General features: G+C 42.1%; 18 protein-coding genes and 2 non-coding genes across 44 annotated transcripts; 9 read left to right on the plus strand and 11 right to left on the minus strand.

Moving 5' to 3' along the window:
• Window positions 1–1,471: 1,471 nt before the first annotated feature.
• LOC117774823 (olfactory receptor 1-like) lies at window positions 1,472–2,455 on the minus strand. Its single transcript, XM_034607480.1, has one exon. The coding sequence runs from the start codon at window positions 2,453–2,455 to the stop codon at window positions 1,472–1,474; it is 984 nt and encodes a 327-aa protein (XP_034463371.1).
• A 1,764-nt stretch (window positions 2,456–4,219) lies between these two features.
• Window positions 4,220–5,134, minus strand: LOC117774426 (olfactory receptor 52B2-like). The gene has a single exon (XM_034606846.1). It carries the CDS (start codon window positions 5,132–5,134, stop codon window positions 4,220–4,222), a length of 915 nt encoding a protein of 304 aa, XP_034462737.1.
• A 1,685-nt stretch (window positions 5,135–6,819) lies between these two features.
• On the minus strand, window positions 6,820–7,803 carry LOC117774824 (olfactory receptor 1C1-like). Its single transcript, XM_034607481.1, has one exon. It carries the CDS (start codon window positions 7,801–7,803, stop codon window positions 6,820–6,822), a length of 984 nt encoding a protein of 327 aa, XP_034463372.1.
• A 12,546-nt stretch (window positions 7,804–20,349) lies between these two features.
• Window positions 20,350–53,294, minus strand: ubl3a (ubiquitin-like 3a). 2 transcript variants are annotated; one of them, XM_034606609.1, is made up of 5 exons: window positions 52,578–53,294; window positions 25,220–25,328; window positions 23,774–23,860; window positions 21,718–21,795; window positions 20,350–20,483 (listed from the first exon to the last, which is right to left on the minus strand). In XM_034606609.1, the coding sequence occupies exons 1-5, from the start codon at window positions 52,602–52,604 to the stop codon at window positions 20,431–20,433; spliced, it is 354 nt and encodes a 117-aa protein (XP_034462500.1). In that variant the 5' UTR covers window positions 52,605–53,294; the 3' UTR covers window positions 20,350–20,430. The 2 variants fall into 2 exon arrangements, with proteins under 2 accessions (XP_034462500.1, XP_034462499.1); XM_034606608.1 differs by lacking the exon at window positions 52,578–53,294 and adding an exon at window positions 26,109–26,174.
• On the minus strand, window positions 31,711–31,783 carry trnat-agu. The gene has a single exon. It is a non-coding gene; the product is annotated as a tRNA-Thr (tRNA).
• Window positions 53,295–66,511: 13,217 nt separating the features above from the next.
• On the minus strand, window positions 66,512–70,440 carry LOC117773880 (high mobility group-T protein-like). 2 transcript variants are annotated; one of them, XM_034605699.1, is made up of 5 exons: window positions 70,300–70,437; window positions 67,960–68,153; window positions 67,615–67,766; window positions 67,335–67,509; window positions 66,512–67,198 (listed from the first exon to the last, which is right to left on the minus strand). In XM_034605699.1, exons 2-5 carry the CDS (start codon window positions 68,104–68,106, stop codon window positions 67,046–67,048), a joined length of 627 nt encoding a protein of 208 aa, XP_034461590.1. In that variant the 5' UTR covers window positions 68,107–68,153; window positions 70,300–70,437; the 3' UTR covers window positions 66,512–67,045. The 2 variants fall into 2 exon arrangements, with proteins under 2 accessions (XP_034461590.1, XP_034461591.1); XM_034605700.1 differs by having other exon boundaries at window positions 66,720–67,198; window positions 67,960–68,143; window positions 70,300–70,440.
• A 3,434-nt stretch (window positions 70,441–73,874) lies between these two features.
• On the plus strand, window positions 73,875–88,945 carry uspl1 (ubiquitin specific peptidase like 1). Its single transcript, XM_034605695.1, has 9 exons — window positions 73,875–74,055; window positions 75,427–75,583; window positions 76,208–76,330; window positions 76,423–77,365; window positions 77,879–77,989; window positions 80,560–80,689; window positions 82,201–82,326; window positions 83,598–83,758; window positions 86,027–88,945. Exons 2-9 carry the CDS (start codon window positions 75,458–75,460, stop codon window positions 87,919–87,921), a joined length of 3,615 nt encoding a protein of 1,204 aa, XP_034461586.1. The 5' UTR covers window positions 73,875–74,055; window positions 75,427–75,457; the 3' UTR covers window positions 87,922–88,945.
• Window positions 88,946–89,715: 770 nt separating this feature from the next.
• trnae-uuc lies at window positions 89,716–89,787 on the minus strand. The gene has a single exon. It is a non-coding gene; the product is annotated as a tRNA-Glu (tRNA).
• Window positions 89,788–91,647: 1,860 nt separating this feature from the next.
• Window positions 91,648–95,156, plus strand: alox5ap (arachidonate 5-lipoxygenase-activating protein). Its single transcript, XM_034605702.1, has 5 exons — window positions 91,648–91,806; window positions 91,908–91,980; window positions 93,589–93,659; window positions 94,653–94,734; window positions 94,818–95,156. Exons 1-5 carry the CDS (start codon window positions 91,734–91,736, stop codon window positions 94,978–94,980), a joined length of 462 nt encoding a protein of 153 aa, XP_034461593.1. The 5' UTR covers window positions 91,648–91,733; the 3' UTR covers window positions 94,981–95,156.
• LOC117773879 (mesenteric estrogen-dependent adipogenesis protein-like) lies at window positions 95,050–97,043 on the minus strand. Of its 2 annotated transcripts, XR_004615989.1 has the most exons (6): window positions 96,704–97,043; window positions 96,471–96,607; window positions 96,084–96,199; window positions 95,554–95,727; window positions 95,375–95,451; window positions 95,050–95,334 (listed from the first exon to the last, which is right to left on the minus strand). XR_004615989.1 is itself a non-coding variant. In XM_034605698.1 (5 exons), the coding sequence occupies exons 1-5, from the start codon at window positions 96,904–96,906 to the stop codon at window positions 95,437–95,439; spliced, it is 645 nt and encodes a 214-aa protein (XP_034461589.1). In that variant the 5' UTR covers window positions 96,907–97,043; the 3' UTR covers window positions 95,050–95,436. The 2 variants fall into 2 exon arrangements, 1 of the variants encoding a protein (XP_034461589.1); XM_034605698.1 differs by having other exon boundaries at window positions 95,050–95,451.
• A 1,331-nt stretch (window positions 97,044–98,374) lies between these two features.
• Window positions 98,375–116,363, plus strand: b3glctb (beta 3-glucosyltransferase b). 2 transcript variants are annotated; one of them, XM_034605697.1, is made up of 16 exons: window positions 98,375–98,584; window positions 99,462–99,679; window positions 100,544–100,581; window positions 100,676–100,715; window positions 101,441–101,550; window positions 106,097–106,173; window positions 106,289–106,400; window positions 106,972–107,108; window positions 107,745–107,808; window positions 108,592–108,708; window positions 109,430–109,499; window positions 110,427–110,540; window positions 113,094–113,193; window positions 113,771–113,890; window positions 114,174–114,318; window positions 116,010–116,363. In XM_034605697.1, exons 2-16 carry the CDS (start codon window positions 99,619–99,621, stop codon window positions 116,142–116,144), a joined length of 1,440 nt encoding a protein of 479 aa, XP_034461588.1. In that variant the 5' UTR covers window positions 98,375–98,584; window positions 99,462–99,618; the 3' UTR covers window positions 116,145–116,363. The 2 variants fall into 2 exon arrangements, with proteins under 2 accessions (XP_034461588.1, XP_034461587.1); XM_034605696.1 differs by lacking the exon at window positions 98,375–98,584 and having other exon boundaries at window positions 99,167–99,679.
• Window positions 116,364–119,918: 3,555 nt separating this feature from the next.
• Window positions 119,919–190,415, plus strand: rxfp2a (relaxin family peptide receptor 2a). 3 transcript variants are annotated; one of them, XM_034607659.1, is made up of 21 exons: window positions 119,919–119,955; window positions 121,459–121,555; window positions 153,877–154,023; window positions 160,094–160,177; window positions 161,357–161,462; window positions 167,109–167,180; window positions 168,606–168,677; window positions 170,382–170,453; window positions 171,229–171,300; window positions 172,308–172,382; window positions 173,468–173,539; window positions 175,619–175,690; window positions 177,072–177,146; window positions 180,565–180,636; window positions 180,784–180,855; window positions 181,000–181,229; window positions 182,177–182,322; window positions 183,961–184,056; window positions 185,736–185,904; window positions 188,578–188,796; window positions 188,926–190,415. In XM_034607659.1, the coding sequence occupies exons 2-21, from the start codon at window positions 121,531–121,533 to the stop codon at window positions 189,183–189,185; spliced, it is 2,208 nt and encodes a 735-aa protein (XP_034463550.1). In that variant the 5' UTR covers window positions 119,919–119,955; window positions 121,459–121,530; the 3' UTR covers window positions 189,186–190,415. The 3 variants fall into 3 exon arrangements, with proteins under 3 accessions (XP_034463550.1, XP_034463549.1, XP_034463551.1); XM_034607658.1 differs by lacking the exons at window positions 119,919–119,955; window positions 121,459–121,555 and adding an exon at window positions 147,850–148,200; XM_034607660.1 differs by lacking the exons at window positions 119,919–119,955; window positions 121,459–121,555; window positions 180,784–180,855 and adding an exon at window positions 147,850–148,200.
• Window positions 190,416–193,027: 2,612 nt separating this feature from the next.
• fryb (furry homolog b (Drosophila)) lies at window positions 193,028–247,280 on the plus strand. 8 transcript variants are annotated; one of them, XM_034607649.1, is made up of 67 exons: window positions 193,028–193,173; window positions 214,268–214,461; window positions 215,353–215,406; window positions 215,565–215,704; window positions 216,409–216,499; window positions 216,888–216,967; window positions 217,241–217,321; window positions 218,622–218,790; window positions 219,066–219,158; window positions 219,457–219,555; window positions 221,283–221,384; window positions 221,868–221,971; window positions 222,164–222,272; window positions 222,633–222,719; window positions 223,149–223,320; window positions 223,407–223,539; window positions 223,697–223,804; window positions 223,941–224,067; window positions 224,334–224,447; window positions 224,570–224,734; window positions 224,961–225,047; window positions 225,155–225,414; window positions 225,528–225,717; window positions 226,113–226,237; window positions 226,938–226,995; window positions 227,702–227,793; window positions 227,906–228,078; window positions 228,439–228,599; window positions 228,698–228,808; window positions 229,020–229,174; window positions 229,460–229,559; window positions 229,673–229,844; window positions 229,991–230,247; window positions 230,329–230,475; window positions 230,571–230,739; window positions 230,885–230,972; window positions 231,117–231,190; window positions 232,289–232,439; window positions 232,940–233,043; window positions 233,943–234,034; window positions 234,156–234,249; window positions 234,588–234,807; window positions 234,981–235,132; window positions 235,408–235,595; window positions 235,746–235,840; window positions 235,985–236,183; window positions 236,358–236,579; window positions 236,926–237,124; window positions 237,227–237,324; window positions 237,525–237,695; window positions 238,075–238,215; window positions 238,318–238,503; window positions 238,598–238,762; window positions 239,196–239,270; window positions 239,433–239,603; window positions 239,830–239,838; window positions 240,206–240,400; window positions 240,534–240,671; window positions 240,769–240,983; window positions 241,454–241,658; window positions 241,781–241,930; window positions 242,046–242,144; window positions 242,343–242,426; window positions 242,779–242,796; window positions 242,971–243,081; window positions 243,942–244,177; window positions 244,512–247,280. In XM_034607649.1, the coding sequence occupies exons 2-67, from the start codon at window positions 214,342–214,344 to the stop codon at window positions 244,768–244,770; spliced, it is 9,009 nt and encodes a 3,002-aa protein (XP_034463540.1). In that variant the 5' UTR covers window positions 193,028–193,173; window positions 214,268–214,341; the 3' UTR covers window positions 244,771–247,280. The 8 variants fall into 8 exon arrangements, with proteins under 8 accessions (XP_034463540.1, XP_034463541.1, XP_034463534.1 ...); XM_034607643.1 differs by lacking the exon at window positions 193,028–193,173 and adding an exon at window positions 202,409–202,655; XM_034607645.1 differs by lacking the exon at window positions 193,028–193,173 and adding an exon at window positions 202,409–202,655 and having other exon boundaries at window positions 235,011–235,132.
• Window positions 247,281–248,234: 954 nt separating this feature from the next.
• zar1l (zygote arrest 1-like) lies at window positions 248,235–250,005 on the minus strand. Its single transcript, XM_034607661.1, has 4 exons — window positions 249,415–250,005; window positions 248,713–248,805; window positions 248,541–248,615; window positions 248,235–248,432 (listed from the first exon to the last, which is right to left on the minus strand). The coding sequence occupies exons 1-4, from the start codon at window positions 250,003–250,005 to the stop codon at window positions 248,289–248,291; spliced, it is 903 nt and encodes a 300-aa protein (XP_034463552.1). The 3' UTR covers window positions 248,235–248,288.
• Window positions 250,006–251,300: 1,295 nt separating this feature from the next.
• Window positions 251,301–277,370, plus strand: pds5b (PDS5 cohesin associated factor B). 5 transcript variants are annotated; one of them, XM_034607655.1, is made up of 36 exons: window positions 251,344–251,450; window positions 256,636–256,763; window positions 257,045–257,248; window positions 257,560–257,646; window positions 261,081–261,178; window positions 262,084–262,210; window positions 262,536–262,616; window positions 263,131–263,271; window positions 264,369–264,484; window positions 265,332–265,426; window positions 265,651–265,796; window positions 266,803–266,954; window positions 267,730–267,843; window positions 268,419–268,500; window positions 268,597–268,645; window positions 268,766–268,905; window positions 269,445–269,560; window positions 269,660–269,765; window positions 270,222–270,382; window positions 270,560–270,683; window positions 270,952–271,110; window positions 271,248–271,316; window positions 271,421–271,557; window positions 271,781–271,904; window positions 272,104–272,308; window positions 272,804–272,918; window positions 272,999–273,131; window positions 273,248–273,367; window positions 273,702–273,764; window positions 273,856–274,001; window positions 274,271–274,343; window positions 275,138–275,458; window positions 275,498–275,592; window positions 275,712–275,792; window positions 276,310–276,412; window positions 276,541–277,370. In XM_034607655.1, the coding sequence occupies exons 2-36, from the start codon at window positions 256,656–256,658 to the stop codon at window positions 276,571–276,573; spliced, it is 4,224 nt and encodes a 1,407-aa protein (XP_034463546.1). In that variant the 5' UTR covers window positions 251,344–251,450; window positions 256,636–256,655; the 3' UTR covers window positions 276,574–277,370. The 5 variants fall into 5 exon arrangements, with proteins under 5 accessions (XP_034463543.1, XP_034463546.1, XP_034463548.1 ...); XM_034607657.1 differs by having other exon boundaries at window positions 275,138–275,453; window positions 275,499–275,592; XM_034607654.1 differs by having other exon boundaries at window positions 275,138–275,440; window positions 275,477–275,592.
• Window positions 277,371–280,080: 2,710 nt separating this feature from the next.
• kl (klotho) lies at window positions 280,081–290,611 on the plus strand. Of its 2 annotated transcripts, none has more exons than XM_034605999.1 (13): window positions 280,081–281,297; window positions 282,179–282,609; window positions 282,692–282,771; window positions 283,329–283,491; window positions 284,206–284,311; window positions 285,024–285,173; window positions 285,931–286,166; window positions 286,805–287,000; window positions 287,278–287,456; window positions 287,725–287,832; window positions 288,037–288,142; window positions 288,572–288,698; window positions 289,974–290,611. In XM_034605999.1, exons 1-13 carry the CDS (start codon window positions 280,584–280,586, stop codon window positions 290,306–290,308), a joined length of 2,931 nt encoding a protein of 976 aa, XP_034461890.1. In that variant the 5' UTR covers window positions 280,081–280,583; the 3' UTR covers window positions 290,309–290,611. The 2 variants fall into 2 exon arrangements, with proteins under 2 accessions (XP_034461890.1, XP_034461889.1); XM_034605998.1 differs by having other exon boundaries at window positions 280,082–281,297; window positions 287,278–287,462.
• A 649-nt stretch (window positions 290,612–291,260) lies between these two features.
• On the minus strand, window positions 291,261–294,339 carry rfc3 (replication factor C (activator 1) 3). 2 transcript variants are annotated; one of them, XM_034606001.1, is made up of 10 exons: window positions 294,133–294,339; window positions 293,214–293,351; window positions 293,025–293,092; window positions 292,835–292,932; window positions 292,554–292,735; window positions 292,332–292,468; window positions 292,124–292,222; window positions 291,962–292,031; window positions 291,672–291,874; window positions 291,261–291,580 (listed from the first exon to the last, which is right to left on the minus strand). In XM_034606001.1, exons 1-9 carry the CDS (start codon window positions 294,217–294,219, stop codon window positions 291,683–291,685), a joined length of 1,071 nt encoding a protein of 356 aa, XP_034461892.1. In that variant the 5' UTR covers window positions 294,220–294,339; the 3' UTR covers window positions 291,261–291,580; window positions 291,672–291,682. The 2 variants fall into 2 exon arrangements, with proteins under 2 accessions (XP_034461892.1, XP_034461891.1); XM_034606000.1 differs by having other exon boundaries at window positions 291,261–291,874.
• Window positions 294,340–296,759: 2,420 nt separating this feature from the next.
• Window positions 296,760–346,149, plus strand: LOC117774006 (stAR-related lipid transfer protein 13-like). 6 transcript variants are annotated; one of them, XM_034605994.1, is made up of 20 exons: window positions 297,429–297,733; window positions 298,874–298,878; window positions 298,986–299,139; window positions 299,224–299,816; window positions 303,894–304,028; window positions 307,792–307,971; window positions 311,683–311,713; window positions 336,256–336,327; window positions 337,338–337,419; window positions 338,948–339,011; window positions 339,472–340,781; window positions 341,390–341,560; window positions 341,989–342,148; window positions 342,259–342,457; window positions 342,962–343,175; window positions 343,517–343,631; window positions 344,200–344,451; window positions 344,585–344,802; window positions 345,364–345,540; window positions 345,630–346,149. In XM_034605994.1, exons 3-20 carry the CDS (start codon window positions 299,028–299,030, stop codon window positions 345,745–345,747), a joined length of 4,203 nt encoding a protein of 1,400 aa, XP_034461885.1. In that variant the 5' UTR covers window positions 297,429–297,733; window positions 298,874–298,878; window positions 298,986–299,027; the 3' UTR covers window positions 345,748–346,149. The 6 variants fall into 6 exon arrangements, with proteins under 6 accessions (XP_034461887.1, XP_034461883.1, XP_034461884.1 ...); XM_034605993.1 differs by having other exon boundaries at window positions 297,428–297,733; window positions 298,986–299,816; XM_034605992.1 differs by having other exon boundaries at window positions 297,422–297,733; window positions 298,874–299,816.
• An 11,267-nt stretch (window positions 346,150–357,416) lies between these two features.
• nbeaa (neurobeachin a) lies at window positions 357,417–450,377 on the plus strand. Its single transcript, XM_034605922.1, is given in 62 exon segments — window positions 357,417–358,016; window positions 388,382–388,613; window positions 391,934–392,034; window positions 394,673–394,768; window positions 394,993–395,114; window positions 398,255–398,381; window positions 400,129–400,248; window positions 401,244–401,390; window positions 406,136–406,333; window positions 407,033–407,166; window positions 407,845–407,953; window positions 408,520–408,672; window positions 410,716–410,884; window positions 416,226–416,305; window positions 416,589–416,651; window positions 417,052–417,149; window positions 417,987–418,079; window positions 419,435–419,543; window positions 419,694–419,775; window positions 420,064–420,187; window positions 420,308–420,500; window positions 421,524–422,195; window positions 422,408–422,848; window positions 423,418–423,635; window positions 423,838–423,991; window positions 424,472–424,495; window positions 425,627–425,807; window positions 426,529–426,653; window positions 426,769–426,837; window positions 426,967–427,135; window positions 427,461–427,837; window positions 428,337–428,473; window positions 428,778–428,932; window positions 430,217–430,343; window positions 431,304–431,423; window positions 432,397–432,530; window positions 433,251–433,312; window positions 435,275–435,339; window positions 436,098–436,206; window positions 436,624–436,790; window positions 438,330–438,454; window positions 438,552–438,701; window positions 438,885–438,917; window positions 439,279–439,326; window positions 439,329–439,414; window positions 439,542–439,659; window positions 440,252–440,354; window positions 440,517–440,632; window positions 441,907–442,019; window positions 442,185–442,325; window positions 442,436–442,555; window positions 442,711–442,863; window positions 442,967–443,131; window positions 443,418–443,507; window positions 444,551–444,743; window positions 446,016–446,087; window positions 446,374–446,529; window positions 446,855–447,025; window positions 447,161–447,262; window positions 447,875–448,071; window positions 448,217–448,368; window positions 448,658–450,377. Coding segments are annotated over 62 exon segments (9,066 nt in total). The 5' UTR covers window positions 357,417–357,701; the 3' UTR covers window positions 448,749–450,377.
• Window positions 450,378–451,446: 1,069 nt separating this feature from the next.
• LOC117773968 (serine-rich and transmembrane domain-containing protein 1) lies at window positions 451,447–462,150 on the minus strand. Its single transcript, XM_034605923.1, is given in 3 exon segments — window positions 451,447–451,479; window positions 451,481–451,794; window positions 461,987–462,150. Coding segments are annotated over 2 exon segments (342 nt in total). The 5' UTR covers window positions 451,790–451,794; window positions 461,987–462,150.
• Between the last annotated feature and the right edge of the window lie 8,606 nt (window positions 462,151–470,756).

Raw genomic sequence — 470,756 nt, forward strand, 5'->3', positions numbered from 1 at the left:
ATATATTGTATATTATATTACATTAATGCAGTCGGAGCATCTATTTTTATGTATTTTCACTGTATTTTAGTTTGTGACTGTTTGGTTAGTTTGCTGTGTTTAATTCATTTGTTTTCTATATAGATAATCACAGATATACAATAAACACTAAAGGCACAATTTACACAGTTAAGAGGAAACTTGTATAAATGATTAAGGATCTTAAAGGTTATAAGATCCACTCACAACCTGAATACTGCAAATACAATGAGGCTCTGAATTTATTTACTTTTACACCCAAATGAATGATATTAACATATATTCTCTTGTCAAAAAATGAATGGACGGATGGGTGAGAGAGAGAGAAGAGGAATGATTCAGGAAAATGGTCGAGCCGGGATTCAAACCAGGGACCTGCAGCTCAAAGCACATGTGCCTAGAATCAGGTTCTGTGATATACTGAAGTCTTTGCTTTTATATATAATATGGAACACACAATTTTAATGAAAGATATGATCTGTACACATCGGCCTCACAGACATGAAGATGTGCATCAAATCCTCCTGCAGCTAAAAAAAGACACTGTCGGCTCAAATATCCCAGAAACTGACTTTGTTCCACGACGACGATGATGAACAGCTTTTGAAGAATCTTTTCTCAATCATCTTAGAAATCTCAAAGTTCACATATACAGAATCTGCACTTCCTGAAGATGCCTCACAATAAAATTCACAATAAAAGAGAAGTCATGATGTCCTTGAACGGCAGCAGAGGTTTAATATGAACTTGTGTTTCAGGAGAGAGTGAAGTGCTGCAGAAGAGAAAAACACATAAAGACAGAAAAGCTCTCGTTCTGTTTTACTTTATGAGGAATCAATAATCACGAGGAAGCCAAAAGTTTGATCAGAAATTATCTTTCTTCTTTAATCATTGATGTAAATAATACAATTGTGAAAATCATCTTTTTTTTCCATCTTAAGTGTTTCATGAAATATATAAAAAATTAAAAATACTCTGATATATATATATATATATATATACAGGAAACTGATGATAACAACAATAAACTTTATTTCTATAGCACCTTTAACAAAACCAAAGTTACAAGGTGCGTCACAAAATCAAATATAAGAGATCATACTCAGCAATACAATAAAACAAAACAGATGAAAGAACTAGAATGAAACAATAAAAGAACAACATTAAAACATTAAAATGAAAATAAGAACTATAGTTACATGTTTGTAGAATAAACTTGCAGTTGTCACACAGTACATGAGTATAAATAAATGCAATTGGCAAAGAACTTCTGTCTTGAAATGAGTTATTTTATTTCAAACTTGTTCTTTTAAAAATGTCACTTGATTTGAAGATGAAATATAATAATTATGTTTGAATTCTTCTGGAAAAAATTCATATCAAAACATTTGTTGGATTCTCACTCATTGATTTGACTGTAATAGACATAATGTCCGGAACAGAACAGCAATTGTTACTTGATAATCTCTTTCTTTACTTTAATCCCGGATTTCTTTCTGATCTTTAATAATTTTCTCACAGAGTCTTTGATTTCTTGCGTCTGCAGAACATAGATAATCGGGTTCAACGTGGGAGGAAAGACGGAGCTCAGACACAAGTTAATGATCCTGGCGTTGGGATGAATATTCCTCCCAAACATAAATGTGACTATTATCGGGATGAAGTAGATGGCCACTAGTGACAGATGAGCTGTGCAGGTCTTTAAGGCCTTCACCCGCCCCTGAACCGTGGTCACTTTGCTCAAAGCATAGCTGATGGACAGGTACGTGCACAAGATGAATATCAGAGGGAACCAGAGGATGAGAGCAGGTAACAGATAGGACATGATAAAACTGGGTGTGATGTCGTTGCAGGCCAGACGATACAACTGGCCGTGGTCACAGAAATAGCTCCTGATCACTACGGACTGACAGAAGGAGAGTCTGGTGAGAAGGCCGGTTGCGATCAGTATCACAGTGACGACAGAGAGCCATGAAGAGGCGACAACACAAAGCATCAACCTGTGAGTGATTTTCACTCGGTATTGCAGCGGGTAACTGATCGCTATGAGTCTGTCGTAGGAGAGAGCCACCAGGTTGAGAGACTGCATGGAGAGACAGGTGTAGCAGAAGAACAGGAAGGTCAGGCAGTCGTTGTAGGGGATGTGGTGATGGTTGAACAGGAAGACGTCCAGGACCTTCGGCACCAGAGCAGAGCTACTGAACAGGTCCGTAAAGGCCAGGTTAAAAACTATGATATACTTTGGAGTTCTCAGATTGGGATCCAAACATATTACGGCCATGACTGCAGTGTTTGCCAGCACGGAAAAGATAAACACAAAACACAGAAAGATGTAATAATACTTAACATGAGGTATTCCGATAAATCCGCTTATTATGAAATAAGCAGGACGCACAAAGGTGATGTTCTTCCCGAGAGCCAAGTTGAAAAGCTCCATTGTGAAAGATGGAGTGAGGTGAAGAAGAGTGCAGCAGGTTCTGTTGTGTGGATGAAGGAGGTGAGCTTGTCTCACTCTGCTCTGATGAAGAAGCTCCGACAAGTTTTATTCACTGATCCTCTGTTTATATCATAGATGGTCAGCGTCTGGTCCCTGGAGTCTGCTGTATGCAAGCAGGAAAAAACTTCTCAATACAACTATTATACTGCATTTATTATAGTATATCATTCATATATTGTATATTATATTACATTAATGCAGTCAGAGCATCTATTTTTATGTATTTTCACTGTATTTTAGTTTGTGACTGTTTGGTTAGTTTGCTGTGTTTAATTCATTTGTTTTCTATATAGATAATCACAGATATACAATAAACACTAAAGGCACAATTTACACAGTTAAGAGGAAACTTGTATAAATGATTAAGGATCTTAAAGGTTATAAGATCCACTCACAACCTGAATACTGCAAATACAATGAGGCTCTGAATTTATTTACTTTTACACCCAAATGAATGATATTAACATATATTCTCTTGTCAAAAAATGAATGGACGGATGGGTGAGAGAGAGAGAAGAGGAATGATTCAGGAAAATGGTCGAGCCGGGATTCAAACCAGGGACCTGCAGCTCAAAGCACATGTGCCTAGAATCAGGTTCTGTGATATACTGAAGTCTTTGCTTTTATATATAATATGGAACACGCAAGTTTAATGAAAGATATGATCTGTACACATCGGCCTCACAGACATGAAGATGTGCATCAAATCCTCCTGCAGCTAAAAAAAGACACTGTCGGCTCAAATATCCCAGAAACTGACTTTGTTCCACGACGACGATGATGAACAGCTTTTGAAGAATCTTTTCTCAATCATCTTAGAAATCTCAAAGTTCACATATACAGAATCTACACTTCCTGAAGATGCCTCACAATAAAATTCACAATAAAAGAGAAGTCATGATGTCCTTGAACGGCAGCAGAGGTTTAATATGAACTTGTGTTTCAGGAGAGAGTGAAGTGCTGCAGAAGAGAAAAAAACACATAAAGACAGAAAAGCTCTCGTTCTGTTTTACTTTATGAGGAATCAATAATCACGAGGAAGCCAAAAGTTTGATCAGAAATTATCTTTATTCTTTAATCATTGATTTAAAAAATACATATGTGAAAATCATCTTTTTTTTCCATCTTAAGTGTTGCATGAAATATATGAAAAATTAAAAATACTCTGATATATATATATATACAAGAAACTGATGATAACAACAATAAACTTTATTTCTATAGCACCTTTAACAAAACCAAAGTTACAAGGTGCGTCACAAAATCAAATATAAGAGATCAAACTCAGCAATACATTAAAACAAAACAGATGAAAGAACTAGAATGAAACAATAAAATAACAACATAAAAACATTAAAATGAAAATAAGAACTATAGTTACATGTTTGTAGAATAAACTTGCAGTTGTCACACAGTACATGAGTATAAATAAATGCAATTGGCAACGAACTTCTGTCTTTAAATGAGTTATTTTATTTCACACTTGTTCTTTTAAAAATGTCACTTGATTTGAAGATGAAATATAATAATTATGTTCGAATTCTTCTGGAATAAATTCATATCAAAACATTTGTGGGATTCTCACTCATTGATTTGACTGTAATAGACATAATGTCCTGAACAGAACAGCAATTGTTACTTGATAATCACTTTCTTTACTTTAATCCCGGATTTCTTTCTGATCTTTAATAATTTTCTCACAGATTATTTGATTTCTTGCGTCTGCAGAACATAGATAATCGGGTTCAACATGGGAGGAAAGACGAAGCTCAGAGACAAGTTAATGATCCTGGCGTTGGGAGGAATATTCTTCCCAAACATAAATGTGACTAATATCGGGATGAAGTAGATGGCCACTAGTGACAGATGAGCTGTGCAGGTCTTTAAGGCCTTCACCCGCCCCTGAACCGTGGTCACTTTGCTCAAAGCATAGCTGATGGACAGGTACGTGCACAAGATGAATATCAGAGGGAACCAGAGGATGAGAGCAGGTAACAGATAGGACATGATAAAACTGGGTGTGATGTCGATGCAGGCCAGACGATACAACTGGCCGTGGTCACAGAAATAGCTCCTGATCACTACGGACTGACAGAAGGAGAGTCTGGTGAGAAGGCCGGTTGCGATCAGTACCACAGTGACGACAGAGAGCCATAAAGAGGCGACAACAGAAAACATGAACCTGTGAGTGATTTGCACTCGGTATTGCAGCGGGTAACTGATCGCGATAAGTCTGTCGTAGGAGAGAGCCACCAGGTTGAGAGACTGCATGGAGAGACAGGTGTAGCAGAAGAACAGGAAGGTCAGGCAGTCGTTGTAGGGGATGTGGTGATGGTTGAACAGGAAGACGTCCAGGACCTTCGGCACCAGAGCAGAGTTACTGAACAGGTCCGTAAAGGCCAGGTTAAAAACTATGATATACTTTGGAGTTCTCAGATTGGGATCCAAACATATTACGGCCATGACTGCAGTGTTTGCCAGCACGGAAAAGATATACACAAAACACAGAAAGATGTAATAATACTTAACATGAGGTATTCCGATAAATCCGCTTATTATGAAATAAGCAGGACGCACAAAGGTGATGTTCTTCCCGAGAGCCGAGTTGAAAAACTCCATTGTGAAAGATGGAGTGAGGTGAAGAAGAGTGCAGCAGGTTCTGTTGTGTGGATGAAGGAGGTGAGCTTGTCTCACTCTGCTCTGATGAAGAAGCTCCGACAAGTTTTATTCACTGATCCTCTGTTTATATCATAGATGGTCAGCGTCTGGTCCCTGGAGTCTGCTGTATGCAAGCAGGAAAAAACTTCTCAATACAACTATTATACTGCATTTATTATAGTATATCATTCATATATTGTATATTATATTACATTAATGCAGTCGGAGCATCTATTTTTATGTATTTTCACTGTATTTTAGTTTGTGACTGTTTGGTTAGTTTGCTGTGTTTAATTCATTTGTTTTCTATATAGATAATCACAGATATACAATAAACACTAAAGGTACAATTTACACAGTTAAGAGGAAACTTGTATAAATGATTAAGGATCTTAAAGGTTATAAGATCCACTCACAACCTGAATACTGCAAATACAATGAGGCTCTGTATTTATTTACTTTTACACCCAAATGAATGATATTAACATATATTCTCTTGTCAAAAAATGAATGGACGGATGGGTGAGAGAGAGAGAAGAGGAATGATTCAGGAAAATGGTCGAGCCGGGATTCAAACCAGGGACCTGCAGCTCAAAGCACATGTGCCTAGAATCAGGTTCTGTGATATACTGAAGTCTTTGCTTTTATATATAATATGGAACACAAAAGTTTAATGAAAGATATGATCTGTACACATCGGCCTCACAGACATGAAGATGTGCATCAAATCCTCCTGCAGCTAAAAAAAGACACTGTCGGCTAAAATATTCCAGAAACTGACTTTGTTCCACGACGACGATGATGAACAGCTTTTGAAGAATCTTTTCTCAATCATCTTAGAAATCTCAAAGTTCACATATACAGAATCTGCACTTCCTGAAGATGCCTCACAATAAAATTCACAATAAAAGAGAAGTCATGATGTCCTTGAACGGCAGCAGAGGTTTAATATGAACTTGTGTTTCAGGAGAGAGTGAAGTGCTGCAGAAGAGAAAAACACATAAAGACAGAAAAGCTCTCGTTCTGTTTTACTTTATGAGGAATCAATAATCACGAGGAAGCCAAAAGTTTGATCTTAAATTATCTTTCTTCTTTAATCATTGATTTAAATAATACAATTGTGAAAATCATCTTTTTTTTCCATCTTAAGTGTTTCATGAAATATATAAAAAATTAAAAATACTCTGATATATATATATATATATATATACAGGAAACTGATGATAACAACAATAAACTTTATTTCTATAGCACCTTTAACAAAACCAAAGTTACAAGGTGCGTCACAAAATCAAATATAAGAGATCAAACTCAGCAATACAATAAAACAAAACAGATGAAAGAACTAGAATGAAACAATAAAAGAACAACATTAAAACATTAAAATGAAAATAAGAACTATAGTTACATGTTTGTAGAATAAACTTGCAGTTATCACACAGTACATGAGTATAAATAAATGCAATTGGCAACGAACTTCTGTCTTTAAATGAGTTATTTTATTTCACACTTGTTCTTTTAAAAATGTCACTTGATTTGAAGATGAAATATAATAATTATTATAAATTCATATCAAAACATTTGTGGGATTCTCACTCATTGATTTGACTGTAATAGACATAATGTCCGGAACAGAACAGCAATTGTTACTTGATAATCACTTTCTTTACTTTAATCCCGGATTTCTTTCTGATCTTTAATAATTTTCTCACAGATTCTTTGATTTCTTGCGTCTGCAGAACATAGATAATCGGGTTCAACATGGGAGGAAAGACGGAGCTCAGAGACAAGTTAATGATCCTGGCGTTGGGAGGAATATTCCTCCCAAACATAAATATGACTAATATCGGGATGAAGTAGATGGCCACTAGTGACAGATGAGCTGTGCAGGTCTTTAAGGCCTTCACCCGCCCCTGAACCGTGGTCACTTTGCTCAAAGCATAGCTGATGGACAGGTACGTGCACAAGATGAATATCAGAGGGAACCAGAGGATGAGAGCAGGTAACAGATAGGCTATGATAAAATTGGGTGTGATGTCGTTGCAGGCCAGACGATACAACTGGCCGTGGTCACAGAAATAGCTCCTGATCACTACGGACTGACAGAAGGAGAGTCTGGTGAGAAGGCCGGTTGCGATCAGTACCACAGTGACGACAGAGAGCCATAAAGAGGCGACAACACAAAGCATCAACCTGTGAGTGATTTTCACTCGGTATTGCAGCGGGTAACTGATCGCTATGAGTCTGTCGTAGGAGAGAGCCACCAGGTTGAGAGACTGCATGGAGAGACAGGTGTAGCAGAAGAACAGGAAGGTCAGGCAGTCGTTGTAGGGGATGTGGTGATGGTTGAACAGGAAGACGTCCAGGACCTTCGGCACCAGAGCAGAGTTACTGAACAGGTCCGTAAAGGCCAGGTTAAAAACTATGATATACTTTGGATTTCTCAGATTGGGATCCAAACATATTACGGCCATGACTGCAGTGTTTGCCAGCACCGAAAAGATATACACAAAACACAGAAAGATGTAATAATACTTAACATGAGGTATTCCGATAAATCCGCTTATTATGAAATAAGCAGGACGCACAAAGGTGATGTTCTTCCCGAGAGCCGAGTTGAAAAACTCCATTGTGAAAGATGGAGTGAGGTGAAGAAGAGTGCAGCAGGTTCTGTTGTGTGGATGAAGGAGGTGAGCTTGTCTCACTCTGCTCTGATGAAGAAGCTCCGACAAGTTTTATTCACTGATCCTCTGTTTATATCATAGATGGTCAGCGTCTGGTCCCTGGAGTCTGCTGTATGCAAGCAGGAAAAAACTTCTCAATACAACTATTATACTGCATTTATTATAGTATATCATTCATATATTGTATATTATATTACATTAATGCAGTCGGAGCATCTATTTTTATGTATTTTCACTGTATTTTAGTTTGTGACTGTTTGGTTAGTTTGCTGTGTTTAATTCATTTGTTTTCTATATAGATAATCACAGATATACAATAAACATTAAAGGCACAATTTACACAGTTAAGAAGAAAATACAATGAGGCTCTGTATTTATTTACTTTTACACCCAAATGAATGATATTAACATATATTCTCTTGTCAAAAAATGAATGGACGGATGGATGACAGACGGATGGATGGATGAATGGATGGACAGATGGATGGATGGAAGGATATATGGATGGATGGAAGGATATATGGACAAATGGACAAATGGACGAATGGATGGACGGACAGATGGATGGATGGATGGATGGATGGATGGATGGATGGATGGATGGATGGATGGATGGATGGATGGACGGAAAGATGGATGAATGGACGAATGGACGAATGGACTGATGGATGAATGGACTGATGGATTGACAGATGGATGGACGGACGGAGGGGCGGATGGATGGATGAATGGACAGACAGATGGATGGATGGACGGTTGGAGGGGCGGATGGATGGATGGATGGATGGATGGATGGATGGATGGATGGATGGATGGATGGATGGATGGATGGATGATGGACGGATGGACGGATGGACAGATGGATGCATGGACGGATGGATGGATGGATGGATGGACAGATGGATGGATGGATGGATGGATGGATGAATGGATGGATGGATGGATGGATGGATGGATGGATGGATGGATGGATGGATGGATGGATGGATGGATGGATGGATGCAGTCCTGAAGTCTAAAACTGCCCAGAATAATAACATCTAATGAATGTCAGTCGTGAGGTTAACACAGAGTTTTCAGTCTTCAGACTTCTTCTCTCTGATAGTTTGTGTTGTTTCGTCCTCGTGAGTCAAAAGTTCACTTGACTTTATTCCCTGGTTGGAAGCTGGAGCGTTCCGGCCTAATGAGGCTGTTAATGAGTTGTTTGTCGACTGTGCTGCTGCAGGATGATGACACATCAGAGCAGTGAGGTAAACACTTTGTCCCAAACTGCAGGAGACAGGCAGGAGGGAGCTGAGGGGATTGGGTCAGCTACTTTAGAAAGATGCAAGAATTACACACTGAAGTGAGAAACTTTCCAGCGCCTGACATCTGGATTTCTGCCACAGGAATAAAAATAACAGGACAACTCCTTGTGTTCGATGTTGTTTCTGCAGAAAATATTTCACAAATAAAAATACGTATTCTCGTTTCACAACACAACTGAATTCTGTGCATGAACATATGTGGCAAAGGAGAGAATCATACAATAATTTAACTACTCATGTTCTATGATTCACAACACACAAATACAAACAGAATCACTTTCTGTAACTGGACCGATTCTCAGACAGCGGATTCCTCCGTCAAGGCCCGACAGTCGTCTAATGGAACCACATTTAAATTCACTAGATCCAGATTTTACTTGGATCTGCACCACAAACTCATAGATATTAGTCCCTTTAACATTCCTGATTCTTTATATCTAGGTCCATGAACTATTCCATGAGGAATCAACGGATCTGGATGGCCACCAAACTTCCACCAGGTTTCATGATAAACCGTCCTTTCATTTTTTGTGTAATCCTGCTAACCAACAAACAAACAGACAAATGCAAATGAAAACATAACCTCCTTAGCGGATGTAATAATGTGGGTTAATAACGTTATGTTGATGGAACTGAAACGATGGAACCATGTGGGCACTGCTTCACCCAAACAATGTTCAGTCCACACATGTGCCAGTTATTTAAAATTAAACATTTTAGTTGATTGTTGTCATTCGATTTGTGTTTATTTGCTTTTCTGCATGTTGTGCGTGTTACACCTTTAAAAAAAGGATATGAATTTCATACAGATCATTTGAAATGAGATGATCCTTTATGTTCTGAGGAAAAGAAACGTGTGGGCTCCGGCAGCATTACACATCTGATTACTCCGGTTAACTTATGTTTACTATAAGATATGAGTGTGTTGTTTCAATGGCTGTGATGAAGACTATGACAAACATGCTTGGCTTCTGTTGGGCCTTGCTTGAACTTCAATTCAAGATGAACTGCAACATGTGATCTCATATGATTCGTTTTTTACATATATACAAAAATATAATTTGTTCTATAAAAATGTAAAGCTTCAAAAACAAATGAATCAATCAAAAGAAATAATCTTGTTTATATGTACCATCGATCCTTTAATAGTTTAACAGTGATGACTGGATAGAAAATGCTGACATTGTATTATCAAATAAAACTGTGACCTGTGTCAGGTCGGGTCAAAGCAGCAGATAAATGATCTCATTACAAACTCCTGTGTTGGGGAATGTGTTCACTAAATTCCTGAGATTCCTATTAATTAGATTTTCTGAGACTAACACAATATGGGAACCTTCTCCAGAGACTATTGAAGCCCATCACCTGGAGAATCACCCGTGGGGAGTCACTATTAGGGCTTTGGGGCCAAATGAATGAGATGAGCTCCCTGGGTGTATTACAGGTGTTTGAGATTCTCCCACAGAGACACATTAAAAAGAAATAAGAAAGAGGACAAAGAGGACAGGATGCATCGTCTGCCTCAGGCCTGCGGGACGCAGTTAATTACACTACACATTAGCCTCATGAGGAATCAACCACCTGCTAGTTTGACAACATCATAATGTTTCACACAAAATTCAGGAGACGTGGAAAAAAAACGTTTCTAACCTGAGCTGTTTGTTTGTTTGTCTGTTTGTTTGTCTGTTTGTTTGTTTGTTTGTTTGTTTGTTTGTTTGTTTGTCTGTTTGTTTGTCTGTTTGTTTGTTTGTCTGTTTGTTTGTCTGTTTGTTTGTTTGTCTGTTTGTCTTTATGTTTGTTTGTTTGTTTGTTTTTTTGTCAGTGGGATTACACAGAAACTGTACTGAATGGATTTCCATGACATGTTCAATCATGTTCAATCAATCAACCGATGTAAGAAAACGAAGGATGAATTTCGTTATTAGATCTGTTAAAGGAAAGTTGAAAACCCACACTCCTTCCATTTTCATTGTAGAATTTGATTAAATTAATATATCAGTTTTTACCTCTGCTGAGGCGATTATGTTTCCATCTGCGCTTGTGTCTTTGTTTGTCTTAGTGTTAGTTAGCAGCGTTCATAAGGAGTTCTCAACAGATTATCACAAAACTTGGTGGAAGGATGTTGGAATGGGTCGGAGAAGAATCTAGTAAATTTTGGTTTCTTTAATTTTGATTTACCTTGATTTCTCACAGAATGATTCATGGATCTTGATTTAAAAAATTTTGTGGACTAATATTTGAGTGTGAGCAATTTGGTGCAGATTCTGGATTTGATGAGCTGATTTCTGCACTTAAACTAAATAAGTTTGTTGTATTCACATGTACAGTACGTAGTTGCTTCAGATGCACAACTGCTTTCAATGCTATGTTTTTATCTTTTGTGCCTTTCAATCCTTCAGAAAGTGTCTTTGAGTTCCTTGAAAAACAAATAAAACCTGTATTATTATATTGGGAGTAGTGATTTATCTATTACAGTAGTCGCAATTGCAGTAATAGTAGCAATACTATTAAAATACTAGTGGTAGAAGTAGTATGCACAGTATCAGATTTCAGTATTATTTCCTGTCTTTACACTGTATATATATATTAGTTTAATTATTACATTAATTCCTCACGCAAATTTCTAATAATAATAGTAATACCAGTAATAGCAGTAGTGGTTTAATTGTGACAATAGTAATGGTATTAGATGTTGTTTGCATTATATTTTTATGTGTGGAGCCTAAAAGGATCATGTTTGATTTCAGAGTCGACGCTTCCCTCCATCACAAACAGGTCCGTCAACCCTCCTGGAGGTCGACCCCGCGGGAATCAACCTCGCCACAGAGTTACTGCACGTCTCAGCTGTCTCTCAACACCGGAGGCCTCAGGAGAGACGTCATCAGAGAGCGAGACATGTTTGTCTCCTCCCAACAGGCTGTTTCCCACAAGACCACAGTCCTGACTCCAACCAGACTAATCGGTCCTGAGAGCTTTTCCCCTTCAACCCCGAACACACAAATATTTACCACAGAGATGTTGCTGCTTGTCGTCGTTCAAGCACTTTAGTTTGTGAGAGTCTGACAGAAAAGTTTCCACCACAGGGACTTTTCTTACACTTTGTGATGTTTGATTAAGTCGCACGTTATTACCTGCGACCATAAGGAGAAATTGAGCCTGAGAAGAAATTGGGCAAAAAATTTTGTTTTCAATCAATACATTTTATGACAAATTCATATTTTAGATTTACATCAGACGATTATCAGCCAATTTATTCTTTATCCTCTATTTATATATAAAAACAAGACACTCATGGGCTTGTTCGGCCCTTTTTTCTAGTTTTTTATCCTGATTCCGTCTGTTCAGCCATGATCAAATATACTTTTGATATGCCATCATCAGAATCAGAATCAGATCAGAATCAGAATTCTTTTTATTGCCAAGTATATTTACACATACAGGAAATTGCCTTGGTGTGGTTGGTGCCTTTGGACATAACAACAAAGAAGGGATTATTATAGGAGTATTATTATAGTTTTATATTATTACAGTAATCTTGGCATAACAACTTGGTCTTTAGCTTCTTCATTGTGCTGGTCTGACTCAATTAATAATAATAATAATAATAATAATACATTTGATTTATATAGAGCTTTTAAAAGGTACTCAAAGGCACTTAACATGGTAAAGGCAGTGACAATAAAAACAATAACAATAAGGTAACATTATAGCTGTTAAAAGACAGTCATTTTACATCAAAAAACAATTATAATACATGAATAAATCATAGATTAAAAACAGATTAAAAGTCTTGAGTCCATTTTGAAGGAGGTGAGTGAGGGAGAATGTCTGAGGTGTTGGGGGAGAGGGTTCCAGAGGGAGGGGGGCACAGATGGAGAAGGCCCTGTCCTTCTGACCCCCGTCATCTCTAGACTTCACTGAGGATCTGAGATAAAATACATATTTATTCTAACTCCCCAGATTCTCAATGAAAAGTCAAAACCACTCTGAATGCAGTACTTATCTTTCACCACTGCAAGGTGCTATTTCTCTGATGTATGAAATGTGTCAGCTGCAGTAAAACCTCCACATTCTGGAAATAGTTCATATTCTGACCTGGAACAACCTGCAGATGATGTGTTTTTCCCCTAAAAAATATTTTTTTGTAACAAATCCATAATAATAAAGTAAATAAATACCATCTAAATAGGGAATAATATATATGTTTTAGAGAGAGCTACATTCTATTTTGGAGCACTGGTCAAAATACCACACTGTATAATTTCTACTGGGAATATGAACTCATTCACATTGAACTTATGTTACCTTTGGCTCATATAATATCTTCAAGACCTTAAAAAATAATATTCCACAATAACATTTTCTTTATCATTTATCATTTATCGTTGTCGTTATTGTTATCCTGGATAAAAAACTAATAAACACAAATGCGTCATTTCATTGTTCTTAAATACTTCTAAAGAAACAGTAAAACAAATATTTGGATTGCAGAAATTGGACAGAAAATAAAATAATGCTGTAATGAGATCATAAAAGTGAACGAGCCCAAATGAGAAATTAAGTGATCTGCAGTTACAAATGAAGCCAAATACCAAGACTTGAAAACACTAGATATATTAAACATTAAACACAAGCTCATCACATAAATATATATGACACTGACACTTTTTAACAAATGGCCTCATATATATCAATGAACTGTAAAAATAAATAAATTTAAATTAGTTTTAAACATAGTATGGCTGTCGTACGTTTGTCATCTAAATCATCCCAATAAAAAATGAACTATGAACATGAACGTAGTTCATTTTCATCTGCATGAACTGAGCTTTGAACTCGTTCTTTTTAAGTGAGAACCTGCACAACACTGGCTGCTGGTCACGCATTTACTTTCAGAAAATGTGAACCAGTTAGTTTGCCTCAGCAACTGGTTAAAAGAAGAATAGCTAAGAGGGCCACATTTAATCGTGTAAAGCAGAGGTCTTCAACAGGGGGTTCGCGACCCCTAGGGGGTCCGCGGAGGTACTGCAGGGGGGTCGAAATGTTTGGTTGATTAGACAATTTTTTCCAGAAATTGAAATGTCTTTAAATACACATTAACATGAATCCAACATATTGTAGCGAACGGATAAATGGAGGCAGAAGACGTTATCTTTCAGTCAGCAATGCACACACTGCAGCGACACACAATAATAAAAACATGAATATATGAAACTGTGTATTATTTGAATAGCTTAGTATTGAATGCACAATAACAGGGTAGCTATGTTTATACATGGCACTAGGCCCAGTTTAATATAAAACACAATTTTATACAATATACACTACCGTTCAAAAGTTTGGGGTCACTTAGAAATTTCCTTATTTTTCAAAGAAAAGCACTGTTTTTTTCAATGAAGATAACATTAAATTAATCAGAAATACACTCTATACATTGTTAATGTGGTAAATGACTATTCTAGGTGGAAACGTCTGGTTTTTAATGAAATATCTACATAGGTGTATAGAGGCCCATTTCCAGCAACTATCACTCCAGTGTTCTAATGGTACATTGTGTTTGCTAATCGCCTTAGAAGACTAATGGATGATTAGAAAACCCTTGAAAACCCTTGTGCAATTATGTTAGCACAGCTGAAAACTGTTTTGCTGGTGAGAGAAGCTATAAAACTTCCTTCCTTTGAGCTAGTTGAGTATCTGGAGCATCACATTTGTGGGTTCGATTATACTTTCAAAATGGCCAGAAAAAGAGAACTTTCATGTGAAACTCGCCAGTCTATTCTTGTTCTTAGAAATGAAGGCTATTCCATGCGAGAAATTGCGAAGAAACTGAAAATTTCCTACAACGGTGTGTACTACTCCCTTCAGAGAACAGCACAAACGGGCTCTAACCAGAGTAGAAAGAGAAGTGGGAGGCCCCGGTGCACAACTCAGCAAGAAGACAAGTATATTAGAGTCTCTAGTTTGAGAAATAGACGCCTCACAGGTCCTCAACTGGCAGCTTCTTTAAATGGTACCCGCAAAACGCCAGTGTCAACGTCTACAGTGAAGAGGCGACTCCGGGATGCTGGCCTTCTAGGCAGAGTGGCAAAGAAAAAGCCATATCTGAGACTGGCCAATAAAAAGAAAAGATTGATATGGGCAAAAGAACACAGACATTGGACAAAGGAAGATTGGAAAAAAGTGTTATGGACAGACGAATCAAAGTTTGAGGTGTTTGGATCACACAGAAGAACATTTGTGAGACGCAGAACAGGTGAAAAGATGCTGGAAGAGTGCCTGACGCCATCTGTCATGCATGGTGGAGGTAATGTGATGGTCTGGGGCTGCTTTGGTGCTGGTAAAGTGGGAGATTTGTACAAGGTAAAAGGGATTTTAAATAAGGAAGGCTATCACTCCATTTTGCAACGCCATGCCATACCCTGTGGACAGCGCTTGATTGGAGCCAATTTCTTCCTACAACAGGACAATGACCCAAAGCACACCTCCAAATTATGCAAGAACTATTTAGGGAAGAAGCAGGCGGCTGGTATGCTGTCTGTAATGGAGTGGCCAGCGCAGTCACCAGATCTCAACCCCATTGAGCTGTTGTGGGAGCAGCTTGACCGTATGGTACGCAAGAAGTGCCCATCAAGCCAATCCAACTTGTGGGAGGGGCTTCAGGAAGCGTGGGGTTAAATTTCTACAGATTACCTCAACAAATTAACAGCTAGAATGCCAAAGGTCTGCAATGCTGGAATTGCTGCAAATGGAGCATTCTTTGACGAAAGCAAAGTTTGAAGAACAAAATTAATATTTCAAATAAAAATCATTATTTCTAACCTTGTCAATGTCTTGACTATATTTTCTATTCATTTTGCAACTCATTTGATAAATAAAAGTGTGAGTTTTCATGGAAAACACGAAATTGTCTGGGTGACCCCAAACTTTTGAAGTTTTGGTCGATTCAAGATTCAAGATTCAAGAGTTTATTGTCATATGCAAAACGATAACATTAAGCAGTCGCTTGCAATGAAATGCTTGGGTCACAGGCTCTCTTATAACAATGCTCAATCAAAATTTAAAATTTAAAATTTAGTAGTGTATATAGTAGGGGGTCCCTGCTCCATCTCTCCATCGGTTTGGGGGTCCTTGGCCTGAAAAACGTTGATGTCCCCTGGTGTAAAGGTTTGGTTGTTTGTTTGATTTAGAAAAGAAAAGAAAAAAGTTGTATTCAACCATCTTATATTTGCTAAAAAGAAAAGAGCAACGGCCAAGATGCCCCAATTGTTTAGGATAAAGGTTATCTTTTATTTTGATTTAAACAAAAAAAAAAATCAAAATAACATCCTATATCTAAGAGACAGCCAATTATAGTGTGTTTTAGTTTGATTTTATTTATTTTTCAATCTCAATAACACCATTTGGACTAAACAAATGTTAAATGTATATATCCGCCTTCTGTTGTTTATCTTTCCGTTCCCACAACAATATTCTGAGACAATGGGGGATTTTTCAGGCATTTTTACAAATGGGGATTAATCATAATTAATCCACAGCTGCCCTGTGATTAATCTGATTAAAAACTGTAATCGTTTGACCGCCCTAAAATAAAGTCGATGAGGTGAAGCTGCGTCAAAATGATCCACATCATACACTATAACCCAGCTGATGCTATGCAGGGGATTCACCAGAAGATGGCGATGTCCTCAAACCTTCAGTCGAGTCTTTCCATGTAGTTTTGCCTGTTGGATAATACGACATCATTATATTGTTGACAATCCATTTAAACATAAGTGATGAGCACTTAGCTTTATGAAAGGGCTCCTCCACACACGGCCACCATGCTGCTCCTCTTCATGTCCGAGTGTTGTTGTTGAAGTCAGACGTCAGAATCAGGTACATGGAATTATATCAGTTTATTGACGGGTTGGGTTTTAAGACAGTTATTTAAATGAAACCACCTGAGGAGTTCAGAGGGGAAACATCTTAACAGAGCTCATCTTTGACCGCTCGATGTTTTTCATGAGGTTGTACGACAACTATGTGTGTTAACTCTTCATCTGGAAAGTGACTTCATCTGTCAGATATACTGTTTGAAGCAGAGTGAAACTAAATATTCCATCTCACGTGGAGCAGAAGATTAAAGGAGAACGACACGGAAACAGGAAAACAGGAAAATCAAAACATTACGAGAAGTACAGGAAGTAATCGAGTTAGTATATTAACTATATTAACTATTACAGCTACTTGGCAGTTATTAGTCATTTATGTCACAACATGTTCGTGAGTTGTAAAGATAAGTTCCATCTGAACAGGAAGAAATGCTGCTGACATGTAAATGAATAATAATAATAATAATAATAATAATAATAATAATAATAATGTATTCTAGAAGATAATATAACAAAAAATCTGAATAGTGTGTTATTGTCACGTTTGTAGGAAACAGACACAGACTTGACAGAACAAAGTCTTTATTAATAATAATAATAATGCAGTGAGCTGATGGAGTGGGTGGGGGGGGATCCGTGGAGGAGATGGCAGAGGGGAGGGTCAAGGTTAGTGAGCTGCTGTCGGGCAGGATAAACAGGAATCAGGCAAACAGGTTCAGGAACAAGTGTCAGAATGACTCGGTCAAAAAGCTGGATTTCACTGTTTCAACAGACCTTTGCACAGAGAGTCGATCCAACAGAGACTGAAGTTATTATTTATACTGTGAAGAGCTGATGAATCAGAGCAGAGCTGCTGAGTCAGAGCAGGTGGAGAAGGGACAGACCAGACTGAGCTGACAGACGGCGAAGTACATGTTACTTCACTGTAGAAATCAGGACTTTTAATGGAGTAGCGGTGGCACGGTGGAGCAGTGGGTGGCACCACAGCCTCTTAGTTCGAGTCTTTCTGTGTGGGTTTTCTCTGGGTCCCTAATATGAGTGTGACTGGTTGTTGGTCCCTGTATGAGACCTCTTCTCCTCTGGGACTGGCCCCAGCTCCCCCACGGCCCTTTAAGGACAAGTGGTGTAGATGTTATCGTGGTATTTCTACTTTAGGGTAATAATTAAACACTTGAAAATGAAATGTGTACAGTGTGTGTTTGTGTAAAGTTAAACACAGATTAACCAGTTACAGAGTATGTCTACACAAATACTTCACAGTTCACCTCCATGTTATCGTCAGGGAGTTGAAACTTAGGTTGAGACAAAAGATTCAAACATTACGAAAATACAGTTGAGTATCATCTCTGAGTATCACGAGTTTCATGATCCAGTATCAGTGAGTCACAGACAAGAGGCGGCGCACTTCAATAATCTTTATTTAGTTTACAGATGTTTATTCCATTTTGAAGTTCGGAGGAGGGACAGGGAGCATTAGTGCTATTTACAATTGGTTTGAAAACATTTATCTCTGTACAGATTTGAACCCTGATCAATATAAACAATATATTTTTTTTTTAAGACCTAGTGCTGTTACAAAGCGATTCTTTCAAAGCAAAGAAGAAAAAAAAGAACACACACACACACACACACACACAAAGAAAAAGGATTACATTAAATTATAAACAAAATGAAAAAAGAAAAAGAAATAAATGAGAAACAGAAGAAAGAAAAGTAAAAATACAGTCGGTCGATGATTAGGGAGGTTTTTTCTGCCGTTTAGCACAAGACGTTGTCAGCGAGTGAACTGGCTAGAAGCGAACCGCATACACAATCATAGACTAAACACCAATGATACTGCATATCAACAAGATCTAGAGTCATCGTGTTCTATATAAGATTCATATTAAATATATTCTACACTTTACCTTTGTCTGGAACGTTACTTCCATTGGAAAAATATAAAATAAAACCGTAAAACTTTTTGTACAATTTTTATTAATCTGATGAGGGAGCACATGCTTCAGTTGTGCAAAATGGATTTATCAATGCAGAGAGAGGATTAGAGAGAGAGAGAGAGAGAGAGAGAGAGAGAGAGAGAGAGAGAGAGGGAACGAAGCAAATTAAGACGAATAAGGAGAAAATTTCATTCAGAGCTAATTTCCCTGCTCGGACAGCAGCTGTCAGAGAGATCCTTCACAACACTGTTAACAAACGGGAGTGCGACGAGCCTTTCCTTTTAAAGAGAGGGGGGGGGGGGGGGGGTAGGAAACTGACGTGACGTTTAATTCATCACAACACTGGTCGGTCAGTTATATGCATGGACTGTCAAAACACACACGGACGAACGATGAACCCAAAACAAGAGGCCCAACACTGGTTGTTTGGCTATTTGTCTGTTTGTTTAGGCCTTGTTTGGCTAGAAATGCGACCGGCTGGGAGAGAAAGACGTGTTCGCTCTCCACAGCGCTCTGCAGATAAAAAGGACGTTCTCGTTTGTGACCTTTAAGGGCACATGCAGAGGAGGGCAGTATAAAGGACACAAGGTGTGTGTGTGTGTGTGTGTGTGTGTGTGTGTGTGTGTGTGTGTGTGTGTGTGTGTGTGTCCTGGTTATAGTTCTCTGATCAGGCACCTCTAAGCTTCATCTGCTGCACTGACGGAGATCACACAAGCACATACGTGTAGACGTTGTGTTGGTGTGTGTGTGTGTGTGTGTGTGTGTGTGTGTGTGTGTGTGTGTGTGTGTGGTTAGTGGTTAAAAATCTCTGCAGTCTGTATGAGAAAACAAGGCCACGCACACAAACTCTGGCACTGCATCACTGTTACAACCAGCTAGAATGAGGAGCCGCATAGAGACTGACTTTGAACAGACCTGCTGAGGATGGCTTGACAATGTGTCCATGTCTGTGCGTGAGTGTGTGTGTGTGTGTGTCTGTGTGTGAGTGTGTGTGTGTGTGTGTGTGTGTGTGTGTGTGTGTGTGTGTGTGTGTGTGTGTGTGTGTGTGTGTGTGTGTGTGTGTGTGTGTGTGTGTGTGTGTGGCAGAAGGCTTTAAAAGGTGTGCATTAAGAGAGAAAGAAAAAAAAAAACATGCAAATCGAATTCCTTCCTCTAATTTTCTGTTACGACAACAAATCAAGTTACAACGAAGGAATCAACTCTATCGTTTATCTGCTCCTAAGTCTGGATCAGCCTGACTGCACCTGCTGTCTTTCCATGTTACGTGTGAGTGTATGAAAGAGGGAAGAAGAAGAGGAAGAGGAAGAAGAAGAGGAGGAGAGCGTGTGTGTTTGTCTGTGTGCATGTCCGCAGGGTGGACAGACTCCAGGACAGGACAGGGACAAGCTCATTGGGTCCAGAACGTTGAGGGCGAGAGCCGATGAGAGGGGTTAAGAGGGCTGGCAGCGGAGGTGTGTATTTACAGAATGACACAGCAGTTACTCTCCCCGGTCTTCTCTCTGTTCCTCTGACCTGAGAAAACACACACACACACACACACATCGTCAACAACGGGAAACACTGATCCTGCACAGGTACTCAGCTAAATACATATGATGAGGCGTCATTCAGTGTGTCCATATTAAGAAAATAAATATCCAAGCACGTCTTTTCCTCTCAGTCCAGATGAGAACAACTTTTATCTTTTCCAAAATGGCCTCCACACTGTGTAATAAAGCCCAGGCTTTGTGTTTCAGTGTGGATGAGGTAAACGTGAAATACAACATCCTTCATTTGCCTCTGACTTTCACTGTGACTGCTCATTTTAATTACTAACACGGCTGAATACGCAGCAGAGAGTTTAGCATTAACATCGTGATTTTATCTCAGCAGCTCCGGAACAAATCTCAGTTTCATATTTGTTCAAAAAATAAAAAATATGTTAATGAGAACAACTAAATTGTGAATTCAGCAGATGTTAGCTGTCAGTTTTATTGTTTTTCTGACAAAATTCTTTTTTTACACTAATAGATTTAACAATTTTCATGAATTTCAAGTGTTATACTTTTGACAGAAGTCATGGACGCAAATTGTTTTCGGTGTTGGAAGATTCAGACGATTTAACAGTAAAAACACTACATGAGAGACACAGCAGCTTCACTGAGCCGACACTCGAGGTTCAGGCAAATAACGCAGGGTCGTCCCAACATTTGAACTCTCTGACGTTTAATTATAATTCACTTCAGATTCACCACCGCCGAACTGTGATAAAGTTTGAAACTGAGGATTTCCAGCTCATAGTCAAGTTTCCCTCTCATCCCTGTCAATCACTTTATATCACTATAGCCAACATTTAGCAGAAAACACACAAACAGACGCATTGATCTCACCCGTAACAAGATCATGGTTAAAATGGGTGAAATTACTGCAACACCTTGACATTGGCAGTGTCATGTTTCTACTCAGATCTACTCTGAACTCTGTTTGTTAGGTCTAGCGCTCAGCTGACCTCAGCCCCTGTCTCTACATACAATCACTAGAAGGAGACCTGTCCCCTAATATGATTTTTATTGGCTATACATTGTCCACAGTGGACGGTCTCTTGGGGATACATTTAAGGAGAGGCCAATTACTTGCACCAGTGGCTGTTCCCAAAACTGAAGCCATGTGTAGAGATAAATAATGGCTGGGAGCATAGAGCGCTTAAAGTTGTTGAGAGTGTGAAAGGCTTTGTGAAAGGAAGGAAGGGAGACGCAGAGCTGGTTACCTTGGGAATTTGGCTCAGGCAAAGTCTCTCTGGCAACTAAATGCATCACTGTGGTCTTCCCCAAGGGCAGTTTGAGGGCTAACAGGGGAGAAGAGAGAGAGACAGACAGAGTTAGAGGATATTCACTGGGCGACAGTATATCTGTCTGTACACCAGTTTCACCGGACTCTTCAACATGTACAAACAGATTATACAACACTGGAAGGTGTTAAACTAGGAAATATAACATTGATAGAACAGTTATAAAGTACTTTTAAGCTGCTACATGTAATAATGACTAGAGCCAGGCTGACAAAGATTTTTTGGGGGGACAATATCGATAAAAAAAATCCAATATACATTAGCGATAATTTCGATGTCATTATCAAACCTGTGTGACATAGAAATGTAATTGAGGCTTGATATTTAACAGTTCAACCATAAACTTTATTATAAATAACTAAAAAGAAAACACAACCAAATATATAGAAACATAGAAAAACAAATCCTTAAATGAAATGTTAACGTAAATTCACATCTTTTATGCATTGTTTATTCTGTAAAATAATAAAACTGATAAACTGGTAGGGCTCTAATAATATGCCGTGGCTGAAGCTACTGAAATATATGACTACAAGATCATTGTGTTCCAGAATAATAATAATAGTACTTGCAGGTAACAAAACCGTCTGAAATGATAAAGGGTGTAAACCTTCCTATAAAAGAATTCTGAACAATTCAAGTAATTTTGCACGAGCTGCTGCTCCTGAATATTAAAATGTGTAATTGTCCCCAAGTAGCTTGAAACTATCTCTAACTGTGTAAATGAAATCACGAAGCAAACTCATGAGAGGAAAAACCTAATGAATAACATTTTCACAGCAGTGGAGGATAAACAACTGAAAATGAGAGTAGGAAATATATCATGATGACATAATCATATGTTATTTATGTTGTCCAAATCAATGATCATCAATATCGCACATTAGCAATTTAATTTTACGCAGAGGAAGAGTTTGATCTTCTGTAATTCATAAAACTGGAACGAAGCCATTGCTTTGAAGCCTGTGTTTTTTCATTTATTTTCCATATTGCAACATCAACATCAGAATAAATCCCTGTCAATGATGCAGTATTGATTTCAGACGTACTGAACTGCCGTGTCCTACTTTCAACTCCATCACCACACAGCAGCAATGTAACATTGTCCAACATGATAACTTGTTGTATTTAAATGAAAGAACCTACGCGGACATCTTAACGATCAATTGAACAAAGGATTGACTGTAGTTGATCTTGTGGTTAGCAGCTGCAGTATTTGGATCTTGTTCACTCCCCAAACCTGCTCATCAGTAGTGTGTGTGTGTGTGTGTGTGTGTGTGTGTGTGTGTGTGTGTGTGTGTGTGTGTGTGTGTGTGTGTGTGTGTGTGTGTGTGTGTGTGTGTGTGTGTGTGTGTGTGTGTGTGTGTGTGTGTGTGTGTGTGTGTGTGTGTGTGGCATTTATTTTTGCATTTCAAAACCACTGTGACTTTTGGCTTGAGGATTCTGTGTCAGCGTACGAACACGTTAAACGAACGAAAGGGGAATTATGAGATAGATGGCAGTGAGTGTAAAAGGGTTGGGGACAGCCATAACCCCATTAACCACACAAAACTCCAGTCAAATCAGAATTGGGTTAAGTGGACGAAAAAGCCTAAAAGCCAGGGGGGAAGTGAAGAGGGCCGGCCTCAAAAGACGACATCCTCCTTTTCTCTGTTCACTTATAGCATTCATTTTCACGCCCCCACCCTCTGCGTCTGGTCTTTGTGCTGCCTGAGGTCTACTCGGCTGCCAGTCGTGCCCCTTTCCTGACCACTCTCTTTCGCCTCTTTTTCTGTATTTCCTCTCTCCTCCCTCTCTCCGTCAAAGCCGGCTTGTCCGGAGCACTGAGGTGCCTCTGTTCTGCGGCTCAGGGAAAGAGATGAGAACAGCAAAGAACTTTCCAGCAACACACACGGCCATGATTTAGCGTTTATGTCTGTGAGCACATGAGGCAGGGAGACGTGGGGAGGGGGGGTTGCTTTCTGTGTTTTCTCACCTCCTAGTGTTACGTTGCCGTGTAGAAAACGTCCCTGGTAGATGAGCCTCAGGATGTTAGGACTGCTGACCTGCTCTTCCTCCCAGTCTGAAAAAAGACACGGACAGATTAAAAGAGAAAAGTCAACAAAATATCATATTTTCTAACTGTCTCCTATTTGTTTTTTCCCTTATTGCAAATTTAGAAAAGGGAACAAGGGTTTTTATTGTTAAGGGGCTTTGACTTGAGCAGATGTGATGACAAGCTTCAACACTCATCCTGTTTTGAGTCTAAGACACAGTGTAGTGAAAAGAAACCACCAACAACTGCATTTAAGATATTTTAAGACGTTCTCAGACTGTATTTTATATTATTACAAGCAGAATGTATAATGTGTGGGCTCTGCGGGACGCACGACAGAATGGGACAGAGACTCGAGAGCGAAAAAAGAAGAAAAGGTGCGGCTTGAGAAGAGCTATAGACAAAAAGTTGAAGGCATTAAATGAGAGAGTGAGAGAAAGAGACAGAGAACAGGGGAAGGGGGGGGGCAGGTGGGAGTTGCACAGCAGCAGCAGCAGAGTCTGGCCACCAGATGTGTGTCTCCAGCTAAACAGAGGGTGTTGGTGCTGAGCGAGTGCCTGCTCCGGGTCTCACAGGGTTCAGAACTGTTGTCTAGGAGGAGATGTTCAGAACTGTCAGGGCACAAAAGGTTCTGTTCTTTCTTCCCCGTCCTCTGCTCCAGGATAATCCTTCGGTATAATTCATCGTTTTTTGGCTTTACGCAGCCCAGCGCCGTGGGAAAAGGCTGGAGTCTGTTTCAGATTTGAAGGTAGTATAAGGCGTAGCAGCACTTAGGGAGTGGGTGTATTAAAGAAAGGAGGTGGCTGTACTGCGATCCCACATTCCTGTACGCAATGATAATCAGGCAGTAGGGCGGAGTGTGATCTAATTGCCCTACACCAAAGATTTGCACATTCCCACAGTGTTAACTAGACCTATGTGTAAGTAATTAGCAGTGGGGCTGAATGCGGAAATAAAAGCTTCTCATCCTTTAGCATTGTTATGAAGAAACATACAAGTCACATAATCTGGTTTTTCGAGTTGTTTACAGCTAAATTGCTTGAAATGACAAACATGTCGGATGCAAACAGGCTGCAGCTGTTCTCCTGCATCAATGTGATAAACAGTGAAAGTTGTTATGTGATGTAATTCAGAATGTGTGAGTGAATATCACAGCATAATAAACATGGAGACAATACCTTGGTAATCGTGATATATTCGCTGTTCTCTGACTGTACATCTCCAAACACTGACTCAACAGTGACCTGACGCTCTCCTGACTCTCTTGAGTGGGATTCATGACACGACCATGTCACGCCTCCCTACACTGGCTCCCTGTTAAATTTCCTATTGATTTTTAAAATGCATTGCTCCCTTTTTGACCTGGTGTGTGCTCTCTCCACTTACCCATTGGCCAGTTATCGTAGACGTGTTTGGCGATGTCTGAAGCCGACTCATTTGGAGAGAAGAGGAATTCTTTTGTCTTCCCGCTGACTAAAATAAGCCGCAGGTTTATCTGCAACACAGAAAAAAAAAAGACACATAACATTAGGGCTGTATGTGAGAAACATTTTGGACACATACAAACAGCTGTTTAATATGTCACGTTGAACACAGTCGAATCAGGACACACAGAGATTCCTGTAATTTAACAGGAAGCAAGAAAAGGATGAGGACGAGATCAGCCTCCATCTGTCTCTCCAACTTCCTCCTGACTTTTCTCTCATCCCTCTGACTCTGTTTCCTTGTCCATGGTTCCCCTTTCTGTCATTTACTGGTAGTTTGTCCCCCTCTCGGACGTGTCTTTCTAAATAATTTTAACACTTTCTAATTTTAACACAACCAAACTTGACTCACGTTGAGAAACACAGGAATATAAGCAGTGGAAATGTGAAAACTTCCCCAAACAGCAGCAGTCGTTGGTGACAGCCAAGAATAATAATAAATGACTAAAGGTGTGAGAGTAGTTTCCAGAAAGCCAGACCTCTGTCACCCTTTACCCAGAGGTCAGAGGTCAGAGTCAGCTACCGAGCAGCACCTCTAGAGTCGCTAGGGAAACTTGCTCAAGGACACTTCAGCATGCCTTAATGAGTTTAAAGGTGCGAATATAGATTATTAACATTTCTGAAACCTACAGAGAGACGAAGGTAACAGTAAACTGTTCAGTGAGTGCTGGAGTGGCTGTGGATTATTCTCACTCACAACATACTGCTACTCCTCACTGCTTTATTATTTTTCCTTTGAGCACATCAACAATGTTCAATCAAGCTGTAAAATTTTAACATCTTTTAAATACCGTGATGTAACGATAGAGAATGACAGCGGCTTGATTAAAGGTCAAACACATCATTACACGCCGCACATTGTTTTAGTATCAACACAATCTGACTCTGTCCAAATTAATCCAGTCAATGAAAACGTCCAAAGTTTAACTACGATCGACTTGACTGAAAAACAAACACAGGAGAGAGGAGAGGCACAGATGTTGCTCGGTGCCGCGTCTCTTTGCCAATCTCTCACCTTCCATCAGCCAAGTACAGGTGTGAAGTGAACGCAGTGAGGTGTTTTGCATTAAGAACCATTCATATGAATATCAATTAAACCGCGCGGCTGGTGAGATGTGTTTTTAAGAGCGTGGTACAGTTAGTTTGCCTTTAAGAGCAAGAGCAAAGGTCTGTGGTGTTTGTGTGTTTGTCTTTGCTTACTGTATTTGTGTGTCTGGCCTGCAGTGTGCGCATGGCACAAGCACGTGTGTGTCATTGTTGGCAGTGTGTCTCCATGTGCAGAGCGTCTGTTGCCTGCCCCCCCCCCCCCAACTCCACCACCACCAAACCCACTCTGCCGAGCAAGACACACACACACATGTGAATACGTACACACACACACAGAGCCGGCCGCAGTGATGTAACCAAGCTAACACCAACGGATTGAAACGGAGATCTCTGTAAGCACCTTATCAAATCAGCTTATGGGTTTAAGCATGGGGGAGCCATACAGAGACATATACACACACACATTCATATATATATATAGAGATATATACAACACATACATAGTGAGAATCAAAAAGAAATCGTCATATTTGACCTCGACATTGAACCGACAAACATTGAAGAGTTGAATAGTGTTGAGCTGAAGCTGCAGCAGAATACTGGGCCTTTAAACCCACTGCATGCACACAACACATCCAGGCTCCTCTAACTAGCAACTGTTGTTTCCTGCTGTGACTCAGACAACTGACTGAGAGCTGCACAGATGAGATAGGGATCAAAATGCAGAAGAAAAGATTCCTGCAGATTGCTGGTGAGTTATTTGCTCAATGGAAAATAAAATACATTCAAACTGTTTTTTAAATAGTTAAATACACCTTTAAGACGAACAACCTGCAGACGGACCCTCTGAATGAGACGGATGAAGACAATTACTGAGGAAGAGACACGCAGGGGAAGACCGTTTGCATAGGCAAGGTCTGTCTCCTTCTTGGTTGAACACCTGGTTGTTACCATGGTGTCACCATGGTGACAGCCAGTGTTGGGTGGCTTAACCTGATAACACCTACAAGATAGCTTTACCACCCCCCCCCCCCCCACCCACCTTCCTCCTTCTCCCTCCTGCCCGTTTTCCACTGTGTCACATCATATTGTCTTCCTCTCCTCACAGCAATCTCTGCATCCCCTCCCTCACCCTGTCTCTTTCACTCCGTCTCTCTCTCCTACTCCGTCAATCCCTCGCTCGGCACAGCAAACAGTGGAGGAATGTACAACAGACACCGAACTAGCCCCAATTAAACGGTGTGAACGCTGTTATCGATCAGCACAACTTTCAATCCCTTTATTTGCTTCTCTCCCTCTTTTCTGTCCTCATTTTGCTGTCTCTGTTCTTTCAGGTCACTTTCTGTTTGGCAGAAAACAAAACAGAAAGTTACATAATGGATGCAGATTCTTCCGTTTTATGTTTAAAGGTTGCCGAATGGTGCGATCAGCAGTAAACGTTACGTGAATCATATGCTGTCGCCTTTGGAGTCACCTGATCCGAACCCAAATACCAGATGGAGACACCAAGCTCTGTCATCATTAAAATACTAAATGAGTAATTATCTTACTTCCCTGCTGCAGAGAGTAAAATATAGACCAGGGTTATTGCAGCTCACTAAAACACTTGCAGGTTGGTTTTACCATGTTGAGCTTTTGCTGTCCGTGTCTCCTCTTTTCTCTCGCTTCGCTCTTTATCCTGACTCTGATTTTAACTGAATCACGGTTTCTCTTGCTCTTTTTTCCCGTTCCTCCCCCCTCTCCCTCAGGGTCACTGTGCCTCCTCCCCGGACTCCCTTTCACAAAGGGACTGGTAATGTGGTTTTACAGCAAGCTGAGGGAAGTATATTCAATTACAATCTATTCTCTGCGACAAATACAACAGCTCCAGGTATGTGTAGAGCGGTGCTTCGTGCATTCATGCATAATAAACACACACATATCTGCAGGCAAACAGCCGCTTAGTCATGCATACACCGAGCATGTCCTTGCTTACAATCCGTCTCAAAAATTCAGCTGCGTGAAGCTTTCAACAGTTCGCAGGGCATGTGGGGAACTGCAAGAAGCAACATAGTGTGTGGTACACTTTCCCAATGTGAGGATGTCAAAGTATTTGTAAGGCTACATCCATACTAGTACGTTTTCAAACTAAAATGATCTCTGTGTGTGGCTCTGAATCTGTTTTTATTACCGTCCATACTAACACGACTGAAAATCATTCAGTCGTGTGGGCATTCGCGTGCTGGCGTACACAGGAATTTGTTGACAGGGTGCGCAACGCTACTTGATTATCTACATTCCATTCTACACCTGTATCCGAGGCTAAAGCCAGTTGTTTTCTTCCGGTAGGGGTCATGTGATAAGAGCCTGCCGAATCAGCGAAGGCTACACCGTGACAAAAAAAATCGCCAAGCAGTGTCTATGTCATTGTTTCCAAACATCTCCATTTCTGCCAGTCAACTAAAACAGACCCCAGCATCAGCCAGCAGCGCCTCCAAACTCCCCGTCCATAGCAGAGTTCATTCGTTTCAAACTGAAACTTATTAGAATGGATGTAGCCCAACTCCTTTTATCATACTGCTGACACATCCTGGTGCAGCAGTTTCTAGTCCTGGTTATTTAATAATAAAACAAGGCTACTTGTACGTGTGTCTGGCAGCTCCCTGCTCCTCAGGCCTCCACTGCAGACCAGATATTCAGTCACAATAATGTGACCCTGCTGCCAAGTGGTGCCACGGTGTAAACATGTGAAGTAAGCAAACGCTCTTGGCTGCACACTGTTTGCACATGGTGGAGAGAAGGAAATTCAATGCCATCTATAATTATTCCCTCCCTGAGTACCGCTCTCAACTCTTTCTCAAGGCAATAGTGTGTCTGTGTGTGTGTGTCTGTGTGTGTGTGTGTGTTTGCATGTGTATGTTTATGTGTGCTTGTGTTTATAGAGGCATTAAAGAGGACTGCTGCTCTTCAGACCCTGTGCAGCAGTCAACAAATTACAGAGTGGGAAGCCGTCCTGTGGGAATATATTAGAGCAACTTTATATGTAGTCTACACAGTAAGGTTAGCCACTGCTGTCAGAGTGGATTCCTAACTGTATAAATGAATTTAAGAGAGGAGGTGGGTGATTAGTGCGACTGTAGCCCGTCTAAAACAAACCAGCTGGACCCAGCAGCTTTGACTTTGCCCATTAAATCCGGAGAAAATTTGACTGTTAACTCAAGAATTTAACAACACAGCACTTTGACAACACAAATCCCACATGAATTATCAGCCGCTGATTTAATTGTTAATTACTTGTAGGCGCTTTTCTTTCTGGCGCCACATTCCAACTGTCAGATTTAAATGAATATGACCGGCTACAAAATAGGAGACACGCCGTAATGGGCTATTTGTGGCTTGTTTGACAAACTGCGAACAACCTCAAGAAAAGCAGCCTGAGAGACACCCGTCCCATTTTTCTAATTAGTCAAAACTGAATGACAAAAACAGCTTTGCAAGCTCTTGGTGATTTAGCAAATTATACCAATTATTAGCTCCCATTCGCATACAGATTCTGTCAAGGAGCCACTGCCTTCTCTAATTAAAAACACTCTGAAAAGGTTGCGTTTAGAAAATCCCTGCAGATGGTGGAACAACAGGCTGAATGCACGTTTCAGAGGCAGCAGCGGAAAATAAAAATCTTTTGATCTGTCAAAGAGCCTCATTCTGAGTTTGACAAATTGAATACAAAATTATAAATAGTTTTTTGTTTGTGAGTTCCTTCCTGTTTGTGTGCATTCAAACACACACACTCACACACACACAGACGGAGTGGTTACATAACAATAGCTGACTGATAATAGTGCGATACGAGAAACGAAGCCTAAGGCAAGGATTTGTAATCTCAGAGTCACAGTAAGTGCGTCGAACAGGGTTGGGAGCTGTGCAGTGCTGCAATCAGTTTTTCTAAAACTTATTTTTATTATCTATTTTCCTCCCTCAAAATGTGGTCTGTTTAACATTCATTTTAAACCGTGACACATTATGAACTGAAGATAAACAGCAGAGAATACAGGCTGCCTATTTTCAACCTGGGAAAGGAGGACGATCTTCAAAATAAAAGCAGATAGGGTTCAACTGAAGTTACATAGCAACTTCGACAGAACTTGAGAAAGACATAGACATATTTGTCATATTTCTTTATGAGAAAATTCATGACTTTTTTACAAACCATAAAAGCCAATTTTACTTAACAAGATCAGGTAGAAGACAAAAACTTAATTTTGGAACCTTGTGGGTGACACTGTAGCGACGCACAGGAACGTTCATCACAGGGATGACGTGACAAAGACAAAGGACACTTCAAAACAAAGTCACGTTGTGTTTGTAGGTTACCCAAATATAGCTTCGATGTGGGAACGTATAACAATAAGCACATCGCATAAACATCATAGTCAACAGACCTTTCCACTGCAGTAAAGGTCTAGAAATTCACCATTTGGCCTTGACCCAGCTAAAGTTTGTTGATTATTGACTTATCAATCTTTATAGGGCACTTATCTGTGATGGCTTATGTGTCAGGGTTTGTTTTGACCTACTTTACCCACATCTTGCAATTCATTCCACGAAATAGAGAGAATCGGTAAACAAACCAAAGGTTGAAGACGGATCATTTTATGTAAGTAAGTCGTGCCCGCCAAACTTTTTATCCTGACACAAATTGTTGTTTTTTAGCTGTTGTGCAAAGCTCCAGACGCACAATCTGACTGATCAAGATTTATTCCAACTCTGCTCATGGTGCCTACAGTCATGCTCTGCTGGTTGCCATGCCAACACTTGTGGTAGCCGGGGAGCTAGTTAGTCATCTGTGCTGTTTCTTCCTGTTTTTTATGCATGTGCACTACATGAAAGTCGTCTCTGACAATGCTCATGTAATCGTTTCACAAAACAAGCACCAAGCACGCTGTCAAGTGCAGACAAATGTTTAATATTCAGTTCCATCTAAAAGCCTCGAGCAGTGATAAACCTATAGAGAGTTAGTGTCTGAATCGGAAATCCATCTCAGCTTGTCACAGAGTTGTATTGTGAGTTTCAGCTCAAGTATACCTCTCTGGCCTGTAACTGCACTATTCAGAGTTCACTGTCACTGCTTTCATGGCCTTGTTTTTGTCCACAGCTGTTTTCAGAGAACAAGCTCTAAAACCCCACAGTGCACCTCCAGCTCAGCAATGATCAACAGATAAAGTCAGCTACTACCGGGTGAACACAACTAAACGGTTAGCAGAACTATTGAAAGATATCTCTCCCTGGAGATGGTACAGACCAAACAGCTGAAAGATGAGATCATCCCATATTAGTTACACTGCAAGGGGAATTCACCCCCAAAAAAGGCACCGCTGGGATTTGAACCCAGGATCTCCTGTTTACTAGACAGGCGCTTTACCAACTAAGCCACAGCACCGTCCATGCTACAAGGCTCGATGCTTATTCAAATTCAGCAGCTTCCTCCTTCATACACCGTAGTTCCTGCGTAGTCTATTCAGGCTCATGTAAGTAGGCCTGAATATCGGTACAGTTTCAAAACACAATTTCAATTGTTGATTTGGAGGAGACCAAACACACAGCTAAAACACAAGATCAAATAATCCTTTATTAGTCCCACCACAAGGACATTTGCCACCTCCCGAATAAGGCACTACTAGGGTTTGAACCCAGGATATCCTGTTTACTAGACAAGCCACAGAACCATGGCACCATTAACCAGGTCTGGTGCTGCTACAGTCTCTGCAGTGGCTGCTGAATAAGCATATAATATGTCACGATGGCCCGATGGTGCTTTACAGCGGAAACATGATGATGAGGCTTTAACATTTTAGCGATAGACTCTCTTTTTGAAGCGACATGTGACCATGTTGCCCGTAATCAAATCCCAGAATCACTTCCTCTCCTGTGGTTCCTTGTTACTGCATAAAGAAGAGCAGCCTGGTCAGTGGACATAAAACACAGAGCTTCTCCCTGCTGAACTCTGCTACGGACATTAATCATTAAAGAGAGCGTCCACTGTAAGAGAGATTGTAAGAGCCGACACCGCAGACGTTTCTGCACTCTCTGGTGCCGCTCGTTAACTTCCTGTGGCACGGGCGTCTAATGGCTACATTATAGGTCTAATAGCATTTTCAAATTAAGGTTTCGTTTCTTCAAAAAAGCATCAAACATTCAGCGGCTGATTATCTGCACAAAGAAAAGACACTGTCCACTTAAAGTAAAGAGTAGAGACACCGACCAGTGCTCTTATGCAAAGAGTGATTCAATTATTAGAGAAACCCCATTATTTGGCATTGAAAATGTTTGCATATTCTCTTTTTACAATCTCACAGCATTTTAATTTTCTTTTTTCAAAGTTCGATACTAACCCTTTAGGGTCTTGTGACGTTATTTCACTGCTGTCGTTATAACTCGGATTTTAACACCAATTCTCCTTGTAGCTGCTCTTGGTACCATCAGTCACAGTCTCATCACTCAACTGCCCTATCACACGTCAAATCTCTCACCAAGCCCCTGTCCTTTTAAACTGTCATTCAAAAAGACCTATGCTTTGATATGCTGACGTCCTCATCAAAGCCAGAATCCACTCTGCTCCTCTTCCTGCTCCTCTTCCTGCTCCCTCTCCTTCCTGTCACGAGCACGATCAGCTGTTACGACAGTGTGCCAACGGGCGCTGTACCTGACAGCTCGCTGCTTTCCGTCCTCTCTCTTCATCACTGCCTTCTCCTCCGTTCACATGCAGATAACCCTTTAATCCATCAGCTGCTTCTCCTCTCTCCCGAAAAACTGGTAGAGCTCCCTTTCATGCTGTCATCTCCCCTCCCGGTGTCTTCTCTGAAGACTTGCCTCGCTTAACTCGTGCACACATACGCCCATGGCTCCATTTCTCTCCCCTGACAGATGCCAGGTAGGGCGCGTTTGATCACACGTTCCTCGTATCGCTACCTCTCTGTGATCAGAGCTGTCAGGAGAGGCGAACATGGGTTTACCGTGCATGCCAGCCCCCTGCCACTCCCTCTACTCCACGTCTCGCTTCCTCGCATGTCAAAATGGCTGTTGTACATCCCCAGGGCCAAATGAAGGAACGTGCCAAAACTGAAGTCAACTATTGTACATTAACCACGTGCAAACTACACGCTGATGGGATGCAGTGAGTGGAAGCTGAGAGCTCAAACAGAGTTTAATCCAGCATTACTGGGCTACATAATAAAGCGAGAAAGGCGTGAAGATGCTACCACACAATGCAGAGTTAGGTAGAACAATGAAGAGGTTCAAATCCGCCAATAGCATTTACCCAAAAAGCACTTGTGTCAGCTTTGACCTGTTTGGCTGACCTCATTTTGAGGCTTGCTTCTGTTTTCTACAGCGAAAAACCAGAACAACCGGAAAACCACATTAACTAGTTGCAGTATGCAGCCAAAATAAAGTGTGGCAGCAGTAGAGAGAAGTTAAGATGGGGAATAATGCAACAAACCCTAGAACTCTATGACAGAAGAACAGTTCATAGAGATACCCTTACTCACTTTCTTGCCAAGTGTTAGATGAGAAGGGCGACCTGAGAGCCAAATGTTTACGGTGCCGACCATGGTTACAGCCTTAGATGAGAATATTGATACCACTCTCGTATCTGTTAAGCAGATGGTTAGCTTAGCCTAGCATAAATATGGGATATAACATGTTCAGGAGCTTTATTGGTACTCGAAATAATGAACAGAGCCAGGCTTGGTGTTTCCTGGTTTTTATGCAATGCTAAGCTAAGTTAATCAGAGCTGCGAGTTCAGTGCATGTATGAAAGATTAACTGTTTGCAACTGAAAATAAAGACGAACGGTGCATAATACAAAAATCTGATATTTGTGTATTTTAAGATGTATCAATTTAGCTCTACTGAAGATAGTAGCGTTGTCTTTAAACTCTACTATCGACAGTGCACATTAAGGATTTGTATTACTGTTTCACATGAGGCTTTACTGTACAGTTTTTTAATGCATATAAACTGTGGGCTAGTCTTAACATTTGTTCTTTTATTTTGTAGATATATTCCTTATTTACACTGTTTTACACATGCATGGAAATCTGAGAGAATCAGTTTTTCTGTGCAAATGGAAAAAAACGGTTGACTCTAACCCAATCTATGCACATTATGGGATAAATATAACACAGTCTGCACTCCATGTTTTATTAGCAGCATCAGCTACTGGCTGGCATAATGAAAAACTTTGGTTAATCTAAACTGCCTGTGGTGTATTAGAAGTGAGATTTAAAAACACACCACACTTACTGCCTCACAGTGGTTGAAGGAACAGTGAGTGTGTGTGTGTTTGGATTTAAAAACTGGCCACAGGTATTAAGCCACACACCACTAACCACCATTTTTCAAGACCTACAAAAACATATACACACACACACTGCCAGTTACTGTTAATTAAAGAATGCATTGGCCATGCTCTGCCAGCAGTAAAATTAATTTCCCAAGATTAATTAGTGTCTCTGATTAATGACACAACTTCCCCCCTTACATGTTGCTGCAAGAATGGGACGTATCTCTCCAAATTCAAATTGGCCTGTTATTGGAACCCTGCGTACGAGAGACTGTCAGGACAGATTAAGACGAGCGTCTGGCAGCACCCTGACTCTTCCTGGTCATTTGTCTATAGGATGAACGCCTGCAGACAGTCTACATAAGTAGTTGGGACACTTTTAAAAATTAGAGAAAGATTAAAACGTGGGGGGAGGGAGTTGCGCTTTAAGATTAACATGATTTTCTTCATCCTGACACAGTTTCAGTGTGTCAGTCACAGTTTAGGGTTAAAGCGCCACTGTCCTTATCTCATTAGTGAGAAGAAAAAACCCTTAAATCCATTCAGATGAAACAGGAAACAGCAAAGACAGTGGGACACGAGAACACTACAGAACACACCTAAATAAAGTATAAGTGACCAACAGACAGGGATTAATCAGTTCGAGGAGAGAAAAAGACAACAAAGCTTTGCAGTGTCCTGTATCACACATCCCCACCAAAGCGCTGATGCTGTACAGACACCCATGATAGTGATGACGGGGTCTGATGCTATAGGGAGGACAGAGGAAATGCTGACACTTCTGGAGGCGAGCCCAGGGGACCGGGGGAGGAAATGAGAGCGAGCGGCGAGAGAATCAAAGAGGATTCAAAGTGGGAACAGCGAAGGTCAGAGAGACAGGCGGCGACAAGAGGAACCGTGAAGGTGAATGAGGCGATGAAATCCACTTAGTTCTTCCGATTATCCACCGACTATTTGGTGTTTGACATTAACACAATTTTGCACATAAATTAACGCACAAAGATTTGCGTGCACATTCAAAATGCCTGCTGCTGCTGCTGCTGCTGCTGCTGCTGCTGCTGCTGCTGCTGCTGTTGCGGTGGGGCAGCGGTAAGGCAGCTGAGGCTTTGCTTTTGAAGCTGTGGGCCGAGACGTGAAATTGCTCTTGTATGCTTCAATCGATTCTCCTCTCATCCCTCTGTCAGCGTCTAGACTGTCTGTCCCTTTTCTCCCAGTGAAACATGAGGCAAGAGATGAGATAGAGAATGACAAGGTGCTACACAGTGAAATAAAGATGCAACATCATTGGTTGAGCGAAAAGCAGAAGAGAAACAATGCGATAAAGGTATTGAAGATAATTCAATCACGCTGCTTCTCCAGATACAAACTGTGTGAAGGAAAAGGAAATCAATTATTTGAACTCTTCTCTGGCTGTGGGAAGGGCCGGTATAGGTGATGGTGCTTCCTTTGCTTATATTGGTATTACTTTCCAAATCAAACTGACAATCGCAGTTTCACTTTAGGCAGTGATTGGTCAGCTCTGTGGAGAACACAAAGTAAGCTTGTAAGGTTCTCTTCTTTCAAACCTACCTTTCCGTGTGTCCAACTGAGTGCAACACAAAGAATGCAAAAATGTGCACGTATAAATGATATTGTAGCTGTGTCACAATTGAGTTGACACATCATTCAGAAGCTGCATTTGAGGGCAGATTGCGTCAAAGCGGTGTGACTTGAATTTCCAATTTCCAAGGCTCCGACAAATGCGTCCTTCCATCCCCGAGGAACGAAGGATCCTTCCCAGGATTCATTGCGATGCGGTGACAAATCGTTTCTCAAAGAGGTAAATAGGCGCTGGCAAGCAACACTACATCCAGTACTTAAGTATCAGGCTTCAACTCGACCGCATCATTAACGGTTCACATGTTAAAAAACCAAGGGGCATTAATACTTTCTCATCGTGTCCAACTGCAGCTCTGTTGCTAGGTGACGGCAATAAGGGCAGGAGGAAGTGGTGAAACCGATCACAGAAATCCTGACCAAACCATCTCATTTTGGTTCAGCCGCAGTCTACACGGCCCACGAAGACCAACTTTGTGGGTCAAATACACTGTGTGCTCTGAAGGAGGAACTCCTGCTCATTGAACAGCACACTGCAGCTACATGATGTCCTGAGTCAAATATCTACCCCTAACCTAATTTACTAGCAAAATGGATAGTTACAGTACGTGCGTCTGGTGAATGGAGAGAAAGTTGACTTAAAACAGAACTGCTTCAGGAAACAAGAAGAGGCACCAGACATCTGTTCACCTGTTCAGCAAAACAGTTTGTAAATTCAATATTATTTCAAGACAAATATTCACAAGAAAATAAAGAAAGTCAAAGTGTTGATTTAACAAAACCAATAAAGAATTATATTTTGGGGGTTTTCCTTTTCCTTAGTTGTGTGGGTTTTTTGTCCATGTCAAAGTCCTGCTCTGTTACAAAGGCCAAAGTCCGCAAGCGAAGGGAGAAAACTACTCCTGAACTTCCTGAAACGCCTCATTTGCATTCCTGGCTTTTTATTTCCTTTAAAGAATCAACATCACCGGGTCACGGGGAATCCACCTACCGACGGCTGAAATTGGTCCAGCAGAGCAAACAGCATTGTCCCCGTAGCTACACTGGTGTTGACGGTTGATCAGGAAGCCTCAGGGTAAGAGGGGTGACATTTCCGGCCCACCCTCTAAGCTATTGATAAATCACAAGAGTGGGACTGGCAGCGATTTAAAGTATAAAAGAGATAACACATATTTATTTAAAACTATTCTAATAGACTTAAAATTATAAAGCCGTAAATCTTTAATTGGGCAAGATTTTGCTTTGTTTTCCTCTGGGAGTATTTCAGTTTTCTGTTCTGCCTCCTCGTCTTCATTCTGCCAGTTCAGGAACTCTGCAAAAACCAGCAGAAACTCAAAGGCCAACATGCCACATGCCGGCATGCTGCTGGTGTGAGGGGACCACACAGAGGGTTGATGATCCCTGGTGAAGGCTTTGATGAAAGGACCTCCTGTCCTTCTCCTCCTTCGTCCTCCCATTTGCTCTGCAGCAGCTCTGTCCTCCTCACCCCCGCTCCCCCTCTCACTGCACCCCCGCATCCATCCCAGGGTGTCTCACCAATGTGACTTCCTCCCCATGCTTTCCTGACCCCCAGCTATGTGAAAGCCCTGGAGTCAAATAAAGCGTCTCCATGTTGTTCTCTCCCCCCCCCTCGCACCCGAGATAACTACCTACTCTGTGGTGACCTCTGTCTCCCCCGTCCTCCCTCCTCTGTCTCTAAACACCGACCACCCCCATCCTCTTTCCTTGGTGGTCTCCCTGGCAGTGTATAGTTGATGCCCTGCAGTCAGGATTAGCTTGATTTATAACCTTTCAGGTTGTCCTTTTCAAGCACAAGCTTTTCCCTGTGTTCATCTACAATTTTTACAGATGAATTGATTTCAGGCGTTTTTACATTTACAGCTTGCCCCTGTGACTTTCAAAGCAAAGTAGAGCTGAAATTATTATTTGATTAACTTTACTCAAGAGAAGCTAAATTTGAATCATTTAAGATATTCGAGAAGCAAAATGCTGCATTACTGGTACCAGTAGGAATTATTCAATTTATTCAGTTTTATTTGATTTGTGTTTTTTGTCACAACATTTTTGTCACAAACCTTTTGATTAAATTTGTCATCATTAGTTTAAATTACAAATCCATAATAAAATCATAAAAAAATCACCTGCAGCTCTAAAATCAATAGTAATTAGCTGACTATTCTCTGTTTGTGCAGGTATTTGCTGTTAAAGGTTTTGATGGAGGAAGATGCATGGAGATCAAAGTAACTCAACATACCTGTATTACCTTTATTATCAATGTTTAATACTGCTGGTGAAAAAATGTGGCCTCATTTTTTGTTGAGAGTAAATAGAAAGATAAATTACAAAGTGTCTGAGCATGTGTTGCTGTTTGAGTCCAGAAAACGATTATGTCACAGTGCATGGTTGTCGGGTAAATGCGATTCTGCTCCTCAGTTTCTGACACGTTGTTATTGTGGATGTTTTCCTATCACAAACGATAACGGCACAATAAAGCTCATATTAGGGATCCGAAAAACAATAGCTACTCCAGTTTTTTCTTTCCTCAGATGAAATAATGTCTTAATTCAAAGAATAAACTGCTGATGGAATATAAGAGTAAGCTAGAGAGAGAGAGCGAGAGAGAGAGAGAGAGGAGGAATGGCAGCTAGAGCATTTCCCTTTCTCCTTCAGAAAAGACCATTGCCCTGCAGTCACAGCTGACGTGATGCCATGTGTGTGAAGGAGAATAAGTGTGCGTCTACATGTGTGTGTATGAGAAGGGAGGGCAAGCGAGAGAGAGAGAGAGAGAGAGGCACACAGATAGAGACGGCTGGCAAACTAAAACGTCCTCTGTGCTGGAATTTACCAGATGGCACTGGACAGAAACAACCAGGGGTATTATTACCACACACATACTCACACACATGAACGTGCGCACACATTGCATTTTCTGGGGCCTATTCGGCAATGAAGCTGCATGCAGAGACAGGAATAGATGCGGGTCTACATGCAAGTGAAATACTGAACATAACAAACACAAACACGTTCTTAAACCAAATTTCCATCTAGAGTCGCCTGGCAGTTTGCACCTAAAATATTCACACACATCAGACACAGTTACAATAGAACAACTAGTACTAAGTTTTGTAAAGCAACATTGTGCAATCCTTTAGGATAATGCAACATCCTTTATTGTCACTGTACGTTAAGACTCAGCTCTTACGTTACTTTAAAGGCAATTCGTGGTCTTGTATAAGATTTTGTTGTAGCCATAACTACTAATTGGTCCACACGTTACATGACGGTTCACGACTGCAACACTATGGATTCAGTAATTAGAGCTTGAGACTGCGAAGCCCGCAGAATTCCCTTGTTCTAGCAGTCTGAATGGAAACTAGGCAATGTCATAGATTCACATCAAAGTGAAGGTTTTTACATTATCAACAGACACAAACTGCCGGCTACATCCACTCTACTATGTTTTAGTTTTAAAAGGCATCAGTGTTTTTTTACATTAACGCCTGGTGTCCACACTACTGTTTGTGAACGCCGCTGGACCGGTTTTATTTTGAAAACTGCGGAGCTGTGTTGCAATCTGGATGGATAGAAGACATTTGGAAATGAGGATGCAGTCATCCACATTCACTTCCTTAATGGTTCTTGTCAGTCACAACTCATAACACTTTATCGCCCAAGATTAAAAAAAAATGGAACTTTCCCCATTGTGTTTTCTGGTTGGTAGTATTTTCTGGAACTAAACAACTGACTGTTAACATCAGCACACACATGCCCAGTGTACGTCTAGGGTCATGTGATATATGAGATTAAGAAGTCTGGACGGTTGTCACTTTATTTTTAAAACGGTAAAAAAACATATTAGTGTTTGTGTTTGCAGCATGTAAGGCCTGCATGTCTAGCGGTTTGCTCATTGTTTTGTTGTTTATTTCTTTCCATTGTCGTCTGCTGGAGATCTGATGTAGCCACTGGTTGTTTGTGTTGTGCGCGACAGGAAAAAGGCAGCCTCGCTGGGGAGACAGAGCAGGAAGCCAGTTACACTGTGGGGGGAGGGGGGATCTCTGACAAACATTATTCCACACCAAGGCAGAAAAATAATGGATACCGATAATATCATCACATGAGGGGGGGGGGGGGCTGCTGTTTAGGGGCCTGCCAGTTACGTGAACATAATTAAGATGTTTGCCAGGATAAAAAGGTTAAGACCGTTTTTGAAAATGAAGCACACTTTTGCTTCACAGATACAACGCTGTTTATTCAACACTGAGACCTTTAGATTAAACACAAGAAAGGATTACAGTACCCACTATCTTGCTGCCTTACTGGTTCTTGAGAGCCTTAAATCACACTGTACTATGAACTGTAATTATACTCCGATCAGCTGACTGAGCGAATACGTGCCAAGCTAAATGGAAGTCAGCTAAACTTAGCCAAAATATGCCAGCCTTACTCACGCACAAAGAAGCGAGCTTTCAAACCCACAAGCCTAGATCACTGATACTGATACAGAGCCAGGGAAAGACTGCTGCTTTTGTTAAATATAGTCAAATGATTAAAAAAAATTCAAATTCAATCAAAGGTCAATATCTGATGTCCTCTGCGTAAGTAAGTTCTGCTGCTTCCCCTTAGATAAACCAAAGCTTCCTCATTACATGAAACAGAGGAAAAACTGATGAAAACCCCTAAATCATTCCAGTCCGAGGTCCAATGCTTCATTACTGCTCGTTCATTCTGATAAGAACACACACACACACGTGCACATGAAACACACACATGCACAAACCCTGCTGGGAACATTAGGGACATTCATAGACAGTGTGCTCCGTAGCGTCCAACATGCACTGACAAATTTGTGCAGGACAGCATGAAGGCCAACTATACCCTCGCCATGCTTGGTATTCACACACACACAGACACACAGATACACTTCCCTTATCATCGCAATATATCTTTAAGTCCTCGGTGATCTCAGTCTCATAAGAGAAGAGAAGCTGCCAAAAAAAGGATAATTGGCTTCTTAACCATCCATCTCCCTGTTACGCTTTCCTCCGATGTCCCGACAACCTCTCAGCAAAATGCATTTCCCACAAATTACTTTTCAAGCTTGCCATTACAGCCCAAAAACTCAAATACTATCAAGTATACAATGCATGTTTGATCATCCTGCTCAACATGAGCTTTACGCTGCTCCAGCATTAGGATCACAATCACGGTCCAACACACAGGAGTTTCTCTTGGTGTGTTCACAGAGTCGGACGAAATGAGAAAGATTACCTCGGTCTATAGTGTTCACATAGTGGAAAAAACACTAAAACCCATGATATTGAAGCTGGCTTGAGTTACCAGCTGAGGATGAAGGCTTTAGATATGACACACATGTTTTGAGACGGTTACCTAGCAACCGTTGCTCCGCTACAAGTCGGTTGATAGAGTTGCTAAGGAGCCACTTCTTCCGCCATTCTGGTGAATTCTTCGTTAAAAAAACGTCCTCAATATTGTTTCACACAGAAACACATAACTGTTGTGGATAGTGTAACCATCTTATAGTTTTGTTTTATATTATATTGTTTTTTATTATATTATATTGACTCGTGAAGTTGACTCAGCTCCACAGTTTATTTATTTTCATCCAAAATCGTCTCGCAAATATTTAGCTTTCAACAACTTCTATACTAATATGTTCAAGTGTTTCAACTCATTCCAACAGTACATTGTAAAGCTAAAATGACCCCCCAAAAAATGTCAGCTCCTCAAATGTGATGATTCGCTGCTTTTTGTTTGTTTCATAAGACAAAAAAAAATTGAATATCTTTGGGTTTCAATATTTGAAAGACGAAAAATCAATCGATAAACCACAAAAAGTAGCTGATTATTTGATTATGTAAACAATAATTAATTGGGCCCCCTCTAACAACTATAAGAGAGTCACAGCGTGAAAACCAACCTTGAAAATCGGATATTTTCTCTTTGACAGCCACAGCAGAGTAAAAGTCTGGGTTAAAGGCCTGAAAGTGAGGCCGGCTGATCCTGCTGGAACAGCCGGCTGATGAGGCTTGACCTCTGGAAGACTGCTCTGCGGATCATGTGTGTCACGTCTGGGCCCCTAAGAGTCTCAACACTGACCCTCTAATTCCCTCAGTAAGTATTGTCTGTCTGATGAACTGACTGTCTGCGCTGGCACAGGTCGTTCAGATATCTGCACAGACTTAAGCACTGATTTAGAAATGGCAGCCTGTTCCCAAAATGCATCAGGAAGAGGGACTGTCGACTCTTGATGGCTGGCTGCTCTGACGTGCGCACACACACACACACACACACACACACACACACACACACACACACACACACACACACACACACACACACACACACACACACACACACACACACACACACACACACACACACACACACACACACACACACACACACACACACACACACACACACACACACACACACACTGAGTCTATGCTGGCAAGGCAAAGCTTTAATATAAATGTCCCCTCGGCTGGAAATTGTTTCCAGTGCAGCTGAAAGACTCCTTTTATTGAGCTAGTCAAACAACCCCCCCCCCCTACTCACACACACACACACACTCTGTTTCTACTCAATATTTAGACGTACAGAGAAGAGAGTGTGTGTTTTTTTTTCACTTGAGTGCTTTTGTTTTATATCTATTTAAATTATATGGAAAGGAAAATTGCAGCCATATTGTGCAGCTTTATGCAAAGTTCCCCTTCCCGTAACATCCTTTGAATGCCAATTATAAGACAAGAGACGATATCAAGATGCCAGAGTTCGTCAGTGCAATTAAAGCCTGGTGAAAAACTGAGACGGATACTCTACATGCACTTAGCGCAACGATTGGGAACATTATTAGTGCAGAATTTCCATTAGAAACCTGTTATCTAAAAGGAGCACGAAACTGGAAACTGAGCGACTCACTGTTTGCATTCATGATTTACATGAGTTCACGCTGCTGAATGACAAAAAGTCTGAGTAGAATATTTGATAACACAAATGGTGATGTCACGGCCACACAGCTGCCTCAGTTGACAAGGAAATCAAACAAAGGAGAAAAGGCTACTGGCAGATTCCAGAAAGAAAACTTTTCTTAGTAAAGTGCAGTAAACTGAGAATTTGTTTGGCTTTTTATCTTATCCCTGACAACTCAGGTTTCTCTTCCTCTTTTCGGTTTCGTAAGTCAGATCACGGCATCCTTTGAATTCTAGAAACATAGGCTACAACTTTACTAATAAAACAGTATTTTCCACACCAGCGTCTTAGCTCTGTATTTAGAAATGATCTCTGTCCAATCAGGAAATTTCCAAGCACTTTTAAAGGCAGCTGTATATTTTTGGGCCATATTTATTGATTTTAACATTATTTTAGCTAAGAAATACTTGCAAACCTGAAAATACATATCACATGACAATGCAGGTAGACTGGGCACAGGAAGCAGATTGTCTACTATTCATTTAATACAACGAATGAGGAGCAGCAATGGTGAAAAGTTAGAGCAGAGGTTTCTTTTCTTGGCCCGATGACGAGGTGGAACTGTTACTGACAGTAAGATTTGGCAATGTTTTGAGTCAAGACTGATAAGAGCCAATCAGAAAGCGAAGGCGGGTGACTCTGTCATTTCTACGTTTCCATATGGCGAAACACCGCCAGAGTTTTCAAAGTAAAACCAACAACATATCCAAACTTGTTGCTTGTAGGCGCTCAAAAACTCCAGGGAAGAGCAGAGGGCAGGCGGAACCGTAGCAACAGTGTTGTGTTTTCAAATTCAATTGTAGTGATATGGGTGTAACTGTGGAGGACACCAGAGTCATGTTTTTCACATCCTATTTGGGTGTGTGGACTTTTGTATGACCTGTGAAGAAGTGAACATTCAACAATTACACACACATTGTGTGTTTTAGGAGGAAAATAAAATTGTATTCAGATTAAGTATTTCAGCTTCATGTCTGGAGATAAATTCTTTAGGAAATACATAATTTAAGAGTTAAATGTTTATCACTGACTTTTTGCTGGCAGGTCGGTTTTAACAGAAGGACACAAGGGACTTAATGGCACTGTGCTAAACGCCAGAATACAATGGCCTTTGTATGCAGCTCAGTTTGTGCTGGTGTCTGAGGCAAAGGTGAGCCGGAGTGGGTGTTACTCCATTTGCAAAGTAGACAGCAAACACGTCACTCTTAACTGGAAGAACAGGTTTTTCTCGAGCCAGTTTTTCTATGGAATACCATGCATGCGTAGACAAAATACAAGCACACTCACACGTACCTTTGAAAATGGCTGCAGGCGCACAGAGGAAAGTTAGGATTACTTTGTTGTGTTAGCTCCATCTGACAGCTTGCACATTACTCACACTCACACCTACTCATTTATGTCGAGCTCTGACTCTGTAACACTTGGCATCAAAGCTGAATAGTACCCTCACTGTACGTCTGTCCTGAATTGTTATGTGTCTGCCATGTGCCTTGCTGCTGTGGATATGGGGCACATTATGCCACCATCGCTGCTCCTACGACTCCAGACACAACGAGTGCCCATTCACTTTCAAGAGAGATCAGCCAGACCAGAAGTTTCCCCTTGAACTGGGACCATGGGAGCCCCGCCACTCCCCCCCACCCCAACCCCCAAAACAGTGAAGTAGTTCAACACATTCCTCAGCCTGAGCACAGCCATACCTGCCAACAATGACTGCTGAACTGACGGCAGAAAAGAGGGGTAATTTCCAGCAGAATAAGCCCTTATCCCAACATGGTCACACAGACACTTTTTTTTCTAAGGAACCCTCTGGATTACTCAGAGAAATGTTCAGGCTTCTGGCTGTGCTGATCAGAAACGTAAACTAACTTCTGAGGTGACAGGGTCTCACTTTCAAACCACGAGATGAGTGAGAAAACCTAAGAGAAGATTCAGTGTTTGTGCGTATTTAAGTTTGCTTGCTCCAAGGTGAGGAGGTGATCTACATGAGTCCAATAGACATAGTTTAAATGAGGCCTTCAGAGGATTTGATGTGTGGAAGCCTCCAGAAAACAGGAAAACAAGAATTGTGTGACTTTTTTAATCTTTATTTTAGCTCGAGCTAACTTTAAACCAACCCGCATGCTCGGCCTCTGAGCGTCAGCATAACATGCCCGCTGTAAAATGACTTTTTTTTTCACCCCACCACATTCTTCACCCACACCACTTTTCTTTGGTTCACACAACAGCAAAAGAAACCAGGTTTAACTGTATATAAAAACTTTATTGTAGCCTTGCTCTACTATGATTGCAATCCTGGCACAAGCAGAACATATAATGCATGTAAATACTGTGTAGCTTTTACTAGAAGGGTTCTAGGAGAGAGGCTAACACCCTATCTCACTATGTTAAAGACAGTATAAAAAAGATCCCTGGATTCGCGCCCTGACCTGGATCTGCAAAAAACTTTAATGAGATCTTTCTTAGGTCCTGCTCCGCCCCTCGGCAAGATTTTAATGGAAATCCGTTGAGTAGTTTTTGCATAATCTGACAAACGCTGATGAAAACATAACCTCCTTCGCTGAGATGATAAATTGACATTTATTGGCTGCCGGAAATGTGATACAAGCTCAATGAACCCCATTATTTTGTATGACTCCAATATGAAACACGCAGATACAGGTCGCACCATGAATATGTAACTCAGCTGGAGTGGACATGAAAGATGGAGAAGAGAAAGCATGGCGGTTCTGACAGGTATGTACAGTTGGATCTGTGCAACACACAGGATACACGTGCACAGACACATGCGCCAATGACAAACACACAGCCAAACATAACCAAACAAACAGTTACATAAGCAATCAATGGATGAGAGGCTTTCAATAGGACTTCCGGTTGCTATTGCAGACATACATCAATACAACTAAATTAACGCTTCACAGTCACAGAGGACTGACGACAGCTTTGCTAATATCAGTTACTGGCAATACAAATATCTACCAAATGAACAACCCCACCTACAAACCAGCAGAAATGTCAACGCACAGTCTGGAAACACAACTTTTACTAGGACATATTCAAATCTGTTTTCCATTCATACCAATATAAATAGAACTATTCAGCCTCAGTTGTCGATAGAACCACAATGAAGCCATTTATAAAGTCTGCGTACAGTAATATGATCTGGGCAGACTACAAATAAAGGTTACTGTTTTCCTTGCCTGGTGGATGTAGCATACAGTTTGTCTAAAGGCAATGAGCAACCTTTAATAGTTATTAGTAATATTATTATTAACCCTATGAACAACTGAGTATTCATCATCAGTAAAGCAGCTGCTGTGTTACACAACCTGTGTTTGAATTTTGAGTCGTCGCTTTCCTGAAAGGCTTGAAATGAATGTCGAACACGGCCCCTGCACCTTCAGAACTCCTGTCCAAACTTTGCGTGGCGCTCCGAAGGCCTACATGTGACAATGTCAGAGTCAATACATCAACTCCTGCACCCGGGCGGGATGATGTAATCCTGATCCGTGACTCAGGCCCGCAACACATGGCATCGGTAACACACACACTTATTCACCAGCGTGCTTCATCCAACTGGCCCTGTGGGGATTCAATAGTGTTCCCTCTCCCTCCGAATGTGTCAATCAAAGCCCTGTTGGCAGCTCCTGCCCGAGGCTGGAGGACGCACCCGCGGACCCGCTCTCTGTCTCCGGCCACTCGGTGTCACACATGCTGAGCTCAGCTCGAGTGGGAAGAGGGACGGGGACTGCTGTTTTCAGCAGCAAGGATTCCCCACCCATTGTTTATTTCTTCTGTGACCCACACACCACCGACCTCTGACCCCCACCTTTGACTCCTTTGTGTGTGTCTCTGTCAGTGAGTGTGTGTGTGTGTGTGTCTGTGCCCGAAAGGAGACTCTCAACAATGTGGGAATGAACTATAAACTGCTTTTAAAACCACTAAAATTAGACTAAGCCACACACAGAGTAGTGTGTGGCTAGATAACTCGCTTTTACGGGGAAACAAAAATCCAGTATTCTTGATAGAGTTGATAAATAGATACTGAACTAACTACACAATTAATCGCTTTGTTGGATGACAGCAGACACAGGTTTGAGTCCAAACCTACTGATCATTAGAGACGAACAACTTCTCCCACATAGTTAATACGTTCTATCGTACGTCCTGTTCTGGTTTGAGTTAGGGCCGTCAGGATCACCATCTCCAACGCAAATTAATTCATACAGAGTAGAGCTGAGGAGCCTCACAGTCATGTTGTTACCACTTTCTGATAATGAAAGATGCTATTGATGTATAGACATATAAAGATCAGGGGAGGAAGTCATGATGAAGAGATTTAACACAACACTGGCGATTTGGAAACAGTTTACATTTCTAAAGCTGGATAAACCGCAGAGCGAGATCTGCTGTTCAGGGAACCAGAAACACATCAAACCTTCCTTCAACCTTTGAAAAGGTACCTGAGGCTACATCCATACTACTACATTTTCAGATAAAAAACGTAGTAGTATGGATGTGGCTTAAGTGTACAGAGCGATAAAGTCTGTGCTCCCAAACTGACAGCTCTGACAGCCGAGCTCGCAAACAAACATTGGTTCAAACCGCAGTGACAGTCGCTTGTGTATATTATTCAGCATTATTATGCGGCACTATTAAACTAATCCCACTTGTAAAGCCCTGTAAGGAAGTGTGAGTCATGTCCTTCTTTCTGTGTCGACCTGGATGTCCTTGTCCCGTCTGCTGTGCCGTGCTGGGACATATCGAGGATGTTTGACATTCACTCCCTGCTCCTTGGGACTCTCACTCCTGTCTGGAGTATATTCATACAGCAGGTTTATATCTGAAATGAGGTGCTTTATTCTCATCTGCTCATTGTTTCAAACACACACACATACCTGCAGTGCACCTTGACCCAGTCCCTCCACACACACACACACACACACACACACACACACACACACACACACACACACACACACACACACACACACACACACACACACACACACACACACACACACACACACACACACACACACACACACACACACACACACACACACACACACACACACACACACACACACACACACACACACACAGGCATCCAGACTTCAGATCCGAGCATTTCTCTGTTGCCAGGGGGACCATTTCAACCCTGTCAGCACTTCTGAGATCTGCCTGGGGCGAGGTAATTTGCCCCCTCCCCATCCTTCACTCTGGAGAAAAAAAAAATCCCATCCTCCATTCTCGAGGGGCACGACTATTCCTTCTCCTATTCTTTCTCTCAGATTCATTCAGCCACAATGTTTGGCACCAGCAATCTCCTCTCCTCCTACTCCTCACTCCCACTCCATACAGCCTTTTTAAGTGTGTGTGCATACACTTACTCCTCTTTCCGCAGACGGAGAGGGGATGGGGAGGAGGGCTGGCGGTGGCGGTGTGGTTGAAATCATCTGCTGCTGATTTTCAACCACACAGGATGAGTTAAATGCAGATAGCTGATATTTCCTCTGATTTCCTTGGGGAACTTAAGGAGCTAGTTTGATGTATAGACTGAGCAAAACCACAAAGGGAAGCAATTGCTCTGAAGATTTACACAGGCTGAAAACGTCTCACTCATGTGCAGGATTTGACCTTTTATGTTTCCGCTGCAGGCATGATAATAACGTAAGCCTGAAGACAGCCGCTCCGGCTAAGAATAAAATACCATTCAAAACAAGAATGCCTCAGAGTTGGCAGTGGAAATAATATTATTACTTTACCGTCGGAGAAACGAACTTCCTGCCCGACACTGGCATTAAATGATGCGATAATGCTTCCCCCACAGGGAAATACTCGGAGCGCAGATCAGGCTGAGCTGTAAAACCAGCTGGCAGGAGTTCAGCATGTTGCTTCAAGGCAATTCAGCAGGGCGGCTGGAGGCCTGAACCAAACTTGGATAATCTTATGCTACAAGACTAATACACCAGGAAAATACTATTAGGAGGAGTAGTGCGATCAAAACAGAGGATTGAGGGTCGGTATGTATTTATTGAATGTGAATCCAGTTACAAATCTGCCCTTTTGAAAGTCGTTTGTTTGGCGGAGAGTGAAAACAAACATCACTCAGCACAGCAACGAAATCAAATTCACATGTTTTGTGTAAAAAGAGAAAAAAAAGAAGTCTGGATTTGGAGCCTGATTACACAACAAACGTGAGTCTAGCTGTGTCTAGATTTAGGGGCCACATCCTTCGGGGGGTTAGGGTTAGAATAAATTTAAAGGCAATCCCATTTTGAAGGCTCCTTCAAACATGGGTGTCAAACGAGTCCTCCTCTCTTGCCAATCTATCCCAGGATTCAGTGCGCGCCTGTGACGACGCTAAGGAGCTAGCTATGCAGACGGCGGCTCAAAGTCGCTAAGAATGCAATGGTTCAGTCAGGACAAGCTGGTGACTCTATAAAGAAATCCTCCACAGACCAATCTGTATCATTTCAATTCGGTCTTGAAGCGAAGAGTGAATTGGAACATAGCTTTACACCAATTGAAAGTAGGAAATTGACTATCAAAGCGAAACCATGGTCCTTCTGCTGTGTGAAGGCGTTTTAGGGATTTTTCACCACACATTTTGTCACCGATCTGAGCCATTCATTACAGCCCTCCTGACTCATTTAGCTGCTCACCAGGGGGCCGTGCTGCAGCTGCAGAGGTCAAAGGAGCTTAAGTAAAAAGGACGCGAGGAAAATAATTAATAACTTGATTCTACTTCATCCTTCAGAGAATTCAAATTAAATCAATCGCTGACATTGAGCACGTTGCGCTTATTAGAATATAAATAGAACAAAAAGCCTTTGTCTTCATTGTATTGTACAAAATTCAATGAAAATAGGAGTGCTAAATAAAAGTTAAAAAGAACAAATTGCCCACAGCATATTACACAGTTAAAACAACAAAATATATATCTTTAAAGAACAATAAATATAAATTACCATTATCAGCAACTTGCATCACCCCAGAACAAATTCATTGGTGCACTGCTAGAGGTCACAGAATCTTACGGGTCACAGAATATGGTGAAACCCCATCAGGCCGAGCATACAGCCTTTTAAAGTGTTAAAAAAAATGCCTGAAATTCTTATTTTGGACGTCAAATGTTGGATGGAAGACATTTGAACACATGCTCGTGCAAATATTACATTGTGTAGCTGTCCTGTTGACTTCTAGATCCAAAGTACTGGAACCCATCCCTTGTCAACACAACCATACGACTGTGGGGGAAGTTCATATGATGCCTCACACACTCACACAGATGGTGACATTACACAAGACCTTCTATGAATGTTCTTTAGGAGGAGGATTTATCGACCAGTCATAACAGATCAGAAAAACGAAAGATTCATCTCATGATTATGTACATAATCCATGGAGTTTCCTTGCAATGTGCTATACTTAGATGCTTTAGCTTTGACCGCACCACATATACACACATATGGAGGCCGGCACACCTCCAGCTTCCTCGCTGCATTACATCGCAGCTTCCCGACATCATAATGGACCTACTGTTCAGGGGATCAGCTAAACTCGGACATGCAGGAGTACAGGCACAGCTGGGACAGCTGATCTGTGCTTGGAGGGGCCCATTATGTGGATTATCCTTTCTATACATACACCTGGAGGTATTCTTAGAGCCAACGCACACTGGCAGCCAAGATGACATGAATAAAACTGACAGAGGGGAAATATTACCTCTATACGACTGGGTAAACCGGGCTAAATGAATTTTATATGCCTTTTAATTTGGGGAATAGCTTACCCACGAGAGGCTGACATAAACATTTATGATGAGAGTTCATAAAGGGAAGCACACAAGGAACAAGGAAACAAGTCATATGAGGATAACGTCTCGTCGGGGTAGGCTGGTAAAATAATTCCCGTTGATGGGCAGAGTAAAGGTTGCAGTTCAGCCTCCTGTTTTAAAGCACCACTAGGTGTGACATAATGAGGTGGTAGCAGCACTGCAATTATCAGTCACTGCACACTCGGAGCCAGCAAAGCAGCACCTCGCCTCCTCCTGAACTCCAGTCTCTTTCCCAGCTCTGCTTCCTGTGATGCTGGAGGTTTTCACTAAATGTCAAACATAAAATACACAGCAGACAAAGCCCCGGTTTGATAAGAGCTCAGCGGACGGATGTGAGAGGAATGCTGGACTTGAATGAAGGGACCTCATGCTGTTGACTTTTGAATAATCAATACCATTTCAACATAGGTGGGAACAAAAAATATGCTTTCCCTTTTTTGTCATATTTGCATTATTGTCATGAGGTAATTTGAACTTTTCAAATATTTCAGGTGGGGCTGAGTAGTAAAACAAAATTAATAATTTCATCAATAGCAATATAACAAAGTTCTTCAATATATATCGATATATTGCTTATGAATTGAGTAAACACAGTGAGGAGGTTTAAAACATTAATGATCTACTGAATTTGGACAAACTGTGCAACTACACAACTTTAATCTTTATATTGCATGGAGATGGAGTATTCTATTTTTATTCTAAATTCTGTTTGTATTCATATTTATGTATTTCTTACTCTAGAATTTTCTCATTTGTCAATTTTGTATTTTCTCTGTGGAGGATCCATGTGTCCCTGTATGTGTCACTGCCCATAAAGACGAGTATAATACCACAACCTTCATCCAGGAGAGAAAATCGGCCTTTAAACTTTAAGAAAAATAGCAATAACTTAAATATAATGTGACATTTATCATGACAAATATTGAATTATTCTCATCCTTATTAAGTTGCATACTTATATGTTCTCACTTATATGTTTACACTGGGGATCAGAGAGAAACAGCCTTTCAAGGAGTGACAATAAAGTTGACTGACTTTGGACTTTGACTTTGATATTAATATATATTTGTATCTTAATCCAATTTTTGATCCCACTTTGTGAATGTAAATCAATTCCACACAACAACAGCGTGACTCAGAGACATGAATGAAGGCTTGACGATCAATATGATGGATTATTGAGCCTGTTAATAGAGTTTCAGACCATATGGAGCTCAATGGGAGTTAATAACAGTCTATTAAGGATGTATAACATTCATATGCACCAGTTATTTCAGGGTTTGGATCCACAAACTCCACTTTGGGGATCTAAAAGTTCATATTCACTTCCATAACAACCCTGTGGAGAGATCACAGAGGAATAACTCATCCGCTGTATTTACTCAAAACCCCCGTGGGAACAAATTGGATGTCAGCGGTTAAAGTGTTGGGAAAAGTGACGGGAGATGATCTCACCATGTCCGCTGGGGTGCTGCCCGTCATCTCGAAGGTTGACCCGGTCCTCGGAGGGGGTTCACACACACTCGCGCACGCACACACTCATGCACAAGGACACGAGTATTCCCTGTGTCCTCCTCCTCCCTTGAAACAGCCTCTGGAACCACACGACGTTGATTTGAAAGGAAGGAAACAAAAACACAGAGACTTCTTCTTCTTCTTCTTCTTCTCTCTCTCTCTCTCTGTCTCTCTCTGGATCAGTCAGGACGTGCGTCTTCTTCTTCTTCCTCTTCTTCTTCTTATTACTCAATCATGTCGTTTGTCCTCCCACAAATCGGTAAATGCGGACGTACACGAGGGGCGATAGTGGGACAAGCTGCCGACCCGAGGGCCTCCTCCGACCCCAGCGAACACGAAGGATACCCCGCTTCAGGAAAAAGGTGCCTGCGCCATGCGAAACACCCAACACGGCTGGCACATCCGGACACGGACCCTGTTCTCTCTCGGCGGAAAAACAAGGAGCCGAGGTTGCGTTTATATCCGCGTCACCGTCCGCTAGTGGAGTCACACCCGGCCCCCGGCGGTTGGAGGAAGGCGTCTCAACGTGTCGGTGCGGCTCTTTAAAACCGGGACTTTGGTTAGCGAGTGTCGCTGAGGCTCCGGACCGTGATGTTGCTCCTCCACCTCCCGTTCAGCTGTCACCCCGCTGCCGCGACACCACCCGCAAGCTAGCTGCCTCACACCGGAACTCCGCCCGCAGCTTCCGGTGGCGTTTTCTTTTTCAAGATAAAATCACTCGTTTTCAATCCAACTTTACTGCAGACACAAAGGTCCATTATCTAATGTGGAGTTAAATATAAGTAGAGGACTAGATGGTGAAGGGTGAATTCCCTTATTATCTACACACCACTATGCCGATGGAGGGGTGGGTGAAGTGTTTGAGTCCATAAAACCCTTCTGGAGTCTCAGGGGTTCACAGTGTTGCAGCCAAATCCAATACAATTGAAGTTAATGGGGACAGATTCTTCAAACGTAAACAAAACAACTTAAAAAACACAAGAAATGCCTCCATACTGCTCCTGTGGTGTCATCCAAGTGTCCTTCTCTGGAGCCGTGTTTGCGCGTGGATCACAGCAGACATTTAGGCTAAAAACATGGTGTAAATGACGCCGTTTTGAGTCAAACTTGAATGCCGGGGCTTACAGACACTTGGATGACACCACAGAAGCAGTATGGAGTATTTTTTTTTACGTTTGAAGAATTGGTCACCATGTACTTTAATTGGAATGGATTTGGCTGCCACACTGTTTACGCCTGAGACTCCAACAGTGTTTTGTGGACTCAAACACTTCCCACCCACCCCTCCATCAGCACAGCAGTGAGAAGATAATGAGTGCATTTTCCTTTTGGGGTGAACCATCCCTTTTAGCTGTACAACTGCTGAGCTGGATGTAACTTATTCTGAGTTTTCTCAAATACACAGCAATACTTAAAATTGAACTGTGTACAGTTACATTTTACAGTCATGCATGGAGACAATTAGTCCATTAGAAGCAATCTGCGATCAGTGAAGAAAACGCAACAAGGCTGCTCATCCTTGACCCTCCAATGACTCAATCATTAAATTAGTCAATCATTCTTCGGGATTGCATGTGGTGTCATGAAGAGCGAAGAGTCTAATAATAATGGTGTTTTTTAAGCAATACAGTGCATTGTGGGGAAAAATTACTGGTTTTATAAATATACCATGTGTAAAGTGAGCCTACATACTACATATTCCACATACATGTCAGTTTTATGATATTAGTTCAATGGTTGTGGGGTTATTTATAGCATGCATCCAATACATATGTAATATAATATCCTGACCTTGGTGAAGTGCACTGCCTTCAGTCTGTGTGTGTGTGTGTTTGTATGAGTGTGTGTGTGTGGGCCCTGCCTGCCTGTCAGAGGTCGAGATGCCTATCAGCAGCAGGTCTGTCCTCTCCCTGGTGGACTGAGTGAATCCATTGTGGTATCAGGAGTGCCTTTTTCTCTGAGATCTACAGGATTAACGACCTAATCTCCCCACCATAAAGGGAGAGTCTGACGCACACACACACACACACACACACACACACACAAACACACACAGACACACACACACACACACACACAAGCATGTCTGCACAAACACAGTGAGGTGTGAACGTGTTTTTGTTTGGCTGCGTTTTCAAAATTAAGGTCAGTGCATGATTTGCAGCCAGTGAGTCAAGTAGGGCAAGAATTAAGGACTATTGTGATTATCAATTCAACCCTTGATTCTTTTTCTAGATCATTGATAATTGTTTAATGTATAAAATAATAAAAAGACAGAAAGTATAAGGAGATTTGTGTTTTGTCTGATAAAACAGTCGTAACATAAATGATAGATTGTTTTTAAAATTCAGTTGAAAATGACGGAAACAACATGAAGGGATCACATGAGACTGGTTGTAAAACGGGTTGTTTATAATGATCCTTTATTGTTTGAATGTGCATCATGACATTGCATGAAACCAGATGCTTGTGTATCATTATCGGACCAAACTTTCTGTGTGGGTGTAAAACTGGTTAGACAGTGCAGGTCTGTGTAACTTGAACCAACAGGTCACCTCTACAGTCCCTCAGCTTCACTTTATAGTTTGCTGATCAAATAAAAGTGCTACATTTTGTGTAAAGACAAAACAACTCTAATCCTCTGAAGCCTCTTGACCGTGTGTGTCACTCAGACCACACACAGAAACAGTGTACACATGAAACACCATCCGCGACAAGCAAATAACATTAACTACTTCCTTTGTGCTTCAAATGTCAAAGGGCACGATAAGTTTAAACAGCGCACTGTATCCACTTGGTCTTCCTCAACACTTGATCTATTTCAGTTTCCAGTGTCACTACAAGACAGTTGCCACATGCACAGCACACTCGGTGGTTACAACAGCTCCATATATAAACACTGACGCTCAGCACAGCAGCAATGAACGTCCTGCTGCGTCGCCTCCGCTGTCTCCCCACGTTTTCCACAGATTATTAACATGCACCGTTTGTCTTCATCTATTCTGGGATCCAGCAGCAGACTTTGAGCTCAGACTGTGGCACAAAGGTTGGTGCTGGGAGCCGCCGTTGCATCATAACCCCAGACTGAGAGGACGATTCAGTTTGGTTCTCTCACAGGAGGTGTGAGCAATTATGTCCCCACTGGAACCACAGTGTCTGTCCTCTGGTTCCCTCGTGTCCATATGTCCCTGACTGGGAGCGATCAGTGACTGGACCACGGGATGTCTTGCTTTGAAAGGAGGAGTTAACCTGTGAAATAAAAGGGTTGTTGTATCCTGCCATTAAAAACACCACATTTTATTAGTATCAGTGCTCTAAGAATGACAGTGTTTTAAACAGAGCTGTATATTTATATAGTTTGGTCAAAGTACAACGACAGGGCAAAGTGTGTGTGTGTGTGTGTGTGTGTGTGTGTGTGTGTGTGTGTGTGCGTGTGTGTGTGTGTGTGTGTGTACTGCTCTTTGCTTCAACTACCTGCAGGAACAGTCTTATCAATATATTTTAGCTTTCATCAAGACAAGCTTTCATCTGATGTGATAAGAACTATCGAAAATTACAGAAACAATCCTTGGGGGGAAAAGGATTATTTAACGTGTATTTTGACTTTTTAGTTTGGTCCATGGCCCATCTAGTAACATGAAGGAGGCAGTGTTTATGAACTATGCTACAGCCAGCAACCAGGGGGCGATCTAGACGATTCAGCTTCACTTTTGGGGAGCTATGATGTCGTCCATCATGCTAACGCAGCGTTCACACTAGTAAGGACCAAAACAACTTGTTGTCTCTTGTCATTACGTTGACACGCTAACAAATGAGGTCTGAGATTGCTAGAAATTCCACGCTGCATTTGCACAACTAATCTGAGTTTTTTCTCTCAAAGGTGAATGTAGTATTTTTCACATTTCTAATATATCATCATCTATTAACAACCCACTCATGAATGTCATGAGTCCAACTGGTGGGGGCCCTGGATAGCAACAGGTAAATCCCCCCAGATTCAACTGTACTCTGGATTTAAAGTGTTCTGTCTTGTCATTGACATGAACTATTCTTTTCTATGACTTAACCTTTGGGCACAATGTTACCAAACCTCAAAGAGCTGCCTTTTATTCTTCGGATCAAGTCCATCTCATTGGTGATAGCCTAAACCCGAGTTGGATTTGGCTCAGGCTTACCAGGAGACACCCTGAGCCTGAGCTTATCTTCATCCAACTGGGCGCTCCTCTAATCTTCCCACCTGTCTAACTAATTCCGTGGTAAATATACCCAGGGATTTGTCCTGAGAGCCCTCTGAGGGACCTTTTGCTGGAGACTAGATCTTAGATACCAGTTACCACATTAGCATTTTGAACCGGTGGTTTGTTGAGCTGAGGCAGCACTCGCACACTTGTCACAGCTGAAACCCTCCTCCCCTTGGCTGTAAAAACAATTTGTCATCATCTCACGTTCTTGCCATCTGTCTGCCACAGACGGGGAATAAAGTGCATGTTTGGTGCTTGTATTTTGTATCTACATGCGCCTGCCGCTGGGAGCTGAGATGCGTATCTGTTCTCTCTGTTTACCTGTGAGTTATTCAGCATTTTATGTCTGCCGCTGTTTGTATGAGCACAATATGTCCCCGAGAGCTGCTGAGCAAGTCTACAGCAAACTGGCTTCTTACATTCTATTCCCTGTTCAACCTGTTCCACTGACAAGCTCACACACCGACATTTGAATTATGTGCTCTCTCTCTCTCTCTCTCTCTCTCTCTCTCTCTCTCTCTCTCTCTCTCTCTCTCTCTCTCTCTCTCTCTCTCTCTCTCTGTTTATCTCTAGAACTGTTTGATGTATTGTAATGATGTTTGTAGACGTCCGTGTTCCAAAGATGACTCCTATTGGATTTGTTGGTTGCTGTTGTTGATTACACAAGCTTTTCATGGTTTCCAGATGATGAACCATAAAGATAAATTAATGAACCTCCTGCATCTCATTTAGAGCTGACACTGGAGCCAACATTTCTTTGGGTGAATTAAAACGTCTCAACAGTATTCATTTAATACGACACAAACTTGACCCAACTCCCCCACAAGATGAATTTTATTAACTTGGTTACTATCAGAACTACTTGCACTCCCATGCTGCCAAAACAATTTTTTAAACTGCTGCCATACACATCTTATTACATCTTACAACATTGATTTAATACATTTTAACATCAAATAACAAATTAAAACCATGTTTGGTCCATGTTCCATCTGCTAACATGGAGGTGGCAGGATATATGAGCCACCAGGTGGCAATCAAGATGTTTTGGCTTCACTTTTGGGGAGCCGTCATGTCGTCCATCTTTATTTACAGTCTATGCTTGATACAAGGACGCTGGAATTAGGGGGGTTCAGCACTCACCTGCTGGTGAGGGTCTGTAACTGCAAGGCATAAAAGTCTACTGAACAAACCAATAATTATTTCATAATATTTCATTTAATTTCCGTACGTTCACTGTATTTTCTGATGCCCAAATGCAGAATGTGGCGTATATAATGTTAGGCATGATTTCTAATGAAGAGAAAACCTGTAAAATGCTAAAACTACAAATGTTGCGCTGCTAAACTGTATTTAATATGATGTCATTTTCTCTAATCAAACTCAACTTGGCTTTCAGTGTCCTCAGCTTCCAATACTGGAGAACTCCAACTACTCTAGAAACTTTTATATACATTTAGACTGTCACGCTTTGTATGTATATCAAGTGAGGATAACCATTGACGAATGCAGCACCATATACTTTTTTAAGAAGACGTACGTGACATCAGGAGGGCTTTAAACCTGTAAAATGATGTGATAAAAGACAAGAAAACACAGTAAAAGAAAACTTGAGCAGTCACTGTGACACATCACATGTTTGGAATAACCATCGTCATCCTACCTTCCTGAGCTACGCCTGTCATAATCATGTCACATGTCTATTCTTGTGATTTTCCCTGAACCCTGTTTGCTCCAGCAGTAACAGTTAGACATTGCTGGCACTCACCCGTCTGCACACAAACAGACACACACACAGAAGTACACAGTCAGGGCCATGCTCCACCAGGGTGTGAACGCACAGCTGTGTTTTTGGAGCAAGCCACAGGGAGTGCCAACCTCCAAGTACCTGAGTCAGCCTCCGCTTCCCTGTATGCCTTCCCCTCATTAACTCTTCCTCTTTCCATTCCACCCTCTCTCATGGTGACTAGGCAGGTATGAAGTGGAGGCCGAGGCGGGGTTATCAGCAGTGCACAACTGGCATTATGGCTGCCGTGTGGATGTCAGGCAGTTATTAAGGCACAAAATAGCTGTGATTAGATGAGCCCTCTCTGTGTGGAGCTCAAAACAAAAACACTGTGAGGCAGCAACAGTTGTTGCCGTTTCCACTCCCACGATTATCTTTCAGTCTCAGAATATTGTGATACAACAGAAAAGTAGATTCTGTCCGTGTCGTTTACTTCCCTATGTCTTCGTTCAGTGAGCATGTGTCACTCTACCGAGCACATAATAGGATTACCTGGTATTTTTGAAACACTCTGTCGTCAAGCAGACGTTGTTTTTCACCTGGTCACTGGATTGGTGTTTGTTCCAGGATGTTGCTTTGAGTCATAATGGGAGAGTGCCACGTTGTTGTTGTTGTTGTTCTTCAGGTTTCGTGTTTTTTGTGGACAGGACATGGCAGGTTCCTCAACATCGTCTGTTTGGACATGAAAAGAAACAAAGAACATAATCTGCCACGGACTAGAGGGTAAATCTAGTATGTCAACACAAACCACACACACACACACACACACACACACACACACACACACACACACACACACACACACACACACACACACACACACACACACACACACACACACACCTACAAGAGGACATTAAAGTGACTTACCTTAAAACTTAAGCCTAACCCTCAACCTAACTTAACCTAAACCTGAACCTAACCAAACTAAACCTGACTTAAGCTTAACCTAGCCATAACCTTAACCTTAACCTTTACCTTAACTTTAATCTTAACCTTGAACTAACATAAACCTAACCCTAACCCTAACTCTAACCTAAACCTAAACCTAAACCTAAACCTAACCTAGCCTAACTTAACCTTGACCTTGACCTTGATCTAAACCTACCCTTAAAACATGTTTTCATCTTAATATTTAATAATTAACTTTATACGGACTTGCTTTTTGTCCACATAAAGAAGACAAGTCCTCATAATGCAAGTGTAAAACAGATTTAGGTCCCCACAACATGAGTAATACCTGGACCCCACACACACTGACGCAGAATCAGTCGTGCACAACAACATGAACGTGTTATTTTAGGGAGCAGCTGTCGACATACAGTGCTTGTAATCTTCTTTTTTTCCCCCTCTGCCTCAAACATCTCTCTGTCTATATTCTGGTTGCTACACGATGAAACAGCAGTGACACAAAAATACAGTTCAACACATACAAGCAATAGTTTTGTGACAAATTGTGTTAAATCTCTTTGAGTAAGACAGTTTGTTGTCTTTTGGGTGTGGTCGCACATGTGTTCCCTCTGCTGTCGGCGCCTCACTTCCTGCTGTGGTTCCCATCAGCTGAAAAGCACTGGCTTACGGTCAAGGGAGGATGTGTCTGTTTGTATACCAACACACTCACGCACACAAACACGCAAACTTGATTAGGCCAAAAAGTATGTAAATGGCCAAAAAGTACATGAGTGATTTTTTTTTTTTTTTACTTAATGAAATTACTCCGAGCGAAGAGGAACTCAAATGAAATGATTGCTTCCTTGTGATATTAGAGAGAAAAAAGAGCAGGAAATGATCGGAGCAGTCGAGCTTAATCACTTAAAAAGACAACCTGGGAAATTACTCAACAAGGTGGTTTTAATGCACTCACATAAAATCTTAAATACAACACAGAGTTTAGTCAATATCAGTTTAATTCAAATTGACAAAATAAACAAAATCATTTTATTTTACGAACTACATTTAGTTGATTTGATATAAATAAACTATAAGGTTCACAGAGTATTATTTGATGGAATGTCTTATTGAGGTGTTATTCTTCACCTCTCCAGTGAAACTACATCGCTGCCGTGCCCTTATTTTGGGTGCTCTCTAATATTGACAACTTTTTAAATAATATCCAATCAAGTTCTAAGTTTTAATCAGTTGATGATTTTAGCTGGCAAACCATTCCGGTAATGAATGTGCCAAATCTGTGTCCTAATTCTGCGGAGAAGATAATATAATATAAGCTGCCATATTTTTACTCATAATAACCATCTCTAAATTCATGAGCGGCTCCAAATCCTCAGTCCTCCTCCCAGTGGAAGACAATGGACAGTGAGACAATGGCTTTAGCCTGAGTGAGGACATAGATGGTCAAACTGTGAAGCCCCTAAAATCCTGAGAGATTCTGTTTATTTATCTTATGGATCCTGCTCACATAAGATGTTTGGACCTTGAATGCGATATGTTTTTAAAAAGATTTTACAATGCTTACAATACAGCCAGTGTGCATCAAAATACCCCAATAAAAACTCACATTTTGTGCCTTGCTGTGCTAAAGGGAGATCTTTTCAGTTGGTTGCAATCTGTACCCTCACCACTAGAGGCCACTAAATCCTCCACACTGGTCCTTACAAGAGAAGGGCCACAGCAGATCAATATATTAGAAACTTCTGCATCCTGATGGGACAGAACTCTTCCCGGACGACGCCATGGGATCACCAGCTGGTTTGACCCAAATGAAAATGCTGTGAAACATTTCCTGTGGCCTTCAGATCTCAACCAGTTCTCTCAAACATTATCAAAACAGCAAATGAAGGAATGCTTATGTGTATTTTTTGCTTTATCTTCACTTGTCTGGTTGTCAAATCTTTTTGCTATTTATTATGGGTTAGGGTTAGACAAGATAAATCTATAGAACTTGAACTAAGTAAGTACCTTTTTTACAGTTTATTTTGTGAAATAAAAGTTTTCATATCTGCAAACACTGATACAATACGTTTGCAGCAACCGATAATTCACTCAGGCTACTACTCAGTTCTTTGTCCTGTGTACTGGCAACAAATTATCACACAGTTTGCACATATAGGTCATATTAACACATAGAAAACACAAAAACACGATATTCATTCCCCAAACACCAACACTGTGTCAGATAAATGACACATCAGCACAAACACACAGGCTGGAGGAAGACCATGATTCATGAGAGACAACCACGAGAGAACAATGACACACCTGATTTCACAAGAACTCAACATTTGTTGTGCAGCTTACTGAAGCGTTTGCGACACTTTGTCTGCTCGGAACACTGAGCCATGCAAAAACCTGCACTACCGCTGTCTTTCACAAACACAGAGCAGATTACTGTAGACACACAAACACACACAATAATGACAGACCTGCCTCCCTCTCAGACAAATGTACATTTACTGCGGATCCAAACACACACATGCACAATTTCAATTAATATCATGTAACTTTTGTTACAATTTTTTTTTAAATAAGACTTTTTTTCAGAACAAAATGGAGGCATTGTCAAAGTCGAGCTCTCACAAAGGCTTGACCGTTGGATCTCTTCTCTAATTTTCATGACCCTGCTGTAATGTGCTATCTTTGTACTGTCAGTGTGTTTCAGACAGTTTCATATTGTTGTTTTTGTTGTTGTTGTAGTCTTTATTTGTTGAACCCTGGTTTTCAGAAATTTTTAATTAGCTGATTTGTTTCTCCTGTTGTAAGACATAAAACTTACGCTACTGCATAACTGAGACCTGGACATTTTCCATGTATACTTTTCTGCAACGTCTAATGAGGAGAACAATTACAGTGAAGCTTCACATAATATGAGTCAGACTTTTAAATTGGTTGTGACTGTGAGAGCTAATTGCACTGGTTAACTTTGTCCTCTGCAACAGCATCACCCTGTGGTGGAGCAGGTTTTTCTAACAGGATGCAGGAATGCAGAAACATCTATAATTCACAGAGTCGTTCGGGGCAGCTATGATTTTATATTCCACAAAACTAGGCTCCTTTTGCACGTCTCTCGCTGTCTAATAAAAAAATGATGTTTTCTCTGCAAAGCCAGACAGAGTGATGCTGCAGGCCTGAGGGAACCAGCCCTCACACGATTGGTGCAGAGGTAGGCTGGTACAGAGAAACAGCAGCCGATTGGTCCCTCAGACACACATCACACACATACACACACACACACACACACACAACACTCACACTAATACACACACAGACACTATACCTGAAGTGCCTGTGTGAACATATGTGAGTGTGCAATATGCAGCAGAGTCAGAGTAGACTAGTGCTGCGGGCATCGACTGAGTCACACACTGAGCTGTGCAACGTGTTAAGCTCTAAAGTCGAATTTACTTATTTCTACTCATATATAGAAGATTTATGATTGATGAACGTGAAGTCCAGATTTAATTTATGCATCATCTTAATAACTATCATACCAAATATGTTTGAGACGGTATATAGAAACAAACTATTACGAGTATTCTGTCATAAAAGTGCAGTTTCTTAAAAGTTTTCAGCTGGGGAATCAAACCAAGTGATGTTCACCCTATGAACAAAAAGGTCGGACACTGAGACCACATCAAAGAAATTCATGTATGATGTCAAATCAGAAACAAAATCACAAGAAAGGATAGAAATAAGACAAATGACTTGTTGTTGGACACTGTTTCCTATAGAGCATGATATCTTAAGGTTTAAGATAAATGAATTTGCTTTGACAACCTGTCAGAACATGAATGAAGCAAATCCATACTGTACACTTAAATACATAAACACAAGTGTCAGAGATGTCGATGTTATGAATGTGCTGCAGTGATTAACACACACACGCCTCACACCAAGAAGATTCTGGGCTTGAACCTGACGGCCAGCTCGGGTGTGTCTGTGTGGAGTTTGCATGTTGTCTCTATGTCTGTGTGGGTTTTCTACTCCGGTTTCCTCCCACAGCAAACACATGCTTAGGATGAGTGGAAACCCCTGAATCGAGAGTAGGTGTGAGTGTAAGTTTGAATGGTTGATTGTCTCTGAATGTTGGGCCTGTGATGGACTGACGATCTGTCCAGGGTGTAACTCATCTCTCACCCTCATGGCCCTCAGAGGATAAACGCTATACAGTAGGTCATGGATGGATGGGACTTAAACTGTTGACCATTGTAATGGGCTTGTTGTTGAGGGTGGATGGGTTAACTGCAGCATGAACGATAGTACAATGGTTAATATTTGGATAAAGGTATTTTTGGTGGAAAAAAACACATTTCTTGTCAGTGGGGTTATTCGTCATTAATGTCAGGTCCTTTATCCATAAAATACAAAATTGATTCCACACAAATATGTTGACAAATATATAGAAGACGCAGGAAGAGGGAATATATCAAACAGTTATAATGTTTGGTGTTAACCATGATTTAACAACAGATTTTATTTTGAATTTAACCTCAATCTATGCCCCCTAAATACATGATTTCATAAGTTCAGTGCTGAAAATCATAATTATTCATAAATAAACGTTATGAAAAGCAAAGTTGTTTTCTACTTCCCTGGATTCTTAGTGAAACTGAATTTGTGTCAGAAACCTGGCAGAGCATTTCTTGGCACAAGAAAGGCTGCATTTCTTGGCACAAAGCAAACAAAAGTAAACCACCAGCATTTACACTGATTTTCTGTGTTGCATATTTAAATCCCAATGAACAATTAACATGGCATATTCACAGTCTGATATACTTTTAAGGTATAATATGATACAAATAGGGATGAAATAATAGGAAATCAGCTGAAATGGAAACAAAATTCTGGTGTGAGATATTCTGCAAAGTTTATCAGATCAATCATATGTCATAGAAAGTTAAACACTAAAGATGATGACAGTGACAGTTACAGTGTAAGGTAGTATAATATCCTATCAAATGCAAATAGTTGAATTCCTATAGGCTACCACCTCATCTAATGTAACATGATTATTTGTATTGTTATCATTTAACAAACCGAAGGAGCAGCAGCGTTCTAGGTTCATGGGAGGTTATGCTTTCTTCCCTGTTTGTTTGTCAGTAAGATTGTGCAGAAACTACTCGACAGATTTGCACAAAAAAAAGGAGTGAATCCACAATGTTTTTTATCTCTTTCTTTAACATTGAGAAATAGGGCTTTTATTTTTTTACATTTTGACCAATTTTGATGATAAATTACATTTAGGAGACTGATATCTATGATTGTTTCTAATTTGGTGGCGCTTGATTGAATGTGAAGGGCCTGTTGGGGCCTTGGTGGAGGGATGTGCTCTACTAGATGCTTTAGTTTTGTTCTGGACCTTTTCTCAAAAGGCTTCAGAGACCTCCCGAGCATTTAAAGTTAAAATAAATTTGATCAGAAATTTATTTCTGACGTATCTGTGTAAAAATGAAGGATTTTTACTTTTATCTTTCTCTTAAACCCAACACTAAACTTGAGGCTGAGTGTTTTCTCAACAGTCTGGCTGCAGGTGCAGGGATGCGGCCTCTAGGTGTCAGCCAGAGACCGCAGATTGAATGCAGTATGTACAGTGGACACCAGGTGGCCGGGATTAACAGTGGCTGTGTAGCTAAAGCTGCTAAACTGTATGCGCACTTGTGGCCTGTGCAGGCCTGCACACAGACACTGATCAACAGCTGAGAGCAGCCACGAAGCGCTGCAACTGTTTCTGCATAGTTCCCCCCATCCTGCCTCTCAGCAGCCCGGTCCACTGCGGTGTGGAAAGGACGAGCTGTTGGCCAACACACTGGATGTGGATGTGTGCAAACATTCACCGTTTTAACTGCTCTCCTTCAGTGTGCTGTAAGTGGACGGAGGCCGTGTTGCAAACAGAGAACAGTGCGGACGTGATAATCAGAAGTGACAGCAGCTTGCAGCTGTCACATGTTTTGGCAACTGTGTGTTTGCCTCACGTTGGTAATCCTCACAGCCTGTCTGGGTTTCAGGAACAGTAACAGATGTAAACAACACATCGATGATATGAACCAAAGGTTGAGGGTGTTTCTCTGTGTTTTCACCATGGCTGTAATTATGCTCTGGATTTAAATCTAACAGGAGTGTTAGTGAGTGTGAGGACTGGTCGGGGGTAGCAGGGGGGCTACGTCACCTTCATGGCCTCGCTGGGCTGTATCCGAGCAGTGCAGAGGTCAGCTGCCGGCCCGCGTCTGCCTGTCCTCTGGCCCACTCCACACTGGTCCTGGGTCAGGAGGCCGCTGCTCAGAGCAGAGACCGAGCTGAGGAGACACATCCTTGTAATTTACACAGTGGATCAGAGACATGCCTGCGCTGCTCTGCTCATTTCTATGAATACTTGTACAGGCCCAGAGTTGGTGACCCCCAGAAACTGAATGAGCTCTCTCCCATATGCATGTACAGTATGTTGGTGTGTGCCTTTTAGCTGAGCTGCAGTGGTTTGTACACACCAGCCATTTTCTTATGTCACAGGGTTTTTCAAAGCACATAATCCTTCTTATATAAATGGACTTTTTTATTTATTTATTTCCCCCTACCCTGAATGGGACCTAGAGTGTACGTGAGAGATGAAGCAGCTGTATCTAAATAGAACAGGGAGAGTCAGTGATGCATGCTGGCATGCAGCGCTGACAACAGCGCCACAACTTGTAGTGTACCTCCAGCGGAGCGTCTACACACAGCCCCCTTTGCATATGACCACAGCAGAAATAGAAACACAGGATACATAAACAGTTGTGGTGATGAGTCATACCTCACACGAGCATCAGAATAGACACAACCATTTAATCTTAAAACAAGCAAACCTGCAGGATAAACTGTGCAGAACATTAGTTCTTTTTCCGACACACTGTACAAAACGATTTATTTAAAAAAAAAGTTTATTGACATCAGAAGCAATTAAATTTTCAACGATAAACAAGGCGTTTTTTTCTTATTTTTGCTATTACAGTGGTACATAAGGATCAGTAAAACAACCGTGATACGTCAATCTTGATAACGTCATTTCAAAATAAAAACACACAGGAAAAAGGAAAAAAAGAATAAACACTCAGCTCTAACTCAGAATGATTTTTTATGTGCTGTGCACCGCTAGCTAGGGTAAATACTGTAAGCCCACCCCTTTACACTGTACCAGGCAGGATAGTGGCCCAGGAACTACCACTGGAAAAATAAGACTGGCAGAAGGATACAAACACAATACTTGTGTAGTGTTAACTATACAAAAAGGAGAAAAAAACTGTACAGCATAAAAACAACTGATATACACAGCCTTTTTTGTTGTTTTTTTACCCCTTGGATACTAACGTATTTTCTTTCAGTAAGTGAAGTGTGTACAAGGGGGTTAAATGCTTTATAAACAAGAACATGACCACTATATATATGTCATTCGCAATCTACTCGTCATCATCATCATCATCGTCTTCCTCCTCCTCGTCATCTTCATCATCATCATCATCATCATTTTCAACCTTCTTCTCAGCCTTGGCCGGGGCTTTTCCTGGCGCTGCGCTGCCTGGTTTGCCCTTAGCACGGTATGCAGCGATATCCTGCGATTTAGAAAAGACAAGATATTGAACAAATGTTGACTCTTTAAAGTCATTGTAATTGAGTCTTGATGAGGCAGATCAGCCCAACGGGAACTCATTGTTAAAATGTGCTACAATAGGTGAGTTGTTTCTTTACCTTCTCATACTTCTCCTTCAGTTTAGCAGCCTTCTTCTCGTAGGGCTGCTTGTCCTCTGCAGCGGTGCCGTTCCACATCTCACCCAGCCTCTTGGCAACATCACCAATGGTAGCACCAGGGGTCTCACCTTTCACCTTAGGGCGGAAGTCTGCGCAAAAGATGAAGAAGGCAGATCTGGGGGAAAAAAGGAAACAGTTTTCATATTATCCCTTTACAACACGAGTAGGATCTTCATGATTTCTATTTGTTTTATTCTGCAGAGAGACATGCAGTACTTACGGGGGTCTCTTGGGGGCATTGGGGTCCTTGAACCTCTTCTTCTTTCCTCCTCCTCCTCTGACTGGGACATAGCTCATCATCTCTCTCTCATAACGGGCCTTGTCCGTTCGGGCCAGGTCCTCAAACTTGCCCTTCTCCTTGGCAGACATTGTCTGAAAACAGAAAGATTATTAGCAGATTGTTGAATTTGTGGCGACACTCAGATTAAACACAACATTTTTTTTACCCTCAAGATTCCCCGGCATGGTGCTTCATAATCTTTCCTATTGCACAATGTGCACATTTAACTGTTACTAAGAGCTTTAAAATTATCCCACGGCCATAATCTGAAATTTCTTTTCTCACCTTCCATCGCTCAGAGCACTTCTTGGAGAACTCGGAAAAGTTAACGGAAGCTTCAGGGTGCTTCTTCTTGTGCTCCTCCCGACAGGTCTGCACAAAGTATGCATAGGAGGACATCTTCCCCCTCGGCTTGGTTGGATCCTTCCCCATCCTTATGGTAGTTTATCTGCAAGCAAGTAAAAACAGGCTGTGCACAACTGCACAGATAATGAAAAATTATTATCATTTTACTTTTTAAAATTTTTATTAATTATCTCTTTAAATCGTTAATTAAAAAGATTGATTAGATCATATTAAGATATGTGTGTGTTACTTTTAGTTCACCCATACTTCGCTTCAACACAACGATCACGCCTTTAGTTCTCTCCATTCACCACTAGTACTGACAGAGCTGTCAAAAGTGACCCGCCCTCCTTGCTGTCAAACTGGGACCAGTTGGCAAATCCCGTTATAATAAAACCGGAAACTGGTGGAAAATTTTAAATCACTTTATTCATTTCATGATGCAACCTGTAAGGTGTCATTTCACATAAAACTCACTGATCCGAGATTTGTTCTCGTTGTGTTAGTCCGTTAATATTTTTCTCACTTCCACATGTAACTGTAAAAGTTGACTTTAAGTAAAAAAGAAAACATAAACTAAAGCTCAGTCCTGTGTGGGACTCTTCACCGTGAACTCACTGGCTTCAGAAAACATGACTCGTGTTTTTGCAAAAAAAAATAAAAAATAAAATTAATCACCATATATAAATATCATGTGTATGAAGAATAGGGCTTCGGGAACAACTCGTGTCATTCGTGTTCGTGTTTTCATGAAAAAACAACTTTTACACAAAAAAGAGACAAAACACACAAAAGACGTATTTATTGTAAAGTAAAACACAAAAAACTGCGTCTGGATGTGATCTAACACTCGTTTCCTTCATGTCTTCCATCTCTGTCATTCTGGGAAAAAATCCGAACTGTTTAGAAAATGCGTTTTAAAACGCGTTATATTTCCTCTATATTCGCCCATGAAACGCTACAGCAAGTCCCCAAGTAAAGCTGCGTCGAGCGAAGTAGTAATGGCGCATAGGCTCTCGTTGAGGAAAAGGAGGTCAACAACGACAGCAATATTTCTTCTTCCATTTTGTGAGAATGCCTTCCTCATGAAAGAAAGTCCCCCTCAAATGTCTCCTCCCTCCCCGCAGTTCGCTTTGCAACACGACAGATATGGTCGAAAAGCCGGCGATCCTGGCAAAATATTTCCCCCGATTGAATCCCATTGCACTGGCCGCCTTGTATAGTAATACATTGGGTCTGCGCTGTGTCTATGAGCGGGCTGAGCCACTGACTTGGTTTCTATGAGCTCCTAATGGCCGCTCGTCTTCATCCACTAACATGGAGAATATGGCTCCTTCTCTTTGTGTCAGCGCACAGCCATTGCACTGCATGCAATAGAGGGCAGAGCGACCGCGGCGACCACTTCAATTCAGAGCCCGATTTGAAGCCCTTGTCAGCGGCGGAACAATCCGGCAATGGTGCCGTTGGAACAAGGGAAGGCTGGGCTTTTTTTTGCCGTCGTTAGATGCCACAGTTGCGCGTTCGCTTCGCTAGAAAAGCCGGTTAGAAAAAGTTGAAGTGAACTGCGCCTCTGTCGCTGGCTTCCCATCTGCCTCGCTGCCTTGTTTCCTATGCGAATACAGTCAGCCATTACAGTAAAAGCGCAGATCGTGAGGCAATTTTTCCACCGTCTTCTCGGGTGAGTTCAAGCCGACAAACCCACGGACGTGTACGTCTTGACACGTCCTCTCTTTTTCTCGTGTTTCCCTGATTTTTCGCCTCTTTCCCCGGGAGCCGCACGCTCGCTGCTCTTCGCATGACAGTCATTCAGCTTCGCAATGCACTGCAATGCCTAGCTAACGGTGATCTTCTACCATTGTCGCTAACAGCGTTCGTCCGCTGGACATTACGGAATTTTTACGCGATAACCACCGTTCGACTCGCCTCGATTTTCTCCACACACCACGACGGAAACATACAGAATTAATCCTATTCAGCAAAATCGACTGTTATCGTCGAATTCGCTCAAGGTTAATATTATTTTCTTGCCCATTTTTTTCCCCTTACAAAGCGTCTGCCCCTCACTCCCAGGCACAGTAACGTCAGCTGCCAGGCGCCGGCTATTTAATTTTTTTTTTGTTGTTGTTGTGTTTTTTACACGGTTTTGCTCATGCAAAAAACACACAAGCGACAAAATGTCTTAAATTCGATCGTGGTTAACACGCACAGATGTTAACAATGGGTCTTTACATGATTTTTACCCGATTCCGGACAGTTTGAATGTTGCTGAGTGATACTCACCGAGGGACAGTCTCTGGATCTCAGCGCTCTGCAATGGCTGTGTATGAGGGAGCAGCGATACGCAATGTCTTCAGTCTTCAGCTCGCTAACATTACTCTCGACGGGGCCCGCACGCAATTGGCCGGCGCCCGGTCTGGCGCGGCTGCCATTGGCCGCCGGCTTTTCATTGTCCTAATGGAAGACGCGCTCCGATTGGCCGTCTTTTGTGAAACGTCACCGAAGTTTTCCGAGGCGCGTGGATACGAAAACACAAGTGTGCGGCGTGCGGGGAGCTGCTGGTAGTAGTGCAGGGTGTTCGCCATAGTATTCAATTCACTACGTCGAGCGCAGTGTACAGTGGAGGAGCTCAGTGAATGAGACGGGGGATCGGAGACGGGCTGCGAGACGCCGTCCGATCGCAATGCACGGGCCCACCCCCCCTCTCCTCTTCCTTATTTCCCCCCCAACGACCACCTCCAGTGTGCGTTCCTCTGCAGCACACGTGAGCTTATTTGCACAATTATACCTGGGGGGGTGGGGGGTCGGGGGAAAGTGCGTGAGGAGAACTTCACGCGTTTCTCGAGCTGGATGGGACGTGTTGAGGGTTTCAGCTGCGCGTTGGAGTGACAGCACGATATGAACACAGCTAATCACATGTCCCTTTGATTGCTGTGCTAAGTAAATCATTTTCATTTTCAACCCATGGCTGGAAAAAAATAAAACATCAAACTGATTAAGATGATGTGTTTTTTTTAATTCTCTTACTATCTGTTAATTATCTGTGTCATTAAAACTCATGTTTACTTGGTGCTGTGGTTGTTTACATATGAGTCTGCAGTCCCCATTATGATAATCAGAGCCATGATAAAGGTATTTAATACATAGACATATATTCTTTTTCATGTTTTTCTGCACAATATGTTTTTATGCCTCCTTCCTATGGGGGCTTCAAATAGTTGATTGGAATCATGTAGCTGATTGCAGGATGATAGTGACTCCAGCTCAGTTAAAACACAGACTAATATGATCTAAGGGCTGCACTGTTCGGTTTAAGACAAAGATAAAACATTTTATAGGCAACGTAATAATTTAATCCCACAGGAATTTATTTTTTAGTGGCAAAGAGTCCAGTACTGTTTGCAGGTCCTTTTCCATAGATATAAATATATGGGTCCCAATGGTATCATAGTCTCAATGCAGATTTATTTTTATGTTTAACCCCAGACACTGTGTAGTGCAGTGAAATGGTTAAAGCACTAAATTTAAATATACTCAAATAGGAAAATGACGACAATGAGAAATTCATTAATTCCAATGTAACCCACGGTCTCCAGCTATATTAGGCTATATAAACAGAATATGGCTTTCACACACTTTCATATGTATTTTTTTAATCTTAAAGGCTGTTGTTCCAGATGTGCAACCACTGTATTACCAAGACTAACAGCATCATTCCAATTGATGATTTCACACAGACTACAGGACAGAATACGTCTCATCACATAAGGTGTTCCTAGTTTTTGCAAATTTTTATCTCTCATGCATATCTGGTATTAATTCCACAATGTCTCTTAAACCTTATTTCACTGTGTTGTTGTAAAGTTGAATAATTCAGAGGTGTTAGGAGATTGTGTGATTGTGTTTGTTTATCTGATCAATGACAGATATTGCACATTCATGCTATTCAAACACACCTGATGACCTTAATGACCCTGTGACCTTGATCTTTCACCAGGATAAGATGCCAATTTTTTTGGAATGAGTGCGTCTTTCATATTAACTGTGTCGTTATGGTGTTTACTGATATGTAACTAATACAGACATTAAAGATTTGCTGTGTATTATACTGAGGGAGGGGTTACATCTATTTATCATTATTATCATCATTATCATTACTATGAAGAAAATGTGAATCTGTGTAGATTCATATTTCAGGTAACATTCAGATTTCTGTGACCCAGTGACCTGAGGTCTAGCGCCACCATTAGGCCAAGCTTAAGAACAATTGATGATTCTTGGGCCAGGCCGGGCCTACAAAAACAAATCTGCTAAATGATTTGAAGCCAATAAAGAGACATTTTTCAAGACGACTTGCACACTTTGCTCAAAGTGGAGGTAATGTAATCATCTGAAAGGCTGGTCTTGTCTTGTCTTTTGAAATGCAGTGGTAGGGGGTGGGGTGCTACAATAAAGAAAATGTCCATGTTCATTATGACTTGCAGAATACAGTCATATACCTACAGGGGATAATCCTGCGTGTGCTTGACATTGGTTAATTATCTCTCTGAACATTTTAATAAGGAAATTGATATTTAATAAATAGGTCTCATGCTAAGCAGCACGTAAAGAAACAAAGAAAAATGGCTGACACAGAGTTTATTCTTATCCCTGAATTAAGAATGGGAAGGGTGAACTGATTCCAAATGCCAATCACAACCCAGACTCAGGCCACATGTCTGCCTGTGATGCTGCCTGTCTGTGTCTCATTTTTTGCACCAGGAGATGCCACGGCAGGCAGAAAGCTGGAGCCCGATCATGAGGCTCGGAGGCGGCCGGTTTATGCATTCTAATGAGTGCTCCCTGGGAAAGATATGCAAATTCATTTTGTCATCAAGAGGAAAATAGAGGACAGGAGAGCAGCAGATCCAGGAGGGGCTTATAGGGGAGAGGAGGGCACATGCAAGAGGCGGGATTGGGTGGAGATAACGTGTGCGCATGAATGTCCATGTATGTGTGGGTTGGGTTGGGTTGGGGGGGGGGGTGTACAGGAGCAGGAGGTGTCAGAGCTGGGGCAATATTATAAAACCAGAGCAAGTGACATATGTATCCCCCCCACTCAGCCATCCCCATCCAACCAGCTCCACCCCTCCACTTATCCCACAGCCACAGACAGTATAGGTCCAATACATATTTAGACACAAAATTAGACAACTGACTTTAAATTATGACACATTTTCATCTTTATTAGGGTTATTCTACTACAGTTAAAAGGTATATATAAAAAAATACTGAATAATTATGAATTGATTAATGAATTATTAGCTTATTATAAACAAAATTATGTTTTTCATATATTTCAATATTTTTTACTCGTACATCACGTAGAGAGATTCCTCTTACAATTTCATTGCACCTGAGAATTATGACAATAAAGATTTATTAGAAATTTTGATTAATAGATAGCCAAAATAAAAACTATGAAACGTCTTGTTATTTGCAGGATACTTTTAAAGCTGTTTATATAGGTTAGTTCACTTTCAGAAACATATCATGCAAAGTTTATAGTCCTTCTCTAAAAATAATAATAACGTCGAATAAAAGACATAATAGTGACTATTCGTGGAAATGTTATTCTTCTTTTCTAAAAAAAATATGGATCTCAACCATAGACCTAGTAGTGAATATTCGAAGCTGCTGTTAATAAGCAATGGAGATAAAGATAATGAGGCTCAAACCACGTCCACGCACTCGCACCGGTTTGCTCTGGTTTCATGGCAGCTCCATCCTGAACAATAAAGAGTCCAGGCTGCTGCAGTTCACCCGAGCGACCGCGTGGGGCTGAGCGGAACCATCGTCCGGCACGATGGGATTGGGGGGAAGACAAAGGCCGACGCACAACCGCCCGGCGCATCGGAAGGAGAACGTCGGCAACACGAAACTGACAAAACGATGCACATGGACTTGCTGCGCCGGCGGGCACCGACACATACAGACATGTGTGGATGGATTTCACCGACCAGCATCGACACATCTCTTATAATATAGCGTCTGAGCTCGGTACGTATTATATTAACTCACTAAAAGTGTAGAAAGTAGGTCGGCGGCGACTGAAAGTGACGCCCGGTTTAATGCTAACGTGTTAGCATGCTAGTCGCTAGCTGCAGGGACTCATAATATGGTGCGTGGAGGCTTTTTAATGGATTAGATTGGAGTCCAAATAATTTATTATAACTATAATGCATTAAACCGAACCTGAGAAATATCGGATTATCTTTCTCTTCAGTGAAGGCTGCGCTGACTGCATGTGTGAGGGCACTGGTTCCCTCCGTCTCCATTGTGACCTGCCAGCGTCTCCTCATAAATCATACATTCAGAACCATAACGTGTTTTCGTTATGCATTAGTATGTCGTTAGTGGTGTTTACACTGGTTACACTGGTTACAGCCACTCTAGCTGTTTTCGTAATCATGCATTCATTGCTGTGCTTCCAGAGTAAATATCCGGCCCGAATGATCCCACGTGTGTGACAACGTGCACCTGTTTATCCTTCAGGGGACTTGTGTTGCTAGGAAACGTCTCATTTATTTATTGTAATATAAAAACAGTATGAATAATGGCTACACAGTTTTTCATCATATTCACAAATTTGTGATCTTCATATACTCTCAGTTGGATGTTTATTTGGAACCACAAGGCTCAAACAAATACACCAGGCCTGCAATAAATTCCACCTGTTGTGATGTCCAGTTTTTGTTAAAACAGTTTTAGAGAGGTGTGTGCGATTGATGATTTTTGAATGTAGTCTGATGAATTGTATTACATTATACCAACAGGTGTTTTTATTATTTCCCACCTCTTTATATATCTGAGGGTAGGCTGAACACACATCTGTTTAATGCAGTTCAACAGCACCAAATCTGTCATACAGTTGATTCAGCGCCTAATTATACGTTTTATATAATTGTAATTTTAAAACCTTTGCAAAGGTAAAGACTTTATCACATGCCTTTTGTATAAGACTGATTCAGTTTTAGCTTGGTTTATGTCGGGATGAAGTAAACTGTCAGGAAATTCAAACAAGAAACCGTTTGTTAAACATTAATAATAACAAGTTGGGAATGGCCCGTTTGCTGAATACCTGACAAATCAAGGTACGTCATGAAATCTATCCCAACATTTAGCAAATGTGATAATATTGCCATGCACCTTGTAGCCCGTTGATTTGCAACATGTCCTGCAATAGAAGCAGATATTTTTTAAAAAAGGACAGTCTCCACTGTATAAGATGAAGTAAAAGTAAAATCTTGGTCTACAAATTTCCATTGTTTTATGTTCCCACCTGAATGTGAAGAGCTTTATCTTGTAAATTTCACAACTTGTAAACTTTGACTAACATGCGCCATGTGATGCTGTTTTTTTCCCCCTCAGCTCCCTCAGAATCGTACCAGGTTGCACTGACATGGTAATGATTGTTGAATGGAACCGGACAGCTGTGGACCAGAAGAGCAGCAGGGGTTTGCCAATGACTGGTGAAGACACTGGTTTGGGGGCTTTGGCCTCACCACTGGCAGGGTATTTGGGAAAAGTCAGTACAGCTCATGCTTCTCTAGCAGTGGTCACTTGCGCAAAGCTGAATTACGTTTGAAAAACACTGTGACTTGGCAGTACCAATCCAAATTTAACCAAAGGAAACAAACTCTAACGGAAATCTTTGAAAGTAAAAGGCGAAAGTACTTGGGCAGGCTTGAAGCCTCCAATGATGTGAAACATGATTATTCTAAAAGTGTTAATTTGAAAGACAAAAATTTGACATCTGCTGATTCTGAAAATTTTAAAATCACACAATGAGCAGAAATCTGAAACTACAAAAAACAACCAAAATTAAAACCAAATTTTTATCTGATAGTTACTTTAAGCAGTTCTTACATGAACTTGTTTTCTCCACTTCTGCAAGGTAAACCAAGTAAGACCTTCCTAATTAACTGATGCAATTGTACAAATATATATTTAAATGTTATTGGAAGAATAAAACGATGAATGTGTTTGACAGTAGGTTGGCCGAAATTTTATGTGCATGAATATCAAGAATAGGATTTGTGTTTTGTTCAGTCTTGCGTGTGCTTTTCAAGTGTCTGATACTTTAGGTTTGTTCACGTCAGACTCAACTAAAACAATGTTTTTGCCACTTCACATTCTTTTTTAAAAAAAGGTTCAGGAAAGAGCTGCATCACTGGAGCATTGTCCCTGGTGTACTTCAAAGGGCTCAACCTATGCTCTGCGCTCATACCGCATCAACCTCCAGGAGTCAATCACCCTCTGCACAAACCCACAGGTACATCCCATCACAGCTGGAACAAACATTCCACTAATCAGCAATGTGCCGTGTCTTTTGTGTTAACCTTTCTGTTTCGATGCCCCACATAGTGCCTCTTCCCTCTGGTCAGTCACTCCTTGGAGGATGTTTTGGCTAGATTGGTTCCTGTGGAGCCCACGGTTGGGAACAAAAGAAAAGCTCCCTTGCCACTGGATGAGGAAGAGCTGATTATACCCTCCCCCAAACGCCAACGATCAAGTGAACTTGATAGTTTTGGGACACCAAATGTTACCGACACGCTTTACCGCCAAGCAGAACGCTGTGCTGTCAGTAATGGCCAACATGCGGGACCCGAGGCAGATGGTGAAAAGGTTAATGGATACAACGGGGTCTTTGATTGTCCAGCTGCAGAGACAGTGGGGGCATCGCTGCAGGTTGAGGATGTTGTTCTGGAGATGGAAACAGACAGTGCTGCCTGTACAGAAGGTTTTGTTCCCCCTGCATGCTCAGCCTCAGCTGGACACCTGCAGAGCTCATCAGAAGCCTTGTTGGCTGCTGCTGGGGATCGTTGTGGGGCTCTCGGCATGTCAGAGGCAGAGGATGACTCCCGGCAGGTGAAGATTCACCCTGAGGTGCTGAACAGACGATGCAGTCTGGTCACTAATCAGTCCAACTCCACAAATGTGGCCATTTATTCAACTGAAATCAATGGTCCATCGCTTCAGCTCAAGGAGCAGACTGCAGGAACGGAGCAGATATCACTGACAGCAGCCGTCATCAAGGACATAGCAGACATTAAATTAGAAACTCCGGATATTTCTCCTACCCCACTAACCGACTCAGAGAAGCTTGTATCTGTTCCAAATCATCTTTTCTGGCGGAACAGGGACAAACTGTGTTGGCTGGACTCGCTGCTCGCTGCTCTGGTAAACTGTAAGAGCTTGGGAAAGTGTAAACCTCGAGACGAGCCTCAGCGATCATCTGTCTGGCAGCTGATGACAGAATATGAGGACATTTGTGCTGCTGTTCAAGTTCATCAACAGACCAACACTGGTAAGTTTAAACGATCATCTACATTGTACTTGTGTGTGGTGTAACTGAAGTTTTTTTTGTCTTGCTGCATCTACAACCATCATAAAACTAGTAACTAATTTCCTATTTGCTTATATGGTTCTTGTTTTGAAAATATACTAAATAGAATCTGCAAATTTTGATTAAAAGGGGACAGTCATAAATGTTTCCTCGCAGATTGTTTTGGTTTGAGTTGCTCTGATTTTAACATATCTACCTCTGAGGTTTATTCTGCCATTTCAATGTAATGTTTCTTTTTGTGCTGTTGAAAACATTGAACTATATCATGCATCAACATGACTCGCCTCCATTGTATTGGTGATTACAATGAGATGGCAGCAGATGTTTGAGAGGCGGATACATCAAGAAACTGAAAGCATTACTTACTACCACAATGGTTAAATGTTGTTTGTTTTGCTAGTTGTTTTTGTGTGTAATTATTTAATGCAATGCTTTTACATGAAGGTAACTTATCTGAATCTGCTCTCTGTCTAGATGGTGTGGTGAGGGTGTCAAATCATGTGCTGCAAACGGCCAGTGAAGATCTACACAGTCTCAGGATGTCGGTCTTCAAACTGTTGCAGCCTAAGCTGCACTGCAAGCTGGGTAAGCTCATTCACTGAAGCTGTACAAGGATGTGAGGCAGCAGCCAAACAAACACCAATTCAATTCGAGAAATGGCTTTGCACATTCTTAGTTATTGTCTGTTTCCACTGACTTACTGTGGTAAGTCCAGGTAGTTGAAGACTTTTAAAAAACAGTGGCATCCAGTAGAGCACCAACAGTCCCCTTAAATTCAATGAAGCTGCTGCAAATTAAACAAACTCGTAGATCAGGGTTCAAGCGGCTCCCTTAAATTTAAATAAATAAAATCAAGGTCTTAATTTGCTGCAAATTATAAAATTTGCAGGCGGTGCTTTTAAGGCTGATGTGGGAAGTTGTCAAAACTTTACGGTTCTGATCGCAAAACACTGATTGGTGTCGCTTCCTTCTGCGCTGAATGTTGTGTATTCATGTGGGCAGAGCAAGTTACAGCGCCACACAATTCCCAGTCTTGCAAGTCAGTGGTCAGCTATGGAACTGCAATGAGCCCTGTAATGCCCCAGTAATGTCTCTCCATGTCAGTTGTAGTGTGTGAACAGTGTAACGATTGCAAATTCAAGAAAGAAACGTTGTGAATAAGACAGGCACAGTGATGTATATTTATATTCCTTTAGGCTGTACTGTAGTTTTAGAGAAAACACCATCGTTACACAAGAGATCTGCCTGTTGCAAGTTAGCTGACGAATGCTGCTGGCTAGCTTTCATGCACACTTACTTTACCTTGGCACTTCTGGTGGTCGCCTGTGTTTATCCCTCTTGCCCGCCGTGGCAAATCAGAACTTTCTTGTGTGGTGGTGACGTGAATGTAAAGGATAAGTGAGCACTTGAATTTTGCATAAAATGATAATCATGTGATCGAAAATAGGTTTTATCTTCAAGTCAATGAAGCTTTATTGGCAAACACAACCATAACGTGAAAAACAAACTAATAAACAACCGACTTATAATAATGTAATAGTAACAAAAGCAACAATGATAATAGTGTGTGTGTGTGTGTGTGTGTGTGTGTGTGTGTGTGTGTGTGTGTGTGTGTGTGTGTGTGGTTAAAACATTTCTTCTAAGGTGTTACAATGATACCCTCAGTCAATGTTGTTATTCCGATATCTTATTAAGCTTATTTATAGTTTAATGTGGTCTTAAAAAGCATTAAATTAATTTGACTTTAAAAAATGGTGCAAGAACCTTCAGTTCTCTAAATAGGCCTGATTTTGTTTTACTATCAAGATCTCTGAATTATTCCCCAGAAAATAGCTTGAAATGTAAAAAAATAAATTATTATTTTTAAGTAAGAGTTTAAAAAAAATAGATGATAATAATCCGTTGCCTGCTTTTTTGCTCGGTTCGACACCAAAATCTTATGAGTTCTTTCTTGGCCCATGTCCCATCCCTCCACCAGGTTTCAAGGATATCAGTTCAGTAGTTTTTGCGTAATCCTGCCTAAACACAATCAAACTAACAAACGGACAGGGGCGAAAACATAACCACAACCTTGTTACCAATTCATGCGTGTGTTAGTTAAAACGTAACACAACCATCGTGTTGGTGTCAGGAATACTGCTGCTCAGAGAAGCATCCTGAGCGAGTATGTGTCACATGAGGTTTATGTCTTGCAGTGGGCGCATGTTCTGCTCAGGATACTGTACATTTTTATGAAATGTGACCAGAAAAGCAAGAGACAAAATGCTAGTGATTTGTTGAGCCACCGCTTCATCATTGTTTTCTTGTCCTCTCTCTCTGGTGTGGAGATTGTTTAATGAAGCAGAGTGATCATTTCACAGTTTTCTATGTCTTTCTATGCTATAATGCATCGACTAAACAAAAACATTGATTTCAAAATCCGCCATTGTTCCGGCGAAGTTCATTCTTTTTAAATCAATTTCATGGAAACATATTTTCCTTTTGAGGTAAGAGAATCAAGAACAGACTCTCCCAGACAGATGGAGAAAAGTTGATGGATGCAAAGACGCTCATCAAGATAAAGAAAGAAAACATTTCTTTGCACTCTGTTTGTGAAGTCACCAGCACTAATTTGAAACCAGTGCTAGATCAGCAACATGCAAACAGTGCCAAGCTACTGTAAGCAAGGGAGAGCTGTCTGAGCGAATGCTTTTCAAACTCCACAACACAATGCTCCCAAGGCCCCTCAAGCCTTCTGTTCATGAATGTTAGATTTCATATACCCTAATGCCACTTTTTTGCCAAAAAGAAGTATACAATGGACTAGTCAGGTTTTTTATTTTTTATTTTGCCAAATTGCAGCTGCAAAATTTAATCACATGAAAAATCCCAATGTAATCACAAAATATAAGATCTTCAAACAACTACAGCCCTAATTGCCTCAACTGCTGAATCCCTAGATGGAAGCGGGAGACCACACGAGGCCGGTGTCACTCTTTGAATATTAAAAATACAGAAGGATGGAGATGATGTTTAAATATAGTCAAAGGGACATACTTTTCATTTTCATGTGTGCAGACCCACGTGTGCAGAGCTCTGAACCCCATCTCGTCCACTGATGATTTAGAAGTTGAAGTGTTATTATTACCCAACCGCTGTATGTTTTGGATTTTCAGGTCAGAAAGAAAGTCCGGTGTTTGCCATGCCGCTTCTGCTCTCATTGGACTCCTGGGCGGAGCCTCTCTTCCAGTCGACCTTTCAGTGGGAGTTCAAGTGCAGTGCATGTGGAGCGGCTTCCTCAGAAAGGTAGGTGATGATCATATTTCGCTCGATTCACTGAAGAGCTTTGTCTTTACGGGATTTAGAAACTTGCCCTAGAGCTTTCACATCCCGGAGTTAGTGGTAAGATTGAAAGAAATCATGGTGAGAAGAAATACATCTGTCACTGTTTGTTTGGAATTAGAAAATGATCAAATTAATGAATCATTGAAAACAACTTGGTCTAAATTCTGTGTAAAAAAAAAAACATGTTTGGTTTCAGCTCATTTATCCACAAGTGACTGAACAGTGGATTGTTGATTAATCTCTAATAATGGCTTAAAACCCTCAGCTCATTAATCTCTGGTTATTAGCGACATGTCTGGAGAGAAAGAAAAGCATATTCAATGAAGCCATTTGAAACATGGACTGAACTGCCCAGAGCCTCTAGTGGTAGAATATTCTCTCCAGGGGAACGGTGCTTGGTCCTGTCTTGATAATATTATGCCACCACAAGTCTATCATGATTCTGTAACAGCTGTATAAACCGAGCAACCTTGTGAGGATAAAATGGCGATAAATGTCCATCACAGGTTCCCAGAGCCCAAGGTAATGTCTCCAGATTCTTGTTTTGTCTAACTAATAGTACAAAACTCAAGGGTATTCACAGTTTTCAGTTGTCAGAGGGGACAAAAGCAAACCGTCATGTGAATATTTAGCCCTTTTACTTGATAAATGACAAATTATTATGAAAATTGTGGTTCAATAATGTTCTGTTATTCGGCCAGTTGATTAAAAGATTAAAATGTTTGAGCATTAAGCTGGAGGATGGTTTCACAGAGACAATGTTTGTCTTTCAGCTGCAGATCACAGACAACCTACTCTTCAGTCTATTAGGAACATACGACAAAACTACATTGTTCAGCTTTAGCAGCACACCTATTAAGTTTTGTATTACATGCTTTATGACATAACTAGAATAAGCGTATACTTCCAATAGTTCCCTTATGACCCCACATTTAAATTCACTAGATCCAGATTCTAATTTGGATCTGCATGAGATTACTCACACTCATGGATATGAGTCCCCTGAATATGTCTGATTCTTTTAATTAGGATTCATGAATTATTCTCTGGGTAATCTGTGAAAATGTCCCCAAAAAAGCCCCCTATCTCCAAATGTTAAAAAGAGTGGAGAGAGAAAAAGTCCTGCAATCCACAGCTTTGTCCGGATCCTCGCGGAAAATGTAATGAATTCTTCCCTGGCCCACATCACATCGTTCCACCACGTTCCATGGAAATACGTTCAGGGGTTTTTGTGAAATCTGACAAACAAACCAATAGACAGGGATGAAAACTCAGCAGAGGAATTCTTCAGATAATACAAGTTCAACATTGAACCATTGTATCATAGATGCTACGACTACACAGCCTTGACACCACATTGTAAAGAAAATAGTATTAATCTGTTAAAAACAAAAACATTCTTTGTCCTTGCATCTATCTCTAAATTGCTATCTTGTTTAAAACCTGAATATAATTCATGCTGTACTTTTCAGGGTCATGAAAACTCTTCCCTCCTTCACAAATATTGTGCCTGATTGGAACCCACTTCATGCCGTTCATCTGGCTCCGTGCAATTTTTGCTGCAGAAAGAAGCAAAGGAGGACGATGATACTGAAGAGGTGAGACTTCTTTGTTTTATTAACGTTAAAATATTAAATGACTAACCTTATTGGAATTCAGTTTTTATATATTGATTAAGATGCATTGTATTTACCTGTGTATATACCAAGTTTAAAATTAAGACCGCTACACCTGATAACTGAAACTGTGTTTTTCCTACTTGGAGAATTGCAAGGCGGGTTCAGATTCCTGCTGTCTCCGCCTCCTGACAAAATTGTAGTGCTTGTTTTCACGGAAGACATTACAATGATATAGTGATCACGGATATACTGGTCAACCAGAATCGTATTTGGTCTTTTTATACACGTTTTGAAGATATAAAAAGGTATTTTCTTCTTACTTTTTCCCCGGCTCAGTCAGTATTTTCTGCTCCTCTCTGTCGCTATCATTCAACCATATTGACCCAGACCAAGTGTGCCCCGTCATCTCCTCCAGCTCCTTGTACATTATACCCAGTCTGAGTTTACACATGTGTCCGATCACACTGATTGTGCATGTGTCAGCACGAGAGAAAAAGAGCGAGCAGAGTCGGGAAGGGGAGAAAATCTCTATTTCCATTAGGGGCTGTCACTTCTACTTTTATAAGTGGTGACATAAAAAGCAACACAGCGAATGTGTTTTCTGCGTCGGTCGTAGTCAGTTATTTTCACCACAATTATCAACAAAACATGTAATTTAGCTTCACTTCAACCTACAACTGTACCTTTTAGGAGATGATTACACTGTAGATGCTGAAACTCAGGACAAAATTACACGTTGTTACTGTGTCAACAAACTGTCCTTTTTAACGTACAGTAAAACTACTGAGTAAGTTATAATTCTTTGGAGGTCAAATCAATTATCCTCAGAAGAGTCAGTTGTGTGATTGGAAAAAGCAGAAACCTTTATTTCAACTGAAATCTACAGGTTAAAATAAACAAAATGACTCAATAAAGAACCAGTGCCTCCATATCTGCACCACAAATTAACCAATTATCTTTAATTGTCTGTCTATAGTCACAGTAACTAACTGCCAGGGCAAGTAAAATCACTGTTGAATTGTCCAAAGAAATTGTGGTTTTATTATTAAATGTCAATTGTCACAATTAAATGTTGCTATCTTATAATCACACACACTCCAGTAATAACTCATTGAATGTGTATTGGGAGGAGTGAGAACAACAATACAGGTGCTGTAGCCTTCGTTTAATCAGTGTTTGTAAAGTATTTAAAGAAACACGAACGAACCTAACATCCGCTTAACCAGACTTCTGCTTTGTGTTTTGTTTAGTGTGCCTCCAGTGTTTATGCTGCACTTTGTCGAGGGGCTCCCTGACAGTGACGTCAGAATGTACAGCTTCGCCTTCAAAGGGAGACGCTACTCGGTCACCGCTGTCATACAGTACAACCATCGACTGAAGCACTTTGTCACCTGGATTAGTCGTCCTGACGGTGGGTATCTTATGACTGATTCTCTTCATGGGTTTAATAACTTAATTTCACCAGTGTAAGATGCAAACAATAACTGGTTTACCGGCCTGAGGCCTGTACCGTGTATGTCGCCATGGTAACTTATGCTATACACCTACCCAGCGGGTTAGCAGGTTCGACTTCTGAGGATCAGATCAAAACAGGTCAACAAGACCAAATCAGATCTCTGGAAAACCAGGGCAACAGACCTATAGGAACCAAACGGGGACAAATGAGTAAAAGCAATAGATATTTTTATGGATCAGGTTAATTGTTGTGGTCTTAAAGACTTTCTGTGTGTCCACTCTTGAAAAAGAGCTTCTAACAAACAGGATGATTTTATCGCACTTTAGAAATACACAACTTTTATCACTTCAATTTTCATCCAACAGGGCTCCTGACAGTGTAAATGCTGTGACTCTTATTCTATCTCAGCAGCTCAGAATAACATGAGAATTTGTGATGATGATAATAATAATAGGGTCTAATGTCCTTTATTAGACAAGTGCTTCATGCACTGTTAAATATAAAAATGAATTTCTGCAGTTCTGCAAAATTTCTGAATTTTAGGTCTTCAAAAGTCTTAAATATGGTCTTGATTAAGTTAACGTTCAGAATTTATTACAGTATTATTACAGCCTGTCTGTTTAGATACTATGGATCCCTGCTGTCTCTGCTGTAGTTTGAGAGATAACGTGGCCTTTTTAGGGTTAATCTCTCCTTGGCTCACCTTATCCTCATAAGGTGACATTTCCATCAGATTGACCTCATCAGACTTTTCATCTCTTATCTGTTGTTACTTTCAACTTTTTGTATCTGCATCAGATACGCATTCAGACAAAAGCTCAATAATGCCCACATGATAAGAAATTTGATGAACTTGCCTTACTGATAATAATACCCTTACTTTAGTGACTGGAAATCATTTCTGTCTCTAGATATGTGATCATTCTGTCGAATATTGCCTTTAGTTGTCACTTGAACCCGATAGACCTGCAGCTCTCAGCGTTTCTTCTCATATCACATTCCGCGCTTTGTTCAGCAGCTGTAATTAAGAGCAACACAATAAAATGCAGGGTGAACTGAGGCTGTTGATAGCCAGCGTCGCGATACATGTTATTGAGGACGGCAAATGTTCTGTTCAGTGAAGGCAGGTATTTAAAATAAATCCTTGGTATGTTGAACTCGCTTTACAGCACAGACGTCTGGTTTGTTTGCACGAGAGCAACTTTCATTATAAATAAATTACTTCTCCATATAGTCAGAAGAAGGAAGATGTCATTTAATACAGGAATTCTTTTTTTCGTGAATCAATGAAATAATATGTAAGGGAACCTGTTTTTTTTCCTGTGCTTCCATATGTGAAACTCTAACCTACATTTTTCCTTGTGGTATGAAACCATGAACACTTAAGCATGAAGGTTAATCATTGAATTCTTCTACATTGTAGTTTCTCAACAGCACATTCTGCTGGACAGTCAATGTAATGTTAGCCTTTGCAGCCCTGAAGATCTTGATCCACTGTCATTTATACAGAATTAGTATTCTAAACTTGTCAGCTAAGATTTTACAACTACATTTGATTAGGCTTTTTACATTAGATTTTTATTATAAATCTGTGTTAAGTTATTTAAAATTTCTCTTGTATAGTATGTGTTTCTGCCGTTTTAGCCAAGACTCTCCCGTGAAAGAAATGATTGGTCTTAGTGAAAGAATTGAGCCAAATGTTTTTCAAAAAAGCTATTATATTTATTATTAGAGCTATCTGACAAATCTGAAGATGAGACCAAAACTGACCGACCCACAAACATCTACAAGAAAAAGTTAGACTAGTTGAATAAGCTCAAGTTGGCAAATAACCTTGTGTTTGAGGCTGCATGGACTCTGCTACAGATCCGCCTGAAGTCCATGTTACTCCCAAGTTTTGGAGCCGCTGAAACGGACAAATTTGGAAACGCTGTTGGCCCCGTTTTTAGTTTGAAATCTCCGGGGCTGCGTTTTAATCAAAACTGATATGGAGCCAAAACACTCGTGTGGACAGAGATCGTTTTGGTTTGAAAAATTTTTTTTTAGATGAAAATGTAGTTGTATGGATGTCGCCTGAAAAACCGAGGTATGAAGCAAACCTCAAGATTGATCCGAACAATTATTGGCTTTGATTGTATTTTGATTGTAATCATAACACATCCTGTAAACATGCAGGCTACACATGCTGATTTACTTTTCCAACTGTGTTCCTGTTCCTCACAGGCTCATGGCTGGAATACGATGACTTGAAACATCCAGAATGTAGGACCCATCAGAAGCTCCCGGTCCCTGCCCAGGAGATGCACATCGTCTTTTGGGAAGTGGAGGAGGAGAAAGAGCCTCGTCTCTGTTCTCCCTCCAGCACATTTACTGACTCTCCCCCATCAAGAGCTGAGAGGATCCCCACTCTAAACGTACCAGCAGCAGAGGAAGTGTTGGTTTGCTCCCCCGACCAGTCTCTCCTCGCACATCACGACACTGACAATATCTCTGTGCTCTCAGAAGACGGCAGCAGCATCATGGACACGACCATTCCAGCCGACACATCCATAGGCTCCACGACGCTGCTCGAAACCTTCGAGGGCCTCAGCCATAACGACATCATTACACTCACACTGGTGGAGTTAAAAACGGATTCAGAGATGACGCCTGTAGACGACAAGAGAAGTCAGGGTTTGAGCGACCCCTGTAAGAATGAAACGCTCAGTGCGTCTCCGGACAGCTCCTCCACTGTGATGGGTGGTGAGATGTGTCACGCCCCCGATGATGGTCCTCCCTCCACCCCCGACACTGAGTCTGGGGATGGCTCGACGAGCGATCCCACATTTGTGCCGGCCGCCGCCAGGAGAGGACGAGGGAGAGGAACGGTCAGAGAAACGGGCAGAGGCAAAGCTGTCTGTAGACAAAAAGATACAAAAGCCGTCTCATCAACAGCAGCTCCACCTGTTTCACCACCTGTGATGTCGGAGCCCGCTGAAGAAGTCAGTGACAAACCCGAGGCCGCCGCAGCTCAGGAAGAAACGCTACCAATTGAAACTACCACGCCCCCCTCGCTTTCTACTGGTACCAGTCAGAACAATCTCACAAAGCAATCAGCACTGGTTCGACACACACGCTGGTCCTTCCTGCTCAGCAAACACCCTGCGAACAAGTCCGACGACAAATTCACCCCCACCTTCACACCCGCCTCGGCCACACAAGTGAAGCCCACTCCCACCCCTCCCTCTATCCCCACCCCTCGCTCTATCCCCACCCCTCGCTCTATCCCCACCCCTCGCTCTATCCCCACCCCTCTCTCTATCCCCAACCCTCGCTCTATCCCCACCCCTCGCTCTATCCCCAACCCTGTGAAGAGACAGCTGCAGACTCCTGGAGGAATCCTCCCCAAACCACAGCTCAGGCTAGAGGAGAGTGACAGTCTCCCTCTGAAAGCTGCAGAAATGTACGGTGGATTTGGCAACAAGAGCTCTAAGGCACCAAGTCCACTGGCATCCCCCGCCCCTCTCTGTGGAAAATCAACGCCGTTTTCACCCATCACTTCTCTCTCCCAAATATCACTAATGAACACAACATTGGTGTCTGCTACAATCGTCCCTACGCCCAAAAAGAACGGGCACCCTGAGATCTCCTCCAGAGGCCAGTCGTCCAAGGTTCCTCCAGATCTTAGTGACACGGACGCCCTCCGCTACAAGCTGCTGAAGAAACTGAAAGCGAAGAAGAAGAAGCTCGCCAAGCTGAATCAAATGTTGGGTCATCCGCGTGGAGCGAGCCTCCGACCAGACAGCACTGACCTGACCTCTCCCAACACTGTTACCTCCAGTACGTACGACGGCTCCACCTGCGACGACTTCCTCTCAGATCTGCTCTCGCCCGCAACCACAGCCAGCAACCTGTCGCCAGACAGCACCGACTTCCTTGAGATGCTTGCCAAAGGACAGAATGGAGTCAACCAGTTGGACTACGGGGTTAATGCTGGTGGGGCAGTGTCGCAACCAAATGCTTTTATAAACGGGGCCGACACTGAAAACTTTATGGACGAGTTTCTTTCCCAGGCTGTGACTCAAGGGCCGACGGCGCTGGAGAGCGAGGCTCTAAGTGGACTTGATCTGTTCATGTAAACTGTGGTGAAATGTTTTCTTCTGCTGCACAGATAACCTCCACACTGACTTCCTGTTGTGAGAAAATTATGCAAAAATGTCCTTATTTAACTATCTGCACCTCATCTATTAGGAGGGATGGGTTCGTGCAGCAACTAACGATTTGGTAAAAACCCAAGATGCGTTTGCTAATGAACATCTTATCAAAGTCTTTATTGTCGTTCTTTCTCTAATTCATTCGGGTTAGTCTTTATCCACCCTCCCACACTACAGACATGATGACGCTATTATCAAGACCACGCACGGCAAAGTGGTTTAAACTGTTCATCGAAACAACTGTAAAGTTTATTATTTGTGTGGTGGTAGTGATAGTGAACAAATCTGTTTGAATATTCGGAAACCATCATGTTAAAAATAAGAACTCGAGCCAATTCCTATTCTAAATGTTTGGCTGCACAACGGTGACGAAACTGGTGAAAATCCTGCATCACTTAAACGCAGCACGGTGACAAGGTTTATGTTTGAAGTGTCATGAATCACATAATATCTTTATGAAATAAAGGCGGTAATTATGCATCTTTAAATCAAAAAGAAGAATCTAGATTGTAAAATATCATGTTATATATTTTGTTTATTGCACTGAGGGAAATTAGATCACATCTCACTCTAAATAAACGATTCAATAAGGAATTCAAATTTTATCAAATGCTTTTGAACCTGATCGTTCACACGTCAGTTCAACTCATGAAAATGTTATCTGCTGTATGTACATGTTAATAGTTTCTTGATCATTTCTAAAAACTTCATGAAGTTTGAATGTGTCAATGTTTGCTATGGTTTATTGAACAAAATTTATTAACGGCATCTTGAAGAGTTTTCTCCAACTTTGGCACTTTTGTAGTTTGCATGAACTGTATGAAAGAGGTTGTATGAAGCCGTCGTGTTTGTTTGTTTGTTTTGTTATTCTTGAAAAACTACTTGAAAATTCTTGGGAACGAAGTTTCTTTTTTTAGTCTCGTTTAATAAATACTATATTTACAAATTGTGAGAATTGTTTTTAAGAAAACGTGCATACATTTCATTGAATCAACCTTTCTGGATACTAGAAATAGAATATTTATATTTTTAGTTTTAATGAATTAACATTACTGTGTGTACATGTGTTGAATCTGTGAATCGCACTTTAAGTACCTTACTCTTGAAGTTCTAGTACAGATCAACCTGGGACTGTAGCTTCATTTGAGGAAAACATAAAAACTGAATTACACACAGATTATAAATGAAGGATGAAAACTAAGATGTAGGTAATAAAAAGTCACAGGGTGAATTCAGTCAGAATCTCAATCTTTATGTTCTCGTGTTCAACATGTTGAAATCAGTGTTATAAAATAGAGTAAAAAAAAAATCCCAGACATGTTTGTTTGTTCCACCAAATACAATTTCAGAAAAAAACAAAAACATCTTATTCTTCTGTAGTTGACCTGGAAACCTGAGCAGCCGCAGGCGAGGTAACACCAAGAAATACTTTAAATCTAGAAGCCCATTTATTTTGACCTGTTTCACAGTGTTGCCAGGTTCAAACATAAAATCTTTTGTATTATTGATTATTCATATTATTTTGACAGAATCACACAGTAAAGTGAGGTCATCTGTGTCACGGTCACGTAAACAAACATGAGCGGAAACAGGGGCCATGATTTGTTAATTAAAAACAACTCTACCTCTCCTCACAATCACTGACACTTTGTTAACACCACATGTTTGAACAGGACTTTATGTGCTGAGGAAAACTTCCAGCGGAGAGTAAAAGAGCAGTTCCCATACCGGGAGTCGAACCCGGGCCGCCTGGGTGAAAACCAGGAATCCTAACCGCTAGACCATATGGGACACCATGGCGACAGTCAGGCACTATAAATCATTTATTATGTGACGTATGTGAGATTAATGTAGATATTTTGATAAAGAAACCACAGAATCTACAATATAAATTATTAAAAAACAAAAACAAAAAACAATTAGAGGCCAGAATGTATTTTTATAATATTTTTGTGACAGGAAAATCATTCTGTGAGCTTCTCTGACTGGTTTAAAATGAATTATAACTAATAGTGGGATGTGAGGGGCTGCAGCTATTTTTTTATTTTATTAAATGATTTTCTTTGTTAATTCGTGTCTTGTGAAAGAGGCTCAGATTATATAAGATTATTATTCTTTCTGCTCCTTTTCATTCAAGATTTGAGATTTTGTGTTTTCTTTTAAATGGTTTCGTTTGGTTGATGAATAAAACAAACATATAAATAAATAATACAAATAAAAATAAGCAGTAATTTAATTATTTATTTTTATTTAAGCTGTTTATTTGCTTGATTTGACTGAACACAGCTAAAGTTTGGGGACGGGGCTTTAATGGTTTTAATAAATTTGAGCTTTAATTAATTGAACCATTTGAAATGTATTGGATTAGATGAAAGTGAGAGAAAGGAGATTAAGAGGAAGCTGCAGCTCCGTTCAGAGGCACATGCAGGTGCTGTTTGACTGATCACAACATATTTCACTGGACCTGCACGTTCATACTTCAGTTGGTAAATTAAGCTTTATTTCAGTCCAGGCCCCAGCATCATAAAAATAAAGGAAAAGGCAAAATGCAGCACAAAAATATAGAAAACAATCATCACACTTTACAATCACTCATGGGATTAAACACACATATAGTAATAAGTCCCTTTATCGTCACATTGTTTGATTGGGTTAATCGTAGCATAAAGTTTTGCATGAAATCCCTCAGCAGAGAAAGGTGGAGACGTTGCTCTATATCCACAAACATGTGGCTCACACTTGTGCGTCTTGGAAAAATTATGAATTCATCGTTTGCTGAAGCTTTGTCAGTTTTCCATGACTATTGCTGCTCCACAAGGGCGCTGTGTGAAATGGAATAAACATCAGGCTGTGAAAAGTGCTATTTAAACACCATCTGTACACATGGGAAACTTGCATCCTCCATTTAAAACACAGGAATTTCCCAGATCTGGATTACTAAAGTGCCAATAACAATTCATATAAGGATTATTACCTTTGTTTGGTTAAAAATGACCGTTTCAAGTTTTTGCGGAGCCTGACGTGATTGTGATTTCTTTGAAGTTTCTCCCCAAAGTTTTTTATCCATACCAAATGAAAATGACATTACCGAGGCACGTTTGCTTAATTTGGGCTGTTTAGATTTTTGATTAAGTTTCATCTGAACATATTTAACCATCCACACCTTACAAAATATTACTGATAAACTGACCCACTTATCCGTTATGAATTTAAGGTACTTTAATAAATTGAATACATGTAAATCTCCAAAATGCATTAGTTTGCCCGTTTGGTAGAAATTCTCCAGAAGCTTTTTCCATCAAAGAAGAGGATGAAAACCAAAAACACACAGAAACAGCTGCTTGAACAAAGCTTTTCTAAATGTCCCTCAGGATAAATTAAGTATTTATATATCCATCTATGAAATGTAAGCCATGCACACACACACACACACACACACACACACACACACACACACACACACACACACACACACACACAGGAGGAAAGTTCTGTATTTTTAAAGCCAGGGCATCATTTACATAAAGGGGAAGTCACAAACAAGTGTGTGTGTGTGTGTGTGTGTGTGCGTACGTGCGTGCGCGCGTGTGTGTGTGCGTGCGTGCGCGTGTGTGTGTGTGTGTGTGCGTGCGTGCGTGTGTGTGTGTGACGTGGTGGAGGGACACATCATGTTTATGCTCTGCTGTCGACAGTGAACGTACATTCCCACTCAGCCTCCCTCAGCCTCAGCATCGATCATGGACTCCAACCTAGTGGTGGAGAACATCTACCTCCTGGTCATGGTCACCCTCATCAGCGTCCTGCAGAACAGTGAGTAGAGGAAAGAAGCAGATGTTTAAAATATATTAGAAGTGATGAAATTCGTTAATTTTATTTTATTTATGTTTATCTGTCTATGTGTATGTGTTCAGCCTTCTTTGCCCAGAAGGTAGAGAGGGAATGCATTACCCACACGCCGGCCTCTGACAGAGTGTCCTGTGCCAAGTAAGTGTCTTTTTCTCTCTCATTCCCTCATAAACACTGACGCAAGTGACAAAATGACTTTTATGTTGTATTTATTTCCTTCTAAAAAATTTGCATTGGGTTTTACATACCTCATTGTTTTGATGCTCAGTGAGAGTCAGGCCTCATTTGCCTCACACACATGGGAACATTCAATACACAGCAATACAGATTTGAATATTTGCAGGGAAAGCAACAAAGGCCGTTTGTCCTCCGGCTTCTCGCTCAGGTCGGGTCGTTTTAATCATTCACAGGTGGAGGAGTGAAAACGACTCTGTGGAAATTTTTACACCGACTCGTCTTTCTTATGCAACATTAAAGTGTCAAAATCGTGACTTTCACGCTTATTGCAAAACTGGTTGGCACATAAGTGTTAGTCAACTCAAGAGTATTTTGACCTGAATACTGAACAATGTGTGATGTGATATCCATTAATTGATCAGCAGAAAATTGATTTACAGTTGTGCAATACTTCATTGTCTTTGGTGCAATATTTCAGTGTATTCAGTGTCATTTTGTGCATTAATTCTGAACTGCATCGCCTATTTTATATTTTGTGTATTTATTTGACATTTACGTACAATGTACCTGTGCAAGTGGCAATAAACATAAATATACCTATGTTCTCTGTTAAATTATATGGGATTGATCGTTAGAGCGTAGGTCACCTGACATTTGAAAGACTATGCAATTAATTTGTTAATCAGAAGAATATGATAATAAAAAGGCTGCAGGCAGAAATTAAAATCTAATATTTGTACCTGCTGGAACAGCTCAGACTTGTCTTGTGGAACTCTATTAGTCCATCAGCTGCAACGTACTTCCTGTTTTTAAAAGGAAATATCTGAGCCACATCCTGTCCTGTAGAGGTGATGTTCAGATTTCTTGAATGTGATGCAAACATTAAGTGACAGTTTAAAATGTTTTGTCTCTCGAACTTTCTCACAATTTGAATTCAACCCCAAAGTATCAGATTTCCTTCAGAACGCAGTCGAGCTGTCAACCGGTTCAGGGAGTGATGTGAAGTTTGAGGCTTTCTTGACAGAAATGTTCTAAACCAGTGGTTTGTTGTGAGGTAACAACAAGTCTACTTGTACACAGGTCTGCAAATAATCATGGATTTTATTTTTTATCAAAGACTCAAGACTAATCGTGTTGTCTATGAAGCAGTAAAAAACTCAAATCACAAAATCCTGGATCTTAACCAGATCTTAAGAGAGATCTTGTCTGAGCAACTGACCAACTCTATTTTTCTTTCTTATTCCTGAAATACGCTGCAAACTATAATGTGTTCTGGATAAATGCTCCAGGATGAATTTTATTGAACAGTTGCTGACTCGAACACTGGCCTCAGTTTCTTCCTGGTTTTCCATTTTCAACTTCGCTCCTTTGACACTCAGAGAACCAAACTGGCTCCTGTAGCTCATGCACAGTTTGTCCAAGCCACTTCTGCTCTGCAGTTTCAGAACATTTCCCAACAGTCACAGGCGAAAGGGGCCTGGTATCAGCTGGCGATTGCTTCACACTCTCTCATTGCTCCGGACTCTATTGAAACAAACTGTTTACAGAGGCTGTTTACGTTTCTTCCAGTCGTAACTGCATGGACGCGTATCCCACGTTCCTGGCAGTGATGTGGTGCGCCGGCCTTTGTCTCAATCAAGGTAATCGTATACCTGAATCAATCATCAACAGACACACACCCCAGAGTCAGAGCCGCTTTAGAAGGTCAGGTAGACAAATGAGAGGTTTTGTTGTTGTTGTGATCATTGTGAAATGTGAATCCACCATTAGAATGAGTGTGTCGTTATGGCGACCTCTAGTCATCAAAGAGCCACAAGAGCCTGTCTCCAGGCATCAATGTAGGAGGACGATCAGGAATGGCTCATAATTTGCGTCCCAGTTCAACGTGTATGTCCAAACTCTGCAGGACAAAGGATGAGTCTGTTGTTATCAGTTGAACTCAACCGATAGATGCTGTATAATTTTACAAGTGCTTCGTATTTCACTTATATTTTATGCCTTTTTCCGCTCCAGTATTTATTTGACACCTATTGACAGATTACCACAGGGGCCCTGGAGCCGATGGGGATCTTTGTCCATAGCTTTTGCTTTTAACATTTTTGGAATAAATTATTTTTAGAAAGTTGCACGATCATGAAATTGTCTTAATGCTTTGTAAGTCGCTGGATGTTATACGTTGCATGAAGACCATAGACTGTGTATAGACGACACGTCTCCACTTCCTCCCACTATCCAGAAATGAAGCCAAAATATCTGCAACGAACGCTGCCATCGTCAGTCTCAGCTGTCAATCATGACGTTTCACCTCATTTTTATAGTATTAAATAGCTAGAACAAAAAAAACAGAACTTAAACAAACATCCGTGTGATAAGAAGGATCTAAAATGACAGAAACTGTCTTTGAGAACATTTTTATTGAACGTATATTCGCTTTTTGGTTTGCTCCATGTCCCGTCCGCTAACATGGAGGAGGCTGGGCCAATGCTGCAGCTAGCTACCAGAGAGACACACTTCACTTTTGAGGAGCTTTCATGTTGTCGATCTTTATAAACAGTTTATTCGTGCATTTAGTGTTTTATTTTTATAATTATTAATTCAAACCTGTCTTTTTTTTGTCCTTCCTCTGGTTGAAGCTCCTGCCGCCTTCGCTGGAATCATCTACCTTATGGTGAGGCAGAAGTACTTTGTGGGATACTTGGGACAAACCTCTCAAAGGTAAATGAACACAGGTGATCGGGGCTCTGACTGTGTTTTGAGAGTGATGCAGTGTAACTTGATTATTTTTCATTTTCCTGCAGCACCCCCGGCTACCTGTTCGGAAAACGCATCATCTTCTTCCTGTTCCTGATGTGCGTCGTCGGCATCTTCAATTACCTGCTGATGCGTTTCTTCGGCAACGACTATCATGAGCACGTGCAAACCATCACCAACGCTGCGTCTGCTCTTCTCCTCATCCCTTAGTGTCGGGCACGCCACAACACCGGCATCTTTTCACTGATGACAACTGTTGCATTAAAACAGGTCAATGTATTTGTTTTGTAAAAGCATTTATTGTATTTGAGTTTGGTCAAAAATAGAAAAAACCTCTGAAACTTCTTCAACGTACAAAATACAATACAAACGTGTGCAAATCAGGACGTGAATGTGTTTACTGACAAAAACATCTTTGAAACAAATCTATTTAAAACATATAATTTCCCTATATAATCTTCATGTCATTCAGAAATTCCTTGCCAGTCCCCATCTGTAGTTTCCATCCACTGAGCACAATAAATATTTGGACCCATGCGTCCAAGGAGGTAGAACTGGGCCTTCCCCGGGACATTCGGTATTAAAACCAATCGTCTGTCGATCAAGAAACGCCACCGAACACTGAGCAGACTCTTGATTTATCCCAGATCTTCCTCCGCTGCTGGATCATGTCAGTCTCAACTTCAGAGATACGAGCAGAGTTGGGGGGTTAGAGAATCCTGAGCATGCTGACAAATCCAGAAATAGATTAAATATGAAATGAGAAGAATATGAGTCAATTACCTTAAAGTTCCTCTTGCTGAAGCCAAACCAGTGAGGGAAATCAAAGAGGGCGTCAGAGTAGTACTTGAGGGTGAAGGAGGCGTCTCTCCACACAGGCTCCACTTTTAGTAGTTTGTCACTTTCGATGTGGATGTTTTTTGCGGCCCAGCTTTCAAGAGTTTCGGCCAAGTCGATCTGACATGAGGAAAATCAGGAAACCATCAGCACATAGCGTGATTGCTTTGGCCCAGATTTGGCCCACACCAGCAGTTTGCTCCTGTTTGCCAGATCTGGGCCACAAGTCAACCAAAGGGGGCCTGAGTTAGTTTTGTGCTATTTGGGCCGAATTCACCATTTACCACATGGGCCACTTCAGGTCCACATCCAGATTACACCTTGCAATGTCAGGCCAACATTTGTTTTGGGGACATTTGCCAATTTTACAAGTGGGTTAGGGGCCACAAGAGGGCCGCATCATCGCCTGAAGTGGCCCACATCCGTCTGCTATCAATGGACATGGACAACAGAGAGGTTGGTAAAGTCCTGCTCACATCCACCCTGTAGCTTTCTCCAGCGACAGAAGAGATGGTCCAGTCCAGGCCTCGCTCCAGCTGCCACTTGATCAGAGGGTCGCTGCCGTCGATGGACACCACGTACTGCTGCAGCACTGAAACACAAGCCGCCCATGAGGAAACCAGGACAGAGGACTGAAGAAAACATGTTGACATGTGAGCTACGTAAGTGCTGCGCTGCCTTTTGTTATTTCTCCACCCCGCCCACTGCAAACTGAGTGTGCAGGCCAGCATCGTGAGTCACCCCAGCCACCAAACTGCAAGCAGAAAGGCCAGTGGTGCCTTCAAAGACCATTTCTTTTTCCACTACATGATTATGACACTGTGAATTCATGCTGAGACGTTGTGATGAAAAGGTTCAGTCACCTCTCAGTTCATTCGCTGCCTTTTTGTTGCCGGCTGAGAAGTGTTCCTGGCAGGCAGACGTCAGCAGATAGATCCTCTTGGACAGGAGGCTCTTTCTCATGCTGGTGTACTCCCACAGATCGTGCATCTTAACTTTCCTGCCACAAATCAGACAGTTTCTCGTGAGTTTCTCACACAGAGTCATATATATAAATATATCTACCCTCACATATGCAGTCTCTGCTCCGTCTCACCTTCCTGGCGAGTTCTGGAAAACTATTTTCCCTCTGCTGCACTGGAAGTCATCGATGAGCACCAGGACCTTCTCCGGGTCGCAGCGGACTCGGTAACCCGAACCTGGAGCCTCCTCCACGGTGAAACCTGGTGGGGGTTCCCGCAGAAACACCTCCACCTCCGTAACCGTCATCCGGCTGCGGCACGTTTTGTCTGGCGCCATGATGTCACTGACGTTACCTCCTCCTGGAGCCCGCAGCTGTTTATGTCTGAGTGAGGCTACAGGCTGCAGCTTTAATACTCCTCCAGCACCACTGTCAAGTTAGAGGTGTCGACAAGAGAAGGACTTCTGCTCTCCTCCCACCAAAATAAACCACTAAACATAGATGGAGAGATAGATAGATAGATAGATAGATAGATAGATAGGTAGAAAGATAGATAGATATAGATATAGATAGATAGACAGACAGACAGACAGACAGACAGATAGACAGACAGACAGATAGATAGATAGATAGATAGATAGATAGATAGATAGATAGTTATCCATAAAAAACACGTAATACAAGAAAAACACTCAAGAATTGTGATAAAGATTATAAAGTAAAAATTCTCAAATGTAGAGATTTGCTGTTAATATTTTAAGTCGGTTGATCTTTTACTCAATGAGTCAATCAATGGATTAAGAGGAAACTGATTCAAGTAAGTTTAAGTGCGTCTGTCATGGAATTTTCACTTTGGTAAAAATAAAACCTTGATTGAAATGGTAATTTATAAACAATAACTACAAAATGAAATAATATATGAATAGTTATATTCACATAGAATTTTTGTTCTGCAATATTCCAACAATACAAAGTGAAGATAAGACAAAATAGAAGATCCAGATATAACAAATTATATGTGTTGTTGAAAAGTAAATATACACATAATGGTAAATGGTCTTACCCTTCTAAGTAGCAATCACTAGACTTTTACTTTGAAGATACATGTACTTACTTCCTATTTCATTCACTCCACAAGTCTTCCAAAGGCTCTCTCATATTTTACAACTGATCAAGTGTTTCAGGCTGAATGAATATTCATGACATGGTCGACATACAAACACCAATAATTAAGAAAATAATTACAAATATACAAATACATCAATAAACAAGCAAATAAAACACATCGAAATGGCTTTTTAAGACTTCTGATGGTGGAATATACGACTCTAGGGGAAACCACCTGAAGGCAACATTTGGCCTTGTGCTTGGAAATAACAGGAGACAGATTCTGAGACCAAGAAGGAAACTTGTAAACTCTGGTGGACAGTGAGTCACCTGAAGGCCTCGGTGCGGCAGGGACAGTTTTTTTCATGTGCTGAATATTTGACTTTCACACCAAAAACTTCTCTGATCACAGTTTGTACAAACAGTGTTTGCTCAGGCCTCGATTTCCTGGATCTGTTGACACAGATTTACAGAAAATCACACACCTCGTTGAGTTCAGACTCATGAATCATCTCTGGTTTCATTGTTGTTTGATAAAGTGACACTTTGTCCATTTGTGTTGGAGTAAGTTTGAACAGTCTCTGCCTGTGTACATAAGAACTTTTACTTTTCATTCAAACCTCTATTGAATGCGGCTTTTTCATCTCGACCTACGTTCACATCATTTGCAGAAAAATGTGAACAGTCACAGCTGTGGTTTCACAGCAGCAGCCGCCTGTTTAATTTGTGTGAGTCCATGTTTAGCCGCTGTGACTCATTTGTTCTGGAGCTTTCCACTGGTCTGAATGGCCGAGGACAGAAAATAATTTTTCTGAAGCCTCTGCCACAGCTGAGACTGTAAATGATTCCTGTGCTTCACTGGGAATCAAAAACCATGATGGTTTCCCAGACAACGAGGCAGAGAAAGAGGTTTGTCGTCATGTTTGGTGTTTTACAAAATACATGTGATTCAAGTATTGAATTATTATTAACCTTCATACCAGGGCCTGAATGATATGGATGTTTGGTATTAGGGAGTAAAAACATTCTGGTACGGAAATATCGGCTGATGCGTAAAAATATAACACATAAAAAAACATTGGCTATTATTCTTATGATGTTTATTTCAAACCCTCGTGACAAAGAAATTTAGTTGAGATTTAATATTTTATAATTTAGCAAAAACTTGATTATACGTTTAAAAAAGAAAACACAACCAAATACAGAGAACTTAAAAATAATGTAGAAATTTGATCAAACTTTTCTTTGCGTAAAATGCAACGAAAAATCATTTTGAATAAAGTGAATAAAATACACCTAACTGTGGTGGAGTGAAAGTGAAAAAGTGAAAAGTACCCGAAAATAGATATACTTAAGTAGAGTACTGATAGGTGAAAAGTGTACTAAACAAAAAGATAAGATAAAACTTTATTATATAGCAGGCAAGTCAGAATGAGGTAGACAAGAGAATAATATATACATATATATATAAGAAAAGGCAATAGATTTAAAATAAAAAAACTAAATAAAAGAATGCTGAGTACGTACATTATATACACCTTGTAGTGGTTTGTATAGAAATGTTGTAAAGTAAAGTGAAGTGGCACAGGATGATTGGATGAGCAAGTAGAAAGAAGTTTGTACATAAACACAAACTTGCAAAAGTTATTTTCTGTTAGAAATAGTGAAAATAGTATAAGTAGAGTGTCATGACCAGTGCAGTGTTTTATTAAAGTACTGCAGTACATTAAGTAACGAAGTAAATGTACATATTCATTTGTGTACTAATATAAATCTGTATAAAAAGTGTCTCCGCTCCACTGATCTGCAGTGGTAGTGACCTGGTGTCCGCTAGAGGTCGCTGCAGCTCCACAGTGCTCAGCCGCTGTTAGCATGTAGCCGCTAACACATTCCACCGGCCGCCATGAAAACACGTAGACTTTAAACGGAGCCGCGGAGGAGTCATGTCGCTCCGGGACGTGGCGGCGGGATGTAAACTGTTCACTGCGCTGCTTCTGATTCTGGGTAAGGGCAGTTAAAGCCGACACAGCTAATCTGTTTAGCCTCATATACAGCTACAGCCAATGGTGTTAGCATGAGGTGCTAGCTAACCCGCTAGCTCCCAGGAAGTGAGGGGCTGAAAGAGACCGGAAGTTGCTTCGATGTGGCCTTCAAAGTAAAATGCTGTCAATATAATGTAGCAGTACACAGTGTATGTTAGTTTATCAGTTCATATTTTTTAAATTAGTTATTTAGATATTAAACAGTTAGTGTAGTGTTTTGTTTTTGATTAAAATGTTGTACAAAATATTTTCATAGTTTGAATTTTTCAGTTAATTTTGTTTGTGTGAGATCTTTAAATATGCAGGAATATAATGTATAAAAAATCAGCTATTAATGTGTGTGTGGGTGTGTGTTCCTATTTTTCTTATTTACTGTTTTATTTTATTTTGTATAACAGTTTTTATCTTAATATTACTCCGGTCTGTCATATTGCTTCTTCTTTATTTATCATCTGTTTAACTCTTACTTAACTTTGTATTACTTAATTTTTTTCTTGACAATGGAGCTTCCCTTGAAAAATATAGTATTATCGATATTGGAACAAAAGAAAGTTGGCAAAGTTCTTATGCTGCAGGTTACATGCTTATAACCAAAGTTTGTACTTGTTGAAAAACACATTAAATATGTTTAATAATGGGTTTCAGCAACAGTTATTTCCATATTCCAGAGCTCTGTTCAAAGCCAAAAACTATTTCCAGTGATTCAAACTCTACATTTTTGCAGATGAATCAATCTGCTCTAAATTTAGATTGTCTGAAAGATGAATTGAAGTATTGTGTTGATATTGCGTGGACACCACTGCTGCATCTGTCTCACTGTCTTCAGGTCCCCCTGCTGAAGACAGACACACTGGTTGTGCTCATGTAAGTGTGCCGCCCCCAGATTCTTGCTGTGATCATTCTTCATCATGTGGCTCGGCAGTGTGTGTCAGACTAAATCAACTCTGACTCCCCGCAGGCCGTGGAGCAGCAGGAGCTCGCTGCACGCAGATCTGCTGGTGAGTGAGGAATTTCACCACAGAGGCTCTGATGTTTTTGTCCGAGTAGCACACACACACACACACACACACACACACACACACACACACACACACACACACACACACACAACACACTACACAGCCAAACTAATGTTTCATGGTGCATGGTAATGAGGCTTGATTTTCCAATAGCAACATTTTGTATTTGACATTGTGCCAGTGAGTAAAGTACAGTAAATTACAATAAACAAAACTAATGCAAGAAAAAGGACATTTGGGAAAATATGTTATTCACTTTCTTGCCGAGAGCTTCATGGGATGATTGACATGTCGTGAGTGTGTGCACGCTTCATAGGAAGCTACAGCCGCCTCTCAGTCAGTCAAATAGAGAAATAGAACAGGAAAGAAAATACACCTGCCAGCAACTTTACAGCTCATAAAACATGTTTTATCTCGTTTGTTCAATCAAGACAATACCTGAAGCGTAACGATGGTGAGTCATAAGTGGTTGTAAAAGAAGAAGAAACCTTATCTTAGAGGGATTAGTTAAAGTCAACGAAACAGCTGACATGCCTGTAATTTACTGTAATTACATGCATTAGGAACCATTTAGAACTAATGTATAATTAATTATTTGATCCCTGTGTGTTCCTTTAACTTCCCCCTGTCTCTTTGCATCACCACGAGTCCTTACTCTTTCCTCTCGTTCATCCCTTGTTCTTTTCTGTGAGTGTGTTTCTCAGAACTCGAGGATGTGGTCTTTGTGATCCAGAGCCAGAGAAACTCCTACCACGCCCGTCGAGGGGTTCAGAGGAGGGCGGAGATTCTGCTGCAGGCGGCTGAACTAGGACAGGTAACATCCGTCAGGCACTGGATGTTTATTGGTCCTTTTAAAATGAGGCACATGATTTATTAACATTGGTGCTTCAGACAGGTTTATAAAGAGCAGTTCAGTTAAATATTGCAATCACCATTAGGGGGTTTGGAAAGAAGTGCAATCTGGGGTTCTGGTATTAACAGGATAATGATGCTGCATGCGTTTTTATTTTCAATGTGTACAATCGACACTGACCCACATAAAAAGTCAGGGGTCAGGGGTTTGACTTGCATCCTTTGCTCTTGTGTAATACTGTGGTATTACACTGGTACCAATAGGTGTCCCCCTTGTCATAGCACACACTGCTTGAGCTGAGATCTGTCTGCAGGGTAGCTGTTAAAATAATTAGACCAAAGTGAAATGAGGTAGATATGGATGTGTGGCTGCCTGGAGTAGAGGCATAGATTTGATGATTTTTCTGGTGCCGGGAGAGGATGTTGTGAAATAAAGAGAGTCCCGCTCTAGTCTTAGATTCTTCCGACAACATCATTTTTAATTCACAAAAATCTCCTGGATAGGAAAAAGAAGGAGAAGCTCTGTGCAGTGATTTCTACAGCAACATGTTTAGAAATCAAACATGTCTGAGTCCGTTCTGGATAAGTTAAGATAAGTTAAGTCAAGTCAAGGTGCGTTTGAGATCCGATCAGATGAGATAAATGAAGTTTAAGTCAAGGTAAGTTAAGTTAATAAGTTGAGATAAGTTTAAGATAGGAATAGGAATTGTATTTACCATCATCTCTGAACTTCGCTGAGTCTTTGTTACAGTCAGATCACACCTGTAAACAGTAGATGTGTTGTGGCGGCTCGAAAAAACTACTTTAATCACATAAAGCCTTGTTTGTGATTGAAGCGACACAGATGTCATTGAATTTGACACGTCTGTGATTGTTTTGTTTTGAAGCCACGTTTTGTTGTTTGTGGTTGGAGGTGTCTACACACAATTTCTTCCTGAGAGACAGAGAGAAGATTCAGTTAGTGAGAACGGTGGGAAGCATCAGTTGTGAAACATGCAGCTGCCCATCAACAATCTCTCATTCAGTCGTCGTGTCGCAGCTGTGAACAGCAGTTAATACACTGGGTGATATGTCAGACAGGCACATGAGAGCAGAACAATACACAGATAATGGATGTGTGTCACCAGAGGAGGCCGATTGAGACTCAGAATCAGAAATACTTAATTTATCCCTAGGGGGAAATTAGGATTTGGTTTGTAATGTGCATGGTTTTCTTCATTAATTGGTCATAAAATAAGATCTGATCAAAGTCACAAAGACAAAGAAACACAATGTGCTCAAGCTAATGACACAAATAATTAGAATCCTTTCTCGTCTTTGTGGAACACATGAAACCTTCTCAAGTGAACCCTTGACTGCCGCTTAAAACACAAACTCACAAGAGAAGGAGAGATTTAACAAAGTAAATTATTAGTGTTAATCGTCATGAGTCCTTCGCAATATCAAGAAAGACGTGACTGATGGGACAAACGGCAAAAATATTAATGCTGGAAAAAATGTTTCTGCTTTCGCACTCATTCATCAAAAGCACTTCCAACAGAAACAGATGCCACACGTGAAAGAAGAGGGAGTCATTTTCCTCTTTTGAATGGAGATGTTGAGAGGTTGTATCCGATAGTAAAGTTGATAAGGAATCGCTGTGATGTTGGCTGCTCCATTACTCTGAAAGTGTTTATAGGAGTGTACGGCGAGTTTTTGGAAAGGGCACATTTGAATGCTTCCGTGTTTAAACTGGTTAATTGTGCGCGTGCTGACGGGCTGTGGTGCGAGTGTGTCATCCAAATAAAGAGCTTGACGAATCAAAGCTTTCTTTGGATTTGATAGAGCTTGATTGTGGAAAGCTGTTTTGAACAAGGGCAGGTTATGCGTCACACGTTTGACTGTTAAATACATTTCAAGAAGATTAAAGGTCGTAAACTCTGAAATGCTGCTAGTTTTCTTAATTCATTTCTCTTTCCCACAGCCTGACTTCATATTTATAAGTAAAGCTTAACATTTGGTTGGTGCCACAGGGCATTTGTTATTGTCCACAAGTAAAGGCTTTTATCCCTGAATGTCGGCGCCTGTGGCTGTTTTTTACAGTCTCATCATCCAAACTCATTACAGATTCGTCTCATTTGGCCACCGCTCGCAGCCTCGGCTCTTTTTGCGCCGCACGACCTTCCACAACACCGCAGCAGGTGGCAAAAATGGCCCCTCAGAATGTGAACTGGCCCGTGTGGACACACACACACACACACACACACACACACCTGTTCCCAGTTTCTCATCTTTGCTCCCTTGTGTTCCTCATGTGATGCAGTTGTCTGTTGCCGCTCGTCGGCCTGTCTGTCTTCTCATCAGCATGTTTAGCCGCCATCTGCCTGTAAACCTGTTTTTCTTTATTAAAGTCCATCAGCGCTGCCTTGTGTTCGATTCCTCCCTCCCTCCCTCCCTCTGCCAGCACTGCTTCCACCAGCTTATAGTGACCTTCATGGTGTTTTATCTCATACCTTCAGCTATACTTCAACATGTGACACTTTTTGAACACTTGTTTGTAGATGTTTTGTGGGCATTTTTGTTGATAGGACAGAGTTTGAATGTGAAAGGGGGAGAGAGAGAGAGTGCATGCAGCAAAGTGCAGCGAAGACTTTTTTTTTGCCATGGTAGCATAACTGTAGGGAGGGTTGTGTAGTTTGTGCTTCTGTAGGGACTAACACTTAAGAGGCAACTTAAGAGTAAAAGGAATTAAAAAAAAGTTTTTGATAGGACATCTTTATAAAGCTGCTGACTCATTCTTAAAGCATCATGTAGAAGTAAAGCAGCTGTGACGTGATAACTTGATGAATGAACAAGAACATCCAGACACAAGAATTCAACATATTTTCCTCCAGGTTCCCTCTCAGTAATATGTTATTTTGCAAAAGCCAATATTTTCTGTCTTATTTAAAAGGCTCATTCTGTGTGTGTGACATGTTTATTTCCAGCTGCAAGTTTGATATAAAGTGTAAAAATAAAACTGGAGCATGGAAGAATGTCTGCTGTTGCCAGAGGAAGAACGTCAGAGGAAAAAATGAAGGCAATTTGCAGACAAATGAAGATGCATAGAAAGCGTGCTCACAGTATTGTTGTGGTTGTGCGCGTGAGGAATGCAAGGAAAGAAAGTTGTGTAACAGAAGTGAAGCCAGTAGGGAAGCAACGACTCCTGCTCTGCACCATCTATACGTCAGAAACCATCGTGACTAATGCTACTGTATATTACAAACATGTGTGAGAAGGTGAGCGCCCACCTCCGCTGCCGGTGGCCCGAGACGACCTGTTATGGTGACACAACGATTCTGCTGTTTCAAACACCTCATTTAGAGCTGCGTCCTCATTGTGATTACACACAAACTGCCTTTGTGTGACTCCAGGTAAAATGGATAGAACTCACAAGGGGACTTGCTCTGTTCAGACAAGAAGGGAAGCACACATTGACTTCATTCAGCTATTCTTTGCTGTATTCATCCTCACAGCTGTGTCTATATAAATAGAGTTGTGAGTTGTTCTGCACGAGTCCCTTGGTGAGGAGGTGGGACCTCAAACAGAAGCTCCTGAAACAAGGCTTTCCTCCTTGTTTTATTCCTCTTCATTTTGAGCCAATAAAGAATCAATTAAAAACAAACATTGCACGCAGCAGGTTGTGCAGATGTCGTCACTCAACATGTTGCTGATTAAGGTCTCGCCCCCCCACCAGCATGCTCAGGTGCATTCAGCAGATCATCTGTCAGTGTCACTGCAGAGTCACACATGATGAGATGAGACATTTCCTGCCCTTGTGTAATTCCTGCCTTTTTTTTTTGACAGTCTTTCATAAGAATAAACCTGAGATACTTGTATTTCCATTTTCTGCTTTTGTGTAGGCTTCTATTTGCAGCTCATTTCTTTTTGCTCTGCTACATTTATTTTACAGCTATAACGACTTTTTGTATTAAGATTTTACAGTTAAAAACAACATAATAAGCTCAAATACTTTGCATTGTTGAAGATTAAAGCAAGATATTTTTTGATTTTTTTCTTGTGCCCAAAGCAGTGTTTAAATGAGGGCATGTGTTTTGTCCCAGTGAGTTTTTAGTAAAAAGACAAAAAGAAGATTTTTATAATAATAGTAATTATTATAAATGTATGTCAATTTTCTCCAGTTGGAGTACTTGTATTTTTATGCTTTATTTGATGATATATGCATTTGTTCTTTACTTAAGTTGGGGTTTGAATGCAGGACTTTTACTTGTAAAGAAGTATTTGACCTTGTTGTAATGGTACTTGTACCAGGAAATACAATATATCCTAAAAATGAAATTGTATGTTCTTCTTTGTGTTATTTCACTTCCATTCTAGCCGTGTTGCCGCTGCTGCAGAAAGAGAGTTTACACTCGTCGTGATTTAAATGCAGTGAAATAAAAATGTTTCCGAAGACCTTTTGCACTGAATTGTATTTATCTGACGGCAGGATATTGATAGTTTCTTATTATTGAATTGTTTTGTTTCAGGTGGTTCCGGTTGTTCTTCTTCTTCATGAGCTGTCGGAGTATGCAGGGGATTGGAGTATCCTCCCTGCGCTTCCTCTGTGAGTCATAAACCCGCATGTAGAGATTATTACAAAACAATCAAATCACAGTCCATAAAGATTAATTGAATGAAGCATTAATGATGAGCTGATGGTTTCTTATGGATCTTTCCAGTCTCTCTGCCACATACGGCCAATCAGCTTCCTGGTTTTTCTTCATAGAGGAGGAGACCAGAGTCTCACTGGCTGCTCTGCTGCAGGTCCTCCACAGGTATCAAGTCCACGAGGTGAGACGCAAACACGCACCCTGAAATAAAAACATATAACCAACAAAACTAACGATATTCAGTTTTATGCAAAAGCTGTTTTGGTGATTTTGGCTCAGTTTCACCCTGATCTGACCACAGCAGCTGCATGTTTCATATCTCAGATGTTGACTCTCTGATGAGGTTACAGGTTTCCCTCAGATGACTCTGTTCCATATCTATGCTGCATAATGTAACCGTGCACCCCCACTCCTGTGTTTGCTAAACCTTCCTGCAGGCACTTGCTAAGCCTGTTTGCACATCTGGCATTGTGGGACAGACACTGACGCCTTTTTAAACATCACACCTCTGATTCTGGAAGGCGGGCATGTTACCGAAATGTACAAACCCTGGTGGCATTGTTCTTGCTTTGTGTAATCTCTGTATAAAGGAGGCTACGGTCACACCTTTTACGAGTAGAAGGTGTGTTAACTTTGTCTGTTTAGATCACCAAACTTTGCACAGGGCTGCCAACACTTAAACGTACAACAGTCCTCAGCCAAGAGGAACTTTCTATTCATATACAACATTTTTCCCTTTTCACAAGTCACAGGAATGGTTTCTGGGTAAACGTCTCCATGACAACGAGGCTTCCATCATCCACCATTATGCTTTCTCTGAAGACCCCAGTTCCTTTGGTTACCCTGACCCTGCAGCAGGCTGGGCTCTCAGCACCCCCCTGCTCCACAGGTGTGTGTGTGTGTGTGCTTGTGAGCATCCAAGTGTCACTGACAGGTTTTCTCTCTCTCTCTCTCTCTCTCTCTCTCTCTCTCTCTCTCTCTCTCTCTCTCTCTCTCTCTTTGTTATTTTGAGAGAGCGTTGGGTCACCGCTGCAGCAAAGCTTTTTTCATCAGGGTTTTAGGAATAGACTGATTACAACTATTACAGAAACTCAAGTCTAATAGATACAAATAAATAGCTCATACAAACAATACAATGAAAGCCCTATTTTGGCTAAATATGCCTGAACTCAAAACAGGCACTAAATTAATATTAAACAGGCACTCGGTCAGTTTTATAAAGGTCTGTAAAAGGTCCCAGAATAATTTATCTTCAGAATTACTTTTTAATTAATTGAATATTGACTCATGATGAAATCTTTACAAATTAATTTATCCAGTCTTTCAAATCTAGAGCTTCAGTTGCTTTCAATTGCCTGTGTATTCATATCTAAAAAAAAAACTCACATTTTTAATTAAAAACATAAAAAAGGAGACAGAAGAACCCAAACGAAACCAGTTAATTGAATCAGGACGTCCTCGCTGTGCATCCCTTTTCCAATCTGCTCTTCTTCGTCTTTCAACTTCTTTCACTTTTGTTTTTCAGACTCACTGAGCGGATCCAACACGGGAATCTGAAGTCAGACTTTACCATCGACTTGAAGCATGAGGTAACGTTAAGTTTCTTGAATCGTGTGTGTGTGTGTGTGTGTGTGTGTGTGTGTGTGTGTGTGTGTGTGTGTGTGTGTGTGTGTGTGTGTGTCTCCTCCACTTTGATAAAAAGTTATGGTTGAAACTTGGATCATTACCATTAGTGTCAGAATTTTTCCGGTCCCCTGCTGACGTGAAGTAGACAGACTGCACTGCCCCAGTGACTGATGATGCTCAGACTCAACCCCCTGCACCTTCTTGTGACAGAAGCTGTTAATTATATTATTAATGCAAAATGTTTTTTCCTGAATGGGTGTGATAGTATGTGGTTATGTGAAATGCACTCTGTGTTTTTGTAGTTTTTTCAATGGGATTCTTATAACATTTGGTTTCCTGCGTAAGACTCTTAAAATTCCTGTGGTTCCTAATTTGACAGTAGAATCAAGGTCAAATCAAAGTTGTGTCTCACTTTTCCGTTTGTGGTTTCCAGACCCCGCAAAGTTATTAATTTATCATTTTTGAAATTCAAATTCATAGCCTTAGCCTGAGCGGCCCCCTTTAAAATATCCTCCAATGACTTATGGGTAATAAAAAATAAATTATTGGCTGTCTAAGTGTATATGACCCAGACCGAGTTCTGAGGACGTCCAGAACTTTCAGGAGGTCAGAGCCTTTCACTGTCGGAGGAGCTGTTGTACTCGTCCGACACTGAACCGACAACTTTAAGTTTACAGGACAATGATAAAATGTCACTAATCACTGTTCCCCTCATACTGCCGAAATTCCTCTTCATGTGTTTTTAGATTGCTTTGTATATTTGGGAGGAAGGAAAAGGTCCAAAGCTGACAGCAGTTCCAGAGTTTTGCACCGAGCCGAGAGACAACTGCGCTACCACATTTACGACCTACCTGCCTAACTGTGTACGTACAACTCTTATTTATGACCTTTACATCACAAGACTTGGATCAATCATTCGACCCATTTTAGCGATTTTCCCGTGTTTACAAAAACCTGCACATACCCTCTTATTTGGGTGTAAAAGAGGTATAGCTCGACTATTTTCAGAGACATATTGGAAGATTAGTTTTTGGACCATATCTTTGACGGCTCTAAAAGTCATTCATCTGCAGATACCCTCCCAAGTTATATTTACTCCAGGTTCGTCCATACATTGTTAAATCCATTTTCCATTTACTTCCAGTCACATTTGCCTAAAAAAGAATGACTCATACTTTTCTATCACACTTTGAAACCCATCACACACAAAGAACATATTCATTTGTACTGAATATTCTGCAGAGGTAGCAAATTGAAGCTGAAAGACGTGAATGAGTAATAACATACTGATTACTATCGGCCATTTTCACACCTAAAATGAGTAGTGGGGGAAAAAATAAATTCACAGATCTGTCCAGAAAACCAAAATGGAAAACATAGCTGTGAGTCGTTTCCCCCACATAATACTGTTAGAACTGAGTGTTCCTCATTTTGCCATTCCGCCTCAATTTTAACATTACATTCTGTAGAAGCTGCGCCTCATTCTGTGTGTGTGCTCCTGTGCACCTTTTACCATCTTCTTTCTTACATGCAGCGTATTTTCTATCCAGAGGGACATTGACTTTTTTCTCTCTGTCTTTTTAGGGAGATTCAGTCTCGAAGAATGACGTATTTGTTGCTGTGAAAACTTGCCAGAAGTTCCACAGGGAGCGAGGTGTGTGTTAGTTTGACCCGTCGGATTTAGATGAATACTGTTTCATTAATGTCCTCCACCAAGCAGCTTATGAGCCGAGAGGGAAGCCAGAATAATCCACGGATCTTTATGAAAAATAATCCTTCTTATTCAGGGCACTGATAACTATTAGAGAATGTAATTTGGCACAGTTTGATTGTGGGGGAACTGTTGGGCCTTGGTTGATGATTGTGCTCTTCTGAGTAAATCAACCAAACCAGCCAACATCACCTCCTTGCTGGAGTTAATGATGTTCTGCAGTGTGTGATCATTTACTTAAATTAAAGTACCAGTGCATGAATGTAAAAGTAATTAATTAAAGCCAAATCTCCATCATTCATAGTCTAAATTCAATAAACATGGAGGAATATTATCAACAATATGCACGTAGCATAAAGACAATGGTTCCTGTAATTGGTTATTTGATGTGTAACACTGTGAGATTTAGTTTATTTTAATTAGAGAATCAATTAGGATTAAATATAATTAATTCATGTTCATTTACTTGGTTTCCTGTTTTAAATTCACAACCTCAACCAGACTCGGTTTGTGTAATTACCTAAAACACTGATGTCTGTTTTTAGAGTTGAAACGAGACAGTAGTTCAGGACGGACACTAGCAGTGTGTGATTAACTTTGTTAGGGATGTTTTCATTAGCTGTTTAATTTCAGGTTATAAAAGTGAGCTGACTATACATCAATTAATTTGTCGATTAAACAAATTAAGGATTGGTCGCCACATATCAGGGAGGAAAATTATTGATGTGATATAGTTATTGACATTTATGATTGTTTTCTCCCTCCACTCAATATCTTCCTTTATAATTAAGAGTATTTCCAAGTCCTTCTTGATCTAATAATGTGTGACACCCCCCCCCCCCCCCCCCCCCCCCCCCCCATTCCCCACAGTGCCAGTGGTGAAAGCAACATGGGAGAGTGACGCTGGGTTTCTGGAGTATTACAGCGACGTCACTGACGCCTCCATACCCACCATCAGCCTGGGAGTGCCCAACACTGAGAGAGGTGAGCCGATCAGCAGCAGCGTTCATTGATTCCTACAGCTCAGACATAGGAGGGTGGATTGTGATAGGGACTCCATCAGAAGATGAACAGACCTGCACATTAATGGAGAAAGATGCTGTCTGGGTAGATGTTAGCATTCAGCTCACAACAAGACTGTGCCTGACCCCCCCTCCCCCCAAAAGCCACTGACTTGCCTGTGGGTTTTTTCTGTGTTCAATCCCCACGTTGTCCACAGTTCACGGATCATCAAGTGGCTCTTCACCTTCTTTTGTCCTCCTGATGTGAGGTAACTGTTAGCGGGAGAAAGTCCTTCAGCCTCTTGAGGGCTGAGGTGAGAGGCCCCTGACCTCCTCTCTCACACACTTGAAGTGCACCGCAGGCGGATGAATCACTGCGGACAGATTCACAACTGATTCTGAAGACAAGAGAGTCCAACTGATTCACAGCAGCATATGGCTTATACTCTCAAAGACAGCTTTTCTCTGGCTTTGAGGGTATAAGCCATAGGAAATCTGTCCTCTGGATAGAGGACACTGGAACTTCCTCAATATGCTTTATAATTGGAAAACAATAACTGCACTAATGAGCAGCTTCAGTGAGAAGAGGACATACAGCGATCAGCCACATTGATAAAAGCCCCGGCAGCTCTGACCTGTCGAGACGTGGAATCCACCAGACGTCTGCTGTCAAGACGTTAGCAGCAGATCCTTGCAAAGTGGGTCTTCTATGGATCGGACTGGTTTTTCAGCACATCCCACAGATTATTGGGAATTTGTCAAAACCTTGAATCCTTTGCCGTGTTCCACTTACAATTCCTTGTCCCGTTCATAGAGGCCACTTCCAGGGCAGCCGCGCGACCAGGTGAGCTAGCAGATACCGAGGCTGGAGCCCTCCTGCAGCAGCCGCAGGTTCGGTTCTGACCCGGCCCTTTGCTGAGGGTCTTCCCCGCTCTCTCTCCCCATTTCAAGCTTCCAACAAATCAATAAAGGTGAAATGCCCAAAAAATACCATCAGAGAATACCCTCGTGGCCATATATGGGTGTAAATGTGTAATTGGTCCGTGTCAATAAAACGCGAACATGAATCCCAGAAATCCGAGCAGCACACTGGCTCTGCTGGCCTGCCTTCCTCCCACAGTACATCCTGCAGCAACTCTTCTCCAGGTAAATGACGTACACGCACCGGGCTGGAGCTCACGTCAGCCTCTGCACTCTGACAGATTCAAGTGGCTCACACCCTCACATCTGCCCATTTTTCCTGCCTTCCATCAACTTCAAACACTCACTGCCTAATATACCTCACTCCTCCACAGGTGTAAGGAAATAACCAATGTGTGGTTTGAACATTGTACAGACATCAGTGTGTATCTGTATTAGGTGTGTTCTTGTCTGAGCTAACCCCTGATTACAGCACACATCCTCCTGCGTCACTCCCTCTAATGTGCCTTCACACAGCGGGCGACCGGCACAGTGTCAGCGACACCTCCAGCTCTTCCTCGTGTTCCTCTTTAAATTCCTCTCCCTGCTCTTGTTCACAGACTGATGTGAAGTGTCGTAGTGCCTCTTCTGTCCCATAGTCTTCTTTTGTATTTCCATCACTAATTAATGCTTCCCAAGCTTGTGCTCTACAGACATGAAAGAATCGACACAAAAAAGAGGCCATGTTGTATTTTCTTTGTGTCTCTTATGAACACCTACACTGGTTTGGTTTATTAGGTTCACCTCAGTGAAACAGTCCTTTAATAAATCCTGCCTTCATGATGGTTGTAATGTTTATTTCTTATCAATAGTATTTTATAGAGGTTTTGATGATGGAGGCTGATGATTTGTATTGCAGTAAAAGGACTGTTTCTATTATTTCTTTTTATATTAATAAGGATGGACTATAACATGTCTCTGAAGTTCAGTTCAACATTTTGAACGTCCTTCAAAATGATCATCTTCTCTGTAAATTAAACATAAACCGGATTATGGATTTATTGCAGGGCTGTTAAAGTAGATTTCTTGATTGTTGTCTTGTTTATCAAACATTTTTTACCACATCCCTTCATCGCTTTACTTCCATGTTTGCACACTGTTCCTTGTTTCTTTTTCGTCTTGATATTTTCATTTTTCTTCCAAATCATCTATTCCAGCTTGTGAGCATTCCTCTCTGACTTTTTACAAGTGGATGAATCATTTTGTGAGAAAGCCTTTTCAGCGTGACAACAAAACAGTCTCTCTCTCTCTCTCTCTGGCTCTCTCTCTCTCTCTCTGGCTCTCTGGCTCTCTCTCTGGCTCTCTGGCTCTCTCTCTCTCTCTCTCTCTCTCTCTCTCTCTCTCTCTCTCTCTCTCTCTCTCTCTCTCTCTCTCTCTCTGTCTCTCTGTGTCTCTCTCTCTCTCTCTCTCTGTCTCTCTCTCTCTCTGTCTCTCTCTCTCTCTCTCTCTCTGTCTCTCAGTCCTTTGTGAGGTTTCTGCTATTCTGTCGTTTTATGAGTCACAAACCTCCAGGATCAGAGCCGGTGACCTTCTCCATCTTTCTCACACTTGACATCTTTATGTTGTGTCCCTGCAGGACACTGTGGGAAGACATTTGCCATCTTGATGCGGTTCCTTAGTGACACTGGGCCAAAGGCTGATTGGCTTCTCATTGTTGATGATGATACACTCATCAGGTAACTGGCACAAGAGTTTTTCTTTGACTTATGACTCCAAGAAGAGAAGTTAAGTTTAGCACATCATTTTGTTTAAAAGTTGTCAAAGGGGGAGAATAAAGTTTGCATTTGTACTTTTGACTCGTGTCTCAAAGCGCTGCTGCTGTGAGAACTGGCTCTGTTTAGGATTCTCCAGCTCTCAGTCCCTTCAAATGTCTCCAGCTTTTTATTGTTCACATCTGCGAGGGGTTCATTTCCTCTGATTGTGACAGGTTGATTGGAGTGAATTGCAATCACAAACAGTTTTTCCAGACCTTGAAAATGTGACTGTTGCAATAACAGCAAGAGTTTTCAGTCCAGATAAACGCACACTGTCCCCAGACGAGCTCCAATCTGACAAAACAAGTGACAACCTGTGAATGTGGACGGTGTGTGTAGAAAGTGTTTTGGTGCGATAAAGAAACAACTCAATAAGCGGTTTTAATCTGCCTACAATCCTGGTAACTCGCTTTAATGTGTGACCTTTGACCTCCTTACAGTCTAAACGATCTATAACATGCACACATGCACCTCACTTATTGGTCTTTGTCCGTTTCAGTTTACCCAGGTTGCGGCGACTGCTGCGCTGCTATGATCCAAAGGAAGCGGTGAGCCTCGGGGAGAGATACGGCTACAGCCTGATTAACCACGGATACAGCTACACCACGGGAGGAGGAGGGTGAGGCTGGTGTAGCGTGACAATAAAATGAGGATGAAGCCGCTGATAATATTAAATGAAATGTTCTAAACGTTTTTCTCAAGTGCACCTTATAGAATTTTGCACATTTAACATTTTAGTGTGGTGGGACAATATTTAATTACCAGTATTACATGATTAAAGAGCTACTACGTGTGTGTCAGAGAATCACACAGTGGCAAATAAATCCACTATCAGTCAGATTTTTGGTCTGTGTGTGTGTGTGTCTGTGTCTGTGTGTGTGTGTGTGTGTGTGTGTGTGTAGGATGGTGCTTAGTAGGCCTGCAGTCTCCAGGCTCGTCTCCAGTGGTTGTAGATGCTACACTGATGATGCTCCTGACGACATGGTGCTGGGCCGGTGCTTCACTTCCCTCGGTGTCCCCATCACACACAGTCCACTGTTCCACCAGGTACAGACACACACACACACACACACAAGTTAAGTTTCCAATAATAATTAATCAAAGACTAAACATCTATTCTAGCTTCTTGTGGAAATGATCTGCTTTTATAAACTCAACACAACCTCTTCATCTTCATTAACTCTCTCTGAGCTTTGTCTCTAATGTTCTCAGAATAAAGTCTAACAAAGGTCTCTGGAGAAAACTCCTGATGCAGCTCGTCAAGTTATAGACGAGTAAAGAAAGATGCTGCCAGAGTGACTCCCCTGTCCAATTAGTGTAAAAGTCCTCTGGCCAATGTTGAACCTCTAGAAAATACAGCGAGTTTGTGATTTCAACAGAATTCATTCTTGTATTTTCAGAGAGGCACTGATGAACTCGGGCTCCTGGGACCAATATGTCAGTGCAGTAGTTTGATAAAAACAGTAGATTTACTGCTGTAGTCCGTCTCCAAAACCAATATACTTGAATTGACACATCAAAAATTTACTTTTGATGTGTTAGATCTTTGTTTTCTGATTTTCTACCAGTGAGATAAAAACGGTGGAAAATGGCACAAAGTGATAAGATGAAAATGTTCATTCGCTCCAGACAGAAACCCGCCGTGTTATCTCAGAGAATCAGCTCTTGTTTTTAATGTTGAGCTTCTGGTCAGGGCTCTGGATTGGAAAATGACTTTCCACTAATGAATATAATTGAGGAATAAAAGGTTTTCAGATAAGACAGCTCGATGTTTTGTCTACTCGACTTTCAAAGTGCACTACACACTGCACAACTTGCTGTCTTGTGGTTTGGAGTCTTGCAGTCGTCCTGAGTTCATACTACATGGACGACTGACTCCAGGATCTTTCACCTGCAGAAACACCCGACTATGACTGGTCACCGCGTCCTGTGCTCTGATTGGCTATATTTGTGGCTGATTCATGTGGATATGCAGCCTGCTAGAAGTCGATTTGGAGCAGCCAACTCGTGTCTTTGAAGAGTTCACTCTTTGCAATTGGCGACTGCTGATCGAACGCCAATTTGGCTCTGATCCGGGGCTTTTGTTGGCAAGTGAAAAATCTGACTAAAAATCACGGGGTGTGAACTAGACTAGAGTTTTGGAATCAGAGACGTTTGACAGAAGGTGCAGACAGACGTCTTTTGATGTAAAACGCTATTATTGTGCCTATAAAACTATAATTCTGTTAGCTGCTTGTACTGAAGAAGAAGGCAACTAATCATCAACTTGACCAAGACACAGTGTTATTCTGCAGTAAGGGGGTCAGGAGGAAGCACGTCTATCTGTCCGTGGAACAGTGTGAAGGAGTCATGTGTGATGCTGTCGTGTCATCTCTTTATTTCTGCTGCCTTCCCTGAAATCATCCCTCACCTTTCTGGTCCAGAGGCGTGAAAACAGAAACTGTTGATGAGAGCCAGATTCAAAATATTGACCTTCACGCTCCAGTATCAGGTGGCGCGCTGCACGATGCTCGCTTCATGTTATTCCTCCCTGAGTGTCGGGGGGGGGGGAAAGAGACAGAAAGACTAGCTTGTGGGTTACGGAGTCTATGACAACAGAACATTGAGCTGCGCTACCCTGAGGGAAGAGTCCGATAGTTTGCAGCGGTGGGAATCCTCTGAATACATGAAACGTGAAACACTGAGCAGACACAATCATGAGCACACACTGACAAAACGGCTTGTTTTTGACATCCTAGGCTCGACCGGACGACTACAACCACACGCTGATCTCCTTGCAGCAGGCCATCTCCTTCCACAAGCACTGGAACGTAGATCCCGTGGCCGTCTACAGACACTGGCTGCAGGAAACACACCCACGAGATGAACTGTAGAAACACTGCACAGTAACAAACTGTAGAAACCTATGTTGCACTGTAGCGTAAAGTTAACGATGTGCAAAGTAAATCAATATTTTTGATATCAGTATTAAATCTAATGTCTCTGTGCGCCAGGTGGAATGGGTTGTAAAACATTATGGCCCAAGTACGTCTCTCCAGAGGTTTAGCTCATCATCAAATAAACTGCACATTCACAGCAAACAATAACTTAACTTAACAGAGTGGATGCTAATGTTTCTTTGCCTCTGCTGGATGTGTCAGGAGATAATCGTTTGCTCACATATTTGCCATTATCTGTGTTTAAGCCATGGATAAGTGAATGGTGGTGTCTTTTAAAAAACGTTTTGCCGTCTAATGGCCAAAAATACGAACATCCATTTTAAAAATGTGTCATGAAGATCAGCTCCACATGGACGAACTTAATGTTTTCAAGAATATGGAGAACTTACTGGTGACAACTGGTTTTTTGTTTTGCTTTTTGGTTCAGCATCAGTGAGTGTCTGCATCTGTAAGTCAATACTGCAGCCACCCTGTTTGTTGCTGGTTTTGTGAGTCTGAGCATCACTTTACCCCCAAACTGAACGCATACTGCTCTTCGTCAATATTTAAACGTAAACACACACCCCCCTCCCCCCACCCATTATGCAGCAACACGTGTGTATGAGGCTTTAGATATTTACTTTATTGAAGAGCGATTATTTCAATGTATTTTTTATGTTTGACCAGCATCTTTTTGCTTGCTAACCAGATCTTTGCATTTTTCCTTTTTTTTATTTCTGTTGGTTTTGTATCTGTGAAACAAAAAGTTTACCAAGTTGATAACAACCGAGTGAGTGTTTCTCTGAAGGAGGATTTTTCAATAGAACTTATTAGAATTTTATATTTTTGTGAGGCTGTCTGTCTGTCTGTGTGTGTGTGTGTGTGTGTGTGTGTGTGTGTGTGTGTGTGTGTGTGTGTGTGTGTGGACGGGTGTGAGAGTAATTATGACCACAGCTGGCGAGCCTGTATGAAAATGCCATTTGACACCTTTTTTTGAGAATATATAAATGTCTGTGTGCGCTTACTGAAAACCACATTTCCTAGAATTAAATGGGCAGAAAATAAAACATTAATCTACTTGGATAACAAACTTTTATTTGTGTGTTTTTATTTGTTTTATGTCACAGAAACGCGCCAACAGGAACAGGGCACCTTTTTCTTTTCTCTGCCTCCGCCTGCGTGTTTTTCATTTCTCCACACGTGTCATCCTCGTTGAGTATCCTGTGTCATTGTGACTTCAGTTACTATAGCAACAGGGATATTAACTGTGACGATGACGATGTCTCTATCAAAGCTCCATGTGTTGACATATTGTGATACATAAACTGTATATTCAGCATCCACGTAGCCTCATAGCAGATGGTGTTAATCGCTTGAATTGCTTCTGGTGTCAGTCGGTATAATTGGCTTTCATGTGATTTGTTCCTTCTGTGTGAGCACGACAGAGATAAACGCAATTAATACCTGCATCACCTCAGGATTGATAGAATAATAAGTCTCCTCTACTTTGCTCTTCACGAGTCTCAGAAGTCCCATTATAAATTGTTTTAATCTGCACGGTCACAGGCCTTTCATTACATCGCTCCTTCCATGTGTAGATGCGACGTTACTAACCTCCCACACTCTCATTCACACACACACGGGAGTCATCGGTGCAGTGAGGTTTCATAAACCTCCGAGACTCTTCCAGCTCTGCCCTTCACACAGAAAAGCTGTTGCTTGTGCTGCTGAATCAGCTTCAATTCTGCAGCGGCATCCATCCAGTCTCTAACTCTCCATCAATGAGCAGTAAACCGGTTCATTGAACACACACGCGTTCTTGTAAGTGTTTTTCAAGCATCTCATAAATCCAACACAGTTAAGTCATTGTGACGCTGAGTTGGTCGACCATTGCTGTCACGTAGATTTTTTTGCTGTGTAACATATTTCTGATCGCGTTTTTATCACTTATCCACAACTTTTTTTATAGCCAGAGAATGGCTGCAACTAATCAAAGCAAACCCAGGAGCGGAGCCAGATCTGTTGTTGGACGGTGGTGAGGAAATCTCAGTGAATCATAAATAACATTTCGTCAAAACACCATGGAAGCACAGGACTGGAATCTGCGATCACAAATTGATACAGGAAATTTCCCTCTGACCAATATTTTAATCAGTGAGAAGTTATTTAGAGAGCTAATACTCAGTTTTCTAATAAATTTGCTGAATGTTTTTGCTGAGCTTTTACACTTAACTGCCATTCGGCCAAAATATGCATTTTTAAACATAGGAATGTAAAGTGCATATTTTACAAAACATATACTAGTTCCTGTCGCTCACAGATCACAGCACCAACATATGAATATGAATGTTTAATAAACCCGTCACAGTTTCCATCAGGGAGAGAAGCAAATCAGTTGGTAAAGTCTATAATAAAGCTGTCATATTAAATCCAGCCCGGCAGCACAACATCCAGGATGTTTGTATTAATATGAACGGCCGACACCACAACAACAGGCAGTGAACGTGGCTGAAAGGCACTTAAAGAAATCCGAGATGCTTTTTGAGACATATCTAAACCAATACCATCGATGTCTGTGATCCTTTTAGTCCCCGTCAAACAAAAGGTTTTATATTTGTGTGCTAGAAAATACAGCGAATGTACTAAAATTCAATCAACAAATATAAAAAAAATTAAATGACAAAATGTTGGTCCAGGTACTTTGGAGCTGTGGCTCAGGAGATCGAGCGGGTCGTCCACTAACCAGATGGTTGGTGGTTCCATCCCAGTCTCCTGCATTTTCAGTGCTTAATCGTCCTTGGGCAAGACACTGAACCCGAAATTACCCATAACGTGTGTGATGCAGAAAGGCCTGCACATAAATGCACCGTGTGGAGTTAAATACAGACGATTCACTATGTGACTGTAAATGAAAGGTTTATTTTTACTGATTTGTTTAATCGACTTTTTTGCCTTGCACCGCTACATCCAGCATCCACCACTAATCTTTAGTTTACTTCCAGGGGCCAGATTAGCGGTGTGTTTACTCAGACTACAGATGTAAATGAGCCTTATTGAAATTCTGATTTGTAGCGAGTATGACAGGCAAAACATCAGCGTGTCAACCCGTGGTTTTCTGTAATTATGGGTGCTGCTTTGTAGGACTTAGAAAATGCAAATTCCTGTCATCTTATTATGTAGGCTTTGAGTATTTTAAGGTCGCACCGTCAGTTGTGTGAATGCACGAGCTTTCACACAGAAGATGTCCTACAAACACCTCGTTGACAATGTCCCACTGTGGAAACGGGTCATCGCTCCTCGACTCGGGTCGCTGCTGGATATAGGCCACGTTGACTCCGTTTCCTGTGGTCGAACGTCCAGCGTCTCGACATCAGAGGACGTGACCCCTTTATCTGACAGCAACTTCTTCTAAAAGTAAAGTAACTTCCCAGACCTGCAGATTCAGAGGCTCGGCTGCTCTGTGCACCAGACATGTCAAGCAGTGATGGATGCAGCCATTGTTCATTGAATGCAAACGTAACAACACAACAGCAAGAGCCACACAACAGAAACACAACCACAACGGAAGTGAGACAATTAAACAAGTAGAGCAATTGACTGAGGTCGAGCTACTAAAATGTGAGGCGTGTCTATTTCATGTATTACGGTACAGGTGACTGCAACGACCAATATGAAAAAACGCACCTGTACCGTAACACCTTAAATAAACGAGCATCACATTTCAGCTAGCTTGACTGTTCTCACAACGATGGATCTGTTGACAACAGTAAGTAACTTCACTTCCGTTTGTGGGTGTGTGTCCATTGTGTGGCTTTGTGGTTGTGTTGTGACTTTTGAGGTTGTGTTGTGTCTTTTGTAGTTGTGTTGTGGCTTCTGTGGTTGTGTTGTGACTTTTGAGGTTGTGTTGTGGCTTCTGTGGTTGTGTTGTGACTTTTGAGGTTGTGTTGTGTCTTTTGTGGATGTGTTGTAGCTTTTGAGGTTGTGTTGTGGCTTTTGTAGTTGCGTTGTGGCTTTTACATTTGTGTTGTGGCTTTTGAGGTCGTGCTGTGTCTTTTTAGGTTGTTTTGTGGCTTTTGTGGTTGTGTTGTGGCTCTTGTGGTTGTGTTGTAGCTCTTGTGGTTGTGTTGTAGCTTTTGAGGTTGTGTTGTGGCTTTTGAGGTCGTGCTGTGTGTTTTTTTTTCTTTTGTTTAGTTGCTTGGTCGTGTTGAGGCTTTTGCATTCGTGCTGTGGTAACACTAAGTTTGTGTAGTCCCTAGAGTGTATAGTTCCTTGAAGCTAATTAAGAGCAGGAAAGAGAAGAGAACATTATGCTTCACTATGATAGAGCAACAAGACCATTGGGGAAACCGCTGATGTGCTATTACTAAAATAATGTCATATGAATCTCTTAGCTACGTTACACGAATGAAAATTTCCCATGATTAAGTTATTCGATTTTCAGGAGCCGACCCTCATGGAGTCATTCAGACAAAACAACACACACACACACACACAACACGTTAACGTTAACGGCGTCCAAAGATCAATATCCTAAATATATAACGTCCCAAGGGACACCCGGGAAATAGGCAAGATAAAAATAAATAAATGGCAAACAGCAAACCCTATTATCTTCATGGTAGATTTTGTCCTTGCCAGGCGTCCCACATCCTCGCCAGAGATGCTCCGAGGTAAAAATGGACAAACAAACCCTGACAAGGCCCATTCAAAGCACAGCGGCTGATGAATGATAATAATAATTCAACAGTTCCTTGCACGTATACAGCAGGGTCCAAAAACCACTGAGGCCATTTTCCTATTGGTCTGACTGGCCCATTCAGAAAAAGGGTTCCTCAGACTGCTAGTCTCTTATCCTCGTATCCACTGTTTTGTTCCAAGCCTCAATCATGATCTCACGTGAATGCATTTGTTTTGTCGTGGAGCTCGCTGCATATTGTTTTATGGTGAAACCAGCCGCTCGTTCAGTCGGTGTAAGAGGGCTGTGCTCCAAGCTTTGTAAATCGACCGGCCTCTGGAGCAGAGAGGGATTTATCTGTATATCTTCGATTACTTCCGCAGCTCAGCCTCTTAACTTCTGACTCTTAGTAAACTGCTGAATATATAATGGCCGTGTTTTGTCTCCTCGCCATACTCATTAAATCTCAGTAGAATAATGAAGCAAAGGTCCCCAATCCTGTCATGTCACACATTCGTATCCCGTGGGGATATAAACCAAAGAGGATGTGTCACAGTTTGAAGAGGAAGCTCTCATCCTTCATTAGTCTTCAAGGACTGTGTCACTTATCTGGCCTCGTCTGGTGATGGGAGGAAGGAGGGTTTTATCAATCCATTCGAATGATTCATGCGGACGCCGGCTCCAGAGAGAGGTGAGACACATTTGTATCACTTCTGAAAATGTGTTTTTACACCAATGAAGGATTTTGTTCTGTGCCGGAGGAATAATTCATCACTCTTGAAGTACACGCAGATCCAGTGAGCCGCTCACTGCCCATCTCACTCTTACCACCACGCGGCACTGATTTATTCATTCCTTCGGTAATTTATAGATAAACAAGCCGGTTGTATTCGCGGCACCATCCGAGGAAGGTGGCATTTAAAAACCATTTTTGGCTCGTGGTTTCCTTTCTCATCTCGAGACCTTGTGTTATGTTTAAAGTTTCATCTCTCTGTGCTCTCCGATGGAAATGCATTTGTTCCTCTCTTTCAGGAAGTGGTAGCTGGAGGGATGAATGCATTTGCCCAGTTAGAGTACTTCCTGGTGCCAGTCCTGCCAGTAAACTCGTAGTGAACCAGCACTTTATACTTTATATTTTATAATGTAGAGTTTTTGAAATTGGTAAAAATCACTGTTTTGGTCCAATGTGTGTCAGCTGACTCAAAACTGGTTTAACTGGTTTCTTTACTATACGGATGACTCACTTTAGACGAACAGTGTAGAAATTGTTTCCCTTTCATATACATATTGTCCCAATTTTAGGTCAGAAATTGATATGAAGCATAAAGTCATAATATTTAATATTTGGTTTTCACAGTTGATAACTGGCTGAAGTCCACGGCCATAAAAAAATCCATGTTTTCTTTGTTTGTTTGGATCGATGTCGTCCAGCATTATCCTGAAACATAGACTTTAATTAAAGATGGACAACGTGGCAGCTCCTCGAAACTGAAAGCCAAATCATTGTCAATGGATGTGCTATCGGCCAAACCAAAAAGTTTGGCTTTAATTAGTTATTTGATGCTGTAAAAAGCGGATGAAACTTCATGATTGACAGCTGAGACTGACTCACAGTCTGTCGAGAGCATGGACCTTGATACCGCGGCTCCAAACCGTGATCACTACTGTGCCGACTCTGGCTCCAAACAACATCAAAAGCACCAGGTAGTGGCGTCTCTGTCGGGAATATTTTACCTTCATTTTTGTGAAACAGTAGGAGGTCGATATGCTTTGTTCATCTTCATAAACAGTCTGTGGATTGGAACCAGCACGACCTGCATTCAGCAGTTGACAGCCCATTCCACCAGTCCTTTTGTGTACACACTGTATATCCACACTCTTTCACATCAGCTGCTCCAGCTGCACAGATGCTGCTTCTCTTGTTCTGTTGATATGAGCAGTGACATGAGAGGAAGGAGGTGAAGCACATTCCTGTGTTCTCTAAGTAAACACGGCACTATTCAGTCAATGCTGGTGTCAAGTATTTCAGTCTTTTCTGATCCCCCTGCTTTCTTAGCTGGCCTGCATGAAATGAGGCGCTCCGACTGGCCTTCTTGACACATCCTCTTTTTGTGGACAGAAAGCTGAGACCAAAGAGGACTCCTTTCGGATACTGAGATAAAAGCAGCCTCGAGCATTTTCATGTCATACAGACGGAACGGCTCCATCCAAACCATAAACAGAGACAGACATGAAGGTTATCCACGCTGGTGTGTAGACAGGAAGAGACGTGCAGACATGGACAAACTCCCATGTCTTTCTGTTTGGGCAGATTATAGCAATTATTAGATAAGCGGAGGATGGAGAAATGCACTAATCTGTTATGACAGCTTTACTGTGTTAATTGATTGTACATGGGAGTGTTCTGTTCTACAACTGTTCTTTCTCCCTATATCAGAAAATATTTTCCTTATCGGTTCTAGTGCTTTAATAAAAACTATTCTTCAAAGTTTTTAGAAAATATTCCTTTAAGGAAAAAAGCCTGGGACACAACTGAAAGGTAAATCCATGCTTTACTTTACCAAGTGTTCTTTTCTTAACTTGCCTCTTTGAGTCTGTGTCCTCAGCACAATGGCTGCTGACACTTGAGGCTTATTTTTTATGCCTTGGTGACAGTCGTGGCAGGAGTAATTGTATTGCCCCATTCTTGTGATATCTCAGTATCTTGAGGGGAATTTCCTAGAAAAGAGTAGATAGTCAAAGGTTAAGGTCACTGTCACGTCGCAATATATAAAAATCACCTGGAGGGAATTTAATTTCATCTGGCAAAGGATGAACTGTTAGAAATTGGTTGTCCAAAGGCATGGGCGGATCCAGGGGCAGGGCCAAGGGGGGCTCTGGCCCTGGCTCAAATCTGACTGGCCCATTATTTGCCCCTGTCCTGTCAGTAGTCTGTAATTTTTTTTAATTTATTTCAATAAAGTAACTAACAATTCTAACAATAAACATGACAATTTGTTTAGAATTTTTATTTTCTAACCTTATTTGAGGAACAAAATGTGCTTGAACTGGGAAAAGCTTTCAAAATATTTTAAAAAATGTTGCTCAAAGCTGCTCGATTGATTGAACTGTGCACCTTAATGAATCATGGATTTTTTTGTATTGATGTTGGACATATAATTGCCCTCTGTGTGTAAATTATGGCCCCTGACTTAGATAAATCCTAAATCCTCCACTGGTCAATCGTTTTCAACCATGACAAAATTAATACATTTTGTTAAATTCTTCTTGAGTCTTCACTACATATGTTATTACAAGAGTCTGGGCAGACGTGGTTGTGAACTGGAGCTTTTCTGGGAGTCATTTCTGGTAACTCCAGTAGTTGTTTGTAACACATTCAGTGAGTCTTAATCTGCTTAGGAAATGTCAGGCTGTCTGCTCGCTGCTAATTTATGCTCTCAGTCTGCTGAGCAGCATTTGCATTACTAATCGTGCTCGTCGTAGCCGAGCTTATTTGTCGTTCTGGCTGTTTAGCTTGTGAATTAAGATGCTTTCATGACTGTAATTTGAATTTGAATTAAGATCGCTCATGTTTGAGTATAATTTGAGATATTTCAGTGTAATAGGCTGAACGTGTTTTTTTGGCATATTTCATCACATTGTTTGATGGGGTAAGAAGTCAGACATTAAGAGAAGCATTGAAATGTCACTTTCCTGCACTCACAGCTTGTTCACATGATTAATTGTCAGTATTACTAACGTCATGTAATCCTAACAACATCATTCATCTCAAAGAACTTTCTAGAGTGAGGTTAAGACCTCATCACTTCATATGAAACTGTGGAAAACTACGGTTCCTAAACAGGTCAGGAGTAATGAAAAGGTTTGATGCAGAAAAGACAGAAATTGAATCTGCTCACTTTGCATGTTTAGGCTTGTTGATGCTTCACAAGCTGTTGGAATCTTTCGTACAAATTGAGCAGATAAAATTTCTGGCATTCTCCCCTGTCTATGTCACGCCTTCACATCAGAGAAATATTTCCACCGACTCACCACAAAAACAGCAGCTCGCTCTGCCACTCTTTATATTTAATTTGCACTATGGTTTTTGCTGAAGATACAAACGTCTTATATGTGTATCCATGATGGTTACATGTAATGTGTAAGGTCAGGAGGAGATTGTCTCTTTCAACATGTGGATTTATTGTTTTGTGGGCAAAATCAGGTCGATTTATTCACAGTGTGCAGAACATTAAAAACAAGTGCTTTATATTCATAGCGAAGGACAAAAAAAACACAAGTGTGGATAAAAAGAAAGATAAACAATATAAGAGAGAAAAGCAGTAAAAGACACAGCAGATAAGTTATAATAATCATATATGGACTGTGTATTGAGATGGACGTCTCCATCTTGTTCTTCTGATGTACTTTGGATTCCAGACTAGTGCAGTTGGGATTGTGGTGTTGACTGCAATATTAAGGTCCTGCCAATACATGTGCTCGACCGATCATGAGTAAGTCTCAGCTGTCAATCATGATTTTTCCTTATTTTCATAACATGAAATAACAATTAAAACCAAAGTTAGGACACAAGGACAAAAATCAGTATGGCAGGAACTACCTAAAAAGACAGAAACCGTCTTTGAGGAAAATGTATTTAATGGGCACCTTAACCTTTTATTTTGGTCCATGTGCGAACCGACTCCCAAACATCAACTTTCATATGAGAACATCTTGGTCCGGAGCTATTGGCATTAATCTGCTGCTGTGACAGCCTCCCCTCTTCAGTGACTGCTTTCCAAGAGTTATTGGAACCTGGCATTCAGCCACAAGAGCATTTGGAAGGTCAGGCACTGGAATTGGACAATAAGGTCTGGTTCCACATCATCCCAACAGTGTTGTGTGACATTGAGGTTGACGCTATGTGCGTCATCATTAAGATTTACCTTAATTTGAAATATAGGGCCAATGCATAAAGTACACAAATTTATTGTGTATTGATTCCACTAATATAACAGACCATGTCCACTCCAGTCTGCTGTAAAAGTGGGCATGGCTGGGATTTATGAAGCCTGACTCAAGACTGCGCTGCAACTCTGTGCCATAAAAAGCTTGATGACTGGATAGGTGGCAAGATGTTCCGCAGCCACATATACTTCAACCTGTAAATTTATGATCGATCAATTCTTCTACTGCAAAAGCTACATCTGATAAAGAATATCCCTGAATTATTCCCTGTAAACTCGATCTTGCGAAGTTAAAGAAAGTGATAAAATAACCGGGTCCGGCCCAAAATGTCTTTCCTCACGTGCTATCCTTTCACCAAGCCTCGTAGAAATCTGTTCAGTATTTTTGTGTAATCCTGCTGCTAAACAAACAAACCAAGCATCAAACAAACAAACAAACAGACAGGATTTGGTGGGGGTAACAAATCAAGCCTCACTTTTCATCTTTTCCAGGCGAGCCTCAGTCTCTTTCTGCTTCTTACATAATTGAAAACCTTTTACTATTCATGTTTTTAATCTCTCCATTTCTGTGAGTCACTGGGATTTCTTTTCCAAAACACATGTGGACATTTTAAAGACTCGTTGTCCTCTGACACTGTAACCAATCTCGCCAACAAAAGAGGAACAAATACAACCTGCCCTGAGCTACTCAGACTATCATGTGACCCCTAATTCAGTTAAAAATGGCACATTATGCTCCGATTATTCATTCAGAGGAAGTATTCATATGCAGCCAATTATGCACACTTGTTAGCTTTTTTGTTAGTCTCTTTTTTCTAGGTTACTGTGCAGAATTGTATTATGTTTAACAAGCTGCATGAGGGGAAGCAAACCACTAACATCTTTAGAGGCCTTTTGTTTTGGGAACTTTCCGTTGTAGCTCTAAAAGGTTTTTTGGACTTGTGTACTGTATGTGTGTTTACATCTCTTCATGGGAAGTTTGTTCTATTGCCTTTGAAAGGATAGAATTCAAGCTTTTTATTTTATTGCATTCATTAGGAGACTGATAAAGACTGAGTTGACGGAGGATGCATCTACAGAACAATTCCAAATTGTGAATACGTATTTAGTACTACGACTACTATGAAAAGACAGCAGTGGTAGACAGACAGACGTGCTGTATTTAACAAAGCAGGGAGCATTTAGCTAACTGTGATATTTTCCTTCTCAGAACAGCACAGTAATCTAACACACTTCTCTAAAGATGCTTATGTAAAGTTGATTTTCACAGGGTAAAACTTATCAGAGGAATTTCTTTCAAACTATATTAACTTCCCTTTTGTACGATAAAGCTTTTCTTTGCTTTCTATTCATCTGTGGCTTTGGGACGGTGGGTTTCACAAATTCTGCTCTGCATCAAGCTAGGTTTGCCTGAAAGAGAGGCAGTACCCCTTTTGAATATGAATCATGAGGTATTGACTGACCTACTTGTCAGAATTTTCCCCTTTTGCAAATTCAAAAAAATTCCATAATTTAGGTCCGGTTTGCATAGTGATCATAGACCAAAAAATATTGTCAAATACATTCGGAGGGGGAACATAGTTGTTGCATGGTTATCCATCACCATTTTGTCCAATGAGTTAAGTTCATACTTCTACTTCTGCCAGTTTGTCTTGAAGAACAGTTGCAGAGTGGGTTCTTGATATGCCACAATATATAAAAAAACACTTATAGTTCTTCCCTCTATCCCATGATGAAACATGGGATAGAGGGAGTATAATCATCATCATCAATACCATCTGACATCAGAGGCCTCTCCAAAGAGCAGCCGTTCCAGCCATCTCATTAGAGAGATCACTGAGACGTATCTGTTCAATAATTTAGCAGGAATCACAAAGGATGTCAGCTAAATATTAAGTATTTTATATGTTGGAGAAGGGTCCCCACCCCTACTGTGAACCACATGGGGGAGGGAATGGAGCAGAGGGAGTGAATTGATGGAGGAGAAGCTTCGCTAAAAATATATTGCTAATGCCTATCTCATCACCCACCATGAGATTAAGCTCTGAACCCGTTTACTGAATTATAGCCTCACTTTTCACGTTTTGAGGACCAACTGATTATCCATCCCCTGAAAGTCCTCTGGTCGATGACAAGCTCTTTCCTGTCTGTTAAAGACTGATGGATGAACCTAATCAAACCCTTTAAATGTATTAAATTATGAATAACAAATCTTTGTCAAAAACAAGCAAATTATTTCACTCACAGCAGGAGGACCAGACGATATGGTGGTCAGAAATGTCACAATAAAATGTTCATATAAGTGGATATTGATTATTATAATTTATTTATATTTAATTTCAAAGCTACTGACTTTTATCCTGAGTCAAACGTAGTAATGCATTTTTGGTTTTGGGCAATGCATAAGGATTATATCAAAGTGTAATAAACCTTTGCTAGATTGCAATTAAAGAAGTCATTCTAGTTATCTAGTTATTCTTTTATTGCGTGGCCCCACGTAGCAGGAACTAAATCATGACGATGATGCTCTGAGCCATAAAATACAACACATATTTGTCGGGTCCATGTTGTTTCCACATTCTGACCTAAAAAGCACACGTATACACTGAAGTTGGAGTAATTACTTTCTAACTCAGGGGGGAAATGCACCACCTGAGGAGCACATGAGTGCAGTAGAACTAAAAAAACCTATCAAACATGGGCTTTTTACTGTGACGAAGATTTTTCGGGTTTTCACCTCATATTTCACTGCTTTGCGACCTTTATTGCACCTCTCCTGTCTCATTCTCCTGCTCACTGGGGGGCTGTGAGTCTGCGGCTCTAGTCAAAACAACAAGAGGAAAATATAATTTATTCAACTTCTACTTTTCAGAGAATGTAGCTTGTTGAAAATTGCACCGTGCATGCAAAAACGAGACGAGAAAACCTCATTCAAAATGGAACCAGCCATCAGAAATCAACCATAGTCAAGTTCCATCTGAGGTTACTCTACTGAATTATTGAAAAAAAAAAGTTCAAAACTGATACGGTAAAACTAGAGATGTCTTTTTTTGTATAACATGCATTGTTGTGTTATGCATGTAGGACTAAAATGAGGAGAGATCTGCGTAGGGTTAGAGCTGTGTGGGAACAGCTGTCTGAAACTTTATGGGCTTGTTGAAAAGGGCAGAGAAAAGTCTTGCTACAAGATGCTATATCGAGCATGACCTGTTCCAGTCAGTGCACCACACAACACAGCATTCACATGCTTCTGGTTTTGCCATCCTCCTATGAAAAAAATAGCGAAAGCATCATCCCACTTCAAATTGTCTTTCACACCTGAATGTCCGAACCAAGGTTCACGTCTTTGTTACATTACAGTTACAGTTACACATTTTTAAATTTAGGAAACACACTGAAGAGTTTTGTATGACATCTGACATCCTGTCGTCATCACCGCCACCGACCACCGTCAAGGGCAAAGTCTGCAAGAAATCCTGTGAGCCTGAAAAGTCTGGAGGTCCAAACCAAACAAGGCAGGTTAGAAAGGGCCCTGAGTTTAATGATCTAGCAGCTTAAAATGGAAAACAAGGCCAGTAAAAGATAAAGATCCAAACAGGACTAGTATTAAAATGTTGAGATACATGGTATATGTGTGTGAGCAGATGGAGAAGGCAGATTTTGCTCTGGCCGTTACTCTTCTCTTTTAGCTCACATAGTACCTCCTGTTCCTCGGAGCAGAGCTTCACCATGTGCCGCACTGGGGCTGTGTGTTGTTCTTTGTCAAAAAGCTGGCCCGGCTCCGCTCTCGTGCATCCCCACAACGGAGGCTCATTATCCCAGTATCGGTGCAGCATGTCCCACATGTCTTACTCGAAATCTTCCCTCCCTCCCACTCATCCTCTGGTCGTTTGCTGCTGCTGCTGCTGCCTCTGCACTACAGACAGAGCACATTTCACAGATGACTGGATGATTTAAAAAAAAAATAAAGAAAAAAAGAATAAAAGGTTTTTCGTGTTCCTGGATCACAGAGAAATGGATTTCTCAGTAATGCTCACACAGGATAAACAAATACTGTTAAAGAGCGAGACGGAGACGTTTGAGTCATCAGGTGATGGAAGCAGAAAGTCACAAATTGGATCCAGGCAAGATCGCCTCATGTGAACTCAGGTCAAGAACTGTGTTATTCTGCGGGACACTGACGTAATGTGCGCCATGTCACAGCGTCTTGCAAAAAGTACTTAATAGACGTGATGCAGGACAAAGATCTCTACGATCAAACTAATCTAAATAAGTTATTCTGAGTCAGGTTGATCTGGTTATGAATTGTAACCAGTATATTTGTGTTATATCTACATATTCTTAAATGATCTTGACATTATTAGACTCCACTTTTGTCACCAGTGAGGCTACATCCATGCTACTCTATTTTTGTCTGAAAATGATCAAAGGAGTCCACACTACTCTGAAGTTTCAGAGCTTGTACAGAGTTTGGAAATGCTGCTGATCCCTTTTTAGTTTGAAAACTGCAGGATTGTATTTTTTGTCTGGACGGGCCGAAACATTTGGAATGATGATGATGTAGACACTCAGAACCCGCTTGCTGATTGTGTCTTTTTGGTCCCTATGACACACTATGTGTTTTCAGGTGCTTGTAGGCTCCATCCATTCTACAATGTTTTCATTTTCAATCTAAAATTCTCATGTGTAAAGAGATCATTTTAGTTTGAAAAGAGTGTTTTTAAATGAAAACACTGTATTATGGATGGAGTCTATAAGTGAACATGGGTTGCCAGGTCTGAGTGTTTTTGCCAAAATGTTGTGTAAATTACAGCATTATCAACAAGAACACATTTAATTCAAGAGAGTGAACTTTCTTCAGTCGGGCTCTTTATGTGTGCGTGTGTATTTTAGTGGGAAGTGGGTGGGAAGAAGTGTGGGAATCTGAAAATAGTATCTCACACTGTATGTGTCTCAGAGCAGCTCCGTGTGTCTTTTTATCTTATTTTATTTGCTGCTGATTCATTGAGTAGATCCCATTAGAAACCCCCTGCTGGCTCGATGCTACACACAGCGTTGGAGACGCAACACAATTTGGCTGTGCATGGCAGAGAGAGGGCCCACGGCAGTTTAGTGAATACCAATGAGCAGTAACTCGAAGCCAGGACGATTTTATATTACTATGGTTCGTTGCTTTCGTGAATTATTCTGATGGCATAAGTTTTTGGCTGTAGAAAAGTGAAATATTCTCTGTGAAAATTGCTGCAATCTGTTAATTTCATCCCATTCGTGTGTGTGTGTGTGTGTGTGTGTGTGTGTGTGTGTGTGTGTGTGTGTGTGTGTGTGTGTGTGTGTGTGTGTGTGTGTGTGTGTGTGTGTGTGTGTGTGTGTGTGTGTGTGTGTGTGTGTGTGTGTGTGTGTGCGTGCGCTGCTGAGTGTTTTTTTGTTTTTGTTTGTTCGACCTTTGGGGGAAACCAAATTTTAACATTTTCAGCTCATGCACATTGTGACTTTCATGTGACTTTCATTTAATCTTTGGTGCTGTGCCCGACCATTCTCACTACTGCAACCTTTTTATATACAGTCCACCACTAGAGAAGTGATAAAGACTACGACTAGGGATGAAGAAGTTTCTATTTTAAGTTTGAGGAGAAAATAGATGATTGAAAAGGGACCCTGAAAGTGTTGGATGGTGATGGGGAATTTCACATTTCGGTTTCTTTTATGTAGTTGGTGGCATGTTTTTACTGTTTTTGTGCATGATGGACCAATTAAACTACCCAGTTTTGACAACAAGTTGGGATATTTGCAGCTAGAAAGCAGAATCTGAAATAATCCTCTTTAAAATCTTCTGAGAGCCTAGAGTGGAAGAAGCAACAGTACAGTCATACGTATCTGCGGAGATGTGGTTCATGGTGATAGGATGAACGCACCTCTACTAAAGAGACATTCTGGTATTTAGTGTCATTAATTTAAAATGTGTTATTACTTTAAAAGGTTCACACACTTTCCTCATACTGTCCATTGCTGCAGCTCCTCTTTTCAGCCTCTGTCGGAAACTCTTGGTTTGTAGCTCCTGTCTCTTTAAGAAAGCCCATACTGCTCTGATTGGCCAGCTGGCCCATTCTGATTTGATTGGTCAACAGCTTCCAGCACAAGTAGTAAATGTCGGCCTCTGTTCTTGCTTTACGTGGCTTTGTTAAGGGGCGTGTCAGACGAGCTGCTAGGCGTGTATTATCTAAATGTTTGTGATGTCATGTGACATCACGATGCCCCAGAATTGGCCACACTACTGATGAGGTGTTTCCGGGGCAGCGCTGTCTGTGGGCAAACAAGCTTCTGGAGACTTTTAACAACTTTGAACTTTGCAGATCTTTCACATACAAAACCATAACAAAAGCACAATATGTCTCATTTCATGCCGCTTTGATGTGTCTGAAACAATCTGACAGAAAATGAAATGCCTGATGGACTGTTGCTAATCACTTGCATTAATTGCTGCCATGGCAACAACCTGTGAAACAACACTGACATATTATCATCTTCTGAAGTTGTTCATCTTAACTTTTTAGCGGCAGTTGCCCACTTCTATACACAGGACATGCAGAGCAACATTATTATTCTGGTTCAGTCATGTCCCTTCCCTCCTAACTTATGCAAGACCAAAATACACTCTTCCATTAGCTCAGACCTGTGAACTCTTGAGGGAAATATCAGCTTTATTCTTAATGTGCTTTATCCGCTCTATGCCAAAGGCTCAGTTTTGTTGACCAGCTCATCTCTGACTTTGTCTGTGTGCATGAGCAGGTGGTGCACACAGTGTTTTAGAACAGCTGCCACGGGAAACAACCATGAATTGTGCACTGACTCGGAATGAAAAGGTTTTTGTGGCATAAAAACCAAAGCGATGAGCAGAAAGATGCTGCAACGTTGTGTAGAGCGAGAGGAGACTATAGTCAGGTGGTGATTATACATATTGATTTTAATCTATCGTAAGTTACAGTAGCTTAATGTGTTTTCATGACACTGATCTCTGCATTGTGTTGGTTGGCACACACAATATCAAACACAACATGGCGGCATCGTGTCTTGCATTGTTGCAGAGCTTCATTAGATTGATCTATTATAGGGAGAATATTTTACATCAGCTCATTAAGAATGCCACAAATGTCATTGTAACTAGGATTCCAAAAATATACTTTTCATTTTGAGAGTATTATTGCTTTGAAACTAGCAGGAGTTTACCAGTCAGAGCTCCGAATTTTTATTCCATTACTGGCAACACTGCAGAGCTCTGTTATATCTACTAATGCTGTTTTGTTACACCTACAAGGTTTGCACGTCTACTAAGGTTAAATAAGGGCTTTAAAGCTCTTACTGCAGAACTTTACTGAGCGTGAAGTTAGAACACATCCTTTCTGAAGAAAAAAATAACAATAGACGACAGAGCACATCTAATCTGCCTCCTCCTGTGCTCTGAAATCATCCGCCTCCACTGAAAAGATACCATCATTTTGTAATCCGTCTTAAGAGCTGAGATGCTTTGTGAATGTTATCAAGATTTAATTTAAAGTGGACCGGACAATTCTTCTCAGAGAATTTTATCTGTGGTGCAGTGTACTCTGGCTTCCTCCCACAGTCCAAAGAAATGCCGATTGAGGTTAGGTGAACTGGAGATAATGACTGGTTGGATGGAGGGTATACATAATGGATGAATGATTGATTAGATGGATGGTATGAATAATGGATGGGTGGAATAAAAATGGATGATAGATGGATGTATTGTAAAGAAAAAGGATGGATGGATTTTATAATGGATGGATGGGTCAACTGTCTTTAACAATGTCATTTAACCACCATGGAACCAACCCTTATAGAACTGGGAGAATATGTCCCATGTTTCTGTTTTCTGTCCCCTCGGGAAGAACTTTGTCTTAACTTAAGAATGAAATAGCGAGCGAGCCATATCAATGTTCAACATGATTTGGCTTTCTGCCTGTAGCCTCCCCAGAGGACCAGAATCCAATTTACCCAAGAGCTATTTTAGGGACCTGACTCTAATTTATTCTTATTTTCCCCGTCACAACTGATCACTCCACCTGCATCTGTGTTATCCCCTCACACGGTAAGGTATTGGTCCTAACAGGCCCAGAGGTCTCAGGGTGAGACACATTAATGCCAGGAGCAGCTTTTTTGTGCTGGGAAAGTAATTTAATCTCCTCCACAATTTGGGAGAGCTCCAGGTCTTGTCCCGCTGGGTTAGTTCCGTCACATCACAGGTAGTACTGATGAAATATGTTGTTGGTTTAGGGGGATTTAATTATCATTAAGCCTCTAACACCTCTCTAAAGCTTCAGCATCCATTAAACTTTAATCGTCCTGCCGGGAAATCTGACTTGGAGACAGTGCTCATTAATAAACAATACATAAAGTTACAAAAGTTAACGCCATTGTTGCTGTTGTCATTGTTGACACAACTTCTAATTACACAAATTTGTGTGTAGCATATTTAAGTGGGGTTTTACTGCTCCTCTGCGGCTCTGAAACGGTCTTAAGATTGTCTGATGTGCTGATCATCATTAGCCAGTTGCTAATCGACTGCATTAATTGTTGTCGGGGCAACAAGCTGTGAACACAACATTGACATATTATTATCTTCTGAATTTATTCATGTTTGTCTGTAAAACCAAGATTGAATTGAATTGAACAAACCGACCCCCAGAAGCCACAAAAACTCTTGTATACTACTTTTCATTTTCTCATACTTCATGTCTTTACTTTCCTCTACTTTTGTCACTCATATAAAACCCACCTTCTAGAAGCTCAATCACAAGTGAGGGGCACTCAGAGAGCGCTTAACTCCACCAAGGCCCAGCAGTTCTCTTTTGAAGCCACATTTAAATTCAGTAGATATCAGTCCCCTAAATAGGCCTTTTTTATTTATTTAGATCAAATAATTATTCTCTGAGAAATCATAAAAATCCTGTCCCAATTTTAAAGAAAGTGGGGAAACAAATTATTCATATCCTCACCAAAGCTGAATTGGTTATTTCCACCAAGTTTTGTGGAAATCCGCTGAGTTGTTTTTGTGCTTACAAACAAACAAACAGACAGCAGTGAAAATATTACCTCCTCATATTAATAACAACCTTTGACCAAGACCAATCAGCAATGAAGGAGTAAAAAAAAAAAAAGATTTAAAAAGGTGAGTTTTATGTTGGCCTTTGGCCTCCTTGGGTTAATTCTTCTGTCTATTAATAAAAACTGACCACAATAATTTACCATTCCGTCCATGAGGTTGTAAAAACAACTGATGATTTGCCAGTGTTGTTCAGAGTTTACATATTATTATTTTTATTATTCCATGGGGTCTATTCTGGGTCCCTAATGCCTCCCCTGGGGCACATCATGCATGGACATATTGTATTCCCCTGAAAATAGGACAAAACAATCAGACTTCCAACATCCGTTTTCTAGAGAGAGACGTGTTTCCATGAGATGCTGTCAGAAGAGAGGGAGAGAGAGTCCTCTTCAGCGAACTCACACTTCGTCAGTCACAGACTCACACTCTTTACCTGCAGATCTTTTGAGCTCATTATATGTAACAGCCATAATCTCTGTGCGTCATTTCTTCAGTAATGATTTAGGACCTTCAGTTCACCTGTCATGAATCTATTTCCTCATATCGCAGCCGTCAGAAACTCCTGCAGGTTAAAACGGGATGACACAGCACTTTTAGACCTGATTATATTTGAAAAACAAACTGTAAATGGACTTTAAAACAGTCACGGGTCAAGCAACTTTAAGATTATGGAAATCCCATGATGCAACACTCTGTAGAAGGCTGCATGCAGTAGCTGACGTTGTGAGCATGTAATCGTCCTGTCCTCAGATTTAAGATGAGAAAAACAACTTTGGGCCAATATAGTATAATTTGGTTCTATGTATCCTGCCTCGCTGAATTTAATTTGTCCAAATGTTTCCTGCAGTTCAATGACTCCAAATCTGAAATAATTGCAACTAAACTGTCAGACAGTAGAGATCATTCCTTCCATTAAATTCAATCATACTGCACCAAATTACACACACTCACATCAGTCGCTTTATTGTGCCTGATTTTGATCAAGATCCATGAAGTATTCCCTGGGAAATTGGTGTAAATGTTAAAAAAACATCTCACAATGTTAAATTAAGTGACAAATAAGTCCTTGATCTGCCCGATTGTCTGGATCCAAACTTGAATGGGTTGTTTCTTGGCCCATGTCCCGTCCTTTCACCAAGTTTAATGGAAGTCCATTCAGTAGTTTTCGTGAAATCCTGCTGACAAAGCAAACAGGGGCAAAAAAATCTCCTCCTTGGCCGAGGTCATAAGTTTGGTCTGGAAAACATCTGAGCACAGCATGTAGCTACACGTCCTGGGTGTGATTCACTGTTTATCTGTGAGTCTAAGAATTAAAATTAATATTTTACAGGTTGTTTTTAAAGCCTTGCATCATCTGAGTCTCCTGAGATCATTTTCTGCTTCATGTGTTCATTTAACTGTTAATGAATTTGACGAGCTTTGAGCGTAAGAGATTCTTAGTCAATATACCTCAAAGCTCTGTCCCAGTCCTGCCTGGAGTATGTTTAATGGATCCAGACATTTTAACAGGTTTGTGTTAATAGTCCATGATGTGATAAAACGTCAAGCTGCTGCACAGAACTCTCTCTTCTTTCTCTCCATCCTCTCTGCCTCTTCCTGTCTTACCTCTGTGTTTGTATCAGCCAACTTCCTAGTTTGGTGTTATAATGGACTCAGCTGCTTTTGTACAAGTCTGGGGAAAGATTAAATCATGTTTAATTGGAGTGATAAATAATACGGGCCATTTACGAACCACAATCATGACGATTTTCCCTCAGTCTACTCATATATGGCAGTAGCTGTGGTGCGCTGTGCAGAAGTCTTTTTGTTGTTGGCTTTAGTGCTGGTGGTTCTCTCGGCCACATCACTGAATTATCTGACGGTGAGCGTCGAGCCAAACTGTATCCCACACAACGAACCCCTCTGAGAAGGAGGAACAGTTGCTGTTTGTGCGTGGCGGGGTCAGCCAAGTAGTAAAATAATCCAAGTACAGGCGACATTTTGTTTGTGCTCGGACAGAAATGATTTCCTGAAATAACAAACAAACAATGAGTTTATAATATACACAACTCAACCTTGACCTGACTTTAGACAAGTGAAGGCAGGGGCGTAGCAACAAGGTAGGCACAGCGGGCAATGGCTGAGAGCCCCCCCAACTATGGCTGGTTACATTAGTCCACAGCCAATCTCGTAGCTCTGTCGTCAGATGATGAATTAGCCTCTCGGGGCAACAGCTAATATTTTGGGGCTTCCGGTGTGGTCAGTGGATATCCGTTCCATGACCTCTTCTTCTGTTTGCCAGTTTACAGTCAAACGTTTCCCGAACACAAACGGTGATACTGTTTCTCTATTAGCCGCTGTCTGAACTTGAATGCAGATATAATAAAAAGGTGATTGCTGATGCATTTTAGTCAATGTGTTTCTGCCTCTTTTGCTCTCTACATGAACTGTGTACCTGCGGGCAACCCAAGTTTGCTGAAATGTGATTGGTCAAACCAGAAGGTTTTTATCTGCAAAATATTTTCCCACGGCGACAGACTCTGTATATTCCCCTGAAGGATCTGTCTATATTTATCCACAGAGCTGCAAATATTTTGTGAGAACCTTCTTAAATTCTACGATTGGCTTTGTACAGGAGCCCGGAGCATCGTCACAGTCAGAAATCCCCATGCCACTAGCTTTCTGACAAAGGATTCATACTTTTAAATTAATTATATAAAGATTGGAATGACGTGGTTTGGTATCGTGTATTCCTTGGTGGTGGTGTGTGGGGGGTCTCTTAATCTGTGAATAGAAAAAACACTGCATGACCATCTGATAATGGTTGAGATATTTCCAACATTCAGGCTGTGCTAGCAGCAGCCGTGTGACAAAGAAAAACAACTAAATACCATTTTGAAATAAATAGTGACACAGCCAGGTTTTCTGTTGTTGTAGCTGTTTGAGTAATTATGTGATAGCAGATAATTGCTGCAGTTCTACAGGGACGTGTGTAAGTTATTCCCTGGCTATAAAAATATAACTTCTTATAAACAGCAGGTTCATTAACCTCAACCGTAAATAATGAGCAGAATCTGCTGCTGTGCACACTTTAAAGTTTGTCTCTCTCCATGTTTTATGTGATGGTTGCATATCTCAAATCATTCTGATGGCATGAGTACTCAGGCCAGCCTTGAGAAAAGAAAATAAGAGGAGGAAGATTCTGTTTTTCCTTTTGCGCTTCGAAAAAATTAAATTGAAATGTCAAGAATAAAGTCAACTCCTCTGATCAAGTCATCACATCCATTCAGAGGAGTGAGTGACAGCTCCAGTGTGTGAGCTTCCAGTGTTGCGTCGTCTCAAGCTGAAGTGGTTTCTCCCATTTGAATAGACTCTTTCACAGCTACCTTGTTTGTTCCCTGACCTTCAGACTTATCAGTTTAGTCTCAACCAAACTAACAGGTGTGAAAGTTGCCTCGAACCAGCGAAGGTGTTCTCAGTCCGGATCAAACTGAACAAGCGTTTGGTTCGTTTGCATTGTGAAAATGCTTTTTTGGCCAATTCAGTCTTTTGGACCAATTGCAGGAAGCATCTAAACAATAGAAGAAGAAAAAGGAGCAGTTCACAGGATCGATTGTAGTCTTCATCTTCAATGTTGTAGTATTTGTATGACAAGGATGTTCATTTTGGTGGTAATGACTCCATAGTGATATTACAGTGGCAATGAAATTAACAAAGTAAACCAGTTCATTAATTTATTCCATGCAGATGGAAAGACAACTTTTTTTCTATGCACTTATTCAAAAAACAAATACAATGGCTGAGGTGACAACACGCTCAGACACACACACACACATCTATAAACCATGTAGGTATTGACAATAGGACATGAGTCATACAAATGTCTTGCAAACTTACAATCAAATGCAAACAAAGACGTGAAGCACCATTTCACCACATAAGGCATTTTGTAGATGCTCCAACATTAGTTGTTTGATTTATTCTGAAAATGTATTCTCAACTGACTCTTTCTCCACTTTATTTTCAACGCTGGGGATAATTGCAGCCATCGGCCCAGTTACAATGTTCTCAGCACTGACAGCCAAAGACTAACTGACATCTGTGTGGTGTGAGGGACTTCACTCTGGTTTCTGCCTGCACAGACGTGACCTTCATGGTTTGTATGAATTTGAGCACTTTGATGGTTCGCTGTTTATCATCAAAACCCTTCACCAAACATCAGTGCTGTACATATTCTACATTCACTGCATATAATAAGGGTGTCTCACCCTCCATGATCTCACATCATTGTTGTATCTTTTCATCACTTTGTAAGTCACAGACGCCAAGCAGCAAAGCAGGGATGGTAGCCAGACAATAAGCATGAATTAATGAGTGACTGGAAAGAAGCCAGTATCTCAGTCTGGAGAAACCATTTGTCTTTTAAGGAGCGCGACTCTACAACACAGCACACAAAACAATCTGTAAATTGTGTTCGATCCTGTCCGTCATATTGTGATGGGAAGTTGAGCTGTGCCATCTTTAAGCTGTATCATGGCGGAGATTCAGAGGAAAGCCGGTCGCAAGTGCAAACGCAAGTGCAAACGCAAGTGCAAACGCAAGTGCAAATGAAAGTAACAAGAGCAACACATTTTTTAAGCAAAAGCAGCAAATGGAAAGAAATGGTTTCTAAACAAAGCAATTCAACCGTTTTTTGTCAAACATATAATATGTAGCTTTGGCCGCTAGGGGTCTCTTAATCAAATCAAATTTTAAAAAAGACATCATGTTAACTGATGAGTTAATGTAGCAAACAGCAATGAATAATCGTAAAACATTACGAGTGAAAAGGAAAAAACAGTCGACTGGCTAACTGTGTGTTTGTCCTTCATTTGTCATTCGCCTACGTGCAAAGCCAACTTCCCATCTCCTTAAAGGGGACATATCATGAAAATTCCACTTTGTTAGTGCTTCTACACGTTAATGTGGGTATCTGGCATGTCTACCCACCCAAAAACTCTGGAAAAAAAACACTCGCGCGTTTTGTTATGGTTCCTCTAAGTCAGAAACATCACGCTTGAGTGACTGGAATGAGCCTGTGTATTGTGTCGTCACAATGGAGGGCTGTTTTATACAGGGTAAAAAGGGTGCTGTTTTAAATGATCCTTGTGGTATTTTGACCAAAGTATGTTACAGACATTTCATTAAGACCCCAAGGAACCATATCAACTTGTGGTAAAATGGGCATGCTATGTCCCCTTTAAATAAAAGTGGGGATTTCTCAGCGTTTAAATCAATCAATCAATCAATCAATCAATCAATCAAATTTTATTTGTATAGCCCATATTCACAAATCACAATTTGTCTCATAGGGCTTTAACATGGTGTGACATCCTCTGCCCTTAACCCTCAACAAGAGTAAGGAAAAACTACTAAAAAACCCTTTTAACAGGGAAAAAAGAACGTAGAAACCTCAGAGAGAGCCACATGTGAGGGATCCCTCTCCCAGGACGGACAGAAGTGCAATAGATGTCAAGTGTAAAGGAGAACATCATCAAGATAAAGGTTTTAGCAGCATTGATAAGGGTAAACATTTTGAAGCATAACTGAAGGTCAGTGAATTGGTGGATTAATGTCATTAATGGTCAAGTGTCTGAGGAGAAATACTATGTATCGAGCAGTCCTGCTGCAATCATAGTCTATGGTCAGCAGCCAGCAAGATCATGATCCACCATCAAGATCGGATGCCACTATAGTCCACAGTCATTGTCCACTGCCGCCATTAGGATCCATCATCAGCTGCCACCTCGGCCGTGGTCCACCCCCATTATCAGATGCCAACACGATAAAGGATCCGCCTTTATTATCACGATCAGCCAGCACGATACAGAATCCGCCATACTGGATCCACCATTACGATCTCGATAATGTTGTCGGAAACATTTTGGATGATGCAGTTACACAAGACGACAAAAAACACAAGAGGGTCCAGTTGAAGAATTGTTACATATTATATCTTTAATCTATAGCTAATTTTACTTTTAAAACCTGCATTAAACATATTTTAACACTACTCTTTATGATAGTGAAGCTTTTCCCACTGCTATTCTGGCCAATAAGAGTGTCCAACCCTGTCTTCTTGGAATTTAAAACTTGTATTGAATTCTATCCCTGGTCATTTTCGGACATCTTCGTAGCTGCAGAGAAGCTGAAATTGAGGAAAAAGTAAAAAATTTAAATTGGTTCAGTCTCCCCACTTAACTGCAGTTTTTATCAGAGCAGAGTCAAATCAAATTGCCGTCTCCACACTCTGTGAATGACACTTCAACAAGCTCTTTGTAGTCGTTTCCATGAGTGAAAAGACCTTTTAAGTGGCTGTGGAAATAATTTCGCCCCGAAAAGTTACAATGACAAAGTAATTTTCACTTGAATGACTTACGGGTAAGTGTGGGTGCGTGTGTGTGTGTGCGTGTGTGTGTGTGTGTGCGTGTGTGTGTCTCTGTCTCTGTCTCTGAGGGAGAGGGAGAGGGAGAGACACAACTCTTGTTCGATGACACGTAATCAGACTCAGACCTCCCATTAGTCACCCATAGACTTGTTGGATCAATGTGTTCAGAGAGAAGTGTTCAACCCACCATTACATCACCCATTTGTTCCTGATTTTCCGCCCAGGAACCTGCACCCATTGGATGGCACGAGCTGTCAGTCACGCGGTATCCATGCCCCAACGGACACGGTTCTTTATCATCTATTTGTCTCCAAATGAAACCATGATTTCGAAAATGAACGTCATGCTTTATTGAAAAAGGAACTTGAAACTACCACTTTTTTTTTTTAGTTCTTGTTCATGTCTAACACCCTCATGTGATATTAACATTTCTTATTTTTTTGCATAGTTTCAGTGCAGCTCTGTCCTGACTTCACCAACAAATGTAATAGTGTAGTTAATCAGTAGGAAGTTTCCCTTTACTCCTTCACTCAGACTGAAAGCAAAGCCTGTTCCTGTCGTGCAAAGTCAACGGGGAAACAAGAGGATGCAGGTTATTTCAAGGCCATATTTTCTGGAACAGGGAGATGGAATAGGATCTTACTCCGTCCAATCCATGCATCGACCTGGTATTGCAGTACCTCCAGGAACAATGCACCAACACAGTAGATGGTGGTAATGCACCTTGACGTTGGTTGTCACCCGCCAATAAAGCAAAGTAGAAGAGGAAGACTGTGTAAAAATATAATATCCTCTTTTTTTCATTTCAATGTCAAAATCACCTGAGCTGTAAAATCCTACCTCAAGATATTCTAGAGTATCTATTGGCATCTGATGAGTATTTAAACTTGTGGATGTCTCTGTCAAAGCAGACTTCCAGGATAGTTCTCATCTTTTCCCCGGTACTGGAAACAACAAGGTCCTGCTATTACAGCCCCATATGTTGTCTTTAATACTGTAGGTTCACTGGTATTAAGTGAAAACCTACATCCTTAAGGGTGTTACAGGTAAAGAGCTGAAGAACCAGTTGTACGTAGAACATTCACGGTAACAAAGGACAAGCTGAGGAAATCCCTGCAACAAGTAAACTGATTAAACCACTGCAAGTTATCAGTTGAATTCCTGTGGCGTCAGATAACATCTGATTTGTTCAAATTGTAGGGAACCCCCACTGCTGTTCCTGTAGAATCTATCATTTTTTTACTTCCCGATTGCTTTGGTTTGTATTGCAATTTAGTTGATGGGCAGTTTGGAGCTGGTTCTCTATCCAAGTTTTAATTCTCTGTGGAAATATGGCCTTCCTCCTCCTGCACATTGGCAGTAACACAATCACCTCCCCTTGGTTTTGACTGTGTGTGTGGTCTGGTGGTTGTGCACAGCTGCTGGTAGTCCCCTCTGTTGGCCCATAGCCATGACCTCCATCCAATTTCACACAACGTTAATTACATTTTTTCAGTGTTGACATAGAGAGAACTGGTCTCTGAAGGGTTTTGAAACATTTTATTTTGAGTGAAATCCACATCAGTCACGAAGCTTTGGTGAAAGTTCATTGGGGAAGATGTTCCTCTATAGATGAACATCTGCTCATATGTTTCCTCCATCAACACCGTTTTCCCACGATCTCTAAATCCCATATTCACTTTTTGAATGTCACCATACTTGACCAATCATACATGTATTTTTCTTTTCATATTTTTAATCATATCTTCATTTCAGCCGTACCAACATTCCCACGCTATCAATAAGCATCGGCGAGCACACACCCTCAGCAGTGGTATTCTACATTTCTTCTGACTCTCCTGAAGGACCATATTGTCAGTTTCACATTAATTAAAAGTGTCTTATTAAATTCTTGAGTTTGAGTTTGTGTCCCACAGGCAGTTTTGCCCCCGAAATTGTTAATTAAAACTGCTCCAAACCAGGCAGATATTTTGAGGAGAAAACCTCACTCTCAACTTTTAAATGTAATGTTCACTCAAGGCAAAAAAAAATGTATCAAGACTGTACGTGTGTATCAAAGTGTCTTTGAGCTTTAACTTCAAAGTGAGACCTCACAAGCAGAGACTACTCGAATAAATTTAAACCAAAATTACATTTCTGAAGGATTAAAGCGCTTTATTTTTAAATACAAAGGAAAGAAAGTTATTTAAAGAAGGTATAGATAAAGAAATGTAAGTTCATGCCTCCATGATTCTGTTTTCTTTTGACAATTCTGTCACAGATACATGAAAACAGTCAATTAATCTTGATTTCCCCCTGCTGGCTGGATGCAGTATAGGCTATTAACCCTGAATCCTCAATGTTAGTGGAGGGGACAAAATTAAAAAGTAATGATATATAAATTCTTCTCAGAGAAGTCTCTCATTGTAAGTAGATCCTATCAAACTGATGTATTATCAATTGTTAAATTTTGCACTAAGTTTGATTCTTATTAGTTATTTGATGGTATAAAAACCGACAGCTGTCGAGAGTTGGTGCGACCTCAAATATTCGGAATGATCCAGCTGCTGCACGCAGACGACAGAAAGTGGCAAACAGCTATCGGACCACTACAAAATCTAAATGAACAGAAACATTTACCGACATGAATATTTAAATATGATGTAAAATGAAACAAAAAGCTCTACACTTTCTCTTTAATCTTCATAAATTCAATCACAAAGTTGTTTATGTTATCGCTATTCATCTTTCACTAACTCATTATATTCTCCAAGTTCTTGGCATGTTTTTAATGATTACTTTCATATTTAATAATTTATCTGTTTCCTGTTTTCCCTAAGCAACATTTCTTATTTCAGTCAGTTTGGTGAAGAAGATGAAAAATGAAACGAGGTGGAAAAGATGAATATGAAAATAAATCAAAACCTAATTTATTGTTGGTTAGAAGAAAAGCAGCACAATATAAATGTTTCCACTGCTTTTGATTCATTGACATTACTGTAATATTGTGTTACTGTATATTTTGGACTAATTATCTGTTACAGTTTGTCAGCTTCAGGACTCCGTACAACACAAACCTGTTCACACTAACAGAGGCATAGAGTAAAGGATCTAGACTCAGTTGTTTCAATCATTACTCTACTGATGATGAAGTAAATCGATAATGAACTCGACGTATTTGCACATCCATTGTTCAGATAAGAGAGTCTGACCTTGCTACATCTCTACACTAATCGTTTCCCCCCAATCAGAATGAGACAAAGGATGAAAGAAAGCGTCTGTTCACGATAATGAATAATAAATGATATGAACAATAAGGGATCGGAATGGTTTCGATTGATGTTCTCAGCTCGTTGATAAATGCAAATGTTTCTCTGCGCATTAAACGGCTTCCTCCAACTATGTTTGTCCTTTTTATCTTTAACTGCTCGATTATACACCTTTTGAGTGCAATGAACATGAGAGTGTCTGCACATGTTTGCTCTTCCAAACGTTATCCACTGCAGATGGCGAGGGGCCGATCCCGGGCAAAAGTTAATTTGCCTGTTTTCCCTCTGTGTGTTGACTGTGAAGCAGCCGACGCTTTTTGTTGTTCCTCTGTTTTCTCTGTAGTGCCTCTGAGCCTATGTGAGCTGCCTCCAATAAACTATAATGGATTTTCTAATGTGATGTAATTCACTCAACCAGTTTTATGTCAAGCTTTTACTTTGTCAAGCTTTTAATTTGTCAAGCTCAGGCCACAAGGACACCTCGTATTTCAAACGAGGCGTCCCTGTGGCCTCATGTTGTGAGACGTGTGACTTTGAGATTTCAGGACAGCCAAAATCTGGTTCTGGATTTGAAATGAAATGGGCTGTTACAACCGGACTTTGATACAAAAAATTCAAGTGGCAGGAGAAATCTGAGATGTATCTACATGGTTTCTCTACATTTGGTTTGCACTGATGGGTCTAAATACAAGTTCGCAGCCAAATTGAGCATCACTGCACCGTATTATCTGTATATTCATATTACTCGGAACACAGCATTCTTCTTTTTATTAGACGGCCTAGTGAATTAGACTTTACTGGCCCGACATGCTTGTTTAGGCCTTTGTAGTTTATTTTCTTGGTCTTGTCTGGACGGAGATATTTTGTAAAACAAAGGTTGTAAAAATGAAGGGTAGCAGTAGTATAGGCAACGCCTCCATGTAAACTAGATCAGTTTTGGTTCATGGTCCCCAGAGGAGGATTTATTGTGATGCATTGTATCTTTTGCATAGCGCCACCTTCAGGTTGTATTTCCTGATTGACCAACACCTTTATTCCTTTAAGTGTTAACATCACAATTCATTCTTTTCTCTTCCTGCGTCGCCTCCTCATTTCCCAGCTCTCTCTGTGTTATCATTAGATGACCTAACGCTATCCAAGCTATGGCGTTAGGTCCCTTTCGCCATTTCAGCTGTGTTTCCCTCCCAATTTTGACCCCCTGCACATTTTGAGACCTGGTTTCTCCCTTTTCACTCGACTGTATAAATGTAGAACATGTGTGAAATCAATGTGACGTAACTACTGTGTTTAAATAAAAGATATTGGTTCAAGGGTGCATGAAAAAACTAAATGTACTAATCCCCTTTCATCTAAAAAGGAACATAGTGACACAAACGGGCGAGTTTTAAAAAAGCAAATGTCTCCAGTTCTAAGCAGTTGGCAGGTTTTTCAAAGCATTACGGGCTGAAATCTACTTTTGAAAATGTTATTGGTCTCAACTTTATCTCCAAACTGAACTGCGCTGGGCAGAGAGAGAAATGTAAAATAAATCAAACGAAAACTTTATCTGGGTTCTTGGGCTTTTATCTACATTTCCCCCCAAAAAGCTGTCATTGGCTCGGCTGTAAATCAAGATGAGAGCTGCACTAACTGGACGTGGTTTTATGTTATTTCTCTCGATTTGTCTGAAAATAGGAAATTTGCGAAGTTTCCAGGTACAATTTATCTATTTGATTTATAACCTCTCGGACATGGATGGCAACTCAGTGGATATTTATGGGAATAGTTGGACATTTTAATAAATTTTCTTCTTGACACTGACGCGTGTTGTTTTTGAATCTCTCCCTTGCTACGTCATGGTTGAAGTGCTTCGTCAGGTCAGTGCCGCTCCTTGTTCCTGGCAGCTGCAGCGGGTCGATTCGAGATGCCCTGACTGGCCTCTCTGGAGGGGGAAGGCTGGTTCTCCCATCAGCCAAGATCCCAATTTAATCTGACTGCAGATGTCTAAGAACAGGAAGGGATCAGGTCCACATGGAGGATTTCCCAAAACTATCTATGACTCAATATCAGTAAATAACACATATCTCCCATCCGCTCCGATCTACAGCCATGTGCTCCTGCCTCTCTCATTGATCCTAGGGACCTAACATTGACCTGTTTGAATGGTCTATTAAATCTGCTGATTATCAATATTCTTAATCATAATTAATTTAATTTTTGCGGAGCTGAGGGAGCGTGAAAGCATTTGAAAATGTGCTCATTCATCAGACGTGGTGAATCAGATTATTAATTATTCTTATCGGTCGGCAAAAATGTCTCAGCAGGCCCTTGTTAAATCACATTTCACCCATATACGAACCTCAATAACAGGAAATCGGATATTTCGAATTGCATTTACAACTATGACCCAATCTCTTTTTGCCATTTACAGGGAACTTTTCTTTTACTAACTCCACTTGGAGAATGAACCCTATTGACCTGATCAAGTTACTGCAATCTAAAGATTTAAACAATGAATATGAATTATGAACAATGAACTCTGAACTTTTCCTAAAACAGCGTGGCCCTGGCCACGCAAAATTTCAAGGTTTCGCTATGAAACAGGAAGTTGTGCTTGGAGCACCTGTACTGTAACGCCTCAAATAGACATTAGTGAGAGGCCTCCACCACAGAACAGAACCAGACTGACTGTTTCCATGTGTTTATAGTTCTTTAGTGAACCATCTCTCTGCTGCAGCTTCCTATTGAACAGACACAGACTTAAATTACATTGTTATCAATCGTCTCATTTAACACAAATAATAAATTTCCAACAACATCACAGTATACTCCACTTCCTTCAGTTTGACTTCTTATTTCTAAAACACACCATGTAGCTGCTGCAGCTTGATTTCGAGACACAACAGCTCCGAGTCCCGGTCTCTTCCTCCAGGAGCTGAGCTGAGGCGTCCGTCCTGGGATCCAGCAGATACAATACTCCTGCACGGGTGGGTGGGTGGGTGGGTGGATGGATGGATGGTGGATGCAGCTCCTGCTTTTATCCTCTTATTCACACTTTGTCATGCTCGGTGCAAGATGACTGAGCCTCTGCAAGCGAGTCACAGAGAAAGTGGGGGGGGGGGAAAGAGACGAGACTGAGGATGAAAAGATCTATTTAAAGAAAGAAGGAGAGAGAGAGAGCTGAGGAGGAGGAAATGTTTGGGCACCTTGTTGTGCGTGTGCGTGTGCGTGTGTGTGTGCGTGTGCGTGTGCATGTGTTAGAGAGAGGGAGGGAGAGAGAGCGAGGAGGGGGAGTCCTTCACAGATTTACTGACAGAAGAGTGTTGGAGAAGATGTGGTTGTTTTTACGCACCGGCTCAACGCTGCTGCTGCTGCTTCAGTGGATCCATCGGATGGTTTAGCGCCTTTTAATCGTCGGGTTTGTTGTTTTCCAAGGCTCAGGACTGAGGGGGACTGCTGCTGCCGACTTGTGTGTCGGTTGGTGTCATCTGGAGCGGGGGGAACATCATCCTGGGTTGAGGTGCGGCGGCGGCACGGACGCAGAGAGCGACATGAGCGCAGGGAAACTTGTGAGGCTCAGGATGGACGTACCTGTCATCATGCTGCTCATCCACTTGACCTACACTGAGATCAGAGGTAATGAAAAGTGGAGGAGGGACTTTCTGTGATATTGATCACATATGTTTTTTAAATATTGTTTATTTCATTATTTTAGGCAGTTATTGGTGATGGTCAGTGTCCATAGTGCAAACATGTGGCCCTTTATGCACTGCTGAGGCAAAAGGAATCAAGTTTATCATGTTGGGTCATCCTCACATTTGCATTTGTGAATTAGTGGAGGAGACAATTATGCAGAATATAAGGAACTGAGGTCTCTGCAGGTCAAACCTCATACAAACAATGACTGGAGGGTTTGAGTTGAACACCAGTCTTGTTTCTTTGGGGAATCGTCTGCTCAGCTGCGGAAATGAAATAGAAAATTACTCTTTGACCACCGTCATGGAATCAAGTGTTAGATGCTTTTCAATTAGATGATGAGAGATTGTGTTCCATTTAAATTACAACGTTTCTGATACCGTGGTTAACAAAGTATTCCTGTGAGATTATTCAGCCATTTCGTTCAATGGTACATTTTCACTGCCTGTAGTCTCCTTCCTCCTCTCCAGCCAGTGATTCATCTCCTATTGTGTCCGCAGATACGTGGCTGGATGAGATTCTGTATGAGCATTACTTTGACACACACACACACACACACACACACACACACACACACACACAGGACAGACCGCACAGCTGCTGTTCTGTTTCACACTTTAATTTACAGCCAATCCCACACTGTTTCAATCAGGCTGGAGGAGTCTTTCAGGAATTTAGGTGTGATTTTTGCCAAAATTAGAAATTAAAGCAAAATGAGAAATGTTGATTTTACAGAAAGATCAAGATTTTGTTCAGTTTAGTAAAATGTAACACATTCTTATTTAATCACAGCTGTGATATATATATAATTATAAGTTTAAATAAAATTAACAGCAACACAATGATATCATACAACTGAAAGTCTGGCTTAAGTAAACACATGAAAAAATGCATTGAAAAATAAAAGTATTCAATGTGCAAAATTGACCCATTCAGTGGGTATGATAAGAAAATTCATTTATATTCATTTATATTATTAGAATTATTATTATTAGGTGACAGCAATCTAATAAATGTAGTGAAAAAAAAACTTATTTCATATTTTTGAAACATCGATAAGAAGTATGTTGTAATATAGAATGAAAACTTGCATCTTACGTACAAATTTCTCAAAAAAAGAACATCTATGTTTTGTTTGAGACAAAAAAGTAAAACTGCTAAATATAAGAGTGAGTCAAATCAATACAACAAAAATGTATCAGAAAATAATAAAACAAAGACTACATGACTCTCGTGCTGTGATCAATGCCCCTCGACCACATCTCACCACCTCAGTTATATCTTTAACACATTTAAAGCTCAGGCGTCATATTCTGCTGTTTGAGAAGCGATTCGCAACAAGTCCGATCTTTTCCATCACCTTGACGGAGAGAAAAACGTGGAGAAACGTTTTGCACTTTGTCCACTAATCAATGTCAGTCATGGAGCAGATCCATTTTAAATACTGTGACAGTTTCTGCAGCTCGGGGAGGAATGGGAATGACGGGGGAGGCTCCCAGTGTTAAACCAATTAATCTCTTTCCCAAGCATGTGAGATGATGCATTCACTCCGTGTCGTCACTGTCAGATCCTCTCTGTCCTCAGGGAGAGGGGGTGAGTGACAGAGGATCAGGGCTCATTACCGGTGATTGGTTGTCCCCAAAGTGATTTATTGTAGACTATTACTGTAATAATGAATAATGTTGATACACAATCTTCATTCCCCTCCTCATTTCAAAATCATCTTCATATTTACCTTTTATATAGTAATTTAAAGATAGTTCTTTTGCTTGTAATTTGATTTAATGAATGATTTAAATGATGGACACATATAAAAAAACAGATAAACACATAGGTTCAGAGACAAACTGGCCTCAAAAACAAGGACACTGCATCTCACCGTGAGCCTGAAGGCACCTTTTCCAGACATCTTAAAAAATACTAAGAGGACTGGTATTACGAGTGTGAGCAATTTGGTGCATCTTGATTTGAGGGAGCTGTTGGTCGGTGGCGGAGCTCTCTACCGACTGATTAAAATCAGTTGACTCTGATTTTAATCTTGAGGCTCATGATCAAAACAGCATTTTTGACATTTTTTTAATTCAGGTCTTTTCTGTGTCTACGCAGCACAGATAGACTAATCCTCACCTTTATAAAACACAGTGCATGCACTCTCCTTTGGGGTAAAACAATGGATCTTATAGCAATGATTTACAAAGTTCTGCTGCAGGAGAGCTGACTAAGAACAGAAGGAGAAGTTCCATCACATTTATTTTAAAGTCTTTACACTGGTTAACTGTTGGTTAAATTGAGTTTATGAGGCAGTTCAGGTTATTTGCACCTGACACCTCTGTCACAAATGCTTTATTTAACCTATGAACCAGAAAGATCCTCCTGTTCTTCTGTTTTATAGCTGCTAAGCCTGGTTATATATGTATATATATATATATTGATCGATTGATATATGTAAAGACAGATTTCACAAAATAATTTCACAAAACTACTAGAATTAATTGTTGTAAATTGTTTTTCAAGATTTAGATATGAAGCAACACCTAAATCAATCAGTTAATCAATCAATCAAAGCCTTCATACAAGTCCAATGACCAAAGAGTGACTGACAGATGGTGAAAATGGACTGGGACACAATAGATAAATCCAGGCTAAACAGCTATAAAAGAGAAGAATAAGAGAATCCAAAAGCTTCGACCTGGTTCATTAAGTTAAAATTAAGCATCTTTTGTCCCATGAGGTTGGGGGGGGGGGTGTAACAGAGGCTGGGGTGATGTCAGTCTGCATCTCCTCTCGGCTCCAGTCACCGTGTGTCAAGGTGTGTGAAGGTGTGTGTCACCCTCGGAGGCAGGGGACAGTCTGACTGAATCTGCTCTTTACGTCTGGGAGGACACTTTACTGACCGCTCCACTAATTCAAACAGGCTTTTCTATTATTGTCTCCGTGCACGCAGCAGCTCTGCACCACGGTTTCAATACTTGTCAGAATTCGTCTTCTTTTTTTTTTTTGCCAAGTTTTAACAGTTGGTTTGTAATAAACCGAAGGGAAACGGAAGCTGTGGAAGTGGCTCGTAAGTCACTCACACACCCGTAAGGTTTAGGTTCAGCAGGCTGCAGAGAGGGGAGCTTGTCATTCTGTCACTGTTGGAACCTCACGTCCCAGCCTGCACCTGAAAGGAGGTAAATACACGAGACGTTCCACCTACACTAGAAGAAAAATAGCAGCTGAAGTTTTAACAGAGTGATATCCGTGAAACATGTTCACCGAAGCATCATTTGTCTCAGACTTATTTTCTTTCAGCGTGTGAGCCCCCCTGTGAGCTACTCGTCTATTTATCCACATTATGGCCCTGTAAGTGCTGAGCTATTCATTTGTCTGCTCAGCTCGGTGACTCACACCGTCCATACGCTCCACACCACATGTTCCAACACGTTTATCATCATCTATCTCGCTCTCTCATCACACTGCGATCAAAATGAAACCTTTTCCATGAGGGCGCAGTGCTGATGTTCGGTCTCGAGTGTTTGTTCACACATTCCAGGACTTGATAGTCAAAGTGAGCATCACCTCACACACTGCAAAAATGTTAACGTTTGCAAAACTCCAATTGTACATACTGCACATTTAAAAAAAACGAATCTACAGTTGTGCCAAATAATGATCTTTTATTCTAATAATTTTTCTTTCATAATTAGTGCACGACCCGATGTTGCCCTTGGGCCGCAACTGCAGAGCCAGAATTTTCAAACTTTATTCAACCACAACAATTAACTTCAGGACGTTAGGTTTCCCCTGAGGATAGATGAGAGGTGACTCAGCGTGTGGATATTAGTTATTCATTTATATACACAAACAAAAAACATGAATAATATTGTATTGAGGGTGAATTTGCTCGGTTTACAAAGCCGTTAAATATTCTCTCTTCACTTTATTTAAAAAACATTTCAAGCCAAGTCATTGTTACAGTGTCGTAAAAAGCCGTTTTGCTTGAGTGCAGATCCAAAAGGAACATGTGCCACTGTCCGGCCACTGATGCATGACTGTGCTGGAATCAATCTGTCACTGTCATAGTTTAAATAAGATTGAACTCTTTCCCTGTTATAAAATTGAAGCTATTTTTTGTTTTGGAAACTGGAGTCGCTGTTATATAGAAACATTTTCTGTGTTTATGGAGCTTTGCGTTGTATATATGTATATTTCTGTTGCTTCTCCTGGATATATTACATTTTGACTTCACATGAGAATGAAGGCGGGAGCTGGTGTGGTTTGTTCTTATGAATTTTGAATCGTTTCTTCTGACATTTTCTGGTTCGTGGAATTTCCTGGTATCCTGTTGTTTGTTTCGTCCAAATATAGAGACACAAACTCCAAGTTCTTTTGGGAGAGTCACATTCTCTAAAGTATTGATGTAAGAATCGTAACATGATATAATCAAAACCTTGAGAAACATTCAGGTCATAATATAAAAATATATTTCTACAAATCAAAGATATGAACCAATCATCTTGTATCCAACAACATTTAAAAATGGTTTGTGTTAATAAGCAGTTTGATAGTAATTTGATACAGTGGAACTCTCTCACATGAACATACTTGTTCACACCATCGTCTTTGCTCTTTTGCTTTTTCAGTTAAAACGTTTTTTTTTTTCTGTTTCCGACAGTAATCTTCAAAAAAAAACAACAGGTACAACAAACAGCTCTTAGGTTTGTGTTTGCTAAGTGGCCATAGCGAGGGATCGGAGTAACGCTGCATGTGTCCCTTGCAGATATGAGCGGCGCCTCTGTGTTAGCCGGCGGGCGATTAAGAGGGATTTGTCTCCGGGCTTGTTTTACAGGCCAGAAACCGCGACAGGCTGCTGTGAACTAACTGAGGAAATAAGTCGTCAGGCCCGAGTTTTGTGGCTGACTCGTGTTTTATGAAGTGTTGATAAATGATGAATCTTAAAAGGCTCATGGGAAACCTTTATATAGTCTCTGCTCAGCCACACCACTTTTAAAGTTTTGCATAGAACCAAATCATTGTTTGATGATGAGGAAATGGGCCCCTCGACAAAAACATTAAAAAAGGGCCCCCATCGTTTCTACCGTACCCAGACTGAAAGAACTGCCAGTTTATGCCCCTTTTTATGTCCCTTCTGAACCTCTTTTTGTGGTTGTGTGTGACTTTTCTGTTCTCTTACATCTTTTTTGGGGTCTTTTTATGTCACTTTCTGATCATTTTGTGTCTCTTTTCCTCTTTTTATGATAATTTAGTTGTTGTTTTGTGCCATTGTTTGGTAATTTTGTCTCTTTTTGGTCCCTTTGCCTCTCGTTGTGGCCATTTTGCATCTTTTGATTGAGTTCCATGCTTTTCAAACGTGAAATATCAAACATGAAATAGTTGTCCCTTCATGCGGATAATTAATCAATGATCACAATGTGTAATCAAAACAAAAAACGTATCAATATAAATTCATATGCTGATGAAAATACAGTAATTGCCAATAAACAAATATCCTGCCAGGTTTATTGTGCTAGATGAGCTTGTTATGGAGTCACACATGGTTCTCTGATATCTAACAGGGGAAATCAAAGAACAAATTACAGGGGTAATCTCACTCTTTCTCCTTCCTCCTTTCCTCAGCTCTGGTGGCCAGCAGCAGGGTGGAGGGGGAGGACAGATGCCCCCTTGGCCAGTTTCCATGTGGGAACCTGAGTGAGTGTCTCCCTCAGGTGTTGCAGTGTAACGGACACAAAGACTGTCCCAACGGAGCGGACGAGCGACGCTGTGGTAAGTGGATGTAATGATCATTGTCTTCATTTAACACTGTCAACCAGAGGATAAAATATAAAGAATATCACTGTTATCTCAACCACTGCCTCAACCACATTGTGTCCTCTGTGCAAAAGTATGACACCCTCCCATATGATCAGCAGAAAAGAAAAATGAGGTGGTCAGAGGATTGTGTGAAAAATTCTATTCATCAAATTCAATTTATTATATTTAATTTAAGAGTATATAAATGTCAGGTTGAGGAGTAATTGCAGACATCAGATGAGGCGGCTTACGCAGGAAAGATCAATCAAACAGAAGGTTTATACAGTCTCTCACTGCAGGTAGACAAGATCATTTTATTTTCCTTTTAAGGCTTTATATATCCACGTCTGATTGGGCAACACCTCTGACACATCCACCAAAGGAGAGAAACCACCTCAAGCCAGTTGCAAACAGTCACACACAGTTCCAAACCAACATGACGTCAAGTCTTAAACCAACATCATAACAGTAAAACTTAGTTTTTTACGAGTTTCTAATAAACTGGACTAACAAGAGGTGACTGTGAAAAATCATGACCCCTATGAAAAACATGGGCAGTCGCTCAAAAAACATAAAAGCAATAACTTTGCAAGTGATTTGGCATGTAGGTGTAATAGCAAATGTCGGCCATAAAGTTTGAGATATAATTTTGCAAACCTTGTCAAAGACTGAGCCGTAAACTCTGGCTTATTTACAACCTCAAGGGAAAAAAACGTCTTTCAAAGATGCTGAAACTTGTTGAACAAAATTTCATCAGCTAATTAATGAGGCCTTCACTGGCAAACACAAACTGTCTCCACTTCCTCCCATCATCCAGAAATGAGGCCAAAATATCCTGGAGATACCGACGCTGGCATGGGGATGGATCCTCGGTAGTGAGTTCCTAAAGATACATACGCTTGTTTTTTAAAGCATCAAATTAGTAATTAAAACCAAACTGACTGGATAAATTTGAACTTAGAATTAGAAATCAGGAACACTTTGTCATGATTTACCCATTTATTGCACAAATGGGAATTCAGTTATGCTTGTCGCGGATGGCTCCATTCTTTGTTTGTTCCCTGGATTAGCAGAGCAGCATGCTAAGATAAAACAGGGAACCCATGCAAAAACAACCAGTGGGCGTAGCAGGCAAGATACGTTTGTTCAAGATGAACACCATTTACCACAACCATGTTTGGACTCTAAAAGGTGGAGGCTGGGGTGGTGGAGGCAAGGTGCCGGCAGCAGGTCGTGGGCAGCATTGTAGCTGAGTAGGGATCAGTGAGGAGGAGGTTGTATTTAAAGGGGCCGCTTTGTTGAGAGGATGGGCTGTGATTGGTGAGTGACTGACAAGCACCCATAAACCTATCAGTAGCTGACAGCTTATGAAAGCTGAGCACATGACTCCGTGTCCTGCATGAACTAACGAGATGCTTCATTTAGTGTGATGAGCACTAACTAAAATGACTTTGGACGTGTACTTTTCTATTAGCCCATGTGTGGAATCCAGGGAATGTCATGACGCACCTTCAAGTGTCACATTTTCATACGAGCTGACTTCTGAGTCCTGACGACTGAAATGTCAAACAAGATAAAGAACAGAGGATGACGTTCATGTTGCTTAATCAAAGACATCGGGACGCTCTGTTGATTCAGCAAATGGAGGTGTGTGTGTGTGTGTGTGTGTGTGTGTGTGTGTGTGTGTGTGTGTGTGTGTGTGTGTGTGTGTGTGTGTGTGTGTGTGTGTGTGTGTGTGTGTGTGTGTGTGTGTGTGTGTGTGTGTGTGTACTGGTAGATTCAGGAGGAACGGAATTTTCACTGGCCTCACTATTTCTAAGAAACTCCACTTAAGTTCAACTTAAAGTAACAAAAGCAACTATAACCCCTCATAAAACTTCTTCATAATGACATACAGTTATTTTAGTGAAAACACCAGAGCAGCCCCTGGAGCTGTTCTCTCCACAGGAGCTTTGAGGGCCCCAAGACAGAAGGGACGTGGAGGCCCCCCCCCCCCCACCACTTAATACCAAACCACATCATTCCAATCTTCAAATGATTATTTCTTTGAAATGATCAACAAAGTACATACTGTGCAAACACATAAATAAAGTATAAATGTAAATCCCAAACATTATCCTGGACACATCATACACACGCACGTAGACGATCTAGTCCTCAACCAAATCTCTACAATTACGAAGCTTCCAATTTAAGGGGGTCTCACAAAGTTGTGGATAAACGTAATCAGCCGTTCTCAGGGGGGCACCCTCTCAGCTCGCGGCCCCAAGCGATTCCCCGCCTAACTGACTCTGTTGTGACTCCCCTGGCTCTCTTGTGACTTCTCAGAATTATATAATATCCGGAGAATTGTTTCCAGACATTCTCTGGAGTTTGTCTTTCATGTATGAAGAAGAGATTGTGGTTGTTTGGGTCAGAAGCTTTCACAACATCAGGAAAATGTCTGGAGTGTTCCGAGGGGTGGAGCCTGTAGAGCACGCGGGAGGCAGGACATGGCGTTTTAATTCTGCCGTCACATGTTTTTGTTTACAGCAAGTCGACACTTATCACCAAATGTTCTCAAGTTAACATCTTCTGCTGTGTCTTCCTCGTCTATGGTACTGCTTTCATCCTGACATGTTTGGGATTTTTTTCATGCAAGTATTCTCATCTTGGCTCAGGAGATCAATTTCCACACTTTTTACTAGGGGGCTGGCAGGAAAAGCTCTGCTGAATGTCTGACTGGGACACGTTGGCTCTGACATACAGCCCCTCCAGATAATTTCATCAGAAGGTCCAGAGTTCAGTTTGCATCTGAAAGGAGCTCAGGATTGTGAGCAACTGGAAAAAACCTCCTCCCCACTTTCTATATTCTCTATCAACCAATTTCTCTGCTAACTGAATGAGTGGGCATTAACATAGATAAACACTGACAGCAGACTAAGCTGATTGAATATTTAATCTTTTCTATTATTCAATCTACTGTCGAAACATCTCTTTAACACGATAAACATTCATCTATAATATCTTTTCCCCCACCAAAAAAAATTCTGCAGGGTTATCCAGTTTTTTTGGAGGAGGGGGGGGGAATCAAGAAGAAGCACAAATTGATCTCAGGGTGATTGTGTTTGGGCCTTCGTGCCAGTAACCAGAAACTCATTCTGTGCCGTATTACTTCTCCTCTCTCCCATCCTCACTGTCACGAGCACCAGGCTCCCGTTTTTCAGATCTCGTTTCTTCATTGTTCTGAAGGTGAAAGTCGACATCTTAAAATTTACAGCTGGAATGTTTTTAACACGACTGCAAACTGCAAGCACGTAGTTTTATGTTTACAATCAGAAGGGGGATTGAAAAATAGAGCAGTTTTTTATTTACCTGCGAGGAAATTTCTTATTGACTCTTTTCACCTCTGACAAGGAGGCTTTGTTCTCACCCCGTCCGTTTGTTTGTTTGTTTGTTTGTAAGCAAGATAACACAAAAAACAACTGAACGGATTTCCGCGAAACTTGGTAGAAGGAGAGAAGGGCCAGAGAAGAACCCATTGAATTTTGGTGCGGATCTTCAACATTGCATTGCAAGCGTTTTTTTCAACATTCTCACTGTTTTCCGAGGGAATAATTTATGGATCTTGATAAAAAAACAATTAGGGCTTATTAAGGGAACATGTTTCTGTGCATGTGTGAAATTTGGTGCAGCTTGATTGAAGTTAAGGGAACTGTTAGGCCTCGGCGGTGATCAAGTTTCAAAATGTCAAGTTTCACAAATTTAATTAAAATAGCCATTGGAGCCTGTGTCCGACACGACTGCAGTCAAACGTATCTGGGTCACACACTGAGGGAAGCTAGGACGGCTTGGTTTATCATTCTAGTAATGCATCACACGTAGAAATGAGAATCTGACCATGATGCCGGCTCCTTCCTGTTCTGCAGCCGTCACCTGAGTCCCAACATGCTGGTAGTCAAATGTCTCCAGCACCTTTTAATTTCCATAGTTAAAATTTATTGTTATTTATCATCCATTATAAACACAGATAAAGAAAAATCTGTTGCAACATATTGATCGGACATTAATGTGCATGCACCTCAGGGAATGTTACGTTATTGCCTGTGATAAAGTGAATCCTCTGCGGTCGTCTGTGGAACTGCAGAGCTGCTCGATGCCACATCTTCTGAATACCACTTTTCTGCCAAGCGAACTTTTATGAGATGCAGGAGCTCTGATGTTTAATCTATATGTGCAGGTGCAGGTGCAGCCAATGTCTGGAGCTTTTTCTGTGTAGTTTGTCAAGTTCAGTCTTCCAGGTGCTGTTATGATCTTTATGCATGAGAGGAAACCTTGAAGCCTGTCAGTGAGATGAATATAGGTAGTTGAGTCCCACAGCAGAAACAAACGGAACAGGTATTATCTCTCTCTCTCTGTGTGTGTGCGTGTGCGTGTGCGTGTGCGCGCATGCGACAACAGAGGCAGACAGAAATCAAACGGATAAGATGCATGTGTGCTCCAGTTGAGCGTCGTATTACTCATAACAACACTCACAATAACAATGATGTTGGCAGCTTTTCACATTTGTATTGAAGTCCATTATTTCCATTTGTTCAGGCTGAGGGGAAAGAAAAGTTTGTAGAACTTAGAAAGCAGCTTATCCATGATCTCACCCCACTGCTCAGTTCTCCAGAAACCTGAGCGAGGATGACAATGGTAAGAAAATCTTACAGCGAGAAGCCGTGAGCGATGCCAAAACACGGGATATGGGTAATTGGAGCAAGTGAAAGTAAATGAAAAGGGAAGGACAGATGTGTGAAGCTGAGCAGATTCTGGCATCTAGAAGAAACTGCCAGATACAATGTGATGTAGATATAAGGCTGTAGAGCTACAAAGTAAAGTAAAGGCTGTAAAGTAAAGCTGTAAAGTGTCCACTCTTAGCTTGCGTGAGGGTAGGATTCAAAGGAGGATGTAATTTAAGAGTATGTTATGTGACTTGTTAGAGGGCTTCAAATACACACAACTGCATCGTCTCATACCCATAGCTGGGCCTAATGTTCAGTCACAAAACAATTTGCTTTAGGTCCATTCTCACAGTTGACATGTGTGATTTCTTTAGAGAAGTTATTTTCTGGAGATAACATAAAATATGAGCCGTAAGTCTACATATAAACAAATAAAATATATCCCTCGTGTCACGTGTGCTCCACATCACCGATCATTCCTTAACTCCGCTGCAGCGTCAGGGAGGTGCTGAGTTGCAGCTGACAGGAGGTGGGACAGCTCACAGAATGTGTTGGCATGTTTGACAGCTGGCTCTGTCTTATGGCAGATATGCAAAGTCTGTCTTTCATTAAACATCTTGAGCTGATCAGAGGGTGCAGACGAATAATAATATGAACCATCAGTGTGATAAGAACTACCTGAACAGACTGAATCTATATTTGAGTCAAATTAATTTGGTATGTGCCTACTAACACGGAGGAGGATAATAATCATTATTTATTTACAAAGGTAGAATATGTTAATACTTAAAGTGATGATTGGATTGCATTGACACATTGCCACTATTAATAATAATTATAATAACAGCTGTCAGTCAAGTAAGTTATGACCTAACTGTGGTGTAATTGTGTGGCAGTTGTTTAGAGAAACCTTTTAAAGTGTAAAATATGTGTGTTGGTGAAGTTTCGCAGTTGACATTCCAGTAGCCCGGAGCCCACTGATGTAACAACAGCCAGATTCGATTACGTTCAGTAATAGTTACAATAGAACCAAGTCCCTGCAGGGTTTAAACTGTTGGTGCCTGTCAAGACTTCTTAACTGTAGCTGAATTCAATCTCTTCCCTGTCTAAAACAAGAAGAGAGAACATGATTCAAGGGGCAGAGATACGTCGTTCAGTGCTGCAGGGATTTAACAAAGGAGAGTCCCTGTGCTGCTGCTGATCATTTATCAGCTTTATCTGTTCCTCTACTGTACTTACATTGTACTCCATCTGAAGTCAACACCATCCAGCTCCGTCCCTCTCTGGGTTTTATCTGTGGTGCACACCTCACTGTTGCTCCTTGTTTGTCTTTGCAGGAGACAACATCGGATGGGCTGACTTGTTTGGTCCAACACTACAGAATGCCAGTCCTGTGGACCAGTACTTCCTCAATGAGTGTTGTAAGTGTTTATATCAGTGTGTCTCAATGTGTGTATTTAAATTTATCATTTACAATTTATCCTGTGTGTATGTTCATTTATCCATTTATCCATTTATCCATTTTTACCACTATACTATCTAAACTACCATATCTTGTTACTTTACCGTACTTTCCTACAATATACTATACTTTCCTATACTATGCTTTACTATACTACAGTGTACTGTACTATACTATACTGCACCATACTGTACTATACTACACTACAATGTACTGTTATATACTATACTACACTATTCTATACTGAGCTGTACAATATTATACTATGCTAGACTATACTTTATTATATTCTGCACTATACGGCATGCTACTATACTATACTATACTATACTGTGTGTTACTATACTGCACTGTACTATACCATACTATACTATAATGTACTGCTCTTTACTGTACTAAATGATACTAAGCTATACTTTACTGTACTATAATATACTGTGCAGTACTTTATGCTACGCTGTGTTGTACAGTGCTATGCTACACTACGTTACACTATAGGCAAGGCAAATGTATTGATATAGTGCATGTTAATATACAGAGGTTATTCAATGTGCTTTACAGAAATAAAACAAGCATGAGCCTACAGAACTGAGTCATAAAATGTATTAAAAGTAGTAGGAAACTTTAAAAAGTATTAAAGCACAAGTCAGATATACTAGTCAGACACCAGTGCTTTCCTTTCCCCTCATTAAAAAGCAGCATACTACACTGCACAGACCTCCCTGTGATTTGTTACATAAGGTTGTAGGACACAGTTGCTGTGACTCAGAGGCTGTGAGTCAGAGTTCTGCCGTGACTTTAAGAAAATAATTCAGAATAGTAACACGTATCTTTTTATAATGATACCGAAAAACAATTAGTGTTTAATGAGGACTGCTCATGATGAACTTGAATTGGTCCGTTAGCCCCAAAGCTGATCTGGTGAACACGATGTTAATTAATTAAATGTTAGTTATTTTCTGAGAAAAAAACAACAACTTCATGTTCCTAATGTCTGTGTAATAATCTCTCTCTCTCTCTGTGTGTGTGTGTGTGTGTGTGTGTGTGTGTGTGTGTGTGTGTGTGTGTGTGTGTGTGTGTGTGTGTGTGTGTGTGTGTGTGTGTGTGTGTGTGTGTGTGTGTGTGTGTGTGTGTGTAGTTCTGCAGGAGTACCCAGAGAGTTGTGACTGCATAAAGACAGATGTGGAGTGTGTGGAGGTCAACCTGAAGGACGTCCCTGCCCTCTCTCCAAATGTTACCTGGCTGTAAGTGTCCTCCAACTGTCATGACTCTGTGTACAAACATGTGTGTTTGTGCCTCTGACCGTCATCAGCATTAAGGGACATTGCAGATTCTTCATCAGATTCTGGAAGATATAGAAAGAGGCAGAGCAACAGATCATTTAAAACCTTTTTAAACATTTTACACATTGAAATGATCTCAACACAAGTCAAGCTGAACTCACCGATATTTAAAAGTATTTTCTAATAGTGAATGATTTATTAACAGCAGGACAATTGGGTTTTGCTGAGCAGAGGAATGATCTGAAAAGAGCAAAGAAAATCGAATTACAATGACTCTTCTTCTTAGCACTTTTCACCGTCCTGCTTTTGACCTTTGTCTGTTACACTGCACTCAAGTCTCAGTGTAATTATTTTTAGGAAATTGTGCCTTTATTTAAAGAGGCATGACGATATAAACAAATACAACAAAAAAACGAGCAATTGCTTTCAAATGATTAAAAGTAGAGTCAGTATCTGCCTTCCTGGTCTCGTTTGTGATATCTGCTGAAGATGCAGCGAACGTCACAAACGCTGCTGGTCACTGTCTTGGCTGCTGCAGCACTCAGCAAGTCTGATTTTTATTTGGGGGGACGACCGGCTGCTGGATCAAACGTCAGAGAACACGTCTCCATGGAAACCCGCCTGTCTCTGAGCCCACTTCACCAGCAGGGGAATCCTCAGACAGAACCCGCACCCAGCAAAAAATATCCTGTTGTTTTTTTGTTAGGCTTTTTGCCAACAATGTCTTTATAGGAATAATTCAACCTTACTGCAAAGTCGGCTGCAACCTGACATCGTGTTTGAATTCAACAAAGCAGACGTGTTATGTTACAGGCATTAAATAGTGGAGTTTTGCACTTTCGAGACATTCAGACAAGCCCTCCTCCTCCAGTTTTTATGCTATTCACTAAAAACATATCTCATCAATTAGATTTAATTTTCTCTTAAGGTACATTTCCACAAACTATTACATGGAACCGAGGTGATCAACCGTAAAATCAAACTTTGCTATGTTACATTAAACAACTTTAATTTCCCTTCATGGCAAACTCTAGTGATTGAATGTGAAACGTAATCCATATACGTTTTCACAAATACCAAATGTAATTTTGTAGTTTATATCATTTAAATGTAAGTATAGAACATTTTTCCTAAAGTCGAATTTACCAGGATTACATTTCTAAAATGTAATTTTCGTTTTGTTCCCTCATGTCTTAGCAAGAAATCAAACAGTAGTATTAAGTAAAATGTCAAACATCAACTCAAACACTCTTTGTGTCACCAGTTTCCACAATATTCATGATTCGGGTTTCACTCCTAAATCTATTTTACTGTCTCCTTTGTTACGTGATGCTTTCTGTTTGCTGTGGTTATATTTATTTTCTCGTTTACTTCTTTTATTTAGTGGGTTTAGCTGGAAGGTAATTTATCAGCTGCTGTTTCTGAAGAGTTAAGTCATTTTAGTTGGAGGCCTAATAGCTTAATTGAATCATCACCTCACACTATTGATCCCTCTGTTACGAAAACCAATAAAGATGTCCCAGATTACCCATTGAGCTTCTAAATGTTGAAGGATTTCCCTAATTAGAGATGCATTACTTACAAAAAACTGGCTTAAAATCAGTTGATGTCTCATTTACTGAATCCAGTCTGATCATATAGTGTGGTGTGGTGAAGCGGTCATTCATAAAAAACAACCTTTAACTGTAGCTCCCGAACGCCCTTGTTTTGTTCTTTTCCCTCTGTGGTGAGTTATCGGTCCCTCAAAGCTCCCAAGCAGCCAACAACTCCTCCGACTTCGTCTCGTAGTCCACAGCCGACCACAACAAGCTGAAAGAGCCTTTAACAATAACAAGCAAAAAAGACGATCTTTGGGGACTTTTCAGTTTTTTACTTTGTGCCGGGGGAGATTGACTTACTGACTAACCTCTGAAACTATACTTCCCCAGAATGGAAAACAAGTCATTAGGATCTCACTGTAATTCTCAACACATCCTCGACCTTTGAATGATCGTTTCAGTTTTCCCAAGAGGTATATAAATCGAGTTTTCATTAGCATATTCGTATTAAAAACAGAGCATTTGTCTTGAACTGTGATGCTTGGGAAAGGTCATTTTTCAAATTTGTTCCTGTTTTTCTCCAGGCAGTCACTCAGCCTGATGTTAAGTCGTATAATGCGTTCATGTATTCATCTTCTTAAAAAACAACTTCTATATCTGTTTTCAATCATTGTTCAAGGTCCAGTAACTGCAGGACAGTTCTCTTCTCCATTCTCTGCAGACGCTGCTTATTTAATTATAAAATCAATCACATGGCCTTACTGATGACGGTTTAACCTGGTTTAGATATTTATTCAAGATTATAATATGACACCTAATCCACTACTATCCCAAAGCACAGTTTGAGATGTTATTGGAAACAAAATGGCCAGTAGAGGAGTTTGCCGTCCTGTTTTTTCCCCCAGTGACTCAGGCTCTCTCATCTCACTGTCTTGCTGAATTAGCACATTCACCCAGGTGTCATGTTTCCATCTCTGCCGATCGGAGCTGGAGCCAATAAAAACCCTCTCTACTATAAATTAATGTGACCTGCGACTGTGATCGGTCAGATGTGTGTTTCTGTGGGACTTTATTGTGTTGTTTTCACACACATTTGAAGTTTTTCAAGAGACAACTTCACAAATTTTGAAATAGAATCTGTGAAGTCACCCTGAGGCTCTCCCTGGAGGAGCTTTGTCAGGTCTGACAGCCACCAAGACACAGGGCTCATCTCAGCTTGAGCTTGGAGAGGACCGGTTTTAACAGGAAAGCCTGAGAGGGTTTCTTCTGCTCTCACCAGGGACTAAGAGTCAGGATACCTCTGCCCGAGCTGCATCGATTTTCCCACGCCTGTTTTTAGATGTATGTCGAACAAGTCCTTAAACTTTAAGTGTTCCTTCAAGTAGGTCAAATGGACGATAACGATGAAGTGACTTTATTATTGTAAATTACCAATAGTAAATCAAAGGTGCTGCATGTTTTCATTTCAGCTCCACTTATCTTACACTTGTCTGGGTCATAGCTCTTGATATTGCAGAAGCTTTCTAAATAATAGCCAACATAAAAATCTGCATTAGTAACCAACAAGTTCAGTCCTTTTTTCTAAACCTTCTAACTTTAATAAATAGAAAACACACAGATTGTTAATTTCTTGTGAATGTGATATTAGAGGAATTTCCTCAGGGAATGTCTTCAACAAACATTCACTCTGACTCTAGGACGAACTGTTAGACTTTGATTATCAAAGGTTTACGCCATTGTGACCCCACGTCAATCCCATACACATGAACATGACATATCAGGAGCGCCTGGTGGGTATTTAATTACATCTGGAACAGATGTCCATTCAGACTCAAGGATGGGTGGTAATTCTGTAGTTAATGATACATGACCTTTTTAATGGATTTTGGTAACGGCCATTGCATCATTTGCTTGCTCTCAGTCTGACCTTCCTCAGCAGAGTCTGTTAGAATATCCTTTTTTGTGGAAACACATGAGATACCTCCCTGCCTGGGACTTAATGTCTCCTAATTATCTATTCTTGTCAACTAAGTATTCAGTATTCAGCTCGGTTTTTCAGTCTCTTATCGAACTCGGTGAAAACCTCCTGCTCAGACACCGTGTGGAAATAACGTTTACCATTTGTGAATAATTAATTTGTTGCCCTGTTGACCTGCTGTCAGAAAAGAGGAACTAATATAATCAGTTAAAATGAAAACTTTGAGATGAAGACAAACTAAAAGCAAGTCCCACCTCAGCTCTTCAGAGATTTAAATCATTCACACTGCATCACTGATTGTCTGTTTCTCTCCCATTCAAATTTTTTTTTCTCATTTCCATTTGCTGTGAAAAAGAAAATCTTGTTCTTTCTCTTGCATCTTAAATTGTTTGAAGAAAAGTCCCACTCTGCTGGTTTTGTTTCTGTCTTCTATTCTGCTTTAGATTTTATCTTTTGTGAGTCCCTTTGTAATGAGACATTTGAGAAAGTGCTGGGTAGATCACATTGAAAATGGGTTTCATGTGACCCTGGTCTGTAGTTAAGTCCTTGTTCAGTTACAGTCTCGTAATTATCTGGCTGTGGGGAGGGTGCCGATACATTTATATCTGAGTAGAGAGGAACATTGTTAGACAGAAAGAACATCACTGCTGTCTCTGTTGTCCTTGGTGCCTATTTCCTCAGGATTTGTTGCTCACTTTATCTCCACTCTGCACAGATTTTTACCACCAATGTGTTTTGTTGTCCATCCGTTATAGGTGTTGGTGTGGGGGTATCTGTATAATGCTTTTTTTTGTTGTTATTTTTTCTTTGTTTTGGTTAAATAGCGTGTATCAGCTCTTTTTCTCTGAGAATTCCATAGAGGAAAGTCTTCAAATTTGGTACAAATGTTCAGTTTGACACAACGATGGACTGATTTGATTTTAGTGGTCAAAGCTCAAGATCGCTGTGACCTCACAAAACATGTATTTTGCCTTTTTTTAATGCAAAATCTCAGGAACACCTCCAAGGAATCATTTAAAATTTGGTACAAATGTTCAGCTGGACTCACAGATGAACTGATTAGACTTTGGTGGTCAAAGGTCAAAGTCATTATGACCTTGCAAAACGTGTTGGTCTTGTGAAAGCAACATCTCTGGAACACCTTGAGAGAATTTCTTAAAATTACGTACAAATGTTCACTTGGACCAAAAGAAGAACGGATTTGATTTTGGTGGTTGAAGGTCAAAGGTCAAGGTCAGAGTGACCTCATAAATCATGCCTTTTGCCTCTTGGTATCTGAAGTCTTCTTTTAGGGAATTTCGTCAAATTTTGACGTCGTCAGTCGTCACTTGGACTCAAGATCTAACTGAAGAGATATCAGTTGTCTAAGGTCAAAGGTAATGGCGACCACATATGAGGGCAGGGTCACACATATCCGAATGTAGCAGTGGTGAACATTTGCATCCCGTATACTTCCAATCAAATAAAACATTTGCTTCCTGTGGTGAGGCATAATTTGTCTTTTAAGCGCAGTTCAAATTCTGACCTGCGATATTCGATTCACATTCAGGTATGTGTGACTGGGCTCTAAGTACTGGAAAGAAAATGTATGTAGACTAAACTGCACTAGTTGGCTGAGACTTGCAACTACGAGGTGGTAATTCTAGTTTGGCTTGATGTGGTGTAAAAGACACAACAGGTTACCTCTCTTTAAGAAGGTGTGTGTGTGTGTGTGTGTGTGTGTGTGTGTGTGTGTGTGTGTTAAGCTAGTGTGTGTATATGTTTTTGCAATGCTGGTATTATGTTCATGTCCTTTTAGTAAACTCTCCAGATTCCAGTACTTTCCTGGACTTTTACTTCGCCGACTCTGACAGCTGATGGTTCTTTTACTGCAGAGATTTGGCAGCAAGAGCTTTTTAAAACCTATTTTCAAATACAGCAGCAGGAGCTGAGAGTGCTGCTGTTTTAGTCTTTGCCCGTAATGCCTCAGACCTTGAGTCTTCTCTTCTTAACCATCTGTTTCTGAATGTAACTGCACTCCAGATGTCTGTTTATGCAAAATGTGTATTGTGTTTTTCCGTAAAAAGTAAGTTTTTCCGGGTTGTGTTTCAGGTCGCTGAGGAGCAATGACATCCGAGTGTTGTCGGATTTTGTTTTCTCTGAATACTCGGCTCTACAGAGACTGTGAGTATTATTCTGCTTGTGCTTCTTTCCTCATCCTCACAATGTTTTACAACTACGATATTTTCGTTTTTTATTGAAATGTACTGTCTCATTATACTCTGTACTGTGAGAGAGCAGTTGTTTATACTCGTGGTTTATTGATTATTACTGTGTGTCTACTTTCAGTGTGTGTTTGTCTGTGGCCTGTTCCTCATAATTCCTCATACTTTTTGAGGCATATACAGAAAGTGAGAGAGACAACAAATAGTAGATAAGAAAAACATTAATGACGAGAACAATTTGTCTACTAATAAAATAGAGACAGGTACATACAAAATATAGATGAAAATGTATGTGTTCCACCAACACACTTTTTTCAGACTAAACTCACAGGATATGACTTTACAAAAAATATTTGAATTAGGTTTCTCACAATGAAATTCTGTTCAAATTAAAATACTGATCCTCGAGGGGACTACTTGAAGCCAGTGAAACTCCAAACCAAAGTTCACATATAAAACTAATCTAGAAATACAATTATGACAGAAATAGCTGAAATAAAGAAAAGACAATATACTGCATGAATTAAAAGTGTTTAGCGGTTTGTGGTGCTGATATAGAACTAAACTAAACTGCGCTGCTTTATTTAGAAAATAATAATGAGCGAAACAAAAGTGCTGGCTGTTAATTACATTTTTTTTAAAAAGCACAATAATGTCACATTTTTATGTGTGGGGATATACATTTTGCCTGTAAAGCACAGGGCACCCCGCTGATGATCTGATTAGATGTTGGAGCCCCTTTCTGCATAAATGTGGATGTTAATGAGAGAACAGTGCTTTCTCACTGTTCTAACTGCTGTAACCAGACACCCATCGTTTTTATCTGGCAGGTCTATCTGCAGAATCTATAAAATAACAGTTGCTAATTGATACACATTCAAAAACACATTTGCTGTCTTCAAAGTTCATGGAAAGTTTCCCATTTCTAAACTTTAAACACAGATTAAAGGTCAGTAAGTGCTCGCTTGTTATTGTTGTGTTTTTAAGTGTCATCATTTGCATCCGGGCATCTCATTGTTCCCTGCTGACGACTGTCCGGTGCCTGTTGTTGTGGAGGGAATATGCTGATTAGTGTATTATCCTGTCATTGTCATCTAAAAATGGAACGATTGTGCACCGGATGATAATTATGGTATTACCCTAACAGCATGGTATTAATCACTTTGACATTATGTTCGAGTCAAGAGCGTGTGTGTGTGTGTGTGTGTGTGTGTGTGTGTGTGTGTGTGTGTGTGTGTGTGTGTGTGTGTGTGTGTGTGTGTGTGTGTGTGTGTGTGTGTGTGTGTGTGTGTGTGTGGATTATGTTTATATTCATGAGTTTCAGGAGAGAACAACCGAATAATTTCCCCCAATTACGATTACATAATTTTTCTTCTTTTCTCAGGTTTCTGCAAAACAACAGCCTCCAGTTCATTTCCCCACACGCCTTCAGCGGCCTGCACAATTTAAAGCGTCTGTAAGTTTCCTACTCACTTCATCAATGATACTGATCTCTCCTCACCCGACTACATGGATATTATGTTCCCTCAACACACTTTTCACTTTCCTTCACTTGAATCTCCAATGTATTTATCTCTTGGGTGTCGAATTAAGATGAATGAATTATAAACGTTTATTGTATCAATTAATCCAGCACGTTTTCTACAGCATATGGATTCTGACTAGTTTTATTCAAGAGAGCAGTTTCTGGTAATTATAATGTGATCTGAAAAGTGACAATGTTTGCAAATGCTTTCCACTGTTAATGTTCCGACTGTGACGATATGTATTTTAAATAGCACATGCCGTGAAGGACAAAAGTGAAAGGGATGAGATCAATAAGCCTTTACAGACTTTAAAGGGGACATAGCATGCCCATTTTACCACAAGTTGATATGGTTCCTTGGGGTCTTAATGAAATGTCTGTAACATACTTTGGTCAAAATACCACAAGGATCATTTAAAACAGCACCCTTTTTACCCTGTCTAAAACAGCCCTCCACAGAGTGACCTGTTTTGAGTGCCTGTTCCTTTAAATGCTACTGAGCCAGCTCCCCCCTCCCCCCCATGGTTTTAAACGATATAAATTACATATTTTATATGATATAAATTATCAAATATGCATCCCATACTTTGTATTCCCCTTCTGTTGTCCTGGAGTTTTAATTTTCCCAATTTTCCCAATTTTCCCAATCACATAATTGAATGTCCCCTCTGCCCATCCACTACAAGCACACAAGCATATAGACAGAGAGAAAGAGAGGGGTGGGGGGGGGGGGGGCTATGAAGACCATCATTTACCCCCGAACCCCGACATTCAACGGGTACAACAACAAGCGGAGAAAGCAGAATCGCGGGCTGACCAGCGCGGAGAAATGCGCGTCCCGTGTGAACAGCCAGGCGGCTGCGCGCTTGAGAATGGCGCTGCGCTGCGCTGCGCGGCGCAGCACTTCCGCGTCCGGTGTAAACCCGGCGTAACGAGTGTGGGGGGTGGGCCAAGGCCATGTAGGGAGACTTCCAGTGTATTGTTACGACACAATACACAGGAAGCTCATTCCAGTCACTCAAGCGTGACGTTTCTGACTTAGAGGAACCATAACAAAACGCGCGAGTGGTTTTTTTCCAGAGTTTTTGGGTGGGTAGACATGCCAGATACCCACATTAACGTGTAGAAGCACTAACAAAGTGGAATTTTCATGATATGTCCCCTTTAAAGGAACTGCAGTTTATCCTGACAATAACTACAACGCTGTTGGGTCCATTTTACAGGTTACAACCAGAGGGAGCAACTCTGAGGTGTACTTGTCTGTAACTGTGTACCAAGACTGCAACAAACCCTTTTTTTTCATTATAGACTGATTTCCTTGTTATTGTTTTAGACGATTAATCGTCAAAAAGTCCACCTCAGAACTTCTCCCAGTCTAAGAGGACGTTTCAGTATGTGTCAAATGAAAACTACAAGTGAAATCCTTCCTTTTGAGAAGCAGAAACTATGCATTTTTAGCTTTTGTTTTCACTTTGATTGCTCAACTTATTGCTCTAATTTCTAATTAATAATAAAACTAGCTGCAATCATGAGCTAATTGATTAATGCAACTATTTATTTCTGCTCTTCTGAATTTAGTATATTACTTAACAACATAATGAATGTTGGTATGTTTTTCTCCATTGTATCGATCAGGTTTCTCAGCGAGAACTTGATATCCTCTCTCAGTCCTGGTGTGTTCAAGGACCTCCACCGGTTAGAGTGGCTGTGAGTAACACACACACACACACACACACACACACACACACACACACACACACACACACACACACACACACACACTCTCTGTTATGTGTCGGTGGTTTTTTCTACAGTTCGATCTCATGCATTCATTTGTGTATAAGGAGTCTTAAATATGTACAGCTGATTGGATTAAGTCCTATTTTCTCCACAAAATCTATTGAGATCAAGAGCTTAAGGGAAGTGGATTGTTTATCATTGTTTACAATTTATCAGGAGGAATAAACCTTCAACCGGCCTCCTTGACTCCTCTGGGAAAACTCAAATATGCCAACAAGCTGCCAAACAGTGAAGCAAATGGTACAATATATAACTGAGAAATGTCTGCATGGTATTCCAAAGATCTAGTGACGATAGCTTACACTGTTAGCCTCTAGCCTCAGGTCATTAGCTTACACTGTTAGCCTCTAGCCTCTGGCCTCAGATAATTAGCTTACACTGTTAACCTCTAGCTTCAGGTCATTAGCTTACACTGCTAGCTTCTAGCCTCAGGTCGTTAGCTTACACTTTTAGCCTCTAGCCTCAGGTCATTAGCTTGCACTGGAAGCAGGAAACTGTTAGCGTCCGGCAGTTATCTTGGACTAGATGCAGGAAACTGTTAGCCGCTAGCCCCTTAGTCAGGCATATTCTAGACTTCTATCAAACAAAAATAAACTTTGATAACATCAAAATACATGAATAAAAGTTTGACTTTGCTTCGTAACTTATTTGAATATATTTCCTTTTTTTTCATGTGTGCCAGGATCTTGGATCATAACCCACTAACAAGTTTGTCCCAGGACACGTTCATCGGGCTCCAGTCTCTTGTGTATCTGTGAGTTTTATAATTTCTTCCTTGTTAATAATCTGTTTTGCAAAATTTCACGCCTTGTTTCATGCTCGGTCATGTCTCTGTATTCTGATGGGGATCATTATGGGAGTTTTATTTATTTCCCAAGCCAGTTAATCAAAAGTCAAATGTATTTATAGAGCACATTAAAAACTGTGAAGTGTTGACCTGAATGCTCTACAGAGAAATGTGAATTAAAATTTAAATAATTTTAATTGAATAGATAAATTACAGACAGTGAGTCTTAAGCTGTGCCTGATTTACATTATATTGCACTTTAGTAGCTCTTATTGCCATTTTGTCCTCTCAGATATTTACTACAAAGTTCAGTCTCCATCCTTTCAAGCCACGTCACGTTTCTCTTCCTTTCTCTGTACTTGTCAAGTAATGGTTTATCTCTAGCCGTCCTCTGACTGACTTGGTACGACAGTAAGATATTGTTCTGCTAGGCTTTGTTTATGTCTGTCCTTTTTCTTTCCACTTGACTCATTCTCTTGGCTGTTTTCTTTGCTCACTTAGGTCCGCAGCAGGTTCCATTTCAATACACGTCCTCTCAATGTTTATGCGTGAATAAAAGATAAGAGACATGTTAATGTGCCCCCACTCTCTCTGCCTGTTTGGCAGGAGTGACTCTATAGAATTATGTTGTATGTACTAAGACTTTTTAGCTTTACCTATGTCCTTCCTGCTAACATGGAGGAGGAGAGGTCTATGACCTACATTGCAGCCAGCCACCAATCCAGATTTTATGGACCCTTATGTCATCCATTATAGACTATGTTTAAGATACTTAACCAGTACCAGAAACGTTCTTACTATGTTAATTTATTTCCCAGCAGTTGTTTCTCTAAATTTTTTTTTTAAACAGGCCACATATCTTGTTATATCTCTTGGTATAAAAGCTGGAAGTGCTTTGCTCTGTAACTGAATCTCCTGCTGTAAATGTTTAATCTCTGTTTTTGTGATGTTGAAATGTTCCCCTCTCTTGTCAGATCCATGGTGGACGCCTCACTGCAGCAGCTTCCTCACCCCAGCTTCTGCGAACACATGCCTGCCCTGGACTGGCTGTGAGTCTGCTCTGACAGTGTACTTGTGTGTGTGCAGGTGTGTGATTCAGTGACTGTCTACAGAATTTACCAGACAGGTGTGTGTGTGTGTGTGTGTGTGTGTGTGTGTGTGTGTGTGTGTGTGTGTGTGTGTGTGTGTGTGTGTGTGTGTGTGTGTGTGTGTGCGCGGGTTTGTGCTTTTGTGCGTACATAAAAACGAATGAGGTCTGGTAGATAGAGGTGACGAGGGGTTGCATAGTTTCTGATATGAGGCTGAGACGAGTGGTCCTCCAGACTACATGAGAGCTGAAGATCTCCTCAGCACATGTCACCGCGGTCGGTCAACTCCATCGGCTATTTTGGGGTGTGAGTGTAGCTTGAAGCGCACCAGCCAGATGAGTGTGAAAGTGTAATGGCCTCATGCTATCTGTAGCTTTTATGTCTTTGTGTTAGCAACGTGCTGCCAATCAGCCCTCGTACCGACTTATTTAAATTCCAAAGCAAACAATGGCTGTCACTCTTTCCCCGTCCCACACTGTAATTTTATTCTCTTTTCATTACCCTTAAACAAAAACTCCAGACAAATGACGTACAGTATTTTAACACCTCCGCCAAGATGGTTATTTTTTCACCCCTGTACTTTTGTTTTTTTGGTTAGTTGCTCAGCAGGATTACGCAAAAAAACGGCAGAACAGATTTCCGAGAAACTTGGCAGAAGGATTGGACATGGGCCAAGAAAAAACCCACATGCATTTTAGGCATGGATCCTGACAAAGGGACAGACCCTGGAACTTTCTTTGACATTGCAAAATAGAGCATTTTCATATTCATATTTAGGGGAATGTTATCAATGAGTGGGTGTAATTTTGTGTAGATGCAAATAATAATCCAGTTCTAGTAACATGTGGTTTCACAAGGGGACTGTTGGGCCTTGGAGGAGATCGTCTACTCAGAGTTGTAGTTCCTACCTTTGTGCTGATTTGGAAGAAAAATATTAGAAGAAAAAGTAAATTTGGACAAAATCCAATAAACTCAAACAGCACAACAGATGAACAGCCGGTGTTTTTGGACTTATCTCAGTTTTCAATTTATATTCTTGTTTTTAGGGATCTTGAGGGAAACCACATTCAAACTCTCAACTTCTCCATCCTGAAGAGCTGCAGCAAGCTTGAGGTTCTGTAAGTATCTTGACTTTAAAACATTTAAAAAAGCACAGTTTTTTGAATGCAGCATTTGAAATGAGTCTCTTGTCTGTCAGCTGGGATGAATGAGTTGGTTTCCAGCATGTAGCGACGTTGGACCTCCACACGACATCGGTCAGTTATTGGGCGGTTGTGTTTCCACTGTTATTCATATATACCATATTGTCTTTACCTTCCTCATGTGTTTTATGTCAATTTCCCATTTACATTAAGTTTAGTTTAGTTCAAGACAGTCCAGTTGAACCTGAAAGTAAATCAAAAAATGTTCATAAAATTTGTCACTCTTGCTGTCTCCCACACACAGACAGACACACACACACACACAAACACACACACACAAACACACACACACACACACAAACACGCAACCACACAGACTCATTTGTATACTTTTATTTATTGTATTAGGGAACATAAATAACAACAAATGCGCTGCAGTATGTCCTGGTTCATCATCATGAACGACCTCAGAACTCAGCCACCAATTAATCATAATGTAATAACATTCATTCAGCACTTTTCAAAACAAGGGTAAAAAGTTTGCCTTGCAAGGACAGAGGTAAAATTAATTAAAGTCATAACTGGGTCTTCAGAAAGTTGTTTTTATCTCATCTATTCAGCATTTATGGATGGCACTTAAACCTTTTATAAATGATTCATAGCAGTATAATTATAGTTTATAAAACCTATAGAACAAGTGTAGCAACAAGAAAACACACTTACAGTCCACAAGTAAAAAGAATACACACAAAAATATATAAGTTAATGTTTTTTTGGGGGCTGATGCTGATATTTGGCTGCTGTTTATTCTATACAAAATTTTAGTTTTCATACCAGCAAACAAATTTTTATCCCGATATGTTTGTGAAAGGCTAAGAACATTAATATATCTCACCTTAAAATTATTCTGTGATAAGCTTAGCGAACCAAACAGCAGGTCCTGTCAGCAGCAGGGTCCCTGCATGCAGAGCTCAAGCAGTGATGAAGCTCAAAGGAAGTTAAGCTGCGATGTACTTGTAGATATTAGCACCATCACATTCAAAGGTAGAGGACAGTTGCAGTTGAAATAGTTTGACCAAAAGTCCAGATTAAAGTGTTTTTTTTAGAAATCAAAGTTTGTTCCAAGGAAATGCATGAGTGACTTTATTTCTCAAGCACTGGTGATAGACAGATCTTTTAAAGGTTTGCTGTCACATCACTAAAGTCCGACCTACTGCCAAAACAGTAACAGGATCGCCTGTACTTTTCACGCTGTGCCATCCATTTGTTAGGTTTTTTCATGGCTGGGAGCAGAGAAATTGATTTCTTCTTCAAGATGTACAATCTGTGGCTCCTCCAATCCGCATGTGGACTATGCTGACAGTGTGTGAATGATGTGTGATACGTAAACTCTGTATATAGAAGTGCTGTATAAATCTGTGTGTTAATGGGTGAATGTGATGGTGTAAAGCACATTGAGAAGTGAGACTAGAAAAGTGCTGTATAAACCCTTTAACCACTTGGTGTGTGTTTGTACTCCGGACATTTCTGATCGTCCATGTTAAAACTTGACAAGATAATTGTGATCATAAAGAAATAGACAGAGAGCGAAATGAAAAGTGGGACCTCACCTCTGAGATAGAGAAGTTAAGAGAAAAGTTTGTGCGGCGTGTGTGTAAATGGGATTATGACAGAAAGGGCGACAGTTTGACCCTGAGGGATGAAGTGAAGGAACAAAGTTTGGATTTCCTTCATTCAAACTGTTCAAATATGCTGTAAAAAGACTGTTGCTGCCATATGCTCCAGTGTTACTCTGTAGTTCGAGGCAGCAATTAAGTGTGAATATATGAATATGTGTGGGCATGAGAACGCCAAAAATATTTTCTATGCAACGCAGGAACTCCTTCATTTCTTCAGGCAGAGCTTTTGAGTCGGCATTGGATGAGTGTTGATGGACTTAGCATTCTGCAAATGGGTAGCCATATGTTCAGATGGCGCCACAAATAGTGTCCAGTCCCTGCAGGGATCCACCACACTTTGTAACATGTTTTCTGACAGCAGCTCCTTCCTGTGCAGATTACTGATGGAAAACCGGATAAGAAGAGTTCCTGAAAACACCTTCCAGTCCCTGTGGAAACTGGCTGAGCTGTGAGTGACGCACACGTTGTACAAGTCTCTTTCTGTTCTGTTCCCACGATCAATTTGGAATTGATTAATAAGAAGCCGTCTAATCGATCACTGAGTTTCTGTGAAAATCGAAAGGTCTCTAAAAGCTCCAGTGGTGTCAGCGTCTCTCATTGCTGAGTGAGAACAGAGTTGTAGAATCTTTTTCAGCTCAATGCATTTCATTTAAAAGAACCAATCATGAAAATATGATATGTTATTTTCAGCTATTTATATATAAAACAGACTGATCAAACTATGGGAACTACTGTTTATCGTTATCTTTCGTGGTTAATGTGAAACCACATTTTCATGGTTCTCAGGAAAGAAAAGGGCCCAAGAACATGACTCTGTAAAAGTAAAGAGTCCTTACTTAGATCAGAAAAACAAAGTAACATGATCAGGATCAAAAGAGACAGGAAAGGAACAGAGGCACATGGCACAGGGAGCGAGTGGAAACGGATCTGACAGAGAACGAGTGGAAACGGATGAGAGTTAATGAAAGAATGGGACCAGATGAGAGGGTGAATGGAGGAGGAGGTCAGCTGGGTGGGAGTGGCAGGGTCTGAAATGAGCAGATTTCCACACACAACTGACGGACAGAACTCGACACCATGACACCACATCATATCTGGATTAGTGAATAATGCAAATTATATTCTAGCATTTTATTAAGTTAAAATTGGTTATGTTGATCTATGGATGGATCCAACATTAACCACATAGCAACAAGAAGCAGGCTTTGTTATAACTAAAATTAAAATGTATATTGCTATAGTGTGGATACTCTGCCCGGGCCAGGTTCGAACAATAATTAGGATTTATTATTTATCATTTCAACATTTTTGAAATGATAAAAACTCTGGGCAGGTTCAATTACATTGGCTGGGCCATTGATTTGATTTTTCACACTGCACGTGCCTGTTATCAGGGAAATCACACAAATAACGGTCTTTTTCTCTCAGGCTCAGACAGAAAATTGCCACCTGAGCTGCACTCTAATTCAGACTGAAATAATGAAATATAATTAAAAAAATCTGTCGCGAACATAATCAGTAGCCATACAAGAAGAAACTATATAAAACCTGGGTTTAAGTGGAGGAAAAGGACAAGGCAGGAGCATTTCAAGGGATTTTATCATATCAATCAGTATTTGTTATGGATAAATCTTCGCAAAGCAAATAAAACTGTTTTGATGATTTCTTTTGTGTTTTGATGACGTGTGTTGTTTTCTGTTCCTCTTAGTATTTAGTATTTATTCGTATTCCTGTTTGGTAGAAACATAATAAACTATACCTTTGACTGAATCTGTGTGTTGTTCATTTTGCTTTTGTCTCTTTTCTTTTGTCTGTTCTATCGTGTTTAGGAATCTGTCCAGCAACAGGATAAAGGAGCTGCCAAAGAACACCTTTAAAAGCCTTTCCAAGTCCCTCCTAAAACTGTGAGTAACTGATAGTCTGGGAGAGGTGTGCTTCATTATCTGAGGATTATAACAGGAAGGAATCAGGCCTAAATGGATTATAAAACACTTTTTTGATGTCCACGGCGTCACCATAACTTTATCTTTCTGGTGACGCCTCCCATTGGAAAGGAATTCAGAACATTAAAGGGATTATTATGCTGAACAAAACTCTTTAGCGATGGCCGTGTTGACAGAAATGTGATTGCGGTGGTTTTTAAAGCAACATTTGAAAAGCCATAGAGTGTTGGCTCACCGTCTCAATTTACACTGGAATTAAATAGTGAGCAATTCTAGGGTCAAAGTCAGGCCTTTATACTGAGTGTTTTACATTCTCCATAAATTCTGCCAAAGTACAAATTCAGCAAGTGAAAGTGGTGAAAACTAAGTGTATTTACTCTGGGGTTGATAGTTCTCGCACTTTATTTTCATTTCATGGTAAATGGTCTGTATTTATTTAGAGCTTTTCTAGTATTGATGACCACTCAAAGCACTTTACAGTTGGGGGTTCAGTATTTTGCCCAAGGACACTTCGGCTTTCAGATGGGGATGACATTATACTTCCTACTCCATATTCTAGTACACACAGAGGAATACATCACTTTCATTTATTTGACAATTAAACATTGTTATTCCCATTATTCTGTTTAATGCATATACCCCATGCCACGTACTTTCTTTAATGGACCGATTTAATTTTCAATGCACTTGTAATGTATTTTTACTCTGTGGTATTGCCACTTTTGATTGAGTAACCAATCTATATATCTCTTCTTCCCTTACCGATGTAAGGGATAAGTGGCCATCGTGGTAATTCTCAAAAAAGAAGCAGATGTTCTCTACATGATGAAAACTGTGCAAAAATGATTTAAAAAACATATTTGGGATAACAAGGTAGAAGAAGTGGTCTGTGATAAACATTTCAATCTCCTGTAAATGTTTTATTTCAATAAGTCACTTATTGAAATGTGTCTGCAAATATCAACATTCATGTACTGTTACTTCACAGCTGGGGACCAGGACCAACAATGCTGCCACGCAGAGTACCGCCCCATAAATGATTCTATTATAATGTTAATGAGCTCCAACCATTCCATTAGTGGTGGGCGGGAATGATTAGAAAGCAAATTACTTAACTTTCTGAAATCACTTCCAATCCGAGTTTGAACCAACTTGACAGAGATAATAAGATTAATGTGTGGTAGCTCAGATTTGTCACGTGGCTGAAGACCGACTCTACAGTTTCACGGTTGTGACGTATCACATCAATCTGGGCAGCTCTTCACAGGACAATCAAAATATTAATGACTTCAACTGAACACTTTGTACAGAATTTTTAGAACGACATACTGGATTACTCTAATGTGGAAAGCTTACTCATTCCTTACCCCAGTTTTCCAACACTTGAGACAGGGAGCCATATGTTAATGAATATTTTTTCTCGCCTTCTCTCATTTCATGAATTCAGCAGCTTTACCACATTCTTCCAATCATTTGAAATGTAATACAGCCTGGCAATGTTAAAATCCCCACACTCAGCACAGTAGAATCCACATCAGCATGTCACACACACACACACACACACACACACACACACACACACACACACACACACACACACACACACACACACACACACAAGCACACAGATAGGGTAACACTCGTGAAAAGAGATATATTACCAGTCGCTTGAATGTTCCATGAATTCACTGACCTTCGAGTCTACGGGAGCAATATTTTCCATGACCCAGATTGAACTGGAAAACTACCAGGAAAATCATCAGTATCAGTCTGCAGCGTCAATTTCATATTTTATTGTTATCTCCACCAAGGAGGTTATTTTTCCTGTCAGTTTGTTGAACAGATTTCCCAGAAATTTGGTTGAAGGGGACATGGGCCAAAAAAGAAACCATTAAATTACGGCATGGAACTGGACCAAAGATCCAGGATCTTTTTCACTTTCCTTTACATTGCAAAATTGGTTTTTTTGTATTAATGCATGGAACTTGATGAAAGAACAGACATATTTATTGGACTGATATCTATTTGGTGTGGCTTGATTGAATTTAAGGGGACTGTTTGTCCTTGGTGCTGGTATGTGCTCTACTGAGCGCTATTGTAGTTTATATATGCTTTTAAGAGCCAAGCACATCACTTTTAAACAGTGAACTGTCAGTGTGTTGCCCTGAATCAGTTTCTCTCATTTGCCAGAAGTGCCAAGCTCTTAAAGTGAGTTGAGACAGTTGTTTGTTTTATATTGGGACAATAACTCAACGTCTGTTTGATTCTGGCGCAATGTAACCTCAAAAGGCTGTTTATTAGAGTGAAACAACAGTCTGAGCAAAATCCTGTGTAACAACCCTGGGTTGATCTACTACCACCCAGAACGTGAGCCACATGATAATGAAGTATAGAAAAACATGTTGTCTCACAGACACAATGTTCTCACTTGAAAATAAGACGGATGTGAATTGATTTAGGAATGTGACAAAGAAATATAAAATCTTTAAAAATATCCGATTGCTGAGATCGATTCTGAAATGTTTTTTTTTTTGAGAATAGACAAAATAATGCAGGGGGTATTATACTGTGATTAGGAAAAGGAATGAGTCAAGAGGTAAAGGGACAAGTCAAGATGATAAATTGATAGAGTCGAATGCCACAATATACAGGCTAGAAAAAATACTTAATTTTATCTTTATTTTATCAAGTGGATCGACAATTTTTGTATCTTTGTGGCTCCTTGGTGCAGTGACTTTGAAAGTGTTTTCAGTGTCATCATCTGAAATTTACTATATTACTGAAATAATTAACATTTTAAAAATGTCAGTGATGGGCCAAATTGCTGAAGGAGAAGTAAAAATGGGCCTTTTTAATTTGGCTTCTCTCCTGTACAGTGGCAGGAAGTAGAGATGTGTCGTCCAAAAAAGCTCACAAACAAAATGTCAGCACACCAGAAAGAGAAGCAGGCGTAGTATCTCTACCACAGAGGGTGTATAATTGAGGGGTAAAAAGAAACCAGGAAGCAAAGCCCAAACAGCCACACACAACAAACAACACATGAGAGTGAAGGGGAAATATGGCAGGAAACACAACAGGGCATCAGGGAGTAACAAAACCAAAAATAATCAGAGGCTTACAGTAATACCAACCAAGTATCCATGTTGGTGGTTAGATTCATCTATTAAATGTTATGCACAGTGCACTGAGCATGTGTGCTGTGGAGCACAAGCACAGCGTTTTATTTTCTATCCAGGGTGACTAAGGACTGAATGAAAGTCATTGTCCAATTTTCGAATGAACCTAAAACAAAGACTGGATTTTACTGTAATTTAGCCACATGTGACATTTCATCCCGACGAGCTCCACTGAGTTTGTCACTGTGTGTTTCTCTTTTCAGAAATATCTCCCACAATCCTCTTCTTCGCATTCACCCAAGTCATTTCAGCCATTTGGCACAACTTCAGTCTTTGTGAGTACACACACACACATGTACACACACACACACACACACACACACACACACACACACACACACACACACACACACACACACACACACACACACACACACACTTGCAGCCTTTGCAGAGATAGAAATGTACTCTGCTCTCTATAGGGCACTGGAAGGGATAGAGATCCCAGATATTCAGACTAAGATGTTTCTGCCCATGAAGAACCTGTCCCACATGTTCGTATGACCCTACACAAGTGTCCCAATCCCCACACATGTCACTGAATAATTAATCATCAGGTGTCTTTCTCTTGTTATCTCCTCTAAGCCTCATTGTTTGTGTAATTGTTTCTCCTTTCTTTTCTTATCTACCTCTGCCAGATACTTCCAGAAGTTCCAGTACTGCTCGTATGCCCCTCATGTCAGGTCCTGCAAGCCCAATACAGATGGCATATCATCTTTTGAGGACCTGCTGGCCAACATAGTGCTGCGGGTGTGTGTGTGGGTCATGGCCTTCATCACGTGCTTTGGTAACCTCTTAGTCATCGGCATGAGGTCCCTGATACGAGCGGAGAACAATCTGCATGCTGCGTGCATCAAAGTCCTGTGCTGTGAGTAACTACACACTACTACACACCTCAGACTCAGAAAGAAATGGTGATATTATTTACATATGGAGAAATATTCGATTTAATAGATGTAGCAACTGCAGGTTAGGGTGGAGGGGTTTGAAAGTGATTAAAGGTGTTAACAAGATTTATTTTACAAGAGAGAACAGACTATATGAAAACAATGAAGGATGGAAAAAGTTCGATTTCAAAAAACAATTTCAAATAGCTCCAGAGGATGAACTGTAAAAAATCAAAGAAGCTCTTGACCAAGTATTTTTTTTGACAGAAGTGGATTTAAAAACGCTTTTCTACAAAAAAATAAATCAAAAAATTAAATCCATATACCCATTTTCATGCTCTCTCTCCCTCACCATTCACAATTGGTTCCTCTCCACTGTGTCTCAGTTTTGTATTGTCAGTCAGTTCTTCTTTATAGTTCTCTGGTCAGACTTATACTTATCACTCATGGCCGGGGTTTTGTTCATCCTCCAGGCTTCACCCCCCCTCGTGCTGCCCTCTCCCTGATTTATCCATAGACTGTGGGCCTAAAGAAGGAGGTTTTGTTCTATTATCCTTAACTCTAACTTTAGATATATGTAGCTGCGACATTAAAAAAGTAATGAAGCTGTATTAATTAAGTCATGGTGGCTTTCTTAAGTCTTAAAATAACTTATTGTCTCACCAACTTTCTCACCAACCCACCGCTATACACACACAAACACACGCTGACATTCAGTCTTACACTCCATGTGTGTACCATGCTGGCAATTACACTCCTGCACTGGCGGGTAAACTAATGTTTCATGCATTTTAATGAGAGAGTTTTGGGGTCTGGCTGCAGGAAGTGCCAGCACCTGACAGATGGAGTAAAACATTAAAACCCACAACGAGCACCTCTCTCTGTAAATGGACTAATGTGCTGTATGTCACTATCTCTCTTCGTGCAGGTGCAGACTGCCTCATGGGTGTGTACCTGTTCTTTGTCGGAGTGTTCGATGTGAAGTTTCGCGGCCAGTACAATCGTAACGCTCTGCTGTGGATGGAGAGCGTAGAGTGTCGCACCATTGGATTTCTGGCCATGCTCTCCTCCGAGGTAACTTAATGTAGATTAACATCTCACTCACAAACAGATGTACACAAACAGGAATGAAGACCATAGTGTATGAATTCACTGCAATTCATATTCTTTCACATTCATGCAACCTTAAAGTGGCCTCTCGAAGAATTCTCGTTTTTGTGACACCTGTTTGTCGACACCTGTACTTACTTGTGGTAACATCCGATGCAGTTTAGCAATGCAGGTCACAGGTTTCTGGAGGGAGAAAAACAAACTATTGTTCTTTTAAAGGAGACATATGATGCTTTTTTCATTTTTTCCCATTCCTCAGATGTGTTAAAGGTTGTTTGTTCATGTAAAAGTTTTGCAAAGTTAAAAAGCCCATAGCCCATGGTATAGTGTTTCAGACAGAGGCTGAAAAGAAGAGCTGCAGCAATGGACAGTATAAGGAACGTGATTTGTTTTCTGAACATTAGAGCAGTTAAACCTTTTCCGGTAATATACCAAATTAAACTTATGAACCTGAATATGCGCATAACATTTCACCTTTAATAAATAAATCAGGCAATTTCTTTTTCTTTTTCCATCATTCTGTGAGCCACCGGGATCTGAAGTTCTGCTGCACACGACATGAATCTGCAAATAGCAGTTGGAGGTGTGCAGCCTGTCGCCTGTAGCTCTTCATCTAACCGTTCACTGTGGTTGCTCCTTCTGGGTCTTTCACTTCCTGCAACATTTCAAACTGTAAAAATGCAAACAAGCGTTGTCTTGTTTCATAGAAGCATTTTTGCAGAACGATGCAAAAATATGTAAGTGCTGAGCACATTGACAAACACTGCATATCTTGTGACTTCTTCATATTCAAATTCAACATGTGTTTCACCAGTCAGCAATTTTAATGTGAAGCTGCAGCAAGAGGAATTATCAGCAAAACAATGCTGCTGCTGCTGTCGCTACATCCAGAGTTTTGACTCTGGTTGTAGTTTTCTCAAGGGAGAATTTGACTGTCAACTGTTACTGTTTATGTTTTTACACACAACAAATCATTCTCAGTAAATCAAGGGATTCAACTATTTGTCCTAAACCAGTGCCTCAATCTAAGGGTATCACAGGATCCGGCCCTTATTTGATACTATTGTGTTGTTTTTGTTAAATTCAAAGTCTATAAACGTCACTGCGGGGAACATATTGGGGTCAGCTGTACGTACATGTAACATTTCTGGATCTGTAACCTGAGCCGGTAGCACATCGTTATCAAATCAGACCTCTTGATTTACAGCCTCTTGTGAATATATAACAAGTGTTTTACTGAGCTATGATTAATGGACCATACAAATGTTTCATTCATATTGACTATAAATCATGTTTAATTAAATTTAGCATTCACAAGTTAACATCAGAGAAGAAAGGAAATAAACAATGAAGAGATTGAAGTCTTAATTGGCTTCAACTAAAGCCCCTGAGTGCACCAACGAGGAGGAGCTTTCTGTTCGTCCTTTACTCGAGGCAGCGTTTATACATTGGAGATCTGTCTGTGACGGTAATAAGGCAGATGTTATTGTGATGGTTTATCGGAAACATGTCTCAAGCCTCATAATAATTTGAGCCCAACCCAGTGTCTATGTGGAGGGAAATAAACCAATCTAAAAGTTTGTAATGAGTGTTATCTCTCAGGTGTCTGTTCTGCTCCTGACTTATCTGACGCTGGAAAAGTTCCTGGTTATCGTCTTCCCCTTCAGCAATCTGCGCCCTGGCAAGCTTCAGACTGGGGTGAGCTACTCTACATGCACTGGAAATTTCACATTAACTAGATTTAATTCTATTTAAGTTTTGCTATTTTGATATAAGAAATCTTTAAAGAAACAGCTCCAGAGTTTATGAACTCTTATGAAGTGTGCTGTCTAAAAATAATCATACATCTTAAAAATGTGAAGATATTGGATTTATTCTGCTGGAGTATTTCTTCTTCGAAATAAATGTTCTCTTGTGGTATTATTATGGTTCCTTTTCTGCTTCAATGGACGTAGTATGAACTGGGTGGACTGCAGCTGTACCTGCGCTTAGAAATAGACAAATTATACGCAGCCTGATTCACAGTCACAGAATGCTCAGATTCTGTTGAGCAGCTTGTAATTAGGATCTGCTCTGCAAGAGCAAAGCTGTTTAATGTGTGGGGGTGCAGTGTCTCAGCTCTGGGTCAGAGAGGCTGTGAAACAGCAGCTCCATTTATAGATACTGTAAGTGCAACATTTTTTAATAAAACATGATGTAAAGGACACAGCAACGAGTTCAGCTAAGCCATATATAAGATAAGATTTACTGTCATTAGTCCCATTACAGGGACATTTGTCATGTTACAGCAGCAAAGGGGACAGTAAAAAATAAGAAACATTAGAAAAAGTTATAAATAAGTAAACATGCAATTAAACACAGACACAAACTCATTTTTAAATAGAATATATAATATAAACAGAACATATACAGGATTGCATTTATAAGATATTGAAATTCTGAAACATGCTGTTGATTCGCCTGGGGCAGGAGAAAGCACATAATTAGGAATTATTTTTAATCAAGATCGAGACCAAAAGTGATGAAACTTCTTCATCCAAATCACTGTTAATTTTTTACCCTTCAGCCTCAATGAAGAAAAAATATAGTAATTATATATTAAATATGTGTAAATATTTATCAGCATAAGTTTAGGCACAACTACTATTTCATTTACTTTTTCTGCCACAGCTTCCTCTACAACCCCAATGGGCTCTATTAATCTTATTTTAGATGCAACTTAGAGGAGCCCAACCAATTTATCTCTGTTTGCTGATACGCACCGGTATGAAACACTTATTGCACAGAACAAAAAATGCAGAAAAGATTTGCATTTAAAAAAAATTATATATATATATATTGTTAATTTGTGTTTTCTTTTCATTTATATTTATCTATAATAAAGATTACGTTTTTTCTTTGTCATTAGGGTTTGATGATGACATCTTAAAAGTATCTCTCAGCTGATGCATTGGTATCAGAAATGTTTTTCTCTCTAGTATCGGCTAACTCCATCTTTGTCGGGCTATGTAAATAAGATCTGATGCTCATGTTTGTTTATCCAGCTGGATCTTCACTGCTGCTTGGTGTCACTGAGTGCTCCACGCAAAGAGCAGCTTTTTCAACTAAATCTGACTGTTAACTTTAAATACTCTGCACCCATCTGCCTGAAAGAGGATACGTCTGCTCTGTGAGGAAACTCTGCCCCCTACTGTTGGCTTTGTCAGAGTCCAGAGGCCGAAAGCACTTGTCAGTCAACAGGCTCTATTTAATTAACTGTCAGTGAAAGTGTGGAAATTCAATGAGTTGTCAGTTAACTTTAATCGTTTTTTTAATGTGGGCTTTGAAGAGCACCGTGTCAGAAACTCTAACAACATGTTTTATCTTCCCGCTGCAAGGTGGTCTTGGCTTCTATCTGGTTACTGGGCTTCATTATCGCTGCAGTGCCCTTAATGAACGAGGATGTGTTTGGAAACTATTATGGACGTAATGGAGTCTGCTTCCCCCTGCACTCTGACAGGCAAGAAAAACCTACTGCCAAAGGATATTCCACAGGGATTTTTCTGGGTAAATTTATGAAAGAAATTTTGTGTTTCTCCCCCAAAAGCTCATTTTAAAATGAACACAGTTTTTAGTAATTAATTAAAGAGCTTTTTTTTGTTTATTTGCACTGGAGGGAAACTGAATCACTCAATTAATAAATCAGTACTGTGAAAACAAATTTAATGACCCCAAACATAAACAAGAAAAATGTTGACAAAAGAAGAAAGGAGCCCTGCAGCAGATAATGAGACCCCAATAGATTTTTAAAAGGCTACGTGTGAAATTGGAATATTTATTTAAAGAAATTTCGTGAAAAGAGAACCACTGCAGAAGTGCTCTGTAGACCCTGTTCTTAACTTGTCTGTCCTCCACTCTAGTCAAAACTCACAATTTTGTGTTTTGGCACCATCAATTAAGTATTGAGTGCTACGTCACTAATGAAACTCTGTGAAGTTAACAAACCCATTAAAGTGTTCTTTTGTCACTTTATTTAAAAATCATCGTAACCTGAGAAATTTCAAGTTTTTGTTTTCACAGTGGGCCACTTTATTGTTCTTGAAAGCTTTGTATTGTACTCAGTGTACCAACCAACTACCAGAACATGAAATAGCATTGCACCTTAGACGGGGCTTTTACACATCAAACACACTGGCTCCATGAACAATTCATGATTAGTCTTGGTTCCTATTACCCATTGTTCTCACTGCGGAACCATGTGGAAATCTGGCAACATGGATGAATGCATTTCGGGGGATATTCCCTCTTAAAAGGTGCCAGGATTTACATCACTTGGCAGTTTGAATAAAAACAATGTGAATTCATTTGAAGTGGTGCCGCTGGTTGTTGCTCGTCACTAAAGTCAGTTTTAAATTGAATGTCTGTGTGTCTGCATGAAAAATTCAAACATGTTTCCGTATTTGAGGATGTACATGAAGAAATATATTGTCCCGGTCTGATTGTGTCACATGAATATGAGACACAGGGTTAAAATTTCAGCTTCTAATTCCTGGGATTTACTTTGAAATGTGTTGGACAACTTTGGTCATAGCACCTTTAATAAACTTTATACTAAACTTTATTTACATAGCACTTTTCTATACCACAAGAAATAACACCAGACAGACAGATAAGATTAGAATAAGAAAAAACTAATTTGCTGAGCAAAATAGAACAATAAAACAAATAAGATCATAAAATACCATAAAGGTTTTAAGACGTCTGTTAATGGACAATGAGTTCCATAATGTGGGGGGGCGCTGACAGCCTCACTTTGTTACGAGGTGTGACCTGTGAGTAACCTGCAGATATTTAGCTGCAAGGCCATTTTCAAGGCCATCGAAGTGAGCAATAAGATTCTAAAATCAATACGACCGGGAGTGGACCGGGAGCCAGTGAAGGGAGACAAATACAGGGGTGGTGCAGTTGTACCTTTTGGTTGATCAGCATTTTGTATTGGTTGAGGAACAGAGTAAAGTGCATCGCAATAATCAAGGCGAGCAGAGATTAAAGCACGTCCAACTTTTTGTAGATCAGCAAAAATTAGTTTGAACCAATTAATTGTTTGTGAGCAACAAAAGCACAGCCCAGGACAGATGATGACAGAAACACTGTAAAAAAAACAAAACAACAATCAGTGACATCAGCATGAACCTCCACAACCAAGACTCAGCAGAAATAAAGATGGAAACAGCTCATCAGATTTAAGATCTGCAAGGCCAGATCGTAATTTGCAAAGAAAGACAGAGATGAGCCGTAAAAACCTCTGGAAGAAAGTTTTATGGACGAATGAGACCAAAATTAATTTCTCCAATTATCTCACGAACCAAAGCTTGTCTGTGAAACAGGGCGGAGGTGGTGTCATGGCCTCGGCTCGCATGGCTGCCTCCGGAGCCGGCTCACTAATCATTATCGATGTGAGTTAACGATGGCTGCAGCAGAATGAATTCAGACGCCTACGGAGACATTTTGTCTGCCAATTGACAGACAAGTTAATCGAGAGCACTCCGTCATGCAGCAGGACCCAAAACAAACTGCCAACACAACAAAGAAGTTCATCAGGGGGGAAAGATGGTTTTAAACTAGAGGAGCCTGAGCGGAGAAATCACCGGAGACAAGCGAGCGCTAATGGAGGCTGCGGTAAAAAGATGGAAAAGCTTATAGATTAAATCTGGTGGTGTCAGCGAGTAACAGGCTTGAGGCACGTTTGCATTAAATTACTGAATGTTATTCAATTCAAGTTTCTTTAAGACTGTACTTTAAGCCCTTTAAGCCCAAAACATGTCAAATGATCAATTATATCACAAAATAAGCTAAGAATTGAAAAATGTTTGATGTGACTTTTACTTTTTCTCTTTTGCTACCATCTCCGTCAGCTGTGATCCTCTCCACCACTGGAATAAACCATCTTACTGTATATTCATAAATCAAAACCAGCTCAGCCATTAACAGCTTCTACGTTAAATTGATGTTCACACATTGATGCATTAGTATTAACACTTAAATAATGTCATACACAATAATATATCAGTGACAAGGGGCCATTTTTCGGCAGAATAAGTCATTTGACTTTCGACACTTTTAAGTACCTTTTGCTGATGATAATTTTACTACTTTTAGTCAAGCAATGCAGGACTGTTACACCAAATACATTCATACTTTTATGAATCTGCTACTTTAAGTGTGTGAATGCTTCCTTAGGTCTGAACGTGGTGGCGTTCCTGGTGATCGTCTTCTCCTACTCCAGCATGTTCTACTCCATCTATAAAACTGGCATCAACGCCACAGACCTGAGGAGCAGGCTGCACAGGGACGTGGCTGTGGCCAACAGATTCTTCTTCATAGTGTTCTCCGACGCCCTCTGCTGGATCCCCATATTTTTGGTGAAAATCCTGTCACTGTTGAAGGTGGAGATACCCGGTAAGAACGGAAATTGCATTGGGTTTTACAGTTGTTTAACATTGTGCAGTAATTGTTTTTACATACATCATTAATCACCTCACCTTCAGTGATCCAAACGCACTCTGCTTTTCTCTTTCTCTCCTTCAGGAACCATCTCCAGCTGGGTCGTCATCTTCATCCTCCCCATCAACAGCGCCTTGAACCCCATCCTCTACACCCTGACCACCAGCTTCTTCAGAGAACAGGTGGAGCTCTTACTCTGTCGCTGGCAGAGGAGACACCTCTTGAAAAAAGACCGCAAAAGCCTCACATCCTCCACAATCTTCACTGAGCGGGCAACGTGCTACCAGAAGCCGCCCTTCCTCCAGCGGGTGTCACTGAGTGGTGCGGACCCTCGCTACGCCTGAGAGAGGAGGGGACTCTCCCAGTATTATGTAATCTATGAGTCAGGGGACTATAAATGTTAGATCTTGAGGCTCCTGCATGCAAGGGGAACCAGATTAACGAGCGCTGAGCTGCGTCTTTATGCTCTGACGTGTTTCCACATTTCTAAAGATGACAACAATTTGACACCCTTGTCCAAAGCAGTTCCGCTTTTTTTCTGTCATATACACACACAGAGACTTAAGGGTCCAGTGTCTTGCTCTAAGGCACAGGTGAACCGGATGGAAAGAGCCAGAGATCAAACCGACAACCCGGCAATGAGTGGTTGCCCCTTTGTGCCACTTGAGCTTCAGCCAGTCCCATGCTTTCGCGCTCATGTCGCCATACAGCTGAAATGGTTCCAGGTAACGGAACTGTAAAGGAATAACAAAGAGGAGGATATGGATGGAAGAATAAATACCAGCTAACTGTATATTGCAGCTGTCAGTGCCACCAAGAGGATGTTCACGGACTAAATGTCAAGCAAGAGAAGTGCTTGTGATACTTTTCTGGAACAATCCCACATATGTTCGTGTAGTGACTCTAGAGCCGGAGAGGGAGCTGTGAAACGAAGCAGCTAAGACTCTGTTATCTCACAGACGACAGTGACTGAGGGATGAAGCTCACAGAGTCACAGATACTCGGCTGAAAACCAGTTCAAGGATTAACGGTTTCAGTCTCGACAAAATCAAAGAACGAGTCTTGGATTGCAAAATAAAAACCAAACTGTTTTTTGTTGATGAAGTTCTAATGTTGGCAGAACAAAACCAGCAGTTTCAGTAAATGTATGCAAACACTAAGATTATTACGTTGTTTGAAATGCAAAAATACAGCTTGCATTTTGTAAAATATAATATTTTACTCTTAAAATGCTAAGTCAAAGTCAACTTTGCATGTCATTTTAACATCTTTCATGACACTATTTATATTCAAATTCATAACACAATTAAAGTTATACATTCATCAAACATTCATTCACACAAATCAAGCCTTCTGCTTCCTCCTTTTATTTCTATTCTCTGTGGTTGCTCATGTTTTCTTCTCACTCTGGTCATTTGTTTACTGGTCTGATTAGCTTTTTGGTTTAGTTTTATTCTAAATATAAATTTTCCTTCAGCCTCCTTGACACAGAAATGTAGAAATGAAACTCCAATGGGAGGAATGAATTTGCATTTTAGCAGGGTTGTGGTGTTCTCCTGCCACAGTATTATATAAATGCAAAAAAAGGGTTAATTTATGAAGAACAGATTAGAAAAGGTTTATTGCACATACACTATTTTTCTATAATTTTAACGATATAGTCATGTTTCAATAGTTTGTCCACAAATTACATTTCTGACAGATTTGCATTGAAGTAAAATGTGATAATTTGATTTACCATGAAATAATTACCATGTAAACTTGGCTTTTGCATTTGCAAGACAGTTCCAGTCTGATTGAAACCAGTCAGTGGGAGAAGAAATGAGGGGAAGACACTTTCGTTAAAGAAGTGCATCAGTTATTTGCAGCAGCAGCAGCTATCTTCCCTTTTTACCATATTGTTAATGTTCTCATATAATGTGCATAATCTGAATTTCCATTCCAATTGCCATTTTCTTTACTATTTACTCTCCATCTACATTATGTGCTCTGACCATTTATGAATCTGCAGCATTTTGATACTGATAAGTCGAGCTGTTTTGATTTGTTCAGACCTGAACTGGATTAAAACATCTGGTTGAATCACGTTTAATTCTCTCATCCTTGCATGAGGAATATGTTCAGTTCAGTTTTGTTGCTACTGTGTTTGTCACACGTCACCTGGACTGTTCTACTTGGTTCATGTATCTATTTATACTTTTTTATACTTATAAATACTGTATATAAACAGTATTACTTTGTTTTAGTAACAGTAACTTTAATGCGATGACAATAATCAACAACTGGATAATGTTTAATGAGCAGCAAGACAAGGACAATTGCATTTTTATATAAAGTCTATGAGTTGTACAGTTGAATCATTGTGCAGATTTATTGCCAGGTACACCAAGCAGTGGAACCCCTCTGACAAATAATTTCCTATTATGCTGTGCAGATTTTTTGTTGTATTATATTTGGTACAGGAGACTCTGTCAGTGTATGTTCTGTATATCATTGTGTTTGTTGGAGTCAGATTTGTGAATTATGTGTTTTATTGTTTTCCCCGCAGAGACGACTCTTTGTCTGAAACAATAAAAAGAAGACGAGGAAAAACACTTCCATCAAGGCCTCGGTTTTTAGGATCTGTAGATGCACCATCAGGTGGCGTCAGATTAATTCTGGAGCACGACGACGACCCAAAACACACAGAGTCACATTGAGCTATTTCCAGCAACAAAAAGGGGAACAGAAAAGAAGTGAACTTTAAAAATACATAAATCATGTCAGGAGTAGGAAGAAGTGAATCCTTTTTGAGTCCTACCCAAGTATACAGTCTATGGTCCCACCCACTGTTCTTCACATTTCATCAAAACAAGTTTGTGAAGTGTCAGAATGTTCCAGCTTTCATCAGAAACAGCTCAATCCAATCCCCAAACAAAGATTTTTAGAAGCATCCTCAATATTGCCCAATAGTTAGAAAGTATTTGCTCCACATCCTTTTTCTTATCGCTAAATTTACATTCGTGTGTAAAACATTCTGCCAACATCAATATCAGATATATAATAAGGCTTGTCTTCTTTTTTGAATATTTGATGAAACCAAATACCTCATTTCCCCATAAATGATCTTCTTTAAGAATATAATCTCTGATATATATAATGCAAAAGTCTTTCCAGAGCTTTTTGGCTCGAGAGCAGAGTCGAGACAGATGTAGAACTGTCTCGTCACAAAAGGAGCGGTTTGTGTTCACGTCTCTTTTAAATTCCTGCATAGAGTGATTGGCGGAGTAATATTTATGAATGAGATTTACCTTCAGCCTCATTGTGCCCTCAGGTCCGGCTTCTAACGTTGTTGCGATTAAATGGACGAAACAACAAGTTGAAGGTACAACTGAAGGTTATTATTTTCATAACAAGTATGACAGAGCTTAAATATGATGGTTACACAACTGTTCCTGGTCTCTCTCTCTATAAATATTAAGGTCTCGACCTTAATATGTTGTGATTTGACGCTTAAAATTTAACTGAATTTAATCCTTTTATTGGAGTTCATTCATTTTTTTTGCCGTGGATTTTGTGAAGCACTTTAGATAAGTTCTATAGAAATAAAGTTATTATTATTATTATTATTATTATTATTTTGAAGGACACCTCCTCAACCTTATTGACGAGTAAATATTTGTGGGGGAGCATCCACACTGTTCCACTGTTCTTCATAAATCATTTACAAACCGATTCCAATCTGCAGTAACAAGTGGAGCAGACCCAGTGTCTATTTGAAATAAGGCACATGTGGTTTTATTATTATTATTGTTATTATTATTTGGAAGGACACCTCCTCGACCGTACTTGTGAGGACGCACCACGCTGTCTTCCAGCGTAAATCATTTACAAACCGATTCCAATCTGCAGTAACAAGTGGAGCAGACTTTGAAACAAGGCACGTGTTGGTTTTACTATCATCCCTCTGTCTCTTCCTGTCTTCTCCTCCGTCCCTCTCCTCCCTCTGTCTCTTCCTGTCTTCTCCTCCGTCCCTCTCATCCCTCTCTCCCCTCAGCATCCCTCCCTGACAGGTGTCCAGCCCCTGGTCCACGGCTGCGCCCCTAGCGACGCGTCCGACGGACACCGCGCCGCACCAATGGGGAGCGTCTCCTGCCTCCGGTCCCCGGCGCCCCGGCGTGCGATTGGTTGCTAGGGGCGGGGCGCTGTCATCCCGGAGCGGTGTGTCGCTGTCAGCCGGGAGAGAGACGGAGAGGAGACGGACTGATGGAAACCAGCCGCAGCATCGCACCGACAAAGAGTCAGCGCCGGGTGCAAGTGCTCCTGTAGCCGCGGAGCTCCACGCAGACAAAGGTAGGGGTTCGATTCCCCTGTCAGGTTCGCGTCGCGTCCGGTGTCGTTTGACCGACGACAAAGCGACGTCTTCCCCCCCCCTCTCACGCAACATCGATTAACTGCCACCAACTAAGGGGGGGGGGGTGGTGGTTCGACTAGCTCGTTAGCTTCCGAGTTAGCATACATCCATCCATAAAAAAAAAAATAAACACCGGCCGAGCTGAACTCGCTTCCTCGTTTCCTCGTTGGCAGACGCGCGGGGAACAATGGCGCTTTGTGAGGCCGCCCCCGGTGTTTACGTCCACGGCGGTTGTAAATACACGGGGCGGTGATGGCGGGGAGAGATAGCACGCTACACTATTAGCTAACATGCTAGGTAGCAGATGTGTTTAAGGAAGAGACACCAGCACCAGCAGGCTGGTCAGCAGCAGCAGAACCATCTACTGAGAGGTTTCTCCTTATTCGTAATGTAGAACACAACATATTATCTATAACATTCATCCCTTCTGCTCCTATCAGGCTGCTGAACCCAGACAGTAGTAAATCACATCTATTATGACTGTATCTTTATCTATTTGATATCTAATTATCGTCTTTGTATTGCTATTTATTCTGCCTCCTCTATCTTGATCTCGATGTCCTTCACCGACCTCTGTTTGTTTGTTGACCTGTGCTTTCTGACACGCTTCATATTGGATGTTGTCTGTTCGATGCCCTCCCTGGGATCAATAAGTTGTGAATCTGAATAACTATGTGTGAGCCTTCTGGAGCAGCCGGTGATGTCATGTGTTTCCTCATTGGGAAGATGATTACATGTTATCGTGCTGCTGATTGAACCATTCTTAATGGTCGGAGATTGAACGCACACACACACACAGCCTTTAAATTGAGGGACTTGAATCGGTCATGGTCCAGTGGCGTCCATCATCTCGCCTGAGTAGCTGTGCACTTCTATTATTTCGCAGCGGAAGACGCTCAGGAGTCAGCCTGAATATTTTGTGAGAGAAAGCCGGAGTTTGACCATGTATTATTTATATACAGGCAGACAGCAGGCAGCACCACTATACGGTTTAGCGCCTTCGTTCCTCGTGTATTTCTTGGGTTTTGTTCTCATTCATACTTTTTCATTTGTCAACGTATTCCTCTGAAGTGAATTGGTCGCTAACAGGGAGGATCACACCTCTTCACTTGTTCTAGTTTTTCCATCCCCAGCCTGGTCTGTTCACGCTCCTGCTTTTGGCCCCTTCCTCCTTATTCCTCACACACCCTGCCCTCTTTACTTAGGACTCAGTCACCCTCCCTCTCCATCTCTCCAGCTGTTTGGCACAGCCAGTCGGCGACCCAGTTAACGCCATTGTTCTGTGTCTGGACTTACGCTACAAGTAACACACACAGACAGACGGCATGTCACATCATTGTGCTGCTGTGGCGTTTCCCCCACTCGCACATTTCTGTCACAGATTTACAAAGCCCCACTCAGCCCAATTACTTTATATCATCATTTCAACCCATTTTTACACAAGGATACTATTAACTACAGCACACTGGAAGCACAGATTCATAATGTTACAGCCTTTTACAAATGTAAGGAATCAGGGTTTTCTAATGACTAAGTTGTTGTAATATTTTCTAATCACATGTATATTTGTACGTGTGTGTACTGTAGGTGTACTATAATACACTGGCCATAGTACAATATGTTCACCGCACCACTTGAACTTATTCATCTATATTTTAGCACCATGACAATATGTCCTGAATAAATTAAATAAATAATGCAGTTCCCCTCAAGGGACATCAAGTGGATTAATCAACACTTTACATGTTGATGTTGTGTCAAGACCAATCATCACTAAAGCATGTTTTTTCTGATTCTTAAAGTTGTGTTTTTTGCCAGCAAGTGAGTGTTAATGGTTGATCTCCCTTTTCTGCATTCAGAGAGAATCTCACACAGGATGTACTAAGTCTTTGTACAGCCCGAGCATCTGAACAGTGAAATGTCTCCAGCTGCACAGTTACCAGTCCAGTGGACAGTTTCACACATTGCTTTCCATCTTCCCACATCATCAGATTTGATTCCTAAGAATTATAGGTTTATCAGTTTATGAAAAACCTACCTACTGAAATTGAATAGGGAAACTGAATCTTCACCCTATTTCAGACATTTAATTATGGATCCATTCTTCAATTCTTGATGTGTGAAGAAACACTTGATCCATTTTCAGTCTTTGTACAAGAAACAAGGAACAACTCGTCCAGCATCTAATGAGGAATCATAATAATGTGATTTACTTATATTTTATATATGGCATCTGTCTCCATCTTCAGTGGTGAGCTGAAGGTAGAGAGGTGCGAGAAACAGGGAAAGAGGGCACAAGTGTTGTAAAGGTCATTGTTGGCTCAAAGAAGGGGCATTGTGATTAAATGGTATATGTGTTGTAGTTTGTGTCCCAGTTCAAGTGCATTGTCCTCTGCAGTAAGGGCACATTATGAGCCAGTGACTCCTCCCTGTATCGTAGCTCAGCTGCTCTCTTACAGACTTGTACAAACCGCTGATCAGATCCTTTGCTGTAAAGACGTTACCGAGCTTCGCCTGCATGTGGGAAAGAAGCAGAAACTGTAGTTGACCTCCCACGCTCCCAGCTCGTGAACCCTTATCCGCTGGTGAACTATCCATCTTTCCTCGCTGTCATTGTTTCCATAGATACCACCCGGCACCTCACTCCCACCGGCTTACATAACCTGGGGTTTCTGCCAGGCAAACACAAGTCCACACATATACAGAGACATCAGCACACACACACACATTCCTTACCATCGCACTCCCTGTCTGGCTTTGCCTCAGGTACTGTTGCGTTAAAGATTAATTTGTATTTTATGTGCACGCTCGTCTCCTCCATGCTGCTTAGAGATAAGCCTCCTGGTGTCTTGTGTTGACATAATTATAAAGGAGTTTTGGTGGAGAATTAATTTATTTGGCTTGTGCGTTTTGTGTGTTTGATTTAGGACTTACTATAATTGGTCAGGGAATGTTGTTTAACTGCTGTTAGATTTGATGGAGCTCTGGGGCTGTTTACTGATGCATTAGTCTGCACATTAGAGACCCCCAGAAGTGGTGTTACATAACACAAGTCTATATATGTATTGAAAGGCTGATGGGCTTACTGTACTGTGTGCGTTTGCATGTACACATAGATGGTTAATATCTTTGTATGACTTAATTGATATGGTAGTGCTTACAGTTTAACAACAGCTGACAGGTTTAATGTCTCATGTCTCATGTTTAATGAGTCTATAAACCCTGGTCCTTCAGTATATTAACACTGAAACACATTTTCACCTGGAAGCAGAATTTATCATATACTCTCTCTGCTTCATTCTCCCTCCCGAGTGAGTGGCAATCACATACAGATACTAAAAGTCTCTGTGAATATAAATGTTAGACTTCATTGAGAAAGCAGACAAAAGAGCAAAAAAAACGGAATAAGCAAATAAAGATTAATTTCTGCACCAAAGGAGCAATAGTTTCTAAAGACAAACAAATGAATAAACAAAGAATAATAATGTTCAAAAATGTCTTGAGAGCCGAATCAGAAATGGCACACGAAGAATTATTATTTCTCTAATGGGCTCAAGGGGGCACCATTGTAGAGCCGGTGTGGTGGCTTGTTGACAACAGGAGAAAAGTAGAATGATACTCAGTAGAGCGCAAACCTCCTCCGCTCTGTCCCCTTGCACTTAATCATGCCCCACTAAATAACATACACTAGTACATATCAGTTCCCTAAATATGCCTGATTTTTATCATCTAGTTCCCTGAACTATTCATGGTATTGGTGCTAAAGACAGTGAAAAATAATCCTGGATCTGCCCCAGATAGTTTCTTTCTTGGCCTGAGTTCATCCTTCCACCATGTTTTGTGGTAATCTGTCCAGTAGTTTTTTAATAATCCTGCTGAAAGACAGAAACAAACCAACAAACAGACAGGGGCGAACGCACAATGTCCTTGGCAGAGGTAGAAAAACAAAAGTGATCGGACATCTGACTGCAATTACAAAACTTGTAGTTGTACTTTACTTATCACTGCTGCCTGAGCTTAGTCCCAGCCCTTTGAATTACTGCCCGTTAAACCTCCCCTTTCTGATCACAGATTAAAGTGAGGTCAAAAGAAGAAACAGTGAGAATCATCAGGCTTCGGTTGTCCATCTACTGTACATGCCAATGGTTTAGGTGACGTCTCTAGCTTGTAGTCCGCATGATAAATCACTGCAAAGAGGAGTGAAAGAAAAGAGAAAGTTTTGCTTTCATCCAGAGAAGACGTGTGTGCGGCACCCTCAGTGCAGTGCCTGTATAAACATGCAGTGAAAACAAACATATACTGTATCTGTTCCTGTGCCTGTTAAAACCAGTTGTCGGAATGCACCACTACACGTGTATTAAAATAAAACCAGAGGTGGAAAGTAACTAGGTACATTTACTCAAGTACTCTGCTGAGCTCAATTTTTTGCTACTTTGCAATTCTACTGTACATCATTTCATAGGCAAATGTATTTATTTATTTACTTTTCTGATTCAGATAAATAATACATAACACAACAAATAAATGATCATGCTTTAGTACTTTATAGGTTGAGATAAGATTAATATAAGGACCTTATTCATGCCTAACCAACTACATTATAATGCAAAGTATGTACAATGCACAGAGTAGTAATCTAATAATATAATAGACTACATTATTTTGAAAATGGACCATTCTACATAATAAGTACTTTTACTTTTGGTACTTTAATTTTGATGATGAAACATGTGTACAATTTTGAATGCCACTGTGGTGTTGCTATTTTTACTTTCCAACATCACTGCTAAAAAACAAGGTTAGATCAATAATTTGTAATATCATACATGTCAATAATATCTATAATAGAAGAATCTTCTTCCTTCTGTTGTTAATTTAACGTGCTTTACCAAGCAAATCTAAGATGTCCCTCTAAAAGCAGCCTGCTGCTTGTTGACAATGATGTTGATAATACTCAAATATTTTATAATTATACGTTCTCTAAATAAATCCCAGCTTGTTACGCAAAGCTTCATTATCTCTAACAAAGGCACCGGTTCTTGTGGCGACGCTCTGCTGTCATTAATTTGACCCGTCTTCCAAGGGAACCCCTGGACTGGAGTGTTGCTTCAGTGCATAAGCCAAAAGTAAACGTGTTTATGCTCTCGGTTCTCCTGTTAGACCGGGTTGCTGAGTTGCTGGGTTCGCGGTCTGGGCAACTGATCACGTGGCAACATATTTGAGTGACAGGAGACATAAAAGGTTTGCGGCAGATGTCTCAGAGGGTGCAATTTAAATGATAAGCAGAAGGATTATAATCAGGGACGAAATTATTGGTTGGATGGGGAAAGGTCACATCCAAGTCAGTTGCAAAGGAAGACACATAGTTGAAAAAGGTGTGTGGTACCCACTGATAGCATCTCCTGTTGTATGTTTGTGACAATTCACGCTTAAAAGCACAATTTAGGACACAAATGTAAACCATAAACCAAATGAATGATACAAACACTAGTAAAATGGTCCTTAATTGTTCTGGATAACAATTAATTGACAAACACATAAGCTGCTGCTTTTCCTTCTGTAGTCATTGAGAAAGATAGCAAGAATGACATAGCAGCAACAAAATGAGGAAATGTAATATGTAAGTAATATGAGAAAGTAAACGATAGGAATAAGTGCCCAGAAAAGACTGTGGCACATTTTTTTCTGCTTCCTTATGGCCTCAACCAAATCAGCATGGGAATGGAAATAGATTGTTTTCCTTCCAGACAGTGTGTGAGGTGATACTGTCTTCTCTATGTCCACATAAGCAGGAAACATTTGTGATGACAGAAGAAAAAGACGCAGAAAAGAAGGTGGACAGAGAATAAAGATTGCAGATGATCAGTTAAGACATCGGTGTTTACCTGGTGTTGAAAACAGCCCATGTCCTCGTGTCTTGTCTGTTTGGGTGTGTTTGGTTGTCTTAGTCAACCAAAGCGTGTCTGAACAGTGGCGGGCAGGTGACGCTTGTGGCTCATAAATCACAATCAGGTTCCTTTGTGTGTAAATGACGGATCACTAACTCATGAAAAACACATAATAGCAATAGATTAATTGCGATTTTCAAGGTTGCAGAGTTGACCTCCGCCTATTTGATTAATAAAATGAATTTATAAGAGTAGGTTAATTAAATGTCCTCTTTATATACTGATTAGGGAATATATATATTTGAATTTGATCAGCTGCTCTACCTCACATCATTAGAATCTCTTCATTTACCTTTTGAAAAGACCAGTTTACATTGCAGAGTCAACAGGGAAGAATAGATGGGATTATTGTGTTTGTGTAAAGTTTGAGATTGACAGCGTTCGAGTTAAATCACAACTGACTTATCAGGTCAAGCAAACACGAGAGTGACAAACCTGAGTAGCTTGTCAGAGAATCACAGTGGAGTTCATTATCAGCCACTGAGGAAGCAGAGCCCATAGACACATCCTGAAAAGTGATGTTTACCATCTCCAGCGTGTAGATGAACGTTGCAGTGAAGAAAGCACAGAAATCAACAACAAATGAGAATAAATAAATAAGTAAAAGCCTGTGGTTTTGTTTGCTGACAAATTCCTGTGGTTGATTGGCCAACCTGTGTTTTCTTTTATTGGTTGGCCAGAGATGTCAGGTTAATGAAAGGACAAAAACAATATCCTGTTTGTGTGTTCATGTCTGAGTGTGTTTGTGTGCGTAAGCGTGAGTGTCTTAATACTTGGCTGTTGTAGTCCCCCTAGGGGATGGCACGCCTCTCTAACTGACTCTGGCACCGTGCCTCCCTCTGCTTGTTTGCCACCTTTAACTATTTCCTCGCCAGATTCGAGGAAGCATCACCATTGTGTGTAAACAGACTTCTGCTTCTCTGCTGCGATGGCAGAGAAACATCTCAGTAAAAGCACCAAACTGTTTAAAAATGTCTTGTGCTGCCTTGTGTTTCAATAGCTCACCTACAATTGTATCGTTCAAGTTATTCCTCGTGTTAAAGCACGTGTTAAATACACAGGAAGAAAGTTAAATACAGAAAGTTAAATAATACTGCTTCAACTACAAGTGGGTATAGTACCGCAGGATTAGATATTTTAACACTAAACATGTACGACATGTGTCATTTCACTAATAATGTTCAGTATAAGCATATTTATATAAGTAAAAGCCAAATATGTAAATTCACAACTTATCCTCATTACTTATTGGTTTAAAACATTTTTTTATGTTACAATTAAGTTGAATGCAAACACAGAAACCGTTGTTCTGGCAGAGATTGATTGGACTGTGTTACAGTACGCAGATGTAGCCCCAAGCTACATGACATCACTTGAGGCAGTTTATAGACTTAAGGTGCCTCCCTCTCTTTGCACATAGGAAATAGTACCCCCACACTACCTGTAAACCAACTTTCATGTGTAAAATTTGTGGAGATTAATCTATTTTTTACTGTAACTCTGGCGTGCAACCAAGGTTAGGCACTGCCATTATATTCATCACGTCTACTTAAACTGGCATTGCAGCCTTTTCAAAAAGGATATGAATGGTTTGTTGTTTTTACTCCTTGACACGAGGACTCAGGTGAAACACTCAATGGAGTTGATGTCATGACAATAGTGGCATAAACAGCAAGAAGTCAGCTCAGGGTATAGGTGTCTCCTGAGAGGTGCTAACTGCCTTACCGAGTAAGAGAAAGTAAACTGCAGGATGAACAAACATGAGTTTGAAAGAATTGAGTGAGGGATACAGAGAATTTAAAACCTTCACATTGATGTTTGTGTGTAAAAGAGCTTATATTTACCTGTGGTAAAATGTTATTCATTTTATTACATTTACCATTAAGTTTTTTTTGTTTAGCAAAAGCATTGCAGATTACCTGATTTTCCCAGCATGACAGAGCCACATGTAATCAGGGCTGTGACAAAACTGTTTACTTTCTGTATTGAGTGTTAGATTTGTTTATGTGGCCAAAGAGCTTTGTGGTCATTTGTGATCAAGGTGAATTCTTCTCTTATTCTTCTCAGGATTGGGTGTAGGAAGGATGACTTTTAAAAGGAGAGCCGTTCTGTAAATTAAATTTTCTTTAAATCAGTTCCTCAGTAAGACGTCTGAGTATACTTTTCTATCTGTGTAAAGGCTGCTTGATTTATTATCTTACAACTGCAACTCAAGAGTAACAGCTAACTTTCACAAAAACACATTTGTCAGTCCCTGTGTTCAGCGTTCTTCCTGTTTGTGTTTGGCTTTGTTTCCCCCTTCTGTGAAGGGGCGTGTCTGCTCTCAGTAATCCTACACCATTAACACGTTGAGGTTAACTGGCTAAACAGCCTCGACCAGTGAGTACAGGGACTCTTACTCACACCCACATGCCATGTGGTGGCTGTCTGGATCAAGCTGATTCGTGCCATTCTGCCGCGCTTTACTACTATGTGAGACAGAAAGGATGAAACAAGTAGAAGGAAACAGGTGTGTGAGCGAGGACTCAAGGAAGAAGTTATTTTCGCTGTCCTCGGTGACACAAGGGGGCTAGTTAGGAAAACCCCTAGAGAGAGAAAAAAGGAAAGGGAAGACGGTGTGAGGGAGAGGGGATGAGAGAACCACCCAAACTTCCCAAACCACCCTATCAAGCTGCGCTCTTGGAATTGGATCCCTCCCTCGTTCACCACCTGAGAGCAGAGAAACACAGTTGTGCCTCAGAGAGGAGTGAGGAAGACCGAGAGAGCTAAACAAAGAACAGGTTAGAGCAGGAGAAGACAGCTGAACTTTTACATTCAATGAACGTGCCTCTCAAACACAAGAAGACTCGGAGGTTGTACATTTTGTAGTTTAAGAAGAAGAGTGGGAAAAGGTGAACCTGAACTCTCAAGAGAGCCTGTGTATCTGGAACAACAAAGCAATGCGCTCACTGTCTCGGGATTGAATGAACTCAACATAAATCCTTGTGAGAAGAAACTGGAAACCAAAATGTGGACAAAAGAAGAAGCATGAGATGAAGAAAGGGAAAACCGGGATTTTGGGACTACCTGAACACTTTGTTTAAAACTTTTTTAAAAGTTATTTTTTTAATGTTTTTTTTATTTTAAATTTTTTACCAACTTAGTGTCAAACCATCATGTAGCTAGTTCTGTGGATGGCCAGGTTTTGACAGTAGAGTAACGAGGAGTGGGCTGATATAGTGGAGATATGTCTCTTGAGGATGTAGGAAGCACGAACGGTCTTGGGGTTGAAAGCTGTGCTTCAGACCACTTCGATGGCAAGTCTCTGAGCCAAGGTCAGGACCCGGATCTGGAGAACCACAGCCAAGGCCAGGATGGCATATTTCTGGAGCATATCGCCTCTCTGTCGATGGACATGTTTGACGCCAGTGACTTTACCGGGAGGTTCAGTAAGATCCAGTCGAGGTCCAGAAAGCGGACAAGGATAATCGGAGGTAGGTGCAGAGTCTGCATACAAGCTTGTGAATGCTAGTGTTTCATGACCGGACGCGTTTCTTCATGCTGGAAGTAATGAAAAGTTTGGCGGAACACGCAGCTGAAATGCGGATTCTCAACTCCCCCACTGGAATGTGGGATGGGTTTTTATTCAACCTGGTATTTGAAAAAAAACAAGTTTCTTACTAACTATTTATACTCTGTCTCTCCACATAGCTCTTAGTATTGTTTTCTTTGCTGTGATTTGAAGACCTGATTCGTCAGGCGTCTTTGTTGTGGTTTTTGTAGACCCTGTGAAAAGTGATACCTTCTCTGTCTTGAGGCAGACAACAGCAGCAGCAGCGATTACTCCACTTATCCTCATTCTGCAGATTGAGAAAATAGACATGTCTGTGCAGCTCTGGCCTCAGATGTAAGCACAGTTTTTATTTGCCCAAACAACTTATTCATTCTCAACTTAACTTAACCTCTGGGAAGTCCATGTCGAAATACTTCCAACAGTGGGAGAACGCCAAAACCTCAAGTAGTTGGTTACAATATAATAGAGAAAAAGGGCCTTTGATTAAAGTTAATGGTGATATTCATTTTTTAAAAGTATTTTCAGACAGTACTGCTTCAGCTTTATGTTTTTTCTTTGCCTGCACTTATACCCCTGCAAGATGATCTGTTTCCCTGTGAGACTTGCCCTCTGGCTCTGTTGTGTCAATCTCTACACCGGCAAACAGATCCAGGGCTTCTATCTATTCCTGAAAAGCCACAGAAAAGTCCAAATCAAAAGGAGGTTATGCATTTTCATATTTATTAACTAATACAATTATCCAGAGTGATGTGAAGTTAACTTTATAATAAGCCTGTCCTGACGCTAACAGGATCATGTTGGAAAGACTTGTATGTAAAAGTCAGCCGAGGTTAATTCCATGATTAGTGCATATTAAGGCGAGTAGAGCAGAGAGGTCTAGGGAGTCATTATTTATCTGAATATACATTTTTCTGTGGGATTTGGCAGAACTTCAGAAGGAGAGAGAAAAGTGGGCGTACAGTCGGTGTTTAAAAGGGAAATTTGGAGCGAGGTAGTGTCTGTGTTACAAAGTACCACCTGCACAAAGAAAACTTTGAGTCGAAAATTAACAGCAACTTTTCAATAAACGAAGGTAAACTTGTAGACATATGAAATGCCATGAGATTAAAGGTTCTAGGGCTTCTATGCTGTGATAATGTGTGTGACGGAGGCTTTGATGTTAGGGGAGAGGTGCACACACACACACACACACACACACACACACACACACACACACACACATTCTTCACAATATCTATTTGATCAAGACAGCTGTGTCAAGGAGATACCACTGTGTGAACCTCAAATACTCCCTGTGTCTCTCTCTCTGTGTGTGTGTGTGTGCGCATCCGCGTGCGCGTGCGTGTGCGTGTGCGTGTGTGTGTGTTGTGATAGAGCAGTCTATACCCACGACCACATGTCAGACATCCATAAGAGAGAGACAGATGAGTGGCAGGTTTAATTTAAGTTTAACAGATGTGCTGTGATGATGTAATTAAGTCAGTGTAATCTAGACCTCACAAGCTTGAGTTCATCAATAAGCCAATTGACTGAAACTTAATTATCAGCTAGTTTAAGGTCATTGATTTTAAGGTCATTTTTAACATTAAACGTTACCGAGTTCCCGCCTCTCCAGTGAAAGACTTTATGCTTTTATTCGTCATGTGTTAGAAAACTGAATATTGTTGGCTTTGGACACCATTATTTGACATCCCTGACCAAATGATTGATTGAATCATCAAGAAAACAATCTGAAGCTTGATTATTTATCAAAATAAATATGATAGTTATTGCGCCGCAGTTCACCATCGGGACCAATAATCATCTTAACATTTTTTATTTCAGGGCTTTCGGTATTTGGATTAAGTTGCACATTAAAACTCAATTGGATGGAATGGTGAATCATTTAAATGTGTCCGATAAAGATGATGAAAAAAGTTAAATATAGGTATCCACTCAGACATGGAATTTGCAGGTGTGTGTGTGTGTGTGTGTGTGTGTGTGTGTGTGTGTGTGTGTGTGTGTGTGTGTGTGTGTGTGTGTGTGTGTGTGTGTGGGAAGTGGTCGCAACTGCTAAATAAAATAATAATTTTAGATTAAATGGAATGTAATTGAGTATGTCATGTGCATGTGTCATGTGCATTTGTGTGAATGCATGTATGTGCTGAGTGTGAGTGTGGAGGCACATTCAACAGCTGGCATGCTCAGGCCCCTGCTTAGAATGTGTGGAATCCCAGGACTTCCATAAGGGTGTGCGTGTCTGTGTGTGTGTATGTATGTGTCTTTCCGTCTATGATTTTATGATTGTAAGCTAAATAGATGTGCGTAACTCTGTGGCAAAGAATTTCCATCGCAGGTCATGAATTTGAATATATTCTCATACATTGGACGCAAGCTTCTGTCCAACAACTGAACTGCTGTTCCCTCTTCACAAAGAGAACTAGAGCTCGATATTGGCAAGTTTTATGACTTGTGAACGTTATATCAGACACACCCGGAAGGAATTTCACTACATTGGCACAAATGTTTACTTGGACTCACATATTAACCCTCAAAGGTCAAAGGTGAAGGTCATTGTGCCGTCACAAAACACATTTTGGCAACTATTGAATAATTAATGTGCCACCTTTTCATAAATACCTTCAAATTCTTCACTATTATATGAGTCTGGACAGACATAGATGTAAACTGCAACTTAACTGGTTGACAGACAGATACACCCTAGGTGGTAATTCTTTGTGCTTGATTTAATAACTCCATTTATGTAGAAATCGACACAATACCAAACACTGCATACACTTAACATCCAGCATAGTACATTTGCTGAGAGAAGGCACGAATGCATAGATTGATCTCAGGATTGTATATTGGATCATTCAAATAAAAAATATAATAGATTAATTGGAAAACTTTTTAATTTTTTATTTTATTTCTCCAGATAGAACATATCTCTTGCATTTAGATAAAGTGTGGACGATTTACGAGAGACAGAAAGTTATTTTTCTCTTGTCTTTACTAGTTGTAGATCGTACTCTTCCTCGCTGGTTTCCCTCCCACTCAACAACTACATGTGTTAGAAAATAAACTCTCCCATCATCTCATATCAGCCACAAGCAACTTTTTAAACAAATGAGAGATGTGAGAAATAGGTTCAACAAAGTCTCAATTTCCTTCGCTGCTGCACCAGTAAGTTGAAATAACTACTTTGTTGGGGGCCGTTGCAAGACATTGAAAATCATGCTCGCTTTGCTTCTCTGTAACTTGATTGGGTGAATTGTCACATTTCAGTAATCAGGTTAACTTCATTTGCTGATACAATTTGGCCCAGGACTGTGATGGAGTAAGCAGAAGTTGCGGACAGGAATAGACCTGCGGTGCCTCTCTGCTATATTTCTCCTCCTTTGAGATTCGACTGTAATTGTCTGTTAATGTGAACCAGGCCATCCTGTGCTCTGTCGCATCTCCTGTGAGATGCAGCTTTACATGATGCTGTATCTTGTGAACTTTCTACTCACCCCCCCCATCACTTTCATTTTCTCCACCCTGCCTCTGTTCTTTCTCTCACCCGTTCACATGCCCTGTTGCACTTCCACAGTTCATTGGGGGAATTACAGGATGACCCTAATTATCCACTTGCACTTCCACTCTTACCCACCCAACCATAGCGTCATTGCTGTGACGGCCATCATACCTTCAGCTTAGGCACCTGTGAGGACAGCCAATGATCCATGTGACATGTGAAAGGTGGAGGGAGAGAATTTATTCACTTCGTCGAATTGTCCGAAACTATATTCAAGCTTCAAATGGCCTGTCAATAATGTATCTGCTGCTTTGGGGTGTAAGGTTAGTATCACCCACAAGCAAAGTAATGTTTGTGTTGGTCTATTTAACAACTTAAAACTGGGTAAAACCAGTGGAAATTGTAGGTGAGGGAAGCGAAGGTTCATCAGGCCCTTTTTAATTCACTAAAACACTCTAGCTAGGATAAGCTAATCCTTTGTTCAATTGGAGTTCTGGGACATCATGTCTCCTCTGTAAAATTGCACAGCTAAAAACTGCTGTCTCGCGATGCTTAGACAACAAATAATTCTGCTCACTGTCATTCTCTGAAAATCATTTGGTGCTCGGCAGAATTAAATATTGATTTGTTTGAAAACCAGTGTCCTGCATCACGGCACCTGAAATAATCCACAACATGTGTTTACTTGCCGAGCAGTTTAACCAGTCAGGTTGCCAAAACATTGACCTACAAATGACATAACGGTGTTAATTGGCTGTGCAGCACCACCCGATGTCAGCGCTGTCATCATCTGGATAATCACTATCCTTTTCTGCTGATGGTGTAACAGGCAAAACATATTGGTAAGATCGATAACAACTATATCCATGCCCATATTTAACTTTTTTGCAAAAAATCGGAATCAGAATCTGCTTTATTGGCCTTGAATGCGTAGACATACAAGGAATTTGACTCCGGTTTGTCATTGCTCTCAATGTGTATAAGTTGGCTGATAAGTAAGAAGAAGATGAAGAACACAAATACCAAATTAGGGTTGAGATCTAGAAACGGTGTCACTGTCAGCTTGTGATAGCCTAAAGGTTTTAAAAAGATTTTTAATTCCCTCCGCAGCTAATCCTCTTTTCTGTTTTTTTATGGAGTCCTGCCTACTCAACATTTATTTTTAAGGGTCTTGTTCCTTTTCACCTTCCACTTTCTTAGAGGTGGTGACGTATTTTCGTGGAATTGTTTCTCCTTTGTATTTTGAATACTTTTACACAGGTTTCTATTATTGTCTCCATCCAGTTTATATATGTAGATGTAGGTAATGAAGGTACATCCGCTAAGATGACTACAGTTGAATAAACAACTAATCTGTGTAGTATAATGTTCTTTTCAGTTACTCCCTTGCCATACTTCCCTCTGGTGACATAATTAACAGACATGGCATTGTCTCCCATATTTATGCTGATGATACATTTCCCAGTAAAGCCCCAAAAAACCCACTAGCTTTTCCACCATAAAAGACTCTAATAGACTTCAAAGTCTGCATGTGTTTGTCTACTTTGCTCAGTTAAATTAAAATAGAAAGGAGATCCTTACCGTTGCTTTGGTTGCTTCTCCAACAGACTTCTGTCAAAACCCAAGGTGGCCCTGCCCGGCCCCACTATCTCTCTGAATGTCTGTGTTCTTATCAACCTCGGAACCTCTACAGTCCTCAAACCATAGAGGTTCCCATGTGGAACTACCTATTTGACAAACTTAGATTTTGGGATTATTTTAAACTGCTTAAAAAATAGAGTAACCTAATAATAATTACTTTTATATTGGTTCTGAAAATTTGTTTTTATTGTAAGACTTGCAATTTGGTTTATTAAAAACATTTGTATATATATTTCTTTCAATCATTGGTTTGGTGAGTGCATATAAATAAAATTCTTCTTCTTATTATTATTAGAGAATAGAAATTCACACATCTGAGTCAGTGATGCCATTCACCAGTTGTTATTTCTGGCTATTGGTTGGTGCAGCCTCCTCGTCACTGCTTCTCTTGGCTCTGATTGGCCGGGGCAGGCATGCAGCATGCTCACTCAGCACTTATTGTTCGACAGAACTGGTCAACAGTAATCAGGAAACGTTCGTTATCTCTTCCATCTTAATTATTCCATTTCCCCTCACTCAATCGTTTTTTCCCTCCCATCTACCCTCCATTTATTTCCTGCAATTCCCTTGTGCAGTACTACTTACTGTATCTCTCTCTCTCTCTCTCTCTCTCTCTCTCTCTCTCTCTCTCTCTCTCTCTCCCTCTCTCTCTCTCTCTCTCTCTCTCTCTCTCTCTCTCTCTCTCTCTCTCTCTCCCCCTCTCTCTCTCTCTCTCTCTCTCTCTCTCTCTCTCCCTTTCCTCTAAGAGGATTGGCTGCTTGCGCCTACCAACATCTGTGTATCACTGTCCTGAGAGAGCAAAACAGAGAGGGGATGGGGGTGTTAGCCACAGAGATAGCAATACAGAGTGCAGGAAAAGCCGTGTGCCGCTCTTTTTTTCTTTCTCTCTGACACACACACACACATAAACAAACAAACACACATCCACTCAGCAGCAGACAGCCGCAGCATCCGCATCGCTGGGTGCCCACCCGCATCCCTCTCTCCTTCTCTCTCCTCCGTCTTTCTCTCGCGGAGCGTACACCTCGTTCTCTTACTTGCTCTGTCCGCAACGCCTCATCCTGCCATCCTGTCCCCCCTCTGCTGTCTGTCACCGTGGCGACATATCCTCTGCAGCCATGGCGACTAGCCAGCAGGATTCAGGCTTCTTTGACATCAGCATCAAGTCTCTGCTCAAGTCCTTAGGAGGGAGTGAGTACAGCTAACACACTACAGTTGTTGTTGCTGGCATGCCAAACAAATGTTGTGACACGGTCAGATTCTGAAAGACTGATTGGTCGTCAGTGTATCCTGCAGTGTACAGACTATACCTGTTCTGTGTATTTCTGTGTATGTATGTGTTGGATGAGACTGAAAAACAGACAGCATACGTACAGCATCATCCACACTTTTAATATTTGGCAGTGTTATATAATGGAATAATGGAAGACAAGGGTTAGAGAGAGAGGGGGGGGGGGACTGCTCTAGGGGTTAGCAGAGGGTAAATCTGTCTCCTCAGCAATTTTCTATATTAATTATACAGCGAAATAACTCAGTCTTTGACTTTGTTTGAGTCTTTGTGCTCAGCATTAAAGGGGTTTGGTTAAAACACTCTGCCAAGCTCAGCCACATTTTAAATAATAATTAAATATACAGCAGACCTGTGTGTTTACAACCCCAATGGATGATCTGTTTACAGCTCAACAGACTCAAATCACTTAATCAATTCCTCCGTCAGTGAGTTGGTGTTTACCAAACAGAAGGTAGAGCGACTGTCTGACACTCAGAGGCAATCCGGGGTGAATACCCAGGAGTATCATTCCAGACTGGTGCCAACTGGACGTTCTGTACTTTCGCCCACTTTCAGCAGTGGGCTCATTAACCTGAGACATTACAGTACGCAGAAAGCACTGGTGTCTTATTGCGCCACTGGGTCTCTAATATAGTCATCACGTTGCAGCCGGTAGTTCACCTTTACTGTAACATCAGTATATCTTTGTTGTTGTTGAGAGTGCAGCGATGACTACGGGCTTTCCTGTTATTATACTTGAGTGATTTCAAATATCGACTGAACACTATTGCTTTCATTTTTGTGTATATACTGTGGGCACTTGTCTGTGAGTAGTTTACGAGTTCTATAGAAGCATCTGTGTGCGCTCTGTTGCTAAATAGTGATGTTGTGTGTACCTTTTAGATACCATAAAAACATTCTGGAAAGTGTGTGTGTGTCTGTGGTTGTGTGTCTGTGTGTGTGTGTGTGTGTGTGTGTGTCCAGAGCAGCTGTGTCAACCTCATATATTAGGTGTGCGGTGAAGGACTGTCAGCGGGGGTTATGTCGGTTACGTAGGAACTGCAGGGGACGTGTTGATGCCCCCCCCCTCAGCCATTTATGATGATATGATAAAAAAAAAAAAGAAATCAGAGGCTGTGATGAGATGGTGTGTACGTTTTACTCGTATATGTTTCAGCTATTGGACCAAATTCAGTTACGCCTAGCCTTGTCTGCTCCAAGGTCACGATAATGATGCAGTCAGAAAGCTATAGAGCCGAGAAACAGGCCTGTCAAGTTCAAGTATAGGTTTGTGTTTTGAGCATGGGTTACTTATCGAGTGAAATCACTAGATAAATAGCTGACCTCATCAAGTTGAACTTGTTCCATCACATACCAGCCTAACTGAAACACACACACACACACACACACACACACACACACACACACACACACACACACACACACACACACACACACACACACACACACATTTTTGATGCAAGCTACAGCAACTTTTATTTGTCTGTACATGATTTATGGTGTAGTTTCCAGTCTTATCGCCGACACACACATTCATTCAGTGCTGTTAATTTGGTCATATTCATACACCAGTATCTTGTGCATCCTGTCAAAGTCAGGATGCACATCGGGGGAGCCGGGGATCGAACCACAGACTATCTGGTTCATAGACGACCCTCTCTACCTCCTGAGGTGCCCCACTGTAAAAACAGAAACACAGTGTTGTGACCTTCCAGTTAAATCTAAGTGAAAATACTTTTCTCATCCTCTAATAGTTACGTCTACAATTTGTGTAATAACGAGAGTAGAGGACGAGGCCGGCATTTTAAATGTAATTGTTGAGAATCAATATTTAAGATTTTTACCCACATGTCAAACTCTTCAATTATAAATGTGAATACATGATTAATATGAACAGATTTGTCTGGTTACCATAGTTGGTCATGAGTCAGTCATACAGTGTCAGATTTGGTTCTGCCAGGTCTTGCTGAGGGTCGTCGCTGTGTGTTTGTGGTCGTAAACCTTTTAGGATATACAATGTGCTGTAAACCAAGATAGGCTTGTATTGACTACACGTGATGGATATCTGCTGATTCATCTCTTAAAATGCTGAGTCATGCAGAATTCTACGAGGGTCCCAGGAAGCGCTCTGGTGCGCTTTATCGACAGCTCTATTTGACGTCGTTATGTCGTCCTACTCTGTGCTCTGCTCTCCCCGCTGACGTGCATAAGACACACACACACACACACACACACACACACACACACACACACACACACACACACACACACACACACACACACACACACACACACACACACATATTTACTCACACTTTAAAGTCATGTCGTGGTGAAGCTGTAACAGATTAGCTCTGTTTACCATCTACCTTGAGTTAGATGCATACCATTTGCTTTGTCATTTAACCGCATTACTTTTTTTCCCAGATATATTAGTTCTGCGTATGTGTGTGTGTGTGTTTGTGTGTCTGTGAGTATATCTGTTTGCTTGTGTGTGCACTTGTGTATGAGTAGGGGTCAGTGGGAGTGGTGGGTATGTAAGAGAACGACCGCCAGTAGTCTATATATAGCTCCTCCCTCCTCCCCTCGCCTCCCTCTCGGGGCAGTGTTGAAATTCCAACCCAACTCTTCTGGTCAGATCTCCACAAGGAGCAGACTTTACTTAACTGCTACTGACAACTGAAGGACAGCCACAAAACCACTCTGGAAGAAGCACTTTACTTCAGCACAACTTTCCAATGGACTTCAAGGATTCCAAGGTCAAGGGAGGTGTCGTACAGAGACGTGACGGCCGGCTGGAGGTGGAGCAGAAGCTGAAGTAGAAACTGATAGGTGGTCTGTAGGCTCATGTAGCTGTCAAGCATGGGGCCCTACACAGCCTGCGACCCACCCAGGCATCTGCTGAAGCAGCACAGTGGAATAAGTTTCTCTTCTTGAAGTTTTAAAAGATGCAACGTCCCGTCCTGTTATTGCACCATTCGCAGGCTTCAAGTCGCTCACTGTGGTTATGGCTCTTCCGCTCTGTGGATGCAGCGTGTCTTCCTGTTTGAGTTGGATCGAACGCAGGATACAGCTGTAATGCTGCTGTCAAGACTCTTCCTTCTTGCCTCAGGCACATGTCTCTCACTTTACCTGCCTGTCATTTTCTGAAGGATGGAGCCTTACACTTTTAGCTTCGGATAAACATCTGAAAGCACCTAAGCCAGACGTTACTGCCATGGTGGAGTAGTTGGGCGATGGAGACAGACTCTAATCTCCTGCAAGGAATTACTATTAATTGTTAATCATGGGAGCTGTATTTTCAACCCTGTAAACTACTCGGTGAATTAACCTCCCAGTTCCCAGTTTCACTTACCTTCTCCATCCCACTGGTTCCTAGCATTTTTACCCAACTTTACCTACTGTATCTGTGTCCCACCGTGTGGCTGTCTGCACCATGGAAGTGCCAACTAGATGGAGCAGGGCAAGTGTCATCAGCTTCATCAAGGGCCTTGGTAAGCATGCGGGGGGGGGGGGGGGGGGGGGGGGGGTGATCGTGTGCACGCATTTTTGCATCGCTCGAGTCTTCACGTGTCTAACAAACAGTTTGCAGTGAATGAGGCTGGGGGTCCTGCTGTCCTGCACAGGGAGTTTAGTATCCATGGACATCTCACCTCTTCAGTGAGGTACAATCACGTGGTCATGAAAAGACAGGGTTAGACCTGATGCTTTATTAACAGCACACACTTGTCACTTCACCTTGTTCTTCTCAAGAATTGCAGCAAATCAAACCTGCTGATGTGCTTCGGTCAATCAAGCCTGCTCTGTTGGCTGTTGCTTCAGTCGTTGCTAATACTGTCCTCGGTTCTGTGTGAAGGTGTTTGGGTTTTTTCTTTCATGTCATGTTGACATGTCTTGCTTAACGCTCTTATAGTACATATTGAAGAGACGCTGAAGAAATGTTTTGTTACTTAAAGTGATTCGTTCATATTCTTAGAGATGCATGACAGGAAACACCCGTTGTTTGTTCCTGTCTGTTCGTCTGCTCTCTGTCTCTCCCTCTCATTTTAGACTCCAGCGACTCCCTGTGTGTCTTTCTCTGTTTTGTTTATCGTTGCAAGAATTAATAGCGCCCAGTTTCCCTAATGATGCAATCAGAAGGCAAGAATGAAAACATCGGGCTGCTGAGCAAGTTTTTTGTGTGTGTGTGTGTGTGTGCCTAGAAAGTGTATGCACTCAAACCTGGACTCTGACTCAGCATGAATTAATCATTGCTAAAGAGTTTGAACATTACAGAAAGAAAATAATATGATTCTGATGTGACAAGTATTGTTTGTTCATTACCGTCAGTGATTCATTTAGAAGGAGAGAAGCATGGAGAGAGTATGAGGTCGTATGTAAGACAGGCATTTAAGGTGGTAGTATATGACCCTGCTATGGAGGTGGATGTAGCTTGGGAGTTTACTGAGGGACATACATGAGACAAAGCTACAGGTCCATGCTGAAGTTCGAAAAAACAAGTGAAAGTTAGTTAGTGCGGTTTTGGCCCATTGATTTGGCTGTTTATCAACACAGTCAGCAGTTGAAGCTGCTGTAGTGGTTGAGACACACAAATCATGGAGGCCAATAAGGTTCTGTAAAACTCTTAGCACCTGCTTTCTGTCAAAAACACATTTCAAATTTTTACCTCCTTAAATCAGCTTAGAAATCCCAGAAACTAAGAATGAATCCAGAGCTTGCCAGGAAATCGCCAGGTTTCTTAAGTTTTCTTTTATACCAAAGTACTTCATTGACAGTAAATCCATGTGTACGTTAAAAAGATAAAGTCAAATAGATAATTCCTCACACCAAAACTTTAAAAAATATATGCTACAATCACGGTTTTCAATATGTTATAACTTAATGCTAACTTACTAAATCTAAATTGCTTGTTTACATCCCCCAAAATACGAAATTATGGGGAAATAGTTTCAAACTTAGAACATATAATATGCCCCAAATAGAGGTAAGATAAAAGAATTACGACAGCAGTAATACAAGTATGTCTCTCCCCCTCCATGTCTGAGAGGGGCCTTTTAATATCTCTGCTTTACACTGACTGACTGGTCCTATCTGTCCGCAGCCTCTCCCGTGGGTTTGAAACCACCACTCCCGCCAGTCAGTGGAACCTTGGGAGAGAGAAGGGGTCCTGTCATCATGGCGCCCGTCAACGTGGACCCTGAGAGTAAGCCGGGCGAGTTCGTCCTGAAAAGCCTGTTTGCCAACTTCACCTTGCTCTCCGAACGCAAGATCCGCATCATCATGGCCGAACCGCTGGTGAGTCACTTTGCATCAAACTCATTTAACACTTGTGTTATTCAGTGTGGCTTCAATAGATATTGTTAACTTGACTTGTGAAAAGAAAGGTGCAGTGTGCCTTTATCTTAAATAGTGTGCAGCATCATGGCTCATTTGTTTATTAAATGAGAACAGGTTTGATAAGTTTTCAATCTGTTTATTTCTATATTTACCTTTTTTTCTTTAGGGACACGATGAAGGGAGCATATGCCAGTTTGTTCTAAACAAAACCAGGGAACAGACAGTGTAGAGCAGCAAACATGCAAAAATATTAATACCTTCTTAATACCTCTGCGTCTGTGCTGAGGACAGTCATAGTCTGAGGCATAATGTTTTCTATTCCACTGTTGTAAGAACAATATTTAAGGAAACGCTGTGAGCAACGTTTTAATTTGTTACAATGGTCCACTTGGTCTCAAGGATGAACTGATTACAATGCCAAATAAAAAAAATAATCCCACTAATGACAAAGTAACTGACAGAATTTTATTTCATTTTCAACCATCATACCACCTCTGTGTCTCGGTTACACAGAGAGTCAGAAACTGGTGCTGCTGGTTGTTTCATTCGCTGCAGGTGATTTAATGTAAATGTTAGAGCACAATGGAAAATGTGGAGTGGTCCTACGAGTTTGATCTAATCTAAGTGAAGAAAAGGCTGATGTCATACAAACAGTTATTTCAAATTCAGACAAACTGAAACCTAATCTTAAATTTTGATTACATTCCGGCTGTGCGGCTTGTTGCCTGAGAGTTTAGGTTCAAACCATGAAAACATAATAAAGGAAAGACAGAAAGTTTTGAAGATTGGTTTGTGTGTTTGTCTGCCTGCTTCCGTCTCTCCTGACGTGAATGTCTTCTTATCTCACAGGAGAAGCCACTTAACAAATCTCTACAGAGAGGAGAGGACCCACAGTTCGACCAGGTGCGTAAATCTGACATGGACACGCCACCAATATGTGTTGCCTCTTTTGTCCATTGTCATACAAACCAAGGCATAACGGTTATTTGGGATATGAACCTCTTGTTTTCTTTTCTCTCTCTGCTCACCCTCACCTGTTCTTCCTCATATCGTCTCTGCAGCTGATCAGCTCCATGAGTTCTCTGGCCGAGTACTGCCTGCCGTCCATCCTGAGGACTCTGTTCGACTGGTACAAGAGGCAGAACGGCCTGGAGGACGAGTCCCACGAGTATCGACCCAGGGCCAACACCAAGTCAAAAAAGTGAGAGAACACAGACTCGGATAAAGAGCTTTTTCCTTCACTGGAATAGATTCAGAAGTTTTTTTTAAACAAATCTTAGGGATTCATGTCTCTTTTAATCATAAATATTGTCATGACCAGTAAACTATTGAGGTGGAAACTTGAAACAATAAACTATATTGTCGGTACCACATATTACCTTTGACTAACAACACATACAGCAGTACAAAAACATTGTTATATGAAAAGCACAAGCTCTATATACCCCAATCAGGCAATGCTTAACTTTTTTTATATTCTACATTACATTACATTTCATTTAGCTGATGCTTTTATCCATTGTAATAATACCATTTCATAATGATGTCATCATTACATCATTTATACCATTTGGGTAATCTAAATAAGCTGATTGTGTAATGCATTGCATTACACAATTTTCTGACTTCATATTGATGTCATGATGACATAATTCTTACACAATCATAATAATGTTTTGATCCATATAAGCTTTAGGTCATTTCTATTCTACTACAGGATAGCATGAAAAATATGTTTTTGAACTACATGCATGATTTGATTTTGTGACTTCTTCATGATGACAGTTAACATATGACATCACTTGATGCAGAATCATTTTCGACCAACAAAATCTTTAGATTGTCTCTCAAGGTCAGTTGTTTTCGGAATATCTTGGAAAATGTATTTCTCTGTTTTTGTCTCAGTGATGAACAACAGAAGGACTACTTGTTGGAGAGAAGAGATCTGGCAATAGACTTCATCTTTTCTTTAGTGCTTATAGAGGTTTTAAAGCAGGTGAGTGTCATTCTGCACTAAGATCTTCTCGAAATGCTGAATGTCTCCTCAAACCTCTTAACATGAGTAGGTTTAACTTTTAAAAGAATTTGTCTGTAGACAGTATTCACATCATGGAAAATAACTGGTAAATTTGTATTTTTCTTTGTTTTAATCTGTTAATATTGATGCCTGTATACTGTCATACTGCAAATTAAAACAACCTTAAGAAACAATTGTATGTAACATGCCCTTCTCTTACTAACAACTTGCTGCATTTCCCAGTTCACTCTTGATAAAGTCAACAACTTTACACCAAATGCTCTAGACTTATCTAGAAATAAGCACATTTAATTTAACACTGTTTTAATTAAATGTTTATGACTGACACCTTTGTCTCTCTATCCAGATCCCACTCCATCCTCTTTTGGATGGACTCATCCAAGAAGTAATAAACCTGGCCTTCAAGCACTTCAAATATAAGGAAGGGTAAGAAAGACAACACAACTGGGACTGTGGCTGAAATAATATTTATCACTGTACACTTTCCCAGAAAAAAAACAACCAAATTCATTTAAATTAAATTAAGTAAATCTTAAAATACAAACAAATTACTTATTTGCATTGAATGAAAGGGGCTTTAGAGTTGACATGCAGTCATAACATCAACATGCACCTATTCACAGCTCTTATAAATGAAAGAAGTGTGTGTCGTTGTCACAGACTTATCCATTGATATTGATGTTTATCTTTGCCTTTAAGGTATCTGGGACCCAACACTGGCAACATGCACATCGTGGCTGACCTCTACGCTGAAGTAGTGGGAGTCGTAGCTCAGTCCAGGTACTGTACATGTTCACAAATGAGTGTTTATACTGCATGTGTGTTTGTGTGTGCATACACATTAAATGTTTGTATGTATACAGGAAAGTAGTTGTATTTGTTGACGTAAATGTGTTGAGTTAATCTCCTTTTAATCACATACCAACTGAAGGGGAAATCTTATTATCAATTTAAGTGCATTAAATATCTCAAATCTATTGAAGAGGCAGTTTGTCACAGTTCAGTGCTATGACCCCTTTTTTCTGGTAGAAACACCAATTACAAAAGCGGCCCGTGTCCGTGTGTGTGTGGGCTGGTAGAAATATTGTATGTGTGTGTGCTGGTAAAAATATTTGTGTGTGTGCGTGGTAGTGGAGGATAATGACAGTCCAGATGATGGTCCTCTGTGCACCATGTTGTGCGTGATGAGAGATGAGAGTTGTTCCCATTTTCCAAGAAGTTATTACTGTGATGGTGAAAGTGTGGGTTTACAGGGCAGCTCAATCACTACTGTCACACACACACACACACACACACACACACACACACACACACACACACACACACACACACACACACACACACACACACACACACACACACACACACACACACACACACACCAGCTGAACCATCACATCATTTGACACAGTTATCGATCTAGTAAAGGATCAAATTCAATATACTGGGACCTATTTTAGCAAACGTGGACTGTTTTCTGCGTAGGTAATGGATTTTCCACTTGGTTAAACTTCTAAGAAGATTCAGTGTTATTTATTTGTACTGCATTATTCACACACGGTTCAATGAAAACAGTGAAGGGCGCACACTCTGGTCACACATTCTTTCTGCTTGACATTATCTTTGTGTTTTTCCAGCCCGGTTTAACAGAGTAAGAAGTTTATGTATGTCTTATTCAAACACCAAACAGAAGGCTGATGACTGTTCAACTTAACTGCTGTGGCAACCCCCGTGAAGCAAGCACAAGCATGTGCAAAAAAACACAGACGCCCTCAGAACAAGTGCGCACACACACACACATTCCCTCCGCATCACCCCTCCAGATGCCTTTCTAAATATAGACCTGCCTAGCACTGTTGGGAAAATCTATCTGGATGGGTACATACACAAACACACACACACACACACGAGTACACACACTTATGTGCACATGCAAAAAAAAAAACAGTTGCGTAGCGGATTAAGAGTTCACAATATTACCAAATAGAAAAACTGGGAAAAACAAATCCTTTCTGAGATTTGGATATGACAACATTGGTAAAGAGTAACTGTTCACATCTGGTCACCATTTCCTCCTCAGGTTCCCAGCAGTGAGGAAGAAGTTCATCTCCGAGCTAAAGGAGCTGAGGCAGAAGGAGCAGAGCCCCTACGTCATCCAGTCCACCATCAGCCTCATCATGGGCCTCAAGTTCTTCCGCATCAAAATGTACCCGGTGGAAGACTTTGAAGCCTCCTTCCAGTTCATGCAGGTACACTGTTTCACTGCATACATTCATGTCTGGAAGCAGTTTAGGGCCAATCATGGAGCTGTCCTGCTGACTACTGAGAAGTTCCAAGTAATAGGCGGTTAAGTGCTGTGTTTATTGGCCAGTTGATGGTAATTGCAGCATTGAGAGTTTTCCTCATTTTCCTTCACCCATAACGAAACTTGGATTTGAATCGTTAACCTTGCATTTGCTGAATTTTCCTGTAGACATGTTGCTTCTCTCACTGTCTCTGACCGTGTCTCTCTTTCTGTCTGTAGGAGTGTGCACAGTATTTCTTGGAAGTGAAGGATAAAGACATTAAACACTCATTAGCCGGACTCTTTGTGGAGATACTTGTACCTGTAGCTGCTGTAAGTGCATTTCCTCTTGATGCTCAGACTAATAGTCATTTACTACATACTCATAATTCATTTTTAGCTACATTTCAAGCCAGAGTTAAATTTTATATATTATTGTTTGTCTTTCAATTAAAAATCTATCTGTATATCTGCAGAACAGTGTGTCTGCTGCTCTAAATATATAGTTCTGAATATGTAGTGTCTTGTCTGTCTGCATCATGTAAAGCAGAAAAAGGACACTGGTGAAAGCAAACATTTCTAAAAAGAAATGTGCATGAATGTAACCTGTGCAATATGTGTCCTCTCTCAGACTGTGAAGAATGAGGTGAACGTGCCGTGTCTTCGAAATTTTGTAGAAAGTTTGCACGACACCACACTGGACCTGTCCTCTAGGAAGAAACACTCTCTGGTAAGTTTCTTCCCCATGCTCTGTGTCGTCACCGCTCATTCTCTTCATTTCCTCTCCATTACCAGCAATTGGTGAAAGCACTTACTGTAACTCTCCAACATGTGGGCTTTTATCTCTGCATGGGAAGGAGGCAGGAGTGCAACGTGCAGCACACAGCGTCGTTTTGGAAGCGACGCCAGATGGGCAGTATTTGCCCACAGCATGGAAGCTGGCGGGGCAATCGGCAAATTAGATGCAGTACATCTCCCTGATCAGTACAAGCAGTCTCACACGGAAACGCATGCAATAAAATCAGTTTAACTGACTGGTATGAAAATTCCCTCTGCCACTGCTCAAAAGTTTTAACCATGAAAGTTAAGGAAGTAATAGAACAGGCAAAACTCTTTTTATGACACAGGATTATCAGTCCTTTTCTCAAAACAAGATCCTTCCAATAAAGTCATTCAAACTTTTAGGTTTTTGTTCTTGTTTCGGTGTAAATAGACTAGTTTCAAGTATGATCCAAACTGTATTTTAGTGCTAACCTCTCTTCAAGTCCGAAACAGACACTAATTTATGGAAGTTGATTTATTGGTTGAGAAAAACTAAAGTTTTTCAGAAGGAATTAATCTGATAAGACAGGTTTTGTCACAGTCCAGGTTTCTCCACCCATGGTTTTTATTCCACAGCCATTTCACTGACAGATTTGATAACAAGACGTGGCAGGAGGCCTGCTGATGATGTGCTATTCGTGATGTGAGTGGGTTCCTCCTCAGGGCTGCAGACATCTCACTTAGCCAGTACGCACACTTCCTTCAGCAGATTCTGAAAATACTTTACCATGCATTGAGACTTGACACACCTCTTTGCATACAATCTTTGCGTTTCTCTTTATTTTCACATTTTCCAAGCGAGTGGTGCACTGGTATGCGCACAAACAAACAACCCGCCACCACGTCAGAGCTGAATGGACATGACATGACAGGAATGACTGTCATCTGATGTATTCCCTTAATTGTTATTCTTTTACATTCTGAGTGCCTGAGATAGTAGAGCAACTATGCGCTTCTCAAATCGAGCATTTCAAAAAACAATTCATGACGAGGGTGTACCTGGTCTCACACCGACCATTAGCAAGGTATTCGTCTTTAAGAATGATCTGCATGCAGACCTTGATGACCTCACTGATAATTGAACAGACAGGAGACGAAGTTCACATTCCTGTAGGTCAACTCAATATTTTCTCTCTTCTAAGGTATTGTTCACACGGCTGTTGCTTTAATTTTGCTCAAGAGACAGCAGAAACTAAAATGTATTGGTGAATGAAATAAATGTCAAACTCACTTGTTCTTCTTATTAAACAGACTGTCAAGCCAAAGCACAGACAAATATAAGTTTTGTTTTATTTAACCGACTTAATCACACAGAGGCAGACATTGAAAAGTGGGTTAATGAGGGATTTATCAGCTGTGAAACAAGTGGAACATGATTCTGGACAAAAATTCACTTCAATTTCAAATAATGCGATTGCCTATTGTTAGTAAATGACAAAGGAAAAAGAAAGAAATTAGATTTAAGCTTTAATGAGTGGAAACCATCCCAAAATACACAGTTTCCGAGTAATACGCTGCATACTTCATGTAGTAAACTGGTCAGGAAAACTGAATTTGATTAAGATACTTTACTACTTGTCGTCTGAAGTGCCTGATGCTAATGTCTCCCATCTGTCCTTTCTCTGTCCACACCAGGCTCTGTATCCGCTGGTGACCTGCCTGCTGTGTGTCAGTCAGAAGCAGTTCTTCCTCAGCCGCTGGCACATTTTTCTCAACAACTGCCTCTCCAACCTCAAGGTCAGCCTTCCTGCCGATACCACTGCAAATTCAAGATTCCTTAGAGTAGGGGGTTATTTGTACAGAAGTAGTGTGAGGCTCACACACAAAAACTACGGTGTCTGTGAAATATATTTCTGCCCTAGGGGAAGGATTTTGACTAAGTGACAAACAAGAATGAACTACGCTAAGCAAGCTCCATGCACTAGTGCTACTGAGCACCTCTCAAGCTATAAAATCCACCATCAGTATGTAGTGCCTCAAGGGAAACACTGCAGCTTAAAAACAAAGAGGGATTATAAAGATTTCTGTAAAGTTTCAGTCATGATCACACTGTAAATGTGGAGAAAACAGTATCTGCAGTGAATAATAAATCAAGACACATCTAGAAGGTACAGCTTGTGAGAAATTTCTGTCACATTTCTTTCCAAAACTCTGGGTATGAATGGAGATTTGTGAAATATTGTACTTGAAGAAAAATCATTTATCTTTGTCTGAACGCAGAATAAAGATCCCAAGATGGCCCGTGTGGCTCTGGAATCTCTCTACCGTCTACTGTGGGTTTACATGATCCGAATAAAGTGCGAGAGCAACACTGGAACACAGAGGTAACAGCCATATGTACTTTCATTTCTCAACATTAAAATGCAAGACGCATTTTGAAACTAGTAATCAATACCTTATCTAATCGCTTTAAAAATTAGACTTGATTCTTAATATCGATGTGTGTCATTAAAGCAACATATGTGTTTCTTCTCTCCACCCCCCCCCCCCCACCACCCCCACCCCCCACCCCCCAGTCGGCTGACGTCCATCACCTCCACTCTGTTCCCCAAAGGGAGTCGTAGCGTCGTGCCCAGAGACATGCCTCTTAATATCTTTGTCAAGATTATCCAGTTTATTGCCCAGGTGTGTATAAAACACACTCTTGTGTATAAAATTGCCTAATGTCGCTTCACATTTATTTAAAATCCAAAAATTTTATCGACAAAGTTGTTGAAACAGGTCAAACCCTAAAAAAATTTATGAAAATTCAGGATAACCAAGAATATAGACCTTCAGATATTTTCATATTTTTAATTTCAGCAGAAACCATTATCACAATTGATTACTATTTATCTAATGGCCGTATAAGAGGTTGATGTTTTTAATACTTACACCAATGTTGTAAAGGTTGATTTAATACTAATAATAATGTTATGTTGCCGGTGGCTCACACAGCATTGACTCTGAAATCCTCTAACACCAGTTTGTTTGTCCTCTGCTCAGGAGAAACTGGATTTCGCCATGAAGGAGATCATCTTTGACCTGCTGAGTGTTGGGAAACCTGCCAAAGCTTTCAGTCTGAACCCAGAGGTGAAAAAAAAGAAAAAGCAAACCCAGACATTGACTACAGGGTGTCTCTCGGGTTACAAGGATGATCTGGTGGCGTAAAGATACAGCAACAACAGTAGAGACAATATATACACTCACCAATGCAGTATGTTGTTGATTACCCTGAAATATTTACAGTCCAATATAATGTAGGATTAAATGTCAATAAACTGCTTGAATAACAGATGCTGGTGTATCTGTCCCCTCTAATTAGAAAAACATCCCTTATTGAGCAGCTCTGAAGTATCGAATGTGGTTTCAAATAATCCCAAATAAACATTTATATACACAAGTAAATATCTTGTTCAAGCACTTACATTCGCTCAATCCCTGCCACAGATTCCCCATTGCTCTTGATGAACAGACTCTGTTGCCTGTTACTAAGGATGCTGAGCCTTGTCTGTGTTTCAGCGTATGAACATTGGTCTGCGGGCGTTTCTGGTGATAGCAGATGCTCTGCAACAGAAGGACGGAGAGCCTCCTATGCCCAACACAGGAGCCACCCTGCCCTCTGGAAACTCTCTGAAGAAGAAGAAAACTTATCTCAGCAAGACGCTCACTGAAGAGGAAGCCAAGCTAATAGGTCTGTTTGTGTCTGTGGGCTGCTCATGTTAGTGCAGTTTGACTGTCTCTTAACTCCATGTACCTGTCTGTTTTTGTTCCCCTCAGGTATGTCCTTGTACTACTCCCAGGTACGAAAGGCACTGGACAACATCCTCAGACATTTGGACAAGGAGGTTGGACGCTGCATGATGCTCACCAGCGCTCAGATGCTCAACAAAGAACCAGAGGACATGATCACGTATGTAGCTTCAAAGTGCAGCAATGGAACTGTTTTGTTTATTCGTCTTTGTGCAGAAGGCCGTTCTTTAACTCAAAATTTTAATTTAAAAAGGAAACTTGCATTTTGAGTAAGGGAAGGTGAATAAAAGCTTTACACCCCCCTCCATCTTTGACAGTGGTGAACGGAAGCCTAAGATTGACCTGTTCAGAACGTGCGTGGCTGCTATTCCTCGCATCCTCCCTGATGGCATGTCCAAACCTGAGCTCATTGACCTGCTCTCACGGTGAGTTAAAGACGGGACCTACTTACTCAATGTCATCGTCTCAAGTCAGTCCTGCTGAGTTTTTAAAGGTTGTGTGTCTAAATCACTAAGAATTGTTTCTTCTGCTCCTCTTGTTATGTTGTCCTCTGTCCCTCAGACTCACTGTGCACATGGACGACGAGCTTCGTCTCATTTCCCAGAACTCCCTGCAGAGCCTGTTACTGGATTTCTCAGACTGGAGGGAAGACGTTCTGTTTGGTTACACACATTTCCTTCTACGTGAGGTTAGGGTTTTATCACTTTTTGAAATGTTATGAAAGCATTCCCATTCATTGTTTTGGTTTTTAACACCACTACCACTAATAATGTATCAAGAATCACACAAAATCCAAAATTGTTCTCTATCATCTAAGTAGGTTGTATTTTACTCTTGTGTCCAATCTGAGGCCAAAAGAAAAACATGACTAGAGACATATTTATAAAATAATCTCAGACGCTAGAATATCGACACTGACAGCCCTTCTTCTTTTTCCTCTCCACACTTTACCAGGTTCAAGACACACATCAGGGTCTGCAGGATGCATCTGTGAAGCTTCTCCTCCAGCTGCTCACACAGTGGAGGTTAGCTCTGCAGCTCCAGGGGAAGACGCGAGGCGGAGTCGAGGTTTGTACATCGCAGCGCTAAGTTTAACTCATTTACAGACACCTGGTTATTTGTTCACTTATAAAACCAACATCGCAGAAATCCCTGTTAATTTTGGTCAATGTTTCTTCTATCTCTGTCAGTCAAGCCCCAGACTTCCAGAACGAAGCCCTCATTGCTCAGTGCTGCATGCGGTGGAGGGCCTGGCTCTGCTGCTCCTCTGCTCGTGTCAGATCAGCACAAGGAAGCTGGCGGTTGGCGTGTTGAGAGAAATACGTTGCCTCTTCACAGCTCTGGGACATGCTGAGGTACAGTACAGGAAACTGACAAGTGACTTGGCAAAACGGATAAATATAGAGTTCAATGACAGCTGCTGGTAAATAGTCACTACAGAAGGAAAGAGGAGATGTAAATAGCTGGATGCAAGAAAAGGCATCTGATTGTAGGTGTGACTAGAGATGCAGCCGTGAATTCTGTCACACTCTGTGACGCAGTTTTAAAAATAGCTCATTCTATAAATGTCTCTCCCTCCAGGATGATGACAAACCAATGATAGAGGTCATGGACCAGCTGAGCCCAGCTGTAATGGACAGCTTCGTTCATGTGGCTGTCTCTGACTCGGTGAGTTCATCAGTAACATTAATACATCAGATCAGTTATGTAGTTATTTAGTCTTCCAAATTACTGCTGTGTGTCATTCCTAAATTCTTCCCCCTCTGTTCCCTCAGTCCACCTTGCCGCTCAACCACCACGTTGACCTCCAGTGGCTCGTGGAGTGGACGGCTCGACTGGTGAGCAGCTCCTATGACGTGAAGAGCCCGAGCCACGTCTGGATCTTTGCCCAGTGCCTGAAGGACCCATGGGTGCTCTGTCTGCACATCTTCTTGCGGCAGGAGCACCTGCCCAAACACTGCCCCATCGCCCTGGGATACGCCTGGCCCTACGCCTTCACACGGCTACAGCTTCTACTTCCTCTGGTTGATCCCAAGTACATGAACACACTTTGATTACATTGTACATTTAAGGCATCTAACTGAAGAGCCGAAATAACAACCAATACCACATATCTCATATTCTGTCCTTTTTGACCTATTTCCACAGCAGCCCGGTGAACGCTAAGAAGACCAGCACGGCGGGCTCCAGTGACAACTACATCTCACTGTGGCGGAACTACCTGATCATGTGTCTAGGTGTGGCTAAGCCCAGCATCATGTCCCCGGGTCACCTCAGAGCTTCCACACCGGAGATCACAGCCACCACGCCCGATGGCAGCGTCACCTACGACAACAAGGTGAGTGTTTTCCTGCTGAAAAAAAAGAACACCATCAGCGTTTAAAATGTCCCCCACAGTTTGTCTGAACTCAGCGCCATGTCCTCACATGTTCAAACAAGAGTTCAAAATCCAACGTTAATCATTGCTTAAAAGATTGACTGATTGATTGATTGTAAAATATTTAATCTGATGTTGCTCTCATCCAATCCATCCATCCTGATCAATGAGATTTAAATTGTAAAGAATAATCTTTTGCATGAATCCTTTTGATTTTCAGGAATTTGCATCAGTTTGAGATTTAGTTTTTGATTAGTTTTAAAGTTAATGCTGCACATAGTTACTGTCTAAATATTTATGCTCTCCTATCTGTCATTCTGATTGCTATTTGTGTATTTTCTCTGTTTATTGCTCAGGTGATAGGCACTCCCTCAGTGGCCTGGCTTTTAAAACAGCTCGTCCCGCTGATGAGAGCTGAGAGTCTGGAGATCACAGAGTCTCTGGTTCTAGGATTTGGATGCACGAACGCTCTGGTCTTCAGGTACCGGAGCAAGAACACAACTACATAAAACACACATTACATCATGTTCAAGAATCATACAAGAGTTGTTAGATACTGTTGTGTGACTGTTGTGTCAGGGAGTGAACACACAAAGCCTGAATGCAGAACACATACAGTAGAAAATGGATGATGTGCTAGATTAGTCTTTATATCTAACACAAGAAAGATACGATTCATCAATCAACTTTATGCTGTCTTGATCTATCACTTATCATCATCTATCTGTACATTCTCTTCATAACTGAGATGAGCTGCATACCTCTCTGACGTCCAGGGAAGAAAGTACAACACTGTTCTACAAGGGAATTATTAGAGGAACAGACGTGTATCACATTTTTTCACAGTACAGTGGTTCCATTGTGAAAAGGAGGTATTTTCATTTTAAAAAGAGATCATCTATTTTTAACCTAAAGTGTTTTCCAAAAGGGCGTCCTTTGTTATTCAGAGGGATTAAGGTCTCTCCAGACACATTTTTCACATCAGTGTTTGAGGATTAGTGGGTTTAGGGAATGTGACATTTGGGTTGCACAAGATAGGTATCTGTTACAAACTTCCCTGTTCTCTTGAATCTGACCGTCCTCTGTGTACAGGGGGGGGGGGTTTGATCAGACTCATTTAGCAACTCTGCCGATCAGACAATTGATTGATTTGTACCATCTTTGATCCTGTGTGTCTACAGGGAGCTGGTGGAAGAACTCCATCCACTGATGAAGGAAGCACTGGAACGTAGGCCAGAGGTAACACACACACACACACACACACACACACACACACACACACACACACACACACACACACACACACACACACACACACACACACACACACACACACACACACACACACACACAGACAGACAGAGTGGACGAGGAACAGGACTATTGATCTCGGACAGGAAACCTGCAAATATCTTGCAGATCAATTATAATGTTTGTATTTTAAATACAGGAGTTATTAAGTTTCTCTTTCCAGTCATATACAGTGTATGCTATTAGAGATGGTCACCATAAGTAATAATTTATAATTTATGAAAATGGACTCATGGATTATTTGTATTGCTAATGTAAAGTTAAGTCATTTTTCCTTTTTATGCCAGTATAAAGTAGAATGACACTCAGAAGAGCGCATCCCGCCGCCAAGGCCCAACAGTCCCATTAAATTCAATCAAGATCCACACATTATTTTCAGGGAAATCTACGAAAATGTCATAAAATCCCCAATCTCACAATATTAAAGAAAAAAGGGGCTGGATCTGCCCCCAAAAGTCAATGGGTTTCTTTTTGTCCAATGTTCCATCCTTCCACCAAGTTTTGTGGAAATCTATTCTGTAGTTCCTAGTAATCCTGCTGACAAACTAACAGACAAATCAATTTACGGGGGGGGGAAACATTACCTCCTTGATAACATATCTATATTAACATTTATTTCTGTTTGTGTTTTCAGAACAAGAAACGCAGAGAAAGGAGGGATCTTCTCAGGCTGCAGCTGCTGAGGATTTTTGAACTATTGGCCAACGCAGGAGTTATCAGTGACAGGTAGCACTCAGACTTGCTTACAGCCAGTTGCTGTTAATATACACATATACGATTCCTTGTCAAATATAAAAGCTGGTTTCTGTACTGAAGCTTTCCTTCTCTTTGTCTGTAGCACCAACGGAGCACTGGAGCGTGACTCCCTGGCACTGGGTGCCTTGTTCCTGGAGTATGTGGATCTAACCCGGATGCTTCTGGAGGCTGAGAATGAGAAGGAGCTGGACGTGCTTAAAGACATTAGAGCCCATTTCAGTGCGATGGTGGCTAATCTCATCCAATGTGTTCCTGGTAAATCCTTTTTATTCCTCTTTTATGATATGAAACATACATCATAATACATTGGTCTTTCAGTAGTAGTTGACTCTGCAGCCGTGGCTTTGGACGTAATCTGTAGCCACAACAAAATTATAATGGCAGTCTGTACAAATGCTCATGATTACAATTGCAAATGAAGTTTACTCAAAGGTCTGTCTCCTGTATGACCCTGCCTGCTCTCTCTCTCTCGCTCTCTCTCTCTCGCTCTCGCTCTCGTTCTCGCTCTCTCTCTCTCTCTCTCTCTCTCTCTCTCTCTCTCTCTCTCTCTCTCTCTCTCTCTCTCCCTCTCTCTCTCTCTCTCTCTCTCTCTCTCTCTCTCTCTCACACACTCAGTCCACCACAGGCGCTTCCTCTTCCCTCAACAGTCTCTGAGACACCACCTCTTCATCCTCTTCAGCCAATGGGCTGGACCCTTCAGCGTCATGTTCACCCCCCTTGATCGTTACAGTGACCGCAACCATCAGATCACTCGCTACCAGTATTGTGCTCTCAAGGTAAGTGATGCCCAAGCCAGAGTTATTCTATCATCTTGTCCTCACATGGTGTTTTACAGAAACCTTAGCATTAACTCAACTTGACTTTTGTCTCCTAGGCTATGTCAGCAGTTCTGTGTTGTGGTCCAGTGTTTGACAACGTGGGTCTCTCTACTGACGGATATCTCTACAAATGGCTTGACAACATCTTGGCCTGCCACGACTTACGGGTACGTCAACACTTTGACCTACTGTTGCCTTCACTTGTCACACAGCAGCTTTCTATATTCTTTTTTCTTCTTACAACACACTGATCAGCACTACTTCTAAATTTCAGCTTACCACAGGAAGTTATTTTAAAAATCTCAGTCAACCTGGACACGGCTGCTCTTTTTGTGGCCATATGTGGATTCCCTCTTCATGATCACTTGTTTGCTACAGGTGCACCGTCTGGGGTGTGAGGTGGTGATCCTGCTCCTAGAACTGAATCCAGACCAAATCAATCTGTTCAACTGGGCAGTGGACCGCTGCTTCACTGGATCGTACCAGCTGGCGTCCGGCTGCTTCAAAGCCATTGCCACCGTGTGTGGTAACAGGTAGGGGATCACCTTTTCTCATTTAAACTGAGGATCCACTAATATATAACAAATCAAGAAACACAGATGTAGCATAAGTAGCATATGATTTTTTGTTTTGAATAAAACATACTTACAAAATTCTAGTTGTCTCATAGCAGTTGTCAACTTGGCTGACGCTTAACCAATGAAATCATACAGTGTATATATTGAATACACTTACTCTTTACCCTATTATTGTCCACACTGCCTGTACATATTTTTTTATTTTAACAGGTATGTAATAATGTCTCCCTATTTTTCCAGGAATTACCCATGTGACCTTGTGACCCTGCTCAATCTGGTTCTGTTCAAAGCCTCCGACACCAGCAGAGAAATATATGAGATATCCATGCAGCTGATGCAGGTAGATTCACACATGGACAAAACACACAGAAGACGTGTAATTAACTGCACACGTCGAGGTGAAAAGGAGAACTCGAGCATGAAATCTAATCCTGTTGATGCATTTGTCTGCAGGTGCTGGAGTCTAAGCTGTGTGCGTACTCTAAGCGGATGGTGGAGCAGAAGCCTGGTAACATTTTGTATGGAACACACGGCCCCCTGCCTCCCCTCTACAGCGTCAACCTGTCTCAGCTCTCCATCCAGCTGGCCAGCATGTACCCGGAGCTCACGCTGCCTCTTTTCTCAGGTAAAGACTTGATGTACAGAGGCAATGCACAGACAGTGATTGTAATTTTTATTTTGAGAAAGCTATGTTCTAATCCATTAAATAGTGAAGCAGACAGATTATGACAAATGTTAGATTTGCTCTCTGACATTTCTCAACTCTTGCAGAGGTGAGCCAGCGTTTCTCAACCACCCACTCCAATGGCAGACAGATCATGTTGTCCTACCTGCTGCCTTGGCTTAGTAACATTGAGCTGGTGGACACGGGGCTCCTACCCCCTGCTTCAAGCCCCTGCACACCAGAGGAAGAACCTCGTGGTCAGGCGCGGGGCATGAGTCTATCCCCAAGTCTGAGAGGTAACGGCTGGGGCTCTCTGCAGGCGACCTCGCTGGTGCTCAACAACCTCATGTTCATGACCGCTAAGGTGAGAAGCCTTGTTTGTGAAATTACTCTTTGTCCCAGTGACATCTCCTGCCTTTTAACTGATGTTTCTTTACATCGTCAGTATGGAGACGAGGTTCCTGGCCCAGAGATTGAAAACGCCTGGAACGCTCTCGTGTCCAACGAGAGGTGGAGCAACAACTTACGGATCACCCTGCAGTTCCTTATCAGCCTGTGTGGAGTCAGTAGTGACACTACACTGTTGCCTTATGTAAGTTTAAAGTGATGTGTGTATTACATCTCATGATAACTACCTACGTACAAATGAGCAGGGTTTAATGAGAAACACATTTTCATCTGTTTTAGATCAAGAAGGTGGTGATCTACTTGTGTCGCAACAACACCATCCAGACTATGGAGGAGCTCCTGTTTGAGCTGCAGCAGACAGACCCAGTCAACCCAGTGGTGTTGCACTGTGACAACCCTCCCTTCTACCGTTTTGCTGCCAGCAACAAAGCCTCCACCTCACAGACCGGTGAGAGGAGACACTCCTGTACTGACCTATGATGTGAAATGACTTTTGACTCTGTGTGAGAAGTTGACAGCTTGTTATGCGACAAATTGTTGGCACTGACAGTCCTGTAGTGTTGAAGGTTATCTTGAATATCTCTCATGTGCAGGCACCACCTCCAGCAGTAACACTGTGGTGGCCGGTCAGGAGAACCTGCCAGACACAGATGAGAACAAGCTGGTCAGGGAGGAAGAGCGGTCAGTATCAATACAGTTTTATTAACTTATACTAATTAGAATTTGGTTAAAAAATATCTTAATGTGGTTTTACATGTTGGAATAAAACTGTTCCCAGTAAATCTGTAAACTCTAAATCCTACTTGTGATGTCGTTGTTTCACAGCAGGGCGAGGGCGCACAACAGACTCGAGTCTCGTTACAGCAACAGCTCTGGAGGTTCCTACGAGGACGAAAAGAGTAAGTTGTCTTGGTTCTTGTGAGAACGGATGGGAAAAGATTTACTGAACTGCCAGAGGGGAGTCACACCTGTCTGTCTTTTGAAGGGAGCTGTGGGATATGGATTCTTCTTGTCAGTCACTATTTGTTCACCACTTTAGCTTAAGACATAAAAAAGCTAACTGCCACTAATCCCCTCACATACCTACAGTGCTGACAGCATTTATGGTGGGACTGTCATGGAGTGTAGAAGAGTGTGAACTAACACACGTCTCATTCACTGGATTTAGATTTTTGGAGCTCGTATGTCACTTTATCTGGACTCAAGCAAAGACCCACCACACAGACACTGGACAACCTCTACCACAGTCGATCTTATGCAAGCATCTGTGTTGGGAGGCTTCCAGACATGAGTCTGCTGCTGTTGTCTTTATGTGACTAAGCAGTGATGCAACTAGCCAAGTACAAGGACGAGTCAATTTAGGAGCATAGCTGTCTGAGCAGGGGACACTCTAACTGGGCCAGTGTATGACCTGACACAACTATTTTAGACTAAACCATAACAAGTAGATTCTATTTTATGTCAATCACTTGAACAAGAAAAAGTCTTGGGACATTACTGTTTAATTATTTAATATTAAAAGTTGCAGGGGTTGCATTGACTCCTTTTCACTTCATGTATTTACTTCTTTTCACTTCATGTCATTTGCCCAGGGGTTCCTAGATTCTGACATATTAGGAAATACATGCATTTATATATAAAAGTAATTTAATGCTTTATGACGTCTGTATGCTACACACCACCAGAAGGCTAATTAAGCTTAGTGTAAATACTGGAAATGTAGGGAAACATCTAGCCTGACTCCAAGGGCAACAACATTCACCTACCAGCACTTTTCTATATAGATTTTATATCCTTTTTTGTGTAGAAGTTTAAAACATTAAATTAAGATTTTTGCTTGATTGCTGTTTGGGTTATGAGCCATACTATTAAGTTTGTGTACTACAGTTAGTTTTACATTCATCACTCTGCCGTGGTTCCAGTGTTTATACTCGACAAGAAACAAAATTAGTGACATGTGCATATCAATATTATTGACTAAATCTTTGATTTTGTAGATGACCCTCTCCCACCATATGCTGGTTGGCTACTGAGTGTTCTGGAGACCAACCGTCCTCAGCCGTTACCAATGCCAGTTAATGGTGGCTGCTGGGCTCCTCTGGTTGACTACCTCCCAGAAACCATTACACCTAGAGGACCACTGCACAGGTACACACAAGCAAACTCAACACGGACTCGCACGGTGCAGACAAATCTGCTCTGAAACAACTATGAAAGTTGCACAGAGAAAACAGGCTCAGATTGGGAACAGTGATGCTATTATCAGCAGCAGATCAGCAGAGTCAGCAGTCTCTCAGACTAGACCAGTCACACCTACTCACAGATGGTTGATAAACTGCAGCACAGAATGAAACCGAGTCAGCTCTGCTATGTAGAGAACAAATATTTTACGAATTTATCTTCGTCCCTCTAGACACTTAAAAAACCACTTACTTAAAAAAGGTCATAAATATGACTCGGGTTAGATTTCTGATGCAAACATTCATAAACATCACTGAAGAACCAGCTGTTGTAAAACATTAATGGAGGTTAATATCCAACTTTTTTCTTTATTGAACTAAGTGAAGAAGATTATTTGTTTCTTATTACAACTTTACACTGACATGTTCTCTGTGCTTTGACAAAACTTTGCATGTGTTTGTCCTCAGGTGTAACATTGCGGTGATATTTATGACTGAAATGGTGGTGGACCACAGTGTGAGAGAAGACTGGGCTTTGCACCTGCCCCTGCTACTCCATGCCCTTTTCTTGGGTAGGAACACACAATGTACACTCATAGACAGAACTTCAGTCACCGACTCTTGTCTTCAGTTGATTAATTTTGGAAAGATAAGCAAGAGGCATACACAGCGTAAATGTCATTCATAATACACACATCTGTCAAACGTACATGTCAACTCAGAGGGCGTGTCTTCCACATAAGAGACCATGAGAACCGAAAAGAAAAGATCAAAACCCCAATCAATTATTCACTGTGCTTCCAGACATGGTGTTTACTCATCTCACACAGAAATAACCTCGAGGTGTGTAGGTGACGTCTGGGACCTCGACTAAATTAATGGCGTGACAGTGTGAGCTTTTATCTCCACCACGTTGACATGCATTTCAGTACAGGCTGCTCTCTTGTGACGACACTGACACATTCCCCAGGGCCTGCATTTTACCACATTACCTAACGTGGATACATACCTGACCTGTCAGAAATGCATTATTAGGTTCTGCATATTCAGCATTCTAACCCTCGAGCTCAGGCTGTGGGTTATCAATCAATCTGTGCCCTGTGCGCAATCAACTGTCTAAGAATCAATGTTGCATTGTTTCATTTGACAAACTTTTCGTTGGGAGAAATGTTAAATATAGTAATGTACATGCTCTCCACAAGAAACAGGATATCACTTGTAGCGAAGTGAAGCACAACAAGCCATTGTGGCCATTTAAGAAACTCAACCCCAACATTTCAGGGTACATGAGCAGTATTTAGTGTTAATTCAAGTCTTTTCGTGTATTTAAATTCAAAAAATGTGCAAGCTTGTGTTTCCGGGAGGGTATAGGGATTAAAAATACATGTCAGTGTAGTACAGTTATATTCAGCTCTTTGTGCAGAATCCTAATGTTGTTGTTGTCTTACTGGATGTGTATTTTATTGGCCAGGTCTGGACCACTACCGGCCAGAGGTCTACGAACACAGCAAACGCCTCCTTCTCCACCTCCTCATCGCCCTCTCCTGCAACAACAACTTCCAGGTCAGAGCGGGATTCTATGTCGTTATTCTACAATTTTATTCTGAGCTAGTAAGAAAGTGCACATAGTGGACATGGAAGGTTTTACTAGTCACTTAAGATGAGTTTCATTGTTTTTCTCCAGGTCATAGCCTCAGTTCTGATGCTGACAAGAGAGATCAGTGACAACAAGACGCTCACAATCAAGTCCAGCTACCACACAGAGTACCAGCAGTCCCGTAAGTGGAATCCATTTACACATTTATTATCCTCCTGGAATATAATGTGTGGGGATTTAGTGCTCAGTGTGTCCACCTGTCTGTCTGTCAGTGCATCTGTAATCATTTAGTGAGCATGAAACTTCACTTCATGTGGTGAACTGGTGCCTTTTGATTTTTAGGGTTTGCCAAAGGGATATGATGTCTCCTGATTACTCTTTTTAATTCTCCATTACCATTAAATGGGAATGACTGGGGAAATGTACTGAAACATTGCAGTACATAAAACATAAACATGATAAAGCCATGGTGTAAATTAAAAGTACACTTAATTCTTTTCTCTATCATCATTTTCTCAGGTGCACCAGACTTCCTGCGAGAGTGGCAGGCCTCTCCAGTGGCCGACTCAGGCCTCTGCTCCACCTCCAACTCGTCCTCTGCCAGTCTTGGTGGCGGCAGCACTGCGGGCAGTGTTGGACATCTGCCTCTTGTGACCCCTGATGACCTGGAGGATCTTGAAGATGCATCCAATGAGACAGATGAGAAGACAAACAAACTCATTGAGTTCCTCTCCACAAGGTACACACAGCTCCGCCAATGTTCTGTGAACTTCTAGAGGACACCACATGTCCAAGCAGGCGTGTGTGTGAGTGTAAATCTCACTGTCGAGCACGGCGTGTGTGCACTGTGCACATCTATTTATTTAGTGCTTGTGTAACATGTATGTGGTGTTACTGGTGGTGGGTATACAGTGCCTGGAGTACTGTGTTGTTGTTGCTCAGAGCGTTTGGGCCGCTGTGGGTGCACGAGGACATCACACCAAAGAACCCCAACTCCAAGAGCTCGGAGCAGCTGTCCAACTTCTTACGGCACGTCGTCTCTGTCTTCAAGGAGTCCAAGTCTGGTGAGGCGCCAATCATGTTACTGCTAGATACCTTTCAATGAATAACAGAGATATCAGGGCACACTGCTACCTTATGAGTCATATCTGAAAATCTGTCCTGGACGTAATGAAAAATCCAACACGATGGCACGAAATGCATAATAATGAATGCCAATCTTCTCCAACATTTACATCACCTCTTAAAAGTAATAAGCCGTCTGCATAAATGTGTCAAGACTCCACATGTGGGTTTAGCTGAATCTTTATGTGTCTTTGTACCTTATCTGTTTTGACAGACTTCCACCTGGAGCAGGAGCTGAGTGATGTGGCTTTACAGACAGCTCTGTGCAGCTCCTCGCGTCACTATGCCGGCCGCTCTTTCCAGATCTTCAGAGCCCTCAAACAGCCAATCAACAACCATGCCGTCTCTGACCTGATCTCACGACTGGTGGAGGTGGTCGGAGAACATGGAGATGAGGTGCAGGTGAGAAACGGCAACAGTGAGAGATTGTTGGTTTGGAGACAGTAGAGGAGAGAAGTATTTCAGCACTTCACATCTTTTTTTACTCTGCAAAAGAGAATGTATGTCGATGCAGATTTTTGTGCCCTTTGAATCAAACAACACGTGTTTCAGGGGTATGTGATGGAGGTGCTGTTGACGCTGGAGTCAGTGGTGGTGAATTTAGCAGAATGTCTGAAGAACAGCGACCTTATGGCAGCTCTAACCAGGTACGCCTCTGCTATTTCTAAAAATTAATTAAAATTTACATAAAATTAAATATTCATCCAAACTTTATTTTGATACAGGAACACGATACTCAACATTAATTACCGTATTCTGCTTTATTAATTTCTTCTTCGTGTGGTGCACAGGACGTCCTCACCAGACTTTGTGACTAGTGAAAAACTGATGAACAGGAAGAGCACGGGCCAGTTGAACTTCCCTGGCCCAGGATTCGTGGGGTTGTCATCACAACGTCATCAACGCTCCTACTCCGTCCCCAAGAAGTTTGGTGAATGTAACAACCCGTCGTTCGATCCTCCTCGCAGTGCAACTCTGGATCGCATACAGGCAAGAGAGGAAGATTCTCTTTATATCACATAATGCTTTTAATACTTGTAGGTCACAGTACATCTGACAATATGCATGATGTATTATTTTTTCTGCTGATGTATGATCTTGTGTGTGCCTTGTGCTGTTGTTTTTAATTGTGACACAAAGATTTATTTCATTTTCAATCTACAGGCCTGCAACAGTCACGGCCTCTCCCGATCAGGAAGAACCCCTGGCTCCTGCACGTCATCCACCAATCGTATCGATCCCAGTGTTCTATCGGACCCCGCCCACGTTTCTCATCCCTCATCGATACTGGCCACGGTCTTCTGGGTGGCCGTGTCACTCATGGAGTCAGACTTTGAGTTTGAATATCAGATGTCACTCCGTCTGGTTCACAAGCTGCTTTCAAAGGTAGATAACATGAAACTTACTGATCTTAGAGCGAAAGAAATACAATTGTAAAACAGAAATAAAACTACAGAAGAAGCAGAGGAAGCTCCCGACTGAAATGAGACATTTGAACAACCGAGCCACGTACACACTTTCTAGAATTGCTAAAAATGGTAGTTTATTATATTTGAAAATTAAAGCATCCTAAGTTGGTGAGAACAGCTATCAGCACTCAGCAGTGCAAGAACTAGCTTTTGATTTATGTCAAGCGGGAACAAGTCCTAGCCTTTAAAATACAAATGCCTCAGGTCACTAAGTGCTGTTACCAGCTCCGCTAAACCAGAAAAAAACCCTTTCTATCTCCCAGGTTCCTTTAGACAGAGCGGAGAACCGTGAGCGCCTTGAGAAGCTTCAGGCTCAGCTGAGGTGGAGCGGCTTCTCTGGGATTCAGCAGCTTTTGTTGAAGGGTTTTACCTCCCAGTCCACTTCCGACCTCACCTTGCAGCTCTTCTGCCAGCTCACGCCAGTGTCCCGTGTGCCTGTGGTGGACAGCTCACAGTCTATAGGTACGTGCAGGATCACGATGACGTTCAACCCGAGTCAGGGACAAACTGTTGCTTTTATTCCCTCTAGGTGTTGTTGAAGATTGACCTCTTCTCTCTGTGCAGGTTTCCCTCTGAACGTGCTGTGTCTGCTGCCTCACCTGGTGCAGCACTTTGGCCACCCCACTCAGTTCTGTAAAGAGAGCGCGGAGAGGATCGCACAGGTACAATGCAATTCATCACCTGAGCTCAGTCTGATTTATTTTAATTTCCTTTCGGTTATTGCAGTTTATTTTATGTTAGGCTTTATTAGGCAGGTGTCAGAAATAAACATGCACTGAAAAGTTGCATATACTGTAAATCATCAAGCTGACTGCCTTTGCTTTTCACACTCTCTCATGATCTCTCTATCATTGCCTCTCAGGTGTGTTTGGTGGAGAAGAAAACCAAGCTGTCACATTTGGCCCATGTGATGACTCTCTACAAGACGCGCTCCTATACGCGAGACCCTTTCTCCTGGGTCAGTGTGGTTTGTCGCTACCTCCATGAGGCTTTCTCCGACATCACACTGAGCATGGTCACCTATATGGCTGAGGTAAGTGTTGATCAATATGCATTTTGATTCCTTTATTTCTAGATGTAGGTGGTTATCTTTCTCCTAGTGTAGCTACAGGGATTTATTATAAGTATTTGGCATAACTTGTTGCATGTTAGGAGAGTAAGTTTGGTTAATAGTTATGGTGCTAGTTACTTGTGTATGTGAAGCAAGGGCAGCTAGTAAGTGATCCATTTCTCCAGTCAGGGGCAGTGAGGGTTCATGTTGATATCTTGCTGGAAGATAGAAGTTGTTGAAAGTTATTCTTGTCACCTCTGGTTCAGTAATTGTCATTCAACTCTTGACTTTGCCCCGAAGCAAGATTCATTTTGTGGTCCCGTGCTTTGTCATGAGCTAAATGTCTCTCTCCATCTCTTAGCTGTTGGATAAGGGCCTTCCCAGCATGCAGCAGTCTCTCCTCCAGATCATCTACTGTCTGCTCAGTCACATGGACCTGACTGCTGTTCACGTCAAACAGTTCAATGCTGATGTCACCAAGACCATTGAGAAGTTTGTCCAGGTTAGCGTCCTACAGTACTTGTCTGTACTGAAGCTCAATCCACTACGACTCTGATAAACTATGCACTGCAGTCCCTCTTATACTGTGTGTTTGATTCCACAGACCATACACTGGAAGGATGCTCTGAACATCTTAAAACTCGTGGTATCACGTTCTGCCAGCCTAGTTCATCCGACGTACGGCCACACGCAGGGTGACCTTTCCAACCTGGAGGTCAGCAGGGTGTGGGACGGCTCAGCCAAGGCTCTGCCTGGGAAAACACTGGACTTCACCTTCGACATCTCGGAGGTGAGGAAGCAACAAAACAAAACTGACACTTAGCAGTATGATGCTTTTTGGAAATAATTTCGGGGACGAAACATCATAATTGTTTTCTTTACAGACTCCAGTGATTGGCCGTCGGTTTGACGAGCTCCAGGGTTCAGGGGGTAGAGAGGGGAAAGCCAGAGCCATGGCTGTAACCCGCAGCACTTCCTCCACGTCCTCTGGATCCAACTCCAACACCATCCTGGTGCCCGTCAGCTGGAGGCGACCGCAGTCATCTCAGGTAAAGTTAGATGTGACAGATGTGATAGCTTGAACCGTAAATCTTTGACGTGGCATCTTAGCGATGCTTGGTATTTCCACTCTAGCTTTGAGCTGTATTACTTTGACAAGCACATATATCAAAGCTGCCACTGCTTTAATATATCCAGTAACAAATTGGCACTTGCCCTGTTTTGTTTTGACATCAGAGTTGTATTTCTCTGCAGATACTTGCCGTAGTTAAATTGCACAAACTATAAACTATGTGAGACTAAATGCAAAAGTCATCAAACAGCTGGGCACAAATTATATATTGGTAATTTAAACAGCTGGAGTAGATCAAAAACAAGCCAATAAACTTCAGAGGGACAATCTTGAGTATGTTAGAGTTTATGTTTATTCCTTCTTTGATTAATACTTTTTTTAATCGCTCACTGTCTTTCGTCTACATACAGAAAAGAACCAGAGAGAAGCTGGTGAACGTTTTGTCTCTTTGTGGACAAGAAGTTGGACTCACTAAGAACCCATCTGTAAGCTACGTCCCCGTCTCTTCTTTACAATAGTCACTTTTGAAATAGTTAAATTCAGCAACTTCTTCCTGTCTCTCCAGAATTTAACAGAGAATCATATTTAAAGAGCTTTGCCATCTGTCTGTGATGAGTTTAAGTACAGTTCTCGATCCTTCTCGCCAGGTGATCTTCTCATCGTGTGGCGACTTGGACATGATGGAGGTGCGAGAGAGTGGCGTTTCATCGGAGGAGGGCGGAACTAGAGATGACACACTCGATGACACCACCAGTGAGCAGCAGTTCAGGGTTTTCAGAGACTTTGACTTCCTGGATGTGGAGCTGGAGGACGGAGAGGTGACATTCATATATCACTGTATATCACCACATGCTCACTTGACATACAGTAAACAGTATTTAGTGTCTGACTCTTTCCTTCCCTTTTACCTATTTTTTGTGTGTTTTAGTTTTTCCACCTGTCTTTCTTTAACATCAATATATTTGAAATGTGTTTCTCTGCCCCTCCTCTGTGTCTCTCTCTCCGTCTAACTCTGTGTCTCTCTCTCTTCCCCTCGCTACCTAGGAGCTCCAGGTAAGGTGTCTCACACTGAGCACTTACATCAGCTTTAATCAGCGCTTTGGTGTTGCTGGCTCCTTTGTTTCCCACTGAAAAAACAAACAAATGTTGATTGTGCTTCATTTTGCTCTCACAGCTTGGTTGCAACTACATTGCTATCTGTCGTAATGGAGATAAATGATGTTGTAAATTCTTAATGGGAGAAAGAATATCCTATTGGATGCAAACGGCCTTTCCAGCCTATTTCCATGCCATGAATAACAGTTCATTTTGCATCGTGTGCTTGTCGTCAGACGCTCTTACTCAGCAACCATTGTTCTCCTTCCTTGCAGCTGTTGCCTCTGCACTTGTCTTCCAATGTATATGCGTGTGTTTTATTCAGGGCGAGACTGTCGATAACTTTAATTGGGGCGTGCGTCGGCGATCTCTGGACAGCACGGAGCTGGGGGACCTGTTAGAGGAGAGCCAGCACTCAGGCAGCACCCCCAGCCTGGGTCACGAGGACCCCCACGATTCGGATGAGTCGTCGGAGGAAGAGGAGTCTTCAACCAGCCAGAGCCTCTCTCACTCTCAGCTCGTACGTAGCCTTAACTGTTGGATCTGTGCAAACACATACCTGAAAGACTTGAGTCCCCTAATTAAGTGTAAAGACATAATTTGACAGAGTAAGTCACAATGATAGATATTCCTGTTTTCCCTTCCTCTTCCAGACTAACCCTTCTCCATCAGAGGAGACAAATCACACTGATTCTCTGTCGACTTCTTATGACACATCTGCCGATCCACTTTCGCTCAATGCCATCACACCGGGCCATGGGGGCCTCATTGATGACCTCAGCGGCCTACATGTGAGGGATAAAACACTTTAGTAAAGATACACACTGTTTGTATTTCTACATATACATTTGGTATCCTTAGGAAACCCTAACCTCTGTGTCTCCTCAGGGGAGGGTGTATGGTGACGATGAGGACACCCAGGCCCAGGACGACGAGCTGTCCCTGAGCACCAACGAGCTCCCTCACGGCTCAGACTGTGGCGAGAGCTTCACCCTGGAGCTGCCGGGGCAGCATCAGGATCAGCTGCCCAACCTGGACCACCGCCTCAACCCAGACTACTGCCAACCACCGCTGGACTTTCTAGACCCCAACTGTCTGCCCAGGTGAATGAGACAGAGGAGACATAGAACAACAACACAACTATATGGAATATTATCTCACTGGAAGTTTTTACCAGCAGCCAGATTGACGGAGGTTGGACCTAAACCTCAGTTAAACTGCAGTGATGAGTTTATTTCAATCTGCCACAACCATAATGTTTGTGTAAACAACACTTGGACAGATCAGGTTGTTATTATTATATCGTTCCCAATAAATTCTGCTGAAAAGACATTTTACATATTAGTATTGAATTATTCCTCTATTGAATTATTATTAGGTCCATTAGGTGTCAGCTTTATATGTTCTGCTATTTTTTTCTACATATAAGCGAACACATTATCCAGCTCATATAATCCCATGATGTAGCTGGGCACTTGATTTGGATATAAAACCCTTTTTCTAGGGGGAAAGGTATCAAAACCTTTTTTTTTTCCTTTGTGCCCCCATTTCTTTCCCATTTCCATGGTGACAGCTTACGTGATGATGTAGATGACTTGGAAGACCTTGGTTTTCCTCCTCCCCCTTCTCCATTTTTCTCCGCCATCTTGGCAGCCTTCCAACCCACAGTGTGTGACGATTCCGAGGAGGCGTGGCGCTGTCATATCAACCAGCTTGTGACAGACTCAGATGGGTCCTGCGCCGTGTACACGTTCCAAGTCTTCTCCTCTCTCTTTAAGGTAAATCAGTGGACCTACTTGTTGAATACACAACTCTTCACTCTAAGTAGATAGGTTTTTATTGCAGTGGTTTTCTTGTGTGAGGATGTATAATAATTCCTCGACCTTTCTTCCTCACCCAGAACATCCAGGGTAAGTTCTGCACCCTGACGACTGATGTTGCTACTTACCTGGGAGAGGGCTTGAGGGGCATTGGATCAAAGTTCCAAAGGTCCTCACAGATGCTAACTACATGCTCCGATTGTCCCACAATCTACATCGATGCTGACACGGTGAGCATTGCTGGTAGACATAACAAAACAAAACTGCAAAAAATGTGAAAACGGGATTTATGTTGAATTAGTCAGGCAAGTCAAATGTACACAACTCTTCTTTTTCTCTCTGCAGATCATGTCCTATGGTCTCCTTGAAAAGATGAAGTTCAGTGCGCTGGAGCTGCAGGAGTACCTGGACACCTACAACACCAAAGAGGAGGCTGCTGTATTGGTAAGTCAGCCTCTAGACATTATTGCTAAGTTAGTTTTGTTTTTCATCTTTGAAATGCGTGACTAACTAACCTTCCTTTCTCTCTCTCTCTCTCTCTCTCTCTCTCTCTCTCTCTCTCTCTCTCTCTCTCTCTCTCTCTCTCTCTCTCTCTCCCCCCCCTCCCTCCCACTCCTGTTGTTTTACATGTTTTCCCCTCAGTGGCTGAGGAACTGTAAGGACACATTTCCACGGTGTCCTGGTGACAGCGTAGTTGCATGCCAGCCCGGAGACTCGGAGGAGAAGGTGCGAACAGGAAATGTATTTATTTACTGTAACAAACGGATACATGTAGAATTTATACACAAACTCACTAAAACATATAGGAACCTTTATCATCTTGCCTCGTTGCTCCTCTACGCTAAGATATTTGCTCCCTTTGCGTGTTTGCTGTGTTATCTTTTTCAGCATCCTGTCTTTTCCTCCTAGCCACCAAGAACTAACTGAAATGTACAATTTTCTGGGTTCTTTATACTGTTGACTAATTCTTGCTAGCTTGACTGTGAATAGTTGATGCTGTGCTGTGCATGTGTTTGATTGATGCTTTGTCTTCCTCTCACCTCACTCTGATTCCCTAACATGCGCTCTCGCTGTCTAGCAAATGGAGTCTCTTGCAGTAAGTTCTCTTCCACGTTTCTTCACTTCACTGCTTTAGATTCCTATGGGACAGATTAACTTAGCACAAGGCAATCAGCTAGTTGTGTTACTGTGTGTTTGTGGTCCTTTGTGTGCATGTGTGACTGTGTCTCTGTGATAAATCTCACTCTGTTCCTTCTTTAATATCTTTTAGCAACTGGAGCTTTGTCAGAGGCTCTACAAGCTGCACTTCCAGCTTCTCCTCCTCTTCCAGTCCTACTGCTCGCTCATTGGTCAGGTTCATGCCATCAGCTCTGTGCCTGAGGTGAGACAACTCGTACTTTCACACAAAGATGACACTTACAGTCGTAACACAGCAGGTTATTCAACTGATTATTCTCTGTACATGTGATAAGATTCACTTTAGAGCCCGTTCACACACTGGGATCTTAAAGAATAGATAACATAACATGAAATAATTATTATTTTGATTATCTTGCATCAAAACTGTTCCTACCGACAGCAACAGTTTCAACATCTGTTCTATAAAACGTTTGAATAGATTCACATCACATCCTTCTTTAGATAAACTGATGAATTCAACATCATCCTGTGATGAACACAGCAGGTTATTTTATTTTTCTTGGAGCAAGCTGGCACCAGAATTTTCTTCGGGATTATTAAAGTTTTATTTAATATTATGAAGAACTTTATACAAATTTCTCCCATATCTAGAAATCTAGTTTCCCTCATCCACTACTTTGATAACGGAAACAAATGTATCTGATTTAATGACATTTACAAAATTTCTACTAAAGAAACCCAATTGTAACCTACTTACCTAAGTGCACATTAATGCACTGAGTGCTTCTAAATGAGCTCTATCATTTCCATTTCTGTACTGTACAGCTCAATATATCTGTGATGCAGTGTATGTGATGAAAGTGGTTCTAATGGAATTAAATAAAGGAAATTAAACAACTACTGTAACACTTTGTCCAAGAATGACAAGTTCATTTAAACAGAGTTGTCAGTTTGTTATGAGAGGATTTTTCATCCTTATTCATGTTTTAGCTAAATGCTGTTGGAACTGTGATTACATTAAAGCTCTCTCACACACACACACACACACACACACACACACACACACTCTCAATCCCCATCTGTTTCCCCCCCTCCTTGCAGCTGCTGAACATGTCTCGAGAGCTCACCGATCTGAAGACCAGCCTGCAGGCGGCAGAGGCGGCAGTGGCCAGCGACCTGGAGCAAAAGCTCTTGGCCCACACTCACGCACACGCCACCCAGGCAGCAGCCGTGGTCGTGCCCAGCTTCCCCACCTCAGAGGCAGCCGTTCAGGCCATTCTGGAGTGCCTTAAGAACCTCGAGTTCACCAAAGCTGTGCGCTACATCCAGGAGTGCAGGCGAGTAACAAATCTGTTTACAAAGCTGCTACACTAGATTTTTCAGACGATAAAGAAACACATTTATTGTCCAGAGCTGCAACATTTGCTCCCATTTTTTGAAATACATGAAAAAACCATCCCAGTATTGGACCTAATCAAAAACTGTTTGATTCTTTCCCCACATTCATCAACATGACATCAAACATCCCCTTGTTCTCCCCTTAAAAAGTCATCCAGAAAATGAGTGAACACACAGTAACATCTACACACAAAACCTATACACATGATAAACTGCTCTCTTTCTTGAAACCTATGTATTAACCTCACACCCTCCTTTTCATCTCATTTTCAGGAGGCAGTGGCCCAGTGGAGTGTTCGGTGGCAGCTCAGAGACCGAGGTCCAGACGCTGCTCAACATCTATTTTCGCCACCAGACGCTGGGCCAGACAGGAACCATCGCCCTGGTCGGTTCCCGCCAGGACCTCAGCCTGATCTGCTCCAAGCTGCTGGAACTCAACGGGGAGATCCGCGACATGATCCGCCGCGCCCAGGGTTACCGGGTCATCACAACCTACCTCCCCGACTCCAGCGTTTCCGGGACCAGCCTCTGACAGGACCTCAGGAGCTCCCCCCCACCCCTTCCTTCCCCACCCTCACCTCCCCCATCACTGCAGCCACTGACCCTTCCAAGACCACCTCCACCTCCGTCTGCTCTGGAAGAGGAGGCCCAGCACCCTCATACCTGGCCTTTGCCTCCTCCTGTGTTTCTGCTGCCCCGGATGCACAGCTCCATGCAGATCCCTGCCCACCGTCCCGCCCCACACTAGAGCCAGAACCACATTCAGAGCGTGAGCCAGACTTTTCTCTCCTCTCCTCATCCTCCGCTGCAGACTCCGATTCCTCTTGGCTTGATTTTGCCAAACCTCCAGACCTTTTCTCATCACATAGCTGCTCAAACACCACAGGCCGACCAGATTTTAATCTGCCACACACACGAGAGCCAAGGAGGAGTTATCTTGACGAGAACACTAATCTTTATTATCCTTTCAGAGGACGTTCATCACACAGATCCCCGCTGTCACATTTAAACAGCACCAGACACTCGATATCATCTCTAACATCAGACACATTGCTGACTGTAGCTTCAGAACCCACCTTACTTTCACACCATGACCCAAACGCCTCGCCCATGCCCCCACCCGGCTCCCATCTCCCACACATCCCCCGCTCTCCATACAAACACTCCAGCCCGTCCCCAGTTCTGCACCCTGGCCCCGACACAGTCTTAACCCGTGGCCCTGTCCCGTCTTCATCCCTCCTCCCTCCCCCTCCCCCTCCTCCCTGCCCCACCAGTCCAGGAGAGGCTGCAGCGTGGGGTTGTTGCTGCTCCCTCGGTGGAGCCGCTACGCCCCTATCTCGCTACCTGGGGAAGGTGGGGCACGCTGCCCTGCCCCTATTGAACGTAGGGGGGCTCCTGAATGCTGAACCGTCAGACGTTCAGACCTGAGACGTCTAAACTCACCATGACAGAGAACTAATTACTTCTGACCAACCCTAAGATCTCTCAATCTGAAAAGGAGAAGATGACACACCAGAGACACTTGGAGATTTTAACGGTTTAAGAAGAGCGACTCATGACCCAGAAATAATGGGATGTATCACTGAACCCACTGGATACTACAAAATGCTGTATGCTGACAAAGATGACCTGATGTTATTCTATCTGAGAACGAGCTTTGCTTTACAGCTACATGTTGTGAAACTGATGTGCGTCTAGTTGAAGTTCTCATCATTCAGCACAGAATCTGCTCAGCTCAGATTTCTAACTTGCTTCCAGAGGAACTTGAGACCTGATGAACTTGATTGACTGCTACTGCCTCTTTCAGGAAGGACACCATTGGCTGGTTGTATCACCAGTGAGGAAACTACCTGCGACACTGCGTTCTATAACTGGTTACAGTTTTCGCTATTGCACTAAATGGAATTTTGGTATTAAATAAAACAATGTTACAGGAGGGCAGCTCGCTACTGTTTTTGTTACTGTGAGAGAAAGGGCCGTCACTTTTACCGAGAGGGAAAAGCCAAAATCTGGAGTAACTCTTCTCTCCTGTTGTGTCTGCTGTTTTGAGAAACCGTGCAATGCATGACGCAGCTGAATGCTTTCTACTGTACGCCCACATCCCTTCTGCTCCCTGAGAGTCTGCCCTCTCCAGACTGACTGAAAAGACTGATTGAGAAAGAGCGGATGCAAAATATTCAAGAGTAATTCCTAATGCTGCCCTTCGCTCTGTTTATATTCTGTGTCAGCTTGTCCTCCGGCTACTGTTGTAAACAATGGTGGACTTATCATGCCGTTATCTGTGCGTGACGCACACTCCTCTGTGGCTAGTCGTAGCATCATTAGTGAGTGTGCACACTGTATATATCTCCCTGTCCGACACTGTAACACTTTGACCTTACATGTTCACATGCCAAGAGGACGGTGCATGTATACACTCAAATATTTTTGTCTTTTGTCTGTATACTGTTAATAGATATGGGCACACAACCATAGTAGCATATGTTTGTGTGTGGTTTGTAGTTACCTTACACGTGAGGGAAGGCTGACATTCAGCGCTCTCTGTTGTTGTTCAAAACTAAACTCGTGCTACTACTGAAGTTCAACACTTCCTGTCGTCTGCCACTTTTTGTGACTCTCCTTCGTTTCCCCCCCCGAGCAGTCACTTCCCCTTCGCTGTACAAATGTCTTCTCCCTATTTATATCTGATCAGCTATAAATCAACTCATTTGACCTAGGTTTTATATTGATGTTTTGTCCTCTCAAACTGCCATGCATGCATCTTCTGTGTACTGTATGGAGTGTTGGAACTATTTATTAACAATCATGTTTGTATGAGGTACAAAAGGGAGCTTTGAGCTCATGCGGGTATGTGTTTCCCCCCCCCAGTAGTGTGGGAGAATGTGTGTGTGTGCATGCCAAACATGAAATTGCACATTTTTAAAGCTTTTTAGATGAAGACTGTAGTTGTTTTTTTCACCTTGTAAATACTTTTACAGCCTTTGTGAAGTTTTGAGTTGATGCTCTGTACAAGTCGGTGTCAAAGTAAAGACATATCAATTACTTCTTGTGTTTTGCTTGATCTTCACAACACACGTAATTTTTTTATCAATTGGATGTTTTTTCAAAAATACTGTATTTAGAAGTCAGGACTAGTCATTGTTATAACCCAGGTCGAGAGTTGCACTGACCCGTGTTTCATTGACAGAATATAATTGTATTAATCAGTTTTGTTGATCAGGAAAAGCTGAATGTTGCCTTCAAGCGGTAAGAGTTAAACCTGAACTGAGCTGCAAAGTGCAAAGTTATTTTAAAACATCAAGAATGAGAGCAACTTCAATACTAGAAAGATTCTCGACAGTGCATCGCTCCACTTAGGCTTAAATTATTTCTTGTTAAAGTAAAGAACATCCTGAGTCGGTCCATTTATCTGGATCCACTCTAGATGTAATGGGTTCATCCATGAGTCATGTCCCACCCCTCCACAAAGTTTTGTATATAATGGATGAATTGCTTTTGCGTAATTCTACCGACAAACACCATGAAATGAGAAGGGCACTCAGAGTGTGGATGATAGACAACTTTATCACCATATTGCATAGAACACTTCTGCAGACTGCTTTTAAATTTCACCTGCTCTTAGATATTAGCACTTAACATTATGGCTGATTGTTTCCATGAAGAGCTTTGAACCATTTGTTGAGAAATTAACAAACTGCTCACACACACAAACAAGCAGGAAAGACAATACAACCTTGGAAGTAATAATCTACAACAGTTTCACATTTGAGGTGCAATGTTAATCTCTTAAACTTTCTTTTAGCAAAATAACATTTTCACGTGAACTTACGCACCAGGATGAACGGAGGGAAACAGAGCCCTGTAGAGATGCTTTTTGAAATTCAGCTACTCGCTGGTTGGAGATCAAATAAATCTGTTAAAGTCTGTAACTGGAGGCAACTGCCCATCATGACACGTACAGGTCAAACACACGTGATGGGGCCTCGACTCTTTAACAGATGCAGTCGGAGCCACGTGAGGAACGGGTGACTCCGGAACAGAGCGCGGAGCTCAGAAGGTGTACTTGAAGCTGTAGGTGGAGTCGCAGGGCAGCCTCATGCCCCTGCAGCGACAGCACAGGTCCTGACGGTGAGGTCTGTTCATGTTGACGTGTCTGTGCTTCTTGTCACAGCAGCAGGAAGTCAGACCACAGGCCTGAGACGGGAGAAGACACGGAACAAGTCAGTCTGGGGAACATGTTTAAGCTTTAAGAAACTTCTTTAAATGAACATTTCCTCTTCATGCAGGACAGAGTTTATGAACCTTGCAGATGATGGGCTCCACTTTGTAGGGGTTTATCCCCACCTGACACTTCCGGCAGAGCTGCTTGTAGTACACCTGATCAGAGAGAAATGAGCATCATCTACGTGAACATGATTTAAACATGATGTGGTGCATGTTAATGGCACATTGCAGTTAATAATGCACCACGTACCTTCCTGGTTCCAGAGATGCACCATACATAAGCACTCTCCCACCGGATGTTGCACTTCTTGCAGTGGAAAAAGCCGTACCTCTGCTCCAGGAACTGAAAACAAACCACAGGGGAAAATCGTGTTGTGCGGACACCTTGTAGGAGGTTGTGTTGTGATGAAGGCTTGTTCGTTTTTATAGTTTACTGAATCAAAACTGTAAATCCTAAACTTTCATTGCCAGGAACGAGACTGATCCCAGACGTCCAGCAGCCTCCCCTCATTCATTTTCTGAACTGTCAGGTACTTATTATTCTTTTAACTCATTTTAATCTTTCAATAAATCCTATTAATGTGTCATGTCTTTCATATCTTGTTTTTAATCGTACTTGAAGCACTTTGGAATTACCTTGGTGGTGACAGGTGTTGTAAAAAGATAAGGAGGGAGCCTTAAAGGTTTGAAGATTACCTCATCTCTTCAAGCCCTGCATGTCTGTATGAAATCTGATTTTAATATCTTCATGTGTTCAGTTTTGTGCTTCTGTATTTTAAGATTCTGTTAAAATCTAGTTTTGCCTTGGTAGTATTTCAATATGTACTCATCAAACCCCCACTAAGGACTCATTTTGGACCATTTGGGATGTTCTGTGTTTGTATCTGGAGGATGTGATTAGTTATCAGAGGACACGTGAACCCAGGTGCAGGGAGCGTGTTTTTGGACACACCTGGGAAATGGCGCCCTTTGGGAACCGTCTGAAACTTGTCGTCAAGTTATTCCCAGTGTCCTCGCTGCTGTGGTACGCCTCTCCCTCCCAGTACGACTCGTAGTGCTCGGCGGCCTCGGCTTCTCCCGCACTCCTGTCGTCGTCTCTGGCTTCCATCGTGAACAACCTGGGGTCAAACCCCGGCGAGTAGACGGACACGGGCCTGAGGAAGCGCGGCGGCGTGTCGTACTGCCACCTCCGGGCGGGGCCGAGCTCCGGAACCGGGATTTGGGCGAACTTCGAGGCCCCGGGTGGTTCGCTCGCCAGGCCCAGCAGCGTCTTGGGACCCAGCGAGCACTGCACGGTTTTATCCACCTTGTTGTTCACCTGCACCCCGCACTCGTTGGTGTTGGCCCAGCGTAGCAGCGGGTCGGGCATAGCTCCGGGGCCCACCTGGGACAGGCTGGCCCTGCAGCGCTCGAGGTAGTCCAGGTCGTGCGGGGTCATGAAACGGCCGCCCCGCTTCCCCCAGGTGCTGCCCGGGGCCGGCAGAACGCAGCCCGGGACCCCGCAGTGGCTGAAGGGTGGCAACGTGGTGAGGAAGCCCTCCATCCTGGAGCCGTGAAACCCGTCCATGCTTCTTCCTGCAAACGTTTAAACAGCTGCGGCGCTGATTGGTTGATTAAGAACAGGAGCGTGCACGACGCAATTAGGTTTCTCTGTAGAAAAGTTTGAAACATTATATTGGAGCGCCCCCTACAGCTCAGGTGTACCAGAGCTCCATCATAAAAACAAACAAGACAAAGCAAGGAGCTGATCTTTTATTCCTTTTAGAACATCAAGAATACATTTGTAGTTTAAAGGTTATGTGGCTTTTTCAGGAAAAGTTAAATCAGCGATAATCAATAGAATCATAAACTTCAACATGTTTTTTGTAGGTTAGGGAGAAATGAATGGCTCCATTGAATAATCAATAGAAAACACAATGATCAAAATCAATCATTAAATATCAAATCAATAGGATAACAAGTTATTTCCAACGTGGTCCCAATTATGTGAAGACAAAAACAAACTTAAGAAACATTTAACAATCTAAAAACTAAATACCTTTAGACACGTGAATTGTCTTCTCAGTGAATGGATTATAAACACAGTTCACACAGAGGAAACGTGAGAACATGTTTGTGTGACCCTGTTTCATTTATCACATTATTATGGAAAAACCTCATTCTGCTGCTGCGTTCAAGTGCTGTAGGAAAAACTAGACTCGACACAAACCACTGAAGAGGCAATAAAGGCAACTGTCAAAATGTCACTTAGTGATGCATTGGTTTGGAATTTTTTTCATAAACACATTTTTACATGAATAACTTTGTTAAAGAAAAAACTATACACACTCTATAAGAAACTTTACTTATGAACTAAATGAAAGAAATTACATTAACTTCTTTACACGTATCTGTTCAATTTGTCAAATTATAAGAAGAGAAAAGAGAAAAGATGAGGTGAGTTAAGATACAATACTGTTTTATTGGTCCCACTATTCCCACTGTGGACAGCTGTCGGTGGTTCGATCCCCATGTATGAATGGCAAAAGAAGTACTGTAAAGTGCTATGAGTGGTCATCAAGACGAGAAAAACTCTAGTAAACGAAATAATTAAGAAAAAATGTAGGACTCATATGAATAATGTACAATGTAAACAAAGTGTATTGCACATATATGAAATTGAACTTGCACGGATAGGAAATTATTATTGCAGAAATTTTATTAGGCAGGAAAAAAAAATCACAGAATTAAATCAAATAGCCAAAAATGACCAATGGAATAAACAGTGAAAGAATAAACATTTTTTTAAAAAGAATAATTAGTGTTTATTTATGTGGAGTGACATGATTACACAGCCCTACATACAGTCGCTCTATAGGTGGCGCTGTGCCCTCGCTGGTCACTCGCACCCATGGGCTCCGGAGCTCCACATATTGGCGCCATTTTGGAGCTAGGAGGGGGAAGAGAGCTGCAGAGGAGGACGCGACTGATCCCGATTCACCGTAACAGGTAAGAGAAATGCACCGACCCGTTGGATCGGGACGCGGCGGCGGACAGCGAGCCGCAGCCCGGGGGCGGCGGTGTGTCCGCGGAGTGGCCCGGTTTCCCTCCCTCCTCCTCCGGGCAGCGAGCTGAAGCGCAGCCCGCCTCGCTCGCCCGTGTTCCTCGGCTGCCGCGGCTCGATCCGCGGCGCTGCTCGACCTGGTCCTGCGGCGCAAAATAAAAAAAACAATAGGGTTAGCAAGAGAATGTACGAGCCCACTCTTCAGACCCGGTGTCCCGGCAGCTCCGGTAACCAGCGGCTGGTCTCGGTAGCTTCGCCGCGGTCGGGGGTGTCGGTATAACGGCGGTTGAACCGGGCTGTTTTGTCCAGTGTCCGCCCTCTTGTCACTGAGATTGTTGCTGCTAATGCTAACGCTAGCCCCGCTGTGCGCACTAGCTAGCTGGCTAACTGCAGCTAACTCGATTAGCCACATTACGGCAGCACGGAGCCGGGCTGCGCCGCGGTCCTCGGCCCTGACACGCTGCCCCACCGCCACAATAAAGACCCGCACATCCACGCAGTGTTTCCCCCCCGGTCTGCGCTCACTCCCCCCCCGAGAAAACACCACTAATGCTCACAGTGACCCGGCTGCTGCTCGCAGGCTAAATATTGTCGCTGTGACTCCCAGCGTGGCTGTTTTTTTTATTTTTTTTATTGCAGAGACGTCGCCTCGTAGCGTAAACAGTTTATTCAGCGGCTGATCGGCTGCGTCTCAGACACCACAGCCGGGTTTAGGCTCCTCCAGCCCGGGCTGTGGATCTCTGAGGGCAGCGCACATGGTTCTTGTTGTTTTATTCATAATAAGGTTTGCAAAACAACACCGGGGGGTTTGGGGAGAAGCACAAAGACAGGAGGAGGTGTTTCTCTGGGCACAGCATGGGGTCTAATGAAGTGAGGTTTGACAGCTATCAGTCTGCGATTATTGATTATTGTCACATGGTCAGTGGGAAACTCAAGGGTCGTTATTACCTGGGTGCTTTGCATATTTACTGCTGTACAGCTGTGTAACTATTCATTATTCACACCCTTTAATTGTCATATTTTATTGCATCCTGATCCTGCTCTTGTACTTTGGGTACTTATATTTATCTTTCTCCTCATAATCACAATATTCCATCCATAACTTACTTTATCTTTCCTCTCACTTCTCTACTTACATCCATCATCATTGTTATGACACCAAAGCAAATTCCCTGATTGTGAAAACAACTTGATTGTGATTCTTAAATTATATCAAGATAATAATCTAAATCAGTTGATGTTGATTATCATCACGGTAAATTCCACATTATTATTTAAAGTTTATGATAAGATTGTTGCTCCTGATTGAAGTTTGTGTCTTTTAGAGAATGATAAACAATCTATAAACAGAAAAAACAAATCAGATGCAGATCAATAATGTGTCTGCACAGTTCACAAGTGTTCTATCAAAATGTATTGAGCCTTTGTTATACGAATATTCATGAAACTTATTTTTGACACTTATTGATATTGTTCAAGTGCCTAACACCAGTTTAAACACTATTAAATAATATTTCATTGGAATAACCTAAAGTAAATTCAATTTAATACGACTTCCAAAAAAAGCCGAATTGAATATAACAACTCATGCCCGGCAAGTAAAATTCAGTGTTTGAGCTTGTACATATTTTTCGCTATCTTTTATTAAATGGCTTTGCACACAACCACATTTCACGGATGAGGGTTTCATCAGGAATTGCGCTGTCATACTTCTGGTTGCAGTTAATGTTTCCTTCTGCTGGCTGCAGCCCAGAGACTTCACTTTTCCTTTTACTGAAAGAAAAACAGAGCAAAAGAAAATTGTGTCTGGTCAAATTCTTTCTCTGCAAAAAAGCCCCAATGGTAGTGTGTAGTTTAGTGTTGACTGGATACTGGAGAGGAAACAAAAATGTCTGAGCAGCCCAATAACTGTAGACATGTGATTCAGCAGTGTTCTTCTTAGAAGGTTTAACCAAACTTCACTGTGTCATTTTAATAACCTGTGGACTTGTTTTAGTTCCTCTGCTTCGTTTTTTTTACTTCTAACTCGGCTTCACAGATTGGTAGAGATTTGTTTGTTCTGTAAATGTTGTCTTATTTCACATCATTGCATCTGGGGGTAATCTGATGCTTCCCTTAGCTGTGGGCTTTCCTTCACTTGGTGTGTGTGTCTGTGTGGAGGTTGTTGAGTTCACTCGTACAACCCTCTGGTGTCCTTCCTCTGGTTGCTGCCTGTCGCACACTCTCTCCCCGCTGCAGGGTTAAAACCTGGGGGGTGTCAGTGTCAAGGTTCAGATTAGGTTAGGAGAGCCGCGCTGAGTCTTCATATTTCTGCTGGCAGATGTGTTTAAGGGCTAAAAGGGGCACGCAGCAGACAGATAGAAAACACTCAGTGGGGGGATAAATGTGTTTCGAGTGTGATAAGGTAGTAATGAGTAGAGCGAGGCCCGTGTTCGGGAGGTTTACTGTGGGGTAAAGTTTGCCTGTGTGTGATCACTTGGTTCAGCTTCTTATTCAAAGTGAAAGTCTCCCAGATGGATGGTGCCCAGACCATCCTAAGTCGAGAATTACTCCACTTTGATTGGCCGCCAGCGCTCTCTGTGTCAGTGCGGTAGATGGAGAGAGATATGGACTCAAATTTGGCAGCAGCTGTGTGGTGGAACAGAAGGTCAGAATCAAGCGAGCTGGCTGCCTGCCAGTGTCCAGTTTGTGCTTTTGGCTTTGTGAATGTGTGTGTGTGTGTGTGTGTGTGTGTGTGCGTGTGTGTGTATAAAAGCCAGAGTACAACTGCGGGAAATTGTTGGATTGCGATTAAAAACTCAATGTTGCAGTCTGGCCTCTAAATCAAAGCCACAAAGAGCCTTTGTCAGACGGCAGACCTATTGACCCGCACTCCTTCACAATAATCAATTGTCCTTCAGAGATAAATGTGTTATGAGATAATCACAAACAAGTCTGTAGTCACACAAGAAAAGCAGATCGTCTGTTCATTCATGTAAAAGCAGCTATTAACAGTATACATGCAAGTATTTGGGTGGATTTCGTGGGGTGTGATATTGGAGCAGGACAGAAACACCATTTATATGTTCAGCAGGCTCGAGTACTGAGGCATATTACACTTCAGTCAATTTTGGTCGTTAACCAGTGAAAGCCGCCTAAGTGCCAAACTTGTCATACATGGCAGCCGGAGTGGAAAAAGAACGAGACAAAATTTACCTTGTGGGAAGTGCTGTCTTTGCACAGTAGTTCTACACTTCACTCTGAAATCTGCCAAAGGACTATGGATCTGTCTAAGTCAGATGTTTATAAATGGTCTATAGTTTGTATTAAAATCAGGAAAAGACTAGAGGGGCTCAGAGTAGAGGATCTCTCCACCAAGGCCCAGCGGTTTATGTTCATGTTTATTTATTCAAAAGGGACAATGCACGTTTTCATCTGCAGGTTGATGGTGAAAAACATGACACATGTATTAACAACAAAGAAGTACTTACACAGACGCTTAAACACAAATAGTTAGTACTTAGAGTACAAATACATAGTAAATAGTGTATACATTTACAATATGAAGACATGACTGTCAAGTAAAACACATAAACGTTTGTCCCATAGTCTGGAAATAGCATCGAGTCGCACAAGTATACAATTTGTTTTGTTCAGCAACATATTTTTTTTAGGGGAGGAAACTGTTACTGTAAGACTCATTAAACCAGGACAGAAATGGAGCTGGTTAACAATCTGGAAAACAGAAGATGCGGAGGTACACAAACATCATCTGTTTTACAAAGCTGCGACGAAATAAGGGCCATAAAGATGATGTTTCTTGGGAGCGATTTTCAAGAAGTATTAAAAACCCTGATTGTAAGAAGTGGCTCACTTTGGTGGTTGTCAGGGCTTTACTGTACATCTCAGCTAATGACTAACATCCAGTGTGAAATACCCATAGTCCATTCCACGTTACAGCTGCTCAACATTAACAATGGTGCTTCTGTATACCACACAAAAAAATCTTGTATTATTTAACCAGCCATCTGATTTCAGCACAGATGACTTGGATATAGATAATGATGACTTAATACGAAGAGAACACAGTAATAATTTAGTCTGTGAAACATCTCTCACCAGTTTCCACAAACTAAATGTGATATTTTCATCTTGCTTTAATTCCAACTAATGGACAAAAACACATATCTTCAGATTATCGTCATAATATAAAAAAAGAAGAAGCTAATCCTCACATTTGAAAAGCCGTGAATGATATAGTAAATGTCATTAATTGCAGCCCTTAGTTCAATATTTCCAGGATGTGCTTAAAGATGAACTCAGAGACTCAGACGTCGCTCTGCTTTGGCCCCGGTTGTCGCATTAATCACACGGTTGGTGGTTTGATCCCTATCTCCTCCGGTCCCCATGTCAAAGTGTCCTTGGGAGAGATACTGATCTCAGAACTGTCTTCCTGGAACTCTCCTGCTGACAACTAACAAATCACCATAAAATTAAGTTTGTCAACAGGCTGTCGTCAACGTGGCTGACACGACCGCTGTCAGGCTGAATTTACATTATACAGGTTGTGTGCCAATATACTTAAAAATGAGCACCTGACCATGAAGACACACGCCTACAAACCCTGACTCTGTGAAAGTGGCTGAGTCGTGCTGAAATACTATTAGTTGAACATATTTGTCTCTTTTTTTTCTTTCTTTCTCAAATGGACAAAAAACAGCAGCGAGGTCGTGCAGTTCAGTTTTCTAGCAGAGAGCAGTGTGACTTATGTGGCCATGAGAGGTGCACTAAATTGAAATGGAAAATCAAAGCCCATTTTGCATTATATGAATGCCCCAAACATGAATCGGGTATAATCCTTGACAGGCTATTGGCAGCAGTAATGAATTGTGGGAGATAATTATCGCAGCAGCTCGCAGTGAGAAGTCTACTCTGAATACAGCAATTTCAGTTTGTAGGAAGCTGCTACCAGGCTGTGAACCAGTAACAGCATTAGAAAAGATTTCCCTTGGGTTGCAAGTAGTTAACAGTGTTGATTGGCAATTCCTCTAAGATTTGGGGGTTTTCAGTCCTTGTTTCCTGCTCCGTCCCACCTTCTCTCTTGCTCTCAGGTGTTTCATAACAAACGCTGTTCTCTCTCTCTCTCTTCAGGCAGTGAAGAGCTAAAGAGGATGGCTCACTCTAAAGCTCGAGCCGCAGACGGGAAGGTGACCTACCCCCCGGGGGTCAAGGAGATATCTGACAAAATCTCCAAGGAGGAAATGGTCCGCAGGCTCAAGGTTGGTGTCTTTCTCCCTTTCTGCAGCAATTATTAGTCATAATGTTTAAGTTTTGTTGTATAAATATTGAGATCCTAATGTTGTGATTCCGACTATTATCTATGATTAATTGACCAATGCATTATTGATATAAATTTTGGGATTTGAATGGTGCATCAGAACAAACTGATCTCTATTCCCTACAGTTATGGTTCCCTAGGTTAGATAAACAGACAAACTATTAAGCCAAAAATAACACTGATCTCTACTCTCTCCATTTAAAACCCTCACCCCTCGTCCAGATGGTTGTGAAGACCTTCATGGACATGGACCAGGACTCTGAGGAGGAGAAGGAGCTGTACCTGAACCTGGCCCTCCACCTGGCATCAGACTTCTTCCTCAAACACCCAGACAAGGACGTTCGTCTGCTGGTGGCCTGCTGTCTCGCGGACATATTCAGGATTTACGCCCCGGAGGCACCCTACACCTTCCCAGAAAAACTTAAGGTACGTTCCCTTGCTCCATCAGAATTGCTCAGTGCTTTAATGACATAACCTAATTGCATCTTCCCTGGAGTAGGCCTTAATTTTGTGCAGCATGTGGCGGAAGACTTATAATGACATGAATCTTTTTATAGATCAATGTAAACCCAGTCTGTTTGTTAGCCAGACACAAATCACTACTCACTACATGCATAATTGCTTCTTATTGTGTGTTCAGCTATTTTAAGTTTCTTCTTTTGAAAGTTAGGCAAGTGACTACAACTGTGTGTGTGTGTGTGGGGAGCCTTCATTGTGTGTTTCTTTATTGTCTGCAGGACATTTTCATGTTCATCACCAGACAGCTCAAAGGACTGGAGGACACCAAGAGCGCCCAGTTCAACAGATACTTCTACCTGCTCGAGGTGAGTGACTTTATCAAATCAAACTCCAGGGTTGAATCTGCTTGACTCTGAATCCTTTGCAATTCTTCTTCCAATCGTTTGATCAAGTATCTCGAACTCAAAGATCTCTAATCACCAGCAGCCTAATCAATGCCTCACGACCTGTAGCTACAAAGTGAAAATGAGACGAGAAACAAAGGATCTCCTGATTCAGAACTATGAAGCTAAAATATGAATATGACATTTATAAGTTAACCAAGACATTTTCCTGAAAATGTGTGACTTGATCTGATTTCTTAAGATAAGGGAACTTGGAAAAACAAACCTCTCTCTGTTGTCGAGGATGTTACAGAGAACTGTGACTTTCTTCCTCAGAACAATCCTTGGTCCACAGCTTGCAGAGAGCACATTAGATTTAGCCATTACAGAATCCGCAGCAATTAATGGCAGCTAACACAGTCTGCCACCAGTGATATTTATACCCAGTGAAAGGGTCAGTAAAATGAGAAGCCTTCTACGCAGACGTGTTCGACATTTCTTATCAAAAGCACACTAAGAGATGAAAGGTTGGATGTGTCACCATTGGCCCTAAACAAATCTGGATATTTTGCCAGCTGGGAACTGGCTACTGGAACCTCACCACAGTTTTAAACCTGTTCCCAAACCTGAGAAATGATTCATGCAGAAGGATCAGAAAAGCAGAACTTTTTAAAGCCTGTCTCGTACTTTAAATTTCTTACTCACAATGTGGAAGGGAAGAGAAACTTAAAGCTAAAGATGTTTTTATCTTCTTGTTACTTCACTGGGATGATTTAGCTTCACTGTGCAGGATGATATAGTTTGATGTTGTTGTCACATTAAGTTGGAAAGAGAAAATCTCTGTGTTCCCTGTAATCTGATTCAAGGCATGAAGGGAGCAGGAGTTTTGAGTTTGGAAGCCATACTGGTCCAATATGTCATTTTAACAGGTGCAATGTGGAAACCTGACACCTTTAGTGCACACACACTGAGAATGAAGCTTTCAGAGAAGTAGAAGGCAACTTGTGAGCAGTTAAACACAATGTAGATTGAAAATAATGGAGGGTGGAGTAAATGTAATAAAGATTTATATGGGGATTTAAAATTTACTGCGGAAAAATATCTTTCTGCCAAAAGGTTATTATTCCAGGCAGAGTGATTTTTTTTTTTTAAATATGACTGATGGGAATTTTTAAACACGAGCTGATGGTATGTAGGAAATGTTATGAATAAATTCACTGGTAATTTAGGCCAAATCTCCTTGAAACAGCCTCTCCTCAAAATCGAGCCGGGCTTCAGTTGTAATCTGTGTTAAAAAGCTGTGTGGATGAAGGTGTCTAGTTTTGGGATGGATGCGTTTAGTAACAACTTGTTTTTCACTTTTTGTCTTTTGCTGTTCACTTAATTTACACTGTTCACTGTTGATGCAAAGTTTCCTCCCTCTGTATTAGATGTAATCTACTGTTAGTCAGTCAGGGAAGAGAAACCAGTGGTGGCTGCTTTCTGCTGGTGAAGTGATCTTTTATTGAACGGTTTATAAATGGCAGCTGGGACACTTTCCCCCAAGGTTAATGTGGACAACTCAACCAAGTCCGGACTTCATTTGCTGTATGGATTCCTGACCTTACGGCTCATTCTGTGCATTGAAAACCACTGTCAGGTGTTTTATTTGAATTTGATCATTTTGAATTTTTCATAGTATTTGACCTCTGGAAATTCGCTATCTTATGCAACCATGTGTTGAATAAATAATGTGGAAGACGAGTGTGGAGACCCAGAGGAAGCAGTGGTGACAAAATGACACGCACTGTCTCTCCTGCTGTGCAACAGAAGCTTATAGGTAGAGCTGGGAGATATGACTTCAAATCAATATCACTTTGGGTTAGTTGCCCAGCGCTGCTTACAGGAAACATGTTTATATTTGCAGTTTAGTTTTTCATCTCCTCCAGGTGGCAACATCATATAAAATGTTGTTTGCCTTCACTAGCCCTTTAAACATCATCAGCCAAAATCCCTCAGTATTTTTATGACCTTTTTTTTACTATTACAGTAGTTGTTTGTGTATCTGAGTTTACTTGAATCTGAGTACTACTGAGTCTATTCCCTGGGGAAATCAAAGCAAGTTGAGTCTAATTGGAAGTAAACATATTTTGTTTTCAAGTCGACTTGTATTTACTTTTATTTGTTTGTTTTTGAATGAATGCTTTATCGTGTACGAAAAGTTTCTATTATTAGAACCCCGCAGTGATTTTTTTTTTTTCTTCCAAAGAAGCATCTAGCAATAAATCAAACCACTTTTTGGACACGTTACTTTCTGTGGAAGACAAATTGCAGAATGTCCCTGTGAGTGAGACACACAGCTCTCTAGTCTACTCTTAGTTTGCTGCCCAGACGGAGGCTGTGCACCGGGAGAGGCACAGTGACAAATGTATCTTGTGCTTTTCCCTAATAATTCATTTACAAGCAAATTTGGCCCTGGTTTTGTGTTGACTCTTTTATTGTCAGTCATCTGCAGATAGTTTAATATTGATTTTAAAAGCCTGTGTACTTGAAACATTAAAAAACACAGCTGTAGACTTCTTAGTTTCATAAACCTTAATTTATATGAACCTCTTGACCTAAATACTGAAGATCATCATTCAAAAGCATAAATATTGGAGTGTAAATTGCTGCCGGGATAATACCACATGTGACAGGGCTGTGACATGAGCTACGAGAGAGAAGATGTCTCACTTTGTTGGATTTGTTGGAGCTGAAGAAAAGGTTTAATAGTTCTGTACAATTCTCAGTTCTGATGTGGTGATAACTGACGTTATGAAGTGTTACTCTAACCGGTAACAATGACTTTCTGAACCGGCTAAAAGTGAAAAGCTGCAGCTGAAAGTGTCCCGCACTGATTTGCTAATGATTGTTCGTTGTGGCACTTAGTGAGTCAGAGTCACTTGCTGCTGCACGCCTGCACCCAAATAATACTTTGCATTTTTATTTGATGATTATCATTGGCTTATGCAGCAGGACGCTGCGCTGCAGAGTATAAACTGTGTGACCACCTTTTTTATAATAGTCGTTCTAAACGCCAACAAAGTCTATTCAGTGTGTTTAGACAGGACGTCACTGGTGCATCTGTTTCTGTCAGCAGGTCATCTGGTTTCCTTTACGTTCAGTCAGTGGTCTGCAGGGACAACACTGACACTTTTTGTAATGGATGTTACTTGCACACGTGTTCAGACATATATATTTTACTGTTTGCACATAATGTTGTCACACTCAACTTGTCTCCGCTGCCCCTGAGTGTTTAAAAGCAAAGTAGATTTGACTGATTTGCACACGGCGGTCCTTCACTACCCTCACCGCACTCGTTCTTTCACCTTCCTAATTTGCATTTGCATTGTGAGTCGCATTGTCACTAACGTCCTGCCTCCTCTCTCATTGTTCAGAACATAGCATGGGTGAAGTCCTACAATATTTGCTTTGAGCTCGAAGACAGCAATGAGATATTCACCCAGCTTTACAGAACCCTCTTCCAGGTCATCAAGTAAGTCGTTTTGAATCAAATCTTACATGGTCCCCCTGTTCAGTGTTATTGTTCATATCCCTGTCTACATATTCATGATGTTTTTAGCTCTGGCAGCCCTGAACATAACAGAATGAGCCTGTGGCCTTTTCTTCCTTTAGTACCTCAGGTTGTCTCTGCTGCTACATCATGAAACCAACCAAGTGTGGTTGTTTCTCTTTGATTGCCCTCCCCCCATTCCCCTTTTCACCCTAACCCCCCCCCCCCCCCCCATTCTCAATTTCACCCCACTCAACACAACCTTCAGGGCTGAATTCTGCAGCATTAGAGTTGGATCTTTGCCACTGGAACAAAGTTTGTGTGTGTTTGTGTGTGTGGGTCAAGGTTGTGCTTACACAATGGCCTTTTTATACAGGATGAATCTAAAGAACTCTGGTTCCCTTTTGAAATGTTTGCAGTGAGCTAGAAGGTGCAAGGGAATGCAGCCCTTTTTGTTTGTGTGTGTGTGCGTGTAACTACAATTCAGTGAATGGGAGGTAATGAGACTAGTAATGCCTGGACAACAGTTGCTGAGATACAAATCTCGGTAATAAGCGTTACCTCCCCCTCTAATGCAGATCATTATGATCAAGTACACCCACAGTGTAAGTGTATGTGTGGGTTCATAGTATCACAGTGTGTTTTCAGAATGAGAAATTAAGTAAGCGAACAACATGAGTCTATACAAACCATTGCTTCCATCAAAGTAAATCTCAACCGTGGTGCACAAACTGCAGCTTGGTCACCCAGCATAGGTGATTTACACCCACAGAAATATGTAGGAATATTTGACCCATAGGAAGCAGTGTTGAATGTCTTATTTAAAATCATGCAGTGATGCCTATCTTGCCCTTTGACCCTTCTTGCTCTGTTCCCCGTTTCCGTAGCAATGGCCACAACCAGAAGGTGCACATGCATATGGTGGACCTGATGAGCTCCATCATCTGCGAGGGAGACACTGTATCACAGGAGCTGTTGGACACAGTGTTGGTCAACCTGGTGCCAGCACACAAGGTAATGTGCACAATGAGGCAGACATGACAGCAACACACACATACACACACACACATTCTTAGTTCTAACATGAAGTTAATATGAGAAACTGCTCAGTATGGGATGATGATCTGAATTGGGTTCAAATCATCAGTAGACTAAAGCCAATATCATTTTCCATACCCTGTAATTCAATGAGACCCCTGCAGGACACAAGTGGTAATGCAGTCTAATTCAATCTTCCTAACGAGATTCAAGAACAATCTTTTAGTTTCTGTCACAAACACACATGGACATGTTTCTGACGTGCTGTTTGTATTCACCTGTTGTTTTTCTCTCTGTCTAGAATTTGAACAAACAAGCTTATGACCTGGCCAAAGCTTTGCTGAAGAGGACTGCTCAGGCCATTGAGCCTTACATCACTAATGTAAGATTAACACACCCTTGTTTATTTTGTCTTTGCTCTTTGTAGCTGGGTGGTGATTTTTCTTCCTACATTTAATACTGGATACATTGCAATCATGTACCTCATCTAGTGTACTTGTAATACAATTCTGAAATAATGCTTTTCACTGCTGTAACTTTTGAAAAGGTGTGAACTGTAACCACAGAGTTTGCCTCATGTATCCTAATAAGAAGAGCAGGATACGAATGCTGCCACGGAACCAGGGCGAGTCATGCTGTCATTTTCTTGGCAATGCAAGAGGCTCATATCAGAGCAAAGCATGAAGCCAAATGATACAGTGGATGTTAAAATCAGCTGTTAAACAGAAAACATTTGATGCATCCAAATATTTGTCCGCAACCTCATCACACTTATCACCGACCAGCTTCAAAGTTGCATTGAAGGCAATGAACCAGGAGCCATGTATCAGAAAAGTCTGCTTGAGTCGCAAGAAAATCTAAAACCATTATTCCTCCCTCTCTTTCTCCTTCATCAGTTCTTCAACCAGGTGCTGATGCTGGGGAAGACCTCGGTCAGTGATCTGTCTGAGCATGTTTTTGACCTCATCTTGGAGCTTTACAACATCGACAGCCACCTGCTGCTCTCTGTGCTGCCTCAGCTAGAGTTTAAACTCAAGGTAAAATCACTCTTTCAGATAAACATCGAAGCGCCGTCGCTGTAGCTGTTTGTTTTTCTCTCTGAGCATCCTGCAGTTCATATCATAGGTAAAACTAGAATGGCCAAGGATCCTCTTAAATTCAATCAAGCTGCAACAAAGTGTTATCATCAAGAGCCATTCATTATTTCCTGGGAAATTGGTGAAAATGTAAAAAAAAAAAATTTATAATTTCTTTTCGTAATGGTTTCTTTCTTAGCTCATGTCGCTTCTTTCCCCTAAGTTTCATGTAAATCTGTCCGGTAGTTTTTGCAAGCCTGCTGACAAACAACCAAACAAACCAACTAACCTACAGAGGGACAGGGGGGAAAAAACAATCTCATCTGCAGAGATAATAAACGTCATTAATCTTATGTTTTAATCAATTGCTCGTACAGAAACGGAAGCAGCAGCAATACTAATGCTGATATTGATATTTTGAGTTTATCGACACACCAGACTAAAAACCTGAATTCTCCGACCCATTACCTGCCGAAATTCACATTTTCTCTTCCCTGTGTAGGTTTGTTGTTTCATATTAGAAAGATAAGGCAGCCAGTCAGCATAATGTTGCCTCTGCAGTGTCTCATCAAGGCATCCTGCTGATGGATAACGCTCATTAACTGTTCGGTGGGAGCGTAGATCACTGCTGCCTCCTCAAAATAATAGCTACGATAAAATCTCTCCCCCACAGACGAAAACAAGCGCTCTCTGTCTCGATTCTTCTGTCTCGCTCATTCTTTCTCTTACCTCCGCTCTTTTCATCTTTCTCCTGTGAAAGTAAACCAGCAACACTCCTCTCGCTCTTCTTTCTCACCCTTCTGCTTTTTCATCCTGTCATCCTCACTCCTTCCCTCAACCTAACTCTTGTCCTCCTTTGTCTCTGCTTCTAATTGTCTCTGCTGTTTCCTCAACTTCACACCTTTTTCTTAAAAAACACATTGCGGCCAAAGAAACTGCTGCCTCTGTGTGTTATGAAAAGATTTATGTTTCCAGTGGAGTTAATGTAAATGACTTGGCTCGTCTGTACAATCCACAAATTCTGTGCATGATCTCTCTCCTCCGCTGTGTCTCTGCAGAGTAATGATAATGACGAGAGGCTGCAGGTGGTGAAGCTGCTGGCTAAGATGTTTGGAGCCAAGGACTCTGAGTTGGCTGCGCAGAACAAACCACTCTGGCAGTGTTACCTGGGCAGGTGGGTTTCAGAATTGTGTCAATGGCAACTGCAGATCCATGGAAAAGTCTTAAAGTACCTGTATTTTGATACTTTCAGGGACGTGTGCAGATTTTTAAAAACTGTTATTGTTTCTTATTAGTCTTGCGCCATAATTGGATTTGCTTTGCTTAATTCGTTTTTATTTGAAGATATTTTTGCTATATTTACTTTGGGATAAGCTTGTTTTGTGTCTCTTGGTTTATGACTTTATTACATTACAAATACTGAAATTTGGCCTTGTGAGATGCTGTGGCTTCATACACACTAACCTTTAGTTTTAACATGCATCACTGTTGCTACGTTTACGCCTGAGCTGACATCCACAATACAACCACAAACTCAAGAAGAGATTTGTAAACGCAGTTGCTTTTTGAAAATACACCCACACTCCCTTTCCGATTGGTTCTTATCAGTCATGACTCTACCAGCAGCGGTGAAGGCAAAAACACTTACTGTCAGTAACAGCTCCACCTCATCGCCTGCTCGACAACAGAAATCGCTGCTCTTACTTTCACCGTGGCTGTTCCCCATCCGTAATATTTTCTGTAACAAAACAAACAAACTGCAGAGTAGACAATTTGCTTCCTGTTTACACCGACATGCTCAGTGAACATGAACAGTCATGGTATATGTGTTTTCAGATGGCTCAGTGTAATATGGAGCTAAAAACACAGATCATTTTAGTTTTGAAACGCTGTAAGATGAAAACAGTGTGGATGAAGCCTGAATGTGTGTGTGTATGCAGCAAATGTGCTCAAGGCTGTTTGTGTTTTTGTTGCCTTGTTAGTTGCTGTCAGTGAAGTTTGTTTGTTTTTCTCCCCTGAAGGTTTAATGACATCCATGTGCCTATCAGACTGGAGTGTGTTAAGTTTGCCAGTCACTGTCTCATGAACCACCCGGACCTGGCCAAGGACCTCACAGGTAAATCAGCTGATATGAATTGACTTCTGAGCAAATAGGTTTTTTTGGGAAAACCTGCTCTTATGTAAAATCGGTGTAAAACCCATTGAAATCACTGTAGCGAGTCTGAGTGTGTAATTCAGATTGAACGAGAAGCGGTTGCCGAGTATTTTCTCTGTGTTGGAAGTGGCTGTTTTGGTTTTTTTCTCACATCCCACTCGTTTGTTCCTGTGTTTCTCTCCCAGAATACTTGAGGGTCAGATCACATGACCCAGAGGAGGCCATTCGCCATGATGTCATCGTCTCTATAGTAACCGCTGCCAAGAAAGACTTGTCTCTAGTCAATGATGCATTGCTCAATTTTGTAAAGGAGAGGACCCTGGACAAAAGAGTAAGTGGCCAAATTCTGTGAATGTGTTTGCATGTTCTCATACAGTTTTGAATGTGTTGTATGTAGGTCAGGACAATACAGCAGGGAAACCTTCAGATTTGTTTTCATATCGGCTGATAATTATATTTGTTATGATATGAATTACAAAGTCCGATTTTTTTTGTTGTTGTTGTGCTTAAAGAATCACTAATATATTAAGAACAGAAAAATGACCTGCAGAAAAATAAACAAATCTGTAGACCTCTCAGCCTTAATGGGTAATCCTCATCTCATTTTCAACACTACCTGTCAGCACAATGTTATTCGCTTTCAAGAATAAAGAATTGGGCAATATGAGGTGTCTGGTAACCAGGAGGAAAGCCCATAGTTATGTTACGGTTCGATTCCTCTACGTGAGCATTCCTGCGTGTTTCAGTGATTGGGTCTAATTAATTAATGAAGCTTCCTCTCTGTGCCTGCTTTATTAGATGCTGTAGTTTGTGGTATTTCTCATCTTTTCGCCTCTTGTTTTCAGCGTAGATTTCATTATACATCACCAATCTGTGTCATATTGCATTTAGCTGCATGTTGGACTGTTTCATCCACTTTGTGGCAAATCATGGCCATGTTTAAGTTCGCCCTTTTTCTTCTTGTGCTGACACATGAAGTTTCCTTTCAGGGAAAACTCCTTCCCCCCTCGTCTTACTATCCAACATTTGATACCGAGACATGTGGTGTGTTTAGCTAACTCGACCATCCCTGCTGTGCTAATCTGGGGAAGACGGCTGTTCATTCCTAAAGGACTGCTGCATGTTTGGCAAGAAATAGCTTTGTTTCTGTTCTGCCACGTCAAGCAATATAGCTTGTCAACAATATATAGGGTTTTTCATCTATGTAGTGTTTACATCGATCCTGTCACCCTGCTTTAATTAAGTGATAGTTTTTCTTCTAGGGTTTATGACCAATGTAGAAACTAATAAAGCTCAGATTTAACTAGTTGTCTCTCCTTGTCTTCCTGTGTTATCAGTGGCGTGTACGTAAGGAAGCCATGATGGGTCTGGCATCGATCTACAGGAAGTACTCACTGCAGGGAGAAGGAGGCAGGGAGGCCTCTAAACAGATATCTTGGATCAAAGACAAGCTTCTTCACATCTACTACCAGAACAGCATTGATGACAGGTATGTCTGAGCATATGTTTCTGTCAGTTGTCATAAAAGTGTAGGAAAATAAAAACATGCTGGTTATACTCTATACGCTTTGAGATTCTTGAATCAACGCTTCATATTTAACTGGAAAATTTGGTGTTTGTTATTCCACCGACATGGAGAACCTGCAGTAGCTCTCCGGGGTCTGTTGAAAGTCATTCTGTGAAACGTCAAGTCAATGAGCCATGGAGAGGCAAAGTGGGCACCGCTGCAAAAAAAAAACAACCTAAATGAAAAAACCACAAATTCACAGAGCTCAGTTGTCTCAGATGTAACTTCAGAGAAATGCTTGAAGGTGCAGTTAATCTCTGAATGACTCTTTTGCAGGGGAGCTGCTCAGCTGCCAACAGGAAAATCCTGTATTGTAGCAGGCAGTTCCTGAGTGTGTGTAACTGGAGCTTCCAAAACTTCTCCTCTCCTGAGGTTTTTCCGCTATAGGCTCTTCCATAATCCTGGTTACTGAAGCCTGCTCTGTCTCTGTCGTACGATCGCTCCCCTTTGCAGCGCTGGCAAACCATTCATTGCTGGTTGGCATAAAATGCATCAATGCACAAGCACAGGAATAATGCCACAGAAGCCAGATTTAAAATGCTGGTCTACTGCAAAATACAGGGAGATGTACTTTGCTCTGATGGGCTTCATCAGCATTTTGTGAACTCATTTGGCGACGGCTCACAGATGTTGCTTTATTTTTAAAACTCCTGTAGTTTAAATCTCCAGCTTTAAATTTGTATCTGTGTGTGCTTAGGTTACTGGTGGAGCGCGTCTTCGCCCAGTACATGGTTCCTCACAACCTGGAAACCTCAGAGAGGATGAAGTGTCTTTATTACCTGTATGCCACCCTGGACACTAATGCTGTCAAGTAAGTTACTCTCACTCACACACACACTTTTAGGCATCGGATTAAGATAGATCTGTTCATGTTGATGATAAGTGAAGATTTGGAAAAGGAAATTATGTAGCAGGTTATTTAAACTTTGGTAAACCCAGTTAAAAGAGGTGATTGATTCCTTTCCTATTGCCAGTAGAGGAGTTCGCCTTTTTAGTTTTTTCCCCCAGCTGCGTCATGTTCGACGTCACAAATTCACTGAACACTGAGGCGCTCTCTCACCTCATTGTCTTGCCAAATTGGCACGTTCACCTCTGTGTCATTTCCATTACTGCTGATCGGAGCCAGGGCGGATTAAAACCTGTTTACACAGTCATTTGACCCAGAAGTAAATACTGATTGTATCAATGTCTGCAGGTTTTTTGACTAGTGGAAAAGGGGTTTTGGAAACGTATAGTAATTTAATCTAGAAATAACTTATTTTCAAAGAACTCATCTCTTGGTTAGGAATAGTAATACACTTCTTACTCCACTGTGCTACTACAATACCTCATCCACATTTGTTTGTCCAACCTTTTGTTTCCTTCTCCTCCTCCTCTGTGCCTCAGAGCTCTGAATGAGATGTGGAAGTGCCAGAATCTGCTGAGACATAACGTCAAAGACCTGCTGGACTTGGTTAAAAAACCCAAGGTAATTCTGACGATTCTATAAAAGCAGGCAGATAAATGAATGTACCCTCGCCTTGTGTTTCTAATCTTGTTTTTGTTGTTTTGTTATTTATTGTAGTCTGAAGCATCCAGCAAAGCTGTATTTGCCAAAGTCATGGTGATCACAAGTAAGTGATTTAAACAAGCAACTAGTGGTTTGAATTATAAGCTTAATAATCTAGGGGGGGGGGAAATCCGAAACTGGAAAACCTTACCCCCAATAAGCTTTGAATCCTGCGTGTCTAAAGGGAACCTGCCGGACCCGGGTAAGGCCCAGGACTTTGTGAAGAAGCTGGCTCAGGTCCTGGAAGATGACGAGCGGATCAGAGATCAGTTGGAAACCTTAGTCAGTCCCAGCTGCTCCTGCAAGCAAGCCGAAGTTTGTGTGGTGAGTTACTGTGAGAAATTCTATCACCTCTCCACCGGCTCTTTTTAAAATTAAGTAGGTGGACTCCTGAATAGTTTCAGTCTCAGATGGAAATATTTTGCTCGCATAAAATGTCTCTAAATTTGATTTTTGTAGTTGCTCTGTTTTCATTACTTGTTCAAATCAGTATTTTGAGTTACATGTAATGGATGGCAGCTTGGATTCATAGTTACATGAGGATGTCAGAAATAACTAGTTTTTTATGTTTTTTTTTTTCAAACTACCTATGTAGAGTATTTCATTTCTCCATCTTCTGTATCTTTGCTCAATATGTTCACTACATTTTCGTGGTACAACAGTATTTAAAGTTAAGTAGAGGTTATAATTTTACTACAATAAGACTCTATATACTTTACCAGGTCTAAAAATAGCAAAATTACTCACCTGACAATCCCTCAATCTCACAGAGGGCCACCAGCTTTTCTGCATTTCAGAAAGATTCTTATTTTTTTTACCAATATTTCCTTTTTATTTATTTCTATATTTTATCTCCCCCTCAGAGAGACATCACTAAAAAGCTTGGCAGCCCCAAACAACCCAGCAATCCATTCCTGGAAATGGTCAAGTTCCTGCTGGAGAGGATTGCCCCTGTACACATCGACACAGAATCCATCAGGTACTCCTTCGTATTAACTCACAGATGACAAATGGCCGTCGCGTTGAGATTGAGTCGCGCAGTATTTGACCTTCTTTCATCTCTTCTATCATCCATCAGTGCTTTGATAAAACAAGTGAACAAATCGATAGATGGAACAGCGGATGACGAGGAGGAGGGCGTTCCCACTGAAGAGGCCATCAGAGCAGGACTGGAACTATTGAAGGTAGAAATGGCAGCTGTTATACCACTTTGTATCAATGATGAATGTATGATGTTGGAACTCGTTTCATTATCTCATGTTATTGCTCCATTTAACAAAATGGTCTGAATTATAGACTCTGTGCTCTGATCAGTTCTGCTGCTGCGGAGTCAGAATGAATTGAGGTCTAAATATTTAATGTTTCTCTATTGGGGTTGAGTGAAATATGTAGAGAATGACAAACGGGAAGAAAATGAACATCCAGAAATGGAACGTGCTGTCCTGCAGGTTTGCCCTCGGAGTGGAACCAGCAGCAGTCACTGTAGTCATGAAAACATATTTGTCACATTAATAATGATGGCGCGAAGACGTGTCCCATCTTTCCTGCGAGTTTATTTACAGCCACTTCTCCAGAGAGTATTGATCATTTTTCATCAGGAGTCGTCTGGATGTTTGAGCTGTCCTTGTTCCTCTCCACAGGTGCTGTCGTTCACACACCCGGTGTCGTTCCACTCAGCGGAGACGTTCGAGTCCCTGCTGGGATGTCTGAAGATGGACGATGAGAAGGTGGCCGAGGCCGCGCTGCAGATCTTCAAGAACACCGGCAGCAAGATGGAAGAGAGTTTCCCTCACATCAAATCGTACGTTTCCATCGTCTCACTGATGTTTACAGCAGGATGTGTGCAGTCACACAGATAAATCCCTGTTGTTAATATATATCTGCCGGAAACACTGGCCCAGAGCACACTGCACTCTGTAAGTTAACACTATTCTTACTGCTGGGTTTTAAACGTGTTCTCCTCTCCTGCTCCCCCAAGTGTTTTACTGCCGGTACTGCAGGCCAAAGCCAAGAGGGGCCCCCCTCGCCAGGCGAAGTATGCCATCCACTGCATCAACGCCATGTTCACCAACAGAGACACACACTTCGCCCAAATCTTTGAGGTGAGTCAGTCTCATCTTTTTGTCCTTTTTAACATATGAAATCAAAAACCACTACACACAAATAAGCCTTTATAACCTTTTCAATTACATTTTTTGTGTATTATTTAAAAAAATATAAAAAGGATCCCACCCTTAGCAAAATCAGTTTAGACTTCATGTGCTGTTATCAGGAAAACAGTGAAGAAACTGAACAGTGTCTTTCTGACCGTGACATGCAGACATACTGTTGATCCTCGATCAGTCAATGAAATGTTACGTGTTTCCACAGCCTCTTCACAAAAGTCTGGACCCTGCAAACCTGGAGCAGCTCATCACGCCTCTGACCACCCTGGGTCACCTCGCTCAGCTGGCCCCAGAACAGTTCGCCGCGCCGCTCAAATCTCTCGTTGCCAATTTCATCGTAAAGGATCTGCTCATGAACGACAGGGTACTACGCACGTGATCTTTTGTTTTGTTTTTTCAACACTTCGTATTTTGGTGAAAGCCTGAATCGATACTGCTCTGAGCTCCTTGGACAGATTTATGTCATTGATGTCAGGTTTTTACAGTGTTGTTTTTTTGTAGATTCCAGGCAAAAAGACGACCAAACTTTGGGTTCCTGATGATGAAGTATCTACGGAGACTCTGGCCAAGGTCAGCAGTGAACTCTGTTTTTCCTGAACATTACTTATGTAAATTTCCATATCATCATAATAATGTTTTGTATGGTTTTTGACCTCTGACCCTCCTCTGTTCAGATCCAGGGAATAAAGCTGATGGTGAGGTGGCTGCTGGGAGTGAAGAACAACCAGAGCAAATCAGGCAACTCCACCTTGAGGATGTTAACTGCTATTCTCCACAGTGACGGAGACCTGACTGAGCAAGGCAGGATGGGGTAAATGATAAAGCCCATTCTTCTTCATTAGACAAAGTGTGTGTGCGTTTCTAGAGCAGCTCAGAGAAACCTTTGTCTCCAGATTAGAATCATGTAATTTCCAGTGAAGCGCTGGGTTTTTCTGGTATTGTGGAGCCGAGGGGACGCAGGGGATTTAATCGTAAGCACATTTTCAGAAGTATAAAGAAATCCTTGTCTCTGTCTCCTTCCTCTCATCCTCCAGTAAACCAGATATGTCGAGGCTGCGGCTGGCAGCGGCGTGCGCCCTGCTGAAGCTGGCACAGGAGCCCTGCTACCACGAAATCATCACACTGGAGCAATATCAGCTGTGTGCTCTCGTCATCAATGTAAGAACTGCCTCATATCCCCTCTTATTCAAAACTCCTTTTCTTTGCATCATAGTTTTTATTTCTATAGTTTTGATTTTATATTGTTTTTAAATGATGCATTGCTCAATCGTTCTCGGGAACCCTTTCATCGCTTCCTCCTCCTCCTCCTCCTCCTCCTCCTCCTCCTCATTGTCTTTGTTTTCTCGCTGCTCCACAGGATGAGTGCTACCAGGTGCGGCAGTGTTTTTCCCAGAAGCTCCATCGTGGCCTGTGCCGCCTCCGGCTGCCTCTGGAATACATGGCCGTGTTCGCTCTGTGTGCGAAGGACCCCGTTAAAGAGAGGCGGGCTCATGCTCGCCAGTGCCTGGTGAAAAACGTCAACATTCGCCGAGAGTATCTCAAACAGCATGCGGCACTCAGCGGTAAAGAAAAAAATCATATGACAGTTGTTGTTTATTGTTTGAAGCAGCTGGAAGAATGTCTGTTGCATGAAATTTGAAACTTGTACAATTCTGTACAGTACTGTACTGTGTAAACGTTTTAGAAACTAAAAGCAAAGATTCTTTTGAAAATAATGACCTGACCAATCAATCTTTATTAATTACCTTCAAACCAATAATATAGAAAAACTTCAATCAAATCACTATTTGACTACAATTTGCCCACAAAAAAATAGCACAAAAGAGACTTTTTTCCAAGCATCCTGCCAGTTGTTTCTTCGGTCTCTTTATGTAATGTCAGGCTGGAGATCAGAGCTCGATGGGGGCCACACCATCTGTTGCAGGATTGTGTAACAAATAACAATCTAAAGCTCTTGCACTGCACCGTAAAACAAAGAGGCTGGGATAAGAATATTCCAGTCGTAGCACTGTTGTTATGAGGTCAAAATTTTAATATTTACCTTGTGTGCTTCACAGACAAGCTGTTCTCTCTGCTGCCGGAGTACGTGGTGCCCTACACCATCCACCTGCTGGCACACGACCCAGACTACGTCAAAGTACAAGACATCGAGCAGCTCAAAGAAATTAAAGAGTAAGTAGTGAGCTTTAAAGGCAAATGCTAACAATCGTGGCTGCCCGGTGTGCTGATGTCAAACCTCTCCTCCTTGTCAGAGCTCTGTGGTTTGTGCTGGAGATCATCATGGCCAAGAATGAGAACAACAGCCACGCCTTCATCAGGAAAATGGTAGAAAACATCAAACAGACGAAAGACGCCCAGGCCGCCACCGATGCCAAAACCAACGAGGTACACACGACAAGTTCATCTACTTTAAATACATTTATAATATGAGGACGGTTTATATATAAATGCCGTCCTGAGTATCATCCTCCTAACCAGACGTGTGTGTCTCTCCTCTACAGAAGCTCTACACAGTGTGTGACGTAGCCATGAACATTGTCATGTCGAAGAGCACCACCTACAGCCTGGAGTCTCCGAAAGATCCGGTGCTGCCCTCACGCTATTTCACCAAACCCGACAAGGTTGGTGCTTCCACCCCCCACAGCATTCTCCTGAAAACCATTTTTTAAAAAAAGCATTTTTTATTGTACGTCATTAGTTTTTGTTGTATGCATGTAAACCTCTTCGATAGGTGCATTTAAGAAACACAGATAAACAGTTGATCTGTATTTTCCTACTTGTGGTAGCCAATAGGAACCTGTGTCTACACACCAGTGTTTTGAGTTAACCTCCTGGGCTTGTTTCCAGAGGGATGATCACATTTTGACTAATAACTTTGTTTGGCAGAAAAACCATCTTCTCATAATCCTCAGCATGTGTTTGATTTTGGAGGTGGTTGGTGTTTTTCTCTTTCAGAATTTCAGCAACACAAAAAACTTTCTCCCACCAGAGATGAAGGCATTCTTCACACCAGGAAAGGTAAGCCTAATCAAATATCCATGTATTATTGTTGTTTTTGTGTTTTGTTGAATGGAACTCATTTCAGCTAAACTCGTCTCGTCTCCTCCAGCCCAAGTCTGCAAACGTTCTGGGGGCAGTTAACAAGCCGCTAGCGTCAGCAGGGAAACCGATCCAGAGTAAAGCTTCTCGCATGGAGACCGCCAGCAACGACGACTCCTCGTCAAACCCCGGTTCCCCACAACGCAGCAAGGCCAGGTAGAAAACACATAATGCCGTACACATCTGTCTAAAGGAAAATCCAAGTTCAAACCCTGATGTCAGCCAGTATTCTGCACTGAATCCAGGTGCAAGGAAACGGTCTCACAGGACAGAGAGTGAAGCTGTTCACTGAGTTATGCACATAGGTTATTAAGGACTAAAGAAAGAAAAGGTGTCTGCATCTTGTCGCTCTTTTTGCACCTTGAGTTACATTTTTTCTCTGCTGTGTATAAAATAGTAATGATTGAGTGATTCTTGTATTTCAGACTTGAGAGCACAGAAATGGATCAAAGTGAAAACGAGGACTTCAGCCTAAAAAGAGCTGACAGCACCGACAAGGTATTACACCTCATTATATACTGATACATCAACATTGGTGACTATAATACATTAACAGCTTCTATGTTTTCTTTTCATGCTCTTTAGCTGCTTTATAAGTGAAAGTTATTTGTGTTTAATCAGAGTGAAAATGATCATCAGCGTTTTCTTGATAATTTTCTGTCATGTGTATAAATATCTTCTGACAGCTTCAGCAATCATCCTGAAAATATCACTCAGTTGTTCTTTGGTGTCTCCAACTCCAGTTAGAAAGTTATTTTTATCATAGTAACTGTAATTTAGTTTTTATTAGAGTAAACAATTAGGTTGTTTTATACAATTTGATCGTAAACAGCAAATCTTGTGAAACTATAACGTTATACACGATGAAAACGGGTCGTTTCCCTGATCGTTTTACTGTTGCTGCACAAATAAACATGAAACATTATCTGACACAGTATCTTGGCACAAGTAGACACGGGCGTGTTGCTGTGATCCGGTGAAGTGTCGCCTGTCATAAACCCTTGTGTCTCTGTGTTTTGATTCTACTGAGCAAACACCAGCTGGATTGAAGTCAAGATAGGATCAGCAAGAACACTGTGTGTCAACTGTCGCACATAAAAGGCTCCATAGCAGCTGCATCGCCCTTTGTCTTTAGTTTAAGTTTAACAATCCTCCAAACATATAAATTGCATACATAGATTTTGAGTGTTTTAAAAAACTGTAGTTTTCATTACAGGTATAAAAAAAAAATCAATCACACATTCTGCAGCAGGAAGCCGGTCGTCAACCATTTTCTCCTGTCTCTTTTACAGGATATTGAAAAGCCCCGGGGTCGCAAGCGTGTCGTGGCCTCCAGTGAGGACCAGGACAGCAAGCCGAAACGTGGGCGCAAGAAGGCGGTAGCCAACACGACCCCGGCTGCCGAGACGGAGGAGCAGTGGGACGAAGACAATCGGCCGGAGGATGAACAGAACAGCCCGCCGAAAAAAGGACGCAGGGGCCGGCCTCCGAAATCCGCCGCTGCCACTCAGGACACACCCGCAAAGGGGAAGAGGGGGCGAAAGAAGGCAGCTCCTCCACCAGAGGATGAAGAAGAGGAGGAGGAGGAGGAAGAGGACAAGGACAAGGGCGAGGACAAGGACAAGGACAAGGACAAGGGCGAGGAGGAAGCAGAGGAGGAGGAGGAGGAGGAGGACAAGAGCAGTGAAAATGTGGAGGTGAAGACCAAAGCGGGAAGACAAACCAGGACGCCGCGGCGATCACAAGGGTAAGAAACAGAACCAGTCGTCTGTCCAGTCACTCGGCTTCACTCATAATAATAATTCAGATTGATTTCTGTCAGTTAGATTCAGTCTTGACTCAGCTGTTGTTTCCCACTCTGAACAGCTCGGAGTCAACAGAGTCGACGCCACAGAAGAGGAGAGGACGTCCGCCCAAATCAGCTCAGCCGCCCGCCAAGAAACCAGCGTAAGAGGCTCAATGATATGATTTCATCCACACGACGTCGGTCCTCCTCCATGTTTGTTTTTGCTTCTGTCGTCACGTTCGATCACACAAGTTTTCCGTACTCCAGCTCAGAAGGTGGCGGTAAAGCATCCAAAAGTTGTTTGCAAACTGCCATAAATAACTGTAGAAGAAGAATCTCGCTCCTTTCTGTGCGATTCTAACTATCTGGTTACGTTCTGGCCAAATCCTCCAGTGTGTGTTCTGACGATTATAAGATATAAAATCACTTATTTCAATGCTTTATTTAAATCGGTCGAGAGTTTAAAATCCTCTGGCGTGCAGCAGCGTTAATTTCCTGTTTTATCTGCCGGAGCTGCTTCTCTCTAGCATTTAGCACCGTGACAAAAAAAATAAATGTTGAGTCAGGCTGCAGCTTTGTGCCCATGTGGGTGGTGCTGATGTGTCATCGTCATGTTTTTACACGATGTCTTCCTGTCGCATGATGAATCGTTCTGATTGCGTTTGTGTCCCCTTGTAGTCGTGGCGGCCGATCGAAGGCAGCTGCTGCTAAAGAAGACTCTGAGGAAGAGGATGAAGAAGAAGAGGAGGAGGAGGAGCAGGAGGAGGCGCCAACACCGAAGGTACAGAAAGGATTACATTCGTCATTTTAGGGAATTCTGTGTCTTAGACAAAGTAGTACAGAGCAGTTTAAAAACCCAGATTCCTGTCCAGAGTTTTCACTTTGTTTGTTGTTGTTTTTTTTCCTCAGGGTCGCAAGAAGGCAGCGGGGCGAAGAAGATGAGCTAAAAGAAGAAGATGCTGTGTCTACTCTAAAGTCGTGGACGAATGACGTAGGAAAGAAAAACATGGACATTGAACTTTTTAAACTTTTCATACGCCGATGCTCCCTACTGTTACACAAACTCACACACTTGCATATACCACACGCACACAGCATCAGTACATCCGGTATCATCAGCTGTGGTTTGTTGCATTGTGCCGCATTGTGAAGATGTCCGCCACGTTAAGTAGAAACGGTTTTAACAGAAAAATGACAAAAAAGATCACGCTCTTGTAAATAGTCTCTCGTGTCTGTTCCATGTTCTGTTGTTGTGTTCGATGCTGACTGGGGGGGGGGATGCTGCAAAGCCTTTACCCACCGATATCATTATTATTATAATTATTATTATTAAAATGCTCCCATTAAGCAGCGTTGCTTATCAGACTTCCCTCTGTGTCCCACTTTTAAAAACTGAATGAGATTAACCATTATCTTTTTTTGTGTGACCTTAATTGTGTCATTTTACTTTGAAAAAGACAACATCTGTTTTTGTTTACAGCTCTGTATAATAATAATACGTTTTTTGGGTTTTTTTACCTTGTTTTGAAAAGCTAAAAAAAAAAATGTCAGAAACCTGTCCGAGCGTAGAGTTGCCTCTAAAAACGATTGTAGTGTGCGTCTCATTTTTAGGTTTGTATTTACCGGTAGACAGAAGTCCTGAGCAGCCGTGGTTGTAGTTTTACTGCTGATTTAACTTGGCTTCACATCCACCCAGTCACATCCTCCGTTGTATCAATATAATTCTCTATAAAACCTGACACGCTCCGCTTCTCTTTATTTCACTTGTCTTCACTCGTTCTTGTCGACACCAGCGGCCGGGATTCCTTCAGCTGAGACGCGGATCAGGCCGAAGTGTCTCGAGTCACAAATGCAGCTCGTTGGCTACAGTTCAAGTTTTTTTTCTAAATACCGGAAATTTTGTTTTAGCTTTGCCTTAATTTATCAACACCTATAATTGTTTTTTACTTTTTAAACACACTGTGCAATCAAAACCTGCCTAGAATTGTTAAAAAATATGTTGTTTGAGAAGCTGATAATGATTTTTTGGGGGCTGATACCGAAACCGATATTAGGGGATAAAAATGTATTGGTACCGATTTTAAAAACTTGTGTGTCACTCAGTAGCCGGCATCCCTCCGCCAAGTCCCAACAGAACCACATTTAAATCCACTAGACTTTGATTTTTATTTGGGGGTGCTCCAAAATCCCAAATTGCACAAGTGCATTAATATCAATCAATCAAATTTTATTTGTATAGCCCATATTCACAAATCACAATTTGTCTCATAGGGCTTTAACAAGGTGTGACATCCTCTGCACTTAACCCACAACAAGAGTAACTTTTAACAGGGGTAAGAAGAACGTAGAAACCTCAGAGAGCCACATGTGAGGATCCCTCTCCCAGAACGGACAGAAGTGCAATAGATGTCCCGTGTAAAGGAGAACATCAGCAAGATAAGGGTATTTGCAGCATTGATTAGAATAAACAATCCTTTAAACCTGCCTGATTTTATTCAACAAGATCCATGACCCATCATTTTGAGAAATGTATCTAAATGTTAAAAATGCTGCATCTCACACAATGTTGGAGAAAAAAAAAAAAAACCTGGATCTGCACCAAAGTTGAAAGGGTTCTTCTCTGACCCAAACCGCATCCTTCCGCTGTCTCACAGTAATTTGGCAAGTAGTTTTTGCATTATCTTGCCGACAGGGATGAAAACATAAACTCCTTGGCAAAGGTGATATTTGGCAATGATTCCGAAGATGTTATCAAAAACCTTATGACAAAGAAATGTCATTGACTCTTAATATTTAGCACATAAACCATAAACTTTATTATAAATATCTACAAATTAAAAGACACCACAAACACCATCGAAGTTATTGAATATTAAATAAGAAATCAACATGATTTTCTGCAGTGATTATTCTATAAATTAAACGTTTTCATATCAGCAAACAAAAACGCAGATACTGATTTCTCTGTGACGGATGATATCGGCTTACCCATGGGGTTAGGGTTAGGTAACCAATCGGGCTCTTTGGTTTGGTTCTTACTAAATCTCACCTGTTAGAAAAGACGGTTTGAAATCACAGGGAAGAGTTTGAGATGTTGAGGCTGAACAACCTGTTGGTTCTGAATCATCTGTTTGTCCAAAAACTGAGCAAATGAATCTGCTGCATCTTTTTATCTGTTACAAAGCAAAGTGACATCATTATGACTTCTGAAGGTTTTGGAGCCTCGCAAACAACCAGAGGAGATTCATTCATGCAGTTGAGGTATCGACGTAGACAACACGGGATCAACCACGTTTGATGTGGATGAAAACAGAAAACCCACAGATTAAGAAAACCTCTCAGCAGTCGTATGATCTTTTTTCATTTCAGTGTTTCACCACCTGGCACCATTTTATTTGTTCTTCCTGTGTTTATACATAGACTCACTGTGCTGTACGTTAATGTATGTATACGTACGTTTAAGGTTCTGAACTTTCCAGCGCTGCACAACTCAGTGGAAACACCCCCCCCCACACACACACACACACACACACACACACACCACGTTCACACTGTGGTTATGATCCATGACTGACTATGATCACTGACGCTGGTTTCCTACATCAGATAAAACACACACCTGCTCTCGGAGGCAAATCTAATGAACGACGACCGTCCTCAGCTCCGTCGCTCACTGAGCTGAACATCTGAGTTCCTGTTCAGATTCACTCAATGAAGAGAACATGGACTGTAAAGAAAGTTTAATTAGACATCTGATTGTCCAATTAATTATCCTTATCTTTTTGATTTGTGCAGTTAAATAGGGATCAACAGCAAAATATATACGTCTGTAGGACGGTTTAAATAACAATCAACCAAATCACTGGTATTTTCTTATTCGTTGAGATTACATCATCACATATTGTTGGTTCACTTCGATGACAGAAACATAAAAGTACCAGTTTGCTCACGTCACCAGTGTTTTGTCCTCTGACTGAAGTTGTGTTGACAGTTGATCACATTTTAATATTGTTTAACTTTTATTATCTGTGTAAATAACAAAAAAGAGTTTTCCCAATCTGTTTTGATTGTTTTTGATCTTCAGCTCCTCAAACTTCTCATTACTTGATCATTTTCTCTGTAAAATATCATAAAACTGACATTTTTTACAACAAAACTTTGAATAGTTTGAATAACTAAGTAATTAGAATAAATTGGGATTGAAATATTATCGCAAAAGGTAAATTAATTGGTTTCTGTCAAGCAAATAATTGTTTCGGCTCAACACAATTTAGGATTTGTTGCTATTAAAGATTATTTATATATCTTCTTCTAAAATATTTTAGGATCAGTAACTCCAAGTTCACACACACACACTAATGCAGGTGTGATATCATGGACCAAAATGTCCAGATGCACTAAGAGGCCTGAGTTTCCGAGCAACAGGAGCTGAGAGCAGGAAGATAAGGAAGCAGGGTGACCGTGGTGCAGTATGGGTAACTGGTTCTGTGTTTGCATATCTCCTCCTCACCCCATCATCTGCCTGCTGAACTTGATCCAGTGAGAGATGCAGATGAGGCTGTGACATGTGACACTTGAATGGCCTCCTATGAGATTAGGAGCTGAGGATGTATGATAATGGTGCTGTGGAGGTCACGTGGAGGCTCTGGCACCTGGGTCACCCCCCGGCCTCGGTCCCTCTCAATGAGACATCATGGATCAAACTGCGCCCTCGCTCCACAGGAGATTGATCATTTGGGATCTCGCACCATCAAGTTGTGCCTGGAGACCTTCGTGCGTCAGGCGCTCTGGGTAATAATTGACAGGTTTGGAGAGGTGGTGCGTGCGGTGGGTTCACAGCTGGCTGGCTTCACTCCACTGTCCCCTGTTTAATCACCGAAACCCCTCCAAGCATGGTCAGGTGAAGAGCGGAGTGGAGCACTGGACGTCCGAGGCCAGAACAGCCCGGAGCCATGCGCGCCCTGCTCGCCCTCCTCGCGCTCCTCGCCCCCCTCAGCTCCGCCAAACCCAACGCTGGCCTGAAAACGTGGAGTCGCTTCAGCAAAATGCCTTATCCCGGAGACAAGGCTTTCCTCTACGACACCTTCCCCAGGGACTTCGTATGGGCGGTGGGCACGGCCGCGTACCAGGTGGAGGGCGCGTTCGAGAAGGACGGCAAGGGCCTCTCCATTTGGGACACTTTTACGCGCGGAGGGAACCGGATGGCCACGGGGGACGTGGGCAGCGACAGCTACCACAACATCCACGCCGACATCCGAGCCATCCGGCAGCTCGGGGTCAGCCACTACCGCTTCTCCCTGTCCTGGGCCCGGATGTTCCCCAACGGGACTCGCGGGAGCCACAACGAGATCGGCACCAACTACTACCGGACGCTCATCCGGAGGCTGAAGGAGATCCGCGTGCAGCCGGTGGTCACGCTGTACCACTGGGACCTGCCCGACCACCTGCAGCAGACCCTCGGCGGCTGGAGCAACCCGGAGATGGTGGGCATCTTCAAGGAGTACGCGGACTTCTGCTTCCAGACCTTCGGGGACGACGTGAAGCTCTGGATCACCATCGATAACCCGTTCGTGGTGGCGCGTCACGGGTACGGCACCGGAGTGGTCGCCCCCGGGATCAAGAGCGACCCCGACCTGCCGTTCAGGGTGGGACACAACCTGCTGAAGGTACCGATCAGGGGACGTGTGGGTTCACATTAAATACATTATTATATATCTGTACAGTTTAAATGTTTATCTCCAAGAATTGTTTTAACTGAACCTGTCAAATACTCATAACATCATATCATATACAATATAACTTCATATTACTTATTACATATTACTCACTATCATTGTACTATATACTTTCTATTGCCCTATACTTTGATAGTAACTTATTTTATTTCTATTAGGCACTGGTTCATTATTAACTCTGTATACACTTATATTTTTATTTTCACTTATATATTTTATACTTAATACTTTTTTTATTCTATTTTAGTTAGTATTTTGTACTGTCACTGTTATTGTGGAGCAACCTGGCACAAGAATTACATTCTGTATTTAAAAGTCTATCTTATCTTATCTTATCAAAAGTAAAGTACTTCACTTGTATTGCTATTATTAGTAATATTTTGACTGACCTGTTATTATTATAGAAATTGCAGTTATAACAAACTAGTTTATAAACTGTGGACTTGTTTAATCTTAAAGTATTTTCCTGTTCTCTAATGTACAGTAGCTGATGAGCAGGTGGATAAACAATATTTCTCTCTGTATTTAAATTAAAAAGTATATAGAAGAGATATCAAAGTAAAGTAAAATAATCTAAAAAGATATATTATTTATTTAACTTTTTTAACCTTTATGAAACTTTTTGAGACATGAAATTAAGTTTAACTGATGGATTTTTCTTCATTCCATCCTTCTCAAACTTTGCCTTCTCCTTCCCTCATCATTTCATAACCATGTTCTCCTTCTCCTCCTCCTCCTTCTCCTCCTCCTCCTCCTCCTTCTCCTCCTCCTTCTCCATCACTTCTCTCTCTCTGTGTCTGTTTGTCCTCCAGGCCCACGCGGCTGTGTGGCACCTCTACGACCGACACTACCGCCCCCGTCAGCAGGGCAAGCTGTCCATGGCTCTGGCCTCTCACTGGATCAAGCCCAGCCGCACCCGCCTGGAGAGCCTGCGGGAGTGCCAGTGCTCCCTGGACCACGTCCTGGGCTGGTTCGCACGGCCGCTGTTCACAGACGGGGACTACCCCCCCTGCATGAGGGCCAGGCTGGGATCACGGCTGCCCACCTTCACGCGGGAGGAGAGGGAGCAGGTGAGGGGAACGGCGGACTTCTTCGCCCTCTCCCACGGAGCGGCTCTCAGCTTCCAGCTCATCAACGACAGCCTGAAGTTTGGGCAGCAGGAGGATCTGGACCTGAGGATGCTGCTCTACTGGGTCAACGCCGAATACGACAGGCCGCCCATCTTCGTGGTGCAGAGTGGTTGGTAGGTGTCTGGTGTCGTGGTGTTTCCTGTGTGCTGCTCCGGTGTTTGCTGAACATGTTGTTTTCACTGCTGCTCCATGCAGGTATGTCCTCGGCAGCACCAAGACTGAAGACCCCAAACACATGTACTACCTGAAGAGGTTCATCGCTGAGGCCCTGAAATGTGAGTTCTGACCCATCACAGCAGCACGGAGAGCAAATCGCTAATATGGACATGGATCCATTTGCAACTGAGACGTTAAGAGAAGTAACCACTTAAATCTGCCTGTCTGTGACTGTCTGTGTTTCTGTGTGTCTGTCTGTGTCTGTGTCTGTGTCTGTCTGTGTTTATCTGTTTGTCTGTTTGTCTGTGTTTGTCTGTTTCTCTGTCTGTCTGTCTGTCTGTCTGTGACTGTCTGTGTTTCTGTGTGTCTGTCTGTGTCTGTGTTTGTCTGTGTTTATCTGTGTCTATCTGTGTCTATCTGTGTCTGTTTGTGTTTGTCTGTGTTTGTCTGTTTCTCTCTGTGTCTGTCTGTTTCTCTGTCTGTCTGTCTGTGTCTGTCTGTTTCTCTGTCTGTCTGTCTGTCTGTCTGTGTCTGTCTGTGTCTCTCTGTGTCTGTCTGTTTCTCTGTCTGTCTGTCTGTGTCTGTCTGTGTCTCTCTGTGTTTGTCTGTGTCTCTCTGTGTCTCTCTGTGTTTGTCTGTGTCTGTCGGTCTGTGTGTGTCTGTGTGTCCCATGCAGCGATCGTCATAGACAGAGTGAATGTGATTGGATACACAGCCTGGTCCCTGATCGATGGTTTCGAGTGGCACAGAGAATACGGGATACGACGAGGACTCTACTACGTGGACTTCAACACTCTGGACATGAAGAGGGAGCCCAAGACGTCTGCCACCTTCTACAGGTGAAACCTGCTGAGTGGGGATTTTAACATGGGACGAACAACACTGTAAATTTAAAACACTGTGGCACAGATGATTAAAAACCTGTCGCTGTGTTTTCAAGTTTAATTTTGTCACTTTGCTGAGTCGTTCCATTTTTCTACTGCAGGTAAATAATTGACCGATTTCAGTTTAATATCTGCAATAGTTGCTTCAGTGGAAAACAACTATTGCCGATATTAAACTGAAGTGTTTTTAAATATTCACACCAAATGTGAGATTTAAACAAAATGTGAACTAATCTTATTAGTTTATACAACAAACAAAAGTCTGGTGTAAATTATCTTAATGACAATGACCAAATTACGCTAATGAATTTAATTGTTTACCTTTTGAATATCATGAAACATCTGTTAGTGCTCACTACACATATACACATTAGGTTCAAGAACGTTATTGTCATTGTGCAAACACAAATAAATTACAAAGGAAAATACACAAATATATAATAAGCAGCTTTCTAATAACAGAAATCTAAGCAAAAGAAGTTATAAAACAAAGTTATTTCAAAGTAAAAGTATTAGTTCTTCAGTTTTCTGGCAAGAAAGAACTACACTTTATTTATTTTTGATCTGTTTAAAGGCCTTTTTAAAACTGCACAATGTGATATAATCTACAGATGTAGTTTTTCCCCTCTCAGCTCCCCCTAATGTGATCATCATTTTTTATTCCCTCAGAAACGTCATCCAAAGAAACGGTTTCCCGGAACTTCCAGAGAACAGACCAGCGCAGGGAGTCTTCCCGTGTGATTTTGCCTGGGGCGTATCTGCCAACTCCATCCAGGTACGAGTGTGTGTTTGTGTCGAGGACGGGAAGAGAGAGTTTTGTGTTTGTGGAAGGATGAAGAGTCACGGAGGCTCGGGTGTGACGGACGGTAAAGGACAGAACACTGTCAATGAACAACACAACAACAAGAGTTCCTCAGAAACAGGAAACAAAGAGAAAAACATTAACTACTTATTACCTTACCTGACTCAGCGTTATATTTAGTGAGGAGTTTTAATTAGTTAACACAACATTTTGAATTAACTCCTACTATTAATTATCTTCAGCTGAATGAGGAAGGTCCGGAATATCCGTTAAATTCACAGCTCTGTTATAAGTTCTTAATTCCCAGAGTGAATTTTAACAACACAGAGTCACTCCTCTGCTCTCTGACTCACTCACATTACCTTCACTCCATTATTTTGAACTTGCAGTTTTCATGGTGAAAGTCCAGTTCAGACTCGGCCATGACGATGAATCCTCTCTTAATCATAAACCAGATAACCTCACAGCGCCCGCACCTCACAGGACCCACTCCTCCTGTCCATTCGCCCTATTAGGCCTTTATTTGCATGGGTGTGTATGAGGTACACGCAGCGTTAGGCGGTGAGCAGGTGCATGTTTACATTGGTTTGTGTGTGTGTGTGTGTGTGTGTGTGTGTGTGTGTGTGTGTGTGTGTGTGTTTGTGTGTGTTTGTGTGTTTTTGTGCGGTCTGCCCTCATGTCGCAGGTGGAGACGATGCCCAGCCAGCTTGCTGACCCCAGTGTTTACCTTTGGAACATCTCCAACAACGGCGCCCTGATGAAGCTGGAGGGCTTCAGCGCGCCGCCTTTACGGAGAACGGCACACTGTGCTGATTACGTCACCGTCCGACAACAAGTGTGTCTCTCTCCCGCTCAAACACTGATCATTTAAACAACTCTTACTGCACTAAAGATAAAAGGTTCAGGGTGTAGAATTTAGTGACATCTAGTGGTGAAGTTGCATGTTGCAGCTGAATACCCCCTCACCCTCCCCTTCCAAACATGAAAGAGAACCTGTGGACACATTCAGTTGTCCTAAAAACTCAAAAGTTGTTTAGTTTGTCCAGTTTGGGCTTCTGTAAAAAACATGGCGGCCTCCGTAGAGAGAACCCACTACCGATGTAAATATAAAGTATTTAAATATAAAGGGTCTATTCTAGGGTAAAGAAAACAACAATTTTGTGAAACACACTAGTGAAAACATGACTAGTATTTTAATATTCAATTTATTTATATATTAGATAGATCCCTTTCACCTAAATCTTACACACTGGACCTTTAAGTGACTGAAGTCAGTTAATGTTCTGTATTGACTCAGATTTCCTGGACGGTAAAAGATCGTATCTATCAAATGGACTTAACAGTGTTCATGTGTGGGAAATCATTTCCTTTTTATTCATAAACAAAACTGAAATGAAGAAACGTTGATTTTCTAAGTATTCTCCATAGATTTTAGCTTTATTACTTGAACATTTTGTTACTTATGATACATATTTGTAAGAAAGTGAAAACATCAGGGAGTAGTTCATGTACCGAGATACAAACTGTAGGAATTGCAGAAAAATGATCAGTTAAGTGCTGCGTATAGATTTTTACCTCCTCCCTCTCTGCAGGTGGATGAAATCCAGCAGGTCGGAGTAAACCACTTCCATTTCTCTCTGAACTGGTCAGCCCTGGTGCCCACGGGCGATGTGGCTCACCCCAACACCACCCTGCTGGGCTACTACCGCTGCTTCACCCATCAGCTGCTGCGGGCCAACGTCACGCCCGTGGTCACGCTGTGGCACCACACACGCCAGCGCAGCAGCCTGCCGGCGCCGCTGGACACCATCAACAAGTGGCTGAACAGGTGGAGACACAGACGCTGAGGCTGGATATGGAGGTTGAAGCTGTTTTTGTCGGTTGGATGTCAGAGGCCTGAGAGTTAGATAGATGGATAGATAGATAGATAGATAGATAGATAGATAGATAGATAGATAGATAGATAGAACTTTATTTATCCACACATCGGGGAAATTCTTTAAACTACTATAACTACACTCTTCCATCTCACGACTCTTCCTTCAGTTTCTTATTTGGATTCAAACGTTACATTATTTACTCGAGGGCTGAACAAGTGTCATGACCAGTAGAACTTGTAAATCTGTCCTCAAATACAGACCAATAATCCACACCCACCTCCTTCACCTGTCTGATTGTAGTTTATTAGACTTTACTGGTCGGATGTAAAAGTAAACATCCAACACTGTTCCAGGAACATTCTGTCTTCTGAACCAACTTTTATCTCTTGCTGCCATGGTATCATCTTTCCTTTTCCTGTCATAAAGATATATCACTGTACACAGTCATCCTCATATTTAACATATCTTTGATAAAATAGTTTAACTGTTAGTAAACATGTTTCATGTCTTATAATAACACTTTTAGAGAAATTACATACATCTCAGTGCGTAAAATAAAGATGTCCTCATTTGACTTTTCTCTCAGGGAGATTCCGGAGGCGTTCGCAGATTACGCCAGACTCTGCTACAGAGAACTCGGAGCCCACGTGAAGATGTGGATCACCCTGAACGAGCCCAACGACGAGATGGTGAGCTACCAGGAGGGGCATCAGATGCTGCGGGCGCACGCTCTGGCCTGGCGCGCCTACGACCGCGAGTTTAGGCACACGCAGGGAGGACAGGTCAGTAGAGATATAGAGATAACTTTTTCAGCAGCTGCTTCATAGATTCTGTTAAGTTCAACAGCATCATGTGTTTTTTCTCGGATTTCTATGTGGGATTTTCTTTTAAAATACAAATAAAACAACAATTGTACACTAAAGAACTTGCCAATTTTTTTTTTAACAGCAATTATAGTACATGTAGCACGTGTGCATGAATGAGTCACAGCTGGAATCCCCTTAGTTGACAAGAGAAGTGTCTCAGACCTGTGCCGCCATGTTTACTGCTGTGTCTTAGGTGTCTCTGGCTCTGCACATGGACTGGGTGGAACCGGCCTTTTCCTTCAGCCGTGAGGACGTGGAACCAGCTAAACGGGTCCTGGACTTCCGCGTCGGCTGGTTCGCGGAGCCGATCTTTGGCAGCGGGGACTATCCTCTGGGGATGAGGAGCTGGCTGCGTCAGCTCAACTCACTGGAGTACGAGTAGCTTCATTCTGACACTCATGGTCTCCTGAGGACTTGGATGATCCTCTGAAAACTTAAACAAAAAGCCACCACATCTTCACTGTAGCAGATTATTGATGATATATTGAGTCTTGAGTTTCATCCCAGCGCTGCAATAAAAGGGGATCAATGGTTTCTTGGGTTGTTTAAGTCATTTTGAAAGAACTGTACACAATAAAGTAAATTCTGCTGTTATATCGTCTCCTGTGTAAAGGCCCATCTGTTCCGTGTGTTCCCACAGGCTGCCGGTCTTCAATGAAGAGGACAAGCAGCTGGTGAAAGGAACGTACGACTTCTTCGCCATCAGTCACTTCAGCACCAAGCTGGTGACACATGCGAAGGAAGACTCGTGAGTTTAAATCCGTTTTTTGCCTTTATTTTGATAGTGACAGACAGGAAACAAAGGGGGAGAGAGGTTGAAGGTATGAGATGCAACAAAAGATGTTGTGTTTGCATCTTAACCACTAATTGAAGACAATCATATTGCTCTAATGCAGTGACATGTCGAGATTACAGCCCATAATGAGCGTCTGTATCATCACCATGTCTGCAGGTACACCTACATGGCCATGCTGGAGGTCCAACACATGATCGACACCACGTGGATCATGTCCCCGAGGCCTGTGGTGCCCTGGGGCCTGAGGAAAGCCCTCAACTGGGTGAGAGAGGACGGAGGAGTCACTGTGTGTTTGGTGGCTGGTTCATTCACATCTTTTCTGTTCTTAATTTACAGTCGTGTGTAAAGTTTAAGTTTAAGTAAAATTTAGAATAAAAGCAGTCGTAGGAAAGCTGACAGTGACTCAGTGAAGGTGAGACACAGGACAGACGACACTGCAGGATTTGATTTGAGGAAAACAGGGAGAACTACAACCTCAAATCCCCCCCTCACTCGAAAATGTGTTTTGCTTGTTGATTCTTCATGTTTAATAATCACTGTGCGGAAAAATGTAAATTCTCAGTGCACAAACTAAGAAGGTGGAAAAATGTGCACAGTACAATAATACTATTTCCAGTGATTCTGGATCCTGGAGAAGAAGATATAAAAAAACCTGTGTTTAGAAAGTGCCACTGCTCCTCTGCTGTGCCAGGTGAAGGAGCACTACTGTGACGTGCCCGTGTTCGTGATGGCTAACGGGGTCCAGGAAGACCCGGCCCGCTTCAAAGACAGCCTGAGAGTCTACTACCTGTACAACTACATCAACGAGGCTCTGAAAGGTGAGACACACACATTTCACTGCTGAGATGATGAGATAAAATTATAATAATTATAATAATTCTGTGGGAAATCTGTGAAAATGTAAAAAACCTATAATGTTAAAGAGAGAAAAATTCAAAAAACACTTCCTTCGCTTCAGTAGTTTTTGAATAATCCTGCTGACAAAGAAGCGGAGATAATACAAAATTCCCATATATTACAGTTAAGTGAGTGAGTGATTAACAGATTATTAGTGTGTTTAGTGATTAGTGCTGCAGGACATCTTCCCTCTAACTTTCATTAAACTGCCTCTGCAGGGCTTAAATATTACACGAGTATTTAGGTCACTGACCTCTGAACAGTCAGCTGACTCAGAACACACACACACGCAAATATCAACAGAGGTACACACTCTGCACTGAACTGAGTCAGGTCACTCACTATCTAGTTTTCTGTCCTTGTGGAGTTTATTAGTTTTACTCTGAAGAAGTCACACAAGGTTGTTCTGTCATGTTATTGTGTTGTAGTTTGCTCTGTCACCACTGAGTGGCAGCACTACACAGAAGAGTTGTTTACAGTTTTGTGTATTTAGATTGAGGAGAATTGTTATGAAGGTTGACTCAGACCAAAATAAATACATGAAAAAAAATGTAAATATATTCTAATAAACATCTATAGTGTTATAATAACACAAACTTACGGCCATATTGTCTTCATTTTAGTTATTTTCTATAAATAGCAATGTGTGAGAATCAAGTTAAATTTATATTTAAGAAGTTATGTTGTTATGTCGATTATGAGATTTTTTTTAAATTAGTGACATAAATTAGTTTACAATAAACAAAAACTCAAAATGCTGCTCAGTTACTTTGTGTTTAAGATTGGTTTTGCTGTAACACTTTATTTTAACTCTTCACATTCTTATATTTGTAATAAGAATATTAATATTTCATAAACGGCTCATAAAGCAGATTTAAGACATTAATATTTATGAAATGAATAAACAACTCTACCTCTAACATTAACATAAGAGTATCTACAATGTCATCGTAGAAGTTACAATCGTTAAAATACAGTATATTAATAATTGTCCCTATAGCCTCTTATAATTTCACCATCATTTATAATCATTTATTCTGTGATTACAAACCAATACATACTATATTCATACCTGGTAAATATGGCAGGTTAAAGGTAAAGTGTTACCTTTTTTCTCCTGTCACATCCAGTCCACCTCCTCACCTTCACAAATAAATCAAATGAATAACGCCCCCTGTTTGGCGGTTCCTCCTCAGCGTACACTCTGGACGGGGTCAACCTGAAGGGTTACTTTGCGTACGCACTGAGCGACCAGAGGGACCCGGGGTTCGGTCTGTACGGCCAAGTCCACGAGGAGGTCATCGTCAAGGCGTCGCTCTCCAACTACCGCAACATCATCCAGCACAACGGCTTCCCCATCCAGGGGGCCGCCCCGCAGCAGTGTCCCAGCTCCCCTCAGCCCTGCCTGGGCTGCCACGTGCTGGTGAAGAGGCCTGTGCTGGGATTCTTGACTCTGGTGGGCTCGGGGGTGCTGATCACCCTGTGCCTCATCATTTACTACACAACCAAGAGACACAAAGAGTGCTACTGAGGATCCTGACTGTTCGGGTTATTGTTTTGTCTTTTTATAAACGAGTCTCAACAAATGATAGAGCTCGTTGTTCAGCGTGTGTAGAGTTCATGTCAGTTTGTAAATTATACTTTGTCTATTGACTTGCTTCTAAATGAGGTTTGAATAAGTACTTGGTGGTGAAATCCTCATAACTGGGGTGTGACCACTGTTATTAAGTGTTATTTAAAGATGGTGTGAATTTGTTACCTGTAGCTGCTGCATTTAACAGCTGATGAACCTGTGAATGTATCAAGACTGTTTTTAAAAAATCTTTTAAAGACTTGGCTACATCTCCAGTTATTTTTTAGAAAATTGTGCAATGATTAATATTGAGGAGCAACTTGATATATTTATTATCCAGGTTTAACTACCACAAGAATGATCAACCCCAGTTGATGGTGTGCATCACAGGAAGTACTTTTCAAAAGGGGATTTTATGCTGGTTGGAGACAACTGTCAATCAATCATCAGTTGATTACTGCACTCCATCATGCTGCCACAGACTCTTAAGGAGAAGATATCCAGAGGAAGACACCATTGGATGATGAATTACTTTTTACAGCTGAAGGCAGGTGTGTACCTGCTGTTATGGGTTAACAGAAAAACTCAATAGAATATTTTTGTCTGCTTTATTCAGACTAGTTTGTGCAGTTCTATGACAAGTATTTGTTTATCTGTTGTTTCTGCTCAACTGACGATGATAAACAAAGCTTGAACCAAAAGAAAATAAACACTGACGACAGTTTTGGGTGAATTAGATCTTGTTTGAACTTAAAACACTCCTGGTTAAACTCATCAAATCCCCGTCACTCCCCCCCATGTTTCCTGACTGTCTCACATCCTGAAACCTATCGGGGGCCGTGTCATGTTCTGTAATACTCAACAGGAGTTGATGGTCAATGAGGGTGAAGTAAAGAAATACAGTTGATGGTTCGTGTTTACTGCATAGAGCAACATCAGACTTTTTACATGTTTGAAACAAATCATTTCATTGTAAATCTTCTAGTGTCGACTGTTGAGAAGATATTTCTTGTCCTTGCAGTATGTTTTTAATGCAGATTATTTCCTGCTTACAGTCACTATCAAAGCTTCTCTCTTTGTCTATGTATGTTACGTATGATCCGTTTTTCACACCACTAGAGTGAAGGATTACAAACTGTCCAGTGCTACTTTTTTGGGCATAAAGCTACAAACTGTGAGACGATCAAGGTGTTGGTCGCCACAGTGCCTAACAGAACAAACATGTTAATCTGTCCACTGATATTCGTCTTGTGTAAGCAAAGAGGAAAGAAAGGAACTGTTAGTGCTGTTGATCTCCAACTTCAAGAAAAGTAACAGTAATAAAGTCCAGAGTCAGAACATCATGGCGTCCAGACCGTCTTCCATGAACTTCTTGTAGATGGCCATGAACTTGGCTGTGAAGGCCTCGAGGTGGTAGATGGCTTTGTTTCCCAGCTGCAGCCTGTGTTCGTAGAAAGCCGCCATGTGGGCGACCTCTGTCTTCAGCTGACCATCGCAGTTACTCAGCAGCTCCGTCACCAGTCCCTGTCACAGGATGGGCCAAGGGAAATGAATACTTATCATCCTAAACATTACTCCGAACTGTCTGAGCACTTTGATGGTAAATGGTACCTTCATGATGATCTCAGGAGGGATGCAGTGAGTCAGCAGCTCGTACAGTCGGGCTCGAACCTCCAACAACCTGGAACAAAGACAGAGTCGGTCTGATTAAGTTCCTCTCCTCTCCAACAGAACCAACCAACCCTCTGCTCTCTTACACTTCGCCTCTCTTACCTCTGAGGGCTCTGCTGGCTGACTATGGCGTTGGCTGTTTCTCTGAGGTACACCTCCCAGTCCGTCACTGGGACATCCTGGTCCACTGAGAACGGATACCTGCAGGAGATAAACACAGCCTGAATGAGAACAAACCTTTTGTTTCTAAGTTATACTACTCCGGGGATAATGCTTCGGAAGAATGACGAGAAGTTTTGAGACAACTTACTGCTGCACTCTGCAGGCCTCGCACATCAGGAGAGCTTTGCGGAGGTTGCGACCAGACTTCTCACTGATTTGCTTGGCGAGCTCAGGCGGGAGGATCAAACCCTCCTTTTTACAGACCGATGTCAAAACACCACAGACCTAAAAAAAACGGGAACAAGACGAAGAGTTGAAGACGAGACAAATGTTGGGCTTTTTAAATACGCGACTTCCATCTCCATGTTACCTCTTCCGCGCTGGGCAGAGGAACCCTGATTGCCAGACAACGGCTCCGAATTGGCCCAATGACTCTGGAGGTGGAGGTGGAGCAGAGGATGAGGCGGCAGGTGGACATGTACTTTTCCATAGTGCGACGCAAAGCGTGCTGGGCATCCTTCGTGAGTCTGTCCACTTCCGTTAGCAACACCACTGAGAAGGGAAAAGTGTGATGATTACTACAAGAATGACCAGAGGGGGGGCATCAGGGAAAGCTGAGCCTCTGACACCAATGGGTTGTGTCTTTTCTACCTTTAAACTCTCTCTGGGTGCTCGACTGGATCTGTTGGGACTGAGCCACAGTTTTAATCAGCTCCTGAATCACCACACGGTCCTGGTTTCCTGCGTCACTGTACAACACAGGACAGACACACAGTTATTGTTGGACGCAGTGAAGTAAAGATAATGTAAAGGAGTAAAGGGGATAAGCAGGAAATGGAACCTGGGGTTGACTTCCAAGTGATAGTTGCTGGCTATTGTGTTGATCTCAATTTTCTTCTTTGAAGGAGCCTGAAAATTAAAAAACCCACAAACAGTGAATCAGCTTGATGTTAATCTGAGGACTAAACCGTGACTGGAAGTAGAGACACTACATGTGACTTGATGTCAGGATGGGTGTTGAGACTCTCACCACGATGGTCTGGTGCTCGATGCGAAGCTTCTCCACACCGGCTCCGTACAGCTCCCGCAGCAGACACATGATGCGGGTCTTCTTCCCCGCCCCCGAGGGGCCGTACACCAACAAGTGTGGGAAGTCGCCACATTGAACCTGAAGCAAACGTTCACAAAGACATGGATCAACTTAGATCTATGTCTGTGTAGGAGTGTAGGAGAGCGAGACTTTGTCACTTGTAACATTTACTTTACTAAAGTTCATAGAATTTAAAGTAAGTGCAATAACATCGGAAAAGAAAGCCTCATTTTAATCTCTAAAAACAAAACAATTAAAATAAATTTGAGAAATCATGCAACTTGCAGAAAACTGTATTTACTGTAAGAAATTAACACTATCATTGTTATTTTTGTCCATAACTTAAATCTATCATAACATTTTATGCCTGCAGTAAACAGTATATCCAAGGTGAGCTAGAGATGCTATAAAGAGGATTATTTACTGAGTGGATTGAGAGAAAAACACGTGCTACTCCTCTAAATGTGTCCAAGGTAACACAATGAGTTTGTTATGACATGTATTTCCTTGCTATTGACGCACTTAATGCAGTAAAATGACGCTTTGGTGACATTAAACTTTAATATTTTCCTCACACATGAACCAAAATCCCCTCCTAGTTACAGCCAGTGGCTTTTATTCTGACGAGCAACAACATTATATATAACAATAAAGCTGAAACGACCCGTGTAGCATGATGTGACTCAAGCTAACATAAACACTGCTACCTCAAACAAGCTAGCTTAAATTAAAACGCAGATTAACACGTAAATGACCGATTATAACGAAGTTCCTGAGCACAGCTAGTCTCTTCCAGCCTGAACGTGTTGGTGTGGATCTGCTGAACATGAAGCTATAACAAGGTGGTTTCTCCTCTCACCAGGTTTCTGAGCTGAGCCGCTTGCTCCTTGTGAAAGTCCAGTTTCCCGAGAGCCGTCGGTCGGTATTTGTCCACCCACAGACTCATGGTGTTGAGTTTAGAGACTTGTTATAGTTATAGTTCGTGTTGACAGTTAAAAGTCACTGCGGCTGCTGCTGATCTCCCGCGAAATATTCACACATACCCGCGCCACTACTTCCGGACGAGCTACGGAAAGTCGAAGTGGACCAAAAGGGCGGAGGGCGAGAGTTATAAACAACTTAAAACCTCATAAATTAAATTTAGAATTACAATAAAACAATGAAAAGTAAATTCCCACAATGGAAACGCTGGAATACTGATAATGTTCAGCATTGTTGCTTAAAATCATTCCAACTTTTATCACTCACACAACACAGCAACACCATCACAATGGAGGTGATGGACGGATGTTGAAAATTAATCTAGCAGAGTTATATTATTGTAAAGTTCACCATACTAACAGCAATGAAACAGGCCTAATGGAGAGAATTTAAGTGTCTGTTGTTTTCCTGGCTGCAAATCTGTTAACCCGCACTCCAGTCCAGTAGGTGGCGGTAATGCACCTGTAAACTGCTCTGTCAACCGCCATTAAACCAAGAAGAAGAAGCTCTGCAGGTGTGCTGGTGAGGAAACACCTGAGATGGACCTGGACCCTCAGCAAGTACTTTTACTGTTAATACTTTAAGTATATTTAAAAGCCAATACTTTTACCTACGTAGAAAAGTTACTTGAGTAAAAACTTACATAAAATGATTAAATACCATCTCCACCACTGGTGATACCAAGGATCAACTTATCGTGTGTGTGTGTGTGTGTGTGTGTGTGTGTGTGTGTGTGTGTGTGTGTGTGTGTGTGTGTGTGTGTGTGTGTGTGTGTGTGTGTGTGTGTGTGTGTGTTCTACTCATAACATGTTGTGGGGACCTAAATCTTTCTATTTACACAGTCACATTATGGCGACAGAAAGCAAGTCCCCGTAATGTGTGAAGACATGTTTTAAAGGTTCAGTGTGTAGGATTTAGTGACATCTAGTGGTGACGTTGCACGTTGCAGCTGAACACCCCTCACCTCACCCTCCACTTCCAAACCAAAAGGAGAACCTGTGGCAGCCTTCAGTTGTCATAAAAACTCAAAAGGTTTAGTTTGTCCAGTTTGGGCTACTGTAAAAAACATGGTGGCCTCCGTAGAGAGAACCCGCTACTGATCTAAATATTTAGTATTTAAATATAAAGGGATAATTCTAGGGTAAAAAAATCAAACATTTCAATTTTGTTTTTTTGGTTAAGGCTAGGTGAAGGTTATGTTAAGGTTATGTTAAGGCTAGGTGAAGGTTATGTTAAGGTTAGGTTAAGGTTAGGTTAAGGCTAGGTGAAGTCTAGGTGAAGGTTATGTTAAGGTTAGGTTAAGGTTAGGTTAAGGCTAGGTTAAGGTTAGGTTAAGGCTAGGTCAAGGTTAGATTAAGGCTAGGTTAAGGCTAGGTGAAGGTTATGTTAGGCAAAGGTTATGTCCTCTAAAGTCATGGAGACACGGGTGTGTGCGTGCGTGTATGTGTGTGCAGCCCAAGACAAACACTGTGTAGGTGGTAGAAAGCTCAGGGTCTGTTGACAGTTTAAATGAGGCCCAGTAGCCGGTTATTGTTGCTGTATCCTTTATGGTTTTGGAGAGATAACGTCTTTTCTTTACTGCTGCAGATTTTCTATGTGTTTATGAAGACTACAACCAAACAGTCTGATGGCACCAAGGAATGTGAGACAGCTAATCCCATACAACAGAAACAAAAGCTCACAATGTGCCCAGTCTGCATGTCATAGTGTAGGGAGAAGGTTTGAGCTGTGAATGGTAGATTAGGTCCTAATTTAACAAAATAAAATAAATGGATAGAATAAATAAACTGTAAAAAAAACGTTATATCACAATGACGGAGTTGTAAAGTAACATTATCTCTCTTCTGGTTACTTGTGGTCATTATTAGGTTTCACGTATGTATAGTTTCTCTCGGAGGAACTAATTTGTTTTAAGCATTTTCGATATTATCTTCCACTTTCCTTTCTCTAATTGTTTTTGCTTTATGTAAACTGCATAAATCTGTCAAACTTTACCTTCTCTTCTCTTCTCCTTTCTTTACCCTGCTCTCCTTCACCCAGGTAACTACCTCTCCGCAGGAATGTGACATATGGAGGAGCGTGTCTCTTCAAGCTGGCGCTGCTTGTATCGAAATGTTTGAGTTAAAATTGATATGCATCCATCATCGTGGCAACACGGGACAGTGTAACAGCCCAGGAGGCCGGCGGGGGGGGGGGGGGGGGGGGGGGGTATCAAGTTCCTGCAGGTAGGATGACTTATGAAGTGATTACTATTCAACTTGTGCTGATGCTTTATCGTTAAGAGAGAATATCACTACAAGATGATTTCATTTGAAAAGATATAATGTTGAGTTTTTCCAATTTTCATTTATTTTATTTTATTAGACCGCTGCGCATTTACTGTACTGGTGCTGAGCTTCTGTGTATTTAGATGAATCATATCCCACTTCTTTATACCTCAGCAAATACCTCTGACACTTTACAGACAGGTTGACATCACAATGACAAAAAGGTTTAATTGTTTGTGGGTGAAGAGATGTGACAGCGAGCAGTTCCGATTAGAAGCAGTGTCCTCTTAACTCCTCAACATGGACCAGATCTTCTGTCCCTGTGACCTTGAGGGTCAAACAAGCCTCAACAGGCAGAATCATCCTCAGTGTTAACGTACAAGTAGAAGGTCTTTAGTCCTGACTGAGGACGTTCCCCCCTAAAATCATGATAATTCACCGTTTGCAGGCAAACCTGAGGAATTCCGCAGTGTGTCGACAGATCTGTAAGAACCATAAGTCCTTTTTCTCGGCGATAGGACTCACAGACGCTGCATTTTCAAAAAGGTATGAAGGGAAAGAGATTCAGAGCGAGGGCCAGTTTGACATGTTTGAGGCATTACCTCATGTGTTGTCAAGGAATGTGCTTCTGAGGTGAAAAATCCTTCGCCTGCAGCCACATTATACAGCAACGGGTGAGAGGGGGGGAACGGGGAAGGTGAACGGCGCAGCGCAGACCCAAAGCCTTTTGAATCAAAGTCAATTGGATAAGATCAGACAAATGTACGTGCAGCTATTTAATCAGTTTGATCAATTACACAACTCCTCTGTTACTTGCATTCACATGAGAATCAAAGGTTTTACTCCTCACTCATACACACACACACACACGGACACACACACACACACACACACACACACACACACACACACACACACACACACACACACACACACACACACATACTTTTGCAGCACAAACACCTGCCTGTGGAGCCCCCAGTCTCCTCGCTGAGGTAATGTAGGAGGGAGAAGAATTCCTCAGCCCTTTTCTTTCTCTCTCCTCCCCCTCACAGCGTTTCATATATTCTCAGACGTAAAGTCACTCTCTTTCTGTATCGTCTGTGTCGTGCAGCGTACGAGCGACGAGCTGCCGTGGCTGGATACCTGTGTTACCTCCCGGTTCTTTTGGATGTGTTTGTGGATGACACAACTCCTGTACTAGAACATCTGGTACGTTGAAATATGAATTCTCTGATACTTCAAAGCTTCATATAGTACCTTTAGGGTTAGTAATATATTTTTACCCTCGAAAGACGTCAAAGTTACAGACACCCCTTTGTTTTAATTGTTGGGTATTTACCACATCAGGCCGTATTACGTCACTTCAGAGTAATGTTTTTTTCCACAGACTGGCTGACACATGGCTTTGGAACAAATGTCTCTTTGTTTGCATGTGTGTACGAAGAAACTCTTGAAGGAAAGTTTTAAAGTGAAGGAATTTCCAGGGTTTGAAGCTGATTTTCAGACCCTCCACTGTGAGTGTGAGGGAACACGTCAGGCGAGGGAAGGGTGTGTTGTCCACAGCCAAAAATATCTTCCAGGAAAAAACAATGGGTTTGAGCAAAATGCTTTTTCTTTTTTTTCTTTTTTGTGGAAAAAGAAAAGGTCTGACAGCTTCTCGCTGTGGGGATGTTATGAACTCAAACGTTGGCCTGCGTGGACCAATCACATCTGTGGTTCTTTAATATCCAGTATCCAGTTATAACAAATCAAATTTTGATAGAAATAATAGGCGATACCATATTTTACACAGTTTTATTTTGCATTGCAAATACATTTATCTTTACAATTTACACTTAAGCCCTGAAATATTGCAGCATTTCACAAGATGTTTTGATAAAATATGAAAAAAAGGTGGTATGAGGTGATAAGTATTCAGACAGGATTTATTCATTTTGATTAGTTGTCGTTGAAGCACACGGATATTTTAATATTTTAAACATATTCAAAATAAAAACCTGACCAAACCCAGGTATGATTACTATAATGCGTTATTTTATTTTAAACCTAACAGTATGTGATTCCAGTATAGTTTCAAACTCTGGTACAGTAATAGAGTAGAGGACCACGTCTCACTGCCTCAAGGTCTTTATGTTCCAGGACAAAAATTATGAATTAATCATGAAATGCAAACTTTTCCTTCTCCTTAAGAGTCACACCTGAATCCATATGCACAGTATACATTTAACCCACAGAAACCTCTTACGCTGGATTATTACGTGCATTTATTCTTTAGTGTGCATGTGTGAACTTGAATCAATTTGCCCAGATTTACATTCAGGCTCTTTCGCTCTCTCCTTCTGTCTCCAGCTCAGGTATTACAGGAATTTTCTGGGAGAATTCAAATGTGGGCCAAAGTGTAAAAAAAACGTCCAGTCACAGCTTCATCTCAGCTGCTTCATCACATCTGCTGATTCATCAGGATCATGAGGCGACAGTGTGCTCACCAGAAAACAACTCCCAGATGAGGACTGGTAAACTGGTAATGCTTGAAGGACCAGTAGCAGCTGTTCAGCAGCAGCCCAACAGGGATATTTACCCCCAGGCTGTGGGTGTCTCTCTGGATGGCCTGCAAGGTCACGTTCCCTTCCCGACTCAGAGCTCCAGCAGCCACAGGAGAACCATGTCTGAACCTGTCCCTTTGCTAAACTCTGCTCCAGATCCTGTGACCAGTCAGGACCAAAGACGGAGGGAGATGAAGATGGATAACAGCTCCACTTGTGATACAACTAATCCTGACTCAAAGCAGAACGGACACAGCTCAGAAGTGGCTAATGGAAAAGACATGGAGGTGTCGGACCTGGAGCACAGAGCTGCTGCTCATAATAATTCTCATTGTGCAGCCACATCACCCGAGCAACAAGAAGGAAGTGTGTCTCCATCAGAAGACTGTTCATCAGACGGGCTCCGAATAGTGAAGCACCAGCCGAGCGTCATCGTGTTCTGCGACTATGATTGTGACCACGGGGGGACTTTGTCCAACGGGAGCTCTGACGGCGGCGAGTCCTCCTCGCCCAGCACCGAGGAGGGAGAGGGTGACAATGACGAGGATGACGACTTCTCTGAGACGTTACAATATAAGGAATTCCTGGCCAGTCGTCGCCGTAGAAACTTGAGCAGGAACAGGAAGTGCTTGAGGAAGAGAGAGGATGCCCAGCCTAACGGCTCCGCATCTGGCCGGCCGAAGCCAGCCAGCCAGGACAGTGCCAAGTCCACAGGTGGCGGAGAGGAAGAGGAGAACAATGGGAAACAGGTGAGAAATACAAGACTCTTGGCAGGTTGAGGAATGTTTTAACATCGCTTTTCACACAAAAATGTCACAGATTTGACCATTTAGCTTTTTTATTTCCCATAAATCATTTTTGTCATTGATTTCCAGTCTGTTGGCTGTTTTTTTTTGTATTTTTGCATGTTGGTTTTTTAGTGTTCTGTCCCTGCTTGTATTTTATTTTTATTTTTGTGGGACATCCCTGGTTAAGTAAAGGATAAATGAATAAAAGACAGGAATAGTGTGAAAACAAGATCAGAGATGTCTTATTCTAGAAAGAAAGAAATGCAGCAGCTTCATGTTGTCACACGACAGACAGGCCTTCATACATTTGTCTCGTTAAAGCAGCAAACGCAGCTTTAACTAATAACAGCTCAAGTTTCTCTCAATGAGCCGTGACTGTGTGACACTGAACCCTCATTACTTTTTATTATTTGTGTTTTTACTGCTGCCACATACCAAAGATTTCTCAACTAAAAAAAAGCCAATTTTGTGAAGCCTACTTACACCACTAGAGGGCAGCAATGTCTAATTGTTGCAGGTACTTCAGCATGAGTATTTTTTTTAACTGAGGGTCCAGTGATTCTTCCAATGATTTAAATGAATGTATACGTTCTTCATTACAACTAGGAACATTTATTACATCATGTTATATGTACTGTTTTATATATGATGCCATAGCATGTGTTCTGACTCAGTCCTGTATTTACCTCGTGCAGGATTGCAGAGACACACACTAACAGGATATTGTTTCTTTTTCGAGGTTCGGTCAAAGATGCAAAGATTCAGAAACATGTGGTCGTAATGTCCCCGATTCGGCCTTAGCATCACTTTTTCACTATTATCCACTTCCTACTTTGTCCCCATGTTTCCTGTATTTCTGTGCTTTTGCTGATCAATAAAGGTGAAACTAATGATACAGTAAAGCGGATAACTATTCTAGGGCTGGACAATCCTACACATCATTGTCTATTTCTTATAGTAGCAGATTAAAAGAAAAAAGAAGTGTTTCTATAAGCAGCCGCCCCTCAATCTGTATCCGCACCACAATATTACGGTTGCGCCCTAGATCCCATCCCTCCAGCTTGTTTGATGGAATACAGTTTAGAAGATTTTGTTTAATCCTGCAAACACATAAACAAACAAACATAGGTGGAAACATAATCTGCTTGGTGGAGGTTATAATCTAAAAACAGTTTTGATCTTGTTTCCTGTTCTACATACTCTGCAGCTAATCTAGGTCATAAAGGTATTTCTTACTACCGCTTGAATTCTCTGGTATATGAGTTTTTGAAGTGAGGGAGAAAACAGTGTGTTTATGTGTGGGACCTGAATAAAAAGGAATATTTTGGCTGCTAAACCCTCAATCATACATTCCACTCATTTTTTCTCCTGGCCCACGTTGGCATCTCCACCTCCCGGCATTTACTCTACCAGTGGGCATCCTCTAGTGTGAGCCGGCCCCGGACCATGTTCTCACACCTGTCAGAGCGGCCGTCAGTCGCTGGCACGTTCCCATGCTGCTCCGCTGGCACACCGCTCGCCCCTCTTGGCCTGAAATGAAAGGATTTGTTCTCCCCGCGCTGCTTCTCCGAACGTCGTTCTCAGAGTTTGACCAAGTGGCTTTTTAAAGTCACTTATTGACAGGCTCGGGCCAATGCTCATTTGAATACCTGTTAAGTCTGAGAGGCCCCATTGTGCCTCCGCATACTTGGAATATCTTGGCTCGGGCAGTTTCGTCACACTCCTCATTGCGGGTAACAACTCTGCCAGATGAAATAATTTGAGGAATGTAGAGTAAGGAACAAGTTTTTAATTGGCCTTTAAAGAGGAATGAGGATAATAATCTTGACTGTAATACTCACTACAGTCATGACCCAGTTGTGAATAGTTTTTCGGACACATCCCTGTAAAACCAAGTCCGCTTTTCTCATCAACTTTAGAACATATTTTGAATTTTTTTTTTTATTGAGTGCATAATACTATATATTATTTTTATAGATGAACAAAGGATTGACTTGTGCTTCTTGAATCACCACCCTCTTGTTCGCAGTTCACAAAAAGTGCAACTGCCCATCCTTCATGAATTACTCATTTCTACTGGTATATTTAGCCTGATAGCTGGAAATGTCCCACACGCTTCTCTGGATTTTGGAAAATCATCTAAACGAGTTCTCAAGTGAAGCGACTGCTGCAGACGTGCGTATCTTTTATATCTGTGACAGAACGGAGCGCTGAAGATTTCCCTTCTCAATTAGATGATTGAGATCCAGTTGACTGTTGTGGTCGTAGCTGTGGAGTCTGATAACATAACTATAATTCCTCTGAAATGACAGGAAAGAATATAGAATGAGAGCTAGTTTATATCCGACCTCAGGTTTGGACTTTGTTTGTATTGTCAGCAGGATTACACAAAAACTACATAACAGATTATCATGAAACCCGGTGGAAGGATGGGATGGGATTTTTTTCTTTTCTCTAATATTGTCAGATTTTCAACATTTTCACTAATAAGAATAGTTCATGTATCTTGATGAAAAAAGTCAGGCACATGAACTGATGTCTATGAGTTTGTGAAATTTGGTGCAATTTGATTGAATTTACATGGACTGTTGGGCCTTGCTGGAGGAATGTGCTCCACTGAATGACATAATATTTTGGTCCATAGATAGAATGCGAAATAAAAATACATTGCAAATTAATTCCACAGGATTCAGCCGAGGAAAACTGACTCTGAGATAATTTCACACATGTTTTTACGTGTTTCCTCTCCTCTACAGAACATATCGTTATGTTTTGTTTACTCCAGAGTGGCAGCACACACTGTGGTTCCCCTTCTTTAGCTATTCATAGTGATGTGTATCAAGCTAATAGGCGTCTCAGCCTGTCCAGGACAGTTCAGACCACTAATAAAATGGTCGTGTGGCAGAGATCCAGTGATGCATTAAGAGCTCGGTCGTCAGTAAATACTTTGGACAGAATCCCATTAACATTTCATGAACTTTGAGAGCACTGTGAAGAGTGAGTGTGTGCAAATGTGTGTCAGGATATGCAATGATGTGGGTTCACATTAGCACAGTTCACATGCCACCCTGTGTGTGTGTGTGTGTGTGTGTGTGTGTGTGTGTGTGTGTGTGTGTGTGTGTGTGTGTGTGTGTGTGTACGTGTGTGTGTTCATGTTTGCAGTCACTCGTGCCACCAAAAAGCCTCCACTCCCCGTGTTCCCCCCCTCGCCCCGGCTCTGTCCCTCATAGTGAGGGTAAAAATAGCAGCCTGGTGCACATAGGCAGCCTTCTGTGTTCCAGAGTGAAGGAATCTGGAGATGTGGGGGCTGCAACACACAGGAAATGGCTTTACTGCCAAAGCTGTTACTGCAGACATTTTTTAAACTGGTCAGCAAGATGGGTTTGGGAATAGGAGTGGACAGAAGGGTGTGTTTGTGTGCATGAGTGTGTGTGGGTGGGTGGGTGAGGACATACTTGTGAGTGTGTGTGTGTGTGTGTGTGTGAGTGAGGGGGCTGTTTTGGGACTTGTAGCTCCTCAAAGAGGCCCTATTTGTGCTATCAGCCTCTGGGACTCGGGGATTGGCAGCGGAACCCAGAAACAAAGCGGTTTGTTCATTTCCTGGAAGCCCGGCGAACAAGTGTCTCAGTCAGAGCCGACGACCAATGGGTGGAAAGGAAAAGAGAGGGAATTAGGTATGTGCATAACTGTGATACGGATAAATACAACACATTTACATGACGTGCGTTGGGCGCATTGCTGTTTTTAGCTGCAGCAAAAGCAGCTTATTCCTTGCCAGCACCTATCTTTACACATTTTTCTCCTCTGTCGTCTTCGCCCTGCAATAATCTCATTAAGAAGGCGTCACCTCCTCCATGATGTGGGGTTCACTGTGTACTGAAAAAGCACGAATGGGTGGAGTAGGTGGATGAGGAGTGTGTGTGTGTTGGGGGGGGGGGGGCAGCATAAATGAAAGGCCCCAGTGGAACGTTAACCCCAGAGTTTGCCCATGAGCCACATTTACCTGCGTTTATGTCTTTTCAACCTGCGTGTTTCTAGGCTGCTGCTTGTGACTCCATGGAGCTGTTGATGAACAAGTTGGTTCGGCTCAATGAGGAGAACCAGGAAATCCAAAGGGCTGATTCGTCCCGACCAGATGAGACCAAAGCTGAGCAGGAGCAGCAGAGCGCCGTGGTGAGTAAAGCTCAGATGACCAGATGTAAAAAAAACAAAACAAATCGACAGGAGCTAAAAGGGTGAAAGGAAATTAACAGACTGATCCTAAAGTTGACATGGGGAGTTTTTTACAATCTGAATCTGTAGTTCTGGATGAAGAATTGTAGAAACTGTAGAAAGATTGATGCAAAATGTTATTTTATGCAGATATACTTTCTTCAAGTTAGTTCTGTTTAATTTGCTGAATAAGACATCATAAAATGGACATTTGTTTGAATAACGAATGAAAAGAAAATATAATTTTAAAAACTGCATCTGCTTTTCAGTTCAGATCCCAAACATTCAACTCAATTATGCACATTTTAATATGATTTAGAACTTTTTTATAAAGTTATCATAAAGTTGAATGGTGTATAGTAGAGCACACACCTCCGTCAAGGCCCAACAGTCCCTTAATGAGACCACATTTAGATTCTATAGATTTTTATTTGGATCTGCACCAAATTGCACACTAATACACATCAGTTCCCTAAATGTGCCTGTTTTAACCCCGCAATTAAGTATTTTTTTTTGAGAAATCAGTTAAAACGTTGCAAAACTAAATCTAAAAATGTTAAAGAAAAGGAAACTAAATCCTGGATCTGCCCCCAAACTTGAATGGTTTCATTCCTGACTCATATCACATCCTTCCACCAAGTTTTGTCCTAATTGCGTCTGGTAGATTTTGTCCAATCCTGTTCACAAACAAACAAACACACGAAAACATGACCTCCTTGGCGGAAGTAGTACTCACCTCTTTAAGACATACAATCTTGAGTTTAGAAAGTTCATAATGGTCGTCTGACGGTTGGCTCTCACTGGGTTTTAACGGAGGACACCTTAAAGGCACAGAAACATTTGTATTGAATTTGAATTAAAATAATAAATGGACGACATGACTTAGATCCATTTTCACAAGACTTTATAAGAATCTAATTGAAGTTAGGCAGTGCTGTTACCTTCAGATGTCTTCAGTAACACTTTACTTCACACTATTCGTGGCCACACACACCGAAGCACATTTAACCATGAAGTCATACAGGGTACCACACACATGGTGGACAGAGAGCCTACTCAGGGGAATGGGTTGCCAGGTTGGCAGTCTCTCCTATGGGGTGGATTCATTAAGAATAATAGTTTGGACAGTTTCCAGGCCTGTTGTTTTTCTGCCATTAACTCCCCCTCATGAATCAGGTACTTTCTGATTTGTCTGGCATCCATCTGGATACTGCACCAATCCCCCCTCAGAGACCACAGATAACGAGCGCTCAGCCTATTCCCGCACATTGTTGCTTTAAAGGTGTATTTAACATGATTCTCTGGAGGAGGAACAGTCTGTAGATGTGTGTCTATGCTGCGCTCCCCTGTTCTCCTCTCACAGGGCATTCCAGCTGCCTCATTACGCTTACCCAGTGTAAATCTGGTAACCTCAAACAGCTCTTAAACCAACAGCACAGAAGTTTAGGAATTCTTATAAAAAAGCTGCATTTAATCAGGCTAATCTCAATCAAACCGTCTGGCACGTTGGAGAAAAACGTCCATAAAACAGACATGTTTAGCTCAGTGTGTCCCATTATGTGTCCAGTATTTTTATATGACGCTAAAGTAAATTTTATTTGCAGCGAGGACAGACGACGTGCAGCGACCCTTCAGGGTAAAATACACAATGCAGCACAATAAGATGATCAATAAAGGAGAGAAATCAATAAAAATGTTCAGAGGAGAAGAGGAGCAGCGAGACCGTTTATCCCAAATATGTCAAATATTTATTGGGTAATTAAGATTAAATGACCTCAGCCCAAAACAGTAATGTGTGGATGTGGGTGCAGAGTGATAAAGAATTAAGATTTGGTTGAATTTAAAAAAAGAAATGAACTTCAAATGAACTATCATAACTTCTCTTAGCAGTCTCTTCTTCCACTGTGCCGTCCAATAACTGAACTTTCTGTCACAAGCTAAACATAGAAAAAACCCTGAAATATTCATGTTCCCTCTAAAAAATATGATCTGATTATCTCTTCATTCTTTCCTCAGCCACTCTACTCCGAACAGATACTATCATTTAACCACAGGCTCAATTATGCCAATTATATTCATAAAACCAGCCAATAACTCTATTTTTGAGACTTGGGGATTTTAGGGATATTTTTAGCTGGATGGACGTCTGTCAGCATCGACTGACACGTCTTCACAACCGCCGCGGTTCCCAGACAGTAAATCCTTACACTCATCTGGGGTTTCCCCTGGTACAGGATATTCACAATTGTGGTATTAAGTGAAATATTTGACTATATAATGGAGGGATCACCATGAAAGTGTCACGCATATTCTTAGCTCCCTTGGTATGACTTAAAAGCTTTAGTGATCACTTAATGTTTGTCTAGTACCAGAGAATTTCATATATAGAGAGAACTTCCACATCCAGAATGAATTGGGGCCGATGGAGCTTTAGACCCAAAATGTAACATTGATTTTGCACCTTTTTCAATCGTAGCAAAATACGTTTCTGAAAATATCTGTGACATCGCAAACCACAAGACACTTGGTGCCACTTTGCCATTCTGATTTGACCCGAGCCTGTTTTCTGTTAGAAACCAGTTAGAAGCTACTACATTGCCCACATTTACATCTGGCTCTCAAACCTGACGAGCTTCCTGCTCCTCCTTGAGTCTTTCCACTTCATTCACGTACTCTGGGCGCCATTTAGGAAGGTGTCTTGATACGATCGATTGTATAGCCTCATCTCTGTGCTTGGAGATATATGCTGAGCTGATGTTACCATTGATTTGGCTCAAAGCACCACACATGTATAAGTACAGACGATGGGACTATAGCTGCAGACTCCTCATCTCTATTGTTTCCATTAGAAAAAGGAGAATTCCCACATTTCGCAAAAAACCACTGTAATTTATAATAATGAATGTGAAAGTACAGTTTAGTTGAGACATTGACCAACTTTCGGTTTGAACTGTAGCTTCTTTGTGCAGCGGACACAGTCCTTGATGTTGTTATCTAACTGTGACCACACTGTTGGGAAAATAGCGACAGCATCGCGCCCTCTCTGTGATGGAAATGTTCTACGAGGTCAGAAAGGGAATTTTCTACACAAGCAAGCATTGTGTGTTGCGATGAAGGGGAATTGTGTTTCTCTTTGCATTTGTGGACATTAATGCCATTTCTCCTTCACTTTCAGTCTCACACGCACACGCACACACTCACACTCTCCCATTTGCACACACATCCATGTCATAAGCTCAGTGTAGGACGGGAGGGGAACAGACAGGAGGGAAAAGCGGGAAGCCCTCAAGTGCTACAGTCCCTCACGGACTTTCCAGTGTTTCAGTGAGTGAAGATGAAGATGAGGATGAGGATGGTCCCAGATAAGGTTAGGGGGGACACATCATCAACAGCGTCTTTATATCTTGAAACACTCCGCAGTTACACCAGCTGCAGTGAGACACGACAGTATGTGTTGAATTTGGGCATAAAATCATTCATTTTGAGACACAACTGCAAATAACACAAGCAAACAAGTGAACGGAAGAGAAGACTGGACAGAGAGTGAGACAGTTTCTTACAATGAGTGAAAATAAATCATCCATACTCTTTATATCTCCCAGCGTAGTAGGATCATGCCTCCAGAAAAGCTCTCGATTGGAGCTGTCTCCAAGATCAATAATGGTTTTATGTTGCACCTTCTCTGTGTCGTCCTTTTGACTGTACGTCTTCTCTGTCCTCCCAGGGGGCCCCTGCTCTGGCCAGGACGGCGAGCCAAGCCCAGAGTCAGGATCAGGGAAGCTGCAGGTCTCCAGACAAATGTGAGCCACTGACGAGACGGCGCTCACGACCTTTGACTCGCAGCAGGCCCCTGACCCGCTCGTCCCTCTCGTCCCCCACGCACCTCGACGCTCGACGGGCCAGGGTGAGCCAGACAGTGTTTCTGTGTGTGTTTTGTTTTGGGTCCAGCTGATAATGTTCATGCCAGAGACTCTTTATGGCAACGACTGGTTTCCAGCTCAGAATCGGTTGTGTATCAGTTTGTGACTTGATTTCTTTGTTTAATCACAGATGCTACGAGGCTTCTGTCCACTGTGGCCTCTCCAACAGATAATCACATCAAGTTTAACACTCACAAATAGAAATAATGTCTGTGATTTCAAATCAAATCAAATCAAATATACTTTATCGTCCCCATGGGGAAACTTTTATTGTGCCAAAGTGCTACAGCAGCAGCGGAACAGAACATTGTGCAACAAACAACAAACAAGGACATGTTGTGTAAGACCCAGAATAATAACACAGAATAAAAGTGCAGCTGCCCTAAAAAACACTTAAAAACATAAAACACTAAAAGGATATAACGCGTATCTCAGTTTGATCATCTTACAGATTTCATTAAAACAAGTAGACGTCCCTGCTGCTAACTCTGACCTCACTACGTCTTTATAAACTGTGTTCACGCTGGCTCGGAGCCAAACAACAACACTTTCTAACAGGAGATTCATATCAACCACGTGGTTGATATGAATCTTGACATAAGTTGATTATTTAACTGTGCGAAGTTCAGATTTTTCTACCAAGCTGCATTTGAAACAGTCTGAAGGCTCAGACCTGTTTTGTGCTGTGTAATCGTGACCATGACTCGACTGTGTTGAAACAAACTGCTTTAGAATCAGCAGGGTGTTGTCTTTTTCCCCCCTATATGTCTGTGTATGTACAGAATAACTAAAAAACGCACAGATGGATTTTCACCAAACTTGGTAGGAATATTACTTTGGAGGGTATATTCAGATGATTAACTTTTGGAGCTGATCAGTCAAGGCCAAAACAAACAGGGTGTTAAGACAATGCTCAAGCTATCTCTCAAATAATAGAGACAATCGAATGCATATATTGATCATGAAATGATTCTCCATCACATGATGTTTTATTATAAGTGACATTGTGATGAAGTAAAAAAGAAGTCAGAAAATCAGATAAAATATAGTGTAGCAGTGCATTAACTCATGCAACTAATAACTTGTAAGACATGATCTTGATTAACCATTCAATCGTCATCATATGATATAAATGAAACATTGATGACATCGTTATGAAATGGAATTATTAGAATTTTTAAAAGTTAGCATAGCCTAAGTAGAAAGGGAGGGATGGCTTTTTATTTGTAAATTTGTATTGTTTCCCTTTTTCTATCTTTGTGCTGCCTCAGCATAGTTTATGCATTTACACCCAAAGCTCTTTACAGGAAAGTAAACGTTTTCTTCATTTTCTCTTTTGACTGTTTCCTATAAATAAACCTCCCTTAACTCCGTCATCCTCCTCCCTCTCTCTCTGTGTGCTTCCCCATTCGGTCTGCATGTTTCCTGCTGTTGTGTAAATGAGGTGAAAGAAAAAGGATGAGGCAGCTCTTCTCCCTCCAGCTGGATGCAAGGTCACGTCTCTCTGTGTCAGCAGCGCGGAACATGACGAACACCACCATCAATAAACCACTGCGCGGTTCAAAAGTCCAACAACCCTCTTTAATCAAGAATGAAGAGACTCTGGAACTGATCTTAGAATGAGACTTGGAATCAATTAATCCAGAATCAAGGTCGTCGCATGGTCGTCATCAGCACGGAATTTGCTCACTTGCCTTTGATTTGCATCTGTTGGCCTGTAAACACCTTTAAGAATTCTTGTTCATGTCAGTGAACTTTGAAAGTAATCTCGAAAACACTAGTTTGACCAAACATGATATTGAAAGCTCTGAAACCAGCTCTTCTGTAGCAGTGCAGTTCAAGGCTCATTGTCCTGCCTCCACAAGAGATGGTGTGTGTGTGTGTGTGTGCGTGTGCGTGTGCGTGTGTGTGCATGGTGTGTGTAGTGAGAGCAGGAGGGGCCATGGGATCAGACTGATGTTAAGGAGTGGGTTTACTTTCGCCTCACCGTGACTGATAAAGTACAGCTGTCCAAACTGACATAGACACACACACACACTAAGATATGTGGTTGATTCTCAGCTCCGAATTTAGATAAGTTGCAGTTATTCATAATTAAAAATATATATATATTTGTGTCATATTTCCATCCTGTGCACAGAAAGTCTCGTTGTTCAGTTTTCTTACTCTGGTGATTAGGAAGATGTAGTGTTTTTATAATAATCCACCCGGCATTGAGGTTGTGTTTGTCCAGCATCAGGCTTTCAGTGGGATGTGCAGACGAGACGTGCAGAACGGGCAGTTCTGAAATCAATACAGTAACAGGAACTGACAGACTGGGGAGTTTTTCTACTGACTCAAAACAGGAGTCAAAGAAAAATCTCCCTTTCTCTTCTTTTCCCAGGTCCGAAGTTTGTGCAGCCTCCGTATTAAACTGGACTGATGTTTTTTCACACTCAGAACCAGTCAGCACTGCTCAAGTAGTTGGATACTTTTAAATACAGCTCATTTACACCGGAGGTTTCTTCCCATAGTGAGTTTATTATGAGGTGGTTTCAGGAAAGAGAATATTTGAGGGTAAGTTATTTTTCATTCCTTGCTATTTAGAAAAATAACTATGGCGGTTTCAGACTTGTAAAACAAAATTAACATCGCTGCTCTCATTGGATTTTCAACGATAACTTAAATATTATTAATTTACAGGGAATACTTCGACCTTTCAAGTTGTGGAAAACCCATGAGAATGTTGCAAGTTTCCCAAAACTGCAGGTGGATCATTTGTTAAATCCCAGCGTCTTCGAAGGGATGTGGGGTTTTTCCTGTGACAGCGGCGGCATTCAGGAGACTGTAGCTGTGTCGGGATCATGTTTCATACACTGGTTAGGAAATTAATCTGGGTCATTAAGTTACTTGATCTTTGTCATTTCCTGTGGATTCTGGGACTTTTTAAGTGTCGGTGTATGTTTGTAATGTGCTCTTCACGATTTGGGTCTAAGCTTTAATTTCCTGTGTTAATATTCTAGCAACTGGAGTTTTAAGTCGTGTGTTTTTGCTACTGGATTTTACTGTTACTGTTTTTAAACCTTAGTTTCATCTTAACTCTTTTCTTTTACTCTACCCTTGTTATTTTTTTTACATCATGTACTTTCATCTATTATTTATGATCTATTTTAATTAACTTTTCTGTCATGTCCTCTTTTCTCCTTCTCTCTCCAAACCAGGCCTCACACACACACACACACACACACACACACACACACACACACACACACACACACACACACACACACACACACACACACACACACACACACACACACACACATCCTCTCCAATACCCTCTAATTTAATTTCATCATATATTATGGTTCAAGTTGCTCCGTCATCAAAGGAAACAAGATATTCTTCACTTATATTACTTCCTGTTGATTACAATAATTCCGGTTAATATTCAAATAAATAAGAATTAGTTTTCATAAGATCGTATGGCATAAACTCTCAGGGAATCTGTTTCTGTTGGCAGATTTAGAATTTGGGTCATTTTCCCAGCGCTGCTGTGCATCAGGGAAACTGATTCATTGTCTTTGGATAATATTGAGTTTACATTCTCCGAAGCTGGAGTCTTCATGTCCATGAGCAGTGTTAGTATTTGTTTAGTTGTTTTTCTTGTGGTTCTCCTATACTTCTTTCTTACCCTGTGTTTATTTTCATTTCAGGCCGCTTCAAGGATCACCAGCGGATCAGCAGGTACGATAACCCTGAAGAGAAAGTGTGCACTTGTGTGTGTGTGTGTGTGTGTGTGTGTGTGTGTGTGTGTGTGTGTGTGTGTGTGTGTGTGTGTGTGTGTGTATTTGGGGGGTTGTGTTCATTCGGTATCGTTTGTGTTGGATTGTTTGCATTCCCACTTCGGGATAAAACTGGACTTCTGGGAATGTCTCCCACAGGATTCCTAGTCTGTACATCAAACCTCCACCACCCAGAAGTAGTTTTCTGCAATAACACACACACACACACACACACACACACACACACACACACACACACACACACACACACACTCAGGGCCTTGCTTGTACACATACACAACATGTGCATACTCAGGTGTATAAACACAGATATTTAAGAGAGCCTATACAAAAAGACACACAAACGTTGAGATTGAGTTTATTTGTCATGTGATAACACACACAGCTCATTGTCTCCTCCACCAGAACAAAAACAGCTTTTCTAATTCATAATATCTGTTCTATTAACATTCACGTTATTTTTGTCTTTGGTCTCAAATTTTTCGTCTTTTCTCTCTTTTGCCTCTCGGACTCGAGTTTCCAGAGTCGGTGATACGAGAGTCGAGAGCAGATGATTAATGAGTCCAACTCTGACCCCGGTCCATATCTCTTATCCTCATAGTGTGTCCCTTTTGATTGACGTGCACAGGCGTCATGGCGACTGTAGTTAAGTGCAACCCGGGGAGATGTCTTGGTGACAGGGTTGCGCTCCCTGCACAGCGGGATTGTTTATTTTGGTATGTTTTGTCTTTATGTGTGTGTGTGTGAGGCTGCGCATCCGTGTGTTTGCGTGTGTGTGTGTGTGTTGTTACAGTTGAGGTGTCTCCGGTGTTGCCACCATCACCAGGGGGTCACATTACTGTCCGTGGAGGAGAGGTGCAGCGGAGGTAATGAGGCCCCAGAGGCTGCTGGGAGGTTAGAGGTGATGCCGTCAGTGGCATACGATGAGAGAGAGAGAGAGAGAGAGAGAGAGAGAGAGAGAGAGAGAGAGAGAGAGAGAGAGAGAGAGAGAGAGAGAGAGAGAGTGTAAGAAACACTTCATCCAAACACGACAGCGCTGAGGGAGGAGTGTAGATTAGTTTCATTGTTTGGGCGTTCGTGCCTCAGGTTTGTTTTCTCACTTGAGCGTGTTTATTTTCTTCTCTGATACGAGGAAACACTTTGGCTGTTTGACAGAAATCCCGTCTAATCAGACCATGTTTTTTCGGCCTGTGTGGTCTGTGTCTCCGCTGCAAAGCGACAAGATATGATGTGCACATATCTGAACTCGCATAGTTGACATTCACCCTGCTCCCTGCCAGATAAACAGGGAATTCCTCCCACAACAACTGGAGTTCATACCTGTTTTCTGCTCGGGGGTGTCTCATTCTTATCTGACTGAATGTTTCTAATCAAACACGCCACATGTTTTTTTTTTTATTGAATGCATCTGTGTGTGTGTGGGTGAAAGGGAAAACATACCAAGACAGTGTTTGGTTTGAAATACATCTGCCCTCAAGCTGCTGAGGAAAATCCCTTCAAAGATGAAATTAAAAAAAAATGTTTCGGTCACATGACCGTAATTTAGTTTGGATGCTTAAGCGCTTTACTTGATCTCAAATTTATTTGCATTTCAACCATCTCTTAATCTTTGAAGTCACTTCCTTGTATTGCACATAAAAAAAAAAAGGACTGACATAAAAAAACATAATTAGGTCTGTATTATTCCTCATATAAAGTCCTAGTATTGTCCAGCAGTGACAAAGGACAAATGTTTCCTCTTACCACACCAGCAAAGATACAACAGACCAGATTAACTGCAAGATTCATGTGTCTCTCATTGTGACTATGAGTTTATTTATAGTTTATTTTCTGTGTGAATAAAACTCCATTCATGTTTATTCCACATATACACATTTTCTTTGTAGCTGAAATTTAGCTGCATTTCATTATTGACCTTTTGAATCCAGCATATAAATACAGTACAGTTTGATTCCAGCTGTTTATTCCATAATCCACGTGTCTTCAGACAAGCCTCCTCCAGACAAGGAGGAGCACACCACACACTACTACTGCTGGTAAACATGACCACTCAAGGATATTTTAGATGTGTGCTGCTATTTCAGAGCGGCTGCTAAGCTACATATGACCTTGGCCTGAACCAAACACACACGACAGACATTCCCGACATTTCCACGGAACTCCCGGATTATAAAATAACATATAATCCATCAGAATTTACATGTTATTGGAAAGGGCTTGGGAGGCTGCGGGTAATCTTGACCTATGGCCCGCCAATCCTTTTAGCGTGTCCCTTGCATGCCGGTAATATGTTTTTAATATGTCTGACTGGAGGGATTCAGCTGATCTGTGGCTGCACCCAACTTCTGACACACATTTCTATAGAAGCAGCGTCCTGCCGACATTTAACACAAATATTTCCGCTCGTTTCAGCTGTTATGTCCTTGACGTTTTCTTTTGATTTGTGCAAAAATTGTCCAATGCTACAGTGTGTGTGTTTGCGTGCGTGTGCTTGTGTGTGTATGTATGTGTGCGTGTGAGAGATTTTTTTATTTACTACTGCCACTGCGTGTTATGATTAAGATACCTCAGACAGAAAAGCAGTCGGCTCAGCAATTAACAGGCAATAAATCTGTATAACTTAATGACGGTGACTCATTAGTGTTACCGTGTGTGTGTGTGTGTGTGTGTGTGTGTGTGTGTGTGTGTGTGTGTGTGTGTGTGTGTGTGTGTGTGTGTGTGTGTGTGTGTGTGTGTGTGTGTGTGTGTGTGTGTGTGTGTGTGTGTGTGTGGTAAATATTGCAGAAGTGTGCATCGGTGCTTTAACAAGTCTGGAAGTGGATTTGGCCTCAGTCCCAGTCTCTCCCTCTCTTTCTTCCTTCACCTCTCCCTGTTCCTTTTTCCTCTCTCTCCTCTGTTGTCTCCTCTGTCTGTTCCAACTGTAACTCGACCTTGCACAGTTTTTTTTCTGTGTCTATTTTCTGTGTCTGTTTTCCACCTTGATTTGTTTTACGGCGACTGTTTGCTGCATTCCAGTCTGCAAGATACTTATTTTTCTTTACGTAAAAAAAGAATACAAATGAAAACAACCACAATTAAACACACATTTACTGTTGAAACTGTTAAAATGTGTTCTGCGTTAGACTCGATTCTTTCAAGCTATTTGCTGAAGAAACATGAGCACAGACTTTTGTAAAGATTTTAAAGGACTGTTTTTTCTGTATGCATTATAAAAGTCTGGTGCCCATATGTCAGATGCCCTTAAATTTGATGATTCCTGCTGTCATCATTCCTCTTGTTCATGAAAATTTGCCTCCTGAATATAATTGTTGTCACATTTTCCTGTGCAGGGAGGGATTACTACAAATGTTTAATGGTGTGCATGCAAATTAAATTCCCCTCGTTTTGTTTCCACCAAATCCTTGAGCAAATATCAGACTCTTTTACAAATCACATTCACATGCATATTCATAAAATGCCTCTTTACGCAGAGCTTTTATTATTCTACTCTATTCTATCACTCATCATTCACACACTGCCAGAGCAGCCGTCAGGAGAAATCTAGGGGTTCAGTGTCTTGGGGGCACGTGGAGGAGCTGGGGAATCGAACCCCCGACTGTCTCGTTAGACAACCAGCTCTACCTCCTCATGTACGGCTGTGGCTCAGACTCGGACTGTCACATGGGACCAAGTAGCCTCACATAAAAGAGGACGACCATGTACCCACAGGGTTAACATGCACTGATTCAGCAGTAGCAGAATATCTAGTGAAGTAAAGTGTAGCTAGTGAGGGCTGTTCCACTTTGTCACAATCATTACTCTCCAGTCTTAATGTTCCCCTGTAATTATACACTCATTATGTTTGTGATAATAGCGGCCATGTTCACTTCATCAGTATAAGAGAGCATTTCATGATCGTTTGTTTGTTACAGAAATACCGTCATGTGTGGCAGCGTTTGAGCAGCGTGCACATGCGCCGCTGCTACTTGTGTATTTGCGTGTGCATGGCGACACATGCCGGAGTGTGTACGTGTGTGTGTTTGTGTGTGGTCCTGCAACCTTTTACCAGCACAGAGAAAAGGCTTGGGGAAGGAGGAAGGATTTAAAAATGATTGTTTTAACAGCTACAAACCTCACTATATGTATATGGCTCCTAAGTGCCTTTAAAACAAGACACTCAGCAGCAGGACCTCCTATCGGCATGTGATCTGCGCTCCCATGACCTGTGGAGTTTCCTCCTTGTCCATTAGCTATTGTCCCCCCCCCCTCCCAGTCCTGCCCCAGGTCTTCCTCCTTCCATACCACAGTCTGCAGCCTGCACTCAGCTCTTCAACCCCCAAATGTGAGGACTATCGTTCCCTCATTTACTTTATACCTCAGGCTGTGTTTGCTTTCCATATCCCGGCCCTGCCTTCCTGTATTTCCCATCTGTATCATCTCCCCTCTTTTGCTCTTTAGGCTGAGACCTCCGCTTTGTGTCCTCTGGCCTCAGGCAGGTCGGAGCGATAGCCATCTCTCCTGCCGTAGGTGATCCAGTCTCCTGAATGGGAGGTGGACAATGTCAACAGCCTTATCTCCACAGGCTGGACAAGGAAAGTTGTTGTTATTGTTTGTGGAAAGTGTGTCGGACACACACTCCGAATTCGCTCCTGACCCACTTTCCTCCTGCACGGCCCATTTTTCTTAAGGAACTCACAGGAGACAAATTCCTCGACGGCGTGCGCAGAAATATTGACAGAGACGTTCATACTGTTGGTTCAAGCCCATGCGAGCAGATGTGCATAATTTCTGCTCCCTGTGATGTTGCCGTTTTAGTCTTGTGATGACACATGAGAAGCACATGGATCCTAAAAATGTTGGAAATATGTATCATTTCTTCATCCTGCCGCGCTGCGTTTAAGTCCAGCCCGCAGATCAAACTCAAATGTCAGGCAGGAAAATCTAAATTGTTTCCATTTGTTTCTCCGTCCTCCACTGGAAAATAAGACGTGTTTCTGCTTTCAACAAAAATGACTTTACGTCTTTGTGGCTTCACTTTGCGTCTTTACTCGCGTTGTCTCCTTTCTGATCTCCAGAGACACCGGCTCTTTTCTCATCCTCATCATTTCCTCTCCTCCCTTCCCCGACCTTCCCTTTCTTTGCTTTTGCAAGCCAACCTCTTACACCTGTCAATCACTTTGTCTCCCTGATGTATAATAGTCAAGGGTCAAGTTCACAATGTCACGTCTGAATGCAAAACATCAGCAACAGTTTTCTTAAAGCTTCCATGTTTAAAGCTCGGGCAGGTTTTCTCTGCGTTTATATTTTAACATTTTATTTACTACTTACTTTATTAGGCGTTAATGTTTCTTATAAAATAGAAGTTTTCAGTTTTCATGCAGTTGATATTCGGTTGCTGCAGGTGAAGTGCGTGGTCATTGGTAAACTCATAAACAGATGTTGTTATCTGAATCCTGCATGCGTTTTGAGGAAGTGAGCAACATATGGAATTACTATACATAGTACAATAATTATGTATTGTGTGTGTGTGTGTGTGTGTGTGTGTGTGTGTGTGTGTGTGTGTGTGTGTGTGTGTGTGTGTGTGTGTGTGTGTGTGTGTGTGTGTGTGTGTGTGTGTGTGTGTGTGTGTGTGTGTGTGTGCATACTCTCAGGGTCTCACCAAAAACAGATAGTATGAGCGAGGAATTTAGGTCACGCTCACACGGTGCCATCTGTTCAAGGGTTTCGTTTAATCTGGGTGTTTTCCACTTTAAGCAGACTGGTGGTTCTCACTGCAGCAGGTAACAAGCTCCCCACAGCTTCCTCTCACGGGATGAACACATGCTTCTTGTGTTGTATCGAGAGGATTCTCCCTCCGGATTCCTCGTGTGAGTTTTCGATTGCAGCGCACCTCCAGATCTTAAGTGAGCTGTAGTTGAGGTGACACAACGGTGAGGTGGGGGGGGAGTTATGTCTGCGTGTGTGTTGCCAGCTCAAACAGCAAAGTCGAGAGAGCTGAGCAGCTTGGCCTGAATGACTGAGTGTTGCTGAAAATAGAAGACAGAGACCAGGGAGACAGTGGCGGGGATGAAGAGGAGGAGGACGAGTCAGGGAAGGATACTGGGTTGCTGAGCAGACATTAGAATAAGGGAGGAGAGGGGGATCATGTGATGTATTAAATCATTAATTAGTCTCAAATCCAAAATCCAGACTTTGCATGCACATGCAGCTATAGTGACTTTTTACAGTAATATTATCACAATGCAGGAGAATCTCAGTGACAGAAAACCTGGGAGAATACTGGAAAAGATAATTGTTTTGGTCAAAGCAGAGAACAAAATGTTTTAAATGTGATCCTCAACTACAAATGTCTAGAAAATATTATTATAAATACAAGAGTAGAGCGAGTAGGAGTGATGTGATGATGTTCAGATCTTGGGAATTGAAAATTATTGCAGGAGTCTTTGTGACGTCAGCTAAAAATCTGAGAAAAGGTTTCAAGCATCATTGGTTGCGTCTCAATTCAGGTGCCGCCTCTTTTGGACGACACAGTCTACGCGGCCCACGAAGTCCAAGTCGGAATGAGACGATCTACAGAGGCTTGTCCCCTCAGGTCTGCTGTCACCCATCAACAGCTCTGCAGTTGGACAAGACTGGATAGTTTTAATGCCCCTGGGTTTTTTAACATGTGTTCTTTAATGATTGGTTAGTCGCCGAAGCGCAATGAATCCTGGGATAGGTTGGGCTCTCGGGGATGGGAGGACGCATTTGTCGGCCACATTTGAAGGAGCCTGCGACATGAGACAGTGTAGTTGCGCTGTAGTTGACACAGTGAGTCTTCAAATGCAGCCTCCACGGGAGTCGGCTCTGAATTGTGACACAGCTGTCTGCTGGTGTGACACAATTCCCTCACCTCAGATGACCTGGCGTTGGAGACAAGAAGAAGGGGCAGAAACCTGACCTCCTCCTCTGGCTCCACCATCTCCTCTTCAGTCTCCCATAGAAAACAGTAGTCCTCTCCAAACCGGCCCTGTCCATTTTTGTAACCACTGTAAAAATGTAATCGCTCTTCCCCGTGGAGACGCCCGTGCTCCGCTGTGTATTTGTTCTTGAAAATCAGATCCCGAGTCCGTCCAGAACAAGTCCATTGTGCTGCTCTGATTGGCTGTTTGAGCCTTGGAATGTGTTGGGTTGGTGTTTTGATTGGCTGCTGATGGCGAGACAGTGATCCTGTGGTGTGTCTCTCTCTCTCTCTCTGCCCAGAGTAGAGGTTGACCTCAAGGACCAGCTCGACCTCCACATATCAACGCCTGTAACATCACAGAGGAGAAATAGATCAAAGCCACTGCACTGGAGGTTTAGAATGTTTTCAACAAAGTGTTTAATGTCTGACCTGTGACCTCTTTCCTCCACACTTGTTCTGTTTCTCAAACTCGATCCACTGTCTCCCCTTAAACACACACACACACACACACACACACACACACACACACACACACACACACACACACACACACACACACTGTATCTCTCACTGCCTGCAAATGCTAGTGCCATAGGCGGTAATTACAAACAGACAACATTTCTACTCTTGTCTGTATATGAAAGCTGCCATCTTGCGCCAATGACGTCATATGGAGCCAGATTCTGAGTTGACGCCCCCCCCCCCCCCGATACATGCACTTGACCAATCGTGGGACAGTCTCAGGTGTCAATCATGATGTGTCACCCAGATTTTATAACATCAAATAACTAGTTAAAAACCAAACTTACTGGAAAGAGTGAATACTTGGACAAACATCAGTGTGATAAGAACTACCTAAAGTGACAGAAAACTTGTACTTATACTTTCTGTTTGGTCCATGTCCCATCCACTAACATGGAGGAGGAGGCAGGGCTTATTACCAATACTGCTGCCAGCCACCAGGGGGCAATTGAGATGATTTGGCGTTACTTTTAGGGAGCTGCATGTCGTCCATTTTCATTTTATGTCTGTAGTTGGTAAAGGTTATTAAAAAACCTGTGATTGGTAGAATTTGTTTGAGGATTTTTCCTGCACTCGACAATCCTGTGTAAGAGCGGTTTGTACTGAGTGCCATTCTAGTTAAAGGTTGTGTTGGGCTGCACAGTGTTGGTGTCACACATTACCCACAGACCTTTCCCTTAACAAACAGTTCTCTCATGAAAACAGAAACATAGAAAAGGACCAATCAGGGAGAGCGCTTGTTCCTCAGTGGTCGACTCAACTCAAGATTCTACATTTTTACTTTGCAGCTTAAAACGATGACGGAGCAAATGTTTTCTGGGCTCCTTGCAGTCGTGTATCGACTCTCCTCAATAAATCTCCCTGAGAACTCGATATCAGCAGTAAATGTAGGATTTCAGAGAAAATGTCAGTGGTTCCTAATCTTCTGATTATAACACAGTTGTGCTTTTAGTTAGCTGTGATAATGTTCATCCCTTAATCCTGTGGACTACACATGACTGCATTTGCACAGAGAGTTCACTATATAGCATGTGTACTATATGCAAACTGGATGCACATGCATTCACTTACTTTTTGCTTCCATCGCTAATGCTCCAAGACGTAGCAGCATAACATTATTAGAAACATACTCTATATATATCAAACATGAATTCAAAGCTAAATCTTTATTAAATAGAAAAAGGCAGGAAATCTCTCTACTATTCTGCATCAAGCGTTTTTAACAGAAGCACATCAATCGTTTACTAAAACTAACTTCATTAATACATTACACAGTCATTTTATTCCACATTCCGTCATTGAACAAGGTTTCTTTCTCTTTCTTCTGATCCCACTCTGGATGTCTGACGTTTCATTCGTCTTGTAGCCTCCCATCACCTCCTTCTTTCCTTGATTCCTCCTCCTCAACTTTTCATTGTACATTCTTTTCCTCTCATTATGGCCGACTGCCAGTGCCAGCCATGGATCTCCTCCTTGTCTCTGCAGTGCGATGCAGGAATATACATACATCACTGGTTCCCTCCACAGCCACTCTGTTATTGGACACCAGGTCACTGCAGAGCAGGCAGGAGAAGTTGGGCCATGACCTCCAGACTCCATTACATTCTCCCTTCAGCATGTTTGCTGTATAATTTGATGGGGAGTCAGCCTGACTGCCGTTGTCACATTGTCTATGAAGAACAAATCTTGTTCATCCCCAATAGTTTAAATGGCTCCATCTATGACTGTCAGGTATACGCCAGCGAGTAGAAGTGTCATTCAGTGTCCAGATAACCTCGGCTGCATTCTGCTGACGGCTCGGGATGTCAAACGCGTCTCAACAGGCTGAAATGTCGAATCAGGTCTCTGCTCATGGATCCCTGCTGACCTGGAACTCAACACCACAAACAGGACATCCGACGGTGTCAGGCAGACGGCAGCTGAAGAGTGTCCTGGCTGGTCCGATCACTCGGCCTGGCATTCCCGGGATGACACCAGTTTATGCACTTTCACTTTAGGTAGTTAGGCAGACCGGTGCATATATCAAGCTGCACTCACATATTCAGACACAGGTTGTGATGGATACTGAAACCCACTAAAACACTAATGGATTCTGAAGGATTTTGTTGTGTTTTTCTATTTCCTTTTGCAACCTAGACATGTTCAAATGATCACCGCATCCAGATCCTTAGATTTGAGGATTCGCTCATTGTAAATTGCAGAAATATTAGCTTGTGACATCAGATTTGTTAACCTGCAGTGGGTATTTTAAATATTTTAAATATTTATCAATTGAAAATATGGGCAAACAATAGGGAAAATACTCACAGTTATTAACCCGGTAGCTAGATAATGTCCAACATGTGTGTTGGTACATTGTGTACAGCTGCTGAGTGGAGATGTGAAGGAAAAGCTTTTCCTGGCAACACGACTCAGTTGCATGTTGTGAGTGTGTGGCATGACTGTGTGTGTTATTGGTGTGTGTGTGTCAGGGGATTGAAAGAGATCCTTGTCTGGGTGGGTGGGTGGGTTTGGGTCTTGGAGAAGATGTGTGTTTTGTGTGTACTTGCACAGATATCTTAGTGAGGACCGTTTTTAGACTAGAACTTGCGGAGTGGGGACAGTTTGACCAGTCATCACTTTCAATGAGCGGTTTAAGGGTTAGAAATATAGGTTAAGGTTAGGATTAGGCATTTAGTTGTGATGGTTAGGGTAAGGGACTATGGAATGTGGGTTAGGGTTAGGTGTGTGTGTGTGTATGTGTGTGTGTGGTCCAGGTATTACTCATGTTGCTGTTGTTCTGAATCTGTTCACTCAGTCACATCATCTTTTCTTCCTTATTGGGGCAAAAGTCCCCATAGAGTAAAACATTACATATTAAGGTGAAGACATGTTATAGGGTTTAAGTTAAGGTTAAAGTTAAGATGAGCTTTGGTTCGGGTGAGGGGGAGGGGGAGGCAAGATTACAGTAAGTGCAGAAAATCAATGTAAATCAATCAATGTAATGTTCTCTGAGGTCACTGTGTGTGTGTTCCTGTACTTATATATCTTTGAGGACCATTTTATGCATATAGACCCGACAGAGTGAGGACATTTTTGACCAGTCCTCACATTTTCAATGGGCTGTTTGGGGGTTAAGACTTGGTTTTAGGGTTAGAATTAGGTTTAGGTTAGGGTGAGGGTTAGGCATTTAGTTTGGATGGTCAGGGTAAGGGGTTGGGAATGTATGAAAGGGAGTGTCCTCACTAAGATAGGAGTACAAACGTGTGTGTGTGAGAGAGAGAGAGAGAGAGAGAGAGAGAGAGAGAGAGAGAGAGAGAGAGAGAGAGAGAGAGAGAGAGAGAGTGTGTGTGTGTGTGTGTATGTTTGTGTGAGAGAGAGAGTCTTGCACATGGGGAGTGGGGGGGGGGACCGCCTCCCACATCTGGCTCTCCTCGTCAGAACTCCAGCTTCACATGCAGAAGTTGTGATGAAACATTTCTGCGCCTCCGCTCCACAGACAGGAGCCAGGACACGAGTGCACCGACTCGCTCGGTAGCATTTTTCTGTAGTTTGCCCCAGAACAGGAGCTCCTCATCAGCTGCTGCTGCTGCAGGGGGGTGACGCAGCGCGCACGGAGCTCATTACCAGGTGGAGCGGTGACGAACCATTGCGGCAGCCCGGACGCAGCAGCCCCGGCGGAGGGAGCGCGCGGTGTCCCCTGTCCCCGGTCGGTTTTGGAATTAAGTCATCGAGGAGGAACATAATTGGTGCGTTGACGGACGGACCTCTGGTTTGAGTTAGTCCGGGATTATGCGTCCGGTCGCACCGCAATGACAAGCCAGCGGAGGTCTGCCAAGCTACAGCTGCGGCGGTCGATCAGCGAGCAGCTGCGGGACTCCACGTCCCGGGCTTGGGATCTGCTGTGGAGGAATGTCCGGGAGCGGCGGCTGGCAGGTCAGAGAGCCCGGAGCTAGGCACTGAAAGTTGTTTAATGTCAATTCACACTGACACCGGTCTGTCACATGTTATTACCACTGGCACAGCAGCACAGTGAACCGTGATAAGGTCTGAAAATAAAACAGAAACGTGTCTTGACTACAGGGATATTTATATTTTGCGCATGGTCATTGTTTTCTTATTGATCCCATGTTTTGATTTACCACTTCAACGATTATACAGTTTACATTCTAGCAACTTTGCTGAATGATAATAGAAGCATATAAAAACATGTAGCCTCTGTGTTGGGTTGTTCTTGCAGAGCCATGCGCACGCAGCGCGCTCCCCGATATTTTGGGAAGGTCATTGTCAAATTTAGTGTCCAAAAAGGCGCAGGCATGTTCAGCCAGTGCCGGAGTCGAGCCAGGACGTCAGCTGCCAGCCTGCGTGTGTTTGCATTTTCCACGGTTTAAATTTATTGCTTTGTCCAGAAGCACACAGTTTGGATTATGGATTTATTATCTGCATGTAGTGGAATGGTCCTGCATGTACGCGCCAATGCGCCAAGTTTGCAGGGTCAGGCAGTTTGCTCCGTGGACTGGGTGCGCAGAGTTGGAGACGTCTGTTCGTTCTCTCTCTCTCTCTCTCTCTCTCTCTCTCTCAGCCTTGCGTCACAGAGGGAGGAGAGGAGGGAGAGAGAGATGCAGTGAGGTGCAGCTGTCTCCTCGCTTTAATAGAATCACTCTCACACTCCACTTATATAAATTAAGATACTAACATTCCCAAACCACAGATCCATGCAGGAAACAGTCACACGGGTGAGCAAAGTGCAACCTGGACTCTGTTTCAGATCATTTTTCAGGATTGCGTGACGCATGTGTGTCCCACTAACTTATGAATCTGATGCTTTGCACGCAAATAGCAGAGGAACTTGTCGGTCAAATGGAGCATCGGGGAGCACCTGCTGCCCCAGTAATCCTCTTCACCCCTTCATCCTCCTCCAGCCACATCCCCAAACCCCCCCACCAACCCTCACCCCCACTGCTGAACCCATCAGCTCAGAAGGCACACGGTTCACATCTGTCTGGATCAGAGGGGGGGTCCTTAAAATGTGCACATCTGGCCTTAGACCCTTTTGCTTTCATTTTGCTCTTAGTTTTTCCACTCTATGAATTATTCAAAGCAATGGAATATCACATCGAGAGGTTCATGCGTGAGAGTCAAATGTATTTCATTTCAAACTGTCTGATTTACGTGTTAACGTGTCACTTCTGTTTTTTGGACAACTGGAATGTGATATTTACAAAACAAAAGCTGTCAGTGAGTTAAAGTTTGAACGAGGAAAGAATTTGAGATCACATAGGTCATAGAAATATAGTCCAAATATCACCGATTGGAAATCTGGGGGAAAAAAGACAGACAGAAGTGAAATAGATGTCACATGTAACAGTGCACATCAACAAAATAACAATACCTACAACATTCAGATAAACAAATGAACTGATCAGTGCTGAAACTGACTCAGTAGTAAAATGTATTTAATTGCTAACATGGTTCCATTCAATTCTGTGTGTGTTCGTGTGCAAGTGAGAAGAACGAGATTTCACAATTGCACCTGGATTTAGTCGCAATCCCAGAGGATTTTCAGGTTAGCGGGGGGGAGGGGAGCGGTGTGTGTGTGGGATATCCCCTCATGCGTGGGATTTGTGGGTCTTGGTTGCTTTAGCGTTTACCTTAAATCACCTCTTCCCAACATATCGTTGTTCTCATTATATAGTTGTCAGTTTGTGTGTTTCGCTGCATTACTGAAGTTATCGTCTGGCTGTGAGTAAAACCTGTTTATGACAGTTGGTTATGTTCAGAGCTCGATGTCTGGAGGCACTGAATGAATCTAAGGACAAATTCAGAAGAGCTCTTGTGCTTTCAGAGATAATCCCCAGGTGGTATCAAGCTTTCAAACATTTCAAAAAGGTAAAGCCTCTCATGTTTCTCCCAGAGAAATTCTTTTTATTTCTTTTCATGCAGGTTCAAAACGAACTAGATGCTGCTGCATGTCTTTGATATCAGATGAAAGCGACTCAATTCGAGCTCTCGACTTTACTCTGGCTCCCCCTACAGGCGGGATGTGTCGCTTGCTGTCGTGAGTACGAGTCGCGGTCTGAGCCTGATGTCCGAGCGAGATGTTTATCAAATCACATCGAATTGTTTGGCTAATTTGCTTTACCTCTGTGGAAATGGGTTTACCTGGCGTCTGACAATAGACAAGCGAGTCTTCTTTGTTTTCTTCGACAACATCCTCTTCAGTTTCTTTCTCTGCCCTGACGTCCGCACTGAGAATGGCGAGCTCGTCTCTAATAGCTGCTCGCTCCGGCTCTGGTTGTTGGTTTGTGACGAATGCCGTCATAACGTTTCAGGACGGGACACCAGAGTTACAAGGTGCAACAGACATGCCATCTCCCCATTTTTAGTTTGTATACCCTCAAAATTAATTTGAAGCGGTTTTATGACGTAGAAAATACCTAGTTTGCTTTAAGAAAATCATTTTGATAATTCAGTTTTATGATTAATGTCAAATTTAGTCTTTCCCAAGTCTAGCCTGAGATACTCGGCTATAGAGTAAAGGTTAAAGGTCACTGGGCTTTGACAGTCAGGACCCTGGGGATTGAAAATACGCAGAGTTCGGAATAATGAAATCTGCAACTCTACTCTACTACTGCTCATATTTTCATGGTTGGTTTCAATAATCGAAATCTGCTGTATTGGGAATAAACTTATATCTGTTTAGTTCTCCAGTCTATACTCGTCAGTTTTCCTGTTTAGTTCCAGTCTCGTCCCACTGTAACTGAGACTGAGTTATTATTACTGAGTGCTCACCACAGCCCAGTGCGTTTACACACATCTATTCAGCTCACTATCACTTTACTGTGCTCTGCATGCTTGGTCATATTTCCCCTGAGCGCCGCGCAGCGTTTTTACATAATTTTTTAAATTTTATTATTTATTTAGTCAGTCTATCTAGGCTGATTTCTTTTTTTTCTGAGCTTGCCTCAAGAGGGCAGTCTAATCAAATCAAATCAAACGACAGATTTAATACGTCCGACCGTCTCTGAGTGGGTTTGACTGAGCACGACTGTTTTTTGAGGCTCATTTCAGCTGGTTCCCTCACACCTCTCTGACACTGTACCACCAGCAGACTGAAACGCCTCTGGGTAATCCCTCCACTGTGAGATCAGGTGTGTGTGTGGGAGACTGCTGACCTAAAACTGACTTTGCTTTGACCTACTTTTCACGTGAGCCTCCCCCCCTCCCCACATCCCCTTCTTATACCTCCTAACCCTTCCCTTCCCCTTAAAATGAATTAAAAATCACCCCCCTATATCCTCTCGTCCTGGCGGATCACTATTCTGCCGAACTGGGTCAAAGTATGAACCTGCCTCCTCCTCCTCCTCCTCCTCCTCCTCCTCTCGCTGCATTCCATACGTTTATCTGCTAACTCGGTGACTGTATGGCAGCATTCAGTCACACATTTCAGACATTAGCGTTTCTTACTGCAGCTGCTATACGGCAGATTTTACATGTGGTTGGTGTCTGAGGCCCGAGCAAGGAGCGAGAGCGAGCGGCGCACACAGAATATGGTTATGATAAATGTCATGTGGTTTGATGGTGTGGATTTAGAGAACATTTCTCAATAGCATTACAGTCCCACTCAGCATTAGCAACAGTAGCGTTGGTCCTACACACATTCCTCTGCACGGTCTCACACCCACACATTCTCCATTGTTCTGCCCTTTCCCTTTTCACATTAGGCTGCTGGGATAGTGGTTCTCTCCACTGACCATACACGCACGCACACACACGCACACACGCACACATGCACACATGCACAAACACCATACAAACACACGCACACATGCACAAACACACATGCACGCTCATAGGACCTCGGCTTGTACCATAATTGTTTCCTTGGCAGAGGCAGAGTGTCAGGAAGCACTGTTCCCTAAACATTTCTCTAATTGGATGTTTATCATCATGTGACCAAAACTTTGTGGAAACAAGAGTTTGGGAGTCTCCTTCCAATCTCAGCTGAGGAGTCTGAGCATGTACTTGTGTGTGTGTCTGTGTGTGTGAGAGAAGAACAAGGTGGGTCATCTGAATCAGCTGGTGTGATGAAGCCTGTGTGTTTGTTCTTGACTCGGATGAGCTGCAGGGAGGAGGCAGGCGGGCGGGTGGGGAGTTGACTTCCAGTGAGGGCATGTCGGAGGCAGGAATTCACAAGGAGTGTTCGCACAAAAACTCATCAGGGCGAGCGGGAGGAAGGCTTGTAGCTCAGCGAGGATTATATTGTCGTGTTCCGGAGGCTGTGGACAGCAGCATGGACGATGTGGACGCTGCAGTAGATGTGGACAGTGCGGCTGCTCACTGTGGAGCTGCAGACCAGGCGAGTGCTGCAGGGGATGAAGGGGCAGAAAATTCCAATCTGGACAGTGAGGATGGTGCAAACACAGCAGCAACTCCGAAGGATGAAAACGTCATCGGTGCTGTGGATACTGGAGAAATGAAACGCCCTACGAGTGCAACCATCGCTGACAGTGGGGGGGGCTCTGTGCAGAGTGCTGACACTGGTGCTGCAAACTGCAGGAGAATGGAAAGTGGAGACAGTGTGGATCAAAGTGCCAAGGACAGTAAGAGTCATGACTGCGAGGGTGACGACGACAGCACCAATGAGAGAACTTGTCTGGAGGCCATGACACCTGTCTGTCAGGACTACTACCTGAGGCTGGGCGACACCCCCCGCCGGCGCTCTGCCCTGCGCCTCTCACGCATCATCGCGCGTCAGCAGCTGCTTCGGAAGCTGGAACAAGGTAGAGACGGAGAAATGGAGAAAGTTATAGCCTGAATTTGACTTGATTAGAATAGAAGTAGGAATTTATCAATCCACTGATGTATTTTATTTTACATGAAGCTTGAATTTGTTCTCCAGATGTGCTGAGATGGAACATGAATGGACTCGACATTGTGGCTTTTGAGCTTCTCATGAATTCCCCTGTCATTTTCTTTTCTTGCCTGGATGTGTGAACTCATCTAGTAGTGGCGGTCTTCCCCAAAATTATATTACAACCTTTTTTTAACATAACTTTCTTCTTTTTAATACAACTTTCTCTCTAACATTTGAAATGTTTGACTCATTTAAAACACAGTGTTGCATTAAGGACACTGACAGATGTACAGCCGTCTCTTAAACCCTTCGTTGTCCACCTTAAAATAAGACTCCCTCAGTGGCCTCTTTCCATCAGTTACTGCTTTTATAATATATCACATCTTTTGATTCATTACCAGTTATGTGATGTTTTCTTTTAAGATAGTTGAACAGATTTCTTGTTTGACCTCCAGAATTGCAGCCCAACAAAGTTCACAGAAGGTTTTGCTTTGAGAAATATCTGCTCATGCGTCGTCGGACCACTCTAGTCGAGTTCTGTTTTAGCTCCAGCTTCTCATCTGCCATGCTGTTAGCTCACATCAAAATACATCATGCATGAAATAGACCCTATAGTAGAGACATGTGATATCATTTATCCAGACGGCACAGCCACAGATTCTTCTGAAGATTCTGCTGGTTTGTGAACGTAGCTTGGATCCATGTTATTTAGGTAAATGTCAAGATCTCCCTTATTCGCTTGAGAAATAGATAATGGATGTCATCAAGATGGATCGTCTCGCGTGTCCATTCAGAGCTAGAGAAGAAATATTTGTGCATATTTGAGCCATTTTAGCTCTGATAAAGAAATTGTGTCGTTTTAAAAATATATGACGGATGTTTTTTCATTCAAGTTTTTCTCATTGAGGACTTTTCAGTATTTGACCTCTCCCACAGACGTTTTCACAACACCAGGAATGACTTTGAGAAGCAGAATATCAATCTTCTGTTTCATCATGGTATGCTTTTTTGGCAAGAGCCCACTCACTAAAGCTTTGCCAGTGCTCCCACTTCCTTCTGGTTTTACTCAGTTGGACATATGGAGCCATTTCTCCTCCAAAAAATATATATCTTTCATAAATCTCATAGAAGTCATAACAAGTCTTGAAGTCACTGTAGTGTTATTGTTTTTGTCTGTGTCTCCCCTACCAAACTCGTCAGGCTTTGTATTCCGTGGTTAACTTCCCTCAACTTCCTGTCACGTGCGCCGTGTTTCCCGGGGAGTAAACAGAACATCCCGGTGTTCATGAAATTGTCGCAGCCGAGGCTTTGGCCTGTTCCACTGGATGCTGAATACAATGTAGAGGATGAGATAGTTTCCTCTATCAGCTGCGATATTCTGCGTTTCTCTAGCGTTTTCATAAGACGAGAAGAAACATGCAAAGTCTTGCGTTAGATGTTTTTTTTACCCCTCCTGCTCACAAATTTGAGAGCAAGTGACATGACGGTTATTGCAGGTGAGGAATGTAGATGGAGGAGCAAGTTTATGCCTGTGCTGGGTTTGGATGATGCTTTATTCATTTAACTTTCACTAAATTTTCTCCTCTGATTCTGCATCTCTCTCTCTCTCTCTCTCTCTCTCTCTCTCAGACTTAAATAAAAAAAGAACTCAGTGACCTAACATCTGATCCCACTCAAAAGCAAGAGATTTTGATTCATATCTGTAATGCATGGCCTCTCTCACCATTTAGATTTATATATGCACATGGTCCACATGTAGATGGGTGATGATTTAAAGCAGCTATCGTCATTGTATTGATCATCACGATGGAAAAAATGCTGTATCTAACACTGATGGATTTGCTTCCTGCCCGGCAACAAATGGCAAAGTTACACAGTCTGCAACCAGCCAGTTAGTAGTGGAGCAATCGGTAACTAAAAAGCCTGATATTTGGCTCAGGAGTTGGTGGAGACCAAGACCAGAGCTAAAAAGAAAGTGAATGTTGGGCTTGTGTTCATCAGGCGTCCACCAGGACGACTCAAAAATGAATGCAGACGTTGCTCTGTGTCTTCCTGGTTGAGGATGAAGACAAAAAGCCACTAACAAGTTCACAATATCAGCTTAGAAAGGTGACAATATGAAAGTGTTGTGATCACAACTTAAGGTCTGTTTGAGGGTTTCATGTTTCCAAAACTTCCCCGTTTGAAACTTACTTAATGCTGGTTCAGGAACTTCCTGTGTGAAACTGATCTGTCAAGGACGCTGACGTTTTTTTCCACAGAAAAGGCGTGTTTAAAAACTTTTCACTGCAAACATGTTGTTTTGCTTGTGGTTTGAGGCCCGAGAGATTTCATGACCATTGGTCTGATGACTAAGTCCAGGTGTTTGTTTTTTTTCCATCTTCTCCTCATCAGGCTGTATTTTCTCATGTATAAAGATGAGAAAGGCGATTGTTGAGCTTTCGATACGTCAGCAGACTCATTAGCTTAATCTCCCTCGGGCCTACTGTGGAAACAAATCATCAAGTTCTTAGGAAATGACATTTCCTGGAACTTTTGGTGGAAATTAACCTGTAGGTGCTGGATCCTCAGCCAATGGCAAGTAGCTCTAAATAGAAAGCTAAGAGAGTGTTCAGTACACAGTCTGAGTAAACTGAGTATAAATAGTCAGCATATATACTAATATAGATATTTGCGTGTGTTGTCAATAATTTACTGCTCTCCCATGATGCAGTGCTCAAAGGAAACAGAGGAGCTGCTTTCAGCTGCAAAGAATTAAAAGTATTGGCTGTTTTCACAGAAGACATTTTGACTTGTCTGAGCAGGAAATTCACATATGATATAAATGTACTTAACAATTTCCCAGGATGCTGTGCCAGGGAGCAGACATGCACAGCTGTCAGGACCCTGGAACTTCCTCTCTTAAATAGGATTCAGTCATATAAGTGATTATTTCCTGCTATGGCAGACCAAAATGTACACCAAGTGAAAAAGAACTATGGAAAGAACACTTCAATGTCTATTTTTAAATTTCAATTTCAGTTAAAGCGAAAACCCAACGTCATAGTTTGATTTACATGCATCTGAATAAAGCATTTGATCATTTCCTGGCGGTTTACACTATATACAGTTAGTGTGTATCCCATAGATCAGGATACACTAATGTTACAGATGTGGTTTCACCCATAAAGATGGATAACATGTCTCCACTTCCTCCCACTGGTTCAAAAATGAAGCCAAAACGCTACAGATACGAGCTCTGCCATCTCCATGTCCCATCTGCCAAAATTTGAGGCAGGATTTATGGCCTATACCACAATCAGCCACTAGGGGGGCTGTCCAGATGTTTTGGCAGCATCAGTGCCTCTGGCTATAGATTCTTCAATTCTCTTGAACTTCAGAGGAATAAAACGCAATTTATCCAGAAGTTATTACCCGAATTTGGCCCTCAAGTTTTCAGTTGAGGGGAAATCTGGTGCGAAGGCCTCAGTGTAATCTATGATTCACCTCACTAACCATTCAGCCACCTCCCTCCTTATTCCTTCAATTTGTCACCTGTCTGTGTTTTCTTTTAGAGGAAACTCTCATTGAATGTATCTATCACTCACCACCATGCCCACAATTGCTACTGGCAAACCACAAGTACTCCACTGGCTGCTACTCCAAGCCGAGCACTTAACGTTTCAGCCAATTTACAATAAATGGTCAAATCCCTCAAATTGAAAAGACGTAGCCCATACAAAAGAATCCCCTTCCGCTCCTTCCTGTAACCACAGCCTGGAGCCATGTGATAATTGGACTGTAATGTAAATGCATTACTGCCAGATGTTACTTTAACACCCTCTGCTGGAGAAAAAGGAAAAATCACCAATTCCATCACATTCAGTCGTGTCTCTTACAATCTCATCATATCCCACTTTATTATTGCAGTGGGTTAAATCTCACCATAACCCCAGAGCCGTGAATAATTATGGTCAACTACCAACTCACAGCGCTCCTGCCAGGACCTGTCAAAATATATTATAGGCTCCATATGAGCCGGCACTGATTTCATGCCAGTGGACTCTTGCTTTAACTCACATTCCTCAGGGCAAGACATCACCACAGATGAACCATACGGGACAGGACCGACATATTCCTCTTTAACCTCCCCCCATCCCATCCCATCACTTCTCCTCCAACTACTTTTTTTTTTCTGTGTGACCTTTAAACATGAAGGACTAAGTGCTTTAGCTTATGTGGGAATATGGCTGCTTTCCAGACATCCTGTGTGTGTGTGTGTGTGTGTGTGTGTGTGTGTGTGTGTGTGTGTGTGTGTGTGTGTGTGTGTGTGTGTGTGTGTGTGTGTGTGTGTGTGTGTGTGTGTGTGTGTGTGTGTGTGTGTGTGTGTGTGTGTGGAAGGACTATTACTCACTTCATGCCTATACAGTCTTTACACACTTGAAGTTATGTCTCTCTGTCCCTCGTCTCTACTGTTTATCTCTTATTTAATCAATTATGTCTGAGTGGAACCATTAAAATAAACAGAATTTAAAATTAAACTTTGTAGAATGAAGTAAGTAAGTTTTCCCTCGTCCTCTGTTACCGATCATCATCCATTAGTGTGCCTCATTACAATTATTCCCGCTAAGTCCGACTGACGTGTTCAGCCCAAAGACTTCCTGTTGCTGTTCTTAGCTCGCATGCCGCTCTGGACGCATGGGAAATTCAGAACAGGAACTGATGTCATCCACTTCAGGGTCCTTGAGACCCAGTAATAGTCAGACATAACACGCAGAAAAGGTTGTCAGACAGTCAAGGTTTTCTGGCTCTGGATGAAGGGAGACAATGAAATTCAGAGGATAGATGGAGGTGAAGTCACCGGTCCAGAAGTAAAAGGAAGGATGTAGGTTGCTTGTGTTCTGTGTGTTATGTAACTAGGCGAGCACCTGGTTATGTAAGGCGTTACCTCTCAGCCCCCACGTCCCGTACATGGACGCTCACATTCTCACTGATACACATACCATCTGTCTGCCTTCCCTGCTGTTGATCCAGTGGCTCGTCGTATATCCTACGCAGCAGGAATGCAGCGCCACGGAATAAACCGAAGGAAAAGCACAGTTGGCAGCGTGGATTAGCTCCGTCTCACTGTGCACATTTGTGCGTTTTGTGGCCCTCTAACAACATATTTGTATACTAATTAATCTCTTGATTAAATCCCTGCACAGATGAATAGCAGCGCTTTGTTCCCACGGTGACGGCGGCTTTGACATTCAGCTCATTTGTGCACAAACACTAAAATGCATGTAATGAAGTACACAACTTTGTGCTTTTGTAAAACGTTATCTGGGCACTACAATGGCTTTATGGGTATTGATTTCTTTTCAATGAAACACTGGAGAAGATGGAGGGATTTGAGGTTCTGTATAAGGTGTGCATTTACAAGTGATATATAGGTTTAGCATTTCCACCGTCTGTGCAACAGCATGCAAACAGTGTGCAGTTACAGCTGAGTAGACAGAAACAACCAGAGCTGAACATCTATGGAGATTTACAGCAGTAAGTCCTGCAGGATGGTCATTGGAGGAGATTACGTGTATGTGTTCATTTTGCTGCAGAAACTGTTTGGAGAATTTGCTTCACTAGGGAATATTCATGGCAACACAGCATATTGCCTTGACTGACTTGATTGACTGGCAGTAAACCACAGCTCCTGTGTTCACTGGACCAACCTGTGCAGCCGTGTGTCTCACTGATGTGTTTTTAATTAAGGTCAAAAACTGAGGTCTGTGGCATTATGCTGACAACGCAAGATTATTAGCTCTTTACTGTAAAGACATAACGTGATGTGACGGGATGTGATGTGTCCTCCTCCCTGGGATTTTATCCCAGGGGTCCGTCCATCTCTGCCCTCCGTTCTGCCTGTCTCATCCGTTTTGCATTCTCTGACTCACTGGGGGCAACATCTGGACTGGTCAGAGCGTCCTTGCTATAGCTCGGGTTCAGCTGACATGTGAAGTTAAAATCCACCAGTCGTCAGTCTGTTACCTCGGGGGTGGGGGGGGGCTCATGAAAACGGCAGCTGAAAAGAGTCATTTCCTTCGTGATGAGTTTGGGCAGCAGCAGCTCTGCTCATGACAAAGAAGAGGTGGAGTTGTGTCGCATCCGAGTGGAAGAGAGGATGAGGATGATCGAGGAAAATGTGTGAGGGAATAATAATCTTTAAGGGTTAGAAAAATGCAGGTTAAAGAGGAAAAAATGTGAAACTATTTAATTAAGCACAAAGAGAAGGGAAAAGAAACGTGGAGACAGTGATGTTCGGGATGGAGAAAGACGTGAACACAAGAATGAGCAAAAAAGGGCAAAGTGAAGAGAAGAAAGGAGCAGAATAAAAGAGAGAGAGAGAGAGACGTAGAAATAGAGAGATCTTGTACGTGGATCCCAACAAAGCAGAGAGTGCGAGAGAGGAGGCTGAGGAGAAAATTAGAGGGAAGAGAAAACGTGCATGGGGCAGGCTGGTGGAGGGAGGCCGAGTTGTAAACACAAGGGGTTGGAGAGGCAGCGAGGAGGAAAGAGCACAAAGAGCTGCCACTTGATGGAGAGCTGGGTAGTAGTGAGTGGACGTGCAAGTGGGATGGAGAGGAAACATCAGTCTGAGCGCCGGAGAGACAAATAGCAGCATGTCATCACTGGCACCATGAGGGCTTCAAGTAAGTTTTCAGCTCTCCCCGCGTTTCCTCTCGCGAAGTTTTTCCTCTCTGGAATTTCTCTATTTTCAGCATCTTAAAAATATTTTTCATGATCCAGCCTCGCGTTGCTTCGTATGTGATTTAGAGAGAAGCAGCTATGCCGAGAATGCTGGGAGAGGGATGTAATTGCTGGATTGTGGCGACGGGATCATTTCCTGCTACCGTTCTCATGTCATCTGATGGTGAAAACCGAGGCTTTTTTATTGCCCCCGCTGAACTTTGTCCACGGCGTCTCTGCGGTGCCTCTCCGAATCGCTGCCAGTGCCTTTAAAAGCCATGAATGAGACCAGTGAGAGTGAATGTTGTGAAAGAGCCGTGAAAAAAGAGCAGTGACTGTAGAATGATGCAGATGCAAAGGCATTGCTCTTCGTGCTACATCGTGTTATAATTGTGTGCAAGTTCAGAACTGGTCGTATCAATTTATTCTGTCCTTACCTGTACATAATATTTTCCCCAACATTTTTAACATTACACAATAGCTACTGGACGGATCACCATGAAACTTAGTGGAGGTATGCGGTACTGGTCATTACAGGGAGATCCAGGAATTTTTCTTTAAATTGCAAGATAAGGCAATTTTCAACATTTTCGCAGATTTGCCAGGTAATAAATTATGGATCCAGATGAAAACAATCTATGAGTGTGTGCAAGTTGGTGCAGCTTGATTGAATTTAAGGGGACTGTTGGGCCTTGGTGGACGTATGCTCTCTTCTTGGTGCTTTATTAGTTATTATATTATTTATATAGCCCATAATGCATTGTAAGGGGTTCTTGGGTTTGCAGAAAAGTGTCATGAAATAAAATGTTTTATTATTATTAAGAGCTTTGCAGAATGATGCTCTACAGAAATCATGTAAACACTCGTGCACATTTGAGAGCTGCCAGTGGAGCAAACAGAGCGATATTATAAGCGGGTGGAAGAAAGTAGCAAACACCTGTAAAACATGTAGTGATGTTGGCAGCAGCACCTAATGGGTTGTGGTGCCATGTGTATGAGGCCTGTTAAAAATGTTTTTGCATTTACAGCTGAAACCTGACTGCAGAGTGTATAATGTTTGGAAGTATATACAGGATATTTAATGTTTAGCTGTGTGAACTGTGCAGCCTTTTCTGGCTCAGTGAATTCCCACAGGAAAATTAAGATGTTCCTCCCCTGTATGGGAAAAAAAAATGTTGGAACACACAAATACGGTCTGAGGTTCTGTGTTTCCCTCCTTGACTCTTAATTTATCTGTGTTTTATGCTTATAATAGAAAGTTAATAGTTCACATTGCTCATGATTGGGCTGGAAGACATCAGTCCATTGAGATTTCAAGAGGGAAATTCAGTATAGTAAGAAATTCCTTCTCTAAAAAAAACATGTGATGATTCAGGTTCCTTACTGTTCAATTCATTTTTTCTGTTTTACAGAGTAAAACCATAAATCCTACTGAAAATCTGCATCTAATCTATGTGTGTAATCAAAATGCCTCAACTGCTTTATTTTCACTTTACAGAGATTGAGGCTAAGGAGGCTTGTGATTGGCTTAGAGCAGCAGGATTTCCACAGTACGCCCAGCTCTATGAAGGTAACACACACACACACACGCACACACGCACAGAGGGAGCCAAAGTCCAGAATTTACCCAGCTGCCTTGCTAAAACACAAGTCTCTTTCACATCTCTCCTTGTGTTACCTCCTGCTTCTAGTTCTCTCTCTCTCTCTCTCTCTCTCTCTCTCTCTCTCTTGCTCTTTCTTTCTTTTATTTTTTTCATTGCTGCTCCTCTTCTCTTTCTGCCCTCCCTTCATCTTCGTATCCCCCAGTCTTCTGTGCCGCTGCGTTCTATTTCCAGGCTTCAGTTCCTGTCCAGAGGGAGAGGTCATGGGAAAGGCCTTGTTATCACTGCTGGGACTCTCACAGCTTCTCTCTCTCTCTCTCTCTCTCTTTCTCTCTCTCTTTCCTCCACCTTTCTCCCTCAACTCACTCACCACTTCTCTCTGTCATCCCCCAGTCAACGCCTGTATTTTCACAGCTTTTCTCTCTTCCTGCCTTTCTCTCTTTTCACTTCACGCCTTCTGTCCTCCTTCCCTTCTTCCACCTCGCCCTCCTTCCACCTTTCTGTAAAAACTACAGGCGTTCATTCATGTGATGACCAGTGGGCACAAACAGGAAGTGGCCCCAGTAATCTCAGAAGTAGCTCTTAAAATCCAGCAGTCCCTCTTTAACAGCACACACACACACACACACACACACACACACACACACACACACACACACACACACACTGCATATGCTGTGAACGCCAGTAATGGCCGGCCTCTGCGCCTCTGTGGCGGCTTCCGGGTGCACGTGATGCTCCGCACACAGAGAATCACCAAAATAAAAGGTTTGAGTCACTTTGGCATTGTGAAGAATCGAAGTTATTACAGGGTTTTAAAAATGTGCGTGTTCTCTAAACTTCACGTGCTGATGACAGGTGTTAAGTGTAGCGGCAGCAGTTGTGCACCATACTTGGCCAACCCTCAGATCTCCTGTCTCCCGTCAGTCATTAACCAACACAACTGTCATTTTCTCGCTTTCTTCTTCCTCTCGTGCAGATTCACAGTTTCCAGTTGACATTTCCTCAGTGAAAAGGGACCATGACTTCTTGGACCGGGATCTGGTGGAGCCGTTATGTCGGTGAGGACACTAATCCACAAACACACATCTTCATACAGTTCATTCACTCGCCCAGCAGCCGCACACGAGGAGCTCATTCTCATCCACTACGCGTTCCGCCGATCATTTAACACCATTCAAATCTCAAAACCCTTTTTCTGGTCCCGCTGGTTCTGCTACTCCGACTTGTGCCTGCGGCCTGGTGCTCACCACTAATCATGAGTTGTCTGACCCTGACCCTTAACGAACTCCCTGTCCCTGTCTCCCGCTCAGACAACCCAACCTTTGATCCCGTCGCCCCCCCTCCCCTCCGCCACGCTCTGATCTCCCATTCAAAGAGCAGAGACCCTCAGGGGGCAAAGCAAACGGGGGGCTGAGGGTAACAAGGACGGAGTGAGGGGGAAGCCGATGTACTCTACCAGATGGGGCTTTGAGAGTGTGTTTTAAGTACGTCTGCACATCTCTGCGATATTTCAAATCATTGAAGTTTTTTTCCCCACACGCCCCCCTCCCTTCCCGTGTCTTTCTCTCTCCTCGCCGCTCGCCCCTGCCTGCCCAGCGTAGAGGAGGGTGTGGTAATTACAGCGTTAGTGATTCCTGACAGATATACTGTGAGTGAATACACTCAAGCCCCCCTGTGTCAGGAGCTGTAAAACACTACTAATGAGGTCTCTCTTGTTCACGCATATAGGTCTTTCCAAAAAAGACCAACCGTAGTTTTTTTTAAAAAGAACCGTTTAGATTTAAGATTATAGACTCGTGTAGTGTACGGAGCATAGAGTCTAAATCTGTAATGTGGCCACGCTGCAGGAGAAATACAGGGTTTGGAGATGACTACTGTATTTTCCAGCTCGTGTGTTTACTCTCAAGCAGTTGATACGACAGCTCTCTGCTTCCTATTCTTCAGGTTTATATGCAGCAACAAGCGACTCCATGTCTGCCAGGACAGAGAAACATTGTACAAATCAGGGTTTTTTCTACTGTGCTATAAGAGGCTGAAATCTTTCAAATGACCAAGGTCTCAAAAAGCATGTTTTTAATGTCCCCTGTCTTGAAAAGACACACGGACACCACCCTTCTACCCAGCTGCTGTTCACGTCCCTGCAGTCGTAGGAAGGAGGGAGGATGTGGGTGGGAGAGGTGGGGGGCAGGCTGCAGGGTAAGGTTTGGTAAGGATTCTGCCCCCCCTCCCCCCGCAGCACTCCAGAGGATGGACGTGAAAAAAAAGGGGATTGGAATGGGTGACATGATGAAGGGAGGAGGGAGGCAAGTGGGGGAGGAGCCAACTGTGTTTCTTTGGGGGGGAAGATGTGCCCCTCGAGGCTGAGGATGCCAGAGGAGGAGAGGGTGGGAGGAGAAAGGGATAGACAGGGAAGAAGATGAAAGAGAAGGGGATGAAGAGGCTTGTCTGCAAATGATCAGACTGAGGAGGGAAAAGGGGGAAGGTGGGAGTGAAAAGAAAGATAAGACAATGAATGTGAGCAGAGTGAACAGACTGAATATATCCAACCTACCAGCTCTGACATGTGTGACTGACTGTGTGTTGCAGACGTCTCAATACTCTGAACAAGTGTGCGTCCATGAAACTGGATGTCAGTCACCCCAAGAAGAAAGTAAGCCAATTTAATATTATTATTATTATTAATATTATTATTATTATTATTATTATTATTAGTAGCAGTAGTAGTGTTGTTGTTATTATTATTATTTTACCTGTTCATTCACAGCTTTTTCACAACGTTTTCTGTAATATCTTTGTGAAGGTTTTATTATTCATCACTTATTATTATACTAGTCTTTGTTGTGGCCATGTACACATGTGTCGCACCATTTGATTCCATTTCTTGTTCTTACATGTAAACCCGGTGCATTTGCATTGGTCGCAGATAAGAAGTTCTGTTAATCAAACTGGATCGATGAAGAGTAACGGCTAATCATCAATCATTCCAGTCCTTCCATGTGACATTATGTTTAGATGTGATTTATTTGTTGTAGAACTAGTGTGGCCCTCAGCAGAGCACATGGTTCTGCCAAGGCCCAACAGACTCACTGAATACTTTTATCCTTCCACAGGGTGATGACTCCGATGAAGATGACCCGCTGGCGATCAGTAAACGGTGGACGTTTGAGTGGAGCAGCCGACGCTGGTCTCGTCTGCAAGACTTCCTGTTGGACAGCACCAATGACAACAGCCCGACAGGTCAGGGGGAGGGTCTGCGCAGCACAGTGAGCAGCGAGAGCGTCCTGACAGACCTAAGCGAGCAGGAGATCACGGACATTTCCTCGCTGCACAGCGAGGACTCGGCCTCCGCCATGCCCGACTCCATATCCATGGCGTCCCTCTCCGCTTCCTACCAACCACCCAGTGAGCTTTCACACTACAACTCCCTGCCAATCAAAAGCAGGCGCCATGGCCAAGGAGGGCGGAGCAAAGCCAAAGAGTTTTTGCGTCGCATGGAAGTGATGCGCACCTGGGGGCCGTCAACGATGCGGAAAAGCTCAAACCGCCGGCCGCCACTCGTCATCAGTGGGCCTGTGTTACAGGGGGAGGAGCCTCAGGCACTGCAGGTGCTCCAGTGTACTCCCATCAGCCAATTAGAACCCAGTCCTAACAACCACCAAACTGATGAAGACAGTCCTGCTGACACACTCACCATTGATTGTGAAGACCAGTCCATGGTGAGAGTGAGCGCCAGCAGTGAGGCAGTGACGCCCGATGTGAAGGAGCCGGGGTTCACCAAACCTCGCCCGGCCAGCAAGAGAAGCAGCATGTACCTGGAGGACATGGAGCTGCCTTCTCAGGGAAAGAGGACTGAGGGGCAGAGTCAGTTTGGCAGAAACCAGTTTCATTCATATGAAAACCTCCTCATTCACATCCCCAAAGACCATAAACCTGGCACCTTCCCCAAAGCTCTGTCCATCGAGAGCCTGGCGCCCTCACCTGATGACAGGAACAATGGCCGTCAGACACGGACCCAACCTTCTACACCCTGCAACGGCTTGGGTGATCCCTGGTCCAACAAACCTCTCTCCAAGCCCCCCTGTCCCGGAGCACCGCGGGGCAGCAGGGTGAGCGTGTACGACAACGTGCCGGGCTCGCACCTGTACGCCAGCACGGGAGACCTGCAAGACTTGGAGAACGAGGACAACATGTTCCCTCACCTGGATGACATCATCCAGCACGTCAGCGGTTTGCAACAAATTGTGGACCACTGGAGCCGCAGCGTGCTGCCCGAGGATGACACGGGGGAGGAGGAGGGGGAGGGCCGGACCAGCCCCAGCGAATGTGAGAGAGACGGCGTCTCCCTGATTGATACAGATTCGACGGGGACCTGTCGGGAGAGGCGGGACTCTGGAGTCGGGGCCTCGCTGACGAGACCACGGTGAGTTCAAGTGTTTTACAGATGATTTGGTTTTATTACAACTTTTATTTTGTTTTAAAAAGTTTATGGTTATGAGATTTGCAAACACTGCTGCAGAAAAGTCTAACGGCGAGAGAAAATAGCTGTCAGACTGACTGTGAACAAGCAAAAACTTTATTTGGAGGAAAGACTGAGAAGAAGAAACTGAAAGAGAGACAGCAACTGAAATAATAATCATCCAACAGCGGGTAGTAATCAATCAAATCAAAGCTGAACCAGGCAGATGGGCTATAAAATGTGAGGGATGTTAACAATCAAGAGTTATTGAGTAATAATATTACTGTTCCCTCTCGTTTTCCTTGCTGGAGTTTGATAACCTTCATGTTTGGCCAAACATGAAGGTTTATCAAACTACTGGGGCCAGTATGAGGACGTGTGATGGTTGTGCTTCCTAACTGTATTCCTTTGTTTCTGCATTTCCAGACCTCAGCAGTTATTGTGTTTGACTACAAGGATTTGATTGGATATAGGAATCATCCAAAACAACGATAATAGGACCTAATTTGTGAGAAAGAAAAAAACTATGCTTCTCTAATGTTCTTTATTCATTTCTTCTCTTCCCGTCCCAGTCTGCGATGGCCCAGTTTCAGAACCTCTGATCATCTCAACCAGCCGGCATCCTCGCTGCAGATCAGCAGCCAATCAGCAGGCCAGCTCAGCCTGCTGCAGAAGTTCTCTTTGCTCCGTCTCACCGCCATCATGGAGAAATACTCCATGTCTAATAAACACGGCTGGACATGGTGGGTCCACATTCTTCAATACCTCATGGAGATGGTTCTGTCTCTTTGTCCTTATATTTTCTACTGTTCTCTACAAACTGCTGATAAATAAAGCTATAATTCATACACTGATTTAAAATGCAGGGAATTTACTAAATGTGATTTCAGAAAGAGTTTAATAAACGTATAAACGTAAAATGTATAATTACATATTCAAAAGTATTTTCATATAAACAATATGAACAAACTTCTTATTTTATTCTTATTACCTTTTTTTCCAATTTTCTATGCAAACTCAGGCAAACACAGGCACATCAGTGTGTTTTTATGACCCGGCCTGTTTATTTTTATTATCCCCAAGAGGGAAATCCTGTTAGAAGAGTTAGTTAATGAAAGCACAGACATTTCTTTCTCTCACGCACTTCCCTCGTTCTGTCTGTTGCTCCCAGGTCTGTGCCCAAGTTTATGAAGCGCATCAAGGTGCCCGACTACAAAGAGAGGAGTGTGTTTGGTGTTCCCCTCATCGTGCATGTCCAGCGCTGTGGTTTTCCGCTCCCTCTGTGTTTACAGCAGGCCCTCAGCCACCTCCGAACACACTGTCTGGACCAGGTTAGTTTTACAAGACTTTTCTCCTCATTGCGCTAATATTGGTTGTTTACATGCGAGGCAGCTGAAACCTCCACTGAACCCCTCGCTGCTTTCTTATGTCTTCCCCTCAGGTGGGATTGTTCCGCAAATCGGGCGTGAAGTCTCGTATTCAGGCTTTGAGGCAGCAGTGCGAGCTGTCCCCTGACTCCGTGACGTACGAGGACCAGTCCGCTTACGACGTGGCCGACATGGTCAAGCAGTTCTTCAGAGACTTGCCTGAGCCTCTGCTCACAAGCAAGCTGGGGGAAACCTTCCTGCACATTTACCAATGTAAGTCGCCTCCGAGCGATGAATCCCCGCTGTGAAACACTGCATCTGCCTCCGCACCACACACACTACAGTCAAATTAGTACTTTGAATACTTTTATAGTGATATTTTCGCTCATGTTCAAAAGACAGCAAGTGAGCTTTTTTAGGCCAGTTCTGGATAACATTAGCTAAGTCTTACAAAAAACAATATCAGATATGAAATGTACATTCTAGCTTCTTACCCTGAGCATGATTTTATGTTTGAAATGTGCACATGTCCACTCGGACACTACATCATATTGTGGGTGGTGGTGGCTGATTGGTTAAGGCACACATACTACTTAATCACAAATGTCCACTGTTTGATTCCCAGCGAGGTTGCCTGTCTCTCTGCACTTCTGATCTATGTCTAGACTGCCACTTATCAATTAATATTAATGTTCCAAAATGATAATCTTATATATTTGTATTATGTTGGGAAATGTGACCTTTTCTTTTCCTCCTCATTTCCTCTCTTCTCTCTAGACGTCCCGAAGGAGCAGAGAATGCAGGCCGTCAGAGCGGCCATCTTGCTGATGCCGGACGAGAACAGGGAGGTTCTGCAGACGCTGCTCTCCTTCCTGCGCGACGTCACCTCCCTGGTGGAGGAGAACCAGATGACGCCGATGAACCTGGCCGTGTGTCTGGGGCCTTCGCTCTTTCACCTCAGCATCCTGAAGAACGACACGCTGTCGCCAAGGTGCACATTTGACCTGGTGAAGGCGCCGATGCTCAGAGACAAAACACAGTGGTCTCAGTCCGTTACCATTATTAACACTGAAGATATGTTTATGATTATTTGAAGTGAATTAGAAGTTAGAATGTTATTCAGCTAATTCAGTTTTTTTGCTACTTAAATCTTATTTTATTGTCTTATACTCGTTTTAATTGTGGCAATTGTTGCATTTTTGCCCACCAGTAAAACTACTTGTAATAGAAGTGGTACAATAATAATAATAGTTACTGTCATCGTTATTTTGGTCACTTGTTTCCCTCTGTCGCCACCAGGACAATATCAATCTCTGTTTTATTTCTCTCAAGGTCGATCCAGAAGAAGTACACCACCGGCCGTCCCGATCAGAAAGACCTGAGTGAGAACCTGGCCGCCACTCAGGGCCTGGCACACATGATCTCCGAGGGCCATCGTCTGTTTCAGGTCAGGATTTACTTCTTTATTTGTTTTATGGTTGTTTTTTTCCTTCACAGAGAAATAGGGCAGAATTTATATTTATATATTCTTTGTGCTGATTTTAGAAATAATACATGACCACCTCTTTATGTATGAAAATAACCAACAACATGAAGCCAAGGGAGGTTTCTGCTGTATAATTGTGTTCAATGAGCTCAATTCTAAAGCTGTACGCCATCATTACCTTGAGACTGTCAGTGTGCACAGAATATCTCGCTGCTGTCAGTGGAAACCTCTTCAGGGACAAAGAGAAACAGACTTCATTACCATGTGTTAGATATTAATATGGTTCGAGGAGTTTTCATATTAGAATCAACAGCTGACTCCTCTTAAGTGGATACTGTGCTGTATCGAGAATATTTGAGAACACATGAAAGTGACCGGTGTTTGATTTTTAAAGGCCTTCGCAGGATGACAACATTTGAAAGAAGAGAGGACCCTGGATGTTAGAATAAAAGAACTAGTACAGTTGTTTTAAAAATAGGCCTGAGCTGATGTTACGTGACACGATGCGCGTTCTCCGGCTGCTCCCCAGATCCCAGAGGAGATGGTGACCCAGTCTCGTAACTCCTACATGGAGGCCGAGCTGATGGTGCCGCCGCTGGACGAGCTGTGCAAGGCTCACGAGGAGGAGGTGGATGTGGACGAAGAGGAGGACGATGAGGAAGGATCCTACCATGCACACATAGAACGCCTGGTCCAGAACCTGCTGAAAGATGCCAAAGACAAGAGCAAAGCCTGGGTGTCACGCTCAACTATTGACAATACAGAGCTGGCTTTTAAAAAGGTACGTCGTCACTGAGCTTCTGAAGTGTGGAACGAGCAACCAGGGAATATCAGCATCTTTATGATATAGAACATAAAGCTCCTTTGTGCAAATTGTCACAATAAACCTAACACGCCTTGTGCTTGTGCATCAGGTGGGAGATGGTAACCCTCTGCGGCAGTGGCGTGTGTGCGTGGAGGTGCCCGCATCTCCCAGTGAGGTACTGCACCGGCTGCTCAGAGAGCGCCCCCTGTGGCAGACTGAGCTACGGCAGGAGAAGGTTCTGGAGCCGCTGGACAGACAGACAGATGTGTACCAGTACTCCTGCTGCAACATGGCACCTCAACCCAACTGTGACTATGTGGTACTGAGGTCAGGACTGATGGATTTCATTGGTTTTGTGTGTTGAAGTTGTTCATTAAGACATTTGTTCATTACTGAGATGTAGAGAGGATTCCAGGGGCTGTTATCAACGGATAAATTAAAATAATGAGCAGCATTATTATTATTTAATTAATATTTTAGGACTATTCAATCAATTCTGCCTGAATGTTCCTGAAAAACAAGAACATTTCTAAAGTAACATGATAATTTGTTGGTTTTATAGAAGTAAACTCGTAAGTTTAATTGTAATTTGAATTTTTTGGGTTGTTTTTCAGACATTTTTCATTGTTTTCTGGTTTTAGAGTATCTACCCACATTTAATTTGATTCAGGAGGTTTATGTGGAAGTTAGCTCTGTGAATAAATATTACAAATAATATAAAACATAAGTAGTGCTCTGTCACTTTCACTTTGTCAAAGTAGCTCTCAGAGGAAAAAAGAGGTTTGAGTCCCCTGGCTCAATGAAATAATTATTAGTTAGAAAAAGTTTTCCCAGACATTAATCACATATCTTCATTAAATGTCTCATGAAACCCTCACTTTCTCTCAGATCGTGGCGCACAGACCTGTGCAGAGGTTCCTGTGCGCTGGTGAGCGTGTCTGTGGAACACGAGGACAGCCCACGCATGGGAGCGGTGAGGGGGGTTGTGCTGGAGTCGCAGTACCTCCTGGAGCCCTGTGGGACGGAGAGGACCAGGCTCACACACATCTCCAGAGTGGACCTCAGGTGTGGGCTGACTCCAAGTGTCCTCAGAGTGAAGGTTTCAATCAACACCGCGATCATTAATGTGCTTTATCTGCCGTTTCTCGTCCCAGGGGAAGATCTCCAGAATGGTACAACAAGGCCTTCGGTCACCTGTGTGTCAATGAAGTCCAGAGGATCCGCTCCTCTTTTCTCCCTCCAGATCAGACGAGCACTGAGGCCAAGGTCTGAACCCTGGGAAACCAGCTTTGTCTTGGGTCACACCGCCGGAGCAGCTGATCCAGGAGGGGAATCATCCAGGAATTGAACTTTGGTGTCTTTTCATGCTGCTGAGCCACACGGAGCCTGTCTGTACCATACTGTACTGAGTCACAGTCATTCACACACAGACGGGAGAGGAGTATTTTATATCATGTAATCGTGCACGGGCGTCTTTTAACATCCAATCACTAATTTATTTTCCAGTGAACCATAGAACAAACATTTTAGTTTTTCCTTTCACATAATCAACTCTTAACCATGTGCAGTTATTGGAAGGTTAAGGTTGCGTAGACAGTGAATATTTATCAGTGTTTATTACTGGGTCCTTCTTTAAAATCCATCAAATATAACAGACGGCAGATTTAATCATGAGATGTTTGCCACAGTCTGCAACACCTTAATTCAGTTCATTGTAACCTAACTGAAGCTTACACACGATTATAACTTATTTTGTAGTCGTGTATTGTCAAAGTTGGCAGGAAATGTTGCTCATATTTAAAGTAGATGAAGCACAATACCTGTATTTGTATTTGTTATTCTGAAAAATCTATTTTAACTCCCAGGTCTTTGAAGTGTCACAGGGCCTGACTGAAATATACAGTTTGATTGAAGCTATTCAGAACGAGAATGACGGCTCATACCTCCACCAAGGCCCAACAATCCTACACATGATTGTCTAGTTCTGGAAATCAGTTATCAGTATTTTATGTAATCCTGCTAAAGAACAAACAAATACACAAACCAAAGGACACGAGTGAAAACGCAACGTCCTTATCAGAGGCAACAATTTCCTCTATTTTATAGAACAGACCTGAAAAACAGGACATATTCACTCCAGTCTGTTTTCTGTCATTTTAAACATTGTCAGCTACAAACAGCCACATTGACAAACACCTGATGGTGAAATCTTATCTACAACTATTATCTGATTAATCTTTTAATAAACTAGTGGAATCTGGATTTTTTTATATCTACATTTATAGCATGCACTTAATTATTCTATATTATTCTTGAGCCTTCTACAGATGCTGTAAAGATCCATAGGAATGACTAGGACCAGTACAATATGGGCACATGACAGCACTACATTGTGAAAAGTGCGCTAGTTTCAGGAAAAACCGAGGACACAAGGGATCCGGATCACAGAAACTGGGAAACACTCATCGGGTCCATACATGTGCTTTAACCCTGTTATGGAAACATTGAGTTGGATATCACTGTTGATTTAGTTCCCTGTCATTATTTTCAGTGTTAATCTTATCTAAATTAAATGTTATTTTAAAGTTATTATTGTCATTATCTCTCTGTACATGGTATCATTGTGTTTTTATTGTCATTTATACAATGTCTAAGACATGAGACCATTTCACTGCTTCTGGGAAGCTTGTTTCAATATTTGCATGTGTGTGTGTGGGTGTGTGAGTGTGTGCATGGATGTACCTGTGTATCTGCATTTTAGATATACATACAGTCTGTATAACAGCGGGGTCCAGCAGTTTGGAACCGGCTGTAATTCACAATATCTGACGCTTTCTGTGCTGTGGCAGCAGATCAACCTTCATTGCTTACCTACCTATCATATTGATATGCTGAAATGTGAACTTCCCACACAGCATCCTACTGAAGCAATAGCAGACTAGAGCTTGCTCCGCCATGGCGCCGCCTTGGCTTTTTTTTGTGTCTCTCCGCTGTGAGCAGTGTTGCTATGGTGTTGCTATGATACAGTATCTCTACAGTGCCACCAAAGTCCCATGTGGATGCTGCTTGCTGGAGAACCGTGTGTGTGTGCGTGTATATGTGTGTAAATATGTGTGTATGAGACAAACAGAGTGAGTGAGTGACTTTGACTTGAGCCCTCGGCTGAGTGCGGAGAGGCCCCCGAATGGAGCTGAGTAGCTGATTGGTGCTCGGTTATTTCTGACAAAGTGACGGAAAATAGAACCGTTGTTTCTAAACAAGAGAATAAAAAAAATGTATGAATTCAACAAATGTGTTCTCCAGTGTCTGTTCATTCAACTACTCTAATGTTACAGGGCACAGCGTTAAGACAAGACAAACTCTCAAATCAAGGAAAATGTTGCAAAATGACATCTCACAATGTTAAAGGTAAATTTAAATCCTGGATCTGCCCCTAAATTTAAGGTCATGCCCAACCCCTGTACAAAACTTCATGGAAATCGGTGGAGTAGTTTTTGCATTAATCCTTTATGAATAACAAACAAATGAAAACATCTCCTCCTTGGCAGAAGAACAAATCATAGTAAATACTGGGAAACACAGATTTCCTTTGTCCTGTGCTGTCTTGTCCATCGAGTGGTGCTGTTGCTCCGCTAGAGTCTGAAGGTCATGAATGAATGAGAAAAGTATGCCATGGAAAATATTTTTAGATAAGTGAGTGAATGAAAAGTCATCAGAGTCCCGGGGGGTTCTCCCTGAGGACAATTTAACTGTCTGCGTCCTCTCAGTGGATGAATGAGCACGAATCTAAACCAGCACAGCTCGGATCAATACTCAATCACATTTACCTACTTAGCTGTGTTAAAGGGGGGGGGCTCTCACAGAGGACGATGAAGGTGTTGGAATACAGACACTGGGACTACTTTAACTCCACCACTCCATGGGCTCGGGCTAATCAGCAACACCATGTTGCAAATTACACCTTTGTGGGGGAAAGAAAAAGGAATAATGACGAAGTGAATCAAGCATCGATTTCACCAAACTCCATCCACTTTACTGCAGAGAGCTTGAGTGTGTGTTTTTCTTGGGGCCACAGACTCCGATACAATGCAGAGGATCATTCAAGATTCACTTTATTGTCATTCAGAGCAAGACATGTGGAACACAAGGGAACAAAATGACATTGTATACTTACAAATGTAATTCAGAATTCTAAGGGTTTCCTAAGTAGATATAAAAACTATCTGAAGTTACAAACGTTTATTTGTATTTGTAGTGTGAACAGACAGACAATGCACATGTTGAATGGATGGATAAATGTGGTCCAGACGGACATTATGTTGCACGCAATTAAATGAATTTACACATATTGAATGATGAGATAAATAAGAAGCTAAAAAGACATGAGAAAGTGCAGCTACTGGTAAATACATCAGTCTTTGTCATGTACTGTAAACACAGAGTATAAAGGGAAGGGGAGTGTGTAGAGTAGCATAGTGTGTGTGTGTGTGTGTGTGTGTGTGTGTGTCATCCCTGTCCTCTCACACAGTCTATGATGGTGACCCTGCAGAGGAACCTGAGGGTGACCTCTTCTGGAGAAAACAGGAAGAGCATGTCCCACTACCTCCCTGTCCAATAAATCTTTATTTAACATTGTTGACTTTTTATTTTGTTTTAGTATGTTCATGTATAAACAGTGTGATTGGACCCTGTTATATAAAACCTGTGGGGATTGGACAGTAGAGTTAAAGTAGTAATCTTAAATATTGATATTGTAATGCAATATGAAAAATTATAACAAATAAATAAGTAATGGATTTAGTAAGTGCTGTTATTTCCTTCTGATTCTTACTTTAGGGGACAATCGTGCTGTGGTATCGAACTACAGTTCCCACAATTCAGAACGACTGATAACCAGGAAGTAGCCTATAGATAAACCATGGCGTTAGTTAACTGAGGGCAAACAACTTATATCATTTTAAAACTCATGTTTATTTACATGTTGGTCAAAGCACGCGCCATTTAAAGTTTGCCGAATTACGTATTAGCAGTTAATAATTGCATTGTAACAATGTGTGAGCAGACAAGTGTCACTAGAGAAGTGTGATACTGAAGAAAACTTTAAAATGCGATAAATCCCGGGCAAGTTCTGGAGTGAACAGGAGCGTCAGTTCTTACAATGAGGATTTCTGAATGTTTATGCGCTGTGGACATCAGAGACACCATCGGAGAGGATGGAGTTGGTAAGTGTAAGAAACACTGAATCTAAAAATATGTGTATAATGCACTTATGTTCAGATTTGACTGAATTATAGTGAAGAAAAGACGTTTTGACTCTTATAATAGTTTGTAGGAAACTTCAATGATCTTATCTGCTTTTTTTGATACAAACTGTTTTAGGACTTCACATCAGAAACCACTCATTTTTAAACTAGTCAGGTATATTAGGACAAATTAAATACATTTCTATATCCTAATTGCATATTTTTCTTTTTTATGTGACTGTAAATAAACAAAATTGGTTCAAAAGTTGAAGCCTGTGTTAAGAGTGTAGTTATATATAAAAAAAGTAATTAAATAATAGATATTTAAATCACTCAATGTAATCATAGCTTAAATATACTTTTAATTAACATTTCAATAGGCTATTTAAATTTATAACTTCAGAAATCTGAGAAGTGTCTTTAAGTGCCAGAAAAAAACCACTTGGTAATAAACACATGTTCTTTTAGAAAATAAGATTAAGCGATTTAAAAATGATTGCAGAATGATATATCATTAAATTGTTGAATCACTATAAACATCAGAAACTAGTCAGTTCTGGTCTCGCTTTCCTTGGATCGCAAATTAAAAAGATTGAAGCAGCGATGGCTCATCTCAACACAGCCTCACTTATTCAACTGCCAAATGAACAGTTCAGAAATACCAGGATTTAAAGAAATCACTCCCCTGTCATTCAAGAGCGCAGTGGATGTTTGCACTGATGCACTTTCAATGTTGATGTTCTGAAAACTGAGCTCAGAGAGAGAGAGAAAGACGGAGAAAAGGAAAATCTGCTCCGAGTCTGGCTAATCCGGCGTCTTCTTCCAGACAACCACGATAAGGTCATGGATGAATAAATTATCCAGTGAATGAATTATTGATGAGGCCATGTTGGCAGTGGTGTGTACAGTGTACCTGAGTGTGTGGCGACCATTGGCATGATGATATTACCAACACTGTGCACACTGAGCCTTGTAGCCTCCGAAGAAGGGATTAAATAAATGTATTTATTTAAAGGTGAGCAAGTGGAGTTTCACAAAGTCCTTGATCACACGGGGCTGAAAGATTGAGCATGACCATGATGAAAAAAACAACACTATACAAGTATTAACTAAAACTTGTAAATACCACGATTACTCAAAGATTCATGTGTTTTCTATTACACTTTTCCATTTTACCAGTTTAATCCTATTAACAAGGGCAAAGACCTTCTTATATTATTCAGTAGTTTTTATTTGAAGTCGTTGAAGGAGTTTGTAGAGAGGAATCTGACATATTTAGGGGACTGATATCAATGAGTGTGTGAAATTTGGTGCAGCTTGATTGAATTTAAAGGGACTGTTGGGCCTTGGCCAAGGTCTGTGCTCTGTGGAGTGCCATTCTAGTTTTATATGTAATTTCTGGCTAACATCTTTGTTTGGATGGAATTAAAAACTGGAATGGCACTCAGTGGAGCTCATACCGCCACCAAAACCTAACTGTCCCATTAAATGCAATCAAGCTGCACCAGCCGCACTCATAGGTATCGGTTCCCTAAATGTGCCGTGAAGATCATTCCCTGGAAGATTGGTGAAAATCTCAATAAACAATGTTGAAGCAAATAAAAAAAATCCTGGATCCGACCCTTATTCTGAATTTGGGTGATTCTTTCTCGGTCTACGTGTCCCATCCTTCCACCAGCGTAATCCTGCTAATAAACAAACCAAACAACCAACAAACAAAGCAACGGACAGGGGAGAAAACACATAACCTCTTTGTCTGAAGTAATAAGGTTAGAATCCTCGGGAGAGGAGTCTACGAGGATTCTGGGGAAACCTTCTGAACAGCGTTTAGTGCTGTCAAATAACCTTCCTCGTTTACCAATGATTTCCAGCCAATAAACTAGATTCTTAGCTCTGTGACTTGAATGTTAATTATTGGCAATACACAAACTGGGGCTGGAAATTATAAAATATATCATATAAATCATCCCAAAATATCCCAGTGGGCTATTTATCATCCTGTAGAAACCAAAGAGTGAAATATCTGAGATTTCTGGAGTCAGCTGAGTGTTTGTAAAGCTTTTGATATATTGAGGTAACATCTCCATTCTGGTATTTTAAGACATGCCACAGATTTGTCGACAATCAAATCTTGTTTGTGCGTTGCTCTCTTCGTGTTTACGTTTTCAGAGCTGGCCTTCGGTTCTATACACCTCACGTAAGATTTTTCCATCAAACCCAAGTGCCTGTTTCATCTCGGCTGGATTATTCATGGCCACCGCTGCGGTTGAGGAGCGGCCGTGTTGCAGCCCAGTCAAAGAGCCAAGTCCTTGATCCCGGGTCGTGACCCCTGTCAAAGCCCTGGCTCCTTCATCCCTGGTGACAGCTCTCCAGAACAAATGGACTGTTACTGGGGCCGGGTAGCGAAAGATGAGGAGCTGTGACACGGCTTATACAGAAGAATATGTTTCAAAATATTTGCTTCTGGGATATTTTCCTCTGATCCATCTCCATAGTGTCTTTTATTCCCTGATTCAGACAGAGCAGGCGGGTTTATTCCTTTATCGCTGCTCACTTCTGAGTTCATATAGATGCGTCTTGAAAGAGATTCATAAGACCTCATCTAAGTCTAATCTTCTTAACCATAAGAGAAGCGTGTAATCCTTAAAACAGGACAATGACCAATATCGAGGTTATGAGACTTTAGCAGGATGACTTCTCTTTCTCTCCTCATCCACTCTTTCCTTCCGACCGAGCCACTCGTTTAATCTCTAAAACTTTAATAAGATACTCGGTGGTGTCCTTTGAGGATTGTCCTCTGCCGTTCCACCAGTATTAGTGTAACTGAGTGAATGCGACAGGGAATATGACCCACGTGTTGGAAGTAATTAGTCCCGAGATTGCAGATGATCTTTCGCGAAGGAGCAACTGAGACAATCTGGTCTAATGCCCTCGGAGTCTATGACTAAGTCTCGTTTTCAGCAAACGTGATAAAAGCTGCCGCTGGAGAAAGAAGTTAACACCTGTTAAAATGCAAATCCAGCTAAAGTTTCATTAGATCTTCGAGAAGGTAATTTCTTTTTAAATTATATACAATGAACAGCTTTAATCTGCCTTGCATATACAGAAGGTAACGTCTCCAGAGAATTCCCGAACAAAGGAAACGGCACAGAACAAAACTGCTTTAAAGGTTGAAACTGAATCATTAAAATTTATGTTTTTTTGTATTGTAAAGCAAAGGAGACTATACAAAAACTAGAATGACATTCAGTAGCAGCGTGTTTCCCTCCACCGAGGCCCAACAGTCCCCTCTCCTCCAAATATAACACGCTCATACATATCAGTCCTTTGAATATGCCAGGTTTTTTTCTTCAAGATCCATGAATTATTCCCTGGGAAATTGGTGAAAATATCCCCAAACACCCATTCTTGTCATGGTAAAAACTGCGAAAAAAAAGAAAAACTGGATCTGCTGTCTGCTGTAGGAATCCTCGCCAATATTTAATGAGCTCTTTCTTATGTACCATCCTGCCACCAGGTTTTGTGGGAATTCGTCCAGTAGTATTTGCGTAATCCCAGTGAGAAACAAACAAACAAACCCCATCTGATGCTGCCTTTCCCTGTCACGGGGCGGATGGGGGTTGGATGCAATGCCCACATTTCAAATGTAATTCTCACCTTCTATACTCATGCTGCTGTGTCTTGTCTGAGCTGTTTTGTTCTGTGTTGAATATAAAAATATTTGATATATATATATATAAAAAAACAGACTGGGATGAAAACGTAACAACCTTGTTGGAGGTAATAACACGGCAGAACAACATTCAGCCAGGAGAGAGAGAACAGGAAGGGGAGGCAGGGCCCACTCTGGACAGGCGAGTCTATCACAGAGCTGACATATGGACACAGCCAACCATTCACACTCATTTTCACACCTACAGGCAATTCAGAGCTGCAAGTTAACCCCAACCTGCACAGGCCGTGTTTGGACTGTGGATGGAGGCCGGTGCACCAGAAGGAAACCAGCGTATTCATGAAGAGAGCCTGTGTGACAGGTTAGAATCCAGAACCTCATCGCTGTGAGAAGTGATAGCCACTGCACCACCGTGACGCTGAAAGTAAACTATTATGAATTATGCAAAAACAATGACAGATATATATATAATTTAGAGCAAATTTCTGTGTTGTGCCAACTCTGTTATCGGTTTCTTTCCATCTCCCTTCTCTATCACCTTATCACACACACACACACATACACACACACATAACCACATGGATGCACACCCACGCTCATGGTTGCTGGTGATGATTCACATCCACCGGTGAAGACAGGAAGTAATTACCTGTGGCTCTGAGGTCAGCGCTTGATAAATCTACAAGTCGGATTTTCGATTAACTCTGATAACACAGACTGAGCTCAGGATCCCAATATTTCACATTTTAAAAAACTGTGTCATCATGTGGGCACGACCTTTCTCTGAAATAACAGACTTTGTCCTCTAAGTGATGTCACACCAAATCCAACACACAACCACACACACTCAAAAACGTTGGAAACAAACTGCATTTTTCTCCAGTCTGCACTGATCAAACCCTTTGTGACAGATGTCCCCTCCGCTGCTCTCTCCCTGCCTGATCCCCCCAAGTCCTGGTCCCCTCAGAAGCTCCAGCACTCCAGCCCCCACAAGACACTGGCTCTACCTCCACACACATCTCCCTACAAAGGTACACGGGGACAGAGAGGAGAAACGACTGCGTGTGTCCGCGAGTACTGCATCTCCGCTGGAGGTGAGGGCGGGGAAAGAGAGAGAGAGGTGAGGTGGAGGAGGGAGGGAGAGAGAGAGAGAGAGATAGAGAGAGAGTGGGGGGGGGGGGGGGGAGAGAAAGAGAAGCAGAACAATGTTAGTGCTTTTACCCAATCACCAACCAGATCCTGGTTAAGACCTCTCTTTCTGTTAAAGTCTTTTGTGGAATCATGACAAAGCTGCAGAAGCAAGCCTTTGTCTGAAAACAATGAGGAGTGTGTTTCTGAGCAGGAGAGAGCCCGCCATTGTGTGTGTGTGTGTGTGTGTGTGTGTGTGTGTGTGTGTGTGTGTGTGTGTGTGCGTGTGCGTGTGTGCGTGTGTGTGTGTGTGCGGGAACACAAGTGCGTGCACATCCGAGAACAAGATAGCATGTGCCGGTTTGAGAAACTGCCTCTCTGAGTGTGAGTGAAGTGTGTGACGGATGCGAGCTGTGTGTGCGAGTGTGCAGTTGACGGAGTGCGTGTGATTGTCTCCTTCATTTCCTTTGTGCCGATGATTAGGTCGAGGAAAAACAGGAGATGGCCTCTGCTCATCTGTAAAATTCTCTAATCATCTCACGCGTGCTCATGCACACGCAGCAAGTGTGACGCACATGCACATGCACACTCACACACACACACACACAAACACGCAGCCAGAAAATGTCACCCCCAACTTGCCAGCCCTTGTCAACAGCGAGCATCTCAAGAAAAATAAGGACATCAAAGAGACTGTCGTCGCTGCCTATGTGAAAATACACCCAGACAGACGCACACACACACACACACACGTGCACACACTCATAATATGACAGACACGCACGAGTAGAGAATCAACCTCTGTAGCTTCCTTGCTGATGGAAATCCTACCTCGCAGATGTGTCCTGTTAGAATTACACATGCAGTGTGAATCAGGCTCATGTGTGCATACAGGTAGTGAGCCAGCAGCCGTGGTCTGTGCAGCCACCGGAGGATACTGCAGGTGTGTGAGTGTGGATGTGTTTATGAGAGACACCGACTGGACCTGTGTGTCCGTGCAGTGCATGAACTGAAGAAATGTGTAGCAATCAATATCCAGTGACAGTCCAGCATGCAGGACTTTGCATTCATCAATAAATCTAAGATCTGCACACGTAGCACATGTGCACGTGTGCAGATCTCAAGTCTGGTGCCAGGATGAAGCGACTGTTAAAAACTACAAGGGGGAGCGATTTCTTTTCATACAATAAAAACCAAAGATTTAACCCATAGACTGTATATAAACATGGACGACGCATCACCACTTCCTCCCACGACCCAGAGATGATGTTTGAAGATGACGTTTCAACCTGTATTTCTCGCATCAAATAACTAATTAAAACAAGACTCACCAGAAAAAATGGCATTTTAACAAATATCTGTGTAATAAGAACTACCTAAACTAAAAGAAACCATCTTTGAGAAAACTTTGTTTGACGTGCACTTCTTTTGGTCCATGTCCCATCCGCGAACATGAAGGAGGTAGGATTTATGACCTATACTGCAGCTGGCCACCAGATGGCGATCAAGACGCTTTGGCTTCACTTTTGGGAAGCTGTCATGTCGTCCATCTTTGTAAGCAGTCTTTGATTTAACCTTGCAATACCTTTGAAAGGATAAATAACAGCAACGGCTACTGTGCTGTAATGCTGCCAAAAATGAGGGCTAGCGGCTCACAGCTCTTTCTTAAACAGGGGGGGGGGGGGGCAAAAAGTGAGGTGGCTGAGCCCCCTAATGGCGCCGGGCCCGGCATGTGTGCCGCTGGTTTTCAAACTGATAATAAATCAAAGGAGTCCAAACAGAGGGGGGTAGTTTACTAAAAGTGCTGTCGTGCTATGCAGAGATATACAATGTTAATCTAAAGACTGTATATTCTACACTAGGGCCTTTAAAAATCTGTGAATTGTAAAACAATACGGCTGAAGGGGTGAGGTAAGAAAAAAAAGTGTAAAAATAACTGCAGGAGTGGAGAAGAGGAGCGAAGTCATTGGGTAAAACACATCATAGAAGAGATGAGTGTCAGGAGAGCAATCCTGTGAAGCTTAATGAGGAAACAAAGGTAGCAGAGTTAAAGTCAGGACAGCGGTAAGTGGGACAGATGGATGTCTCCTGAATCCGTAAACAGCCTCTGTCTGGCAACCAGGTCGTTTTAAACTGCCCCCGGCACCGCACCCAAAATGTGTCCCCGTCCACCCAACCTACATCAACTCCCCCAGTGTTCATCCGTGCTTCTTTTTCTGCTACAATATTTATTCACCTGCTGCCACCTATCCTGTACATGTATTCTTCATTATCAGGATTCACCGTAACTGTTTATAATCTGTATATTTATTTATGTGCTGCATATATATGCATTCATATGCTACAGTATTTATTCATCTGGTGCCACCTGGTCCTGTTTATGTATATATATTCTTCGTTCACCTTAACTGTACATAATTTATGCCTGTGCTACTTACCTCGATGCACTCCGACCACTTTAATCATTCAGTATTTATCTACGTTCCTACAATCATCAATTTTTTTCTTGTTCACCGTCCTGTAAACAATCATTTACACGACTCTTACTTTGTAATGGGTGTCCTCTTTTAATCCATTTTAAAACATCTGCCTCCAGAGACATTACCTATTTAAACCAATACAAAAACACACATTAAAATAAAAAGTAACTACGGAGGAGAAAACAAAACAAACACCCAGCTGTTGAGGTTGGACTGTGCTCTGTGTGAACCCATGCATGGACGGCTCCATGTTATTCCGCTCCGGCACCCTCCCAGAAAGGGGCCCGGTGCGCATGCGTGGCGAGCGCGCACTACTGCAGACAGGGGGCGTCAACATCTCTCTCTCTCTCTCGCTCTCTCTCTCTCTCTCTCGCTCTCTCTCTCTCCTCGACGACCGCACTGACTGCAACCTGCCAATGAGAGAGAGACATAGAAAGAGAGAGAGGGAGAGAGAGAGAGAGAGAGAGAGAGGGTCCTGTCAGAGCTCCATCCTTCTTCCAGCCCTATGAATCCCTACATGTTTTCAGGAGGATAGGGTGAATTCAGAGGATTTGATTTAAAAACCACAGATCTCTCCCCTTTGTTTGTTTTGGTTTTTTTTGTATTTCCCTGCGCATGCCCATGTTTCTTGTGCAGCGCTCGTAGAGGCAGGTGTGAGAGACAGCGGCGGCCGCTCCTCTCCTCCCTGTTTCCAGAGGGGAAATGTCGAGCGAGAAGCCGGCTTCAGCACCACCGGGCTCCGCTTCTTCGCTCACGGACACAGACCGAGACCCGCACCCTCCGCCGGGCTCCTCCGCGCCGCAGCCGCAGCAGCAGGTCGCCGCGGCGGGCGCTAGCTCCGGCGCCGTCACAGGGGAAAGGATGGTGTCCGCAGCCGGCTCCATGGTCCTCCCCGCCGGGGTGATCAACCCCGCCGTCCCGATCAGGAATATCCAGATGAAATTCGCCGTGCTGGTGGGCCTGATCCAGGTCGGGGAGGTTAGCAACAGGGACATCGTGGAGACGGTGCTGAACCTGGTGAGTGTGGAGCAGGGGTTGGAAAACACAGAGGCGGCCATAGCAGAATCACTGCGCCCTAACCCGCTATGTTTTATTTACGATGCCTCGCTCCCCTGGTTGTGTGGCTTCCAGAGGATGATGTCATGTGTTTGTTCAGGGCATCGATGTGGGATTTTGTTTTTTTTGTGCAGGATTAAAAATAAAGGAGCAAACACGAGGTGGTGGGGTTTGGAGAATAATTAAAAGCTGTGTTATTGTAAAAGCCTATAGAGGAGCTTGAATGGAGCATGTGACCCCGCCGAGGTTCGGAGGGGAGTCTGATCACCGGCCATTGTTGACTAAATGACTCAATGACCAGCTCCTGGTGCAGCGAGGATGGGGAAAACATCCAGAGTCAAGCGCAGAGGGGAAAGTGTGTGTGAGCAGGGTTTTTCCTCTCCTGACCCCGATGTGTTGCCCTGAAGTGATGCATTGGCAGCCGGTGGCAAACGGCGAAATGGTTGCATGGTTGCGCACAACGCGGACACACAAACAGGACGAATGTGCCCCAGTGATGAGAGAGAAACGCTGCGGCTCCGAGCACTGACGTGAAAATGCATCCAACACGGACAAAAGGCCGACTAGCATTATGCTACCAATCGACATATGTGTGCACATTACGCACAGGCCCATTGTTGGAGGCAGGGCCCTGCATCCTGTGCGCAGAGGAGTGATGAAGAGGTGGGTTAGCTGTGTGTGCCTTCACGTTTGCTGCGATTGTTTTATTTATGGATCTCATATATACGTTTGCCAAGCCCCCCCCCCCCCCTCTCCATCTTTACTCCTCCATCCGAGGCCTGAGCTGCACAACACACCAGAGGATTTAATCCAGCCGGGTGTTTCCCCCCCCCTTGTTTTGACAAGACTGGTGGTTCCCGTTACGAAACACATGAGCGCAATGTACAGCAGGCACGGGTCTGGGGGGGTTAGTGCCTCAGCAGGATGTGGGACGCGTGTGTGCTGGATGCTCCCTAGCTGCTTGTCCCCCCCCCCCCCCTCTCCATGAATCAGGCAATGGCGTTTACTGCATGATATTAAATATCTGCCATGACAAAAATAAGAGAGAGGGGGGGTCTCATTATGTTCTTTTTGTTGTGAGGAAGAAGTAGAATAATGGATAACAGATCTGATTTCCAGCCAGATTTTCTGGATTTGGACTATTTCAGGGGTTTCGGGTTGGCTGTGGCCTATTTACTCAGTGGCTGCTTTGGAGCAGGACAGCCTGCAGCTGGGCTAAACCATTTCCCTCTCAGTCAGACTGATGAGCCATCCGGATTCAGGTCGCCCCTCATCTCCCAATCGATTATTGGTACTACACGGAGGAGCAGGGGGTCTTTGCTGGCTCACACCGACCTTGTCTCCCTCCCTTACAACCCCCCCTCCCACCCCCTTGGCTGCACAGGCCGATAACCATCCATCCTGTTCCAGCGCCTTCTCCCTCACTCTGGAGGGGCAGAGAGGAGAGATTGCTGCCTGCAAAGACCGGCCTGGCAGGGCAGCGCCATGCATTTAAAAGCAGGTGGAGAGGAGGAGGAGGAGGAGGAGGAGAGGGGGTTGAGGGAGGGTGGGGGAGGAGAAGAGAGAGTGGAGGAGGATGAGGTGGTAGGATGCTGCAGTGGCTATGTGCTCAGAAATCACCAGCTGATGCAGCGGAAGAGGAGAGGACGCTGGATTGGTCCACATCAGATCAGTGAGAACTCATCAGAGCGTTCAGCTGAAACGTCCTCCGGTTCACACAAATACCTGCGTTCAGACCCGCGCCGCATCCGTGAATGTTGGTCCGATGCATTAACACACAAACGCCTGACAAATTAAAGGGCTCTGTGTTTGCATTATAAAGCTTTACTTGCTAAATCCTGAATTGAACAATCAGTTCTGGTTGCGAGGCTGCCAATAGCTAAGCCTGTTAGGGAATTCTGCTGCCCAGCTCCTTAATTAAAAGAGTTGAAACAAAGAGGTGTGGAGGCAGGAAACCTCAGCGGTCATGCTGCTGGTACAATGAGTCCACTGTGACCCAAGAGCTGATCCATTATTCCCGTCGATGTGGGAGACCACAGCAGCCACATTCTGAATCCACCCTGGCCGTATTGATCAGCTCCCGCTGCGGCTTGGGTGAACAGATGGCTTGTCGGCTGGATCAGATATGCTCCCCGTTCTATATGGCACGATGCTGGCCTTTGGCAAGTGATGAACTGTAGCGTCTGTGCAAAGGAAAGGAAGAAGAGGAGAGTGAGGACATTAAAAAAAAACACCTCGGGCCTGAATTCTGGCCTCACTGATGCTGATACGGCTGTAAACAAGAGAGTAGAATCAGTTTATCAGTGCTGAACATTGTAATGATAATTAATGTTGACCTTTAGATTCTGTAGATACAACGCACGCTCGTAAAAATCACATATACTGTGTGTGTGGACGGGGTGCTGGTGGCGATGTGCTCAGCTATTACCATCAACAAGGCATCACAGTTGTCAAGGCAACGCTGCTCTTTGACTGCCTGCCTCCAGACGCTCGACCACCTGGTGTTGCTCTCCACTTCCGGACTTCTGCAACAGCCTCTCTCTCCATCTCTCACGCTCTTCCTTTGTCTGTCCCCTCGCTCTGTTTCCTGATAGGTGCTTTTTGTTGTTACGGCTTGAGGAACTTTGCAGTAATCAGGACGGAGCAACCGAAGAAGGTGCACACTATACTGCAGCAAGGTTTTTTTTTAGTGGCATCACCAGGGAATAAGCTTGGGTTTATGAGCAAATTCAACATAAAATCCAATTTCAGGAGTCTGAAGTGATGAGGCTGCCCAGACTAGACGCACAGTGCCTCTTTGCTTTAGATTGTATAAGCCTCTGGATGCAGGGATGAACAGAATACTACATAACTTTGTGTTTTCACATCACACCAAAATCTTCCATTGGGTTGAGACATGAAGGCTGTGAAAGCAACAGCATACCACTCATGTCCATTGAAACATTTTCTGGTTTATTGTCCTAAATTGGTCGCCTGTCTGTGCATTTCAATATGTGTGCAATCGCTTGATTTCAGCTCAGTCGGCTTTGTGTTGTTATTAAAGGTGGCGTTTCTCTTCTGTCCTCTTGCTTTCTGTTTCACCATGTGTCTGTCTGAGCCCCGTCCCACACACATGGAGCAGAGCTGAGAAGATACAGGATGACAAGTGGTTATAGGTGCAATACAATGTGTCAGAGTTGGACAGACGTGGACCACAAACATCTGAAAGTCATTCTGATTACAAAGGAGATAAAGTTATGGAGCCCCCCTTGCAGTGGAGATCAGTGGTGGTTCTCAACTTGGAAGTCAATGCCCCTCCATGGGGCTGTGAGATAAATCTGAGGGGTCATAGGAGAAGAAAAAACATTAATATCTCTTTTTGGGTTGATGATTATAGGTCATTTATTGTGGTTAAAGGCTAAAAAGTTAGGGATCTGCTATGGTAGACGTGGTTCTGCAGGACCAAAGTCTCTCTGGTGTGATGATCGGGTGCTTGGGTCATCCCGTTAGAGGACAGGGCTTTCCCCTCTCTCACTGTTCTGGTGGTTCTGTGGATTGAAACCTTGAACGTGTCTAGCTAATGGTCGGCCCACTTCTACTCAAGGCTGTGGTTGGTGGCTTTGACGTGATATGAAGATGGATGTTGGAAGGAGGAAACCGGGTTCAAGAGATGTTCGTCGTCGTCTGTGTGAACTGTACTGTCATCTCCTCTATTTGAAGAAGAGGTATATTTTGCTGTCAGTCCATCTGGCTAAACGCTGAACCAGCTTATTTTTAGACAGCTTTATCTGGTTGTAATGCGTTTTTTGGGGGGATCAAAGCATCGGGTTTGTCTGGCAGAGGAGAAAAGATCGGTGGCACAGTCTGTCTCCACTCTCGGTCTCAGCGCTTGATCTTTGCGCTTCCGCTCTTTTTCACCTCCCTCCTCAGTCCGATTTTCTTCTGGCGGTGTCAATCCTCACCTGACTCCCTTTTTAGAGTTCCCACTGAATCCCTGTTGGCAAACATCTCATTATTCTTGTCCACACACTTCACAATCACCAAGGTCACCTGATACTGAGTCCACAGCCGGCAGAGTCACAGTCAGCATAACACACACACACACACGTACAGGCCTGCACTTCCCCCAAAATATACACACACTCATTTAAATATTTTCATGTTGATATTCAGGCACATGCTCAATCATTTGCACACGTATCGATTGAGGTTTCTCTTTTCTTAAAGTTATAATAGATTAAAGAAAAACAAAGATGAGAGGAAAATAGAGGACAGATTCCGAGAGCTGCTTGCAGAGCAATGACATTGATGAGCTGATTGAAACATCACATTCTTAAAGGAATAGTTCATCCAATTTAAAACCGTAATACGTTTCTGTGTGCTAATTTGCCCCGTAGTGGTTTAAAACGTCGGTGCAGCATTCTGTTTGAATTGAACAGTTTTCCACGTTTGCCCCGTGGTTGCAGACTCGGGGTACTGGCTAACTGTTTCCCTGCAGCGCTGTAATCTCCTCGCGTAGCCGTGCAGGGAAATAACAATGCATCGTCATGAAGCCGAGAAAATCATTCTCACACACTTCAACAGTCTGATAATGAATGCGTGTCCTTGGTTGAGTACGTTTAAAAAAGGAAGTGTTTGTTGGAGTTTTTCATGAACAAAACCAGAAAATCAGCAGCTTTATGACATTGTGTTATTACTGCACATGGAGAATTGTGTGTAGTTTCCCAGCACTCTTCATGTCCCACATTAGTTTGAATGCAGCTGCAACATATAATTCATGCAAAGTGAATTTTGGTGGTCTTTGTTCAGTCAGAAAAACAGGCTCTTTGTCACAGTAGCATCACCAGTGGTGTTTCTGATTTTTGTACTTTTGCCATCACCTGTCTTTATTATAGAGGTCCATTGACTCTATATCTGAAATGATCAATTAAGCAATTGCTCAGTTGATAGATGCTTAATTGGCAATTTCTTCGATCATTGATACATTAGTAAGTAAAACTTGCAGGTTTCCGTTTTTTCAAACCGGATGATTTGCTTCTTTTATTTTCCATATATGAGAGTTTAATTGAATCCCCTCTATAGATAATGCAATTACATGAGAAAATAATCAGCACAATAATAAGTAATTAGTTCCATCCCACCTGGTTTATGTCCAATCTGATTTAGTAGCTGACAGTGTAAAAATAATGTGGAGGCCAGTCATCAGTGGGCTCAGCAACAGTCGTGTCTATTAGTATTATTGATGTAATGGTTTTCTACTGTTTACAGAAATCATACAATATAACCGTTTTTGTGATACCTCCATTAAATTGGAAAAACTTCAGATAAAAAACAGCCCAAACAAAGTCAGATCAGAATCTAGGTCTGCAACTACTAATTATTATTTTCATTATTGATTATTAATAAAATAATCGAATGTGACATTGCCAGATGACAACAATCAAACATAATAAGTTAACTGTCTCGTTAGAGAAGGAAAAGCAGCAAATCTCCACAAACAAGAGAATTATTAGCTTGATAAATGATTAAATCACCTGATTATCTAAACTAGTGCAGTGCCTGTGTCTTTCTGCTCGGAATGGGCCGTTTGCTTGGCCTGTGCTAATGCTGGTTGCAGCTTTTCTCTCTGAAACCGTACAAGTGACCTGCAGTGACTGAGTAAAGACCTGAGTTGAAGCTCAACGCAGTAACACAGAACCACGAGCTGGAGAATCAGTTGTCAGTCGTGTTGTCGTGAACTCGTTGTCACGATCGAAAATGCCGCTTTCGCTGATGAGTCCCAGCCGCTACTGCTACAGAGCGCTGGTTGTCTTTGTTTTCAAACTGTATTAATATTGAAGGTGTTTTGTGTCCAAATCGCACCAAATTGAACACTGCACTTCCCTTGGCTCTTAACAATACACATTGATTCATGACTCATTTAATTATTCATGATTTTTTTGGGGGGGGGGGGGAAATCAAATAACTGATCAATCACTTCAGCCCCTAAAATATAATTAGTCATACAATAATTGAATTCTGGATTAGCTTTTGTGGAGCAGGACTGCTGGTGTATCTTGTCTTCCCGGGGAGGGGAGGGGGGGGGGCAAACATTAGCTTCAGGGAAATGCTGCAGCGAAGAGACGTATTTGGAGAAACGCTGAAATTTCAGGACAAAAAAATTGTGACGGGAAGAGGACGCACACTTCTCCAAGTGCTTTGCAGGACTTTGGGAGATGATGCTGGGGGTTATTTTTGGGAAAGATAAGCTGCTGTAATGCTGCAGAGGGAGGCAGTTTGTGCCTGGAGGGGTTTCAGCCGCTGAGTGACATCAGCTGACGGAGGCAGCAGTGCCAGTACTGACCCCTGGAATAAAAACTACTCAAATTGTTTTGGCATGGGGATGACCTGCCACTTTTCAGTTCGTGGACACACACACATGCACACATGACACACATGCACACTCCATTTCAGAATACACACAAACATGCAGCATGTGATTTAGAGGTGGACAGAGGGTGTGGCTTCCACTGCAAGGTCATACGTGACTTTGCTATCTATCACACAGCTGGATCATCCTGACCCCATGCAGCACGAGCCAGAGAGAGACACAGAGAGAGACAGAGAGAGAGACAGAGAGAGAGAGTGAGAGAGAGGGATGGTGAAGGAGAGATGGAAGGAAAAAACAATGCTGTGAGAAGGATCCTCATCTTGACTTCAGAACGAGTGATAGAGGGGGAACGATGGTGAACTGCGGCGAGAGAGATGATGAGAAGCATTCACAGACTTTGTTTTTTTTTTTTAGATGGAAAATTGAAAAGTCCGTGATTGTCATTCAGGTGCTCTCTCCCTCCTAAGTGTAACACGGGTCCAGCCGTATGGTGTTCTGCGGGGGTCTGATGGGTTCCGCCCCCCCCTGCGGAGCCTCATCCTGCTGTCGGTATCGCTGCGCTCCTCTCTTTGCTCCTGGTGATTGAGGAGTGAAACACAGCGGGAGCTCCATGGTCTATAAACGGGAGAGTGTGCACACTATTTCTTTTTTTTTTTTGCATTAAGCACCAATCCTGTTAGAGATACCTTGACATTTTGAGCTTTAATTGGCCATTTGTCTTCATCAGTCAATTGTCACACTGTGAGATTAGCTCTTGCCGGCTCGTTAGCACGGTTAACGTTGCTATGTGGAAGCGAGGGCTGCGGTTGTAGCTTCCTTGCTCGAAAGGCATGTTGGACAGATGTAGAAACGCTTTCTGCAGGGTCTGGGGAAAAAAGAAGAATAAGCAATTAAAAATCTAAACGGCAAAATTGTCCCGTTTAATGACAGAATCTTCTTATTAGTAAGCTTCACCACAATCGTGCTTTAAAAACAAATGAGTCTTTTTAAGGTGATGTCCTGACTACATCTTCCAAGACAGTAATATTATACGAAAAACAGCTACACAGATTACCACGAAAACTTGGAGGGAAGATGCGTTAAAAGTTAGGGAGGAACATTTTAAATTAAATTTCACTTTCTTTAAAATTGCGTGATATTTTTTTCGTTGATTTCCCAGAGAGTAATTCACATATTTTGATAAAAAAAAAAGACGGATATTTATTAATGTTTGAAATTTGGTGTGAATTTAAATGTGGTTTAATGCTCTACTGAGGGCCACTTTAGTTCTCCCTGTTTCATTATCATTTCTGTGTCTGTGTCTTAAATTAAAAAGGTATTTGTATTACACTCTCACCGGTCTGATTTGTAGGCTCTATGTGTGTGAGTGTATGAGGAGTTAAGCTCCCAGGCTAAACCGTTCACCTCTCTGCGTCTTAGATTGCCTCAATTCTGCTCCACTTCTCTAAATTCCTCCTCATCCATCGTTAGCTGCTATTTCCAGAAGCTGGGATTTCTCAGAGGATCAGCCATGTCAGATTTTGGGTGAGGGCACCTTCTGGGAATCGGGGGGAAGGGAAACACAAGAAGAAAGTCCTATTCTTGCTTAACAGCACCTTTTTGCTTCTTTCGCCCGTCTCCCCATTCTTTATCTTCTCTGTGAGAACACATCCATCTCCCGAACCCTTCGGTGTAATCTCGTCCCCTCGCTCCCTCCCTGACGCCCGGGTTGGGTGAAGCGGCTGCTGGATGATCCCTATTGTGAGGAGGTAATGGAGCTGTCTGCGGTGCCATTCCTTTCCCCCGTTTTCCATTGCTCCTCTCGCTGTCGCCTTGCACTCATCTTTGCCACATTTCAAGCTGAGAGAGGCTGGAGCACGGAGCCTGTGTCTGCCATCACTTCTAATGTGCTGTAGCTAACTGTGGTTCTAAATGTGGATGTAGAGTTGAAGGACGAAGGGGGAGGACAAAAGGCCTGCTGAGGAGAGGAGAAGTAGTGAGGAGGGATATTTTACTACTTCATTTTTTAAGTATTCTAAGCACAGGATTGTTTGTTTGGTATTTGTGACGACGGTGACAGGAGCGTATGAATGAGTTGTAGAAGTGAGTGGTGCGGCAGCTGCAGGGGTTTTTTTTCACTGCTCCGAGCTGTCACATAAATATACTGAGTTATATTTTATATTGACCTCTGAAATACAAAGAATATTACAGTCTTTTCTCATCGGGCTGAGTTCAGTTTGCCTCGATACAGAAATTGTTATCATACGCCAGACATCACTTTACGGCGGTGAGACGTTACACACAAGGCCATCAATGGAAGACACAATCACAAAAGCCTCAACACAACAGAACTGAGCGACAACGGATGTTAACAATGAAACGAGCAGGGGTTACTTTGTGTGGTCAGGCCAGTCATTGCTTAAAATGTGATGCTCGTCTGTTGGAGGTGTTGCTGTACAGGCACCTGTACCTTAACTCCTCTAACAGACAAGCATCACATTTTAAGCGACAACTGGCTTGACCAGGATTTCACAAACGACAGCTCTCAAACGCAGAAAGTGACTCTGTGTTTCCCATGGGGGGTTTTTGTGGTTGTGTTGTGGGTTTTGTCGTCAAGTTGTGTCTCTTTCACATGTTTTATTACACATGGAAAACATGGATCATTCCCAGCTGCTGAACTCCAAACATAGTCTCTGTTAAACCAACCCTCTGTGCTATACGCCTTCAGTGTCAGCCTTTATGTATTTTTAATCAAACGTATAAAATAATTATACTCATTGATTTAGGTTTTATTGATTCACAAATGCAGTAATAGGAGAAGTCCTGACTCGGCTTGTCTTCTTATCCACTGTTCATTCATGTGGAGGAGACGACTGATCAGAATCTACCTGAAGAAATGAGAAGTGCGTTAAAATACTGGGTTCAAAGAGTTGAAGGGATTGTTGTCGTTTTACTGGATCTGACCTATGAGTGACTTTCACCTGCACCTTTGTAATATTAATTAACTTTCCCATAGATTTTTATATTAGAAACAAATGAGGATGAATCCCAAGATTGTTTTATAAAAAAAAAACACAAACTGAAATACTTGAACGTTGATAATTTACCTTATAAACAGTGTAAAACAATAGAAATGGAAATATTTTACTAAAAAGAGTAAAGACAACCAAAGAAGAACACATTTCCTTGCATGTGTGACACTGTACCCAGCTTGTTATTATTGTATCACCAAATACAGTAGAATTTCCTATTATTAAACAAAGCCTAATAAATAATTCATTCAGCACTTACTATTCATACGCAGGTACTAGAACGTGTATATACATTCTTCTTTTCTTCCTCTATGCTCCTTATTTGCACACAATTGTGTCTGGCTGGGTGAAGCTATTGTGTCTGGATCTTTTGTCTTTTTTAAAAAATATCCTACATGTCTGAGCCGAGTGTGTGTGTCTGTTGGGAGAAGGGGGGGGTGGGGGGGGTATCATTTCTATAGCATCTTCATACGACACATTTGGATCAAAACCACTGTAGAAATATTGTTTGTGGCTATGTGCGCATCTGTTTCTTTGTTTGTGTGTGTGTGTGTGTGTGTGAGTGTGTGTGTGTGTGTGTTTCTGTGTGTGTGAACCAGTCTGGCGCCCCAACAATGCACTGCTCTCCAAATTATAACAAGCTGCTTTGTTTAAATTACCTGGTGTTTGTGCGCTGGTGAGTGTCTACGCCCTCAACATCCCTGAGAGCTGATAAACGAGTGTTCCTACAAACCCTTGCTTTCGTCTCCTACACCTTCATCTGCACATTCTCTCTGGCAACACACTCAAAAAGCTGCAACACACACACACACGCACACACATGCATACCAAAAAATACACACACTGCTCTCTTCCCTCTTGTAGCCCACATTATTGCCTGGCAGGCGTGATTTTATATTCATGCTGGCCTACTTCGCCTCTCTCCCTTGGCTCCTCACACACACACACACACACACACACACACACACACACACACACACACACACACACACACACACACACACACACACACACACACACACACACACACACACACTCACTCACACACATCTGCTTTACTGTGAAGTATAGCTAACTGTGTAGTTATTCATCATGCTGCATACTGCGTACTGCAGTGGCTGAAGGTTGTGTTGTGTTGTGTGTGTGGTGCGTCCGTGTTCTACAGCTAATGTTATTTTATACCTCAGACATCTAGCATCTCACTGTTGTACCCGCACTTCCCCTGCAGCATGAACGACGGCATCAGAAGTTGTAACAGGTCATTTAACACCACATTAGACCGGTTAGTGGATCCACACTTGCTTTCGAACCGGGACGTTTTCCACCTCAGTTTCTCGTTACTTCCATCAGTTTTCTGCGCCTGGTGAACGAAGTGTCACGACTGCATTTTCTCCCCATAAAATAGACTTTGACGAGAGAATGCAGATAAGAGCTATACGCTCCCTTCAGGATTTCATCTCATAAATCCTCTTCAGTAATGACACAGAGCTGCAGATGAAGGGGAGGGTTGAACAAGGATGTTTAAACTTTCAGGCAGGGAAAAAAAACCTTGGTTGATGTTTTGTATACTCCAAAGAGAAGTAGTTAAATAAACCAGACGGTGAGCATGCTCCTTTACTGTGCTCTTTCCTTTGGAGGTGATGCTGTCTGTCTGTAGCTCTGCAGCACCACTGGTTTCCGGAGACTGGTCTAACTCAGCCAGTGAAATAAGAACACAGAGTAAAGTGGAGACGGAGGGCTGGCTGTCACTCAGTCGTGTCGACAGCCCAAAAAAGCAAATAGCATATATCTTTGCATAATCCTGCTAACTAACAAACAAATGCTAATAAAAACATAACTTCCTTGGCAGAGGTATATAGATTGGCACCCAGTAGAGCGCATCCAAATCCCAACAGTCATCTTAAATCTAAACTGCACCCAATATCAGACTTATTGATATCAGTCCCTTAAATGTGCCTGGTTTTTCTAATCGAGATCCATGATTTTATGCTTTAGAAATTACTAAAAATGTCCGCCCCTTTGTCTGGATCGACGTCAAAATATATTTGGTTCTTTCTTGTGCCATGTTGAATCCTGGCTCCAAGTTTTGAAATCCATTTAGTCGTTTTTTTGCATAATTGTGGTGACAAACCAACCAACCTTTACCAATGATTATGCAGAACCAAAGGCAAGAAAAACTGCCGTGTTGTTCAGGCAAAATTTGATGTGTTGGAAAATGTCATTAAAAAACAATAACAGAAATCCATTAAAACTGCAGATCAATGTTTGTGGCAAGGTGTGAAGGGAAAAGGTTTGAATATCAAAAACAGCTTTTTCAAAGAGCAGGGATAAAACACTTACTAGTTACCCAAAAAATAAAATAAATGTATTAAAAGAATCATTTTGATTGACTGAGATTCTTTAATTGGCTCATTAATTAAAAAAAATCTTTCCTTGACAGTCCAGTGTGCAGCTGCTACCTGCAGAGCGAGCGCTCCACGCTGTAAAATCATTCTAAAATAACCAAGCAAAGATCTCACCCTTCCCCTGAAGTTATCTTTACTGATTCCAGTGCAGCACCAGGATTCATACCCATACAGCAGCGTGCCAGGTTCTATCCTCCTCTCTGTCTCTCACTCTCTCACTGAGAAACACTGGAAAGAAAGACGGTGGAGGACGAGTTTTATGCAGCCAATACCTGGCGGTGGTGATGACTCACTCTGCTACCCACCTGACATCACCCCCCCCCTCGCTTCCTCACCCCTCGCACTGCCCCCGCTGCGTTCAGGCAACGGTTCCAGGAAGACTATTAGTTCCGAACACAGAATGTGGATGGAGAGAAGCAATTCTCATAATCATGCTAATGTATGGAGTCTTGCCTTGAGTCCGCTCATCTTACCAGCGCGGCCACATATTGAAATTTCACTTACGCAATGAAGTAACAGAGGGCTCGGCAAATTAGTCACTGCTGTTGAGGCTCATGCACACTTGTTTTTCTTTTACAGTAGCTTTACACTTTAGCTTGTTGCTTGCTTTAGCATTTCCAGTTTTTTTCCTTACCTCAAAACCTAATATATATAATTCATGAACTATTTGTATTCTCAGAACTCGCCCCCTTTTGTCCTCCACCCCAAGAATTATTTTAGACTTTGCAACAGCGCTCATAATTAAAAAAAAAAAATATTTATCTTGATCTTGCAATTTTCCTGCAAGTGTTTGCCCTTCTTGAGGAACAGTGCGGGAGCTTTCAAGGCTGCAAGTGTCTGTTGGCAATGGGCTGTGATATTTGAGAATGGGTTTTGTGTTGATTTGACCTTTTGATAGAATTTTTATTTTGTGGGTGAATTTGACATTTTACATTGTTATCTGGGAAGGCCGCTTTCAGGAACTATCTTGATAACGTTCTGCACTTACACTGTGTCTGAGTTTTACCTCCGCTGAGAAGGCTGTGTTTCCATCTGTCTCTCTGCCTGTCAGTCAGCAGGATTATCAGGTTTGCTCGAACCAAGGATACAGATAGCAACATCGTAAATGCCTCCAAAAGTGCCGAAAATTTTGGGTTCGAACACATTCGGCAAGAACGCAAAACCATACACCGATCCAATACCAATCTTTAGAGTATTTTAGTTTCACCCATAAAACTGTTTCATTTCCCGGGAAATCACTTCTTGCGCTGTACTGCCACTGCCAAGTACTGTTTTTAGATCAGTGAAGAAGAAGTGATTTACGGTAGAGCAAGCTGAAATGTCAGAAAATGGCAATATTTCACGCTGGTAAAATGGCGACATGTACAACATGCAGGACTTCAGTTTAGCGGGGCGGCATTACGACAGATATTCAACAAAAGTAATTGTTGTGTATTCCTAAATTTATGCATGTTTTTATTTTCAGTCAGCTGTCAACCTAGATAATAAAAGTTCTATGCTGTATGTGTTTGTTTTTCAAAGGGTTTAACCTGAACCAGGCCATACAGCAATGATGGCAATTATCACTTTCATACAGAGTTCATTATGTAAGTGGTTATTTGTTAAAAGGCACATGGTTACTGAGAGGTACTCGGTATCGGCCGACAGGAAAACGCCAGGAATCAGAATCGCTATCTGGACGGGATAAAGTGACGGATCTAAGAATTTTCTACATCAGTTTCTTTAACATTGAGAGAGAGAGTATTTAAACCTTTTCACTGATTCCTCACAGTATGACTAAGTAATCAAATAAGGTATCTTAGAGGATTGATATCTATGAGTGTTTGCAATTTGGCGCAGATCCAAATAGAAATCCCAATCTAGTGTTTATCATATTTGGTTTCATAAGGGGACGGTTGGGCCTTGGTGGAGGTACTGTATGGGCCATTCTAGTTTGAAAATGTGTTATTATTTCAGTTGAATTGCACTAGAAACCACCATATTTTCCACTGAAACCCAACTGTATGGCAGCTGCATTGGGTCATTTAACTCTGATGACTGTACTTGCTCTGTTAGTTAATGAGAATGAAATATCCAGTGATTGTTTCAGTGGCTTATCCAGCTCATGAATTATAGATATTTGTTGTAGATGTGAAGCGTTGTGAGAGACGTCTCCGCTGTCTTCCAGTTACAGATTTAAAGTCTCGCTTAGCCAATTCGCATCCATTTGTTATCCATTAGTATCCATGACAATATCCTCCAGGATGACGGCACCATTGGTAAATTAGTCCATCGCAATAGAAGCTTCTTAATAATGTATTCATGTATTAAACTTCCTAAGGGGGGGGGGGGCAAACTTCCCAGTGACAGAAGAGAAGAAGCTGATGATGAAAAATATGTAAAAAATGTAGCATTGGTCAAGAAATGCAGAAGATCTTAGTGGATCGCCACAAATGGAAACTTCAAATGATTCCCTTTTACTTCCGAGCCTCTGACGACTGTTCCCGCTGTGTCTTCTGTACTTCAAACGACAACCGGCTTCAAACAACACCCGTCTCCACAACCGTCCGGCGTGGAGGATGAGTCTGAAGTGAGGCTGATGCAGTGACAGGCCTGGAGCACAGAAACACCTCCACGGAGAGGCACAGGAAGTTTCTGCTTGTTCTTTGGACCGAATGTTTCACAGAAAAACAGCAGATGACGATATGTTGAGAGCTAAGTTTGGTCTCAGCGTCTGGTTTTCGGTGTATTTCATCTTTCTCTGTTTGTCTGACTTGACTTCTGATTATCTTGTGTACAGTATGTGTGTCCCCCGTGTGTGGTCTTCTTGTACAATAACATGCTCTACTGACATTCACAACCCTATTGTGTGTGTGTGTGTGTGTGTGTGTGTGTGTGTGTGTGTGTGTGTGTGTGTGTGTGTGTCCCCCTCCCGATCCTGTCTTATGATGATGGATTACTGAGACCCTATTGGAACTGCTTGCTGCCTCTCTTATCCTCCATCAGCTGTGGCTCAGAGGAACAGTACTCTCCATTGTTTCAGCGGATGGCGAACACATACACGTGTGTGTGTGTGTGTGTGTGTGTGTGTGTGTGTGTGTGTGTGTGTGTGTGTGTGTGTGTGTGTGTGTGTGTGTACGTACATGCACTTGTCCTGCTGCAGCATACACACTCGACCAACAAACAGATTAGTGATCCTGAATTGCCACCAGCCTGGCCTGAGTCAGGGCTGCAGGACTTATCTGTTGACCTTTGACCTTAGCGGAAGCTCGTCTGCACCTGCCTCGTCTCACACACACACACACTGACACACACTCGGCCACTGCACATTTAATGGAACGGCTGCACTCATTCATGGTGTGTTGTTATTCTGGTCCGTCCTGGTGTGCAGATGCGCAGCCAGAAGAATAAGGAGTTTATCTTGACTTGTAACTCTCAGCGCTGCTCTCGTGCCTCTACTTTCATCTCTGATATGCCCGGTGAGGTGTAAGCAACATGCAGGATGCCCTGTAGGAGCTCACTTCCTGTCAGCTTCCTTGAAACGAGCGCGTTTGAGTGGAGACAGGAGAGCAGGCACGGAGGCCTTGTTAAAGCACCTTATCTCCGCCTGGAGTCCTTCCTTCCAAGGCTCCCGTGACATAGCGCGCGGGGATGCCCTCGTTACTGCCTGTCTCGTGGAAACCAAAATCTAAAGAGAGCAAAATTGAGCTGCCTCTCGTCCTTGACAACCTGCAAGACAACACCTTGACACCCCCACTCCTGCACCTCGCCATTCAACGTCTGCTTTCTCTCCGCTCCCTCTGTGTCTTGTAGAATTCAGGAGTACGTCTCATTTGTTCTGTGCTGTCCTTTCAATGGTGCCCTCTCAATCTCCACCTCTCATTGATGCTGTTTTTCTCCCCTGCCTCTGAGTTTTTCCCCTTCGGTCTTAGTTCTTCCTCTCCCTCTGTGCCTCTGCAATTTAAACGCTTTCTCTCTCATACCCTGCGCTCCTCTAGATCTCTTGGTCCCCCGCTGACAAGTTGCCTTTGGTCCTTTTTCTCTTTTTTTATAAATATGAAATTGCTGAGGTTTCTCTAGTCTGGTAAGGCTCAGGCATTTCCCTGATATAAAGGGTGTTGTAGAGCCCTCAGTCCACAGGGCAAAAAAAACACCAACATCTGCTTTTTGCCTGCAGTGGGCATGAATACAATCAGCATTTATATACACTGGTTTTGAACAGCAGTGATTGAAACGTGACACAATGGTGAACACATTAATTTGGCAAGACAGCGAGGTGAGAGAGCGCCTCAAGGTCGGTGAGTTTGTGACGTGAAACCTGATGCACCAGGGAATAAGGGTTAAGAGTTATCTTGTCCTTTGCTAACCTCACAGCATTTAGATTGTGTATTTGTATTTTAAGATTATTTGGTTTTTAGGTTAGGTTTTTGTCATTTCGTTTGCTCATCCATAAATAAAAATCAATCATCTCAATCTCTCATGTTGAATCTGAGAGGAGGATGGATCTGTGCTCTTCCAGTGATTTGTGTGTCCAGTTTGGGGTTTTAAATATTAAATGGTCTATATTTATATAGCACTTGTCTATTCTTATGAACCACCCAAAGTGCTTTACAGTACAAGTCACATTCATCTATCATTCACATACTGCCAGCACAGTTTCTATGGGAAATTTAAGGTTCAATGTCTTGCCCAAGAACGCTGCCGACTGGAAGAGCCGGGGATTGAACTACCCACCTTCTGGTTGGTGGACGAGAAGAAGGTTGTCTTTTGATCAGTTTATTAATGCAGGTTCCAGTTCATATATCAGCAGCTGGGATGCTTATCACTGCTAAGGCTTTACACGTACTTTATTTTCAGGTGTTTATTATTTCCAATTGTCCCAATGTTCTTGGGAAAGACCCATCTCGTACTGAGTGACTCTGGATGAAGTGGTATTGAGTTGTATGGAGCAGAATGTAAATTTATTCATGAGAAAGCACAGTAGTTTATTACTTTAGCTGGGGGCAGGATTTTAAGAAATTCTCCAGCGCTCATAGTCTCAAGCACATAATTTATGTCACTACATTTAAATGCAAAAATGTTTCTGTTTTTTTTTTTTTAGCAGTGGATATACTGAGAGCTTATGTTTTGAATAATTGCTTTCTCTGTTGACTCACACCTCGTCCACACTAATGTGGATATTTTGCAAAACAACCTTCTTCCTCTGCGTTTGTGCCGCCCGTCGACACGCAGTCGGCATTTTTAAATCACTAAAACAGAGATTTTTACAAACATTTTCTAAAGAATAGATCTTCATAAACGTCAGCGTATCCGTGTGTACATGTAAAACTTCACAGTTCACGTCATGTTGCTTTGTGTAATGATCACGCGCCAGAAACAACAACAACACTAGCTGCTTTTTACCAGTTTCTCTGCATGTGATTAGCACTGCTAGGTCTAATTACAAGTTTGCAGCTAGATTTAGCATCACTGCACATTCGCAGGTATCTGCTTCACACAATATTAATTAGCATTCTTCTCTGGTAGATCGTTGATGGAGTCATTATCGCCACCTACTGGCTTGGCATACTTTTTTAAGTTTTTTGGTTAACTCGTAAAAATATTTTGTAAAACGAAGGTCGTGTGGACAGAGATATTTTTTTTAAACGGAGGGGAATATAGTAGTTGTAAAAACAAAAAGCCTCTATGTCCCTGAAATTTTATATAAAAAATATATTTTTTTTGTTATTTCCTGCTGACATCTAACAAATAGACAAACGACCTACAAGTGTGAGAGAATCATGTGTGTTGCTCAGAAAGACAAAACGGGCAGGAAATTTTTTAAATTTTATTGTTTGTTGTCCAATAGCATGTGACGGGGCTTATTGCGAGATCCGTTACTAAGCCTCTTTGGCCAATCAGGTGGCAGACATTTTAAACTGCGGTTGGATAAGGTCAGAGTTGTGATCACCTGGCTGCCGTCCTCCGTCCCAGTCGCAGTGTGTGTGTGTGTGTGTGTGTGTGTGTGTGTGTGTGTGTGTGTGTGTGTGTGTGTGTGTGTGTGTTTCTGACCTGAATATTTTTCCTGAGATCATCATGAGTCTTTGAACAGTGTGGTTCCTGTTTTGCCGCGCCGCCTGCAGACAGCGGCGCTCTCGAACCTTTGAATTTTCCCGTTAAGAGTCATATTTTGCCGTCACACACTTTAAGTCTTTGAAAAATATTGATGGTATTAATACAGATATTTGTGCGGTTGCAGTTTCGCGTGTCTGACAGTGAATTCCGAGGTCTTAGTGAAGGATTTCTGTTGTTATCCACCAGCACAGAGAACCAGAGATGAAAAGGAATCGTCTCTCTTGCCTGGTTAAGGTGTCGTTTCGCTCTGCTCTCACTGTTACTGCAGTTTTCCTCTCCGTCCTGTTTGTGATGTCCGACTCTGACCTCACTCTCTTGCAGTCTCCCCCTTCCTCCCTCGCTCTTTGTTGTTCCTCTCTTCTCTTCTTCATCTTCTCGTCTTCTTCTTCTTCTTAAAGCTCTCTCACCTCCCACTCCAGTAAACAGACATTTCAAAAAACAGATTTCTCTTTTCATGCTGCTCTTATGCTAATGAAATGGCGCCTCATTATTATTGGATTATTTTGGGGATGATTCAGTGTGTCGCTGCAGCTCTCTTCTTCTTCTTCTTCTTTCTTCTCTTCTCTTCTCTCTCGTTTTATGTGCACTCATGCTGCCATTAATGTAATCGCTGCTGTTGTGAGCATGTGTGAATGTGTCAAACTGAAGGAGAGTGCATGTGAGAATGAGTAAAACCTACGGGCTTTTTATTTTTTGCAATGATTTGCTTAAAAAGCTTTTGCCCTTTGAATGCTGAGTGAGTCTGTGTGTGTGTGTGTGTGTGTACAGTTAGTTTTAAGCTTGCACATGCAGGACCGTGTTGGAGTGAGATGTTGGAGGCGGGAAAAGACACACTTCACTTGTCGGCGATGAACTAGAGACTAGAGTCTTTCATGAAGACAGATCTCAGCAGGTATTACTGACATCTCTCGCCTTCTCTCGCTCCCCTTTCATCCAGCTCTCCCTCCTTTGGTTTCCGGCGGTGTTAATAAACACTAACAAGCCAATGGTTGGGAACATTTAACCGCATTGCCTTTTCCTTTTGATGTATACAGGCGCACGTTCATGGTTATTTTTGCGGGAAATGTGCCCAGGCTACAGCGTTTGCCACCGAGAACACAAGTGTGTGTGTGTGTGTGTGTGTGTTTTGAATCTAATGGGAGTGAAGAGCGTACGCTTTCTTGTTAAATTGGTGGAGCAGTTGGTTGATTGGAATTTCTCACCCTCACGGCACAGCACCCTTGACTGGTTCACGCTAGAGCTGATTGGAAGCGAAACCTTTTCTGCCCATAGGCAACAATTTTTATACATACATGACTTTTTCCATATGCAGATTTAAGCCCTGATGACTCAATTTTCGGTTCGGTTTATCATCTGGCCTGATTTGTAAGAGAAGAAAAATATTGGTTGCCAGCTGCATGTCGGATTTAATTTCATTGCAGATTTGATGTTATGTATTAATGCAAAACTCAAATATTCATGTTTGCTCGGCACCACAGTTGCTCACAGTTATTTTAAAAATCCAAATTAAGTTCTATATTTACAGGATTATGTGGAAAAAAGAGGAGTGAAGACGCATCTAAACCAAACTTATTTCCTCTGCTCCTCTGTTTCTCTATTTATTTCTCGGTCTCTCTCTGAACCGGCTCCGCCATTGGACGGCTGATGTGTGAGAGTGAAGAGAACAGTGCTGATGTCACAGAGGGAAGTGTGTTCGCGGCACAGAGCTGCTGTGTGAGGATGACGAATCAGCTTGTAATTAACTGCCATCTGCACTTGTGCATTGTCTGAATAAGAACAGCACGTTGTGTAGCCTGTGTATTGTGTGGTTCTAGATTCTGTCACTTTGTTTAAAGCGCTCTGGGTGTTTTTTTCTTTTCTTATGATGGTTGTCAGCGAAAAATCTAGTTTATACCCCGGTGTTGTGTAGGGGTAAGATTAAAGGAGGAGGTACAGGTCCACCAGTCCAATCACTGGGAGTGGCTGGATGTGAGATCTGTCAGTTTCCCATGATGCATTAGCTTTCTATCTCACGTGTGGGAGAAACCATCAGCTGAGCATTAAAAGGAAAAGTAAAAGGGTCCCAGATCGCTCCCCACGCTCGGGGCTGTGTGAGTCGTTTGTACCAAGATCTCATATAGATGTCATTTCATACCCAACTAAATACTCTACAGTGCATATCTCTGCCAGACATTTACATTCACAACCATTTGCTTGTATTTAGATCAGATACAATGGACACAGAAATGTTCCATCCTCATTATCTTAGCTACAGATTGGTAGTTGTTACAGGCACCTGCTGTATTTGTTAGCAAACAGTAACTGAATAAAGATGAACCTTGAAAAATACTTGATTCACAAAGAAATCTACACCAAACTATTCAGTGATAATAGCTTTGTACACATCGCTGATTTATTTCATAAAGATTTCTGCCCTTATTCTTGAGATATTCACAGAAAGTTGAAGTTAATGTGTTCATGGGCCCATTTCTCACCCGTCAACCAAGTTGTTTCAGTAGTTTGGTCACAATCCAAATTAAAAACACAACCTCGTTGGCTGAGGTATAACGATACACACACACTCGCTAATCTCTATTGTTTTGAGACTGCACTTTCGTGACTCATCCGTTAACTCATTCCCTTTCTGTTTGAGTCTGGTTTCTGTCGGCCTACGTTTTTCTGGTTGTGTCAGTCTTTTAAAAAATTACCATATCTTTTGCCCTGTTCACTCTCCTCCATGTTTGTTCAATGCTGTTTACATGAAACTTTCAACTAACAAGGTGCATATGGACACACCCTGAATGCACTATGTGTTCAAATAGTGCATACATAAACACATAAATTCAAAAACCTGCCTCACTTGTGCTGGTCTAAACAACCCTTATATCACCCAGTGTGGCTTTATGTAATCTTTTGCAGTACCTGACGTGTGTGTGTGTGTGTGTGTGTGTGTGTGTGTGTGTGTGTGTGTGTGTGTGTGTGTGTGTGTGTGTGTGTGTGTGTGTGTGTGTGTGTGTGTGTGTGTGTGTGTGTGTGTTGAAACCCTGTTTTTCTTTGCATCCTTCTTAAAAACTGCACCACTGTACTTCATTCCTCTCACGTCTTCTCCTCCTGTAAAATCCAAAGTAAAAGCCTGACACTTCAGGTTCTTAGATACTCTATTCACTCATTGCTGATTAGGTTTATTTTTATTTTGTGTGCGTGTGTGTGCGTGTGCGTGTGTATGTATGTGTGTTTGCTGCTGACTGTGATGTGAATCTGAAAAGGCTTTCACGAGTGGGGGCTTTGTCTGCCATCTGTGCAGACACTGGTACAAAGGCCCATGGGAAATGCAGTCCAGCAACCCCCCCCCCCCCCCGCCCCTCCTGCCTGTGTGTCTGTAGGCTACAGTCAGTCAACATGTCATTTCTGATCACAATCACAGAGTGAGACACACACATACATACACACACTGCCTTCATTGCATCTGTTCATCCCCAACTTTCTCTTTCTCTTTCTTTCACTTTCCCTCTTTCCCTCATGTGAACATTTCCAGAGTTGTTCACCTCAGGTTGCATCTAATCATATTTTGTTGTTATCTATTTAGCCAACAAGAGTGGCAGTGTAGAGTGAACACCTCCACCAAGGCCCACGAGTCCCCTTGGTTTCAATCAAGCTGTATCAAGTTGCACACACTCAGATTTCTTATCAAGATTCATGAATTATTCCCTGGGAAATCAGTAAGAATTGCGTAATCCTGCTGAAAAACAAACAGACAGACAGGGGGGAAAGATAACCTCATTGGCAGAGGCAATTATTATAATTTTTTGGGGATTAATCTGTTTAACATTCAGTTTTAAAAATGCGTATGCATCTATATTTCCTTTTGCTTTAGCTCTTTTTATTTTTAATTATTTTCTTTTTATATATTTTCTTTTCTCCCTAATGCTTATTTTATTCTATTTATGTTTGTATATTGTTATGAGTGTTCCACATGTTTCTTAAAAGCAAATAAAGAAAGTGTTAAAAAAATTTAATAAAAAGAAAGACATAATAATTAAAAAGTCCCAGAGACCAAAATGATTTCCTCAGATTCCTTTATTTGTCTGAACAAAACTCATATTCACGAAGCTGTAAATCCCACCATGACATATTCACAATGTTTTTGTCCCACCAACAATCCAAATTCCACAGATATTCAGATTAGTGTGATGTAATGAAATGAAAAGCAGTAAATCGTCACTTATAAGAAGCTCAACGCAGCAAATGTTTTGTCTGTTTTGCAGAATAACAAATGACACAAACATGATAATTAAAATGGTTGCTTATTGAAGCTGATGAACTAATCACTAATTCAACTAATTGTTCCAATCCCTTAATGACTCTCAGGATTAGAGACATTGTTCGTATTTGCTTTAAATATTCTAGTGACCCTTATTTTTAAAGCCCGCATCAACCTAAAGCTTTGAAAAACCGAGATTACACAAAGTTTATCCTGAACCTGAATTGCAGCCAGTGATAAAAAAAAAATAAAAGATCTGCAGCTCTTATCAATGCTGTTTACCCCCAAAAAAAGAGGTCACGCAGCAAACTGCAGTGTGTGGATTATTGAGCGTTTTGTGGCCAGTTGAGCTCAAATGTAATCCATATTTTATTGGAGATTTGCTACGGTCATCATCTGGGCACTAAAGGCTGTGGGCAATAAAAATCGCTCTGCCATCCCGATAAGAAAGCACAACGTTCAGCCGCTCTGTCGCCCTCGTTTCTCTTTTTCACTCCGTCTCTCCCATTCACGCTCTGCAACACAAACACTCTCTCACCGCCGGTTGTCTCTTCTGTCCGGTCTGCTTTTGCAGTTTACACCGTTCATCCTCTTTGTTTGTTTTTCTCCCTTTCGTCTCCCTCTCCAGTTTCCCTTTCCGCCCCCCCCCCCCACCCTCACTCTCCTTCAATTTTGCTCTCCTGCGCACCGCTGAGCCCTCTTGGCGAAGCGTTAAGTGTATAATCTGTGATCTCATGTCTAGATGGGCCTCTCGTCTCCTCTCTCACTCTGCACACAAAGGGACTGAATGGCCACGGCTCACTCAGGGGACACAAATGAGTAATGAGCCACACACACACACGCACGCACACACTGATCACACAAACACACACACACACACACACACATGCTCGCACCTCTGCAGCGCACTCCCAGAGGCTTTGAAGTTGCATATTGATGACGCTGGCTCCAAAGGCTCAATTGAATGTGCCGAGGCAGAGGAGGCAGCTATTGACCGTCCGCTCGCCGGCCTGACCTGTCATCTCTGACGGCTGTAATGAGCAACAGGTGCCTCCTTTGCCAGCCTTGGCCTTGATAGTCATCCGATATTCATCCAGTGTCAGTCAGTCACAGCAATCAGCCGACGTAATGGCTCGTTTGATGTGCCATCATCACGGCGCTACATAATGGGCTGCGGTGGGTCTGTGAGGGATCGCTCTCCATCAAATGATAATGATTCTGGTATTTATAAATAACGTCACACCTTGTGAGTGTAAACTCCTGAAATACAAACTACAACCTGACACATATCAATTTCTGGGGCTGATGCAGATTTGTCGGCTTATTTGGATGTTATATTCTTTTTTGCTGATCATTTCTAAGATAAACTATAGAAATGTTGATAAATAGCTATAAATAAAGAAATCAAATGCACCTAAATGGCTGTATGTGGGAATCACTTGGAAATGAAATAGAAAATGAATATTTTTACAGAAAATGTAAATAATGTAAATGCACATCTTTGTTTATTCTGTAAAATAAAAGTTTTCTAATTGGCGCATGTTATCAAACACAAACGCTGATACTGATATGTTTATGAAAAGCACCATTTTTATCAACAAGCCAATGAATCTATGAAACAATACAATTAATACAAAATATAGAACATCGATGGGATTTTTTTTTATGCAGAAAAGCAATGCTAAAACACTGTGGTAAAATATTACAGGCATTGTTACAATTGTCACCTCAGAGCTTTCATTTCATTTCGGTCTCATTGTGATAAATGAGCCTTGTGACTCGTCACGGCAGGAAAAGCACAGGATTAAATAATAAAATGAATCATGGCTGGTTTTCATTCATTTAGCTGCTTCGGGCTTCAGGGTCCTGCTATTGTGCGCTGGCTCACTGTCACACTGTCATGGCTTAATGGGACACTTGAATAGCGGTTTTATTATTATTAGTTACACCTGTGGTTTTCACACCACTCAAAACATCTGTGGGAAAAAAGGCCGGAATGAGAAATCATTTTCATACGATACTTTGTGATTGATTTTATTCTGGTTTAAACCTCAAAACCTCACAAGGGAAAACTTTAAAAAGCCGTAAGAGGCTTTAAAAACTTTTTTGTAACTTGACATGTTACCTGGTGAACGCTCACTTTGTGGGGCAAAGTAAACACAAGAGCAGAAATTTGTCACGCCGCTTTATTTTTAGTTTGGGACGACTCAAGGGAACTGAATGCTCGTCTCTGACAGTCCCAGTGAATTCTACATTTGAGGCTATACAGGGTAACAGAGACGGCTCTCAACAGGAAACAAAATGACAGCTTAAGGGTTGTGTGTTCCAAATGTGAAAATGACCAGTGTTCACATTTTCCTGTTAAGGGACATCTTGTCGTCGTAGCTGGAATCTGTCCCTCGCAGATGCATAGGTAATGAGGCGTTGCTGTAGCGCTGCAGAGCGTCTTATGGAGGAAGAGCAGGCGGAAGGTTTGGTCTTCAAAGTGAAACGAAAAGAGTAAAAAGGTTTCAGTCAGTCTTCCATAGAGCCTGACCCGTTTATTAGTTGGTTGATAAAAAGTGACAGATATGAGCCTTTGACAGACATATTTTATCTGCGTTTATGTTTGATGATATGCACCAAATATGAAAATGTTTCTTTTACAGAGTAAACCGTGCAGAAAAAGATGTATTTTAAGATAATGTCCAGCTGGTGAACATAGTGGAGCATGTAGCAGCACAGTACTTTGTTAGAGTTGGTAGAGACCAAACTCAGAGCTAAAAGAAAGTGAATCGTTGACCTTCGTCTGTCTTCTACGTGTATGACTCTGCTTTTTTATTCTAAGATATTTCTATTCTCTTTTTTTTCTATTTTTGAATCAGGTGTTACAAACTTCACCAACTCACTCGTGGTGAATCATTCCCCCCCCTCTGCTCATCTGGACATTTTCCGTCAGGGCGCTGGTTGGAGAGACATTTGCGTCCTCACCTCTGGTTCTCCCCTTCAGTGCATGTCTGACAGCAGCTTCGGACTAACATTCAGCAAGTTATTAGCCAGAAATACAACTCCACTGTTTAATGAGTAGTTCTGCAAAAGTGTAGCTCTGTAACCTGCTGGATGTGTAAATAAGCAAAATGTCAACTTGTTCACAACTTGTTTCTAAAAGTGCCCAATAAATAAGTTATTGCAGGTTTGACCACAGTTGAGATCATTAAAATAATATTTTTAGAACAGATATAAAGGTCCTTTTTGAGGGGAGAGAAAAATTGCCTGATTTGTTGCTCAGGTGTGAAGACGTTTTGGGCAGCACCTGCGTTTGTCCGAATGTGACACGTCTTCCCTGAAAAGGGCTTTTTGCCCCCGGAGGAACTCGGGGCTGTTTCCGAGCAGTGTGGCTGCTGAGAAACGGTCAGATTGGACAGAGGGACTGTTTGTTTTTGCAGCCTCTTATGTGAGCTGGTTTTGGCTGGTGGAGGTGCCTGCTCATATAAGCTCTTTGTGGTGTGAAGACGGCCCTGGCACTGACCCCCCCCCCCCCCCTTCTCAAACTCCCACCTCCCCAACACATCCAGAGTGATGCCAAGCTGAGTGCCAGCTTCCTTCAGGGGCTGAATGAGCAGCGCTGCAAAGCTGCTCAGGACAGAATTAGAAACATGGGAGCAGAGAGGAAAGGTATCACAGAAGTGTGCAAGCACAGAAAAAGAGAGATTTCTTTAAAAGAAGAATTTGAAAAAGTGAAAGAGAGCCTGACAGATAGAGTTTTTCTCAAACCCATAAATAATCCACAATAAGAGGAGATTAGTCATCAGTGGTGCGTCCAGTGGGAGATTCCAGACTGTTTCTAAAAGTGTTTCAAGGTCAACCATAGCACACTCAAAGCTCTGAAGCTCCTGGTAACATGAGGAGGATTATTATATTTCAATACTGAGCAATCCTAGGATTTTTCATTTCAGCATATAGACTGAATATAAATATAGTGTCTCCGCTTCCTCCTGCTGAACAAAAATGTCACACGTACGAACATCACCATCTTGCAATATTACTCTTGTTTGGAGCCAGAGTCTGCGCTGTAGTGATGCGGTGGAGCAGCGGTATCATGGTCCAGCTGAGGAACAGGCTCGACCAATCACGAGTCAGTTTCAGGTGTCAGCTGTTGTTACAGCATCAAATAACAAAGTAAAGCCAAACTTACTTGAAGACTGAACACAAACCTGCATCAGTGTAATAAGATGACAGAAATTTTCTTCAGGAGAAACATTTAAACCTGCACTTTGACTTTTTATGTCCCTTCTGCTAACATGGAGAAGGTGGGGTTTATGAGCTATACTGCAGCCAGCCACTAGGGGGGGATAAAGATAATTTGGGTTCACTTTCCATTTTGAATTGCAGTCTATATTTTCCAGTGTGACACAAGTGCGTATTCTGTGTACAGCAGCATTGACTCACTGACAACATGTTGGACATAGTTGCTGGTTTCCTCGCTGTGTTTGGAACATACATTCACGAGCGCTACACTCGGGGGGCAATAATTGTCAAAACGCTGCCAAAACAAACGTCTTTACTTTAACCATTTGCCAAGAAGACAGTGAGGTCAGCGCCCGCATTGCCTGGGAGGAGACGGGGTGGCACTGCCAAGCCCCTTTATCCTGCGGCCCAAGGCATAATGAGGGTCCCTGTTTATGCGCGCAAGTCCTTTAAGCACCAGGCTGCACGTCGGGGTAGTAAAAAGACCCTTTGTGCGTGCTCATTGATGTGATTGCCTGTGATTCTCTTTGTGAGTGCTTTGCCGGTGCGTTGACGCCGCGGACACACGGCGTGGGGTGAAGAGAGAGAGAGAGACCGAAGGTTACGAGTGTTTATGCAGAAAGAATCATGTTCGCTCGTAAAACTAATTACTGATCTTTTGTCCGTGCGCGCGGTGACGACGGCGATGGTGCTCGAGTGCGCTCAAGTGTGCTCGGCCCATTCAGGATCAACCTTTTTGCAGTTTATGCAGCATGTTTATTTATACATCAATTAAAAGCCCCACTCGAGCAAATAATGGGCGCGGAAATGCCGAAGCATCTATCATTTTTATGGAAGCCAAATTTAAATGGTGTATGTAAATTCGATGGGAGCAATTTTTGAATATTGAAGACTTATTTTCTCCCTCATCCTGTTTTTGTTGCTCACCCGTCTCTCTCTCTCTCTCTCTCTCTCTCTCTCTTTCCGACTGTCCTTCACTCCCTCCTGACGTTCCGGGTCCGGGCAGTTCTTGGAAGTGTCGTCCAGGTTTTAGCTGCCTCTCCAGATGCCGCTTCTGCTGGAGGAGAGATAATAATTATCTGGGCACGTTATTTTTTTCCCCCTCCCACTGCGTTTCCTGCACTCGGGCTCCTTTTTCCTCCCCATTGTTGGTCACAAGACTCAATTTGTTGCCATTGTTTGCATCACCCCTCTCATCTTGCTGTGATGTGCTATACGCGGTTGGGAAGTGTAAGCAGAGAGAGAGAGAGATTTTGCCTGTGCCGAACATGTGTAGGTACGCCCGGGGATATGTGTGTTTCCGTGTTCGAGTTGCCGTGTATGTATTGCTGCACGAGTTCCTACAAAAAGCTCTCTCTCTCTCTCTCTCTCCCCTTAAGCTTGCGTCGCAGGGTGTGCCGAGCATCCTCCGACTGGCAGGTTGCATAGATGTTGACGCAGTGGTCCCAAGCGAGCTCCGTAATTGGGAACCTCGGAGGAGATGGAAAAATTCGACGTAGGATGAATTAATTCTTCCGCCTGTTATTCCGTGCCTCGTTCAGGGGTCCTCTGTAATCTGTGCTAATGCGTTCGCAGAGTGCACTGGATCAATTGCCTTCGCTGGTAGAGAGAGGGGCAGGATGAGAGGGAGAAATGAGAGAGAGTTAGTCATTCCGACTAGTGGGAAGAGATGAGATGGGATGAGGAGGGTGTCGTCTCGATGATAGAGCCCTGAGTCTAAAGCCTGATCAATGGCGGGGCGACATCAGTGAAACGTACAGGACGAAATGAGCCGTGGCTTAGAAGGATAACCCTTAATCTTAAAGGTCTCACTGGAGCCGAGAACAAGTCCGTCAATGGGCCGATGCGTAATGAGGGCTGCGGTTGAAAATGATTTCTCCAACTGATGATCCATTTTATGTCAATATTATATTGTAAATCATCAGAGGGTCTGATCCTCAGTCCTAAAAGGACTTTCTTTCATGGCAACATGTGGTCAAACAAGTACTTTAGTGAGAACTTTGGCATGTGTTTATGTCTCCACCATGTTAGTGGATGGGACATGGACCAATACTAAAATGTACACATGAGTTCAATATCTTTTCTCTGTGATCTCTGTCATTTTAGGTAGTTCTCATCACAATGATGTATGTTCAAGTGCTTTTTCCAGTAAGTTTGGTTTCAATAAGGTTATTAATGCCTTAAAAACTGGGAGAAACTTCATAACTGCCTTGGTCATGGGTCAGCGAGTCAACATGTTAACAAAGTTGCAGCATTTTCCCATTTTTTCTCCTCCCAGTTTTTTTCTGGTTTCTACTTTATTTTTTATGCACAAATTGAAAATGAATTAAATCAGTGTAAAGTGAATACTGTGATCTAATCCCAAATATTATAACTTCTTTGAACAGCAGCACGAATAGAGTAAGACTCAGAAAGTCACTGAACTCGATCTGAAAAGTCTGAGTCAGAAATATTAATAGCTTTATACTAATAAGGATAAAGTAGCAGACCATGAGAGGTGGTAGCAGCCTCACGCCTGATGTGTTGAACGTAGCAAGGCTGAGTTTAATTGCTCATCAGTTCAGCTTTTTATTTGTAAGACGAATTATATGTCTTTAAATGGCCTGAAATACATACCGGGATATTCATTTTATATATGCATGCATATGTGTGACGATATAGCACATGAAAATATTTCATTTATCATTATAAGAAGAGGAAATATAATAAGCTCATCTCATTGAGTGTTACTGAATTAATTCCCAGACCTCAGAATATATATATATATTTTTTTTTCAATCAGGGATTTTAAACGACTCGCAGAAAGAATTACCAAGACTAAATCATTTATTAAAAAACACAATCCAGATTCAGTTTTCATTTCTGACCACAAATTCCCCTGATCCCTGTTAGTCACAAGCACCGACACCTGTTTCGCTTCCCTTGTTCTCTTCAGATAGCAGAGGGCTCCTCTCTCCTTTTTCATTTCATTACCGACCGTTTGGATTTTCCATCCGTTTCCCCTTCTGTGCCCGTGGCAGTGACCACAGCCACAGTCACACAGACACGGATTATCCTGTCCGGTGACTTTATGTCTGCCCGTAATCTTTTTGTCTGCCAGCTTTGCATAACTGACTGCATGTTTCTGTTCCATCTGATTTAATGACCTCAGCGGTGCTCTCTCGCAGTGGCTTGTTGGTTGTTATGGCTACCGTTTCCTGGATAGTGTAGTATACTGCTGAGTGGGTACGCTTGTGCTCATGTGGTGGATGTGTGTGTGAGTGAGTGAGTGAGTGAGTGAGTGTGTGTGTGTGTGTGTGTGTGTGTGTGTGTGTGTGTGTGTGTGTGTGTGTGTGTGTGTGTGTGTGTGTGTGTGTGTGTGTGTGTGTGTGAGAGAAGCACAGTGATATGAAGACTCTACTTTCACAAGTGATTATAGTGCATCAGCCATTAAGAGGCAGAACATTTGCACTCGACTTTAAAAGTATGGTATCCTCTGACTAATGCTATCTGTGAGATGACAGAGACGGAAAGGTGTGTTAATCAGGGCCTGTGTGTGTTTCAGTGTGTGCTCGCATGGTTCTGTGTGTGTATCTGAGGGAGGTGGGTGCGTTTTCGTGCCTGCTGTATTTTTGAAAATGATTGTAGTTCACGGAGGAGAGTGCTGCGCTGCTCACATTAGAGAGCGAGAGCAGAGGAGGAGATGGGCTTGTGTGTGTGTGTGTGTGTGTGTTCAGATGAAGGACATTTATTTGTTGCAGTATGTGTGGCCCCCGGCAGAGGAAATGCTTTTCTAACCACAATCAGCATCCATCAGAAGCCAGGCTTAGCGCTCCTACAGACAAAAGGTTAAATGCTTCACTAAATCATTCTCTCTTTTTGTTCTCTCTCTCTTCCACACCCCTCCTTCTTCCCTTTACCCCAAACCAATATTTCCTGTCCTTTCCTGCTTCCCAAACCATGTCCTCCTTCCCCTTCCCGCCTCCCTCCTCCTCCTCCTCCTCCTCTTCCCTCCTCTCCAGCTGGTGGGCGGCGAGTTTGACCTGGAGATGAACTTCATCATCCAGGAGGCGGAGAGCATCGGCTGCATGGTGGAGCTGCTGTCCCACTGCGAGGTGACGTGCCAGGCTGAGATCTGGAGCATGTTCACGGCCATCCTCCGCAAGAGCGTGCGCAACCTGCAGACCAGCACGGAGGTGGGCCTCATCCAGCAGGTGCTGCTGAAGATGAGCACGGTGGACGACATGATCGCAGGTGAGCAACAGACGGACACTGAATGCACAGACGTACAAAGTCTCAATGACAGAGACAACAAGAAGAACCTACAGGTTGTCCAGGCTTTTGCAGTTTGCATGTTCTCACTGGGTCTGTGTGGGTTTTCTCTGGGTACTCCAGCTTCCTCCCACAGTTAATTGGAGACTCACACATGCCCGTAGGTGTGAATGTGAACATCAATGGTTGTCTCTATATGTCAGCACTGTGATTGACTGGTCCAGGATGTACTCCGCCTCTCGTCCAATGTCAGCTGGGATTGGCTCCAGCTCCGCCCCTCAGAGAATAAGCAGTAAGGATAATGGCTGTAGGGATGGATGGATATTTTCCAAGTATCCATACACATCCAGTGGCCACTTTATTAGAGAAATGTATACAAGGTAATGAAATCCAATACAACAGCGTCACCACAAATTCAGCAATAACAAAGCTTTAAAATATTTTATTGGCGTTTTCAGAAAAGTGATAATTCAGTGTTCAGCATTATACGGAACCTTCATGGAGAGTTCAGTGGGATGTGACTAATGAAGGCATTTACCCACTTGCTAAATAAACTTGATGACCTCACAAATCTGCGTTTCAAGGTTACATAAGGACAAATTTTGCTTGCGATCCGTAAGTTGGACAAAAGCACAAGAAATGAGACAATATAAAGAAAACATCACATCCAAATCAAATGACGCTAAAACAAATGATAATTTCTAAAAAACATTTCTCTTCACATTCACCAAAATATAAATGAATCACCCGTTGTTATTATTATGCACAGTGTTTTTTATAAATTATTGAATGGAAAATAAATCACAGTTTTTTCTGCACTGCATATGTTGACCTCACACACTCTTTGTTTTATGGCGTTTAACAAATACAAAGATTGGTTCGGTGATTAATTGAGCTCTTGCTGCTTATCCTCCACCTGCTTAGCTGTGGTAATGACTGACCTCAGACAGGTAGTGCCTTTCAAAATCACACAAAGAGCATCAACTCCTGGATTCAAGAGTGGGCTGTGTGTAGGAGGAGGAATAATCCTAACACGGCAGAAAGGAAAAGAGAGAAAACCATGTTGCGGGTTTGCAACCAAATGTTTCTGCAAAAATGGTGAAAGTGGGGACCGGGACTTTTCGGTCAGGACATGGTTTAGGCTGATTTGTCAGGCTCCTATCACGTGACCCCCCTCTGGAAGAAACAACTGTCATTAGCAGTGTAGAACACAACATGGATAATCAATTAAAAGTGTTGCTGACCCTGTTGTTTTTCGCTAGGAGCTGTTGTGCAGTTCAATTCTGCTTTTTACAATGATACAACTGTTTTCAGGCGTGTTTGTATGAAACGGGGATTAAAACCGTTACGGAGCCATACATTGGAATTTATTTATACGTGGGAATATATAAAACCACCACAACTGAGGGAAAAAATGCTCAAGCACATTAAAAAGAATATCACATTACAAGTTTTGTTCAAACCTGTACAAATAATGAGGTTGAGTTACTTCAGTTCAAGCTCAGAACAGTTTCACTCATCTCATATACGTGTGTGTGTGTGTGTTTGCCCTGCAGTCAGACGTCTATAACAACCCACTGGTGCAGCAGAGGTTCTGACCTCGCTGTGTTTCTGTGTGTGCTGCTGTTTGTATCCAGAGTTTGATCGCGAAGCAGCACATACGTAGCCGTCCCTTCACATGATCGTATCGGCCTTGACTTCCCCTTAATGATGCTTCAGACTGCGGGTCCTCTCCTTCCCTCCCCCTCCCCCCTATGTCCTCTCTGTCCTATACCCCCCGCCTCAGGATAATCTGTTTTATAACTTCTTTGACTTGTTAGGCCTCACCACAGCGAGAGTATACATCGCTTAAATCAATTCAATACCAACGCTTGTAGAATCCCTTCCCGAGCCATGATTCTTAGACTCAGAATCTGACCTACATGGATTGATCGTACCAAAAACAGAGCGGAGGGGTTTTAAATCTAGGACATTGTGTGCTGCGTTTTTTTTCCCTCTCATACCGAGCACCTCCAGTGAGCTAGCCCTCTGCTTTATTCCCTATCGCCGCGCTCAGGCTAATTAAATATTGTGGGAAGGCTCTATTCATATCGAGCAGGCCTAACAGGAAAGAAGAACCTTTGTAAGCAGATTGCCTCGCTCTGCGCCGCGCCTCGGCCTTATCGTCACGGATCGGTGGTGACTGTGGGAAGTGAGAGGCAGCGAGGCGGGAAGGTCATTCAGACTAAACAAATGTCTGTTAACAGCAACGCAGCCTCTAACTAGCTCCTTACATATTCAGAGGGAAATATTTTGATGCCCCTGTTTGTCAGGTTCTTGACATGTACTCATTAAAGGGAAAGCTCTGAATCTGTCGACAGGTTGTTGTGTCACAGTTTCTTTTGCTTATTAAAATGTCAAGGTATTAAAAGAATAGTTCGACCTTTAAGGGGACCGGGGGAAACGGTCATTAGATCATTTTAGGGATTTTAGATTTTAGTTTTTAAGTAGAAGGTGGTGCAGGTAGAATTCAAAATCTACTGAAACAATTTCCATTCAGTTTTGTGGAGGGTTGGGGGGGGCATGACCCTAAGAAAGAACACATTAAATATTGAAGCAGATCTGTAAATGAGCAGATCTTTCTTCAACTGGACAAGATGCACTAGGTTTGCGTTCTCCAAGCTCACTTCTAGATTCCCAATGCATTTACATCTTATGCTAAGCTAAGCTATGCCTTCGTATTTAGCAAACAAACATGCGAAAAAGGTATCAATGCTTTTCTAAGTCTCAGGGAATAAAGTGATTAACTAATATAGAAAAACATTTAAAAGAAAAATAATGTTCGTACACATGAAGCCATTTTACACAAGTTTTCTTTTTCAAAACATGAACATCTGGGAGTTTATTGATGTGGTTTATATTCATAAATCAACATTCATTATGAACAAGCCTCATGTACACAATGCGCAGGCCTGTCACTGTTGCCTGTATTAGCCTGAGAGTGTTTAACATATCAATATGTGACTAACACAACAAGATATTACGTGGTGGTGATGTGAGTTTTGATTACACAGCTCCACTCGAGATTCAAGGATGTGTGTATTTTGTGCACAATGAAAGGAGTGCCGAGTTCTTGGATGGAACACGCGTGAATTTTGACAGTACTGCAAAATCTATTAGTCACTGTGTGTCAGTAGAGGGGGTTCCAAATGCTGACTCACTAACACACTCATCATGAGAACACACACACAGACACACACACTTGGGTTGTCACGTCTCTGCTGTCTTACACTCACTTTCTGCCGCTGCCTGTGTTTCCTCAGACCTTCTGGTGGACATGCTGGGAGTCATGGCCAGTTACAGCATCACAGTCAAGGAGCTGAAGCTGCTCTTCAGTATGCTGAGGGGAGACAATGGCATCTGGGTAAGTTGGTGGACACTTAAAAAACACACCCTGATGTTATGACTGAACGGCCACATTCATATTTTTTTGCTTAACAGACCCACGCACATCCATCTGTACTTTGCAGGTACCAGGCAACAGACATTAACATAGCAACAAATGGAAAACAGTAACAGGGGGAGAGAGGAGACGTGGGTGGACAGGAGGAGAGAGGAGAGAGAGAGACCAGGAGCGGTTGAATTTAAGCAGACTGGTTATTATTATGACGACAATAATAAGAATAGTGATACTTATAGATGTAATGATGTCATCCATAACAACAGCAACAATGTTATTATTGACGCATCGGTTAATAAAATCAGTAAGTGTAATAATAATGCTGATAATAATAGGTTAACAATGACAGAGGAAGCAAAAAACAACAGCGTCTGCAAACATTTCTACTTTTTAACTGTTATCTTTTTAATTTTCAGTTTCACTCCATAATGTCGTCATTGTTACGTCACTACAGCTGTGTTTGAACTCAGTGTTTTTTATATTGTTCTTAGAGAAATGTCATTAACTTCTAATGAATATATATTTCACAGTTTCTGATCTGCCAGTATTCTGTAATTGTTGTTGAAGCTAAATTTATTTGACACTTGATTAACTGCAGCATGAGTTTGTTTGTGTGTCGGGATGGAATTTAGTGGGATGGTTGTAAATAGAGTAGAATTGTATGTGTGTGTAAGCATGTGAGTGTGTGTGTGTGAGAGTTGATTTGGGAGTGTATGTCAAGACAAGGACAATTAGGCTCATGTTTAACTTTTTTGGGGGTAATTGACATTAATAATGCAGAAGGGGTTTAACTGTGTTACTTCTGTTAGAGTAATAAGAAACAGCCTAATCAGCCTTGAAGGTGAAACACGTCTGTAACAGCCAGTTGAATCAGAATAGTTTATCTCCCGTTGTGAAGGCTGACATCTTTTCATCCACACCCTGCCAGATACTCATCTTCTATATGCACATAACCACCATCTAATAACCAGCCCCAGAGCAGCTCAGCTGGAGTGGAGGCCTTTACTCCTTCTTCTCCTCTGTCAGACGTTCTCACGATCTATAACTTCCTCCATAACGTTTGCATTGGCAGCCAAGAAATGTTGCTTACTGTGTACTTCCATATCAACTAGATGTTACTTAATTCACCAAGGAGGTTAAGTTTTCATTTACGTTTATTTGTCTGTTAGTTAACAGCATTCCACAAAATTGACAGTTGGACAAATGTACTTTGCTGGTAACAAGAAGTCTTGCAGATTTTTGCAGAATGCTTTAAATCACTTTTCATTTAGTTCAACTAAACTTAACGTGAACTAATGTTAGCCCACAACACGGCAACGTTTTATTTGACCCTTTTTTCTTTGGGTTCTTATCTGAGGTTCATTTGATTTGATTTAATTCTTTGTAGTTTTATTTGCTATTTTGATCGGTTTTGCAGTGCTGAAAAGTTTGGTCTAACAGTTTCTACCCTCCTAAAGGACTTTGTAACTATAGTTCATTATTATTAGTAATATTAGTAGTAGTAGTAGTAGTAGTAGGAGTAGTTATTGTTATTGGTGACTGAATAAAAGTGGTAGTAGGCTGTGCAGCTGCTGACTTGTAGAGCTACAACACCATGTTTTCTTTAAGTAGCTGTTAAAGAGATGAAATCAGGATTTGAGACTTGTTGCTTTGTGTGAATTCCACCTGCAGGGCTTCTTGTCGTTGTCATCTTAAATGCCCCCCAGCAGTTTGCTGATATGCTCAGCTTCTTGTCACTAGTTGTGTCAGAGTAGATGTTTCAAAACGGAGCGGGGATATTTAGGATGGTTTTGTGTGACTTAACTTTCTGCTCTGCTATCCCTGCCCTCTCCGGGCTTGTGCAGCTGCTGCTGCCGTCCAACAGCTAAGTCAATATACCCTCGTTCCCTCTCGTCAATCTCCCCTCGGCTCCGGCTCTGGGACAACCGCCATCAACAACCCCTGGTCACCGATCAGTGGTCCACAGCCAGACCATAATCCATCCCTTCAGCCCTCTCTTCATACCTCCGCTGTCCAATAGTCATCGCCGCCTCATCCACCTCGCCCCTGTTTCCCTGTCTTTTCCAATTTCTCCCCCAGCTGCCCTCTCCAGAGACAGATCAATAAAGGGTTGCCATGGTATTGATGAGGTGTTGTCAGGGGAGGGCCGAGGTGATTGAAGAGTTATTGATCCACTGGGGTTGTGGTAGAGATGTGATGTCACATTATGTGTTTTTTCTTTAACAGATTTTCTCCCCTGTGCCTCTGATATTTGTCAGCATTTGTCACATGATAATAGCAATCACTTTCTTTTTTCCTCCTCTCCTCTCCTCTCCTCTCCTCTCCTCTCCTCTCCTCTCCTCTCCTCTCCTCTCCTCTCCTCTACTCTCCTCTCCTCTCCTCATCCTCTCCTCATCCTCTCATCTCCTCTCTCATTCTTTCCTTTTCCTTTCCTCTCCTCTCCTCATACTCATCCTATCCTCATCCTCTCCTCTCCTCTCCTCTCCTCTCCTCATCCTCTACTATCCTATCCTCATCCTCTCTCATCGTCTCCTCTCCTCATCGTCTCCTCATCCTTTCTTCATCCTCTCTCATCCTCTCCTCTCCTCGTCCTCTCCTGCAGCCAAGACACGCGATCAAGCTCTTGTCGGTGTTGAACCAGATGCCTCAGAGACACGGTCCTGATACCTTCTTCAACTTCCCAGGACGCAGTGCAGCGGTGAGACTGACCAATGACAAACACACAAAACACACCTGAGCCAAATTCAGCCCTCCTGCACCCACATTGCTAAATATTGCATTTTTTCCCCCCAACACATGTTAATTAGCTTTTTACTCAGCATGAGCAGTTGGGTAAAAATAAGTAATAACAAACAGAGCGACATAATGATGGCTGTTAACATTAAGAGCTGCTCTCATGTGTGTATCCTTCCACCTCTCCAGGCTATAGCATTGCCACCAATTGCCAAATGGCCTTACCAGAACGGATTCACCATCAACACCTGGTTCAGGCAGGATCCACTCAACAACATCAACGTGGATAAAGACAAACCGTACCTCTATTGGTGAGTAAGAACACTCGTCACCCAGATTGAGTGGGATGGTACAACTGGGAACATCCTTATTCACTTCAGCACCATCGGAGTATTTCTAATAACGGCCGGGAATCTTTTATCTCATCTTTTACCCAGTGACGTTATTTTTTTTTGCCAGAACTGTCACAGAGGAGTTAAATTGGGGAAAAGGGATTTAAAATAAAATCTGTGCAACAACAAAAAGACCTTCAGAATCAGAGAAGAAGTAAAAGAGGCTTTGGTGCCAGTTTCTTCCCTGTCAGCACTCGTCTCTGGTTAAAGTAAGAAGAAACTAACTGAGGTGAACATAAACGACGCAGGTTGAAGGAGAGCGTGCTGCACTTAATCACAGCGAGAGAAAGCACTCAGCAGCCACAGCCAGACTTTGCACAGGCCTCGTAATCTGCCACATTAGCCGTCAACAAGGTACGAGGTCGGTAATCGAACATTCTAGAAAGGTTGAGACGGTTTCTCTAATTACGGAGTGATGTGGTGGAATTGCTTGTTTTGTTTAACCAACAGTTTTGAAATCCAAAGATATTTAATTTCCGAGAGCTCGACCGATTTATCTGTCTGCAGATCTACTCAGCTGATAAGAGCCTTTCACGGACAGATTGGGATCTGCGTTTATGTTTTACTTTTATATAGTTGGTTGTATTTGTGTTTTCTTTTTATTTCTACTTATTTATAATATAGTTATTGGTTAAACTGAATATCAAGCCTCAATTAGATTTCTTTGTCGGAAAGGTTTTTAATATTGATAATCAAATCATGTTATTGGTTTATAGGTTATGTGTTTAAATGAATATAAATTGGACGTTTTGTCTGTTTTTTACAAACGGTATACTCGACAATATTTCAACCAAGCAAAGCAGCAATTCAGCTCCAAAAAATATTGCATTTGTGAACTACCAAAATTAAAAAGTTAATTGTGTTGGCATTTCACCTATCAATCATAGGTCTGCCTAGTATAAAAAATAATTATTCCTCTACAGTAATTACAACACACACAGCATCATTTCCATTCTCTACTCAAACACTGCACATGATAAACATTTAACTCATGCGACTGAGTGGCACAGAAAGAAAATAGATGAACAGATAATGAATAAGAACATAACTTTAAATGTCAGGCCACTCCACGATGAGCCTGCTGCCGGGTGGATGTGTCCTCTTGTCTTACAGCTCTCGCCCTCGCTGGCCACAACGTTAGCATTGTAAGTGCAAGCCGTTAGCCACAGTGAAGCCTCATTAGCTTTGACCTTTTATTTAATTGAACTCCTTTTACTCTTCTTCCCTCCACCTCTTCACTCCGTGACGCTAACCAGCAGCACCGCGCTCCCTTTGCCTCTCGCAGAGTCAAACTGATTCATTACCGCCACCCCCCCCCCCCCCCCCCCCCCCCCCGCTAATGAATCAAGGAGCAAGTCATCTGCAGGAAGGATGTCATACATCCATATATTCTCTGGATAACATCACAGAGACGAGCTGTAATCGTGAAAAAGCGTCAGGATGTGAACCTGTTTCCTTAGTGACCATTTGTCAGGTTGTCATGGTAAGCAAGGAGCGAGCGAGGGAGGCTGCCCCTCGTCTCCTCTGGCCCAGGTCTTATCATCCTCCTACAGCTGCTACTCCAGCCGCCTGTCTGATACCGGCCTCCGCTGCTGCACGAAGGCCCCGATAACACACCCCCGACGTATATCGGGGATTCACTTTGGAGGGATTTATGTCTGCGTCCTCCTCCTGCTATGTGTGTGATCCTTCTGGGCCGAGTGCAGAAGTGGAGTGGGTCTTGTTTGTTTCATGAAATAGCTTAGCTGTGAGACTGGGCTTGTACGTGGAGGTTACATGTGTGGGAAGAGAAACTCGGAGGAAAAAAATGGAGTGAAAGAGATTAGCTGTGTTTCTCATGAACCTTTGAGCTGGAACCCCTGGTGCTGAGAAAGGACTTTATGCTATCTTGCTTTTTGTGCCTGCTGTTGGCTTGAATGATGTGATACGTGGGAGTGAAATGTGCCCTGCTTGTATTTTGGTGGGCAGGGTTTCTTCAGGAATTACTTGATCCAAAAATGGAGGTTGGTGTAGCAGGTTGTAGGTGGATTTGTTTGCAGGATTATGCAAAAGATACTTGGTTAATTCCTTGTTAATGGCCCTGGGAAGAACTCATTACATTCTGGTATTGATGCAAATTAAAGGATCTGATCAAGGACAATAAGTGTGTGAGATTTGTTGCAGCTTGATTGAATTAAAGGGGACTGTTGCACTGTACCAGTTATACTGGATGGAAGATAATTTCGCCCTTCCAAATTCGTAAGAGCTAAATTATCTACCATCAATGTTGATAGTCTCTTCTTTTTATTTATAACTTGAAGGCTACATAGCCACTGTTGTTTTTTTGTATGTTTAAAGTTTTTGAATGGAGTGTATATCGAAGTACATGGGATTTATTGTCGTATTTTAGTATTTTACCGTAGTATCGAATTGGGTATTGAGAATAGTGGAATTTCATAGTATTGGTATGGACTACAAGATTTGTTGGTATCAAACCATCCCTACTTTTAATGTACAAACAGTATGTGAGGTTGTGGAAAAAAAGAAATCTTAAATTTTACAGGGAGGAAAGCACAGATCTCGATTTTCCACTGTTCCATAATATTGTTTGTGTGATGTGTTTTGTGTGTCATCAGGCATCTTCCTCTCTTCTGTTTTATTCCTATATTAAGAAGTAGATCTCATGTGTAGGGTTGTGTGGCCTTGGCGGAGTTCTGCACTCTCGTGCTGTACGTTACAGATATTATTTGCAATAAAGCCTCTCTGACAAATCCAACCAGACCAACGTTGTCCGACTTAATTCGACAAATGTTTACTTTTATTTACTTAGAACAGCTGTGAAGGAATATCAACTCAAAAATGTCAATTTGTTCAGTCTCACTAAAATCTACCGAAACACCACAAAGCCGCAAAGAAATTCAAATTAGGCAGCGTTGGTTAGGAAGCATCATAATTAGTTTTAATTTAGAGCTGTCGTTTTTTTTTGTTTTTTTTTAAACTGAAAGAGTTATTTTCAAACACGGATCTTGAACTGATAACAGAATCAACTGGAACTTCCCTCTGATTTCCTCCCCCCACAGTTTTCGCACCAGTAAAGGAATCGGTTACTCCGCTCACTTTGTGGGAAACTGTCTCATCGTGACATCGTTGAAATCGAAGGGAAAAGGCTTTCAGCACTGTGTGAAATACGATTTCCAGCCCCGCAAGGTAAGAAAACACACACACACACACACATGCACAAACAAACAACTCAATTTTAAGTTAGCACAGAGTTTCTTTATCGTTTTCCACTTGTTAGATGAGCCGGCATCAGGATCATGTGGCTGTCCCCTGCTTGTATCTCTCCTTGCACTCACTAGGAGTGTTATTGAGTCTAGATAAGGTCTGTCAATTAAGACCTAAACACTGCCCCTCTACCGCACCGTCAGCATTTTGCTACGGCCCTGCACGCAAACACACACACACACACACACACACACACACACACACACACACACGCACGCTCTTGCATGCACACATAGACACACGCACACATTCACTTGATGAGATGGCCTTCCGCTGTATTTGCTGACCCAGTGGAAATCTCTGAACTGCCTAACAAAGTTCCCAGTGGTTTCATTTGATCAATTTATAAGTCACCATGTCTCATAGCATTTTGCTCGCAGTGTGCACGTGTTAATGTGTGTGTGAGCATGTAAGCGTGACGGTGTCCAAATCCCCAGATACTGTATGTGTGCACCTGCAAACGTCTGACTTGTATGTCTCCTCCGAACAGTCTCCCTTGCATTTCAGGGTTTCCTCCATGGAACCAGGAAAGATGCTCTATAATAAACGCACACATACTCACATGCACACTATTAATGGTACTAGATGTTAGTAAGTGAGCTTTGGAAGAGTGCTTAAGTGAAAAAATTACAATCAGTGTTAAGAGGGACCACTCTTGTTATTGTGAAGACATGAATTTGAATGCAAAACATGTTAGTTGACAAAAAAACCTCTAAAATAATTATCGCACAGCAGGAGGCTCCTATCTGTGTACTTCAGTAATTGTTGTTTATTTAATAACATTTGACTCACCGCAGGCTTTAACGAGTTTTTCCTCACATTAGTCTTGTCACTTCAATAAATTTGGCTCCCTACCGTGACGACGTACTAAATAATGTGCATCGGAACATCAAACAGGGTTAAAGAGATATAGATCAGGCAGGCGGGGCACGGTGGCGTCTGTCCAACACGGGAGCAAACTGCTCCACAAAAGATGAGACACACGTGGAAAACACACAATGAAAAGGAAAATAAAATGATTTTTTAAAATAGGATCATTTTAATCAGTGTAAATGCATAAAAAAATACATTAATCAATATGTAACACATCTGCTTTGAAGAGGAACTCCCACTTGTAATGTTCAAATCAAAATAGCTTAAAGTGAAAGCAATCATGAGAATAATTTCGACAGCGATTGGTCGGAGGCATTATGTTTTCGGGTTGTCTGTCTGTCTGTACGTCAGATTCTCGTGAACACGATATCTCATGTACGGCTTCAGGGAATTTCTTCTACTTTGGTACAAATATTCACTTGGACTGATTCGATTTTTGGGGTCAAAGGTCACTGTGACCTCTCAAGAACCTTGTTTTGCCTCGTGAAGGTTATAGCTCTGGAACGCCATCGAGGAATCCGTTCACATTTGGCTCAAACATTCACTTGAAAGTGATATCTCTAGACTGCTTGAGGGAATTTTTTCTTTCATCAGTTGTCACTTGTAAAGAAATTACGTTTCAGTGGTCAAAGGTCACAGTGACCTTATAGGAATCTGGAGAAAAAAGTGTGTAGAAATATGCACGTGGAAACTGCACTGTTCGGGGGAGACATGCAACTGCAGTTCTGTATTTCTTTCTGTTTTGTTTTGATTTTTGTATTATTTCTGAAATGTGTTGTGTATTTTTTTTCCCCAGTGGTACATGATCAGCATCGTCCACATCTACAACCGCTGGAGGAACTCGGAGATTCGTTGCTACGTTAACGGTCAACTGGTCTCCTATGGTGACATGGCCTGGCACGTCAACACCAATGATGTAAGTATCAGATTATCAAAGAGGCATTGAGTTGATATGTACCAATAAAAATAAAGCCTCGGCACCAGCCTCAGAAATCCAGGTTTAGTCTGCCTTTACTTCACCACCCCCCCCCCCCCCACTGTGACACTGGCAAACATTTCGAGGTTTGTCCTCTACGTTCGTCAGCCGTGCCAGATTTGCCCTTGGGCCCCCCCCCCAGCACGGCTCGCCCAAACTCCAACTTGCCACTTTCCCGTTTAGCAGGGGACAGTTAGCCCGACCTCTCAGTGGCAGCACAGCCGTCATTATACTTCCTGGCCGGCTCTTGACTTCACTGCAATTACTAAAGGCTGCGTGTTGTTCTCTGTAAGGAATTCCTCGACCTTGGGTGAAAATGTCCCACACAGCTCAGCAAAAAGACAAGTAAGAAAAGGAAATGTAAGAAAGAGTGAAGGTGAAAGAGCAGGTCTGAAAATGTCCCGATGCTGTCAGGATATCAGGCTCATGATTAAAAACTTTGAAGAAGCAGATGAGTGAAGATCTCAGTGTGATGAAGGGCACCAGAGGGACGGAGTAGATGAACTGCAAGAGGACACGAAGACGATAGTAGTAAGTGATGGGCATGGAAGTAAGAGCCATTAAAAAGAAGCAGCTATCAAAAGTTCATCCCCATCCGCTGTGTTCATCACTGCAGAGTGCCATGAAGTGAAATGAGCAGAGATTGAAGATGAATAATTAAGTGACGTCTTGAAATGTGAAGATCAACAAACTTAAACACTTAAAAGTTTACAGGTTTCAGCAAAGCTATAATTAGTTTAAATGTTGAACTTCAAATAAACTGTGAAATAATTGGTAAAAAAAATGTCCATCCTCCAAAATGTCACTCACAAATAAACTCACTTCTGCTTCCTTTCTCGCAGTGATTCACGTCACAGCTAGTCGTCTTTTGCATGCTCTGAAAAGTTGAAAATTCGGACACGATACTTCATTTTCCCCTAACTGTCTTTTTACAGAGCTACGACAAGTGTTTCCTGGGTTCATCGGAGACAGCGGACGCTAACAGGGTGTTTTGTGGGCAGCTGGGAGCCATCTACGTTTTCAGCGAGGCCCTGAATCCAGCTCAGATCTTTGCCATTCACCAGCTCGGCCCGGGATACAAGGTGAGACCGCACGGTTCATCCTCTCCTCGCTTTACAGACAGAATGTCCCGGCAACCTGAGGATTGCATTGTCGTGTTTCCACGTTCACATTTTTCAGCTTGTGGTAGTTGAGGCCGTCAATCATTCTCGGGGTGTCAATCATGGAAATAGCCTGTACGCTGATTTATGATTGTGGCTTTTCTTGTCAGTGTTTAATGTTTTATGACACAAATTCCTTTTTTAGACGTAGCTCCTCAGCCTCTAATAAACTCCGGTGCTCCTCCATCAGCTTCACCAGCCATGTCCTGAATCTGATAATTTGTATTGATTTTAATGCCAAGTATATAAAAGTCAATACTTTTATCTTGTTTTGGGTCGATTTGGTCAAGTTTGCATACATGCTACTTCCAGATGGTGAAGTATTTCCACCAGTTATTTATAACTTTAAAATAATTATTGAAATTTTTGTCTATTTGAACTGTTTAATTGAATCCTTACGTTGTTTATCCGTTAATTTCACTTCAAATATTTATCACAATGTAATTTAGACATTTATCCAATAACCGTTTATCCACTTTGAGCTGAATATTTAAATATTTCATCAATTACGTTTGGCTTGTTTACCATTTGTCCATTGCACCATTTTTCACCATTTATAATTAACTTTTAAACTTTTTATCCGGTGCTATCAAGCCACATTTTAAACAATTCCACAATTGCTTTAACACGACTGTTTTAATTGTATCTCTGGTGAGTACGAGTTCCAGCTAATAGGAGATTCTTCCCATTTATGATTAATGTATGAAGCAAAACTCTACTTTTCAACAAGACTACTGAGACAAATTCAGTGTAAAACTCAGCTGCTCACGTAACCCCATTGCCTCAATGAAGCAATTTTCATTGTCCAGAGCCAAGCCTTGGATGAGCTCCCTCATCCAAGGCTTGGTTCTGGACAATGAAAACTAACAGGTGCAGTGAGGCTTTTTATTTTGAGAGAGGCAGAGCCAGATCCTGAAATTCTCCGCGGTCGATCATCTTGTAGTTCTTTGCAGAAGAGAGACATGCTGTGATCTGACCAGGGCTTGTCTGCAGTCATTTCCAATTTAGGGCTATTGTAAATGCCAATACACCTGTTTTGTAAAGTTCACAGTGAGATGTCTGGAAATGCATCCCTGCAAATTAACAAAAACACGGAAATAGCAGATTGAGAATGAATTACTATCGCTTCACGTCACCCGGGAAATGGCCACTTGATGTTTGGAACTGGCAGGTTTGTGAATTTTTGCGAACCTTGAGTCTAGACTTTTGAATGTTGTGTTCCTGGGGTAATAACTATTCAAATGAGTCCTAATGGTGTCGGGTGTTGAGCACTGATAACTTTAGAGCTCGCCCTCCCTGCCTTTTGGCCCCGGCCGACAGTGACAGCTGAGATGCTGCAACACCTTGCCAGCCTCCTGCCTCTTGCGTTGGCTGCCTCGCGCGCCTCGGGCCACTTGTTTACGAAGGTGTCCAGAACTGTCTAGATTTCAGCACCGTGACACTGCAGGGACACCTGAGGCTGCTGATGTCTGCACACCGCCGCTGGGATTTCAACAGCTCCTCAGAAAGGTTATATACTGAATTTGCTTTAATTACCCAAGACCTGATAACACTGATGGAGAAACGTAGTGACAGCGTGCAGAGTATATATATATATATATATTTAAATGTTTATATATATCTTACAAACATCCTTTATCTCACAAACTCTCTCTTACGTCATGTAACATGAGCCGTGTTATAGACTAGAGTCCTCACTTGTTCCTGCTAATGATCACATGCACGGGATTTGCTGTTGCTCTGCCACAGATACTGATTCCTCTGTCAGTCACAGCCCGCAGTTCCTTGAGGCTGATCAGTCAAATGATTTCCTTCTCCTCACGTCGCAGCTTCTCAGTTGCCCAGAGGAGACCATTAAACGGCTCGGTTGCTTCAGAGCCGCAGGCCTCAGTGCTGGTATTGTAATGATGAGTGCGCGGGTTTATTCTGGTCGAGCGCCAGCGAAACTCAACTTGTGTCTCACACTTTCCTGATTTAATGCGAATGTAGGCCAGATGATGATGTGTGTACATGAAAGCTGCTCTTCGGGTGCAGAAAACTGGATCTGTGCATACTGTAAAGTGTACATGTGTGTGTCTGTGTGTGTGTGTGTGTGTGTGTAGCTATATATATAAGGCCTCTTGGTCTCAGCCACTGTCAGGGATGCTGTTCAATAACGAGGAGCAAAAAAGCAGACAGACACTCTGCTCGCTCTGCTAAACAAGCCTTCAGCACAGTGAGGTTGTTCAAGGTCTCCTCGCTTGACGTGACTCAGGATGGCACATGGCACGCTGTGTGTACCGAATATCTGTACGTGTGCGCACTTCAGCACTTCCTCGCTCTCGTAATGAAAGAAGAAGATGGAACATAACATCTTGTTTTTCTGTGTGGGCGAAGGAAGCGCCAGCGTTTTTTTAATTTGTTTGTGTCTGTGTGTGTGTTCTGTGTATTTTCTGTCACTCACACGTTGTTGAGGGGGTTTTACTCTTCGTCCAGAGCGCCGCCGACAGTCTGGCCTCAATGTAACTAATGAACCATGTCAGTCGATCTGGACACGTGCATTGTATGTCTGTGTGTTTTTTTGCGTACACATGTCTTGTGTATTTGTCATCACAGTAGTATTATTTTGTGCATTTTATTAGTATTTAGCCCCTTCGCTACTTAACGGCATGTTTTCAACTGTCCTAAAATCTGGCCTCAAATGCCTTGGTAGGCGTTTTTGTATTGTTTACTTATTCTTTGATCAATTTGAGATCTTAGTTGTGCACAGAGAGGAACAGGCTGAGCCGACTGGAGTAGACGTGAGTGTGTTGTTATCTCTGCAGGCCAGCGGCCGTATCTGCAGCTGTCAGGTACGAGACGGGCGGGAGTAGTTGTTTTCATTCCTCTTCGTGGGACCAGGCGAGGGACACGTGTGCTAAATCACAGCTGTGTGAAGATTTACATATTTAAAAATAAGAAATAAATCACGCTTGTTCGCTTGCATGTTTCTCCCGCTGCTCATCGAATGCCTTCATACATCTCTTAATACTGAACTTTAAAGAGTCAGCAAAGCTCTTTCACACTTTCAGCTACCTGCCTCCATCGTTTAGCACACACACACACACGCACACACACACACACACTCACACACACACACGCACACCCACACACAAACACTCTCACAAACACACACACAAACACACACTTAAATAAATGCCCCACAATAATAAATAGGCTTACGCTGCAGAAATGTGCATCTTAATAAGCGTATTAATTTTACATTCAGGCTATTCAGTACTTTTTTTTTTCACGCCGAGGGCCCACTAACCTTCTCAATAAACCGAAGAGCAATTTATTTGTGTTTGTGATTTATTGTCCCTGCACATGGCTGCAGTATTACAGGTTCCTGTTTAATGGATATTCTTCTAACACAGCTGCTCAACAGATAATCTTGGGTCATCAGCTGTTGTATTTTACGAAATAAATTTGTTCTCAAGTCTGGAAATACAAACTTTGACAGCATGTTCTATGTAATTGCCATGAATTACTGGAAAGTGTGTGTGGAGGTGTGTGTGTGGAAAGTGTGTTTCAGACACAGGCTATTAGTCTCTACAGGGAATGAGAAGTTAAGTGTGAGACGATGCAAGAAAATACTCGACTGGTATTCAGCCCTCGGTCAGCGATAAGGATGTTAACACCACAGAGAGGCTGTTTTTCTTCAGACGTCTCCATTGTGCAGCGCGCTCTTTGCCTCAGTGTGAAATTGAGTTCTGCATGGTTTAAACTGCTTAGGGCACATTTTCTACAGTAGACCTCAGATGAAAGGTTTCAAACAAGGCAGGCCTGCAGGTCTGTGAGCAGCCCGGGGCTTTTCCTGCGCAGTCAGGCGGAGGAAGCCACCCGGGGACCCTCACATATGAGAGGGGAGCGCGCACCTTGCCTGGAGCTGCTGCAAACGGTGGCAAGGAGAAACTCGGTTGGCCAGTCATCTGCGGGGTTTCATGTGCGTGTGAGCGCTGCTGCAGGGAAAAGTGGATCCACAGACCTGTGCAGACAGACAGATTAAGGCCTATAGGCACAATCACACTTCTGTTTCCTACAATATCTTTTTTTAAATTGATAATTTTTATTAAAGATAGCCAAAAAGCTGTCTGCACTTGTTTAAACACGTCGCACAATTGTTTCAGCCCAATTTGTTCTTTGGATTTTTACCATAGAAGGAACTAATATCCTCTTAAGATAAGAAGTAACGATAAGACTGAATGTCTTTAATAAGATATCAACTAGATAAAGGCTCAGCAGCTCCTGGGGAAAGTACTTTTTTTTGGGGTATATGCAGTAAAATTGTAATGTTACACAAAGAAATGGAATCACGCAGATGTGTCAGTTTGTGTCTGAACTCCTTTGTGTGTTCTCTGTTGTGCGACTACAAAGAGAGAAGATAAATTTGGAGCTCTGAGTGTTTCTCTCCCACACATCCGCTCCCCCTCTCCATCTCTTATTCTGGCCTAATTGAATTAGTGCCCCGGTTAGCGCTGTGTTCATTAAGCTAATGCTGTGTTGTTTACACAGGACACATGCTGCAATTAAGCACTCTCCTTTTTGGGTGTTGAACGTGCACACGCACGCTCGCACTGCCGGACAAAGTCATTTGTCCCGTTGACTCAGAGTTTTTCTCACTGCTTCTCCTGTCTTTGTCTCCGCAGAGCACCTTCAAGTTCAAGTCCGAGAGCGACATCCACCTGGCCGAGCACCACAAGCAGGTGCTGTACGATGGCAAGCTGGCCAGCTCCATCTCCTTCACCTACAACGCCAAGGCGACGGATGCCCAGCTGTGCCTGGAGTCCTCGCCGAGGGAAAACGCCTCCATCTTCGTCCACTCGCCACATGCCCTCATGCTACAGGTCGGTGTGGCTCTATTCTTCTGAGTGGCCGTTCGTCACTGCCCCACTTCCAGACCTCTGAGTCGCCGCCCACATCTCGGCAATTCATACATGAATGATCATCTGATTATCCGGCTAGTTCATCACAGGCTGACGTGCACCCCATGAGAGTTCACAGGAGACGCTAGTCGCAGTTGAATCCGAGCCGTCATTAGGGGTGGAGGGGCTCTGCTTCACTAATGGTGGTTGTTTGTGTCTCACCTTCTAACACTTCTTTGTTCAGTGTGCAGAAAATGCAGCAGCAATTCAGGGCCGTAGTTACTGTAATTCACAATCACAAAGGCAGAAAGTGAGTCACGTTGTGTTTGGTTACAATATATTGTTATTCTAGTTCGATGGTTCTGCACAATCATAGTTTTGCGTCGGTTCAGTTCAGTCAAGGCAGCATGAGACAGCCATTGGGAGTGCTATGAAAATGTTTTTTTTTGTTGTCTACATTTTTACTATCCTTTGAAAATGATACGATTTACATATTTCTCTCTCAGATCAGAAACTGCTCTCACATTGCACCACAGCAACAAGAAGATGCAGCGTTTTTTTTTTACCAGAGTATTAAAACCTGAATCTGATGAAAATCAGGAGGAAGCTAATGGACAAGACATAACGATAAACAACAAAAACAGCATGTTAACCGCTAACAGCTCATTCCTGCTCCCACAGGACGTGAAGGCCATTGTTACCCACTCCATCCACAGTGCCATCCACTCGATAGGAGGCATCCAGGTCCTGTTTCCTCTCTTTGCTCAGCTGGACTACAAGCAGCTCAACGACTGCAGTGTGGACACGTCGGTCTGGTGAGTGATGTGCAGAGGAAGTGATATAGATGTGGACATTATGCATAATATTTTGTTTCGATGATATTTTTGTGCTGTATTCAGTAATTTATTTGTTTTATTTTATTTTTGCACCGATATTGACCCTGAAATAAGATTTGATTTTGACTTAATGACTTCTTAATTGACTTAATGACATCATCAAAACATGAGTCATATCATATCATGATAAATGATTGGTCAATCAAATAAGCTGTAGGTCGTGTCTCTATTCTTATTGGTTGCAAACGTAAATGCGTGACTACACTATATGACATAATTTTCCATCTACACAGTGAATATGAATCTTACATGTGTGACAGTTGTCTTCAGGCTTTTAAAAAGTCGTAGTGTCTGTGTCTCTGTAGCACATGAACCTTAATGCAGTTACATATCAGGCAGCATGCCCATGTCATGTATACTGCAGTCAGACTATTTGTCACAAATCATCGGGAAGACAACGATAAGACACAACTGCTAAAATAAGCTGATGAAAGTAAATGGCGGAGAGGAAAGCAAACATGGAGGGGACGTTATCACACACTCCAATAAAAAAAACATGTCGAAATCCATCAGAGTAATCCAGGCTGCATTACTGAAATGTGTGTGTGTCCTGTGTGTGTCCTGTGTGTGTCCTGTGTGTGTGTGTGTGTGTTGCAGTGCCACTCTGCTTGCGTTCCTGGTGGAGCTGTTGAAGAGCTCGGTGGCCATGCAGGAGCAGATGCTGGGAGGGAAGGGCTTCCTGGTGATTGGATACCTGCTGGAGAAGGTCAGTGAGAAGCCAATGAGGAGCTTGTTTGCATGTTAAGTTTATTTGTTGTTTATTTGCTGAATAAAGTAAGTAGCCTTGTTTTACTATGCTCATTAAACTACACTCCTTTTTCTATATTGGGTACTGCTTCACATATTAATTGCCCTTATACTTATCACACATTCGTTGTATATGCGTTCCTAAATTTTGTGTTTCCTGCACAACTGAAAGTGATGCTATTTTTTTCCCGACTACAGGGAGAAGTATCAGCCACGCGTGTAAACCAAAAAAAAAGAAAAAAGATGTGGGAAGAAAAAGAGAGATCCCATTAATATTTATCACATCCTGCACATGTTGATTGCTGGTGTAAATTAATTACTTGACACCTTTGGCAATTTTGCACATAGGCTCCTAGGGTTATGCAGCACAGGCAGGTTGATTGGATGTAACACTGGCTTTACTGTAGCTTGTCAGCATCGCCTGACTTAATTAAATTCTAACGAATTACGACTTAATTAAACCCGATGTGTGTTGATCTCCCCTAATGTGATCGTCACATCTCATCCTCCCTGTCCTTTGTCCAGTCATCCCGAGTCCACATCACCAGGGCCGTACTTGAACAGTTCCTGTCCTTCGCCAAGTATCTGGATGGTTTACCTCATGGAGCGCCACTCCTCAAACAGCTCTGTGACCATGTCCTGTTCAACGCTGCCATCTGGATACACACCCCTGCCAAGGTCTGTTTATATGCGTGTGTGTGTGTGTATCAGCTGAAAATGTGCCTGTGTGTGTTTTCATGACCTTGCTGCTGCTGCTGCTGCAAAAAGAAGGGGTGATGATATTCTGAATTAGAGAATAAATTCAGAAACAAAGCAAACTGAGAATGTTTGAATGAGTAAAATCGAGACGAGCAAGCGGCATGAAACAAAGAGGGAAGAGCGACTGACATCTTAGTGGCCATTGCCCTTTACAATAATACAACAAAGGAGGTTGCAGAAGCAGGAGCTGGCACGTCATGCGTGGAAAGAACAAAACACACGAGCGAAGCAAACAGAGAGAAAAAGTGACATTTGAAGCGACCGCGGGACACGATGAGATGAGATGAGAAGTGTAGTTCTTCTTTTCCCTCTCACTCCGAACTAGATGTGAGTATTCCTGGCACTCCCACAGGACAAATTTAGCTTTTGCCTCCTTTATTTTCAAAAACTCCCTGACTTCCCTGTCTCCTTCCACCTCTGACCTCGAGATGTGATTTGGCTCTCGGGCGCGGCGCTGCCGATCTGGAGGGCGCGCGCTGGAGTCGAGGTGGAAAGAGATGCGAGTGAACAGCTGCTGCAGCTCAGGAGAGGAAAGGAAAAGGTGTGAAAGTCAGTCACTGTGAAACTGGCCAAACTGCTGCATGTGCATGTGTCGGAATATACTTGCTGTTTACTACCCGTACGCAAGATGGCTGCTTTGTTTATTTAGCATCTGTTTGGTGCATAGGTTGTGCACGTCCTCATCATCAGGGGGAAATGAGGGAGAGTTTTAAAGACGAGCTTTATGACCGGGCCTGGAGTTATACCCACATTTGTATGATGTGTCTTTTAAGGCTCTGTTACACCACCTATTTCTGTCTTAATCTTAACATTAACCAAATGTGTATCTCCTCGAGTGTCGCCATCTTATTTTATGTTTACCCCACCCACATCCGGAAGTGGCAGAAAGATTTGTCTAAGTCAATATTATAGAGCAAAGTGCTCTGCAATCTTTAACCTGAGTCTTTTACCTGCATTGAGTGCTTGAACAGACGAGGCAATTACAACAAGGCAACAGTGTAATAATGAGAACACGACAAACAGAGTAAATGTACCGAGCAGCATCGCACCAAAATCCTCTAGTCCTACTTCTCTTGTACTTTCCTGTCTCTCGCTCAGCTTTTTATTATTTCCCACTTCCCAGGTGTTATCATCATCTTCGTTATTGGCAGGAACAACCTCGGGTCATATTCAGGACTTAATGAAATCACCTGAAGAAATCGTATCTGAATCTCATCTCTCCCACGTCCTCCCTGCGCTCCCGGAAAATAAAAAGAGCTGCTTTGTCTCTGCCACGCTTGTTTGGTAATAAGCTACAGCCCCGGTGCAGCGGTGCATTCCAAACTGTTGTGCTGGGATCTGGGATTTTCAGGGTTGTTTTTTTTTCGCTCGCAGATAAACACACATGCTCAGTGCGTGAAATGTAACGTAATGAAAGCCCGCAGAGTGTGCTCTCCGTTCCAGATGAGCTGCGACGCGGTGTGGTCAGGCCGCGGCGCTCTGCTAATTTCGTCCGCTTAATACGGAGCTACCTCGTTATGGCTGGTCCTTAGCGTCGCGGCCACTGTAATGAGCTCGGAGATTTGTGCCGCAGACTTGAACGATGGAGAGGACTGGTTAGAGAGGGAGGAAGGGGAACAGAAGGCGGCGGGGAAGGAGGGAAGAAGCAAATGAGCAGTCGGAGAGCGCCCTCCTTAAATGTCAGCGCCGCCTTACTAGGAGCTCCTCACATGCTCGACGGCTTCAGGCACAGACACATCAAAAATAACACAAGGCAGGAAAAACAAATGGTGCTTTTACTGGAGGGAACTTTCTTTTCATTCCTTTGTGGCTGTCTTTTCACAATAAAACCGGCTTCTGTTTGAACACCATGAACACACAAAGAGTATTTGTCTCTCCCCAGCGAGCGTCTGGCGAGTTGTGGACTTTTGCAAGTGTCTTGTGTGCCTGTATGGATGAAATGGATGTGGTCTGTGCACACAGGTCCAGCTGTCCCTCTACACCTACCTGTCATCGGAGTTCATCGGCACCGCCACCATCTACACCACCATCCGCCGCGTCGGCACCGTCCTGCAGCTGATGCACACTCTGAAGTACTACTACTGGGCCATCAACCCGCTGGAGTGCAGTGGAATCAGCCCCAAAGGTCTCGGTATGTCTACACGCGTGCACCGTTTTCACATAATGAAGAAGGAGAAAGGGAAAAACGAGTGGAAACGAGAGGAGAGACCCTTCTACTCTCCTAATGAACACCACGAGATATTCACACGTCACACAGAGCATCTATACACGACTATGCTTTTATTCCATTTTCTTAAATTCACCCACTTTCTTCTCTTCATCCCCCCTGAGCCGTCTTTACTGTCTCGTTCCTCTAAACCTCTTTGTGACTCAGCGTTTTTTTTTACAGCAGCCTCTCAAACACTCACAAAGAAGAAAGTACAAGCAGCTCCCGTCACCACCTCACAAGTCTTTTAAAAATTATTTTTAACGCTGCATTTATCTGAATGTGTAGTGGTGATGTCAGCCTCTAAAAAACGCTGACAAAAAAGCTGAAAACCTGACAAGCTTGCAGGGGTTGGTCAGGTGTGCAGAGGTGAGAGCGAGCAGGGTTTCAACGTCTCTCTCGTTCTCCCTATTAAAAAGTATTTCTTGCACTTTTTAATGTGATCTGAATGTGACACTTTTGAGTGCATTCCAGGAAAGATTCTTCAAAAGTAGGTGCGATTATTCTCATATTTTGATGGTTATTACATTTTGCCTCTGCCATTTTTTGGTCTGTCTTTGAACTCGTAAGGCACAGTGATGCTGTGGTTTGCTACAGCGAGGAGCGTGGAGGTTCCTGGTTTGAATCCCAGGGTCTCCCTTTGTGGAGTTTGCACATTGTCCCTGTGTGTGCGTGGGTTTTCTGCTGGACGCTAAATTGAATTGTGAATGTGAGTGTGTATGGTTGTTTGTCTCCGTGTGTCGGTGCTGTGATACACGGGGGGGGGTGTACGCCGCCTCTTGCCCAATGTCAGCTGGGATTGGCTCCAGCCCCACCCCCCCCCTGCGACCTTCAAAGGATAAACAATATAGATAATGGATAGTTGGATGATGGATGTCTTTGGACTGAAGGTCGAAATCCGGCACAATGCTACAGTGGAAGAAGGTTCTTGGTTCAAATCTTCGGCTTCCTCCTGCAGTCCATGTGTGGACTGGAGTTGTTTATCTACGCCTCTCGCCCAATGTCCGCTGGGATTGGCTCAAGCCCCCCCTCAAATAAGAAGCAGTTTGATATTTATAGTTACATGTGTTTGGAATGACGTTAGCCTGTCTATAGCCATTATCCTACCTAGAGTTTCTCTTCCTCTTCGATGAAAAGTGCTGCAGAAGCCAGAAGAAGAAACGTTGCGTTGAGATATCACACAAATACAAATAAACCTGAAGTGACTCAGCTTGATTTAGGATTTCATTAAGTCAGCAGCTCTCTGGAGCTGGGAGCTGCTGTCTCTCCATTAGTGCAATTTACAGATGCAACTGACCTTCCTAAAACAGACATTACTGCAGAAAGGCTTCTATTGATTAATACGTAGAGCATATGAGCGGTGCATTTTTTAAATATGGACCTTCTTGGCTTCCTTCACATTACGTATTAAGGAGGTCAGGCACACAAGGATCTTAACTCCACTCAAGCCAAATACCGGTGATATTTTTTATACTAATTATGGTATAATTTCTGAATCAATCATCACATTTCTACACTTGTTAAAGATTTTCCCCCTGATTGCTGTTAGTACAGTCTGTTCCAAACGTAGCTGTGATATAATGTATTCGTTCTTCAACATCTGACACAATTTACATACTAAAGCAGCAAATCGTGAGAAGCAGTCATTTTTGTGTATCCATTATAGTGGGAAATGTAAGTCACAGAGAAGGTGACTTTGGGTTGTGCTCAAAATGATCAATGGATGTTTTTAAATTGGAGGAACCATAAGGTTTTTCACCACTTTCAGGGAAGTTCTGATGATTATAGTTGATTTAATTTTCATTCAGTTTTAATTCTACAACATAGTTACATGAATCAAACGAGATTATGAGCCTCGTGATCATGGATCTGAACACAAGCAGTCAAACACAGAGAGGTTCCACTTCTCATTCCGACAGGATCCGGCTCAAGTTAAGCCCTGATGAGCATTTAGTAAAAAAAATTGCTTTTCAAGACGTTTTTTTTAAATCGCCAAATCAATTCCGGCTTTAGTTTAAAGCTGAAAACGACCTAATGAAGACCTGAAGTCAATAATCAATAAGACTTGTAATGGCTCTGAATGGGTTTTAAAAAATCGGCAGAAACACCTCAGCTAATGTGATGCGAGATAATTACAGCTCTGTTAAGTCGCATAAACTACAGTTCAGTTCAACACTGAGGTAATGACGGTAAGGAAAGTGGACATTTAGGCTACACACAGACACACACATGAATCTAACAACCACTGTAGTTGCTGGGTGCTCATCAGCAAGGCAAAGCAGCTCCTGACTTAAAGGCTGCATATTGGTATTTTGTGTAACTTTTGGAGAAGAAGAGTTTTCAAATTCAGTTTTTTTTACGCTTGTAAATTACTAATGATTGAAATAGTGTTTGTTCCAGTAGCAGAATGACAAAGCCTTTATATCAGATTACTTTTAAATGTTGAACTGAAATGCGAGCCCATGCTTCCTGATACACGATGTGTTTTTAGTCGGGGGTTAGAAAAAAGGAATCGCAGTTATATGACAAATCATATTCCAAACACAACACGGTGTCAAATCAGAATTGATGTATCCACTGCCTTTGTAATAGAGCAGAGGACTTGCGTTACCACAGCACACACTGTCGCCACACACCAGAGCTCCGGAAAGGTCTCTCACTTTAATCAACCTCTTCCTTTCGCCCGGGACCCTCTGCACACTGCGTCGTGCGCATCCCACGTTGCCATGGCAACAGACGGATTTGATTGGCACATCCAAGGGAGTTTTTAAGAATTTCTAATCAAGTGGCTGTCTGGCTTCCTTCGCCGTTTGGTGATATTGCGGCTTGACTGCTGGGATTTGGAACCTTTTGATAACGGTAGCAATTAGCCTCAGACGCTATTAATGGTCGCTCAAAGCCGAAAGGGCGTGCCAGTTGTGGTTTGGAAGTGTGCGTATCAACAATACAGTAAGAGTCTTATATGCATTGATTTGCATGGCAATAGACAGATATTTAAACACGCACACTTGGCTTTGTGGATTATAATATTTGAGCGTGTCTCAGCTTGAAGTCATGAGGTTGAATCCATGTTGCAGATAAACTCCATTTCTTAGTGTATTTCTATCCAGCAACTGCATTTAATCTGCTTAGAGACACATAATTCCTCTTCAAGTTGTCATATTTTTTTTACAAATAACTCCATTTGATGTTGTTGGTTGAAAAGAAGTCGGTACTGTACATAATGAAAACACCTCGGGCCCTTTTCGCTCCGGTACACAGCTGCATTGCTTTTGAACTCTGCCAAATTATAATAAAACAGAAACACTGATTAAGAAGAAAATGTGCCTGAGTTTAATTTATTTATTCAGCTAAAGCGTTTTATTCTTCTAACCTCAGTGATACCTTTTATTTTGTTTTTCGTTTTAATGCCTTGCGTTGTAACATAATGGATTTTGCCTAGTTTTAAATTTGAGTGTAAATGTCCTCAAGTAAGCTTCAGCATAATTCATAATAATTCACAATAATTCAAATAGAGTTTTAGATCCAGTCAGAACACACTCACTCTTTCATACATGCATTGACTCCCAAACAGTTGCAAGAGCATTCGCTTTCACAATGACTGGATAAAATGGTTGAGTCAGGTTGGCATATACAGAGCACAAGAAGAGGGAAATTAATTTGAAGGAGAAGAGGATGATAATTATATTCACCCCAGAGAGGAGGTTTAGATGATTAGAAGCTTTATTCAAATCCTCTGTTAACAAAAGACCCCTAAAAAACGAAATTACACCCGCACATGTTCACTTGGTGCGTGCGTGCACTTGCTTGACTTGGAGCCGCTGCGTAACCATGATGGATGGTTGAACCACGAGTGTCTCCATTCCACCTATATGTACCAGCTTGACAGATAACGATGATGGATCATAGAGGACAGCGCCGGTGTCGTGCTTTGGCGTCGCGAGGAGCCGGTGAAACACGTACACACTCACTCGTGATTCAGGGCCCGCGGAGCATGACAAAGAGAGAAAGCGTCAAATCTTCGTCCCCATCAGTCTGCCGGGCTTACATCAGCTGGCTTCTGCAGCTTCGGGTCAGATATCAGTTAAAGTGTTGTGCAAGGACAAGGTGCGTTTTTTATTCAGCTCCCAGTAAACACTGTTTGCAGTTGCAGTGCTTCTCCCTCTGTGGTTCGAATTCAAATAAGGCTGGTTCCAGACGTCCCTGACACAGCAAAGTGCACGGTGGCAAATGCACACAAGCCGATCGTCATAAATGTTTATTGTTGCCTTGTAAACTTGACAAACCTCTGCCGGGTGCTTGGAATGCTGATGAGAGCAGTGCGCTTACGAGGGTCATTGTGTAGTGAGTGTTTGTTTGTTGACGACATCTGTAGGAAGGTGGAGAATGAAAGGGGACAAAGTCGACTTTAACTGCCTGTGGACACTGGGACCATTAAAGGGGGGGGATAAAAGGGCCGGTCTTCTTGTTTTGATCTGAATCGATTCATCTGTGAGGCTGTTTGGCCATTAGCGAGTTGTTTGGCAGCCATTTTGAGCCGATTCATCAATCAGCATGAGCTTCGAGTGTGTCTGGCAGATTAAACGCCCTAAAAAATTAAATGAAACATAATTACATCACTGGAAAATGAAATGCTGGAGTTTTTTTTTAAACAGTTTAAAAGTGCTCGCTGGGTTGTGAGTTTTGCAGAGGTGGAAGGAGCGTTTTGTTTCGCAGCCAAATGTCAGAATGAACAAAGACAATAGAGGTAAAACAGAAAGTTGTATAATCGTGAATCGCTTTGTGGCTTTTAAAGCGCGTTTAAAGGAAGAGGACGCCTGTGGCATTTAAGAAACGGGACAAAGATGTCAGACCTTTTAGAAAGAGGCGAGCTTGTTTATGTTCATTTCTCTGTAGCCCGCCACAGACCTGATCGAGAACCAGAGCTTTAATGAGGAATCCGTGGGATAAGATGCTTGTTTGGTTTGAATCATTGGGACAATCAGTCCCATCTTTGCTGTTATCAGTTAAATTAGTTCAAGTCAAAATATCCAGATTGCCTCTGGAGGTAATGGCAGTGATTTAATTACAGTTCACACTTCTGTCTGTGTGTTTGTGTGTGTTCACAAGTTTGTCTCTGCTCTCCAGGAAGCCTAATAAAAGCTAATATCAGTAAACAGTGGGACTCACTCAGCCTGAACTACGGGCTTATTTAGCCGATCTGTATCTGGGATAAAAAATTGACTTTTAACCGGAAATGATTCTTTTGTTTGTGTTTTGTGTGCAGACGGACCGCGGCCGTCCCAAAAGGAGATCATCTCGCTCAGAGCCTTCATGCTCCTCTTCCTCAAACAGCTGATACTGAAGGTAAAGCCAGAGAAACCGATTATCTCCACCCCATTGATTAACTTGTATGAAATCGCTTTGTTTCTCTCGCTGCCGAGGGACCAACAGCTTCGTCTGAAATCTGTGTGTTTGTGTGTGTGGAGAATCACATTATAGACCAGCTGCATTAATAGAGCATTTGTTCCTGCATGTGTGAGGTTGTTGCTGATTCACGGTTAAAATGCATCATAAGACAGAATAAATGAAGTAATCTGGGGTCAACAGGATGTAAAAGAACAACTTAAAGATGTGTTTTTTTCCACAGGACCGGGGCGTGAAGGAAGACGAGCTGCAGAGCATTCTCAACTACCTACTGACCATGCATGAGGTAAACCCCATCGTCTGTGTTTGTAAGAGAGACAGTGGGAGACGGGGGGGAGACAGGGGGAGACGGTGTGAGCGCTTGAGTGGAGCTGGTGGCAAAATGGGCATTATAAATTGTGGGCTGGAGTTATGGTCCACTTAAACGAGTGAGAGTGTGAGTCAGCCTCGGCGCAGTGACAGCATGAAAAATGGTGCAACAATGGACTGAACAGAATGTACTCCTCTGTAACAATTATATCTATTCTTGTTGTATTATGCCACATGCTCCTCCGCAGTCCCCCCTCCTCCACGTCCACCAATACACCTCTCTCTTCGTCTTATTAACCCTCTATTCATCCGTCCCGCGGGGGCTTCCTCTTCTTCCTTTGTTCACCTGCGCAACTTTGCTTTCTTTTTCTCTGCAGGATGAGAACATCCACGATGTGCTCCAGCTGCTGGTGGCTCTTATGTCTGAGCACCCGGCGTCCATGATCCCTGCATTCGATCAGAGGAATGGAATAAGGTGAGTGTGCTGCCCACACATGGAGTACACACACACACACACACATGGAGTACACACACACACACACACATGGAGTACACACACACACCCACACATGGAGTACACACACACACCCACACATGGAGTACACACACACACACACACACAATTTCTAATAATAAGGCATTATATTAAACAATTGAAAAATCTCCACAAAGCAGTGACCATTTATATATATATACTGTATATATATGTGTACATATTTCATATTACTGATGAATACTCATATTACTGATGTAGTCAAATTCTAAGTAATTCACAGATTCAGTAAAAAATGGTTTTAAAACCAAGTAGCGATTAAGGAAATTTGAATTTATGGATTTCAAATGTACGAAGTCCAACTACAAAATTAATCTCTTTGAATGAATGTAGTCTGAAGAACCAAGTATGTTTTTTTATTAGTTTTAATCCATAATGCTTTTTTGCAGCAAAAAAAACAGATGCGTTACTGTTTAGTCAACCCACTGCTTATCTGTTCAATTAGAGTTCACAAACAGTAAAGTGTATAAGCATCAACCATGTGGCCTACTCATTTCTTTAAGGTTGCTATGGTAACTCCTCTGTTATGTGTCGCCACATTTTCTTTTCACTTTGATATCTTCCTGCGTTTGAAGAGTCGGTCTCCATGTTGACTTTGAGGTTTACTGAGTATCAGGCAGCAGGTGTTTACCGCACACAGAAGAACGCCTTGATCTTTATTTTGATTTATACATTTTTTGTGCTCGTCGCCTTCATCTAATGTTGTGTAACTCATTCAGTGATATGAAATGCTTGCGGCTGTGTGTTGACATGTCGCAGGGTGATCTGCAAACTCCTGGCCTCCAAGAGTGAGAGCATCCGGGTCCAAGCCCTCAAAGTCCTGGGCTATTTCCTCAAGCACCTCGGTCACAAGTAAGCAACTGTTTCTCTCACTGCGGAGGGATTTTCTTAAAAAGGCAAATGTTTTATGCTGTCATTGCTAAAAACCAAAGAACCACAGCAGTGCAGTCTCCAGCAAATTGAGAAGCGCTGGTTGTTTGTGTGTGTGTGTGCACTTGAAGATAATGTCCTCATCATCACACCCAGGTGGAATAATAATTCTGACAGCGTGCACTGGCAGGGGGGGGGGGGGGGGGGGAACCCTTGATGAGCAGCAATGAATGCTGGGGGATTTATTCATCCCATGTGACATAACACGCCACTTACTGCACAGCATGGGCCACGCTGCACCTGAGCCCTGCACCTTCAGACCCCCCCGCCCACTTCACATCCCTTTGAAGCGAAAGTCCTGCAGGAGCGCCTCCTTTAACTTTACATGTCATCATGTGATTTACTGATACACCCCACTGCAGAACAGCCAGAGACATTCCTTTATTTTTATATTAAATAAATCACGACACATATTTTAATGGTTTTGCAGAGAATCTAATAAATTATCATCTTTATAAAAATACGGGGAAAAAAATAAAACAAATTTGAATAGATTTGAATGGGTTTCTTCACTGTGGTTTGAGACTCAATGTCAAATCTAACAAACAAATAAACGACTTTGAAGTAGTCCTTGGAAATGTTTTTAGATGCTGTGTAATAAAATCTTAGAGATCAATTTATAAAAACACTTAATAGCTTATCCTGACAAATAGAAAATATTTATTTTGTGATGTTCTTATTTACAGTATATGCAGGTATGCGTTTAGCCCCTGTAGGAAATTTAATTCACATTTGAAGTAAAGGCTCATTTATGCTGCCTGTGCAAAGTTCCACCATCGTTGAAATTTCTTCCTCTTACCGTCGTCTCGCTTTAACTATTAGCTACACTGCCCCCCCCCCCCCCCCCCCCCCCCCATGATTTACGGTGGTACTTCTCCGTTTCTTTAGTTTTCAAGACGCACACAAATGCGTTTTCAAGACGCTGACATAAACCTTATGTCAGCTCTGATGTCTGAACCTTTCAAATTAAAAGCCTCTGGTCTGTTTAACAGTCACAAATTACTTATTCACAGCCTGTGTGAGCGTTGCCTCGGTTACTCCTGCGGTGTTGTCATTCTATTCTTGTCTCTGTGCTGTTCTTATCCTCCCATCATAACTGACAGAGCCACATGTCATTGGGCCAGTGGCGATCAATGTCAGCCTGAACCGTCGCGAGTTCTGTAATGAATAATAAACCCTCTGTGTGTGTGTGTGTGTGTGTGTGTGTGTGTGTGTGTGTGTGTGTGTCTGTGTGTGTCTGTGTGTGTCTGTGTGTGTGTGTGTTTGATTCCCTGCAGGAGGAAGGTAGAGATCATGCACACGCACAGTCTGTTCACGCTGCTGGGGGAGAGGCTGATGATGCACACTAACACCGTCTCTATCACCACCTACAACACGCTTTATGAGGTGGGTGATTGTTTGGCAGCGGCTCTTTCACACACTGCATCACTTTGAGCCGTGCACAGGAAGCGTGCGACCATTTCCAGTCGTCACAACTCAGGTGATTGTCTCTGAATGTCATTGACGTCCGTGGATCTTGTTGTGTCTTGTGTGCAGATTCTGACCGAGCAGGTCTGCACTCAGGTGGTCCACAAACCCCACCCCGAGCCCGACTCCACCGTCAAGATCCAGAATCCCAGTAAGTACGAAAAAACGCTGTAGCTTGCATCTCTCTGTCACTGTGTGTTCTTTGGTCTGCCAATAACACAGTGTTTTTTTAATGCAACTGAATAAACAACAAAGCCTGAATTCAGAAGCCGACGCTGATGCCGTCTCTCGCCTATTGATCTGACTCACACTTTCCTTACCCTCACATTTTTTCTCTCTTATTCAAAACACGGTTTATATATTTGTGCTTCTCCTACTCACTCATTCTCCTCTCTCCCTCTTTCCTCTTCACCTCACCCAATTTTCACCTCCCACCCAGTGATTTTGAAAGTAGTGGCGACCCTCCTGAAGAACTCCTCTCCCAGTGCTGAGCTGATGGAAGTCAGGAGACTCTTTCTCTCCGACATGATAAAGCTCTTCAGCAACAGCCGCGAAAACCGTCGGTGAGAGCGCACAAGCGGCTGCACATCAATTCAACTGCAAGCCATTCGCATTCTCACAATGATTGTTACACACTTTCATATTGAACCCCACTCACATCCAGTGTTTGTGTTGTGTGCCAGCTGCCTGCTGCAGTGCTCCGTGTGGCAGGACTGGATGTTCTCCCTCGGATACATCAACCCCAAGAGCCCCGAGGAGCAGAAAATCACTGAGATGGTGTACAACATATTCAGAATCCTGCTCTACCACGCCATCAAATACGAATGGGGCGGGTGGAGAGTGTGGGTTGATACCCTGTCTATCGCACACTCCAAGGTAAGATACATACATTTTTCAGGCGGCATATTTCTCCTACGTAGACTTCCTGATCGAATTTTCAGATAATAATTCATACACAGTAAAGATCAGATTTTCTTTTCAGGCACTATTTCATGCTGCTCTTTTATCCTATGGGATAAGTGTTAAAAGATATTGTAAGACATAGATATCGATTTGTAAAGTCAAGCTGCATTGTAGAGATCCTCGAGGAATATTTGCTTTACAGTGATAATGGACTGTATTTATGTAGAAGCCTTTCTAGTCTAGATGACCACTCAAGCACTTCACAGAACATTTTTGCAATTTGCACATTCACACAGTGCAGCTATGTGCAGCACTTACTTTGTCTCACACACACACACACACACACACACACACGCACACACACACACACACACACACACACACACACACACACACACACACACACACACACACACACAGAAACTGCCGGCACAGATGTTAGGGGCACTTTGGGGCTCAGTATCTTGCTCGAGGACACTTATTACACTAACATGGATTTGGGGAGACTGGGATCAAACCTCAGATCTCTGGTTAGTGGACAACCCGCTGACATGACAGCATATCCACTCGGCTTCAAATCTGCTGCACCAAAAATGAACACAGAACTGGTGGTAACGATTTTCCGTTATTGATATAGAAACTGAAACTGCCATAAAGGCTAAACAAAAACCTATTGATTTGTACACATTGATTATTTTTAATTATGATTCTTGGTTCGTTGACCTGAAAGACCCTGAATGATTCATCCTGGACATAATGTTCAATAAGTGATTGCATCTCTTTTCCTTGTTCATGCACTTCCTTCTCATGGCAGCACAGCAGTGAGGGGACGTTATAGATGCTGGTCAAACACTGTGGTCAGAGCAGGCTGTCCCAGTTTGATCCATGCTATTGATCGATGAGCTTTTTTCACGTGGACATTATAGATGTGGAGGTTAGCTATCGTCAGGGCTTGTGTTCTGATGACGTAACATTTACACCCATCCTCTGTCGCAGGTGACCTACGAGGCCCATAAGGAATACTTAGCTAAGATGTACGAGGAGTACCAGCGTCAGGAGGAGGAGAACATGAAGAAAGGAAAGAAAGGCTCTGTGTCCACCATCTCTGGGCTTTCTGCTGCGCCCGCCCCTGTGGTCAACGGCAACCTGGAGATCGACGATAACTCCCAGACACAGACGCCGGAGAGCGAGGCTGAATACAGCGAGGGGGCCAACCTCCTCGCTGAAGGCGCCGTGAAGCGACCCAATGGAGAGGCCCTGACGCCCGGGGAGCAGAGTGCTGGTCCAGGCGTGAGGGTGGAGGTCCACGACCTGCTGGTGGACATTAAAGCAGAGAAAGTAGAGGCCACAGAGGTGAAGCTGGATGACCTCGACCTGTCTCCCGAAGGCCTTAGTGGAGGTGTAGTTGTAGGAGGTGGGGGAGGAATGGAGAACGGGCCTCTGGTGGAGGTGGACTCTCTCCTGGACAGTGCTTACTGCGCTGTCGTGCAGAACATGAACGGGAATCTGGCGCCTAAAGATGACACGCCGGCCTCAGGAGTTGGATTGGGGCCAAGCCTGGGGCTCTCGGGGGTCAACCTGGAGGACGATGGGAACATGGGTCCGCTCATCACTTTGGCTGATGAGAAGGACAGTGTCCCGAGCAACAACGGATTTCTCTTCAGCAAGGTAGGATTTGTTATGAAGATTATTGCTGCTGATGAATTAAAATCTTATCTGTGAAGCCACCCCTCTCCCCGCGGACCAAGAATTTAATAAACCCAATCAGTCTATGTCGTATCTCTACTTTCAATCTCTCTTTGAAAACAAGATTTTGCTGCAAACTTTGCACAATGTGAAAAAGGTCTTCTCATTTCTATTTCCCCATTCATCTCCTCCAGGTTGACGAAAAGCTGCTTCCAGCTCTGGCAGCCACAGACCCCCTCGTGCTGCCCAGTCCAGACCAGCCCACTTCATCCGGCCCAGTCCCGTCCCTCTCCACCACCAGCGCCAGTGACGACCTCAGCCTGCTCGCCCACATGACCAGCTGCGGCTCTGATCTACAGACAGGGAGCCACACTGCCGGGGAACTTCCGGAGGACGGGCTCTTCAAGATCCAGAGCCCTCTCGCTGACATCAGCTCCATTGCTGAGGCCGAGAGCCAAAGCCAGATCCAGGGGGCCTCCAGACCAGATTTCCCAGAGGGAGAGGTCACAGCCGGGGCAGAGGGAGAGGGGGTGAAGACTGGTGGAGACACGGCCAGCACCACCTCTGATACAGAGAGGTCGGATGACGGGAAAGACAAAGACACAAAGAAGATCCAAACCACTGCGACTACTCAGGTGTGTTCATGTTTCTGATTCTGAAGTAAACTGCTGGATCACTGTAATTAGATTAATTATGGGCTGCACAAGAGTTTGTTTTCATATCAGGTGTAAAGTCTTATGCAGCTTCATAACATACTGTACAGATGTAGGTGAAATAATTTATTTTCCTCTACTGTTTTTATAAAAATTTCTGAAGAAGGTTGAAAAGGTTTGTAAGTCCTAATTAGCGGATCACCTCCATCTAGAATAATCTTCGTTCCAGGGACTGAACAGTCACAAGCCTCCTCCTCCTCCTCCATACTTCAGGCAACCGCTGCCCCTTTGTGATTGGCTTGTGTTTGCTGCTAATTCCAGTAAAATGCTCGGCCATGGACAGTTTGTCCGGGCAGAAATACCCAGTGACCGCCCACACATGAGCTCAGTTTCCAACGGCTCATTGAAAACAGAATGAGAGGTCACGGAAACTCCTCTGGGGCTTCTTTAATAAAATAGATTTAGATTTCTGAACCTATTCCAAGTTTTATGTAAGAGATGTTTCTGAAAGACGTCCTCTGGCTGACCGCATCTTGCCCCCCCCACTCTAGGCCCTTCACGGCCGCACCGCCGCGCAGTTGGAGCGGGACCTACGCGTCGACCTGGGCTTCAGGGGAATGCCCATGACGGAGGAGCAGCGCCGGCAGTTCAGCCCCGGCCCACGCACGACTATGTTCCGTATCCCCGAATTTAAGTGGTCCCCCATGCACCAGAGGTTGCTCACCGACCTGCTGTTCGCCCTGGAAACCGACGTGCACGTGTGGAGGAGGTGAGATGATCCAACTTTGCACAAACCTGTAAAACCCTCTGACCTGTTGCTTTGATAAGATCTTTGATGCCATTTAGCGTTTAGTTTCCAATGCATCTGCACGGCTCGCACGTTTGATTTGGTGTCTTTGATGTCTCTATTTCCATGACGACGTCTCCACTGGTTTTGTGTCATCCATCAAACTCTTTGTTTTCCATTTCAGCCACTCAACCAAGTCGGTGATGGATTTCGTGAACAGCAATGAAAACATCATCTTCGTCCACAACACCATCCACCTCATTTCTCAGATGGTGGACAACATCATCATCGCCTGTGGGGGCATCCTTCCTCTCCTGTCCGCCGCCACCTCCCCTTCCGTAAGTGGCTCTACTCTGCCCCTCTGTGGTAGGAGGGAGAACTGCAGGTCAACAGCTGCTTCGTAGGACTCAGACTCGGAAGAGCCTCTTCAACCTGATTCTAGTCGATTAATCTATCGATCAAAAACTACTTTTTAATTCATAAAGGTTAAATGTCATACTTACAAACAAAAAAAATCTGTTTAGTTTGGCCATGAATTAAAAAATTGGTCAATTAATTAAACTCTAAAAACATTTTTCCTTTCATCTGTATCTCTCTGTATTTTACTGTCAATCTAACACTTGTGACATAGTATTTTTAACCTTTATTTGGTCGTTGCTCAAATCCTTTTAATTAACAATATATTTGATTTGACAGTGTATTAATCTGTTTCTTTTAATCATCCTTCTTTTTTCCTTTTCTTCTCTGTGTTACATGTGTTCTACGTATTTTCTCGTTCCTTTTTGTCTCTGTTTTTGTCTGTTTTTTTGCATGTGCAGAGTTCTAAGAATAGTGCCAACGCTGTAAGTTGTGGTTTCTTCCTCTCTTTACATTCTACTAATACTTTGTTCTGGTTTATTTGCCATTCTGACTGACACTAACCCTTGCCTGTCTGACATCCATAGTGTTTCTACTTGTTGTGCTCCTTTTGCTGCTAATCTGTATTCCCCTTTATACTGTTTTAAAATATTATGGGTGTCTGATTCTAAAAGATATAATATCCTGACATTGTTAGAATATTATACCAGGGGGATAGAGTGGACTAAAGAAGCCAGGAGGTGGGAGAAATAAGAGTGAGAAGATTTGTTTAGAGGAAAAAGAAAAAAAGCATGAGAGTTTTCCAAAAGACCTTGAGGGTTGCATCTGCTAAGCCTGTCCCATTTGTATCAACACTAAAGAAGGCAGGAGGAGCCAGACCCCAGGGGGGGTCAAAGGGAGAGGAGGTGACCCCTGTTCCTGGGGGAGGAGGCACAGGGGGAGAGGTGCGTAAAGAGCCTGAGACTCTCACCATCACCAGGAGAGCTAAGAACACCAACCCCGAGCCCTTCTGTTTCCACCTTGTGTCTGTTATCCCCCCACGAATGTGTGTGCTCACCTGCGCGGACGAGCCCCCGGTTGCTTGCACTTTTTGTCGACTCTCCACAGCCGTGCACATCCTGCTCGCTGAAGCAGAGACACAGCAAACCACACAGTCTTATCAGAAGCCAATGCTGCCTTCAGATCTATTTCCAGTAGCTACACTGAAGATCCTGTAATTAAACACTTAGGTTGGTGTGAACATAAGGGGATCTTAGTCTAGCTTTGCCTGTCTCCACACTGCTGCTGTTACTGCTAATAGGCCCCACTGCTACTGTCACAACCCCACTGTTACCATTACCTGTGTGTCATCAGGCTGTACTTCCTGTGTGTTGTGTAGAGCACCTCATGTTGCCAGACGTCATCATAAGTATGTATTTCACTTGATCAGCATGACTGTTGTGGTCGAGACCCAGCAGCAAACATCTTCTAAAGGTCACATTTAAATGTTTAAAAAGGGGGAGGCCACTACAGTACGTCACCACCTTTCTAAAACCACTGAGGTCATTGTGCACATGTGCTGGTTTGACACCGAATAACTGGAGAGCATGTGTGCATTTCTCCTCCCTGTTACCCAGACGGAGCTGGAGAACATCGAGGCGACGCAGGGCATGTCCTCGGAGACGGCGGTCACCTTCCTCTCGCGTCTCATGGCCATGGTCGACGTGCTGGTGTTCGCCAGCTCCCTCAACTTCAGCGAGATCGAGGCCGAGAAGAACATGTCGTCGGGAGGGCTGATGAGGCAGTGTCTCCGCCTGGGTGTGTGCTCGCTTGCTGTGTCGAATCGTGATGAACATTTTAAAACTGTTAATGTGGTTGGTCTCACACATGGCCCTGTACTCTCTACTTCAAACATTGCAAATCCCCAATATATTTGATCATTTAATTCTAAGAAAAAACAAACTTCCTCAGATTTACAAATTGGAATAAAACATTCAGCAATTTTGCTTAATAAATTTACTTGAAATTGTAGATTATTATAATTTCTATTGTCCAATCAATTAAGTTTCTGATTCAGCACTACTGTGCACAGGGAAACAATATTGAAAAAAATTTTTTAAGGCAACACAATGTGTGTTCATTGCAATGTATGTCCCTCCGGTCCCTTCATATTACTCTTTGTAGTCTTTTAATCCCTGGATCTAACATGATTTATTGCATTTGCTTTTATAACATCTTATTATCATATACATAAAATTCTCAAATTATCGATTGGTTATTTAAAGTATTATTTTTAATGGTTTTACAAGAAAACATGATGGTTACTGATTTTTTAAATATAATAGTTTGCTGCAATCCTTAGAAATAAAGAGCATATTAATCTATAATGGAAAATAAAATAATCATTAGTTGTATTGCAGCCCTATATTAGATTTATATGTGATCTATATTAGATATATCGGGCTTCTCTAGTGTTATTATACACCCAACCATCACACGACACTTACATGTTTCCTCTCTGCCTCCGTCTCTCCGGCAGTTTGCTGTGTGGCGGTGAGGAACTGTCTGGAGTGCAGGCAGAGACAGAGAGACCGAAGCTGCAAGTCGTCCTTAACCAGCAGCAAGTCGCAGGACAGCCTCCACAGTGCCTCCAACACCAGCAAGGTACCACACACACACACACAGACACACACAAATCAAATACACATCCTGCACACACACTTAAAATCTGACACAGAGACACGCATATATGTACGACACACCTGTTTTCCATATTTAGCAGGATCCAGACAGACTCCTGCAGGATGTAGACATCAATCGTCTCCGAGCTGTAGTATTCAGAGACGTGGTAAGTGTGTGTGTGTGTGTGTATTTTTATTGTGTATGCAGTATTTTATAGTTATAGATATGAGGGAGGAAATGCCTGAATGTTTTTTTTTTCCTCCTCTGAATAATTTTTGCGTGTTGTTTCCTGTAGGATGACAGTAAGCAAGCTCAGTTCCTGGCGCTGGCAGTTGTCTACTTCATCTCAGTCCTCATGGTGTCTAAGTACCGGGACATCTTGGAACCCCAGCGGGAGATTTGCAGATCCACCAGCCTATCAGGGAGAAGCATCCGCCACGAGATCAACTCCCCAACCAGTACAGGTGATTATCATTTCTCTTCTGATGCAATATCCTTAATGGGGTATGCTTGGATGACTGGTGACTCATTATTGGAGCGTTGGTGTGGTGAGTACAGGCTTCAGGCGAACAACAAAACCTTTTGTCGAGAGACACTTAAAGAGGAATAAAGCAAGAAGGAGGAAGAAAGGATGGTGTTACTCGGCAGTGACATGAAAGAGGAAAATGGCTGAGGAAGACATTTTAAAAACAGAAACTATGTTATGGAATCTCTTGACGATGCATTTTTTTTGAGTAATTATCCTCATAAAATCACATTTTATTCTTTATTCCCTCCCCCTTCATCCAGAGCACCCATCCACAGCCTTCTCTGACAAGCAGACCCCCACCCCTGTGGATGACTCTCCCCGGGCCGGGCTCCCCCACACAGACTCTGGAATCGGAGAGGAGGGTCACGTGGCCGGGTCCCTGAACGGCTCGGAGATGGGTCTCGGCCTCGGCCTCGGCCTGGTCGGGAGAGAGACAGACAGAGATCGAGACAGAGACATGGGGGGAGGAGGAGGAGGAGGAGGCCCGGATCTGTTGTGCAGCCTGTCTGACGTCAGGAGGTCACAGGAGAGCCTTCTGGATTCTCCCCACAACCCCGGCTCCAACCCCAACTCCAGCAACGCCCCGCCCTCGTCCATCTCCAGCATCACTCAAACAAACAAAGGCATCAATGTCAAGGTGGGTCTATGGGATGTCAGCTAATTGCGTCCAGATATATTCAGCAAAAATTACTAATGACCACATTTAATTTCTGCAGCCAGTTTAATTATGTACATGTTGTTGTATTTCTACCAATAGAGGTGATGGTTCAGGAAACACATTTTCATTTACTCCACACTGCCGAGATCACACTTGACCTTCTGCACCTTTCAATGTGGTTTGAATGACAAAGCTAAAGAATTTGAATGTCAGGTCTGAATGGAGTCAAGATTCTTCCTCATTGTGAGGTTGTGTAAGGTTATGTTTTGTCCTTCTCTGACTCACTTACATCCATAGCTCACTGCTAGAAATAAGCTTTTCAGTTAAATTTTCTTAGAGGCAATAATAATTTTTGTTTTGATCACGATAAATATCAAAGCTTACATAAAGTAGTAAAAAAGAAGGCGTTCAACTCTGCATTACATTCTGCAGCTTGTGACCTGCACTCACCGGATTCATTGTTCTGTCTGTGACGCAGGAGATCCTGAAGAGTTTGGTGGCAGCGCCAGTTGACGGAGGGGACTTGGGTCAGGATTCGGGGCCGACGCCCTACCACCCCGACCCCGCCCTGAAGACACACCCCATGCTGCCCATGCAGTTCCACTCCTTCGACAGGTCGGTCCCACCTGCTGTTTGACCTACAAGAGACAGAGACAGAGTCGGTCCAGCCTGACACATCCATCAATTCATCACTTTTTTCCAGCCTGTTCTAACTTTTTGGACAAATTGCAGTTCTAGAAAACACTGGACACAGAAATCGATGAATTGATTATTTAAAAAAACAAAACATCCTCCCTTTTGAAAAAAGCTCTTTGGATGGAAACAATCTACAAGTTTACAGAATGTGCTTCTTTTACCTGAACGCTCATCAAAAACTCCCAAAAGTTCACAGATAAGAAATGTGTCTCGTCTCTTACAGGAGTGTTGTGGTTCCAGTCAAAAAGCCGCCACCCGGCAGCCTGTCAGTCAACACCGTGGGCACACCCACCACTGGCGGGTCGACCACCGCGGGCAGCACCCCCAACATTTTTGCTGCCGCGACAGCAACACCCAAGAGCATGATCAACACAACAGGTGAGAGATGATGCTCTGTGCACTTATCGACGTATTTATTGGATTTTTTTTTTTTTACTTTGCACTGCATCTATTCAGTGTGCGTTTTGAGGAGAGGCAGCAGACAAGACGCCTGCAGGGGGATAAAAGGGTTTGGGTGAGAGGCTTCAAGCGATTCAAAGGCAGAAGCTGAATTTTCATCTCTCGTTACAAAACATTTTGATGCTATTCTCTGCCGTCGTCCGACAGACAGAACAATCCGGAATAGAAACAAACTAAATTGATAAAAATGAGTCTTAGCCCGGTGAGGGGCACAACACAGCAGAGTGTAAAATATCAGACATGAACAAGAAGATTCATTCAGTGACTTTTTAACAGCAGATAAAAAATGTGGACTAGATATTTTCACCAAGATATGTTTATTTACAGGAAGAAATTTAAGACCCAATAGGCATCCGGAGAGCACATCTAACACTTTACCTGAATGGATCTACTCCAGAATCCTATGGGTCCCTGTCTGGGTCATTTTCGACCCCTCCGCAAAAATGTCATGATAATCGGTTGAGTGGTTTTTGAGTAATCCTGCAAATGTCAGTGAAAACATAACCTCCCCGGTGGAGGCAATAACCAGAATAGAATGGCACTCAATGGAGCGAGTACCAACCGAGGCCCAACAGCCTCCTTAAATTTAATCAAGCTGCACCAAACTGAACACATTCAAAGATATAAGTCCTCTAAATGTTTCTTTTTGTCATCGACATCCCAGAATTATTCCCTGAGAAAACGGTGAAAATGACGAAAAGAGCCTGACACTGTTATTGAAAAACATCCTTTTGTATGAAGCCTTTTTTGGCTCGTGTCCCACTTTCCACCAGGTTTTGTGGAAGCCGGCAAACAAACAAAAAAATCCAACAAAAGGGGGACAGGGGCCAAAACCTGACATGCAGACCTGCACTGTTTCTACGCAGCATCATACTGAACAGATCCATTATAGCAGAGTGGATTTGTAATCAAGGCTTTGTCAGACATGTTGTTCTGTATCAAACATGCGTAGTGGACAAGGAAAGGATTTGTTCCCCGGAATGGATTCAGTGTATTGATTACAAAGCTGTTTTCACAAACGGGGACATTACGAGGAGACGAGCAGCTGCATGTCCGGTGAAATACTATCCAAATTGAATTCGGTCACAGTTGACCGGGACATTAATACGTTTCCTTCGTCGTTATCCAACTCGCTAATCTTTCGGCGTCACTTTATTGTTCGCCCTTGTTTCTCATCACTCTCGCTGCTGTTCCTCTGTCCAGGTGCCACAGACTCCGCGTCCTCTTCCTCCTCCTCCTCTTCGTCGTTCGTCAACGGTGCCACGAGTAAGAATCTGCCGGCGGTGCAGACGGTGGCACCCATGCCAGAAGACTCGATGGAGAACATGAGGTCGGCGCTCTCTGCATCACAAAAACTCTGGATCGCTTCGACCATCCACTTTCCTCACGCTCGTTCTTTTTTATCTCCTCCTTTTGTTTTTTACATTGATTTGTCTGTTTTCTCGGGTGCTTGTGCCTTTTCCATTTTATTCCTGTCCCTATTTCATTTCACACTATGGTCTTCATCCCTCCCAGAGAATTCTCATAACTGATTTTATGGTCAGATGAACTGCAGTGCACCTACATCCTTGTTGATGCCTGTATTAGGTCACAACACAGTGTCAGTGACCAAAAAAATGTCAAATCTATAATAACAAAAGACAACTTCATTTGTTACTTAACAAGTTGTGCTGGGTAACATTGCTAGAAATTAAAAGTCACAGAAATCAGCCCAAAAAAAGGATATTTGACAGATTCCTGCTTTACTTTTTAAAGCTGACATGATGAAATAATAAAAACAAAGTATTTATTTAAACTCACATTCTCTGCTCACACATCTTACTCAGTCTACACTCTGGTGCTTTTCATCCCTGAAATGGCAACTGTGTTTTTTTAAACATCACAATATTATAATATACTGTAGAGTATGAAAATATCCCTGATTCTTAATCCATCTTTTAACAAAGAATAATTCCATAAGACCAATGGATTTCAGAGCACTTCTCATGAACATAAATCTGTTTTTTTTTTGTATGTTTCCATATTGTGTGAAGGCGTCTGACACTCACTGATAAGATTTAAGATGATGATCTGCAATATGTTCATAACGAGGAAGTAGAATTACAATAAGAAACACTAGATGATTGGTTTGTAGCAGTTTGTACTATAACGTTTGCAATGTGCTCTCTCCTCAGACATGTTAGACAGCTTGTTATGACATGTGCGGTGTGTGCGAGTGAATGCACGCGCGTGCCACGTGTTCCTTAATCAGTGTGCATGTCTGTACTTGTGTGTGTGGTTTGTATTGCAGTGCCTATTGTGAGGTGGCGCAGTGTGCGCTGCGCAGCGGTCAGACGCCCCCTGAGCTCAAGTCTTTTAGCTCTCTGGCAGGCTTCCAGACTGCCCCCCGAGATGCAGGACAGTGTTTTAGGCAAGGAGATACCCGTCCTGTCCCCCATACCCACACCCCACACACCCCTACCCCACCTCTGCCCCACCTCCACCACACACCCTCTGCTACGCACACCCTCTACTGCGACAAAATGTTCCCAGAATGCCATGCAAGAAAGGACAGACGCCAACAACAGGCATCACTTCTGTTTCAGTCCAGCAGCTCATTTTGTATATATTTAAAGTCAACTCTGTCACTTCTGGCATGGCCGTCTTCTCACACTAACCCCGAACTCAAACATCAGACCTGCGTCAAGCCGTCTTTGCAAATAACCTGCGGCGTCGGTTTGCTTTAACCGACTCGCTTTAACCTCCCGGTTCGCTGAGCAGGTTAAAGCTAATCCAGGATTTGTGAATACTGTTGACCCACGTCTGTAACAGAAGATGCACTTCACTGCCATCTTGGCTCCATACTTAAGTCTGCTTTGCTGCCTTACTTTCTCCATTTCTTAACTGAATAGAAAATACACACTCAAAGGCACTTATATACAAAGACAAATCAAGTTACAAGGCTGCACATTATACCATATTTTCCCAGTGCAGTTTATAATAAGCCGTAGTTCTTATGCACTTCTAGGTTCACTCATCTCAGAGAACCAAGTTGATTAGCTCGGCGATTTAGTCTTTAAACTGTAGAAGCATCAACCGATACTAACCCAGGCACCGTGCTTCCATATCCAACCAACATTAAACACATTCTGTAAGTTCTTCTGTGTCCATTTCATCTTTCTATTTCTTTCTCTCTCAGCTTGCCTTCGCCCCCCCCCTGTGTAATATCTCTTCTCTTTTTCTCACCTGTCGCTCCTGCATGTTTTTCCTCCTCCCGGCTGCACATGAATATCCCCTCGAGTTTTTGATTCCCTCACACGCTCTTCTGCCCTCATCTGTATGTGGCTTATCTGATCTTCACTCCCTCTCTCCTCATCTTCCTGTCGCTTCCTTTCCCGCCGCAGCATCACCACCAAGCTGGAGCGCGCCCTGGAGAAGGTGGCGCCGCTGCTGAGGGAGATCTTTGTGGACTTTGCCCCCTTCCTGTCCAGGACGCTGCTGGGTAGCCATGGGCAGGAACTGCTCATAGAAGGTACAGGTGCTGTACACGGCTCCTTTTTCTCTAACTGGCGTCTCTCTGTGGAGTCCCCCCCCATTCACCGTCCCTCACCGTAATGGCAGTGAGCGAGTGTATGTGATGAGTGAGTGAGTGAGTGAATGGGTGAGTGTGTCTTTGAGCTGGCTGCTTCACTCATTCGTCAAGCAGGTATGAAGTCAGTGTTTTGCACCACTTTTCAATCAGCTAGTCAGATAAAAGTTTTTAGATCAGATTATGTTCAAGTTGAGCTTTAACGCTGTTGCTGCTGTTTTAGATTCGACTACATGTGATGTCTGCCCACCTGCTTCCTGGCGTCCTGTTTCCGTGATCCACCGTCTCTATGTTGCTCTCTCTCTCTCCCTCTCCTCACTTACTGCTCCCTTCTCTCTCCTCCCCCTCCTCCTCTCTCCTCTCCTCCCTCATCCTTTCCTCTACTGTTTGTTCCTGTCTTCTCTGTGGCATGCTTTTTATACACTTGACTATGATGACTGCAAACAATGGCAGAAACCACTGAGGCTACAGTGTCACCTTTGATGATATTTTTGTGTCTCGAGGCGAGGTATGTGTGTGTGTGTGTGTGTGTGTGTGTGTGTGTGTGTGTGTGTGTGTGTGTGTGTGTGTGTGTGTGTGTGTGTGTGGGGGGACGTGTGTGTGTGTGTGTGTGTGTCAGGCAGAAGCAAAGAGATGCTCCTGACTGTGCCGTATGTCTTTGTGCTGCAGGCCTGGTGTGTATGAAGTCAAGCACGTCTGTGGTGGAGCTTGTGATGCTGCTCTGTTCTCAGGTTGGTAACCCCTCCCCTTTCCTTCCCTGCCTGTCTATATGTATTGCCCCCCCCCCCCCTTCACACACACACACACACAGACACACACACACACACACACACAGGTTCCATTTTGTCAACGCCTGCAAAAAAAACAACTTCAATTTGTCACGTTTCTCGCTCACTTAAAGTGTTATTTTTTTTTCGTGGAACCACAATAATTGGCGAAGTTGAATGCACACAGGAAGCCGTGGAGTTATTGATCCGTCCTCAGCCGCAGGGTCGACTTTGTAATGAGCGCATTGCAGATGTAATATAATATCAGTTTATACGCATCATCACACCAGAGGTTCCCTCATCAATATCGAGGCCCCTAAAAAACTGAGTTTCCATGTCGTTTACATGCACATAAACTTCTCTTCTGTTCTGGATTTTAACTTTTAGGAGCCACGTTAAATCACAAAGGCATCACAGCTCAACTGAATGTTTCTTGGGTCATTTGTTTAACTTGCATTCAAAGCCACTGTCTCTATTTCCCGATATGAGCCTGAAACGAGCTACAGCAAAGAGGCACTTACCCCTTCAGAGGTTTCTCCTGATGGTGCAGCAGTGGTCTCCTTCTCATGTCACCAAGTTTGTCTCCCAACTCCTCTCTGTTCTTTTAGATCCTCGCCGCCTGTAAGAGCTCTTATCTTCAGAGGAGCCCTTCACCTTCCTCTCGCTCTTCTTCACCCTGGTCTTTGCTTCTCCTTGCTCTCCCATCTTCCCGCTCCATCTTCAACCACACAACCCCTCTGCTTCTCTGGTCCATTTTAACTCGCTGTCTCAGTGGCAACTGCTTTCATCTTCTACCACTCTGCTGTGTTTCCTCTCACCACTCCCTTTCCCCTTCCATCCACTCTCCAGGCTGGCTGCTCGTCAGCATGTATAGTATTACCCCTCGGCTCCAGCCTTGTCTGACATTACCGGCTCGGGAGAGTGAACCCTAGCCCAGATATTGATCGTCTGGATGGGGGGATGTAACAGGAGATGCTCCCATGTGTCCTTCGCAGCCTTTAAGAGCCAGCGGAGCTAATGGAGCTGTGATAGTTTTAGGCTTTCAGCAGCACTCTCATCGTCCTGCTCAGAAGTCTCCACTCTCATATTCACAAACACACAAAACACTCACAGACTCTCAAAAGGGTGATCGACACTCAGGAAGCCCCTGAGCTGGTTCTCATCTTCATTTTGAGCGGTTTCGTGCAGCTGTACCTTTTTTAACGTGAAGATGGCAACAGTAACTATTTTTCCTCTTGAATAAAAGCTATTTTTATCTCTGTAATTACTGCCACTTCTTACAAGTTGACATCATGCCTACATCTTTCAACCAGGATTAGATAATGTGACAATTTAAGCAGTGAAACAACAGAGATTTTACCGTACGATATGTTCAAGCATGGTGCATAATGCTTATAAGGGCCACTGTGGAAAATGTAGGCAAATTAATTAGCAGGGCGGCTTTATTATGTGAATTAATCAGACTTTTTGTTAGTGTGTACTTTGAATTTATAGATATTTAATTCACAAGAACAGTCAAACAAGAGGCATTCAAATCGGCTTAAAATTCAATTCTGTGTAAGTGGCTGTGGCTCCGGAGAGACAGCGGGTTGTCCACTAACCAGAGGGTCGGTGGTTTGATCCTGAGCTCCACCGGTCCACATTCTGAAGTGTTCCTAAATAACCCCTGACGGCTGCTCGGTCAGTGTGTGGTAGAACAAGCACTGTGTGTAGTAGAGCTGAATGAATGTGTGTGTGAATGGGTGAATGTTTATTGTAGTGTAAAGAAATTTGAGTGGTTGATTAGACTAGAAAAGCTCTCTATATATAAAAAAAGTCAATTAGCCACATATAAAATGATATATAAGATTTGTTTTGCACATATCAAACATCCTTATTCGTTCCCTGCTACATTAAATCTCAATGTGTCCTCTCCTTTGATTTTAGGAATGGCAAAACTCCATTCAGAAGAACGCTGGTCTGGCCTTCATTGAGCTGATCAATGAGGGAAGGTAATCCATCACACTGACTGATTATCACCAACATCCCCCCCTGTGATCCCCCACATTAATGCAAAATACTGTTATCAGTGCTTAACAACTAATGATAGAGGCCCTAATGAGAAGCGTACCGGGATAAGTGCACAGTGCCATGTGTGTTCAGTAGGACGTCGAATCATTAGAGTGCAATTAAGTTTACTGCTGATTTGTGCTGCTCTATTTTCAGTGCCTGTAATCTTTTAGTCCAAAGTGTTTAGTGGAGTATTGGTGCAAAACTTAATTAAAGTGAAGTAAAGATAAACACAAATCAAAGAAAAGAGGATTCATGCACTTTAAACCTACTGTTTCCAATTACATGCACACATGCATACACACATACACACATACATAGATACTTACATATTTAAATGCATACAAAAAATTGGTTATGATTCCTAAGATGTCGTTATCAAACCTTTATGACATAGAAATGTAATTAAGGCTTGATATTTTAAAGTTTAACCACAAGCTTTAGTATAAATCACTATAAATAAAAAAATACAAACCCAAACAAACTTGAATTAAAAGTTTTCCAAATATAATATAAAGATAAATGAAAATTATATTTTTCATTTTGGCAAACATTAGCGCAGATACCAATATACCAGATTTTCTATCTGTGTTGATATGATTTAGAAAAGGTTGAGACACTGAGGAGAACTTGCTCAAACGTCGTCTCATTGAGGATTTGTCCTCTTTGTCACTTCCTGTGTCTCTCACTCCTTCACCAGACTCCTGTGTCACGCCATGAAGGATCATATTGTGCGCGTTGCCAACGAGGCGGAGTTCATCCTGAACAGACAGAGAGCGGAGGACGTTCACAAGCACGCTGAGTTTGAGGTAAACCCACTGAGTTGTTAATGAGATACTTGACCTTGAAGACTAATACTAATATTGATATTTGAGAGATAAATTGATAATGATTATCAATATTTCTTTTCAACATGAGAGCCTAAGGATCCCTCAATTAATCTTTTTCAACAATGTCACAATGTGTGTTTTTCAGAATTCTCCCACTCATAGGCAACATAAATGTAATACCAGTAAACAAAAAAGTAAATTTTATAGATTTAGAACTAGCTAGAGCAAATAACAATCTTTGAAACTAAGTTGCTATATTGAGAATTTATTGCTTTTACCATTAACTCAAACATGCACTGTACAGAAATCGTCTCCTCGTCTCTAACAGTGAACCCCTTTGTTTTCTCACTGCTCTGCTTTCCCGTTCATCTCGTTTACCTGCCCGCTCTCCTCCAGTCTAACTGTGCCCAGTATGCTGCGGACCGGAGGGAGGAGGAGAAAATGTGCGACCACCTCATCAGCGCCGCTAAGCACAGAGATCATGTGACGGCAAACCAGCTGAAGCAGAAGATCCTCAACATCCTGACCAATAAGCACGGGGCGTGGGGGACAATGTCCCAGAGGTGAGAGGAGCCGCGGGTCGAATTACACTGTGGGACGTTTTTTCACAGGATGTCATTCTACAGGGAGGTATTACCGTGGCTGAGTGCTCCCATGGAACCTTTATGCATATAATGAGAGAGTGATGTCAGGATGCTTTTGTTTTTGTCAATACAGTACAAATAGCATGTATCCAAAAATGAAATATATAATTTTTTATTATATTCATCACAGACGGAGATTGTAAGTACAACCCATAGTATATAAAGATGGACAACGTCATTGAAGTGAAGCCAAAAGTGTCTTGATCACCCCCTGGTGGCTGTTTGCAGTATAGGGCATAGACCTTGCCTTCTCCATGTTAGTGGATGGAACAAGTACCAAAGTAAAAAGTCAAAGTACATGTCAAATATATTTTTTCTCAAGGATGGTCTCTGTCTTTAGTTAGTTCTTGTCACTGATGTTGTTCAAGTGTTTTTCTGATAAGTTTGGTTTCGATTTAATTATTTGATGCTACAAAAACAAGCTGAGACTGACTCCTGATTGGTCGACCACGGTATCGACAGGGCCTCGATACCGTGGCTCCATCACCTGATTGCAACTGTGCAGACTGGCTCCAAATGAGCAAGATGGCAGTGTTGGTATCTGGGATATTTAAGCATCATTTCTGGGTACTGGGAGGAAATGGAGACATGTGGTCCGTCTTTAGATCCAGTCTATAGTATGGTCAGTGCTGGAATGCAGAGAAATTTGGAACACATTTATATTACTGTCAGTGTAAATCAGGCTTCATGAATCAACATCTAACATCTATGATTTATTGTATATCAACTACAGCACACACAGTCATCTGCCTGGTGGCTGTGTGAGACTGATTTCCTTATTTAGCGCATGCACGCACACACGCACGCACACACACACACACACACACACACACACACACACACACACACACACACACACACACACACACACACACACACACACACACACACACACTCATTACCTCCATGATTGCTTGTTATCCAGATCTGCCTCCAGGCCGGCAGCTACTCTAAAGACATGTGATTTAATTTGAGGACAGGCAACATCTGAAGCCCGTCTTCCACATGTCACTGTTAATGAAGTAAATTGTAAACCACAACACTGGGGATGTTAATAAACACTTCTCGCTCCCAGATAAAAAGAAAAGTTTAATTGTATCTGAAGTGCTCCGGCCCTTAGGATATCTTTAATGTTCAGATTAATTTCAGTCAACTATTTATGACTGAACCTTATGTTTCATATGTTTCACTGTACTTAAATCAATTTGAGATTTTCCTCTCAGCTTAAGGCCAATTACTGGTGTTTACAGATGTGGAAAAATGGCAACTGCTGCCCATTATCTCAATATAAACGGGTTGTTTCTCTGTAGTAAATTAGTTATGAAAGTTAATTATGTCGCCTGTGACCTTCATCTCAAATTTTAACTTTTTTGACTTAACCTTCCCAAAGTGCACACCTTGATTACCTGCCACCGCTGAAATAGCTAATCATTTGCTCCTCCCTCTTTATGTCCTCAGCCAATTACATGACTTCTGGCGTCTAGACTACTGGGAGGACGACCTGAGGAGGAGACGGAGATTTGTGCGAAATGCCTTTGGCTCCACCCACGCCGACATGTCACTCAAAGCCCTGGAGGACTATGGTGTGTAATGTGCACTAATGCAAATGTTAAGTAACTTTTTGTTTTTTTTGCAGAAAACAGAACTCTCACGTGCACGTTTACAAACTCACCCACACAGGTACAGAAGAGGAAGAGGAGGGGATGAAGTCGAAAAAGAATTTGCGCAACCAGTCAGTAGTCGCCCAGAACCCAGAGGCGGAGTTAATGCTGGAGGGAGACGATGACGCCGTCAGTCTGCTGCAGGAAAAAGAGATTGATAACCTTGCAGGTAACACACACACACACACACACACACACACACACACACACACACACACACACACACACACACACACACACACACACACACACACACACACACACGCAGATACACACACACGCAGATACACACACACACAGACACGGCGCAACACTGCGACTAAACAGCAAAATGTGTGACTCTTGTTTTTAGTACGTTTCCGTCCGAGGCTTTTTACCTCCAAAGGCAAGTTGGACATGTGAACGTTTAGCAGCTCCTCTAACCAACCAGCTGATGTTTCTGACTCTAGATTATTAATTAAAATCATAATTTGATTCACTAAAATCTGATTCTGATATAAACCAAACAATTGAATCCGGGGATTCCTCTGTGACTCACACATGACCTGGTTGATTACAGTAGGAAAGTAGAAGAAGCAGATAAATGTTCAATCTCAACTAACACGAAATGACCTCTCTTACAGTGTGTGTGTCATTGATTATCCGTTGTGTGTGATTATTGCTTATTGCTATTGTGTATTATGGGTGTTACTGTCAGTGTTACGAATACTTAAGCAATCCCTGAGGAACTCCCCTGTCCCCCCCAGGACCTGTGGTTCTGAGCACTCCTGCTCAGCTGGTGGCTCCTGTGGTGGTGGCCGCGGCACTCTGTCCATCACCACGACCGAGATCTACTTCGAGGTGGACGAAGAGGATCCTGCCTTTAAGAACACGGATGCTAAAGTGAGGACAAACTGTTTTTGTTATTGTTCAGTGCCGGGAAAGGAAAAGGTTAAGATCACATTCTCTGTAAAAGGGGGACGGATTGGATTATGTTTTTTTATTTTCAATGGCTGTCCCCTCTCATCAGGTCCTGGCCTACTCAGAGGGTCTGCACGGCAAATGGATGTTCAGTGAGATCCGAGCTGTGTTTTCCAGACGATACCTGCTGCAAAACACTGGACTAGAGGTCTTCATGGCCAACAGAAGTAAGTCTGCAAAAGTTCTTATGAGTAGTTTACAAATCTGCCACCACAAACCTACATAGCGTTGCCACTGATAGTATTTTTATTCAGTGCCGTCACTATGATAATCCCATTAAAATAAAGTAAAGCACCAAAACTGTTTTCTGGAAGCAGTACATCTATCAAGTGCAAAATGTATTTGCCTTGATTATTAATTGAGGAGCCCAGAAACAATTTTGGTAATTGATAACAACCTTTTTGATAATAAACCAAAAGCTCAACTTGAAATAATTGGGGCATCAGTATTAATAAGATGCAGATGATTCCAGCTAAGAGAGGACAGTGGTTTGTGAAGAATTTAGAAATATATTTAAACCATTGAATTAAAACATGATAGAATATCTAGGTTCAGGAGTATAGATCAATTATGTAAGTGTGTTTTCTCATTGTTGTCGTTCCAATCTTTCTTTTCATTTTAGTTTTTTTGTAAAATGTTGTTTAGAAAGAAGAACAGTGTTGTTCCCTGTACTCAAGCCACTTAAATATAATGTCCCAGTATAAGGTGAGACATTTGTTTTCAGCTTGTTGACAGGATGTTGTCTCTTCCTCTCTCCAGCGTCTGTGATGTTTAACTTCCCCGACCAGTCCACAGTCAAACGGGTGGTTTACAGTCTCCCACGGGTCGGGGTCGGAACGAGTTACGGGCTCCCTCAGGCCAGGTAGGTGCCAGGAGCTGTCAGCTGGGCCACCACTGTCGGTTTTATGATTTGAATAACATACAACAAGAGTGGCTCATTAATGTGTGTGTGTGTGTGTGTGTGTGTGTGTGTGTGTGTGTGTGTGTGTGTGTGTGTGTGTGTGTGTGTGTGTGTGTGTCTCAGGCGGATTTCCTTAGCAACCCCTCGTCAGCTCTTCAAGTCGTCCAACATGACTCAGCGCTGGCAGAGGAGAGAGATCTCCAACTTTGAGTACCTCATGTTCCTCAACACTATTGCAGGTAAAGTCCACTTTCAGTCATTTTTTAATGAGCTCTCATTCTGCCAAGTCTGTTATTGAGAGTCTAAGCGTTTGAATAATTTATGAAGAAGTGAAACACACAGCTCTGTCTGATGAGGTCGTTCCTTTTCTGAGACCAAAGATAAAACCTGTGTCAGTTACAGTTCAAGTGCAGCTGCTGTTTGTCCCCAGTGTGACCTGCAAATACAAAAATACAAAACTAAAAGTGACCACGATGGCTGATGTACAAAGTACTAAAAGCAAAGAATTAAAAATAATTTCCTCAGCAATTGCTATTTTACGTCTTTTAAAGTACTGGAATTTATTTAAAGATACATATACTGTACATTATAGAAAATAGATCTCAGTGAAACCGTATTTTACAATATAGACTCGTATATAGTATCGTGTAAGTTTCTAATACTGTACTCATCTAGATAAATGGCCCCCTAAGTGTATAAAAGCCCTAGAATATGCTGGCATGGAGCCGTTTGTCAACAGCTTGTGCTTTTATGTCTTTCTCTGTTGGATCGTCTTCTATCGCACTAACCTACAACCTTCTTCATTTTCATTCCAGTCTGACTCTGAATCTTTGCTCAGACGTTCGCCTCACTAATTAAATGTGTGAGCATGAGCCCGAATTATAACGTGTGGAGGTTTTGAAGCCTGAAAATGAGCAGGAATGATGTTTACTTGAGCACATATATTGTTCATATGAATCTAATAATCTCAAACTCAGAGCAATGTTTCAATATCAATCAATAAATCAACCAATCAGACTTTATTTGTATAGTGTTTTAAATACAAACAATGTAACACAAAGGGCTTTACAGAATAAATGGTATAAAAACAATACCCTCACCTCAACAGAAACTCTATCATAAATCTCATAAAGTTGAAAACAGGAAACAGCAAAAGCAAGTAAAACAGGATAAAATAATATAAAACAAGATTATAAAATGTTAAAAGATATGTGAACGGATAAAATGAAAATAAAAAATGCTTGAAGAGCAGTAAGTAAAAATATATAAAATACGAAAATGAAAACAAAAGTTAACAAATAACTGAATACATAAACTAGAATAAAATGATCTACATGTAAAACAGTCTAAGTTGTATGAATAAGGAAGATGATATGCAGATTGCCTCATCCATATTCACACTCTGCTCTACGGGGCCATCTCATGAGACACCTTAAATGTAATAGTTATTTAGTTAATAATATGAATTCATCCACTTTGTTTTTCCTCTCTCGCGCGTCTCTTGTCCCTGCAGGGAGAACCTACAATGATCTGAACCAGTATCCCATCTTCCCCTGGGTCTTGACCAACTATGATTCAGAAGAGCTCGATCTCACTCTACCTGGAAACTTCAGAGACCTCTCCAAGGTACGAGCCCCCAGACCCACAACGCTGAACTGTATATGTGCTACTAAGATGATATTATGAGAGGATAGAAATGGACTTGAGTTTGTTAGTTTGAATAGAAGAAAACTTAATATATATTTTCTTTATATTCGTTGACTTCCTGTATTTCTCCCTGGTGTCTTCCAGCCAATCGGTGCCCTGAATCCCAAGCGGGCAGCCTTTTACGCCGAGCGCTACGAGACGTGGGACGACGACAGCACGTCTCCTCACCACTACACCACCCTGTACTCCACCGCTCACTCAACACTGATGTGGATGCTCAGAATAGTGAGTAGCTGCTTAAGACACTAAGAAGCTCTAAACTCCAGCAGCGATTTGAACACACACCAGACAGAAGGTTTCTTTTCACATTTATTTCTCCATTCTTCCGCCTGTAGGAGCCCTTCAGCACGTTTTTCCTCAACGCCAACGACGACAAGTTCGACCATCCAGATAGAGCGTTCTCCGGCATCGGCCATTCGTGGAGGAACTGCCAGAGGGACACGGCTGACGTCAAGGTAACTATTCATGATGAGAAGGAACAACATACTGAAGTGGCGCCGGAGAGATGATGGTGAAAACAGCTGATAAAACATGGTCACAGGTTGTTTTTTTTTAACATCAAGTGATGATTGTGTTGAAATTAACAATGTGACTCTGCTGTGTCCTTCAGGAGCTGATCCCAGAGTTCTACTATTTGCCCGAGTTGTTTGTCAACAGCAATGAGTACGAGCTGGGGATGCGTGAAGACGGCGTCCCCGTGTGTGACGTGGAGCTTCCCGCCTGGGCCAAGAAACCTGAAGACTTTGTCCGCATTAACCGGATGGTGAGAGATGCACTCGCAGACTCGTCTAGAATATGAAAAATGCATTTTAAATCTAAATCTAAATACATATTTCTCCCTCTCTCTCTCCGCTGCATGTCACCAGGCGCTGGAGAGCGAGTTTGTGTCGTGCCAGCTTCACCAGTGGATCGATCTAATAGTTGGCTACAAGCAGCGGGGGCCGGAGGCGGTCCGAGCCCTCAACGTGTTCGACTTCCTGTCCTACGAGGGATCGGTCACCCTGGACAATTTAGACGCTCCGCAACGCGAGGTTGGTTTCAAACACATCTGCCACAACAGTTTGAGGATTTCTCACAGTAGTCGCGTCAGATTGATATAATGTTTAGAAATAAACGATGATTAGATAGTCTCTCTTCATCGCTGCATGTTGCTCAGGAAGGACGCACAACAGACAAACATGCATATTTAGGGAAAATAAAGTTAATCAAATCAAGGGAGACATGTGTCTTTCAAAGTTTGTTTCAATGTTTCTCTAAAGTGTGTAACCTTCCTCCTCTGCTCCCACGTTAACATCATCTCTCTCTCTCTGACTGCAGGTTATTGAGATGCAGATTCAGCTCTGTGGTCAGGTCCCCTCGCAGCTGCTGATAGAGCCACACCCACCTCGCTCCTCCGCCATGCACCTGGTGAGAAATCCTCCACTTCCTGAGCAAATTGGACGTCAGTTTTGAGTTTCAAAATCGGAGACACACTTTTGTCAGCGTTTTATTGAAATGTTATTATTGAAATTTCATATTTTAGCAACACTGTGTAACTTTGACTGAGCAACAGCGCCCTCTGCAGCCACATGTGGCGATTTGTCCTGTTGGGCTCAGTGTGCGAGCAATTTAGCAGTTTTCATGTAGACAGAAAACAAAGTCTAGTGGATATTACCCATGATCCACGGCTTCCTGAAATAGTTCCTGTTTAGAATTCTTCAAATTTTCTGGCTGAATATTGGAGATAAACGCTGCTTTTTGAATGACTTCTGAATCTTTTTAACTGATTTACACTTCAGCTTTAATCTTGAACTTGCTGAACCTGATTCTGACAATTGAAGCTGCGACTCTCAGTCAGTTCCTCACTTCTCACAGGAGCTCGTACCCACTCACCAAAGTTACATAGAACAGACGTTCAGGGTGAGGAGTGGGAATGAAATCGGCTCCATTCTCCCCTTTCAAAATCAGTGAAACATCAGTTTCAAGTTTTAAGGTAAAAAAGTTGCATAGTGTTGCTTTAATATAAGTTATGGTGTGAGGAGCCAAGCTGAATGGATTTGTGACATTACATCACACACGTGTATGTAATGGTGTTTTGTCAAAGCGAGTCCCACCCCGGTGTTGGCCTGTCCGTCCCCCCTGCTCCCCTCAGCAGCACGAGGCCTCAGTGTCTCCACATCAGAGCCACATCCATGTCAACCCAAACCTGTCCGTCCTGAACCCAGACCAACCAGAGCCTCCATCTCCCCTCCTGGGCCCAGAGCCACCCTCTGTGTGTGAACCTGCTCTGACCCTGCGCTCCCACTAATATACCTTCTCCCTTCCCCTCCCTCTGACCCATCCGTTCTGTCTCTCCCTCTGCCTCCGTCGCCATCCCCCCCCCACCCCCTCCTCTCCTCCCCGACCTTCCCTCCCTCCTCGCTCTGCCCTCCTCTCTGTCCCTCTCTCTTTCTCTCTGTCTGTCTCACCAGTGTTTCCTTCCCCAGAGCCCTCTGATGTTTAAGGATCAGATGCAGCAGGACGTCATCATGGTGCTCAAGTTCCCCTCCAACTCCCCCGTCACGCACGTCGCCGCCAACACGCTCCCCCACCTCAGCATACCGGCGGCTGTCACCGTCACGTGTAGCCGGCTGTTCGCAGTCAACCGCTGGCACAACACAGTTGGTGAGTGCTCGTGTTGAGAGGAAGGATGTTGGTTTCCATGGAAATACAAAGGATACAACATTGATTGGACTGCAATTAAACTAAAATCCCAAGATCTTGTTTTTTTAGAGCTCGATCATACCAGTACCATGAGGCCACTTTAAAGATTGGAGCAGGACATGACATTATCTGATCAATATACAGCTTTGTTATTACATGGTTTTAATTTGCACCAGTGGTTTAATCTATTGAAGAGATAATGTGAGATATTGATGTTTGATGATCCAGAAACATACAGAGTTCATAATGAGGCTGGAGCGAGCGTTCGGACAATCGATAGTTCAAACAACCACAGACATTTTAATAACCAGTTTGCTTTTAAAGTCATGTATCTACGACCTGCTGGTTCCTTTGTTTAAAGCATGAACATTTGCTGCTTTTGTCTTTTTAGAATCATAATATTTTTTTAGATGATTTGTTGGACCTTTAAAATTCTAATTAAAGGTACAAACTGTGGGATTTGTATCTGACATACAATTAATACCAGCTCATGGAAGCCTGTCACGTGTATAATATGAGTGACATGTTAGTTCATGTCACTGTTAGTCATTGAGCCCATAGTTTTTTTTTTTGTATTTGATAATGTTTTATTAGTTGTTAGTCTGATTTAATCCACATCCTGTATGTTGACATGGAAATATTTTTAATTAAAGTCTAAATTAACCCAGGTAATTGACTCATTAGCGCAGCAGGCTAGGTGCAATTAACTATGCTAAAGTGATTATTGAGGGTCATGACGCAGTTTAAATGGGTTTTCTTGTTGATTGCCACATTAGGGATTTATCTTTTTCCGCCTTGGATCTTTCATCAGAGAACACTTGTTGTGTGAGAGGATGTAGTTTAGTTTAGTTTAGTTTAGTTTAGTTTAGTTTAGTTTAGTTTAGTTTAGTTCAAACAACATGTTACAAATGACATGTATGAAATGTTAAAATATATACCACACCCAAATGTAACAAAATACAAAACAGAGAAAATGAGAGTTATGTATTAGTGTAAAAGAGAAAATGGGTTTGAAAATAGATAAAGGGAAGAATATTGGCTATAAATACAGATGAATACAATGAAACAGAGGAATCCAATAAGTAAATGTGTTCATTCCACAAAGTTACTCCACAATATTTAATGGAAAATTGAAGATTCTTAGCCTCTCTAGTTTGATAATTATTCGTACTATTATATTGTGGGACAATATATGTACATGTGAGTATTTATGTAATGTTTCGATCCCTTCAGGCCTTCGAGGAGCTCCAGGTTACTCCCTGGAACAGGCTCATCATCTCCCCATCGAGATGGACCCTCTCATAGGTCAGTGCACATGCAGGTTTTACTGGTGTTAAGTTTTTAGCTCCTAAACTAAAAGCTTCTTAAAGGATAATATCTGCAGCATTACCAGCTTCCAGTCAGGATATTATCAAGGACACATTTTGCTGTGAGAAGATAATGAGGGCAGGCAGGTCACCAGCGGGACTGAAGTCAATATATTACATAATACATTTCAAAGGCTGACCTCTGAGTGTTGAGCCTCCTGCAAACGTTCCAGAACATTATTGCCTCCATTTGCCCTCATTAGCGTCTCCGTTCCCCCCCGCAGCAAACAACTCAGGCGTGAACAAGCGGCAGATCACTGACCTGGTCGACCAGAGCATCCAAATCAACACACACTGTTTTGTGGTTACCGCCGACAACCGCTACATCCTGGTGTGCGGCTTCTGGGACAAGAGCTTCCGGGTTTACTCCACTGAAACAGGTACGTTTTTGTGTTTTGTTATTGTTGAGTAGCTGTCTTGATTTGTGGATTCTGTCAGAGGTTCCACTTTAGATGTGGATCATGCAGACTTTGTATTTGCATTTGTATTTTTATTTCAATTTAATAAACCACAGGAGATTTGGAGAGGTCTTAAAATATCCATCGCTGTATTTATTAGTCCAGAGATTTAAACTAGTGACCCACTGTTCACTTACCCTCATCTTGAAGTGCATTTATATCCCAGAGAATAAAAAAAATGGATTTATAAAGAATGCGTCCACACACACACACACAGACTCACCGTCCTCCTCCTTCCTCTCCACAGGAAAGCTGACCCAGATCGTTTTTGGCCACTGGGATGTGGTGACGTGTCTGGCGAGGTCAGAGTCCTACATCGGAGGAGACTGCTACATCGTGTCCGGCTCCAGAGACGCCACTCTTCTTCTGTGGTACTGGAGTGGACGACACCACATAATAGGCGACAACCCCAATAACAGTGAGTGGCAGCGTGGTGTGAATGTTCCTGTGTGCGTGAATATGATGCTGCGAAGAGATTACTTCAATAAACAGCTTTACAGGAGTGAGGCTCTTCTAACCCGAGTTTTGTGGTGATGTGTGTTTTCTCCTTCAGGTGACTATCCTGCTCCCAGGGCGGTACTGACGGGACACGACCACGAGGTGGTGTGCGTCTCTGTCTGTGCGGAGCTGGGGTTGGTCATCAGTGGAGCTAAAGGTTTGTGTCTTTTCATAAATCTGTCTGTGCAAAAGAGAGGATTTTACATTTAGATTGAAAGGGCCCATATTTGTGTCATTTACAGGTGAGTGATTTTAATTTGGGTGTCACTACAATAGACTGATCCTATATGGCTGCATCGCCTGCTTTACCCTTCGACCTATGAAGCAAAACTATGAAGTTTTAATTCTTGGCCCGCCTCCCAAACAGTCCAGTGTTCTCTGATTGGCACGCTACATTTAGTTTTTTGACATCCACACTTTATCAAGGTGAAAAATAATTTAAACAATGTGTTAAGTATAGTAGGCGGTCTCTTTGACTTTTTTTATGCACAAAAAACACACTAAAGGAAAAGGAAAAACCACAAAAGCATAATATGGGCACTTTATAGTTTTTTTTATATTTATGTAACGTGAATTTTAAACATCAATAAATCAATGAATATCTCTTATTCTGCTCTGCCAAGACTTGAAAGCCCTTTGCTCAAGGCATTTATGATTGACTATATTAAATAAAAAAAGGAGATTCTCCACGCTTTCCCCAGATTCTGTTTTCTGAATTAATTGTATACGACAAAACCACTAACTTGCTTTGGTCTTGCTGCGTCCTCAGAGGGCCCGTGCCTGGTCCACACCATCACAGGGGACCTGCTGAGGGCCCTGGAGGGGCCAGAGCTGTGTCAGCGGCCCCGCCTCATCTCAGTGTCCAGCGAAGGCCACTGCATCATCAACTACGAGAGAGGCCGCTTCTGCAACTTCAGCATAAATGGAAAACTGCTGGCACAAATGGAGGTCAACGACTCCACACGGGTGAGGCTGTCAGAGTTGATACGGTTTACGTCAACATGATATAATATCAGAATAATGCAGCGTGTATGGATAATATCCTTATTTATAGTAGTTTCTGGAGCCTTTGAGCCTCTTTTAACCTCTTTCTCCTCTCCATCTCTTCCAGGCCATCCTGTTGAGCAGCGACGGACAGAACCTGGTCACAGGAGGTGATAACGGGGTTGTGGAAGTGTGGCAGGCGTGCGACTTCAAACAGCTTTACATCTACCCAGGCTGTGATGCCGGCATCCGCGCCATGGACCTCTCACATGACCAGAGGTGAAACAGACGGGGTGTTGTGTCAGTCAGAAGCAGATGCAGACAGTGTGACAGTTCAGACAAATTCAGGGCAGTGTTTTCTAAAAGCACTGCTGTTGTTGGGGAAAACGGGGTCACCTCCGAGGGAGAATACTGAATTATCAGAAATGAGGCAGTTATTTGAATCAAAGCTCAGATTATGTCCCAGGCCCGGAAACGAATAATAAATAAACAGATTGATTTTGTTATTTTACAGACAATTTCTATGGTTTGTTTTAAATATGTGACTTTCTGTTTGCCCTTCTCTCAGGACCCTAATCACTGGCATGGCGTCCGGCAGCATTGTGGCGTTTAACATAGACTTCAACCGCTGGCACTACGAACACCAGAACAGGTACTGAGGTCGGACGGTTTGAGGAAGAGGAAAGGAGAGAAGGACGAGAGACGAATAAAGGAGACGATGCATTCTTCTGTGTATCTGCGACACGAGGAAACGACAGGCACTGAGAGGAAGAGAAAAAAACAAGTACCGGACCTTAGGCTCTATTCTGTTGAGAAGCTTGCTGGAAAAAAAACTTCCTCCCGTGCACGCGTGAAAATACACACACGTGTGTAACCACAGACACATAATACCCCCCCCTCCCCTCCCCTTCGAAGATACACACCAAAACCTGCTAATAAACTAGACAAGACTGCAGAATGGGGAGAGAGAGCAAGTCAAGCAGACGCTGTAGAGGTCGATCGTACCCGAGCCACTCGCAGGACCGGTGCAGCTGCTGCTCCAGGTACGCTTAATGCTTCACAGACTATGAACCTAAGTTTTTCTCTCTCTTTTCTTCTCCTTGCTTTCACATTTTGTTCTGTCCTTTTCATTTGAGCGGAGGAAGACTCTGAATTTAAGACTCCTTCACTGGGTCTGAGCAGATTAGAAACGTGAACCAGCCCCACCCACTGTTCCAAAAAGCGGTGCTATTGGCTTGATCTTAAATTCACCCGTGAAAAATGGCCTGGGGGGGGGGGGTTCGATTTTTATTTTTATTTTCTCTTATTGATTTTTACCAGGTTTTTATTTCATTTTCTAATTTCATTATTCTTTTCTTTTTACCCACAGCAGGGTTAAGTCTGACGTTTCTGTAAATACGACTCTGCTTCCTTCAGAGTCCACACTAGTTCTTTCACTACACAAACTGCGCTTATCACCTTTAATTTATTAATGACTTGCTGTATGTAAAATATTGTGTAATAATTATTATAATGTTGACAAGACTGATGGTAATGGCGACAGTGTCAAGGATGGTGATTGTTTTGCCGGAGATAGTAACGATGAGGCGGTCTTGCCAGTGCCACCACGGATGACGACCACGAGACTGACATGATTTCCTTTGTATATTTGGTGATTGTTTTGTCAAATATGTACATATAGTCTTGGTTCAGGCTCGGTGGGAGACCTAATCAGCTGAACAAGACTGAAGCCGCAACGGAAACCTTCACTTACCCACATTTGTTGATTATTTAAAAAAAAAAAAGATAAGAGAATCAAATCAATGTAAAAGTTTGTTTTGTATTTGCACTTTGCACCAATCACATATCATTATTTATTAGCTTGGTTCTTTCTGGTCGGCTGCCATTTTGTTTAGGTCCATTTTTCTTTTTTCCCCTGCGGGATTATTTGTGCATTGATGTTTGTATTTAAAACGTTGAGCTCATGTGTGGTTATTAAGTTTTACAACCTCACAGTTGTAAGCAATATCATGATTCTGTAGCTGATAGAGGCGGGGGGGAGGAGGCAGGCGCCGGGATGACGTGTGGGACGTACTGTATGTGTGAAGCCATCTTGATCAAATGCGCACATGCACATACTCTATCGACAGGTTCAATTTACGTATCCAAAAAAAAAGGTTAAATATTTTTGGATCTATGAAACCCTAAAAACTATTGTATTCATGTTTTATTGCAAAGATGTAAAATATGACATGTGTGAGTTGAAAAAAAAAAAAAATGATGATAAGAAAAATAAAATATGCAAAGAATTTGATGACTTGACTTGTCATTGGTCACATGTTTGTTTTCACCGATTAAGGACGTCTGAAATAAACCCCTCTGTTTTCTGATTGTTTTTAAACTTCTGTGACAAAGATGAATGAACCTTTTTTCCAATGATTTCATCTGAATGTGAATAGTAGTTTTTACCATGTCAAAAAAAACAATATCTCACAGTATTTCTTTTTAAAATAATGTATTTTGAGCAGGAACAACCATCACTGTAGCGTTAAGCCTGGACTACCACACATGGCTGACAGCTGCATGGAGCTCTCATGCTCAGTCACTATGGAGACTGCGATCAGATGCCACATGAGCTGACAGGCAGGAGAGGGTAATCCGTTCCGCGGTAGACCTGTCTTTTCAGGAGCCGAATTTAATCTTGTAGTTCTGACACTTTTGACCCGGTCTGTCTGCAGCTGCAGTCGGAGGCTGCCGTTGCCCGTCAATACTCGACAACTTCATTCTCTCTCACCCTTCACCGCGGTCGTCCGTCTCCTTTTGTGCAACATCTTCTCAACCAACCTGGTGAATCATGAACCAATGTGGCATGTACACTCTTTTTCAAGATATATATCTTTTGCTTGGTACAAGTAAGATGAGTTACAGCATCTCTTATTGAGGCAAAATCATGCACGTCTGTACAAAGTGGTATTTTAATGCGATTTATTGCAGTGGAGTCGACTGGCATTATGAGACAAGCTGTACAAAAGATCACTTCATTTGTTCTATCGTAAATATGACAGGGACAGTACAAGAAATTACTTTTGCAAAAATGGATTAGGAAAGATATAGTTCCTCTTTTTTCCTGCAGAGGAAGGCAATTTTCAGCTTTGTCTCACCGTCCGTGAAATAGGCTCAGTCCCGCTCACACCTTGGTGGACTCACTGCGGACCACTCAGGAGGAGAGAATATGCATGCATGGAGGTAAAGTTTGTGTTTGTTGTGTCACAGAGAAGAGTGAGGAGCTAGACCCTTCATGTGTGTGCATGCTGCATGTCTGAGCACACATGCACATGGACCTACACGCCCATATGTCCTCCCCCATATCTCCCTCCCTCAGGTGGACAGTGAGGAGATGGTGGACCTCTGGACGAGATGCTACAAGTATCTCCATGTTGGTGAAGGAGCTCCCCCCTTCGCTGCTGCAGTCGGGCACCGAGGAGGAGGAGGAGATGATGTTCTTCAGCCGGTGGAGGGAGATGATGAGCAGCGTGAGCAGGAACACCAGCAGGCCGAGGAAGAGCCACACGTACACGTACACGTTGCCCGGACGTCCCGGGGACGAGGCGGCGGCCGACGTGGAGACAGAGGTTGGAGAGAAACGCAGGAAGGTCCCGTTGTCTATTGGGGAGACTCCAGTGTCATTGTGGTCCACCAGTGGGACGTCCATCCCAGACATCCTGGCTGAAACAAAAAAGAGTGTGAACTTTATTGTGAAACACATTGAACTTCAACTTTAATTATTTAAAAGACCTTATAGGAGAAGTTTTCTTTTTTATGTTTCCAGGGATTTAGCTTCTCCCTCCAGTACACTTCAGCAGGGCGGCCGCTTGCTGACACAGGAGCTTTTAACTACATCCCCAGACAACCTCCAAACGGCCTTGGCTGAGAGGCAGGATGAGGAAGGATAAGGGACACAGAGAGCACTTTGCAATTCTGATTTAATACCAGCAATTTACTACAAGAGGCCGTGATTCAGAAATCAAATAATAATTGCAAATACTAACAATTTCATCTAAAGCCCTCTTCAAGCACCAGATGGGAAGTTCAGGAAAATTAAGAAGAAGCTGATTGACTGAAAAATACTCAACTGTTATTGAACACAAATCTTTTATTTCATCGCCCCAAATGGTAAAAACGTTCCCATCTGTCATTTAGCAGTAAAATAAATATTTGAAAACACTACGTAATAAAGCAGAGGAGATTATACTAAAAAATTTTATATCTTTAATTGTTTTGTCCTTATAATCCTTATATCTACATCTTGCTTATTCTGTTATGTGGCTGATACCTTATTTCCCAGTTTAAGATACATAAAGTACATCTATCTATCTATCTATCTATCTATCTATCTATCTATCTATCTATCTATCTATCTATTTATCCAAAAGATATTTGCTGCAGAGAAAAATCTCTCAGCACAATCAATATGTTGGGTTATGTAATAATTTATTCAATCTGTATGAAATAATCTTCATCATATAATATCAGTAAATGTTCCTAAAGGTATTTCTGCAATAAAAATAAAGATTCTTGGATGTACTGGGATCAGAATTGTCAATTGATCACTAAGTATAATGCATACAAATTAATTTCTGATTACAAAAGATCCAATGGAATAGTTGTGGTCATCCAAAATGATTTTTCCATGGCTGTAGTGTATTTGATAAGTCGAGGAGCTTGTTTGATTGAGGGCCCGACACTTGACCGTCCTGTATGAGCAGTAACAGCAGGGGGAGTACTTGCCTCATCGACTGCCCGCCAGGCCTTTGGCGCCTGGAGCTGGGTCTGCTCATAAGAGAGCTTCCTTATCTGATGAAATTAAACTCCTCATAATCAGCTTTCACAAAGACGGCTGAGAGCCAACCCCTCCTCCGCCGCACGCTAATACTGCTAATAACGCTCCAGTGCAAATGACTGCAGAACCCAGATAGGAGCTGATGAGTCTGAGTGTTGAGGATGAGAGAAGTGTGTGTGTGTGTGTGTGTGTGTGTGTGAGAGAGAGAGAGAGAGAGAGAGAGAGAGAGAGAGAGAGAGAGAGAGACAGACAGACAGACAGGAGGAGAGGGAGAGCGAGGCTCCTCTGTTATTTAGGTTAGGGCCTCGTGTCTTCACTTGATCTATGACAGCGGAGACAGACACTTCAAAGGCAGGAATAATTGACCATGACCAGAATGAAAGCAAGAGGTCACACACACACACACACACACACACACACGCACACACACACACACACACACACACACACACACACACACACACACACACACACACACACACACACACACACACACACACATCTCTCTTATCTGCCAGCTTCTTCCTCTCCACTTCATGGTTATTAATTTCCCAAAGCACATGTGTGCCTGGCCACACGTTATATTCATATAGGACTTGAGTAAACAGAGCAGGCCCAACACCCCCTGTTTAATCAAGATCCATGAGTTGTTCCCTGGGAAACTGGGAAAATTCCAAGTTGTGGAAATCCATTCAGTGGTTTTTATGTGAGCTTGCAATCAAACAAACGCACAAACCAATCAACAAACTAGAATGGCACCTAGTGGAGTTTATACCTCTGCCAATGCCCAACAGTCTCCTTTGGTTCAGTGCGCACCAAATTTCCCTCACTCATAAATATCAGTCCTCGAAAGTCCATGAACGATTCCCTGGAAAATCTGTGAAAATGAAAATGAAAACTCCACGGCATATACAGCTGTATCCTTCCACCTAGATTAATGTAAATCTGTAAATTTCCATGTGTAATCTTACTATAATACTAATAATTACTAAGAAAATAACCTACAAACAAATGGACAGGGGTGAAAACATCCATAATAACTGCATGTGGGGCTCTTAAGGACTTAACCAGACTATTTCTTGTAAAACACGCGATACAGCGTGAATTTAAGATTTAGAAAACATTAAAAGCATTTTAAACGACCGACATTTCTCTACTATGTTTTATGGCACTGACACTGAAGTGTTTGTGTGTCTGTGCTCTCACAGAGATGATGTCACATTGGATAATGAGCTATGTTTCCTTATATTGGACGTAAATATGATTAATGTTGTTGCAACAGTTCCTCCTGTGAACAGTCCGATTGGGTAGAAACCATAGACTTTGTATGAAGAGGGAGAAACACTGTGTAAAACACTGCAGGAGGTGAAAGGGGACAGAAACCTGCAGGTGTCCTCAAGTGGTTCTTCTTATGTGTCTCATTGTCCACGTCATCAGTGGCAGCAGCTGCAGCAGCGGAAGTGACGCATCAGCTTCAAGGTAGGCAGCTTCAAAACATTTAGCGCTAAATGTCGGAGTTTAACTGAGTCCAATCTGAACGGAAATACACGACACACACATTTTTTGATTCACCGTGACTTATATGGTCCGATGATGAGGAAGTGCGCAAATAAACCTCCATCACCCGCTTGGAAAGTGTAGAGGAAACACGCATCTTCTAATTCCAGAACCTGATCGAGAATCATTTGTAGGTTTTCTTCAGTATCACAGCGATTCATTAAAAGTTATCAGTATGTTTGATGTATGTAGCAAACAGTAATAGCAAGTAGGTAATTCGGCGTAGTTAATTATTCAAAACATGAACAACTGAAGGGCAAAGAACGGGAATCAAAAGTTTTGAGTGACCTGTAATTGTAAAACATAATATTTTAAAATAAAAAGGAAACAAGATTTTCCCTTTTATTTTCTTTAAAGTTACTTTTCACCTATTAATGATTTATTCAAGATCATATTTATTATGAGCAATTTGTGAGCGATACAATAACAAGCAGCTGATTTAGTCTTTTGTGAGATTTATGAGCATATTGAGGGTTATTCTCTACAAGTATACTTCATATTATGTTCAAAAACCAAACTCTGATATTTCTTCATATGTTTGTACCGGACATAAATCTCAAATTTCGTTTATTATGGTCCTAAGAAGTCTTAAATTGAACATATTTAAACCTGCACAAACCCTGTAACAGTTATGTTTGTGTTGCACCAGTGTTTCATTCAGAGTCTGACTTGTCAGTGCTGCTCCAAAACTTTTCTTAATCTGCCATTGTGTAAAATGGCTTTTGAAGTTTAAGCCAGCCGCTCTTGTCCCCTAACTCGTTTTCTTCATCTCCATTTATTCCCTCTCTTTTATTCTCTTTTTCCCTCCTCCTCCTCCTCCTCCTCCCTGTTTGTCTGGATGGTGAAGTCGACAAGATCTTTGCTCTCTGTTTAATTTGCAGCCTGCTTTACCTTCAGGGAGATACACAGCCTAATGAGGAGCGATGAATGATGGCCGCACTCTTCTTCTGTTGTGGCATGCTCTCTTCCCCCAACTGTGTTTTCTTTATCAAATACTCCCATGATGCTCCTCGCAGACCAATGAAAAGCTCTCTTGTCTCTTTCTCTCCTCCAATTTTTTTAAATGGATGTATTGATACTGCATGTCGCCCTTACCCCCCCTCATCAAATTTCATCCCTGAAATGTTTTGATAATCTGGTTTTGGTATTTTTAACAACAATTTCTATGAGAGTTTAAATGCAGATGTTAAAAAAGGTCTATCTTTCATTTTTATTGTGAAACCCAACCTGAATTTTACTCCCCCACCTCCTCACACGCTCTACATGTCTCCACCTCTATCTGCCTCCGCTCCTCCATCCCCCCCTTGTCTCTCCCTCATCTTTTCTGCTCCGTGCAGGTTGCTGACGGTAATGATTTGTTGTTTTGAAATCTGTGATGAAGCTCGTTCATTGTGCGCAGAAGTGGCTGATAATTGTGCTTAATGATGCTTTTTGTATCCAGGCAACGTGGCGCATTCAGTTATTTTTCAAGCTAATCTACTTTGAGAGGGCAGGCCACGCCGTCCTGCTGAGGCTGTAGAGGTCACATACATACACACTCGCCTACGTATAATGAACAGGGTAATACAGAGAACACCACGAGCAAATTGGGAAAATGATGCATCTTTATTGAGGAAAATTATATAAATGGCTTGACTTTTTTTAACCAAATATTTTATTCTTGTGTCTTAAAGGTCATTAATCTTCTGCTTTCTGAGTTCCCTGCCCTAGAAACACGGCCACATTCGCACTCTCTAGAGAAGGATTCAATAAAAAATTTTAAAAATCCATTATCGATTCTTAAAATCCTGACATTGATCTTTGCATCTACAACTTTTCTCAATAAAAATCTGCACTGAATGTTAAGAATGCGCAGTGGTTCTTTGTTATGAGGTTTACATGGTGCACAAACTGAGTTTTTTAAATGTGTATTAAAGACGATAGCCTTGTCATGACAGTCTTGTAAAATGTGACTGCGAATTGTCCAACTCTTTAAAAACTTACTGAAATTGACTCCGCATGAAGAGATAATGTCTCTAGCTATGAGACGTGAGGCGGCGGAGGTGGAGTGACCAGTGTGTGGACTGCTAACACTGTCTAACCCGCAGCTATCAACACAAACTACAGATTAATCAGTGGGCGGACTATCTGTCCTGCCTGTGCTCAAAGTGGTCATTACACTGTGCTTCAAACTGTCATTACTGCTACTGACTGTCCATGTGTAGCAATTACTTTTAAAAATAGGCACAATGATAATACCCTTATAAGTGGTCCGGGTTTCTTATTCTTCTTGCTCAATGCATGCACACGAAATCAAAAAATATAGATTTATCATGTTTCAAGTGTGAATGTGTTTTCACTTTAGCCTATAATGTGCATAATTTTATATTTAAGGAAACATCACTGTTGCCTACATGGTGATTGTAATAGATAAAGCCTGAGAACCACATAACCAACATTAATATTTATTTAATGTAACTACATCATCGAACCTCTAACAACCAAATTTCACACCCTCATAGGTATCAGTCTCCTAAACTGTTTTCATCTAGTTCCAAGAATGATTCCCAGAGAAATCGGTGAAAATGTCAAAAAACCCACCCTATCTTGCTAGTCCTAGATCCGCTGCTTGATGTGAATCTGCACCAAACTTAAATGGGTTCTTCCCTGATCCCTACCGCTTCCTTCCACCAGGTTTTGTGTTAATAAATCCAGTAGTTTCTGTGTAATCTTGTTCACAAACAAACTATAAGTACTTAATAACAAAAAAACGGACAGAGGTGAAAACATAACCACCTTTGCAGAGGTAACCATTCAAAAATACATTACAGTTTACATTCAGACATTCACCTTGGGCTTCTTCTTTTTGGTGTTTTGTGTATTTCCCATGGACTTCAACATGTGGACTGGAGGAATTGACCCAACAACCTTGCGATTAGTGGACCGACCCACTCTCCCCCCTAAGCCGCATGAATTGAATCAGAATCCGGAGATTAGAGCTGTGTTGTTTTCTCTTGTTTGAAAAAGGTGTTTGCTCTTTGTCGTGTTGAAGGTTTCGAGCCTGTTTCACCTCTGACCACATTATCCCCATCTAACTTCTACTTTAATATCACTGAAGCCAGGTGAGGATTTTCATAGTGTTGAGTTGTTATTTGTGTGATCTTCTGTTGTGAGGCTGTTTATTTCTGTGACTTTGCTTGGTCTTGAGTTTTCTCTCCAACATGTCCTTTTGACTGTTGGTCCTTGAGGTGTTAAATCCATCCAGCTGATCCTTGTCTCCCTGCTGCTTCACTTCTCATCCCTCATTCCTGCCCCGACTCTGTTCTCTTATCAGCATTTCTTTTTCTGAGAGCAGGAAACACAAATCGTGCCACCTCTTTTTTTTTTCTTTTTTTTTATCTCTCTCCCGCTAATCTGTAATCTCATTTGTTCTCAAATTTCTGTAACAAGAGCCTGGCTGAATTTCAGCTTTTTAGCTTTTAGCTGTTTTATCAGCTTGACACTTTGTGACTTTTAATAAGAATAGCTTTTAAGAAAGAACATTCCTGAGAGTTTAAAGGTATTTTTTGGCAATTCTCCTGTATTGATAGGATAGTAAGTATGAATAGTATACTTTATATTAGTAACCATAGGCTAACCTCCTCCAGTGTCGCCATGTTTTTAACGTTACAGAATTTATTCGGTCTGACTTCTGTGGTGGTCTCCCAATACTCCAGTAACATGCAAGGTAGAGGCATAGTACATAGAAAGTACGTGAATGATCCTCTCATAACTGTTGGTTGTCTAAGCGAACGCGTGGCTAAAAATCGATTATTTCTCTGGCTCATTGAATCATTCAGCAGAAACTCTTAAAGTTGAGCTTGCTTCAGTTAAAAGGTTAAATTCAAACAATGTTCTTGCCGTCATTGTCCAATTGACAGAGGAAATAAATCTCGCCTGGTCTCAGCGGCTCCTCCACTCGCCCTCTGAGCAGATGAGGCCTTTTGAAAGCATGAAAGGCCGCTCTGTCGGACCGCCGCAGCAGAATAATGGAAGGTGGCAGTAGCTGCTGCTCTCAGAGGTAAAGGGTAATGACCTGACTGGTCTTCAAGAGCCACTCATTGAGACTGGGCATCACCTGAGTCTGGAGTTATTCTACTTTCCTTTGACTTGAACATCTCTGCTCTTGTTTAACAACTTAAAGTGTCTGCTCCTCTGTGGCCAGTCAGGTCCATGTAGAGTTCAGGTGTTTGAGGCTGTTCTTCCTTTTCAGTCTCCTCGTTCTCCTGTTCCCTCCCGACTCCACTCTCACAGCCTGCAGCTTCTCCATGAGATCTCACTGAAGTGCGCTTGCTTTTCATTCTCATCTATGACTTATTTTTACCTCTGTCAGCAGCTTTTAAAACATTCTCTGTAGCCTTGGTTATCTACTACACATTCTTCAAACCAGGCTGTCTTCAGTGAATTTCTCTGTAGCTGTGTCTCCATTCAGGGGCTGCATCCTTCAGAGCCTACATTTAAAGAAAGCTCCTTCCAATGCGACCAACAAGTGTGTCCTTCCATCCCAGAGAAACAAAGGCTCCAAGGGTGGATCCTTCCTGGCCCAACCTATCCTAGGATTCATTGCTCTTAAGTGACAAACTGGTTTTCAAAGAGGTAATGGTGCCGGCAAGCAACAAGATGTTTACGCTTCAACTCAATTGAACAGCTAACGGCTACACATAACAAAACAAGGGGCTATAAAACTTTCTTGTCGTGTCCAACCTCAGCTCTTTATGGGCAACAGCAGTAAGGTCGGGACGAGCTTAGTAATTCTGAACAAAAGCCTCTATAGACCAGACCGTCTCATTTCGGTTCTGCCTTCACAGTCTGTCCACAAGGGAGGTGGTCTTCTTGGGCTGGGTACACTGCGTCCTTTGAAGGATGCAGCCCCTGAATTGAGTTCCGCAGCTTTCTTCTGTTTCTGCTCATTCGACTCTCAAAGCCCCTTTTTGTCCCGATCAAACTCTTTCTTGAGCGTCGCGATCTCTGCAACTCGCTCCTCCGACAATCTCATCTCATCCTGTGCACGTTCAGCCAGACTCCCCCTGAGACTTTGTGACGCGTCGCTTCCTCTGCTCCACTTTCTCAATCTGCTCCTCACCCTCTTTCGTTTTTTCTCATCATCTCCTTATAATCTTTTCACTGTGCTGTGTATAATCTGCCCAGTTTGTTTTATCTAATTTGTCCTATTGACATGAATATTCAGTGCTCATGGTGTTTTATTACACATTAAAATAGAAGATTTTCTGTTTCCATTGATAAAATGTATCACAAGGAATACAGCTTAATTATTTTCAACACTTGTTATTAACACTTTGTCCACTCGGGGCCAAACATAGTCCGTCATAAACTCGTTACAGTTTCCAATTAAACCTTCAGCTCTCTTTTGATGACAGAAAATAGCCCTGGCAATTACTGGGAATTTTTACAGTCCGTGCATGCAGCTTATGCAAATATTTACTGAAACCCAAACTTCTGAGAGAGAGAGAGAGATTCTGTTGTCTGTTCAGTTCACAGCTCTTCGCTTCATGAATAATGGAGAAGATCCATGTGTGGCAAAATGTCATGGCATTTGGACCATATTCTTTGTGTGTGTGTGTGTGTGTGTGTGTGTGTGTGTGTGTGTGTGTGTGTGTGTGTGTGTGTGTGTGTGTGTGTGTGTGTGTGTGTGAGCGTGCACTTTCTCATACTATATTCAAACCACATGCTCAAACTAAGACAAGCGGAGCCTGTAGCAGATATACAAGTGATATTCAATTCTCATGCATGCGCATATGTAAAAAATGCCAAAGATTTGTCTCACACACACACACGTGCACATGCTTAGTTCAAGCAGCAGATTGCCAGGAGATAACAGCGTAGCCTGAATTTCAAACATGTTCCATTTCTCATATTCTGAGCCAGATCAGCTGAGAACAGACCTGAGGCTAAACCACATGAATTCCAAATCGCCTCAGCAGGCCTAAATACCACAGATAACCCATAGAGAGGTCAGAGATAATCAGGAATGATGAAAGTACCTGATGTTTCGCTATCTGCCTGAAACACACTTTTGTGCTATTTCTCCCCCAGTTTGGTTTGTTTCAGTTTTAGGCTCAACGTGATGTCTCTGGCTGTGTGTAAATATGAATATTAAACGTTAGGAAACAGAGGTGGAATCTTAATGAGCTTACAAAACAATAAACTGATTGTTTTTATTCATCACGTTTACATTTGAATGGAAAATCCCACAGCGCACCTGAGTGCCCTCAAAGCAACTGCAAGGGTAGAACACGGCCGTTCAATCATCGTCTGACTCTCAGATATTAAATGCATGAAAAGGGAAGATTTCCAAAATTAGTGAAAGAGCGGCAACAGGGGTTAAAACCAGAGATCGTTATGAATAGTTCGTATTGGACATTTTTTTTGGTCAGTGGCCAGTGTAGATAATGAGCTCATATTGTGTGTGTGTGTGTGTGTGTGTGTGTGTGTGTGTGTGTGTGTGTGTGTGTGTTTTTGTCACCTCACCCCTGTGGTGAAGTGTATTTTTGCACCTCGTTCTGATATCTGTTAATTACTCCTGATATTTCTGAGTTGCCAATAAATCCGATACTGAATCGCGTTTTGGACTCTTGTTCTCGGAAGGGGGTGAATAATGAATCTGAATATTATTCAAATCGCAATATGGCCCAAGTGCATTATTCAAATCGCAATATGGCCCAAGTGCAAAATCCAAATCGCAGGAGCTGCAGTTCTTTTGATAAAGGTTGGACGTGTCACAACACACCATGGTGGATGAAGCGGTGTGGTGCTGCAGACATGCCCCCGGCCTACAAATCATGTTATCAGGACTTCAGGGAACAGGCATGTTCTCTGCAGACCTCAGCAAAAATCCCACCATTATCATTTCCAGAGAAAATTAGATGAAAAAAATCTCAATTCCCTCTGAAAATTGTGACTTTTCATTGCATGTCCCTCAGCTCTTGTGTCCATCATGATGACCAGGGCTAGTCACACTTTATCTTAAGCACAAACAGACCTGCTCTTGTTCTCAAAGGGACATTTGTATGCCCCCCCCTCTCTTCGTCTCTTCGTCTCTCATCACTCATCACTCACTCCTTCCCTCTTTTTCTCAACTGCCACCTTTTGAAGCCAGCTCCTTTGCAAAGTTGCTGAATTTAAGTATACGGATGGATAACCCCCCCTCTGTCCTTGTTAACTGCACACCTCAGCTGCTGATAAGTCTCGGAGCATTTATACATTTTCTCCTCCTTCCTTTGTTACTATTTCATCTTTGCTTTTACTGTACCCGTCTTCCCTTTGTTTTCTCGCGACAGCTCTGCAGGCAGTGACAAATCGCTGAATAAAGTTTCTGCCATCTGAATGGAGACTGATTATTTAAGCTTTTTTTTTGCATTCGGCAGGAATCCCCCCTGTCCTCTAACAGATCAGATTAATACCGTTGTTAACTCATTTCATAAAAAGCTGTCTGAAGCATCAGCTACATATGTGAAATCGTTTTTTAAAAAAAGAGCTACACACCTTTTTCTTTTGTTCACGTCGTGCAGAAATCCATCCCGTTGTGTTTGGTCTTTCAGCCGAGCAAAACGGATCTGTTGCCCCGAGATCTTCTCTGTGAGCCTCTCTCCCTCCCTCCCTCCCTCTTTTTCTCTCTCTCTCTATCTCTCTCTCTCTCTCTCTCTCTCTCTCTCTCCCTCCCTCTTTCTCTCTCTCCCCCTCTCTCTCTCTCTTTCTCTCTCTGTTTCTGTCATTCAATGTGACACACACACACACACTAACTACCGCACACACTCACAGACACACAACACTTCAGCAGGAGAAGACAATGTCAGACCCTTTCTGTGAGCAGGCTCTCATTCAGAAAGGGAACAGACAGCGCCTGCAACTGAGCGGCTGCAACTAATGAATGACACTGATGTTTTTTTCCATAGTAGAGAAGTGGTGAAGAGGAGAGAAGAGAGGGAGTAGTGCTCACTCTAATCCCATCCCCTCCCTCTCTCTCTCTCATTCTCTATGTGTGTGTGTGTGTGTGTGTGACTCAGTCCGTCTCCACCCTCCCACTTTTGTCGTCACCTTTGAATAACGATCACATCAACAGGCAAATCTGCTCCTCTGTGTGTTTTTTGTTTTTGTCTCGTTCTAACTGAGCAAACACTCGACACAGTGAGGCCGTTCAATAACTAGTCGAGTTAGAGGGCAGACAAATCCAAAGCAGGTCATGCAGGTCGATAAAGGGTTCAATTAAATTGATCAATAAATCAGTGTCTGCCATCACTCCCCTCCTTCCTTCCCTCACACACACACACACACACACACACACACACACACACAAACGATTGAGCCATTTCTCATATTTGTGTGTGTGGTACAGCCTCGCTCTCTGCTGTCAGCAACCTGCGTCAGTAGACAGTATCCAGCGGTGAGCAATATAACCATCTGCCGACTGAACTGTTCGGATGAGACCGTCAGATCGACCCTTTTGTAAGAAAAGTTTAACCCCCCTCAGTGTCTCACCGCTGCTCTCCATGACTCCCTTCATCTTCAAGCTCTTATCTTTTCTTTTACTTTGCCTCTCTTCCTCTTCCTCCTCTTATCCCTCCTCTAAACAGTATCTGTAAAAAGCGGCTGAGCAAACCTGCTCTCTAGAACTGCAAAGATTTCAATTCGGAGACGAGCATATGCTGAAAGAAATCACTCACTTAAATACTTGAGGTGGATAAAAAGATATTCATCAATAATCGATAAACAAAGATGATCCAATTCTCTAAAGCTAAACTGTTCAGCACTGGATGACTCAACACATACAGACTCCTTATGAAAGGGCCAGTTCCAGCAAATAATTTAAAGAAACTCACTCACCCGAAGCAGGATGAAGCCATAAGGATTTACTGTAGTGTATTTGGACAGATTTTGAAAAATGCATCTGCAGTTTCTGCCTCCAACGCAGCACGATGGAGGTTGGATTGTTTGTGGTGCTGGCAGCATTGATGATATTTTAAAGAAGACAGCTTCTCTGTGAAGCTCAAGTTCAAATGAGCAGTAATCACCAAGCTGAGGCTGATGATGTATACCAAAGGTATTTGGTCCATTTGCCCAAAGTCCATCCATCCATTATCTATACACGAGGGGTCTGGAGGGGAGGGTACCCCCTGGACAGGTTGCCAGGACTGACACATGGAGATAAACAACCACTCACACCTATGTACCATTAACCTGCATGTCTTTGGACTGTGGAGGAAGCTGTAGAAAACCAATGCAGGCTCGGTGAGAACATGCAAACTCCACATAGAAAGCCACTGGCCACGCATAGACTGTATTTGGTTTTAATAAGTTATTCGATACTTTAAAAATGAGGTGAAACGTACTGATTGAGAGCTGAGACTGACTCACGATTGGCAGAGCACAACTCCATCCAACTATGACTACGTGGACACCGAGCAAGATGGCTGCCTTCATAACCGTGATATTTTGGCTTCATTTCTGGATAGCGGGAGGAAGTGGAGATGCGTTCATCAAGTTTGGATGTGTTTGCTTTTGTATACATTCTGAGATATTGAAATTAAAAAGTGAAACATTAGACGTGCTGGTGGAAGTAGTGGAGACATCAAAGGATCCCCAGAGACACCGAACTCATCCTCCCAGGACCACAAATGTGTTAACACAATGTCCCATCATTCAGTCTGGACCAAAGTGATGGACCCACAGACCAACATGGCCATCGCTTGTACGGCTATTTCAAAAGTAGAAGGGGGTCAAACAGCTGTTATATAAAGAATCACATAATAAACACAAGACAGTTTTTTATATTGCTTTGACTAATCAATATGCTGTCTGTGTTTTTAGTTTTCTTTAATAGAGAATTGTTCCAGTTGAGAAAACATCTGTCATATGGCTGAGCTGACCCTTTAAAGTGCTTTACTTTGATTGTAACTAATTTGGGAACGAAAGCCTCCAAATACGATTCAGTCCCTTATGATCAATAATCCATTTTGTGTGCGTGTCTGTGAATCTCAAGCATGAGCTTGTTTGCATCTTAATGGGATTCATGAAAGTGTTGAGTGTGTGGCAGATGACACCTGTCCCTGCTCTGCGAAGGGGGGGGAAAGGCACCTCCCCCTCCGCAGATGCCTCCGTCTTTTGCCATCTGCCCCGCTGACACCGGCTCTGCAGGGTAACGGCGGCAGGAGAGAACAGAGAGAGCGCAGAGATAAGAGGGAGACGACTTTATTTCACATCCAAACCCAAGCAGCGTTCACTAACATCATCACATGGCTGCTATTCATGTGCACTTCAGACAGAAATTTGACAGCCATGCGGAGAGGTCTGGGATTCATCTGATGAGCGTGGTTCTGTGAATATTTTCTTAATCTGCAGCCTCCAAAAAAGAAGAAAAAAAACAAATGTTGATAAATATTTTAATGAGACGCTGTTGGCAGTTTCACGGATGTTGACACAGTGTTGAGGGAGAAACCAAGGACGGAGGGAAGACACATGTAACACAATGTAATTATTACATTGTGTACAATATTATTATGTATTCCCCAGCCCCTTTACCCGAACCTTAACCATTACAACTAAATGCCTAACGTAAACCTAATTCTACCCTTAACTCTAACTAAAACCTAAACTTAAACCTAATTCAAACCTTAATCCTAACCTAAACCTAATTCTAAACTTAACCTAATTCTAACCTAATCTAATCTAAACTAAATTTAATTCTAAATTTAACCCTAAACCTAATTCTAACCCTATCCTAACCTAAACTCAATTTTAACCTTATCCCTGACCTAACCTAACCTAACCCTAATTCTTACCCTAACCCTAACCCTTATTCTAACCTTAACCCTAACCTAACCTAAACTAAACCCAATTCTTACCCAAACCTAGTTCCAAGTCTTAACCCTCAAACAGTCCATTAAAAGGGGGTCTGAAATTGAGGACCGTCCTAAATTTCCTAACTTTCCCAAAATGTCCTCATAGGTTGTAGGCTCAAAATGGTCCACACACACACACACACACACACACACACACACACACACACACACACACACACACACACACAGTGTTCCTTATTTTCCTAAAGAGGGGAATATGTTTGGCAAAGCTAATTAGGCTGCACGAGCACATGTGCTTGTGTCTGTGCAAACTCAAGTAGTGTTCTTGTGTGCTTTTTTGTTGCCTGTGTGTGTGTGTGTGTTTGTGTGTTTACGCGAGAGAGGACTGCGGGATGGAGATAAGAGCTTTGGCCTCAGCTGGCTTTTGTCACTAATCCCAGAGGGCGAAGAAGTGGCCGCCGTTTCCGTGTCATTCCCTGATATCCCGGGCCCGTTCTGACTCCCTGCCATCCTCCCGCTGCCCTTGTGAGGACACCAGCCTCTGCACGGCATGTTAATGAGGCGGGGACGTGCAGCTACGGGGACTGTTTTGGGCCAGAGTGTGTGTTTGTGGTTTGACGTGCTCATCCTGCTAACCCTGTGGGAACATCGTTAAACCTTGAGATAACACACAGGAAAGTGTTGAGGAATTAGTTGCAAGCATTTTAGAAGTTCTTGTATTTCAGATGCAGCAGTGGATATGGTTTACATCTCCTTTGCACAGCACCCCACAGAGAGAGAGGCTCCCGAAAGCTACATTTAAGACTGAGCACAGGAAATCTGACTCTTTCACTTGTCTCCTCCTTGTTGCAGTAGCACGGGATCGCTGCATCCCCGAATCTTGAGGACACGCTTGGAATTTTAAACATTTTCTCCATGCCTCCAAGATATCACGCAGAATTATTTGTGATCTTCAGTGTCGGATAAAAAAAAAATATCCTGAACATCTTGACGTCAGCACTGGGCTCCAGCTTTTCGTCTCATTGCGGCGTCAATCTAAGTGATGTCCACAGATCGGAGGGCATGGAGCCGTGAGTGAGTGACACTCTCCTACATTGACTCACATTACAGCAGCCTGACAGGCAGGTAGTTGTCCAGAATAACAATGAGAGAGGTGGCAGTGCAATATCGACACAGTCCCAAAGGACATCTCCCATGGGTAGAGAATCTAAAACGACAGGACCCAATTTACTAAAACATGTCTGAGTGGGGGAAAAAAAAAAAAATCCCACCTGAAACCTTTTAAAAACACTGTTCTGTTAAAACCTGTGCCACTAATTTTGACCTGTCCCTCTGAAGGGCACAATCTAAATTCATGAAAGAGAGGAAGAAAGGAAAAAATGTCCTCAAAGTCAGATTCATTTGAATATATGAATAATTTAGTGCACCAAAAGATTTTGGGCCCTTAAATTGCAAAATAAAAAAAGCTGTTACTCTTCAGACATTCATAATTCATATGTTCCACGGCTCGGGCTGGGAAAGACGGGGGGGTAGGGGGGAGATATGTGATGTACACGTTCGCCGTGGCACGTCGAGATAAAACAAGTCTGCAGTGCAACACTTTGTCTTTCTGTGAGTCGGTTTACGACTTTCTGCACTTCAGTGGGTTTGGAATCGTATCTTTCCTGCTCCTCTCGGTCGACGTCTTCCTCTGTGATTCTCTCTGAGTAGTTAATTAACAACAAAAAAATAAATAAAAATGGCAGCGGATTCCAAAAAGTAAACAACTAAACTTTCATCAATGGTTTGTGGCATTATTGTGACTCACTCTGATATTCCATCAAATGATGCCCTCTGGTTACAGATTGGTTAAACAGCCTGTGTGTGTGTTGTGTCATCCAGATTTAAGCCGCTCTCCTTTTTTACCGATAGATAAACTGCCTGTTGGTTATTTTGAACCCGTGATCGCTGCTGCTCATATTTCATGCAGTTTGTTGTTGTTTGTCGGGGGGGGGGGGGGGCGGTTGGGGGTTGAGACTCTTCCCAGACACATATTAAATGATTTTTTGCAGTTCACTGAAACCCCCCCTGCAGTTTGGCACATGATGACGCGCCCTCTCTGGCGTTCTGCAGTTGGTCTCGTGTTGCTTTGATAATTCCTCGTCCTTTAACCTGACCTGACCCATATTTACTTCTGCCAAAGAGGTTATGTTTTCATCCCTGTCTCTTTGTTTGTTTGTCAGCAGGACTACACAAAAACTACTGAATGCCATTTCACAAGATCTGGTGGCGGGATGGGACACGGGCCAATAAAGAACCTATTAAACTTTGGCGTGCGAGATGGGACATTGTTTTGACATTTCCACCAATTTCCCAGGGAATCATTCTTGGATCTTGGTGAAAGAAATCTGGCATATTTCGAGTGTTGGACTAATATCAATGAGTGTGTGCAATTTGTTGAGGCTTGATTAAATGTAAGGGAACTGCTGGGTCTTGGTGGAGCTACGTGCTCTGGATGGAGAAGGATAGCAGATGACAGAGATCTCACCAATCGGAGGAAGGTTCCTGAGGTGGCACTAAAAGTTGTCATCGGCCAAGGAGGTTGTGTTTAGCATCTGCATTTGTTCGTTTGTAAAGAAGTTTAAGCAAAAACAGATTAACCACAAAGCGTGGTGGACGGTTGGGGTATGAGTCATAAAATCCATAAAACTTTGATGTGAATCCAGGAATTGTTTTCCACTCTCTCTAAAATTGCAAGATTGGGCAACATTTCAACATTTTCGTTGATTTCTCAGAGAATAAATCCGCGTCTCCTGCCGAAGGTGGAGGGAAAATCTCTGTTCAACATGAATAAAATATCAGCAGATCAGATTTCATCTCATTGTCCTCCAGGTTTCAGCCTCTTTCACATCCACTACATTTTTTTGACCTAAAAATAAAGGGATATTTTTCAGCTCATGCTGTGAGACAATCTCTGCTGTCATTTTCCAAACAGGGGTGACGGAGAGACAGATGAGACATGTCCGTCCACAGCTGGGGGGGGACGCTCCTGGATGGCACAGTCATTTTAGAGGTGATGCTCAGACTCCTGGCCAATCTGGCCTCAAGGCTGTCACCAGAGATACATCACGCTAATGAAATGGCAGCAGCCCAGTGCTATCTGTCATAAACAATCTGCATCTGCTTGGGTATTGAACGGAAATGAGGAAGAGGGATAAAAAGACAGAGGAAGTGGCAGGAAGACGGAGAGACTGTGCGTCCTCCCCCGAGCAGGTACCATGTTTTTGTGTTTAAGTATGAATGTGTGCGTCCATGACTCAGTCCCTCCTCTTCAGCACTGTGAACATGATACCCCGTTTTAGTTTGAGAGGATTACTTTCATCAGTTCTGCGTTAGAACAAAGTTCCATTGCATCATAACTGCGAGAGAGAAAAAAGGGATAAGAAAAGAGAAAAATACTCACTGAACCTTCTTTTTCTTTATATTCCCTTTTTTGTGTTTGTTTCTCTCAGCCTTGGTCCTCGATGCAACTGGTTTTGATGTCAAATTCAGCTCTGCACACGTCGTGGTCGTGGTCGAGAGAGAGAGAGAGAGAGAGAGAGAGAGAGAGAGAGAGAGAGAGAGAGAGAGAGAGAGAGAGAGAGAGAGAGAGAGAGAGAGAGAGAGAGAGAACTTCGGTCGGACTGGGAAAAACGACTGAATCATCTTTGACTTGACGATCTCTGATCCAGATTTCAGTGCAAGTAACATTGTCAAATTTGAATTTACTTCAAATAGAATAGGCCATTGAGTCATGATGTTTGCTCTGTGATACCAAAACTCGTTCTGCTCGATATTGTCTTGAATGTTATTAAAAATACATTTTCTGAGTGTAATTGTGATATAGGCTTATAAGAGACGTATTATAAGAGACGTATTATTGACATCGTCAGAATGTCTTCACATGAGGTACAGCTGCTTCATGTCTTTTTTTTATTTCCCCACATGGATCCTTTTATTGCTATTTTCCATAATTTAAATACAATAAGGACTTTTACCAGAGAGATTTACGATGGAATCATACTCTCAGAATTGCATATTATTACATTGTCAACTAGAATGACATTCAGCATACGTCTGCAAATGCCCAACAGTCGCCTTAGATTTAAAAACTATTGGACGGATAACCACGGAACTTAGTGTAACGATGCGATATGGGTCAGGGAAGAACGTATTCACGTTTGGTGTGGATCCACTTTCCTTAAAATTACAAGATGAAGCATTTTTTGACCTTTTGATTTCTCAGACTTGTTCATGGATCTCATTTGGGAAAAAAGCATTCTGAGTTCTAGGTCACATTCTGGATCCGCACCAAAAATGTATGGGTTCTTCCGTGACACATACCACGTGGTTCCACCATGTTTATTGGTAATCCATTGAGCAATTTTTGTGTAATCTTGTTCACAACAAACACCAAACAAACATATCCTCCTTGGTGGAGGAATTGAAGCTTTACCACAACAACTTAAAACAAAGACTCTTCCATGACATCACGATTCCCTCTGTGACGTACAAAATACAGATGCTAACCTCTCAAGATATGTGTTGTGTTTTCATTCCGCTGTGAACCTGCTGACAGCAAACCCTCAGGGGAATCTTTTATAGATTACTGCAAAATTATACACTCTGTGGAGGACAATGTACCTCCTCTATACGGATAACGCTGCATATTTGTTTTCTAAATATAATGCATGTTTGAACACTAAAAGCAGACAAGGCAAAGGAAAAACATCCTTTTTAACATACTATTCTGGTGCACGGTTAAGAAACACCAGTAAAAACAGGAGAAGGAGTCCTCCATCAAATGCATGTGTCGGTAAAGTATTAAGAGTGCCGGTTGGCAGAGGGTTCAAGAAGCAGCCTTGTGGCCAAAAGGTTGCAAATTGGAATCCTTAATCTGCCGTTGCTCCAGTGGAGCTGCTCAGCAGAAGCAGCAGCGGCACGACAAGACTGCAGTTAATGCCCCTGGATCCTCCCAAGTTCTTATACCTGCCTCCTTAGTAAACCTCCTGTAGTTCTTATAATGATAGAGCCAACAGGCATTTAAACATCCGCATGGTTTTCAGTCATAGAAAAGTGGAAACTTAAGCAGAGTCCAAGTACCAAAGTGTTTTAATCAACTGAATCCCCTTTTCATCCTCTCCATCCCTGAGGAGTTGGGCTCAGCACAAGTTCAGTGATAATTTGTAATAAAAAAAAAGAGAAATAATGGGGTCAAATTATGAATTTTACATTATTCTTGTTTTTTAGTTTTGTAGATGTTGCAGCCTGGAGCTTAGACTCTGTGTGTTTGTGGTGACCAAATGTGACAAGCTCCAAAATGTTGATGTGACGTGACAAGATGTCTAAAGTCTGCTTGACTGAACTGCGGATGGAAAAACATCAGGCTGTTGTCTCTGAAGAGGAAGTCTGCCATCTAATGGACAATGAAGGACTTG

Source organism: Hippoglossus hippoglossus, chromosome 14, assembly GCF_009819705.1.
Source record: "Hippoglossus hippoglossus isolate fHipHip1 chromosome 14, fHipHip1.pri, whole genome shotgun sequence".
Classification (NCBI taxonomy): Eukaryota; Metazoa; Chordata; class Actinopteri; order Pleuronectiformes; family Pleuronectidae; genus Hippoglossus; species Hippoglossus hippoglossus.

Coding starts and splice junctions, on each gene's coding strand:
- LOC117774823 (XM_034607480.1), bottom strand. CDS start 2,455: ATGGAGCTTTTCAACTTGGCTCTCGGGAAGAACATCACCTTTGTGCGT.
- LOC117774426 (XM_034606846.1), bottom strand. CDS start 5,134: ATGGAGTTTTTCAACTCGGCTCTCGGGAAGAACATCACCTTTGTGCGT.
- LOC117774824 (XM_034607481.1), bottom strand. CDS start 7,803: ATGGAGTTTTTCAACTCGGCTCTCGGGAAGAACATCACCTTTGTGCGT.
- ubl3a (XM_034606608.1), bottom strand. CDS start 26,162: ATGATGTGTTTGACCTTTAATCAAGCCGCTGTCATTCTCTATCGTTAC. Junction 25,329..26,108: donor TTCTCTATCGTTACATCACG/GTATTTAAAAGA, acceptor TCTGTGTTGCAG/ATAAACCTGCGGCTTATTTT. Junction 23,861..25,219: donor CTACGATAACTGGCCAATGG/GTAAGTGGAGAG, acceptor GTCTTTTTTCAG/ACTGGGAGGAAGAGCAGGTC.
- LOC117773880 (XM_034605699.1), bottom strand. CDS start 68,106: ATGGGGAAGGATCCAACCAAGCCGAGGGGGAAGATGTCCTCCTATGCA. Junction 67,767..67,959: donor AGTGCTCTGAGCGATGGAAG/GTGAGAAAAGAA, acceptor TTCTGTTTTCAG/ACAATGTCTGCCAAGGAGAA. Junction 67,510..67,614: donor AATGCCCCCAAGAGACCCCC/GTAAGTACTGCA, acceptor TTTTTCCCCCAG/ATCTGCCTTCTTCATCTTTT.
- uspl1 (XM_034605695.1), top strand. CDS start 75,458: ATGGTAATGATTGTTGAATGGAACCGGACAGCTGTGGACCAGAAGAGC. Junction 77,366..77,878: donor TCATCAACAGACCAACACTG/GTAAGTTTAAAC, acceptor CTCTCTGTCTAG/ATGGTGTGGTGAGGGTGTCA. Junction 77,990..80,559: donor TAAGCTGCACTGCAAGCTGG/GTAAGCTCATTC, acceptor TTGGATTTTCAG/GTCAGAAAGAAAGTCCGGTG.
- alox5ap (XM_034605702.1), top strand. CDS start 91,734: ATGGACTCCAACCTAGTGGTGGAGAACATCTACCTCCTGGTCATGGTC. Junction 91,807..91,907: donor CATCAGCGTCCTGCAGAACA/GTGAGTAGAGGA, acceptor GTATGTGTTCAG/CCTTCTTTGCCCAGAAGGTA. Junction 93,660..94,652: donor CGGCCTTTGTCTCAATCAAG/GTAATCGTATAC, acceptor CTCTGGTTGAAG/CTCCTGCCGCCTTCGCTGGA.
- LOC117773879 (XM_034605698.1), bottom strand. CDS start 96,906: ATGGCGCCAGACAAAACGTGCCGCAGCCGGATGACGGTTACGGAGGTG. Junction 96,608..96,703: donor TTCCAGAACTCGCCAGGAAG/GTGAGACGGAGC, acceptor GATTTGTGGCAG/GAAAGTTAAGATGCACGATC. Junction 95,728..96,083: donor GAGAAAGCTACAGGGTGGAT/GTGAGCAGGACT, acceptor TCCTCATGTCAG/ATCGACTTGGCCGAAACTCT.
- b3glctb (XM_034605697.1), top strand. CDS start 99,619: ATGTCGCTCCGGGACGTGGCGGCGGGATGTAAACTGTTCACTGCGCTG. Junction 101,551..106,096: donor AGGCGGCTGAACTAGGACAG/GTAACATCCGTC, acceptor GTTTTGTTTCAG/GTGGTTCCGGTTGTTCTTCT. Junction 113,891..114,173: donor TACACCACGGGAGGAGGAGG/GTGAGGCTGGTG, acceptor GTGTGTGTGTAG/GATGGTGCTTAGTAGGCCTG.
- rxfp2a (XM_034607658.1), top strand. CDS start 148,116: ATGAGCGCAGGGAAACTTGTGAGGCTCAGGATGGACGTACCTGTCATC. Junction 182,323..183,960: donor TGGCCATGCTCTCCTCCGAG/GTAACTTAATGT, acceptor GTTATCTCTCAG/GTGTCTGTTCTGCTCCTGAC. Junction 184,057..185,735: donor CTGGCAAGCTTCAGACTGGG/GTGAGCTACTCT, acceptor TCCCGCTGCAAG/GTGGTCTTGGCTTCTATCTG.
- fryb (XM_034607643.1), top strand. CDS start 202,409: ATGTCTCTTGAGGATGTAGGAAGCACGAACGGTCTTGGGGTTGAAAGC. Junction 215,407..215,564: donor AGGACCCACAGTTCGACCAG/GTGCGTAAATCT, acceptor TCGTCTCTGCAG/CTGATCAGCTCCATGAGTTC. Junction 235,841..235,984: donor CTTATGGCAGCTCTAACCAG/GTACGCCTCTGC, acceptor TGTGGTGCACAG/GACGTCCTCACCAGACTTTG.
- zar1l (XM_034607661.1), bottom strand. CDS start 250,005: ATGGAGGGCTTCCTCACCACGTTGCCACCCTTCAGCCACTGCGGGGTC. Junction 248,616..248,712: donor GCATCTCTGGAACCAGGAAG/GTACGTGGTGCA, acceptor CTCTCTGATCAG/GTGTACTACAAGCAGCTCTG. Junction 248,433..248,540: donor TGGAGCCCATCATCTGCAAG/GTTCATAAACTC, acceptor CTCCCGTCTCAG/GCCTGTGGTCTGACTTCCTG.
- pds5b (XM_034607652.1), top strand. CDS start 256,656: ATGGCTCACTCTAAAGCTCGAGCCGCAGACGGGAAGGTGACCTACCCC. Junction 264,485..265,331: donor TGGCAGTGTTACCTGGGCAG/GTGGGTTTCAGA, acceptor TCTCCCCTGAAG/GTTTAATGACATCCATGTGC. Junction 268,646..268,765: donor CAAAGTCATGGTGATCACAA/GTAAGTGATTTA, acceptor GCGTGTCTAAAG/GGAACCTGCCGGACCCGGGT.
- kl (XM_034605998.1), top strand. CDS start 280,584: ATGCGCGCCCTGCTCGCCCTCCTCGCGCTCCTCGCCCCCCTCAGCTCC. Junction 282,610..282,691: donor TTCGTGGTGCAGAGTGGTTG/GTAGGTGTCTGG, acceptor TGCTCCATGCAG/GTATGTCCTCGGCAGCACCA. Junction 288,143..288,571: donor TGAGGAAAGCCCTCAACTGG/GTGAGAGAGGAC, acceptor CTGCTGTGCCAG/GTGAAGGAGCACTACTGTGA.
- rfc3 (XM_034606001.1), bottom strand. CDS start 294,219: ATGAGTCTGTGGGTGGACAAATACCGACCGACGGCTCTCGGGAAACTG. Junction 293,093..293,213: donor TCGAGCACCAGACCATCGTG/GTGAGAGTCTCA, acceptor TTTAATTTTCAG/GCTCCTTCAAAGAAGAAAAT. Junction 292,223..292,331: donor GAGGCCTGCAGAGTGCAGCA/GTAAGTTGTCTC, acceptor TATCTCCTGCAG/GTATCCGTTCTCAGTGGACC.
- LOC117774006 (XM_034605992.1), top strand. CDS start 299,028: ATGAGGACTGGTAAACTGGTAATGCTTGAAGGACCAGTAGCAGCTGTT. Junction 342,458..342,961: donor CTTCCTGCACATTTACCAAT/GTAAGTCGCCTC, acceptor TCTTCTCTCTAG/ACGTCCCGAAGGAGCAGAGA. Junction 344,803..345,363: donor TGTGACTATGTGGTACTGAG/GTCAGGACTGAT, acceptor ACTTTCTCTCAG/ATCGTGGCGCACAGACCTGT.